Here is a 458,705-nt window from a genome sequence, read left to right as displayed (position 1 = left end):
CGCACTGTCACAGTCACACGCACACACGTTCACACACACGCACGCACTGTCACAGCCACACACAGCCACACGCACACACGTTCACACACACGCACGCACTGTCACAGCCACACACAGCCACACGCGCACACGTTCACACACACGCACGCACTGTCACAGCCACATTCACGCGCGCGCACGTTCACACACACGCACGCACTGTCACAGTCACACGCACACACGTTCACACACACGCACGCACTGTCACAGTCACACGCACACACGTTCACACACACGCACGCACTGTCACAGTCACACGCACACACGTTCACACACACGCACGCACTGTCACAGCCACACACAGCCACACGTTCACACACACGCACACACTGTCACAGCCACACACAGCCACACGCGCACACGTTCACACACACGCACGCACTGTCACAGCCACACACGCACACGCGCACACGTTCACACACACGCACGCACTGTCACAGCCACACACAGCCACACGCGCACACGTTCACACACACGCACGCACTGTCACAGCCACACACATTCACGCGCACACGTTCGCACACACGCACGCACTGTCACAGCCACACACAGCCACACGCACACACGTTCACACACACGCACTGTCACAGTCACACGCACACACGTTCACACACACGCACGCACTGTCACAGCCACACACAGCCACACGTTCACACACACGCACGCACTGTCACAGCCACACACGCACACGCGCACACGTTCGCACACACGCACACGCGCACACGTTCACACACACGCACGCACTGTCACAGCCACGCACAGCCACACGCGCACACGTTCACACACACGCACGCACTGTCACAGCCACACGCGCACACGTTCACACACACGCACGCACTGTCACAGCCACACGCGCACACGTTCACACACACGCACGCACTGTCACAGCCACACACAGCCACACGCGCACACGTTCACACACACGCACGCACTGTCACAGCCACACACAGCCACACGCGCGCATGTTCACACACACGCACGCACTGTCACAGCCACACACGCACACGCGCACACGTTCGCACACACGCACGCACTGTCACAGCCACACACAGCCACACGCACACACGTTCACACACACGCACGCACTGTCACAGTCACACACAGCCACACGTTCACACACACGCACGCACTGTCACAGCCACACACGCACACGCGCACACGTTCGCACACACGCACGCACTGTCACAGTCACACACATTCACACGCGCACACGTTCGCACACAGGCACGCACTGTCACAGTCACACACATTCACACGCGCACACGTTCGCACACACGCACGCACTGTCACAGCCACACACAGCCACACGCGCACACACACGCACGCACTGTCACAGCCACACACAGCCACACGCGCACACGTTCGCACACACGCACGCACTGTCACAGTCACACGCACACACGTTCACACACACGCACGCACTGTCACAGCCACACACAGCCACACGCGCACACGTTCACACACACGCACGCACTGTCACAGCCACACACAGCCACACGCGCGCATGTTCACACACACGCACGCACTGTCACAGTCACACATTCACGCGCACACGTTCACACACACGCACGCACTGTCACAGCCACACACAGCCACACGCGCGCACGTTCACACACACGCACGCACTGTCACAGCCACACACGCACACGCGCACACGTTCGCACACACGCACGCACTGTCACAGCCACACACAGCCACACGCACACACGTTCACACACACGCACGCACTGTCACAGCCACACACATTCACGCGCGCACACGTTCACACACACGCACGCACTGTCACAGCCACACACAGCCACACGCGCGCACGTTCACACACACGCACGCACTGTCACAGCCACACACGCACACGCGCACACGTTCGCACACACGCACGCACTGTCACAGCCACACACAGCCACACGCACACACGTTCACACACACGCACGCACTGTCACAGCCACACACATTCACGCGCGCACACGTTCGCACACACGCACGCACTGTCACAGCCACACACAGCCACACGCACACACGTTCACACACACGCACGCACTGTCACAGCCACACACATTCACGCGCGCACACGTTCACACACACGCACGCACTGTCACAGCCACACACATTCACGCGCGCACACGTTCACACACACGCACGCACTGTCACAGCCACATTCACGCGCGCGCACGTTCGCACACAGTCTCACAGCCACACACATTCGCACACATGCACATTCACACACACATATTCACACATGCATTCTCGCAGTCACAATCACACACATGCATGCACACACATGCACATTCACACATGCATTCTCACATTCAACTCAGCCATACACATTCACACACATACACATTCACACACATGCATACTCACACACTCTCACAGTCACACACAGCCACACACATTCACACACATGCATACTCACACACTCTCACAGTCACACACAGCCACACACATTCACACACACAGTCACACACAGGCACATAGACACAGTCACACACACGCACACAGCCACATTAACACACATGTACATTAACACACACTGACAGTCACAGCCACACACACATCTACACACATGCACACATTAACACACACATGCACAGAGTCATACACAGCAACACAGCAACACAAACACATTCACATACATGCACATTCACATACACCCTCATACATTCACACACGGACACACACACCCATTCATACATACACTCTCACAGTCAGACATGGTCACACACATGCACACACATGCACATTCACACACACCCTCACAGTCACACACACGTTCACACACATGCACATAGACAGTCACACACATGCACACACAGCCACATTCACACACATGTACATTCACACACACACAGCCACATTAACACACATGTACATTCACACACAGTCACACACACATCTACACACATGTACACATTCACACACACATTCAGTCATACACAGTCACACAGTAACACACACATTCACACACATTTACATATGCACACACATGCACACATTCACACACACACAGACACACTCTCACAGTTACATACACATGAATTCACTCACACATACCACATATCGTGCCACACACATGCACATTTGCACACACAGGCACACACATTCACACATATTCACAACACATGTTCATTCACACACATGAATTCACACATGCACATAATCAAATGCACGAATTCACTCACACACACTACACAGCATGCCACACACATGCACATTCACACACATGCAAACACACATTGGCACACATTCGCAAACGTACGCCATCAACTGTGAACAGCCATGAGACACCAACCTCCTGCACTCCCTCACGCTTCCCCCAGTGTGGCCACGCCTGGAGTTGGTACCACACATGCATCCTGCATGTGTCCAGATCTGGGAGAACTACAGGATCCCAACTTGTGACTCCACAGTTTCCCAACTGTGGGAAGAACTGGGAGAACTACAGGATCCCAACTGTGGACTCCACAGTTTCCTCGGGCTTCCTGAAGACGCCTGCTTGGCACCACCTCTCCAGTGTGAACAGAGCAACCTCATGTCCCCTCAGAGGACAGGTAGCGGCTCAGCATGCAGGGGCTGAGGTCATGGACCCCAAACATCCCATAGGGTCAGAAAGAGCCCCGGAGGACAAGCGAGCCTTGTAGCAGCCTCAGGCTTCTATGAAGAAAATGATCAGGCTTCACTGATCATTTTCTTTCTTTCTTTTTTGGCTGTCCCACAAAATGCATCTTTTATGAGAGAAGAGAAAAAAGATAGAGCCAAGTTCACATCATCGGCTGAAATGAGGAAGATGGTGAGAAACTGGTCCCCGCTCACTGAGAAGCCCATGAATATGTCAATGGATGTAGTATCAGCAGGTGTCTTCATTTCCTGCTTCATCTCTCTTTTATGAACTTCCTTTGACAAGGTCAGGCCATGAAGATTCAGGTGTAGGACTGTCTTTCAGACAGCACGCCCTGAGCAAAAGCAGGCTGATAGATCGGGGCAGGGGAAACAAGAAAGATGGTGTGTTTCTCAGAGTGTCTGTTATATAGTAGGCATAGTACGAAGAACTTTACATGCATCAATTAAATTAATTTCATTTCATCATTATTACCCCCTTTTCACAGATGAGGAAATTGAGACTTCACTTTCTGGCTCAACGTGGCAAAGCTACATTCAAGGTCAAAAGCAAAGGTCTTCAAGCCTGCATTCCTGACTACCACACCCAGGAGATAGCAGTGCCTCATCAAGAGTGTCCAGGAAGCGCCTCGGATGAGTCCCGTGAGACAGTGTTGAAGGAATTTCTGCCTGCAAACAGAAGTTGGATGAGTTGAATTCCTAGGAAAGTGAGAAAATGAAAGGAACAGTAACAGCACCAAAAACGAACCTTGAGCTCCCTGTGAGGCGACGCCCACAACACTTTTAAGATGATAATGAGCTACACTTCACAAAGGAAAAAACCTCATAAACTAAGAGACTCTGGGAAATCCTAATCTGGGATTTCTTAACAGATTTAAGTTATGAGTTCAAGAACTTCGAGCTTTTTGTCTAGTTTTACCTTCAAAACTGTACCTCATCAATAATGATTACTCCAAAATCACTCCCCAAGTGGTTACTCCATAATCACTCCTTCTCCGTGAGATTATGTCCATCGTGAGAACAAAGGAGCCTGAATCCTGCCAGCCTCGCAGTTGTCTTCCCTTCGCCAACCCGCAGCTGGTAGTGCCTTGATCAATTTCCAGATTCGCTTTGATGACAGAGCTTTCCAGTCTTGCTCTCGACACAGCTCCTGTTATTCAAATATCTCTGAAGTCCCCTCTCAAAGAATCTGCCTCCTGCTGTGAAATCCTCCTCCTTCGTGGAGGATCATTTACACAGACAAAGTTTCCCCTCCCCAAGCATCACCATAGTTAGTGAACAACAACAATAAAAAGAAAAATCAAATAAAGAGTATTTTCTCTTTTTCCATTCTACAATGCAAACTTCATGCAAAGAAAACCTCTTTCTCCATAAGTTATGGGGGCTACCAGGCACATTTCCCATGGAACAAAGTCTTAGGGACGGGCTCCGAAGTTGAGAAGAGTTCCTACACTCACCATCCTGAGAAGGCCCTGAAATGCAGACTGTGGGTGACGGAGAGAAGCTGCAGTCTCCAGGCCATGGCTCACGTCCTCCCTCAAGACACCTAGATGCCATTTCCACCCATAGACTCCCACTCCCACAGCCCCTCAATCAATGCTGATAGACATGGAATCATTATCACCAACGTCCACTCCCACAGCCCCTCAATCAATGCTGATAGACATGGAATCATTATCACCAACGTCCACTCCCACAGCCCCTCAATCAATGCTGATAGACATGGAATCATTATCACCAGTGTCCACTCCCACAGCCCCTCAATCAATGCTGATAGACATGGAATCACCCTCACCAATGTTCATCTCCCACAGCCCCTCAATCAATGCTGACAGACATGGAATAATTATCACTAACATCCACTCCCACAGCCCCTCAATCAATGCTGGTAGACGTGGAATCGTCTTCACCAATGTTCATCTCCTTTTGAGTTTCCTATGTCGTTTAGTCCTCCAAGCTAGAAACCTCCATCAGAAGCCATATTGCACCCCTCCCTTCCCACTCCAAACACCAGATCAGTTCTCAGAGATGCCCTGCTAACCCAGGCCGTCCTGCACCCACCCTGCTGTCTCTGCCTTGCTGAGCTACCTTGGCTGCCCTGGATGGTGGCATGGCCTCCTCTTTCACTGGGTCCCCACAGTAGCTGTTGAAGTAACGTGTCTGAGAGCAGCCCGAAGGTGCCTGCCACACGTTGTCTAAAGAACTCTGTTATACTCATGTGTGCATGCTGTCTTCCCCTTTAGACTGCAAGCTCCCTGTGGGCAGGGGTGTGCCTCAGTCACCTCTGCATCCCTGGTTCCTGGTGCATGGCCACTGCCATTGTTGTGGTTTGTGATTGTTGTTGCTGTCATTATTGTCTCTAATTCTTGTAAGACATGGCAAAATCATCATTACCTAAGTAATTTTAAGCACCATGACAAACTAGGTCTAGTCAACAATAAGTTACAGATTTATTTAAACATCCAAGAACACTGCCTTCCTCTACTACCCCACACTCCTGCGGTTTCTGGGGTTCTCAACTCTGTGTGAACTCCTCTAAGAGGCTCCTCCTTCAGAGGGACTCATCCAGAGGACCTTGTTTAGATTAGAAGCTCGAAAACCGCGGCAGCCTAACTCAGAACTGCTCATGTGACACCTCTTGAACGGGTGAAAGTTATAGGTGAAAAAAGAAGTAAAGAAGGTTGCAGGAAGCTGGCACGAAGGCTGCCCCGAATGGGCCCGCGTGCAGAACTCCCACAGAGGGCGTCTAGGCCTGGAGGTGGGCCCTACTCTCAGGTCTCGGGACGGAGGCAGGGGCATGACTAAGACAGGACTCATTTCTGTCCCCACTGCAGGAGAGCATGGGGCCGCTCCAGGGAACCTCTGTGGCCAGCCCTGCACAGGGACGCTTTCTTGGGCCAGGGACTCATGGGTCCCAGGGGAGTGGCCGGGCCACACAGCCTCAAGCAAGTTCATTCTTCCTCTCCTGGAGCCATCAAACAAAAGCAGATTTTCAAAGACAAGGAGACATGTGGGTCCCTGAGCAATTCTGAGGCCACCTGGGGATGTCAGCACTGGCTGAAGAGATGTCCTAGAAAACACTCCCTCCTCCATCCTAGAAAACACCCCCTCCTCCATCCTAGAAAACACCCCCCCCTCCATCCTAGAAAACACCCCCCCATCCTAGAAAACACTCCCTCCTCCATCCTAGAAAACACTCCCTCCTCCATCCTAGAAAACACCCCCTCCTCCATCCTAGAAAACACTCTCCCCTCCATCCTAGAAAACATCCTCCCCTCCATCCTAGAAAACACTCCCCCCCCTCCATCCTAGAAAACACTCCCCCCTCCATCCTAGAAAACACTCCCCCCCTCCATCCTAGAAAACACTCTCCCCTCCATCCTAGAAAACACTCCCCCCTCCATCCTAGAAAACACTCCCTCCATCCTAGAAAACACTCCCCCCTCCATCCTAGAAAACACCCCCCCCATCCTAGAATCACCCCCCGCTCCATCCTAGAAAACACTCCTCCTCCATCCTAGAAAACACCCCCCTATCCTAGAAAACACTCCTCCTCCATCCTAGAAACACCCGCCCCTCCATCCTAGAAAACACTCCTCCTCCATCCTAGAAAACACCCCCCCATCCTAGAAAACACCCCCTCCTCCATCCTAGAAAACACCCCCTCCTCCATCCTAGAAAACACCCCCCCCTCCATCCTAGAAAACACCCCCCCTCCATCCTAGAAAACACTCCCCCTCCATCCTAGAAAACACCCCCTCCCCCATCCTAGAAAACACTCCCCCTCCATCCTAGAAAACACCCCCTCCTCCATCCTAGAAAACACCCCCCCTCCATCCTAGAAAACACCCCCTCCTCCATCCTAGAAAACACCCCCCGCTCCATCCTAGAAAACACTCCCCTCCTCCATCCTAGAAAACACCCCCCCGTCCTAGAAAACACCCCCGCTCCATCCTAGAAAACACTCCCCTCCTCCATCCTAGAAAACACCCCCTCCTCCATCCTAGAAAACACCCCCTCCTCCATCCTAGAAAACACTCCCCCTCCATCCTAGAAAACACTCCCCCCTCCATCCTAGAAAACACTCCCCCCTCCATCCTAGAAAACACTCCCCCCTCCATCCTAGAAAACACCCCCTCCTCCATCCTAGAAAACACCCCCGCTCCATCCTAGAAAACACCCCCTCCTCCATCCTAGAAAACACTCCCTCCTCCATCCTAGAAAACACCCCCCCGCTCCATCCGAACACACCGCCACATTCTCCCTGCTCCCAGGCGGGGTGGCACCGCCACATTCTCCCTGCTCCCAGGCGGGGTGGCACCGCCACATTCTCCCTGCTCCCAGGCGGGGTGGCACCGCCACATTCTCCCTGCTCCCAGGCGGGGTGGCAGGCTCTCTGCCAGATGACCCGATGATGGTGGAGCAGAGTCCAGATCCCCCACCATCCCACAGACAGCGCCGCCTCTCACACGCACACACACGCACATGTGTGCACACACCTCACCCTGTGCACACGCCCCAAGGACAGCGCTTGCTTGGGAGAAGCCTGGAGGCTGTTGGGGGCAGCCCCACCTCTCCCAGACTCCACGGCCTTGCTGGTTTATGCCTCTGCTTTCTTCTTGGTAAACAAGGACAGCAACAACCACGTCTCTACCTGGCAGATGGACCTGAGAATAGGTCCCAGCCAGTGTCCCCAAGGGAGCAGCATCCAACAGCTCAGTGCCCTGAGTAGTGTCTGGGGACTGCGGTGAAAGGCTGCAGCCAGCTAACAAGGGCATTGCATGCGGCTCATCCAGGAAAGATGGGCATCTGAGGCTGTATTGCCAAGGTCAACAAGTAGAAAAGCTCGGTTCTGGCTTCCACCAAACTTGCTCCTTGCCAGAAGTCAGGCACCAGCCCCAGCAGGCCACGCAGCTCCATTCGCTTGGCTGTCGCAGTAAGAGAGAGAAAAAGAAAAGGCAGCAGACTGGCCCTTTCAGGGAAGGCAGTGCCGCTCACGTGTACAGCCTTGGCATTTTAATGATAATTATCTCTGTAGGAGTTTTCCTTTTTTTTCTGTAAGCCAGAGCCTTTCTTCTTCCCCTAATTCACAAGGCTCATATGTGTGCAGCAGCTCGTGTGCACAAACACACACACACACGCACGCTGTACAAACACATGCACCCACTGGCACACATACACATGTATACACAGAGACACATGCATGTGTGCACCCAGCATACACATGCACACACACATACGAACACACACACCAGTGCACATGCACACACCAGCTCACAGTGCATGCACACACAGGCGTGCATTCACACACACACACCAGCAGCACACAGGCACACACACACTCCAGGTTTCCTCGTGGCTGGAGAGAGGCTCACTAAGGGTTTACCCCAGGTCTGCCCTGCTCATGGCCTAGTGCCTGGCCCAGACTCCTCGTAGACCATCAAGGGAGCATATGGAAAAATCATCGCACCACCAACTTGGAGTTGAGGGGCCAAGTGCATCCCCTCTTTCCTGATGAGACAGAACCACAATAGCCTACTCCAACCAAACTGACTCACCTGTCTGACTACAAATCAGCCTCACTGGACAGCAGACAAAAAACACAGCCCATCTTCCAATATCTAGAGAAAACTGGAAGCTGTTCTGAGTTTATAAAAAATTTAGGTCTTCACAGTTTCCAAAACAAAGAATATAGTCTATGGTCGAAGTTTTATGGAAGTCATTGTTTTATGTAAAGTTCCCCAAATAATATCTGCAATCATAAAGACAGTTCATTGTCATGAAAGGCTGTGGACTTGGAGCTAGGCAGACCTGGATGAAAAGCTTAACCTCATCCTTGCTGGTGTATGACCTGGGGTCTTGGGCAAGTCTCACAAAGTCTCTAAGCTTCTGTTTCCTCAACTGGAGAAATGTCAATAAAAACACCTACTTTGTGGAGTTGCTGGGATAATTAAACAAATTAGGTAACACATGTAAAGTTCCCAGCACAGTTTCTGTCACGTTGGAGGGCTCAATGTCACCTCCCTCCCGTGACTTTGCAGAAAAGAATTCTCTAAGTGGAGATGACATGGAAAAGTCTTTAAAGGAAAAAAGTCTCTCAGCTTCCCTTCTTTCAGGGGTCCAGTATCCCCATCCATGCCCACTCCAGGGTCCTGAGTCTCCCCCGAGGCCTGAAGTCCCATGAAGCCTGTCCACTGCAATCAAATCCATAATGGCCAGGCAGGTGACAGATGACAGACACAGAGTTGAGAGGGCCCCAGAGGGGCACAGTCCAGGAGCCATCACTCGGGGGAAGACCTTCCCTGACTTGTAAAAACATGGAGCCAGGACTGGACCCAACTCCCTGATTCATAATAACATGGAGCCAGGCCTGGACCCAGCTCCCTGACTTGTAAGAACATGGAGCCAGGCCTGGACCCAGCGCCCTGACCTGTAGGAACATGGAGCCAGGACCGGACCCAGCGCCCTGACCTGTAGGAACATGGAGCCAGGACCGGACCCAGCGCCCTGACCTGTAGGAACATGGAGCCAGGACCGGACCCAGCGCCCTGACCTGTAGGAACATGGAGCCAGGACCGGACCCAGCGCCCTGACCTGTAGGAACATGGAGCCAGGACCGGACCCAGCACCCTGACCTAAAGAAACATGGGCGGTGATGCTGGTGGGTTTCTTCCACTTTGCTCCCCTCACGCCCCTGAAGACCCATAATCCAGTGCCCAGCATCTAGTGGACCCCCTTTCCGTGGTTCTCGGCCCACGTGGTCTGTGGCTGGAGCCTGTGGTTGGGAGCATTTTAAGCATTTGGCTGAGCTCATTTGCTGCTGTTTCTTCTCCTCTCAGAGCCTGGTTTCATGCTTTCCTATATTAAACAAATAGCCGTTTGAAGGCAAACTCTCCTTTCCCTTGATCCTGTAGGAGAACAGCCCTAGGAGGTGCTTTCTGATTCCTCTGACATTTCTGCCACTCCTCTAGGATCTTTCAACCTGTTCTCACCTCTGAGCCCACACTTAGCGGGTTCTGAACTGCTCTACTCAGCCACCCCGTCCCAATCCTGTCTGGCTCCAGCCCTAGCAGTCCTGAAGCTGCCTGCGTGTTCTCCGCTAGGTCACTTACCTGGTGGTGAATGGTCTCCATTAGGAAGCCCTGCAAAGTCAGAGGCTTAGTACAACTGCTCTACTGCTCACAACCCTGAGGCCAGGAGCCTGGACAGGGCTTACCTTTGTGCAGGTGGCGTGTGCTGCGATGGCCAACGGGGGGCTGGAAGGCCCGGGATGGCTTTGTCCTGTCTGTGGGCCCTGGATGGGGCACCGACTGGAGCCCAGCTCTCCTCTCTCTCCCTGGCCCTCCAGAGCCCCTCTCCAGCAGGGTAGGTGGGTGTCTTCATATGGCAGCAAGGACCCAGATCAGAGGCTGGCACCGTGCCCTTCACAGCTCGTAGTAATCAGAGCAGTCACCACCAGCCTGGGCTGGAGAAGCGGATGCAGGTGAGAAGGCATCACCGGCCTTTGGGACCAGGCCCTCGGGCTGCCACCTGCAGGCAGCCGCCACCTGCCTGTCCTTCACACAGAGCTGGGTCTATTCCCCCAGACCCTTCCTTCCTGGCGGCATATGGCCTGAAGCCCACCAAGGAAAGGCCTCTTTGACACGGGCCCAGACCTGGGAAGCAGCAGGAGAATAGACACGGTTGCCAGATACGATCCCAGCTCTGCCGCACGCAGTTCCATGACCTGGAACGCGTCATTAACCTCATGGAGACTCAGTCTCCTTTGCGGTCAAAGGATTGTAATTGAACACACCTCCTAGGGTTGTTGGGGAAATTAATTGAATCCACTTCTGTAAAATTCTGTACTCAGCAGGCCCTCAACGGCTGGCAGCTATCACTGTTAGCAGAATGATCGCACCACCATCTCAGCAAAAGCCACTCAGTACATCCTGATTCCAAAGCAGGACCTGGACTCACTCATTCATGTCAACGTTTAGGGGGTGCTCTTCTACGAGTCGCTTGGTTGGAATGGGTGGGACCCTGTGTCCAAGCGCTTCTTCCTGCCCAGGGAGCTCGCCCTGGGGAGGTGGTGGGGAGCAGCAACAGCTGCTAGGCAGAAACGCTGGCTCCACTCCTCTCACTGTGTGGCCTGGGGCAGCTGTGTGAACCCCTCTGTGCCTCCGCTCTCAAATGAGAATGACATTGACCTCTTAGGATCAAATCAGAGAATGACATTGACCTCTTAGGATCAAATCAGAGAATGACATTGACCTCTTAGGATCAAATCAGAGAATGACATTGACCTCTTAGGATCAAATCAGAGAATGACATTGACCTCTTAGGATCAAATCAGAGAACGTTCCTAAAGTGCTGAGAACAGCGCCTGACATATTAAAAGCTTCGGATGCGTTTGTCATCACTGACATCTAATAAAGAAGAGAATAAGAGGGTTTTTCCTGCATTTCCCCTCTGACCTCTACCTCTTCTCGCTGAAAACCTTTAGGCCCAGTGCCCTCTCCTTTATTTGTTTTATGCTGTGTTCTCTACAAGCCATGTTGAATCCTTAGTGAAATGAAGCCCAGCATAAATAAATGAACAAATGCGGCCTCAGATGCGCCCCACCTCACCAGCCCTCTCGCCCCCAGGATGTCCTCATCGATCACCACAGCACTCTCTGAGCCCCGGCCCAGCCTCACCAGCCCTCTCGCCCCCAGGATATCTTCAGCGATCACCATGGGTGCTCTCTGAGCCCCGGCCCTGGCCTGTGCCCTCGGAGGCTCCTGCCTGCTGCTGAGTCCAGCTGAGCAGGTGCCATTCCTCTTCCTGGTTAGATCCCGCTCCGTTTCCAGCTGGAAAGGCGTCATCCACTCTAGGGATTTACTCTGCTGGAGTCAGTCAAGCCGCCCCAGAGCCTCACTCCCAGGGACTTCAATCTCACGGAGCCTGACTCCGATTTACTGTGGAAAACGTCCCTCGAATAGGCATTGCCTCATCGCCCTCTCTGGGGAAGACGGATGCCCCGGGAGCCGCCCCAGTGGCTGACATGGAGCTCCTCGGGGAGCTGGGCCCACCCCACGGACCACCGTGGCCGCAGCTGGCTTCTTCATGCACTAGGGCTGGTCCTCGGAGGACAGTGGCGGCCACAGGCCACACCTTGGCTGTGCTGGGAGACCCCAGACACCAGGACAGAAGGGAGACCTTGGGGAGACTGGCTTGCCAGGTCTCTGCCTCTCCTTTCCAGACAAGAAACCCAGACTTTCCGGGAGGTGCATCATCACCTGAAACCAAGAGGCCCAGACCCCGGCCGGGGAATAGTAAGTAACGGACATTGCAAATGCACTTGGCTGCAGCCAAACCTCTCTGCCCTGATGCCACTCTGCCGCCATCCCATGAAACACCAGAACGCCTGCCGTGGGGAAAGCCCTGCTTGTCCCGGCTTCCCCAAGTGTCCCCAGGGAGTGAAGGGAAGCAGGGCCTGCTCGCTGGTGAAGACTCTGGCTTTCTCCATTCCCACCGAAGACCTTCCTGAAGGCTGGGCTGTCACCCCAGTGTCCCCGGCCCGGGCACCGGCACCAGACCCAGCACAAGGCCCCTCCTGCCAAACGGAAGGACGGATGGGCAGCGGCCATGTGGATGAAGGACGGGTGTTCGCAGGTGGCAAAAAGGGATGCACACATATTTTTTGTTCTCCTTAAATAATCATGACGTCCTCATTCTCCATGGAACCACCCTTACCCTCCTCCTCTCTTCCTCTGTGGTTACTGCCGCTGTCCTGTGGGCAGTGCCACCTCCACAGTAGTCAGCGCAGAACAGACCTGGATGCGGCAGTGCTTCAGAGGCCGGAGGACACCGCGGAGCCGCAGGCGCCCACAGGGCCACCCAGCAGCTGCCCCGCCGCCCCACCTCGGGCAGGCAACAGAGTCCCCAACCCCTGCAGATGAAGACAGGGGTGTCACTGATCTCACGCAGGTACAGTGGGGAGTAAAGGGCAGTGCATAAGAAGCCCGGGGCTCCGAGCCTGGCACACGACGCACGTTCTCATGTAGGTGGCTGCTTCCTCGCTTCTGCCCCTGCAGCCTTGGCACACAGGGCTCTGGCCACGTGACCACCCAGGCTGCTATCCTCACTTGCCAAACACACCCCACCCTCATCCATCTCAGAGCCATGCTGGCTTCCTGGAGGTCCTGCCATGCTGACTTAGCATGCCCCCTGTCCCACACTACCTTCATCCTTCCCCACAGTCAGACCCACCCTCAGACGCCCCGACTCTAGAAAGCCCACTGTTCCTCCTTCCATCCTCCTGGGACTCCGGTCAGCTCACTCAAGGGAGGCCTGGAAACAATGCTACCACACTGTCCCTTAGCAAGGACTCCAGGCAACCTCTGTATTTACTGCAGTTGTTTACACCCTGCCTCATTCCAAGAGCAGTGTAGCTGGCAAAGGACACACACAGAAAGGCTGATGCCACGGAGACAGATATGGATGAACACAGCCACGGAAAGGCCTGCGGCTGCTCAGGATGAGCGGGAACTGTCACTTACCTTGAGCATCCAGGGCACAGGTGCTGTGCTGGACCCCCGCAGGGTGCACAGGCACTGAGAAGGGCTCAAAAGGAGAACTGCCTCTGCCTGCAGCACAGCTGAGGAGACCGACATAGCCATGTGTGAAACCCTGGGTGTCATGTGTTTCGCACTTCAGGGAAACACCACCCCTGTAGCTGGGGCAGAGACCCCTGGGAGCCAGCCCTGGAGGAGGCGCGGGCTCAGGGAGCAGCTGGAGATGGATGGGGAGGGGCTGGGACGAGGAGGCCGCGTGGCTAGCATGGCCAGCATGGGTGGCTGGGCACCAGGCTCACCCACACATGGGGAATTGGCATGTCCTTTACCCACCTGGAACCTGTTTGCTGAGTTGATACATAAGATCGACTCTGTAGCAGCACTTGGTGAATTTAAAAAATTAATTGTAAAGGAATTTACACCTTATTGCAAAGACAATGTAACTTTTTATCTACTAGAAATGAGGCACTGAGATTCATATCTTGATGGATAATATAAAGCCCCTCCTGCCCAAGCCCATATTTCCAGTGTTGTTCCCCCAAGTCTCTCCCACGAGAGGGAAGCTTCTTTGAGCCAAAGTGGACCAGTCACGAAAAAGTGGGGGGACCAAGCATGAAGACCATGTTGTCACCAAGAGGCAATGTCCTGAGCCAGGTGGGGCCGGACCTTCCCCAGCCCCTGCCCCTGCTAGGAAAAGTGCTGCAACTCCATGGAAACCTTCTCCTGGGGTGGGAACCAGAGGGAGACGCACCCAGTCTGCAATGAGTCAGGCCCCCGTGGGCATGCCCAGTCCCTCAGGGTGTCTACCCATAGCCAGCATGTGGTCTTTCCAGAGATGCCTGACCTGGGCACACCTGGGTTTGGGGGAACCCTGACCCCTGACAGCGTGGGAGATGCCCCAGCAGCTGAGATGACAGGGCACACAGAGCCTTTTCTGCAACAGAACTTGAGGCTTGAGTGTACTCAAGGCACTGACTCCTGGACGTTCCTGCCAAGGGGGTCCTGGAGATGGCTCGAGTGGCCAAGAGCTCAGGGCCAGCTGCTCACCCACGGCACAGGGCCCAGAAGGTTGCCTGGGACAGTTTCACGTGGACCTGGCCATTGCCATCTTAGTGACTGGGCAAGGACTTCGAAGATGTTTTTATGCAAATATTAGGTTGTCCAAGTAAAACAAATCTGCATTTCTTTTCTCTGAGGGATCCAGTGAGGTGGTTTCACTTTGACTTTGTTAAGCGATCTGTAAACATGAGTTTGGCTGATTTGGCTGACCTGCAGGAAAACGTTGCTCACCACTTCCAACCCTCCCACTCCATCCCAGCAATATGCTACAAAACGCTCAAAAACAGGTCCACTTAAACCTCACAAAATCAGATCAGTGTTGGGGCCTGGAGGGGAGTAGGGACAATGTGTGTGGAAGTGAAAAGCCACAGCTGGAAACTCTTCTCAAAGGACTATAATTTTAGCATTTTTAAGGGCAGACTACAATCCATGAGGACTAATGTGAGAACGTCTTGACCGGGTGCAGTGGCTCATGCTTGTAACCCCAGTGATTTGGGAGGCCAAGGTGGGAAGATGGCTTGAGCTAGGAGTTCAAAACCAGCCTGGGAAACATAGTGAGACTCCATCTCTACAAGAAAAAATTAAATAAAAATTTTAAATATTAGCTGGGCGTGGTGGTGCGCACCTGCAGTCCCAGCTACTCGGGAGGCTGAGGCAGGAGGATCACCTGAGTCCAGGAATTTGAGGCTGCAGTGAGTGATTACCACACAACTACATTTTAGCCTGGGTGGCAGAACAAGACCCTTATTCTAAAAAGATTTTTTTCTTTTTTTTTTTTTTTTTTTAAAAAAAAGAGCATCGTGGATCATCATGGTGGATGGGAGTCAGGACTAGATTGCAGCTCCGACTCAGATGGACCAAGCAGTGTGTGGAGGCTCACATCATTAATTTTCGATCCAGAACAAACCAGGAATCCCAAGAGGACCCACAGACCCTCTGAAGGAAGCAGACGGCTGCAGGACCTGGGAGACACCCCAAATACTGTGAGTGCCCCAACTGTGGAAGTGGGAAAGGAAGATCCTCCATTCCCGAGCACACACCCCCACTGGGGAAACCAAAGGTCTAGTTTCCGACGAAGTTTCCAACCTTACCTGGAGCTGAGTCAATTTAGAGAGCAGAGCGAAATACAGGGGTAGAGGAAGCAGCGGGAAAGGCCCTGGGAGCTCGCTGGGTCCCCAAGCAGCCCATTCCTGCGTGGCAACACCAGGATGCTTTGGCAGGGTGACCGGAGGCGCAGGGCGGGGGAAATGCAACAGGGGGAAGGAATTCTCCAGCCAAACTTTGTAACAATTTGAACCAGGCGAGAAGCCGCCTGGCCAGAACTCCAAGGAGGGTGAGAATCGGTGTGCAGACTCCACAGGTAGGAGAAGAATGAAAGCCCTAATTGCTTTCGCAGCTAGAGGGCGGTGGGTAGCCTGGGGCAAGTTCTCAGCCCTGCTCGCCCACTGCCTGGAAACAGACTCAGTGCTGTTAGTGGGGCCACAGTGGGATTGAGACCAGCCCTTCAGATTGCATGGGAGTTGGATGAGGCCTGCAACTGCTGGCTCTCCCCCACTTCCCTGACAACCTCCGTGACTCAGCAGAGGCAGCCATAATCCTCCTAGTTCACAACTCCATTGACCTGGGAACCCCACCCCCATCCCCCACAGCTACCACAGCAAGACCCACCCAAGGAGAGTCTGAGCTCAGACATGCCTAGCCCTGCCCCCACCTGATGGGCCTTCCCTATCCACTCTGGTACCTGAAGACAAAGAGCATATACTCTTGGGAGTTCTGGGGCCCTGCCCACCACCTGTTTCTCCCCATACTACCACAGCTGATGCTCTCTGGAAAGCACCACTTCCCATCAGGAGGCCAATCAGCACAAAAATAGAACATTAAACCACCAAAGCTAAGAACCCTCACAGAGTCCATTTCACCCTCCTGCCACCTCCACCAGAACAGGTGCTGGTATCCATGGCTGAGAGACCCACAGATGGTTCACATCACAGGACACTGTGCAGACAACCCCCACTGCCAGTTTGAAGCCGGGTAGATGTGCTGGGTGGTTAGACCCAGAAGAGAGTTAATAATCACAGCATCTCGGCTCACAGGAAGCCACATCCATAGGAAAAGGGGGAGAGTACTAACGACATCAAAGAAACACCCTGTAGGACAAAAGAATCTGAATAACAGCCTTGAGCCCTAGACCTTCCCTCTGATAGAGACTACCCAAATGAGAAGGAACCAGAAAACCAGCTCTGGTAATATGACAAAACAAGGCTCTTTAACACCCCCCAAAAAATCACACTAACTCACCAGCAATGGATCCAAACCTAGAAGAAATCCCCGATTCACCTGAAAAAGAATTCAGGAGGTTAGTTATTCAGCTAATCAGAGAGGGACCAGAGAAAGGCAAAGTCCAATGCAAGGAAATCCAAAAAATGATACAAGAAGTGAAGTCCATAGTCACCAAAACAGCATGTTTTGGTGTAAAAATGGGCACATAGACCAATGGAACAGAATAGAGAATCCAGAAATAAACCCAAATACTTACAGCCAACTGATCTTTGACAAAGCAATCAAAAACACAAAGTGGGGAAAGGACACCCTTTTCAACAAATGGTTCTGGGATAATTGACAAGCCACATGTAGGAGAATGAAACTGGATCCTCATCTCTCACCTTACACAAAAATCAACTCAAGATGGATTAAAGAATTAAACCTAAGACCGGAAACTATAAAGACTCTAGAAGATAACATTGGAAAAACTCTTCTAGACATCAGCTTGGGCAAGGATTTCATGACCAAGAACCAAAAAGCAAATGCAAAAAAACAAAGACAAATAGCTGGGGCCTAATTAAACTAAAGAGCTTTTGCACAGCAAAAGGAACAGCCAGCAGAGTAAACAGACAACCCACAGAGTGGGAGAAAATCTTCACAATCTATACATCTGACAAAGGACTAATATCCAGAATCTACAATGAACTCAAACAAATCAGTAAGAAAAAACAAACTATCCCATCAGAAAGTGGGCTAAGAACATGAATAGACAATTCTCAAAAGAAGATATACAAATGGCCAACAAACATGAAAAAATGCTCAACATCACTATTTATCAGGAAAATCCAAATCAAAACCACAATGCAATACCACCTTACTCCTGCAAGAATGGCTATAATCAAAAAATAAAAAAAAAAAACAGTAGATGTTGGCACGGATGCGGTGAACAGGGAACACTTCTACACTGCTGGTGGGAATGTAAACTAGTACAGCCACTATGGAAAACAGTGTGGAGATTCCTTAAAGAGCTAAAAGTAGAACTACCATTTGATCCAGCAATCCCACTACTGGGTGTCTACCCAGAGGAAAATAAGTCATACGAAAAAGATACTTGCACACGCATGTTTACAGCAGCACAATTCACAAGTGCAAAATAGTGGAACCAACCCAAATGCCCATCAGTCAACGAGTGGGTAAAGAAACTGTTTTATATATATATATATATATATATGATGGAATACTACTCAGCCATAAAAAGGAATGAATTAACAGCATTTGCAGTAACCTGGATGAGATTGGAGACTATTATTCTAAGTGAAGTAACTCAAGAATGGAAAACCAAACATCATGCTCTCACTGATATGTGGGAGCTGAGCTAGGAGGATGCAAAGGCACAAGAATGATGCAATGGACTTTGGGGACTTGCAGGGAAGGGTGGGAGGAGGCAAGGGATAAAATGCTACAATTAGGGTACAGGGTATACTGCTCGGGTGATGTGTGCACCCAAATCTCACAAATCATCACTAAATAACTTACTCATGTAACCAAATACCACCTGTACCCCAATAACCTATGGAAAAAATAAGTAAATAAATAAAGAATATCCTAAGGCCAGGTGTATGGAGACCTACTGTAATAGACGACCATGGCATGGGAGCTGCATATCAATTATTAATAACTGAGTGTCCCTAGAGTACTCAGGAAAAACTTCAAGTTCTCCTGAGTAACCTAATTTCTAATGTGTGTTTAGTAAACCTTTAAATATTTTAAATTCTAATGAAAGTAATAAATGCATAGGTTTAACATTTGAAAGAGCGCAGGAGGGCTGATGAGAGAGAGAGAGAGAGAGAGAGAGACAGGGAGAAATGGAGGAAAGGAAAGAGAAAGGGAAATGCTTGGCGGCCCCCAAACAGCCCTCCCACCTCCAGCCCTGCTCCTCAGGGATAACCACTTTCAATGGTTCTGATTCCAATTCTCCTCTGGTTACTTCCCAGATCTTTCTGGAAGGTTAAACTCTGATTTCTTGATCAGCTTATTTTCCTATTATGATCAATAAGAATTTAGCTGTCTTTACTATTGTTACAGCCTCCCAATAGTTACATCAATATTGACAGATGTACCTTCCATTATCTGACTGCAGCAATAAGCAATACACCTGACACTCCCCGCTAACGACAGAAGGCACCCCTGATCCCTGAGACTAGGTATTGGCAACGCCAGCCTTCCCCCCTGCCCCGCCCTCACCGGCTTCCTCTTCCTGCTTCTGACAGTGGCGCCCTGCCTTATTAAGCTTCCTAACACGTGCACTATATTTTTACTCACGGGTAAGTCTTTGTGCTTTGTCTGCAGAGTCCAAAAAGTTGAAAACCAATTAACCTGAATTATTAATAGTTAGCATAGCTAACTCCTCTAATAGATAAACCTCCCAATATAAAATGGTATAAACACCATCATTTGTTTCTTGCTGATGTACGTGTTCCTGAAGATAAGTGGGTCCATGGAGTGGCATCTCCTCCTCAGCCACTCAGGGACCCAGGTGACCCAAGCTCTGACATTTTGAGCGTGGGACTCCGCTGTCATCCCGGGTCATCCAGTTTCAGCTGTGGGAGGGGAAAGTGGCCAAAGGAGCACGATGTGGGTGTTTTTAATGGGCCAAGCCCGGGTACACTGGCATCATTTCCACTCACAGGAATCCAACAGCACCTTGTCCCATGGCACACCTAGACGCACAGAAAATGTACCTAGAGCCACTTTGCAGCCGGCTGGCTGGGCCCCATTCCCGGCTGCCTTAGTCAGGTGATTTGCTTGGTTCGCTGCAGAGCCCAGCACCGCTGCAGGGTTGCACCCCTCCCTCTACCTCCAATGACTCAAAGCATAAGCCATGCCTAGGAAAATGTTCCTAGTGTCAAACTCAAATGACTTTTCCTTTCTTACACTTTACCAATTATTCAAAACCACCATTGTTTTTATTGTTCCATACTGGGGCCCTGTCTTTATTATGCGGTTGATTTTCCTAGAATTTCTAATTGCCTTTTCCTTGTTGAGAAAGAAGAAATATTAATGCTATTCACCATTGTCCCAATTACATTTGAGCTTCTTATGCATTTCATGGATTGCTTAGAATCAGTTCTCTGTCTTTTTTTTTTTTTTTTTTCAGTTGTCATTTTCATTAAGTTAGATTCACTCTGGTCCAGTTTGGACCCACTGCTCCATATTTAGGCCATGACATCTCTGCTTCTCTGCTTGCCTTGGCTGGGTTGAGTGGACATGTTTTACTATTATTATTCTGCTTCTAATGGCTTTTCTTTTTTTCCTTCAACCTCTACTTTTATCTTGTCCTTGCATTTCCCACCCACCCAGTCTCCCCATTCAATCTACTGAGAATCCCCTTCCCCAGGAACAACTGTTCTGAGCCCATCCAGTCGTACACTCCTGCATGGAGGGGCCACTCTGGCACCTCTGGTCCCCCGCTGCAGCCTCAGACCCTGGACAGTCATTTCCTGTGTTCCTGTTCAGTGCCCTATTTCAAGTGCTCAAATAACTCATTAAGAAAGGATGCTTGGTTAAAACTGTTCCAATATTGGCTAAGCTAAACGACAGCACTAGTGGTGGGCATCACAGTCACCCCTGGAGACCATGGCAGGCGGGGCTTGGGGAGGCTGCCGAGGTCACTGTGGTGTACCATCTCTTTATGTGGACACCAGGCTGTGGAGGTCGATTCACTTTGCCCACTTCTCTGCGTGTATGTCGCACTAGAGCAAAAAAAGTTTATTAAAAACAGAAAGGATCTTGGGACCCTTAGAAATCACCGCATGTCTGAAAATCATACTTATTTGATAGATGTCTAGATGTAGAACTTAGGTGGAAACTCTGTCAGCACTCGAAAAAACATCACTCTGCTGCCTTCTGGAAAAACATCACCCTGCCGCCTTCTGGAATGCTACTACGCTACGTTGCTGTTGGAAATCTAATGTGCTGTTGGAGATCTAATGCTGGTCTGATTTTTATTTCTTTGTAGCTGAATTATTTTTTCTTTAGGTAATACTTTAGTCTGTCTTTAAACCAGGTGTTCTGAATTTTTACAATAACATGTGAAGATATCTTTTAAAATTCATCTTACTTAGCAGTTCACAACTTTTTCAATATGAACATTTGCGTCTCCCTGACAATTTGGGGACCTTTTCTCGTGCTATTTACTTGAAAATTGCCTCTACTCCATTTTCTCTGTTTTCTTTTCCTAAAACTTCTATTGGCTGAATGTGGTCTGTCCTAGAAGGATCCTTCATGCCTCATTACTCCTTCAATTCTTTGGTTTTACTTTTTAGAAAATTTCCCCTTTTCTTTTGATTAAAAAAAAAATTCAGAAGTTACCACATTCCAGGTTTCCAAGAGCTTTTATGAGGCACAATTGCTGTTTTCTTAAAGTACATGTTCATGTTTTATGGCTGCATTATATCCTTAAATCTCTCTGAGAATTCTAATTATTGGGAGGATTTTTTTTCTAAATTGCTTCTTCATAGGCTATTTTTATTCTCTTTGATTATTTTGGATTATCTTAAATATTTCCAGTCACATTTAAGAATGAGGCTTACTTGAGTTTTGTAGATTGTTATTGGACAAATTTTGCTTTGGGGGAGTGAGCCAGAGGCCCAAAATGTTGTAATTTGAAGATCTTTATTCTAAGTCACCAACACTGCAAAAGCCCTGGATCTACCCTAGATGTACAGCCCTTTCAGAATCTTTGAAGAAGAGTGATTTGGGCCAGTCAGTGGGCACGGGCGCCATCAGATTGCAGGGTGAGTGTGACCAGAGTTGACCATCCCCAGTACGTTCCATTAACCCACAGAATCATGGTCGCCACCCACACCAGGAGCAGCTCCCTCCATCCCCACGGCCCTCCCCCAACACATATGCACCCCCATCCACCCTGGATCACAACTCTATATCAGCGAGGAGGCCTCCTCCATCCATCCGCGCACCATCGTCAAGAAATTCACTTAAAGCTCCTTCTCTGATGACTCCTCTCCAACCAGCTTTTGCCTGTTTCATCGTTTCACTGCCATGTCTTAAAGGGACCTGAGGAGGGAGAGGAAATAAACACCATGCTCAGTCATCTTGAATCAGAATCCAGCCAAGTCTGTCAAACAGAGGACTGGTGTCAGGTGCTTCGGCCTTGGGCTGAGGGGCTGTTCAGGAAGAGGTGGGCAAGGTCAGTGCACCCCCAGCGGCTCCTCCGAAGCTACAGTGGCTGTCTGGGCTTTGAGGACTTGAGAGACATGGAGCCGATGCTGGAGGGGAGGGTCTGGTCAGCGGGGTCCTTTAGTTTAGGGAAAGGAAGGAGCAGAACTGAGCACAGTGCTTTGCTTCTGAACTGTTTTCTCTGCATGACATTAGGTTTTTGTTGTATATTTTTATTTAGAAAATTACATCACACAGTAATCTCCATCTGTGAAAGTTTCTCAGCTTTTCAGACCCCTTCCCCATCACGATGCTCCGCACCTCAACATGGGACTCATGTATTGTCTGTTGCCTGTCTACAGGAGGATCCGTGGCTTGCCTGGTCACAAGCATGTTGAGATGAATCCAGCCTGGTGTCACCTACAGCCGTTAAGGCCCGCAGTCTGACCCTATAATGTGCTGCCTTCCTGAGACGGCTGCACTTCTGCAAACCCCTTGTGCCCTCATGTCCTAGCCATGAAATCATGCAGACTTTCGATCACAGGCCTTAGCAGTGAGAAACAGAAAAGTCTTTTGGTTTCCGTCAATTGCAGGGCGAAAAACTTGTTGAACTCTGCTAACAATACATGAAGCACGGTGAAGGCACCTCCATAAAGTCTCGTTTACTCCTACTCAGTAAAGAAAGGGGAGCTAGGCTGGGTGTGTTGGCTCACGCCTATAATCCCAGCACTTTGGGAGGCCGAGGCAAACAGATCATGAGGTCAGGAGATCGAGACCATCCTGGCTAACACGGTGAAACCCCATCTCTACTAAAAATACAAAAAATTAGCCAGGCGTGGTGGCAGGCGCCTGTAGTTCCAGCTACTCGGGAGGCTGAGGCAGGAGAACGGTGTGAACCCGGGAGGTGGAGCTTGCAGTGAGCCAAGATTGCACCACTGCACTCCAGCCCGGGTGACACAGCGAGACTCTGCCTCAAAACAACAACAACAACAACAAACAAACAAACAAAAAACAAAGAAAGGGGAGCTATTGTTAAATGGGAAAGTAAACTGAGGCACAGAGAAATTTTAGTTTCGGGAAAGGTGATGTGACTGGGATTTGAACCTGTGTCTTACTCCAAAGTCAGGACTTTCCCAAGTACATCACAGCTGAATCCAAATACCATGAAGACATCACACTAACAATACATTACACCATGTTAACACCATGCAAACACCATGGAGACACCACACTAAATCACACTACCCCATGCTAACATCACACTAACACCATGCTAAAACCACGCAAACACCATGGAGACACCATGCAGACACCACACTAATACCACATCACACCATGCTGACACCACGCAAACACCATGGAGACGCCATGCAGACACCACACTAATACCACATCACACCATGCTGACACCACACAAACACCATGGAGACACCATGCAGACACCACAGTAATACCACATCACACCATGCTAACACCACACAAACACCATGGAGACGCCATGCAGACACCACACTTATACCACATCACACCATGCTAACACCACACAAACACCATGGAGACACCACACTAATACCACATCACACCATACTAACACCACACAAACACCATGGAGACGCCATGCAGACACCACACTTATACCACATCACACCATGCTAACATCACACAAACACCATGGAGACGCCATGCAGACACCACACTTATACCACATCACACCATGCTAACACCACACAAACACCATGGAGACGCCATGCAGACACCACACTAATACCACATCACACCATGCTAACATCACACAAACACCATGGAGACGCCATGCAGACACCACACTAATACCACATCACACCATGCAGATACCACACAAACACCATGGAGACGCCATGCAGACACCACACTAATACCACATCACACCATGCTAACACCACACTAATACCACATCACACCATGCTAACACCACGCAAACACCATGGAGACACCACACTAATACCACATCACACCATGCTAACACCACACAAACACCATGGAGACACCATGCAGACACCACACTAATACCACATCACACCATGCTGACACCACACAAACACCATGGAGACGCCATGCAGACACCACACTAATACCACATCACACCATGCTAACACCACACAAACACCATGGAGACGCCATGCAGACACCACACTAATACCACATCACACCATGCTAACACCACACAAACACCATGGAGACACCATGCAGACACCACACTAATACCACATCACACCATGCTAACACCACGCAAACACCATGGAGACGCCATGCAGACACCACACTAATACCACATCACACCATGCAGACACCACACAAACACCATGGAGACACCATGCAGACACCACACTAATACATCACACCATGCAGACACCACACAAACACCATGGAGACACCATGCAGACACCACACTAATACCACATCACACCATGCTAACACCACACAAACACCATGGAGACACCATGCAGACACCACACTTATACCACATCACACCATGCTAACACCACACAAACACCATGGAGACACCATGCAGACACCACACTTATACCACATCACACCATGCTAACACCACACAAACACCATGGAGACACCACACTTATACCACATCACACCATGCTAACACCACACAAACACCATGGAGACGCCATGCAGACACCACACTAATACCACATCACACCATGCAGATACCACACAAACACCATGGAGACACCACACTAATACCACATCACACCATGCTAACATCACACTAACACCATGCTGACACCATGCAGACACCACACTAATACCATGCTACATCATGCTAACATCATGAATACCACACTACACCATGCTAACACCATGCTATCACCACGCTATTGCCATGCTAGCATCATGGAGACACCATGTGGACGCCACACTAGCAGCATGCTAATACCATACTAACACGATGCCAACACCAGCCAGCACCAGCTACAGGCACCCAGCCAGGTGCAGAAGTTAGGGAGTCTACTGCAGATGAAAAGGCCCCCCGAAAGCCTTTATGATGTGGATATGCTGACACTCCGCACCTATTCTGGTGTGAACAGATCTGAGGTTTATTGATCTAAATCAACGTGGGCTGAGGAACAGCACAGCAACTGATGTGATCAAATGAGCTTCTCATACATGGCCCAGAAACTCTCTGTCACGGCGTGAGGCAACCAGACACTAAGTCCTAGAGAGACTCTAAAATGTCTCCTTAGTAACATGAAAATACTTCTGCCAGCTCTTCAGCTAACCATCAGTATAATTCAACAAAAGTAGCCCAGTTACAGATATAAGAACTGGGCACCTCAACATACTTTCAATATTTTAAAAATGTACTAACAGACACACCTTCATCTGTTTCACATTCTAATACACAAATACTCCAGTGAAGAGTGGCAGCCACCATTGTCACCTCGCCTGCTCCAGACTCTTCCAGCGCTGTTGGCTCGATTGGATGTCCCCAGCGTGTCCTCTATCTGATAAGTGCTTCCTTAGCACTTCTTTGATTTGGCACAGAACTCCCACATTCCACGTCAAAGAGGAGCTGAAGGGTCATTCAACAAAGATTTATGGAGGCCTCACCACGCACCAGCAACATACATCCACAGGACTGTTCTGTGTCTTGACAATAGGGGAGCCGCCCATGAGATAAAATTGCACAGAACCAAATGCATCCAAACACACTACTCAGCAGAACCAGGGAAGTCTGAAAGATCACTGGTCCGCACCAATGTCAATATCCCAGGTATGAGATTAGACCGTAGTTTTACAAGATGCTATTGTCAAGGGAAGCTGGGTAGAGAGTGCACAGGCCCTTTCTATATTATTTCTTACAACCACATGTGAATCTACAATTATATCAAAGTAAAAACGTTTAAAAGGGAGAAGGGGACAGATGTCTTTGCCGTGGTAGGACTGGCTGGGCCTGGGGCTGGGAATGAAGAATAAACTCCCCAGGGCACTGGTGGCCAGCCAGGACTGAGAACTGACAGCCACAGCACCGACCCCCTGACCCCCTACAGCCATGTCTGTCTCCTCTCCTGCTCCCAAGCTGAGAGGCAGCAGCTTCCCGGGAATGCCTTGAGTAAAGCAAGCACGGTGCCCCTCAGCTGTTTCTAACTCACTCACTCGGGCGAATGACTCCCTTCATCTACACCACCTGGCTTCTTAAAGGAGCTTCCAAACATTTTAACCATCACACAAATCAAAATGCAGGCAGAGCGGTCTCCTCCACAGTGACCCGCCTTGCTTAATTAAACCACATCTAACAAGTGATCCAGACAGGTGGTGCTGTGCTGCTTCCCCTAACATGTGCCACGAAATCCCATCAACAGAGCGAGTTCGCTCGAAGCAGACTCACTCCTCAGGCTCCTGGGGCTGGATCCTTCAGCTGCCAAGGCACACAGTGCCTGCGAGCCATGCCATCCAAGGGAATGGCAACAGTCAGAGGGAAGGCGGCACCCTGAAGGCGGGCACAGGGCACTTAAAATTAGCCACAGATCTCAATTGCAAAAGCGATCCTTATGTTCTGTCAAAGTTAAGAGATGATTCATAATTTGTATCTGTGTACTTGGCAGAGTGGTGGCCAAAATTATGATAATGATACCTTGGCTTTATAGCCTCTCTTTCTTCCAAAGGGTCTGAAATCTTCCAGATTGCTTCAATTTATCTTTTGACATTGCTGTGGAAAGCAAAAAGTAATATTGGTGGGTCAGACTAATATACCCCCATTTGATAGGGGGTTTAACCAAAATTAGAGCTGGAAAATGACTCATCAGAAGATTGACATTTCACTCAGCAGTCCAACCAGGGAGAGATTCAAATTGCCCATCAAAGATTGTATTTGTTAGGGTAATCAACTCTAGCTACCACAACAAACATATCAGTGACTCAACCCAATGAGAACCAACTAGCTGCTCGTGTCACAGTCTGATGTGGGCCAGGCGGCCATGATGGGGCTGTCTCCTCCATGCAGTGACTCAGGGGTCCAGGGCTTCTCTGGCCTATGGGTCTCTAGAGCATCCATTGAGCTCTGTTGGCTGCATCCCGCTGGCCAGGGAGCACAGACCACAGCAGAAAGGTTGTGCAGGGTCCTCAGGCAGGGCCTGAAAGGGTTGCAACTCATTGCTATGCTCACTTCTGGCCAGAATGCAATCACATAGCCGTGACTGACTGCAAAACAGGCTTGGAAATGTGGAATGTGCAAGAATAAACACTGGGAGTCTCTTGACCAAGACAGCACATCTGCAATCGTGCCTCCATATTTGGAGTACCAACTCCATCAACCTTCCTCAGGAGGAATGCCAAAGGGGAAGAATACATTTAAAATACATCATGCTGGCTGGGCACGGTGGCTTATGCCTCTAGTCCCAGCACTTTGGGAGGCCAAGGATCACTTAAGCCCAGGAGTTTGAGATCAGCCTAGGAAACATGGTGAAACCCCATCTCAACAACAATCACAACAACAAAAACACAAAAATTAGCCAGCCACAGTGGCTCACACCTCTAATTTTCACACTTTGGGAGGCTGAGGAGGGAGGATCACTTAAGCCCAGGGGTTCAAGAGCAGCCTGGGCAACATGGCAAAACCTCATCGCTACCAAAAAATACAAGACTTAGTCAGGCATGGTGATGTGCACCTGTAATCCCAGCTATCTGGCGGCTGAGGTGAGAGGACTGAGCCTGGGAGTTCGAGGCTGCAATGAGCTGTAATCACTCCCCTGCACTCCACCCTGAGTCACAGAGAGAGATCCTGTCTCAAAAAACAAACAAAAAAAACAATTAAATAAAATTAAAAAATAAAAACAAATACAATACCTCATGCCCGCTAACACACTGCCTCAAAGTAGTGCAAGAAAAGAAACCAATATCCGCTATGTCTAAAGAAAATCTACTTACCATCTCAAGTCCCTTCCCTGTCTCTTTCCTAAAAAGGAAAATAAATCGCTCTGGTCCTGGTCAAGATGTAGTAAGTCCACTACAGGCTCTCTCCCACCAACTACAACAAAAAACTCTGACAGCGTACAGAAAGCTAGCACCTGAGGACTCCAAAATGTGGGCAACAGCAGGCAGACTGGAACGGCAAGTTGGAACTTGACAGGTGACCAGTAGGCATGAAGTTATTGGATTCTCTCTTGGTATCTCTCAGCTGTGTCCTGAAGGCAGCCAGAGCCTCAGCACTTCTCAGCAAGCAGTACAGAAATGACTTCAAGAGAATCCCTCTCTTTTTGGCCAGAGGACTGAAAAAGAGGACCAGAGGGAGCTAGCTGGGACACCAAGGTCCTTTCTCTGTCTCCTTTCCTGGCCCTGCTCCAAGGCCACCCCATCCTGAAACTATGGCAGTGGCAGAGGTGTTGTCACTAAAATACCAGAAAAACATCATCCCTTTGGCTGGGGGAACTGAGAAAATGGGCCTCTGTGTTCCAAAAATATTGGGGGAACCCACTAATTTTTTTGTCTTTTTTCTCTTGCCACTTTGCCCTGAAAACCACTCTACTCAGGTGAAACTGCAATACAGTTTCTCACACGGCTGAGAAACCAGAGCTTTCTAGCCAAGGATTGTGGAAGGTGCCCCTGTGATCCAGACAGTATTGGGGAATTCGCAGGGGCAGACAGTTGAGAAGTCCCCCATTATTAGGGGACTAATAATGTGTGTGAGCTGCCATGAACCCTAGGCTTACCTCTAAGCTGTGCATGCACGGAACACAGAGAGGCAGAGTGGATTAGTCAGCTCGGGTGACCATGACAAAATACCATAGACTGAGTGATTTAAACAACACAAGCTTATTTTCTCACAGTCCTGGAGGCTGGAAGTATGAGATCAGGGTGCCAGCAGGGTCTAGTTCTGGGAAGGACCCTCTTTCTGGCTTACAGATGACCACATTCTCACTGTGTCATCAATCAGAGAGAGCTCCCTGGTCTCTCTTGTGAGGGCACTAATCCCATCAAGAAGACTCCACCCTCGTGACCTCATCTGAACCTGATTACCTCCTTAAATAGCCCCACCTCCCAATACCATCACACTGGGGGTAGGGCTTCAACGTATAAATTGGAAGGACACAATTCAATTATGGCACATAGAACAAAGGCTTTTAAAACTGAACTGATGCTAAAATCACTTCCCACAGAAGGTGAGACAGCATTGTGGCCTGAACTTAACATTCTATGGAAGATTTAAACACAGGTTTCTCAATGTATGCACTGTTGACATTTTGGACAGGATAACTTCTTGTTGGAAGAGACTGTCCTGTGCATTATTGGATGTTTAGCAGCACCTTGTCTCCATCCACTAAACACCAGGAAGTAGTACCCCACAGTTGGAATAGTCAAAATTGTCTCCAGACATTCCCAAGTATTCTCTACGGGGCAAAATCATCCCTGGCTGAAAACCATTGATTTAAACAAACTCAGCATCTCACAACATCATAGCCACTATGCCCAAGATATAATCCAAAATTACTCAACACACTAAGAACTAGGAAAATCCGCCCAATTGTCAAGGTCCGATTAACTCAAACACCCAGGACACATGCAACTTTGAGATGGCTCAGATGTTTGAATTATCAAAGACTTTCAAGCAGCTAGTATAACCATGCTCCATGAGTAAAGGTGAACACTCTTGAAACAAAGAGAAAGACAGGTATTGCAGCAAAGAAATAGAAACCATAGAAGAAAAATGAAAATTTTGGAACTGAAAAAATAAAACAGAAGCAAAAAAAAAAAAAAAAAAAAATCACGAAGAGGCTTCAATTGTAGAATTAAGATAACAGGGTGGAAGGAGCCCAAGAACTTGAAGGTAGAAAGTATAAATTATCCTATCTGAAGAACACAGAAGGAGGAAAAGAGTGGCAGGGAGGTGGGAGGAGGGGTGGAAAACATAGTATCAGAAACTTCTGGGACAATTTCAGCCTCCCAAAAAGAAAACTCATAATCTAGAAGGTTTTACTGGCAAATTCTACCAAACATTTAAGGGAGGAATAAAACTAATTCTATGCAATCACTTCCAGAAAATAGGAGAGGGAAGGAAGCCTGTACAACTCACTTGATGAGGCCAGCATTGCTCTGATGCCAAGAGCAGACAAAGATACCACAATAAAAGAGAAGAGACCAATATTCCTCATGAACAAAGACACAAAAATCCTCCACAAAATAATAGCAACTAAAATCCTCAATATTTAAAATGAATAGCAAATCAACACTAAGGGACTTCAACCTCATGTAAGGCTGATCAGCATTTGAAAATCAATCAATGTAATCCACCACGTTACCAGACTAAAGAAGAAAGCCTGATTATATCAATAAACACAAAAATGGCATTCAGCAAAATTCAATACTGGTTCATGCTCATATAAATAGGAATAGAAGGGAATTCCTCAACCTGATATTGAGTATCTACAAAATACTAAAATTTGCCATCACACTTAGTGGTCAAAGACTGAAAAATGTATCCCCTCTGATCAGGAACAAAACAAGGATGTCATCTCCCACCACTCCTTTTCAACACTATACTGAGGTTCTGGCCACTGCAATACAGCAGCATACAGAAATCGCATATGGAATAGAAAGGAAGAAATAAAACTGTTTCTGGTTTGCATAAAATGTAAACGTCTGCCTGAAAAATTCCAAGTATTCTAGGAAAAAAGAAAGCTCCTCAAGCAAATAAATGAGTTTATCACATGTGGTATTAGTGAAAGGACAAATTCATAGATCAATGGAACAAAACAGAGAGTCCAATAATCCCACACATACAGTCAATTGATTTTTGACGAAGCTGCAAAGGCAATTCAAGGAATCATCTTTTCAACAAAAGATGCTGGACAATTGAAATGCATATGCAACAAAATGAGCCTCCCTACAGCCTTCCATACCTCATAAAATTAAGTCAAATGGATCACAGGTCTAAATGTAAAATGCAAAACTGTAAAGATATTAAGTGAAAAACAGGGGAAAACTATTTAGACTTTGTGTGAGGCAATTAGGTTTTAGATATGACATCAAAGGCATGATCCGTTCAAAAAATTAATAAATTAGACTTCAGCAAAATTCAAAACTTTTGTTAAGAAAAATTTTAAAACAAACTATAGACTAAAAGCAAATATTTACAAGTTACATATCTGATGAAGAACTTATATCTAGAATATATGAAGCACTCTCAAACTCAACAGTTAGAAAACATGCAACCCAGTTTTTAAATTTCCATTTTTGTTTTAGATTCAGGGAGTGCATGTGCAGGTTTGTCCAACTGAGGCTTGCACTTCTATTGATCCCATCCCCCAGACAGTAAACATAGTTTCCACTAGGAAGTTGTTCAGCCCTTGGTCCCCTCCCTCCCTCCTTTTAGAGTTCCCAGTATCTACTGTTCCCCTCCTTATGCCCACGCGTACCCAAGATTTAGCTCCCACTTATAAGTAAGAATATGCGGTATTTGGCTTTCCGATTCTGTGTTAATTCACCTGGATAATGGCCTCCAGCTGCATCCATGCTGCTGCAAAGGTCATGATTTCATTCTTCTTTATGGCTGTGTAGTATTCTATGGTGATTATGTACCACAGTTTCTTTATCCAATCAACCACCACCCAATTTTTTTTAAAGGACAAAAATTTGAATAGATAATTCACCAGAGGAGATGTATGGATAGAAAATATATACATGAAAAGAGACTCAACATGGAGTCATTAAGGAAATGCAAACCAAAACCACAATTAAATGCCTCTACATACCAACCAGCAAGGCTAACATTAAAATGACAGATCACATCACCACCGGCAAGGGTGTGGGCATCTGTAATGCACCCTCATTGCTGGCAGGAATGCAGAATGGCATAACCTCTTTGGGAAACTGGCTGTTTCTCTTTTTTTTTTTTTTTTTTTTTTTGAGTTGGAGTCTCGCTCTATCGCCCAGGCTGGAGTGCAGTGGCGTGATCTCAGCTCACTGCAAGTTCCATCTCCCGGGTTCACACCATTCTCCTGCCTCAGCCTCCCGGGTAGCTGGGACTACAGGCGCCCGCCACCATGCCTGGCTAATTTTTTGTATTTTTAGTAGAGATGGGGTTTCACCGTGTTAGCCAGGATGGTCTTGATTTCCTGACCTTGTGATCCGCCTGCCTCGGCCTCCCAAAGTGCTGAGATTACAGGTGTAAGCCACTGTGCCTGGCTGAAACTGGCAGTTTCTTATCAAGTTAAACAAACACTTACCACATGACTAGGACTCTACCGAGCAAGCAAGAGTAAAGCAAACTATGACCACACACAAATCTGCATGAAATGTTTATAGCAGCCTTATTCATTCTCATCCTCATACTCACCCAGATACCCAGCCCCAGAGAACGGATCATCTGTGGTACGTCCATGCGATGGGGCACTCATCAGCGATAAAGAGGAAGGAACTGCGGACACCTGCATCAGCGTGGAGGGATCTCAGATGCACTGTGTTTAGTAAAACATGTTTACTTTTGACCCCATTTACATGTTTGATCATATATTATTTACATGTATGATTCCATTTATATGACCTTCTGGAAAAGGCAAATGCAGAGATAAAGACCAGCTCACAGGTTGTCGGTGGCTAAGGGGGAGGGAGGGGAGACTCAGCTGCAAGGAACAGCTCAGGGGAGCTGGCCAGGGTGGATTCTTCGTCTCGATTGTGGTGGTGGCTGCTCCAGTATGCATTTGTCAAAGACTCACAGATTGTACACTAAAAAGAGTGGATGCAAATCCTAAAACTCGATATCTTTGCCCGGGCACAATGGCTCATGCCTGCAATCCAAGCACTTTCGGAGGCAGGCAGATCACTTGAGGCCCGGAGTTCAAGACCAGCCTGGCCAACATGACCAAAACTGTCTCTATTAAACATACAAAAATCAGCCGAATGTGGTGGTGCACACCTGTAATCCCAGCTACTAGGGTGGCTGAGGCAGGAGAATTGCTTGAACCTGGGAGGCAGAGTTTGTAGTGAGCCAAGATCCAGTCACTGCACTCCAGCCTGGGCGACAGAGTGAGACTCTATCTCAAAACAAACAAAAACATGGATAGCTTTAAAAAAAATAAATAAATGTGAAGACGTCTGCATGCAGCCAGCAGTATGGTGGCTTAAATAGTCTAGAGAGTGGAAACCCATGTGCTCAAGAGGCTGCAGCACAGCTCATTGATGGCCCAAATTTCAAGACAAGGCAAGGCAGGGAACAGGGAGGGACTGTGAGTGGGTGGAGCAGTCGGAGAAAGGCCCTGAGGGAGAAAGCCCAGGTTGTCAGTGTGGCCAGAAGGACTGTGAGGAAATGAGTTTGGTGGTTTGGGGAGTGGCCACCTCGATGTGTGGGTGAGCCTGGCTCCAGGCTGGAACATGGGGCTGCTGGTGTGGGGCTGTGGGGCTGCACAGTTCTTTGACATTCTGCAAAGGCAATTCAAGAAATCACAATAAAAGAAAAGAGACCAATATCCTCATGAACAAAGACACAAAAATCCTCCACAAAATAATAGCAACTAAAATCCTCAATATTTAAAACGAATAGCAAATCAATGCTAAGGGACTTCAACCTCATGTAAGGCTGGTCAGCATTTGAAAATCAATCAATGTAATCCACCTCTGCACCTGCTCAAATGCATGCGTTCTTTCTCTACCCCGACTTGAGTTTGTGGCTAGGGACAGGCTGCACAGGACCTCCACGGTCTGCCTTTTCACAACTGTACAGGATTTTTGAAAAGTTTTTGTGGTGGCTGCAATCTAAGAACAGAACAACAAGTCTTTAAAATGTATTATCCACTGTACGTGTAAGCTAATATCACTGGTGTTTTCTATCTGTGCTGTCAAAGATGGAACTAGACCAAGTGCCTGTCCCCGGATCTGATTTCCGTACTCACCCCTTCAGTAATCCCAACACCGTGTTGTGACTTAGTGTGGCAGCCTCAGCCCTCTGTGAAGGATCATTATAAGAACCAGACATTTAGGCCTGGCACACTGGCTCACGCCTGTAATCCCAGCACTTTGGGAGGCCAAAGCGGGTGGATCACCTGAGGTCAGGAGATAGAGAACAGCCTGACCAACACGGAGAAACCCCGTCTCTATTAAAAATACAAAATTAGCCAGGCGTGGTGGCGGGCACCTGTAATCCCAGCTACTCAGGAGGCTGAGGCAGGAGAATAGCTTGAACCCCGGAGTCGGAGGTTGCAGTTAGCCAAGGTCTCACCATTGCACTCCAGCCTAGGCAACAAGAGTGAAATTCCATCAAAAAAAAAAAAAAAAAAACCAACAACAACAACAACAAACCAGTCACTTAAACAGCGTGTTCATCTCTTTTAGAAAAACCGGGCTGAATGTAGGGTCTACTGTGTTGCTCTAAGTCATGACAGAACTTCACTCTGAGAACTGCATTTTAGTTCCAAGAATAAGTTCATTTTTGCAAATGAATCTGTTTTGCTTTTGTGTTTTTATGTTTCCCTATGTTTTAATCTAATTAAAGACTAAATTTCTTTCTGAAAGGTAAAAAGCATATATCATTATTCCTCTAAACAAGTGAAGTGGGTCCCTACACAAAAAACACAGACTCACCAGATAAAAGAAGAGAAAGCTTTAATGCAACTCCAGCCACCCTTGGACCCAAACAGGGTCCCTCGCAGGGACTTGTGCCTTTCCAGGTGCATATGCAGGGCTGAGCTGCAGGAGGTCGGCTCTCAGCCCTCCACCATGATGGCCCAGGGGAGGCCTGCCACTTCTACCAGGGGAATTTAGCCAGGAAAAAGCCACCCCCGCCTGAACCAGAGCACCCACCAGGGCCTCAGAATGCTGCCTGGAGAGCCCCACGGGCCAGTCTTCTGCAGCTAACAGGCTGTGGTCAGGCAGGCAGGGGTCAGCCCGGCCAGCACAAGCCGCCCACTGAACCTGCTAAATCAATGGCTAGAGGCCCAGACAGGGCCCTGGTGACCAAATCCGAGCTTCTGTGAAGCCACGAGCTGCATCATCCTGCCTCAGGGTGGATGGGCGTCGACTAATTTATGGAACATTGGAACATTCCAGAGAGGAAGCAGAGCTGTGTTACAGTCACCCTGGGGGAGGGGAGGGCACAGTGACAGGCACAAGGGAAAGTGCCTCGGCGCAGCATCTGCAGACTACGGTTTAGCACCAGAAGACACTCGCGCTGGGAACCCCGAACTCCTCATGCCCATTCGTGGATTCTCTTTTCTGCCCTTATTCCCAACAGCAGCATTGTGTGCTGTGACTGATTTAAGAGCCACCTTAAATGACTGTATGTGGGATAGGAATAAAAGAAAGAGAAGGGGAAGACACAAAGAAAAAGAGAAAAGGAATGGCCTTAGCCCTATTCACAAGCTCAGAATAACTAACGATTTACTTGGAAGAAAGATCAGCATTTTCTGTAAGATTTCCATAGATTTGAAGGCAGCTGTGGGAGCATGGAATATGCAACCCCTTTATTAGAACCTCCAACTCATTTGAGGCTCATCACCTCTGAGTCATCCCACAACAAGCTTTCTAGAGGCTACGTTGTTGTCATTTTGTGAACAAAACCATGACCGGCCTCTGGGGGTAGGAAGGGCCAGACAGAATGACCTCAGATGAAAAGGAAAAGAATATGGGCCTCATCAATGCGTCTTGTGGTTCAGCCCACCTCTTACTACTCACAGGTCTCACTTTAGAGAATGTTCGTGTTATTTCGTAAAAGGCGAATCTCCTGACTTTATCATGCTTACTCTGTCAAAAGACCAAGAACGATGTGAACTCTCAGCACCTTGGGGCACCGTGCTGATGACATGCGCGCTGAAATGGAAGTTCAGACATCACACATTTCAAGGAAAAGTAGATGCCAAGCCCCCTCGGCCAGGGCTGGCGGCAGGAGCGATGGAGTAAGTGCCTCCACTTAATAGAGCCTTGATCCTATGCAGTGCCGATCCCAACCTCCTCCAAGCACAATAGCTTAATTTATTGTTGTTGGCAGCTTAAGTGGACTGCAGCTTAATTTGTGGCACCAGGTCAGCTGAACTTCACTCTGTAATCTCCAGAGTTCCCTCCACATATTTAGGCTTCACTGCTGGGCTTGTTCCAAAGCAGCAAATTAGAATTCTCTTTCTTTTATAACAAGAAAAAATTAGTTTATACACAGAAGGAAAGAGAAATAAATTATAATCCTCTGTCTTTCTTACAGAAAGAGAAAGGAAGATATATTGATTTATATATGAAAATAGCTTCTATTACGGGAGGAATTGGTTTGTGATTCTAATTTTAAATGGGAGTGTAGCCCTTTGGAGTTGGTGATGTCTGGGGAAGGGCTGGGCTGATTGGGGTGTAGAGGGTCACCTCGCCTGCTTGCAGGAGCTCCCGAGTCCTCTAGGCTGGAAGGCAGGTGCACGCTAGTTTACCCCCACATCCAATCGCACCTAATTTACTTGCTTCTCTGGAGTCTTGGCCATCACTCCCAACACCAGGTATCAGTGTTCTGCAGATGGGAGGTGGTGCTGGGATGAAATTCTAATTAACGAAGATTTAACTCTGTCACATTTTAATGATCACAAGAGTAGCTGAGGTGTGTCTTCTCAGGAGATCAGGTCCAAGGGCCTTTTTTAGGGTTCTTCCCTGACACCTGTTTCTCCTTTTCACAAACCCACCCTTTGTGTCATCTCCCACTCCCTCCCCAGGATGAAAGCTGCATCTCCTCTCTGGTTCTACAGCCAGTCCATCTAGCCTAAACCGCTTTACCTGAAATTATTATAACAGCTTCCAAGCTAGTCTGTCCTTTCCAGGCACACTTATAGGTGTTGAGGTCTGTTCCACAATTTCATATCTGTGTGCATGGAGTGCACAGTGTGCATGCAGGGGAACCCCTGCCCTGAAGTGCACACACTGCCACGGTGCACACATGGGGACCCTCTGCCACGGCGCACACACACGGGGACCCCCTGCCACAGCGCACACACATGGGGACCCCCTGCCATGGTGCACATACACGGGGACCCTCTGCCACGGCGCACACACATGGGGATCGCCTGCCACGGTGCACACACGGGAACCCCTGCCATAGTGCACACACACGGGAGCCCCTCACCATCCTTCCTGCCACCTAGCTCCACCTCAGCTTGTCTGCCTGGCGTGGGGGACCATCACTCATCACTGTCTGACTCACATCCCATTCCCGTGTGAGTGCACCACGGCAGGCAGCTCTCCTGTGTATGGTCTGTGGCAGGGGGTCCTCGTGCATGTCCACTGTGGCAGGGGGTCCCCATGTGTGTCCACCGTGGCAGGGGGTCCTCGCGTGTGTGCACCATGGCACCATCCCTCTGGCTGCATCTCATGAGCCCCCTTGGCTGAACCCCTATTTCTCATCCCAGCACAGGCCTCACTCACCTCTAGCTCCACGTTTCCCAGATCTTCAAAGCCATCATGTGCCTCTTTGCCAAACGTGGTCTTTCTCCTCTTCTAAAACCCGATATTTACCTGTTTGGATTCTACTGAAGATTAAATTGTGTGTTCACCAGAGCGTCCCTCATCTAGGTGTGAGCTCACTAAGACAGGGACGATGCCACATTGTAACTCAGTGCTGGGCACAAGCCAGGCCCCACACGGTGTCCACCCTTGCGGTACGTCTGCACGTGTGCGAGCACATTGTGATGCCTGGGTGGCTTGTCCCTTTGTCCCTGTATTTGGTTTCCCCAGCCAAGCAGAAAGCACACAAGCTCCTCCCGCTCTCTCGGGCCCCGACGCATGTGCCCCACGGAGTGGGCAGCCCACACGCTGGTTTCCTGGCTGGTGTCACCGGTGCTGCTATACCGCAGGCCCTCAATACATGCTTGTTGATGTGAATAAGTGACTGCACTAACTCATCAACGCCTCTAGGTGACTAGGAAGAAAAAGGCTGAGATGAGAGTGACAAAGGCTGAGACAGGAAGAGGCTTGGGCCTCACTGGGCGGATGTGAGAGGTATTTCACTAGCACAGCTTGAAGGGAAGGGCAGTGCCATCTGCACACGCACACACTGGCCTGAGGCAGTCATTATGTGTACAAGGATACGCCAGTGTGTGCGGCTACAAAGTGCAAGTCACAGCTCGCCGCACAGGAGCAAGAGTCCTCGTCGTTTTTAATCTGGAAATGCCTTCTGCTTCTGTGACAGGTGGGGCCGTTACACACCCAACTTCAGAAGAACCCAGTCAGGGTTGTTTTTATGCCACACGATATAAAAGGCTCCTGGTGGCTGTTCTGCAAGAGTTACTGGCAGGAGAGACCAGCAGCAAGTTCTGGGTAATTACAGCCCTCATCAGGTGAGCCTGGATGTTACCCGGAATCAGCCCTCACACCTGCAAGGGGCTCCGCGCTTTCTGAAGGGCTTCTGCGCCGCGCGTTGTAGTAATGGTAATGGAAGTAGAAGAGTGATAACAACACTATCGTCGTGGTAATAACTTTAAAAGCGGCTGCCATTCCTTGAGGTTCTGCACTGGGCCAAGCACTAGTTCCATAAAGTATAGCATTAAGCCTGAGAACATCCTCATCGAAATGAATTAGATGCTATTATCCCCACTTAACAAATGCAGGCACCGAAGCACAAGGAAGGTAAGTCCTTGCCACCCTGGCCCCACAGTGAGTGGCAGATGTGAAACACAAGCCCAGGCCTGCCTGACTCCCGATTCCAGTTCTTCGGGGCTCGCCCAACAAGCAGTGCTTGGTTCTCATGTTGACACTGGTTGGTTCCCAGAGCAAACATCATCCTCCCAGTGCCCACGAGGAAACACTCAGAGAAGCCACACAATGTGGAGATGGAGAATTTGACACCCTCCCAATGCTCCTGTCCCCTAATCCAGCCCTTCTTCTCCTTTGTGTGCTCCCCTCTTGCTGTGAGCCCTGAATGGATTCACCTCGAGAGAGGACCCCACCAAAGGACGTGTCTTAAGCATAAGGAGGAATGTCTAAGATAAGGATTTTGCAAAAAGCCAAGAGGATGTTGAAGGGAAGCAAGTGGTGTCCCATCTTTAATGGCCGGTCTGCCGGTGACTTTAGCCACTGGCTGGGGAGACAGCCAAGGGGGAATGGCTAGGACGACCTTGACAGGACAGAAGGGGGCTCAGAAGCGCCTGGAGGAGCCCAGCTGTCCGAGCTGCCAGCCAAGCCGTCCCAGGGGCCTGCAGGAGCATGCAGATTGCGTCCCTGTGTCTTCAGGTGGTGTTATAATTGGCCGGCTCCAACCACTGGGAGCTCAGATGACTGCTTTACGGCCGTTGGAACAGATCGCATCCTGTATGGCAATACATCACTTCTTGAACCACAACATGCCCTTTGTCCTATTGAATTTTTAAGCACTTTAAATCCCTTCCCTTAATAAGACTACCCATGAAGCCAAAGTTTAAACAAAGGAGTAACTCACCTTAATCTTCCCTCAGTTTATCACGTCCAACTCTTGCATATTTCAAAAGGAACACACATTAGCAGTTTCCAATAATGAAGGTGTGAAGGTCACACGGGATCTGTTTTCTCAGCAGGAGGAAGAACTTTGCTTGGCTGTCGTGAAGACAAAGTGTTCGGTTTGCTACAGATGCCCCAAGAGGGTCTCTGCGGTTCCCCCTTGGGAGGGTCTGGACTGACTGTAGAGGAATGAAGGTTAGGAGACCCTTCGCTCCTCTCAGGCTTGTGCGTGGGCTATGATCCTAATTGTGCAGGAGACGGGGCCACAAGCACCAGCCCTCTGAACCTTCCCGACGCTGCCAGACCATTGCCTCTGCCTCAGATGGGGCCCAAGGCAGCTTGAAAGAGGAGCACAACGCCCGCCCCATGTCCAGCTGCCTCTCAAGGGGGAATATGGGGCTCCTGGACTTGGATTCTGCACCTGCATTGTGGATGGCCCTTTCCTGACGTCCCACCTCCATTGTTTCACATGAATGGACTAAGCTGTAGGCTCTTCCAAGCAGGAGAGTGTGTTTTACTTGCTTTCTATCCTGAGTACTTAGCAGAGCATCTGAAGCCCAGTACACGTTTGCTGAATGAATGGCCTCAAATACTACTTTACCACGACCCCATTGGACAGATCATATACCACTCTGCTCTAAACACCTGGACAGATCAAGCTTTAAAAATAAGTCTGATGGTTGCCATTTTGTTTGATAGTCTCCTCTTAACACTTTTACATTATTTTGCATAAGATGCAGACCATTTATGGAATTTGATTTTTTATTTACTTATTAGCAACATCTAAGCGAAGGTTATGGCCCAGGCCCCAAGCTAGACACAAAGAATTCAAAGATAAGCATGAATTACATTGCCCTCTCTCCATGTTTTGGTCTCTGCTGAATATCAGCCCAGAAATCAGATAGTTGCTTTAAATTAAACATATTAAAAATGAAGTAGAAATCCAAATCCAAAATGAACCCAGGCACAACGACACGCACAGTCTTGCAAACATTGTGTGAAATGTCAACACACAAGAGGCAGCCGAGCCCTGCCTTTCAGCCCCAGCCTCGAATCCCGGCTCCGAGCTCATTTGCTCTGCAACCCCAGCACTGCAGGTGCCTCCCGGGGCCTCTGATCTCTGGTGGGATGTGATAGGGCTGAGCACACAGCTGTAACCACGATGGCCCATGAGTCCTGGTTACAGAGGGTCGTGCCCAGGAGGAATTTTGTGGGGTCAGTGGGCAGCACAGGTGGGCTCTGCACAGGGAAGGTGCTCAGGGTGTGCACCAGGAAGTCAGGAGCGAACCAGGCCCTGCCGTGTGGCTGCAGACTCCAAGAGCTGTCAGTTCTCAGGCATACGGGTGCCCCCACATCACGTGGCCAGCTTGGGTCTGCAGCGCTGTCTGCACACTGCCCGGCTGTTCATCGTAGTGCACTGATCTACACGGTCCCTGCTCTGCAGCTGCATGCTGGAGGCAGGTGGGGAAGCAGGGTGCCTCACCCACTGGGGCTCTATCCACAGGGGAGTCCAGGCTGGTCTGTTCCCTCTGCAGTACCTGGGGCTCCCTCCTTCCCCACATCACCACATTCTCCTCGTGGGTGCCTTGAGGTCACCCTGCAGGTCCACAGAGGGCGGCTAGATTGCCTGCTCTCACAGGCAGCTAGCTGACCAGCACCACAATCACGCCCGGCCAGGAGGTCACCCTGTCACCCTGCCTGGCGAGGCCGAGACAAGCTGCAGAGGCCGTAGAACATCAGCTTTCCAGGGAGGCTGCAGGGTGCTGCTCAGAATGATGCACAGACAGCTGATGGCTGTGGCAGGGCTCATCCTCACTCGAAGGGCATCTGCCACATGCCTTTGACGAGGACGCTGAGACAGATACTTTCGTGCAATTCATCTGCCCGCTCAGCAGGCTGAGTCCACTTTCTGCCATGCTTAGAAGGGTTCAGAGCAGAACAACGCCCAGGGAAGACCTGAGGTGTGACGCTCCGGTCAGCTGGGGAGGCACGAACACACAAGGGCTTTTGGAAATGGAGGGAAGGGACCAGCGCCTGAACACCGGTCACACACCAGGCACCTTATGTGCATCTTGCCATGGAACCTGCACCTTCAGGAGGAGGGCATTAATGCCATCTCTTTACAGATGAGGACACTACTGCCCAGAAGAAGAGTCATTGTCCCAGGTAGTGAAGTGGCCCAACCATGATTCCAACTCAGGACCTCTGGCTGCAAAACCCATGTGACCCCATTCCACTAAATGATGCCATAAACAAAGCCAAACAAAATTAAAGCGGGGGCTGGGCACAGTGGCTCACGCCTGTAATCCCAGCACTTTAGGAGGCCAAGGCTGGTGAATCACTTGAGGTCAGGAGTTTGAGACCAGCTGTCTCTACTAAAAATACGAAAATTAGCTGGGAGTGGTGGTGCCTGCAGGTAATCCCAGCTACTTGCAAGGCTGAGGCAAGAGAATTGCTTGAACCCAGGAGGTGGAGATTGCAACGAGCCAAGATCGCACCATTGCACTCCAGCCTGGGCGACAGAGCAAGACTCCGTCTCAAAAACAAACAAACAAACAAAAAAGGGGGGAGAATTCAAGATGCAGATTCACTGAGGACACTCATGTGAGGTGCTCCCAGGGTGGGGAAGCAGGATGCGGGCTGTGTGGAGCATGCTGGAAGTGTCGCTGGAGTCTGGCCTGACTCCAGCTGGGAGGGTCAGGCGGCGGCCCGGGGCTCTGTCGGTGAGCTTAGGAGCCCCATGCAACAAGCCATCCTCTGCACTCGAATTTGTCGAGTGCCACTCTGCAGTGGTCTCTGATTAAAAATTAAACAAAATGAACTTCTCCCACCGCCAACTGCACTTTCTCCTGTGTATAAATACATGAGCACAAGCAGCCAGCTAAAGACAAAACAAGGTCACTTTTGGCCGTGCCAGTGAGCCAGCCTCCCATTCGGGCTGAGGGGTCCCCAGGCCTTGAGAGGGTCCCCAGGGCAGTGGTGGCAGCGGAACCGCCCTCGATAGCAGTCGCCTGATCACTCTGCAGCTCCGCTGGCTGCCAGAGCCAGTTTCTGTGGCCTGCCTGCCAGAACAAAGGAACAGAGCCAGTTTCCGTGGCCTGCCCACCAGAACAAAGGAACCCGTGGATGGGCCCTGGTCACAGTCACGCTGTGGACAGGACTCTGTGGCCTCCAGCGGCCCTCGGGGTGCAGCTCGTGCCCTGTCCTCACTAACCCTGACTCCCAGCGCTCTTCCCAGGGAGCCCGCAGACAGAACTGGCTCTGCCCTGGGAAGAGGACAGGGCCTGATGGGCCTGAATGCCTGGCCCTGGGGCACAGGAACCGCCCAGACCTGAAAGAGCCCAGCAGTCACAGGTCAGCCTCCCTGTGCTGCACACAAAGGCCCAGAAGGGAGAAGGGACTCGACCCATGTCACCTGGCCGGAAAGTGGTGGACGGAGAGAGGGGCGGGAGCACCCGTCTATTGCTGTGTGTAACACACATGGCCCAGGCTGCTCCTGGCCACGGGGCTTCTTCCCTCCCCAAGTGCCATTTTCCTGCAGCGCAGATTGGGGCTCGCTGTGCGACGGGTCAGTGGCCGGGTGCGCGTGTTCGCAGTGTTCTCGCCATGCCCGAGTGCGCATCAGAGGCATTGCTGTGGTGGGAGAAATGCCTAGACCATAGTCCTTGCCCTGAGCTGCTTAGAAAACACATCTTGGATCAACTTCTCAGAATAAAGATTCCCCACTAGTGAAACTGTGCAGACTGCGCTACTAACGCAGACACTCCTTTCACACCTGCTTTGATCCCACTGGCTCACAGTGACTGGCTCGGCCACACGCCTTTGCTAGTGGGTTCTGAGGTGAGAGCATTTGGGGTCTGAGCCCCACGAGCTCACGGTCTAGTGAGAAGGTGAGTCGTGGCCCGAACCTATGATAAAGGAAGGCACCAGGGCCCGCCACACGGGACCAGCGGCCCTAAGGATTCCCTGCCCTTTTCGACCTGGATGTCACGAGCCATATGCCCTGTGACGGAGGCCTCGGGTGCAAATCCACACCCACGCAAATGCAAATGGCTGTTTCCACCTAAGACACAATGTCAACTTCAGACGCGTGTCCAGGACTGAGTCAGCGTCTCTGTGGCTGAGATACCTGAAGAGAGAGAAGCTGGCGGCCGTATTAGTAGGAAATCCCATGGTTTCTGGGGGGAGAAGTTGATGCCGACAGATCTTTTCATTTTTACCGGCCTCTGGTATGCGGCCCGTGAATGGCTTCTCCTGGGGGTGCCCTTGATGGCTTCATCAGTCAGGGCCCTTAGCTCTCCCCTCAACTACCACACAAGCACAATTTCAACAGCACCAAAATGACAACAGAGAGGCAATTCCGACATCACCATTTTCCATACGCTTATTAAGCAGTAAGACACAACAGGGCATGAATTATTATTCAATAACTCATGCCTAGAAGCCATTTCAGACACAAAAGTCGAAGGATTCATCATTATCATATATTCAGTTCTATTTTTCTTTTTCATGCTATAAAAAAATCATGTCTAAATCTCCTAAAACCATCATAGTTACATCAAAAAGTGGATTGGGCTATCAACTCCGACAGTTTAAAATAAACCAGCAGCTGAGCAGGAAAACCTCTTGAATGCTTTCCTCTAGGTTTAGAGTTTGTTACTGGTGATGATGATAAAGACCCTGCTTCTTATTCCAAAAAAAAAAAGCAGAAAAGGAAGCTGCCCAGTGGAAAGGCCTGTAGGGCCAGGTGAGCCCCCTTGGGTGCAGGCTGCCTGAAGACCCCGCTGGCCCGTGGGTGCCACATCAGGAGGGTGAGAGGGCACACAGCAGTCTGAGGTCTGTCATGTGATGACGCCGCTGGAGGGCTCCCAGCTGTGAGCCCTGAACCATGTGGCTCCAGGGGGTTGGCCAGGCTGGTTCATCAGCAAGTGTGACCGCACTTCGACTCTGTGCAGGGCACTGTGCTAAGCCCTGAGGACCCAGCAATGGACAGAGGCCCCCAGGCCTCCCTTTGTGGGGCTGACATGCTGGATAAGGAGTGTTGAGGAGAAGCCTACAGACGTGCATCTCAAAGACCACTGGGAGGCAGGTGGACCCTACCAGTAGCACCCTTGAAGGCTGCTCCCTGACCAGGCCTGCGGCACACCACTGGCCCTCATTCCCCGCCCTCTCCTGCTGACAGGTGGGAGCAGCTCAGGGTTCTGTGGCCACCTATTCCTGGGAAGCTAAGGATGGCCCCGGGGCCACTGGTAGGCCGCCCTGAGAGTCCCCCTTACCCTCGCCAGGGGCAGAGGCAGCCTCAGAGCCGGCAGGGCCGGCTCTTCCTCCACGTGCAGGCCTGGCACAGCCTAAAATCCAGACCAGAGTCTTGCTGCTGCAGTCCCACCGCTCAGACACCCGTGCCCTCCCGTACCCACCCAGCTCCACACCTGGCTGGTGCCCCCACCCCTCCAGGATTCAGGGGAGCCGTCCTCTCTTCACCGCCCACCTGTGCTGGCGGATGCCCCATGCTGAGCTGCATAGTTCTGTCCCAGGCTGGCCTCTGTGAGCTTAGAGGTTATTGGCAATGCGTTTCCTCCCCGTCCCAGGCCTCCAGGCAGGGTACATGTTTGTGAGAGGGACTCTCCAGACCTCCCATCTCGCATGGAGGGACTGAGTGGGTGGGTGGGTGCTGTGCCCATAGCACAGTGCCCACAGAGAGAGGGTGAGAGCTGCTCACTGCACAGCCAGCCACTGCCCAATGCAGGTGGCTGGGTGGGCAGACACTGGGCCATGATCTCGTGGCCCCTGTTGACAACAGCTGGAGCTGGAACACACTCCCTGCTGAAGGTGGGACAGGGGCCCTGGCAGCCAGGTGGCCACTCCAGGGACGTCTATACAGTGGAAGAGCCCAGAACCCGACTCAGGAACGAGGGAGGGAAGAGGCGAACCCGAACCCACAGGGAGCCGTGAGGCCTCAGGAGGGCGCCACCTGCCGAAACTGTGCTTCCTGTATTTATAGGAATTGTATTTGACGCTACTGTCAAAAGCAAAGCATTCTCAAAAACCCTTTGTAATCTGCAAAGTGTCCATCGTTCAGAAAGACATCGTTACGCTTTCCTCTTAATGAATTTATAGAAATAGGTGAAGACGACCAACTTACACCGAGCGCGAAGCTCTGGGGCTGACGCCCGATGTCCCGGGTGCTGCCTAACTGGGCCTGGGGCCGCTCCTGCACTGCCCCTTCCTGCTCTCCCTTTCCACCTCCACGCTTCTCAGAGCAACCTCCAGAGTCTGACCTACACTGAGGGATTGGGCTCCTGCCCTTCCCGGCACAGGGGGCACGGAGCCACCACGGCCCCTTGCCTGGGATTAGCCCATGTGTCCCCCGCACCAGAAATCAGCCCCCTCATGGGGCCGCCTCACACTCCCAGCCCAGCCCTCTGGGCTTTCAGGTAGGAGGCAGAGACTGCAGGGAGGGGGCTCCCCGAGATGCACCCCGGGGGCCACGCCCTCCCTGTCTCTTCCTCCATCCCTGGAGGACCATGCTGGACAAAGTAGCAGCTCAATAAACATGTATTGGATTGCTCCGGGTCACAGTCAGGTCTAGGACTGTACATTTACCAATTCCTTTCCATGTCAACTCTCAATACAAGTCGGGGCAGACCTCGTAAGATGTGGCAAGTGGAAGCTGCAGGGAGTGTCTGGAGCCCGGAGACAGGCCATGGGTGCCTGATCTGGAGGCAGTAGGAAGGGAAACAGCCAGGAAGCAGGGTCTGTTGAGTGCCTTAACACAAGGCTGCAACAGGTGGGATTTGACCTGCAAATACAGTGCAGGAGCCAAGGGTGAGCAAGCATCTCCACACATTTTGATTTTAAGGAAAATTATTCCTGTGACCACGCACAGGGTGGGAGAAGCAGTGAGCCCACTCGCTCACTATTCCAGCACCGACACGGGGACACTCACTATTCCAGCACCGACACGGGGACGCTCACTATTCCAGCACCGACACGGGGACGCTCACTATTCCAGCACCGACACGGGGACGCTCACTATTCCAGCACCGACACGGGGACGCTCACTATTCCAGCACCGACACGGGGACGCTCACTATTCCAGCACCGACACGGGGACGCTCACTATTCCAGCACCGACACGGGGACGCTCACTATTCCAGCACCGACACGGGGACGCTCACTATTCCAGCACCGACACGGGGACGCTCACTATTCCAGCACCGACACGGGGACGCTCACTATTCCAGCACCGACACGGGGACGCTCACTATTCCAGCACCGACACGGGGACGCTCACTATTCCAGCACCGACACGGGGACGCTCACTATTCCAGCACCGACACGGGGACGCTCACTATTCCAGCACCGACACGGGGACGCTCACTATTCCAGCACCGACACGGGGACGCTCACTATTCCAGCACCGACACGGGGACGCTCACTATTCCAGCACCGACACGGGGACGCTCACTATTCCAGCACCGACACGGGGACGCTCACTATTCCAGCACCGACACGGGGACGCTCACTATTCCAGCACCGACACGGGGACGCTCACTATTCCAGCACCGACACGGGGACGCTCACTATTCCAGCACCGACACGGGGACGCTCACTATTCCAGCACCGACACGGGGACGTTCATTATTCCAGCACTGACACGGGGACGTTCACTATTCCAGCACCGACATGGGGCACCGACACCGGGACGCTCACTATTCCAGCACCGACACGGGAATACTCACTATTCCAGCACCGACACGGGGCACCGACATGGGGACGCTCACTATTCCTGCACCAACACAGGGACGCTCACTATTCCAGCACCGACACGGGGACGCTCACTATTCCAGCACCGACACGGGGCACCGACATGGGGACACTCACTATTCCTGCACCGACACAGGGACGCTCACTATTCCAGCACCGACACGGGGACGCTCACTATTCCAGCACCGACACGGGGACGCTCACTATTCCAGCACCGACACGGGGACGCTCACTATTCCAGCACCGACACGGGGACGCTCACTATTCCAGCACCGACACGGGGACGCTCACTATTCCAGCACCGACACGGGGCACCGACACGGGGACACTCACTATTCCAGCACCGACACGGGGCACCGACACAGGGATGCTCACTATTCCAGCACCGACACGGGAATACTCACTATTCCAGCACCGACACGGGGCACCGACATGGGGACGCTCACTATTCCTGCACCGACACAGGGACGCTCACTATTCCAGCACCGACACAGGGCACCAACATGGGGACGCTCACTATTCCTGCACCGACACAGGGACGCTCACTATTCCAGCACCAACACGGGGACGCTCACTATTCCAGCACCGACATGGGGCACCGACACAGGGACGCTCACTATTCCGGCACCAACACGGGGATGCTCACTATTCCAGCACCGACACGGGAATACTCACTATTCCAGCACCGACACGGGGCACCGACATGGGGCACCGACATGGGGACGCTCACTATTCCAGCACCAACACAGGGACGCTCACTATTCCAGCACCAACATGGGGACGCTCACTATTCCAGCACCGACACGGGGACGTTCACTATTCCAGCACCGACACGTGGACGCTCACTATTCCAGCACTGACAAGGGGACGTTCACCATTCCAGCATGGACACGGGTGCTGCATCAACACGGGGACACTCACTATTTCAGCGCCGACACGGGAACACTCACTACTATTCCAGCATTCCCAACATGGGAACACTCACTCCTCGGCAAAACTCACTGCTATTCCAGCGTTCCCGACACAGGGACGCTCACCGCTATTACAGTGTTCCTGACATGGGGACACTCACCACTATTCCAGCACTGACATGGAAGCCCATGTAAACCAGGAAATGGGGCTCCTTCCTCCATCAGGCAGCCCGGGGGCTGGATTCCAGGGCACAGTCAGGAAAGGAGGAGACACAGGGAAAGGCCCCAAGGCTATGACACTGGAGCTGGCTTTCAAGAATGAGCAGAATTTCACCAGGTGGAGGAGGACTTCCAAAGGATTTGCAAAGAAGAGCCAATCTAGACAAAGGTGATCTGACGCGTCGTTAGAAAAGGTCGCTCATCTGATTGATCAGAATGTCAGCTATGACAGAGATGAGGGGACGTCGATGAAAAGGCAGGCTGGGTCAGAGGACCATGATTGATGATTAGTTGATTGATTGATTTAATAAACCCTCATTAAGTGCTATTACACATAAGGCAGCATTTCAAACCAGAAACTTGCAGGCTGTTCCCTGTGTGATTTTTAGTGCCTCTTCAATAAGCCATGCAGAAATCCAATCAGCAAGGCTCAGTAAACACTAATCAATCACAATCCTCATCGTCACTTCCTGAGACCATAAAGCGCATCACGGCATAACTGCTGGGGCATCTGTGATGGGCTCCGAGCCCCTGCATTGTTCTGGAAGCTGGGCCACTCTACTGGTGCATGGGACATGTTTTTAAGCTTCTCCTACATTAGAAAAGAGGGTATCAGGAGAAGTCAAAGACAAAACCCGTCAACAGAGGGGTGCAGTCAGTTACGGAGCCATCTTTCTTGATTCTTAGGAAATGGCCTTCTATGTACTGCTTTCTATTTGCAAAACAGTCACATTGAATTCGCTCGCAGCACACAATACCTTTGGAAGTTCCATTTTAATCCATCTCTATTTAGGGGATCTTGCTTTTAAATGACCTAGCTTATGGCTTTCAATGTCTCAAAGGAATTAAGAACCTTCATTTTTCACATATTTCATACAAATATACAAGGCAGTATTTCAATTATCCTTTCGTCTGTCCATCAGGCACTTTATCTTGAGATAGACTAAGAGCTTCGGGTTATTTACTGAAAGTGAGGACCCAATCCTAGAAAGGTTCCAAACTCGGCATCTCCTCATTCAGCCTTTAGGGGTAAGACTGCCAGATCCAATGATGCCTACTAGTGTTTTAAGATACGAACCACTGTCCCATCCACTTGCCCATCCACCCATCCATCCCCTTCCAACCACCCACCCACTTACATACCTATCCATCCACTCACCCATCCACCTACCCACCATCCATCCACCTACTCACCCACCCATCATCCATCCACCCAACCAGCCACCCACCTCACCTATCCACCCCCATCCAACCACCACCCACCCACTCACCCCCATCCAACTACCCATCCATCTACACACCCATCCACCTACCCACCCACCCCTCACCCTCATCCACTCACCATCCACCCACCCAGGTATCCATCCACCCACCCATGCATCCATCCACCCACTCACCTACCTATCCATCTACCCACCAACCCACTGACCCACTATTCATTCACCCACCCATCCAGCCACCCATGCACCATCCACATAACTGTCCATCCACCCATCCACTCACCCATCCACTATTCATCATCTACCCCCCACCCACCCGCCCGTCATCCACCCACTCACCCATCTACCCACCCATCCACCAATCCATCCACCAATCCATCCACACATCCATTCATCCATCAACCCATCCACCCACCTGTACCCACCCATCCACTATCCACTCACCCACCTATCTGTCCATCCACCCTTCTACCCACCCACCTATCCACCCCAGCCTGACTGTCCCCTGCCTGGCACCCACTTTCTCTAGCCCTGAGGTCCTCAGGGGCCCACAAATCTTTGACCAGGTCTCTGCCTTCTGTCCCCCACCCCTTCCTTCCCTTCTCTGATCCCCCACCCCCCATTTCTGGTGTCTTCAGTCTCTGCCTCTCTGGCTACAGGAGATGCCTTTGCAGGGCCTAGCACAGTGTCTCAGGGAGAACACCAGCAGGCTCGCCCGCCCTGCTGAAGGCCTGCTCCTCCCAACTCCATTCCCCCAGACCTTTGTCTGGGGTTCTTGTTGTTGAACTAAAGCTGGCCCTGCTGGAGTTCCCACTAACAAGGGCTGTCCTCATGTCATTGGTGACACCCCTAGGAGCCCATCCAGTGCTCTCACCCTGCCCCCAACACCGCAGCTTTTCACATCCCAGAGGAAGTAGCCACAGCTCTTCTGAATGAGCCACACAGATTATGGGGCAGCTGCAGCCCACACAGTGTGGCCCTGCAGTCTGCAGCGTGTGCCCTGGGTGTGGGGAGGGGGACTTCCGGCTCCAGGACACCCTGAAGACGCTGCGTGATGCTTGCTGTGGGTTGGCGGTGCTTCCCCTGCTGGTGTCAGAAGATGATTCTCAATTAGCGCCAACCCTCCCTCCCATCACCTGGCCAGGCAAAGAGCAGGAACGGAGAGCCATAGCCCCGCCATTTAAGAGCAGCGCTAACTCGCTGGGCAGCACATGCCAGAAGGGGCTCCTGAAAAGTGTTAAATCCAAAATCGCCCATTGCTCCCAATCTCACACAGCTCCTGGATTCTCAATTTAGCCCTGCCAGGCCCATGCTGCAGAGGCGCCTGCGGGGAAAGTGGGTTACTAATGACCCCGCTTTGTGCAGCTGGACACTTGCCAAGGTAAGTCAGGCCCCGGCCAGGGCACACCATGGGTGACATTCATCTTTTCTGGCACGGACCCTGCCGTCCACAGCCGCAGGCGACACCGCACAGCACCTGACACTGCACGGAGGGGCCAGGAGGACGGGTCAAGGCTGACTTCTTTCCCCATATTACCGGCCCCCCAGGTCCCGGTAAAGAAGGTCCACATGTAATCCCATCACCTGCAACACGGCTTCTGTGTAATGGAGGGAAGAACCCCACCTATACAGGAGGCTTGTCCAGCGCAGCCCCTCCACCACCCCACGCACAGGGACAGCCTGTCCAGTGCAGCCCCTGCACCACCCCACACACAGGCTTGTCCAGCGCAGCCCCTCCACCACCCCACGCACAGGGACGGCCTGTCCAGTGCAGCCCTTCCATCACCCCACGCACAGCAATGTCCAGTGCAGCCCCTCCACCACCCCACGCACAGGGGTGTCCAGTGCAGCCCCTCCACCACCCCACGCACAGGGATGCAGGCTTAGCTCTGAAAATGGCATGGGCAACCGAGGATGCTGGTGATGAACCCCAAAGTCTCTGCGTGGCTGCATCCTAACTGTTCCAGCTGTCCAGCCAGTCACCTAGAGGTCACTGGGCTGCCTCTGGGTAAGAATTGCTGGAGGCAGAGCCTGAGAGACTTACATGAAGGGGACATGGCCTGTGCCCCGGACCATGGACAGAGCCGGGCAAGGTGCCCCCAGACTGTTTCAAAATCCTCAGAAGGGGGATGCTTGCTCTGTTTACAAGGGGTCCTTAAGACAAAACTATGTCCTGTGTTTGAATGTGTATGCATTTTACAAATAGAAGTACTGTTGATGATGCCCACCGTGGCCGCACTGTCGATGGCCGCACTGTCGATGGCCGCACTGTCGATGGCCGCACTGTCAATGGCCACACTGGCGATGGCCGCACTGGCGATGGCATTGGGTCCCACATGGTGCTGTCCTGGGGCACACTCACTTTCTCTAACGGACCCTCTCACCCTGTTCATCTGGAGCTGCTCACCAGATCACACCCTCGCCTTCCTGTTCCAGGATATCCCTTCTCCCCTCTCTGTGCTTCTCCACTGGACTAGTCTATCCGCATTCAGAAATACAGATATTTCTCCTTCTTAAAGAGAGAGATCCTCAGCCGGACGCAGTGGCTCACGCCTGTAATCCCAGCACTTTTGGGAGGCTGAGGCAGGCAGATCACCTGAGGTCAGGAGTTTGAGACCAGCCTGGCCAACAAGGTGAAACCCCATCTGTACTAAAAATACAAAAATTGGCTGGGCATGGTGGCGGGCGCCTGTAATCCCAGCTACTTGGGAGGCTGAGGCAGGAGAATGGCTTGAACCTGGGAGGCGGAGGTTGCAGTGAGCCAAGATTGTGCCACTGCACTCCAGCCTGGGGGACAGAGCAAAACTCCGTCTCAATTAAAAAAAAAAAGAGAGAGAGAAATCTCCTTGTGGTCACAGGCCCCCGGGGCTACTCCTCCTGTTCTGTTTCCTTTACACAGCCCCTCCCGCTCCCATCTTCCTACCTCTCTCATCCCGCGCTGCTCCTGCTGTCCACGCTGCTCCTGCCATCCACCAGCTGCCCGGGGGCCTCCCCAGGGCCATCCACACCTCCATGTCCATGTCCATCTCCCGTTCGTTCTCCCCCACATCTGATGCCCCATCTGCAGCATTGAGGGTGCCTCAGTCCTTCTCCCGGAAACCCCCACTTTGCTTGGCTCCTGGATACCCCACGCCCTGTGCCCTCCTATCCCCAGACTCCTCCGAAGGCGGATTCAGAGGAATCTTCGCCTCCTCTGAAGATTCCTCGCCCCAGGGCTCACCTGACGTCTTCTCTACATGACTTTCCTGTGGTATCCTGGGGGCCCTGCCATCCACTCACCATTGAAGGATGCTTGTGTTGCTTCCAGCACTTGGTGATTATGCCTAGGTAGAAATACCTGTGTATAGGTATTTATGCAAACATAAGTTTTATTTTCTGGGGCTGGCGTTGGCAAACAGGCCCCAGGCCACATCCATCCACTGCCTGCCTTTGTAAACTCATGGTGTGTCTGGCAGGACAACCACAGAAAGGAACAGGGACAGTGACTGTGGCCCTCAAAGTCTAAAATGTTTACTTTTCAGATCCTTTCTAGCAAAGGATCCAGGGTAAAGACGTGAGGGCTGACTGGTGTGGTGAGTGTGTGTTTAACTCATGAGAAGCCAGCCACCCGGGTGCACAGTGGCCACACCATTGCACACACACAATGCACACACACCGGCGGCTGTGTGCCAATCAAAGGCAGTAAACCAACCAAACTCCAAACTTCAGTCCTCACCTGTTCAGTGGCTTCCATCTCAAAAACGCAGGACCTCCAGTTCCCCACGGCTGGGCCTCCTGCCTCATTCCCATGCCAGCCCAGCTGCCTCCCTACCTGATCCACTCACCCAGGTGCCACCCCACCCCAACGCTGGGCCTTGGCTCACGCATCGCCTTCTCAGAGAGCCTAGCTCCCACAGTGCTCCCTGGCCCCTCCTCTACACTCCTCTGTGGCATCTGTCCCCATGTCACCTGATGGCCCATAGCAGCACTCACTCCAGGGGAGCTGAGACTTGCCCTAATCACAGCTGTGGCTGCAGCAACAGCAGGATCTAGAAGTGTGGGTACACAGTAAGCAATCAATTTATGTTTGTTAAACACATTTTCTTTCAAGTGACAGGAACTGAAGGGAGGACTGACATTAGAATGCCACACATTCCCCATACGTGCAGGTTTTACCTGGAAGCAGAAATGCTGGAGGGTCTGCAACCCACCTGTCTCTGTCCATCCCCACTCCCCACCAGCGCATCTCTCCCGAAGGCCCCTCGCACCAGCTTGCCCCTCCCCACGACCCCCCTGACTAGCGCGCCCCTCCCCACGGTCCCACCCACCTGTGCGCCCCTCCCCACTCCCCACTCCCCACCCACCAGCGTGCCCCTCCCCACAGCCCCACCCACCACCAGCGCGCCCATCCCCATGGCCCCACCCACCTGCGCGCCCCTCCCCACGGTGGTCCCGCCCACCAGCGTGCCCCTCCCCACGACCCCACCCACCTGCGTTCCCCTCCCCACGGTGATCCCGCCCACCAGCGTGCCCCTCCCCATGGCCCCACCCACCTGCGTTCCCCTCCCCACTCCTCACCCACCTGTGCACCCCTCCCCAGGGCGTCCCGACCTGCGCACCCCTCCTGACTCCCCACCTGCGCACCCCTCCCCACAGCCCCCCCACCTGCGTTCCCCTCCCCACTCTCCACCCACTTGCGTGCCTCTCCCAACAGCCCCACCCAGCTGTGCACCCCTCCCTACAGCCCCCATCTGTGGACCCCCCGCCCCCGCACTTGTCCCCTCCCCCAGGACCCCACCTTTTCACCTCTCCCCTATGGCCTCCACTTCGCTGTGAACTCTCATCTATGAAAAGAAAATCCCGGATGTGGCCCTCTAGGTGCACAGTGTCCTTAGCAGCACAGCACATATACTGGCGGGGGGCGCTGCAGCAGGAGCGTGTCCTTATTGCAGGTTGGGCAAGACTTGTCCTAGAAGCGTCAAACCCTAGAGCTGATGGGCCTGTGAGCTCAGCCCGTCCTTCCCCATCATTACAGATGAGGTGATCGGGGCAGCAGAGCGCAGAAGTGTCCCCTGCGGGGACACCTGGCTAGGTGGAGGCCTAAGGGAGTTGGAGCCCAAAGTCCAGGGCCCAGGTGGCTTCTCCAGTGGGAACACGCACCAGACGCACAGAACAGACCCCGCACACCCAAGGGAACCACAAACAGAGGCTGCAAGGTCAGTGTTTGAGGATTCCTAAGGAGAGGCACTGATGAGGGTAGGAGCCTGTGAGCGGGGGTCCCCGACAACTGAGACTCGGGAGCCCAACCCCAAGCTCCCAGGTGAGGGAGGACGGCACCTCCAAGGCCACCAGTGCATGCGCGTGGGGAGGGGGCCCTGCCTGGCTCACAAGGTGGGCAGGACACAGCACAGGATGGGCTGCAGAGACCAGGGGAGGCCCAGGGCGGGCAGAGCCTGCGTCTACGGCAGTGAAAATGCATCACACCAGCTCAGCCCAGGGCGCGAGCCGGGTGCCCACCACTGCCGCAGCCAGCATGGCTCCCGGGAGTTCCATGCTAGGGTGGCATAGAGAGCACACGTCTGTCCATCTGCATTTTCCCTGGGTCAGGAAAGAGAAAATGGACAAAGACCCAGGAGATGGGGTCACAGGGCAGGGCTCCTGAAAGAATGAGCCGAGCACCTGTGCAGTGTGGATTTATTTTATTTCATTTTTTACTCTCAAGAGAAAGAAGAGTTACTATTGCAGGAACAGATATTTTTTTTAAAAAGTGAAACTCCTAACACCCTTAAAACAGAAAACGTTGTTATTCACATAACAATGTGGGGCTCTGTCTCTGCCGACAGGAGCTGGGTTCGGACATTAGCTGTGCTGTCAACAACAGCCCCATTCACCCCATTCATAAATGCTGCTGCTACAGGAATGGAACAGCGGCTATCCCAGAGAGGGATCCACCTGGAAAACAAGTCACCTCCAAAGAGCTGCGACTGTTTGAGAATCTGCCAAGAGGAAAACCACCCAATGGGACCTGGATAACCCAGGCCTGGGAGTCACAGCAGGATGTGGTACTTCAGGGCCCTGGGCACCCTATTGATCACGAGCCTCCCGTCATAGCTCAGGGAGGCAAACAGCCATGGGTCGGCCGAGGACCAGTCCACAGCGTAGACGCTGTCCTCGTGCTCCTCGTAGGTGGCGATGACGTTGTCCTGCAGGGGCTCCTTGCTCCTGCAATGCAACAGAGACAGACGTGAGCGCGGCAGCTCCGGCGGGGCGGGCAGGAGAGGGACGGGGAGGACGCGAGCGCTGCCGTCGGGAGACATGGGAGGTACCGGGGCCTCAGCTTTCTCCGCTGTGGGATGGGAAGAATTAGAGGAGCCCACACTGAGGACAGTGGGGTGGTCCCTGCAGAAGCCCAGAAACCCTCACTCTCACTGTGAGAAGTGGGCATTTCTCAAAAGGTTTATGGAAATCGGCGACATTGGCACGTGGTGTCTTGGTTTCTTCTGTCCTTGGCACCCGGGTGCCTGGGGTGATATTTTGTCAGAGGTCTTCCAAGGGCTTCCTTTGCTCAGGAGAAAGACTGGGGGAAGCAGTCACCATGTCTGGGTAACGCAGGATGTAAAAGCCCCTATTGCTTGAGCAGAAAGGACCCTGGGAAGCAGCGGGTCCAGCTCCTGGCTGTGTAGGGGTCAGAGGCTAGGACACGAGGGGCCCTGCTAGGATGGGAGTGGGGCTGGGCTGAGGATCCCCCCCATGACACCAAGAGGAAGATGCCCCTGGCCCAGTGGGAGCAGCAGAGGCGTGACCTGCCTGGCCTCACCCAGGGTGTTTCCCACCTCGCGTCCCTTGACTGTGAGTTACCCTCGCTGGGAGCCCTGACCAGGGGATCCTCACACAAGAAGCACCACTTCCCCAGCACACAGCGTGCACATGGGGAGGGGGCCCTGCCCAGCTCACAGCGGCCACTTTCTGGCAGACACAGGCTTCTCTGGCACTTTCCTTCCCATTTCACAAAAAAATTCCCACTTAATTTGTGTACCGCATTCTAACTGCTTTTGCATTTCTTTGTAGGAAAATGCTACGCCCCCCAGCAGGATGGACCCTCCAGAACTCGCACGGTCTCTGGGAAGTTGGCTTCCCACAAAGTGGACCTGCCAGTGATCAACTGCTGTTGTGTGACAAATGCCAGGTGCAAATCCTCAGGGGGAATAATGGTTTCCTGAATGCAGCAGGACATCAGGACTGAGGGATGCCCTAAGAAGTCTGCGTAGCCCCGACCACCTCCTCCCTTCCTACGTTGCTCCCATGACACCGCCGCCCGGAGGACAACGCCAGCAGTCTTCTGACCAACGGGCCCATCGGGCTCCTCCCCTAACACGGACAGACATGGTGAGGAAGTGCAGACTCCCTGGGCCACTGGCAGAGAGGATGGTAAAGGAAGCCAGGCCCACAGGCACCGAGAGACCATTGGGCAGACGCTACCATGCGTGTGCTTAAATACTATTCTATGGCAGACTGAGTTTCTAAGGATTGAACAGAAAAACAACAGAGTCTGGCTCATGCCTGTAATCCTAGCACTTTGGGAGGCTGAAGTGGGCAGATCACTTGAGCTCAGGAGTTTGAGACCAGCTTGGGCAAAATGGCAAAACTCTGTCTCTACAAAAAATTAGCACACATGGTGCCATGGGCCTGTTGTCCCAGCTAACTGGGAGGCTGAGGTGAGAGGATCACCTGAGCCCAGGAGGTCAAGGCTGCCAGTGAGCCATGATCGTGCCACTGCACACCAGCTTGGGTGACGGAGTGAGACCCTGTCTCAAAAACAAAACAAAGCCAATAGAGTCAAGAGACAAACAGATGGGCCCATCCCCACTGCAGAAAGGGTCCAAAGACAGAGACAATCAGATGGCCCCATCGCCACTGCAGAAAGGGTCCAAAGACAAACAGATGGGCCCATCGCCACTGCAGAAAGGGTCCGAAGACAGAAGTCTTCTCACAGAGGAATTTTAGACCAAGCTCAGGTGGGTAGGGGAAGAATTCAGACAAAAAACAGTGCAAAGGATCCCAAAACAGAGTGACAGACCCCATCGTATCTAAGGGCTCTGTCCAACTTCACAGGGTTTTATTCCAGAACCTCCTTCCTCTGGAACCTGGGGCAAGAATCTCTGCGGTTGCATCTGAATCGCGCCTAGTCACCCCCCAGGAAGCAGCTGCCACTTGTGAAGGTGGACTGCTCAAGGACACAGGGGCCCTGGCACTGCACCTGGCACTGCACCGCTGACCAGAGGCGGGCATGAAGAGGGTGCCCTTAGCGATCTCCCATCTCACCTAGGATCGGAAATCAAAGTGCACAGGGAAAAGCTTTAGGAAAATCCAGAACCGTGATGGTGTGACTAGAAAACACCCATCATGGTTGACCACATTTTGTAGAGTATCTAGAAGTGAAGTAGGACCTGGGTTTGACACTGGGAAGGTTGGCCTGGAGTCTCCGCCCTGTTACCAGCCAGTGGAAGGCCTGTGAGCTGATGGCCAACAACCTGACCCCACCATGCTCGAATCCACGCCAGTGAAGACACTGACTGTGATGCATCTCTTACAGGGAGTGCTGTGAGGATTGGGATATATTCATTCTATTATTATTCATGCTCAAGTTTGAAGACCAGTGACAGTCTTTTAAATCTTACAGATGGCATTCAATAAGAATACAAACACAAATATAGAGAGATCTATGTTAAAATTGCACCTAACCCTAACCTACCCGCAGTGCCTCCCACCTGGGCTGCTAATGACGGCACCCCTGGAACTGTGGGTCCCCACAGCTGCAGTGGGGAAGTAGAGGGTCCCCCAAACGCACTCCTGGAAGCTTTCTACATACACAGCCTGGCTCGGGAGATGGCTGTGGGGACAGGAGGCTCTGGTACAGCGTGAGCCACTCTGGGGTGTGTGCCCTTACTTCTCTTCGGAACGGTGGTCCTCCTGGTCACTGATGTCATCGTCGTCCACCAAGTGGCCGAAGGGCTCCGATGAGATGGACACCATGTTGGAAAGGATGACTCTGCTGTCACTGCTGCCAGTGAGGACCAGCTGGTCGTGAGAATGGTTGTAGCGGACGTTCCACACCCTGCAAAGGGAAAGGCAGCTGCTGAAATGACCCGTCACCCACAGGCAACACCAACAACGCACCACACCGGCTCTGAGGGCCCCACTAGGCTGGGGCTCACGTTAGGCACTGCCAGGCAATCAGCCCCCAGTCACAGGGCCTGACAGAAGGCAGTTTTCCGCTGAGACTGGGTTTACTGTAGGTTTCTCCTAAGTCCCAAGAGACAGACAGGGAAGACTAAATGTTGGCTGAAACCTGCAGGAGGAGAAGGCTTATCACTCAACATTTCAGACAAGCTTTCTAAAATTCTAAGAAAAAAAAAAAATACTGCCCCAGAAGCAACATGTGGATTAGCGATATCCTGTAATATCAAACAAGCCTCACGGCATCTTCCTAGTTGGCAGTGACTGTGGGTCCTGAGACCAGGGCATGGTGGCCTCCTGGGGCAGAAGGGGTGTCATTGGTTTTGGCTACTGGGATCAGCTTTCTTTCTGGCGCGGGTCATAGAGCCTGGGAGCTTCTGCCTCCCAGTCGTGCTGAGGCCAAAACAAGCTCCAGGGCCCAGGTGGCAGACAGTGCCGGGCCCTTGACGCTAGGAGGTGCACCCAGCATGGCCAGGGGCACAGGGAGGCCCAGCCACTCAGACCACAGGAAATTCCAGCAAGTCACTGAATTTATCAGAACTGTGCACTAGCAATCCGGGGTTTTAACATACAGCTTCAGATAAGTAATTCAAACGATACAGAGATGCAGGCCATAGGGAGTGAATGCTCCTCTTTGACTTGGGGAGGATTCCTGATGAGATTTTGGCTCTTACTCTTTCAGACATTTCCTCCACATACCTGTGTCACTCACACTTGTGTACACCCATGTGTGCACACATTTTATTTGCATAAAAATGGATTCATGCTATACATGCCATTGCACAACTTGATCTTTTTACTTACTTAGCAAAAAGTACCCAGCACATGAAAAACATTCAAATAATATGTTAGGGAGAATGAGTGACCTCAGAGATCTTCCCACAGCCACATAGAGATGCTCCACATTCTCCTGACAGCTGCATCATCTCCGCTGCACGGATGTCACCTAATTTACTTAACCAGTCCCCTAGTGATGGACATTTGGGTGGTTTCCAGGTTTCCGGCATTACAAACAATGCTGCGTGAACATCTGTGCACATTTATTTTTGCATACTTGAACCAGCACTGTTTCAAGAGAAAACAGAATTTAATGTTTTTCTTCTTTTCCTACGTTTATAAATCACAAACATTCAGATTTGGAATTAGTGTTTCTTTAGGAAAAATAAAACTGGGTTGATTGAATGATTCACAGCAGCACAAACTAAGCTGGTTTGTGTCTTTCCCAATGGTAAAGTAATTAGCAAAATCAATTGCGTAATCCCCTCTTCCCTGAAGCAGCCAGGAGCGGCCCTACCAGTGGGAGTGCTCCTCCAGGGTCTTCACGGGTTCGGTGACATTTCGGGTGTCCCAGAACTTCACCTTACAGTCATCTCCGCAGCTGGCCAAGTAGTACTGCTTATTGGGATTAAAGTCAAGGTCCCGCACCAGCTGTCCGTGGGCATTCTCTATGCAGTAGATCTGGCTGAGGGAGAAGGAAGAACAGCAAAGGAAAACAGTAAATGGATTATGAAAAGCCACTGAGTGCTGCGGGCACACGCTGGTTTCCCGGGACCCTGTCTAATCCCCCGGCCCAGGGTGCTCTCGTCCCCTCGGCGTTCCTGCCCTGCAGGAAGAGGCTGGTGCCAGCTCCTCCATCCCAGCAACCCTGTGCGGTCACACCACGCTCATCTCTCCAGGAGCATATCTGTGACCCTCGGGAGAGCTGTGGAAGGAATTTTGCTTTGCAGCTGTCAGAAATGTGACTTGGTATCTTGAGAATGAAAGCATGCCAGAGGGGCTGCAACAGCCACAGGGACACTGAGCCAGACATTTGGACAGGATGCCTGACACATTTCTGGAAGGACACAGTGAAGAAGGAAAAGACAAAGACAGGGAACTGAGATAGAATATAGTGTTGGGAAATTTTATATATATACGTAAGTACATACACATACAACACAAAATATCTATCTATATATAGATCTATATATATATATACAGACAGAGAGAGAGAGAAAGCGGGGAGCAGTGGGGAAAACCATGAAAGCAGGAAGGACCATGCCAGGTGGGCTTGCCATTCCACTGTCCACACCAGCTCCAGGTCCAACACTGCTGGTGGCCAGTGCAACCCACTCGCTCCAGGGTGGGAGAAGGGGACTGTTTGAAATTAGTCACACGGCTGTTCACAGTGTGTGCATTCTCACACTCACGTGTGCATCTGTGTGCACGCCCACACAGGTATGTACACACACACACACACATCCATGCCTAAGAGGGCAGACACGCACACACGCACTCACACACCTCACTTTGCCCTGGATCCTATGGTCCTTGGCTGCTCCTCGCAGGGTCTGAAGTCATAATATCCTACCTATGGCCCTGATGTCATGAACCCCAGAGGGCAGGTCATCTGGTGAGGCTGGACAGTGGCTTGGAACAAAAGGTTGCACCCGGGGGAGCAAAGAACCCATGGCCTGGTGCTGCCCAGCGGCTCCTGCCTGCACGGCCTCCCCAGCACTGCCGTGGGCGGCACTGAAATCACTCCTGCATCATTTACCTTCCTCACCGCAGGCCTCAATGGTGCTGATGAGCAATGGGAAACTTCTGTGCCTTGTAATTTGCTTCACTTATCTGAAGACCATCATTGTTCTCTGCTCTCCAAGGTAGATGAACTCAATTCCTTTCATCTTTTTCTCTCACATTAGAACTCCCGGCCCTAAACCACTTTCAAATCTTCTGGTTTTTATATCCTGCACCTTTTCAATATCTTAATATTTCTTCCCTAAAATATAATACCTAAACCTTTAAATATTTCAAGGGAAACAGGCAAAGGTAGAAAATTAAAAACCTGGCAGATTCCCGGGGAATTGGATGGACAGTCGCACATGCACGATGTATTAACTAAAGGTTACTGCATGCTCCATTGCCAGTAACTGTCACACAAAAGCACCATACCACCTAAAAAAGCACCAAAGGCATCCTGGCTCCATGCATACCAAAGCTGTTTGCAAAAGGAGAAATGACAGTCAATGAGAAGGCGCCAGGACCCTCTGTGCTGCGCTGGCACATCCTCACCACAGACACAACACGGGCAAAATGAGGCCACTGCCAGATGTCGCCCATCAAAGCCACGGGCATCTTTTTGTTTGCTTATTTGTTTGGTCTGTAACGTCAGTCTTTGAGTTTCTTGTTTTCAGATACTGAAATTCTTCACATCCTTCAAAAAACCATGCAGACAAAGGACACGATGACCACAGGACATGGAGAAATGGATTTCAGCAGGACGTTCATCACGGGCTGAGTCTGTGGTTTCCAGCTTCTGATCAGGAAACCAAACAAGCCCTCTGCACGGACATGCACAAGGGAGGAAGTGGATTGATTCTTTATTAGCCCCTGAGTTTTCAGAGGGGCCTTGGAACTAAACCTAAAGTTGTGCCCCCACCCTGGAATCAACACGAGTTATTGCATGACATCCGTCTTTTCAGCTCGGTGATAAATTATGGTGTGCTGAGGGGATAAACTGTATCTTAAAAAAGCTTGTGTGGGCTTCTGTTGCCACGGCAACAGACGTGCTACCATCACTCCTTTGCCTATCAAAATCACAACTGGAACGGAAAACTCGCTCTTATTTGTTCCATTAGAGCTGCTGGCTGTTGTGTATAATTACTTAAATGACAAAATATGATTGCCCTATAGGTGTGTCTCCAGAAGTCACAGCTATGGTCAAGGACGACCCCAGGAGAGACTTAACCTGGGGACTGCAGCTGTCAGCCTGCAGCGGCTCATCAGAGACGGGCACCCTGTGGTCCCCATCTTGCTCAGTGTTACAAAAGCCCCAATTCCTAGTTTTCAGCATAAACCACCACTAATGCAAAGATATCAATATGGAACATTAAACAGCCACCGAGGTGCACCAGTTCCACGGCAGTGGATGTGCTAGCTTAATTTGGGGTGAAGAAAGAAGATGAAGATTTATGATTTCCTACAAAAATGAGATGAAGACAAACCATGCGCCCCCAAATGCATGTGGCTCACGATCAGCTCCACCATCATCCCGGTTCTGCTCAGTGAGGGAGGAGAGGAAGCGGGGCCTGCACCCAGTGGGCTCACTGACCTCATGCTCCGGGTGTCCCAGCCACGGAGGGTGGTGTCGTTCGCTGTGGCCACCTGAGTGCAGTTATGATGTGGGCTCCACCGTCCTGAGGTGAACTTCAGCTGTCCCTTCCCTTCCAGGGACGCTGAGCTGGCCAGCTGGGAGTGTCATGATGTTTTCCAAAGGAAGAAAAGAAGAAGAAGAATATGAAGTCTGTTCAGAAAATGCGAGAGGATATCCTATACTCAAGGATATTATTGAAAATAATTACTGAGAATAATTAGGAAGCTCTGTCTTTGTTTCCTTTCCTTAAATGGCAAAAATGAACCTTACTTGGGGAAATCTATAAAACTGAGCACAGCAAAAAATAGAAAGCATATTAATAGGCCTCTATTAAAGAGCATTTGCTTGCAAGTATGTGATTAGAGATAATCAACTTGAACTTGAAGGAAAACAATACAAAATAACTCAAACATCTGGTTTTCCCCAAAGAAAGCAACAAAACAAGTCAGGTCCACCTGACCGGTTCTGGAATAACAAAGGGACAAACACACTCACTCGGTCAGATGCTGTCTCCAGTGCACGCCCTCTTCCCTCCCTCCATCTCGAGGCCCACACGGCCTTCGCCTGGCATTTAATCAGACCGCCACAAGCCAGTGAGCTGACCACGAAGGCCTCAGCAAGGCCCTCTGGAGCTGGTGTTAGGGCTAAAACCTCCTCCTGCCTAAAAGAGGGTGGGGCCCAGTTGTGAGCCTGCAAGAAGATCCCCAGCTCATTTCTCTGCTCGCCTAGGATTTCATGCACAAAGGCTGAGCATGTTGGCTGCATCGTTATTTCAATTTGGGGTTTGAATTTCAACGCACAGGATGACTGTTAAAGGTAGGAAGGGTCCAGGTCTGCCCCAGGGTCTTCTGTCACACCTGCCCCCAAGTCCTCCTGAGGGACACAGTTCCCACCACTAATTCCATTAACTTTCAAACCAGCTGTGCTCTTCAGAGCCCTCTGAGAGGAGCCTGAGGCAGGTGGCTGGTGAGGCGGGCCTGGCCAGGCCGAGGGCAGGTCCAAACAAACTGCTAGACAGGCCATGATAGGCCCAATGACCGAGCTGGTGCTGGAGTTTATTCACTATCTCACAAGATTTACCGAGGAGCTTTGCTGGGCAGGGGCAGGTTGGGTACCCAGGCTCGGGGTGAACAAGGCCTGGAGGTCCCTACAGAGTGATTGCCCACTGCATAGACAGGCGGGGGCTCTGCCTGGGAACTACCACTCAGAACAGAAAGACAGGCGGTTCCCAGTGAGAAATAGGGCACTGTCTAAGCCACGGGTAAAGGGCTTTCCGGAAAGAGCGCACCGGCTGCAGATGCTCCTTGTGTCTCCCAGCAAGAGGCCTCCCAACTTCAGAGGTGGCCACTGGGAGGCGTGAGCTACAAGACCTGGTGTCCCCCGAGTCCTATGCAAATGGGCTGTGAGAGAGACTGAGAACTCAAAACAGTCCTGGTCAGAAGCCGAGAAGGACGGTCATCAGTGAGAGATGCAGACGCTGTGCTCAGTCAGGGAGAAGAGGCCTCGGGCCCAGGAAGAGCCACATCTTCACCTCCCACTCCTAAAGCCTGCTCTGATGCTTAGGAAAAGTTTTTGGAAACTGAAAGCCACCATCCTTGCAGAGCCTTGTTATCGGGGGAACCCACCCCCGATAATTCAACGTAGGTTCTTTTCTATTTTCCCTAAGTGTCGGTGGGTCTGAGAAGTAAAAGGAAAGAGTACAAAAGAGAAATTTTAAAGCTGGGTGTCCGGGGGAGACAGCACATGTCGGCAGGTTCCGTGATGCCCCCTGAGCCGTAAAACCAGTAAGTTTTTATTAGCAATTTTCAAAGGGGAGGGAGTGCACGAATAGGGTGTGGCTCACAGGGATCACATGCTTCAAGGGCGATGAAAGATCACAAGGCAGAAGGGCAGGGCGAAACTGGAATCACTAATGAACTTCTGTGTCCCACTGTGCACACACTGTCATTGATAACCATCTTAACAGGGTTCAAGAGCAGAGAACCCGCCTGACTAGAATTCACCAGGCTGGAATTTCCTAATCCTAGCAAGCCCGGGGGCACTGCAGGAGGCCAGGGCGTGTTTCATCCCTTATCTGTAACTGCATAAGGCAGACATCCCCACAGCGGCCATTTTAGAGGCCCCCCGGGAATGCATTCTTTTCCCGGGCTGTTAATTATTAATATTCCTTACTGGGGAAAGAATTCAGTGATATTTATCTTATCCGTTTTGGTAATAAGAGAAATATGGCTCTGTTCCACCCGGATCCCAGGCAGCCAGACTTTAAGATTATCTCCCTTGTTCCCTGAAAATCACTGTTATCCTGTTCTTAAGGTGCCCAGATTTTGTATTGTTCAAACGCACATGCTTTACGAACAATTTGTGCAGTTAATGCAATCATCACGGGGTCCTGAGGCAACATACATCCTCAGCTTACAAAGATGACGGGATTAAGAGATTAAAGTAAAGATAGGCATAGGAAATTATAAGACCATTGATTGGGGAAGTGATAAATGCCCAGGAAATAAATCCTCACAATTTATGTTCTTCTGTCATGGCTTCAGCAGGTCCCTCTGTTCAGGGTCCCCTGACTTCCTGCAACACCTTGTGGTGGTGAGCAGAAGTGAAGAGAAGGTGGGGACACGAGAGACCCACTGGGGGACAGGGTACCCATGACTCCATATCTGGGCAGAAGCGAGGAGGTTGTGTCTGCATCTGAGCAGCTATGGGGGCGTGTCCACATCTGGGCAGAGGTGACGGGGTGTGTCTGCATCTGGACAGAGGTGACATGGGTTTGTCTGCATCTGGGCACACATGGGAGGGGCGTGTCCACATCTGGGCAGAGGTGACAGGGCTGTGTCCACATCTGGGCAGAGGTGACAGGGGTGTATGCATCTGGGCAGAGGTGACATGGGTGTGTCTGCATCTGGGCACACATAGGGGTGTGTGTCCACATCTGGGCAGAGGTGACAGGGGTGTGTCTGCATCTGGGCAGAGGTGACAGGGGTGTGTCTGCATCTGGGCAGGCATGGGGAGGTGTGTCTACATCTGGGCACACATGGGGGGGGTGTCCACATCTGGGCACGCATGGGGGGGTGTGTCCACATCCAGGCAGAGGTGACAGGGGTGTGTCTGCATCTGGGCACGCATGGGGGGGTATGTATCCACATCTGGGTACAGGCAAGGGGGTTAGGGCTGGGGTGGCACCTGGGGCCTCACTGAGAGCTGGGAGAAGAATAGCCACGGTGATGGTCAGAGGAGCTCTCTAGGAATCGCTTGGACAGGGGCACCGACAGGCTGGGTGTGGCCGAGGAGTGGACCTGTCCGCTCCCTCCCAGACCTAAGCAGATGGCTGCCGATGGGCTCCTTCTTTTGTTTATGGAGAGCCTCCTGTGTGCCCCCGGCCCAGCTCCCCTGTGCCCAGGTCCCTGCCCACCCTGGCCCACCACTTTCATCCCCACAACCAAGTGACTTTCAGGAAGTCCAAGGATGTCTCCTTAGGAAAAGCTCGGGGCTTTTGTTTTACAATATCACTGGTAAACTATCTGCTCTACTGTTGTATGTGCCAAGGGTGACTTACTGATCCTCTCTCCACAGTAAGCTGAAGGGCTATTTCTGTTCCATGCAGGAAATGTTAATTGCATTCCTGCTGTGTGGGGACACTTGGCAGGCATGCGTCCCATACACGGACCAAGCAGGAAAACGCCAGGAGTATACAGAGGAGGAGGTGGGAGCAGCCGCCACATGTGTGGCCTCGGGAAGCCTGTGCAGAACTGAAAGGTGGACACAGGAGCGGGGCAGGGAGGGTGGCAGGGGCAGGCACCAGACTGCGCAAGCACGTGTGAGCATGGCAGGGTTAAGCTTGAGTCATGAACACCAGGCCAAGGCATCTGTAGTGAGTCTGGTCAGCTCACCAAGGCAGCCGGCACAGCACCAGGCAGAACAGTGGGGACAGGGCTGGAACCAAGCACTGAACCTGATGAGGACAGCCAGGGTCCAGGCCAGCTGTCAGCAGGACAGAGTGACCGAACCAGAAAGGCTGGGCAGGTCTCGGGCTATGGGCAGGGAGGTGGGCCAGGGCCTGGGTACTCCGCATGGTGACGGCAGCATGTGCAGCAGCTCGGACGCCGGACTCGAACTAGCGCTAGCAAAGGGAAATTGAACCTGAGGAGCCTGGGGTGTCTCAGGACCAAGAGATGGGAACTACTTTGGGCTGTGGGGCTGCCAAGCCCCAGGCACGTGCTCCCACCCTGAGCTGGGCCCCTCTCTCCACACCTGCTCCATTTCTCTTTCTCTCACTCCGGCCTGGCTCCCATATGTCCACAGGGCGGGAGGCAAAGGCGCCGGGAACACCAGGGCCTGACATCCCCCTGACCAAGCACCCAAAGATGAGCCAACCCTTAGACCTCACCCCAAATTCCTGGAGAAGGAGGTAGACTGGCACAGCCAGGCCAGGCACTCGCCAGGAACAATCAACCATGGCGGAGGGGGGGATGTTAACAAAAGAGGGGAGTGCTCTGCACATAAAATCAGAGGCGCCTCTCACCTTCCTATTTCACTCCATCAGATTTTACAGCATCTCTTCCTTCTCATTACCTTTGCGGCAAGGGTGCAGCTTTTCCAGCTGGTGTGGGAGGCAGGCTCCCAGATACACTCAGCATGGACCCAGACACAGAGCAGGGGCATAGGCACTGCAGGGAGGGAGGGCATGGCTCCCACAGCAAGCTCCGAGGAACCATGTAGTGTGCAGGGTGACACATAGGAGCCAAAGAGAGGGTCCCCCTCGCAAAGCTACCGAAGAAGAAAACACAGCTGGAAAATTCACGACCCTAAATGTAAGCCACAAGAAAACCTTTAGTAAAAGCCAATTTGGGAGTACGTCAAAATAAATGTTGCCAACAGCAATGATGGAATACAGTTTCCTAAAGAGAAGAATTGGTAGCAACATTACGTCAAAAACTAGAAATGATTTGAGTGTACACATTATTTCAGAAACACAGGGTGAGCTAATTTTTGGCTTTAACTTTGGCAACTTACAGTTAGTTAGGTTCAATGTCTTTTTATTTTATTTTATTTTTTATTATTTATTATTTTTTGAGAGGGAGTCTCACTCTGCCACCCAGGCTGGAGTGCAGTGGCGCGATCTCAGCTCACTGCAAGCTCCGCCTCCCGGGTTGACGCCATTCTCCTGTCTCAGCCTCCCAAGTAGCTGGGACTACAGGCACCCGCCACCACGCCCAGCTAATTTTTTGTATTTTTAGTAGAGACAGGGTTTCACCGTGTTAGCCAGGATGGTCTCGATCTCCTGACCTCGTGATCTGCCCGCCTCAGCCGCCCAAAGTGCTGGGATTACAGGTGTGAGCCACCACGCCCGGCCTAGGTTCAATGTCTTAACTTCCACATGGACAATATGAATGAAGAAATACTTTTGTAGTATTCCCTTTAGGTAAACAAAAAAAAGTCAAGTGAAATTTTTTACAGGTACTATTTCAGTTTTCTGAAGACCTACTTATCAGGTTAATGATTATCCACTGATGACAATGAATACAGTAAAAAAGACCAATTAGCAGATATAATGAAGGCTGGATATTGTTTCTAACTAATCGATATTGTGTTCCAGTTAACTTTCTACTAACTACATGGGTTCATTCTGAAACTCTTTAGAAGACAGAAACGCAAGATCACATCTTTAGAAGGCAATGCAAATTCGGCAGAGTCACCTGGACAAGTTCTTGATGACTCGTGTGTGCGAAACACCACAGGGCCATTCCAGAAGGAGACGGCCCAAAATCTTGAGCCGAGCAATGCAAGCTGAGCCCCCAACAGAGCTCTTCTGCCATCCCAAGCTCCTGCACTTCAACTTCTAACTCCATAAGTGCTCCTTGCAGAAGTTCAGTCAGCAAAATGGAGCACCGCTTGCATCCAAAACCCACGGGATAAAACACGTCCTAGCCTTCAGCTTACGGACTCGTCTAGATTTCTGAAAGAGTAAGTTAATTAATTAAGCCATCAACCAACTACCAATTAGCCTTGCAACTGATCAACAAGTATTTATTGAGCAAGCTCCTCAGCCGTGCCGAGTGCCATGACAGCAGATGTGGTTTTTGTTCTCACACTTGGTGTCTGGCTGCAGAGGTAAATGTGTGCAACGAAAATAAATCACTCAACAAATACAACTTGTTATCAGTTACTCAATGCCAGGCCCTGTGCTGAGCATTTATGTTCATTTCCTAGTGAAATTGTCACAAGTCACACAATGTAGATGTTAATATCCCCATTTGACAGATGAGAAAACTGAGGCTTGGAGCAATTAAATAATTGTACAATGTTTGTTTTAAAAGCTAGCTAACAAGTGACAAAGCCAGGGTAAATGATAATAACGTATGTTGAGAGGGATTTCAAATAAAGTAGAACTCATCCAGGTTAGAGTAACCAGGGAAAGCTTTCATGAGGCTTAGGAACTGAGATGGGCTTTACAGACTGAATAGAACCTAAATCAGTGAAACACAGGAGTGAGCCATTCCTGGCAAAAACAAAAGCCTCACCAAGGTAGAGAGATACGTAACATAAATAAATCTGATTGAAGGGGAACCACGTGCCGGTAGTCAGCGACAAAACAGACCAGGCCAGGAGGCCGGGACAGCACAGCACTGAGTTGGGCAGGAGAGCCTGCAGTCGGGGCGCCTCCTCCAGCTGGAGGGTAGATATAAAAAGCAGAGCTGGCAGAGGTGAAGCTGTGACATGAGGAGGCTGAAAACCAGGGAAGCTGGAGGCAGAAGAGGCCCATGGTCCGCAGCGTCTGGGATGGCCCTCAGACTTGGTGGCCTATGGAGTCCCCGCCCCAGAGCAGCTGGCCTCTAACCAGCACAGCAGGGCAGGGTCCCTCGGCGGATTAGATGAGAAGAGATCTGGGCTTCATCTTGCTGGCTGGGATGAGGCAAGCTCCACACTGTGGGGCCACATGGCCAGGAGCTAAGGACGGCCTCCGGCCAACAGCTAGAGGAATCGAGGCCCTCAGTCCAGCGGCCCAAAAGGAGACACATCCGACCAGCAGCAAGCCCAGCACCACTGACCCTGAGACCACAGCCTCGTGCGAGGGAGGCTTCAAGCAAAGGACCCAGCTGAGGTGTGCTTGGATTCCAGGTTATCCACACAAAAGCTGAGGTCACACATGTGGGCCGTGCTGAGCACTTCGAGGTCATCTGTTCCAGCAACAGACAACTAACACGAGGCACTGACCAGAGGTGATGGGGAGACACCCCCAGATAAGGGGAGACCCTGACGGATCTCAGCAGCTCAGAGGCGGGCTCTGGCCCCCCTTACTCCACAGCTGGGAAAACTAGAACCCAGGGAGAGTGGGTGAGCTGCCTGTGGCCACAGCCAGCTGGAGGCAGAAACAGGATCTGTCACCTGACTCCACTCCATTGGTCATGCTAACGCCTGTACTCCCAGGCCCTGAAAACTTCATGCTCACAGGTGCAGAAAAGTCTGGAAGGTAAATTTTAATAAAAGCCTGAAAGATATTTCACCATCAATTTCTGAGGGTCTACTCAGGGCAGACGGTACAGTGTAAGTTGTAAGGTTAATCAATCACATTTTTTGGTTTCCTGGGGACACGGAGACAGAACTCAGCAAGAACTCCACAGGGCGCGATGCATGCGGTAATCTGTTTTCCGGCATTAAAGAAGAATATTCAGTGCTTCCCGGTCCAAAAGGAATGATTAAAGGCGCCCACAAAACTTTCAAGGGAGATGTTACTAATGCCAGAATGTGAACAAAAGAATACACCTCCTAACGAGCAAAATGACGTGCCTGGCATCGTCTTTAGCAGTTCATGTGGAGCATATCTAAGAAGAGTCTCAGCAGAAGATTTTGAGAGACAAGAAGCTGTATTTCCTGCCATCAAGAGCCACAGAGCTGACAAGGGTGGCTTGATTTGGAGGACAGGAAAACCACAGAGAGCACAGCACTGCGCTCACAGCAGACCCTACTACATGCAGGCCATGCTCACAGCAGACCCTACTACATGCAGGCGCACTCACAGCAGACCCTACTATGTGTAGGCCGCACTTACTGTAGACCCTACTACATGTAGACCATGCTCACAGCAGACCCTACTACGTGTAGGACTGTGCTCCCAGCAGACCCTACTACTTGCAGGCCGCACTCACAGCAGACCCTACCACATGCACGCTGACCAATACCAAGGAAAATGGAGGGCCAGCAGAGGGAAGCACGCACCACCCTCTCACCTTGGACACAGAACAGCGGGGTGAAGAAACAGCAAGGCTGTGGTGTCTAGGGTGCAGGACGCATGAAGCACCTGATGCAGGCGTGTCCCAGGTTGTGCACCCTGGGCTGCATGGCAGGCGGGAGGGGCTGGCTTACAAAACGGCCATGACCACCCCACCCTGAGCCCATTCCCATCCCATCCTCAGGGACTGACACTGCTCTGAGCTGAGCAGGAGGAAACTGTTCTCACCAATGACTAGTTTAGACATGACTTGCCATCATGTCTGACAATTGGACAGAGGCACCTCTAAGAAAGGCCTTCCTTACAGAGATGCAGATAAATCTGCTTTCTCTGCGCTGGAACTGTGGGAGTCTGCATGCGATGGCTGGAGCTGCTGCAGCTGCCTTGCAGTCATGAAGGCAGAAAGCAGTCACATGTGGATATGGCAGAGTGGAAAGATGCAAAGCAGCTGAGGCCTTGATGCTGTGGAGACACTGAATCGCTTTATTTCCTAGCTTCTTTTTATAGCAGATAATAACGATTCCTCATTGTTTAAGTCATTCCCTGTGTCCTGCAGCCAAATACATCCTAACTGCTGCACCTCTAATGCCCATTTGAGAATGCCAATGACACCTAAGGAAACTTCCCTTCCCTATCTCTGGTTGGGAATTCCAGTCCCAGCTTTGAACATGAATACCCCGAGCTTGAATCCCAGCTTACTCCTGCCGAGTAAGCCATCATCGGCAGGTTACTTAGTCTCTTTGAGGCTTGGCTCCAGCTCCTATAACTCACGCACAACATGACGATATTAAAGGACCCACCCTGCAGGGTTATAAGGATTAAAGGAGATAATACAGGTCAAATGTCCAGGCAGTGCCTAGCACGTGGCAGGCATCTTAAACATGTTTTCCTTCATCTTTACTATGACTCAAAAAACAGCACCTTGGAACATTCAGAAGAGCTCTGAGCGGTCTTTATGTGGGGTGAACACTGACGCTGCCTTCTGGAGCACTATGGTCTGATGGAGGCGACGGAAATGAAATCTGCTGCAGTCCCTGAGGCCCAGCGCCACCTTCAGGATGCAGAAGAAAAATAAAAGGAAGAGGATCTTGGGAGGGCTGGGCTCTCCTGGTGGGACACTTGGGCTCTCCTGGCGGGACACCCAGGCTTTTGTGGCGGGACACCCAGGCTCTCGTGGTGGGATACCTGGCTGCCAGGGCTCCTGTTTTCAGATGGCAGGAGCTGGTAGTACCAGGGGTCAGAGAAAGGGTAGAGGTGAGTCCTGCCAGGGTCACACGGCAGGTGGGCCCTTGGCCCCGAGGGAGACTCTGCACACCCAGCTTGAATGGGACACAGAGCCTCCGCAGGCTGCAGGCTTCCACACACCATCGAGGGCACCATCCCCCGGGGAGACGAAGTCTGAGGTGCACAGAGCTGACCCCCATGAGGGTCTGCAATGTGGCCTCCTGGAAGAGTAGAGCCTTCCCCTATTAGAAAATGTACACAGGGCATCAGCTGTCCCCATTAGGTGACAGGATGTGCTGTTTTAAACTTATTTTTAGTTTATTTCTAAAAGGATTCTATTTGTAGGAAGAATAGAACTAAAAGGGTTTTTTCACTCCTCCTTTGCTACACAAAAATCTAAACTCTGTTTCTGGAGAAAAACTGTGTGTCTTAAACCCCAAAATGCAGATTTGACCTTAGTTTTACACACTCAAAATTGGAAAGGCCATGAGTACAGATCTGAATTTTTTTTACCAAGATAGACTAAACTATAAGAAATATTTCTGCAACCCCAGTTAGACATTAGTGATCTGTTGGAGAGGTGGGTCTAATTAGAAGCAATTCTTGGGAGAAGGAAAAAGTTCTTTTAAAAAGAATAATGAGGGCAGAAAACACTGGGAGCAGCGCATCACGAAAGCACGCCGGATCCCTCATGTCTGAACTGTAATGATCACTCGCTGGCTTTGGGGAAAGTCATTTAATTATGAAGGAGACACAGACTGCTTTCTGGGACCTCAAGTTCTGTCTTCCCTCTGCATGAAGCTCTTCTTGGTGACCCTCCTATTGGGTAACCTTCACCCACGGCCCAATGTTGGAGATCATGTATTACAGCTGCTCCGTCCGCATCCATGTACCCACGCACCCATCCACGCGTCCACCCATCGGCTGTCCATCTACCTGACAGGCACGCACTAAGTGCTTGCTGTGAGGAACGCTGCTCTCCTGTAACCTGTAATTCCACTGTTAAATTGATGCTTGGTCAGGCCAAGGAACATGTCCCAGGTCACACTGTTAAGGAGTGGCAGGAAAGGGACCTGGTTTTGCAGGCTGCACTGCCGCCCCAGCTGCAGGAGAACTCACTGCCTCTGGGCCTCCCTCAGCTCAGGTTGTCCTGTATTCTGTGCACCTTCCCACTGACCCATGCCTGTCCCAGCTATTCCAGCAAAACTTGAAATCTTATATTAAATGCATCATCTAGATACTGCAGGCCCTATAACCGCATGGCACATTACAAAAGGCAGAGGCTCTGTGTCAGCCACCAAAGCTCCAGCAGCATGTCACAGTTCAGGTGGCCCTCAGACATGGCAGGTACTCAGAACAGGGTGCTGATGGGGAGCCTGTGCCGAAGCTCCCCAGGGTGAGCAGCTCCTCTTTCTTAAAGACACCTGGTTCTAAAAATATATAATTTGTTTTGTATTACCAGAAAGAAGTCTTTTAAGAGCTTGGGAAACAGACGCTCAGTTGCTAGATACCAGCACCTAGCCACTTTTGTTTTTTAATGACTTTTATTCAAAATCTGAGTGGAAGACTAGTAAGAAAATGCTAGTGAGCTCCAATATTTACAAAATCAAACTATACATGTAGTTTTATGATATTAAAACTATGCAACTTGGTAAATTATACTATGATAATTATACTATGATATTAAAATATGCAACTTAGTAAATCACTGACTACATATTTTCTTAAAGATAATGGCTTTTTCAAAACAAATATCCAAAACATAAATTTCACTGGCCATTGTCTGAAACCCCTGGCTATAAAGCTGACATTTATTTTAATGATGCAGTCTCTGCTTAAAATATTTTAGAATGTCTTTTTACGAGTCTCACACAGAAATCAGTTTTCATGTGGTTTTAACCTGTTTTCCACTAATCAGCTTTTATAAAGCTTGCTGACCTATTTTATTTACCAGATTTTGTTCCAATTAACTTTTTCCAAAAATCAAATTCATGCTCATAGGACAAAATGTTACTGATCATTCAAGATACTCAAATAAGAACAAGTTATCTGAGAACCTCACAGACCTGAAGGAGGACAGGAGAGGTCTGGGCAGGCAGGAACCGCCATGAGCACCTCTGCGCCTGGGTGGGACTCACTCACAGGGCATCAGACCTGACCCGCAGCCCCAAATCTGGCACTCAGACCACGCCACCTTCAGAAACTTCCTCTGCTTCCGTCAGCTTTCCTCTTCTCATCTGTCAGTTGGGAGGGGGCCCAACTATATGATGACGAGCTCTGTGTCTTTGATTAAAAGGACTACTTAAAAATGGTGAGAAATGACCATTTGTTGGGAAAAGTCCTCATTACCCTCTCCAAAGTGAGCTCACTGAGTATCTGTTTAATGAATTTGGCCATGGCATTCTGGTATGCTTGGAGCATGGCTGACTTCTTGCAGTCATAACTCAACCCCATTCCCCCAGGAGACACTCGCCGGGTCCTCCTTCCGTGAGTGAGGCCCGTGGCGGGTCCTCCTTCCGTGAGTGAGGCCCATGGCGAATCCTTGCATGAGTGAGGCTCGTGGCAGGTGCAGGTGTCTGGGGCCATCCCTGCTCCCCGACTCCCGTGTTCCTCTTCCCCACAAGGCCTCCAGCCTGGGAATGACGGCACACACAGGGTCCGTGCACGCTCATTCAGAATGTTCAGATTCTTCCCCCTAATTGGACAAGGGAAGAGCTCTCATATTATCAAGGTCTCCAGAAGCGGGAACAATAGTGGAGGTGGGTGACCGGCACCGTCTTTTCCGGGACGCCTGCTGGCGGTAAGGCAGGGTGTACACCTGTTCCGTGTTTCTCTCACTAAGCACAACGAAAGTCTGGACGCTACACATACAACAGTGGGTGATTTTAAAGTTGGAGAGAGACGGCAGGCCCACGCGGCGCATGAGGAGACACGCGGTGGGGCTCCCTGGGGTCTCCTTCTGCCTCATTCACTCCAGACCTGGAGCTGAAGAAGCTGGCAGCCAGGAAACACCACCAAGTAAGGCCCCAGAAGAGCCCACTGAAAGCCACGTTTTCAAAAAGGGGCAGCCGAATAGGACACAAAACCTCTAGACAGAAACCACGTACTCCAGACAAGCAGCCCAGAAAAAAACATGTCCTCGCTGCCCCCTACAACAGAGAAGCCCAGACTCTGTGTCCCCCGCATGGTAAGGGTGCGTGGAAGGAGGCCCAGGCACCTTGTGCATCTTAACCAAAGTGGACCCTGACGTCACTGTCAAACGCACAGCGATCATCCCCCTCAGGAGAAAGCAGGAGACAATCTTCAGCATCCAAGTCATCTCAGCTCTCAGCCCTGGGACAAGGGACAAAGCATAAAAGGAAAGACTGACAAACTGAACTTCATCGACATGGAGAACCTTCCAGACAATGGAACATTACTCAGTGATAAAAAGAAGTGTGCTTTCAAGCCATGAAAAGACCTGGAGAAACCTTGACTGCTTATTACTAAGGGACAGAAACCAATCTAAAAACCATCCATACTGTATGGATCCAACTCTGTGACATCCTGGAAAAGGCAAAACAATGGAGACGGTGAAAAGATGGGGCTTGCAAAGGGCTTGGAGGGAGAGCATGAGGAAAGAATCATCGTTGGGGCACAGAGGATTTTTAGGGCCGTGAAACAATTCTGTGTGACACCACGGTGGAGGACAGGTGTCAGGACACATTTGTCCAAACCCACAGAACGTCCAGCACCAAGAGGGAGCCCGAATGTCAACGAGGGGCTCTGGGTGACGGTGACGTGCCCGAGTGGGTTCATCAGTGATAACAAAGGTCCCACGCCAGCAGGGGACATGCTGAGAGTGAGGGAGGCTGTGGGAAATCTCTGTATCATCCACTCAATTTTGCCGTGAACTTCAAACTGTTCTAAAAGAAAAAAAAAAGAGAAACTTTGCTCTGAAAAAGACCCTACTAAAAAGAGGAAAAGAAAAGTGACAGAATAGGAAAGAGCATTGCCAGCCACCTCCACGTTTCAGGAGCAGAGACTTAAAACGCGAAGGGAACAACTCATCATTCAGGATGAACGCACCTGTCCCACCCACATCTGTTTGTCCAGAACTCAGTCCCACGGCCACACCAGGCTGCAGAGAGGCTGTAGAGTGAGGCTTGTCCTGGTCTGTGTTGCCACAGAGGATGGGGGACAGACATTGGGACAAGGAGCTGTCCCTGAACACCCCCACAACAATCACAGCCACACGCAGGGATGAGCACACTTGGTTTCTAGACAAGAAAGCAACATCCGCAGGTGAGTCGAGAAGGTCCGGGTGCTGCTGTCCCATTCTCCATGTCCAGGTCTTCTCACTGTTTACCTTACACTTCTTTTTTTTTTTTTTTTTTTTTGAGACGGAGTCTTGCTCTGTCGCCAGGCTGGAGTGCAGTGGCGTGATCTTGGCTCACTGCAACCTCTACCTCCCAGGTTCAAGCAATTCTCCCTGCCCCAGCCTCCTGAGTAGCTGGGATTACAGGCACGCGCCACCGCGCCTGGCTAATTTATTTTTATTTTTAGTAGAGACGGGGTTTCACCACGTTGGCCAGGCTGGCCTCGAACTCCTGATGTAAGGTGATCCACCCACCTCAACCTCCCAAAGTGCTGGGATTACAGGCGTGAGCCACCGCGCCTGGCCTAGCCCCCACTACTAAGTGAGAACATGCATAGTTTGGGTGGAGGATGGGAGGAGAGAGGACTGTAAACTCCCCATCAGTGCTGTGCTTATTACCTGGCTCATGAAATCATCTGTACACCAAACCCCTGTGACATGCAATTTATCTACATTGCAAACCTGCACATGCACCCCTGAACCTAAAATGAAAGTTTAAAAATAAGTAAATAAAATTTTAATAAAATATCAGAAATAAAAGGGCAAATGAATCCACCTATGGGCACGCTGCAGTGAACAGGAGGGTGGCTGCTGGAACCAGCAGTCAGGTTCCACACATGAAGTGCTCCACTTTAACACTAACAAAACAAGCCTCTTTCTTTCCTCTGTACCACGTCTCTTCCAGTTTGGAGAACAAGAAAGATGAAAACAGAACAGGCTTTCCAAGGTGTGCTGGCAAGGAGCCACAGAACCCACCTACCGCCCACAAAGTTCCCAGCCCCTCCCCATGAGCCCTGAGATTAAGCTCGGCTTCTGCCCACTGCTCTCTTGGTCCCCAAAACACGAACGCTATTTGCATTTACAGGCACGCTGGACATGGCGTTGGCTGCAAGGACCACGCTGCTGTCGCTAGGAGTGGCCCCCAGCTTATGTTTGTTTATCTGATCCTCCTGTGGTACATTTTAAACCTCTGATTAGAAACTTTCCAATAGAAACACTGTGTTCCTGAAGCACACTCCATTCCTTCAAAGAGGTGCTGTGTGTGTCACGCCAAGCAGATGGCACTCTCTAGATGGCCACCTTCAAGGAGCTCCTGCTCTCCTGCGTGAACAGAAGGCAGAGGTAGCAGTGAATCCTCATGCAAGCTTCCTTCCTGCTCCGCCACTGTCGGCTCCTTGACAGAAGCTATTTATTTCATGGTGAGTGAAAGCTGGGAAAGGCGAAGATGAATGAGCACGCACAGACACAGGGCGGCCATCCCTCTACCCTCATCGGGGTCTGTGGCCCCCATGGAACCTTCCACTCCAGGCCTCCCCTGAGTTCTGCTAATGATTATAAATGGCACGGAATTTCCAACTTAATTGCAAAAGGTAATGATGCAGTGAGCATGAGATTAGATTCACCACAGAAGGCAATATCCTCAAACAATAAAAAACATTGAGAAGCTGGGTGTGAAGATGGCTCAAATCGATAGGAAGGTTTCTGTATTAAATACCATGGTGGAGGGCCACAAAGTGACATTGACAGAACTGCTGACAGTGGATAAAAAAGGGGGAGAGAAAACTAAATTGATCTCTGCAGAAAATAAGTTACAGATTAATCACCCTACCATGAAATCCATTTGAGATGACCGAGGCACTGAAGATGTGTTCACAGTTTGATTACAGAATAGGTCTCCAAAGTTGGGGCGAATGAGAACCTGCCGCATCCTACCGTGTGGGGTCTCCTTTCTCCCTGGCATCCTCCCTGAGACGGCGAGCACAGTAGGTGTGCAGAAGGCTCCACCCAGCTCTTCCCACACAAGGAGCGGAGCCCTCTGCCCAAGTGTCTGCACCAGGAGCGGAGCCTCTCCCCAAGTGTCTAAACTGGGAGCGGAGCCCTCTCCCCAAGTGTCTGCACCAGGAGCAGAGCCCTCTGCCCAAGTGTCTATACCAGGAATGGAGCCCTCTCCCCAAGTGTCTATACCAGGAATGGAGCCCTCTGCCCAAGTGTCTGCACCAGGAGCTGAGTCCTCTGCCCAAGTGCCTACACCAGGAGCGGAGCCCTCTCCCCAAGTGTCTACACCAGGAATGGAGCCCTCTCCCCAAGTGTCTACACCAGGAGCTGAGTCCTCTGCCCAAGTGTCTACACCAGGAATGGAGCCCTCTCCCCAAGTGTCTATACCAGGAATGGAGCCCTCTGCCCAAGTGTCTGCACCAGGAGCTGAGTCCTCTGCCCAAGTGTCTACACCAGGAGCGAAGCCCTCTCCCCAAGTGTCTACACCAGGAATAGAGCCCTCTGCCCAAGTGTCTATACCAGGAGCGGAGCCCTCTCCGCAAGTGTCTACACCAGGAATGGAGCCCTCTGCCCAAGTGTCTACACCAGGAGCTGAGTCCTCTGCCCAAGTGTCTACACCAGGAGCAGAGCCCTCTGCCCAAGTGTCTATACCAGGAGCAGAGCCCTCTGCCCAAGTGTCTACACCAGGAGCTGAGTCCTCTGCCCAAGTGTCTACACCAGGAATGGAGCCCTCTCCCCAAGTGACTATACCAGGAATGGAGCCCTCTGCCCAAGTGTCCACACCAGGAGCTGAGTCCTCTGCCCAAGTGTCTACACCAGGAACAGAGCCTTCTGCCCAAGTGCCTATACCAGGAATGGAGCCCTCTGCCCAAGTGTCTGCACCAGGAGCTGAGTCCTCTGCCCAAGTGCCTACACCAGGAGCGGAGCCCTCTCCCCAAGTGTCTACACCAGGAATGGAGCCCTCTCCCCAAGTGTCTACACCAGGAGCTGAGTCCTCTGCCCAAGTGTCTACACCAGGAATGGAGCCCTCTCCCCAAGTGTCTATACCAGGAATGGAGCCCTCTGCCCAAGTGTCTGCACCAGGAGCTGAGTCCTCTGCCCAAGTGTCTACACCAGGAATGGAGCCGTCTCCCCAAGTGTCTATACCAGGAATGGAGCCCTCTGCCCAAGTGTCTGCACCAGGAACTGAGTCCTCTGCCCAAGTGTCTACACCAGGAGCAGAGCCCTCTCCCCAAGTGTCTACACCAGGAATGGAGCCCTCTCCCCAAGTGTCTACACCAGGAGCTGAGCCCTCTGCCCAAGTGTCTACACCAGGAATGGAGCCCTCTTCCCAAGTGTCTATACCAGGAATGGAGCCCTCTGTCCAAGTGTCTACACCAGGAGCTGAGTCCTCTGCCCAAGTGTCTACACCAGGAGCGGAGCCCTCTGCCCAAGTATCTACACCAGGAATGGAGCCCTCTGCCCAAGTGTCTACACCAGGAGCTGAGCCCTCTCCCCAAGTGTCTATACCAGGAATGGAGCCCTCTGCCCAAGTGTCTACACCAGGAGCTGAGCCCTCTGTCCAAGTGTCTACACCAGGAATGGAGCCCTCTCCCCAAGTGTCTACACTAGGAGCTGAGTCCTCTGCCCAAGTATCCACACCAGGAATGGAGCCCTCTGCCTAAGTGTCTATACCAGGAGGTGAGTCCTCTGCCCAAGTATCTACACCAGGAATGGAGCCCTCTCCCCTAGTGTCTACACCAGGAGCTGAGTCCTCTGCCCAAGTGTCTACATCAGGAGCTGAGTCCTCTGCCCAAGTATCTACACCAGGAATGGAGCCCTCTGCCCAAGTATCTACACCAGGAGCTGAGTCTTCTGCCCAAGTATCTACACCAGGAATGGAGCCCTCTGCCCAAGTGTCTACATCGGGAGCTGAGCCCTCTCCCCACGTGTCTATACTGGGAGTGGAGCCCTCTGCCCAAGTGTCTACACCGGGAGCTGGGTGCTCTGCCCAAGTGTCTCGCCCAAAGCCTACCGTGAACCTGGCATTTTAATAGGAAAGTATTTTCCTCCTTCTTCCTGGAGGTTTATAGTTATGTAGGAATGCCCTGCAAAAACACAGGGAGGGAAGGGACAAGGAAGGCATCGCCTTCTACCATGCCCAGAACTCTCTGCCAAATCTCCCAGAAGGTGGGAGATTATGAACTTGTATCCCCAGCCTGCAGGTGTGGTCCACAGGGGTCAATCTGAGGCATGAAATATCATTCGTTTCCTGTTTTATCTTAAAAGTTTGTGTGAAATTTGCATTCTACTCCAAGATATGAAGATATGCCTTATATTTAAAGTTTTTCATAAAAATAGTAATTCTCTTCCTTAAACACCATTGATGCTCTGGGTGAACACCCAACACTTAATTCCATGGTGAAGGCTGTGAGACTCCCTTTTGTCCATTCAGAGGTTTAAAGTTTTAACAGGAAACTTAATATTTTTAAGTCTTACTTCTGTGCCACTAATTAATAATGATGCATCATTATTCATACCACCTTGTAAGCCTAGAGGGGTGAGGAAAGGACTTATTAATATTCTAAGGCACCATGAGGGAGAAGAGCTAAAAAAACATGGTAGGAACAAATAAATATAAGGTGAGGCCATCACTGGAGAAATCTATCCAATGGATGCTTGCGCGATCCCTTTGACTGTGTGCAGGCAACGCAGCCCCCAAGGTATAAATGACATCGTAAGCGCTATCAGTTCAAAGTTCTTCCCTTTTCTCTTTTCTAAAGTGGTTACTTTGACATAAACAAACGCAATGAAATTATGAATGCATGTAAAAACCACATTTTAAAGGAGAAAATTTTAAGAAATCAAATATGAAAAAAATATATTAATATTTACTCTGTGAGAGACAAAGTATTCAAACGACACATATTTAAAAGCAAAACTCAACCCAAAGAAAGTGCTAAAAGTTATTTTCATAACTCATGCAAATACATTACAACAGCTAGGCACCACTATGAAATTAAAATGTTATAATTTCTCCTACTTAAAACTATGATTTTACCCAAATATACTTTAAGAATCCATTCATCAAAAGGACAGCACGCTTGAAACAGTAGAAAATACTCCTGGGCATCCCACTCCCTCCTTCGCTCAAAGTGCAGCAAAAGGCAGATGTTTTGCAAACCACTGGGTTCTGTGTCATATCTCACAAGCCCTGAGTGACATCTAAACGGCTTTCACCTGAAAGACCCCATCAGTCAGTTCTTTGATTGATGATTCAGTCTGTTCATTAACTAAGGTCAAAATTCTAAACTGTTGTGAATCAAGAACTATATTCTGAATTTAGCCCAAAGGTCCCATTTATTAATTTTTTTATTTTTTTATTACACTTTAAGTTCTAGGGTACATGTGCACAACATGCAGGTTTGTTACATATGTATACATGTGCCATGTTGGTGTGCTGCACCCATTAACTCATCATTTACATTAGGTATATCTCCTAATGCTTTCCCTCCCGCTCCCCCACCCCACGACAGGCCCCAGTGTGTGATGTTCCCCACCCTGTGTCCAAGTGATCTCATTGTTGAATTCCCACCTATGAGTGAGAACATGCGGTGTTCGGTTTAAAAATACAAAAACAAACGCTGTGTTGTTCCTTTTACTTACCACAGCCTGGCTTGAGCTTTCCTGTAAATCCCACAGCAGGATATGGTTATCGGCCAATGAAATGATTTTCTTCCCATCTCCCATTGGTTCCCACACGACACTAAGAGAAAGAGAAGTACCAAATGTTAACACAAAGATTTGAGATACCCAGGCTGGTAGCTAAGAGCTGTGATACACATTCTTCATGACGCAGGAACTCTCTTCTGGCCTGTAGTTACTAGAGTATTTTTTACATTGTCATCCGGCAATGCCTGACAACACTGTTGTCTCACTGTTATGGACTGAGTTGTGCCCCCCTCCCCAGATTCATGTGTGGAAGTCCTAGCCCCCCACCTGGTGTGACGCTGCAGATGTTCCTCAATGTGCACGGGGGCTATGTCCTCACATCCATCGTAATTTTAAAATACCATGAGCTGAAAATGCAGTGGATGCACCTAACCCACTCATCGTCAGAGCCAGCCTAACCTACCTTAAACACCCTCACAACACTCACATCAGCCTACAGCTGGGAAAATCATCTAACACAAGACCTACTTTATAAGAAAGTGCTGAATATCTCATGCAGCGTATTGGATATCACACTGAAAGTGAACGGTAGAATAGTTGTATGGGACTCGAAATGCATAGTGCTTCTATGCCACTGTAAAGTCGAGAGGCCATAAGTCAGGGACTGTCTGTACTTGAAATGGAGCCTTTGGGAGGTGATTAGGGTTAGAGGAGGTCATGCGGGTGGGGCCCTCGCAATGGGATTCATGCACTTAGAAGAAGAGACCTGGAGGGCCGGCTTCCTCTGTCTCTCTCCATCACGTGAGGACACAGCGGGAAGGCAGCTGTCTACACATCAGTAAGACAGCCCTCACCAGGAAATGAATCAGCCAACACCTTGATCCTGGACTTCCCACCCCAGGAACACATTTTCATGTTGACACCACCCAGCGTGTGGTGCTTTTTATGGCAGCCTAAGCTAAGACACTCACCAAAGTGGGCTTCATCAGTAACTAAGGAATGGACAATGACCAGCAGTGGCCAATGAGATGTGAGGGAGGCCTGTGGGGGCTGGAGGGTGGAGAGCCTTAGGGAGGCAAAGAGGAGAAGGTGATTTGCACAGGATGCCCACATCCTTTGTAGCGATGTCCTTAGGCACTCAAGGATAACGGCAAAGTACTGGACGAGATGGGAGGACAGAGCTTAGAGCAGGGCAGAGGAGCTGCCACTGGCCACACCAGGCTCAGGGGTGATGTGAGGCCATTTCCTAATGTTTGAGCCAATTGGAGCCACAGTTTCCCATCATCTGCAGCCAAAGCCATCCTAAATGATACTATGCATATTCAGTTACTCAGCAAAGACCAAAATCCTCTCACCTCTGCGATAAAGCCATAAAGAGACCAAGAATTTTTCAACGTGGTCACAAATATGGATGTCTGTTTTCTCTGGTGAAATTCTTAAATGCTTATTTACAAAGAAGGGAATTTCATTCCATGTGCTTTAACGTGTGAGTAATTAAAGGCATCAATAAGGTACTACACTACTTCTTTTTAAACAGAACACAATATGGATTGATTGCGGGCACCCTCAAGCATACCTCCCTTACACCATCATCTCAGGACTGTCCATGGAGCGATTATTACTTGTAATCACAACATTAACATCATTCAAAACCACAATCTCTTTCTCATTTATAGTTTAAGGAACACACAGAAAGCTCATAGTACTCTGATCAAAGGCACATCACGCCTATATTAGACCAAGAGTTTATTGTATCTTATCTAATCATAATCATAATAAACACATAATATGTAGTAAACAAGACCAAAACTCTAAAGCTAGGATGCTGAAAAACCTGCTCCAAAACCCACTGCTCCTGTCCAGTTAATACAATGGCTGACTCTAATGGTGAAGATACTTGTTTGGAGCAAAATGATCACACTTCTCTCCATAGCCCAGTTACTGCAGGTAAACATAGGTAGAGTCAGGACAGCTTGACAGTGAATTCCAAGGAACAAATGCAATGCAGGGAGAGAAGGATGCAACGGGCAGCCCACAGATCTCATGCTGGTGGAGTAATGCACTTACCCTGTGTGGGACATTTTCTATATGACAGGCAGTAAATTTCCATGGATTCATAAGCTCCCCAGCAGATCTCACTTATAACTTATGTGTGCTTTGCACCAAAAAACAAGTAAGCAAAAGGCTGGAGCAAGGAGTATCCGTGTGGCCTATGCCAACAATGCAGTGACAGTGACTTCTCAGCATGGTACCAGCAAGACACAGTCTACATCAGCACCAAGACACTTGGGGTTTTAGTAAAAGCTCCAGAAAGGCAGAGATTCCCTTCCCAACTAACTCACACATCGCAGGATGAGAACTAGCCAATCTGATGTCAAAGACTACTTAATTATGAATCAAAGCTAAGAGCTTGTAAGTTATCCACACTTTCCCATAGACCAATTTTAATAATGCACAAACACTAATCTTGACTACCTCCTTTGGTGCCATAAATATTTGACTACAGTGTCTCTAAACAGATTAAAGGTGTCTGAATCACACACACCACCTATTAAAACTCTTCTATGTTCCCCACAATGACCGGCAACCTTTGGGGCACACACTTAATACCTGTTGATGAATTCTAAGTAAGAGTGAAGAATTCCAGGTAAGAGGGAAGATGTCATATTAACAAATGAGACTATTTTAAAATAAATTTAGTTATAAACGTTACTACATTTGGATTTGGAAAACAGTCAACAACTCTAGAATGAGGAAATGTTTTAGAGGCCTCTGAACAACTTTGAAGCTTCGAACACTGTGTTTCAAAGAGCAGCATCCTCAAGCCCTTCCTCAGAAGACACGTGTGCCCTTTCAACTGCCCACAGTCCCAGCCTGTGTCATCATCTGGTTTCTAAATCCAGAACAGAACAAAATTGTGGGTGAGGAGGGAAAAGGGGTGGCTCTAAACAGAAATGTAGGTGATTCAGCAAGCTATAAAAGATGATTAATTCAGAGCAAAATAGATTGGGGGGAAGGAAGCGAAAATACAGGAATTAATAAGACCCCATAACCTAGAGCAGTTCATTCTGGATGGAATCTGAAACACTAGCATGTACTCACAAAGCTGTAAGAGCAACACTATATTACAGTTTGTGTAAGGAGCTATTCTTAGTCACCGCCAAGAATCACTGGGGTTTACCTGCAGTAAGCTCTAGCTAAAAAGTAGCAAACATCAAAATACGTTTTGAAAAGTTTTCATCTAAATGTTTTAAGTTTGATGTTTAACTTCAATAAACATAGGTGCTTAATAAAACTCAAGAAAGTAACCCCATACAATTGCAATTTGTCAATTAATAAATAAAAACATTAAAAAGAATAACCCTAAATATTTCGCATAGCTAAGATTTTAATCCAAATTTTTTTAAAAATTGAGTTAAACTCATGTAAAAGCACTGTACAAAGAGGTGTATGTTATATCCCACTCTAGATTAGTGGAGAAGCCGAAGCCACCCTCTGTGAAGCAACACGCTCCATAGAGAGAGGCAGACACCAGTATCACAGGTCAAATCTGATGGCAGATATTCAGAAATCACATATCACAAAAAGGCTGCAGCCAGCAAGACCCCGCACGGTACCAGTCTGACATACCACTTCCTGGGCCCCACCCGAGAATCTTCAGAGGCCCCACTGGCAACCCTGATACACCCCACAGAGTGCGAGTGTCACCTCAGCTGAGAAACCCCCATGGCCACTCCCAGGCAGTAAGGCAGGTTTCACTCCCCAACCCCTCATAAGCAATGCTAAATACACGTGAGTCAGGGACACACCCAGCATGGCCCTGCTATACTCTAAAGCATTCACAGTGAATCAGGTGCACACCCAGCATAGCCCTGATATACTCTAGAGCATTCACAGTGAGTCAGGTGCACACCCAACATGGCCCTGGTACGCTCTAGAGCTTTCACAGTGAGTCAGGTGCACACCCAACACGACCCTGGTACGCTCTAGAGCATTCACAGTGAGTCAGGTGCACACCCAACACAGCCCTGGTACGCTCTAGAGCTTTCACAGTGAGTCAGGTGCACACCCAACACGACCCTGGTACGCTCTAGAGCTTTCACAGTGAGTCAGGTGCACACCCAACACGACCCCGGTACGCTCTAGAGCATTCACAGTGAGTCAGGTGCACACCCAACACGACCCCGGTACGCTCTAGAGCTTTCACAGTGAGTCAGGTGCACACCCAACACAGCCCCGGTACGCTCTAGAGCTTTCACAGTGAGTCAGGTGCACACCCAGCACGACCCCGGTACGCTCTAGAGCATTCACAGTGAATCAGGTGCACACCCAGCATGACCCCGGTACGCTCTAGAGCATTCACAGTGAGTCAGGTGCACACTCAATATGACCCCGGTACGCTCTAGAGCATTCACAGTGAGTCAGGTGCACACTCAATATGACCCCGGTACGCTCTAGAGCATTCACAGTGAGTCCGGTGCACACCCAACACGACCCTGGTACGCTCTAGAGCTTTCACAGTGAGTCAGGTGCACACCCAACACAGCCCTGGTACGCTCTAGAGCTTTCACAGTGAGTCAGGTGCACACCCAACACGACCCTGGTACGCTCTAGAGCTTTCACAGTGAGTCAGGTGCACACCCAACACGACCCTGGTACGCTCTAGAGCATTCACAGTGAGTCAGGTGCACACCCAACACGACCCTGTACGCTCTAGAGCTTTCACAGTGAGTCAGGTGCACACCCAACACAGCCCCGGTACGCTCTAGAGCTTTCACAGTGAGTCAGGTGCACACCCAACACAGCCCCGGTACGCTCTAGAGCTTTCACAGTGAGTCAGGTGCACACCCAGCATGACCCCGGTACGCTCTAGAGCATTCACAGTGAGTCAGGTGCACACTCAATATGACCCCGGTACGCTCTAGAGCATTCCCAGTGAGTCCGGTGCACACTCAATATGACCCCGGTACGCTCTAGAGCATTCCCAGTGAGTCCGGTGCACACCCAGCACGGCCCCGGTACGCTCTAGAGCATTCCCAGTGAGTCCGGTGCACACCCAGCACGGCCCCGGTACGCTCTAGAGCATTCCCAGTGAGTCCGGTGCACACCCAGCACGGCCCCGGTACGCTCTAGAGCATTCCCAGTGAGTCCGGTGCACACCCAGCACGGCCCCGGTACGCTCTAGAGCATTCCCAGTGAGTCCGGTGCACACCCAGCACGGCCCTGGTACGCTCTAGAGCATTCCCAGTGAGTCCGGTGCACACCCAGCACGGCCCTGGTACGCTCTAGAGCATTCCCAGTGAGTCCGGTGCACACCCAGCACGGCCCTGGTACGCTCTAGAGCATTCCCAGTGAGTCCGGTGCACACCCAGCACGGCCCTGGTACGCTCTAGAGCATTCCCAGTGAGTCCGGTGCACACCCAGCACGGCCCTGGTACGCTCTAGAGCATTCCCAGTGAGTCCGGTGCACACCCAGCACGGCCCTGGTACGCTCTAGAGCATTCCCAGTGAGTCCGGTGCACACCCAGCACGGCCCTGGTACGCTCTAGAGCATTCCCAGTGAGTCCGGTGCACACCCAGCACGGCCCTGGTACGCTCTAGAGCATTCCCAGTGAGTCGGGTGCACACCCAGCACGGCTCTGGTACGCTCTAGAGCATTCCCAGTGAGTCGGGTGCACACCCAGCACGGCTCTGGTACGCTCTAGGGCATTCACAGTGAGTCGGGTGCACACCCAGCACGGCTCTGGTACGCTCTAGGGCATTCACAGTGAGTCGGGTGCACACCCAGCACGGCTCTGGTACGCTCTAGGGCATTCACAGTGAGTCGGGTGCACACCCAGCACGGCTCTGGTACGCTCTAGGGCATTCCCAGTGAGTCGGGTGCACACCCAGCACGGCTCTGGTACGCTCTAGGGCATTCACTGGTACGCTCTAGAGCATTCCCAGTGAGTCAGGTGCACACCCAGCACGGCTCTGGTACGCTCTAGAGCATTCCCAGTGAGTCGGGTGCACACCCAGCACGGCTCTGGTACGCTCTAGGGCATTCCCAGTGAGTCGGGTGCACACCCAGCACGGCTCTGGTACGCTCTAGAGCATTCCCAGTGAGTCGGGTGCACACCCAGCACGGCTCTGGTACGCTCTAGAGCATTCCCAGTGAGTCGGGTGCACACCCAGCACGGCTCTGGTACGCTCTAGGGCACTCACAGTGAGTCAGGTGCACACCCAGCATGGCCCCGGTACGCTCTAGAGCACTCACAGTGAGTCAGGTGCACACCCAGCACGGCCCCGCTACGCTCTAGAGCATTCCCAGTGAGTCAGGTGCACACCCAGCACGGCCCCGGTACGCTCTAGAGCATTCCCAGTGAGTCAGGTGCACACCCAGCATGGCCCCGGTACGCTCTAGAGCACTCACAGTGAGTCAGGTGCGCACCCAGCACGGCTCTGGTACCCTCTAGAGCATTCACAGTGAGTCAGGTGCACACCCAGCAGGGCCCCGGTACGCTCTAGAGCATTCCCAGTGAGTCCATGCACATGATGGCCCCAGTACATTCTCAGGGCAGGAGTCCCCAACCCCCAGACTGCGGACTGCTACCAATCTATATCCTGTTAGGAACTGGCCACACAGCAGGAGGTGAGGAGTGGGCAAGTGACGTTACAGCCTGAGCTCTTCTCCTGTCAAATGAGGAGCCATTAGATTCTCATGGGAGCGGGAACCCTGTCGTCAACTGCGCATGCGAGGGATCTAGGCTGCACGCTCCTTATGAGAATCTAATGCCTGATGATCTGAGGTGGAAGTTTCATCCCAAAACCATCCACCCTGGTCCATGGAAAAACTGTCTTCCATGAAACTGGTCCCTGGTGCTGAAAATGTTGGGGACCACTGCCATAGAGCATTTACAATGAGGCAGGTATGCACACACACAATGGCCATAGAACATTCTAGAGCATTTATAGAGTCAGGAACACACACACACACAATGGCCAAGGTACACGCTAGAGCATTCACAGTGAGTCGGGGACACATGCACAATATGGCCATGGTACATTTTAGAGCATTTGCAGAGTCAAGTGCACATGCACACAATGGCTGTAGTACATTCTAGAGCATTTATAGAGTCAGGTACATGCACTCACAACGGCTGAAATACACTCTAGAGCATTCACAGTGAGTCAGGTGCACATGTGCATGATGGCCGTGGTACATTCTAGAGCATTTATAGAGTCAGGTGCACACACACACAATGACCATGGTACACTCTAGAGCATTCACAGTGAGTTGAGGACACATGCACACAATGGCTATTTGTGCATGTGTACATTTTAAAGCATTTATAGTCAGGTGCACACACACGATGACCATGGTACACTCTAGAGCATTCACACTGAGTCAGGAACACACACACACAATGGCCAAGGTACACTCTAGAGCATTCACAGTGAGTCTGTAACACACACACACAATGGCTGAGGTACACTCTAGAACATTCACCGTCAGTTAAGGACACATGCACACAACGGCCATGGGTACATTTTAGAGCATTTATAGTCAGGTGCACATGCACACGATGACCAGGGTACACTCTAGAGCATTCACAGTGAGTCCGGAACACACACACACAATGGCCGAGGCACACTCTAGAACATTCACAGTGAGTCAGGAACACACGCACACAATGGCCGAGGCACACTCTAGAACATTCACAGTGAGTCCGGAACACACGCACACAATGGCCGAGGCACACTCTAGAGCATTCACACTGAGTCCGGAACACACGCACACAATGGCCGAGGCACACTCTAGAGCATTCACACTGAGTCCGGAACACACGCACACAATGGCCGAGGCACACTCTAGAGCATTCACACTGAGTCCGGAACACACGCACACAATGGCCGAGGCGCACTCTAGAGCATTCACACTGAGTCCGGAACACACGCACACAATGGCCGAGGCGCACTCTAGAGCATTCACAGTGAGTCAGGAACACACGCACACAATGGCCGAGGCGCACTCTAGAGCATTCACACTGAGTCCGGAACACACGCACACAATGGCCGAGGCGCACTCTAGAGCATTCACACTGAGTCCGGAACACACGCACACAATGGCCGAGGCGCACTCTAGAGCATTCACACTGAGTCCGGAACACACGCACACAATGGCCGAGGCGCACTCTAGAGCATTCACACTGAGTCCGGAACACACGCACACAATGGCCGAGGCGCACTCTAGAGCATTCACACTGAGTCGGGAACACACGCACACAATGGCCGAGGCGCACTCTAGAGCATTCACACTGAGTCGGGAACACACGCACACAATGGCCGAGGCGCACTCTAGAGCATTCACACTGAGTCGGGAACACACGCACACAATGGCCGAGGCGCACTCTAGAGCATTCACACTGAGTCGGGAACACACGCACACAATGGCCGAGGCGCACTCTAGAGCATTCACACTGAGTCCGGAACACACGCACACAATGGCCGAGGCGCACTCTAGAGCATTCACACTGAGTCCGGAACACACGCACACAATGGCCGAGGCGCACTCTAGAGCATTCACACTGAGTCCGGAACACACGCACACAATGGCCGAGGCGCACTCTAGAGCATTCACACTGAGTCCGGAACACACGCACACAATGGCCGAGGCGCACTCTAGAGCATTCACACTGAGTCCGGAACACACGCACACAATGGCCGAGGCGCACTCTAGAGCATTCACACTGAGTCCGGAACACACGCACACAATGGCCGAGGCGCACTCTAGAGCATTCACACTGAGTCCGGAACACACGCACACAATGGCCGAGGCGCACTCTAGAGCATTCACACTGAGTCCGGAACACACGCACACAATGGCCGAGGCGCACTCTAGAGCATTCACAGTGAGTCCGGAACACACGCACACAATGGCCGAGGCGCACTCTAGAGCATTCACACTGAGTCCGGAACACACGCACACAATGGCCGAGGCGCACTCTAGAGCATTCACAGTGCTTCCGGAACACACGCACACAATGGCCGAGGTACACTCTAGAGCATTCACACTGAGTCCGGAACACACGCACACAATGGCCGAGGCACACTCTAGAACATTCACAGGGAGTCGGGAACACACACACACAATGGCCGAGGCGCACTCTAGAGCATTCACAGGGAGTCGGGAACACACACACACAATGGCCGAGGCGCACTCTAGAACATTCACACTGAGTCTGGAACACACGCACACAATGGCCAAGGCACACTCTAGAGCATTCACAGGGAGTCAGGCACACACGCACACAATGGCCGAGGTACACTCTAGAGCATTCACACTGAGTCCGGAACACACGCACACAATGGCCGAGGCGCACTCTAGAGCATTCACAGGGAGTCGGGAACACACACACACAATGGCCGAGGCGCACTCTAGAACATTCACACTGAGTCTGGAACACACGCACACAATGGCCGAGGCACACTCTAGAACATTCACAGGGAGTCAGGCACACACGCACACAATGGCCGAGGCGCACTCTAGAACATTCACACTGAGTCCGGAACACACGCACACAATGGCCAAGGCACACTCTAGAGCATTCACAGGGAGTCAGGCACACACGCACATAATGGCCGAGGCACACTCTAGAACATTCACAGGGAGTCAGGCACACACGCACACAATGGCCGAGGCGCACTCTAGAACATTCACACTGAGTCCGGAACACACGCACACAATGGCCGAGGTACACTCTAGAGCATTCACAGGGAGTCAGGCACACACGCACACAATGGCCGAGGCGCACTCTAGAGCATTCACAGGGAGTCGGGAACACACACACACAATGGCCGAGGCGCACTCTAGAGCATTCACAGGGAGTCAGGAACACACGCACACAACGGCCAGCCGAGGTACACTCTAGAGCATTCACAGGGAGTCGGGAACACACACACACAATGGCCGAGGTACACTCTAGAACATTCACAGGGAGTCAGGCACACACGCACACAATGGCCGAGGCGCACTCTAGAGCATTCACAGGGAGTCAGGAACACACGCACACAACGGCCAGCCGAGGTACACTCTAGAGCATTCACAGTGAGTCCGGAACACACGCACACAATGGCCGAGGTACACTCTAGAGCATTTATAGAGTCAGGTGCACATGCACACAATGGCCACGGACAGCTCTGGGACACATTTTGAAGCATCCATTTCATGTCCTCAGCAGCTGATGGTCATAATCAGTGCTCCTGAAAACTTGTTTCCCAAATTCCCTCGTGGCTTTTTTTTTTTTTTTTTTTTTTTTGGCTTAGCAAGACACTTACATATGCATTTGAATGGGTACCAATTCCAAAGTGGTAGAGATTCAAAGCCGAATCAAACATTTGCCTCTACATGCATATCCAGCAGCACAGCATCCTGCACTTAAGAGGAGCATGTGCTCTAAAAGATGCTCTCCCTGCAAACATATCACTGCAATGCCTTCTTCCCCTGCTAGAAGAAAATGGGTCATCTTAGCCTAGTTTTGCTCCAGGTGTGGAATAAAATAAGTGGAGGAGAGGAGGGTATTTCCTGCAGGAAATCGTGGTGCACTATTCCACTCATTTTCTCTGCATGCGACTGATTTTACATCTGCCTTGGCGTGGGCCAAGGGATATACTTCTCTATGAAAAAGCTCATATTTCTCAGTCATATTATCAGAGGAAACAATAAAATGAGTTTCAAGTGGCTGTATAAGTAACTTTTTAGATCTATGAAGAAAAAATATAATTCAAAAAGAAGCAAAAAAAGGCTTAAAGACTACAGGAGGTAATATTGATTTGCTTTAGAAAATAACCTGGCTTCGAGTTCTCACAGGTAAAGCTTTCAAGAAATGCTTCTTGGGTTCTGAAGATCACACAGAACATTGTAACGCTGTGATAAAGTCTGCGAAGAGCACAGGGAAATGAAGGAAGGTCACATGGCACTTGAGCGTCGGTACCGACTGAGTCTGTGGGAGGGAGGCCTGGGTGTGGAAGGCCCTGAAGAGTGACTGCCAGACTGAAAACCTCTCACCTGGGTAGATGGGTGCACGATGACATCGTGGATTCACTTTCAGAGAGACCAGATCGAGACATTATCTTGCTAGAAGTCTAGGAAACCAACTACACAAACAGAAGCTTCGTGGGTTTCTGGAAACACAGCCATGGGTGGTGGCTACATGTTTGCAGAGTAGTGACGGGCAGTTCCCTAACCAATCACAGTTTTGTGTGTCTGTTTCTTGTTAAGAGATAAATGTCAAGGCAAAGAGGGAAAGGGTCAAGAAAGACAATTCAGAAGAATCTGAGCCCAGGAGCCTCAGGGTCCTACAAACTGCCCAAGCCTGAGACTGGAGAGATGGATTATTCTTCACAGGACCAGGACTGAAGCTGTAAGGGCACCTAGCTTACAATAAAATGCGTAGTTTGCAGATGACGACGAAGAGAGATGTGGCTACTTCCTATCACTTGGCCTGCACATCCTCAGGCCTTGGTCGAAACACCACTTCCTCCCACGGAGTTGACTGATCCGCAAAGGTCGCTGGGACTTTCCCTGGTCCTTCCCGGTGGCAGCCTGCACACCCCCTACACATGCAACACATTGATCACCACCGGCACTCGGGTTCCTGGCCAGACTCTCGACTCTGTATGAGCAACGGGCTCACACCTCCCACTCGTGGGAATATGCAAGCAGCCAGCACAGGCTGTGACGGGCACCTAAGAGGCCCTTAGTAAACTGTGCTGCCGAAGGAGGGAAGAATTCATCCCGCCCCCTCTGAGTATGTGAGGATATTCTGTGCGTTCTTAAATGCATAAAAAATAAACTTAGAAAAAGTCTGTTTATCAAGTACAACTCAGTGAAGACTGGTTCACCCTAGAACCCCATGGAAAGGGTTTGCTACTCAGTATCCAAAGCGCCTCACTAAAAAAGAGGTTTTGCTTGTGAATCAATTCGCAAGGGGCTGCTGGGGCCAGGTCAAGGTGCAGCCCTGCAGGTGGCCCCCAGGGTGGACACCTGCCCTCTGCTCTATGTTCCTCCTCCCAAACCTGCCCACTCCCGTTCTGAGGGCTGGAACGGCATGGTGGCATGGACAAAGCCAGAACCAACTCGTCCAGTGGACTCCCCAGCTCCGACCACATGTCCCATGTGACCCCTAAACTTCCCATGTATCAAGCAGAAAGTGCTCCTCTGTGGCACCCGCCTCTTCCATCCACAAGAACCATCCCGGGAACAAACCCTTCGGAGTAGTTACACCTCTCTACCATTCTCAAACTCTAAATGCAAAACAAAGCTCACTGAATTGTACTTTTTAATGTCTGTTGTGTTGCCTTTTCTTCAATCTAACCTAAGATCTGGCCATGACTTTATTTCATTCCAGGTTGTCTGGAGACACCGCCTGCCTGATACCCGCCTTACCGGCTAAATTGTCTCCCTGTAGTCTGTCTGGTCCCATCTCACCCTGTATTTGCCGTTTTCCATCATTAAAACAAGAAAACATACAGTGTCTTACTTTAAGGACTCACCATCCAGACAGAGTCTTAAGTTCAAGTGCTACTTCCAACAGGAAGTCGCTTCAACCCTGCCATAACAGCAACCGGCACTTATGGAGCTCCTACCACGCGCCCAGCTTTACCTGTAATAGTCACATCCGCCTTACTTTACACATTAGGTTGCTCAACTGGAAAGATTCAGAATTGGGTGCTGCACACCTGCCTGTCCAACCAGCCCTGATTGCCAAACAGGTTTCACCTTAAAAGACCAGAGGTGCCTGGCTGGACACTCTATCACGAGGCTCCAGGCTCTGCTGCAGGGCCCCATGATCAAGGCACACTGCCTGCCCTGCACATGGCCAGGAAGAGGCAGCCCCATGTGAAAGTCTTCTGCCACTCTAGCAGAGGCTGAGCTGCCCAGGGATAACTGCTCCAACAAGACCTCCCCACCACACGCAGTCCTTCAACATCCCAGCATGGACATCTCCCTAATTCAAATGCAAGCTCCCTCAGTAACAGCACTGCACCTACCGAGCTGAACATCGGGCTCACTTGAGTCCCTGCTGGCAATGCCACCGGCAATGCCACAACCTGCCGGAACCCCTGTTACATCTGAAGAGGAACTTGCCTACTCCAAGGGCTGCCTAAGAGTTTGGAGATATCTGAATCCCAGCACCAGAGCTCCTCCACTGCGGGCTACAGCCTGTGACCAGCCATGAAGCTACATCAGGGTGCCGGGGCCAGCACGAGGCTGGAGTGAAGCACAGTGTGCCACGGGTTTTCAATGTGAGTACTCCCTTGTGAACAGTTTATTTCAGTTACATGCATATCTATTTACATGTGTGGGGGAAGTCATTATGTAAAACTATCTATAGGTCCAGTCAAAACAAATTTGGAAAATACTGCTTCAGATCATACTGTTGGTTTTTTCCCCCTAGATTTATTGAAGTGTCCTTGACAAATGGAATTTGTATATATTTAGGTAGTACACTGTGATATGTGTGTGTGGGGGGGGGGGGGGGGGGTATGACAGGGTATTGCTATGTCACCCAGGCTGGAGTGCAGTGGTGCAATCACAGCTCACTCCAGCCTTGAACTCCTGGGTCCAAGCAGTCCTCCCACCTCAGCCTCTCAAGTAGCTGGGACCACAGGCACATGCCACTATGCTTGGTTAATTTTTAAATTTTTTGTAAAGACAAGATCTCCCTACATTGCCTAGGCTAGTCTCGAACTCCTGGGCTCAAGCAATGCTTCTGTCTCAGCTTCCCAAAGTGCTTGAATTAGAGGCATGCGCCACCACGCCTCACCGCAATGTGATGTTTTGATATGCACACACATTGTGAAATGACTGCCACAATTATACTAAGTAATATTATCCATCAACTTATATAGTTAACCCCCTTTTTCTGTCATGCAAACACTTAAGATGCACTCTTAGCCAATTTCAAGTACACAATACACTATTATTAACTACAGTTCTCATGCTGTACATGAGGTGTCCAGAACGTATTCATCTTATAAGCTGAACGTTCCTAACCTTTGACCAACACCTCCCACTTTCCAACCCCTCCCACCAGCCTCTGGTAACCACCATTGTACTCTTCCTTTCTAGAAGTTTGACTTTTTCAGATTCCACAGGTGAGATTGTGCAGTATTTGTCTTTCTCTGTCTCATTTTACTTAGCATAATGTCCTCCAGGTTCATCCATATTGTTTCAAATGGCAGGACTGCCTTCTTTGTAAAGACTGAACAATATTTCACTGTATATGTATCTACCACAATTTCTTTATCCCTTCCTCTGTCAAATGGACAACTGTGTATTTTCTACATCTTGGCTACTGTGAATAAAGCTGCCATTGACATGGAGGTGCAGGGATCTCTTTGAGCTAATGATTTCATTTCCTTTGGATATATACCCAGAAGTGGGACTGCTGGGTTGTAGTTCTATTTTTAATTTTTGAGGAACCTCCAAACTGTTATCCATTATGTTCACTCCCACCTTGAATATATAAAAGTGTTGACCTTTTCTCCACATTCTCCCCAAGACTTATCTTTTGTCTTTTTCATACTGGCCATGCTAACAGGTGCGAGGTGATGTCTCATTGTGGTTTTAATTTCCAGTTTTCTGATGGTTAGTGACGTTGTGCACCTTTTCATATGCCTATTGGATATCTGTATGTCTTCTTTAGAAAAATGTCTATTCAGGTCCTTTGCCCATTTTTAAACTGGGTTATTTTGTTTACTTGCTATTGAGTTGTATGACTTCCTTGTATATTTTGGATATTAACCCCTTATTGGATGTATGGTTTCTTCCACTCTATACGCTGCCTTTTCATTTTGCCGATGTTTCTTTTGCTGTGCAGAAACTTTTAAATCTGATGCACTCTCATTTGTTTATTTTTGCTTTTGCTGCCTGTGCTTTTGTGTCTTATCCAAAAGATCATTGCCAAGGCCAGTACTGATAAAGTTTGGCTTGCTGTTCTCACCCAAATCTCATGTCAAATTGTAATTCCCAGTGTTGGAGGAGGGGCCTGGTGGGAGGTGATGGTATCATGGGGACAGGTTTCTCCCATGCTGTTCTCATGACAGTGAATAAGTCTCACAAGATCTGATGGTTTTATAAAGGGCAGTTCCCCTGCACATGCTCTCTTGCCTTCTGCCATGTAAGACATGCCTTTGCTCCTCCTTCATCTTCCGACATGATTGTGAGGCCTCCCCAGCCATGTGGAACTGTGAGTCCATTGAACCTCTTTTTCTTTATAAATTATCCAGTCTCAAGTATGTCTTTATTAGCAGCATGAGAACAGACTAATACAGTAAATTGGTACTGCAGAGAGTGGGGCACTGCTGTAAAGACACCCAAAAATGTGGAAGTGACATTAGAACTAGGTAACAGGCAGAGGTTGGAACAGTTTGGAGGGCTCAGAAGAAGACAGGAAAATGTAGAAGAGTTTGGAACTTCCTAGAGACTTGGAGGGCTCACAAGACAAGAAGATGTAGGAAAGTTTTGAACTTCCTACAGACTTGTTGAATGTCTTTGACCAAAATGCTTACAGTGATATGGACAATAAAGTCCAGGCTGAGGTGGTCTGAGATGGAGATGAGGAACTTGTTCGGAACTGGAGTAATGATCACTTGCTATGCTTTAGCAAAGAAACTGGTGGCATTTTGCCCCCACCTGAGAGATCTGTGGAACTTTGAACTCGAGAGAGATGATTTAGGGTATCTGGCAGAAGAAATTTCTAAGCGGAAATGCATTCAAGAGGAAGCAGAGCATAAAAGTTTGGAAAATTTGCAGCCTGACTATGTGATAGAAAAGAAAAAAACATTTTCTGGGGAGAAATTCAAGCCTGCTGCAGAAATTTGCATAAGTAACAAGAAGTCAAATGTTAATCACCAACCCAATGGGGAAAATTTCTCCAGGGCATGTCAGAGACCTTCATGGAAGCTGCTCCCATCACAGGCCCAGAGGCCTAAGAGAAAAAGAATGGTTTCACAGGCCAGGCCTATGGCCCCCCTGCTCTGCGTAGCCTTGGGACATGCTGCCCTGCATCCCAGCTGCTTCTGCTCCAGCTGTGGCTAAAAGGAGCCAAGGTATATAGCTCAGGCCATTGCTTCAGCGGGTGTAAGCCCCAAGCCTTGGCGCTTCCACATGGTACTGAGCCTGTGGGTGAAAAGAAGTCAAGAGTTGAGGTTTGGAAACCTCTGCCTAGATTTCAGAGGATGTATGAAAATGTCTGGATGTCCAGGCAGAAGTTTGCTGAAGAGGCAGAGCCCTTATGAAGAACCTCTGCTAGGGCTGTGCAGAAAGGAAATGTGGAGTCAGAGCCCCCACACAGAGTGCCCCACTGGGGCACGGCCCAGTGAAGCTGTGAGAAGAGGGCCACCATCCTCCAGACCCAAGAATGGCAGATCCACCAACAGCTTGCACTGTGTGCCTGGAAAAGCTGCAGACACTCAATGCCAGCCCATGAAGGCAGCCAGTCGGGTGTACCCTGTGAAGCCACAGTGGCAGAGCCGCCCAAGGAATCTGGGAGCCCAACCTCTTGCATCAGCATGACCTGGATGTGAGATGTGGAGTCAAAGGAGATCATTTTGGAACTTTAAGGTTTAATGACTGCTCTATTGGACTTTCAACTTGCCTGGGGCCTGTAGCCCCTTTGTTTTGGCCAATATCTCCCATTTGGAATGGGTGTATTTACCCAATGCCTGTACCACCATTATATCTAGGAAGTAACTTAGTTGCTTTTGATTTTACAGATGCATAGGCAGAAGGGACTTGCCTTGTCTCAGATGAAACTTTGGACTTGGACTTTTGGGTTAATGCTGGAATGAGTTAAGACTTTGGAGGACTGTTGCAAGGTCATGATTGTGTTTTGAAATGTGAGGACATGAGATCTGGGAGGGGGAAGGGGCAGAATGATATGGTTTGGCTGTGTCCCCACCCAAATCTCATCCTGGATTATAGGGGCAGGACCAGGTGGAGATAATTGAATCATGGGGGCTATTTCTCCCATGCTGTTCTTGTGATAATGAGTGAGTCTCATGAGACCTAATGGTTTTATCAGCATCTGGCATTTCCCCTGCTTGCACTCACTCCATCCTGCCACTCTGTGAAGAAGGTGCCTGCTTCTTCTTTGCATTCCACCATGATTGTAAGTTTCCTGAGGCCTCCCCAGCAATGTGGAAATGTGAGTTAAGCCCTTTTCCTTTATAAATTACCCAGTCTTAGGTATGTCTTTATTAGCAGCATGAGAACAGACTAATATACCCTAGTCAAATGCTAAAAATGCTGAATTAATAAAGTCACATTTAGGGGAAAGTACATGATGCAGAAATTATTTTTGATGAGAATTTCAGCTGGAGAATGAACAGAGCAGTTGACAAGGAATAACAAAATCTTGCAGTTGTTGTCCAGTCCAGCTTCCTAGAAGGGAGCATGAGCCACTGGTACAAAATATTTGTAAAATCAACCAGAAAAGATTTTCCTGGTGATCCACGCATTTTGTTAGAATAATGGAATGGTAAGAAAGTCACTCCTTGAAAACAATAAGAGCACAAGCTTTTGCCTATCACAGCCAGGTTTACACTTAGTGTGCCTGCTGCTTTAGCACATCCTAACACAGTTGTTCTCTCCTTGACATCCTTAATTCCTGTATTATCAGCTGAAGTCGGTGTCTTTCCAGGGCAATAACACCAAAACAGTGATGTTTCATCAGCAATACAGACTCATTCTGGCATGAGATTTTCAACAGCTTTGAGCTTGGCAAGCATGCCAATAAATTTCTTCACTGCTTCGTGATTAGCAGATGTTTTATCACCACACATCTTTTAAAATTTAATGCTGTGTCTTTTCTTACATTTCTGCAACCAGGCTGTTGAATGTTCACAGTTCCCTTCAATTTTCAGTTCATCGTGATAGATCTTTGCTTGTTTCATAAGCAGTATTCCATTAAGTGGCAGGTGTTCACTGCAATGCTGATGAATCCACTCTTTCAATACACAATTAGGATCTTCATTTTTTGCTTTATGCAGTGCTTTTCTATTTTTCATTAACGTCTGTTCATTACTTTCAGCACAGAACTTCAATGGTTTATCCTTCTGTTTCTTCAGCTCATGTATGGTGGTCATTCCATCATGGTACTCTTCTGTTTCACACTTACATCACTGTCCAGTTTCTCCAAGAGCATGACTTTCTGTGCTATAGATAAATACAAATGCTTCCTTTTTTTCTTATCACTATTACTCACAGGGGTATCTGCTGACCTTTTTGTCATTTTCAACACTATCTTTATACCACGTAAGAAGACAATTCTTCCCCATCCATGAACACTGAACATTTTTCCATTTCTTTGCATCTTCTTCAATTTCTGTTATCAATGGTTTATAGTTCTCAGTGTACAGGTGTTTCACTGGCTTGGTAAAAGTTATTCCTGAAAATTTTATTTATTTTTTATTTGTAAATGGAACTGTTTTCCTAATTTCTTTCTTGGATAGCTCATTGTCAGTATATAGAAATGCAAAGAATAAGCAAAAAACATGGTGAGTAATGCACACAGGTCTTGGCCATGTGGAACACTGTAGGGAACCTGCCATTGGCACATCCAGCCTGCACACATGACATTTTCTTACTCTTTGTGGGTGTGTGTGGGGAAATCTGGGTGTGTGCAGAAAAGATACGCTGCAGCTGAAGGGGGTGGGAGGATTCTTTTCCCATTGGGGATGCTGAATAAACTGTGTGTTGTGGGCCTGCATTTTGACTATAATCCACCACATGAGGTTAGGTGTAAAATTTTCCACTTGTGGCATCATATTCATGCTCAAAATGTTTCAGATTTTGGAGCATTTAGGATTTCAAATTTTCAGATCACAGATACACAACCTATACCATTTATTGAAGAGATTATTTTTTTCCCATTGTGTATTCTTGGTATCTTTCTCAAAGGTTAGTTGACCATATATGTGTGGGTTTATTTATGAGCTTTCTATTCTGTTCCATTGGTCTATATGTCAATTTGTAATTTCATATTATCCTGTTTCTATTACAGTAGTCTTCTGATATAAGAAATTAGGAAGTGTAATGTCTTGGGCTTTGTTCTTTCTCAAAGTCGCTTTACTTATTCAAGGTATTTTGGGGTTCCATATGAATTTCAGGACTTTTTTTTCTGTTTCTATGGATAAATGCCATCAGAATTTTGATGGGGATTGCATTGAATCTGTAGATCATTTTGGGTGGTATGGACATTTTAACAATATTAATTCTTCCCATCCATGAACACTGAACATCTTTCCATTGGTTTGCATCTTCTTCAATTTCTTTCATCAATGTTTTATAGTTTTCAGTGTACAGATCTTTCACTGCCTTGGTAAAAGTTACTCCTAAGAAATTTATCCTTTTTGATGCTGTTGTAAATGGAACTGTTTTCTTAATTTCTTTCTTGGCTATTTCATTGTCAGTATACAGAAATGCAACTGATTCTTGTATGCAGATTTTGTATCCTGCAACTTTACTGAATTTGTTTACTGATTCTCACAATGCTTTAGTGGAGTCTTCAGGGTTTTCTATATTAGGATCATGTTGACTGCAAATACTTTTTCCTTTCTGATCTGGACGCTTTTGCCTTTTATTTCTTTTTCTTGCTTAATTCCTCTAGTTAGAACTTCCAGTTATTATGATGGATAAAAGTGGCAACAGTGGGCATCCTTGTCTTGTTCCTGATATTATAAGAAAAGCTTACAACTTTTCAGATGTTAGTTGTTGGCTAACACACATGCCATATATGGCTTTTATTATGTTGAGGTAAATTACTTCTATATCTAATTTATTTAGAGTTTTTATCATGAAAAGATGTTAAATTTTGTCAAATGCATTTTCTGCCTCAACTGAGATGCTTGTATGGTTTTTGTCCATTTTGTTAATGTGGTGTATCACATTTACTGACACGGGTATATTGAACCATCCTTGCATCTGAGGGACAAATCCCCCTTAATAATGGTATATAATCCTTTTACTGTGCTGCTGTATTTGGTTTGCTAATATTTTATTGAGGACTTGCACCTACTTTCATCAGATATTCTAGCCTGTAATTTTCTCTTCTAGTAGTGTCTTTGTCAGGCTTTAACATCAGACTAATGCTGGTCTCATAAAATAAGTTTGGAAGTGTTCCCTCTTCTTAATTTTGTGGAAAGAATTTGAAAAGAACAAACATTAATTCTTCTTAAAATATTTCGCAGAATTCAGCAGTGAAGTCATCAGGTCCTGGGCTTTTCTTTGTTGGGAGATTTTTGATTACTGATTTAATCTCTTTACTCACTGTTGATTTATTCAGATTTTCTATTTCATCTTTATTCAGTCTTGGTAGGTTGTATGTTTCCTCTATTTCTTCTAGGTTATCCAATTTGTTTATGCATAATTGTTCACAGTAGTCTCTTATGATCCTTTGTATTTCTGTGGAACCATTTATATTGTCTCTTATTTCTGATTTTGTTTGTGTTTTCTCACTTTTCTTAGCCTCACTAAAGGCTTGCCAACTTCTTTATCTTTTCCAAAAGCAGCTCTAAGTTTTGATATTTCAATTGCTTTTCTCATCTCTATTTCATATATTTCTGCTCTGTGTTTTGTTATTTCCTTCCTTCTGCTAACTTTGGGCCTAGTTTGTTCTTTCCTCTAGTCCCTGATGTATAAAGTTGAGTTGATTATTTGAGATCTTTCTTTTTTTCTTCATGTAGGCATTTATTGCTATTAAATTCCTTCTTAGAATTGCTTTTGCTGCATCCCATCGTTTTGGTATGTTGTGGCTCCATTTTCATTTGCCTTAAGATATTTTTTGATCTCCTGTTTCAATGTTGGTCTCTTTTTAGTTATTTTGGGCCTTTTGGCTAGAATTTACTTTGAGGCGCATCATCCCTCTTTTGCCTGCTTTACTGAGCACAGGCCAGTTATGACCCATTTCAACACTGTTAGGACAGCATCACACTCACTCTCCTCTCAGGGGAGAGAGCTGGTTCCCCCATGTTGAATAGGCCTGAATAGGGTTTGCTTTTATGAAAATTTAGTCAGCAGCCCTGTGGATGGCTGTCTACTCCTTCTCCGTTTCTGTGTGTGTCCCTGTCTGCACTGGCTTCTCTCCTCTCTCAACCACCCTGAAAAGCACATACACTTAGATCTAACAAGTTTTGCTAACAAAATAATAAACAGCCCTAAGTGGGCATTAAAGGAGTTCTCCTCTGAGTAAAACACAAGAAGCCTCTTGCCTTTGCGAAGTCTCACGTTAAGCTGTATTACTTTACACTGTAAATGCAAAGTCATATGTGCCCATTAAAAAGTTTAAAACTTTAGAAAAGTAGAAGTCTCTCATACTCCCACACACAGATGATAACTATTATTAATAAGTGATTGATATGCAGCTTTCCAGGTCTTTTCTATGCATACACTGGTATGTATAATACAATCATAATTATTACTTACAAAAATGTGATCAGGCTATTAACGTTATTCTGCAACTTGCTTTTTTAACTTAAAATATATCCAGGGTAACTTTCCATATCAAATAGATATAATTCTTTCCAAAGGCTACACAGAATTCTATCGTGTGAATTTCCATAATTTTTTAATCCAATTCCCATGTATACCACTTCAGTTGTTTCCAATTTTTCACACAATTGATTCATACAATGAAGCAATAAGTATCCTGGAGAAAGACTTCTTGGCACACTTTAGGGTAAGTGCTTAGAGCTATAATTGCTGGGCCAAAACACAGACATGTTTCCCAAATTGTCTTCCTAGAAGGTGCATTTCCCCCCGCATTCTCAGAGACACTGGATCCCAGCCGTAACTGTGATAGTGACCGTGCTGATCCCTTCCCCAAGCCGACCTCACAGGGTATTTCTTCACTGTTTTAATCTGCATTTCCTAACAACTAGGAAGTTTGTCCACCCATCAAATGTGTACCGGCTGCTTCTCACACTTCTGTGAATTGCTTCTTCATTCATCGCATCTATTTTGGAAGTCAAGGTAAGGAGCCTTCAAAGGAAAGTTTGTTGACTTGTTCTTCATCAAAGTTCCATCTGGGTAAAATGTCCAGTGAGCTGAGGCCTAAGTGGGTGAAGAATTACAGCAATAGAGAAGTCACTCACTGTTCCCTTAGAACTTTAAAAATCTCAAAGATAGGAGTCAAAGTTCTCAGCACCCTGAGCAGGTGTCAGGCTTTCTCTATAAGGGGCTCAATGACAAGTATATTCAGTTTTGTGGGCCAGGTCAGGCTTCTGAGCTACTCAGCTCTGTCACTGTAACATAGAAGTGGCTACAGACAATATATAACCACAGGGTAGCAGCCAGGATCCAAGAACTTTATTTACACAAGCAGGCGGCAGGCTGGATTAGGCCCAGGACCACAGAGTGAGGGGGTGGTGTGGATCCATATTACTGCTAGAATTAAAAATGAAACAAAACAAAAAACTTGCAGGAATGAGGGCACACGTGTTTGGCACGTCTTGTATTTTGCTGTTTTTTTACCAATAAATTGTGGTTTGTGTCGCTCAGTGTCACTGGCTGAAAATATCTAATACATCGCATGCTTAAATTCTCAAACTGAAAAGCCAACTTTTTTATTTAAACATGTCTGACTGAACCACTGAGAATTCCTTCTTGTTTCTCTACCTTTTCCATCTTTAACAACAGGCAAGAGTCCCCAAGAGCGGGCAGGAGTTCTCTATGTCGGCTGGGGACATCCATGTGGGAGGACGTCGCATCGAGGCTCTGGCAGCCAGGGCCCTGTGTCACGACGCTCCACACTGGGTAGGCCCAACATGGTGAATGCACAATAAATAAGACCAGACCCAGGCTGCCGGAGCCCAGGGCCGTGGCGGTTAACACCCTGATAGACGGGGAAAAAGGAAGTCTCATCCCTCACTCCTGTTGGGGTCCCCTGCAGCCCCTGCGTCACCACGGCACACACCGTAAAAGTGCGGGAAGCACCCATCACCTGACCACTGGCATCTTAAGCTCTGCATGAAAGCTGGAGCTTTACGACAGCCCCCCCTCCCAGTGAGACTCTCGGGTCAGGACTTAGGTGGAGAAAAGTGGGTTTTGCCAAATGAGCACTAGTAATCACGGTAAGAGCAACATCAACACCCGGGCACTGCTGTTGACATGCTAACAGTGCCTCCACATGCATGACGGTGCTGGCAGCACACCATCCTCCTGCCACCTAGAAATGAACAGTCACAGCCCGCAGCATGGAACTGAACAACCCTGTGAGGCAGGGAGGCTGTCATGACATCGCCATACGTGTACTGTATGTTAAAGTCTACAGAATACTATTATATCCACCAAGAATATGTGGGAAAAAGCATGAACTGGGCAGGAAAACAATGATTAAAGATGGGAAACTGGGCTCAGAGAGGTCTGTTAAGGAACCTGGCCAACATGGCATCTCTGGCAAGCCAGGAACAAATCCCAGTCCTCATCCTTGTCCCTCGCTGCCTGGCCCAGGGACATCAGCAGAGGCTGGGACTGATGAGAGCCTTGAGAGCTCAGCCCGGTTGATGACCTCACACAGGACGACACGGGGATCTGTGAGCAATGTCTGAGGACCTGGCTGAGAACCACACCTGAGAAAGGTGACTACAGGGCCAGGGCAGGACACACTCGGGCCAGGGAACAGAAGGGACGCAATCGTGGGCAAGACCAGGCAGGCCAGGTACCATTTCAGGACAGGATCCTGGAGGGCCAGGTTCATTGTAGGTGGCATCCAAGGTGTCTGCTCGGTGCAGGCCCTGGGCTACCTAGACGGCATTCTCCTTCTCACACTGACTGTGAGCCTAGGAGGTGACTCCTACGCTCTTCCTTATTGTACAGATGAGGCAACAAACACAGAAAGATGAGTGACCAGCCCCAAATTAAAAAGCTATAAATGGCAGAGCTGAGAATCAACCAAGGGCTGACTCAATATCTTGAGGTCTGCACGTAGCCTGAAAGCTCATCATTTTCAGGAAGCTTGTTGGCTTCAATATCACCATTAGGCAAAAGGACTGAGGGAACACTATCTGGTACCTTCAAAGCTGCTAACTATACTGATTTGTACCATGTTAACACACGAGAAAAACAAAGCCAGGTGGCTGTGATTTCCTACAGTGGCTGCAGCAGCCGCCACAGCTCCTCGCAACGCACACAAAGACACACCCAGGGAGGGATTAGACTGAGTGGTCCCCACATAGGTCCACCTGGGAGATGGGGAGGGCGAGGAGAACTGTCCAATAAAACCCACAAATCATTAACCTGAGGAAAGAAGATCTGACTTTTCAAGATTAAGGTGTATTTTGAAAACTACACACACACACACACACACATCCCATACATATGGCAGTCCTGCCTTATCCAGTTTCGCTTTCCACAGTTTCAGTTACCTGAGGTCAGCCACAGTCTAAAAATAGGTGAGTTCAACAAGATACTGGGAGACAAGGAGAGAGAGAGACCACATTTGCAGAACCTTTATTCCAGTCTATTGTTACAGGTGTTCTATTTTATTAGCCATTACTGCGTTAAGCTCTTACTGCAACTAATTTGTAAGTTATACTTTATCATATGTATTACACATAGGAAAAAGCACTGTACGTCTAGGGTTCCACACTATCAGCCATTTCAGGGGTCCGCTAGGGTCTTGGAACAGGGACTGCTGTATGACTAGGAGCACAGATCACACGGAACGCACTGAGAGGAGAGCACAGAACGGCATGGCGATTACATGGAACGCACTGAGACGCGAGCGTGGAATGGTGCGGCATGTGAGTCTGCAGCAGCCTGCTTGGATTCAGCCCTGGGTGCCTGTATCTCTCTGAGCTTTGGTTTCCGCATCCGTCCAGTGGGGAGAATAGCAGTAAACTGACGTTACAGGTTTGGGATGGTCAACACTGAGAACAGGCCTGCACACGGCTGCTGTTCAATAAGCCCTCGCTGTTATCAAATGCGATGAGATCTGTGCTCCTCAGGCTGAACGTGATGCTGCCCTCCATGGGTATCTGAGAAATCCAAGGGGTGAAGGACATTTCTGGTTTCACAAACCTTCCTAATGTGAAAACAGCTTCAACAACAAAGGCTTATCTCACCCAAATGCCAACAGCCTCCCTCACGAAAACCGTAAAAGCTTCTTTAAAATTTGGCTGGACACTGAAATGATCACCTTTGCATGCACCAAAAAAATTCCATGGAGATATATTTTAAGAAGAAAAAAACCTCCAAGAGATGTCTAAAACTCAGTGTTTCATCTGTTCCGAAAGGCATCCAAACTCAATCATGTGCGGCCATCCTACCTGCATCTTACCCAGCAGCTCAGGACCGGAGTCACCAACACGGCTTTCCGGAGCGCCCGTGTCCCCCTGGTGCTCTTCCACCCACATCGGCCAGCTGGGCCTCATTTGTCTCCCTCCACGGGCTGGTGACACTCCAGAGCCATGGGAGGTCCTGTCACCTGCACAGGTGATTCCCGTCCCAGAGCCCTGGGCTCTGGGTCCCTGTGGGGATGCTGCTTGTTCTCTTCTGCTTTTAAGGCTAATGCACAAAGTGGGGGACCTTCCTCACATTCTCTCTTAGATGCCATATACCATGCACACCCCACTGCCACTGTGGCCCAGAGTGCAGCCTTCCTCCTGGTATCCCCACTGTCAGGAGAATTTAAAGACTTCTGTTTTCACAGAGGAAGTGTCCAATGTGAGAAATTAACTCTGAATAACTTCAGGGTATGAATCAAGGGATGCCTTTGAATGTTCGCCATTCATTTCTGAAAGGGTTCATCTTGCAGTCTCTGAATTATATGAGTGTGAAGAGAAAGGAGCTTGCTTCCCATGCTCCAAGAGGCCAACCGGCCACATCATCCACATGCCCTGAGATTCCGAGACAAGATGGGCAAGGACAGCGGGCCCTCCGGCTCCTTACATTCACAGTGCCACTCACCATCCACTACCTAGCCGTGGAAAAGATTGCGTTAAGGAGAAGGGAGCCAGCCAGCCCAGGTTGGAGAAACTCCCAGAGGCTTCTTTCCAGGACTGTCTAAGCTCGGCGTGAAGTCTCTGGGAGAGCCTGGAAGCGGGGAGTGTGTTGAAGGAAAAAGAAAACACACAAAAACCCACAGTCAACAGATGAGGCGCCACGGCCAAGGATGGGACGCAACCTGGCTCTGCCCAGCCGCCTGCACAGCAGACCCCACCCGGCCACTGGGAGAGTCTGAGAGCGGATCGACAGAGACGAGGAGGCGCCGAGGGTCTGGGACCTCTGGGGACAGGCCCCATCAGGCTGTGTCCTCCCCTTCTCAATATTACAGGTGGGTATGGGCCAGTTCACAAATTAAAATATGTTAAGAAAAGCTAACAAAACCCCACAGGTACACACAGAAGGGAGAGCAGATAAAAGCCGCTTTCACACAGGAAATATGGCTGGGGAATCTTCAAGTACAGACAACCCAGGCTCACTTTCTTAGTAAAATGGCCATCTCTGTGGCTGATGCACAGATGCTTAGACACAGGAAGGAGGCTCAGTGTGCCGGCAGTTTTGTCTTCTGATTTGGCCATGAGGTGAGTCCGTTTTCTGATTTGGCCATCGTGCGTCCGCTCTGCATGGACATCCCGGGTGCCTGTTTGCTTTCCACGTGTGGCCCTGCCCTCAGCACAGCGCAAACCCTCAGGGCGTCCCTTCCTGGCTGCTCATTAACCCCCTTTCCACATGTGGCCCTGCCCTCAGCACGGTGCAGACCCTCAGGGCATCCCTTCCTGTCTGCTTATTAACCCCAACCTAGGCTTCTCCTAACTCTTATTTTCTTTCCATCTCCTTCCTTACATATATGGGTCTTTGGTCCTATAACATGTATTCACATATGAAGCTTCAAACACATAAACAGGTCTCTTTGTTCTTTTCCAGGGTGACGTGAAAGTGGAACACTGGGCAAAGCCAGCAGACCCTTCCTAAAGCAAAGCCAGCATATCCCTCCTAAAGCAAAGCCAGGAGATCCTTCCCAAGGAAAGCCAGCAGACTCTTCTTAAAGAAAGAAAAGCCAGCAGATCCTTCCTAAGGAAAAGCCAGTAGATCCTTCCTAAAGCAAAGCCAGCAGATCCCTCCTAAAGCAAAGCCAGCAGACCCTTCCTAAAGCAAAGCCAGCAGATCCTTCCTAAAGCAAAGCCAGCAGATCCTTCCTAAAGCAAAGCAGCAGATCCTTCCTAAAGCAAAGCCAGCAGATCCTTCCTCAAGAAAAGCCAGCAGACTCTTCCTAAAGAAAGCAAAGCCAGCAGATCCCTCCTAAAGCAAAGCCAGCAGATCCTTCCTAAAGAAAAGCCAGCAGACTCTTCCTCAGGAACAGCCAGCAGATCTTTCCTCAAGAACAGCCAGCAGGTCCCTCCTAAAGCAAAGCCAGCCGGTACCTCCTAAAGCAAAGCATTTTGAAGGCACCTCCGCAGAGCTGAGATGCAGATGCCACGAGGTAATCCATGGGGTCCCAACTGCCAGGCAGAATTATGGTAGGGAGAGCTCCTTTATCGTATCTTTCACTATTTATCCATGGGTGATACATCTGGAAATAACTGCTGTTATTTTATATGTAGCAATCCCTATAATCATTACTGTTTGCAGTATAGCTTGGAATAACTGGAGCATGCAAAGTGCAATAAAAAGAGAATTTCTGTTTTATCATGGACCATCACCATGAAACTAGTGCCGTAAACATGAGAAAATCACCTAGAATTTCTGCAACACTCGCTACTCCAAACTAAGACGTTTATTTCTTTGTTCATAAAAATCACCCACTTTTCTGCTTTATCACTCTCTCCCACTGAATTGGAGAGGACATAAAACGATATGAACAAGTCAGGAACGAGGTGGCGCGCACCTGATGTGAGTATGCAGCGTCCCTTCATTGCCACTGAGAGGAAGGTGCTGGAAATGGGGTGTCTCTGTCAGTAAGCCCAGATAAACTGAAACAAGCAAATAACAAGCTGAACTTTGAGGCATTCCTAAGGGTCATCATCGTGGGATATGGTCCTAATTCGGCAGGTTTCATGCTGATCGAACAAAATGTACACTTTTCTTCTTCAAATAAGTGATTCTAAAATGAGTGATTCACCATTCTGGACTCTGGCACATGGGGTGCGGATAACTCTAGGGACACCAAGAAATTCTCAGAACAACCTCAACACAAAATCGACTACATTCGATGGTGTGCAGATGCCTCCTAGCCCCGCCGTCATGTAGGATGGGAAGGGGAGGTACCAGGACAAATGGCAAGAGGCACAGCTCCTAACAGAACAAGAGCCCCCGACTCGACACCATGGACCAGGCAGCAGCCACCGACGGCTGGAAGACAGAGATTTCAGGACCCTAACTCCACACCATGGGCCCGGCAGCAGCCACTGACGGCTGGAAGACAGAGATTTCAGGCCCCCAACTCCACACCACGGGCCCGGCAGCAGCCACCAACGGCTGGAAAACAGATTTCAGGCCCCCGACTCCACACCCACCGACGGCTGGAAGACAGAGATTTCAGGCCCCGGACTCCACACCCACCGACGGCTGGAAGACAGATTTCAGGCCCCTGACTCCACACCCACCGATGGCTGGAAGACAGAGATTTCAGGCCCCGGACTCCACACCCACCGACGGCTGGAAGACAGAGATTTCAGGCCCCTGACTCCACACCCACCGATGGCTGGAAGACAGAGATTTCAGGCCCCCGACTCCACACCACGCACCAGGCAGCAGCCATCGACAGCCGGAAGACAGAGATTTCAGATGGCGTGGAAGCTTGTGCTCAGACTAAGATTCCAAATGCTTCCTAAAACTCAAGTGTATGACTGTACTGAAAAAGGAGAAGCCTTAAGAAAGATATGTATCTATCCAATGATGGTGATTATGTCATTGCTTACCAGTCGAACTCTGAGAAACCCTTTTAAAAAACAATGTAATGAATTGTTTCCCCAGCTTACAAATCATTTACAGCACACGGACTTGGCAATGTGGTTAATTTCTTCCTGCTTGAAAAGCCACAGTAAAGCACGTGACAGCTTTCCACACGTGCAAGAAGTATGAAAAAGGAAACTCTGAGAATCACACCGTTCAGTCCCCAGGCTCCCTTTGAGGTACCAGTTCTCTATGCTGGGACCTATGGAATATTTCTAGGAACAGAATCATGTTTCTGTGCTTCCTGGGAACCCTTTCTGACAGGCAAGCATGGAAGTTTGACACTGGGTGACTCAGTTATTAAAAGTCTGTGTTTACTCAGACATCTCTCACTGGGACAAACGTATAGCTCCATCCACAAAATAATCCCGTTTAAAGTCTGACAGAAAGCAAAAGGAAGATACAGGCTGCGCATGAGGGGAATGGCTTTTTTCTCCAATTTTTTTCTTTTATGTGGAGACTGATATCAATAATTAACAGCCTAAGTAAATGCTTCATAGAACTTGGGCATAGCTCAAAAGAAACAAGCACTCTAACACTAAGAATTCACAAGCAAGGCCAGGCACGGTGGCTCACGCCTGTAATCCCAGCACTTTGGGAGGCCAAGGCAGGTGGATCACCTGAGGTCAGGAGTTTGAGACTAGCCCAGCCAACGTGGTGAAACCCCATCTCTACTAAAAAATACAAAAATTAGCTGAGTGTGATGGCCCACGCCTGCAGTCCCAGCTACTTGGGAGGCTAAGGCAGGAGAATTGCTTGAACCCGGGAGGCGGAGGTTGCAGTGAGCTGAGATCACGCCACTGCACTCCAGCCTGGGTGACAAGAGTGAGACTTCATCTCAAAAAAAAAACCAAAATGAAATTAAATTAAAAATTTAAAAAAAAATTTTTTTAAGAATTCACAGCAAAAACAGGACCATTTATCAAGTGTGTAGGCAGAAAAACAATGGCCCTAATCACCTAGCCCTCCATTCCTCAAAACCCTACCCTCTGGTGGGAAACGGGCCACAACCTGGGCAAGCCTGTCCTTGGGGCAGACATGGGCTGTGACGTACAGGGCATGGCTCTGCTGTGACGTCCAGGACATGGCTCCATGCTGGAGGCCTCACAGTCCTGACCCTCCATCCCAGAGAGGGTTGGAGGAGCACAGCCAGGGCTCAGAATGTCCTTTTGATGGACAGAACTCACACCAGCCCCAGGGCTCACCTGAGTCCTCTCTCGGGCTCACACAGTATCTTCTCTCTAAGGCTGTGACAACCCAGGCCCACAGGAGCTCCCTCACTGCAGAGCTCCTCCCAGGATGCGGGTGGGAGAGCACGGCTGCATCAGCAAATGACTTCCAGGGAAACGTTAACATATCAAACAGTCTTCTCCTTGGGTCACAGGAGAAGTGACCCACTTGGTCTCAGCAAGTCCAAAGATAGCCTCTGAATCATAACAGATTTCTAGGTAAAACGTGCTGTCTAAAACCTGAACAGCAGTTTGGTCTCCTTTTTCTTCTACTTCTTCTGCTTGTCCTCCCTTGACCCCTGTTTATTAAACAATAGAAGAAAAGTCAACTCTAGTTAAAATTCCTGACATGCAGGGTTAGTATACCTTCAGGCATAACATTTTAAAATTATTTAAACTTCAAGTTTAAATATCACAAATAGAATTTTGAAAAACATATTCTGCTATGTTCTTGTTGGGAGCTCCCCCGCCTCAAGAATTCACATGTGGAAATTCTAATCCCTAACGTGAAAGTATTAGGAGTCAGAGCGTCCGAAAGGTAATCAGGACATGAGGGCAAAGCCTTGGCAAACAAAATCAGTGCCCTTTATCAAAGAGGCCTGAGGGAGCTCCTTCTTCCCTTCCACCAAGTGAGGACACAACAAAAAGGCACCATCTGTGAACCACAAAGAGGGGCCTCACCAGACACCAACTCAGCCAGCGCTTTGATCGTGGACTTCCCAACCTCCAGAACTCGTAACAATGAATTTCTGCTGTCTGGAAGCTACCCGGTTATGGGATTGTGCTAAAGCAGCCCAAATGGACTAAGGCGTCTTCTAAGCATTCACCTGGACACACCGATCTGCCTCTCTTTACCTAAAACAGCCACTTGTTTCATAAAAGGATCAACAAAAACATACTTTTGAACCACATTATTTAATGGAAATTGAACTAAAATCCTAGGGGAGATAGGAATTTCTCTTGCAATATAAGTATCTATATTTTCTGCACTGTATATTTAGATTTTTGTATTATGACTCTTCCTAGAATAAGTTGCACCTGTACTTTGCATTTTACTAAAGTATTTTCTCATCCTCTCCTTTCTAATAATTAATTTTAATAACATTTATATGGGGCAAGGGAGACTCTGATAACCATTCCCTATTTTATTTTATTTTATTTTTGAGATGGGGTCTTGCTCTGTCACCCAGGCTGGAGTGCAGTGGAGTGATCTGGGATCACTGCAGCCTCCACCTCCTGAGTTCAAGTGATTCTCCTGCCTCAGCCTCCTGAGTACCTGGGATTACAGGCACTCATCACCGTGCCCAGCTAATTTTTGTATTTTTAGTAGAGACAGGGTTTTGCCATGCTGGCCAGGGTGGTTTCAAACTCCTAACCTCAGGTGATCCACCCACCTTGGCCTCCCAAAGTGTTGGGATTACAGGCATAAGCCACCATGCCCAGCCTCATTCCCCATTTTAAATGGAGAGTTTAAACAAACTTGAAACAAGATATTTTTCTATTCTCCTGTAATACCACAAGTTGTTCTTTTCCTACACAAACTAAGGGATGTTAGGCATCATTCTGGGCTCCTTTGGAAAGCTAATAGACAACTCTGCTAAGGAGCCAGCAACCAGGAAAGCATGCCAGTGTGAGGCACTTCACACCTAAGTGCATCTAGGCTGGCTAAAGCCAACCAGCACTGATGTAAATCTTTCTTACAAGAATCTGGGCCAGGTGCGGTGGCTCACACCTGTAATCTCAATGTTTGGGAGGCGGAGGTGGGAGGACTGCTTGCGCCCAGCAGTTTGAGACTAGCCTGGGCAATGTAGGGAGACTTCATCTCTGCCTAAAATTTAGAAATTAAGACCTCATCTCTACATAAAATTTAAAAATTAGCCAGGCATGGTGGTACACGCCTGTGGTCCCAGCTTTGCAGGAGGTTGAGATGGGAGGATCACGTGAGCCTGGAAGGCTGAGGCTGTAGTTGAGCCGTAATCACACCACTGTACTCCAGCCTGGGTGACAGAGCAGACCCTGTCTCAAAAAAAGAACCTAATAAATCTTCAGTGGCAATATGGCCATAATCATGGACAATTCCCTACTCTCATTAACAGCAGAATCATATCATAGGGTCTCTGAGACTTTCGAGCACATTTTCTTACTACTTATCCTCAAACACAACATTTACAAAATGGGAAGGAGAGCTATCAGTTCACTCCTCTTTGTAACATTTAACCTGAGCCAATTTCCACTGTTCTGTCATACTAAACTAAAATGAGGAAAAATGAAGAGAGCTGAAGCCAAATCCTGCTTTTTGAACAAAATGCCTCCAGTGCCTGGGGGAGCCACACACACTGCTTTCCTTCCCCCCGCCTCCATACCGCCTTCTGTGCCCTTTTCTTTTCTTCTGATAATAATCTTAACACGTACACCCCGCTTTCCCAGGTAATGCTAAACGCTCTCAGCCTGTCTGGCATTTCACTGTGATATTTACCTCCATCTACACTGAGGGGGTTGTCTTCCCCCAGAAACTGGCTCAGGTGGCAGACAGAGATCAGCTGGCCACCATGCAGGTGACAGGCACTTGGGTGTGTCAGAGAAACACACAGCGTGTGGAGTGCAGCCTTGCTCAGCTCCAGCCCACAGGACTCCTCCCGGTGGCCTCCTCCCTGCCGGGGTGGTAGCCATATGGGAGGGAGAGAGGAAGGGAGGGAGGAAGGGAGGGAGAAAGGGAGAAATGGAGGGAGGGAGGCAGGGAGGGAGGGAGGGAGAGAGGGAGGGAAGGAGGAAGGGAGGAAGGGAGGAAGGGAGGAAGGGAGGAAGGGAGGAAGGGAGGAAGGGAGGGGGACAGGGAGAGAGGGAGGGAAGGAGGGAGACAGGGAGAGAGGGAGGGAGGGAGGGAGGGAGGGAGAGAGGGAGGGCAGGAGGGAGAGAAGGAGGGAAGGAGGGAGAGAGGGAGGGAGGGAGGGAGGGAGGGAGAGAGGGAGGGACAGAGGGAGGGAGGGAGAGAGGGGGGACAGGGAGAGAGGGAGAGAGGGAGGGAGGGAGGGAGGGAGGGAGGGAGGGAGAGAGCGAGGGAGGGAGGGAGAGAGTGAGGAAGGGAGGGACAGAGCGAGGGAGAGAGGGAGGGAGAGAGGGAGGAAGGGAGGGAGGGAGACAGAGAGGGAGAGAGACAGAGAGGGAAGGAGAGAGACAGAGAGGGAAGGAGAGAGGGAAGGAGAGAGGGAGGGAGGGAGGGAGAGAGGGAGAGAGGGAGAGAGGGAGGGAGGGAGGGAGAGAGGGAGGGAGCGAGAGAGGGAGGGAACGAGAGAGGGAGGGAGCGAGAGAGGGAGGGAGCGAGAGGGAGGGAGCGAGAGAGGGAGGGAGCGAGAGAGGGAGGGAGCGAGAGAGGGAGGGAGCGAGAGAGGGAGGGAGCGAGAGAGGGAGGGAGCGAGAGAGGGAGGGAGCGAGAGAGGGAGGGAGGGAACTGCAGCTGTCATTCACTTCACTCCCATCCCTCAAAAGCTTCTTATTATGGATTCTAGTAATTTTGCCTTTAAAGGAGATTTTCATCATCCAAGAAACAAGGCGATTTCTAGGACGACCCTTGATATACCACTTGGGAAACGGAGCACAACAAGAATGCACCGAGGTTTCCATTATTTTGACGTTGCTTCCACTAGCCGGCAGGGAGCATTAATCTACAGTGAAGGTGCATAACTCTTGAACAGCTGGAGAGCCTCTTTATCATCAAAGGGAGATGGAAAACCATAAAATTACCCTGTTGTGGCTAATCAGCCATCGAACCAATGGTGATGATGATGCATTGTGGAGACACCACATCCCAACTTCACAGCAAGCCGACACAAGAGAACAGTACTTGCAGAAGATAATTACCTCCTTCCTGCTCTTACCTGCAGAGTTCCAGGAAACCTCCCCTTTATCAGGGCTCCGAAAGGCACTGGTGTAAACATGAGCTGGGTAGGTGTAAAGTGCTGGGAAGCATTAGAGGATGTGGTGGGTCCACAGTCAATTGCTCATTATTCACTATCAATATGTACACTCTATATGTTGATGAGATGCATTTAGCTATCAGTTTAATCATTGACTCAGGGAGAAACCTAATCCTTTAATAGAAGAATAACCATACACAATATTTTTAAAAGGTGTCCTAAAGAAACCTTTCTTATCTACTCTTGGAAAGTAAAAATGTATTATCAATTATAAGGGTCACACTGGTATTCATCTCATTTAGCCTCAATTTCTGTAACAGTCAAAGGATAGAATTTTATTAATCCTTCTTATTTATCTATAGCCCATCTTTTCCAGAAAGAATTTAAGGCAGCGACATAGTTGAGATGTTTGTCCCCTCCACATGTCATGTTGCAATGTGATCTCCAACATTGGAGGTGGGGCCTGCTGGGAGGTATTTGGGCATGGGGGTGGATCCCTCATGAATAGCCTAGCAGCATCCTCTTGGTGGTGAGTGAGTTCTTGCTCAGTTAGTTCATACACAATCTGGATGTTTAAAAGAGTCTGGGGGTAGGGCATGGTATCTCACGCCTATAATCCCAGAACTTTGGAAGGCCGAGGTAGGTGGATCACCTGAGATCAGGCGTTCAAGACCAGCCTGACCAACATGGTGAAACCCCATCTCTACTAAAAACACAAACTAGCTGGGCGTGGGCTGGGTGCAGTGGTGCACACCTGTAATCCTAGCACTTTGGGAGGCCAAAGCAGGTGGATCACCTGAGGTCAGGAGTTCGAGACCAGCCTGGCCAACATGGCGAAACCCTGTCTCTACTAAAAGTACAAAAATTAGCCAGGCATGGTGGCGGGTGCCTGTAATCCCAGCTACCCAGGAGGCTGAGGCAGGACAATCACTGGAACCCTGGTGGAAGAGGCTGCAGTGAGCCGAGTCTGCACCACGGCACTCTAGCCTGGGTGACAGACCAAGACTCCGTCTCAAAAAAGAAAAAAAAAAAAACAAAAAAACTAGCCGGGCGTGGTGGTGGGCACCTGTAATCCCAGCTACTCAGGGGGCTGAGGCAGGAGAATCACTTATACTGGAAGGTGGAGGCAGAGGTTGCAGTGAGCCAAGATGGCACCATGGCACTCCAGACTGGGTGACGAAGTGAGACTGTCTAAAAAAAAGAAAAAACTGAATTAAATTAAAAATAAAGAGTCTGGGACTTCCCCATTCTCTCTCTTGCTCCGATTCTCACCATGTGATGCACTGGGCCTCCTTCACCTTCCACCATGATTGTAAGTTTCCTAAAGAATCACCAGCAGCAGATGCTGCTGCCATGCTTCCTGTACAGCCTGTGGAACTGTTAGCCAAATAAACCTCTATTTTTATAAATTACTCAGTCTCATGTATTTCCTTATAGCAATACAAAAATGGACCAACACATTAAATAGCTACTGAGGAGGGGAGCATTGCTACGAAGATGCTTGAAAACGTGGAAGCAGCTTTGAGACTGGGTAACGAGCAGAAGTTGAAGGAATTTGGAGGGCTCAGAAAAAGAAAGGAAGATGAGAAAAAGTTTGGAATTTCTTAGAGACTTATTAAGTGATTGTAGCCAAAATGCTCATAGAAATATGGACAGTGAAGGCCTGATGAGGTCTCAGATGGAAATGAGGAAGCTATTTGAAACTGGAGCAAAGGTCACCCTTGTTAATGCCTTAGCAAAGAACTTGGCTGCATTGTGTCCATTCCCTGGGAATCTGTGGAAGTCTGAACTTAAAAGAAATGACCTAGAGTATCTGGCAGAAGATATTTCTTGAAGCAATGTATTCAAGAGGTAGCCTGGCTGCTTCTAACAGCCTACAATCAGATACAGGAGCAAATAAATGACTTAAAGTTGGTATTTATGTTTAGAAGGGAAACAAAGCATAAATGTTTGGAAAAGTCACAACCTGGCCATGTAGAAAAGAAGCAAAGAGGATTTTCAGGGGAAGAATCCAAGAGGGCTGTGGAGCAACCACTTACTAGAGAGATTTGCATGACTAAAAGGAACCAAGCACTAATAGTCAAGACAATGGGAAAAAGGCCTTGAAGGCATCTCAGGCATCTTGGGAGGGGGAAAGCCCCTCCCATCCAAGGTCCAAAGGCCCAGGAGGAAAGAATGGTTTCCAAGGCCAGGCCCAGGGCCCCACTTCCTTGTGCAGCCTCAGGACACTGCTCCCTGCATCTAGCTCCAGTCATGGCTCAAAGGGGCCACAGGTACAGTTCCAGCGGGTGCAAGCTATATGCCCTGGCAACTTCCACATGGTGCTAAGTCTGTGGGTACACAGAATGCAGGAGTGAAAGAAGCTTGGCAGCTTCCCCTAGATTTCATGGGATACATGGGAAAGCCTGGGTGCCCAGGCAGAAGACTGCCACAGGGGTGGAGCCACTGCAGAGAGACTGTACCAGGGTAATGCTTAGGGGAAATGTGAGGTTGAAGCCCCCACAGAGTCCCCATTAGGACACTGCCTAGTGGAGCTGTAGGAAGGAACCTGCTGCCCTCCAGGCCCAAGAATGGTAGAGCCAGAGGCAGCTTGCATCCTGAGCCTGGAAAAGCCAAAAGCACTCAACTCCAACCTATGCAGGCAGCCATGGGGACAGCTGGCCAGGGTTTTGGGAGCCCAATCCTCACACCAGTGTGCCCTGGACATAGGACATGGAGTCAGTGCTGGAGCTTTAATATTTAATGCCTTTCCTGCCAGGTTTCAGACGTGCATGGGGCCCGCTGCCCCTTTGTTTTGGCTGATTTCTTCCTTTTGGAATGAAAATGTTTACCTAATGCCTGCACCCCCATTGTAATTTGAAAGTAAATAACTTGGTTTTCATTTTACAGCCCATACCTTGAGTCTCAAATGAGACTTTGGATTTTTGAGTTGGGGTGGAACAAGTTAAGACCTTGGGGGACTACTGGAAAGGGATGATTGAATTTTGCGATGTGAGAAGGACATGAGCTCTTTGAGGGCAGAGGCAGAATGATATGGTTTGAATGTTAGTCCCCTCCAAATCTCATGTGGAAATGTGATCCCAATGTTGGAGGCATGGCCTAGTGGGAGGTACTGGATCACAGGGGTGGATCCCTCCTGAAAGGCTTAGCACCCGTCCCTTGGTGATGACTGAGTCTTCTCGCTATTAGTTCCCACAAGATTTGCTTGTTTAAAAGAGTCTGGCAACTGCTTCTCTCTCCTAACATGTGACATCCTGGCTCCCCCTTCACCTTCCACAATGGTTGTAAGTTTCCTAAAGCCTCACCAAGAGCAGATGCTGGTACCATGCTTATATAGCCTGCAGAACCCTAAGCCAAATAAACCTCTTTTTTTTTTTTTTTAATAAATTACCCAGTCTCAGTATTCCTTTATAGTAATGCAAACAGACCAACAGAGGCAGCTAACACACATAAAATAAAATATAACAGTGTGAGATATACTGAAAAATAGTTAAAACATCACACCAGATGGGCATAATTTGATAAAAGCACCCCCAAGGGAGTGTTCAGTCCAGTTCCACCCAGGCAGCCAGCGGTCTGCTGAACTGACTTCATCCACAGAGGGAACTCATCTGAATGATTTCCAAAGTCCTTTTCAGCGAGAAGACTGTGGCCGTGCCCTCTGTAAGTTCCTACTCCTGAGGCAGCCTGCCTTGGCTGGAGTAGCAGGGGCGTCAGCCACTGTGAGGCTAAAGGGAGGGTGGGAAGAGGGTCTGTAATTTATTTTTGATTCATTAAAAACAAACTTATGTGGCACTGAGCAAGAGTCAATAAATGTAGACTCTACATCTAATAAACAAATAAATAAATGTCCTCTACATCTAATAAAGGTAGAACTGGAAAGAATCAGAGGCCCCACAACCACCCCTACTCCACACACAAGGGAACAAGGCCTCAACAGAAATGACTTGCCCAAAGTTAGAACGCTACAAATAACTACCTGCAAATCTGAAACGAGAGCCCTCCACCCTAGGTCTGCTACCTGGAAGTCCACCATCTCTCCCACAAGTCACTACAGCTGATGAAGAAGCAAACCAGAGCTAGAGAGGGGAAAGCAGGTTAGAAAAGAAGGGCATTTGGTTATTTTCCAAATGCATAATTCCCATATACAGCATACTTTATTGATGTTTATCAACCAAAAGGACCAGCTAGAAATACTGAAACATCCTCAGTGCTTACTCTCGTGAAGATACATTCACATTCCTAGGAACAGAAACAACTTCATAATCGCACTGTAATGAACACAAATGGCTCCTTCTGTTCATTCAGCAGGGAGGTGATCCCCGTGTTTCTGGAGTTCTGGGGCGAGACCTCCTGGCTATGAATCCTGAATACTCCCTCTGTAGGAGTGAGTAATTCCAGATACCTTTACCTCAATCTCTCGGGGCCATGGGAAAGAACAGTCCCTACTTTACAGAATTTGCACGAGTGAGGTAATGCATGCAAAGCCCTAGCAAAGGGGCCTGGTTCATAGAACGGTTCGATACGATATGGTTGTTGCAAAGCATTCATTTTCTCACTCAAATACGCGGAGTGTCTGCCCTGTGCTGTCCTTGGTGCTGAGAACACAGCCTCGGACCTGACAAAAGTCAGCAGCTTCTGCAGAAGCTCAGCATCCACAGAGAACACCATACGTGAGTGAGAACAGAGACGGGAGTACTGAGCAGTGGCAACTCCTATGAAGAAAAAGATAAAATTGGGCAAAATGGGCCGCGTGCAACGGCTCACACCTGTAATTCCAGCACTTCGGGAGGCTGAGGTGGGCAGATCACTTGAGGTCAGGAATTCGAGATCAGCCTGGCCAATGTGGTGAAACTCCGTCTCTACTAAAAATATAAAAATTAGCTGGGCGTGGTAGTGGGTGCCTGTAATCCCAGCTACTCGGGAGGCTGAGGCAGGAGAATTGCTTGAACCCAGGAGACAGAGGTTGCAGTGAGCTGAGATCATGCCACTGCACTCCAGCCTGGGTGACAGCAGTACATTCTGTCTCAAAAAAACAACAACAACAACAAAAATTAGGCAAAATGATAAGAAATCACGGGGTTGGGTGGAGCATGGTGACTTGAGAGGGAAGGGTTAACCAGGCGAGGCTGAGACAGGAGCATCTAAGTGGTGCTGGTGATGGGGCAGCTCCTCTAAGCCCAGCCCAGGGGCTCCATCCCTGCCGGGCAGAGCTGCAGAGCACCAGGGCTGGCGGGGACCTGAGGGGCCCTTACTGGAACCCCGGCACTGCCTTGTTTTTAGGATCTTCCTTAGCAAATATAGTAAGGGACACATTTCCACTGTAAACCAGAAATAAAAAATTCTAGGAACCCCACCCATCTGAATGGACTTCCTCCCCAGCCAGGGCTCTTTTAAAATTTAACCCGAAAGACTGTTTCAGGCCATGATGGGAAGTGGGGATTGGATGTGCCTCATTCTACCTCTCCAGCATCAACATCGACACAGGCTTCAAGTCTGATAGGAAACATTTTATAGCCTATTCTCTCGGAAGCTGCTACCTGAAGGTTCCTCTGCAAATAAGAACTTGAGTCTCCACAGTCCTTTTTCTTAACCCAGACATCCCTTTCAATTGATCTCAGGTCTTTAGACAAATTCAACCAATTGTTAACCAGAAAATGTTTAAATTTACCTACAGTCTGGAAGCCTCCCGCTTCGAGTTGTCCCCCCTTTCTGGACCAAACCCATGTATTTCTTAAATGTATTTGATTGATGTCTCATGCCTCCCTAAAATGTATAAAACCAAGCTGCACCCCGACCACCTTGGGCACATGTTCCCAGGACCTCCTGAGGGTTGTGTCACGGGCCACAGTCACTCATACTCGGCTCAGAATAAATCTCTTCAAATATTTTACAGAATTGGACTCTTGGTGGACACCACGTAGACGCCCTGCCACACAACCATCAGCTGAGCAACCTCATCTCCGTTTCAGGGAAGAAGGTTTGAGCTACGGAAATGAGTGACTTCCTAAAGACCCTATTGCTCCCGAGGAGCGGGTGAGGACGAGAAACCAGACTCAGTACTTCCCGGCCAGTCTCTGTCTGCTTCCATAGGCTGCCTGGCTCTGGAGCATGTCTGATTAGTGTTCCGGGAGGCACACCGGGTCACAAAGCTCTATAAGTTCCTTCCTTAGCCTTCACTGTTCCCACTAGCAGGAGCTAAAGGCGACTGGTGAGGTGCTCTGTTCAGCCTCTGTTTGTTGGAGGGCTAAAACAGACACAGGAGGGGTGACTGAAATTAGGACATCAGATTGCTCCAGACAGGCAAAAGCTGAAATGGCCAGGAGGACAGGAGCCCCTAACACCATTCCCTGGGGTATGGGGCACACCTCTAGTCTGCAGGGCGCACCCATGGCAGGCGTGATGGCGGCTGGAGTGGTAGCGACGTAAGTGTGGGGAACCGTGTGGCATTCTCGGGCACTCCCGGGTGGCCTGAAGCTTTGTGCAGTAAACGTCTCCTGGAGCTTTTCTTGGTGCCAATTACATGCCAAAAGGAGGCAAACAAAACCACCACCAAGCACCTGGAGCCTGACCCCAAAGGGCAGCCTTCACCGGTGCTGTATTCACCAGACCGACTTTCCCCCAAATCAAATTCCCTATCTAATCATAACACTTTCACACCATGGAAGACACTTAAAAGAACATGCATGATGACACCAAGGGCTGGGGAGGACGCAGAGAGGAGGGGCCCTCACGCTGTCTCATGGCATCACATGTGCAGCAGCTCTGTACAAAACTAACTGAGCCGAGAGAAATAAAACTTCCTGTTCATACAAAAGCCTGTTCGTCAGTATTTACCACAACCACAGTCATAATCGCCAAAAACAAGGAAAAACCCAGATGAGCGTCAATAGGTAAGTGCTTAACAAACCATGGTGCGTCATGCCATGGAATATCCCGCGACAGCAAAAAGGAACCGGCCACTGACCGGCACACATGGTGGCTGGAACCCAAACTTGAAAATGAAGCAGCAACTCAACCTCCAGGGAATCAAGCTGAGTAAAGAACATCAGTTATCAAAGGTTACACTGTGTGTGACTCCATTTATAGAACCTTCTCCAAATAACAATATAGAGATAGAGTACAGATTCAGGGTGGCCAGGGGCTAAGGCCTTGGAGGCAGAAGGGAGGTGGCTGTGGCTATAAATATAAGGTAGCACAAAGGACCCAGGGTTGGAGTTGTTCTGTGTCTTGACTCTGGTGGTGGCTACACGAACCCACACACACAATAAATGGCACAGAAGTCAATGTTCACACACAAATGCATATAAACAGGTGGAATCTGTGTAAGTTCAGTGGGCTGTATCAATGCCAGTTTCCTGTTTGTGATACAGTACCATAGTTATGCAATGTTACTATTGGGGAAAACTGGCTGAAGGATACACAGGATCTCTCTGTTATTCCTATAACTACATGTGAATTTACAACCTCAAAATAAAAAGCTTAAGAGAAAAAAGAATATGCAATAATATATTGGATAACAAAATGGAATTCAAGCAATACTTTGAACAATAGAGGCAAAATCAGAGCAAATGGCATTCCAAGGTAGATCTGAGGATAGTTGAATTTGCCTGTTTAATATCAACAATTTCTTTTTTTTTTTTTAGACGGAGTCTCACTCTCTCACCCAGACTGGAGTGCAGTAGCCTCATCTCAGCTCACTGCAACCTCCGCCTCCCAGATTCAAGTGATTCTTCTGCCTCAGCTGCCCAAATAGCTGGGACTACAGGCACGTGCCACCACACCTGGCTAATTTTTGTATTTTTAGCAGAGATGAGGTTTCGCCATGTTGGCCAAGCTGGTCTCGAACTCCTGACCTCAGGTGATCCACCCACCTTGGCCTCCCAAAGTGCTGGGATTACAGGTGTGAGCCACTGCACCCCGTCTTCAACAACTATTTTCATAAGTCTATGTACGTATGATGCAATTTAACATTACAATCTAATAATCAGTTCCCCACGACACACACCCACGTGGCCTGTCTTTGCGTACAGTGTATGGGATAATGCCTGCACAAGGTGGGAAGTTGAGAAGCAGTCTGACAGCTCCTTGTCCCCAGGCAGGGCCAAGGTCCCTTTTCTGAGCTCACCTGTCTCTGCACATCCCAGCAGGACTGCCATCCCCGTACACATGCTCACCTCCCTAACACGACCGCTGACCCGCACAGAGTCTCACTCGTCTGCTCCCTGGTGCCGGTGTCTCCTGCAACGTGTACACACATTAACACATACACATGTGCACACGTACATGTGTGCACAGACACAAGCACAAACGTGTGCACATGTGCATGTGCGCATCACACACATGCGCACAAATGTCTATTTGCTGGGGATGTGACGATCATTTGAAATGTGGAACTCGTAACAGTGCTGTGTGGTTTGCACAGAGATCATGCATTCGGGCAGGGAGTGACAAGCAGTGGCAATCACTCCTGGGGACTTTGGGACTCTTCATCTGCCTCCCCTTACTATGCAAGACTGGCTGTGATTTTACTACTCAGAGCACCTGCTAAGAAGAAACATCCACCAATGTGGTAGAAGCACAGCAAGTATAAAAATAATTCCACCACAAACTGATACAGAGAGCAGCCGGAGCCACAGACTGCCTGACCCACAGCACTGCTCTCCTCCATACCCAACGAGGGAAACCTGAGTTGGTCCTCAGTCCCCATTCCAAACACCATCTCGTAAGCGAATCCCTCTTCTATTCCTCTAATAACAATAAGTGCCTGCTCCCTCCGGGGCCACAGCGTACAGTTCGTAATGATTTCAGGGTACGCCATGGCTGGCCCAGCCACAGTTAGTTGTGTACACCCTGGGTCTCCCCGTGGAGATCATGACTCTCGGAGGCCGGGTCCTCTAACTTGTCACCTTGGTGTCCCTGGAGCCTGGTAGGGTTTGTGTAGCTAGCAGGTGTTTAATAAGTATTTGTTGTATTAAATTTATTTCATTGGTATAACTAAGTAGACAGAAGTCACTGTACAAACGATTTGTCTCTTGCAGACACACATGCACATGTGTATGTGTTAATGCATTAAGTAAAACAATCACTATCGTTATTGTAAACACTCATAACAACAGTATGCCCCTGCAATCTCCTTTAGAAAATACAGGGCCTTCAGAGAGCAGCTGTGACTGCTGTGGAGAGGTCCCTGGGAATGACCAGTGGGTGCACACAGCCAGGCCTCCAAGCTCATGAAGCAGCGACTGGTCAGGGAGCCACATGCCGGACGGGGGCGGGCTCGGGCACGCAGCCCCACGCGCACACCGCGCATTCATGCTTTGTCCACAGGAGGAAGGGATTGTAAGCCTGCGACCTGAAGTGGTAAATAATTGCCGTGCGAGTGTGAATAAACGCACACTGACCAAGCTGAAAAGCCACACAGCACTCAAGGGCAGGGCAGTGCCCGACCCTTTACACTCTGGCAGGTCCCCGCGGGCAACACTCCTCTTAGATGAAGAGGAGAAAGAGGGGATGCAGGCTCGCTGGCTACATTTCTGTCAATGCGGCTAATCTAGAAAACACAGGGACTAAAATTAAAAATCAAATTCTAGCAGCTTTTTGAAAGAAAGGAGCGTTTTCGAGGCATGGACAGTGGCTCCTGCAAAGGAATCTGCACACGCTCCTGCACCTGGCCAACCTGCAGGCTCGTTCTGGGCGCATGAAATATGCAAAATCCTACCAGGCCATGTTGCCATGGGCTGTGTTGTCAAGGTGACAGAGCAGCTCCAGGGTCTGCGCAGTGCTGGATGAATCATCAGGGGACTCGTGGCTGCCTGATTCCAATTCCTTCGGCATCCTCCACACGGCTGCACATGTCAGGACTTTGCTGTCTGAAGCTGAGCAACAGAGCATAATGGATAATGTCAACAGAGCACGGTGTGCCCCGCATTCTGCAGACAGCACACGCACATTCACACAAATCCACAAGCAGGGCACATCTGCTCTTTAAAATATTTACGATTGCAGGCAGCAAAGACGGAGCAGGGAGAAGCACAGCCTGAGTCGGCAGGCAGAACCCGGCACGGTTCATAATCAGCATCCTGTTCCCCGCTTTCTCTTTGTTTTAAAAACCATCATGCTGTTTCAAAAGAAAATTTAATTTCCTCAAAATCGATTTCCTTCCGTTCTTCTTCAATAGTTCTTCAAAAAAGGGAGCAAAATGGGGGACTAAAGATATAATCACCACGCACGCAGCTGGTGTCTAAGGTTGGCATTAAATGGGTTTTCTCTTCATAGCTGTATGAGATCACCTTAAATGACTATTAAGCACACTGAGCAATATTCCATTTGGAAATCCTGTCACTCATGTTATTCTGCCTCAGTTTACCTAAAGTGATGGTATCTGGGACCGGAAGGTAATGCCATTCAGAGGCATCACATGCTGAGGCCTGGAGCCCTGGTGGGCAGCAGGTGGCAGCCCAGCTTGGTCATGTCACCATCAATACAGCCTCTTCTAGAAATGAGAGTCCCATCCTTACACAGTCCTGCTGGTGGCTGCTCGGTCTCCCTGAGTCTTGATACTCTTTATTTTTAAGATGCTCCAGGAAATCTAGAGTACCTAGAAAAGCCACTTTGTGGATAGAGACTCAACCTGCATTAGAAAGACTGGGGTCACTTGCTTTCAAGGAAGGTGCCTAGCTCTAGGTCTCTGACTCTCTAGAAAATTTCTCAATATGATAAATTTTTTAAAAATTAGATTTAACATTGAATTCTTGAACATAAATCCTTTCAGAATTTGCTTTCCATTTAGTTTTAAATTGAATATGTGCTAAACGCTTCTCCCTTTTAAAGATGGCCTTTAATGAATAATCATAAGATAGCAAACAGGATTCAACATTAAATCATCAATTGATATCAAGTGAAGAATATAAAAATATTATATATTGTGTTAGAACATAAAAAAAAAACCCATGGGTAGTACAAGAAGAAAAGCAGTATGGCATTACAAAATAACAATGACCTTGTGTTACAACCGAAAATGTATCACTTACTGGTGATGATGCTCCTGCGATCTCAATATCAACTAATCAACTGTCGAGAAATACAGCAACGAACTCAATGACAAAATATCTAGCTTTGTGAATATTATTAATACCATTGTTAACCATGATCGAATGATAAGAAGTTAAAAGATTAAGACTTCAACCAGGATTTTCTGATTCCAAATTCAGTGCCCATTTTATATACCATGTTGGGTCTAAAAGAACATGCAATTGTGGCTTAAAGAAAAAAAACTCCTTCGTCATATATTCATACAATGTTAACATTTCCAACTTTACAAAAATGGAGTGTACAGACAGTTCTGTCTACATGAGAATTTTATTTTATTTTATTTATTTATTTGCTGAAATTTTCAGTTACACGGTCTTTCTGTAGAGCCCATGAGATTGGCAATGGCACTCCTGGACACACGAAAATAACCAAAGAGAAAGTTGGCAATTTGGAGTAGGAAAGAAAAAAATGAATGCCTAACCCACTAGCACACACTAACCCAACAGAGGTGTAGATTATCTTAATCTTTCTCCATGGCAGAAAAATACATGTCTAATCTTACAAGTGATAGAACTAATAATGGTGAGCACTAAATTGTGGCTGCACTTCAAAATGAATGAAATACACAAGATGACAAAGGCAGGGAATAGGAAAAACAGCTGTTCTGTGGAAGAAATGACTAACAGCAGACACTCCCTCCCGACATCCCCAACAAGTTCCTTCTTTGGAGAATTCTGTTCAGATGTAAAGAAAGTGACTTTCCTGTAAACGCCAGCTCACCAAACTCCTTAACTATATCCATGTTGCCCTCAATAAAGCAAAAGTGGTGCAGGTGAAAGAAGATTTTCCACTCTCAGGTAAGCTACCTCCCTTCAAAGTCTACACCAGATATGATGTTTAAGTGACCAGCTGGACAATGAAGTTTCCACATATCCGGTTCATCTAGCACTATTCACCTCCCTCCCCACAGTCCATCAACTTCATAGAGTACAGAAGGCAATGGAGGAAGCTCCAAGAAAATATAGATAAGAAAATCTAGACTCACTTCAACTTTTACTCCATTCTAAAACCTTTCTAATGTTGTAACAAAGAAGGGTTTTTGTTTCTATTTTCTTTTAAAAACATAAACCCACAAGGATAGAAGAGCAATGAAGTTTTGGAAGCTGGAAAGAAACAGACCCTTAGAAAGATGGTCACTTGATTTACTACAAAAAAAAAACACTCTGAGTAGAGAAAGGATGGTCTTTTCAATAAACGATGCTGGACCGATTGTATATCTGTATGAAAGAAAATAAACTTGTATTCTACCTCATAACATACTCAAAAACCAATTCCAGATAGACTGGTGATAAAGATGTAAAGATAAAATAATACAAATCTTTTCAAGAATACATAGTAGAATATCTTCTCGGCCTTGGGACAAGCAAAGATTCCTTAAATGGCAGGAAAAAAAAGCTGGATCATACAGAAAAAGACTAATAACATAGAATCTATTAACATTAAGAACTTCTATTCACCAAAAGACCCTATTAATTGGACTTCATCAAAATTTAAAACTTCTTTAAAATCAAAATGAAAAACTCTGCATTTAGAAAGACACTATTAAAGAAATGAAGCACTGGCTGGGCATGGTGGCTCACGCCTGTAATCCCAGCACTTTGGGAGGCTGAGGCAGGCGGATCACGAGGTCAGGAGTTTGAGAGCAGCCTGGCCAACATGGTGAAACCCCGTCTCTACTAAAAATACAAAAATTAGCTGGGCATGGTGGTGGGTGCCTATAATCCCAGCTACTCGGGAGGCTGAAGCAAGAGAATTGCTTGAATCTGGGAGGTGGAGGTTGCAGTGAGCTAAGATTGTGCCACTGCACTACAGCCTGGGCAACAGAGCCAGACTCCATCTAAAAAAATGAACGAAGGAAGGGAGGGAGGGAGGAAGGGAGGGAGGGAGGGAGGGAAGGAAAGAAGAAAAGAAAGAAAAGAAAGGAAAGGAAAGAAAGGAAGGAAAGGAAGAAAGAAAACAAAAGAAAAGAAAAGACAGACCAGGGGGAGATATTTATAATACATATATCTGACAAAGGGCCTGTATCCAGAATATATATAAAGACCTCCCACAGCTTAATAATGAAACAACCCAATTTTTTTAAATGTACCTTACACCAAATCAGACACTTCACAAAAGAAAACATATGAATGGTCAACAAGCACCAGAAAAGATGCTCAACATTATTAATAATTGCAAGGAGGCAAAGTGAAACCAAGTGAGAATCACCACACATCTTACTAGAGTGGTGAAATTTTCATTTAAAAAAGACCAACAATAGCAAGTATTGGCAAAGATGTACAGTAACTGGATCTCTCACAGATTGTAAAAAAAGAGTGTAAAACAGCACACACATTTTGGAAAACACTTTTGCAGTTGAACATTCACTTACCAGATGACCCAATAATTCCACTCCTGAAAGAAGCTGTCACAAAGCTTGGCTTGTTGATAATAAGCCTTGTCCAGCTTTCTGACTTGGGCAGTTAAACCCAGCTCCAAGTAAATGTGGTCGGTGATGGTATGTAACTGCCAGAAGTCAGGGGGTGGCGATTATCATAATGACCAACAAGACCAGAGTGCCGGCCAAGGAAGCTCAACTGGCAGAGGGCTGTGGAGACAGTTAATAGAGATGGTATTCCTAGGGGTGAAACAGACGGGCATGCAAGGAAAGTACTGCCTGCCTGACACATGCACACATGCGTGCAAACGTACATAACGTACATACATATTAAAAAGAAAACAAGAATGAATGAGTGGAAGGCTGAGGGAAGTCACCACACTCAGTCACAATCCCTTACCCAGATCCAGATTTGAGGCAGCTTCAGAGCTAGAACCCACTGACTGTAAAGATGGTCAGATTCCCCATGAATTAGGAACCTGCAACCCTAGGGCAGGTGTACACTGCAATGATTACCCCAGTCCGTACCCAAAGGGACCCACGGCCATTTTCCTGAATGCCATTCCCTGGGCAAAGGGTAATCCCCACACATTTCCAGGTCTGCTGAACACAAAGACAGGCACAGGGGTCCAGCAACCCAAAGTGTCCCACTGTCCTCTGGCCCGAGTGGGGCATGGGGATATCAGGTAAAAAGTAAAGTCCTAGGCAAAGCCTGGCTTACCGTAGATCCTTTGAGTCTGTGGATGCACCTAGTGGGCAGTTCCAGGGTCTGTTAAGGTCAAATAGGATTGACATACTGGGAAGTCTGTGAAATACCCATACTGGGTCTGTGGCCTGTGGAGTTAATGGGAAGGTCACATAGAAGCCTCTGAAACTGCCTCCCCATCCTATCAAAGAGTGGTAGAGACCTGTGCTTACTTTAAGGATCAAGGATATGCAGTGGGTGTGGCTTTGCTGAATTCACCATTGGCTTCTGCAGAAAGCCAATGCGCCCTGGAGAATGCCTGTGGATGACTCTAAGCTCAACAAAGCAGGAGCCCACTCAGATCCACGGTGCCAGCCGTGGAGTCTTGTTAGAGCAGATTCCCAGGCCCTCAGGCACATGATGTGTGTACACGGACCGCCAAATGCATGCTGTCCTATCCCAGTGAAGAAAGAAGATAAGAAACCATCCACATTCACAAGCAAAGGAAAACAGTATACACTCTTACCACAGGGCTGTGCTGGTCTCCCATTTTCTATCATAATATAGTCCAAAGAGACCTGGGCAGCCCACAGAACGTCACATGGACCCACTGCATTCATGACATCACAGTGACGATGTAGGAGGAGCGTGCAGAAGACCTTGGCAAGACGGCAGGAGACACAAGCTATGGCGATTCCATGACCTGTTACTTCTGCTGAGGACACCAGGACTTCCCCTCCAGAGCAAAAGCAGAAAAGACGCTGTAATGCCTGCCAGGCCTCTTCATTCTAGAGGTGACACATTACACACCTAGGAAGGCTGGGCCAGCCCAGATGCTGGGGTAGCAGGTAAGGCTGCCAGCTTAGGTCAAGAAGACACTACAGCAAGATCAGGCTGGGGAGAGGCAGCCCTGCTTCTGGGGATGCCTAGTAGACCTGCTGGTGTGGAAGTTGTAGGTGGTAGAAAGCATGCAGCGTGGACTTTGTGGAGAGCCCGGTTGGAGTCACCATGTGGTCCCGGGGTTCTGGAGCAAGCCAAGCCATCTGCAGCACAGAACCACATCTTTTGATAAACAGCTCTGACCATGCCTCTGGGTCCTGATAATGGAGCTCCTGGCCATGGGGCACCAAGTGCCACGTGTCACTCATGAGAAGAGCTCAGTCATACCCACCACGGCACAGGGTCGGGCAGGGCCAGCGGTGATTGACTACAAAGTAGAGACGATGCACACAGGACACAGTCAGGCAGGACCAGAGGGCACCAGAAAACTGCATGGTAGGTGCCCAAACCATACAAGACTTCTCCGCCCCGGACCCTCCCTGCACTCATGCCTGTGGCCATGTGGGAGTCCTGTACTTTTAGCTGAAGAAGGAGAAGAGATCTGAGCTGCTTTACAGATCAATGAGTTCAGGAGAGGGCATAAGCCAAACATGGGCAGGCGCTGTCAGACGGCTACACTCAGGAGAGGGCTGGGAGAGCATGGAGGGAAAGCTGATTGTGAAGAACGGTGATCATGTGGCAGGGCTCCCAGCACTGCTCTGGCCATCCCTGCGGCATGCAAAAAGTGGCCCACGCTCAAGGGCATGGCCAACTGCCTGGTGACTGGTTAGAAGCCTGGAAGTAAAAAGACTGAGAAATTGGAGACCCACCCACAGTATTGCATGTGGCAAGGTGATGCCTGGAGCCCCTTCCATCCTGAGAACGGGAAGGGGTTCATCCGATACTTAGTCCAAGTATGAGTTTGCCTTTCTTGGCTGTAAAAACAAAGCCCTGATGCCCTGACCAGAGACCACCCCCCAACGGCCCCACCACTATAAATAGCACATAATCAGAGAAGCCACAGAACTGCACTATGCAACAGGCAGGAGTGGGCCCAGGATCTCCTGTCCATGTCACATCGCACCACCTAGGTGAGCCGGGTTCATGCAGCAAGAGCATGCAGCACGGTGCGGCCAGCACCTTCCCCAGGAGGCGGCACGGTGCGGCCAGCGCCCTCCCCAGGAGGCGGCACGGTGCGGCCAGCGCCTTCCCCAGGACGCAGCACGGTGCCGGACCCAGCTCCTCTGTCAGTTTCCTTGCCCCAATAATAGCACACAGAGGCCTGGAACCCAGTATTTCCAGATGGCTCTGTGTCCCCAACAAATGATGCTGCAGCACCATTAACTTTCTCACTATCTAACTAATTAAAAAATGCATATATTTATAGTATACAACATAACGTTCTGATATGTGTATACACTGTGGAACGGCTAAGTCAAGCCAATTCATATTTGCATTACCTTACATACTTAATCATTTTTTGTTGTGAAGACACTTGAAATCTACTCTCTTAACAATTTTCAAGTATATGATACATTGCTAATAACTTCAGTTACCATGATACATTGTTACTAACTGTGGTCAGCAAGACATCCAATAGATCTCTAGAACTCATTTCTCCATCTAACTGAAACTTTGTATCCTTTCACCAACATCTCCCTTTTCCCCATCCGCCCTCCAGCCAGCCTCTGGTATCACCTACTCTGCTTCTGTGACTTCAGTATTTTTAGATTCTGCATGTAAGTGAGACTGCGGGGTGTCTGACTCTCCGTGCTGGGTTTATTCCACTCAAGACCTCTAGGTTCATCCTGTTGCTGCGGATGGCAGGATTTCCTTCCTTCTTAGGGCTGAGCAGTGCTCCATTTGTACCATGTTTCTTTATCCGTTCATCCGGCTCATTAGCACTGATGGATACGCAGGCTGCTTCCTTATCATAATGAATGTCCCAATCATCTTCAGCTTGCCATGCCCCAGAAGAAATGGATAAATAAAGACTTTCCTGTGTATGGCAAATAAGGAAGCTCCCAGCACTGCTAAGGAAGTGTCAAAGGCAGGGGCCAGAAGAGGCTTCCTCAGGGCAGGACAGATCAAAAAAGGGAACTGCAGTGGGTGCAGCATCAACTATGTTAGCCACGTGTGAGTTCCTGTGACACAAGAAGACAACCTCACCCCATTCCTTTGCAAAACACTATGGAACCAATGCAGGGTTTTTTTGTTTTTTGTTTTTGTTTTTGTTTTTTGAGACCGAGTCTCGCTCTGTCACCCAGGCTGGAGTGACCATCTCGGCTCACTGCAACCTCCACCTCCCGGGTTCAAGCGATTCTCCTGCCTCAGCTTCCTGAGTAGCTGGGATTACTGGTGCCACCACCATGCCCAGCTAATTTTTGTATTTTTAGAAGAGACGGGGTTTCTCCATGTTGGTCAGGCTGGTCTTGAACTCCTGACCTCATGATCCACCCTCCTCAGCCTCCCAAAGTGCTGGGATTACAGGCTTGAGCCACTGCACCTGGCCCCAATGCATTTTTCTAAAAATTGGTAACTAAAAGTAAAATAAAATTAATGAAATTTCTAGTGTATGAAAAATTTACTTAGATTTCCAAAAGATTATAAAATTGTCCTTCTAGAATTTAGTCTGAAAATCTGGTGGGTACGAGGTGAGTTCAAAGTGCCTTAATAAAGTATGTGAACACCAGAAACCACCCTGAGGAAGACCAGAATATTAGAGGGGTGTGCAGGCAGGAGGTGTCTCTGGCATCGTCACCCAAAGAAATGAACAAAGCTGCACACATTGCTGAATAAGGAGTGTGCTTGGGGCTCAGGAAATACGGTAGGCATTCCTACCTCCAGAAACTCCACATCCTCAGAGGCAGATGAAATGGAAGGTAAACAGCACTAAGGAAGAAGCACCCATGGGGACACACTCATCGGCTCTGAAACTCTGAGGATTTCTGTAGCTGTGTGGATCCCAACAGAGCGTTCAACACACATCCAGCAGCTATCAAAGAGACTAACGAGCTTTTAAGAAGGAAAACCTGATCTTTAGAAGGAAAATGCTGTTAATAAGCAGGGAGGCATTTCATCTTTTATCTATGTTTTTCACACGCTCCTGAACTGAGGTTCTGTAATGTAACTTCCTGTGCCAAATTAATATCACAATGACTAGGAGCCGGCAGAGGGTAGGGCTCAAGGCTGCCACATAAAACCAGGCCTATGGCACAAACTGCAGCAGCACTGCCCACAGAAACCGTGTCTGTGACGACAGAAGTCAGAGAACCACACGATACCTAGGCTGAAAGGGAACTCCGATATCATGCTGAATGAACACAGCCCCTTCATTTCACAAATGAGGAAACTGAGGCCCAGTAAAGCCACTGACTTTTCCAAGTTCAAACGGCTCATTAGCACTGATGTCCAGAATGAATGGCGCCTCCTGACTCCCATAACAGCCCCCTGCTTTGAAAGAGAAAATTCCAAGTTGTGTCTTTAAAGCCAATTTGATGCCACTACCTACTTTTCACATGTTAACACAAGAGCTAAAGGCCCTTAATGAGATAAAGAGATAATCAGGGCAAAATGAAGGGAGGGAGGCATATTCGTGACCGCCAACTACAGCTATGGGTGTGCTGCCCGCTGGAAGGGATTATCAGGCAAAAGGCTTACAGGAATTGAAAGGAGATTAGAGCCTTTGTGAGCATGAATAGTAGCTCCAGTCAGCCCGGCTAAAGGGCGAACAATGCCCTGCCTGGGGGACATAATCTGATCCCCAGCTGGAGGAGGAGGAGGTTTCCAGGGCTGCATAAGCAGTACATTAAGATGGGGCTATTTTTAGAGCCTGCAGCCATCTCTGAGTCTGGCAGGAGCTGAGCAGGATGGATGAGGACAAACGACAGCCTCACTGGGCGCTCACCTGACGCAGGTACGCCTCGGGGTGCACGACAGGATGTCTGAAGATCTGGGCCTAAAAATACCTTCCTCGATGGCCTTTTAAATGCCTTAGGGATGGCACCACGTACAGATTGCATTGCCTGAGTGTGCAGGGGCAGAGACTGACTGCAGAAGGCGGCAAGGCTGATGAGCAAGACAAGGATGACACCAAGTCTCTTATCCTCCAGGCACTGGTGAGGGGCACCCGCGCCTCTGACAAGCTCTGCTGGCCAGGAGGCAGCAGGAGGTGGTGCCAGCATCACAACAGGCTGCTGCCCCAACAGGAAGGGGGTGCTGAGAAGTGGGGGTGTCAGGGGCTCGCTGGCCGTGAGCTCCAGAGACACAGTGGGCGCAGGCATGATGTGCCAATCAGAGCAGTCTAGCCCAGATGGAGCTGCAGCACAGGCCAAGAGAGAAAAAGGCAGGCAGGCTGCTCAGCCCCCACTCCACATGCCAGAAAGGCTCAGGACAGAGACAGAAAGCTGGCCCGATGACCACAGTGCAGAGGCGTGGCCTCTCTCAGCTCTTCTCCTAAGCCAGCTCACAGGCCTACAGCCCCTCGGTTTAGGGGAACCCAGGTCCCCTTGGGGAAGGACCCATGGCTATTTTATAGGAGAGCTGACCATGGGGAGAGGGAACTACCCCCAGATCCTGAATCAATGCCAGTCCTGCTGGACCCAACACATCACAGGGTCTACAGCCAAGAAGGGATCCAGAAGCTGTGGCCCAAGTCCACCTCAGAGGGCCCAGTGGGGTCAGCGTATCCAACCTGCGGTTATTTCTCCAGTCCCTGTATGTGTGTTGGAATAGGAAGACCTGGCATTGGCAGGACAACCACAGAGCACTCACTCCATGGCTACAGAGCCAACGATGACAGGAAGGACCAGAGGGATGCCCCGGACATTCCCTCACCTGTGAAAATAAGCAAAAGCAACACTGCAGTGTTGGTGGGATGGAGAGTTAAGAGCACCATGGAGGTTGTGAAAGATGCTGGGTGCTGCCTTTTACCACACCCCACTAAACCCAGCTGTTTGGCCTGTGTCACAGCAGAGGGTTCTTGGAGAATGACAGTGCATGACCATAAACTTAGGCAGGCAACCCCAACTGCAGCTATTTCAGATACGCTGTTGTCACAGAGCACATCTATACAAGAATGTCAGATACGCTGTTGTCACAGAGCATATCTATACAAGAATGCAGGCCCTGGCTTCTGATGTAAAGATTGAGCTAGCAATTTGGTCTCACACCGCCAATGTGAAGGGCCACCTGAAGCTATTCACTGTCACCTGGCAAGGCCAGCAGTGCCTGTTCACGTCCTGCTGCAGACCTACATCAAGACTCAGGCCTGGGGCCAACATGCTGTGCCCATCGGGCACATCTGGCCTGCATCCCATGAGCTAAGAGTGGTTCTGCATTTTTAAAGAGACATAAAAGGACACAGAGAAGAATATGAGACAGAGACTGAATGGCCTACAAAGCCTAAAATATTTACTCTCTGGCTCTTTAAGCAAGAAATTGGCTGGCTCCATCCACCTGTGCCAGTGACCCACTTGCCACCTCAGGTGCTGAAGGCGCCCTGCAGACTGTGCCCTGTGTAACGCACAGACTGTTTGGCTGCTGTCCTTGGAGGTGAGCCCCTGTTCTCAGCCGAAGGCCCTGGAAGGAGACTGCAAGAGGCAGGGGCTCCCACGTCATGGTCCTGGAGTGGTTGTGAGTGCGTGCAGGGAAGCGTGGCCCCAGCACTGGGCCCTTGGTCCCTCTGTGACCCTGCCACCTCAGCCTGGTGATAGCCTTTCCATGGGCCTCTCAATCCAGAGACTGGCACCCCAAGGCTTCCTGCCCACACCAGCGCCGGGAGGCCTGGGGCCCACGCCACGGTCCTGGTTCCCTCTGAAGGCACCTGTGGGGCCTATCTGTACCCTGCCTATAGCCCAGAGGGTTCCCACACCCTCTGCACTCCCAGGGCACAGCATGCCATCAGCTGTGACCGCCCACTCCCCACCTGCACTCCAGAGGGCAGCCTCCTGCCAATCCAGCGACTGTGGACCAGCTCCAGCCTGGCCAAAGCAGCCACCTCTGCTGCACAGTGGGCCAAGGTCTGCGCCCCTCCAAGATGTTCCTTCCTGGGCTGTTGCTGTTCTTGCTCAGTACTGGGTGACCTGAGGGAGTTTCTTAATATCTGACACCTGTAACTCTTCTACCACACTTAGCACTTCTTTATACTAAACTTCCCTGTTTAACCTGCTCTGTTTCCACTTCCTGCCCAGACCAATACAGCCTGACCTCATCCACAAAGACCTCAATCACAGGGACAGAAAGCACACTGAGGGCAGCACGTGCTTGGGGCCTGTTGACCAGGAAGCATCGGGCACCTCAGATACCCGAACAACACAAGTGCACAGAGGTGGGAAGTAGGCCGGCTCCCCTTGGCTAGGGGGGGCTTCAAGGTCCGGTGATGTGGAGCAGGTGGGGGCATCTTCACCACCACGAGGCCAACTTTGGTGGGGCTTCTTGAATCTGGGAGGTAACATATGATACAAAACCTACCTATGTCATATGGTGGGCTGTGAAGACCTGCATGGCCACTGGCACCCACAGTGTCAGGGGTGAACAAGCAGGCTGTGTGGGGCCTCTGGGGGGCCCACAGGAGAATCACAGGCCAGCTGCTGAGGTGTGGGAGGAAAGCAGTGTCCCTTCTGCAGGTAACTTCTCTCCTGTCCGGACACAGCTCCTGGCTTCCCCACCCACTCCATCATGTGGGCATGCTGTACACTGAGCACTGCACATCAAAAAATGCGTGTGGTCTGATCATCAAGCCCTAAGCACAGACAGAAGCAGCAGCCATACTCAATCATCACACTCAATCATCGCACTCAGTCATTGTGTGGAAATCTCACTTCTTCCAAACAAAATTGTGTTCAAGCAGGTCCTGAGGCACACGCAGATGGCACAACTAGAGGCAGCAGATCCCTCTGCCCTTGGCGCCACTGCATTGCCTCTGTTCTCCTGGGAAGCTCCCCAGCACCGCGAATTAAGAGGAGCACCAGGCTTCAGCTTGGGAGCACCGACCCTCAGCTTGGGAGCACCGGCCCTTGGCTTGCACACAGCGCTGCCTCATGAGCTGCAGCAACGGTAGGTGCTCCATGAAGAAATGTCTCTGACAACAACTGGTAAGGAGAAATCATACCAGGAGGCAAAACTCTGAGCAGGACACTTGACTGTCCCCATTGTCCAGATGGGCAGATGGGCAGAGATATGGCTCTTTATTGATTTAGAGGCAGTAGCCTCCATTTTGCCCATATAACCAGGACTTGGAAAGCACAGAGCAGGGGCGAAACAAGGAGGGGATGTCGGGGCTCAGGCTGAGCAGAGTGCAAGCCCATCTGTGCCCACACAGATGCTCGCTGCAGGGTCTCAGTTCCAAAGAGTCTCTCAGAAGACCTGCTCCATGGATGCCAACACTCCCGCAGAGGGCCTGGGGTGTGTCAGCGTGTGCCAGTGTGTGCTCTGCGGGGTACCTCCTCCAAGCTCCAGGTTCATTACCTTGTCCTTTTGCATCTCCATGCGGGGGTGGTAGCTGCTTCCCGTGGTAACTAAGATCTGTGCTTCCTCCCTGGATGAAATCCCCTCTTTCTGAAACACAGGCACACTTATTGCAGGTGTGGTTCTAGACCACCACAATAACATTAATATTGCAAAAAGAGAGTCACATTAATTTTTTGGTTTCCCAGTGCATGTAAAAGTTATGCTGACACTATAATGCAGTCGAGTAAGAGTCCAACAATACTATGTCTAAAAAACTACTGGGAAGACCTTGATTTTAAAATACTTTATTGCTAAAGAATACTAACAATCACCTGAGCCTTCAGGGAGTTGTCATCTTTTTGCTGGTGGAGGGTTTTGCCTCAATGGCAAAACCGATGGCAACTAACTGATCAGGGTGGTGGCTACTGAAGGATGGAGTGGCAATGGCAGTTTCTTAGATAACAATGAAGTTTCTGCATCTATTGACTCTTCTTTTCATGAAAGATTTCTCTAGCACGTGATGCTATTTGACAGCACTTTATGCAACGTAGAACTTCTTTCAAAATTGGAGTCAGTCCTTTAAAACCCTAACACTGCTTTATCAACTGGGCTTAGGTAATATTCTAAATCCTATGTTATTATTTCAACAGTGTTCACGGCATCTTCACCAGGAGTAGATTCCATCTCAAGAAACCACTTGCTTTGCTCATCCTTAAGAAGCAATTTCTCATCCATTCGAGATTGATCATGAGAGTGTAGCAATTCAGTCCCATCTTCAGGCTCCACTTCTAATTCAAGTTCTCTTGCTATTTCTACCACAACTGCAGTTACTTTCTCCATGCAAGTCTTGAACCCCTCAAAGTCATCCACAAGGGTTAGAGTCAACTTCCCCCATTACCTTCCTATTAATGTCAATATTTTGACCACCTCCTATGAATCACAAATGTTCTTAATGGCATCTAGAATGGTGAATCCTTTCTAGGTTTTCAATTTACTATGCCAAGACCCATCAGAGGAATCACTATCAGTGGCAACGACAGCCTTAAAACATGTATTTCTTAAATAATAAGACTTGAAAGTTGAAATTACTCCTTGATCCATGGGCTGCAAAATGAATCTTGTGCTAGCAGGCATGAAAACAACATTCGTTTCTTTGGTACCTCCCCTTCAGAGCTCTTGGGTGACTAGGTGCATTGCCAATGGGCAGTAATTTTCAAAAGAGTCTGTCTCTGAGCAGTAGGTCTCAACAGGGGGCTTAAAATATTCACTAAACCATGCTATGAACAGATGTGCTGTCCTCCAGGCTTTATAGTTCCATTTACAGAGAATAGGCAGGGTACATTTAGCATCATTCTTAAGAGGCCTAGGTTTTTCAGAATGGTAAATGAGCATTGGCTTCAACTTAAAAGTCAACAACTCCATTATCCCCTAATGAGAGAGTCAGCCTGTCCATTAAAGCTTTGAAGCCAAGCTTTGACTTCTCCTCTTTTGCTATGAAAGTCCTGGATGGCTTATACTCTTCAAATATAAGGCTACTTCACTGACACTGAATATCTGTTGTTTAGTGTTCTGAAGTGTTCCCCCTTCATCAATGATCTTAGGCAGATCTGGATAATTTGCTGCAGCTTCTCCATCAGCACTTGCTGCTTCACCTTGTACTCTTATGCTATGGAGATGGCTTCTTTCCTCCAACCTCATGAACCAACCTCTGCTAGCTCCCAACTTTTCTTCTGCAGCTTTCTCACTCCTCTCAGCCTTCACGGAACAAAGAGAGTTAGGGTCTTGCTCTGGATTAGGCTTTGGCTTAAAAGAATGTTGTGCATGATTTAGATCATCTATCCAGACCATTAAAACTTTCTCCATTATCAGCAAGAAGGCTGTTTGGCTTTCTTATCATTTGTGTGTTCACTGGAGTAGCACTTTTAATTTCCTTCAAGAACTTTCCCTTTGCATTCACAACTTGGCCAACTGGTGTGCAAGGCCTGGTTTTTGGTCTACTTCAGCTTTTGGCTGAAACTTGGCTTCCTCACTAAGCTTAATCATTTCTAGCTTTTGATTTAAAGTGAGAGATATTCCTTTCATTGAACACTCAGAGGCCATTACAGGGTTATTAATTGGCCTGACTTCAATATCGTTGTTCTCAGGGAATAGAGAGGCCCAAGGAAAGGGAGAGAGATGAGGAGGCTGCCAGTTGATGGAGGATTCAAAACACACACATTTATGGATTCACTTTGCCATCTTACATGGGCATGGTTCGTGAAGCCCCAAAACAATTACAATAGGAACATCAAAGACCACTGACCACAGAGCACCATAACAGATACAATAATGATGAAAAAATTTGAAATATTGCGAGATTATCAAAATGTGCCACAGAGTGGGACGTGCTGTTGAAAGTTGGCACATATAATTGAAAAAATGGGGCCAATAGACTTGATGGACACAGGGTTGCCACAAACCTTCAATTTGCAAAAGATACAACATCCGAGAAGCACAATAAAGCACAGTGCAATACGATGAGGTGCGTGTGTATCTAGAGTGGTTTCTTGACCCTGACTGACAAACCCTCCTAGAATCTACACCAATGGCGACATCATCCACTGACATGAGTAATTCAGAGAACATAGTTTAGACTGTGCTGCTTTTCAGATGTCAAGAGCTATCTAGGCGAAAACAGCTACCAGGCAGTTTGACATTGTTATGTGAAGCCCAGGGATGGAAGTAAAGGTTTGAGATTATTTTACCTTACAGTATCTTTATTCACATTCTCTTTCATGTATCAATAGATTCTAGGACTTTGGATTCTAGCAATACAGCTAATTCTGAAAAAAAAAAAAAAAATCATGCCTCTCTAAAACACTTAGATATATTTTTAAAGGCATAGTTATGCTTTCAGAGAAGTGAAGAATAGTAAAGCTGCTGTTGAAAACAAAATGATAAACCATGGTTACCCTTCACACTTGGCCTCTGCTAGGAACCTAAAGGCCACACATAGAACGGGAAAGTAAGCTTTTGGCCCACAAAAGGTAAAGAGGGGATACTAGGACCTCTGCAAAAACCCAGGCTCCTTATAACCCACATCCTCATTACAGGAATGAGCTAGAAAACATTATTCTCCAGCTGGCATGCATAGAAAAATGTCACACACAAAAAAAACCCACTTGTTTATCTCAGCTATGGCTCTTATAAAAAGCAGAGTCTACAGTGAGAACCTGAAAACTGCATTGATCCTTAAAAAAGTTTGACTTTGAATTTACTGGTGTGGTCCAGGAAATCCTAAGCCAAGAACCTAACTTAAAGAAGTCCTGGGTTTTGGCCCACCCTGGACATTTTCCAGAAACAAATGAGAATGGTCTCTGGAGGAATGCACCCACAGGCCAGCCCCTTGGAGGCCCCACCAACTTAGAGCAGCCTGATATGAGCCTGTGACCCACGACAAACCCAGGAAGACAGTGGCCTGAATGAAGGCACGCCAAGAGAACAGAGCAAATTAGCATTCCAACAACTTCAGATATTACAATCGCAATGTTCAAAGAAATAAAAGCCAGATTATGAGCAGGCAACAAAACACCATCACAATTTACCAGGAATCTTCTTTAAAAAAAAATAATAAAGCATCTAGAAGTAAAAATTATGACTGTTGAACTAAAAGTCTCCATTGGCAATTTAACAGCAGATTAGAAATAACTGGGGAGAATTAATCATTTGGAATAAAGATGTGAAGAAAAAACCTAGGACGTAGCAAAGACTGCAGCGTAGTAATGTGAGAGAAAGGCTGAGAGGATCCACTGTACCCTTCATTGGGGTGCACAGGAAAAACAGAAAACAGCAGGCACGATATCAATAAACAAATTCTCAGACTCAGGAGCACAACTATCTCTAAGTACCATAATTAAAAATATATCCACTCCTGGACACACTGTAGCACAAACGCAGAACACCAAAGACAAAGACAGAAACTTACAGGTTGCCAGTGCTATGAACAGTTGGGCAGATGACTTCCCAAGAGCACCAAAGGAATCCAGAGACAGCACACAACAAAATGCTAGAAAAAAAGTCAGGGCAGAACTGTTCACTCGGCTAAATACTCAAAAATAAAGGCATGTTAAGGTAAATCAAGCCATGAGACCCTACTTGGGGTATAAATAAAATATTTTTAAAACCATAAGAATTTACCTCCAAAAGCCTCACTAAGGAAACTTCTAAGGACATATTTGGAAAATAAAGAAAGTGATCCTAGAAGAAAGGTCTCAAATTCGAAGTTAAAAAAAAAAAAAAAGAGAAATAAATGGCAAAAAACTAGAAAACATCTAAATATGTGTGACACTAATGATAATAATAATATTTACTTTTGAGGTTAATAAAAATACCCAAAGGTAAAATTAAAATACTGGCCAACGAAGTATCTAAAATAGAAGGGGGATGAAAATAGATTTAAAAGCTTTTCATATTGTTGGAATAGAGAAATACTGACTATTTAATTTCAGATTTCATGTTAAATATGAATAACAACATGTTATGAGTAGAAAAAGAGCATATAACTTCTAAAATAATAGAGGAAGAGAAATGGAGCAAAAACAAGATTCAAAATAACTCATGAGAACAAGAAAGGACCAAAACTCCCCAAAACAGCATAAAGTAAGATGAAAGAAAGTTGTACCAAAAAATGTATAAAATAAGATGAGAGGAATTATTACAAGTAGATCAGTATTCACAATAACTATAAGGGACATCGGCTGGAGATTGTTAGACTGAATTTTTTAAAAATCAGCAAAACACTGTTTACAAGACATATCTCTAAAACGTAATGACACAGGAAGGCAAAGAACAGAAAACACCACATTAAGCAACAAAAGAAAAGCTGATTTAGCCATATTAATATTTGCCAAAATAGATCTGAGCAAAAGCAGTAAGGGTCACTACTTAATAATACAAAGGTTCAGAAACACAAAAAACATCACCACTGAATAATACAAAGGTTCAGAAACACAAACAATTCTAAACTTATATGCCCTCAATAAAATTACACCAAAACACATAAAGCAAAAATTGACAGAACAAATAAAAATAGAGGAATCCAATATCATAGTGGGAGACTTTAAATCTTTCAATAACTGATAGAACCAGTTAGAAAAAAATTAAAATAGCAAGGTTATAAAAGATTCAAACACAACACAATATTTTTCTCAAGTATAAATGCAACATAAAAATTAATCCATACAATAGACCATTAAAAATCTCAATATATTTCAAAGAATTACTATTAAACAATCATATTCCTTTTTTAACTGACGTCCCCCTTTTATGGAAAAGAGACTCCACGTCAACATCAGAATTTCTAAAAACCACCAAGAGAGAATAAAAGATTAGGAAAAAGTTGCATCTTCACAATAACACACCCTTGTGAGAGGCAGTAAACAATGGCTAAATGTGAAAAGGCAAAATTGAAGATGTGCTGAAATCCTACAGTACAAACACTACTAAGTTACATTATCTAGCTGCCAAAGACTATACATTCAAGAAGATTATTACAGACGTCACAGGAGAAAATTGCTACCATGACAGCTGAGTAACTTACCTCAGGTCCCACAACTGCTAATGGCAGAACAAAAAGAGAACTCAAGGCTTTGGACTCAAAGTCGATTGTATTTTTCTACTCTATTGCATCCAATGTACCAATGACCTTAAGCAAATAAGTATTTTAAAAATGTACAAAACAGTAGGGTAGGCAATGAAAGGACCCTACTAAAGTGAAGGAACCACTCAATTTCATAGGCATTGCTATGAAACACAGATACATTGTCAAGATAAGTGTACTCGATTTTTAGAAATTACCATTTAGGGTGAAAATCAATCTAAAGTGGATTGTTTACTTCCTTGCTGTTGCAAATGCTATATCAAAAACTTCTAAAAATTATTCTTTGACAATTTATTGGTAACATAATTGGCTATTCTGGTGCATAAATATTCATCTCCAGACAGAGAAGGAATGATGTGGGAGCCCACGTTGAATAAATACTTTTATCCACAGCTCTGAAATTTCCTTTCATGAAAAATATTGCTTTTATAATTTTTTCTTATAACATGTAAGAGATAGACTATATCCAGTTTAGCTGCAGTCTTTCTGCAAGATTGCTCTTCTAACCTGGTCAGGAGTCCAGCCACCATGTTCTTTCCTGCTGCACCCAGCACCCTTGGGCCACCACACAAAGCTGGGTGTCTTCCTGCTGGTTTGGGAGCACAGTGGCCCATCTGCCACTTGGTCTCAGACTGTGGCCAGCTCACAGTCCACTATCTCCACGTCAACTGGTTTTGAAAAAGTATAAATATGGCTGCTCTTCCACATCCCTAGAATTATGCTAGGATGCTTTGGAAAGGTTTCCTCCAGATCTACAGATGTAATTTACCAGCAGATGGCGTTTTCAGTGGATGTGCACTGAATCCATAGTTTTCTCTAAGTTCTGGTTGTTTTAACAAGGAACACAACTCTAAGCATGAGTAATATTAAAAATAATAGCATCCATATGATTAGGTTAAAATGCAAGCACCTACAATGATAGATTAATTTACTGAAATTTCTAAATTTACACTTTATGTTTTGAGTAATACCTTAAACCTTGAGAGGAGTCACCAGGGAGCAAACCTGTTTGTCAGTAACGGGTACTGTGCAATCCAATACTCTAATTAAAAACGTAAAAGAGAAGGTACCAGGAAAACTAGGTTGAATGCGCAAGGAAGTCTCAGTAAAAAGTTATTCAAAAACCCTGCCCATTTAGATGCAGGCAAAACAAAGTGCAATGTTGGGGGAGAAACCACAGAAATCCAGGAGCCTCTCCACTCACACGGCGCCACACGCGTCTCCACTCACACGGCGCCACGCGCGTCTCCACTCGCACGGCGCCACGCCCGTCTCCACTCGCACGGCGCCACGCGCGTCTCCACTCGCACGGCTCCACGCCCGTCTCCACTCGCACGGCTCCACGCCCGTCTCCACTCGCACGGCGCCACGCGCGTCTCCACTCGCACGGCTCCACGCCCGTCTCCACTCGCACGGCTCCACGCCCGTCTCCCCTCGCACGGCGCCACGCCCGTCTCCACTCGCACGGCGCCACGCCCGTCTCCACTCGCACGGCGCCACGCCCGTCTCCACTCGCACGGCTCCAACTCGCACGGCTCCACTCGCACGGCTCCAACTCGCACGGCTCCACTCGCACGGCTCCAACTCGCACGGCTCCACTCGCACGGCTCCAACTCGCACGGCTCCACGCCCGTCTCCACTCGCACGGCTCCACACGTGTCTCCACTCGCACGGCGCCACGCCCGTCTCCACTCGCACGGCGCCACGCGCGTCTCCACTCGCACGGCTCCACGCCCGTCTCCACTCGCACGGCTCCACACGTGTCTCCACTCGCACGGCGCCACGCCCGTCTCCACTCGCACGGCGCCACGCCCGTCTCCACTCGCACGGCTCCACACATGTCTCCACTCGCACGGCTCCACGCCCGTCTCCACTCGCACGGCTCCACGCCTGTCTCCTGTTCTCCATTCAGCGTATTGAAACTACAACTGGAAACTGTAGAGGACATTTCTGGGAATAATTTACATAAGAAGGGTGATTTACATGCGGGATACTCAGGTCTGCAGAAATGCCTTGACGCCATGTCAAAGATGAACAGCTTCAAAACCTTACCAGGTGATGGGTGGCAAGACCATTCTGCAAACATTTACTTCGCCCTGCCTTTGTGGTCTTCACCTATGTGCTTTACAAATAAGAACTCACTTATCTGGTGAACAACCCCAGGCCGTGGGAATTACTCCCCTAGGTGTTCATCTGGTTCCTTTTCTCATTAATTAAGTGACCCACCTGACTAGGCTGAGTAAAGCCCACCTGCTACTCTAAGGAGCGCAGGGCATGAGTAGGGTCCCCGCCGGGCGCTGCCTGCAGTCGGCCGTATCTCACCCTCGGCCCTCCTTTTACTTGTTGCGCAGCGTTGGCTAGGGGCCCTGACTGCTGTGAACGTTGCTGCCCCATCTGTGCATCTCTCAGGCTGCGGTGAGGATGGAAAGGAGCTACATGAGAAGGTGTGTTTCATGGTGGACTCGAGCCCCTGGGCGGCACTAACCAAGCGGCACTTCCTCGGCCCGTCCCTGCGTTCTCCAGCCATTCATGGAATGAGGGGGCACAAGCCAGTCAGGGCTGCACCAGCGCTCCCATTTCAGGGATGCAGCGCCAAATGGACATCATACCAGGCAAGGTCGGAATCCCCGCTTGTGGCCTGCTGGCTGGGATCCTGGGCAAGGCGTCACTTACAGTCCCTAAGCCTCAGTCTCCCCAGCTGGAAAATGTAGACAGATACCAATGCTTCTCTTCTGGGGATTTTTAAAATATTAAATGAGATGGAAATGAATACGCATATCATGCAGCCCGAGAGATAAGGTAGACACTCAACAGAATCGAGTTTAAAGAAGGTGTGGAATGGTGCACGCCCAGGCACGAGGGTCGGGACAGCAGCCTGCTCATCTGTGCAACTGCAGGAGGCTGCTCCGCTGACCCGATGCACAGAGCCGTGAGGTGAACCAACGCCGCGATGCGACGTTATACACAACCCGGGAAGTTTTGGTGCGTTCCGTCACATACCAAACGATTCACTAGAATCAAACACCTCTCACTTATATCCACGTCTCTGGCTAAAAAGAAGTAACAGGACATCATCCTCTTACTAGTCACCACAGCGCAGCCTGGAGCCTATCAGCTGCAGTTTTGCAAGTAGCTTTTTGTAAGGATGGAGAAAAGAAAAATAAACGTTACTATTTATCTTTCTATTTTTACGTGTTTGTATGATTTCTATGGAGCCCATTCTGGTTCACCATTTTGTAACCACCTTAGAAGAGGAAAGGGATGTGTTGTGGTTTATGCATTTCCGATTCTTTAACTGTGAGAAAAGAGGGGAGATGCAGCAGTAATTCCAAAACACTCTTCCTTCCACACTGACTGCTCTGCTTAGCCCCTTTAAACCTGAGTCCGGAGCCTCACAGGTTGCAAAGCACCTTGGGGGTTACCCACAGCCACAGACAAGTCGGCAAAACCTTAAGGAGGCTCCACGCTCCCTCACGCACACAGAGGAACTTGGACCCGGTCTCCCAACTCCTCGCCCGGCCTCGTTCCCGTCCTCCAGGTGCCTCGAGGCGGCATCTCAGGCTTCACAAGAGCCGCACCGTGACATGAGGAACAGGGTGGGCCGCGGGTGAGTGGCCCTGGGAAAACTGGCCCTGCCTCTCTGCTTGTCTCCCGCAACTTGAATCTAACCTGCTCCAGGGGAAGAGGGGCTCTGGCCAACTTGCTCACAACCCTGACCGCGCCTGCAGACGGCAAGGGCTCAAAGCTGCGAGCAAATGAGGTTTCTTTGTCTAAGTCAGCTACAAGTATCCACTCTGATTTTAACATCAGCAGGCCTGTTTTGTTCAGGGGAAGCTCTTTCCTTCACTCCCATGAGATGTCACTGGTACGGCTTCCACAATGTGGCTCCTAGAGGTGGTGGCACCCAGGGGGACATGGCCAGTGCCACACGGAAAGCTGTGCCTTCCAGGGCACTCAAGGAGAGGCAGCTCCTCTCAGCCTCAGGACATGAGAAGCTGCATGCCCAGGTTAGAGGTCTGAGCACGAGCAGCCAGTGCCACCCACACCTCCTCCTGTGGTCACTTCCAGGAGCCGCCTGTGCGGCTGCCGCTGCTGGACGCTCTTCCTCCCCTTAATCTCCCTCCTTCTGGTGTCTCATCCCAGACCCTGGCCTCCAGCTTGGGGTGCTGTCTCCTACGTGGTCCTCCAGGAGAACCCAAGCACCATACCCACCCCCATCCCACATAAAGCCATGTTCCCTGGGCACAGCACCCTGTCCTTGCCTTCACGGCTGCAATGCGCAACACGCTCCCTGGTCTTTCTGTACTCGAGGTCTGGCTCACACTGCTGAGTGGATACAAACATCCACTCAACAACTTGAAAATCAGGGAAGTCAGATTTCTCTTCTTGGCCCAAAAGTGCCCTCTGATTGTGGTGGCTGGGACCTGCCCTCCTTGTCCGTATCCCTCCAGGAAGGCTGGAGATTTGTTTACAGAAATCCAGTGAGCGTGCACATTCCTGAGAACGTAAGGCGAGTTAGTGAGCACTTCTCAAAAGACAGAAGTCTTCATTATGAAAGGTAAACAGATCCAGGGATTAGGCGCCTGGGAATACTTACATCTGTTTCATGAAAAGGTAAAGCAAAGCCAAAACGGTGGAAAAAGGCACATAGAAGAGAGCAATTGGAGTGGTGAGATGAAAAAACTGAGGAAAAATCTGGAAATTTAGTCAGCGGCTCCAAAAAGTCACTATTATCACACAATGCTCATGAGCAACACCCACGTCTACAGGAGCGCGTGCCTGGAAGGGCTCAGTAGGTCTGAACTAGCTCCCTTCAGACGGTCAAGGCGGAAACAGCGTTGACATTCATTACAGTACAATGTGGAATATGCTGAATATTCTTATTTTTACCTGTCCAACCATCCCAAATTAAAATTTTATGTTGAAACTTGATTCGGAAATAAATTATTTGAATTTTCCTTATATTTTCAAATGTAACTGTGTTTATTTTGAATTCCTATAGATCAGAGAGAAAAAACAAACAAAAAATAGTTTTAACAAAATGAGAGATTAAAACCAAAGTTTCTGCGGGATGGTAGAGACCCTTTTTAAGCACTAGAGGGGCTCATATGAATGGAACTGAGTGTTAGGCGGAAATACCAAGTTCAAATGCCAGGACGCTTTAAAAGGGGTCCTGCGTATGTGGAAATGAGAATTTTATATTCAATGCTACAAAAAAAGTTCACTGATGAGAGCCAGTTGGTGCAGCCAGCAAGCAAAGGGGGAAGCCCTGCAAAGATCAAATAAGTAAGTTCATGAAAATTCTAGGACAAACCAGCCAACAGGAGAGCCAAGTCAGCTCCCTGCTGGGTTGGTGTCGGCAGCCATCACCAGCCCCGGGCCTCCATCAGGTGGGGGCACTGCCCCTCCATGCAGCTTGCACAGAAGCCTGAAGACGGACAGCTCTGTGGACACGGCTAGCAGCTGCCCTGGACTGAACATGCTTTTACCCTCAGACCAAGTGGTGAAATCTGTCTTTCCAGCCTTTTGTGTGGAAAAAACAAAAAACACAGCCCCACAGGCTTCAATGAGCCCGGCACTTCCTTTCTTGTGTTCCCTCTTCACTCCCTCCCACCCGGTGCATAAACATACCCAGATTGCAGTCTCTGTCTAGTTAGTCATCCCGTTCATTCCCTCGTGTTTAACCTTGAAACCCGACTGCCAACGCGCCGACATCGGTGCCTACAGACGGCCGCACGGGCTGCTGCGCCGGCTCCTGGCAGGGTGTGTGCTTTGATGGGCTCTGGGGGCAGAGCCAGCTGGCGGCAGCAACTCCGTTGCCCAGGGAACAGCCATTGAAGTGTGCGCTCCCGAGTCTGCACCAGGCCGGCGCCTGTCGCGGTGCTGGCTCAACCTCGGCGCTGCAGGGGCTGTGCCCGGCGGGTGCCCATTAGTGCTCTCCGTGCTCCAGGAACAAGGAGCAGGTCCAGAGGCCCCGCTCTTCCCACTGACGAACGGGCTTGCCTTGCTGCCTTATTAATGACTACGCCACTCTCACCACCCAAACAAAGTGCACAGAGTAGGAGGAAAGAATTAGCTTCCAGGAGGTGCTCTTACTATTTTTAGACAATGCCTGTCAGCTACAGAGCAGTGGAATAGCCCTGCATACCTAGGGGTGATCTGTCCTTTTAATGCAAACTCTGCTTTATTTTGCTTATTTATTCCATTTTCAATGCCCCCCAACCCAATTCAGTCTTCCCTGTTTTTGCAGTCCTCATTTGGAGAATATATGAAACGTACCAGTCCTTGCCACTTTGAGGAATCAGGGGAAGGCCAGCTGCCCCAACCCTTGGCTCCCACTGCCGTCACAGTGATGAGGCTCTCCTAGGGCAGGGACATCCTAAGAGGGTCCACGCAGCAGATGCGCCTCTCAGCACCACCACGCTGGGCTGGCCTCCTTCCCCACACCAGCAGCACGGCACACTGGTCCGAGCAGCCAAGTAACACTGCGCCAACAAACATGGAGGCAACCGAGGGGCTCCGAACAACCAGGCCCACCTCCTGCCCTGACCACCCCTTCTGGCAGGTGGCCAGGCCACTCCTGTCTCCTCACTCTGCAACCCAGGCTGAGAGAGAAGCTGCTGCCTCAGCATTGCCTACAGTGGCACAAGAGGACTCAGAAGGAGCTCACACCCAGAAGTGATGCGCCACGTTCACACCCGGCACACTGGCCAGAACTTGCCATGCCTCCCCCCAGCTGCAAAGGACGCCCAGAAGGGCAGGAGAGCCAGATACCAGCAAGCACCACTAATTAAAGAGGGAGAGAAAAGAAAAGGGAAAACTACTGGGCACAGAGGCTCACATCTGTAATCCCAGCACTTTGAGAAGCCAAGGCAGGAGGATCATTTGAGGTCAGGAGTTCAAGACCAGCCTGGCCAACATGGTGAAATCCCATCTCTACTAAAATACAAAAATTAGCCGGGCGTGGTGGTGGCTGTCTGTAAATCCCAGCTACTCGGAGGAGGCTGAGGCAGGAGAATCACTTGAATTCCAGAGGCAGAGGATGCAGTGAGCCAAGATTGTGCCATTGCACTCCAGCCTAGGCGACAGAGCGAGACTACATCTTAAAAAAAAAAAAAAAAAAAAGAAAGATAAAAGAAAAGGGAAAACCACCTGAGGATGTGCGAGGGAGCGGTGCAGAGGCCCAGGGTTGTCTCCCCAAGACGCAGGCCAGGAAGCAGACGTGCAAATGGGAGAGCCCACAGGCACAGAAGGCCGTGCCACCACTGCATGTAAGCTGGGCACATGGAGATGGGGCCGGAGGCCGGGTCCTGAGCACTGCGCAGACCACGGACAGTGGAGCAGAAAGGGAAACAGAACCAAAATGTACTCAATTTCTATTATGTGTCTGCACTTTGCATTCTTCAGCCTATCTAATCTCACTTCACAAAGCAGATGTTATTTCCATTCTGTTGATGAGAAAAGTCAGGGGCAGAGAGCGGTTCACGTCTCAGGATACAGTAACTCAAATGGAGCCAGGATTCCAACTCGAGTCTGCCCAACTCCAAATCCATTTCCCCGTGTCATTATCCTGCCTTTCGGCTTGTGGCAGGAAGAAGCACACAGCTGGGAAAGGCGGACCCGCCAGCAGCAGAGTCAGAGGAAGAGAAGGTGGCTGCGAGAGGAGAGAGTGCAGAGGCCCCCGGGATAGATCCTGGTGAGGTCACCGTAAGAAGGGAAAGTGGGCGTCAGAACCACGTGACCCAGCAACTCTCCCCAAGAAAGAAGAACAGACCTGTAGGTATGGATTTTCAATACAGCATTGTACAAGGGCAAGACAGTGAAAGTCAATGTCCCCCAGTGGAAAATTGGTTAAATACACAGGGACACGTCAGACCACCACGGAAAATGTCCTCGTGAAAGATGGCTGCTCGCTCCATCTCAGGTCAGGCCGGACAGTCCCCCGAAGTCAGCGAGCCTGTGGCCCTCACTGCCTCTGTCTCCACGCAAACTGGAGACCCCCAGCCCAGGAGGAAGAACCTGGGACAGGGCAGGGGAGAAACAGGCTCCAAGCACACCCTGGAGCAAACCTCAAAGTCAGGGCTGGGGTCAGAATGGGTGCCAGGAAACAGAGCCAACGCCCTACCACCCCCCCACCCCCACCCCCCAGGCCCCGGCTGTGGTGGACGGGAGCAGCAACACCCACCGCCTGCCCAGCTGCAGCGAGCAAGCACCGGCCACGGCCTCTGCTTCTATCAAGGCTCAGGGCCAATTAAACACCGAGCGTTGGGGACTGAGCACTTCTAGCTTCAAAACAGGAGTTTGCTTGTTTTCTTTCAGAAGTGCTCCATAAGAATTAAAATGTTGGAGTCCAAAGAAAGCTCTGCCGACCACATGGAGGCAAAGCTCAGGAGGCACTGGTGGAGCCTCAGCTTCTGATGCTGCACAAGAGTTACTAACACATGGAGCAGAAGTCACCAATGTCTCCGGGACCCTCCCACGGAGCAGAAGTCACCGATGCCTCCGGGACCCTCCCATGGAGCAGAAGTCACTGATGTCTCCGGGACCCTCACACGGAGCAGAAGTCACCGATGTCTCCGGGACCCTCGCACGGAGCAGAAGTCACCAACTGTCTCCGGGACCCTCAGACGCAGCAGAAGTCACCGACTGTCTCTGGGACCCTCACTTTGGAAGCAGTGCTCTGCCCTAAGGACATGGGGCAGCCACCTGTAGGTATTCCAGCTGTGGCTCCATCTTCCTAGCTGAGAGCCAATGACAGCTGCAGCAACTGGGAGTGAACAAACCTTCCCAGGACTCCAGCTTTTTCCAGCCAAGCCCCCAGGCACATGGAGCAGACACAAGCCACACCTGCTATCCCTGCCTGATTCCCGACCCTCAGAACCCACGAGCAGCACAAAAGGTTGTTTTTATGCTAATAAAAAAAAAATAGGTTGGCCTCATTTACAAACCCAGGGTGATTCAACAACTGCTGTCACTGTGTCTGCCTGCATATGATGCATGCACACGCTGTTCCTGTGTAAAATGTGTTGCCGTGACATGGCCTCCATTTATCTCCAGGTGTCAAGTGCCAGATTCCAGGAAGCCCCAGGAGTGGGCCCAGAAGGAGCAGTGCCGAGGACCCCCGGGGGTGGGGCCATCCTACCAGGCATGTCCTGGGCACATGGGAAGACCGAGGGGTGAGGGACACTTGGTGTCCGTGACAGGGAAAAGCTGAGGTGTCAGGCTTCGGGCTGTGCCTACCTTGGTGACTCTGGAAGCGTTTTCATAAGCACTTGTCATATGTCATAGGCAGTGTGCTCCAGGGGAGCAGGGGATCTCACAGTCCAGAGTGCCCCACAGAGCACCTGAGACAGCGGCTGGCAGAGCACAGGCAGAGATGCCCCAGAGAACAAGCCAGCCCCTGCGTCCCCACGTGCTGAGTCCATCCTCCCAGCAGCTCCAAGGGCGGAGTTATCAATTTCACATACAGACAAGGAAACCAAGGCTTGGAGAGTTGAAGCCACCGTCCAAGAACACACCAGAGTGCCAGCCGGCAGAGGGGGCGGTGGGGAGCACATCACACCTAGACCCAGCTGCAGCACCAAGCTCGTTTACCACGCTCTAGAAAACTCATTCAACATGCTCCAGAAAGCCCGTTCACCACGCTCTGGAAAGTTCATTCACCACGCTCCAGAAAGCTTGTTCACCACAATCCAGAAAGTGCATTCACCACGCTCCAGAACGCATGTTCACCACGCTCCAGAAAGCTCGTTCACCACGCTCCAGAAAGCGCGTTCACCACGCTCCAGAAAGCGCGTTCACCACGTTCCAGAAAGTTCATTCACGCTCCAGAAAGTTCGTTCACCACGCTCCAGAAAGCTCGTTCACCACGCTCCAGAAAGTTCATTCATGCTCCAGAAAGCTCGTTCACCACGCTCCGGAAAGCTCGTTCACCACGCTCCGGAAAGCTCGTTCACCACGCTCCAGAAAGTTCATTCACGCTCCAGAAAGCTCGTTCACCACGCTCCAGAAAGCTCGTTCACCACACTTCAGAAAGCTCGTTCACCACGCTCCAGAAAGTTCATTCACGCTCCAGAAAGCTCGTTCACCACGCTCCAGAAAGCTCGTTCACCACGCTCCAGAAAGCTCGTTCACCACGCTCCAGAAAGTTCATTCATGCTCCAGAAAGCTCGTTCACCACGCTCCAGAAAGCTCGTTCACCACACTTCAGAAAGCTCGTTCACCACACTTCAGAAAGCTCGTTCACCACACTCCAGAAAGCTCGTTCACCACGCTCCAGAAAGTTCATTCACGCTCCAGAAAGCTCGTTCACCACGCTCCAGAAAGTTCATTCACGCTCCAGAAAGCTCGTTCACCACGCTCCAGAAAGCTCGTTCACCACGCTCCAGAAAGTTCATTCATGCTCCAGAAAGCTTGTTCACCACGCTCCGGAAAGCTCGTTCACCACGCTCCGGAAAGCTCGTTCACCACGCTCCGGAAAGTTCGTTCACCACGCTCCGGAAAGCTCGTTCACCATGCTCCGGAAAGTTCATTCACGCTCCAGAAAGTTCGTTCACCACACTCCAGAAAGCTCGTTCACCACGCTCCAGAAAGCTCGTTCACCATGCTTCAGAAAGTTCATTCACGCTCCAGAAAGTTTGTTCACCACGCTCCAGAAAGTTCATTCACGCTCCGGAAAGCTCGTTCACCACGTTCCAGAAAGCTCGTTCACCACGCTCCAGAAAGCTCGTTCACCACGCTCCAGAAAGTTCGTTCACCACGCTCCGGAAAGCTCGTTCACCACGCTCCGGAAAGTTCATTCACGCTCCGGAAAGCTCGTTCCCCACGCTCCAGAAAGCTCGTTCCCCACACTCCAGAAAGCTCGTTCACCACGCTCCAGAAAGTTCATTCACGCTCCAGAAAGCTCGTTCACCACGCTCCAGAAAGCTCGTTCACCACGCTCCAGAAAGCTCATTCACCATGCTCCGGAAAGTTCATTCACGCTCCGGAAAGTTCGTTCACCACGCTCCGGAAAGCTCGTTCACCACGCTCCAGAAAGCTCGTTCACCACGCTCCGGAAAGCTCGTTCACCATGCTCCAGAAGGCTCGTTCAGCATGCTCTAGCCCCTATGTACCCGGGCAGTGGAGGGGCCGAGGTCGTGTGCAGAGGGTACTGAGTAAGGAGCAGGCTGCCTGCACTAAGGCATAAGTGCCATGAGAGCTCCTCGTGGCCCCTCACAGGGTTCCCCTCTCCTCCCTGCAGCCCAAGTCTGCTGTAGGTAAGGTTGTCACAGGGTGCATCCTGATGGGGTGGTGTCCTGACGGGATGGCGTCATGGCGGGTGAGAGCAGCGGGTGGGTCAGGGCCACAGTCTCCCACCGCCACCTGGGGCCTTGGCACATGCTTATCCTGCCACCCTTCAGATGCTGCTCTGGAAGCAGGCGTGCTATTTCTAACCCCCGCCTCTCTGCTAGCCTGGAGGTCTTCCAAAACGCAGGCCAACCTCATACCTCATCAAAACACTGAACCTGAAGCAAGTTTTGGGACTCTAGCAGTTTAGGAAATTGTCATTGAAACTATCCAAGTTCTTTGAAAGTGACCACAGGGCGAACAAGGAGGTGATGTGAAATACCACATTACAGCTGAACAGGAGTCTCACGTGGCTGAGGCTGCTGGGGTGTCCAGAAAGTTCTTTTGCTTCTCTGACAGGTGGTAGAGTAAAAGACAGTTATTAATGATGTAAGAACACAAGCCAGGAAGAAAAGCACTTCCGAGGACAAAACCAGCGTGTCACTGTGGCCCTTACAGGGCAGATGCGGCCTGGAATCTGTTGCTAAGCAACAGCCTTCCCAGTTCCTCGGGCGTCAGAGGGTGGCAGCTGCTGGACTTTGCCAAACGTGAAGATCCCGAGACAAGCCTGACCTTCCACCAAGACCAGGAAACACTGCTCAGCAGGCACGGTCAGACATGGCAGCATCAGATGGCGCACAGCCTGGGACAGAGGACAGACGCGCAGCATGCAGCGGCCGTGATACAGTGGGAGTGGGGACGAAACCAGATTCTGGTGCACCAGCCATTCCTGCATGGGATGGGTAGGAGGGCCAGGTGGTAGCCTCGGCAATGCCCACAGGCCCCAACAGCCCTAGCCCCCTGGGCAGCCACAGGCCCCCAGCGGAGCCCCACCCCGCACGCAGCCTCCAAGTGCCTGCACAGCCGTATCTCGCGCAATTAAAATGCAGGCTTTCAAATCCACGACGCTCACGCACTGCTCAGCTTTCTAGAGTTTTAATTGCCCATTTGCTTTCTTCCTAGGCAACAGAACTGCTCTATTAATATCCCCCCACCGGTTTCAGGGGAGAGGGGAGACAAGGGAGGATTCGTTTCTGTATTAATTGGCAAACCTCTTTGCCGCCTGCTTCCTGGACCTCTCAGGGCTCGCTCTTCCTGTCTCTTTCTTCTCAATCATTACGCTGTCTCTCTCTTCTCTCTGGGTGATCCTCCAAATTATAGTTTTAAAACAAAGAATGCCAAGCTCAGGGTTTTATTTCTCTCTGTCCAGACAGAGGATGGGGCGTGTGACCCAGGGACCTGGAGTATGTTGTTGGATCTCGAATGCCTCCAAAAATGACAGAAGGAACAGTCTCGTCCTCTGTGGGAGAAGGGCAATGGCAGACCCAAAACCGAACTGAGGGACCACGGGATCCTGGGAGCCATGCCCTGCTCCCTACTCTGCAGCAGCCTCCCGGCCTTCGGCTTCTGTGCTGGTTCCCTCAGTCTCCCTCCCAGCTTGTAAACGAGGCATGCCCAGAGCCACCCGTGATCCTGTCTCCCCATGTGCACCACGTCTAAAATGAGCCCCAGGGCTTTGAATCCTGTAGGGTGTGTCAACAGCACCCAATTCACATCTCCCACGCTCACCTCCCCGACGCAGGCTCCCAGAGCCACTGGCTTCAGCAGACGAGTAGACGCATGATACGCAATTCACACAGTGTCCAAACCTGAACGCCAGCGGCCCCCAGCCTTATCCTTCCCGGGGCTTCCCGTCTCAACAGACAGCATCAGTGCTACATGCTTGCCAGGCCACAAGATACTGGCCCCACCTTGATCCACGCCTCTCATCACGACCACTACACCCTTTGTCACGGCCTCCAGGGTGAATGCCCCAGTTCCAGCTGCCACGGTCACTCACAGAACCACACAATGCCCTCTGATGGGCCCTGCCACAGCTCCTGGCTAAGCCCTGGCTGGCATCTCCTTCCCAGCCACTTGTTTCTCCTTTATCCCATTGCACAAGTTACACATTTTCTTTTGTAGTTAGCATTGTCTGTCCCCCATCAAGCCTGCAGGTTACAAGGGCAAGGTGTGTAGCTGGATGCTACAGGCCCAGCATACAGGGCAGTGCCTGGCACAAGAGAGTGGCTCGTCTCGCTCACCCGGATGCAGCCCCCAGGCCTAGAATGCTGCCGGGAGCAGAATAAGATGCACAATGAGGGATGGTGGATGCGTAATTATGACATGTTATATGAAGTACACAAAAGATTATGAGATGCATAACACCTTTTAATGCAAAAGAACACAAAAGGAAGAGTCCTTTTTAAAGGTGTTATTTTACCCCTAAAATGTGACAGCAGGTTGGGTGAGGAGGGGTTGGAATTGGGGTAGTCAAAGGTTCCCAGGAGCCTAAGCCACAATGAAGAGAAAAATCTTCTCCCTGAAGAAGTGGCAGCAGCAATCAGCTGTAGCTTGTACTTCTTCAGGGATTTTTCCTTAAAAACACAGGCTCAGTCTTTGTAATGGGTCTTGCCACTTGGCCATCTGTAGAATTCATTTGGCCATGAATTTAGGGTACGCCAGGCTCTCCAAAGAGGAGGGTGCTGGGGGCAGGTGGCGGCGGTGTGGCAGCGAGGGACCACGTTCTCCTCACTGCACAGGCAGCCGTGCCTGACCACTTCAGTGGGGCTGAGCGCACTTGCTGTGACAGGAGAGGCCCCACGACACGGACCGTTGGTCATCTGGGTCTTTCGCGAATCAACCAGCACTAATTGCCATCAGATTGCATGTGTCAGCACACATAGACAGTGCGTCCATCACGGCCCGAGCAACGCGAGAGGAACACAGAGAATCTATTTTATCTCCTGGCGCTCCAGGCCAGGCCAGGACTGAGACAAAGAGGCCAGAATGGGATGGACTCTTCACATTCCAGGGGCCAGCCCTCAGTTTTCTGATTAGGAAGTAAACTGGGTCTAAAATTTGGCTTCTGCCCAAGTCCCTAAGAGATTCCCCCATGGCTGGCATCGATGAGGATACCCCAAGGAACATGCCTCAGATGCGAGGCTGGATGTCAGCCCCACAGCAGCAGGGATGCCCGGGGGTCGGGCAAGAACACCCAGAATGAAGCTACAGGCACACCCAGCATCACAACACACACAACTGGAGGTCAAGAATTCAATTCTGTCATAATTAGGACACACATCAGTGCAAAGTGGGCTATCATCCTATATGAAGAGTATATGGTTCTACTGTGTACCCAAATCCATGTAGCGGGCTGCACACACAGTTCTGCCGTGTACCCGAATCCACGTAGCGGGCTGCAGGCCACAGTCCTGCCGTGTACCCCAATCCACGTACCGGGCTGCAGGCCACAGTCCTGCCGTGTACCCCAATCCACGTACCAGGCTGCACGCACGGTCCTGCCGTGTACCCCAATCCACATAGCGGGCTGCACGCACGGTCCTGCCGTGTACCCCAATCCACATAGCGGGCTGCACGCACGGTCCTGCCGTGTACCCCAATCCACGTAGCGGGCTGCACGCACAGTTCTGCCGTGTACCCGAATCCACATATTAGACTGTGCTGGGTGCTGAACATTTAGAACTCATAACTATCTGCTTTCAAAAGGAGTCTAAGAGAGATGGCTAGTTGTTAAATACATTATGATATAGATTAAAATTATATCATAAAAACGTCATAATTTAAAAGATAGTTTTATCTAAACACAAAGCATACCTCCTAAAAAAATGGTTTTTAAATTCAATCTGCGTCCATTTGTCTTGAGTAGGGAACACATTCAAGTGGTCTCTGGGGTGATGCCATGAGGAAGTGTGATGTCATGAGGGAGTGTGGCTAAGAAACTCACCCAGGTCCTTTCCATCCTTTCTCTCATTTAATCTGATAATAGACCTGGAAGTTATTACCTTTTTATATCACGGTATTGTTATCACTTTATAAAGAGCAAAGCAAAGCTCTCAAATATCAACCTTACTGCCATTTTCCTGATTTTCTTGGAGAAACACAATGTTATGTAAAGGTAAGTTGGTCACCTTCGCATGACCATGGCAATGTCACAGCAGGTGGCATAGCTGGATGCTGTCGGCCCCAAGCCTGTCTGTGTCCTGGTCCTGTGGCCATCGGGGCCCCGCTGGGCCATCCACTCCAGGGGCACCATGCACACATGCTCACCACGGGGCCACATGGCAGCCTATGTCTGCTGAGCCCTCCTGCCACACACGCTCTGCTCTGTGAGGAGGTTGAAGAGTTTTCCATTCTGGCTACATGCTACCATCACTCAGGAATGAACCTACTAACATCTGGGGCCCTGTTGGGAAATATTCTGGGTCAAGGTGAGGCCTGCAGCACTGGAACTTTCCCTAAGTCCTCAGGTGACTCTGATGCGCGGCCAGACTGGGACCCAGTCCATTAAGTGGCTGACCCATCGTTTATGTTAATGGTTTATCATCTTCAAGTGCCCCTTCATAAAATACTTGTACAAAAAAGACCATGAGCTCTACATGCCCCAGATACTTCCCCCATGCTCACCACGCTGTTGGAGGGACAGCCCCCCGTAGCTCACAGACGGCCGGCTCTGTGCACCTCACGACAGGCCCAGGTACTTTCATGCTCACCACGCTGTTGCGGGGACAGCCCCCCATACCTCACAGACGGCCGGCTCTGTGCACCTCACAAGTACCTCTCCTTAATACCCAGAGTGATCTCCAGATAGGTGCTGCTGTCCCTCTTTTACGAGGAATAAGTCTAAGCCTAAGAGACCTCCCCAAGGCCATACAGCCTCCGTGCCAGAGCCGGGACTCAAATCCAGGTATGTCTGACGCTGACGTCTGTGCTGCCCCCGAGGCACGCAGCCTCGTGTGATGAACAGGTAACCACCACCAAAAAGCTCTCATCTACATTACGGCAACTTCTGCCAAGATGATGCCAGTAGTATGTGGAAGATTAAAATATAATTTCTTTATAATGAATTCAACTGTTACTGAAAATAATGAGATATGAGACAGAGAGCAAAAATGTTTTGGAAAAAAAAAAACAACTAAAACTAAATATAAACCTTAGTGGCTAGGTCTAAAAAAAACTGTCATTTGCAGAAAACGAGAAAGGGAGAGAGGACGTTCCTTTTCCACATTAAACGAAATAAGCCCTGCTACCCCGGTCCCATGAAGCCTTTCCGTGCAGATACTGGCCTGGGCCTGAGCTCTTCCGCACCCACGTGCATCCTCCCAAGTCCTCTGCCAGCCTACAAGTCTTCCTCTGTTTCCTCTCATTCCATCACAGAACAATCTTGACAAACTGTCACCCCACAATCTATAGCCTGGTGGCATGGCTTGCTCGGTGACTTGAGCTTAACTCAGCAACATTCTAGCACAGATCAGGGCCTCCCCTTGAGCCGGCCTGCAGCACTCTAACCGGGTTCCCAGGACACCTTTCCCAGCAGGCTCAGGAAAGGGCGTCTTCACTGGGTCAGTGGCTCCTCCAGGAGGCCCTTGGAAGGCTTCAGGAGGGGTGTGGTGGAAGACAGAGGGAAATGCTGGTACAGCCTGTGAGTCCATGCGTGGGGAGGGCCTGGAACAATCAGATGTGGCCTGCTTTTACTCTCATAGCAAAGCTGCATGCCCCAGGGAGAACCCGCACTGCTCAGGAGGGTCCTGGCACCCAGACAGCCGTTCAGGCTGCAAAACAGCACACAGAAGACCTGCTTCAAAGATGGGCCCATTAGCCACGACTGGACCAGTCCCCACGGGCACCTCAACCCCTTAACCTCTGCTCCACTTCTCCCCATCACTCTGGACACACGTGGTGACAGTCCTCCCAGGTTTTCAGGAAAGGAACGGTCCCGATAGCTGTTGGATGCAGGTGGCCGCAGCAGCAGGTAAACTCTTTTAATATGCTGCAGGAAGCAGAGGCAGCCTGTTATTATTTTAAGGGAATGATCAAGTCATCTTCAACTTGATTACAGACAACTTTGAATTTGTCCGTCACCGAACACGTTAATGTCTAAACATGTCCTTTAATGTTCTGTGAAGCTACAGAAACCACACATTACTCAAAAAGAAAGATTTTTCTTCCTTAAATTTAATTAAATGGAATGGTGGCTATTTGAACACCACAGACTCCAAACACTAACAAATATGAACCTAAACAATTCTTTGATGATATCCAAAGTGCAAATAATGTTTTCATTCTTGAACTTTTCAAAATCAATAAACAAAAAATTATGTATAACCATTTAACAAATACATTTAAAGTCATAAATGATAATCTTATTGTGTAGAAGTAATATTGTTCATCAGGAGAATCCCACAGGAGGAATAATTATAACCATGTGACTGCTTTCAACCAGTTTAGCTGACTCGTGACCTGGCTTTGACCTGTGCCCTTCAACTGATGTTCAAACACACACCCTCCATCCAGCCCATCCTCTCTCTGCATACACACACCCTCCATCCAACCCATCCTCTCTCCACACACACACCCTCCATCCAGCCCATTCTCTCTACACACACACACACCCTCCATCCAGCCCATCCTCTCTCTACACACACACACCCTCCATCCAGTCCATCCTCTCTCTACACACACACCCTCCATCCAGTCCATCCTCTCTACACACACACCCTCCATCCAGCCCATCCTCTCTACACACACACCCTCCATCCAGCCCATCCTCTCTACACACACACCCTCCATCCAACCCATCCTCTCTACACACACACCCTCCATCCAGCCCATCCTCTCTACACACACACCCTCCATCCAGCCCATCCTCTCTACACACACACCCTCCATCCAGCCCATCCTCTCTCCACACACACCCTCCATCCAACCCATCCTCTCTCTACACACCTTCCATCCAGCCCTTCCTCTCTACACACACACCCTCCATCCAGCCCATCCTCTCTCCACGCACACCCTCCATCCAGCTCATCCACTCTACATACACACACCTCCATCCAGCCCATCCTCTCTACATACACACCCTCCATCCAGTCCATCCTCTCTCTGCCTACAGAATCCATCCAGCCCATCCTCCCTACACACACACACACCTCCATCCAGCCCATCCTCTCTACATACACAGATTGTTCCCTCTCTGCACACACACTGTCCATCCAACCTATCCTCTCTGCACCCACACACTGCCCATCCAGCTCTGGGCATCTTTGTCCTCACATGTGAACCCAGGGCTCTGACCTTTCTTCAACCTCAGCTGTCTAGGACGAAGCCTCTCCGAGTCTCTGACTTGTTTCCTTAGGGGTTTCCAATTGAGAGCTAATCTTGTTCTCCTGCCTAGCCTGGAAGCCATCTACTTCTCTCAGCACCCATCCGGCAGGCAGGTGGTGGCAGTTAAAATGCTTCTCTCTGTACCAGAATCACTTCCTTTTGCCCATGAGCTCTTGGGTGGCAGGGATTAGGTGGGCTTAATTGTGTTTGTGGCTCCAGCATTTGTGACAGTGTGGCATATGCTAGGAGCTCAGCATATATCTGGTGACCACAAAAGAAAGAGGTGTGTGGGACACTGCGAAGACAGCATCGATGGAATCTGACTCCTGAATAAAGAGGGTGGGGGCGAGGAAAGGCTGATGTTTCAGTGGGGTATAAAAGAAAGCTGAGTGGCATGAAGTGAGTGTTTCAGCCACACCTGCCTCACCTGCAGCATGCAGAGACAGCCATTCACATCTTACACCGCTGGTGAGGCACAGGGCTCAGCAGATGGTGGGCATTTGCCCTAACAGTTAAATAAGGGCTGTAGATGAGCCAATTTTCAAAGTCCCTTCTACAGCGGAGTTCAACCAGTTTCAGATGAGTTGAGCTACGAGGTTCTACCTCCCAGTTCAGCCTCATGCCCAGGGGAAACAGCCAGGTTCTCCCTTGCATTCTAGTCCAAGGGACGGCAAACTTTTTCTGTAAAGGGCCAGGTCATAAATATTTTCGGCTTTGCAGGCCACACAGTCTTTATCGCAGTTACTCTGTAGAGCAAAATCAGCCACAGGCATTATGGAAATAAGTGAGTGTGTCTGTGTGCCAATAAAACTTTATTCACAAAACCAGGTAGTGGGCCAGAATTAGCTGTGGCTATGGTTTCCTGGCCCCTCTCCTACACCATGAAAAGCTTTGTCTTGCTTTTTTTTTTTTTTTTTTTGAGATGGAGTCTCATTCTGTCATCCAGGCTCGAGTGCAGTGGCTCGATCTCAGCTCACTGCAAGCTCCGCCTCCAGGGTTCAGCTTTGTCTTGCTTTTTAAGGAGATTTAGGAGAAACCCTTCGTTCATTTGCTCATTCACTACATTCAACAAATACTTTCTCAGTGCCTACTATGTGCCAGGCACTTTTGAGCCTATGGGTCAGAGAGGGGGTCATCACCAAAAGATCTGCCATCTCAGACAGTTGGGACTCATGGATAATGCTATACATTTCCTGCTCTATTTATTGTATTTTCCCTTCATTCCTTTAACAGATGCTTGTTAGCAGAGAAAGGCTTGAGATTCGTGCGGCTCACTCCTTCAGCCACTGCAGCCCCACTCTTACCCGTTTCACATACTGGGATTTTATTTATATGTATATTACAGGCTTATGTATTGGGGTTCCTTGTCACTTGTGAAAACGGGTTCGGTAGCTTTAAAACAAGAATTTGAAAGCCAATATCTAGGTCTGGCCTAGATATTGCTGTTTTATTGATGGCTGGGTTGTGTGCGAGAGAATCCAAGTCTTGCTAGTGTCAGATTACATCTATTGCTTCCCCTGGACCCATCTCGTCTGTTGTCGTGCCCTCGAAAGAGATAAAATTAATCAGAAGGGAGTTATGGCCTCCAAAGTCATCCTGATAGTATCTAGGATCTTACTGTCTTGATGGTGTTGGTAATAGGTTCTGTAATAATGATCCTCCCCCTGGCTGAGTGTCCTGCCATCTCAACAAGCAAATTCCAGTGTCCTCCCCTGAGAAGATGTCGTGGGTTCTTGATCTGCTATATGAAGAGCTCACTCAGTATTCAGAAATGCTCCACACAAGGACTGACAGCAGCCAAAGAGGGGCTGTGTTCTCTAAGGTGCTCAGGCTCTCCATGAGGGAAGGAACCCCCAACTATACTCTATCCAACCACCGTCAGAAGACTCACCCCCCATAAGAAGGCATTCCAGTGTCGGCACAAATGCTTCCTGGGAGAAGACACGTACAGCTCTGGGACAGCTGCAGACGTCAAGTCCAGCCTTCCAGGGGACATCGTCTGACTCGGCGTTAACTGCTCCCTTACCTACCCCGCTCCTGCTCACTGCGCTCAGATCTTTGCCCTGGGATCAGAAAGGTCCAGTCCTCTCCCGCTTAACAGCCCCACTGATACAGAAAAGCCCCACCATAGCACTATTAATGAGGCCCGAAAGCCTCAAACATTTAAAATGGGAGTTCTCATTTTTCAAAAGTAATGAGATGACCAGGGTGAGTTCTGGACTTCAGGAAGCTAAGATTCATCACAAGTCCTAGCCGTTGCTGAGAATGTCGCTGTGTCTGTCTCCCCACAGGGCCTCCTGCGTGAGCCTCCATGGACTGCCCCCTGTCCTGGAGTGCTCCGCCCTGGGTCAGCTCATTGTCCCGGCGACTCTGCTTGGGGCTCTGCTGATGGCATTCTGAGAGCTGGATGCCACATGGATGTGATCTGACCAGGCACGGCCTTGTTACGAATATCTCCTTCTCTTAGGAAAAGAGAGTCCTTGGAATAGATTGGCTTTTTGTTTTAATGGGCAAATCATACTATTGACTTTGACACTACAGCCTGCTGAAATTCCCATTTGTATGTTTTAAATTTCAGAAAGGAAAATATTTTCTCTCTCTCTCTCTCTCTCTCACACACACACACACACACACACACACACACACACTCTGAGTTATGGCCATACGTGTAAGCTGTGTAAGCTCTTATTAGGTTTTGCCAAATCACGGAAGACAGACATCCTAGCAGTTTACATGCAATCTTATACGTCCCTAAGATGTCATTCACCAAGCCGCATTCCCTCTTTTGACAGTCTGTAGAAAGCTTGGTTCTCTAGGCAGTGAGTGAAAAGGATCTCGTTCCCAGTCTCGGCTCCACCACTCACAGTCGAGTGATCCTGGGCCAGTCACTCAAGTGCTCAGAGCCCAGACTCAGCAAATTTACGATGCAAGAGACTATTTGGTCTCCAAGGTGCCTCTCGATGGGGACCCTAAGATTCCCCAATGAAGTATGCAGCCTGGCCTGGGAAGGCGCAAACTCCAGTGCAGACAGCTGTGGCTGGATCACTAAATCAATAGTTCGAACCATATGAAACTGCCATTCTTAAAGGTCAAAAAGGGTCATATTTCAGCAATTTCATATAATTCAACCTTGTGAAATCCCAAACAAGACTTTTAACCTCCCAGTTTTCACGACTGCAAAATGAATGTCCTGTATTATGGAAAAGTAGTTTTAAGATGTCACAACTCCAAAATTCTATTTGGTCCATTAAGACAACAGTTTTCCCTGTAACACATATACTCTCCTTTGTACCTAGACGTGATTACATACGAATGGCTGGCTTCTGGTCTTTCCAGCACAGGTCTATCTAAGTGCCTTCACACAGGCCCACCCCCTCTCCTTCTCGTCAGTGCCTCGGCTTCAGGATGTAAGCACCCCTCCTCTGCTCTTACAGTGCCTTCGTCATTGTCCCCTAAAAAGCCTGCGCTGGGCTCCCAGCAGTCTCGCCTCAATGCCACCTGCATGTCCACAGCCACATCCTTGCCTCACAGTCTCTCCAATGTGTCCGTTTCTCAAGGCTGTACTTCAGGGTCAAATGCGCTTTCGCACTAATACCCTATCAAACAGCCTTTTTGCCAATACCATTTCCGTGAAAAAAAAAAAGAATCAACCAAAAACAAAAACGAGAAGGTACACACTATGCACTTCTTTCTGGATGATGCTGGGAAGTCCCGATCATACAAATACCTAATGATCCAAAAGTGTTTGTTAACCAGCTGTCACCAGGCGTGTTTTCTACAAGAGAGTATATATGTCATGGGTTATAAACAGCGAGTGAGCGAGTGAACCTGTGAACTCCTAACAGTGCCAATTCCGACAGCACAGGCTTCTGTGTGTTCTTCATTAGGAGAAATCTTGTTTTTCAGGGTACAGCTGAGTTCTCAAAATAGTCAAAAATCTCAGAGGCCAGCCTGATGAATGAAAAAGGTGATTCATAGGGCTAAATTATCAGGAGCCAAAAAGTGTCCTACAAAAACACAGCAGAGAGATTTTCTCAGATGGCACTGAAGCTGACTTTTAAAGCATTTCTGAAAGAAGAGTTCCAAAAATGTTTTGGGAAATGACAGTTTCTTTGGACAAGCAGAGGTCAGCATCACGGGCACGCAAGTTCCTCTGTATCTGCATGAGATTCCGCAAAGAGCCTTGCTTTTCAGATGCAGCTTCCAGGATGAGTGACTCAGTTCCAAGTGAGATGCAGTAGATGGCAACGGACACACATCTTCTTTCTGACCCCTTCACAACAACAGGCATGGAGGCAGGTCCCGGGGACTCCAAGGAGAACTGGCCTTCACTCCCTGTGCCTGCCAGGGGACAGCATCTGAACACCGAGGAGCCTCCCAGGCCAGGTCACTAAGTCAGACAATGCTCTTTCTTCTTCCAAGTGGGCCAGGCTCATTACTGAGTAATTAGTTCTTACTCAGGTACCCACAATGGTGGCCAAACATACCCGAACTGTGTTAAAAACAAAACCAAACGAGGAAAGTGTTTCTGGTCTTATAATATTTGTTTGACAACTCAAACCTCTTACTTTCATTTCAGAGACTGATTAAATACAGTCTCAAGGTGATAAAATAACACACTAGGATAAAAATAAAGTGACAAGTGGCAAGGGATGGTTAGTCATCTTTGATACCTGTGGATACTCAAACCCACCATTTAAAATGTCTTAGGTGTTAGATGTGGTAGGTGTTTCTATCAGGAACACACGGGAATAAAAACAAATTTAGAACTCACATCTGGGCTTCTCACTTCTAAGACAAGGGTCAGGAGGCCAGAAGGGGGAGCAGCGCACCAGTTAGGATTTGATGGGACCACCATGAGGGCTCCGAAGGCGGAGAGACTGCCAGATGCGATAAAGCAGAAGCTCACAGGACTTTTTTACAGGGCTCCTGAGGCCACACCAGCAGTGGCAAAACCTCCAGAGTGGAACTGAATTCAAGAAACCTGTGTATAGAATACTCCCTCAGCGACCTGGGGTTTCCAGATCCAGCCACCTGAAAACTTTCTGGCATACAGCAAAAAGAAAACCCCTAATTTCCTAAACTCAATCAGCTTTGAGTTTAACGAGGGTGCCTCTGGGCCAATGTCTAATGAATCACAGGATCAGAGTCTCTGCCTGATACTCTGTGGTTCTAGTGAAGCCTGGGCAGCACATCAAGACCCTGTCTCTACAAAAAATTTAAATGTTAACAATTAATTAAAATTTAAATTTAAATAAAACGTGTGGTGAGTGGCAAACTGCGGTTTCAAGCAATTAGAAGGCAGTCCCTCTTCTGAAATCCAGGTCCTTGGCTTTCTCATGCTGCCCTGTCCTCCCAGCACCACGCTCTCCTTTCTTTGCCCCCCAGTTCTTTTCTGTTGGCTACTTCTCCTGCTGCTGCTGGGCTTTAGCAAGCTGATCCTGAGTGCAGTTGGTGGACGGCGACAGGCTGGATGAGGACAGCGATGGCAGTGACGTGACGTCACGAAACTGGAGGCTGTGCCCCACTGCAGTGGCCATTGCCAGAAGCCCAGGCCCAGTGCAGATCCACGGCCCTCCCTGCATCCTGGAGCCCCCGCCGCCCTGTCGCTGTCACTCTGGGTGAATTGCTTGCTTTGTGTCTGTCTTCCCATCAGAGGACAGGCTCCCAAAGGCCAGGCCGGCCGTGTCTGCATGGCTGAGCTCGGGGCGCTCCAGCAGGGCGTCTGGCATGCAGGAGAAAGGGATCAATACTGAGAACAGAAGAGAGGAAAAGGGCAGAAGCTCCAGGGCCAAGGTCAGCAGGAGGGAGGGTTTGGGCAGCCACAGCAGGGACACGAATTCTGACTCCGTTTTTTTCATCTGTAAAACTGAAATTGTGACTCAAGAGTTGTGGAGATTAAATATGAAGACCGCTGAAAAGTGACAGTGGCGCCGGCCACAGCTGCACGCAGTCGTGGTGACAGCCAGTGCCCTCGTGTCCACCTATGTAACCATCCCCAGCCTGGGGACTTACACAGCCCAACGTCACGTGTATTTGCTGCACTTTTAGTTGCAATTCACAAAAGCTGGCTCCGGCTGATTAAGCAGAAAAGGAGATCAACGTGAAGGGCTGGGTGGAAGGAGAGGGGTACCAGGCAGCTCACTCTCACCAGCCATGCCGAGGGCCAGGCTAAGCGGAGCGTCTGGGGGCCAAGCTCGGAGCCTCACCAGGGCCATGGCCCAGCAGGGGAGTCTTTGTGGCCCCCTTCCAGCACAAAGGAAGCCACCCCACAGCTCTGCTGCTGCCTTAGGCTGCTGCGTGCCAGGGACCGACCACCATCTGGAAGTCACCGGCACTGCTGCCACCTCAACCGCCACTCACAGCAGCAGTGGCAGCCCCCATTGTCCCCTCACGCTGCCACCTCTGAATCAAAGTCTCACCCAAATGCTCAGGCCAGCAGAGCCGGGTCACAGCGAAACTGGAAAATAGATTTCTTATGTTCGTATTGGGAAATGGGACTAATAACCTAGGAATTTTCCCCAAGCACAAAGACTACTCCAAAGATAAGGGGCAGCCACAAACCCGCCAGAGGCCGGCAACCTGACTTCTGACTGTTTCCCGGCACAGTGAACACAATAGACGACACGTGATACGGAACGGCCTCCGCACCCGGGAAGCTTCGCCCTCTGCTGGCAGACGGCGGGATCCATCGGGTGCTCGGAGGACAGGGAATCTCACAGCAGGCTGACTTCAGCCAGAACAGACAACAGAGTATAACCCCAAGAGTCAATCGCTGTCAAAGGAAGATTGTTAAAAATCTTACACAATTAATATCATTTGGGTTGAATAATGAAGATTCTCATAAAACCCTATCACTCAAAACTCCGATTTACAGTACTTGTTGCATGGTTTGAAACGAAGATTTCCTATTACAAAATCCCCACTGTGTGATTTGCTGACTCTGATGTAGGAAGACAGACACGGTCACCAAGTTCACACGGAAAGGATCCATTTGAAGGGCTGGAAACGCCCAGGCACGAGGACAGGCGGCGGTGAAGCCACAGAGATGATCTTCCCAAAACCCCACGGAGAGCCACGCAAGGCTGGAGAGATTCAGAGAACGGCGTGCTGCGCGCAGGGAGGTGGTCAGACGAGATCGGAGTTGAGATGGCCAGGGCTGAGGAACAAAGTGTCCAGGGTTCCCAGCGTTTCTCAGAATCACCCAGGCAACCTCATCAGAAGACACAGTTCTGCTCCACATCCAGCAACCAAGACTATGTGATCCTGACACCTGCAGTTCAGCCCTCCACTCCCGTCCAGTTCAACCCTCCACTCCCGTCCAGTTCAGCCCTCCACTCCCGTCCAGTTCAGCCCTCCACTCCCGTCCAGTTCAGCCCTCCACTCCCGTCCAGTTCAGCCCTCCACTCCTGTCCTGTGCCCCCATTGAATAAGGGACTGAGGCCACCTTCACAGACCTGACAACCCTGGGGAGGAGCAGGTGCAGGGGACGGGGAAAGACAGACAAAGGGGGACCTGCCCACCCTCCAGAAAGGCCCTCACCATTGACGGCACCACCACAATCTCTCCCACAGCTGGGCTGAAAGCGATCTGACAGTTTCGACTCACCCCTTTCATTTATGTCTATATCCAGACAGTCTTCTAAATGTCTGTCATATCCATTTCTGATAAATTCTCACCTCCTCTCCGGCGGTTCATAGGCTCTGTTCTCCTTTCTTTCCTATTTGTTCTGTATTTTCCTATAAGATGACTCCTTCTTACGTATTACCATCATCACGCTAATTCTATGATCTGAAAATTTCAAATCGCTGCTTCCCACTGAGTTCCAAGGCAGTCACTTGGGTATGAGCCCACTACAATGCAAAGCCACGCCTTTTACAAACAATACTGTGCCGAACTTATTGACAGACACAAAAACAAAACTGGGGTGAGCTGCACGGGCACCCAGCGCAGACGCATTCAGCCTGAGGGACAGAGGCCCGAAGTCATCATTTCATCATGCTGGCAGAGGCCTGGGTCCCGCCCCGCCCCTTCCCTTGGCTCCTCTGAACGGCGATGTACACACCTTTCCCACATTCTGGGTTTCTATGGATATTTGGTTGGATTTGTTCTCTTTTTCCCCCTTCTGTTTCCCAGGTTAGTGTTTTATGCAGAATTCATTATCTAAGATTCTTTAACTTATTCCCTGGTCACTCGTTTTTGGTGATATCATATATTACCTTTTGTCATAAGAAGTTTGGTTTTCTTTATGAAATTACAGTTGGGCCATGAACAACACACAATTTAGGGGCACCAAACCCCAACACAACTGAAAAATCTGTGTATAACTTTTGCCTCCCCAAAAACTTAACTACTAATAGCCCACTGTTGCCCAGAAGCTGTACTAGTAACATAAATAGTCGACTAACATATTTTGTATGACAAATGTATTACAGACTATATTGTTATAATTAAGTAGCTAGAGAAAAGAAAACATTTTTAGGAAGATCATAAGGAAGAGAAAATATATTGACTATTCATTAAGTGGAAGTGGAATCATCATAAAGCTCTTCATCCTGTCGTCTTCACACTGAGCAGACCGAGGAGGAGGAAGAGGAGGTGTTGGTCTCGCTGCCTCAGGGCAGCAGAGGCAGAAGAAAATCCATGCGTAAGTGGACCCCTCCCCAGTCCAAACCCATGTTGTTCAAAGTCAACTGTACTGTTTAGTTATAGAGTCAAAAAAGGGAACTCCTTTTCCTATATTTGCTATTTAGGATGTACATAAATATATGGTTTCAAACTCCAATCTTATTTTTTATTTATTTATTTATTTTTATTTATTTACTTTTTTGGAGGGAGTCTTGCTCTATTGCCCAGGCTGGAGTGGCGTGATCCTGGCTCACTGCAACCTCCACCTCCTGGGTTCAAGTGATTCTCCTGCCTCAGCCTCCTGAGTAGATGAGATTATAGGCACCCGCTACCACACCCTGCTAATTTTTGTATTTTAGTAGAGATGGGGTTTTACCATGTTGGTCAGGCTGGTCTCAAACTCCTGACCTCAAATGATCCGCCCACCTCAGCCTCCCAAAGTGCTGGGATTACAGGTGCGAGCCACTGTGCCCAGCCCAAATTCCAATATCTGTCAAAAACTCCAGACAGCCCCTCCCAGCCCTCACCCAGCAGCTCCTGCCAGTGTTTCCCTGGACCCAGAGGCTCCTGCCCTAATGTCTCCCCGCCCCAAGCCAGAGGTAGAGGGCACTGGGGTGGGTGCCTCCCTTCCTCAGTGGCACAGTGTTCATGCAGGAGCCCTACCATGCTGGGGCCCCAGAAAGCAGGCCTATGGAGACCGTCTCTGTGCAATAGAACCAGCAGCCCTACTTCTGCAGGAGCAGCACCAGGCAGCCAGGAAACAAGAGCCCTGCCCTGCCCACTGCCTGCGCACAGCCTCAGGAGCAGCCCGGGCATGGAAAGATGGCATCCCCACTCTCGCATATGTGCCAGCTAAAACGCACCTCTCCTAGAGGGAGAGAGTAGACTGCCCGTTACCAGAGGCTGGGAAAAGAAGTGAGGCAGGGATGAAGAGAAGCTGGTGAATGGTATAAACATAGTTATATGGAAAGAATAAGTTCTAGTATTTGATAGCATAGTAGGAAAATTACAGTTAACGAAAATTTACTGTATATTTCAGAATAGCAGAAGAGAAGAACTGTAATGTTCCCAACACAAAGGAAAGATACGTTAGCCATTTGGTTATCCCAAATGATCCTATTTGATCATGACCCATTGTATACCTGTATCAAAATATCACATGTACCTCCAAAATATGTACCTCTATGCTATATCAATTAAAGAAAGAACAGGCCTGGGAATGCTCTTGGCGTCTCCCACATGCAACAGAGCCGCACTAGCCCCAGGAAGAACATTCCAGCGCTGGCCAACGCTGTCGGCCATGTGTGGCCACGGAGGCCTCAGAGAATGAGGTCCACCAGCACAGACTGTGGGGCTCTGACAGCTGCCACTGGAACCACAGCCCATGGAAGGAGGCCAGGACCCAGTCCCCAAACCTAAACAGGGCGACTGCTAGCTGAAATATGATCCAGAGTTTCCCATGAACCAGGAAATCACAATTTGAATGAGAAAAGACAGTCAATGGACAGGACGATCTTAAAGCCGCCACCATAAAGATGCTTCCATGAGGGACTCTTCTCTTGAAACAAATAAAGGGAAAAATTCAGAAAATTTCAACAAAGAGATGAAAGATATAAAAAAGAACCAAATGGATGGGTTCAATAGCAGCACAATAAATATGTCAAAGAAAAGAATACATTTGAAGACAGAACAACAGGAAATGCTCAATTTGAACACCAGACCAGAGAGAAAATAGACGGAAAAAAAATGAACAGCCTCAGGAACGCGGGACAATAGCAGATGGCCTCAGTCTCCAGAGAGAAGTGAGGTTGAAAAGCATTTGTGGAAATAATGGACAGAGAGTCCTCGAATTTGGTGAAGGACATCGCCTACAGATTCAAGAGCCTGAGAAAATCTCAAGCAGCATAAACCCCAAGAAAGCTATTCCAAGACGTGGCAGATTAGACTTCTGAAAACTAAAGACAAGAACAAAACTTGAAAGCAGCCTCTGCTCTTCATTCAAACTGGATCACCAAGTTCTCACCTGAAACCAGAGACCAGAACAAAGCAGAACAATATTTTTCAAATATTTCCATTTTTCAAAGAATTGTCAACCTTGAAGTTTATATTCAGTGCAAGCATCCTTAGGAATGAAAGCGAAATAAAGATATTTTCAAAAGGAGGAAAACTAAGGAAGTTTGCCACAAGCAGACCTACCCTCAAAGGATGGATAAAGAAAATTTTTCAAACAGAAAGAAATTATAATGAAAAAAGGCTTAGAACTTCTGCAAGAAAGAACAACAGAATGGGCAAAAACCAGTAAATACAATAGACATCTTTCTCCTCATGAGCTTCTTAAACCACATTTGATGGTTGGTGAAAAAATGACACCACCACATCTGATGGTCAATGTACAGAGAGAAAACACTTAAGACAATTATATTCTTAAAGTGGGAGGGTATGGCCTTGATGGAAGCGGGGGTGCTCTGTTCCTCTAGAGGTAGGAAAATGCCAATAACTGTGGGCTTGGTAAGTGACATACGTATATTGTAATATCTAGAGCAAGCATTAAAACACCTATACAGAGTTGTATATTCAAAAACACTGTAACTAAATCAAAATGGAGTATTAAAAAATGTTCGCATAACTCAGGAAGGTGAAAGAGAAACAGAACGATGAGAAACAAAGAGAACAGAAAACAAATAAACAACATGGCGGAGTTAAGCCCTAAGAGATCAATAATTTAGAGGTCAGTAGTCTCAGTATACCAATTACAAGACAGAGATTGGCAGAGGGAACACACGCACAAAAACACACAACCCAGCTCCATACGGCCTATGCAGTCTACAAAAAATCCCACCTCCCAAAACCCAGAGCATCCCGGGAAAGGAAAAAAAGTGGGGGAGGGTGGTGGGAGTGGAGTGCATTAAAATGGCCGGTGCTCGACCAGGACCAGGGTCACTGACTTGAGACCCCAAAACGACAGATGCTTTCCAATGGGAGTGAAGGTTGAAGAGACTGGTCCACACCTCCTTCTGTTCTAACACCCCCCTTACTACCTGTTCAAAGGAGGTAATCACGTGGGAGAGAGGCAGCAGAGCTGGGGCGTGGGAGAGAGACGGTGGTGTGGGCAGAAGCCTCCATACAGGCTCTGGCAGCGCCGCTCCCTGCGCTGCTCCAAACTGGAATATTCGTGTCTCCCCACTGCAGACACCAGAACACAGCCACTACCCCACACAAGCAAGAACAGCCCCTGAGGGTATGTGCCCACGGCAAGATCACCCCACTCAGTTGGAGAAAAAGGAGCTGGAAAGTTGTTTATATATTAGGAGTGCACGCTTGGTTCAGCGCCAAGGTCAGAAAACAGTGTTTCCACAGTCACCCAAGATTGACAACAGCAAATAGCTATCTGTTCTGAAGACGACAAATGGTTTCCAACAACAGGAAATAGATACTAAGAGTATTATAAAAATCTTCCGTTTTAATATTTTTCTTAGGGAGAGAAGAAATACCAGTAAGTTCTCAAAGGCTTTTAAAAGTCTTGATAATTTAAAACTAAAAACTTATCTAAACTTTATAGTAAGACTGCTTTATATTTAACACAAGAATATTCAGGGTACAGTTGTACTTGTGTATGCTATGTCTCAATAGTATACAACAAATATTTAAAATTATTTTATATACTAAACTTTGTTACACTGATATTTTATGATTCCCCCAAATCAATCAATTTTTTTTTCAAATAAACAAATCAGCCCAGTTTCCCATATGTTAGGAGAAATAATTGCTGGGTAAAAAATAAATTTTTCTTGAAACTTGATTCTGAAATATTACGTACAAGACCCTGAGCAAACCAATGTCTCTGAACCTCCTATTTTCTTGTTTACAAAAATGGAGCATATGAAGATGCCCACTCTCAGACGATTACCAGAAATGTCACATTGCAATAGTTTGAAGAGTGCTTTGAAAACTGGCAAGCAAAGACAAGGTTACTACTTACTTAGGCCTAGTATGTGCACAGGTAGAACGGTCTCTATCAACACAAGTGCCTCCACCTTCTAAGCTTTACTATTTGATAGATCAGAAAAAGCCCACAGAATTTTCTTCTCCTTGGTCCTGTTATACACTCTCAAGCTGATCTCCTCCTAGAAATATGTGATTTTCACATATACGATAATTAGCAGTTTTGTATCTTTTGAGATTCCAGAAATGATTTCTTTTCACATTAAAAAAAAAAAGATTTTTAGAAAGTAATTCTGCATGATTTTTATGGGGGTGAGGGGGCAGCTACAAGCAAGTCCCATAAGGTCAAGGACTTGCTTTTTTCACACTTAGAACATATAGAAGGCAGTGGCATATTTTAAATCTGAGAACATGTGGCATTCTCTTACAAGTTTCTTTTTCTTCTATTCATTTAGTTCAAAAAATGTTGAGGCTTAAGACAGGCCAGACATTCTCCCTACTAACTCCTGTCTCATCCACCATCCCTCATTCAGAAACAGGAGGGCATGAGGTGGTGTCTGCAGAGTACAGGGCTAGGGGTCCAGTCACAGGGCGCCGGGGGCCTCCAGTCCCAGGGTGCAGGGGGCTCCACTCGCAGGATGCTGTGGTGGGGGCTCCAGTCGCGGGGCACTGGGGGCCTCCATTCGCGGGGTGCTGGGCGGGGGGCTCTACTCTGGGGCACCAGAGGTGGGAGGGGAGCTCCAGTCGCCGGGGCATGGGGCTCTAGTCTTGGGGCACTGGGGTCCCTGTGCAGTGTCGGGGTTGTCCCCAGCCTCTGCTGAATCCTGCGGGAACCTGGACCTGGCCTTCTTTGGAACAGCGCACGGAACCACATGAGGACCTGGCGGTCACCCTCATGCTGACATACAAATGACACCCTCCACCCTGTAGCTTTCATTGACCCAAGATTGCCTGGCTTGGAGCCACAGAACACAGTTATCCCCTCTGTCTGATAACTAAAGTGCCTGAAGATGAGTCTTGGAATGCTCCCAAATTTCCTCAAGTTGCCCCCCGAGTCTGTTCATCACTCTGCACATGGAGTGACCTGCAGCCACGTCAGTCCCCATCTGTCTGTTCTGCCTATGGCCACTGAGGCCGCATTCCGGGTGTGCTCTGACCTTTTACCCGCCATCCCACTGACCACAGGTTGGTCAACGGAGGCTAAGGTTGCACTACTTTTTAGGTGGCTGTGGCATAAAATTGAGTTTCCTGGCAAAGACAGTCCCTGGAAGGTTCTGTGTGCTTGCTGTGGGAATGAGACTCACGTCTAGGGGGCGAAGTTCATTTTTCAGACCCCATGATTGGACCTTCTCTCACTGCCTCCAAAATACACCCTGTCCAATATTCCATCTCCGGGTTCCCACGGTCCTCCCAAGGCTCCCTCTCTCACTCAGCACCTGCTCATCATTGTCAGTGTGTTTCTGGTCTCTTAAATTTGAAGTTTTATCCCTAGCTTTGCAGGTAAAGCTTTGCAGGAAGAAGGACCCACGATGCCACTGCCTCTGTGCTCAGGGGATAACGGCGGGGGGGAGGGAAGAGCCTCCACTGGTCCCTTCAACGAGATCTTTGGTGCCCCAGGCTTGAAAAGGTTCTTGATGGTTAAGTTGCTTTGTCTGCCTCTGCTGGTCTGTGACATGAGCACGTCACGGCCTGACCACCGCTGTGGGCCTCATTCTGGAATGGAAGCTGCCTAACAAAGCCTCACATGGAGGTGCACCCACTGATGAGGGTCACCAGATTGAGAAATAAAAACTTGGCACAGGACTGACTTACACTGAAAACTACTCCTTATTTACCTGAAATTCAAGTTTAACAGGGTATCCTGTGTTTTATCTGGCAACCCTACTTCCGATGCACACTTCGCACCTTAGCTTCAACACAAATCTACAAGAAAGGTACAGGACATATATTACCTATCAGCCTCAAGGAGACCCAGTGACCCAGTGAGGCTGGGTGACTGCCTCCGACTCAGAGTCCACAGTGCCAGAGCTGCGATGAGGGCTCCACTTCTTCCCACTGGGGGCCAGACAGCCACCCAACCCTTAGATACAAAATCTCATGCGAGGTGAAAGGGGTGCTGAGAGGGTTAAAGGCAGTGAGGACCCAATTGGACATCACCTGATCCCTGGGAGAGGACATGGATTCTAAGAGGCAGAGACCTGGAGGAAGAAGATCGAAGGCTGAGAGAGCAGCACAAAACGCCGCCTGAGAGTTAGAAAAGTGGGTGGGGGGTTCAAGGCCCACACAGACCTGAGCACTGTGGACAGGCGTGGCAGGAGACGAGGGTCGAAAGGTGGCTTGGAGCCAGCTCACAGTAGGACACAGAGCCCAGTCCTCCAGGTGAATGGGCACTGAACACTCGCTGGACTCCCACAAGTATTATTCCCATTTATGTGGACATAAACGGGCTTAGAGAAGGTCCACAAATTGCTGAAGGCCTCAGGGGTAATAAATGCTGGGACCAGGGTGAAAATCCCCATCTGCCTAAATTTATAGTCATTTACAGCTCTCCCCACCGTCAGGAGCATAGTAAGGAGCCTGGGCTTTATTGCCCTAGCTTCCGAGAAGCACAGTAAGTGTTTGGATCTGTGTTTCAGAAAAGTCATTGTAGGAGTCAAACTGTCTTTGTTCCCATGAGAAACTCAAGGCCCAAGCTGGGGCCTGGGCAGAAATGAAGGAAAAAATAGGATTCGGATCAGGGAGGGCAAGGAATGCAGAGGCGAGAGGGCTCATTATGTGTATCTGACCCTCACCCCAGGGTCTTCATTAGCAGCGGGTCACAGCAGCAGCTGGGGCTGTCCCCGAGCTGCAGGCCTGGGTCAATGGCCCTGAGCCGCTGGGACCCTGGGAGGGCGGTACTGGCTGACCCAGTCCCCCTCTCACGCTAGCTCCCCAGAGAGCACCACCCGGAGAGCAGCATCGGCGAATGCAGAGCACATACACCGGCCGTATGTCATCGGGGCGCTGCGCTGGCAGCTTTTCATGGCTCTAATTTCCCGAGGACTCTGCGCCAGCGTGATCTACAGTCTTCCTGACATTTCACCTTCCTCTGCTGAAAAATTCATCCCAGTTCTAACGTGGGATGCTCGTTCCCAAGTACAGAGGCAGGAGATTGATTCCGGCTGCCGCTAATGCCAGCTGCTACTCAGCCCCCTTTCCTGGGGCCAGGGCTTGCTTGAGCTAAGCCAGTTCCCGATTATACAGCAGACTTTATAGTCCTAATTTATCAATCTTTGCCACATCGTTTTACATTTATTCTCCATCATGGGTGGACATTTATTATTTTTAAGGCTATACTCTCTTTTTTGGTCTTCTTGAAATTTCACCAGTATGTTGAGGATTTTCACATTTTCATAGTACTTGGCTTTTTTTTGTAAAGACTATCTTTCCAAGACCACAGGGTGACAAGCATTTCTGTGACAGGCAGAAGAGGAGCAAGAGCCGGGCTCGGGGCCCTCGGTGGTCTCACTCACCGGCCAGCCTGTTGCCGTCCCTCTCTCGTGTCCCCTCCCAATCCCCCTGGGGCCTTCTGAAGGACACACCTGATCCTGGAACTCCTCTGGCTCTAGGCTCCGATGCCCCTCTGACTGCCTGCAGAAAGCTCTCTCCCCCAGCCTCCAGCTAACCTTTCCCCAGGACCTGCCTCAGCCGCACCGGACCAACAAGCCGCGTGCACCTGCGGATGCTCTCACCTAGGCCTGAGTTGTGCCCCACGGGCTCTGCCTGGTGACCTGCCACTCACTCTCAGGACCAGCAGCAAGAGTGCTGGTCACCCCGAGGCCTCCCTGGCAAGGCCCTGCCCTGGCCGTGTCCACACAGCATCTTCTGCTGCTGCTCTCCGGCAAACTGCATCCCCTCACGCTGCACTTACTCACATGCCCCCACCGTCACCCGCCACCAGCCCCCAACACCTGTACCCCACCACAGTCATCACCACCGCCATCCATACCACTGTCTTCACCACCTCCGTCCACACCACCATCATCACCACTAGCATCGCCCCCATGCCCACCATCATCACCACCACCATCCACACCCACACCACCATCACCATCCACACCACCACCACCATCCCCATCCACACCCACACCACCATCACCATCCACACCACCATCACCACCATCCCCATCCACACCCACTACCACCATCACCACCATCCCCATCCACACCCACTACCACCATCACCACCATCCCCATCCACACCATCATCACCACCATCCCCATCCATACCCACTACCACCATCATCACTACCACCATCCACCCCCCATCACCATCCACCCCCACCAGCACCATCACCACCACCCACACCCCCCACCATCCTCACCACCACTACCACCCATCTCCACCCCACCATCATTGCCACAAACATCCACACCCCCCACTGCCACCACCATCACCACTGCCATCTACAACACCATCATCACAACTACCACCCACAACCTCACCACCACCATCCCTATCCCCTACCATCATCCCCATTCACAGCCCCTACCACCCTCACCACTACCGCCATCCACACCACCATCATCACCACCATCCCCATCCACACCACCTACCACCGCCATCACCACCACCATTCACACCATCATCATCAACACCATCCCCATCCACACCACCTACCACCACCATCACTACCACCATTCACACCATCATCATCACCACCAGCATCCCCATCACCATCCTCACCACCAACATCACCACCATCCCCATATCCACAGCCCCTACCACCATCATCCCCAACACCATCCACACCATCACTATCACCACCACCATCCCCATCCACACCTCCTACCACCATCATCACCACCACCATCCACACCACCATCCTCACAACCATCCCCATCCACACCCTCTACCACCATCATCACTACCATCCACACCACCATCATCATCACCCCCACACCCACTCTCACCATCACCATCCCAGTCCCTACCCCCATTCCACCACTGTAATCACCACCACCATTATCGTCATCACCACCATCCCCACTACCCCCCCCCCACCACACCCAGGACCCCTCTACCCTGGTGCTTTTATCTTGGGAGTCTGCAGCACCTGCCCAGAGGAACAATCTCCTCATCATCTGTTTACCATGTTTTTGCAAAGCCACTGTGGCACACCAGCTTGGCTTAAGTACTTATTTATTTATTTATTTATTTAATGCCTGAAACAGACCTTGATTAGGTACATTTCAGTCCCATACTTCACACAAACTTCCTATGAGGCAATCCACAGGCAGCCATTACACCTGATGTTGCAAATTCATTACTATTTGGACAGAATCCTGCCTCTCTCCCAACTCACAGGCCACACTCACACGTTCTATGAGACCCATTCCTCAAGTTCACTGCTTTTCAACTTCCACCCAGTTTTTCTGTCTTCAAAGTTGACTTTTCACAAGGAAGCTGTGTAATTACTACTTTCTCCCCCAAAGGGTTGCTGTACAGATAACTTCAAGTAACAAACCACAAAGTTGGCTGCAGAACAGACGCTAGCCAGGCCACCAGGCCCCTTGGCCTCACAGCCCCCTGACCTGGTCCACACCTTCCCCAGCCACGCCAACCTCTTGCCATAGTCTAGACACAGTCCCAACAGTGAGAGACTCAAAATGCCTCAGGAAAACAGACCATGTGCTGTCAGGTACCACCAAGAGTCAGACACACAGAAATAGTGCATGAGTGAGCTGAGGATTCTGTGCCTTGCACATGGGGTGGAGCACAGAGACCCAGGAGCACATGAAGCACCGACCGAGCTGAGGGCCTACTGTGTGCCTTGCACACCAGGTAGAGAACAGAGCCCCAAGAGCGCACAAGGTGCTGACTGAGCTGAGGGCCTACAGTGTGCCTTGCACGCGGGGTGGAGCACAGAGCCCCAGGAGCGCATGAGGCACTGACCGAGCTGAGGGCCTACTGTGTGCCTTGCACACCGGGTAGAGAACAGAGCCCCAGGAGTGCACGAGGTGCTGACCGAGCTGAGGGCCTACTGTGTGCCTCGCGCGGGGTGGAGCATGGAGCCCCAGGAGCGCACAAGGTGCTGACTGAGCTGAGGGCCTACTGTATGCCTCATACGCGGGATGGAGCCCAGAGCCCTGGGAGCGCATGAGGCACTGACCGAGCTGAGGGCCTACTGTAAGCCTCGCACACGGGGTGCAGCACAGAGTGCCGGGAGCACATGAGGCGCTGACCAAGCTGAGGGCCTACTGTAAGCCTCGCACACGGGGTGCAGCACAGAGTGCCGGGAGCACACGAGGCGCTGACAGGCAGGTGACCTTGCAGCAGCTGTGAGGGTCGAGTCTAGACAGAGGCCCCTCCCACCTTACTTAAATAAACACACTGAAGACTCCATGCTATATGGACTGAATCCACCCCCCATTCCCCTGCCCAATTCATACACTGAAGCCCTAGTCCCAGTGTGACTGTACTGGAGACAGCCTCTAAGGAGGTAACTAAGGTTAGAGGAGGTCCTCAGGTGGGTCCTGAATCCCTATAAGAAGAGGAAGAGATGTGGGGTTTGCAGGTGCACACAGGAGAGGCCACGTGATACCACAGTGAGAAGGGACCGACTGCAGGCTCAGAGCGTAGCCTCAGGAGGACCAGCCCTGCCATGCCTGACCCTGAAGTTCCAGCCTCCAGACCCGGGAGGAAATTAACTTCTGTTCCCTGGGCCACCCAGTTCACAGTGTTCTGCTTCAGCCATCCAGGCCGCCCGAGACACGGGCTCAGCACTTGCCTAACAGGATGCACAGCACTTCGCATGGGGCATCATCTCAAGGTCACATCTGCTTCCTGCTGGGTCCCAGGCGCACAGCCGTGGCTCCTAACGGCTCCTCTCTGCACCTCCAAGTGGAACCACTGCCACGTCGAAGCGGCCGTGGGCCAAGGGCAGGGCGCAGACCAGCAGGCCGCAGAAGAACGCAGCACACCACACATGTGGGGTTGAGGGAGGAGCTGACCCTGTGTTCTTTACAGTCTTACTGGAAAAATTAATTCAAATTGGGCTTTGTCTAAGCACCCCCTGGTGGGCTGAAACCTGGAGAAAGGGCCATAAACAAAGCGCACCGGCAAATGACAGAGCAGGACGCCGTGAGGAGCCGTCGTGGGCTGCTCCAGGGACCAAGTGTTATTTCACATCTTCATTAGTGATCTGGAAGGAGCCGTAAACAGCACTTTAATTCCATTCCCAGATGACACTGAATTTGGAGGTGCCACAGAAAGTCAGTGAGGACAGAGAGATGACACAAACTTTCCAGATGACACTGAATTTGGAGGTGCCACAGAAAGTCAGTGAGGACAGAGAGATGACACAAACTTTCCAGATGACACTGAATTTGGAGGTGCCACAGAAAGTCAGTGAGGACAGAGAGATGACACAAACTTTCCAGATGACACTGAATTTGGAGGTGCCACAGAAAGTCAGTGAGGACAGAGAGATGACACAAACTTTCCAGATGACACTGAATTTGGAGGTGCCACAGAAAGTCAGTGAGGACAGAGAGATGACACAAACGGGATCTGACGCGTCAGTGAGGAACGCAAGAAACAACACAGGAGTCGGCCTTGAAAAAAGGAAGACCAAAAAATGGCCCACTATTCCAGAGCCATGCCTCACTTCCATAACACCACTAAATAAAAAACACAGGTGCTCCCTACTGTCTGAAGCCCCTTGCTATTCAAGTCCTTCATATCCAGAACCAGGACTGTCATTCTGCAATGCTCAGCTGTGTCCTGGCAATCAGAGTTCTCCTCACACACCGTTCCAAACTCTGAAGCCAAAATACATCTGGTGACGTGCCTCCTCGATCGCCACACATGCACCCCAAACTCAGGGGGGTGCTTGTTTACATAAACAACTTTGAGCTCACCTGCGACCTGTCCCCTGAGGAAGACCTGGTGCAACGTGTTTACAAAGAGAATCGTGGGACTCTGAGCTACAGGAAGAATGCCAAAGAATTCTATGATGTCTCCTAAAAAGACAAGAAGGAATTCAGATACTTGGAACTTACCCCAGCAACAAAATAGTTGGGTCCATAAAATCTAATTTTACTTCTAAAGACAGAAAGGAGAAAAGTGTTTAAGATCTTTAATCTCATCGGCCTCTAAACTCTAGTGCTTGAGCGTCATTATAAATGTCACTCTGAGGCGATAATTACATCTCCATCCTGCGTGACAAAAACCAGCAAGAAGAAAACATGTTTATACAACAAGGCATATTTACAAAATCTGTGCCTCAGAAGCAGCATCCTTGAAGCCTTGTAGCCGTAGGTCAGGTGCTCTGGAAGTGCGCTGTGTGCTCCTAATTAGCGCTGCTGGCCCGGAGGGTCATTGCAACAACTCCCTCAGGGGGAAAGGCCAATGGAACAGAGGATTCAACTTGATCATTCCCAGAAAGCGCTGATCCCCGTGCCTGGCACACGAGCACTCGATGGGAGCCGTCATTGCCATCATCTTCCCTGTTGTCATCGTTATCCCATTACCTCATGTATAAAATAAGGATGATGAAAATGATGGAAGCCAAAAATCGCAAATGACCTGCCCAAGGACCCACCACGAGCAGTGGAGTTGGGGCCTAAGCTCCAGTCTTCTGAGGTTTCCTTATCACTCTCCATGCCCAAGTACCGGTGGCAATCGAGGCTGTTCTGTCCACCACGCCCGGTGTGCTCTTCCTCCCTCCAGCAAACAACACTGCACCTGTGGCGACACCACACCTGCAGGCAACACCGCACCTGCGGGCAGGGCAACACTGCATCTGTGGGCAGGGTAACACCACATCTGCAGGCAACACCGCACCTGCAGGCAGAGCAATACTACACCTGCAGGCAACACCACACCTGTGGACAACACCATACCCGCGGGCAACACTGCAACTGTGGGCAACACCACACCTATGGGTGACACCGCACCTGCAGGCAGAGCAATACCACACCTGTGGGTAACACTACACCTGCAGGCAGAGCAATACTACACCTGCAGGCAACACCACACCTGCGGGCAACACTGCAACTGTGGGCAACACCACACCTATGGGTGACACCGCACCTGCAGGCAGGGCAACACCATACCTGGGGACAACACACCTGCAGCCAACACCACATCTGCAGGCAGGGCAACACCACACCTGCAGACAACACTATACCTGCGGATGACACCACACCTGCGGGCAGGACAACACCACACCTGCAGACAGCACCACACCTGTGGGCAACACCGCACCTGCGGGCAGGAAATCACTGCACCTGCGGGCAGGAAATCACCACACCTGCGGACAACACTGCACCTGCAAACACCACCACACCTGTGAACAACACCGCACCTGTGTGCTCCAGGTCCTGCATACAAAGTCCCAGAGGCAGCCCCCAGCAACTCTGCTTCCTCTTCTTACACTAAGGTGGGAGGGCACAGACGCTCTCTTTGCTAGGCTATGTTAACACTTATCACTAACAAATGAACTATTTATTAGACCAGGCAGCAATGAAACTCACAGTTTATGGTACATAAGACTTAGCAACCCACACCCTAAAGGAAGTATCATTGAACTGAAATAATAACTTGTTCCCTGAAATCACAACAAACAGAACTCGGGTGAATTGATATTTCATGCTGTTTTCCTCTCTCTCACCAAAGTGACCCCAGTGAACTATTTCCATAGGAATCCCAAAAGAAAAAGGACCAAAAGAAACCCTTTCCGTTGTTAATTCAGCAGATACACTCAACTTCAGACCTGTCTGGCTTATGCCTCCAAAGCAAAACCCTCTTCAGCTGACAATTTGGTTAGTGCACGGCTATTCCAGAGAAGATAGGTCACCTGACTCTATTTTTGTTAGTCTTAAAAAAAATTAGAGCCCCCAAAATAAGCTTAAAATAAAATGCAAAATGTTTTCATTTCAAAACATATTTTACTTGAGATGTTGTGAAAATTAAAGACGGGCTAGCATTGTCAAGGTGTTTTTATATAACATATCTGAACAGGGCAGGAGGCTCCACCCAAAGCATGCTGCTGAGGGCAACGACACCACGCAGCCTCCCGGCCCGGGGAGAGCTCTCGGGGATGTGCTCCAAATGACAGCTCCCTGGAGACCATGTCTTGATTTCTTTCTCTTTTCAAGGTGCTATTTCTCGGCACCAGCATCATGAGAAAATTTAACTCTCACCTTTCCCAGCTGAGCACCTATACCCTGAAAAAAGGAAAGAAGTCAATCTTTAACATCTGCACAGAAAATGGGAAGGAAACTTTAACCGGAGACACACAAGCCGGCATGCTTGAGAAATATATCAGCATCTTGTGTGCAGCAGAGCGTCCTCTGCCCCCGCCGCCCCATCTTTAAGCAGGCACTTGACAATGAGGCTGATGGATTCCAACTCTTCTCCCCGCCTCTCATGTACTCCATTCTTTCAGAGGGCTCTTGGTCATTTTCTCTCAGAATTCTGGTTTCACAAAGAGGAGACTAAGAATACTATTTTCCAGGGAAAACCCACTTCTTCTCTCAGCTTATTTTCACAATGCAAAGTAACCACTCAAAAATGCAACTTTCTCCTCATTTGGTGCAGAGATCAAGGGGAAAATGCATCTTTAAACAAGAACCATTGTATCTTGACTTTCTTCTTACACCTGTGGAGGAGGATACAGTTTTCACTACGAGCAGAGAGCCTCCAGACCTCGAAGTTATAAGAAATCTCAGGAACCCTCTAGCTCAGCACCTTCTTTCTACAGCTTAAAAAGCACGTCCTGGACCAGGCGGGCGCATCAGACATCACTCCCGGTGAACAGAAGGCACAGACGCTGCCTCATCCACGGACTCCTCAGCAGTGGAAATCTCCACAAAGACAACGCCGCCCACGGCCACACACGAGCTCAAATGATACAGCCTGCTCTTCACAATGAAGGATTCCAAAAGCCAATTCTTGACAGCATCTTATCCAAGGGATCAGTGGTGAATTCCACCCTCACTTCACGGGAAGATGTCCAAAGACCTGGACTCAGGGCATCTTCCACTGTCGGATCAGGTGCCAGAGTGGGATTCTGATATCCACTCTTCCCAGTGAGGTCAGCACGGTCCTCCCCTGGCAGGGCCTCCGTGGTGCCTTGGCTTTAGGGCTGACGGTCACAGTGAGGTGACGGTCACGGTGAGGACCCTAAAGCAGTGTTGAAACTGCACTAGCTGACCAGGACACACTGGCTGTGTCTCTCATGTCTGCCCCATTAGACGGTGGGTGCCTGGAGTTTGGGACTGAGTCTTCTCATCTCTCTGTCCTGAGTACTTACTGTTTTGTCTCAATCACAACAGAAGCTCAAAAAATGTTTTCAAAAAGGCAAATGACAATGAATGTCTAGAGGAGGAAACAGAAAAGGGTCTTAGCTGTAACCATGGTTAAGTTTCCTTTCTTGCAGATGACAAAAATGGAACCTAGAAAGTTCAAGTGTCAGAAATTACAGGACTGATTTTTGGCAACATCACGGCAGAACTTAAGTCTCCTAAGTTGCAATCCTGTGGTCTTCCTGCGTCCGGTACCGACGGTGGATGCCGTAACTTGGCGAACAGCCTTGGGATGAACTCCATCGACAGAGCCCCTCGCACGCGCATCTGCCTTTGGCTGAACAGAGAGGCTACAGGGCCCGCTGAAGACAGCACAGCCTGGAGGCAGGGCCCAAAGCCGGAATCCCAAATCCGCCCTCGCACTGCCCAGGTGGCCTTGAGAAAGTCACTCACAATGCCCCAGTTCCTTCATCAGCAAAGTGGGAAGTCCCCAGGCCAGTGCTCATTAGGGAGCTTAAGGCAGGGCCCTGACCCATCAGCACCGTCCCTCCCGCAGCTGCCGAAGCGAGTGGGTGATCTGGCTGGGATGCCTTGGTGTACGTGCGAGGCATCCCTGTCGCCACAGCCAATATGTAAGCTAAAAGCGACAAACGTTATGAAAATGCAAAAACATTAAAGTCTTCATAACCTCTGGCTCTTTCTGGAGATTCAGAAATTGGCAGATAAGCTAATCTTATATTACAGTTCCTCTCTCTGATTTTTTCTTTTTAAAAAAACCTGGTCACTGAAGAGGATAATCTCTCAGAATGATAAAAATTATAAAATTTCATTCCATATTTGCAATGATTCCATATAGGCGTGTCAGAAGACCAGAAATTAACAGTTTTAGGCTCAAGACGTGGAATCCCCAGTTAGACCAGTGGTCCCCCCAGCCAGGAATGAGGCTTCTGGTGGGGACACCAAAGGCAATGTGGGGGTGGTACCTGCCTGAGAGGTTTAGGGAACTGCCCCCAGTATCCCTGGCTTCCCACGACAAATCTGACACCATGAGGACATCCATGCCCTTTGTCTGTTCATATTTTTAGTCTCCTTCATTGATGAGGGTAAAGAGTTCCTTAAGTTTCCTCTGAGCCCTGCACGCGACAAGGTCTTCATTCTGCATTTTCTCCTTGTGGCCTCGGGGCATGGGTCCATGATGGACATGGTCCCTCAGCCAACGTTCGCCCTGTTGTCAGCCTCCATGAAACCAGCCACGTGAGCAGCCTCCTCCTGAGGAGTGGCTTTAAAGTCCCTTACAGAGAATTACCATGTGAGGGAGAGTCTGGGAGCTATGGTGGCAAGACGTGAAGACACCCAGAGCAGAGTCTGGATGGGCCCAGGTTTGAATCCGGCCTCCAGGCAACCCCTGTGAACCCTGTTTTCTCATCTGAAAAGCTGGGATTTCCAACAGTGTCTGCTGCTTAGTATCATGGGGCTAAATGAACCAATCTGCGTAAGGAGGCAGCACAGTGCGTGGCACAGGTGGCGCTGGGCCCTGCTGGCAGAGGCAGGCATGCTCCGCTGCTGCTGTGTTGGAGCAGGCAGCAAGGGCGAAGCTGAATGCTCTCGGAAGGTTCAGAGTCACGGCCCAGACTGCGCGAGTGTGAAAACAATGACAGGACAGAACAACGATTTAAGAAATCATGTAACAAAAGCATGTTACACACACGGCCTTCTCTGAATCCCAACAAAGTCTGAAGTAGTCAAGGCAGATGGAATTCCTCCCATCTTATAGATGAGAAGACTGAGGCTCAGAGACAGGAGCACCTCCTCCCCAGGCACTGCACGAGCGACATGTGGCACTGTGAAAGCCAGAACAGGTCCCCAGCCCCTGGAGCGCAGGACCCACCCGTGATAGCTCGCTGCCCCTGGGGACATGATTAACGGCCCCTGCAGGGACGCCCACAGAGCTCACCATGAGCAGCACACGTGGCTGCGCCGCTCCCGGCACCCACCCGGCTTTCCCGGCTCCTCCCGGGCAGTGGCCCAGTGCTTAGGCAGTGTCGCTCCGTGTACCCACTGCTGCCCCTCAGGATGTGCCCTCCAGGCTGGACTCCCAGGCCGCGACCACATACGGGCCCTGCAGCTTCGGGCAGCTGTCTGTCCTCGGGGGATTCTCCCATGATGCTAACTCAGGCTCAGGGCAGGCGCCTCAGGGCAGCCCCTGGCCACCCACCCGCTCAGAGTGGCACCTTCTGAAAGCCGACTCTGCCCAGGGCACCGCTTGTCTGTGAAGCATTTCGTGACCACTCCTCGATCTAATAATCAGTCTCTCAGGACGTCCTCAACTCTGGTCAGTGGGATGACGCAGCCGGCGGGAGGCCCGCTGGAAGATCCCCGGGGTCCAGCCTCGTGGGCCCCGGTCACGCTGGGGGAAGTGCGGGCAGCCCGTGCGCTCAGATTTCCGAAGCGGCCACTGCCACGCCTCCAGCACCTCGTGGGGAGGTCCTGACCCTCATCAGGCTGGGGTCAGTGGCACCTTGGTTTTAGGGCCTCACGCCTCACAGGAGCCGTAACAACTTGAAAAGCAGTGCTTCCAGGTTCCCACGATCTGGCAGGACCGCCATCCTCAGCAAGGCCAAAGAACCACCTCCAGGGGTTTAGGGTCAGAGTCCTAAGTCCAGACACAACTGCCTGATCAGTTCTATCTTTTATCATAAGAACCCTGCCTAGTGACCTGCTAGAACACTGCCCCTATCTGGTTCCCAGGGAAACAGAGCTACAACTGGGCCCAAAAAGGAAAGCTGAGGAGAAGGCCAAGCTCTGGGCTCCCTGCAAGGGCCGGGGGTCAGGACCACCCCAAATATCATCCTGCATCACCGAGCAGCCCCAAGAGGTGTCCCCAGCGTGGGGGCCCTCCTGTGCAGAGCACGCCTGATGCTCACAGGTCACAGTGGGAGGTGCATCTCCAGGTTGTGGGAATGGGAATTCTCCCAGTGCGGAGGAGCCGAGGTGAAAAAGAGGTGGAGTCTTCAGAGAGGACCAGCATCCTGTCTACTGTGGCCCTTTGGATTTGGCAAAGGAAAGTCAAGACAGGGAAGCGGTGACAGGAAGCTGGGGCGGGCCGCCTTCCACTCAAGGGCCGCCCAGCGAAAGGGCCTATTTCAGCACAAAACCTTCCCTGTGCCACCCCCCCATTCCCAATCCCCGAAAACAGAGCTTCTGTCCTTGTCTTCAGAGAGCCACACCAACGGCGAGGAAAGAGAAGGCACATCCTACTGTGACAGCATCCTTTACACACTGCTACGTGTTTGCATAACAGGATCTGGGGACCCTCTCTGAAGGGACCCTCCGCGAGCCTTATGTTTCATTCAAGAGATTACCATGCAGTTTGCATTCTACTTCGTAACATATCTACCTTCATTTCAGGCTATAAATCATGTTTTCATTACTTAAAATCAAATAGAAGTAACACTACAGAAAGACGCACCGCCCTTATCCTGTGGCTTCAAGTGCCCCTGGTACCCTGCCACCCACCCATGGAGGTGCTGTGACCCGCTTAAGAAGCGCCCATCATGGAAGGGAAGGCTCGGTCAGCGAGCCGTGAGGGCGGATAGACTCCTGGGCTGGCCCAGTGCTTCCAGTGGGCTCTGCTGCCTGTGCCGGGGGCTCCTGTGGCGGCTGCTCCCCAGTGCAGAGGAGGCTATGGCTGCAGCACTGCCCACCTCTCCTGGGGGTAAGGGGTAAGGTGCCCTGGACTGGGCATATGGTGTGCTCTAGATGCTCAGAGCCCACTGCTCAGGACTGTTTGCACACACCCCTGGAGTCCCGTCCTTGCAGGGTACATAGATCCAAGTCTGAGATAAACTTGTTCACAGCAGCCTCATGTTTTCTCATTATTTAACAGCAGTGTTAGTCAACTGTGTCCATTTTACAGATGAAAGCTCCAGAGGTTACTTGACTAGGGATTAGAGAGCCAGTAAGCAGCAGAGGGAAAAGCAGAAAGTCTAGGTTTTCCAGCCACCAAACCTGGTGCCCTCTCCACTGCCCGGTACCCCTGCAAGACCGCTGCCTCCCCAGCCTCCACTGCCCTGCTCTCACCATGCCCATCTAATGAGGGAAAAGAAAGGCTGGGAAAATAACTGGACCACTTTACATGTAGCTTCCCTTTTTAATTTTCCAGTGCAATCTGACAGTGGGTCTCATTCATTCACAAATGCCTCCGTGGGGTGTGCTAAGTTTTCATGTCAAGGGTGTGACAGAAGAAGTGAGACAGAGAAAGGGTAAAGAACCCATTCCAAGTCACACTCATTTCACTTCCAGGACACTGCAGTACCTGAGGACACAGACCCAGATGAATTTAGCTGCTCAGTTGTCATTTTCTTACGTTTCCTCCTACTGATTTATTCAGTACACCTCAGCAGCCTTGTTCCCAAGAAAAATCCACTGTATCTTCCTAAATCTCACTGAGATGATAATTTCAACATAGTTCAAGTTAGTCGATTCAGTCTGTCACTATGTTCTGAGTAGCTATGATGTAGCAAAATGGCTGATCACTCAAACGGAGTCATGTTTCAGAGGAAGATGGTGCCAGGATGAGCGGCCGAAGCTGCGCGGCGTCTGCAGGCCAGGGTGCTCAGCACAGAGGCAAGCAGCCACGTCCAGGCCTGCCGGGGGCTTCCAGTCAGCAGACGAGACAGGAAACAGGGAGACAAGTGCTCTGGCAGAAACGGCCACACAGGGGCAGGGAGACGGGCTGGGACCCTGGACCCCGGGGAGCTAGGGTAGAGTGGGGCTTTCAGGAGGTGGTGGATAGGCTTATGTTTATGTTATGTGTGATTGTGATGTGATGTGATGTGATGTGATGTGATTTTTTGAGACAGAGTCTCGTCCTGTCGCCCAGGCTGGAGTGCAGTGGCGTGATCTCAGCTCACTGCAACTGCCGCCTCCTGGGGTCAAGCGATTCTCCTGCCTCAGCCTCTCAAGTAGCTGGGACTACAAGCACGCACCACCACACCTGGCTAATTTTTGTATTTTTAGTAGAGATGGGGTTTCACCATGTTGGCCAGGCTTGTCTCGAGCTCCTGACCTCAAGTGATCTGCCCGCCTTGGCCTCCCATAGGGCAGGGATAACAGGTGTGAGTCATTGCGCTGGGCCCTTTTTCATTTTTTAAAAAATATTATTGTCTATACTTATGGTCTGCAACATGATGCTGAGATACAGAGAGAAAAGGTCACTATACTGAAGCGAATTAACATACCCATCAGCTCACACAGTTACTCATTCTCTTTTTCTGTGGCAAGAGTAGCTACAATCCACTCATTTAGCGAAAACCTCAAATATGATACAAGACAATCAACAATAGCCCCACTGTAAATGAGGCCTCTGGACTTCTCCATCCTACATACCTGCTACTTTGCATCCTCAGACCTACAGTTCCCAGTGCCCCTTCCTTAACCATGTAACCACGGTTTTATTCTCAATCTCTGTATACTCAACTTGTTTTGTTGTTAAACTCCACGGATGAACTATCCTGTATTTTTTTTCTTTTTGCTACAGGGTCTAAGTCTGTCACCCAGGCTGGAGTGCAGTGGCACAATCACGGGTCACTGCAGCCTCAGACTCCTGGACTTAAGCACTCCTCCCCTCTCAGCCTCCTAAGTAGATGGACCCACAGGCACATGCTACCACACCCAGTTAATTTTTAAATTTTTATTTTTTTCTTTTTTTTTCGTAGAGACAGAGTCTTGTCATGTTGCCCAGACTGGTCTTGAACTCCTGGGCTCAAGCAATCCACCCACCTTGGCCTCCATTTCTAAGGGTAAAAAAGAGCTCCCAATGTGTAGACAAGAGAGGGGGTGGGGAGTGGGCCAGAGCCACAGAAAGGCACAAAGGCAGAGGGATGTCACCTGGGGAGCCGTGGGAAGCTCATGTGTTGGCACCATTCCCTGGAACTCAGACCTCCAGGTCCAAACATCTGTGCTCACACCTGTCACAGCAGACTACCTTGGACGGGAAGCACATGAGTCTGCCTCACACTGAGACATCCCTCTCTAAGGACCATTTCCACCTGGGGGTGCCACTCCTACCGCCTGCTCATCACATGGGGTCCACCACGTTTAATGATCTAAGGGGGTCAGCCTGGGTTCCCTGAATCAGACTCCACCCACCATGCTGAAATGATCTCAGGGTGCCAGCCTGGGCTCCCCTGGATCAGACTCCACCTACCATGCTCTAATGATCTCAGGGCTCCAGCCAGGCTCCCCTGAATCAGAGCCCACCCACCATGCTCTAATGATCTCGGGGTACCAGCAGGGTTCCCCCAGATCAGAGTCCACCCACCACGCTCTGATGATCTCGGGGCACCAGCCTGGACTCCCCTGGATCACAGGTCCACCCACCACGTTCTAATGATCTCGGGGCGCCAGCCTGGGCTCCCCTGCATCACAGTTCCATGCGCCATGCTCTAATGATCTCGAGGTGCCAGCCTGGGCTCCCCCAGAAGACAGTTCCATGACCACTCTCTAATGATCTTGGGGCACCAGCCTGGGCTCCCCTGGGTCAGAGGTCCTTAGATATTGACAAGGTTCCCCTCGGCAAATTCCTGAAGTTTAGGAGTGAGGAACTAAATTCCATTCTTGTTTTTCAATAGAAACCCACAAAGTGCTCTGGAGTGACCACCACTCAATGCATATAACCTCAGCTAAATGCAGGAGTTAGTTTCACTCCGCAAACATGTTTTTCAAGCAAGGTATAAAAGTCTGTGAAAATATTTAGAGAGCAGCAAGAGAAGTGGATGAAAGTTTTAAAAATGGCTTGCATCAGTATAACAGATCAAGTTAGGACATGGTCACGAAGACACAAAAGGGGACACAATGGAAGGTCCAGAGCGAAGGCGACACAGAGCCAGACCACTGGTGCCCTCTGCTGATTGAGAGGCCACCACACAGAGTGTCACCGAGGATGGTGTGAGCAGAGGCAGGCACACACTCATGAAACAGTGTGAGAAGAGGCAGACACACCCACCCACGAGACAGTGTGAGCAGAGGTAGGTATGCGCACACTCACGAGACAGTGTGAGCAGAGGTAGGTATGCACTCGTGAGATGGTGTGAGTGGAGGCAGGAGCACACACTCATGAGACAGTGTGAGCAGAGGCAGGTACATGTACACTCATGAGATGGAGTGAGCAGAGGTAGGTATGCATATACTCGAGACGTTGTGAGCAGAGGCAGGTACACACACAAGACAGTGTGAGCAGGTGCACACACTCATGAGATGGTGTGAGCAGAGGAAAGCATATGTACACTCATGAGACAGTGTGAGCAGAGGCAGAGGCGCACACACACGTGAGAATGTGAGCAGAGGCAGGGGCACACACTCATGAGATGGTGTGAGCAGAGACGGGCACACACGTGAGATGGTGTGAGCAAGGGCAGGTGCACACAATCACAAGACAGTGTGAGCAGAGGCAAGCATGTGCACACTCAAAAGAGTGGGAACAGAGGCAAGCATGCACACGAGGCGGTGTGAGCAGAGGTACGTATGCACACACTCATGAGATGTGTAAGCAGAGGCAGGGCACACACACATGCGACTGTGAACAGAGGCACATGCACACTTATGAGACGGTGTGAGCAGAGGCAGGCGTATACACTCATGAGGGTATGAGCAGAGGCAGGCATGTGTACACTCATGAGACAGTGTGAGCAGAGGCAGGCACACGTACAAACATGATGTGAACAGAAGCAGATGCCTGTAAACTCATGAGACAGCGTGAGAAGAGGCAGGTGCACACACATAAGACAGTGTAAACGGAGGCAGGTACATGCACACTCATGAGACAGTGTGAGCAGAGGCAGGCATGTGTACACTCAAGATGGTGTGAGCAGAGACAGGCACACACTCATGAGGTGGTGTGAGCAGAAGCAGGCGTGTGCACACTCATGAGATGGTGTCAGCAGAGGCAGATGTACACTCATATGGTGTGAGCAGAGGCAGGTGTGTATACACTCATGAGATGGTTTCAGCAGAGGCAGGCCCACACACATGATACAGTGTGGGCAGAGGCAGGCACGTGTACACTCATGAGACAGTGTGAGCAGAGGCAGGCACACAATCACGAGATGGTGTGAGCAGAGGCAGGCACACGTGGTGTACCCTAATTCAGAAACATATTAGAAATTAAAGCAGCAAAGTTGGGGTTTTTTAATGTTTATCTGAAACATATGCTTTTTTCTCAATGAACCTTAAGAAAACCTTGGGTGAAACAAGTTCTAAATATAGGAAGTGAGATGCATAGAAAGGTCAAGGCCTGCTGGCAGCACATTCTGAAGTGCACACAAATTGGGGAGGGAGGTGACTGGAAGTACCAGGCAGCTCCGAAGGGAGAAACCCCAAGAGAAATATGTCACTCATGCTAATTCCCTGCATGACCAGGCTTCTTCCAGGTGGCAACACCACAGCCTCTCGGGGCTCCAGGTCCAATTGAGACCTGAAGGTTGTGTTGTTATTTGCTGTGTATGGAGGCCTGCGTCCTCCTCGGAGGCCAGCCTGCCACCTGCCACCATCCCCACAGCCGTGTCCAACCCGCAATCTACTCCCACAGACCAGTTACTGTTGAGATCTCTCCTGTTCCAAGTATGTACAGTCCTGTCGAGGCAGCTGCTACCCTGGGCACAGTCCCTCATTTTGCTTTCATGGAGATGCATTTTTTCTTATCAAATTATCAGAAAGGAGAGTTAAAGTTCTTTTTAAAATCTTCATCATCTATGTAGAAAACATTCCATGAGTTTATTGTGCTACAACTCCCCCTTCCACCAACTCCAAGAATGTCTTTTTCACAATCATCACAGGTAATAACTGAAAATAGATCAACAGCAGTTATAAATCCCTATCAGTAATCGATGGCAATCTGTCGCTTGTTCCTTGCATGAATAGAGATTTAAGCTAGGAGAGATGGATGTATGGGTTTAATCTGAAAATGTTTGACTTTTTAGGATACTTTAACCTCATGCAAATTTTCTATCATTTTCTAAGACAGTGTGAAGAGAACATCACTCTTCAAGGAGACTGCCTGTAAGTGCCAGACCCTTCAGCTGTGCATGGGGAACTCAACACTGCCATTCCTGACCACCCTTCTTAAGAAGAGTAAGGGTACAGAGAAAGGGTTTCTCGCTTGCGTTTAAAAAAATAAGTCACGAGCTCATCCACTTCTGCATATTTGTGATGTTCATTCTAGCATGTGCTTGTGTGCACAAGAGTTCTACCACACTGCAGACTTCCACTGATTTGCAGAGATTCCGTGTGACACAATAAACAGATAAAATGTAAACACTGTTGCTTCTGACAAATAACCGATAGCCACATCCTAAAGAAGAGCCAGGCCCTCCAAATGAACTCTGTTTCTAGACACCCTCCCCAGAGGCCCCTTCTCCATGGCTGCTGTCTCCTTTCCTCCCCATAAGATCCATGGAAGGCCAGGTGTGGTGGCTCACACCTGTAATCCCAGTGCTTTGGGAGGCTGAAGCGGGCAGATCATTTGAGCTCAGGAGTTCAAGACCAGCCTGGGCAAAACAGTGAGACCTCATCTCTACTAGAAATTTTTTTAAAAATCAGCCAGATATGGTAGCGCATACCTGTGGTCCCAGCTAGTCGAGAGGCTGAGATGGGAGGATTGCTTGAGCCTGGGAGGCGGAGGTTGCAGTGAGCCAAGATTGCGCCACTGCACTCCAGACTGGGTGACAAGAGCCAGGAGCGAGACCCTATCTCCAAAAAAAAAACAAACAAACAAACAAACAAAAATTCATGAAAAAGGATTTCAGGACATCTGTGAAGAAAGACACGGAAAGCAGCTTTAGAAGAGGGCAACTGTCTGCCGGAAGGAGGGTGCTCCTAACAACTCACGCCAGCTGGCCCTGTGATCGGCCTGCCCTCTCCACCTGTGATTCTACTTTCCACACTGTCTGCCCCTGCCCCACGCAGGGTGTGCACCGAAAGGTGTGTCTCAGATGCCCTCAGTCTCTTCATTAAAAGATGCCACCGTTCACCAAAATATCACATAAACTAATGGAAACAAAAAGAAGGAAGGGGCTACAAAAGAGCAGGAACAAAGAAAACACACGTGGGTCTCCAAGGACAGCAAACAACAGGAGCTTCTCTATAAGCACCCCTAATAAACAGGAAACGCCGCAAGAAGCCTCCCACCAGCCCAGGCACTGGCAGGGTAAAAGCACAATAAGAGAAAACACTACTGGAAGACAAAGAGGATAAATTGCAACTCTGATCTTTGCAAAGAGATTTGTTATAACGAAGTGATGATTTAAGCAATGCTGTCTAATCTAAGTTTGTGGTGCTTCTGGATTTAATTCATATTTGATTCATTGCAATGTGGAAGCCTAGTGATTTACAGGCGAGCTAAGTGCAAAAACTACAGAGCACAAGTATGTTTGCAAAACACATGAAGGCTCTAGAATGTTTTCCCTGCACTGCATTATGCACAGCAAGCTTAGGTCTGTGACTCCAGGCTTTTCCGGAGGCACCTGAAGCAGGAGGGCCTGGCGCCTTGCCCCACGGGCGCAACCGCTGCTGCAGATGACCTGATTCAGATGAGACGCAGCGCCGTGTGTGCTTCGAAGGGCGAAGAGCCAGGTTAAGCACGAGTCAAGCAGCTGTGCTGCTCTTTCCTGATCAGAGCAGGAACTCGCAGCATTTCACACTGGAAAACAGCCTTCCCCACGGGATGTAAATCTCAGTTCTGCTATGGCAGGAATAAAATAGAATTCTTGGAACTTAGACATGAATGTTGTGGAACAATTTCGTCTTTCTTCCTTGAGAGGCTGACAGATTAGGGAAATACTTAACAGAAGATCTATGCTGCCTTCAAAGTCTGGCAGAAAGAGTCAGTCTCTGGAAGCCACGACTGGAAATCACGAGATCCAGGGTAACTTGAAGGACGCGATCAACTTACGCCTGTGGACGACCAACAAGACCAAGAGTGCTCGGCAATTGTGTTAGTTTTCTGTTGCTTCTACAAATTGCCACAAACTTGGCAGCTTAACTCAAAGCCCACTTACAGCTGGGAGCAGCCGAGGGTGGTCCCAGCAGACAGCCAGAAAACAAGCCTGCGTCCTACAACCCCAGGAGCCACATGAGGCGAGAGCCCTGACACAGCCTGGTGGGGGCCTGGAGACCCAGGCCAGTGCCCTACGAAGCTACAGCCAGTACATACTGTTGAAGAGGCATGTGCTGTTGGAAGCCTCTGTGTTTGTGGGAATTCCTCTGCAGTGTATAATGACTATGGAAGCAGGGGCCGCAGTAACAAATGCCTGAAATGCGGGAGGAGCTCTGGATTTTGGCAGTGGGTAGAGGCTGGGAGGCTTTTGAGGAGTCACAGAAAAAGCAGAGCTTGCCTGGAATATCCAGGGGGCAGAAAGGCCATGCCCTACAGGGCCGTGGAGGCAGCTCCTATTGTGCTGAGGCTGGTCCTGCACGCGGGGGGTTTCCTGGTGGGGGGGACAGGGCAAGGGTGGAGGAGAGGGCAAATGGGGAAGAGCTATACAATGGTGGAGTAACAACAAGCACAGCGTCTCCGGCTGGCAAAAGGTGCTGAAATGAAAAGCCTAACTGATATGGTTTGGGTCTGTGTCCCCACCCAAATCTCATCTCGAATTGTAATCCCCACGTGTCCAGGGAGGAACCTGGCAGGAGATGACTGGATCACGGGGTGGATTTCCCCCTTGCTGTTCTTGTGACAGGGAGATCTGGTTGTTTGAAGGTGTGTGGCTCTTCCCACTTTGCTCTCTCTCTCCTGCTGCCTTGTGAAGAAGGCCCTGGCTTCCCCGTCACCCTCCATCATGATTATGCGTTTCCTGAGGCCGCCCAGTCATGCTTCCTGTTAAGCCCGCAGAACTGTGAGTCCATTAAACCTCTTCATAAATTACCCAGTCCCAGGTAGTTCTTCATAGCAGTGTGAGAATGAACTAATACCCCGACTGTCAGGAGGGTGTGCCCCTAAGAAAAGGCCGAGGATGGGCCACACTGCATGTGGTTAGAGCCTCGGGAAGATCAGGAGGTCAGAGTGCAGTCTTAGGAAGGGCCTCTCAAGAAGCCGAGGAAGCACCTCACAGATCCTCAGGCAGAAGAGAGAGTGAAGGGTGAAGGGGAGGGTGAAGGGTCAAGGTGAAGGGTCAAAGATGAAGGGGGCAGTCCCTTGGCTGTCTTAGCAGGAGACCAAGGCAGAGAAGAGATCGTCTCTAAAAGATCTGCAGTTAGGCTCCTGTCTGAGGAAGTGAAGCCTCAGGAAATCTACTGAAGACCCACAGATTCTTGAGAAATGTGTTTCTGCTGAGACACTGTCAGCTTTGACCAATCGGCACAGACAGCAGACAAAACACAAGGAGGCTCTCGGACCCCCAACCTCCCGCTGGCAGGAGGGAGGTGCATAGCCACACTCAGCCACATGCCATGCTGCCCTCCATGTGGAAGGCAGGGCCCTCAGAGGATGGACATGGGGCAGCTGTGAAGTTAAAGTAGAAGAAGGGCCGGGCGCAGTGGCTCACGTCTGTAATCCTAGCACTTTGGGACGCCAAGGCAGGCGGATCACCTGAGGTCAAAAGTTCAAGACCAGCCTGGCCAACATGGTGAAACCCCGTCTCTACTAAAAATATAAAATTAGCCGGGCGTGGTGACGTGCACCTGTAATCCCAGCTACTCGGGAGGCTAAGGCAGGAGAATTGCTTGAACCCGGGAGGCAGAGGTTGCAGTGAGCCCAGATTGCACCACTGCACTCCAGCCTGGGTGACAGAGTGAGACTCTGTCAAGAAAAGAAAAGGAAAAGAAAAGGGAAGGGAAGGGAACGGAAAGGGAGAAGGGAAGGGAAGGGAAAAGGGAAGGGAAAAGGGAAAAGGAAAGTGAAGGGAAAACAGAAGGGAAAGGGAAGGGAAAAGGGAAAGGAAGGGAAAAGGGAAAGGAAGGGAAGGGAAAAGGCAAGGGAAAACGGAAGGGAAAGGGAAGGGAAAAGGGAAAGGGAAGGGAAAAGGAAAAGGAAGGGAAAAGGGAAAGGAAGGGAAAAGGGAAAGGAAGGGAAAAGGGAAAGGAAGGGAAAAGGGAAAGGAAGGGAAAAGGGAAGGGAAGGGAAGGGAAAAGGAAAGGAAAAGGAAAAGGGAAGGGAAGAGAAAAGAAAAGGGAAAAGAGAAGGGAAAAGGGAAGGGGGAAGGGAAGAGAAAAGGGAAGGGAAAAGGGAAAGAGAAGGGAAAAGGGAAAAGGGAAAGGGAAGGGAAAAGGGAAAAGGGAAGGGAAAAGGGAACAGGGAAGGGAAAAGGGAACAGGGAAGGGAAGGGACAAGGGAAGGGAAGGGAAAAGGGGAGGGAGGGAGGGGAAGGGAAACATACACAGAACCCGGTGAAAGCAGAATTTTGGATCGGGACGTCCTGGTGGCCAGCCTGATACATGAGCCAGGCCATCCCTACACATCAATATTCGGAAGCCAGAGTATAAGAGGGAAGATCAGACAGAATGCATTAAAAGTCTCTAAAAAGTCATTCAGCCTGTGGGACAAATGAAGGCAACATTTTAGAAACTACATATCAAAAACCACAAAGAATTTGTTCTGGCTTACATGGTAGAGAACAAGATCCTAGGAGGTATTTCTCCATAGAGCCAGAATTTAGAAAGTAGTCATTGATGATGACCAAACAAGGAGAACTGGGGAAGAGGGAGGCTCAGTTCAGCAACTCAGACATCTGCATTGACACAAACTAAGGTCCCAGAGCCCCGAGAGCCTGGAGAACCCAACGGCGGGCAGGAAGAAGCCTATGAGGCATATCACCAGTCAACGCGCGTGTGTGCATGGAACTGCTCTTACCAAAGAGGACTGGAAGGTGTGTGCATGGAACTGCCCTTACCAAAGAGCACTGGAAGACAGTCACCAAGACACTACAGGAAAGAGATGAATCCCTGCTGCTCCCCACAACGTACAGTTTCCACATCAGGACACCTGTGTCTGCCTCACCAGAAACTCCAGCACCGTACTCCCCTGACCAAGGGGTCAACGTTCCCAGAACAGCTGATTCCAGCTTCAATTCTTAGAATCTCAAGATTCTAATAATTTCTGCAAACATCTACTCACAATATCATGGCTTCTCTGTGCATGCAACACCTTCATTAATGGCTAAATCTTTTCAGTCATGTGTCAATCCATTAGCAATACAAAACCAGTCTTACGAAATACCTCCAGTTACCTCCAGTTAGCAAGTACCTTAGAAAAGCCACACTTACTTCTGTTGTAGCAGGTCGCCAGCACACCTCTGTCTGCAGGGCTAGCGCTAATGTGCCAGATTTCACCCACTTGATGGAGGAGGACATTTTTATTTATAATGTTGTTTTCATCGTCAAAATCTATGATGTGGATCTACAAATACAAGAAAAGAGCACATCAGGATCTCAAACACTTTCCTCAGTACCTTCATCAGACATCATGATTACAAAGAATAATCACATGCACATTTCATGACAGATACATCTTTAATTAATTGTTATTATGCCAACAGTATGTGCTTCTATAATTTAATTCTTACTGGACTCCTCTCCAAAGACAAGTTAGAAAATCCCTGTGGAGCATTTTTAAGATTGCAAGTTACGTAAGACTACCCTCTGGTCATATCCAGTCTTAAAGAAATAAGGCACCAAACGCTGTGTCCTCAAGTGGCTCTAAGACTGAGCCACTGTTGGTGTCACGGCCAGAGCTGCCCAGGGCTGTCCATATCAGCAAGGTCCTCCCAGCCTGCTGCACGGCTGCTAGGGAGGGCAGGGGCGGCAGGGCACAACTGCCTAATTAGGTCTGGGACTGACCGCGCCTGGCCCACTCTATCTATAATGGGCAGAACTCGACTCATACTTCAGACATGATTAAGGTGGGAGAGAGCGAGAAAGGGCTGTATATTCACACACTTTTATCCTCTTTTCAAAAACAAGTCCAACAGCCGCTGGTGCCTATTGTCTTATGATATTAAATAGTATAACATTTTAGCCACTACATAAGAAAGTTCAATATACTATCTCCATGCTTTCCAGGATAATTTTTAGAGGAATTAAAATGATTTCACATTTAATTTCTTACCAATACCCAAGTCAATGAGAAAACATAATTCCTCTTTTAAAAGTACATTTGTACTAAGAAAATATTCATGGGTCTGCACAAAAGATTTATATCCAAGTACGTTTACTATGGCATTGATTATTGAAATAAAAAAATTAGAAGTCACCTAAATGTTTAGTAATAGGAAACTGTTCAAATAAGTTTTAGTATTTGATGGTAATATAATACTATGACGCCATTCGGTGTACTGTAGACTACTCAGTGGCATGGAACGATGTAATATATGTTTTAGAAGAGAATACACAAAATAAACTGTACCAATGCTACATCATTTTTTTTGGTTTTGTTTTAAAAATGTACGCGTGTCCAAATGAGAACTAGCAGGTAGCTGAGTGGTGTCTGGATGGTGGAATTACAGGTGGTTTTCCTTTACTTCTTTGTGCTTTATTTGCACTTTTAACATTTTTTGCCTAACTAGGTCTGAGACTGACTGTGCCTGGCGCACTCTGCAATACGTTTGCAATCTAACATTAAATGCTATTTTTAAACTGTCTCCACGATACCCAGTAGCACCTACACATCACCCAGGCCTCAGATGGCCCTTTCATTATTTCCAACTGTTCCTCTCAGGGTGTGATATGGCTTGGATCTGTGTCCCGTCCAAATCTCATATCAAATTGTAATCCCAATGTCGGACGTGAGGCCTGGCGGGAGGTGACTGGATCATGGGGGATGGGCCTTCACGAATGGGTTAGCACCATCCCCACCTGGTACCATCCTCACGATAGTGAATTCTCCTGAGACCTGGTCATTTAAAAGTGAGTGGCATGGACTAGGCGCGGTGGCTCATGCCTGTAATTGTAGCACTTTGGGAGGCCGAGGCAGGCAGATCACCTGACATCAGGAATTTGAGACCAGCGTGACCACCACAGTGAAACTCCGTTTCTACTAAAAATACGAAAAATTAGCCGGGCATGGTGGCGGGCACCTGTAATCCCAGCTACTCAGGAGGCTGAGGCAGGAGAATGGCGTGAACCCGGGAGGCGGAGCTTGCAGTGAGCCGAGATCGCGCCACTGCACTCCAGCCTGGGCGACAGAGCGAGACTCCGTCTCAACAACAAAAAAACTTGAGTGGCATCTTCCCTCTCCTAGCTCCTGCTTCGGCCACGTGAGGCAGCTGCTCCCCTTTCGCCTTCCGCCATGATTGGAAGTTTCCTGAGGCCTCTCCAGAAGCAGATGCTGCTATGTTTCCTGAACAGCTCCAGAAATGTGAGCCAATAAAACCTCTGTTCTTTATCAATGACCCAGTATCAGCTATTTCTTAATAGCAGTATGAGAACGAACCAATACAAGGTCACCCCAAGGAGTCATTCTGACTTGCTCAGAGTGGAATTCATACCCGGCCAGTGCCCAGGGCCACGTGAGCTGAACCGCAGTCTCCCAGGAGTAGAGCCGGCCGCCAGCACCAGGTCCTGGGGCCAAGGGAAAGCTAGATATGGCCGGTTTGCCCGCTGCAGAGCAGGAGCCCAGGGAGCATGCGCGCCCGCCCTTTCCATTCGGCGCCACTGAAGTTTCCACAGCAGGTTCAGAAACATTCCCAGTGAACAGCTTCCAATTACAAATCACACATCTAAGAACCAGAGAAACGAACACAGCACTTGTTTTTATAAGTGAAAAATTTATTGTACTCTTTTTCCTTTCCACACCCGAGGAAAGTTTACCTATGAACAGTTTTTTCCTCTGTGGACCTGTTACACATTTTATAATATATTACTAATTATTAAATGATTACTAAGTGATATTGAGAAAAATATTTGGCAGAAATACATATGTCCTATGACGCCACATCTCTACAATTGGGGACAGACCCTACAAACACCAAAGAAAAGGCAAGTGCAAGAATTTTCACAGCAGATATATTTATGATAGCCAAAGCAGTAAACATCTCAGATGTCCATCAACAATGGAATGGGTAGGCCAGGCACGGTGGCTGACACCTGTAATCCCAGCACTTTGAGAAGCCAAGGTGGGTAAATCACCTGAGGTCAGGAGTTGAAGACCAGCCTGGCCAATATGGTGAAACCCCGTCTCTACTAAAAATACAAAAATTAGCCGGACATAGTGGCAGGCGTCTACAATCCCAGCTACTTGGGGGACTGAGGCAGGAGAATCACTTGAACCTGGGAAGGGGAGGTTGCAGTGAGCCGAGATCACGCCACTGCACTCCAGCCTGGGTGACAGAGCAAGACTCTATCTCAAAAAAAAAAAACCCACAATAGAATGGGTAAATCACTTGTGGTATATTCACAAATGCAATTCTCACAGTAATGACAAGTAACAACAACACACGCACAGACAATGCTGAGTGAGAAAAATCAGACACGAGAAGGAGCACCTTGTGCGATTACCTCAGGCAAAACCAACTGAGATAACAACAGAGACCATTCACTGCAGGCCTGGAGTTGGCCCAGACTCCAGGAATCTGAGGGGACTGCTGGGGTGTCCTTCATGGCAGTGACATGGGTGCACGTGGGTGTGGGCATGTGTGCATGCAGGTGCGCACCTGTGTGTGGGAGCATGGGTACACAGTCTATGCATGTATGTGCGTGGGTGTGCATGTGTGGGAGCATGGGTACATGGTCTACGCGTGTATGTGTGTGGGTGTGGGGGAAGTGCAGCTGTGTGTGGAGGGGGTGTGAGTGTGACGCAGGTGCAGGTGTGTATGTAAGGGTGTGTGTGAGGGTCTGTGGGTACATGGGTATGGTGGGTGTACATGAGTGTGAATGTGAATGTATGTGTAGGGGTGAGGCAGGTGCAGCCGTATGGGAGGTGCGTGGGAGGGTATGGGTGCATCATGGGTGTGGGTGTGTGGTGGGTACATGGGCATGGGGAACCGGTGCATGCATGTGTAAAGATGCCCCCAGTAGCATATTCTGGATGTATGCACTTGGATGCATGTTAAGTTATAGTTATATCTTACAGGCAGAAACGCATTAGAATAAAAACTAGTAACAAATACATGAAGAAAATTTATTCTTTATTATAACCAATGACTTAAAAATTTAAAAATGAGAATTTCATCATACCAATTAATATTTATTATATTAGCCAACTTTTTCTAAGTGACGGCAACCAATACAGGGAATTCTATGATAGAATTGGTCCACGTTATAACTTGTCCAATTCCTTTAGAAGGTTTGTTATAATATATAAATAAGAACTACATAAACGTTGAAACCGAAACAATAATTTGATTTTGTGAAATCTGCCCCAAAGAATAAATGAACAAAAAAAGGTGTATTATGAAATGCTATATAGCTTTAAAAGTTATGATTAAGAGCAATTATTAATACCAAAAATGTTACAAGAGTATTACATTTTAAAAGCAGGCTATAAAATGGCATATGATTATATAATACCATCACACAGGAACACAGACCACAAGGTGATATAGAAAATTAGAAGTAATTTTTGTGTTGCTAGGGAATTTTTTTCCTCAGTATTTTTCACATTTCGTGCTTATCAGGAAATCCATTAGCACTGAAAAAAGGGATGCACTTAAATGTACTACTTTGCAAATCTGCTCCCCTGAAATGTACCAGGGCAGCAGGCGCAGCTGGGGGCTTTCTGGGCGTGTCTTCAGGACAGTGCGGCGCGGCCCCCAAGCTGGCCCCTCGGCCTGGCTGCAGGTCTCAGCAGCCCCTCTCTCCTAGTCTCCTGCCTCCCCACAGGCTCTGCCTCCGGCTGGGCCCGCCTTTCTTCCCATAAAGCTGTTTTCCTTCTTGTGAAGACACAAAGCACAGCTTTCCAATGGGACTCAGCTCCTGGATGCATGCATCTCCTCTAGGTTCACCTCTTCCAGCCAGCGAGCACGCACAGGGCAGAGGGGGGATCCATGTTCCTCCCAAGCCCATGTCTCCTAATCTGGTACACTGCAATAGAAATGGTCTTTAACCTTCACTGCTAAGCCTGATGAGTCTTGAGATTTTCCCACATATCCTTATTTTATGGTTGATTCATAGAGTAGTGCAAGTACACATCTTCACGAACTGTTTTAACTCAGGGCTGTTCAAACAGGATGCCATCAACCACCACGAGCAAAAATAAAGTAATGGCTGAAATTTATATTGCACCAGGCACTATGCAAAGTATTTTATACACTTTAGTGCCTTAATCCTCAAAACAGCCCTATAATATATTACTATTAACCACAATCTACAGGTGAAAAGATCGAGGCTTGAAGAGTAGAGGGCCTGGGCTCCTCCAGTTAGACACGGCACAGCCAGGCCTACGGGAGCCCCTGGTCCTGACATGCAAGCTCTGCAGCCCCACCACCTGCCCTGTGGATGCGCTCTGCAGGGCAGCAGCAAGCCAGAGTGAGAGGCAGCTCCCAGCTGGAAGAACCAGTACCTCAACTCTCTGTTCTCAGGGCACCACCCTACACCCAGCTCACCTGAAAGTATAAACAACTGTTTTGTTGAATAAACATACGCAAACAAGTAATGCAAGAAAGAAACACTGTAACTAAGGTGAGTGCAAAAGATTACCAGGGCCCAAAAGAAAGACCCATTAACACCGGCTAGGCAGGTCCGCAAAGATGGTCGCCCTGTGAGCAGTACTTAAATGTTACTTTAAACTTTTCATGCCACATTAGATTTTTTAAATGTGTTAATCGTTTATAATAAAGATCAAACTCATATATTTTGAATCATCATTAAAATTTTTAAAGTTGATTTTACCAGTGCTGGGCTAAGGCTATAGGTGACACTGTAAAGATTTAGAATAAAGAGTTATAAAAATTTATTAGGAAGTCCGTAAACATGAACTTAATCACCTCTCCCTCCTTTTCTGGAAGAGTCGGGGCTTGGAGAGAAATGCTGTGTGGCCACAGCCCAGGGCCAGGCTGCCGAGTACAGAGCTGCGGGGCCAGGCCGCCGAGTACAGAGCTGCAGGGCCAGGCTGCTGAGTACAGAGCTGAGGCCATCGCACTGTCCATTTTATCTGCGCTTCTAAACTGAAAGTTTAAAAACTCTTGAGAATTGAAAAAAAAAAAAAAAAAAAAAAAGGCCAGGCACGGTGGCTCACGCTTGTGATCCCAGCACTTTGCAGGGCTGAGGCAGGAGGAGGATGGCTTGAGCCCAGGAGGTCAAGACCAGCCTGGGCAACACAGCAAGATCCCATCTCTACAGAAAAAAATAAAAACAAAAAATACCACACATAAATAAGACTGGATATTAAAAAATCAAGAGCCACACGCCTACGGAAAGTGAATGATCCAATGGCTTCCCCAGAGGCAGGAGATTCCCTCGGCCGCTGATGGCAAACCCCCCCAGTTCTCACCCTGGATGGCCACCAGGCAGACGACAGGAGACGCCGTCCCTGCCACGTCATCCATGACTAAAACCCACCTGCCCAGTGGCAATTCCTTAAGAGTTATGCAGAATACTGAATACTGCCTGTGACCAGATCCTGGACAGGACAAGCCATGGGCCCATATCGCTGGTTTTCTTTACCCCTGGTTACAGCATGTGACTCTGAAAACACAGTTTCTACTCTAGTCGGCTTCACGCTTCAGCTCAGTGCTGACGTGAACGTGACCTGCCAGTCAAGAGACCTGGTTTCTCATTTGGATTCTACCATCCCTGGCTGTGGGACCTTGGGCAAGCCACTAACCCTTTCTGGGCTCTTTGTATATCTGGGCCCCTCTCAGCATTTGTACATTTAGGAAACTGCATCTCTAAGATCCCTTTGTTCTAATAGAAACACAGACTGGTTCTTTTTTTTTTTTTTTCCGAGACAAAGTCTTACTCTGTCTCCCAGGCTGGAGTCCAGTGGTGCGATCTCGGCTCACTGCAACCTCCACCTCCCCAGTTCAAATGATTCTCCTGCCTCAGCCTCCCGAGTAGTTGCAACTACAGGCAGGCACCACCACGCCCGGCTAATTTTTGTATTCTTAGTAGAGACAGTGTTTCATCATATTGGCCAGGCCAGGCTCATAAGCACTGGAAAATCTGTAACATACTTAATAACTCTTTTTCCAGTGCTTATGAGCCCCGTACAATAACCACCATTTCCCTAAACATATTAATACTTCTCTCTTAGGCAATTAAAGCATAGGGTATTAATAGCCCTTGCCCATGAAACCCAAACAGTGCACTCGGCAGTGGGAGAGAAAAAAGACTCTGCATTCCAGAAGCTCCCTGTGCCCCAGGAGCACATTGCTCAGAACTGTGCAGAAAGTGACACAGCCTGTGCAGTATGTGGTCAAGGGCTGCAGAGGAGGCTGGAACCTAACTGGGTCACTGGAATGCCACCAGCTGCCTCTGGTAGCAGAGAACAGGGCTGAAGTACTGGCTCTTCCTTCCAGTGGGGAGCTGCCTCTCACTCTAAAAATCAGAAAGACATAAGTAGAACTCTGTAAAAAAAAAAAATTATTGGGGCATAATCAATATATTGAGACCAGGTCAGGTGCAGTGGCTCACACCTATAATCCCAGCACTTTGGGACTGTGGATCACCTGAGATGGTGAGGTGGGTGGATCACCTGAGGTCAGGAGTTCAAGACCAGCCTGGCCAACATGATGAAACTCCATCTCTACTAAAAATATAAAAATTAGCCGGCCATGGTGGTGCACGCCTGTGATCCCCGCTATTTAGAAGGCTGAGGCAGGAGAATCACTTGAAACTGGGAAGCAGAGGTTGCAGTAAGCTGAGGTCACACTACGGCACTCTAGCCTAGGTAATAGAGCAAGACTCTGTCTCAAAAAAAAAAAAGAAAAATATGTATATATATAGTGAGACCAAAATTCTCAGAAAGCAAAGTGGGGTACAATTCACAGAGGAAAATAAAAAAGAAAGTGCACAGTGGGAGGTGGCACCGTGGCACTACACTTCTGTTTCTGTTTACATGGATGCACATGTAGGAAGGGAATGCAGCCCCGGGGCACCACGCTTATCTTTCCCTAGATCTAGCTTGGTGCACACATAAGAGGGAAACAGAGCACCATGTTAATCTTTCCCTTGGTTTATACTGGTGCACACATGACTTGCTCCTGGTACAGAAGTCCAATGAAAACCACCACCACCACCATGCCAGAGAAATGCTTAAGGAAACCCTTATGAAACAGATGACTGGGGAAACCCTGTGATCCAGAGTCCATACCACTTCTCCCAGCATGTTTTGTTCATCCGAAGCAGTGACAGACACCCTGCCCACCCCCGACACCCCACAAACCGAGCATAGGCCCGTGCGGGAGGGCCACCACTCAGGAGCTGGCCCAAGGGCGGCAGCAGGGCCCATGGGAGATTCTGGGCGTTGACTCCTTGTGACTCTGGTGGGACAGATGAAACTGGCTGTGGGTTTTGACCCAATGCTCGTTGATATGGACACCAGGGAATCTGATGGAATTTGCAGCAAAGTCTCGGAAGTGGACGGCCAGGCATGGGGTTTCTGGATAGCGTGACTTCTCTAGACAGAAACAAAGCCAATGTTTGTCTGAAAATGTAATAGATGCCCAATAGGACATCACAAGATTTACTTGTGAAAAGTGAGTATGTTTGCTGCAGTAGAACTAACTATTACAAAAGTTTGTGACTTTCCTTAAAATACATCCATCCAACAACCTGCTCAGCACCAGGCATTGAAAGGACATAGCAGTGAACGGTCCTTGGCCTCACAATATGTGTCAGGGATGGCAAGGTGTCAAGGAAGGCAAGGTGTCAAGGAATTTGGAGAAAAATAAATACATAATAGAAGTAACAGGAATCCAATAACATGAAGACTTATATCAGAGGCGTGCACACACAAGGACAGACAAGAGTAGAGAAAAGGCATCAATTAGTTCCAGCTCAGGAATTGAAAAGGGGGTGGAAAAGGAAAGACTTCACAGAAAAGACAATAGAAGCTGTTTGTAGGAGAGATCAGGACTCAAAAACCTCGGACAAAAATCATAAATTTCTCCTCAAACCCAAAGAGCCCTTCCAGCTGAACACTTGCAGGAATGTCACCTGATATAGTTAGGAAATTTGTCCCTATCGAGATCTCATGTTGAATTGTGATCCCCAGTGCTGGAGGCAGGGCCTGGTGGGAAGTGTTTAGATCCTGGGGGCGTATTCCTCATGGCTGGGTGCTGTCTTCATGATGGTGAGTTCTTCTGATATCTGGCCATTGAAGCGTGTGGCACTCCCCCTCACTCTTTGCTCCCGCCCTCGCCATGTGATGTGCCTGCTCCCACTTCGCCTTCCGCCATGACTGGAAGCTTCCCGAGGCCACCGCAGAAGCAGATGCCAGAGCCATGCTTCCTGTATGGTCTGCAGAACTATTAAACCTCTTTTCTTCATGAATTACCCAGTCTCGGGTATTTCTACATAGCAATGCAGGAATGGCCTAATACACCAACAGACCTGAGGGTGTGATATGGTTTGACTATGTCCCCACCCAAATCTCATCTTGAATTCCCATGTGTTGTGGGACTAACCTGGTGGGAGATAATTGAACCATGGGGACAGTTCTTTCCCACGCTGTTCTTCTAATAGTGAATAAGTCTCATGAGATCTGATGGTTTTATAAGGTGGAGTTTCCCTGCACAAGCTCTCTCTTTGCCTGCCGCCATCCACGTAAGATGTGACTTGCTCCTCCTTGCCTTCCGCCATGATTGTGAGGCCTCCCCAGCCATGTGGAACTGTGAGTCCAAACCTCTTTTTCTTTCCAGTCTCGGGTATGTCTTTATCCAGCAGCATGAAAACACACTAATACAGGGTCAAACCGATTCTTCAAGAGTGAGGGAAAAGGAATATCAGAGAGCAGTTTATATGTTAGATCTGAACTTGAAAGCTGGAAAGAACCAATTAAAGAATTTCCAAGTATGGCAGACCATCTAGGGATGTATCCTAAAAATACAGGACCCCTGAAGATGAAGCTCACACTGAAGACAGTAAGAAAAAGAAATGCGAGTCAGGGACACTTAGTGACAGGCTGGAGCCTCTGGATCAGGCCTCATCGCAAGGAAGCCAGGCTACCCTGTGACGCTTCAGTGGGCAACCAGGTCCTTTTACCATTAAAGGAAGAGAGAAGGATGAGGGAGGAAAGAGCAGGAGCAGTGGGGAAGAAATCAAGGCTCAGTTAGTCTAGAGTGGGGCTGGGAATCTGAATGTTGACCAAGCGCCCTGGTGATTCTAAGCACAGGTGAGAACAGGACTTGCAGGCAGCAGGGGCTGCAGGAACAAAGCTGTCACCAATCAGAGGGGCTGCAGGAACAAAGCTGTCACGAATCAAAACAGATGCAGAACCAGATGCAGAACCACGCAGCTGAGCTGAGAAACTAAGAAGTTACCCAGGGGAGGAAACGGGCTGCTCTGTCGCTGCCCTTCTGTGACATCAGTCTTTTCACTGACGAGGATTCTGGCCACCGGGGTAATGCTTCCATGTTAGAAGAGGCAAAGCTGGTCCTCTTTGTCACCATGGCACTCCCAGAGGTCTCCAGAGGAAGATTAAGACTCATCTCTTATCTACATGAGAAAGAGGAGGGTACCAATATACAGGCAAAGTGTGGGAAACGCAGAAGCACTTACAGGCCTCAGGTCGAGGTTCCTCATCCCTGCCCACGCTAAGCCATGAGCACACCCCCCAGGAAGAACTCCAGCTCCTCGTCAAAGGAGAACCCCAGAAAGTGAGCAAGGACCCCAGAAATCCTTGTCCCGCCTAAGCACAGGGAGCTATGACAGAGTCCTGTCCCACAGGAGGAAACAGACACAAATCAGTTCATCCCTCAGAGGAAAGTCAGCAACTGTGACAGTCACCACATTTTCAGAAAGATAGTGCAGCTGCATTATGGAGTAACGATGCAAGTACCGGGCATTTTCCAGGGAATTAATGACTGAGAGGAGCGAGGGCCTGAGGCAACGCCAGGAGCCATTAACCCTTCCCAGCCACCACTCCCCAGGAGAGCTGGAGCTCCAGAGCGAGGGACGGTGGCTTCTGACTGTGCAGGAGGAGACCAGACTCTATTGTCACAGAAGGCAGGGGCAGGGCTGCAGTCCACAGCCAGTGGAGCCTTCCCGGCGTCTCTCCTGGTCTGTGCAGATGCGCACAGATGGGCTGCTTGCAGCCGGAACCATGGGGCCCAGGCTGTTCAGGATGGAGCTGTCTTGATTTTCAGGACATCTCACCCCACAGAGACAAGGCATGGCAACAGCACGGGTGCACTCTTTCCACGTGTGTCTGTACAAAAGTGAACACTTCAGGTGCAAGAGCATATCCATGGCACATGCCTCAGAGCTGAACTGCAAATTCAAAGGAGAGGGAAGCGAGCAGAGAGGCAGACATGCAGGTTTCAGTCCCGATTCTGCCACGCACCAGCTCCACACTGCGTGGGGCCGCCTGCCTCACCAGAAAACCTGTTCTGCTGACTGAGGCAGCAGGTGGGAACCAGCCCTAACCGGCCCTGCTCCAGGACCAGCTGCCTCCTCCAGCCACTCACCCACCACCCCGACTCCACAAGCCTCAGCCAACTGTGAGCCCTGGGAAGAGTGTGAGGGCAGGGCCTGCTTTACTGATCTCAGTGCCAGCACCGCCCACACAGCCGGCTCTGGGGAGGCTCCAAACAGACCCAGGGCAAACAGCAGCCAAAGAACTGCACGATACCACCACAAGACGGGGATAAGGAGGACGCCGGGAGACCGGGACAGAGAGGACGCCGCGAGACGGGGACAGGGAGGACGCCGCGAGACGGGGACAGGGAGCACGCCGGGAGACGGGGACAGGGAGGAGCCCGGGAGACGGGGACAGGGAGGAGCCCGGGAGACGGGGACAGGGAGGATGCTGGGAGACGGGGACAGGGAGCATACTGGGAGATGGGCACAGGGAGGATGCTGCAAGACAGGGCCAGGAAGCACACCGCAAGATGGGGACACAGAGAATACTGCGAGATGGTGTATTAGTCTGTTCTCACACTGCTATAAAGAACTACCTGAGGCCGGGTACGGTGGCTCACGCCTGTAATCCCAGCACTTTGGGAAGCCAGGCGGGCAGATCACCTGAAGTCAGGAGTTTGAGACCAGCCTGGTAAACATGGCAAAACCCTGTCTCTACTAAAAATACAAAAATTAGCTGGGCGTGGTAGCCTGTGCCTGTAATCGCTTGGGAGCCTGAGGCAGGAGAATCACTTGAACCTGGGAGGCAGAGGTTGCAGTGAGCCGAGATCACGCCACTGCACTCCAGCCTGGGTGAGAGCGTAAGACTCTGTTTCAAAAAAAAAAAAAACGACTTGATACTGGGTAGTTTATAAAGAAAAGAGGTTTAATTAACTCACAGTGCCACAGGCTATACAGGGGACATGGTTGGAGAGGCCTAAGGCAACTTAGAATCGCAGCAGAAGGGTGAATGAGAAGCAGGCACATCTTCACACGGCGACAGGAGAGAGCACGAAGGGGGATGTGCCACACCCTTTCAAACGATCAGACCTGTGATAATTCACTCACTGTCACGAGAACATCAAGGGGGGAATCCACGCCCATGATCCAATCACCTCCAACCAGGTCCCTCCCTCAAAACTGGGGATTACAATTTAACATGAGATTTGGGTGCGGACACAGGGCCAAACTATACCACACGGTAATACTAATAGTACTATGAATATCTGCTTGTCCATTTCACCATTTCACTAAACACTGAACTCAGGACACAAATATCTGTTCAGTTTTTGTGTACCCAGCACATAAAAAAGAGGAATTAAAGAGATCTGTTAATCTACGAAGTAAGCATTTGTCAAGTGGATGAATGAATGAACAGCTCAACAATGTCACATGCCTTTACCAGAAACAGAAAGACAAAACCAGCAAGTCAAAAACACAGCTTCATACCTATCATACGGATTCACACACAGACAACTGCAGGCAAGTGTGGAAATACATGAGGTGTGTAATAAAACACACTGTTGACTCAAAAAAATAAGATCCTGGGAAACTAACCTGAGTAATTATCAGAACTCTTCAATTTAGAAGAAAGGAAACAGAAAAACTGGAGAGCTTATTTAAAATAATTAACTGAATGTTACTTCGTTCCAAAAAAAAAAAAACAACAAATTAAGGCAGATTAAAACACTTTCTGTCATTTTGGGCGATTCTTTCTTTTTTTTTTTTTTTTTTTTTTTTTTTCAGACAGAGTCTCACTCTGTCACCCAGCCTGGAGTGCAGTGGTGCGATCTCGGCTCACTGCAACCTCCATCTTCCCAGTTGTCAAGTGATTCTCATGCCTCAGCCTTCCAAGTAGCTGGAATTACAGGTGCGTGCCACCACACCCAGCTAATTTTTGTATTTTTGGTAGAGACAGGGTTTCACCATGTTGGCCAGGCTGGTCTTGAACTCTTCACCTCAAGTGATCCACCCGCTTTGGCCTCCTGAAGTGCTGGGACTACACGCATGGGCCACCACACCTGGCCTCTTTTTATTTCTTCTATTTTGATAACTTTGGTACCAATGGTTCTTCATTAATGTCATTACCAAATGGAAATGCCATTACTACATTCTGGCTAAGAGCAGGTACACCGTAATTTGCTGGTAACTATCATGCTTTCCATGGCCCCATTTTGTGTTGAATTCCCGGGTTTCTGCTGGCTTCTGCTTTCTGGAGCTGCATTTGGAAGGCAGACTGGCGTGCCTCCCATCCTATCTCTGTACCACTGTCGCCCATGTGGGTTTTACTCCCCAACTCCCCTGTAGGCACCATCCCTGAAACCACAGGCCATCTTCATGGTGGGTCCTCCTTCCTTTTCAGGTGGCCATTGGTAACTATTTTTATAAATAAGTAATTCCCTTCTTATATGTTTTCCAGGAGAAAAGTAACACACATGCATATATACACATTCTGAAAACAAAATATTAGAAAGAAAAGAATTTTACATCCTGAATAGATGTTGCCCCCACCTCGTCCCAATTTGAGGTTTTGCTTTCTCAGGTTTCAGTTACCTGTGGTCAAGTGTAGTACAAAAATATTAAATGAAAAATTCCAGAAATAAGCAATTCATAAATTTAAATCACACACCATTCTGAGTAGTGTGATGAACTCTGGAGCCGTCCCACTCCATCCCACCCTAAACGTGAGTCATCCCTTTGATCAGCATATCCATGCTACAGAAGCTACCTGTCCCCGAGCCACCCACACTGTCTGTTCCTGACACCTTTGATCAGCATATCCATGCTACAGAAGCTACCTGTCCCTGAGCCACCCACACTGTCTGTTCCTGACACCTCTGATCAGCATATCCATGCTACAGAAGCAACCTGCCCATGAGCCACCCACATGGTCTGTTCCTGACACCTTTGATCAGCATATTCATGCTACAGAAGCTACCTGCCCCTGAGCCATCCACACTGTCTGTTCCTGACACCTCTGATCAGCATACCCAAGCTACAGAAGCTACCTGCCCCTGAGCCTTCCACACTGTCTGTTCCTGACACCTTTGATCAGCATATCCATGCTACAGAAGCTACCTGCCCCTGAGCCATCCACACTGTCTGTTCCTGACACCTTTGATCAGCATATCCATGCTACAGAAGCTACCTGCCCCTGAGCCTTCCACACTGTCTGTTCCTGACACCTTTGATCAGCATATCCATGCTACAAAAGCGACCTGCCCCTGAGCCACCCACAGTCTGTTCCTGACACCTTTGATCAGCATATCCATGCTACAGAAGATACCTGCCCCTGAGCCACCCACACTGTCTGTTCCTGACACCTTTGATCAGCATATCCATGCTACGGAAGCGACCTGCCTTTGAGCCACCCACTGTCTGTTCCTGATACCTTTGATCAGCATATCCATGCTACAAGAGACCTGCCCCTGAGCCACCCACACGGTCTTTCCTGACACCTTTGATCAGCACATCCATGTTACAGAAGCTACCCGCCCCTGAGCCACCCACGCTGTCTGTTCCTGACACCTTTGATCAGCATATCCATGCTACAAAAGAGACCTGCCCCTGAGCCATCCACACTGTCTGTTCCTGACATCAAACCATCAACACCGTATGGCTTGATGATCCGGATCACCCAAAACAGATACTCCTGCTTCTGACATATCCTCAGAAGGTCAGTAATAGCCTAACACTACATCACAATGCCTATGTCATTCCCCTCACTTCATGTCATCACACAGGCCTTATATTATTGCACATCTTCTCAAGAAAAAGGGTGAGTGGCTGGGCGCAGTGGCTCATGCCTATAATCCCAACAGTTTGGGAGGCTGAGGCCAGCAGATAACCTGAGGTCAGGAGTTTGAGACCAGCCTGGCCAACATGGTGAAATCCCATCTCTACTAAAAATACAAAAATTAGCTGGGCGTGGTGGGGCATGCCTGTAACCCCAGCCACTCAAGAGGCTGAGGCAGGAGAATCACTTCAACCTGGGAGGAGGAGGTTGCAATGAGCTGAGATCGTGCCACTGCACCCTAGCCTGGGCAACAGAGTGAAACTCTGTCTCAAAAAAAAAAAAAAAACTATAAGAAGGGTGAGTATAGTACAGTAAGGTGTTCTGAGACAGAGACCACATTCATATAACTTTCATAACTAATAATCATTGTTTTTTTTATTAGTTATGTTGTTAATCTTTTGTTGTGCCTAATTTATACCTTAAACTTTACCTATATGAAAGTATAGGAAAAAGCATGTTATGTTTAAGGTTCAGTACTCGCCAAGGTTTCCTGGCATCCGCTGGGTGGTCTTGGAACACATCCCCTGTGAAAAGCATCTGAAGATAACCCTTGGCTCAATTTTTAGTCCTTTTTGGCCTATTTCCTTCCAGTCTTTATTCTGAGAAGAGATTCAATTGTGCACTTTGCTTTTTACACCATGCTGATCATACTGGAAACACAATTTTAACGTCCCACCGAATCATCTAATGATTCTTAAGTTGTCATGTTTCTTAGGAGTCTGTAACTTTTAATGAGTGTAATAAGGGAATACTATTCACTGTGAGTAACCAGATTCAACCTGAGGGAAGTGTACGAATCTGCCATTACAAGTGGCAATTTCATACTGTTCAACCTAACATTCAAGCATTTTGATATTCTGATTGCTTGTAAGTTTTTATGACTATAAGTATCATTATAATTAATATTCTTCGTGTATAATGATTTTTCCTAGGTTTGGGATACAGGAATTACAGATTAAGTATATAAACATTTATTTATGAAGCTCTAAGGATGTATCACTGAATTAGTTGCCAATGACTATGCCAACTTTAAATCTTTATCGACATAAGAAAGTGACAGTTTCACTACATCCTATCCAGGCCTGCATATTCTTCGACAGCTATTTGAATGCCATTTCCCTTGTGTGATCAGATAAGCCGGACAGAAGCCCTAGACCATGTCTGACATGGCCTCCCGCACATTTTCCCAGTGTCAAAGACAATGCACATCTTTGCAATCACCATGGCATCTCATTTTAATCTCCACTTTAGCAATGAGGAAAATGGAGTCCAGCAAGGGGAATCCGTGTGCTCAAGGTCACATGGTTACTGCCAGGCCATGAACCGAATCCAGATCTCCTAAGTGTCCACTACAGTGGCCAGAACAGCAAAAGGGTTCCATCTGTATCCCCACCTGGATTAAGTGGCAGCGATGGATCAAGTGGCAGTGACAGTTCAAGTGGCCTGGGTCAAGTGGGGATGAGGTTGTGACACACCCCACACTCACCTAGAAAGAGTTCTAGGAGCAATTAAAGAAGTAAGCCACAAGCCCAAGAAGAAGGGGTAGTGGTGACCACATATCCTTGCTTCTCAATTGCTCATAAAGCCAAATCTATATAACCACAAGAGCCAAACAAGACTATGAAAGTCATGCCAAACAGAGGAAGTTTAAATTACTGAACACAGTCGATACATATAGATGGATAATATTCTTTGAAGATAGACTTAAATCCAAATGAAAGTTTTATTTTGTTTATGTGGCATTAATTTCTCAAATGTTGCTGGAAAATCAGAGCAAAATGGTTATAAAACTAAGAATAGGCTTAGTAATTATCATGTATACATTTGTCAAAAATAGTTACCTGATTATCATATTTAAGAGACTGCGTCCCAACCAAAAACCGAATGGCATCTGTTTCTGCAGTTTGAGGTGTTAAGGCACGTGCCTGCAGGAGGGAAGAAAAACACATGCACATTTATGAAGTTAGATTTAATAGAGATTAAAAAGGCAGTTTATCTTATCTACTGTTGATAAAGTATAAATTAGTACAGAGTGTCTGGAAAGCAATTTAGAAATATGTATTAAAAGCCTTTGACTTTTGCACACTTTCAACACAATTCCACTTCAAATTTGCATATGGAAATCATTGTAAATGGGTACAAAATTAAGCAATAAAGATGTAAATTATCTACACATCAATGTTTAAATTATTTTTTAGTAAAACTATTATTTCAACAGTAAAAGACTGGTTAAACAAATTATATTTCAACAATACAGCAGAAAATAGCTTCCAGCAATAGCAGAGTAGGGGGTTTAAACCAACTCTTCTGCAGATAACAACTAGAAAAACTAAAGGAATAACCTGAATCTGTTTCGCAGCCTCAGAGAACTACCAAGGCAACGAAGAAATGCCAAGATCCAGGACAGGAGGAAGCCTGGGGGGAAGCCCAACACCTGGTCACTCTTCACCTAAAGGTACCTGCCAGTCTGGAAAGCCTGGCTGATAGGCTGATGCTGACGAGAGCTTTGACAGACTCGTGGAGCTCAGGGCACAAAAACCCAAGCACAGGGCCCACCCGGGAGAAGAGCCTGTAAAGCACTAACCCCACAGGTGTACAGCCCAGGAGTGAAGGCAAACAAGAATCAGACCAACCTGCACAGGCTAAAGCTCCAAGTCATCTCAATCCTGATTGGAGCAGGCCAGTGCCCTTAGGCTAGCCAGCCTCCTGCCAGAAGTCAATCCTCTGGAGGAAGATAACATCCCAAGTCTCTAAAATCTGACACCGAAAAATGTTCAACATTTAATCAAAAATAGCCAGTCACAAGGCCAAGCATGGTGGCTCACACCTCTAATCTCAGCACTTTGGGAGACTGAGGCAGTAAGATCACTTGAGGCCAGGAGTTCTGGCCAACCAATCTGGGTAATATAGCGAGACTCTATCTCTGCAAAAAAAATTGTAAAAATTATCTGGGAATGGTGGCTCGTGCCTGTTGACTTAGCTGCTCAACAGGCTGGGGCAGGAGGATCACTTGAGCCCAGGAGGTTGAGGTTACCGTAAGCCATGATCACACCACTGCACTCTAGCCTGGGTGACCAAACAAGACCCTGTCTAAATAAAATAAAATAAAATGAATAAATAATTAATTAAAATAGCCAGTCATACAATAAGACAAAACCACATGATCAAAAACCAAAAGAAACAACAACCAACAGAAAAAGGGCTACAGAGGATTCAAACAGGTTCCCTGGGAAGCAGGCTCTAAAATTCTAACGGTATGTAAAGGAGACTTACTAGAGAGTGCTCTTGGGAACTATTCCATGTTGGGGTGAAGGAGGAAGGGCTGGGCTGAGGGAGAAGATGAAATGCATCACACCTGCAATGGAGGCCTCAGCCAATCCAATGGGGAGCTCTGGAGCTGGACGGGCCTTCCGAGTTAAGGCCAGATGGCCAGGGTTTTATACCACCCAAACCCTACCCCCACAGGTCAGTCACTGGATGCAGGCTTTTCCTGAGGAGGGGTGTGACCTTGGGCAAAGTGCCTCTGTTCAGCTGAGGGCAATTCCTGGAGCAGGGCCCAGCTGAGAGCTATCAGCCTCCAACAATCTCAGAAGTGGCTGGATTTCCTGAAAGAGAAATGTAGGCTGTATACAACAGCCTGAATTGCAATAGCTATGGTTAATATGTTTAATAATTAGAAGATAAAACTAAAATCTCAGGTGATGAATCTGAGGCTTAGAGGAAAAAGTTGTACAACTGGTTACTAGAGCTGTGACTAGCACTGCAGGCTTATAAATTCAAATCCATCTGTTTTAGGACAAGCATTAACTGCACCTGGATCAAGTCCCTGTGGCCAGCATAATAATTGCCCTCCACCCATATCCACATTCTAATCCCCAGAACCTGTGAATGTTAACTTACGCGGTAAAGGGGCTCTGCTGATGTGCTTAAATTAAGGACCTTGAGATGAGGAGGCTATCCTGGATTATTGAATCGCATAGGTCACTGACATCAGAAAACCTTCCCTGGCTGTAGCCCCAGAGAAATGTAACCACAGAAAAGAGAATCAGAGAGGTGGTGAGGCAGGAGAACAGGGTCTGGAGGCAGGGAACCTAAGGCCAATTCACACTGACTTCCTAGAACTAAACTGAAAGGAAAACCCTAATTTTCCACACCCAAGTAACAAAAGGACCAGAGGCTACACCCTTTGCAAACCCTCACCTTTCCTGCATGGCAGTAGGGAAATTGAAAGTACCTCTGATTGGTTGCTTTTTGCAACTAATCAGACGTTTGCATAAGGCTGTAACTTTGTAACTTCACTGTAGCCTCTGATTGGTTGCTCTGATTGGTTGCTTTCTACAACCAATCACACTGATTGTGGGCCATCACTTCATTTACATGGGGTAAACACCAAGTGGCCAATGGGAAACCTCTAGCGGGTATTTGGACCCGAGAAGATTCTGCATTCAGGGCCCTTGAGCGGCTGCTTGGCCCAATCCCACCCCATGGAATGTACTTTTATTTTCAAAAACTCTCTGCATTTGTTGCTTCACTCTTTCCTTACTTTGTTTTGTCCAGTTCTTTGCTCAAGATGCCAAGAACCTGGACACCCTCCACTGGTAAGAATGGCAGCTGTGAGGAGGACGCAGTGGCTGTTGCTGGATTTGAAGATGAACGAGGGAGTTGTTAAAGCAAACTAAATATGGCCTGAGAAGGACTCCATGCTTCTATATTTGAGTCCTTGTGGATGAACCATAACCTACCTTAATATGCAGACAAGATTGAGAACCTAACTTAGGAGTATGCACCTGTAACACCTGAGTCTTGGCCAATCCCAGCAGCCGTACTTCAACCACTCATACACTGCTGAGTGTTCAAACTGTGTTCAAATAAGGCAAACGCCAGCCTGCAACCCATCCAGCTGTTTCTGTACCTCACTTCCCATTTCTGTATGTCACTTCCCTTTTTTTGCTTATAAATTTGTTCTGACCACAAAGCATCCCTGGAGTCTCTCTGAATCTGCTGTGATTCTGGGGGCTGCCCAATTCACAAATTGATCATTGTTCAATTCAACTCCTTTAAATTTAATTCAGCTGAAGTTTTTCTTTTAACAGAGTCCATGAGCCAAGGAATGTGGGTGCCTCTGAAAGTTAAAAAAGGTGAAGAGACAGATTCTCCCCTAGTGCCTCCAGGAAGTAATAGAGACCTACTTATGTCTTGACGTTAGCCCAGGGAGATTCATTTTGGGTTTCTGACCTACAGAACTGTAAAATAATAAAATTATGTTATTTTGAGCCACTACGTTTGTGGGAATTTGTTATGGCAGCAACAGGAAACTAACCCTGCATCCTACAGTTCACTAAATGCCCCCATTCGGTCACGCCCCCTTCCTATATGGAGCTCCGAATACACCTGACACCTACTTCCCACCTCGTTGGCAGTCACATCCAGCTCTTACATGTTCTTTCCGCTGTTTTGATTCATTTCTTTCAAAACCAGGTAAGAGAAACAAGTGAACGGTTGCCCTGACCATTTAGTCTGCCTAGTTTTGACTTGGTTTCCACAACTAGAGCAAAACAAGGACATCTCTTGGGTGTCCGCTGCAAAAAAGCTGAGAGAGAACAATTTCATGAACTGTTCTTAGAAGACATAACCAATATTATCTATGTTCCCAACCTTCCCAAAATAGCAGCAAAAAACTTCAACAGCTAAAATGTATTTCAATAAAACCAAGAATACACATGTCTAGAGCAACATTCCCATGATTAGACACCTGGAGAAAATATCTGTATGAGCCAATTCAACTCCTCAAGGTACCTGTAAGGATCCCACTGTCAGTATTCCTCTACTCTCTGCTGCAACTTCCCTGGACAATTTTTGGAGCTTTAGACTCATAAAGTTATAGCCCTTCTGCCAAAAATGTGCATATATGCACAGAAAATTTTGCATGTAATTATCAGCAAGTTCACAGAGCCTCTGACTCTATCCAATTTAGACAGCTCTGGCTTGGAGAAAGATGACTCTGATGAGGAGGACTGCAAGCCATTCCTGAAAGACAAAGCCCTGACTGCTCCAAGGCTGAACCCCAGGTCAGGAGAGAGAACACCGGGACAGGTCCACCTTCAGACAAGAACACCAAGATTTTCAAATGCAGGACTGTGTTATCACCCTAGACGTTAAAAAGCCCAAAAGGCCCCAAAAATAGCACCCAGGAGAGGACCCACCCGAAAGGGAATGATTATTTTTCCACAGAAAAGCTTGTCTATGCCTCAAGTCAGTGATGAAGGGTTGCCTAGTAGCAGGTGCTGTGGAGGCATCAAAGAGGTATGAGGTGCCACCTCTGCCCTCAGGAAACTTGGACTCTCATTAGGAGAGAGGAGACAAAGACTCAAAAAGATTAAAAGCCAAGATGATAGACGATTAAGTATCAAAAACACTGGCACAGACCATAATAACAACATACTAACATTTGTCAAAATGAACCCAGGAGCTCAAAGTTAGACAGAAGGCAGGATTAAATGCCATCACTTTAAAATAGAAGAAAACCAAAAATAAGTAAATTGTGTCAGTGACTACTATACTGAAAAAAAGAAGAGCAACTCAGAAAATGCAGAAGCTGCTTGAGTGACAACAATGAACGAGCATTCAATTTACTCCACTCTAAAGCAATTTGCAGAGCCGAGAGCTGCATACCTGGAGAGGAATCATGGTAAGCAGGCAGAAAAACAAGTCTAAATAGATCATCTGTTTCAGACAGAGTGAAGAGGATGCAGTTTTAGAAAAGCATTGCAAGTCTGAAACTATCTTATTCAAGCTCATACAAAAGACACTTCTTTAAAAAAAAAAATGGAAGCAGAGAATCATTTGTATAGACGTATCTAAAATGTATCTTTAAAAATCACAGTGAAATAAAAAGTTTAAGAGCTTTCCAAAAATTATTTAATTTGGGCCATTCTGGTGACAGATCTCCATGTGTATAATTCTACCTCTTTGATTAAAGTAATGATAACATGACCACTAAGTCTAGTCAGAATGATCGTTTTACAGGTGTTCCAATGACCTTATAAAAGATCAAATTTTTATGGCATAATATGTCAAAAAACATTTTCACATATTCTGTCTTGGTTCATCCTCATAATTCAATGAAGTACACAGAAGACAGGATGCGGATTATTCCCATTTAGTACATAAAGAAACTGAGGACCAGCAAGGTCATGTGACTTCGCCTGTGCCTCAGAGCTACCAAAGGGGAAAAAGAACCCACACTCCCAACGTTCAGCCCGGCTATGGCTCTCTCATGGTGAAGTAGGGTAGCTGGCAACACAAATGGCACATTTGGTAGAAGGTGGAACACAGGTCCCTTTATAATAAAAATGCTGTGTGTTTTCCCCAGTTCTCATAAAGGACAAGGCGAGGCCGGATGCAGTGGCCCACACCTGTAATCCCAACACTTTGGGAGGCCGAGGCGCGCGGATCACCTGAGGTCAGGAGTTCGAGACCAGCCTGGCCAACATGGTAAAACCCTGTCTCTACTCAAAATGCAAAACTTAGCTGGGCGTGGTGGCAGGCGCCTGTAATCTCACCTACTCAAGAGGCTAAGGCAGGAGAATTGCTTGAACCTGGGAGGCAGAGGTTGCAGTGAGCGGAGGTCGTGCCATTGTACTCCAGCCTGGGCGACAAGAGTGAGACTCCATCTCAAAAAAAAAAAAAAAAAAAAGAAAGAAAGGCCAAGGCATTTTTCTCATAAAGCCAAATTTCTAGTCTCCCACCACCCTGTAGGGAACCAAACCAGGCAAAGGAATTGGAAATGCTGAGAGTTCAGGATCGTAGCAGGAAAGAATCATCAGGAACCTTATGACTACTAAGAGAAGGTAGAAATATCAGTACCTAGACATATTAACTGAGCACACACTGTTCCCTTGGGGAAACTCAAAACTGTATTCATTTGCTTACTATGTTAAGCAAGTAAGTGGTTACCAGAAACAGGTAGCAAACCATGTCCATCAAAGCTTTGCTATCAGAATTCCCCACTTAGAAGGTTTAAGGAGGGCAGGTGGAGAGGGGCTTCAGCTTGAAGCACGGGAGACACAGGCCAGGGGCAGATGAACCTGCCTCCTACACTGAGAGCCTCCCTCCAGAAAGGACCGCTTGCTACAAAGCGCTGCTCACCAATCACCAGGACGACCCTCAGGAAGGGGAAAGTATGGGGAAAGGGGAGGGGGAAGGAAGGAGACAAGAAGGGAGGAGGGAGGAAGAGAAGAGAAGAAAAAAAGGAAAAGAAGGAAAGGGGGCAAAGTGCTAACTTCCCCATTCTGTGTTACCTAAATACCCATTTCTCATCTCCCACACCCAAAAGAAAAAATGCAGTCAAAGCATGAAGTGCATTAGAAGGAAAATAAACCCTCCAGGAGAACTGAGGTGATGATGCTCTATTTCTGAGAGCCCAGAAGCCCTAACACACATTCATCCATTCGCTCCTGCACTTACCGGTTGAAGTCCAAGCCTTTCCACGTAGCTAAGGGGCTTTCATTCCACCCCCACCTCCTCCATTTTGTATTGCCTGGGGCAGATATTACCTGTAATCTCTTCGCAAGACCCTGGTGCAAGCCCAGCCCCCTAAGCTGCAACGAAAGAACTCGCTTCACAGGTCCCCAAGGAAACAGCCATCTCTGGCTTCCAGGAAACCCCCACAGCAGCCATTCTGCTCTCACCTCTCCTTCTCTGGCTTCTTGGTTAACAGCTCACATGTCCCCTTCCCCTTGGAAAAAAAAAAACTGTCTTTGACTCAATGTCCCTCCCAAACTACTGCCCTATCTCCGTCCTTCCACTCACAGCAGATGTAATGATGGGTAAGCAGGCGAGGAGTGCTCTTCCAGCCCTTCCAGCCAGCTGCGCCCAGTTCCTCGTCCTGTGCTGACCTGACCTCCACTCAGTCATCAGAGTCACCCAACTGTCAGACCCAACAGCCGCCTCCAGCCCCAATCCTGCCCTTGGACTCCCTCACACGGGCACCTCCACCATCTGCACACCCTGCAAGGCCTTCCCAATCGCCTCCTGCTCTTCTTTCTCCCTTCACCTACATTTTTGCTTCTGGAGTTCGATTCTGACTATTCTCATCCACACCTTCCCCTTAGGCATGCTCCCTTTTCTGTAAGTTAGGCCCATGCTTTCCAAATGTGAATCTGGTGCCCAGGCACCTCCTAAACTGCCCGAGCCAGACCTGTACTAAGCGCCCCTGGGCACATCCACTCAACTAAGCTTGGACCTCAACTACCCTTCTGGTCCCTGTCCCTCCCCAGTCCCGCCAGCCCCTTTCATCACACGGGGATAAGCCCCTCCCTCCCAGACTGCCCCATTCATACACACAGCAGGGGGGGGTGGGGGGGTGGTGAGCCCCTCCCCCACAGCTTGCCCCATTCATACACAAGGGGATGAGCCCCACCCTCCCAGCCTGCCCCATTCATACACAGGGGGATGTGCCCCTCCCTCCAGCCTGCCCCATTCATTCATACGCATGGGGGTGAGCCCTCCCTCCCAGCCCCACACCCAATACCTGGGCTCTGGCTCCTCCAGCACTCTCCATCCCCACCCTCCTCTCCCCATTCGGTGCTTAAATTACATTTTAACAACCTCTTAACCAATTTTCCTGACTGAGTCCATGTTCCAGTTTACCTTAAACCTCGCCACAAAAGCTACTTTATCAAGTCAAATCTGGACTTCAGGTTTTAAGCGGTGGGCTGAAGACTTCATTTCTTTCCTCTCAGACTCTGGGAAATCACAGAAAAGCAGGAAGAAGGAGATCACCCCACTGCGCTCCAGCCTGGGTGACAGAGTGAGACTCTGTCTCAAAAAAAAAAAAAAAAAAGAGAAGGAAAAACAGAAATATAAACTCCATCTACAGTGAAACTTAGAAACATCTATAATCCAAAGGCATAGTATCTGAAGACAGATGGCATTGGCTGCTGAGGTCAGGAAGGCGCAGGTGCTGGAGGCGGGCTGGGGGAGCCACAGCCCCGCACACCCCGGGGAGCAGTCCCTAGACCACATGCACGCCCGGGAAGCAATGCTGAAACCCTGGAGGGGACGACAGCAACAGGTGCCCAGGCTGGGGGCAGGTACTTCCCACACACCACATGGTAGGAAGGAGAGTAGGGCAGGCAGGGCCGCCTGGTGTCTTCTCAGGAAGCTGTTTCTGGCTCTTCAAGCTGAGGGGAGAGGTGCTGCATCCTGGGCGGCCTGCATCTGCCCTTCTCCTTGGGCTTGGGGTAAATGACAGCTCAAAAAATTTCCTCACAAACACAACAGTATGTTGTCAGCATTCCTGCCAGCCCGCGATGGGGGCCGGGCCCAGCTCCACATACAGATCCTGCTGGACCAGGAAAGATTCACCATGAAAAGACCAGCGATCAAAATAAACGAGCACAGCCGCCAAGCAAAGGCACTACAAAGGGAGACGGGCAGAGAAGAAAAACAGAAAAAGACATCAAAGGATGGAAAACACAAACTGGGAAGTATTGACACAGGATGGCTGAAAATTGTAATCAAACATATCAACGAAAATCATAAAACTTAATGGAGGAATCATCTTTCTAAAAACAGGGAAGAGAAGAAAAGACAAGCAGCCAGGCATGTTGGCTCATGCCTATAATCCTAATACTGACGGAGGCCAAGCTGGGCGAATGGCTTGAGCTCAAGAGTTTGGGACCAGCCTGGGCAACAAGGTGAAATCCCATCTCTACATAAAATATAAAAGTCAGCCAAGTGTGGAGGTGTACGCCTGTAGTCCCAGCTACTCAGGAGGCTGAGGTGGGAGGCTTGAGTGCCAAGGCTGCAATGAGCAGAGACTGCTCCCCTGCACTCCAGCCTGCTTGACAGGGTGAGACCATGTCTCAAAAAAATAAACAGATAAGAAAAGAAAAGAAGAAGACACAGAAGGGGTAAAGATTTGCAAATATCCATCTGTCAAGCAATTAATAACCACAACAGATAAGAAGCTCACACAACTCAATAGCAAAAAAAAAAAAAAAAAAACACCAAAATAACTCAATTAAAAAATGTGCAAAAGATCTGAATAGACATTTCTCAAAAGAAGACGCACAAATGGCCAACAGGTCTATGAAAACATGCCCAACATCACTAACTCAGAGAAATGCAAATCAAAACCACAATGAGGTATCATTTCACCCCAGATAGAATAATTTTTATTAAAAAGACAGAAAATAGGAGATGCTGGCAAGGATGTAGAGAAAGGGAGCCCTCATACACTACTGATGGGAATATAAATTAGTACAGTCATTATGGAGAAGAGTATGGCATCTCCTCAAAAAACTAAAAATAGAGCTACCACATCATCCAGCAATCCCACTACTGGGTAGATACCCAAAGGAAAGGAAATCAGTATGTTGAAGAGATACCTGCACCCCCGGGTATACTGCAGCATTGTTCACAATAGCCAAGACATGGAATCAACCTAAGTGCCCATCAACAGATGAATGGATAAAGAATATGTGCTATACATACACAGTGAAATATTACTCGGCCATAAAAAAGAATAAAATTGCCACGGACAGTGGCTCATGCCTGTAATCCCCGCACTTTGGGAAGCCAAGGCAGGAGGATTGCTTGAGCTCAGGAGTTTGAGACCAGCCTGGGCAACATGATGAAATCCCATCTCTACAAAAAATACAAAAAAAAATTAATCTGGTGTGATGATGTGCACCTGCAGTCCCAGCCACTCCAGGGCCTGAGGCGGAAGGATCAATCGAGCCTGGGAGGCAGAGGGTGCAGTGAGCCGAGATTGCACCACTGCACTCCAGCCTGGGTGACAGAGTGAGACCCTGTCTCAAAAAAAAAGAAAGAACGAAAAAAGAATGAAATCTTGTCATTAGCAGCAAAATGGATGGAACTGGAGGTCATTATGTTAAGTGAACTAAGCCAAGCATAGAAAGACAACACGTTTTCCGTCATCTGTGGGAGCTAAAAAAAAAAAAAAGTGGATCTTCTGAAAATGGAGTAGACTGATGGTCACCAGAGACTGAGAAAAGTAGCAGGGTGGCTTGGATGAAGAAAAGTTGGTTAATAGGTACAAATATACATTGGATAGAGGAAATAAGTCAACATATCAGCAGGCTGACTACAGTTTACAATAGTCTGTCGTACATTTCAAGATAGCTAAAAGAATAATTTGAATGGTTCTGACATAAAGAAAAAACAAATATTTAAGGTGATGGATATCTCAGATACACTGATTTGATTTTTACCATCATATAAATGTATTAACTTATTATATATACCCTGAAACTATATACATTTAATATGCATCAATTTAAAAAATTGTTTTAATAAAAACAAAAAAAGAAGCTGAGTGTGGTGGCTCAAGACTATAATTCCACAACTGTAAGAGGCCAAGGTGGAAAGATTGCTTGAGCCCAAGAGTCCAAGACCAGCCTGACAATATGATGAGACCCCCATCTCATTGATTAATTGATTGACTAGATAGATTAGATAGATAGAGATATATAAATAAATAAATAATAAATGAGCTAGGCTTGTAGTCTCAGCTACTCAGGGGGCTGAAGCCGGTGGAGAGCTTGAGCCCAAGTGTTCCAGGCTGCCATGAGCCACAATCACACTACTGCACTACAGCCTGGTCAACACAGCAAGACCTTGTCTCAAAAAAAGTTTTTTAAAAAGAGGCCCGGCATGGTGGCTCACACTTGTAATTCCAGCACTTTGGGAAGCCGAGGTGGGCGGATCACTTGAGGTCAGGAGTTCGAGACCAGCCTGGCCAACATGGCAAAACCCTGTCTACAAAAAATACAAAAATTAGCTGGGTATTGTGGCATGCACCTGTAATCCCAGCTACTTGGGAGGCTAAAGCAGGAGAGTCGCTTGAACCCAGGAGGCAGAGGTTGCAGTGAGCTGAGATTGTGCCACTGCACTCCAGCCTGGGTGACAGCAAAACCTTGTTTCAAAAGAAAAAAGAAAAGAAAAGTAAAAGAGAAAAATGCAAAGCAGAACTCAAAGAAGATATGGCAAGATGACCCAAGACAAATAGATGGAAACGAAAACTTCCAGCACAGGAAGGAAGTCTGCAGTGGAAAGGACACAAAGACAGACAACCCCCAAACACAGCAGGCGACAGGGACAGAATTGAGAAGGGTCTCTCCAGCGAATCTGAGGTCAAAAAAGAAATTTGACCTGAAATTCAAAATTAAATTCAAAGCTAAAAAACATCCACAAAACAATAAAATCAAGAAGTGAGTGTTCAGAAGAAAATCCATGGGTTTAAAATGTTTGTATTAATAAAAAGAATGGAAACAAATAATTTAAGCAACTGCAAATAAAAGAAGACCAACATGCTGAGCAAATGAATGGAAATTGTTCTGAATTTTTTGTATTAAAATTTTCAACTGGCCGGGCGCGGTGGCTCACGCCTGTAATCCCAGCACTTTGGGAGGCCAAGGCAGATGGAACACGAGGTCAGGAGTTCGAGACTAGTGTGACCAACATGGTGAAACCCCATCTCTACTAAAAATACAAAAATTAGCCGGGTGTGGTGGCACACACCGATAATCCCAGCTACCGAGGAGGCTGAGGCAGGAGAATCACTTGAACCTGGGAGGTGGAGGTTGCAGTGAGCCAAGATTGCACCACTGTACTCCAGTCTGGGTCACACAGTGAGACTCTGTCCCAAAAAATAAGTAAAAATAAAAATAAATAAAAAATAAACAAAAAAAATTCAACTGATGAAATTTAAAAAAAAAAAAAAAAAAAGGGAACAACCTAAAAGACAAATCCTCAATTCTCAAGAGACTTCACTCCTCTACAGAAATACCTCTGCAAGGGTGCGTCTTGGGTGGGTAAATCCATGAGGGCTGGGATTTTGTCTGTTTCCTCCTGCCTTATTGTAGGGAATAAATATTTGTCCACTGAATAAATGATTAATTTTCCAGGAAAATGTAAGTTACCAAAACTGATCAGAAAAGAAAGACAAGAAATCTGAACAGCTAGTTACCACAGATTAAAAAGTGAACACTGTAAGGGCACCACACCTTAGGAGCAGGCAACACCAATATTACCTGCAGTTGTTTCCAACACAGAAACAGAAGGAAAATTCCTAAGTGCTTTTCATGCAGCCAGCATAGCAGTGAAACAAAACTCAACCAAGAAAATACACAGATATTCATGTGAACATTTTAAGTAAACGACTCGTAAACTGAATCCAGCAGAGGACTATTCCACAATCAAGTGGAATTCTTTCTAAGGATGCAAACGCTGGGCCAATATTTAAAAAGCTATTAATGTAACTGACCAAAGAGATCAAAAGAGAAAAATCCTAAGACCAAATTATCAGTTCCATGGATATAAAAAGGCATTTGAAAATTTAATCTCTAGGCTGGGTGTGGTGGCTCACGCCTGTAATCCCAGCACTTTGGGAGGCCGAGGCGGACGGATCACAAGGTCAGGAGATCGAGACCACCCTGGCTAACACCCTGAAACCCCGTCTCTAAAAATACAAAAAATTAGCCAGGCGTGGTGGCGGGCGCCTGTAGTCCCAGCTACTCAGGAGGCTGAGGCAGGAGAATGGCATGAACCTGGGAGGGGGAGCTTGCAGTGAGTTGAGATCGTGCCACTGCACTCCAGCCTGGGGGACAGAGCGACTCTGTCTCAAAAAAAGAAAAAAGAAAAGAAAATTTAATCCCCATCTTCCATTTCAAAAGTCTTTCCTCACTTGGCAACAGACAGACCCTTGAACGCTGGCCTGGTCCATCTGTCCCTCAGACTGATGGCACAAAAAGCCAAAAGCCCACAGTCTCTTTGCCCCTCTGACCTGACTGCACTGATCTCAGGACTCCAGGAGAACCTCCCAGAACAGAAAGGAGGCACGCATACCCTCGTGTGGCTTACAACCTGCCCTGCTTGCTTCCTGGTTTTGGTGGTAAACCGAAGGGAAAGGACTTGAAACAAGCCCAAGTCATCATTGTCACCCACCTTCCCACCCCGACCGTCCTTTCTGGTCTGGCCCAGCTCACTTGACAGCAGTGGGCTCAAATAGGAGTCGGCAGACGTAGCCCTCACTCTGCCCACACCTGCAGGCCCTGCTGGCCGCTGGTCCATCTTAGTCACATGCCTGCCCCCAGACCTACACATGGGCAGAGCTACCACTGCCTAGAAGTTCACTCTTCCCATTACTAGGCATGTGTGCCACATGGAGATTTGACCCACACAACAAAGAAGGTCTACTAATGTTAAAAGTTCAAAGAAACATGATTGCAGGAGAGAAGTCGTACTGTTTGTACGTACTTTGAGATAGTCACAAAGAACTACAGTTGTGTTAACTGACAAGTATTCATTAAACTCATATTGAGAAAATGGATTTCTACTGACCAGTAAACTACAAGTGCAAAAGCATTTCAAATAATCATTTGAAATTTCATGTATTTCAAATATAATTATAAAAAAATCCAGAATCATTACGATGAATTTGCTCAGCATTTTGCGATCTTAACGACCCTCGATGTTGGTCTTTTCTTTGCAGTTGTAGTACTGCCCTTTCTTTCAAGCCTCATTACCTTCACTCAGCGCTCAACGATCAGATCTCTATCTTTTCATGTAAAGTGTTCTCCATGGGATTTGAATGTCACTGACAAGCAAAAAAAAAAAAAAAAAAAAAAAAAAAAAAAAAAAAACACTATCCTTTTCAGTTCTTTTCTTGTTTACTGCAATGCTGGTTCTTCAAACTCAAGAAAGTCTTGGTCCACAGTACTATCCAATAAAATCCAAGTAGCAAAAGTCAGCTACTTCTTTTAAGATAAAGAAGAAAATCCAATAATATATTTGACTCCCTTAGGAGAATCAATTTCATTCATTTTTCAAATCTCAGAAAATAACATTTCAGTTAACCTCAAAGATGCAATACTGAAGATAAAATCCTCTGGGTTTTTTGAGAGATTTCTTAAGGAGATCAAGAAGTTAAATTAGGCCGGGCACGGTGGCTCACGCCTGTCTGTAATCCCAGCACTTTGGGAGGCCGAGGCAGGCGGATCACGAGGTCAGGAGATTGAGACCATCCTGGCTAACACGGTGAAACCCCATCTCTACTAAAAATACAAAAAATTAGCCGGGTATGGTGGTGGGCGCCTGTAATCCCAGCTACCCAGGAGGCTGAGGCAGGAGAATGGCGTGAACCCAGGAGGCGGAGCTTGCAGTGAGCCGAGATCACACCACTGCACTCCAGCCTGGGCAACAGAGCGAGACTCCGTCTCAAAAAAAAATAAAAAAATAAAAAATAAAAAGAAGTTAAATTAAGTAGCACTGGCAGAGTATGCACCCTCAGTTAGTACAAGATTACGGAACCTTCTATCTACCCATGTGGTCTCTCCCTGCGTATCCCTATGTGTATCTAGTTAAAGAGAAAGCAGGAGAACTTAGCAGGTAAGGGGCTTTGAGGTCAGTTTGGGTCAGAAAGTCTAACTAGGTCAGAATCCAAGGTCTATCATTTACTAGTTAAGTGGCCTTGGACAGGTAACTATTCTCTCTGAGGCTGTTTCTTCATCTATAAAACAGGAACAATAACACCTACCAATAATGATTGCTGTGAGAATTAAATGAAATATTTGTACAGTGCTAAGCAGAGTGTCTGACACATAGTCCAGAGCTAAATCACTGGTAGTTAAGCCATCAGTCTTGTGAATGGGATACAACCACTGGTGAAATCCTATAGCACAGTTTATTACACAGGACACTTAGCTGCTGCCCTGCATAAAATTTATTTGTAAGAATTTTGTCTTAGGCAGGGTGCGGTAGCTCATGACTGTAATCCCAGCACTTTGGGAGGCCAAGGAGGGCAGATCACTTGAGCTCAGGAGTGTGAGACCAGCCTGGGCAACATGGCGAAACCCCGTTTCTACAAAGAAAAAAAAAAAGGAATTTTCTCTCATTATAACAATTAGAACAACACTTATTGAACACACTATGTGCCAGGCACTGTTCTACGTGCTTCAATTAAGTGTATTAACTCATTTAATTTCATAACAGCCATGGGGTGGGGGGAGGGGAGATGCATATTTTACTGGCAAGGAAACTGAGGTCCAAGGTCACATAGTTAATAAGTGCTAGAGGCAGGATTTAAAACTTAAGTGTCTGGGTGGCATATACTATTTTACTAACACTGCTGCCTCTCTGACTGTAACCTACTTAAAAACAGACATTGGCCAGGTGCGGTGGCTCACACCTGTAATCCCAACACTTTGGGAGGCTGAGGCAGGCAGATCACAAGGTCAGGAGTTCAAGATCAGCCAGGCCAAGATGGTGAAACCTCATATCTACTAAAAATACAAAAATTAGTTGGGCGTGGTGGCGGGTGCCTGTAATCCCAGCTACTCGGGAGGTTGAGGCAGGAGAATCACTTAAACCTGGGAAGCAGAGGTTGCAGTGAGCCAAGGTCACGCCACTGCACTCTAGCCTGGGCAACGGAGCAAGACTCCATCTCGAAAAAAAAAAAAAAAGCAGACATCATTTATATCTTTAACACATACTGCTGCACAAAATTATGTATCAAGTATTTCATATGGCAGTGAACTGTGTTTCTATCTATCTGTCCCTCAGTGCTTTAGGCATAACACATTCTCAAAAGCTACTTGAATACATGAAAACCAGGACAGGGCTCTAACAGGCCCTACACAATCCTCATCTTCCTCCCCCGCTCATCTCATCCCCTACCTCATTCCCCCTGACGCATTTACTCTATCCACGGCAGCTTTCTTGCTGTCCTGAACTGCCATGTGCATTGCTTATGCTCTGGGGGCTCATTCAGTTCATAGTCATTTGTTGAATACCTACTATGTGACAGTCATGAAAAGGCACTGGAAAATACAAGGTAAAAAACTAGTGTGAAAACAGTTAAATCCGAAGACAGTCTGTGGTTTACTGAATATTAGTGTACCAATGTTAATTTCTAAGCTTTGATAAATGTACCATGGTTATGTAAAGTGTTAACATTAAGGGAAGCTGGGTGGAGGGTAAAGAAGAACTTTGTATGTATGTTTGCAACTCTTCTAAATACTTTAAATTGTTTCAAAATCAAACAATTTTTTTTAAAACAACATACAGTTCCTACCTTCTGGAACTCAAATTCTAGAGGAAAAGGTGGGCCTGTAAACAAATGAGTCCACCAAAGTGAGTGATAACTTCCAGGTCAGAAGTCATGTTCGGGACAGGATGTGAAGGGGAAGGAAGCAGGCCGGCTGTGGCCAACCCTGTTATCCAGTACAACCGTTTAACCTCCTAAAGCCTCAGTTTACTTCTCTGCGAAATGGGAACTAGGGAACAGGCACGAGTCCTTGCAGGGCCGGTGGGAGATCTGCAAACCAGTCACCACGGGACCGCGCATGCTATCAACAGCCAGGCCGAGCAGCACCTGCCGCCCTCCGAGTGACCCACCTGGAACTCCAGCCCGTAGATCACTGGTGCATCGTCCTCCATGCTGCGGGGAAGCGACCCGACCCCGGCCGCTCACACGCTAAGGCCCTCGCTACGGCCGGCGCGTCCCCACCTCGCGGGCCTGTTCCCAGCGCCCGCCTATTCATTCCCCCCCCGCAGCAAACGACTCCAAACTGGCAGTCTTTTTGGCCCAGAGCAGCTTCCGTAGTGGCCACTTCCTATTTTTCGGATGTGTCATCAATCTGTTCCTCACCAGCGACCAATGGCAGCGGCGCTAGCTTGTGCGCATGGCCACTTGCACTCACATCCGGGCCCTCAGTGCCGGGACTCCTGGAGGTGAGAACCCCGCCCAGAGGAAATAAGGTGGTGGGCGGAGCGGGCTGCGGAGGCTGGCTCCGGGCACAGGCCGTCGGGAGCGAGCGGCAATTAGCCTTAGCATCTAAGAATCGATCACGCCGTAGTTGGGCGCCGCCATGTATTGTCATTTGTACTGTACTTGGCGTTCCTGAGCGCTGGACCAGCGCTTCACACGCACTGCCATAAGGAGCTTCATCCAACCCTGTGAATAAGCTGTTACACTTCCATTTTACCGATGAGACGCTGCAAAGTTGAGTAACACAGTCGCAGCGCGCATTGGTCCATTGGGTAGCCAGGATGGGCACCTGAGCTGTCTTGACTCCCTTAGGTTCGGCCCAAGGTGCCCTAAGCCGGGACCATGCCTAATGCATTTCTGCAGGTGCCCAGCACTGTGTAGCAAAGAAAGCACTACCAAGGATGGGGTTATCATGAAAGCCAGCACCGCACCACTGGTGGTCCTGGACTGCATATGCCTCCGAATGGGAGTCGGAAGGGAAGGCCCTGGGATTCCTAGAGGTCTCCAAAGACTGAAGACTTGTGGTGGAGAGACCGCCCCTCTTACGCATCCTGCCCAAAGTGCCTGCCCTGGCCTTGGGCCGGCAGAAATGGCATTGCAAGGACTCCAAAATACATCATAGCTGAACCACGCCGCTAGCCTGGTTCCACCGGGGCTTCCAGGACCACGCACCTTCCCTCCATTTCTGTGATTAGCTTTCCCCTCTACCCTTTATTGATCTCCGTGACGGAAATGGTTGGGTCTGGTTTTGCTCAGTTGGGCACGGCGCGTGGTATAGAGTTAAGGCTGGATGAACATCTGTTGAGTGGATGAGATTTTAGAGATTACATTAGAAATCAAATAAGCAGGCCTGGCGCGGTGGCTCACGCTTGTAATCCCAGCACTTTGGGAGGCTGAGGAGGGTGGATCACAAGGTCAGTTCGAGACCTGCCTGGCCAACACAGTGAAACCCCGTCTCTACTAAAAATACGAAAATTAGCCGGGCGTGGTGGCACGCGCCTGTAATCCCAGCTACTCGGGAGGCTGAGGCAGGACAATCGCTTGAACCCGGGAGGCGGAGGTTGCAGTGAACAGAGATCGCGCCACTGCACTCCAGCCTGGGCGACAGAGCCACAGTCGGTCACAAAAAAAAAAAGAAAAAAAAAGAAAAGAAATCAAGTAAGCAAAAACAAGAAAGAAATAAATCAAGTAACCAAAGGCCCAGACATGAGAATCGTCCTATTCAACCACTCCGTTTGCCGATATTAACTTGCGGAGCTAAGAGGGCCTTCATACTTCGGGATTAAAGCCACCCACCTATCACTGATATCTTTATCATGAATTTTATTATACAAGTACTGCAGGTGCATGGTAAGAAGCTTACAAAATACAGATAAACACAAAGACAAATCCATAGAAACACTGATTTCTAGGATATGCTGGCCAATAAAAATAGCCTAAGCGACTCCCTTTCACCCGCCCCATCTGCCACAGGCTTGCCTATTGCCTCTGAGTGACAGAATCAGGCTAGATGGAGTGGAGTCTCCGTTCCCATTTCCAAGTACAAGGTCCATTCCTCTCAACTACCGGCTCCTGGTTGCCTGTGCGCGTTCACGCCTGGGGCTCCAGGCCCCGCCCACAGCACACGAACTGGAAACGAACCCCATTTCCGGCCTGGGGCCAGGGCCACGGGTTCCTGCATCGGGCATGCGCGGAAGTAGGCGCGCCGCGGCCCGGCACGCGCAGGCGCACAGAGCTGCCCGGGGGTGCTAGTTCTCCGATTCCCGGCTTCTGTCACCTTCCTCCCGGACCTTGGTCACGGCCGCAGGCGACCCCTTCCCCCAGCTCCAGTGGGCGGGTGGCAGGTGAGGATCAGGGCCTCGGCAGTCCACAGGGGATGGGACCGTGTAGCGCCACCTCGGGGAGGGAGCACGTCGGCCTTGGCCTCAGCCTGGGGGACCGTCTCTGGGGCCGATGCTAGAGTGGGCGTGGGGTCCGGGCTCGGGGTCGCCTGCCACCCAAGGGCGTGTGTGCTCTGCGGGCCTTGTGCCAGGCTCCACGCTGCCGCGGCCCTTGCTCGCCACGTCTGCAGAGGGCTGGAAGCGTCTCCAGCCCGCGGAGGTTGCAGGGAGGGGAAGCTGCTGCGAAGCGTGTGGGAAGCTACCCGCTGGCGCGCGCCCAGGCGTCCCTGAAACCGCCAGCTCCAGACTCGGTGCCAGCCTGGCCCCCAGCAAGCCCCGTAACTTCTCTTAGGCTTAATTCACCCTCCCGCGGAAAGAGGTTACTAATGACCTGCCCTGCCAAACTCAGCATTGTGAGGCTGCAATGCAGTGTAAAAGCATTTGAGTCACTGTGTAAACGTCCGCTGTTGCTACACATACTAATTGTAGAGTATATTTACTGTGAAGACCGAAAAAGCGTTTATTCAACAGAAAGCGTTAGGGTCAAAGATGTATTTTAACGTGTCATTTTTTCACTCTTCACTACGAAAGAGTTTAGCCCCAAAGAAAAATTTTCTTGGACCTACGGTTTGTAGTTTTTTATGGCTACTTGAAGATATGGTGTCTTTGGATTCAGTCACTTTTCGCAAATTCAGAAGATGCTGGCGGATAATGAGCCAGGCCCGTCTTGGGATTAGGGTAGGAGAGGGACAGGGGAAATGCACATGAAATATTACACGGTGTTACTCATTCAGTTCTTACATTTTGTGATTTCTGACGGGATCTTCTTCACAGTTACTAAACTGGGTGTTGCCACTCTGCTTTATCATTAAAGTGATAATTATTATGCTTGTGTCTGTGCAGCTCTTCACACTTTAAAAGATGCCTATGCATGGGTGCCACTATTTAATCCTCTTTATTCTGATGTACCAACCTCATCTAAAAGATCAAGATTTTCAGAGGTTACTTCACTTGGTCGTGAAGCTAAGACTCAACACAGTTATTGAGACCCTGCATTCAGAGCTCTTTCTGCCCACCCCTGCCTGGCAACCTTGCAAGAGGAGCTGAGAGGTGACCAGCACAGAGAAAAGAGTATTGGCAGAAAACCCTGTGTGGGTAGCCTGTCACCATCAGGTACTGTCAATGTGATGTTAGGCAAATCGCTTGGCCTTCGGTAATAATAATGCTTCATAAGTTTAGGATGAGTATTAAATAATACAGGTAAAATGCTTGATCTGTAGTGAGTGTTCATTACATGGAGACTTCTGTTAATACATGCTACCTAGATTTCCACTACACACCCTAGTGCCCTCAGGGAAAGAAATTTTACATGACTGCAATTTGGTAAAAGATTTATGTTTACAGAGTGTCTGTGTCCAGGAAATGAACCTGAGAAACCAAGTTTTAAATGTGGTTAGGAACTTTTTATTTCTCAAATACAGAATTACTTAAATTTAATATTTAAAAAAATTTTAAACAATTAAGCACATTCTTGTGCAAAGCCCTCAGCTGGACAAGGAGAAAGTCAGATTTCTTTGCTGCACTGTGATGTAAAGCTTCTGTAAGCTTATGTAAGCTTAAAATCCTATTTATGGTTTAATAAAAATAAAGCCAATGATAAGAGGGAGTAAAGGTTTCTATCATGTACAAATCAAGAGCAGATACTTGTGTTTTTCCATTTTTAATTATGAAATATAAAGACTGCCTGTAACACACATGTGAGATTTAAAGATCAAGTCAACCCAGTCTTCCATTACCAGCATAAGATGGGGACCATTTCCCAGTGCGTTGAAACTCCCGTGTGTCCCTCCCCAGTCAAGCTCTCCTGCCATCACCTTCCACCCCTCCCTCACTAAAGTGTCTGTTACTATATCCTGACTTTTCTTTGTAGTTTGACCAAATACGTTTGTGTTCCTAACACAAAAAAAGTGTTTGGATTCAACACTTTTGTTTAATTTACATGTTTTTGAATATACAGAGTCATGCTGTTTATTTTTCTACTCATTCTTTGTGCAAAATTGTATTTGTGAGATCCAAACATAATTTATATGTTAGATATGGAACAGTTCACTGCTTTTCACCACTATTTTAATATTTTATGTTCTAGTATACCACAGTCTACTTATTTACTTATTATTGTGTCTACAGGCAGTGCTTATTTCCACTTTTTTTTTTTTCTTTGAGATGGAGTCTTATTCTGCCGCCAGGCTGGAGTGCAGTGGCATGATCTTGGCTCACTGCAACCTCCGCCTCCTGGGTTCAAGCGATTCTGCTGCCTCAGCCTCCCAAGTAGCTGGGACTACAGGCGCCCGCCACCACACCTGCCTAATTTTTTGTATTTTAGTAGAGACGGCATTTCACTATGTTAGCCAGTATGGTCTTGATCTCCTGACCTCGTGGTCCGCCTGCCTCAGCCTTCCAAAGTGCTGGGATTACAGACGTGAGCCACCATGCCCAGCCTACTTTTTCTTTTAGGACTTTAGAAGATACAAAATACTTTTGTATTTTGATTTGTTATTTATGAAATTCAGCATACAAAATACAAAGTATTTACAAAATACCTTATGAAATTCAGCATCATAGCATACACTGCTCATGTACAGGAATTCCTCCAGGATATGTATCTAGCAATGGAATTGCTAGGTCCTAGGTACTATGACCACATATTTATTGTCTCAACCAAGACTCCTTTAAGAGTGAAAGGAGACACTTAGTGATTTTACTGAGGCCAAGCACAGTGGCTCACACCTGTAATCTCAGCACTTTGGGAGGCCAAGGCAGGAGGATCACTTGAGCCCAGAAGTTTGAGACCAGCCTGGCCAACATATTGAGTCCCCATCTCTACGAAAAATACAAAAATAGCTGAGTGTGGTGGTGCACACCTGTATTCCCAGCTACTCCAGAGGCTGAGGCAGGAGGATGGGCTTGAGCTCAGAAGATCGAGGCTGCAGTAAGCCACCATCGTCCCATTGCACTCCCGCCAGGGTGACAGAGCCAGACTATGTCTCAGAAAATAATAATACTAATAAAATAATAGGAATAACTTAAACCATGGGTGAAAAATTGAATTGTTCTGGCAAAAATCAAGATGTATAGTTATCAAAGTGATAAGATAATGTACTTTTTAAACTTTACTAGATAATACCAAGTAGTTTCTCAACATGAATGTTCAAAGGTATACCCGTTTCAGCTCTGTTGCTTATTTTTCTAATGGATCATTTAGTGTCCTTTTATTAATTTGTAGGAATTCTTTATGTATTCTTCGTGTTAATCCTTTCTTAGTTACATTTGTTTGTTTCACTTTTTTTAGGTTTTTAATGATAGAACTTTCCATTTTAATATAGCAGATGTATCCATTTTCCCTTTATGGTTTGTACTTATTTATTATACCTAGTTTAAGAGGCTTTGCCTACTCTGTAAAAATATTCTCTTATATTTTCTTTTGAAAGTTTTGAAGTTTTGCTTTTCACAGTTAATTTTTGCCCCCCCCACCCGGCCCCGCCCGAGACGGAGTCTTTCTCTGTCACCCAGGCTGGAATGTCGTGCCGCGATCTTGGCTCACTACAACCTCTGCCTCCTGGGTTCAAGTGATTCTCCTGCCTCAGCCTCCCGAGTAGCAGAGTAGCTGGGATTACAGGTGCCCGCCACCACGCCTGGCTAATTTTTGTATTTTTAGTAGAGACAGGGTTTTACCATGTTGGCCAGGCTTGTCTTGAACTCCTGACCTTGTGATACGCCCGCCCCGGCCTCCGAAAGTGCTGGGATTGAGGCGTGAGCCCCCGCGCCCGGCCTTCACAGTTAAGTTGTTAATGTCCCTGAGATTGACACTGTGTCTGTGGTGAGACAAGATTCCAAGTTTATTTTTTCCCAGCTGCATGATTTGTCTACACATCACTCAAGGAAAATCGTCTCTTCCTTTCATGTGTGCTACATGTTCCCTTGTGATAGTTCAGTCTTGTTTTTTTTTTTTTTTTTTTTTTGGAGATGAAGTTTTCGCTGCTGTTGCCCAGGCTGGAGCACAATGGTGTGATCTCGGCTCACTGCAACCTCCGCCTCCCGGGTTCAAGTGATTTTCCTGCCTCAGTATCCCAAGTAGCTGGGATTACAGGCGCCCGCCACCACGCCTGGCTAATTTTTGTATATTTAGTAGAGACAGTGTTTCACCATGTTGACCAGGCTGGTCTTGAACTTCTGACCTCAGGTGATCCACCCTCCTCGGCCTCCCAAATTGCTAGGATTACAGGCGTGAACCACCGTGCCCGGCCCGATATTTCAGTCTTTATACCATAGATTTTTGATGTATTCTACATAAATAATCATACACAAAGAATGAAGGTTTATTTTTTTTTCAGTTTTTATTGTAGCTTTTAGTTATTTTTCTTGCCTTAAACCTGCCCGAGGACTCCAGTATTAGGCAGCATAAAAATGTTGAAGAGGACTTCTTTATCTTTTTTCTACTTTTAAAGAGAATGCTTTAGACGTTTCACTGTTAATTTGAGGTTTCCTTTAGGTTTTTGGCAGATACCTTTGATTGCATTAAGGAGGTTACTTTCTGTTGCTAGTTTGCTGACAGGTTTTATCTTGAGCAGATGCTGAATTTTATTAGATACTTTCTTGTGCATCTATTGAGATAGTCATGTACTTTTATTACTTAATCTATCGCATTAAACCAACAATACATTTCTGGGATAACCTGAGTTTGGTAGAAAATAAATACATTGCTGATTCAGTTAGCTAATATTTCAAGATTTTTGCATGTGTGTTCATGAGTGAGATGATAGTTTCCCTTTTAGTATGGCTTTGTCAAATTTTGGTCTCAAGGTTATATTAGCCTTACAAAGTGAATTGGGTCATGTGTCTTCTTCTCTGCAGGAATTTTTGTACTGTAGGAATTTTATCTGTACGGAATCTTTGGTAGAAGTCATTGGTAAACCCTCTGGACCCTATATTTTCTTTGTAGGAAGACTTAACTACTGGTTGTACTTTTTTTATGGTTATAGAACTATCTGGTCATATATACATGGTTATTACTAGTGTCTGCTTTGCATTTGAACCTTACATTGGAATAAGATTAGAGTAAGGAAACCCTTGAAGTGAAGAAGCTATTTTGCTACAAATTATATGTCCCTTCTCACAAAATCTTATGTATATAATTTATATAGATGTAGCTTTATAATATGTATGTCTTCCCGTTCATAAAAGCATCATCTAAATCATGTTTTATATCATTTTTATTTGAGCATTCCTCTTGATTTTCTAGAGAAGAAACCCTCAGATCCTTACTTACAAGCATTTTCCTGCATCTAGATTTTATTTGTGTGAAAGCAAAAGTGATCATCCCTGCCCTAAATTATTAGGACTTTTTATTACTTTGGTATTTACTTAAGAATAAAATTTATTTTTTTATTTTCTTCTCTTCTCAAAAGTGGTTTGCAGATATTAATGAAAATTTTGGACATTCCCATTTTATCAGTTCTCTTTAATTTACAATTTATAAAGTTTTTAAGCTTTATAATTTAGAAGCATTTTACCTTAATTTTTATTATTTTGGTGATGTTTTTCTAGGCAATGTTTTTTGTTATTATATCTCTGATAAACAGATTTCCCTAAATCTTAGAGGTTTAAAGCAGCTTCATCTTCACAATAGTAAGAATTGTTTCTTAAAAAAGCTTCTTCACAAAGGCAATAAAACTTTTAAAATCTGTGAGATTGAATCAGAATTAGCTTTAGAACCTAGAATCTTGTTAGGGCTGAGGGGAGATGAGACAGAGGGAAGATCCCTTTCTCTCATCATTAGCTTATATGGAAATAAATTCTTATTTCTAAAATAAAATACGCAGACCATGGTAGTGCCTTCAAGTCCTGCTGGGAGACTTCAGAGGGCGCACTCTCTCATGCTGCCTGTTTGCTCCTTGTGCCCGGCCTCTATCCCTGCGCAGGAAGGACCCGAAGGAGCAGCCTTACCATGCACAGAGGCTCCCCCTTTGGGGTTCTAGGGCAGTTTGTTCTTCGGGCTCCCGGTGAAACATGGCAGGAAAAAAAAGGTTTTACTCCTTTTCATTGGATTTTTTATTCATTTATACTTAACAATTATTGGATGAATGTATAAGGGAATTAGTAACTGACCAGGCTGAACCGGAAACTTCTTCAAAATGTATAACTTGGATTATGTACTTTAAAATAATGTTTTGGGAAGGCTGACTCATTGGGAATACTGTGATGGAAGTGTTGACAGTGAGAAAAGGGTAGTCTTATCTAGAGATCAGCTAAGTGTCATTTTTTAAGTAAAAAAGGTACATGTTGTTTTATTCTGAAAAAAATCCCTTATCTTTTATCATAGTCTCTTACATTTCCTTAACTTGAATTTGTTCACTATGAGAGTAAAACTACATAAAGTAAAAGTTTTTCAAGAAAAAGAACAAATACTTTTTTACAGTTTGAGCTCTTTGTCTCATTCTTTGGCTAGTCCTGGTTTCCCCCCTCACTAGCTGTGTGATTTCGGCTTACATAGCCTCCCAAGGCCTCAGTGTCCTCATCTGCAAAACGAAGACAGTGATAGCAGCTGTCTCAGAGGGGTGTTCTGAGAATCACATAGGCATATGTATATATAGCCAGGGGCATAGTATGTGCCGATAAATGTTAGCTAGTTGTGTTGTCAGCTTCAGCCATCAGTGCTCAGTGAGTGTGCTATTGTTTTCTTACTGTTTAAATTTTTCATGTCATTCGCACTGTATCAGATTTCCAGAGTCAGGCAGATAATATGAGCTGGGGCGCGGGGCGGGGGTGGGGGCGGACGGCATGGGGAAGAGTCAAGAGACTATTACAAATTGAAGAGTCTTGGGAGGGCTTCATGGAAGAGGAGGGACTTAGCTGACTCTCAGAATAAAGTAGTGTTTGTATGGCTGGAACCTCACACCTACTGGAATGTCTACTATGAAATAAAACAAAATAACAAGTGTTGGCAAGGATGTGAATTCCAAGGCTTGTGCACTGTTGGTGGGAATGACAAATGGTTCAGCCACTATGAAAAACAGTTTTTTGGTGCCTCAAAAAAAATTAAAAATAGAATTACTATATAATCCAGCAGTTCCTTCTAGATATTTACCCAAAATGATTGAAAGCAGGGTCTCAAAGAGCTGTTTGTACAGCCACGTTCATTGCAGCAGCATCCGCAATTAGCTAAAAGATGGGAGCAACCCATGTGTTCAACAACAGATAGCTGGATAAACAAAATGTAGTGTACGCATACCATGGAATATTTTTCATCCATAAAAAGGAAGGAAACTCTGACCAAGCTGTAGCATAAATAGCCCTTGAGGACTTTATGCTAAGTAAAATCAGCCAGTCACAAGAAGACAGTTATCGGGTGATTCCACTTATTTTATAGTAGAATGGCGGATGCTCTAGGCAGGGAGAGATGGGTATACGGGGGAATGTTTAATGGGGATAGAATTTTAGTTTTGCAAGATGAAAAGTGTTCTGGAGATTGGTTGCACAGAAATGTAGAAATAGTTAACACTACTGAACTTAAGGTGGTCAATTTTATGTGTATTTTACCATAATCAAAAGCACATGGATAAGAAGCTGGAGAAATGGAAGTCTGAGTCATTTGAATCTATAAGCAATACTCATTTTTCGGTTGAGGTGAATGAAGATCACGCTCAGGAGCCTTCTTTCTGTCTTTACTTTCAGGGTCATGGAGGACGCTGGCGGCGGAGAGGAGACCCCGGCCCCGGAGTCCCCGCACCCGCCTCAGCTCGCGCCTCCGGAGGAGCAGGGGTTGCTCTTCCACGAGGAAACCATCGATCTTGGCGGAGATGAGTTTGGATCCGAAGAGAACGAGACCGCATCGGAAGGCTCGAGTCCTCTCGGGGACAAGCTGAACGAACACATGATGGAGAGCGTCCTCATCTCCGACTCCCCCAACAACAGCGAAGGCGACGCGGGCGACCTGGGCCGAGCGCGGGACGAAGCTGAGCCCGGAGGGGAAGGCGACCCAGGCCCGGAGCCCGCGGGCACCCCGAGTCCCAGCGGCGAGGTCGACGGCGACTGTGCGCCCGAGGACGCGGCACCCAGTAGCGGAGGGGCCCCGAGACAGGACGCGGCCCGCGAGGTCCCAGGCAGCGAAGCCGCGCGCCCGGAGCAGGAGCCTCCCGTTGCGGAGCCGGTCCCGGTGTGCACCATCTTCAGCCAGCGCGCGCCCCCGGCCTCCGGGGACGGCTTCGAGCCGCAGATGGTGAAGTCGCCCAGCTTCGGTGGCGCCAGCGAGGCCTCGGCCAGGACGCCGCCCCAGGTGGTGCAGCCCAGCCCCAGCCTCAGCACGTTCTTCGGAGACACGGCCGCCAGCCACTCCTTGGCCTCGGACTTCTTCGACTCCTTCACTACCTCCGCCTTCATTTCCGTCAGCAACCCCGGCGCGGGCTCCCCGGCCCCGGCCAGCCCGCCTCCCCTGGCTGTGCCCGGGACCGAGGGGCGCCCCGAACCCGTGGCCATGCGAGGGCCCCAGGCAGCTGTGCCCCCGGCGTCGCCAGAGCCTTTCGCGCACATCCAGGCAGTGTTTGCAGGGAGTGACGACCCCTTTGCCACCGCCCTGAGCATGAGCGAGATGGACCGGAGGAATGACGCCTGGCTCCCCGGCGAGGCTACGCGTGGAGTCCTGCGGGCCGTGGCCACCCAGCAGCGCGGCGCCGTGTTCGTGGACAAGGAGAACCTCACCATGCCGGGCCTCAGGTTCGACAACATCCAGGTGAGCCCAGGTCTCCCGCCTCCGCAGCTCGGGCCTCCCCTCTGTGTCTGTGAGATACGCACAGTGCCCCCTCAAGGGATGGAGAAATCCTTGTTTTCAGTAGTTCCTAGCATCCCGTTGTGAGCGTCTCTGTTCCTCTGTCCCTGGGTAATTAGGATCTGTTGGTTTCCCCAACAGAATATATTTAATGAACTGCTAGTCAGAGATGTAGACATAAATGCCACCAAAGCAGACAGTTCTGCCGTAATTCTCTCAGTCAGTTCTCCATGTCCTGTAATCCATTTGACATTTGAACTCCAGTTAATAATAAATCCATTTCTTTCTTTAAAATATGGAAAAATATATTCAAGTAACATATAATGTGCCTGATATAGAATTTTTATAGGTTGAATAAGAAAAATATGCGTGACCCTAAAAGTAACAAATCACAGAAATATGTAAATGTTAAGCTAAGTGGTAATATAGAAATGTTTGATCTCACTACTAATGAAAGACAACTGATGCAGGGTTTTTTTCGGTGCCGCTTTGCCAGCTGGAGACCTCCGCGGTGGGCGATGCCCCTGCCCAGGCCTCTCTCAGCCCAGGTTTGCCCACTAGGCCTGCCGGGCCGCACCTGGCTTGCGCTTTGGCATATCCCGTGGCCTCGGTGACTGTGCTCTCAGCCCCCAGCAGGAGGGTTGTGCGAGCAACTGGGTGTAGGGGTCCGGGAGCTGCTCCAACCGCCAGCATAGGAGCAGGCTCCACACGGGGCTTGTAGCTGGACCAGGCATGTGGCAAGTGACTCCCACAGTGGACTCCCGCGTCCAGGCGAGGGGAACACCGTGGCGCCCAAACAACGACGCCCGCGACCCCGAAGCCCGAGAGGGGGTGTTACAGCGTGCACACAGCTCTTTTCGACCCACGTCTGCAGACGGACTAACGGGCATCTTAACAGCTCTAAACGGGCGCATTAACAGACCACTGCTTCCCGTTGAGTGGGGCAGCCGAAGGGGGTGGGGGATGGAGGGTTACAGTGTTATTGCTGTCTTGGTACCTGCAGTCCGCAGAGTCCTGAGTTCTTGTCCTGCCTCCAAGAAGAACGAGATTATGCTGACAACCAGAGTGTGAGGAGGGCAGACAAGAGTTTTATTGAGCACAAAACAGCTCTCAGCAGAGAGGGGAGGCGAGGGTGGTCCCCCGCCGGAAGTCAGGTGGTCTCTCTCCCAGTGTGGCTGGCTCAGGGGCTTTTTTGGGCTCAGAATGGAGGGGTGCATGCTGATTGTGAGTATGCAAAAAAGAAGGCTAAAACAAAGTCACCACTCAAAGGTGGGCACGACAGTGGAAAAAACCAATTGGGGAAGGGTAGGTATATGTAAAATAGGTAAAGAGGGGTAATCAATCAGAGGAAAGTGCACCACATGGGACGAGAGGTTCTCAGTCCCTTACGTGGGTTTATCTGGGACTTGCAGCTAGGCTTTAAACTGTCTTCAGTTCCACAGTCAGGTTTCACCGGGGACCGCCCCTGTCTGCCTAGGATTTGTCTGCCTCCTGCCGCCATCACACTCAAGTCATTTCCGTTTCCATCTATCAGTCATGATTTACTGTCTGTTGAAGTGTGGGAAAATAGCCTCTCTAAGGCAGCCCAGATGGGACCAAAATCAGTACAAACATATTTAAGTAAATTTTGAAATGCGTATCAAAATGTGCATATCCTTTGACCCAGAAATTCCACTCTTAGGAATGTATTGTGAGGACATAATCATACTTGTATACAGATACCAGCTGTTGAGATGTCTATCAGGGTGGTTTGTAATTGCAAAGAATCTGAAATAATCTAAAAGCCCGTTATTAGGAGGCTTGAATACATTTGACTCACCTCATCTTTACAATGGAATATTCATGTAAGTTTAAAATGATGCCAGGGGTTAGGGGGAGGAGGGGATGAACAGGTGGAACATAGAGGATTTTAAGGCAATGAAACTATTGTGTGTGACACTTTAATGCTGGGTACATGTTATTTATTTTACCAAACCCATGGAATGTACCACACCAAGAGACTGCCCTAATGTAAGCTGTGGATGTAGGGTGACAATGATGCGTCCGTGTAGATTCATCAGTTGTAATAGGTGGACCACTCTGGCGAGGTGTGTTGATCATGGGGAAGACTCTGTGTGTGTGTGTGTGTGTGTGTGTGTGTGTGTGTGTGTGTGTGTGTGTGGACGGGCAATATATGGATGATCTCTATACCCTGCTTAATTTTGCAGCAAACCTAAAAGTGCTCTAAGTAATAAAATCTTCCTCTGATCATTGGTGAATAATAATATAAATAAATTGTGGAACCTATTTTTAGAAAAGATATAAAACAGAATATTTAATGAGGTTCATCTCATACTGTTAAATTTGAAAATCAGGACAGAAGATAGCATGTAGCATGCATAGTATGATAAAATTTTTATAAATATATGTATACATATGTATCAGATTAAATCATATGCATGTCAGTTTTAGTTTATTGCAACCAAATTGTGGGACAGGATTAGTAGTTTCCATATGGCACTGTACGTGGTGGGGCGCCCCACCTCCCAGTTTACTGGCCTCAGATCCTGTGCATGTCTGTCTTCCTGAAACTGAAAGAAGGACCTACAGCCCACTTTAGTGCAACCACTTACCCACTCCTGAACCCACTTACCCACTCCACTCCCACTCCTGAACACAAGTAGGTAAGCCAATAAGCCAGTTGTATGACCGTGACTGTTTTTATTGAATTGATAGATGGCTGAGACCTAGGAGTGGTGAATTCTCTAGGAAAAGAAAAGTGACATGCTAGAGAAATGATGCCAATTAATTTTTTCAGATAACTGAAGTGTAAGCCTATAGACATCCATATTTTGGGTATTTTACATGGCAGTCTTTCCAGAATATTCATTGACTAATTTACTAATATTCATTTACTGTATTTATTGTGTGCTTACTCTTGACCAGGCATTGGTCAAGGCATCCTTCTCTACCCTCTTAGGCAGAATACACTGAGTATAATTTAACCTTTGCAGCATCTTTTTAATGAATACCAATTCCGGACTCTGATGTCAGGGGTATTTGGATGTGTGGGACTGGATTTATTTGTCACTGAATCCTTACCTGTTTTCCCACTCCCTGGTGTTGTCTCTGTACCCTGTACCCCCAAGATGGCTTTCGCGTTCTGCTCCATGTTTCTTCCCGCCTCTCTCGGGATCTTTGTCCTCTCTGCTGTGAAATTCCTTTTAACATCTGTGGGTCTGGCCTTTAGCACTTTCTTTCAAACCCTCTATTGCTTGCCTTGCCGTTTGCTTCTTCCTCTGACTGTAACTCAGAGGAAATCTGAAGGCTGCCACAGGAAAGACTTAACCTATTGCTTCCCGACTGGGTGCTGGAGTCCAAGGGTCTTAGGTACATTTGGAAATGGGCAGAGGTGTTTCACTTTGGTTGACAAAAGGGCTGGCGTGAGCATATGACATTTAGTGAGTAGGGCTAAGAGTACTCAATACCTTGCAACGAGCTCAAAGCTTTCAAGGAATGGAAAACACCTGTTCCTCAAAAAAGCTGAAAGGTCTCTGATCCAGTCCAGTTTCTCCTTTTATGATGAGGAAACAGATCCGAATGACTTGTGCATTCACCAGCAAGCCTGCCATGTCCCAGGCATCCTCTCTCCTCTTGACACAAAGGAGGGTGTGATGCACACCCGCCAGCCCAGACCAGGACAGATGGCCTAGACAAGGGAAGGCAGACCTGCAAATGGATACTTTCAGTGCCCTGTGGCTCAGTAGAGGTCCAGGCAGATTCCCGTGGGCGTGTTTACCCTAGATAGTGCAGCCAGTACACTGCAGAGCCAGTGCCAGAACACAGGTCCTGTTTGCCTTAGTTCTGGCCTGTTCGTCTTATGTTGTATTTCTCCCTACCATAGAAAACGACTAATTGTATTTCTCACAGAAGGATTTCTGTTTAAATCAAAGAACTAGCAACAGCACTAATTATCAGGGAAATGCAAATCCAAATCACAATGAGATATCATGGCCATTAACCAAAAACTCTGGAGACAGCAAGAGTTGGTGAGGGTGTGGAGAAAGGGACCCTTGTACACTGTTGGTGGGAATGTAAATTAATACAGCCATTATGGAAAACATTATGGAGGTGCCCTAAAAAGTTAAAAATAGAGCTACCATGTGATCTAACAGTCCCCCATTCTGGGTATGTATCCAAAGGAATTGAAATCGGGAGCTCAGAGAGATGCCTGCACTCCATGCTCACTGCAGAATTCTTCACAGTAGCCCAGACAGGGAATCAACCTAAGTGCCCATCGACAGGTGAGAGGACAGAGAAAATTTGGTATGTAGTGGCTCGCGCCCATAATCCAAACTTCTCAGGAGGCTGAGGCAGGAGGCTCACTTGAGCCATGGTGTTCAAAGCTGCAATGAGCTATGATTGCACCACTGCACTCCAGCATGGATAACAGAGTATAAGACCTGTCTCTTTTTAAAAAACAAAAGTTTTTAAAGAAAAGAAAATATACACAATGGAATTCTATTTAGTCCTTAAAAACAAGGGGAAACCTTGCCATTTGTGACTATATGCATGCACCTGGTGGACATTAGGTTAAGTGAAATAAGCCAGACAAAATGGTGAATACCACGTGATCTCATTTACATGTGGAATCTACAGAAGTCAGACTCATAGAAGCTGGGGCCTGGGGGTGTGAGGGGCATGGGGAGTTGTTACTCAAAGGGTACAGAGCTTCATTTATGCAAGAGGAAGGAATGCTGGGGATGGAATGTACATTTAACATGGTGACTGTAGGTAGTAATACTGCGTTGTTTACTTGAAATTTGATGAGAGCAGATTTTAAGTGTCCTCACCACCCTCACACATATACACACACACAGTAACTATGGGTAGTGATGGTTGTGTTAATTATTTCAACTTTGGAATTCAGTACACTATGTCTACTTATAACAAATGATCACGTTATATACCTTGAATATATATAATTTGTATTTGTCAACTAAATTTTCTAAAATTTAAAAATAAAATGCCTTTTCTATTTACCCACATTAAAAAAAAAAAAAAAGAACTGGAAATCAAATGGCTTAATTTTAGTGTTCCATAAAGAATGAGTAGCTGAGTCTTCTCCAGGGTCCCAGAAGTTGCCTGATACATAGACATATCCCTGATCAGTATGTGAGCTTAGGAAGAGCCTTGAATTAGAAGAACTGGTTTCAAATTGTTGCTTTGCCAATAACCTGTGTAACCTAAGGGAATTCATTGAACATCTGTGGCTCTATTTTCTTCTCTGTAAAATGAAAGGTTTTGGTAAGTCTGTCAGTTAGACTGTAGGCTCAGCTGCTTTAACAAAGAAAGCCAAAGGTATGGTGGCTGGAATAGGATACATGTTTTATTTCCAGGTGGTAGAACACTTTGGAGATATGTGGGCCAGCGCTGTGGATTGACTCTACCTTCCTCAACCAAGTCCAGGAAGCTTTTTCCCATTGCTGTCTTCCAGCCATCTGGAAGAGGGAGAGGCTGGAGAGCTCTGCAGTATTCCTTTTAAGATACGTCATCTGGAAGACAGTGTGTCCACTCACATCCCACTACCTAGGGTTTAGTCACTTGGCCACACCAAGATGCAAGGAAGGCTGAAAATAGTCTTTAGGTAGGTGGCCATGTGCTCAGGCAAAACCGAAGTTCTGTTACTAGGAGAAGGAGAGGACCGGGCATGGTGGCTAACACCTGTAATCCCAGCACTTTGGGAGGCCGAGGTGGGTGGATCATGAGGTCAGGAGATCAAGACCACCCTGGCTAACACAGTGAAACCCCGTCTCTACTAAAAATACAAAAAATAGCCGGACGTGGTGGTGCACGCCTGTAGTCCCAGCTACTTGGGAGGCTGAGGCAGGAGAATCACTTGAACCCAGGAAGCAGAGGTTGCAGTGAGCTGAGATGGCACCATTGCATTCCACCCTGTGCAACAGAGCAGCACTTTGTCTGAGGTTAAAAAAAAAAGAAAAGGGGGGGGAGATCAGAGATGAGTGGGTGGCTGAGAGTCTCCTCCAGTGAGTCCTTCCAGCACCAAAAGTCTTGAATCTGGAATCCATAATTACTGCCAGCCTTGAGCCTTTGCTGATAACTAAATTCCCACTGCTGCGTATGTAAGAATTATCCAGCTTGTAAGTAGGTTCAAAACCCATTTTCTAGTAAATTATGTTATAAATCGTAGGTGAGTTTTTAGAATAAGCCACAAAGGGCTCTCTAGGTGGAACTTACTATAGAGAGATAATGTTGTATATTCTGTCACACACACACTCACACTCTCTCCCGTTATTAGTAATTTAGCAAAATAAGAATGTTGGGAAAGCAAATTATTTGAATACAGTCTTTTGTGTGGACATATTTTCGTTTCTCTTGGGTAAAAACTTGATCGTATACTTTCTGGGGCTTATGATAAATGTGCATTTAGCTCTATAAGAAATGGAACAGTTTCCAAAGTGGGCACAGTATTTCATGTTTCCGTCAGCAATGTATGAGAGCTCCAATTATTTTATATCCAGGGTATAGTGAACTTTTTTTGATTTTTGCATTTCTCTGATGACCGAGGTTATACAGGCTACTTGATACATAGGATCTGATATATTAATCCTTTGATATATAGGCTATTTGTATATCTTTATAAAGTATCTCTTCAAATGTTTTCTCCATCTTTCAAACTTTGGATGTTTGTCTTGTTGTTACTGTGTTTTAAGAATTCTGTAAATATCCTGGTTGGAAATTAGCTATCATACATAATAGATGTGTTGCAATTTTTTTTTTTTACTATTCTGTGCCTTGTTTTTGCATTTTCTTAGGTGTCTTTTGAAGGGCAGAAATTTTAATTTTGGGGTGCAGATGTACAAGCTACAGATTCTCGCAGCTTTTATTAGTTTCAAAATTATTACTTTTTTTTTTTTTTTTTTGAGACAGAATCTTGCTCTGTCACCCAGGCTGGAGTACAGTTTCACAATCACAGCTCACTGCAACCTCCGCCTCCCAGGTTTAAGTGATTCTCATGCCTCACCCTCCAAAGTAGCTGGGACTACAGGCACACACCCCCACATCCAGCTAATTTTTTTTTTTTTTTCTTGAGACACAGTCTCACTCTGTCACTAAGGCTGGAGTGCAGTGGCACAATCTCAGCTCACTCCAACCTCCACCTCCCAGGCTCAAGCAATTCCCCTGCCTCAGCCTCCTGAGTAGCTGGGATTATAGGCATGCACCACGACACCCAGCTAATTTTTGTTATTTTAGTAGACACATGGTTCCACCATGTTGGTCAGGCTGGTCTCAAACTCCTGACATCAAGTGATGTGCTCACCTCAGCTTCCCAAAGTGCTGGAATGACAGGAGTGAGCCACCGTGCCTGGCTAGTTCTTGTATTTTTAGTAGAGACAGGGCTTCACCACATTGGCCAGGCTGGTCTTGAACTCATGACCTCAAGTGATCTGCCCACCTTGGCCTCCCAAAGTGCTGGGATTACAGGCATGAGCCACCATGCCCAGCCTCATCTTCGTTATTAAAGGTTATTTTTGCCAAATATACAACATGTTTACAGCATGTAGAATTCTAGGTTGACAAGTTTTTTTTTTTCTTTTCAGACCTTGTAAGATGTCATCCCACTGTCTTTTGACTTGCATAGTTTCTGATGAGAAGTCTGTAGTAATTCTTATCCTTGCTCCTCTGTACCTAATTGTATATTTTTCTTCTGGGTGCTTTTACAATTTATCCCTGTTTTTTCAGCAGTTGGGTTCTGATGTACCTTCACATGGGATTTATGTTTATCTTGCTCGGCATTCATTGGATCTGAGACTTTATCATTTTTGTCAATTTGGGGAAATTTGGGGTCATTATTTCTTCAGGTATTTTTTGTGTTTTTTCTCTCTCCTACTCCTGGAAACTCCAAGTATACATACTGCTTAATATTGCCACAGAAGTTACCGAGGATCTGTTTTTGTTATTGTTTTTATTTTTCAGTCTTTTTCTCTTTGTAGTTAAGTTTAGAATTTCTGTCGCTGTCCGTAAGTTCACTTATCTTTTCTTCGGACTTTTTAGTTTGCAGCTAATCCTGTTAAGTGACTTTTCTGTGTTTTTTATGTCTGGAATTTTTATTTGGTTCTTTTTTGTATCATTTTTCTTTTATCATTTTCAAGCTTTACTTTAAACTCTTGAGAACATTTATAAGAGGCACCTTAAAGTTGTCTTCTGAGCCAGGTGTGCTGGCATGTGCCCATAGTCACAGCTGCTCAAGAGGCTGAAGCAGGAGAATCACTGGAGCCCAGGAGTGTGAGGCCAGTCTGCGCAACGTAGGCCTCTTTAAGAAAAAAAAGTTCTTATCTGAAAGTTCCATTATCTATGTAATATCTGCATCTATTTTTATGTACTTTTTTCTTAGTTATGGGACACATGTTTTACATGTCTAGTAATTTTTTATTAGAAGGTGGACATTGTGGATTTCAGATTGTGTGTCTAGCTTTTTCATCTTCCTTTGGAAAGACTTGCCCTTTATTCTGACAAGCAAATAACTTATTTACAGATTTAGTTTCATGTTTGTTTTTAGACTTTTTAGAATGACTTTAGAGCAGTAGCTTCTACTTTTGGGTAACCTTTCTGAAGTCTATACTGAATTCCCCTTCTGTTCAGTGAGAGCACTAAACATGACAGACCCACACTCAGCACCCTTCAGCCCCGTGTGAGCTCTGGGCTTGCCAGCTCACAGCACCCTGTCCATGGCAGACCCACACTCAACACCCCGCAGCCCTGTGTGAGCTCTGGGCTTGTCAGCTTATAGCACCCCAACCTTTCCTGTCTTCAGAGCTGCACCCTCTGCACATACAGCTGAGTGATCAGCAGTAAACTCAAGGGCTCCCACACAAGCCCTTTCTCTGCTTAGCTCCCTTCTTTCTAGATCTCTGGATATAAGAATTATCCAGTTTGTAAGTAGGTTCCAAAACCATTTTCTAGTAAGTTATGTTATAAATTGTAGCTGGGTTTTTAGAATAAACCACAAAGGATTATGTAGGTGGAACTTATTATATAGAGATAATGTTGTATATTCTTTCTCACACGTACACTCTCACACTTTCTGTGTCTCCCATTGTTGTTAATAATTTAGCAAAATAAGAATGTTGGGAAAGCATATTTGAGTACAGTCTCAACCTCGTCAGCCCGTCCGCCTTAACCTCCTTGACGTCCCAAACCCTGCTTAGGATTCTCCTCCTGCATTGTGGTCCAAAAAGTGCCATTGGGTTCAAGAGTTCAACTTATGTTTTCCTTCTGTCGGGTCACAGTCCTTTGCTGTGTCTGAAGGCAACAGTTGTTAGATTTCTTCTGAGCAATGTTGCAGTTGTTCACATCAAGAGAGTCCAGTCCCAGTTACCCTGAAATGGACAGAAGCAAATTACTTCTGCTTTTTATTCATTCATCAGTTGGTGGACATTAGGGCTGTTTCTACCTTTTGGCTGTTGTGAGTAATGCTACTGTGAACATTCATACACAGGCGTTTCTGTCTATGTGTTCTCAGCGATCTGGGCTGTATAGCTAGGTGTGGACTCGCTGGGTTCTATGGTAACTCTGTTCGACGTTTTGAGGCCCCGCCAGACAGTTTTCTAAAATGGCTATTCCATGTTGACTCCCCACCAATGATGTGGTGTGTGAGGGTTCCAGTTTCTCCACATCCTTGAGTTTGGGTTTGGGTTTTAATTGTCGTGGTTTTTTTGTTCAGGTGGTCTCATTTTTCCCTGGAGTAAGCAAACGCTGGAGCCAGAGGATAGACCCTGCCAGGATAAACAGGCACCTTTCTGCATTGGCGATGTGGCAGAAAGCTCAGCATGTTCTGTGCCAGGTGCAGGGGCTGCTGCCTTTCAGCAGCGCTACCCCATGAGCATTTGTGTCTTTAGGCTTCCCAGACAGTAAGACCCATACGCTTTCAGTCCGCTGCTCTGGCTTCTGTTTTGCCTTTCAGCATCAAAATCAAGAAGGGACTACTGAGACTATTCCCCCATTGCAGGAAAGGCAGCCAGGCCCTAACCGCCTGTCAGCTGTGAGAACAGCCACTTGCTCCTCCATAAATGCACCTGACCAGGAGAATGGGGTGGCGAGACCACGATGAGTCCCAGATTGTGATATATTCATATATCTCCTTCGTGTTGCCTGAACCTTGCCCTGGATAAAGTAGACTCTCACTGAATGGCTTGCTGTTCTGAAGGAATCATTGGTTCTAGCTGGATTCCATCTCAAGTGTAGTAGCACTGCTCTCTAGAAAGCCCTGGGGGAAGCTCCCTCTCCCCCCCGCCCCCCCACCCCGGCACAGTAACCGCTGGAGGAGATGCTGTACAAGCGTCTCCACCTCCCTGCACTGTCACCGCCTTCAGTTAGCGACACAGCAAGGGCGAGGTTTGTCTTAAGATGCTTGTCACATCCTTGGCCCTCTATTGGTGGGATATTTGATAGTCATGCATATGCTAGTGTCTCAGGAACTTGCTGTGGTAACTAAAATATTAACTAACAGAGAATTTTAAGGATGAGAGATTTTTGCAGCCTGATCTCATTGATAATGTTGTAGGGATGGAGGAGTTGAATTGGCCCTCTGTCCCTGGCATTGCAATTTGATTTTGCTCTTTACCCAGCTCCGCTGCCCCTCTGGCTGAGATGCTCTTTGTCTGAGACGAGTTGCATTTTTGCAGAGCTTTATGGAGCCCTGTGTCTGAACTCTTTTATTTTGCCCTTTAATTATTGCTGCTAGATCAGTTAGCTGCTTTTGTGGATCTGGTATTTGAAGTACTTCACCTTATGCTCTGAAAGCAGAAATTATACAACTGCTGCCCCTAGGTCTTTGCCTCAATGTGAGAAAACGTGAGGTCGGCCTCTGCGAGCACCGGGTTTAGCACCCAGGGAAGAGACAGACCTATGACCCGGAGCCACCCAGCCCCTCCTGCCGCAGGCTGTTGATCTCTCCGGGTAGAAGGGAGGCAGCAGAGCAGAGAAGCAATGTCAGCAGCTTTTCTGATTCTCTTGTTCTCGTGGTCTAGATTCTGTTCTTTTAAGTGTCACTATTTTAAAAGATAGCAAAAGATTGAAATAACCTTGTTTCTTAGGAGAAACAACTTCTATGCTTTTCTTTCCCCCGCTCCCCCCCCAAAAAAAAGGGTAGGAGAACAATAGGAAGAGATCTGAGCCAGCGGTGAAGTCCAGGCAGGGGGCACGCAGGCTTCTCTACACCCTCAGTCACTGTGGTCCTGGTGGCCCACCTGCAGCATGAGCATCAGCTTCTCTGTGGCTGGGAGGCAGCTTTGTGCTGAGATGGAGAGATCTTGGCTTTCTCCACCCCCCATCTTGAGGTTGTCCTAGTTTGAGTCTTTCTTCTGCTCACCCAAGAGACTGCAGGGCCTTTGTGCTGTGTCCCTGTCAGCAGCTGCTGCGGGCCAGATGCCCAGAGCACGTGTCAGGGAAGGTCCAGCCAGCTCTGGGCTGCTTGCTGTCTCCAGGCATTTCAGGGACCTCAGAGCCACTGCTTCCTCCTCCCAGGATGCTCACTGTCTCTGGGCGTTTCAGGGACCTCAGAGCCACTGCGTCCTCTTCCCAGGATGCTCACTGTCTCTGGGTGTTTCAGGGACCTCAGAGCTGCTGCTTCTTCCTCCTAGGATGCTCACTGTCTCTGGGCATTTCAGGGACCTCAGAGCCACTGCTTCCTCCTCCCAGGATACTCACTGTCTCTGGTGTTTCAGGGACCTCAGAGCCACTGCTTCCTCCTCCCAGGATACTCACTGTCTCTGGGCATTTCAGGGACCTCAGAGCCACTGCTTCCTCCTCCCAGGATACTCACTGTCTCTGGTGTTTCAGGGACCTCAGAGCCACTGCTTCCTCCTCCCAGGATGCTCACTGTCTCTGGCATTTCAGGGACCTCAGAGCCACTGCTTCCTCCTCCCAGGATGCTCACTGTCTGGCGTTTCAGGGACCTCAGCGCTGCTTCCCTTTCCCCCTGGGCTGCTCTATCCCCCCGGCTGCCCCCGCCTCAGGCGTTTCAGGGACCTCAGTGCTGCTGCCCCTTCCCAGGTGCCTCTCCTCAGTCAGCAGCACCCCCAGAAAGGAGAGAGATGGTCCAGGGCTGTGTCCTGGTCCCAGCTGTGTGTGAGAGGCTTCTCCTGCCGCCCATGGAGAGCATCGTGTCCTGTGAGCAGCCTTTACTTACCCCGGGCTCTCCCTCGGCCTGCGGTGCAGCCACTGAAACAGCACTGAGGCCTGCGGACTGTGACAGTTTTCTCTGCACTGTTGGGATGACTAGTTTGTCCCCATACAACAGACTTGGTAACTTCAGGCCCTTCCCTGGGGCCCCCGAACTGTGCTGACTCCTGAGGCTCATGAAGGCTGGCTCGCCCAGCATCTGGGCTTGGCAGCAGCTGTGAGATTGCTCCCTGCTCAGGGTGGGTCATTGGCACATCTCTTCTGTCCCCAGGCCACACAAAAGCACCTGTTCTCCCTCCCCTTGCCCTTCTGTGTCTTCCCTTTAAAGTAAGTGGCATGCTTCAGATTCCACTTTCAGTGTTCTTCAGCACCGTCTAAAGATCGGTCTGATCAGAGGAGTCAGGTCAGGAGTAGAAACGGTCCTGTGTAGAGGCAACTGGATTCTTCCCTGGCTTGCAGCATGAACTGCGCCCAGCAGCTCCTGGAGCAGGGCCTGGCTCAGCGAGGCTATCGAGGACCTGCTGTGAAAGGGGGTCTCAGTTTTCCTTTGGCTTGGCCGGTGACCTCAGCACTGAAGAGAGGGCCATTGGTAATTTAACTTCTTTAGCCCTAGCCCTCCAGGTTTTCCTGGAGGTCCAGGCAAGCATGGGGGCATTGATGGGATTTGGGAAGATTATTCAGGCCTGCCTGCACCAGCGCGAGGCTGGCCCCTTTGGGTGCAGCCCCTGGTCCCCAGCAGTGTCACCTTCATGCTCCTGGGCCTCCCTAGGCCCCTCACCTGAGGCCTCTCTGCTGCCTTGGCTTTGCCTCTCACTGCAAGCCTGGTAGTAGGCAGTAGGACTTACCGTTTCCTCTTCAGAATAAAGAACATGCTTTCTGATTAGTGGTGAATAAAGATATAATTTTTAAAATAAAAAGAATAAAGAGCAATTCTAAAATTATGCATTTTATTAACGATTGTGGTAATTTAGCTTCTGGTTAATTGAAGTTTTACGATACTATAACCATTACTTTTACCTCCATAAGCCAGTGGAGAAAAAAGAAATTGTGTTTAGTTATGGGTTCTGGTTAGCTGAGTTTAATTGACATTTTATTGTCTTGACATATTTTTCTTCTATTCTTCCCAGGGAGATGCAGTTAAAGACTTGATGCTTCGCTTTCTGGGTGAAAAAGCTGCAGCAAAGAGACAAGTCCTAAATGCCGACTCAGTGGAACAATCTTTTGTTGGATTGAAACAGCTAATCGTAAGTGACAATGTGTTTGATTTCAGTGTTGTTTTGTGATAAGTCCTGCCTGCCTTCATAATATTTTCTCTAGAAGTTAATTATTTTGAATGTTATTCAAAGCTCTTGCACATAAGTAGAATTTTGTTGGAGTAGATGCCAGTCCTGTGCACCAAAAAGCATCATATTAATACATGGATACTTTTAAGCCTAATTAGTTAAAAAGCCATTATTGGAAATGATCAAATTACTCAAAGCAGCATATACTTTGATCGAGTTTGCTTCATCATATATAATAGACATAAATGATTTGTGTTCATTTTTAAAATATATTGCATTTTCTGCATTTTGTGTGGAAAGTTTATTATTGAATGGGTGAATTTCTGAACATTTTTAAGCTTTGTCATGAATTCTATAAGTAGGTTTTTAAAATTCATGGCCGGGCGCAGTGGCTCACACCTGTAATCCCAGCACTTTGGGAGGCCGAGGCGGGCAGATCACAAGGTCAGGAGTTCAAGACCAGCCTGGCCAACATGGTGAAACCCCATCTCTACTAAAAATACAAAAATTAGCTGGGCATGGTGATGCATTCCTGTAATCCCAGATACTCGGGAGGCTGAGGCAGGAGAATCACTTGAACTGGGACCCGGGAGGCGGAGGTTGCAGTGAGCCAGGATCACACCACTGCCACTCCAGCCTCAGCTACAGAGCAAGACTCCGTCTCAAAAAAATAAAAATAAAAAAACATTAATACTGGATCACCATTGCTGTACAGGTTGATTTCTTTCCAGTGAATTTATAATCTTAAAGACAGCTATAATCGTGTTGGGTAGCTTTTCTAGATTAAGGAGAAGATATTGGAAGTTTGTCATGTATGTTTCCCTCAGGAATCCTAAGGTAGCCATGGGGTAAGTACTCTGAAATGAGAGCCCCATCTCACACCGAGTCTCACCTCCCCGGTGTCGTCTCCTTAGGGGGCTGTGGAATTGCTCTGCTAGCTCATCCACACGGCTGCCTAGAGTGGACTTAGCAAAGCCATGCTCCCGTGTCTACATGCAATCAAGTTAGTGGGCACACTTTCTTGAAGGGGTTTGGAGAGTGAGGTCCTTGATTTTGGGAATAAGTCCCAGTGGCTGTCTGAAACTCGTGTTGAAATGCAGCCCTTATCCTGACTATTTCAGCGGCACATGGTCCAGACTCACTCTCCATTTGGGTGAACAATCTGGAGGACATATATTCACCTTTCAGCCTTCAAAAAAGAGAATGGAATTTCCTAATTTACTTATTTTTCTAATAGTTCCCCATCTTGTTTTTCTCAATTGTTACTAATTCTTCTGCACCGGACTTCAGATTTCACCTATTTTTTTTTTTTTTTTTGAGACGGAGTTTCACTCTTGTTGCCCAGGCTGGAGTGCAATGGCGTGATCTCAGCTCACTGCAACCTCCGCCTCCCGGGTTCAAGCGATTCTCCTGCCTCGGCTTCCCGAGTAGCTGGGATTACAGGCGTGCACCACCACGCTCAGCTAATTTTTTGTATTTTTAGTAGAGACGAGGTTTCACCATGGCCAGCCTGGTCTTGAACTTCTGACCTCAGGTGATCCGCCTGCCTCGCCCTCCCAGAGTGCTGGGATTACAGGCGTGAGCCACCGCACCCGACCAGATTTCACCTATTTTAAGCAAATTTTAGTTCCTAAAGATATAACAGTTGAGAAGTTTAGATATTTCTCAAGGATTAAACTTTGCAGCCCATTGAAATGACAGGTGAAGGTTAGCCTGTGAACTAAAACAGGAAATGAGAATGTTTTAAAGTTTATTTTGGAGTAGCGCGTGGCTCAGTCCCAGCTCAGAGGCAACTGTCTTTTGTATGAAAACAGTGATATGTAAATCACTTACTTGCACGAAGACTACAGTGAAATTCAGAAGAAAATAATCCCAGTTCCTTTTTTGTTATATCACCTCTGCCTCTGTATTTGAAAGTGAGGTACAGCCTGTCCCCATTCTGCCAGAAATGACTGATGTTTGTGAGGCCGAAATCCTGAGCCAGTAGAGGAGTGATTTCTTGATCTTTAACAGTAGCATTTAACAAAGTAACAACATTTTTTCCTTCATTGACTAGTTCTCTTGAATTCAGACACATCCTTATTATGTGTGGTTTTGTGACTTCTGTGACACTTTAGAAGCTTTCCTGGGTTCAGTATGGATTGGGGGCTGCCTGCTACACTGACCAGGCCACCTGGAACCCCTTTGCCTGGGGCTTGGCTCCCGGCTGTGATGGCCCAGATCGCGGTTGTGTGAGGGCCTTTCGGAAGCACAGACGGGGGCTGCACTCCACTGTGAGGTCGCGCAGGGACATCGTGCCCTGGGTTCCTGGATTTTCTAGTCCCTCTCTTCTGATTTTAAACTTCTCTTTGACTTTCTACTTTCTAGTGTTCTAGTGTCAGCAGATCTCTTGCTTCCTAAGAGAGCCTAAAGGAAAAAAAAAAATAGAATCCTCCCCATTTTACTCAAAAGTCAGTTTCTTATATTCTTCTCAATCTTGATTGTTAACTTCCTTTGATCCCTGATCTTTTTCCCAAAAAAACCTTTTTTTGGAGTTTTGCCCAAAAAGCCTGTTTTTGAGAAAGTACCGAACATTGGCAAAGCAGCCTAGTATACTTGGATTTTATCCTGACTTCATTATATGCATGAACTGGGAGGTGACATGTCATCAGTGTCAATAACAAATGGTGTAACTTGGAGGAGACAGAGCCAACCTACAAAAATTAAAAATCTGTAATAAACACCGTGACAGTCAGGAAGCGTGTCTTGTTCACCAGTGCATCTGAGGACCCAGCACGGTCAGGCACAGAATGGGCACACAGCGTCTTCTTGAGTAAATAAAGGGATGAGGGAATGAATAGATAAGAGGACCCCCAGTCGGTAAGCTACTCTTTTGATAAAGAAGTAGTGTCAGAATGTTGGGTTTAAAGAAATAGAGAAGGAGCTCATAGAAAAGGATAGAGCGGGGGGCGGTTACAGGGGAGGGGGCGCAAAGAGTGAGGAGATGAAACCACAAGAAGATTAGTTTGGAGAAAGATGGAACGTTTCTTCCTCTGCAATGACAGAAAAGGAAAGGAAGGATTTGATAGGAATGAAAATCAAATCTAGCACATTTTCAAACTGTGATTCTGAGAACCCTTGGGTTCCAGGGAGGGGCCTCAGGGTGACTGGGCATGGCCTGCGGAGGCGACTTGGTAGGGCCAGTGTCAGGCAGAGCATTTCAGCAGGGTCTACTTTATATAGAAGTCTCTCTTGAGATGTCTTTTTTTGGGGGGTGGGGGGAAAGGTGGATGAATTTTACTGTTTAAAAATCTGAAAAACTAACATAGTCCAAAATGCCCACTTTGTAGATTAGAACACTAAGATCTACAAAGGTGTAGAGGTTGGCCCCAAACAAATGTCCTTGCTCCTGTTACCAGTACCGTCCCTACTGCCTCGTGTCCATTATGTAGTCCGCACAGCCCAGCGAAAAGCACAGTTGCTGGTGGTGGTTTTGCTCGTTGACTACCTCCCACCAAATGACTTAGTATTTCTGAACCATCGGATCTACGTGCTATGGGAATTATGCTTTGCAATACAGCTTCTAGGACTGGGTTGTATCCAGGGGTAGGATTTGCCCATGAGAAGACCTTATATCTGATGGGATTGAAACAAGTTCTCACTTGTGTTTCTTCGTGTATTCATTGAGCAAACACATATTAAGCCTCTTTCGAGCAATAACAATAAAGGTTGCTAAGCTAGTGCTCTTGCTCCGTGAAGTTCTGCCTTCTTAACCATTTATGGCATTTACTCAGATTTAGAAGTGCTGTTCTATATTTTTAATTTACTTATTGCTGACTTGAAGCTCATACACTATTTTTAAAAGAAGTATATATTCCAGATTCACAAATTTATTGTAACTCTTATGATTCTTCATCAATGTCTTCAGACACAGACACAAATTCAGCTGCACTCCTAACCCACGGCAGTGAAGTTTCCCTTTTCTCTCCTCATGCCCTGCATCCACTTCCCACAGAGAAGCTGCTTGTACCACATCTTGACTACCAGTTCCCACAACCCTGCTTCTCTAACTGGCGGGAATCCCGAGAGCTCCAGCATGAATCCCTCAGGCCTCTTGCCCCAGAACAAAGTTCCCAGCTGTTCCCCGACTTGCAGAGACTGAAGGACCCTTCCAGACTCACAGAAGCCAAACCTTCCCCAGAGATGCTTCCCTCTCCTCCTTCCTCTGCACCACGCTCCCCAAGCTGTGGAACTGTCACTCACATGGTCACGCAACATTCACACACAGGTCTGTACTCATTAACTCGGAGTAAACGCAAGAACCCAGGCAGAGACCCTCTCTTAAAATAGAAGCGGGAAATCATCTTAGGTGTAGGTGTTTGCTATCTGAATGCTTCTGGTAGCCTGTGAACCACTGGAAGCTATGCTCCCCAAATTGCCTTTCTTCCCCACATCCTTTACCGTATTTACAGAAGCGTGTCCTCAAAAAGGTAAACAAGCATCCCTTGCTTACTTTCACACATCACACCTAGTTTAAATGTGAGTCAATGTCGGTCGAATGCTTCTTTGAGTTTCTTTTACCAAAGTGATTCTGTAATTATTTCTATGATTGGAAAGCTTTGGAGAGGAGAGAGATGGAGATACTCTTTGTTAAAGGGGAAAAAACAGCTAGTTTGTAAGTATCTGTATCCTTTATAATTTGCTAATGCAGTTACGGATCTCCCTGGCCCGTGCTCTGTTCCCGAGGGTGTGGGCGTGGCCCCTTGGTTTGGCCGTGGGGAAGCTGCTGTGATGTGTCCTCTTGAGGCAGGAACTGAACTGGCAGCATGACAGGGCTTTATAATAATGCATGTAAAAATCACACACAAAGCCATGCATGTTAATTATAATTAATTTTTTCTACAGGCTATTTTTTACCCTCTTTGATTGTTCCTGTTATTAATAAATATATACAATGGTTTGATGTGTTTCATACGTTGGAAATACTTGAGACCATTAGAAATTTTATTAACAGGCCTAACAAGGGAGCTTACGTAAGGTGAAAAATGTATTTATGAAAGGATCTTTACCTTGCCCTGGTATTTTAATTCTAGTGTGTCCTAAAATAATTCCTGTTGTCTTTAAGGCAGCCAGGAAAGGGTTTTTGAATTATTTTCCAAGTTATGTTAGAATTTCCTAAGATTGTAATTTACAGGGAAATGGATGTCACAGCCTGGGAGAAGGACGTGTTAATCACTTTAGTGGTATCGTATGTGGAGGTAATAATTCCCTTTGAGTCTTAGATGGAGAAAAGTTATGTACATGCTATTAGTTACTTGAGTGATTTTTATTAGACTATTTTTCTCATCATTTGGAAATTGTGTAATGCCTATGTTCAGTTTTTCAAATAGACCCTGTATCATACTCCTAGCAAAAAAAAGTAAAAGTAATTTTTATCTAAAATCTTTTATCTCATATCAGACTAACTTCGTTATTAGAATTTTACATGTCATGTACAGTAATTATGAGATTTTCATAAGATTTCTTTCACAAAGTTTAAAGTTTTATGTGGTATACTTTAGATTCTGATTTTAAAAATAATTTCTTTGCTGCATATTTCTGACATCTATCATTGAAAATAGAGGAGGGGGGAGGCAGAGGCGGGCAGATCACGAGGTCAGGAGATCGAGACCATCCTGGCTAACACAGTGAAACTCTGTCTCTACTAAAAATACAAAAAATTAGCCGGGCGTGGTGGCAGGCACCTGTAGTCCCAGCTACTCGGGAGGCTGAGGCAGGAGAATGGTCTGGGAGGCAGAGCTTGCAGTGAGCCAAGATCACGCCGCTGCACTCCAGCCTGGGTGACAGAGCAAGACTCCGTCTCAAAAAAAAAAGAAGAAGAAAAAGAAAATGGAGGAGGGCCACCAGGAAGGGGAATAAGGTGGAAAATAATAAGATAAAAATAGTAAAAAACACACTAAAAAAATAAGCAATTATAATTTCAAATAGCAGACAACATGCAATCATAAGAACTGGCTCTGGCTCTCACAGTAGCCGAAGTCACATCCCACCTTGGAAGGAAAAGAGTTCCCGGCATGAGAGCACGATGCTGTGCTGGTTCCTCCTGGCCGGTCGTCCCCTCTCCAGCATTTGTCCATTAACCAAGAGCCCTGGCTCTGCTAGTTCCACATCACCTCTTGGACAAGTCTGAAGATCAGAAGGCTGAGGCTGTGCTCTGCCGAGGCTGGTAAAAATAAACCTCCGAACACGTGTGCTTGACGTGTGTGGCCAGGGAAATGTCTACCGTTCCTCCAGTTGGAGGCTTGTACCAGGAGAAACACTAAAGAAGAGGGAAACGGAGAAGCCCGTCACACTGGCAGCACCAGTTGGTAAGGATAGGCAGCACACATTGTTGATGCGAACGTGAATTGTCTTGCAGAGCAATTTAACAATAGCTAATAAAGCTGGGCATGGTGGCTCACACCTGTAATCCCAGCACTTTGGGAGGCCAAGGCGGGTGGATCGTTTGAGCCCAGGAGTTCAAGACCAGCCTGGGCAACATGGCAAAACCCTGCCTCTACTAAAAGTACAAAAATTAGCTGGGCGTGGTAGCACACGCCTGTAGTCCCAGCTACTTGTGGGGCTGAGGCAGGAGGATCACCTGAGCCTTGGAAGGTCGAGGCTGCAGTAAGCCATGATCGGGCCACTGCACTCCTGCCTGGGTGACACAGTAAAACCTTGTCTCAAAAAAAAAATTTAAAAAAAAAAAAAAAAAAGCTAATAAAGTACATGCTTTGTATAACCTTTGACTCAACAATCCCACTTTCAATTATATACTTTAGAAAAACTTGTACATGTGTGTAAAAAGACATTCGAGAACGTTTGCTGCTGTATTACTTGTATTACTTAGCCAAAAAATTTATTAAAAACCTTAATATTCAATATCCAAAAGAAGAGAATTATGTTATATGCAGTCGATCGGGCAGCACAGTGTGACCTGACCAAACTCACTGGGTGCCACTCTGGATGTCCCACATGTGCACCTGTTCCCACACATGCCTCCTTTCCTGCCCTGCGCCTCCCGCTGCAGCACAGAGCTCTGTGCACCGTGGCTCCTGACCCCTGCCCGGCCAGGGGCAGTCTCCTGGCGGCTGTGATCCTCTTCCTGAGGCTGCCACAGCCGTCCTGCAGCCCAGTCCCCTCTGGTGCCATGCCCTGGGCACATCACTGTCCCTTGCTCACAACTTTGCAAAAAGTTCCTTCCTAAGACTCTCTTCAGAAACTCCCGTGACCATGCAGTAGCCATCATGTCCTGCCAGGCCCCCGACAAAGGATATGATAGCAAAGCCTGACCTCAGTGAAGAGAGACAGTTATGGTCTCAGTTGATCTCCTTTGGTGTGAACAAAAATATTCCTGTGCCTAGAAATGTTTTTGAAATACAAAGTAAACTTGAACTATAGCCAAATATTTTATATTCTCTTATCAGAAAAAATCACCATTTGGGAAAGTATAAATTGTAAATGGTAAATAACATGTGTTTTCTTCTCTTTTTTTCCTTCAATGTTTTTCTAAATGATTATACAAAGAAAATCATCTGGCTGGGCACAATGGCTCATGCCTGTAATCCCAACACTTTTGGGAGGCTGAGGTAGGAGAATCAGTTGAGTCTAGGAGTTCAAGATCAGCCCGAGCAATATAGTGAGACCCCTTTATCTACAGATAATTAAAAAATTAGCCTGATGTGGTGGCACGCACCTGTAGTCCCAGCTACTCGGGAAGCTGAGGTGGGAGGATTTCCAGAGCCCAGGCGGTCGAGGCTGCAGTGAGCCGTGATCACACCACTGCACTCCAGCCTGGGCAACAAAGCAAGACTTTGTCTTTAAAAAAAAAAAAAAAAAAAAAAAAGAGGAAGAAATGAAAAAGTCCTGTTTCTCTTCCCTCTACTGATGCGTCTGACTCTCACACCACATCTGAATTAGAGATGAAGGGGCTCTCTCAGTCACCCCTGCGCTGAATTGCAGTGGGGGCCCTCCCCAGCTGAGGTGTGAGGCTGGGTCTGGGCCTTGCCCCTTTGCTCCCCACTCCGTGTCCCCCAGCAGGTCTGCCAGCACCGAGCCCTCTGCGCCTCCACCTGGGAGATGCAGGTGGAAAGGGCTGCCCAGACTCTCTCCTCCGCGTGCTCTTTTGTGTTACCGTCTCAGGGAATTGGGTTGTTCTGACTCCTAGAAAATTGGCTCTCAGGTTGGCGTAAGTTTGTATAGATATGACTGCATGTCATTTATAGACCAGTCGATGTTAACCAGTAAATTGCTCACTCTAATAGTGCACACTTAATCAATAGCAGCGATGATCCAAGTAAGTCTTTCATATTCAGTCATCTGTGGGAAAATCATATTGGGAGAAACTGTAACAAGAGCATAAACATTTCTGCTTTCTATTTTCAGTCAGGAAAGAAGCCACTTTTTACAAGATTTACATTTCCCAAAGAAATGAATAATTAAGATGGTAGGCGTTTGCTTTATTTTTAATAGTTGTGCTCTAGTGTGAGACATAGAAAACAAGTCTTAGAATATGAAATCATGGCAAAAGCTGAAGCCTTTTTATATGATATGGTTTACTATTTTTAATCATTTATGGAGTACTTTATATTTGCAAAGCCCTTGCAAATAATTTTATTACACATGTAAATGTTTGATTGGTGGTGAGTATCTATACATAGTGGGGATAAAATGAGATGGAAGCCTTTACTGTAAAATATTTCTTACTTGTTTAAAAAATATGTAAGTATCCATAATCAGATCTTCCCGTTTGTATGTTTTTGTGCCATACAAATTATAATTGCCTTTGAGGTCCATCAAATAGATAACAAACTGAGGGCCAAGCGCGGTGGCTCACACCTGTCATCCCAGCACTCTGGGAGGCCGAGGCAGGCAGATCACGAGGTCAAGAGATCAAGACCATCCTGGCCAACATGGTGAAACCCCGTCTCTAGTAAAAATATAAAAATTAGCTGGGCGTGGTGGCGGGCGCCTGTAGTCCCAGCTACTCGGGAGGCTGAGGCAGGAGAATGGCTTGAACCCAGGAAGCGGAGGTTGCAGTGAGCCGAGATCGCACCACTGCACTTCGGCCTGGCGACGAGCGAGACTCCGTCTCAAAAACAAATAAAATGAAATAAAAAACAAATTGAGTTCACTGGGCGTTGTGTGGTATCACAGAATGGAACATCAGGAGATTCCATATCTACTGTATCAAAATCCTTTTATTTTTCAGAAAAACCCAAAACTTTGCTTATGCTTTAGCTGCTGTACTTAGTAGTAACTTACACCTTCCATACTTGTGAAAATGCTGTATTATTTCAACCAGCATGAATTTGCTTCCTGCACATCAAGCACTATTCTAGGTACAGAGACTGAGGGCGTCACTGTGTGGACAGAGTGACATGCACACGGTTGATAGAATTCTGGTTCTATCAACCCGATGTTCTGGTTGATGACAGGCCAGGACAGCAAAGCGCTGTCTGCATGAGTGCTGATCCGTCATTATTTTTTCATTCACAAAACTCTTTTTTCCTCCCTTCACAAATAGCAAGTTCCTGTATCTAAAAGAGAAAAGAAAAACTGAAAAAAAGATTGCTTATATAACCACTGTCCTTTTACATTTTAGTGTATGTGTTATACGTATGTGTGTGCATATCTATACATAGCGTGCATGTATGAAGATGGAGATACATATTTGTGTATATATGCTTAGGCACAAAATTCGTATGCTTCTATCAATTTGTGTCTTTTTATTATGTATTATATATTTAGCATTTCCCCATATTAAAGGGTCTTTAAAAACATTTTAATAGCCACATAATCTGAAGTTATTATAAATAATCTTAGGATGAACTGTCTTATACAGAATTCTACATATGTGATTATTTCTTTAGGATAAGTCTTAGGAGGAGAATTCTGAAGTCAGAGGCTGTTCATTAATACTCCCCTTTGTCGTTCAGAAGGTCATTCCAGGTTATGTTTTCCACAGCACCTGAGTGCACTGGCTGTAGCATCTCCTTGCCTATCCTGACGTGTATCTTTTTTTTAAAAATTTCTAATTTTTTAGGCTAATAATGACATTTGCTTTTTATTTGTTTTGCTAGTGAAGATCAACTCACTAGTAAATTATAATTTGCATTTCTTTGATTACTAGTGTGGTTAATTAAGCATTAGTTTATTCTTGTACTGTCTTCTTGTAGTGCTATGAATTTACTGTCTGTTCCACAATTTTTTTGCACGCCAAGTGCCACACTAAAAAAATGCTTTTAGAAATTAAAAAGCAATGCATTAGATGAGGCCACTGCCCCAGGGAGCTAAAGGAGAAATAGGAATTAAGAATAGGAAGGTTTCACCATGAGCAGGAAAGGCACCATCAAGATCAGGTTTGAGGCTGAGCATGGTAGCTCACACCTGTAATCCCAGCACTTTGGGAAGCCGAGGCAGGTGGATCACCTGAGGTCAGGAGTTCAAGACCAGCCTGGCCAACATGGTGAAACCCCATCTCTACTAAAAGTACAAAAATTAGCCGGGCGTGGTGGTGGGCACCTGTAATCCTGGTACTCAGGAGGCTGAGACAGGAGAATTGCTTGAACCCAGGTGGCGGAGGTTGCAGTGAGCCAAGATCGCACCACTGCACTCCAGCCTGGGTGACAACAGCAAAACTCTGTCTCAAAAAACAAACAAAAAGATCAGGTTTGAGGTTGCTTTGAGGGTACTCATCTTGCAATGAGCAAGTGCAGGTGAGCTCTGACTGGAGCAGGGGCGTGTGAGGGCTCGGCAACACAGAGCGGCCAGCCGCACCTTCATCTGGAATGGATTCACTGTCATCTCCAACTCCAGGGTGGCCAGCTGAAGACTGGGCCGTTATCTGTTGCGAATCATTGACATAATTGTGTTTCCTATGACCTGTTCTGTTGTTTTAGACCTGGTCAGCACACTCACAACTTCGATGAAATTAGGAATACCTTTCACACAGAGCTAGGCACATAAGTTGATAAGTACAACCTGAAAAGGCCCAACTTAGCCATGAGTATTGGACAGAAATAGGAGTTGTATTACCACAAAAGGAAAATATACCGTGTACAGAGATCTTGTTCATTTGTTATACAAAATAAATGGTGATCTTTGCTCCCAAAGACCCTTCCAGAAGAAAGCAGCTGAATACTTTTAGTGCAGAAGGACAACTCCGGGTTACTGGTAGAACTTAACTGTTATTTACAGTTTCTCTTCTTAACTGCTTATAACTTTTGTTCATAAAAACTGGCAGTTTCCTTTGTCTAACCACTGCATACCCTCTTTCTCTAGGACTCTGGTTTTTCTGTTGCTTTTTGTACTGCTTCCATTTGTGATAGTCAAAAAAGTTGACTCCTTGGACTCAAGAGAATATGGTCTTGGTTTCTTTTATCCTGGGACAGCTAGTCATGGTAGTGGCAAAGGATTATCTCGTTATCTTCATTACTCATTGTCATCCCAGAGACCCTTGATGAAGAGCTTTTAGATAAAACATGAATAGAGTGTCATTCGGCCAGTTCCGTAGCTCCAGCAGCTCTTGTTGAATGGTGTTCGGTTAGTGAACAGTTTTATAGTTTCTGAAAAGGTGACACATGTTCAAATATCAAATTAACAAATAATGTGTATGTGTGTGTGACTGAATATCATGCAGCCATTATAAATCATGTCCCAAGAAAATATTTGAGGTTATAAGAAAGTTTTGAGTAAATGATACAAGACAGTGTATGTTTTTTTAAAAAAAGGTGACAAGGATGCATCTGAGAATACTGCATCATTGTCCACAGTTGACTTTCTTTTTTCACTTCATACTTACTGTTTGTACTATTCCACGGTGTGCACAGGGAGGAGGTGGTAGATGGGGGTGTTAGCTAACTCTGTTGAAGCAGCTAACCTGCCTGACAGTACTGTAAGTGTTTAGAAGGTGTCAGTATGCGTAATCATCTCACCAGCACCCGCCACCTTACCTGCTGTTTCTGCTGTATCCTCTCAGTTAGCTTACGATAGTACCCATTTGCCCTGGCCAGAATCCAGGACTTTTACCTCCTAAATAATTCGGGTAAGTGTTTGTCTCCTCCACCCTGCCCCTCTCCGGTGCTGGTTCAGGCCTTGTTTCCTTGTGCCTTGTTCACTAAGCCAGCTCAGTATCCTTTTTATTCACATGATACCCCCAAAGAATTAGAAAACTAGGTACCCCTCACACATTTTTAAGCTATCTAAAATGTTTTATCATAAATTTAAATGGTTTCAAAGGATATAATTAATTTTTAGCACATAGTATGTTGCATATGTGATTTAATTATATTTCCATCAGCAGTAGGACTGCAGATTCAGCTCATTCAGTTTTGGGAAATGTGACCCACTTGGCAGCCAGTACCCATCGTAACCAGTCACTCAAACCAGGCACGTGTGATCTCAGAAGAAATCTCACTTCGTCGTGTGATCCAGATAAGCATGGCAGTGGGGTCCTGGCAGCAGTCACTCCACTCTGGATTTAGTCCTTAGAATTCATTCTCTCCCGTCAAAGCCCCCCGGGTTCTTGTCCTCCCCCCTGCCTGCCACCCTGGGGTCCAGCCTCTAGCTCCAGCTCAGCCTCACCCCCACCATCCCCCTGACCCCATCCTCCAGCTGACCCTGCTCTGCAGTACCTTGAACGTGCTCTGCCATGTGTCGGCCCGTTTCCTGAATCCTCAGGCATCAGTGCCTCACAGAGCTGTGTGCCAGCAGTGTCCTCACAGAGCTGTCAAGTGTGTCCATGCCATGCCACTTGTGCCTCTGCCCCACGAGGGACACCATCCCCCTCGTTGACGTGCATTCCTCTTGTTCATCATGCAAGACTCCCCGCCCCTGTGCCACCGGTCTCGGTGTCTCCCACACTGGAGTGTCTGTATTTCATAAACACACATATGTGTGCATGTATGCATTTCTTATGGACATCACGTACTTGGCCCTTCATATCTACAGGTTCCGCATCCACGGATTGCACCACCCGCAGATGGGAAACACGGTGAGGTGTGCACAGCAACCTTTCAGCCGTGGTTGGTTGAATCCACGCGTGTGGAACCTGCAGATACGGAGGACCAACCAAGGACTTGAGCAGTCATGGATTTGGTATCCCGGGGGTCCTGGAACCGGTCCCCGGCAGATGGAAAGTCTGCTGCTTGTGTTTATGCATGTGTGTGTATGTACAGTCCCCAACCTCCGTGGTTTGACTTAAGATTTTTCAACTTTATGATGGTGCAAAAGCGCTCCCCATTCGGTGGGAACTGCACTGTGAGCACCCACATGCCATTCGGTTTCTCACTCGCCGTGAATTTGAGAAATGACATGAAATGTCCAACACTTTATAAAGCAGGCCTTGTGTTGGCTGATTTTCCCAACTGTATCAGTAGGTTAGGTGGTGCATTCACTTCTTTTCTTTTCTTTTTTTTTTTTTTTGAGACGGAGTTTGGCTCTGTGGCCCAGGCTGGAGTGCAGTGGTGCGATCTCCACCCACTGCAACCTCTCTCCCAGGTTTAAGTGATTCTCCTGCCTCAGCCTCCCAAGTAGCTGGGATTACAGGTGCTCACCACCACACCTGGCTAAGTTTCGTATTTTTGGTGGAGCTGGGATTTCACCATGTTGGCCAGGCTGCTCTCCAACTCCTGACCTCAGGTGATCCACCCAGCTCAGCCTCCCAAAGTGCTGGGATTACAGAAGTGAGCCATCGTGCCCGGCCTGCATTCACTTATTTTCTTTTTCTTTTTCTTTTTTTTTTTTTTTTTGAGGCAGAGTCTCGCTCTGTCGCCCAGGCTGGAGTACAGTGGTGCGATCTCAGCTCACTGCAAGCTCCGCTTCGCAGGTTCACACCGTTCTCCTGCCTCAGCCTCCCGAGTAGCTGGGACTACAGGCGCCCACCACCACGCCTGGCTAATTTTTTGTATTTTTAGTAGAGACAGGGTTTCACCATGTTAGCCAGGATGTTCTCGATCTCCTGACCTCATGATCCGCCCACCTCAGCCTCCCAAAGTGCTGGGATTGCAGGCCTGAACCACCACGCCTGGCCCACTTATTTTCATCTCACGATATTTCTAACTTACGGTGGGTATGGATGGAGCGTCTGTGTCTGTCTTGATGCACTGGTAGCCATTTGTTCTGTATGACTGTCCCTCATACCAAATTCATCTTTGTACTCCTGTTGCCTGACTTAGGACATACTTCCTCTTAGGTGCTTAGTAGATGCTTCTTAAGTGAGGGAGTGACTGGGTGCTTCTGTTAATATCAATATGAACAGAGAGCTAAGCCCGCCCCGCCAGCCCAACCTGCCTTAAGGGCTGTCTTGTAACAGCTCCGCCTCACAGGCATTCGCACCGTGACTTCCACAGGTAGGTTTCTTTATTCCTTCCCAAAACATCAGGGGCATTCTGTGAGCTTTCCTGTGTGTCCGCAGGGGCAGTTCTGTCCTTGGAAGCCGAGAGCAGAAGCACTGCAGGGCCCCCAGGCCACTTCCTGGGCACACCCCCGCCCCTTCACTGTGCCCTGCTGGGCAGCCTTCCTCGGCTGCAGGGCAGATGCTCTGTGGCACCTGCTCCCACTCCTCTCAGGAAGGCCTTCCTCTCCCTTGCTGGGTCACCTCTCCCTGGCACATGCTTCTCCCAAACCTGCATCTCCAGTGTCTTCTCTCCTCAGCTACAACCTGCCATCTGCAGGTTTACCAGGCACTTTTCACGTGACTGTTCCACCATCTTGTCATTTTTTATATCTTTTGTCATTTTGTAAAACCCAGCTCATCTGCCTGCTGCGTCTCCATGTCCGGCCTGCCCTGGGTGGGTAGAGACAGGTTCGCGCTGTCCCTCAGATTTCCACGTTAGTGTTTTATTGGTTAGTTTGTCTCTGGGTCTCTCTCACCCTCCAGGGAGCAGCCACGGCGCCCCCCGACCGCCCCTGCTGCCTGCTGCTCTCCTCCTGCCGAGCCGGGTGATGCAGCGCCTGACCACATACGGTCTTTAGACTGCCCTAGTCGGTCTGTACACTGCAGCTGGATTCATTTTCCAAACATTTTATTTCAAAATACATTTCTCTATTTAGAAGCACCCAGTTGCCCCTCTTGCCTGGAACTGAAATCTCACCATTGTGACCTGATGTTGGAAACTTGCCCTGGCTTCTGGGACCTGGCCCTCTTCATCGGCCTTGTGTCCCCCTGAGCCTAGCACAGTGCCTGGTCCACAGCAGGCGGTCAGTAAATGGCTGCTGAGTGAATGAATGAGGAAATGCGGATTCCGCCAACATTTACTCATCGACCTTCTTTGTTCTCCTTTCCACGAGGATTAAAACCTTAAGTTTCTCATTTTTAAAAATGGACATTGGTCGGGCGTGATGGCTCACGCCTGTAATCTCAGCACTTTGGGAGGCCGAGGCAGGCAGATCACCGGAGGTCAGGAGCTCGAGACCAGCCTGGCCAACATGGCGAAACCCCATCTCTACTAAAAATACAAAATTTAGCCAGGCGTGGTGGCGGGCGCCTATAGTCCCAGCTACTCAGGAGGCTGAGGCAGGAGAATCGCTTGAACCCAGGAGGCGGAGATTGCAGCGCGTCAAGATCGTGCCACCGCACTCCAGCCTGGGCAATAGAGACTCTGTCTCAAAAAAAAAAAAAACATTGTCGTAGTGGCAGGCACAGTGGCTCATGCCTGTAATCCCAGCACTCTGGGAGGCCAAGGTGAGTAGATCACTCCAGCCCAGAAGTTCAAGACAAGCCTGGGCAACATGGAAAAACCCCATCTCTACAAAAAATACAAAAATTAGCTCGGTGTGGTGACACATACCTGTAGTCCGAGCTACTAGGAGGCTGAGGTGGGAGGATCACTTGAGCCCAGGAGGTCAAGCTGTGGTCGCACCACTGCACTCCAGCCCGGATGACAGAACGAGGCCCTGTCTCAAAAAAAAAAGGTCATAATAATGCCTACTTTATAATGTTGTTATGACCAAAAATAATAACAGCCCATGCATTTGCAGGGCTGACAGTCCAACAGTCCAGCAGGGAAGACGTACGCACAGAGGTTGTGAAAGTGCCATGCTGCGGAGCCCTGGGGAGAAAAGCTGGCGTTGCCTGCGCACTCACCAGGCTCCCGGCATGGTTCTGAGTACTTCACCCGTGTTAACTGTTAATCCTCACAAGAATCACGAAGAACTATTAATACATCCATTTTACTTAGCAGGTAACCAAGGCACAGTTCAGCAGCCTGGCTGGGGTCAGGTAGCTGAGAATGGCTCAGGAGTGATGACCTGGTAGTCCTCCTCCCAGACCCTTCCCTTCACCCAGTGACTCCGGGATCTGCAGGGGTGGCCCAGCCAGTCCCGGGGCCTCTCCGTTCCCCAGCTCTTGATTCCCCCAGGCCGTCTTCTGGTTCTTCTGGGGGCCACTTCTCCCGTGGTGACGCTTGGAGCCTTGTGATCGCCCACACCCTACACAGCTCCAGTGGCACATCTGCCATTTTCTGAGTGCCCTCTCCCACCAGCCAGCTGGTCACTGTGGCATCCACACCCACGCGTGGTTCTTCTGCCTTCCTCCACACCGTGGGTCACCGATCTGCTGACTGTGCCTCAGCACCTCGTTAGTTCACTTCCTTCTCTACCCAGCGTGGTTTCCGTGATCCACATCTCACACGTGCCCGATCTGCTTGCTGACTGTGCCTCAGCACCTCGTTACTTCACTTCCTTCTCCACCCAGCGTGCTTTCCGTGATCCACATCTCACACGTGCCCGATGTGCTTGCTGACTGTGCCTCAGCACCTCGTTACTTCACTTCCTTCTCTACCCAGCGTGGTTTCCGTGATCCACATGTCACACGTGCCCGATGTGCTTGCTGACTGTGCCTCAGCACCTCGTTACTTCACTTCCTTCTCTACCCAGCGTGGTTTCCGTGATCCACATGTCACACGTGCCCGATCTGCTTGCTGACTGTGCCTCAGCACCTCGTTACTTCACTTCCTTCTCTACCCAGCGTGGTTTCCGTGATCCACATGTCACACGTGCCCGATCTGCTTGCTGACTGTGCCTCAGCACCTCGTTACTTCACTTCCTTCTCTACCCAGCGTGGTTTCCGTGATCCACATGTCACACGTGCCCGATCTGCTTGCTGACTGTGCTTCAGCACCTCGTTACTTCACTTCCTTCTCTACCCAGCGTGCTTTCCGTGATCCACATCTCACACATGCCCGATCTGCTTGCTGACTGTGCCTCAGCACCTCGTTATTTCACTTCCTTCTCTACCCAGCGTGGTTTCCGTGATCCACATCTCACACATGCCTTTCCCAAATCCCAAAATGCCTGTTCCTTCATTCTTCCACTGCACATGTCTCAGATACCTGCGCTTTTGACAGCTTCGGCCTCCAGCTTCCTCTGCAAGGACACCCAGCAGCCGAGGCTGCAGGAGGAATTCCCACATCCAAGCATCTGCAGTGATGCTTGGCAGCATCCAGTGGATCATCAGCACTGCAGGGCCTTCCTGTCAGGTTGCTCTGGTCTCTCCCACTGCCCTTTTAGACTGTCTCTACCTCTCTCAAGCCTCTCACCCCTCCCCTTCCTCCTCACTTTTAAAGATGAGTGACCTTCCCCCTGCTTTGGAGCCAAAACAGAGTTCTGGTAGCACCTCACGTCCCTAGTCCTGGACACACACCTGCTGAGGTCAGCGGGCAGACTGTCCTCCCTACAGACAGCCCTCGGCCCGTGTGGCCTGATGCCTGGAACCTTGAGCCATGGGTCATCCTTTCTTCCTAATGTGTAATCAGCCCTTCTCCAGCTACAGCTTCCTCCTCTGCATTTTTACACACTCAAGTTCTTGGTTAAACACAGACACTGAGTGTCTCACCTTCTGCGGCCGCTGTCTGCCTTTCCTCACCTGGCAGCCTGGTAGTGCTGACTTCCCTAGAGGTTCCTATGGCTGCCCATCTCTCTGCTTCCCTCTCCTTAGTTTCCATAGATTGATTGATTGATTGATTGATTGATTGATTGATTTTTTTTTTTTTTTTTTTTTTTTGGCAAGACAGGGTCTTACTCTGTCACTGGGCTGGAGTGCAGTGTCATGATTTCAGGTCACTGCAACCTCAGCCTCCTGGGCTCAGATGATCCTCCCACCACAGCTTCCCAAGTAGCTGGGACTACAGATGCATGCCACCACACACAGCTAATTTTTGTTTTATAGAGACAGGGTTTCACCATGTTGCCCTTGAGCTCCTGAGCTCAAGCAATCTGCCTGACTCAGCCTGCCAGTGTGCTAGGATTACAGGCATGAGCCACCATGCCCGGCCTTTCCCCAAATCTTATTCTCGTCTGATTCCAGTCCAACCAGCTCTCAACAAAGCTGCTAATGGCTTTGTCTGGAACCTGCCGGATGTTGAGTTCCTCTGCAGGCTGCCTTCTGGAGACATCTGCTCTTGAACCCAGGAGGCGGAGATTGCAGCAAGTCGAGATGGTGCCACTGCACTCCAGCCTGGGCAATAGAGACTCTGTCTCAAAAAAAAAAAAAAAAAAAAAAAAATTATAGTGGCAGGCACAGTGGCTCATGCCTGTAACTATAATCCCAGCACTCTGGGAGGCCGAGGTGAGTAGATCACTTCAGCCCAGAAGTTCAAGACAAGCCTGGGCAACATGGGAAAACCCTGTCTCTACAAATACTCGCCTGCTTCTGCCACTGTGCACCATCAATATAAATAATAACTAATTCACAATAATCAGTCATGAAAGAATAAAATGGAAAACACATGCCAAATGCAGGCCTCTGCTTTGTTATCACTGCATGCCGTACGCATAAAGTTCTCTGTCACGTGACTGCAGGAGCATCTCTGTTCCTGTGCCTCGTCCTCAGGTATCAGTCACAAGCCACTCGTGGGCTGAAGTCAGCCCACAGTCCTCCTTGAAGTCAACAGAAATGAACTACTGAGCCACGAGAGGCCTAGACCTGGGATCCGCCGGCATTTTCTGTAAAAGGCCATAGAGTAAACATTGTAGACTTCCTGGCCATATGGTATCTGTCCAGCTCCTCAGCTCTGCTGTGAATGCCCAGCTCTTCCATAGTAGCACAGAACCTTATCACCGTGCAGGTGCACATGAGGCTGGGCTCTGGGCTCCTGTGAGCTCTGCCCACCAACTCAGGCAGTAGGGGGTGGGGGGCGTCCACAGGATGTGCACAGATTGCCAGCACCAGGCCCGGCTGCTGGAACATCCTCCTCATAGCTTTACCCACATCTACACGGACGCCTTAAGTTCACCCCATCAGTGCAGGGAGACTGGGGCCTTCAAATGTGATGACACGACACTGCTGTGGCCTGTGCTCTTGGAAGCCTGCAAAGGCCAGCACACGCGACCGTCTGCCCCACCTCCTGTGCCACCCCATCCTCACCTGCTTCCCCAGCCTCCCCTCATCCACACCTGCTCGGCCCCTCCTCCACCGCCTCCCTCCGGCCCACTGGTCCTTTACTGCATCCCCTTGGGCCCTGCACCCTGCCCTCTGCTCTTTGTGCCCTCCATGCCTGCTATCGCCTTGCTTCACACACATTCTGTCCTCTTCTAGGGTCTCCGCCCCCTCCCCCTCCCTGATTAACTCCTGCCTGTCCTCACTGTAGGTCATGTCCTGAGGGAAGAGGGCCCCAGCCCTTCTAGCAGGAAAGGCCAGAGCCTTAGGCTTAGGGAACCAGGAAGGGAGCAGTTATTAGTTGCCCCTGGATACAGAATCTGCCTAGATGCATATATAGAACTGGTTCAGACTTGGCACAATCTCTTTCCCTCTCACTCTTTCACATTTGCAATTCAAAGAGAATATACAGAGCCATTTGTATTATATAAAGTGATTATTGCATTGAATTTAGACTAGAGAAGGCATTTGGAGATCGTTTTAGTAAATTATCTTAACCAATCTAAAAATACTTCTGAATTGTCAACCGGAACACAGAAATCCTGTATTACTTGCTGTAGTCTGGACAGTTCGGGGGAACGTGGCACCGATCTCATCTTCACCGTGGATCAGTGGTTCTCTGACTTGGTCCAGTGGCCGCACACCAGCTAGTGAAGAAAACCACAGACTCCACCTGCATTGTGTATGCTCTGGTCTCCTCATTTCCAAAAAAAAAAAAAAAAACAAGCTACAAGATAGATTTTAAGAAATCTCATCTGAGTTGTCCTGCTAATATTTGCAGCTCGCTGGTGGGTGCCATGGAGACCAGTACTCACCATCAGGCTGTGGCAGGTACAGTGAAAGGAAAAACTCCGTGAGAGAACGGTGGAAAGTTCACCTGACAGTGAAACGCATGCCAGTTAGAGTGGCTGAAAAACAGAGCACGGACAACACCAAGTGCCACGGGATGTGCAGCTGTGGGACCCCTCACTGCTGGGGAAGGCAAGATGGCACGGCCACTTAGGAAGACAGCTTGGCGGCCTCCTACAACACTAAACATGCTCTTACATACAACCCAGCAATCCAGTTATTGCATTACACTCCTGGATATTTCACCCAGTTATGCCGAATGCTTGTATCCACACAAGAATCTGCCCAAAGATGTTGATACCAGCTTTATCCATAGTTGCCAAAAACTAGAGGCAACCAAGAGGTCCTTCGATAGGTCAGTGGGTAAACACACTGGTAATGTGGACAGTAGAATGTTCAGCATTTTAAAAAAAACCAACTATCAATCCCTCAGAAGACCTGGAGGAAACTGAGATGCCTGCAGCCCAGGGACAGCTGGCGGCTTGCAGCAGGTCACACGGCTACTCAGTTGTAGAGCCTGGCCTGTCTGAAGCTCAAGGCCCAGCACCAGTTCCTTCCCTTACACATAGAGTTTCACTAGGCACGCACACGCTGACTCTGGATTGATGTAGAAACAGTTTGGGAATTTTTAACAGCATCGTTCACATTTTTAATGCCTGCCTCCTGCCTGGCACTGTGCTCAGCACTTTCATATATCTTCTTTAATTGTCACATCTGTGAGGTGGGACAGATGACCTCAGCTCTGTAAACTCAGCCATTGCTGAGCCTGCAGTGTGAGTGTGAGGCCACATGTCAGAGCCCCGGAAGACACAAGCCCCACTCTCCTGCCTTCAACACAGCCCCCCACACCCCCACTGCGGCTGGAATTGGAGCAGGTCGTTAGCTCCTGCCTGAGGAAGCCCAAATAAAGGACTGCAGAACAACTGTAGTGCAAAGCTGAGACTCATTGCCCTCCTAGGCGCTTCATGAGCAGGCCCTGAGTTCTCTGTGTCCTGGCGTGGAGTGCAGGAGGTGTGGAGAGGGAGTAGTGCGTGCGTGAGTTAGTATACAGAAGAAGTGTGTGGCAGGCTCTACCACACATTTTTAAAATATGTAAACTCCTAAACTTGTCAGAGAAGCGCTTGGCATGCACACAAAATCATTTAGTTAATTCCTGAGAAACATATTGTTTAATTGTCTGTCTCCCTTGCTAGATCATACCACTAATGAGTGCTCATTCACTAACCTCCCCGCCAGCCTTGCAGTCTCTGTCAGGCAGGAGGTACTTAAAGCATGTTTATTGACTGGCTGCAGAAATGAGGACGTCTACCGTATTCAAAGATAGTGCCCATTATATTGAGAAAAGACAGAGTGAGCATCCACTTTCAGCTTCTTAAAAGGTTTAAACATTCTGATCTTATTTTCCCATTCATTTGCCTGATGGCCGTCCTTTCTATATTGCACAAGGGCAAAGGTAAACACAAGAGTCTGTACAAATCAGCCGGTGTGTCAGTAGCAGCCAGCCTTTCCATGTTGAAGCTGTAACGTTAAGTGAGGTGGAAGTATACCGTGCATTGCCACACGGGCCTGGAACATGTTGTGTTCACCCAGTTCATTGATTTTTTCATATTGATAAAATAGAATTATGAACACATAAAGCCACTTATTTTAGAGTCACATGCAGATCTTACAGATACAAATAAATATGTCCAACACATAGCATAAAATTTCCTTATTGATTTTAAATTGACAGAAATCTCAAGATAATCTTGCTAAAAAGGAAACCAGTCATATAGATTGAGAGATGTGTGGAGCTTTCCAATAAAAAGCCTCTTCCCGATGTCCTATCGGTTGTTAAATTTTAATGTTTTTATGATTTGATCGGCTCGAACTGTATCTCACGCTTGGCTCTCTTATTGCCTAATTACACGTGCAGCGTTGACAAATGGCATTTCCCCTCCGTGCCTTCAGCACACTGACCTTGTCATGATTACTAACAGCTGGCTGGCGCTGCTTCCAGCAAGGTGAGCAGCTGTGGCCAGTGGCTATGCGTTTGGGTCGTGTATTCCACCATGCCTTGCATGTGTGTTTGGTCACATGTTCTGCCGTGTCTTGCAGAGCTGCAGAAACTGGAGGGCAGCAGTGGACCTGTGTGGACGTCTCCTCACAGCCCATGGCCAGGGCTACGGCAAGAGCGGGCTGCCCACCAGCCACACGACAGATTCACTGCAGGTGAGAACACCTTTCAGGTGCTGTAGTTTAACCTGGCTTATCACAGTTTGGGGACATGGACAGGACCATGGCCTTTCATGCCAGTAACAAAAAGTGTATTTTCATATCCTGCTTCTTTCTCTCCTAATTATATTGTATATACTATACTGGGGCACTGGAATTCTCACTTCGGCCCGTCAGGACGCCTGTGTGCCCCAGAAGCACGCTTACAGGTGCCCACACTCCGTCTCATGGTGGGACCGGCATGGCTTTGGGTCAGCAGGTGGGTTCGCCTCACGACTGGCAGTAGCAACTGGCCTGTGCGGGGCTCTGGGGCGTGTCTGGGCCAGGTAGGAAACAGTGACAGAAGCAGTAAGTCTGCCCACCCCAAGGACGGAGGGTCCATGTGCCATTTGCTCCTCCTCGTATATCACTTGCTCTGAAATTTAAAAAAAAAGAAAAGGGAATGCACAAAATAGACTTGTGAACAAAAGGAAACTCATCTGAGAAGAAGGAACAGCTGCAAACGTTGATAAATTCTTACCTTTCCCTGGGGAGTTTTTTAACTGTTCTTCTAGCTTACATGGGAATCCCCCAGGACTAAACAGATCACCAGATCCTTCAGAACTGTGATGAGCTTTTGAAAGGAGCAGCTCTGGGGAGCCCTGACAGCTTAGCTATTTCCAGCAGGCTCCTTCTTCTTCTCTCTCTTCCCCCAAGAGCCGACAAGAAGAGCCGCTCTAGCTTTAAATGCACTTTCCCCCATCACCTGTCCATCCATTGGTTTGCCAAATCTTAGGCTGTTTTCCTATCATTTCTCTCCAACCCACCACCACCCGCAGTTCGAGCTCTCATTGCAATGTTGCTTTGGCCTCTTATATGAACTTAGTTCAAGTTTCTTTATTCACATTCATTCCATAAACTACCTCCAAAAAAGCACACTTTTGATCATCTCACTTTCCTGCTCGAAAACTGTGCCCGGTGCAGTGACGCATTGACTGTAGTCCAGCTACTGGGGAGGCTGAGGCAGGAGGATCACTTGGGCCCGGGAGTTCTGGGCCATAGTGCACTTTGTTGATCAGGTGTTGGCACTAGCTCAACACCAATATGGTGACCTCCCTGGAGCCAGGAACCACCAGGCTGCCTAAAGAGGGTGAACCACCCTCCTTTCCAACTAGGTCTGAAACGGAGCTAGTCAAGAGCTGGGTAGTTTCCCATTGCCTATGGGAATTTCATCTTCTCGTGTTGTATGCAAACCCTCAGACCATGACAGGCTATGTATACACTATGGAATGGTTAAATCAAGCTAAATCGCATGCATTGCCTCACATGCCTGTGTGTGTGTGTGTGTGTGTGTGTGTGTGTGTGTGTGTGTGTGTGTGTAATGAGAACACTGAAAATCTGTCTTAGCAATTTTTAGTATACATTGTAACTGTGGTCACTCTGTCTACAATAGATCTATTGAGCTTATTCCTCGTGTCTCACTGAATTTTGTTTCCTTTGACTAACATCTCTCAAACCTCCCCTGCCCAGCCCTCCTCCCCACCCCTAGCCCCAGCACCCGCCATCTACTCTGCTTCTGTGAGTTCAGTGTTTTCAGATTCCATGTGTTAAGTGAGGTCACGCGGTGTTTGTCTTTCTGTGCCTGGCTTGTTTGTCTAACGTCATGTCCCCCAGGCTCATCCACATCACAAATGACGGGATTTCCTCCATGAAAGCTGAGTGGTATTTCACTGTGTGTCGTACCACGTTCCTTTATCCATTCATCCCTCAGCGGACACGTAGTGAAATTCATTCTTCTCATCAGTAAAGTCAGATCAAATTAGGTCATTTCTAAGGTACCCCTTTTAATCCTAAGTCTCTGGCTCTGCAGCTGTCTAATGCAAATTCCCACCATTTTCCTGAATGTACCCCAGATGCTGCCAGAGCACACTGTGCTCTCTCGTATGTTGTGTTTTGTCCACTCTGTACCTTTGTCCTTACGTTCCCTGAACCAGCAGACCCTTCCTTAGCCTGTGGCCCCTTGAAATTCCGCAGCCCTGAGAGCTGCCCTCAAACACAACCCATCCCTGCGCTGCCTCTCCTTCCTGCTCCCGTTCCCACCGTCATTCCCCCGCCCTCCACCAGGTGGCGCATTCCTTGGTGCCTTTTCATCTTCATGACACCTAGCACAGTGCTTTGCCCACACACCTGCTCAGTAAGCACTGTTTACTTATTGAGTAAACAATTATGTAAAATCATTCACATTGTTATTAAGCTCAATAGTAATTTCTTTTTAGAGACAGGGTCTCGCTATGTTGCCCAGGCTGGACTCAGACTCCTGGGGTCAAGCGATCTTCCCACCTCAGCCTCCTGAGTAGCTGGAACTGCAGGCATGAGGCATCATGCCCAGCTTCAAGAGTAATTTTTTAAACACGATTGTGTAAATATGCAAAAATAGAAAGTTAGGTTAGCCCTTATTTTAATATATGAGAAATTAACCTCTAACACCAACTTCATAAGGAATAGCAAATTCTGAACTGGATATATGTAGATAACCTATTGTTTCCATTGTATTTTGTTTTTAGCTCTGGTTTGTGAGGCTGGCACTACTAGTGAAGTTGGGCCTTTTCCAAAATGCTGAGATGGAATTTGAACCCTTTGGAAATCTTGATCAGCCAGATCTTTATTACGAGTACTACCCGCACGTGTACCCTGGGCGCAGGGGTAAGGCCATGGTATTTAATATTTGTATGTTTGTATGTGTGTCGCTCTGGTTTGCTTTGATTTATACATAATTTGGTAGCCTCAGTTTTCCTTATTTATCCAGTCTTGAAAAATCAGATAAGTACCTAGCAACAAGACTTGACTTACAGAATGCTCCCACTCAGATTTACTGAAACACTGACCTGGAGGTGCTCCCTGGTGCATCTGTTTGTACATTTAGCAGCCATGTGTCAAGCACCTGCTCTGTCAAGGCAGCATGATTTGGTGCAGGGGCCGGGTAGTAAACGTCTGAGCTGCGCTCCACGGGGAAGAGCTGTCCCATACCGGGACCTGGCGCACAGAGATGCAGAGCACTGGAACCAAATGTGTCCGTGCATATGGCACACGCCGTGACATTTTCCATTTGTCTCTATTCTGATTTATTTTAAAAATCTGGTTGTGGTTCACCCTTTGGGTCACAGTCACCACTATTGTTTGGAAAACACTAGGCTACAGCATAGGGTAGTTCTAGGAGAGTGGCAAGAAACCACCAGTTGGGAATGGAGAAGGGCGGGTTACGGAGAGCCTTCTGCAGCACTGGGAGCCTTGTGCAGTGTGTGTCTCTTGGTGGAGAACCTTATAAATATGTTTGAAGCCTCTCGTGTGTTCTTAAATAGAAAACAGTCTTGGCAGGATGTCTTGTGAGGGCAGTGTAAGCAGCTATTGAAAGCCCACGCCCTGTTGTCAGGCATACCCAGTTACATCCTGCTTCCCATTGACTCGTGTAGCCTTGGGGGAGTTATCTGACATCTCTGTGCCCCAGTGTCCTTATTGGTAAAACAGAGTTGCCAGTCCTCCTCGCTTCCTGGGTTGTCCTGAAGATTAAATGATGTCATGTGTAAGTTGCTTGGAATAGTGGCTGCTATCTAGTACCAACTGTATTTGCTGGTTTTCTTACTCTCTTCCGGATATATCAGTAACATGGGAAAGTCTTGCAATGCCACATTTTGCAGGCTCAATTGTCAGCATTTGTTGGCTGCGGCAGTGGAGCTACAAAGAATGGTCCTAGTTGTCAGGAAATGCAGAGCCTGATTGGAGGTAGAAAATATTTAAAACCAGTGGTACAAGAAATGCAAAGGCCTGATTAATAATAAAATAATAATTCCTATAGAAGTCTCAGGAAATTTAAATAAACATTCTATTGAACTTGGTTGATACTAGTAGGTAAATAGATGAACTAAAAAGGCTAGAAGTAAAAACAAATCTTTGAATTTCTTTGCGTGTTGTTTTTTGGTTAAAACTCAGCTCTGTTTCTTTGGAGGGGCATAGGAACGAATGCAGACGCCGGCTTTCTTTATTCCCCATGCTCTCTCCTTTATCATCTTTACCTTCCTCCAAGTAAGCGGACGGGAGTTGGTCTGTATTGCTCTGAGTTATCCCGGAATTGATGGAGATTTTTATCATTTTTAGTATAAAGTGTTTTTTGACCTTTAGTCTCACTGGTATTAAAATTGTTTCTTCCTTCTGACTAAGGGAATTTGCCCCTTGTGGAAAAGAAAAAATGGGAAGGGTAACTTTTAATAACTAAAATAGGGCATAAATCGAAGAGATTGTCTTGATGGGGCTGGCTTGATTTCATGGAAGTGAACCAACCAAGCTAGGTAGCCACAGAGTCAGGAAGGACCAGCAACACCACTGTCACTCTCGGATGCAGGACTCTGTGTCATCCAGGGACGTAGAAGCCAGTCCTGCCCACCCGCTGGCCTGTCCAGTCCTGCTAGCCTTCCACATGACCAGGAGGAACAGACCAAAGCCAGGACCGCTTGAGGGTGCGTGTTCAGGAGCTCTGTCTGCCGTGTCCTGGCCAACAGGTGGAGGAAGTGGGGCCAGAGGAGTCTCGGGAACTTGCTGAAGGGCCCTCACTGGCATTGCTGGCCAAGCAGGTCTTCTGTCCCCAGGAGTCTGGCTTTTTCAGCCATGAGTTGGATAAAGATGTCTTTAGCTCTTCCCTGGGATATGTCTTCTCCCGCACTCCAGCCTGGAAGCTGCCCGGTGGTCGCAAGCACTGTCCTCGAGGAGCAGGGCTTTATCTGTCCTCTCTCCCCAGGAGCAAGTCTCATCTACGTCCCTCCCAAAGTTCCGTCCAGTCCGTACGTAGGTGGTTCCCACATCCACTCATGAGTTGGAGATATACAGCCATGGCTGGTTGTTCAAGGGATACTGTTCTACCTTGTAAATTAACTGGGCTCCCTGATTCTGTCGTGTCCCTTTCTTGTCTCCACTTCATCGCCAATTTGAGGGTCATTCTTTCCATGTAAGACTGAATTTCCAGCCCAAAAAGAATGGGGAGCCTGTCACTTGGTAGGTTGTGAAGAAAAGATGGAAAGGTTAAAGGCATTGTTAATTGGGGAAGTTTGAGGGTGTTTCTATTTAATCAGTTATGCCTGGTAGCTATCATAGTCAAGAAACAGCTGTTTTCCTATTTCTTATAAGGATCAGCTTTGTTTTCCCCCCAGCATAAATAAAGCCATCCCTTCCCCCTCTGCCTGACTGCAGCCTGAGCATCTCCTCCAACCCCGGCCTTCCCACGTGGTTCATAGTCCTGGGAGGGGGCTGGACCCAGGTCTGTGGGACTCTGCCTGGGCCGGGGACTGGAACTGGGACTTGACAGCTGATATTTTTAGGCATTTTGTCTGCTGCTAACAGAAAACTCAGGGCCTTGAGCACACAGGCCTTAATCGAAACCACCAGATACCCTGAAGCGCAGAGCTGCACCAAGTGCTTGGTTTCTTTTCCTACTGAGGTCCGTGTGAATTACAGATTCCAAATGACTCCTCTTACAACACCTGCTTCTGAATTTATGACAGGTGTTTAAGAATGAGTGTGACTGAAAGGCAGATGTTTCCTATGATGACCAAGTAAAAATCTCCAGCTTGGCTGGGTACAGTGGCTAATGCCTGGAATCCCAGCACTCCAGCTTGGCTGGGTACAGTGGCTAATGCCTGGAATCCCAGCACTCCAGCTTGGCTGGGTACAGTGGCTAATGCCTGGAATCCCAGCACTCCAGCTTGGCTGGGTACAGTGGCTAATGCCTGGAATCCCAGCACTCCAGCTTGGCTGGGTACAGTGGCTAATGCCTGGAATCCCAGCACTCCAGCTTGGCTGGGTACAGTGGCTAATGCCTGGAATCCCAGCACTCCAGCTTGGCTGGGTACAGTGGCTAATGCCTGGAATCCCAGCACTCCAGCTTGGCTGGGTACAGTGGCTAATGCCTGGAATCCCAGCACTCCAGCTTGGCTGGGTACAGTGGCTAATGCCTGGAATCCCAGCACTCCAGCTTGGCTGGGTACAGTGGCTAATGCCTGGAATCCCAGCACTCCAGCTTGGCTGGGTACAGTGGCTAATGCCTGGAATCCCAGCACTCCAGCTTGGCTGGGTACAGTGGCTAATGCCTGGAATCCCAGCACTCCAGCTTGGCTGGGTACAGTGGCTAATGCCTGGAATCCCAGCACTCCAGCTTGGCTGGGTACAGTGGCTAATGCCTGGAATCCCAGCACTCCAGCTTGGCTGGGTACAGTGGCTAATGCCTGGAATCCCAGCACTCCAGCTTGGCTGGGTACAGTGGCTAATGCCTGGAATCCCAGCACTCCAGCTTGGCTGGGTACAGTGGCTAATGCCTGGAATCCCAGCACTCCAGCTTGGCTGGGTACAGTGGCTAATGCCTGGAATCCCAGCACTCCAGCTTGGCTGGGTACAGTGGCTAATGCCTGGAATCCCAGCACTCCAGCTTGGCTGGGTACAGTTGGCTAATGCCTGGAATCCCAGCACTCCAGCTTGGCTGGGTACAGTGGCTAATGCCTGGAATCCCAGCACTCCAGCTTGGCTGGGTACAGTGGCTAATGCCTGGAATCCCAGCACTCCAGCTTGGCTGGGTACAGTGGCTAATGCCTGGAATCCCAGCACTCCAGCTTGGCTGGGTACAGTGGCTAATGCCTGGAATCCCAGCACTCCAGCTTGGCTGGGTACAGTGGCTAATGCCTGGAATCCCAGCACTCCAGCTTGGCTGGGTACAGTGGCTAATGCCTGGAATCCCAGCACTCCAGCTTGGCTGGGTACAGTGGCTAATGCCTGGAATCCCAGCACTCCAGCTTGGCTGGGTACAGTGGCTAATGCCTGGAATCCCAGCACTCCAGCTTGGCTGGGTACAGTGGCTAATGCCTGGAATCCCAGCACTCCAGCTTGGCTGGGTACAGTGGCTAATGCCTGGAATCCCAGCACTCCAGCTTGGCTGGGTACAGTGGCTAATGCCTGGAATCCCAGCACTCCAGCTTGGCTGGGTACAGTGGCTAATGCCTGGAATCCCAGCACTCCAGTTTGGCTGGGTACAGTGGCTAATGCCTGGAATCCCAGCACTCCAGCTTGGCTGGGTACAGTGGCTAATGCCTGGAATCCCAGCACTTTGGGAGGCCGTGAAGATCTCAAGATCTCTTGAGGCCAGAAGTTCAAGACCAGCCTGGCCAACGTGGTGAAACCCCGTCTCTACTAAAAATACAAAAAATTAGCCGGACATGGTGGTGCACACCTGTACTACCAGCTACTCAGGAGGCTGAGGCATGAGAATCTCTTCAACCCAGGAGGTGGAGGTTGTAGTGAGTCAAGATCATACCACTGCACTCCAGCCTGAGTGACAGAGCGAGACTCTGTCTCAAAAAAAAAAAAAAAACTCCAGCTCCCATTGGTCTCTAACCTTTACCTTTGGCCATTCAGGAATGCCCAACCTCGCCTTGTGTATCCTATTTTACAATGTGCTGAAGACTCCGTGGCACTGTTTACCCATCTCTAAGGAGAGGATTTTGATGGAAATGACACTGAGTGCCCTTTAAGATAAAGAATCAAAATCCGTGCATTTAGGTGGAGAACTTCCTGTCATCTTTCCTCATTTTCAGGACATTTTTTCCTAAGGATGTTCAGTCAAGCCTAGAAAACATGCTTTGATTCTTCCTGAAATTAAATTGCATTGGTAAATGGATAAAGAGAAGATAGCAGCTATGCATCATTAAGAAGCTAATTTAAATTATGAAATACACATAAATCATACATACATTTTAGCAAAAGTGTATTAACATTCATCCTCAATAATATGCTGGATGTTTACTAATTTTTCTTCTCATTTTGTGGTGTAACAAAGCATAAATGTAAGATTTTCATTCATTCACTTCATTTTCGCTTGCAATATATAAGCAAAGCAAGTTGTTAAAATGTGCTTTAAAAGGAGGCTATAATTATAAAAACTTTTATGAATGAGCTTTAATATATTTCATGTAAATATTGGGCATAATTTTTGCCCATTCAGAATATTCATAACAAGACATGTAACGAATCGTGTAAAAATCATGAAAGTTTTTTTAAAAAAATTCATCCAAGAAAGGAACAGTATTATGGTTGCTGTATTTACATGTCATATCTAGCAATTTCAGTCAGTTACTTTCAGCCACCCCCAAAGCCCAGCCCCGTTTCTGACCCTGGCGCTGTCTTTCACTTGTTTGGACGCTCCCTCCTGCGCACAGGAAGAATCCTGAGGACTATGGGCCTGGGGCTGATCCAGCCCCGCGCCCCTGGAGCTGAGGTCTGTACGGTTCTGGTTGGGGCCCCCAAAGCCACAAGAGAAGCCCAGGTAGCACTGACTCTGACCTGGGTGTCCTCTCTTTATTTTCCTTTCTTGCTCCTCAATCTCCACCCCCTTTTCCTCTGTTCCTCTTCTACTGCATTCATTGCTTCTTCCCCTCTCAGACCCTACATCCATCCCTAGAACCCAGAGCCCAGCTTCATCCATCCCCAGAACCCAGCCGCAAGCAGTGGAGGTGGAAGCTGCTTGCATCAAGCCTTTTATCAGAGTTCTTTTCGTGGGTTGTGGGGTAGTCATTGAAAGCTCACATTTGTGTTTAGAAGCCAACTGGCTGGGGGTTGTGAGCAGATTGTCCACATCTTTTCATTCACTGGAAGTCCTCTGTGTCTCTGCAGGACACACTTAAAGACTGTGTGGCTTTAGTTCCCTCAGACTTCACACATAACTTGGCAACTGAGCTCTTCTGTCTAGAATTGTCATGCAGCTTCAGGAATTCAGAGGATCGGCATTGGCCATACTGGTGGAAGATGTCAAAACAAGAAGAATAAAAATAGTGTGCAGAAAACTTGCTCTTAGCCACTGTCTTATCTCTGAAAATTGAACTTCACTTGCATAGTGATACCCTGTATCATGTATCTCCAGGGACAGAGAAAAAGATAAGTATATCTTAAAGTTGCCTTTCCTATTCGCATTTCTCTGATTTTGAAACAGAAGTTCCCTACTCGTGAATTCTTCAGATAGTTGAGGTAGAGTACTCTTTCATTGCACAGGATGTCACTGTTGTTTCCAGATGGATTTGTGCAAATTCAGATATTTGATTTTTCTATGTTGCCCACATCTATTTACTGTTTGCTTTTACTTTACTTTTTTTCTGTTCTAATAGCTTTTTAATAAAAGCTATTTACTTTTATTCTAACCCACTACTTCCATACCTTATGAGAAAGTCTGTTTTGGGATCTGGTTGAATCTACTCTTTGCTCAACAAAAATTGACGTTTATTTAAATACAAATATTAAATACTCAGACCATTAACAAATATTTTTTCATATTTGCCTTAGACATTTTTGTAACAAATGAAAGCCCCCATTGCTGATACAGCCTGTGAACCTCCTCCCAATTCAGTCCCCTCCCAGAGGCAGTCACAGTCATGGTTTGTTGTGTATTCTTCCAGGTCATGTTTTTACATATTTGCTTCATACACACACATATACATACACACAGAGAAATACATATAGAGAGAGAGACTGTTGTCTTATAAGCTTTGTAAATGTATATCATGAGCATATCTTTCTTCATTTGCTTTTTTTTCCCCACTTTCCGTTATTCATATCCATCCATATCCGTATCCATAAGGATGAACAATTAGGATCTTTCCAACTTTCGGCTATTATGAGCAATGGTGTTATGGGCATCCTTGTACATTTCCCTTTGTACATGTTCAGGCGTTTCTCTGAGCTGTAAATTTAAACTGGCATATGTGAGAGTGACCATGCTAATTTCCACTCCCAGCCACAGCCTGTCAGTTTGTTTCCCCACTCTTGTGTAACTAAAGATTGTCAGACTTTCACCAGTGAGTCTAAAATTCTACCTCCTGTTGCAACTGACGTCTTTCTGATTTCTGCCGAATTATGTGTCCTTTGTCTGTCGGAGTTTCCTCTTTGGTGACTCACCCTTTCATAATCTTGGCCTGTATTTCTATTGGGTTATCTTTGTTATTAATTGGTTGAGGTTCATTCTATATAGTAGGTATTTAATCCTTCATCTGTTTTGTATTTGGGAAATATTAATACCTTCTCCCATTCTGGGAAATACTATTTTCAACCCTGAAAAAATAATTCTAATTTAAAAATACAAACATAACCCTTTTTGTTTGCAACATAACACGTTTTAGGAGTATCTTCTTTATTCCACATACTGTTATATCAGGAATAATAAATGCAAAGAAATCATGCCTTTGTCATTGCCAAGTAAGCTGAGACAAGTAAAGACATTTACCAGACAGCTTTCCAGAACGTTTCCTAAGGGAGCTGCTGCACACTGTTGGTGGGACCTTCCACTGGGTGTGGGAGGAGCTTTGCACACTGTTGCTGGGACCTTCTGCTGGGTGTGGGAGGAGCTCTGCACCCTGTTGCTGGGACAGTCCGCTGAGTGTGGAGGAGCTCTGCACCCTGTTGCTGGGACAGTCCGCTGGGTGTGGAGGAGCTCTGCACCCTGTTGCTGGGACAGTCCGCTGGGTGTCGAGGAGCTTTGCACACTGTTGCTGGGACCGTCCGCTGGGTGTGGAGGAGCTCTGCACCCTGTTGCTGGGACAGTCCGCTGGGTGTGAAGGAGCTCTGCACACTGTTGCTGGGACCATCTGCTGGGTGTGGGAAGAGCTCTGCACACTTGCTGGGACCATCCGCTGGGTGTGGAGGAGCTCTGGGAAATGCAGTGTTGGGAAGAGAGTCTACACAGCTGCTGACTTGCAGCTCTTCACCTGGAGCTTCCAAGAGCTCTGAGGCAGCCCCGCAGAGCCCCTCGTGCACACCTGTCAAAGATGCTTTCTCTCCTGGCATACCCTTGAGGCCCTAGGCCACCTACTGCCCTCGCCATCTTCCATAGAGTGCAGTGGGATGCACTTAACGTGAGTGCTCCCGGGATCTCCTCCCACAGAGTCTTTGGCCCTGTAGACAGACAGTCTCTGTAATCTCACCACAGCACAGCCGTCCGCCTTCACTGGCACCTCAGCATCTGCAGGGAGCATCCCAGTCCCAGGAAACCTCATCCAGCCCAGAGGGCGGCAAGGTCGCCATGGATGCCAGCCTTTACCCAGCACTAAAAGTATTTTTGTTTGTCTTAAATGTTGATAATTTAATAATTACTATTCACGTTAGGGCTTTAAAATACCTTTCCAAAATCCTACAAAGTTTCTCTTTTGAGAGCCATTCTTCAGATCCCCGTACTAGCCTTCTTTCTTTAATTTTCTTTTAGATTTTTTTTTAAATTTTTTAAATTGTTACACTAGTACAGATTGTTTCTCCCATTATAGGGTTTGCAGTCATGAAAAGTGTTGATAGGTATTATGTCCATGAAAGTATTTCTAGAACATTCATTCATTTTATATTAACAGCTTGCATTGGTGTGGTAACATTTGTTACAGTTGATGAACCAGTATTGGTACAGCATTATTAACAAATGTTCATAGTTTACACTTGGGTTCACTCTTGTGTTGTACATATTCACTATGTTAAAGAAAATTAAATGTCCATTCCTGACAAGGTTAATTTCATCCTCTCTCAGACAGTTAAATTTTTCCAGACCCCCACCACCATCTTTTTAATCTGTTGTTTGGAATTACCCCTCTTGTTCCAAAGAAACATTCACGATGGCAGTGAGCATGTAAACTTTCATAGTGCTTTGAATTTTTAAAGTACCACATTCTGCATTAAATTGCTCACTTCAAGTTTCCATGCAACTAGAGGGAAAATAGGAGCCCAAAAGATCTTCCCACTGGAAATAAAGCAGCTTGATTATCTTCACTATACAGTTTAAGAAGTACAGTGCTGCTTCTAATACTAAATTCAGATCTGTATGTGTAGTCTAAGTTACAAGAGCTGTAATGACTTCACAGGAAATGGTACTTCAGAACTTAATCCTTACGGATTACCATCAGGTCAAATTAAAGTGGATGGGGCAAACACTTCCATTAATCAGATGCCGAATCTCTCTACTCTTCCATCAGCTGTCTGCTCCTCTGTGTGCGTAAAGGCACACTGTCACTGGATCTTTCTTCCTTTTTCATCCTCCCTCCAAAATCAGGAAATTCACATTTTGAGTTCTCAAATTAAATTCTGAAACTTTTTATCAACACATAACCATACGTGATATCTCAGAATTAAATATTCAGCATGTTTCCAGTGTCGGATTTTATTTTTCATGACAAAATTACCTCACCTCGCAGAGTGACCACGTTCTGCTTTAGATTTCCAGGTCACAGTGCTTTGCATCAGAACTCCCGAGCGTTGATGGTTGGACACGTGATCGCTGCTTTATTTGTTTGGAGAAGGCTCATTAGTTCATCTTACTGCTTTTCACTTTGCCCACCGTTTTTATGAACTCTGGCATTTTCAGTCTTTTCTTAGAACAAACTACTAAAAATAGGGGAATTTTCAGTTTGGGGTTCTGTATCTACCATGAGAACACCCAAATGGAGACCTCTCCTTATCCTGTCTGCACAAGATACAGGCCTTGGCCAGTCACTGGGCTGTAGCTGAAGCCACATGTGGGTTGCACGTGACTGTGGCAGACTCGTACAGAGGCAGTGACCCAAGCCTCAGTTTGTCTTCATGCCTCAGGGCTTTGGAGACTTTAGTTAAGTGAATCATTTAAATAATAAATATTTAAGGTTTTTTTTTTCCCCTTAGGACTTTCTCACTGTTTTTGTGGGATTTTTTTTGTTTTGTTTTGTTTTTATTTACAATGCCACATTAAAGTCAAAAATGACTTGTTGAGAGCTGTAAGTGTGACACTCTGTGCTTGGCCGGGCACAGACACCAAGCAGTATCCCCTACGTTGAGCAGAGGGAAACCAAAGGCATGGCTTATCCTGCCTGCTGAGGTCAGGATAGGGAAGGACACACCCAGACAGGCGGAGACAAAGGGAAATAAATACAAAGCAGTCTTCCCAGCAAAGCATTTGCATAACTTGAAAATGAGATGGAAATGCCAGGGCAAACTTGTAAGTTTGTGCCTTATTGAAGAAAGGGTAAAGCTGTTAAAATTGGGCAAAGGGTCTGGAAGGCTCCGGCAGCCACATTCTCTGAGACAGGTGGCACAGGCGTCCAGGCATCATGTCACACCTGCTCCGGCCTCACGGCAACCTAGCTGCCTCTGGGCCCTCCTGCCGTAGTTTGCAGTGAGACAGAAGGCTGCAGAGAGAATGTGATCCACCCAGCACAAACAGCTAGTGAGTGGCAGAAGGTAAAGGGCTTCCGCCCTCCCACACCCAGCTGAAGGGAAGCTGAAATGTCATCTTTGTTCCCTTTCATTTTTCACTGCCCAGCACCAAGCCCCGGGCAATTCCTGGCACATTTCTCTTTTCTGTAGTGGCAGCACGGATTTTCAGCACAACAAGGGACAGTCTGAAATAAATTTTATAGGAATATTTTCATTTAATGTTTTCTAAATGATTAATGAGAACACTTCTACAGTATTTATATCAACCTAGATTTTGGCAGGTCACAACTATACATGGGAATCTTCCAGAAAGATCCACTAGGAATTGTTTTTCCTTGCAGATTTTGACTAGCTTCTCCTTTTTTTTCCTTTCCAATGCTCTTTCTCCCTGCAGGAGAGAGACAGGCCTCAGGGCTGGTGTGGAAACCTTGCATATTTTATCTCACTTGACAACCACCCTCACCATGGAGGATTTCAGTGAGATTCCCAGGGTAGCTCTTCAGAGACAGGGGCTAGGTTTGGCCACTGAGAGAATCAGCTTAAAGGTATTTTTATGTGCATTTACTTAAGAACAAAAGTATGAATTACACCAAAGCAGCTTCTGTGTGCATCTTGTTGAAGAGGGGAGTAGTTTCCTTGAGGATACGGACCTCGTGACTGTCATTGTGTGCACCCGGTGCAGGCCCTCCTGCCCAGCGCTAGGAGCTGCTGAGTAAATGTCAGCTCAGTGAAATTCACACACCTTACCTGGAGCGCACAGACGGTTTCTCCAGCTGCTTCCATTTATTGTTTTAATTCTGTGATCCATATATTTTTTCTAGGAAAGGGTGTTTTTCTTTCTGATTTAATTCCCTACATTTTTCTCTTTCATATGAAGTTGCAGATAATGTTTTCCCTTTGGATTTTTATTCTTTAAGATTTTTAACCTGTGCAAGACTTTTTCAATGATACAAGTCAAGGAGGAACGAAGATCTTTTTCCACTTCAGTCTTCACTTTGCTCCAGCTATTGCTAAGAAAGGCTCAAACGATGACAGCATGTTTAAGGAAGAACCTGGCCGGCTTGGGTCACCGCTGCTGTCTTTCTTGGTTTTGCATCTACCTGGGGAGGGCCCAGCTTTTAGGTTCCCATTGAGGGAAGCATGAGAGAGGATTGCTTGGGGGATGCTGCCAGAGCTTCCAGCTGACAGTCTCTGCAGAACGGCTGCCAAGTGGCCTGGTGGCCGTATGTTGGCAGTTTTTGATGAATTGGGATTAGGGAATGTTTGTTTACTTGATAACAAAGTGTCTACAAGGAGAGGTAGCAGCGTGAGGGAATAGTGCCACCATAATGAGGACACAGCCAGCCATCTCTTCCCTGCCACAGAGCCCCAGGCAGTCCTCTTCAGGCTGCAGTTTTCTGTCTGGACCGAGGGACTGGCCGGTGAAGCAGGAGGAGCTGATCACCCTTCGTGGGAACGAGGATGCCCAGAAGTTCCAGTTACTGTGGTTTTTATGTTCTTCTTTTTGAGATGGAGTCTCGCTCCGTTGCCCAGGCTAGAGTGCAGTGGTGCGATCTCGGCTGACTGCAACATCCACCTCCCAGATTCAAGCAGTTCTCCTGCCTCAGCCTCCCGAGTAGCTGGGATTATAGGCGCATGCCACCACACCCAGCTAATATTTGTATTTTTAGTAGAGACGGGGTTTTCACCATGTTGGCCAGGCTGGTCTCTAACTTCCAGCCTCAAGTGATCTGCCCGCCTCAGTCTCCCAAAGTGCTGGGATTACAGGCATGAGCCACCGTGCCCAGCTGAGTTATAGTTAACTGTTACTGGGGGGCAGGGGAAGGGCTCATTAACATTTTTTAAAATAACATTAACATATTTTCTTTTTAAAATGTTAAAATTTAATTCTGAAAGAATTTTGCTACATTAGTGCTAGTTTTAATTGTGATTTTATTCAATATGTCCCCCAAATGTAAGGAAGAAATGGGTAAATTTTGTTCACAAAAATATCCTCCCCACCTCCCAAAAGCAGTAGCAATGGGAGTGCCTTGGCACGGGGGAGATTTGAAAAGAGCCCGGAAGTTAGGTTTGTTGGAGGAGGAGGATCTGACCACAGCTCAACTCCACCTGCTCCAGCAGCGCAGAGTCCACGAGTACAAGTAGGTGTTTGGTCCCCAAGGCCTCACAGAAGTTCAGGCAGAATTTCATCACTTTCTTTTCCCTTAACCCCCATTTAGGCTTTAAATGCCTGTGTGGTTTTTAAAAGGGTAGAGGTAGCAAGGAAACAATATATATCTAATGAGGGACATTTTCCTGTGTGATATGTAATGAATGCACTATATGTAGTACTGATTACCTGTTATAATGAAGGCACTGTATAGTACCGATTACCTGTTTTAATTTGATCCTAAGGAAGGTCAGTGTGCATTTTGAGACATTATAAAAATATAATTGATATTACCGGATAACCTTTGAGTTAGCGAATTTTAATTTCACATCAGTAAGGTACTGTTTTAGAGCAGTGCTTCTCCATCTCAGCGTGCACAGGAGTCACCCAGCCTCTTGTGGAGGGCAGGCCCTGATGCAGCAGGTCTGGGCAGGGCCTGAGATTCTGAAGTTCTAACAAGGGCACAGGTGATAAGACTGCAGCTGGTCGGAATGTACCTTTAATCAAGTATTAATATTACTCTTTCAGCTACAGCTGGCCACTATATTTAATAGTATTTCTGAGAAAAAAATACATATTTTAAGTTTCAACTTGAGATCCCGAGAACACAGTCCTTCACCCCAAAGAAATGGATCTGATTTTATCTTTTATCATGTGGCAATCCCCATATCTGAACCATGCTCATTAAAAACTCCATTTTCCATCTAATACTTTGGAGACACCATCTTTATTGTATACTGAAGTATATATGTAGTTGGGTTTATCTTCCCTTTTTGAAATTTACAGAAAAATCGAGCAGAGAGTTCTATATACCCTCTTTTCTTCTGCAGAGATTTTAATAACATCTTGCATTTTTATTATTAATAAGTATAAAAATTTTGCGTTAGTGTAGTACTTTTATTATAATTGATAAACCAGTATCGGTACATTGTTGTTAAAGTACATAGTTTACCTTAGGGTTCACTCTTGCTGTTGTCCATTCTGTGGGTTTCAACAAATTAATGACTTTGCGCGTTCATTGTAGTGTCATGCCGAATAGTGTCATGCCGAGTAATGTCACTGCCCTGTATATTAATCCCCCCACCACCCCTGGATTAATACCCCATCACCCCTGGATTAATACCCCATCACCCCTGGATTAATCTCCCTACCACCCCTGGATTAATCCCCCCACCACCCCTGGATTAATCTCCCCACCACCCCTGGATTAATCCCCCCACCACCCCTGGATTAATTCCCCAATCACCCCTGGATTAATACCCCATCACCCCTGGATTAATACCCCATCACCCCTGGATTAATCTCCCCACCACCCCTGGATTAATCTCCCCACCACCCCTGAATTAATCCCCCATCACCCCTGGATTAATACCCCATCACCCCTGGATTAATCTCCCCACCACCCCTGGATTAATCTCCCCACCACCCCTGAATTAATCCCCCATCACCCCTGGATTAATACCCCATCACCCCTGGATTAATCTCCCCACCACCCCTGGATTAATCTCCCCACCACCCCTGGATTAATCCCCCATCACCCCTGGATTAATACCCCCATCACCCCTGGATTAATCCCCCCATCACCCCTGAATTAATACCCCATCACCCCTGAATTAATCCCCCCACCACCCCGGAATTAATACCCCATCACCCCTGGATTAATCTCCCAATCACCCCTGGATTAATACCCCATCACCCCTGAATTAATCCCCCATCACCCCTGGATTAATACCCCCAATCACCCCTGGATTAATCTCCCACCACCCCTGGATTAATACCCCATCACCCCTGGATTAATCCCCCCATCACCCCTGGATTAATACCCCATCACCCCTGGATTAATCCCCTCATCACCCCTGGATTAATCCCCCACCACCCCTGGATTAATTCCCCAGTCACCCCTGGATTAATCCCCCCATCACCCCTGGATTAATCCCATCACCCCTGGATTAATCTCCCCACCACCCCTGGATTAATCTCCCCACCACCCCTGGATTAATCCCCCCATCACCCCTGGATTACTCCCCCCATCGCCCCTGGATTAATCCCCCATTGCCCCTGGATTAAACCCCCCACCACCCCTGGATTAATACCCCCACCCCTGGATTAACCCCCCCATCACCCCTGGATTAATCCCCCCACCACCCCTGGATTAATCCCCCCATCACCCCTGGATTAATCCCCCCACCACCCCTGGATTAACCCCCCACCACCCCTGGATTAACACCTCCACCCCTAGATTAATCCCACCACCCCTGGATTAACCCCCACCACCCCTGGCTTAATCTCCATCACCCCTGGATAAATCCCCCCACCACCCCTGCTTTAACCCCCCATCACCCCTGGACTAACCCCATCACCCCTGGATTAACACCTCCACCCCTGCATTAATCCCCCCCACCACCCCTGGATTAATACCTCCACCCCTGGATAAATCCCCCACCACCCTGGATAAATCCCCCACCACCCCCAGATTAACCCCCCCACCACCCCTGGATTAACCCCCACCACCCTGGATTAATCCCTCATCATCCCTGGATTAATCCCCCCATCACCCACCACCCCTGGATTAACCCCCACCACCCCTGGATTAATTCCCCCATCAGCCCTGGATTAATACCTCCACCCCTGGATTAATCCCTCCACCACCCCTGGATTAACCCCTCGCCACCCCTGGATTAATCCCCCCATCACCCATCACCCCTGGATTAATACCCCATCACCCCTGGAATAACCCCCCATCACCCCCGGATTAATACCCCCACCAGCCCTAGATTAACCCCTATCACCCCCTGGATTAATCCATCACCCCTGGATTAATCCCTCATCACCCCTGGATTAATACACCCACTACCCCTGGATTAACCCCCCATCACCCCTGGATTAATACCCCCACCAGCCCTGGATTAACCCCCGTCACCCCTGGATTAATACCCCCACCAGCCCTGGATTAACCCCCATCACCCCTGGATTAATCCCCCATCACCCCTGGATTAATCCCCCCACCACCCCTGGATTAATCCCCCCACCACCCCTGGATTAATCCCCCCATGGCCCCTGGATTAATCCACCCACCACCCCTGGATTAATCCACCCACCACCCCTGGATTAATTCCCCATCACCCCTGGATTAATCCCCCCACCACCCCTGGATTAATCCCCCCATCACCTCTGGATTAATCCCCCCACCACCCCTGAGAGCTTGGAGTCTTTCCATTGTCTCCATAGTTTCACCTTTTCCAAAGGTCTTATAGTTGGAATCATACAGTATGTGGTCCTCAGATTGGCTTCGTTCACTTAGGAATGTGCATTTATGGTTCCGCCGTCTTTTTCTGCTTGATAGTACATTTCTTATCTCTAAAAATATTCCATTTTATGTATATACCATAGCTTATTTATCCATTTCTCTGTTGAAGAACATCTTGGTTGCTTCTGGTTTTTGACAATTATGAATAAAGCTACTATAAACATTCTTTTGCAGGGTTTTGTGTAGATACAAGTTTTATCACCTTTATCAGATACAAGTTTTCCAATCCTTGGGTAAATCTCTAGGACTGTGATTGCTGGATCTTATGGTAAAAGTATTCTTAGCCTTGTAAATATCTGCCAAGCATCTTCCAAAGCTTTCATACTATTTTGCTTTCCTAAGAGCAATGAATGAGAGTTCCTGTTGATTCACATCCTCAGCCAGCCTTTGGTATTGCCATTTTTGGGATTTTTCGCTATTCTGATAGGTGTGTAGTGTTATCTCATTGTTTTAATTTGCAGTTCCCTAATGACATATGATGATGAGCATCTTTTTATATGCTTATCATTGATAAACCTTTATTGGTGATGTGTCTGTTCAGATCTGTTGCCCATTTATTAATTGGGTTGTTTTCTTATTGTCTGTTTTTTGGAGACAGAGTCTCACTTTGTCGCCCAGGCTGGAGTCCAGTGGTGCAGTTATGGCCCACTGCAGCCTCAAGTCCCTGGGCTTAAAGCAGCCTTCCCACCTCAACCAACGGAGTAGCTAGGACTGTAGGCACACACCACACCTGGCTAGTTTTTGTATTTTTTGTAGAAACAAAAAAAAGCGATCAGCTCGCCTCAGCCTCCCTGCGTGCTGGGATCCCAGGCATCAGCCACCATACATGGCCTGTTGTTGATTTTTAAGAATTCTTCATATATGTTGGATACAAGTTCCTTATCAGATAGGTGTTTTACAGATATTTTCTTCCTGTCTGTGACTTGTCTCTTCATTACTTTAATACTACATTGGACAGAGCATACGTGTTTAATTTTAATGAAGTCCAACTTACTGATTTTTTTCTTTCATGGATTGTGTTTTTGGTGTTGTATCTAAAAGATTATCAGCAAACCCAGGTCACCCAGATTTTCATCTGTGTTCTGTTCTAGAAGTTTTATAGTTTTTGCACTTTACATGTAGTCTGTTATTGGAGTTAATTTTGGGGTAAGATGTAAGATCTGTGTCTAGATTCATTTTTTTTTCATGTGGACGTCCAGTTGTCCCAGCACCATTTTTGGAAAAACCTGTCCTTTCTCCATTGAATTACCTTTATTCCTTTGTCAGAGATCAAACTGACTATATTTGTGAGGACCAATTTCTTGTCTTTCTGCCCTGGGCCACTGATCTATTTGTCCGTTCTTTTTCTAGGACCACACAGTCACCCAGTCTTTTTTACAGTAGCTTTAGATAGCTCTGTAAGATGGGTAGTGTCAGCCTGCCAGATTTGCTCTCTTTAATATTGTGTTGGATATTCTGGGTGTCTTCCTTCTCCATATTAACTTCAGAATCATTTTGTTGATAACCACAAAATAATTTGCTGAGATTTTGATTGGGGCTGCATCGAATCTGTAGGTCAAGTTGTAAAGAACTGACATTTTAGCAGTATTGTCTGTCTTCCTGTCCATGAATGTGGAATATCTCTTGATTTCTTCAGCTCTGTGAATTTTTTCATCAGAGTTTTATAGTTTTCTTCCTATAGCTCTTGTGCATATTTTGTCCATTTTATACCTGGGTATTTCACTTATTTATATGGAAATGATAGTGTGTTTTTAATTTCAAATTCCCATCATTTATTGCTAGTATCTAGGAAGCCAGTTGACTTTTGCATATTGATCTTGTATCCTGTGACCTTTAATCACTTCCTAGTTTAGAAGTTTTTTTGTTCTTTGAGATTTTTCTTTATAATTATGTCATTGCAAACAAGTAGTTTTATTTCCTTCTTCCCAGGCTGTGTACCTTTGGTTTTCTTGTCATTGCATTAGCTCGAACTTCCAGTACAATGTTCAGTAGAAGAGATGAGAGGGAACATTGTTGCTTTATTCATGATCTTAGGGCGAAGTCACTGAGTTTCTCACTCTTAAGTATGTTGCTAGCTGCAGTTGTTTTGTAGATGTCCTTTATTAAGTTGAGGAAGTTTCCCTCTATTCCTAGTTGGCTGAGAGTTTTTATCACGAGCTGGTGCTGGATTTTGTTAAATGCTTTTCTACATCTATTGATATGATTTTTGTTCTTTAGTCTGTTTGATGTGGTAGATTATGTTAATTGATTTTGGAATGTTTGATCACCCTTGCATACCTGGAATAAATTCTGTCTGGTCATGGTTTATAATTCTTCTTATACATTGTTGGATTTGGTTGCTAATTTTTTGTTGACTTCAGTTCTCTTAGATTCAGTTTGCTAATTTTGTTGAAGATTTTTCATTTATGTTCATGAGACACATTGGTCTACAGCTTTTTTTTCTTGTAACGTCTTTGTCTGGTTTTGGTATTAGGGTAATGCCAGACTCATATAAGAAGTTAGAAAGTGTTCCTCTGCTTCTGTTTTCTGGGAGAGATTGTAGAGAACTGGTAGCATTTCTTCCCTAAATGTTAGGTGGAATTCACAGTGAAACCATCTGGGTCTGGGGCTTGCTTTTTTGGAAAGGTGTTTCTTTTTCTATCTAAGTTACCAAATGTATGGACATAGAGCTGTTCATAATATTCCTTTACTATTCTTTTACTGTCCATAGGATCCATAGTAATAATCCTTCACTTCTAGTACTAGTTGTTTATGTCTTCTCTTTTTTTTGACTAGCCTGGGGAGAGGCTTATTGGTCTTGTCAGAGTTTTATTCGTCTTGTCAAAGAATATGTTTTTGGTTTGGTTGATTTTGTCTATTGATTTCCTGTTTTCAGTTTCACTGATTTCTGCTCTAATTTTTATTATTATATTTTTATTTTTATTATTTTCTTGTTATAATAAAATAATATTTTTATTATTTTCTTCTCTACTGCTTACTTTAGGCTTATATTGATTGCTCTTTTTCCTTCTAGTTTTCAAAGGTGGAAGCTGGTTTCAGATCTTTCTTTTCCAATATATGCATTTAATACTAAAAAGCTTCCTCGCAGCACTGCTTTTGCTGCATCCCACAAATTTTGATAAGTTGTATTTTTATTTTCACTTAGTTCAAAATATTTTCACATGTGCTTTTACATCCAGAAGCACCCCCATGTCCATGGGCAGTTGTCAGGGTAAGGGGCAGCTAACTTTCTGCCACCTTCTCAGGTGAAGTGGCAGGAGTCACACAGCCTGTTTTCTCACCATCCACCAAACTGTATTCCAGATCGGAGTATTAACAGCTAGTCTATAAATTGAGATTGGAGTATTAACAGCTAGTCTATAAATTGAGATCAGAGTATTAACAGCTAGTCTGTAAATTGAGATCGGAGTATTAACAGCTAGTCTATAAATTGAGATCGGAGTATTATTAACAGCTAGTCTGTAAATTGAGATCGGAGTATTAACAGCTAGTCTGTAAATTGAGATCAGAGTATTAACAGCTAGTCTGTAAATTGAGATCGGAGTATTAACAGCTAGTCTGTAAATTGAGATCGGAGTATTAACAGCTACTCCCAAGTTGGGTTTGAGAACTTCCAGTAGGGGTTTGTTTCTGTGCTTATCTTCTAGAGCTTGAAGGGTTCTTGAGATCTTCTCTCCCTTGTGGTAAGTGATAAACCACACAGGAGTGATTCTGGCCCCTTCTCTTCTTGAGACAGAAGGAAGGAAGTGACACGGCTTACATATAACTTACCATGTTGGGCCGGTTCCACAGTGACATGACTTATATATGACTTAATTGTAGGCCAGTCCTCTGTGTCATTATGCTGATGGTCTACAAATGTTTATTTCTAGAAAACCGAAGTGACTCAGGCTATAACTTAAGCTCGGCCAGACATTCTCTTGAGATACAGAAATTATTTAGTGGCATCAAAAAAGAAAGTTTAAACATTTTAAGTTCAATAATTGTTATCTTTCTTTTCTCCAGGCTTATAATCACAGTAGAACTATTTTCCATAGTGTTCCTTAATTTTGACTGTCTTCTTTTTGGACCTTTCTTATTAAAGACCATAAACATAAAGCTCGTTTCAGTGTGGTCACAGCCCATTCTCAGTAATGGTTAATGAATAGACAGATGGATGCATTGAGGCACAGATACGTTAAGCGGCTTGCAGAAGTCATACGCGTGTTTTCTCACCATCTTTCAGACTATATTCCAGATCCAAATATTCATCGCTTAGGCCTATTTTGAAAAGCACTTTACTGAATCTATGTGATTGCCCTCTGCTGGCATTTCTCTATTCTTTATCTCATTTATAATCAATGCACGCTATTTGATTTTTTAATGATTGTTATCTGCTTAGTATACATATACAGATCAAATTCCAAATCCTATTAGAAGAGAACACAATATTAACAAAAAGTTTACCTTACCCTGAGAGATGATGCAGCCACAGGTGATACGATATAAAGGTGGTTTCTCTTGGGCTTCTTCCTCTTCTTAGCACACTCATAGCCAGGCAGCTCTGGGTGATGGATTTTTCAAGTCCAGCTCCCTTGCCTCCTGTTGGGACTGCTCAGAGGCGGAACGCAGGCTCCAGGGCCACACGGAATCCAGTGGGAGGCCCATCCCCAGGGCCCAGGCCTGAGACGCACCTGTGCTCAGTTTCCCCTCCTCCCCACTGGTTTTCCCAGGAGCACTTCCGGAACCACTGGCTGGCTTACATCTTCTCCCTTCAGGGTCTCCTTCTGGGGAACCCAACCTAAGCAACCTACCATTCGAGCTTGCTAAACTAAGGAAATATTAAAGAATATCTGAGCATTCTGGTTTTTCTTTTATTGGAGGAGGGGTTGGTGGTCTCTACTGTTTCATTCGTTTTGGGGTCGTTTCTAAATGATTGCAGTGTAGCTTTGGAAATTGTGGTGTCATCCACCTGTCTCCTCTGATAATTGTCTAGACATACATAGATAGAGCTCCGTAGAGAAAACCAGCATGTATTTTATAGTTGACACCGTTAAATACTTCACAAGAAATAAAGGGATCTGTCATCACTTCTGCTGGGACATCTGCGACGCCTCCTTCAAGTGTGCCAAGTATGAATGCGTGCTCAGTTATGGCAAACAAACTCACTCAGCACTGATTGGATTCCAGGCTCCATGGTCCCCTTCTCGATGCGCATCTTGCACGCGGAGCTTCAGCAGTACCTGGGGAACCCACAGGAGTCGCTGGATAGACTGCACAGGGTGAAGACTGTCTGCAGCAAGGTAGGTGGCGCTGTCATTCTTCCCTGCCACGGGAGAAGGCGCCCTCCACGCCCTCCCCACAGGACATGCCTGTGCTGTTCCCTGCCTGTCCTGCCCCGTGCACCATCGCTGCTTCTGCCTTCAGAAGGCTAGGTGACCCGGTTTGTGTAGCCTGGTAGTCGTGGCTCTTGCTGAAATCTTTTTTAGGGATGGTAAGAGTTTCTAGCAGAGCTTGAGTCCTGTAATTCTTACTGCCTGGTACTGTGGGAAGCTGAAAGGCAGAGACATCTTTCTTGCCAAGGCTGCCAGCTGAAGCCTCAAGGTCAGTGTACCAGACCACTCCTGTGTCCCACAAGTGCTCACACGCACCTGCCATGTGCAGACAGAGGTGCCGGAGCAGTACTGAAAGCAATCATGGTTTAAGCTTTCAAATCCAAGTAAGTGGTACTGCATTATGGCAACTGTCACTCATGATCCTGACTGCAAAGGCAGAGTCGGAGTGTTTTCGGACTCATTCTTGGTTGTGAAGTCACAGTTAATGTGGGAGCCACCAAAGTGGCACATTATTACACTAACTGACATTGGGAAGAAATGTGGGACTTAGAGACTTTGCTGTCTACAGACTGTTATAGAGTATTCATCTCAGATTAGGAATGATCCTGCCTTTCTACCCACGTCACAGTGTTACTGTATAGGTTCAGTGACATAAGGTATGCAGATGTACTTTGAAAACTACAACAACGAGCAGTTATTAGGAGCAGCAGCATATTATAATTTTTGGAAAAACTAAGATTCTTCTTGTCGAATTCCTCCTTTCACTTCCCAGCTGTTGTGATAGAAGTTTTGCGGAGTTCCAAGATGATGGTGTTAACAGCATTCCTAGTAAGGAAGGAAGGGGCCCTCCTTATCCTTATCTGTGGAGAAAAAACGGGCATTTCTAGGCATCTTGTTGTCCTGGGCTTTGTACCCACTTCCATTTTTTTAATACCATAACTTAAAAGATAAAAAGAAAAATTGTTTGCTTTCTGTACTATATCAGTTGATGGAGAATCACGTTACCAACTTCTTTACATTTCAACACTTTTCTTGAATCTTAAAACGGGGTTTAATTTTATTTACAGAAATCGGAAGCACATAACTTGAAATTGAGAAGTTCTAAATCAGTGACTTTCTAAACTACACGAATTTTTCATTATCCTCCATGTCACATTGTAGGAAATCTTTATAGTATTTGAGAGAGAAAATTCTGGGCCATAGAGTGATTTGTGGATGAAAAAGCCAAGTTAGTTGAAGTAGTTTTGCAAGTCAGCTTTCCTGGTCCTGAAGTATGTCCTATTTCAGTTAATTTATGCTCCTTAAATGCATACTACAGGCTGGGTACAGGGGCTCATGCCTGTAATCCCAGCTACTTGGGAGGCTGAGGCGTGAGAATCGCTTGAACCCAGGAGGCTGAGGTTGCAGTAAGCCGAGATCAAGCCACTGCACTCCAGTCTGGGCAACAGAGCAAGACTCTGTCTCAAAAAAAAGAAAAACTGCATACTACAGTGTAACGATCAGGGGAGCCACTTAGCACTAGCTGTGAAGCAGCAGAGACAGTGGAGCAGAGAGCAGGAGCTTCCCACACCACTGCTCCGGGCACCTGCACTTACTCCACCTGACAGACACCTTTGTTGCATTTATTATGAGCCAGCCACTGCTCTGAGTTCCAATATTAACTCATTTAATCCTTATCACAACCCTATGAAGGAGATGTTATTATCCCAATTTACAGATGGGGAAACTGAGGCATGGAGAGGTTAGCTAACTTAGGATCACATGAGTTGAACCCAAGTCATCTGGCTTTAGAGTCCATGCTCTTCATCACTTGCCTGGCTTCATCACTATAACATGTCCCGTTTGAAGGGAGAAGGACCGAGAGTCCTCTCTTCCACCCTGCACCAGCATTTCTGCTCCAAGAAAGGACAGTGCTTTCCGGGGTCAACTGACATCTGCTCAGAAGACCCCTTTGCTGAATGGGGCCCTGCCCCTTCCCCCTGACTGATGCCTGGAGATGGGCTCGAGCCTGTGCTTTGCTGGGCTGGGCCCCCCTGAGACTCTTGTGGGGGCTTCCAAGCAACAGCAGTTGATAGCTAAGCATTGTGGGGTTGGGGAGAACCAGAAGGGTTAGTGCAGTCACATCCTAGGAACGTTTCTCTCAGGCTGACTGGGCGTGGGGCCACCGTCAGTGAGACAGCCACTCATGCTTCTCGTTCCTTCCGCTAGTCTACAGTTCCACCTGCCTCTCATCGTGTGAATACATCACCACACTTCAGGCATCTCTCATGTTTAAAGATACATATCTTTTCCATGGCATGATCCAAATATAAGCCAACATTCCTTATGGTACTTAAATGAGGAAATCGCAATTTGTTCTAATCCTGGAAGAAAAACAAGCAGTTGGATTTATGACAAGGTGTGTGTTGGTCTTCACCTTAAATGATTTTCATGGTTAATTTCAATATGTAATTACTATGTGTTCCTTCATGTGCTGACTTAAAATTTGACACCCTCTTGAGAGAGAGAGCTGCACTGTGGCACAGCTGGTGGATGCCTGGACCAAGAGGGAAAGACCCAGGGCATGACCATACAGTCAGCCTTGCCTGTCCCCCTCCTTCGGCAGGAGAAGAAGCACCGTCGCCAACTTCCTCGCTCACTTCCTTGCACGTCAGGGGCTCGTGGCCGCATGCGGGCATTCTTGACCTTCCTGTGGCTGGTTCAGTGTTGAACTGAAGCAGTTTTTATCTGGATGTGAACAGTGGGCACTGTGGGGGCATGGAGCGATTTGTCTCCACGCTGTCCAGAACAGCTCTATCTGAGCTTGTTCATTTGTTCATGCAGCAAATGTCCTTTCAGCACCTACTGAGTACTGCACGCTGGCAGTTCAGGACTCAACAGAACGCAGCCTCGCCCTCAGTGAGTTTACAGTTTGGTAGACGATGCTTGTTTCACCTGTTCCTTTTAGGTTTGCAGCCATCACCAGTACAGCATGATCCTCCAAAATTTAAAAAGGGACAGTTTGTGTTCGTGCTAGAATTTCTTTACTCAAGAAGTGTGTATTAGTCCATTTGGCGTTGCCATAAAGGAATACCTGAGGGTGAGTCATTTATAAAGAAAAGGTTTATTTTGGCTCACAGCCCTGCAGGCTGTACAAGAAGCACAGTGTCAGCATCTGCTTCTGGTGAGGCCTCAGGAAGCTTTTTTTTTTTTCTGAAACGGAGTCTCGTTCTGTCACCCAGGCTGGAGTGCAGTGGCACTATTGGCTCACTGCAACCTCCACCTCCCAGGTTCAAGCGATTCTCCTGCCTCGCCTCCTGAGTAGCTAGGATTACAGGCGCCCACCACCACCCCTGGCTAAATTTTCTATTTTTAGTAGAGACAGGGCTTCACCATGTTGGCCAGGCTAGCCTCGAACTCCCGACCTCAAATGATCCACCCACCTCGGCCTCCCAAAGTACTGGGATTACAGGCATGAGCCACTGCGCCTGGCCAGGAAGCTTTTAATCATAGTAGAAAGCAAAGGGGGAGCAAGTGTGTTACATGGTGAGAAAGAGAGTGAGAGAGAAGAGGAGGAGGGAGGCACCAGACTTCTTTTGACAATCAGATCCCAAGGTAACTAACGGAGCCAGAACTCATTCATTGCCTTAGGGACGGTACCAAGCCACCCATGAGGGATCCACCCCCAGGACACAAACACCCCCCACCAGGCCCCACCTCCAACACTGGAGCTCACATTTCAGCATGAGATTTGGAGGGGATGAATGTCCAAACTATATCATAGTGCAAAATCTAAAAATACTAAAAGCCAGCCCACCACTATTCTGCCAGTGTTGATTTGGTGGATTAAAGTGAACGGCTTGGTGTGGCCTTCGATCCCCTCTGTTCTCCACTGGTGAATAAAGAGAGAGGTCAGACGAGAGACTCTCTAGGGTTCTCCAGCATGACGTTCTGATTTTCCCAGACCTTCACAACTCCAGGAAATCCTCAGGAAGTCTTAAACTAAGGATGTGTTAGCGAGACCTCTCCGTGCGTGGACTGCCCTTTGCTGCATTGTTTAAAGCATACACCACAGCTGCCCCAAACCACAGGCACACACACAGCTCTGCTCAGGACACGTTGCTGTGCGTCCCAGCACTGAGGTGCAGTCACGTGTTCACGCTGCATGGATGTGTGAGGTGCTGAATGCATTATGTTGATTACCCCCTACTAATGCCCACAGCAGCTGCAGGTGATTTTATTATCCTCGGTTCCCAGATGAGGAAAGTGGCTTCAGGGAGGTGAAGTATCCCCCAGACAACTGCAGTGAGGCAGTGATGGAGCCTGGCTAAGCCGCATCACACAGCTCCAGAAGCCTCACCCTTGAGCACCACTCTGCGATTCTCTGTGAAATTAGACCATCAGGATTGTGGTTTTTTCCTTCAAATACAGACTTTTCTCTGATACTTTGTAAAGCAGGGGCTCTAAAGTTTGGTCTTAAGCGTCACTTGAACAGTTCCAGAAATTTTAGCAATCTCTACTGCACTTGCTCCTGCTAAAAATTGCTCTCAGTAGGTTCAGGGAACTGTGGGCTCTTCCAGTGGGTGAGGAGAGACAAACAGAGTGAAAAGAAATGAGTCTAGAATGTTAAACATGATTTCCTTTGGTGCATTTTCCATTAGCTTCTCCTCCCGCAGTTCACCCTCCTTGGCCTGCACCTCTGGCCCCTGGTCTTCAGCTCCACCTGAGGCTGCTAAGGGAAGCTGCGTGGAGAAGCCACCACCGCCATTTCCAGTTACCACTCCTGAGCTGGGCCACATCCAGGCCAAGCCCTGAGTCCTGGATGACCCCTCCTCTCAGGTCTTCAGGGGGGACTTGAGCAGGCGGAGGCCAGTGCTGGGGCTGCAGTCAGTGGCTGTTGGCTGGCCTTGACGCTGAGCTGAGATGCTTAAGTCAAGGACGTTCTACAAAACTGAGATTGTTGTTTCTAGAAAGAAAGCAGATACTTGGTTCATATTCCCCAGAGAACTCTGTCCCATTTGTTTTCACTGCTTGCGTGGCATCTGTTGTTGATCTTCAAAGTAGTGTTTCCAGGCTGGAGGTCAGAAATAACTGTAGAATCAAATGCTTCAGAAGGGGGTAAACAGTAGCGCAAGAACCGAGCGAGGATGGCGGAAGGTTTTCATCCCGGAGTGATCAAGTCAGCGCAGAGCATGCAGGTTGCTGAGGGAATGAACGCGCTGCCATTTGTACAGATGTGTGCTGAGCCCTGCTGTCTGATCATTGCCACTCCAGCAGAAGTCACGTCTTCTCAGGTTCAGTTCCCAGCGTGATTTCCCACAGGAAAAGAAGCCGCCCTCGGTGACAGCAGAGTGAGGTGCGGGCGGGCTCGGCAGACCAGGCCTCGTGCGGGTTGGAGCTTGACACTCAGCTCTCAAGGGAGAGGCTAGAACAGAGCCGCCCAGTCACCTGCGGGCTGCCGCCCACGGGAGTCGCCTGGTTTGAGACGCAGTAGCTGCCGAAGTAGCAGAGGAAGAGGCTGGTCGGGGTGCCGCTGTCGCGCGTGCGTGGCCTCACGTGGGGAAGTGCTTGTGACATCACATTCATTTCAAAGCCAGAACTGTCATTACAACGTGACCCTGGTGAAGTAAGTGATATTCATTGGAGGAAGAATGCCCCGGCGTGTTAGTGGCATAAACGATGTGATGAAAGGCCATGTCATTCCCCTTTTCTTATCCACGTCTCACTCAACGCATGTATTCATTTTATCATGTCATGAGACCTTTTGCTATTGAAAGAATGAAGACCATGGGGCAGGAGCGAAACAGCCGGTTACGCGAGGGTGGGGCGTGGAGAGCAGCCGGTTACGCGAGGGTAGGGCGTGGAGAGCAGCCGGTTACGCGAGGGTAGGGCGTGGAGAGCAGCCGGTTACGCGAGGGTAGGGCGTGGAGAGCAGCCGGTTACGCGAGGGTGGGGCGTGGAGAGCAGCCGGTTACGCGAGGGTAGGGCGTGGAGAGCAGCCGGTTACGCGGGGGTAGGGCGTGGAGAGCAGCCGGTTACGCGAGGGTAGGGCGTGGAGAGCAGCCGGTTACGCGGGGGTAGGGCGTGGAGAGCAGCCGGTTACGCGAGGGTAGGGCGTGGAGAGCAGCCGGTTACGCGGGGGTAGGGCGTGGAGAGCAGCCGGTTACGCGAGGGTAGGGCGTGGAGAGCAGCCGGTTACGCGAGGGTGGGGCGTGGAGAGCAGCCGGTTATGCGAGGGTAGGGCGTGGAGAGCAGCCGGTTTCGCGAGGGTAGGGCGTGGAGAGCAGCCGGTTACGCGGTTAGACGAGGGCGGAGGGCGTGCCGGGAGCACAGTCCGGGCGGAGGCTCCTGGTAAGGGAGCAGAGCGGGAAGCTGATCCCCCACGGATTCTTAGGGGGCCGACTTCTCCTGTGTGGAAGATTCACCAAAGACTGATTCGAGTCTATGTTCAGCATATGTGTTTTAGATTAGAACAGTGTTGAGAATTTTTATATGGGGCCCAGTTTTAGCAGGACATCATTTAGGATCTTTACAAACGAGTTCAGGGTACTTCGTTTTATCTGTTGTCTTTGAGCCACTGAGTGAATTAGTAAATGTTTGGTGCAAATATGATTGCATTAGTGAAGAAGAACATATACCACGATTTAAAATAAATTTCCCATGCTGCCCTGGCTTGGAAAAATCAATGCCGCCATCCTCTGACCCTGCTCCTCTCACGCGCCCTGCAGGCTGTGTCTCCCTCTGGGGTGGAGAGAGCTTCACAGACCATTTGGGAAAGAGCCAAGCAAACACACTTCTACAAGCCATTTGCATAAGTAGACATAATCCATATGGAATGATGCACTGTTCGGTTGTAGTTTCATTTGTCACTGACCTGCATCCGCCCGCCCAGTCTTGAGTTCAGCTCCATCCCTCCCTGCAGTTCCGCAGCCTCCGGCTTCCCCAGCTCAGCTTGGCTGAGAGTTCCACGTTCATCCAAGTGCTGCTTTATAGACTCACTCCCAGCTGGAGGAGGCAGAGGACATTTTCGTGCACTCTGGAAAAGAAACGTATTCAACAATGTCGATGTAGCTTTTGCTTCTCTATTGATAGTTGCTAATGTGGTAGTGAGAGCTTTGTTTGTAGGAAGAGTTAATATCTTTTCTAAAAGGGTTTTTTGACAGATGGACATTCTTCAGTTTTGCTGTCTTATTTGTTAAGCAAAGTTAGAAACATAAGCGAGAACAGGCGTGGCTGGCCTTTAACACTGTCAGGGCCAGCACTCAGGGCCTGGCCACCCGCACACCGACAGTGGCCAGTTACTGCCATCACCGTGCCTGACCCAGAGGGTTTGGTTGCCCTTCTTTTCTGCCGCTTCCACAGAGAACAAATTAATTGTGGCTTAATCAGATGAGATGGGAATGACTGGCAGGTGGGGAGAAGAAAGGAAAGGCCGAGTGAGGATGGCCGTCCATCGAGGCCACGTCCCTGCTCTTTGCCATTGAAGCCCATGCTCCTGGAACCCCGTGTGTGCTCAGAATGTGCAAGCAGGAGAAGCAGAGGGAGCGGAAAGCACTGGGCATCAGGGTTTTCCAGAGGAATGTCTTGACCCAGCTGGCAGTGGAAATTCACACCTTCAGAAACCTCTAGAGTTCATCGTGGCCAATCCCGGGACATGGACTTCGGAATGCCCAACCCTGCCACCCAGCCATGGCAACCCGATTCAAAACCAGATGCACCAAATGTGAACTTGAAGGCCATAGCACTTGCCAGTGACCCAGCCCTGAGGCGGGCATGATAGCCTAGAGAAGAGGCCTTTGATGTAAGACGATTCTTAAATCGTGCATTCTTTGCCTTGCTTTTCTCGGCACTATGTATTCTGTCAATCTGTGATCTGAATAGAAAGAAGAAAGTGTATTTTCAAGGTGTGAGGGGCCCAGAGGACACTGTCCCAAAAGCAGTGGTTGTGAGAGTGGCTTTGGAGTCAGGCTGACAGTCTGGAAACTTCCAGGTCCGCTCTGAAGTGCCGGCTGCATAACCAGCTGTCCAGCCTGTGTCCGCCTCGGCCTTCTTTGTGCAAGTGAGAAGCATTGCTGATCTCCCCGGGATGGCCAGGGGGCACATGTCAGTGACCCCGCATGGTGCCTGCCAGGCACGTGGTCGGTGTTTCATGATTCTTTGAGAGCTTTGGAGCAGCTCCAAGAAGACTCTTTCACTTTGAAGAGGTCCCCTGGGAAGCTGTGGTGGGACTGGAAGGTCCAGGACTTCCCAAAATCTAAGTCTCTCCAGAACAGACCTGCTCCAACATTTAGTCTCCACTCAAAAGGGTCCACTTAGTAAGTTCTCAGGTCCTTGGCTTAGTGCCACCTCCCCAGTAGTTTGTATACTAGATGCCTTGGGAATAAAACCAGTTCCCTAAACCTATCCCATGATCCCTCACTCACCCACGACCCATGACAGCCGCCAAAGGGACAGGCGCAAAGGCTCCTTCCTCAAGGCCCCCTGTAGACAGCACTTTCCACACTGAAGGTGTTGTCAGTGACCCAGCCAGAAAACCTGCTTCACCACCTCCTGGATAACTGCATAGGATGAGAACATAGATTTGGGTCTGTTTAAATATGAATAAGTTACAAATTGCCTTTTTAAATATTTCTTGAGATCAAGTGGTAGTGGTTATATATGGAGTCAAGCAGCTGGGATATTCATTCAAGGCATATAATTTTCTTCATTCTTTGGACAAAACGTAAGCAGGTTTTTAATTCTGAATAATTGATCTTCCCTCCTGTACTGTGGGCAGGTGTTGATGGTTCCCCACCTTGTTAACCTGAAGCCTGTTCATCCCTGGACCGGCCATGACTTGCCCAGTGCAGTATCCCCCACCGTGGGGCTGGCAGCAGCCCCTCCACGCTATGCACAGAGCAGTCCGAGTCTGGAATCGTCTCTTCAGCTCCACAGCTGTTCCATCTGTTATTTTCTCCAAACTCCTCTTCCATGCATTTCCAAGCAGCGTCTTCTCATGATTACAGTCGCTTTCAGAGATGAGCTCATGCTGATACCCAATGAAGAACCCAGTTCAGAATTTTCTTTTTTTTCTTTTTTTTTTTTTTGAGACAGGGGGTCTTGTTCTGTCACCCAGACTGGAGTACAGTGGCATGAACATGGCTCACTGCAGCCTGGACCTCCCCGGTTCAAGCGATTCTTCTGCCTTGCCCTCCTGAGTAGCTGGGACTACAGGCATGCGCCACCATACCTGGCTAATTTTTAAACTTTTTGTAGAGATAGGGTCTCACTATGTTGCCCTGGCTGGTCTTGAACTCCTGGACTCAAGTAGTTCTCCCACCCCAGCTTCCCAAAGTGCTACAACTAACTATAAGCGTGAGCCACCATGTCCAGCCCAGAACTTTCAAATTAAACAAAACTAAACCTCCAACATGTTTCAGTACAGTGGCCTCAATACATTATTCCTCATGCAAAGCCTTCAGTTAAAAGTGCTGGGTGACTTCGATTTACCTGTGTGTTAACCATCAGTTGTTGCCTAACAGATTATCTGCAACTCTATGGGCTAAAACCACAGGGATGTATGACCTCACTATTTCTGTGGGTCTCAAGTCCAGCACAGCTTCTGGGTTGCACTGGCTCAGGTCTGTCCTGAGGTTGCAGTTAAGATGCTGACCGCAGTGTCTCACCTGAGGGCTCAGCTGGGGCTGGAGAACTGGGCTCCAGGAGGCTCCGTCATACACCCGCTGAGTTCTGCTGCTATTGGTGAGAGGCTGGGTTCCTGGCCTCATGGTTCTTTCTGTAGGGCTTCTCGTGCGTCTCACAGCATAGCAGCTGGCTCCCTGCAGAGAGGGAGGGAGGAAGAGGAAGCCACGGTGCCTTGCACGGCCGGGTCTCGGAGGTCTCTATGTCCCCTCCACCTTGGTTCTGTTTGTTGGATGAGTCACTAAGTCCAGGCCACATGCAAGGGATAGGAATGAGACTCTGCCTTTTGAGGAGTGCTCAGGAATGCATGGCCGCATTTAAACTGCCACACTGTGGCCAGTCAGCTGGGTCTGTTCCACTTCAGGATTCACAGGCCTCTCCTAGCCCTGCAGGACAGGCTCCCCTGCCTCCACTCCAGCCCGTCCTGGTGGTGTGAGCTGCCACTTAACCCTGCCAGGATGTGGCTCGTACTGGAAGGCCCATGGGCTCCAAGAGGACTTCCCTTCAACCTCCAGGCACCTTGAAACTGCCCAGCAGCCAAACCTCGGAGCTGTGGAAGCTCCTGGAAGTTTCAAAGACCCACTTAATATTTACTAGCCAGTGCAGCATTAATTTCATTGCTCCGCGATCCCACATATCGAAACCTTTCACAGTTTAGTACAGGGGTGATGGTGAAAGATAAACCACAGGAGAATCTGAGGCAGTGGGATTGTTTCATTTCTGGTTGCTTCTCCTCTTATTTGTAATTAATATCCATTCAGCATTTTTAAAGCTTACAAAATGCTTCAAGTACATTCTCATTGGAGTTCCATGATTTGTAAAACAGGCATGTGAAAAAATGGGCAGCTAAGGAAATAGGAATTCAGAGAAGGTACGCTGAAGGTCAGCCTGAACTTGAACCCACGTCTTCTGGCACCGGGCATCCCTGTTCTTGTCACTGTGGCACTTTGCTCTGTGTGTGGAAAGCGTGAAGGGCCCCTGCAAATGGGCATGATGCTGCCTCCTTCACAGGTTTATTTTTGTGAAATCAAACAGAATACTGTTTGTGCTTAAAAACCATCCTGCGCCCCCATCTGTAAAATACATCGTCCCCGGTACTTCCCAGCAGACGCTAAGCACCGCCCACACTGCCGGCGCCTGACCAGACAGCTCCACGGAGCTCCTGACCCAGCTTCAACCCGTCGGGAACAGCTCCCAGGGAATGTGCAGGAAGGTGCCTCCAACACCCGGCCCTTTCTGCCCCTCGGCCCCTGTGGTCACTCTGCCCTCCACAGTCCTTCTGCCCCTGTGGCCGGTGGCTTACTGCTCTGTGCATCTTCCTGAAGCACTTGGCACTGTTGCCTCATCTCTGTCCTCTTCCTCCTATGCCCTCGCCTGGGCCCTCAGCGGCTTCAGCAGGGAGGATGTGGGTGCAGTGATTTGGATCATGCCCCTACTCCTCAGAGCCTCTTCCCAAACGAACCGGATGTGGCGTGCTGGGCCTTTATTCTTCTGGGACACAAACACAGGACCGCTGCTTGGTCTCTGATATAGACCCTGGAGTCTGGTCCTTTTGTCTGGGGCAAAAGGAACCAAGGAGGAAATTCCAGCCGCACCACATTTGCAAACGACACACTGTCGGGCTTTTTTTGCAGTAACTGCATTTCCTAAATAATTCAGGCTTTGGATTGAGAACGTGTCTGTCACTTTCCTTTATAGAAATAACCTTTTGTAAATCAATGTACTGTTACTTTATAAAGCCAGACAACTGTCTCTAGATAGACAGCAATAAAAGCTACCAACTGTGAACTGCTGTTTCTTTTCCGTTCACTCATGGGTGCTCTTCTGCATCACACTGGGACCTATTAATTGACATTAAATGATACACCCTACAAATAAAACAATAGTCACCGAGGGTCAGAAGGTTGTGTCTGATATGCCTATGCTTGTGTCAACAATAGGGGCTTTCTCCAGCTGTCCCTTTCTCGGGCTGAAGCACCTCAGTGACCCATATCCCTGCAGGCACTTGGCGTCGTTCCGTGCATCCCTCTGCCCCAGCCAGGAGAATGCTTTTTGCAGAGGGAGGGGTGTAGCCTGCCTGGTGTCTCCGTCTCCTACCCATGTGCCTTTTCAGCTGGGTAGGTGGGTCTGGAGGGGTGTAGCCTGCCTGGTGTCTCCATGTCCTACCCCTGCGCCTTCCCAGCTGGGCAGGTGGGTCTGGAGGGGTGTAGCCTGCCTGGTGTCTCCATGTCCTACCTGTGTGCCCTCCCAGCTGGGTAGATGGGTCTGGAGGGGTGTAGCCTGCTTGGTGTCTCCGTCTCCTATCCCTGCGCCTTCCGAGCTGGGTAGGTGGGTCTGGGCCGAAAGCAGCTGCTGCAGGTGGAGCTCCCGTCACTCACTTGCTCTGCGTTTGATGCCTCTGCTAGGATGGAGCTTCTGTTTCTGCATTTATGCATCTCTGGGGTGGGAAACTCTTTTTCCTTCTTTCTAGACCTTTCTCTTCCTGCTGCCCTTCTGAAGGACCTCATTCCCCCTTCTCCCCTCATTAGCCGTGATAGTCCACAGGGAACGTCAGCCCCAGCACAGCTTGTGCTGAGACCACCATGGCTCTGTGGTGCGGGTCTTCTCTCAGGCCTTGCATGCTCACTACAAAGTTTTGGGGTGTTTCTGCAGGGTTTTCTCCTCCACTCAGCATGTAGAGAGATCGCCCATGGCATGGAGAGATGGCCCAGACCCACAGACACCTCGCCGCATAGAGGATTTGCCCAGGCCCCTAGACCCCGCCACATGAGGAGGTCACCCAGGCCCATAGAGCTCCCGTGGTGTGCGGAGGCACAGAACAGGCACAGGAGTCTGCTGACCTGGGGCGTCACACCCTGGGGACCGCCAGTGGGCGTGTTCGAGGCTCCGCAGACCAGGGCGCTGCCAGGTCTGGCTCGGGCAGCGGCTTTGCCTCTGTGATAGGTGTCCCGTCCCTCTTTCTTCCTGTGCTCCCTCTGCATTAGCCTAAGGGAAGTCAGTTTCCTTGTTTTAATAAATTTTAATTTTTGTAGATACATAGTAGGTGTTTATGGGTTATAGGAGATATTTTGATACAGGCAGGCAATGCGTAATAATCACATCAGGGTAAATGGACTATCCATCCCCTCAAGCATTGATCCTTTGTGTTGCAACAATCCAATTATACTCCCTTAGTTATTTTTTTAATGTACACTTAAATTCCTATAGCTACCCTTGTACTAGCAAATACTAGGTCTAATTTATTCTGGGTTTTTTTGTACCCATTACCATCCCCACTCTATCCCCCACTACTGTTGCCAGCCTCTAGTAACCATCCTCCTGCTCTCCATCTCCATGAGTTCAGTTGTTTAATGTTTAGCTCCCACAGATAAGTGAGAACATACAATGTTTGTCTTTCTGTGCTTGGCATATGTCACTTAACACAGTGACCTCCAGTTCCATCCATGCTGCCGTAAATGACAGGATACCATTCTTTTTTATGGCTGAATAGTACTCCATCGTGTATATATAGCAATTCCTTTATCCCCTCGTCTGCTGATGGACACTTAGGTTGCTTCCAAGTCTTGGCTGTTGTGCACAGTGCTGCAGCACACACGGGTGTGCAGAGATCTCTGATAGACTGATTTCCTTTCTTTTCTTTGGGGTATATATCTAGGCATGGATTGCTGGGTTGTATGGTAGCTCTGTTTTTTGTTTCTTGTAGAAACCTCAAACTGTTCTCCATAGTGGTTGCACTGATTTACATTCCCACCAACTGTGGACAAGGGGTGAGGGAAGTTAATTTCATGGTAACACCAAGCCTTTCCTTTTTGTCAGTTTCTGTTCTTATGATCATTCATTAGAAAGCAGATTCATTGAATAATGTCTTTTACCTAGTTTAAACTGGGTAGATTCTTTTCAAGTTTACAATTTTGAACCCCACGTTGTCCCCTGAGTCATCGAGGTAGCCCAAGATAAAGGTTAAGAGGAAAAATCCTTCGTGTTGACAGCAAGTTGTTCTCCAGTTTGTGTTAAGTAATGACCCTTGCAGGTGAGGAGAGGCTGCTTTCGTCCTCAGCAGGTATAGACCGGGGAGTCAGACGAACGGAAATCCTCCCCTCCTGGGGCAGGTCATGTGTGGGGAGTGTTAACTGGCAAGATGATCTAAATTCACTACCCAGATCACAGCAGCAACAGCAGCTTTGTTTTCAGAGAAAAAAACACAAAAGAAGTGCCCAAAAGTTACAAACCAAGCAATAAAACTGTGGAAAGTGACATGTTGCACAAAATGTATTTGGTACATTAAAAAGGCCACAAGCACAGTGCCCTGTAGGAATGAGACTGACATTTTCACAAAAGGTCATCATCAGTCTCATGTGACATACTCGATGCTTTTTTTTTTAAAGACAGGGTCTCACTCTGTCACCCAGGCTGGAGTACAGTGGTGCAGTCACTGGTCACTGCAGTCTTGACCTCCCAGGCTCAGGTGATCCTCCCACCTCAGCCTCCCAGGTAGCTGGGACCACAGGCGCACACCACCATGCCCAGCTAATTTTTTGTATTTTTGTAGAGATGGGGTTTTGCCATGTTGCCCAAGCTGGTCTCTAACTCCTGGGATCAAGTGACCCACCTGCCTCGGCCTCCCAAAGTGTTGGGATTACAGGCTTGAGCCACCGCTCAATCCCAGAAGTGTTGGGATTACAGGCTTGATGCTTTTCTTAAAAAACATACTCCCTATGTATGATGTCTGCAGATACTTCAAGAACATCATAAACACCAGTTTCACCATCAGCTGGGAGCAGAGTCCCTCCCCATTCACTGTCACCCCATGCCGTGGGGACTGGTGATGTTTACAGTGTGTCCCTGTGGGTGAACTGGATAAGGAAAAGATGGTGCACATACACCATGGAATACTACGCAGCCATAAAAAAAAGAACCAAATCATGTTGTTTGCAGCAACATGGATACAGCTGGAGGCCATTATCCTAAGTGAATTAACACAGAAACAGAAAACCAAATAGTGAATGTTTTCCCATGTAAGTAGAAGCTAAGCATTGGATTTACATGGACAAAAAATAGACCAGGGACTACCAGTGGGGGGAGGGCGGGATGGGAGGAAGGGCTGAAAAATGATCTGTTGGGTCCCATGCTGACTACCTGGGTGGTGGCTTCAATCGTACCCTAACCTCAGCATCACCCAATATACCCAGGTAACCTGCACACATACCTCCTGAATCTAAAATAAAGTTGCAATTTAAAATAAATAAAATATCAAATGTTTTAATATTTTTTAAAAGTGTGTGTGAACATCCCTTGACAAATTGTTTTCATCCGAGAAATTTGCTGTACTGAGAATATAACAAAGTCTTAGACAAAAATTAGTTCCCATGATTTTGTCCTTCTCATTTGGAATGATTGCAGATCCTGGCCAATTTGGAGCAAGGCTTAGCAGAAGACGGCGGCATGAGCAGCGTGACTCAGGAGGGCAGACAAGGTGGGTCGGCTGGACTTTGCTGACTAGATGCTTCTCGGACATCATTGAGAAACTGAGCCCAAAGCCTCTCACTTCCTCTCGTTCTCCTTTCCTCTCTGTAGTCAGCACTGCATGTGTCCATTTGTGCATTTGCGACTCACTCCGTTCTTGGGGAAGCCAAGCACATCACTGGGTGATGCTGTGGGTGCAACGTGCAGCCTCAGACCCAAACCCTGCGCCCGGGGAGAAGACATGCCTTCACCACAAAAGCACATGGCCCGGAACCTGCCATGCCAAGTGGTCTGAGTGGGCGTGAGGAAGGAGCCCAGCCCAGCCAAAGGGGCCCAGAGAGGCCTCCACGTCGGGGACAGAGGCTCGGGAGGGTGCTTCAGGAGGAGCTGGAGAGGAAGGCGGGTGCTGCCTAGAGCCTGGAGGCAGGCTGAGGGGCTGGGCAGTTCCCTGGAGCATTGGAAACCCCTTGGGGGACTGGTGGGTTGACATGAGCCGATCTGCACAGTGAGGCCATGCCAGCTGTGGCTCGGCGAGTGCATTAGCCAGGAACAAGCTTCCGATCACGCTTGGAAACCCGGCCTGAGTGCTCCCTCCCAGGCAGCCCCACCCTAGCCTCCCTCACTCCTTGTGGCAGCATCTTCCCACAGGCCTGGTTGCCTGGTTATCTCCTTCTCATAGCTTCTGTCCTACTCGATGTGCAGCCCAAGTCAAGACCGGGTGGTCTCCATTTCCGCAGATGTGCTGGGGTTTCTGGGGAACTGCTGGCTGGTGTGAGCTGAACGTGTGTGAGGTGTGTATATGTGTGTGGTGTGTGGATGTTGGGTGTGCATGTTGTGGCATGTGGTGTGGGTGTGTGCATGTGTGTGCACTTGTGCACTCTCTTTTCAGTAATTTAATTGCAAGTAGAGTAACAAGGTCTGAAGGAGAGACGTCACCGTCTGCTCATGGATGTCCCATTCAGCATTCTTGGCACCCAGTCATTTTACCCCTGGTTGGGCTCCTGCTTTGGTGGGAATGAGCATGTAGTTATCAGACAGCAGAAGGCTGTTCCTAGAAATCTAACAGAAGGTCACACCCATGAGCATTTATAAGGAGGGTAAGGGAGGATTTAGAGCAGGGAAGGAATCTGCAAAGATCATCAGAATAAATATGCAATTCATTGAGACAATCCATATTTTACATCCATTAAGAGAAGATATTCAGAATTTCTTTTCACAAAAATAGTGGTATAAGGGGAACATAAGCAGCTAATGTGTTTTTAATTGCTGAAAGGCAAAGTGAGTTAAGTTTTTAATTCTAGCAATTAAGTTTCTGTGTGTTCTCCTGAAGCACACCGTAAATACACATCATTTCTAGGTGATTGTTATCTCACAGTGGACGCGTCAGCTTCGGCCTCCTAAATCACAGGCTCAGAGGCGGCCGGGGCCACACGGCTCCCAGTGCCCAGCGATGAGGGAGGCCAGGAGCGCTCCCAGGGCCTGGTGCTGCCCAGGGTGGCATCTTGGCACTTCACAGTTGGAAGTGTGGACTTTTCTTGGAGGAAGTAGACACAGCACAGGCACAAGGAGTGCTGGACAGGGGGTCAGCTGGAAACGTCCCTGGCCTCTCTGGACCTCAGCCTGCCTGTCAATAACATATTCATTTCAGATTAGCTCAGTCCTCAACCGGCGCCTTCCTCCTGGTCATCCCAATGATAAACAGTCACCATTGGTCAGCCCGCCCTCCCCCAGGGCAGCTCCCAGGGGACCTTTGCAGACCCCAACAAAGCCACAAAGCCAGTTTGGAAACTACTAGAAGAGATGGGCCCTGAAGGTTTGAAATCAGTGGAGGGATGGCTGCTAACTGAAAAATGTGCAGGGGAGAGCAGGGAGGGACGGTTCAGGCTCAGGGTCGCGGTCAGCCACCGTGTGGCAGCAGGTACTAGGGAAGGAAGCCAGCTGCAGGGCAGTGCCGAGTCCCCAGCGGAATGTGCCAGCCACTTGAGTTCTGGACCAGGGTGTAGCACTCCTTGGGGGACCCAGCGTCTGCACCAGCCCATGGCTGGGAGGCAGGGAAGGCCTCGTGGCTGGGCATGGGTGGGGACCTCCGGGTGGCCTCCCATAGGTCACCTGCAAGAGGCTGGCAGCCACCCTGGCCAGTGGCCCTCCTGGCCTTGTCGAGCTACAGGCAGTGTCGTCATTTCTGTCAACTTTGCTCCTTTTCTCAGGGTTCTGGCTTTAGAAACGGGGCCCCCTGTCGGAGCAGCCACCCTCCTGGTTCTCTGATGCCGAGGGTCTCTTCCCAAAGCCACCTCTGGTCCCAATGCGAGTGCTGTATTTTCTGCCTCAGTGCAGCCTGCAGCATATTCAGCATTCCAGGCCGAAATCCAGTTGTGTTAACAAGAGGGATCTTTTAAAGTTAAATTAGAATTCACAGGACCCAATAATTGATGGCTAGAAAGAGCCTTGAATTTATTTGTGCACTTACAGGCTGCTCTTACCTTGTAGCCTCTGTCCGGCTGTGGAGGTCACGTCTGGGCCGGGTGATGTACTCCATGGCAAACTGTCTGCTCCTGATGAAGGTACGTGGGTGGCCAAGCAGGGCTGCCATGTGATCTGGAAGAGCGGGGTCGGTGGGAGCCGTGAGGGAGCCACTGGTATAATAGATGCTGGCAGGGACAGGCCATGCAGAGAAGCCAGCTAAGTACTGGTTTAACAGGAGCCCAGTGACACATTATGGGGCTATATTTACTTTCATTTCTACTGCAAGAAATTTCAACAGAATGTAGAATTTAGATGGTCAGATTTCATTATTTAAATGTGGGTCTAAATGATTTAATTAAAAGTATTGTTCATTTTCCCCCATTTTTCTCTGAACTCCATCCCCAGAAGGTGTCCTTTGTTCTCCCTATCTTCATGGAGGGTGTTGTTTTCACCTGATAGTTTTGATTTTATGATTGATGCTTAGAACACCTGAAGACAGGCTTCCCCACAAGACCTTCTTAGGACGTCACCCCAGAGCTCTCAGCCCCCAGGGAAACAGCTTAGAAATCAAGGAGCTGAACTGAGGCTGTCATCTGTTTTTCCGTGTCTCCTGGCTCTCGCCAGCCTGTGCAACGGTGTTTTTTGGCTCCTCTCTTTGTTTGGAACGCACCCCACACCTGGCTTACCTCCCACACTGGGCGTCAGGGTACCCTGTGTGGAGCTAGCGGCCCTGCAGCCAGCTGTGCATACTGAGAGCTGCTGCAGGAATCAGCTAGCAGCAGATGCTCCGGAGCAGTGCTCGTAACACCTCCTGGGCTGTTCTAAGACAGCGATCAGAACTCCCACACCCATGCGGCTTTCATGTGTCCAAGGTCATTCCTGAGCTTGATTTTCAGCAAGGCAGAGCAGGCAGTTTACCAGGTAGAGAACTGTGCTCACGGGCTCTGTCATGAACCCTGAAGTGGCAGCCCTGCTTTATGCACGGACCCTGCAGCATCCCCAGAGGTGACTGTGACCCCGGGCACTGCTCCGAGCAGGCTGGGTGCGGGTGTAGATTCACAGCCATCAGTGGCTCAGGCATTCCATCAGGAAGACATGCAGCCCGCACCCCAGCTTTAGCGCAGCCCCAGTGCCCAGCGCAGGGCTCCTGCCTTTGCGCTTCTGTATCTATGTCAAGCTGGACGCACAAGGAGACTCGGGGCATCCTGTTCGTCCTCGGTAGCAAGCGACCGTGACGCAGCTTCATGCTACTGCAAGCCTCAGCCTCCTCCTTAAAATAAGGGCATAGATCTGAGATCTCTGAAATCCCTCCCAGCTCTGACATTCACACAGCTCTCTCCTCTCCTTCAACACACTGGATAAAGGAAATTATGGTTTTTACGTTCTGTGGTTTTGCTCAGAGCAGGTTTTTCTTCCGCTGCCACCCCTGAGATATTCCCAATGAGGTCAGGTGGCCCGCATAGTCGCTTTGTTCTGGTCCTCACCCTCCTCCTACCCGCCGCCTTCCCTTCTCCAGCCCCCTCTGGCTTCTGCAGCAGGGCTTGCCCACCTCCGAGTGGGAGTGAAAAGTAGGCCCTCCCGCTCCCCTGCCCTGGTGGCCTCTTCGCCACCCAAGGCTTGGCCAGCAACCAGGTGACCCCGAAGCACCCGGCCTGACCCCTCTGCCTCCCAAAACAGGCCATTCTCCCTGTGCTGCCTGTGGCCAGCCCTGACACCCCCACCTGGCAGTCTGGGCGGTCCGCAGTAGGCCTCCACCCGCTGAGGGCATTGTCAGCTTCACCTGAAAGTCGCCAGCTTGCCGGAACATTCTTTTATGCAAAGACATGAAGAACCAATTATAAATTCACAGGACTGACGTTTCACTAATCATGGGGCTAAAACTCCCCAGGGAGGAAAGTTCCCTGTTCCACTGGTGGGTTTTTATTTGCATCTTAAGACACATTAATAGAAAACGATGGAAGGGGCTTTTCTTTGTGGCAACACCACCACCAGGCTCCAAATGTGAGTCTTCTTCCTGTATTGCTGGGACTCAGTACAGAACATATTATTGCATTTCAAAAATACTTTTACAATGGACGTGATTTAATTTGAAAGTTCAGCTTAAGCTTTCATTTTCATGAGTTAAAAAAAGGAGTAAAAAATGTTGCAATTAAAGCCAATCCAAGCATATGCACTCTCTTGCCATCTAGTGAGCGTACAGGGCATTGCAACAGTGTGTGATCTTAATACGGGGTATCCTGTTAATTAAATTATGTGTATGGGCTAACAATGAGTTATTTAATCAACCATTTAATTATCTTGAATAACATTTTTATTACAGTGAAATAAATATCAATTTAACTTCTTAACAATGAAATGTATTCATATGTTTTAGCCCTGGATAAATCTGCATGATATGCTATAATGCACAGTGGCATGTATTATAAAGCATTGAAAATGTCACTATCTTCACTTTTTAAATACTGCTTCCTCTCCTTAGGCCTCACTGTAGCCTTAGGGCACCTGCACTGGCAGACCATATGGATGCAGGTGCCTGCCACCTTAGGTGGCTTGGGCCCCCCCTCCCCCGGGTGCCCCTGGGAGGCCACTTCCCTCCTGGTGTCCCCACAGCTCACCAGTCTGCACATCAGAACCCGCCGTGGCTCCACACATGATGGAAAGGAGCACGCAGCTGCATCAGCTACCTTCCGTCTTGCTGAAATTAGACTGCAGAAGTCCTTTCTGGTTGCAGAATGGTTGTAAATCTAGTTTCACAGCCTGTAAACACATGTGGCTGCTGAAAAGAAATGGTGAAGATTGAGCTAAAATAGGCTTGTCCCTGGAAGCAAGTCATTCATGTCCTTTACAAAGCCAAATCTACATGATCTGGAGAGTAGGTTAAGCTCTCTTTAGGAGCTTCTTTTGGCCGTTTTATCTGAAAAGGGCTGTGTTTCCTCTTCAGTAAATGAAGTCATTAAGTAACAGTCAACCTAAGGAAACTTTGTAACACAATCCCAAATCCTCATCTGGTGTATTGACGATGGCCCCCTGAAGTGCACCAGAATTCTTCCCCCAGCTGCAGCCGGGACACACAGGCACGTGTCCTGTTCACACCTGAGGGACTGGCGAGCGCTGCTGTCGCTGAGCTGGTGGGAGTGGCTGCCGGCCGGTGCAGGGGCCCCCGAGATCCCTTCTCTGCCGCCTGCCCCCTGGCCTGGAATCCAGCTTCCTCTCGCCTGGCTCCTAAGCCTGTGCATCTGCTCTTCCGGAAGAGCCATGCCTAAAGTAACTTCCCATCAAGGATCATGGCTTGGTTTTTTAAAAACCTGTCTTTTGTCATACTAGATTATCTTCAGAAACACTGACCCCTGGCCCCGAGCACTGAAAGAGTGGTTAGGGTGATGTGGCTGGCCACGGCATCGCCCACTAGCAGTGAGTGCTGCACCCCCACCATCCCCCACCCTGCGCTCTCCGTGGTGACCGCCTCAGCCTGGAGCGTCAGTGGCATGAGTGGGGCACTGGAATGACCCAGTGACACTGCCGGGCTGATAACAAAGTCAAAGCCTGCCTTTTGTTTACTTGAAACCAAAGGTGGGACGTGTGTGGGATTAGAACAGACATTGCCCAGCATGATGGGTGCTCGGAAGCCTACTTCTTTCCCCAGAGAAGCCCAGGGGGGCAGCTGCTACTTTTCCCCGAGCTGGTGCGAGCTGGTGAGTGCAGCCTCTGTTGGAAAGCAGGACTGCTCCCCTAAACTTCTCAGATCAGGACCAGCCCAGGATGTGCAGGCCCCACAGCTGCATCTGGGGTGCCATTTCCGTCCCAGCTGCAACCTCGGCCACCCCGAGTGCCCCCATCCCCGGTCACAAAGCCCTCCCTTGTGTGAGGGAGCTCACACACACACTCACATCCACACACATGTGCTCACACACACGCTCACGCTCATACACAGTGCTCACACACGCACATGCTTGCACACACACATGCTTGCGCTCACACACACGCTCACACACACATGCTCGCACTCACACAACTAGACAGCAGAGACAGGCAGCAGGAAGGCGTGGGAAAGGAGACCGAGGCATGTGCTGTCTGGCTCCTCATGAGCATCAGGCCTTGAATAAAATTAGTTTTAATGAGCTATACTCGAAGGTACTAGACTGGAGAGAGTCGTTTTGGTTTTTTTTTTTTCCTTCCTACCAAACTGGAATTGTACTTGTCTGTCTTTCTTTGTAACATCCCAATTAGCAAGCTAGTAACTCCAGTCCCAGTTTGGAGGAAATGGAACATGTAGAAGAATAAAGAAATAAAAGTACCTTCTGGGATTATACGATGAATAAGTAAGAAGAAAAACACCATTGGTGGCCATAGTTATTGCTGACCGTGTGCTTATAGCTAAGTGCGAAAATGCAGGGAATTATTTAGCGCAGGGCCTGCTGCACAGAGCTCGCTCCATAAATGTGGCGATCACTGTCATCCTGGAGAAAGCCCGGGTTTGTTAGGGACTTGAGACAAGCTACCACTGTGTCCCACGTGACTTTGGCAAGACCTTCCTGCACTGAGACCGCTTTGCTCACACCTGGAAAGGGTGACTGGGTCCACTCAGCATCCACCAAGCGCCTGTGAGGGGCCAGCGTGAGTGGGCAGATGGACAGTGAAACTGTGCTGCCAGGCCTCGTCCTTGAGGAGGGGCCGCGGGCCAGACCACCACAGACAGGGCAGAGCGATGAGGAGTCCGGCAAAGGCCTTTGGCAGAAACCAGATGCCCTGAGCACGGCAGCTGGCACAGCGCTCATAAATGTTCCCCCGTAGCTGTCTCTCAAACGGGAAGGTCTCATGCGTGCCACACGGAGCACACAACATTCACGCACTCTGCTCTGCAAGGCCGACCTCCATCGCCATACTCAGCCTCGGCAAACTTGTTTTGTGGTTTTTCTTTACATGTAAAGATTTGACCTTAGTTTCTAGCATAGAAAACGTTTAAGAGACACTTTAAAAAGTTGGCTTGTGTATTTCGAGGATGGAGATGAGACAGCGTTCACCAACTCATATAATAACTTTGTCAGGAAAGAGAGTTAGGTACAGTCCAAGTGAAATATGAATTGCTGTTTAGAAGATGGAAGCAGGAAACAGACCCTCAGGCCCAACTAAACCCCGACAGCCCCCGGTGACAGGCAGGACCCGGCCAGCACAATGCACACAGCTCAGAATCCCGGCCCGACTGCAGTTGGGGGAGCAGCCGCCCCCTCGCAGCCGAGCACCGTGTGCTGGTTTCCAGCTTCCCCGCCAGCTCCTGTGTCAGCGTGTCCTCTCTCTACACCGTGTCTGTATGCACTTGTGCTCTTCTACACGTGTGAAACCCACAGTGCTGTTCTCAGCTCTAAAGTACGTTGGGTTTTTCTTCCCGCAGGATTATGTGCTCGCCGTGGAGGCGTATCACTCGGTTATCAAGTATTACCCAGAGCAAGAGCCCCAGCTGCTCAGCGGCATCGGCCGGATTTCCCTGCAGGTACCTGTGCACGGTCAGACATGAGCCAGAAAGGCCTTATGATAGTTCTTTGCTCGGATGGGCGACTGTTTGCTTTTAATCATGTTAATATAAGAAAGACTGCAGAAGATATTCCAGTTCAAGTGTGTGACCATGAAAAGGGTGGGTTCTTTCCAGGAGTTCTGGTTTCACTGTGGGAGGCCCTGCTGGCTTTTGTGCCTGTTGCTAAATGTGAACCCACAGAAAGTGTCATCGCAGCCACACTGAAACGAGTTACTCTAGACACTATCCTGCTGCAGTTACAAAAGCACTGACTAAACCGTGAGGAATCTTAGTTCAGCTTAGCCCGTAATAGTCACTCGCTGATATTTTGCCTGAAATAACCCTTGAATCATGTTTGCTGGACAGACAAAGTCCAGACTGAACAGTGGTCTCAGTAATGCACAAAGCTCGGCAGGACCCCCTTTGCTAAGAACGTCCTTGAAGCTGGAATGCATTTTCCTGGAATATTTGGTGACAGGGAGGTCACGGGGAGTGATGAGTCCCGCCCACATCCCTGTCAATCCCACCCTTGCAGGCCGAGCACAGGGCAGCTTCCGCCCCTCTCACCCTCAGTCTTAGGTCATGTCCCAAACCTGGGCCAGGGAAAGGAGGCACAAGCAAGGGACGGCTGAGGGGGGAGAAGCAGCACAGACCTTCCACAGGCACCCACTCACCGTGAGCCAGGCCCTGCGCTGAGCATTTCACCTCACGATGTGACTGGCTTGTTTTACAGATCAGCAAACTGAGGTCTCCTGGTTAAGTGAGATCCTGTTTCAGGAGGCCACGTAGATAATGGGGGAGCTAGAATTTGAACAGGGCTTCTGTGAAGTCAGGGCCTGCACTCTGAGCTAACAGCTACTCCTCTCCCCCACACAGTTGCTCACACGTGCACTGACACGTAGGCACACGTGCACACACCATCTCCTGCACGCCGCCTGCTTGTGGAAGTCCACATGGGACTCCAGAGAGTGTGGAGGACAGCCCAGTCCACGGGCCCCTGTGGTGCGCACAGCAGATGACTGTCACTGAATAACCTGGGGCAGGCACAGATGCGTGACACGTGAGCTGCTACCATGGGCATCGGCTCCTGCCTGCACTGGGATGCTTGCAGCAACCCTCGTCGCCTGTGTGAGAAAGCTCCGTGTGGCCAGGATCTCCGGGGTGCCTCGTGTAACACTATCCCCTGGTTATCATAGTGAAATAGTACCCTGGGCCCGCTGAGATTCCTCACTACCCTGGAGACAATCTCGGAAATTTTATTTCAGAGTCATATTTTGCACAACTTGAGAAGTAGATGCTGAATTGCTTTTGCATCTGGAAGTGCTTCTCCTTCCAGGGGAAGCCACTGGCTTGACCACAGTGAGGGCTCTGGCAATGAGGCTGGAGTCTCAGGAGGGAGGCTCAGCTTCCACAGTGTGATTTAAGCCCCATCTGGTGCATGGAATGTGCTAAACAGGCTGCAAGGGAAGCCCTCGGTGTTCGCTGCTCTGAGGACCCAGGGAGGTGATAGCGGCGCTGTGGGCAAGAGCTTTTGCCAAAGGAGAATGGAGAAACAGACGGAAGCACCCAGGCTGACTGGACTCACCAACACCCCACACAAGTGCCGTTCGATCTGCATCTCTTGCAAATTATTTATCAGGCCTCGCTCACGGGTATTTTTACTGTTGCTGAAGAGCAAAGTCTCTGAATTCTGTTTTTCTAAAGGAAATGGAGATTGCAATACCTAGCCATTTGGGATATCTCTGAAGACGTCGTGCCATGGCTGCTACAGAACTTCTCAGACAGCCTCGCGCAGCTGACGACTGCATTGCCATCTGCGCATATAGAAAACCCGGCCCCAGTAAGTTCCGGCTTCGGCAGGTCAGTGTGTTGTCTGAAGATGCTGGATCTCGGAAGAAGGATGAAGCAGGCAGGTTTTGCCCTTGAAGAACACAGCCATTTGTGGGAGTCGAGGCCCAAGAGCACCGTTGTGATCAGCAAGAATGACCACATATCAACCCAGTGGGTGCCCGAGCACACAGCAGACCCTCACCCAGTTCTGAAACCCTCCTGGGTGCACCACCTGTATCACCTGGACCCGCCCTCTCCAGCCCTCTCCTGTGTTGGGGCTTATGCCTCCTCATCTCCACTGGGTTCAGCAGAGGGTTGCAGAGGCGGGACCCTGTGTGTACACGTGGTGCTGAGCTGCCAGAGATCTCAGCACGTCCCTCGTCCCGCATCTTGGGCGCAGCTGCCATTAGCCTTCCGGGAGTACACTCCACCCTGCCGTCTCTGGTCAGAAGTCCTGCTGGGGCACTGTGGTCTGTCAGGTGAGCCCACACTTAAAGCTCACATTCAGAGCCCTAGCTAACCTTTTCCAGCCCAGTGTTCTTCGCCTCATGTCCTTAGTCCCACCAGACAGTTGATTTGCTATTGCCCAGACGGGACCACACTTGCTGCTTTGACCTCTCGTGGGCTGTTCCTGCTGCTCAGAACTCCCTTCTCTTTCTGCCTGTGCAAACCCTGCTCATTCTTGAGGGCTCACTGGAAGGACTTCTCTAAAGTCACCCCAGCCCTCTCAGCAAGCTCTCCCTTCCCTCTTCAGAGCCAAGGCGTCTATGGGGGATAAAAGCATAGGGCTCAGGAGCTGGGGTTTGGAACAAGATAGACCCGACCCTGGCTCAGCTGCTCAGGCTGGCGTGGCTCTGAGCAGTTTATCTCACCTTCATGGTGTCAGTCCCCCCACCACAACCGCCTGCCGTGAACAGTCATCATCGTCGTGTGTAGATGATTAAGTTTATCCATGTGAAATCCTCTGTGTCCTGCCTGGGACATGCCAGGAGCGCTGTAAGCGTAACTTGCTGTCTTTCCTGTGTCTTGAAGATGGGGTGTGTTTGTTCCGCTTCCTCACAGATCCAAGTGTAAGGGCGGCATTCCCAGGTCACAGCAAAAGTACGTGTGCTCAGAATTGCCCTTGGAAGCCCCACTCCCACGGCGGGGCATCCACCCCATAGAGTGACTCCAGTGCACAGATGGGCACGAGGCCCTCCAGGATGGGCTGTAGGAAGGGGCAAAAGCAGTGTCCCCACGCATGCATCCGGACACTCATACCCCACGCGCCAGCCTCAGAGCTCCTGCCGGTGCACCCTGCTCACCCCCAATGCTGCATCTCAGCACAGCATGGAAGACGCCGCATGGAGTCAGATCGCGGTCGATGTGAGGTCAGTAGTGCAGGACAAGAGGGGGATGAACTGGGACTCGAGTCCAGCAGAAACGCCTCAACTAAATGTAGACAGAATTGACTGCGTTCTGTTTTAAGGAGTAAGAACTCAAATGGACTGAACATGTAAAAGCCAGCAGAGAGCTCTGTTCCGAAGGGACGTAGCGCTCAATGCGTACTTTAAACTCAGAGTGTTCAGCCATGGTTAGATTCTTGGAGGAACAGCCCTCAGAGAAGTCACTTTCAAGAAAGCACGTGCCTTCCAGCTCTTGCAGTGTTCTTCTCCCTGAAGCACCTCATCAGTACCTGTATCTTAATTATATGGCCTCTAAACTGGCTGTGTGTGAGCCATTCTGAAATGAGTTGGTGCCACTGTACAGAAGCAAAGAAGTATCACATACACTGTCAGCACCTGTGTGCTGTGCTGTCAGAGGGGTAAATTTCATAAGAAATACGTATATTAGTAACTGTCCGTCAAATGGTAAAATCATACCGAAAGTGCTTAGAAAGTACAGGACGAGGTTTTGGTTGCAGTCAGTGGAATCCGCAGTGGCTGCTATAAGCAGAAAAAGTTTATTCACTGACAGTAGCACAGGGAATCTTCATGAGGGCCCAGAGACAGGCCATTCTAGAGCCACAAAGCCAGGATGCCCTAGCATGTCACAGAGGCCCCTCCAGCAAGAACAGCACTGCCAGCTCTGCCTGGCATCTCAGAGTCTCGTCCCCACCCTGAAGACCCAGGTCCCCCACACGGCCTCCTGCTCCCGCTGCTTCCTCAGGCCATGTCATCTTACATGCGTGCATCTCTCTGGGGGCCCAGGCCGCGGGGTTGCCCCTCCTGCAAGAGTAGGAATGTAGGCCTCCTGGTTCCTCCTTGAAAGGACCCCTAACAGGTAGAAAATGGACAGAATCGGGGAAGGCAGGGCCAGCAGCAGTCATGAGCATCCCTTACAAATCACGTTGTAACATCTGAAGTCATGTAACACAAAGCTAAACACGCGTGGAATAAGATGGATTTCGTTTCCCTGAGATTCGTTTCTACTCTTATGTGCATGGAGATACAAGGGAGGCTTGACATTTTCTACACTCTTGAATGCTATCTCCAGACCAGGGAGGATTTGCGTTTCATCAGCATTGAAGGTGGGAGATGAGGTGGACATCGCGTTGATGCTGAGTCTCGGGGAGAAAGCTAGGAAGTGTCCCCGGTAGGTAGGGAAACGCTTGGCAAAGCACAAAGGCAGAGGGACCCACGTAGCCAGGCCCATTCTGCTCACGGCCTGGCACTGCTGCGAGAACTGTGGTTTTCCGGGTCAGCCCTAGTGAGGAGGGAGCACAGGCAGAGCTTCTCTGCAGAGAAGGCAGATTTCCAGCTCCTAAGAACGGCCTGTTCCACAAGGAAGCTGACGTGCCCCTCCCCAGGGACCCACGCCAAAAGGCCATTCTTCCAGGCCAGCGTCCCAGGGCGCTGCTGTGCATGGTTCGCAGCCCCGGCAAATGATGGCCTGCACTGCATGCTGTCCCCCCGCCGTTCCTTCTGGACTCTGCACTGTGTCCTGATCACCCTCTCAGCTGATAGTGGGCACTGCAGTGTGAATCTTCCCATGGAAAACAGACCAATCCTGCCTCCACCAGTGCCGTCGCCAAATCAGTAACAGCAACCTCAAACGTTTCTGAATGTTTAGGTCATCTAATACTTGGCAAAAGAGTGGGCTGAACACCTGCACCCTCAGCTTTCTCTTCTGTTTGTGTGTGAGTGTGTGTAGCAGAGTCTGAGAAAGATACATACAGCCACCTTCCTTTTCTGAGCTTGGGAAAATTTAAACAAGAGCAGTGAAAAGCAAACACTAATCAAAAAGGAAGTATTTTCCATTTTAATTCTAAAGAGTGGAAATAGAAAAAAAATGATTTTACTAGAACAAAATATGCAGACATCTTTGGGAAAACGTGCTATAAAGGAACCATGCTAACTCCAGAGATGACCCAGCCGGACAGAGGTGAAAGGGGTGGACGGACAGCAAGGTTCTAGATGATCCCACACAGTTGGGCTGAGAACACTGTCACCGCACCTCCTCTTTGTGTTTAAAATTTTGCATTGAATGTAGGTGCCTCTGAAATACGCGAGCTAAAAATAGGAAGCTCACTCACTTACCACACCAACAGTTGCCCGGTCATACGAGAAGATACACTGGCAAATACAAGGATGGTACAGATGCCCTCGCTTTGTGTTAGGGCTCCGAGGAGCTGACTTTCAATTTTAATATTTCAAAATGTATTCTACTTTTGAATAGCAATCCTTGTTCTTTCCAAGAAATTCATAGCATAATTCTGGGCACTGAGCAAAGGGTCACCTGTTCAGTTTGTGTGCTGTTCACATTCCAGCTGGAAACCCTGGCTCAAATTACAGAATTGTACTTGGGGTTGAATGCCTGCATATAAGGGAGGATCCGACTCCCAGCTCGGCCTCGTCCCGCGGGCGGAACTGTCATAGCCACGTTCCCTGCCAACTGTCAGCGCGCCCGCCAGCCAGGTGACAGCCGTGTTTAAAACTCACATGCCTGCTGTGATCATTTCCACAGTCCCTTCATCTTCATCACACAGAGCCTCCTTTAGAGCACCGGGGCCTCCACACAGAAAGGGGGCTGGGGGTTAGGAGGACAGAGAGTGGGGCCCAGTGAGAATTTCCAGTTCTGAAGGAAATCTGTGTTGTAAGCGAGATTGGAGACGTTTGTATTCCAGAGGAGTTTCTCACATAATCTAAATTAAGGAAGGGCAGAAGCAATCCATCTTCAAACCGAAGAAGCGTTATATTCATACTTCTTAAAATTACTTCACTCCAACTTAGATTCCACCTCCTCAGAATCTTGACTTGGGTCTTAGAGGGTCCTCACTGGGACTTGGGTCTGAGAAGATCCTCACTTGGACCGGGAAAGTAGCTGTGGTGCGCAGGTACAAGTCCAGCAGCCAAGCACAGATGAGGCGCCTGTGCTTGGCATTGGGGCAGTGGAGCGCAGAGTGGTTCTGCAGTGTCTGTGGCCAGTCCCAGGCCTCAGTGTCCTGGACCAAAGGTCAGAGCCCAAGATGATCAGGCAGGAGAAAGCCTCACCCACTGCAGGAGTGGTGGGAAGTTGGGATAAACCGGCCGCCCCGGGCAGGACGAAGGGGGACGGGATGCAGGACCACTCATTGCTATGGCTGAGAGGACCTCAGCAAGAACCAAGGTCACCTCTGACCGAGTTCCCAGAGAGCAGGAACCCAGGGCAGGGTGGGGAGACACTGAGGTGGAAGAAGGGAGGGAAGGGCCAGGGAGGCGCTGTGAAGCTAGGAAAGACTCGAGCATGTTTTACAGAGGGGCACGACCCCAGGCTTCAGGAGGGGTGCGGGCACCTTGACCGTCTCAACCAGGAGGGTGGTTTTACGCACACAGCCACGTACCAGAATCCCTCAGGTTGTACGGTCTGAAGACATGCAGGTTCCTGTACATCAGCCATAGCTCAACAGAGACCTTCAAATAGAAAAAGAAGGGACTGACTTCTGGCTGCCAGCCTGAGCCATGGAGTGTGCTGGCTACGGTCAGGGAAAGAGTGGGGAGAGCGTCCCCCAGCCCCTGCCACCCTGTGAGGCCTCATCATCCTGATGTGACACCGAAGTGCAAGCAAAAAGAAAATGCAGGTAAATGGGATTTCACCAAAACTAAAAACTGTTGTGCTTTAAAGGACACCGTAAAGAAAAAGTAAAGAGACAACCTACGGAATGGGAGAAATTAATTGCAAATCCTGTATTTGATGAGAGACTTACATCCAGAATATATAAAGAACTCTTACAGCTGCTAAATTAAAAACGATTCATGGCACTAGCATGCAGCCGGGGAGAAACTGGACTCAACTCCGACTTCACGGAGGACAGGTGGGAACTGACAACCAGGGACCAGGGTCAGGGTCAGGGTCCGTGGATGGAAAATTACCCAGAGGAAGCATCAAGAAGGGGTTTCTGGCCAAGCAGACTTGATAGGATCGTTGCTGACAGCCGGCCAGGGCGGTAGGATCTCCGGGTGCTAAGACACCGAGGGCGGGGACTTTTCCTAAACTGACTTAGCAGGATTCTTGCTTACACTGGATTCCTCAAGGACAGAAAAGGAAGCCAGGGTCAAGCTTGTCTGGTAGAGGAGGCTTCTGCACGGATGCAGCCTAATTTATGCATTGACAGCCTGCCTGGTTCCCAGCAGGCCCTTGGGTTCTGCAGAGATAGCAGGTGAGGGGGGGTCGGGGAAAGGAGAGGACCCCTGGGGCCGGCTCTGCTGTGCTCACCACGGGGCGGGAAGAGGAGCTGGTGAAGGAGAACTCAAGAAAAACATGGAAGAGAAGCTAGGGTGTTCTGAAATAGATCGCATCTTTCTTTTATTCGTTTATGTACACTAGCCTGAGGGGATTTGCCCAGTTGGAATGGAACAGTTTTTCTGATAAGCTTTAAAATACAAGAGTGTTTTATAACATAAAAATTTAGACTAAACAAGTTTTCTGTGTTGGTTTTTGGGTAGGGTTTTTCTGGTGGGTTTTTTTGTTTGTTTTTGAGACAAGGTCTCTCTCTGTCACCCACACTGGAGTGCAGAGGCGCAAATGCAGCTCACTGCAGCCTTGACCTCCTGGGCTCAAGCAATCCTCCTACCTCAGCCTCCTGAGTAGCTGGGACTACAGGAATGCACCACCATGCCCAGCTAAGTTTTTTGTAGAGAGGGGGTCTTGCCATGTTGCCCAGGCTGGTCTCAAACTCCTGGCCTCAAGCAATCCTCCTGCCTCTGCCTCCCAAAGTGCTGGGATTACAGGCATGAGCCACTGGGCCCAGCTGAAATGAGTTTTTTGTATCAATTTCAGACCTGTGTTTCTGTGACTAAAGTTGATCAGTGGTAAATATGAAAAGAACTGGGTTTTCTAGCTGACTACAGATTTAATATCATCTAGCAAGCTATGTGGCTGTTAACATAGCTGTTCTGTCTTTGGATGGTTTAAAATCATCTGACTCCCGCACCACAGAGAAGAATCATTCTTGCCTTCCTCCACTCAACAGCTCACAGCCACGGACTGCAGGACACTCCGCCTTGAGAACACTTGAAAATGGCCATTGCCCATCTGTAATGGCTTCTGTGCCACCAAGGTGATGAGGAATCCCAAAACTGTGACAGAGAAGCAGGTGAAGGAGCTAGGAACTGGGGCTCTCCCCCACCCCTCAGTGCCTGTATTAGTTGGGGCTCTCTAGAGGGACAGGACTCATAGAATAGATGAATCTATGAAGAGTTTATTAGGAGAATTGACTCTGGATCACAAGGTGAGGTCCCACAATAGCTGAAGAGCAAGGAAGCCAGTCCAAGTCCCAGAACCTCAACAGTAGGGAAGCCAACAGTGCAGCCTTCAGCCTGTGGCCAAAGGCCTGAGAGCCCCTGACAAATCACTGGTGTAAGTCCAAGAGTCCAACAGCTGAAGAACTCGGAGTCTGATGTTCAAGGGCAGGAAGCATCCAGCATGGGAGAAAGATGAGGCTGGGAGACTCGGCAAGTCTGCTCTTTCCAACTTCTGCCTGCTTTATTCTGGCTGTGCTGGCAGCTGATGAGATGGTGCCCACCCAGATTAAGGGTGGGTCTGCCTCTCCCAGCCCACTGACTCAAGTGTTAATCTCCTTTGGCAACACCCTCACAGACACAGCCAGGATCAATACTTTGCATCCTTCAATCAAATTGACACTCAGTATTAACCTTGACAGCGCCCAAGGAGGGGAGGGCCAGACCCAGCGCACAGTTCTAGTTTCTCCCACAGAAACACTGACGATGTGTTGCTCTTAAGGTTGGAGCTCCAGGAGTGGAATTTCCCCAGGTTTTTGCGTTTATAAGTGATGTTAGTGTCTGGTTTGCGTGTGCACAGGTGACGTCTCAAAAGGATATGGCAGCTGTTTTCTGTCTTCATATAAGTTAGAAGCTTGCTTTCTCTCTCTGGAAAACTTGACTAATGTGGAATGATCTATTACTTGAAGGTTTGAGTATTCACCTAAGAATTGCCTTTGCTGAGCACATGAGGTGTACTGTGTGCTTTTCCTAATTTATTATTATTAATCTGCCTTAGTGTTGTGTGCCTGAGGATTTTTCTATGTTTCTGGGAACCATTTTGGTAATTGAGAGTTTTCTAGAAAGCCACCTGTTTGGTCCCCGTTTTCTCGTGGATTTGCACGGAGTAAAAGACAGTGCTCTTACCATTATTTCCGTTTCCTTGTTCTGCTTGTAGCTATTTCTACTTTTACATTTCTGTTTATGCTTCCTTTTTCTGGATTAGTTTATACACTTACTGTTTTTTGTTTTTTTCTTTGTGAGACAGGATCTTGCTCTGTCTGCCAGGCTGGAGTGCAGTGGCACAATTATGATTCACTGCAGAACTCCTGGGCTCAAGAGATCCACCTGCCTTAGCCTCTCATGTAGCTGGGGACCACAGGTGCTTACGGCCACAGCTGGTGCTTACGGCCACACCTGGCTAATTTTTTCTTCTTTTTTAATAGAGACAAGGTCTCACTTTGTTGCCTGGTCTGGTCTTGAACTCCTGAAATTCAGTGATCCTCCCACCTCGGCCTCCCAAAGGGCTGAGATTACAGGTGTGAGCCACCATGCCCAGCCACTGGATTTCCTTTTTAATAGTGTCTTTTACTGATTTATTTTCTACATATTCTGGAATACTTTTAATTGCATTTTTATGTTTAATTTTTTCAGTTGCTCCTAACTTTTAGAAATCGGTAGGATTTTATATCCTAATTACATTTTAATAATTCTGAAAATGTCAACTTACTTTCTAATCATCAGGAAGATCAGTGGGTAGCAAAGAATATCCCAAGATTTCTCTGTTGTCTTCCTCTGAGACATTGTTTGAGTAAAGTCCCATGCCAGCCTCAGGAGGCCTTGCAGTGCGGAGGATCAGCACATGGTCTGGGTGTTGGGCAGCCTGGGTGTTGACCACACTGTCGTGTGTTAGCTGTGTGACCTCAGAAAATTGTCTCATCTTTCCAAGCCTGACTTTTTCATCTAGAAAGCGAAGCTAGCGACAGCATCTGCATCACAGGCTGTTGTGAGGGTCAGGCGAGCTGTGCTTGTAAACGCTTGCCACGGCCGCTGGCACACGTTAATCTTGATCAGTCTTGATGATGAGCTGTAATCATCTTCAGTTCAGTATCTCACACGGTCCTGTTAGACAGGAGATGCAGGCGTTCGAGCTGAGGGCCTTGTCACGGAGCCCATGCTGCCTTTGGTTTCTTTTTAGTCAGCAAGTGGGAAGTCGATAGTAGGGCTTCAAACCGCTTCGGACTGTGCAGACGACGGGCAGCGATGGACAGATGCCATTCAGCGTGTGGTGTGTGTGCACGCCTGTGTTTTCTCTTGTTTCATTCTGTTTTTTCTTCCTCCTCGTATGGTATTTCTTTTGTGGGATAACAGCAACAGTTGTGAAGGGCCTGAGATGTTATCCTATTTGCAAGCCGTGGAGTTAGCTGCCATTTTCATGGATGCTGGCAAAAAATGTAAGATTCCTACGTTAGAGAGGAAGGATATTTATTGCACAGCAACAGCAGTACAGCCAGAGTGGCATTCTTTCCAGCAGACACGGGGCCCTGATTCCTCAGGGTCTTCACCGAGGGCCTCATGATGCCTGCGGTGGGCTGTGTGGCTGGAGAGGAATCCTGAGCTTAGAACACCCAGATCCTTGCTACTGGGAGGTGAGCTGCCCGCCCTTCGCCCCAGAGGGATGCAGTTTAGCTTACAAGGCTGTCCTCTAAACAGGCATCCTTGTGTAAATGCTTTGAACAAGGCCCTGTCAGTGTCTGTGCTTGGAAGACATGCAGAAACATGACACCCATGGAGAACCATCTCCCCACCAGTCATTTGAGAAGTTAGCAGGCTTGTTTTAATGCTGGACAGATGCTTGGCGTGGACAGTCTAAGAGTTAACTCGGCTGCTCAGTGATGATAGTGATGGGTGCCCCAGCCCTCCTCATGGAGGTCAGCCGCGCACATTCAGCTTGTTTCTCATCGGGACAGAGGACAGCATTCTGTTAAGTTTCTGCTGCTGCCATGATAACAGAGCTCGCTGTCGCAATCTGGCTCCCGCAGGCTGTGCCCTGGACACAAAGCAACTCTTTCTTTACCCTCGTGAGCGCAGCTTGGGCCATAATAGGACTTTTCTTTAATTTGTATCTATTATTGTAAGCCTTAGATCATTTATTCCTTTCCTTATGCTTCTGGAGGTGAAAGAAAACCCGAGTCTGCCTTTGTAAAACCAAGCTGTGGCCTCAGGAGTCAGGGCTAGGGCACTCAGCCTTCAACTTCCCAGGCCTCCTCAGCCACAGGCCTGCTGCATCTGGCTGCATTTCAGTCGGGCAGCCGGTGGGTCTCCTGACGTGTGATAAGAGTGGGTTTGAGTTTGGGTTTGGTTTGGCTTGTTTTTTACAGTAGAATTCTATATTATTTGGTCAAAATGTTACTTTGCAATTTGCAAATGTGGCAGTACCTACCATTTTACTAGCCACAAGTAACTCATAAGTTGACTTAGGACCTGCTCATATTTTACCAATATTTTAAGTATTTTATGTTTCATCTTATTAGTTATTCATTTTATTTTACCTAATGCTCTGCCAGAATTCATTCCAAAAGGTAAAAATTACTAAACTATAAGACTTTTAAATAAGGCGTGTATATTAGCAACTTAGTTTCTGACATATAGAACATTAACATTCCACTGTATCTTAAATGTCTTTTGCCTTTTTATTAAAAAATGATTAAATGGTTACTGAAGTTTTCCTCTGCCTGACATATAAATGTCTTCATATTCTAACATGATATTAGGGAACTAAATATATGAGTATAGACTTAATATTTCTTTTGTCAACTAAACTGACTAAATAATTTTGTCAAAGCAGATTGGAGACATAAAAACAGCTGAAAAGTATTTCCAAGACGTTGAGAAAGTAACACACAAATTAGATGGACTACAGGGTAAAATCATGGTTTTAATGAACAGGTAAATATTTTAAAACTAAATATATGTTTTCTCAAATTTCCCAGAGGTGTTTAAGCCCCACTTACTGAGTAGGAAAGCTCCCTAGAGAAAGCGCTTCTCTCTGTATCTCCTCTTGCCTTCTGTCTCTTAGAACTGAGACCCAAGGAGTACACGTGTGTTTTCTTGAATCGCAGTGATGTTCTTTTAGTCACAGAAGCTGATTTTTAAGGACATATTTCCCCCTTGTTCTTGAGAGAAGCCCTTGTATTGCTCCCGTTTTCAGCCTAGGTGTGCGTAAAGGTCACCATTGCTGGCATAGCAGCCGTTCTGGATCCTGTGCTCTGGTGTTCTGTGGTAGAACACACAGCGTTGTGCGAGTGCACGTTCGTGAGGAAACACGCCTTGGACAAAGCCGGCACCCAGGATCAGAACGCGTAAATGAAGCAGGTGTCCGTTTTTAGCAAGAAGTCATTTAGGTGAAGTTACTCTATCTCAATTAATAAAAACTAGAGTGGCTTGGCCAGGCACAGTGGCTCATGCCTGTAATCTCAGCACTTTGGGAGGCTGAGGCGGGTAGATCACTTGAGGTCAGGAGTTTGAGACCATCCTGGCCAATATGGTGAAACCCCATCTCTACTAAAAATACAAAAAATTAGCCGGGCGTGGTGGCAGTCGCCTGTAACCCCAGCTACTTGGGAGGCTGAGGCAGGAGAATTGCTTGAATCCAGGAGGTGGAGGTTGTAGTGAGCCAAGATCATGCCACTGCACTCCAGCCTGGACAACAAGAGCAAAACTCCATCTAAAAAATAAAAATAAATAAAAACTAGAGTGGCTTTAATTTGCAAGCCTGAATGCAAAACGCAGCTCACCACCTCTGCCTGAAGATCAGGAACCCCAGGACACGCAGGGCCACACCTGGGTCTGTGTGGGTTCCAAAGCCCCTGTGGGTTGTGTTGGGGAACAGCAGCTCCTGGGCTTTCCCCGCTAACTGCTACCGTTGCTTGTGTTACAGAGCGTTCCTTCACCTCGGGCAGAATAACTTTGCAGAAGCCCACAGGTTCTTCACAGAGATCTTAAGGATGGATCCAACAAACGCAGTGGTAAGATCCCCAAGCTGCAGGATCCTCCGTCCTCTGCTTTTCGCAGATGCTAGAAACATACACCCACACACGTCTCAGCAGGGGCCTGCGCTCTCTCTCTCTCCAGTCCACCAGCTCCAGGCAGTGGCCGTGGCCCTTAGGGGAAGTGACCCAAGGGGGCCACCTAGGCTCTACCCAGCAGCTCTGCACCACCCCCAGGCCCCCTAACACAGGGCCCAGCATGCAGCCTGCAGCGGGCAGGCGTCTGTCCTGGTTGTGTGGGCCAACCCTATGCGTGTGCTCCTCTTTAGGCCAACAACAACGCTGCCGTGTGTCTGCTCTACCTGGGCAAGCTCAAGGACTCCCTGCGGCAGCTGGAGGCCATGGTCCAGCAGGACCCCAGGCACTACCTGCACGAGAGCGTGCTCTTCAACCTGACCACTATGTACGAGCTGGAGTCCTCGCGGAGCATGCAGAAGAAACAGGCCCTGCTGGAGGCTGTTGCCAGCAAGGAAGGGGACAGCTTTAACACGCAGTGCCTCAAGCTGGCCTAGCTGCCTCCAACACACTACGTCAGAAGGACCCGGGTCTTTGAAACTATGTCATGAAGCTAATGTATTAATGTGACACAGAGGAACTCAATAAAACTCCTGCTTCACTGGTGTGTGGCTGCGTGTCTTCTTGGTCCCAAGCCACGGCCCAGCCCAGGACTGCCCCGCAGTTGGTCAGCATTCAGCCACACAGTCCCTGCAGCTGGGCCACTGTTGATGAACGCAAGGGGCAGGCGTGCTGGGAGGACACAGCTCATAGACACGGGAAATCTGGAGTCAGCCTCAGGGCCTCTATTCTGGAGGCCAATCCTGCTTTGCTCGTTCCTTCTGGACATCCTCAGAGAAAAGCTGGGAGGTGTGAAGACCCTCTCGCCATGCACCTGCATGTACAGGGGGATTTACAACAGGAAAGACACTCCCCACAGATCGCCGCTCATGCTCCTCTTGCCCTCCCCACACACCCAAAACTAAGTGCGTTGGTCTTACCCGTCTGAGCCTCCTCCAGCCTGATGCCAGCCAAACGACCCCTGCCAGCCTGGTGGCAGAGAAGAGGCCATCACCGTTTCTCCCATAGTTTATACTTCCACGTAGAGAGTGAGCTGAGTGGAACAGGAACCACGACGCATAATCCAGTAAAGGAAAAGCCTGTAAAACACAGGCAGGCAGGGGCTGGGGGCGGTTTTGAAGCCAGACACGTGTTTTCATGTGTTTTCTCATGCCCGAAAGGCCTCTTGCCTTCACGTTTACACAGTTATTCCTGCTTTTGAAGAACTTAAAAGTACCTGAAAATTTCTTCACTTTACAAAAGAATTCTGACAAGCGTTCTCTAAATATCTAGCTTTGTGGATAGTTTTAAATATAATTCATTTTACAGACTGTGATATAAACATCTGCACAAAGCGAAGCCATATTTCTGTTAATTTTTGTAATGGAGTAGAAACATACAAACACAGCATCTACCAGACAGACAGTCTCAGCCCATTTGCTGACATCTAGATTAATTATGCATTAAAATAAAAGAAAAAAGAGGTGAGACAGCCAAAAGGCCTGTTGGACACCAAGGAGGTTTCAAAATCTTTCTCTTCAAAAAGAAAAATGAAACTTGTTAAGCCCAGAAAGCTGAAGATGTAATTAGAAGCCCTTCACCTTGAGGGTCTTCCTTCAAATGTGACTTCAGGGATGAGGTGCAAGGCTCTTCCTCTGCTGCAACCTGGCACCTCACTGCAGGCATCTTGCAGGATTTGCCAGAGGATTATGGAGCCTGTCCTTTCCAGGCCCGGGGCTCAGAGCGGTCCCCGGCCAGTTGTGCAGGAAAGCAGACAGCAGTGCCCAGGCTCCAGCTAGACATGAGCCCAGCAAATTCGAAACAGAGATCAAGGTTCCCTAGTAAGCTGGTAAGCCTAAATCCACCCTCCCTCCCAAGCCCCACCCCCATGCTACTGGCATGAGGCCAGGCCAGGTGACAGTATCATTGCCTCGTTTCTTGCCTGGATTATTTCTTCCTTTTTTTTTTTTTTTTTTTTTTTTTTTGAGACAGGATCTTACTCTGTCATCCATCCAGGCTGAAGTGCAGTGGTGCAAACATGGTTCACTCCAGCCTCAACCTCCTGGGATCAAACGATTCCCCCCTCTCAGCCTCCTGAGTAGCTAGGACCACAAGTGTGCTCCACCTCGCCCAGATTTTTTTTATTTTTATAAAGATGGGATCTCAATGTTGCCTAGGCCAGTCCCTAATTCCTGGCCTCAAGTGATCCTCCCACCTCGGCCTCCCAAAGTGCTGGGGTTACAGGTGTGAGCCATGGTGTCCAGCTGATTTTTTTTTTCCTACTGCCTGTATGATTGCAGAATTTTTTTGTTTTGTTTTGCTAGAAGAGGAAAACGGTGCTGTGAGTGTCTATAGTGTCTGGGACAATTGTAACTTATCTAGTTTACACTTAGTTTTTCTTTATGTTAAAAATAAATTAGACATCCCTGAAATCTTTTCTACAGCCAAGTGAAGTGAATGGCTAACCATCAGAAAGCTTATTTTCTAACTGGAAAATGGGAACATCGCTGAGTTGATGATGGGCTCACCACTGTGGAAATGCCCACCCTGGAATGCACAGTGGAGAATGAAAAAGCCAATAAACCTGATGGCATCGTTACCGAATGGCCAGGGTGTGCCAGGCGGCAAAGGTGGAGCCGAATCTTGGAGTCATTTCGCATTTGCCATGAGGGGCAGTGTTAGATCAGTGGTCCTCAAAGTGGGGTCCCCGAAGCAGCAGCGCCAGGATCTCCTGGGAACTTGTTGGAAATGCACATCCTCAGCCCCACCCTCTGATCACAGAGGAGTCAGAACTGCTGGGGCCTGGGCTGGGCTGGGCCGGCCCGACAGTGTTGTCCGCACGGCCCTCCAGGGGCTTCTGGTGCTCCTGCAGGCGTGAGAACACATGTCAGACGCCGGAGGCCACAGACAGAATTCCAGTTACGCAGCAGGCGTTGGAGCCCGTGGGCATCGCCGTCCTGCCTTACGCTGCCAGCCTCTTCTATGCCCCCTTGAGGATTGTGCCCCCACCTGTTGTCTCTGCCTGGACCCCTCCTGGCATGCACCTTCCTAGTGCCTATTCAGTGTCACCCCCATGAAGCCTGCCCTCAACCCCAGGACAGTGCAGCCCCGTCCACATTCCCCTCACCTCTCGCCCTGGACCCACACAGGCTCCGCGGCACCTGCTCCTGGCACAGCCCCACAGTTGCAGTGCTTGGGCTGGAGCTGCCGCCATGAGGTCCTCCTTCAAACACCCAGTTCCAGCGTTCCCCGGGAAGCTTCCCATGCCTTCCTGTCACGTCTTGCACCCAGCACCGAGGGCGAGGCCCGGGAGAGCAGACCTGCAGGGGCTCGGCTGTATACCCCACAGTTCTTGAGACGCCCACCTGTGTGTCCTCCCCGATCCTGCTCCACAGGCCCAGGCCCAGAGGTAGCCCCTGCGTTCCCGTGGCTTCAGGCATATATGTGCAACATGACGCCGAGAACGCCGGCTTTGCCACCAAGGACAGAAGACGGTCTGCCCCACCCGGGGTCACCTGCAGGTCCTGCTCTGACCAGGGTCCAGGCCCTGATTCCGGGGATGCGACAGCACCCAGAATGTCCTGCCTTTTGTGGCACGTGGGACCAGGGACTCGGGCCCCAGGGCTCCCAACCCTGGCTGTGGAGAGAGGGTGGCTCCGCTGCTGGTCGGGGGCACTGTGTGGGCAGACAGTGTGCCAGTGGCCACAGGGTGTCCTGATAGCAGAGGCACTAAACATTCCAGGAGCACCTCAGCCCCAAGCTCTGTTCCATCCGTTGCAGGTGAGGGAGGCCCAATAACAGCCAGACTCCATCAGTTCAGAGGCAGGGGCTAGAGATGGATTTAATTCAACTTAAAAAGAAATACAAGAATGGACCTTTTCTGCAGTCCTGAGGGAGTGGACAGGTTGCGTGCGTGCTCCAACGGTGGGATCCAGACCCCTCATCTCCTGCGCTGGAGTTGCCACCAGGCCTCATCCCCAGCCACATCCTGAGCCTCTTACAGGCAGGCCCCGAGGTCCTTTCACCTTTCTCTTCTCTCCAGTGCTTGGTGCATTTTCAAACTCAGTACCTTTCTTTTGAATAAATGAGCAAGTATAAACCCGGTGCTGCTTGCCGAGCTCCTCTCCCTGGGCGGGGAACTAAAGCAAAACCACGCTGGATGGGGTCCCAAACACCCTAAGAAGGCCAAGCTCCTGCCGCTCTCCAGCACGCGCACCAAGGACCGGAGGGAGGGCCTGTCGCTCTCCAGCAGAAGCACAAGGAGTGGAGGGAGGGCCTGTTGCTCTCCAGCACGCACACCGAGGAGTGGAGGGAGGGCCTGTCGCTCTCCAGCAGAAGCACCAAGGATTGGAGGGAGGGCCTCTCCAGCAGGAGCAGAGTGAACTGCGGCCCGTCACTCTCCAGCACTTGCACCAAGGAGTGGAGGGAGGGCCCGTCGATCTCCAGCAGGAGCACGAGGAGTGGACTGCGGCCCCTCACTCTCCAGCACGTGCACCAAGGAGTGAAGGGAGGGCCCCTTGCTCTCCAGCAGAAGCACCAAGGATTGGAAGTAGGGCCTGTCGCTCTCCAGCACGTCCCCCCACCCCCACAGTGGAGGACCCGTCGCTCTCCAGCATGAGCACCGAGAGATGGAGGAAGGGTCAGCCGTTTGTCAAGCTCTGCGTGTAAAAAGCTGTGATTTCATTTCTTATCAGTTACTACTGTCACCATCACTCAGGATGAAATCGGTCTCACCCGCTCAGGAGCAGTGCTGCCTTCTCCCTGTCCTCCTCCTGGATTGTTGAGGAAAAAGCCGGGCTAACCCGTTCCACACCTTGGCATCAGTTGCATAAATGCTATCTCAGCATGTTCTAGAACACAGTACTGTTTAAACAACGTTCTGGGGGTAACCAAGTTTATAACTTGCAGACTTGATGGCCGTAAAGCATGGGGGGGCACCTGCCTGCATTGCAGCAGCCGTCAGAGCCTGTGACACCCAGCCATGACTTCCGCCCACCAGGCCACGTCCCTCCGCTCCTCTAAATCCTTCCAGTTCTTCTTGGGCCACTTAAACGCCACCGTCTCCACGAAGTCCTGTCAGATCACCCTCATAGGAAGTGACAAACCACGTTCTGAACCCCTGTCCCCACCCATCAAGCCCCTAGCCCGCCAGCATAGGATTTCCTTTCTAGAACACGTGTTCTGTGAAGGGCCAGAGGCAATATTCAAGGCCTCATGGGCCACATGCTGTCCCTGTTGCATATCCTTTTTTTTGTATGGTTTGGTAAACTGCTTAAGCTGGCAGAACAACAGAACCCCCACATTCTCCACGCAGCCCAGCGCCCTTGGCCATGCAGGGCTGTGCCTTCTGCCAGCTCTGGAGGCCCGGGTGCTGGCATGAGCCTCCCGTCCTGAGCCCCCCATGTACATTGCACCCATACTGGGAACACCGCCGGGATCTGCTGCAAGACCCCCGAGGACCAGCTTCTGCAGTCCTGGAAGGGCTCTCCTGACCCCCAAGTCCACCATCTTCTGATGGTGGCAGGTGGGCACAGTCACTGGCTGAGCGACCTAGGGTCACTGAGATTACTAGGCCGGCGCTGCACCCAACTGAAATGAACTCACGTGGTCCTCACAACTCCTAGCAGCAGATGCTGTCGGCCTCGCATCTTACAGGAAAGGAACTATCGCCAAAAGACACTGAGGAACATCCCGAGGATCACAGGGACAGTGCAGAGCCAGGACCAGCCCGGCCCATGGTCCCCCAGCGTGCACCACTCGGCCCGGCACTGTGTGCTCAGCCACGAGGACCAGAAAGAGTCCTGCCCACAGCTCAAGTGTCTACACCGCACTGCCATCCAGGCTGTGAGCCGCCACTGAGCATGGGGAACGTGGCTGCTGCAGAGATGTTATGAAACACTTCTAAAATAATGTAAAAGATCTCATTAATAATTTTGAGTACATGTTAAAATGATAGTAATTTTAGATATAGTAGATTAAATAAAACATTATTAAAATTAAGATGACCTTTGAACATTTTTAACGTGGCTACTAGAAAACTTTAAGTTACGTTTTGTGGCGCCCATTTGTGGCTCTCATTCAGTTTCTGTGGGATGGTGCCAAAGAAACCAACAGGTAAAAGCCCCTGCAGAGGAGCCACTGCTTTGCCAATGGTCAATGGTCAGTGTGGGTTCTGCCCTCTGGGTTCCTGGCAACCAGGGCTGCTCTCTCAGGGCTGAGGCTGCCACGGGCTAGGCAGATGCTGGCCCTGCAGCCCTCACCCTCCAGAGGGCATGGGGCATGGGATGGGATGTTTCAGAGGACGTGGGGCATGATGGGACGGGAAGTTCCAGAGGGCGTGGGGCATGATGGGACGGGAAGTTCCAGAGGGCGTGGGGCATGATGGGACGGGAAGTTCCGGAGGGCGTGGGGCATGATGGGACGGGATGTTCCGGAGGGCGTGGGGCATGATGGGACGGGATGTTCGGAGGGCGTGGGGCATGGGACGGGATGTTCCGGAGGGCATGAGGCATGATGACACGGGATGTTTGCCCTGCTCCATGGCCTGGCAGTGTTGAGTATAAGTCAGCATTGAAAGCAGTTTTCCCTGGAACATAGAATTCTAGTTGATGCGGATCCGGAACCACGGAGGGTCCTACAACTGCTATGCTGAGGGCTGACTTACCGAAGACCACAGAGTGTCTCTCCCCCAGCAGGTTGAACCCCACAGGTTCCTGTGGCACTTGCATGTGTGTCTTTCTTTTTCCCCCAAATAATTTTCCAGTTTTATTCTTTTCCTTTGACATAGAAGAACACAATTACCGAGAGAAAGAAAAGGCAGGCGAGGGTGACTGCGCGCCTCCCCCATCCCCACACAGCTCATTTCAAATCTGGGAGGGTTTACAGGTAAGAATGTGAACATCGGAAATGTCAGGTAACTTTCCCAAGGACCCGCAGTTTAAAGTGGGAGAGAGGGAGGGATTGCAATCCAAATCTAACGGTGAGGCTCACGGTGGTTCCACGGATCTGTGTTGCTGTTTCACACACTGCATATTGCTTTGCAGTGGAGAGCTGAATCCACAGGCAGGGCCGGACCCACCAATGGGCTGCCGTGGACAGGCTCTGGGCTCCAGCACCACACACATGGCCACATGCTTACACATACAACACACACATGCACTCACACACGGAAGACTGTGCTCACCTGCGTCTAGGTCCTTTCCGCCTCGAGGTTTACCTTTATTGGACCTGGAACCCGATTACGGGCAGTCTGTTCCCGCGTCGCCCACCCTCGTCCGTGGGAGAAGTGCCATCTCCGAGACCGTGTTAGGCGTCATCCTGCCAGCACAGCCAGCCAGGCTCTCCAGCCTCACTCCCTCCACCCCAGGGCCCCAAGTCTCTGCCCACCGAGATGACCCCCCACAACCTCCACCCTGGCTCCTTCTGGCCGCCCTGACACCCACTCCTCAAATGCCCACAGTGAGCCTGGGGCCCTGCTGCCTGTGGAGTGGACCCAGTGCATCTCCCTAAAGCCTCTGGCTGGCTCGGCCTTTGTCTCAGCCTCCACCTGCTGCCCAGTGTCAGGGAACCCCGCCAGCTCCCTGAGCGTGCTGAGCAGGACAGTCAGCGAACTGCACCCCTGACCCCTCGGCCACTCCTCCAGGAAACTCACCCAACCCCAGGGCTGCTGGAATTCGCATCCAATGGGTGGAGTTTATTCTCTGCACCCCAGGGCCCCTCACACCTGTCAGGAGGAAGAGCTGCCCTGGCACCATGGGTAGACTGCAGGGAGACCCCAGGATGCGGGGAGACAACAGGATGATGTGGGGAAACCCCAGGCTATGAGAAGGCCCCCGGCTGCAGGGAGACCCCAGGATATGGGAGACCCCAGGATATGGGGAGACCCCAGGATGCAGGGGAGACTCCAGGCTGTGAGAAGGCCCCAGGCTATGGGAAGACACTAGGCTGTGGGGAGAAGCCAGACTGCAGGGACACGCCAGGATATGGGGTCAGACCTGGCTGTGGGGAGAGCCTAGGCTACAGGGAGAGGCCAGTCTGCGGGGAAACCCCCAGATGGGGACAGAGGCCAGGCTGTGAATGGGAAACAGTGCGTCTGTTTCCTGAGGCTGCCATAAGACACTCCGAAGTATGAGAGCAGACCTGATTCCCTCCCCATTCTGGAGGCTGCTGTCAGCAGGCCACTCCTAGAGAGGCTCCTTCCTCTCCTCTTCCGGCCTCTGGGGGCTCCCGGTGCCCTTGGCTTGTGGCCACATCACTCCAGTCTCTCCTCTGGTCACATAGCCTCCTCTGTGTGCCAAATCTCTTGTGGAGCCACTTAAGATGGTATTTGGGGCCCACGGTAATCCAGAATAATCTTCTCATCTCCAGATCCTTAAGCTAATTACATCTGCAAAAGCCCTTTTTCCAAAACAGGTCACGTGCACAAGTCCCAGGGCTTAGGATGGGGCCGTGACCTTGGGAATGATCAGCGGCGGACCACAAATGCCCACTGAGTAGATTCCTGGGGCTGCTGTAACAAGGTGCCCAAACAGCAGCTTAAAATAGAACTGCATCTTCTCACAGTTCAGGGGGCCGGAAGGCTGCACGCGAGCTGCAGGCTGGCTGTGTTCTCTGGAGGCTCTGCAGTGGCGTCTGTCCCAGGCCTCTCTCCGTGGTGGCCGTGGCAGTCCTCGGTGCTCCTGGCTTTTGGCCACATGGCCCCAGTCTCTGCCTCTGTGTTTATGTGGCCTCCTTCAGTGTCTCTCTCTTCTGTTCCGGCAGAGACAACAGTCTTTGGATCTAGGGCCCACCCTAGTCCAGGATGATTCCATCTCGAACCCCTATGTAATTACATCTGCAAAGACCATTTCCAAAAAGGTCACATTCCAAGGTTCCGAGCAGACATGAACTTTTAGTGGACGTTATTCGAGCCCCTCCACCTCACGGACAGGCTGGTGGACTCCTCACCTCAACCCTGCTCCAAGGGTATATGATGTCCCCCTTTACAGACAGGGAGACTGAGGCACAGCTTGAAGAACCTGCCCATGGCCACACAGCTACTGCAGCAGCAGAACTGGGGTGATTCCATCTGCGCCTTCATCCATGCAGACACCTCCAAGCCCAAGGCATCCACGGAGGGCTCCTCCCTCGTCTTCTCCACACCCCAAGCTCACAGGGATGTCTCTCTGCAGAGGTGGAGCAGGCACTGCTGCCCTGGGACCTCTGTCCTGGGATCTCTGGGGCCAGCTTCGATGTCATCATGGGTGGCCGCTGGCCCGAAGTCCTGCTCAGCAGCAGCAGCAGCAGCAGCAGGACAGGCCTCTGGAGAGCGTGCCTCTGTCTCTGGCCCTGCCAGTGGCGTCCTTGTGTCCTTGGGGACCCCCCACACACACATTCTTCTGCAGAGGCAATCAATAAAGCCGGGGCACCAAGGAGGCTTCAGGATTGATTAGCAATGGAGCAGGCTGGAAAATACGCGGATGCTAGGGCAGATCGTATTGATTCCATTGACTTGCCCTTTGCCAGGCTGTTGTATAACTCAGATGAAATCCTATTTGGATTGTAGAATGGGTGGGTTTATAACTCAGATGAAATCCTATTTGGATTTTAGAATGGGTGGGTTTTTTTGAACAGTTGGTGCAAAATAAACACAAGCATTTTTAACATGGACAATGAAACACATTAAACTATAATAATAAAGGCAGGCAGGCAAGCACGTCCCGGGGAGAGTGGTTTCAGTCGAAAGCAAGCTCCACCCCAGAACTGTCAAACCTGCGCTGCTCACACCAGGGACAGACCATGATGGGAGCACAGCCTCCTGTCCTCCAGCCCCCGCCCAGCCCAGCTCCCCCAGCCCTGCTGACCTGGGGGCTGTCTTCATGCCTGGATGCTTCTAGTGCCCTGTCTCCGCCGCGTTTAAGAGAATGTTTTGAAAAATAATCACTTCCCAAGGCAGAAAACAGAGAGCAAAACACGGAGCGATGCAGAAGAGCCGCCTGCTCAGAGGTGCCCCGGATGTTCTCTGCGACCTGGCACGGCCCGACCGCAGGCCTCAGCCCTGTGCCCTGGCCCCACCTGAGCAATTCCTCTGCCCTGTTCAGGGCCCAGCCAGGTGGCCACAGCAAATCTGGTCAGGATCAGGGACAATGAGCCCACAGTGACATCCTGCTCAGCCATCCACCTGATGGTGACGACTGCCCCGACCCCTCTCTCTGAGCAGCTGTGCCTGCCTGGAGCCCCCGGAACCCCTCACCCGGCCATAAGGGCTGCTGCACCCTCTGCTGTCCTCACTGGACTGTGGCGTCCTGAGGAACTGACCAGCCACTTTCTCATACATCTCGGCACTCAGGGGACAAAACCAGCTCTCCCAGGGGGGCTTGTGGGACCGAGTTTCACTGAGAGACATGGTGAATAGAAGAACTTCACGCATCACAGCAGGCAGAGCACTCCGGGAGCCCTTGACCCAACCCACGGGTCATCTTACCAGTACTAGGGACTCACGGCGGTAGCGAGGTGGGTGAGGCCCAGAAGTCCCTCCTGGTCACTTGCGATGGGGTGAAGATATTTTTGAAACCTAGAGAGACAGGGTTATCCAACAGAGTAAGAAAGCCAGGGCTGGCTTCTTTCCCCTCGGAATGAAGTTCAAGCCTTCTCTGTCCCATAAGTGCACAAATGTCCACCGTGCTAACTTTACAAGCTCCATTTTTACTCTGGGCAAGCAGGATTCACGGCGTGGGAGAAATGACCTGGACATGAGCCAGCAGTGGCCTGGGCACCACAGGAGGCCCTTCAGCCGTACGCGATCCTGTCCCTATCAGAGCCGCTGACCTGGGTCTAGTCCCACAGAACCTCTCCTGGAGCCTTGGGGATCAGGGCTGGCAGAGGAAGTCACTCCTCTGCATAATGAAATGAGAAGTAAGGCTTTAAGACGTCAACACTGTGTCCACACTGTGTCCCACCATGAGCAGACGTGGCTTGGTCCCTGAGCCCCCAGGGCAGGAGCCCCCAAGCACAGGCTCCTTCACATTGGGCTTCTGTCACTTGTAACAAAAAGAGCCCCAACTAAGACAACAGAAGAGATCCTGTCATGACATTTCAAAGCACAGAGTCGGAATCCTGGGAAGACGAGAACGGCAATCCTAGGCAAAGCTCCAGGCGGATGTGGAGCCAAAGCCTCCCTCAGGGCTCCTCCCAGGGCCTCCCTCCAGGGCTCCCGGCCTCTGCAGGTTGCCTGGGACAAGAGGTCTTTCTTCCTAGTCCCTCTAACCTGCCCACGGAGTGCACCCCATGAGCCTGGTGCCCCAGGCACCGTGCAGGAGGGGACAGCAGGCCAGCAGCCTCTGCCCTGTGGGTCCGCACAGCCTGGGGAGCGGGGACAGAATGCACCTCCCGCTGCGATCCCACCTGTCTGCCTCCATCCTTCCCCATTCATTCCGAGGCCGGGCATTGCCTGACTAGGACAGCTCTTCTCCTGTTTCTCAGACGTCTGTTCCATTGGTTTCTCTTTGTCAAGATGTCTGATCCACCATCAGCAGTTTGAGTGGAGGTGAGCACTGTGGTTAGGGAGTCACACTTAGGTACCAGTTACCTACGCCATGTAATAACACTGCTTTGAAACTTGTGCCTTACGACAGGAACATACATTCTCACCTGCGGTCTCTGGGTTAGCTGGGCGGTGTGAGGTTGCCCTCAAGGTGATGGCTGGGGCTGCATCATCTGAAGGCTCAACGGGGGCTGGAGGACCTGCTTCCACACACCCCCAGCCAGCAGCATTGCTGGCAGAGGCCTCAGACCTCCCCAGAGAGCTGCACAAGTGTCCTGTGGATGTGGCAGCCAGCTTCCCCAGAGCACAGCATCCGAGAGCAAGCAGGAAACCACATGCCAACAAAGGCCACCCACAGCCACCTCAGCCACTTCCTACTCATTAGAAACAAGTGACCAAGAGAGACCATGCTGAAGGGGAGGATAAATTGAGGGAGATCGTCAGAAACTTGTGGATGTATTTTTAAAAACAACACACTTAATTTTTTTAAAAATTGTTGTCATTTCACTGGATTTGGGGCACTGGGGAGATTGACCCATATCTTCTCCTCCACCACCCAGATTCCTATCATGTGCTGATCTGAACGTTTAGTTTTAAGAAAGGAGAGAGAAAGTCTCTTCCAAGTTCTTCAGGAAATTCATCCCAATAGTCATCAGATGCTTTTAAGGAACATCAGAAAAAACTCCAGGTCTGCCCTGGGGATAGCTCTGAACCCCTCGTGTGGTTTAACACACACAGAACTTCCCGTTGCACTGCTGACAGGTACCACGTGGGGAAGAGCTCACTGAGGTCAGCAAAGCTGGGGAAGCAAAGCTAAGCACAGCCCCGAGGCCTCCAGCTGCTTCTGGCACCACGGCTCTCCCCGAGAGGGACTCAGACTCCCAACCCATAATAGAACCCTTTAATGCATCACTTCACAGACTAGCTTTCCTCAGAGCATGTACTGTAAAGACACCAGCGTGGAGCATCAGTTGGGAGTTTATCATCCAAAGACCATTAGAGGAGCAAAAATCCCCACCTGTCACTCAGCTCCAAGAGTCAGAGACCCCCAGGCTGCAAGGAACAGCAAAGGAGCCCTGAGCCACAGGCCAGTCGGCCGCCTCCCTTCCATCTCCAGGGGGGCTGAAGACCTCAGGATGCTGCAAGCCCCAGGGAGGCCCCGGAGAGCCTTTGTTTCCCCTTTTGGTAACTGAGCCAGCCCTGCTGCCAGCATCCCTGATGAGTCAGACCATGCCAGGACCCTCGCTGGCCAGGTGGCCCTGCACACGCATGCTCCCAGGTGGCACCTGGGGCCAGAGATCCCCTAATCTTGCTGCACATAGGCTGAGTCCAGGGACTGTACATGCTCTCTTGCATCTCTGCTGGGAGCACCATGCTATATCTGCTGTGTATCTGTGACCCCCATCTGTGACACCCTGGTTCCAGACTTTATTTTCGGTCTCAACACACACGTAATAAGAGATGTGTGCAAAGGGACTTTCAGGATAAACTGGCTCCACCGCCCTATCCCTTCGCCAGTGCATGGCCCAGTGTCAGCACACAGGAGGTGAGCATTTCTCAGATGTGGGATGCATGGCGCACCCCAGCGTCTTCTTTGTCAGAGAATGAGGGAGAAAATAAACCACCAAAGAGTCTCCTGAAGGCATTGCTGGAAAGAGCCCAGCTCACTGGCCGTGCACCTGCAGGCTGCTGGCCTCAGCACAGCCGCATCCCTAGAGTTCTCCCACACCGCTGACAACAGGCGCTCCATCCATGGCCCATGAAGTGCCCATGGGCTGCAGGTCTTCCCTTGAGATTCAGAAAGTACCTGCCGCTCAGCCCCTGTACACACCTGTCATGCCTCTCGGGCTCAAGTGATCCTCCCACCTCAGCACCTCAGTATCTGGGACCATAGGTGCCTACCACTATGCTCGGCTAATTTTTGTATTTTTAGTAGAGATGGGGTTTCACCATGTTAGCCAGGCTGGTCTCAAACTCCTCAAGTGATCCTCCTGCCTCGGCCTCCTGAAGTGCTGGGATTACAGGCATGAGCCACCGCGCCCGTCCTTTTTGTAATTAGGTTTTCACTGCATAAATCATAAAATGATTACAGGTCTCCAGAAACTGCTGCCTGATACACTTTCCAAAGTAAACAGAAAAATGGCTATTTTTAGACCACATCTAAATGTCGCATTCTCGGTCTGTGTGACTAGAACCAGACTCCAGCCATCCACCCGCCCACCTGGGGTACTGCATACCAGGCTCTGGGAACACTCAAGAAGCCGGCACGCTGGGAAGTTACAGCTCCTGGGGTCGCCCTCCACCCCATGCCCATCCGGATGAGATGTTTTCGTGAGTTGCGTAACTCACAGCCACCCAGTAAACACGATCAACCAACAGAGGCCTCACTCTCGGGAAACCGAGGAGCCCGGCCGAGGCAGGGGAGCCCATCTTAGTTGTCAGAGCTGCATCATGAGAACAAAATGTCTGAAGCTGCCAACTTCACCACAGAACTAGGGGAAACACCTCCATCAATAGAACCAGACAATCTCCTTGCGGACACACAGCAAAACGTCTGCAGTGGTTACCTCACACGCCCCCTCCTTGGGGGACAGGCAGGGAAAGAAAGGTCATGGAGCCCACAGTGGCTCATCTACATCCCACAGTTCATACCCACCAGCCTCTACAGGCTCTCTGCAGAGCTTGCAGAAGCACACGTGCACACGCAGGCACCCAGGTCCACACGCATGCATGACGATGTGAGCGCAGAAACGAGACCCCCTCCATCTCAGATTAGGTTTAATCTCCAGCAAATCAGCAGCCGCTTTGTGCAGTCAGGTGCCCACTGCAGCCCGGTTTGCCTTCCTTACTGTTCATCTTAATTTAAGGAGGTAAAGAATGAAGTCCACACTCCACAGGATAACTACTTCTAAGGAAGCTGGAAAGCTGTCTGGCTTATTGACACAAATTTAAGAGGAAGATTTCCTCCAAAGTCTTGGGTGAACCACAGCAGCTTGGGCAGCGTGGACGTCTGGCGTCCTGAGCTTGTGCTGGGCTGGAAGGAGAGTGGGGGATTCTGTAAGCCAGGTCGCAGTGGTGTGGGCGGGAGACAGGGGTGGCGTTCACAGTGAGAGACAGCCAGGGAAGGCCCCTAGGAAGAAGCTGCCCATCACAGTGGATGGAAGCCACAACTGGACGTGAGGCTTAATGTGAGCTCTGGGTACAAGCAAAGCAACCGGCTCATCCTGTAGGACCAATATTAAACATGCTTATATTTTAAAATACAATTTTGATGCAAGAATTGAATTTAGTAGCTATATTTTCTAATCAAACATTAGAATATGTGGTCTGTACATATACGGCCAGAGGACAGAATGTCAGAAATGGGGACTGCAGGAAATAAACTGAGCTACACAGTCACTGTGAGCTTAGCTCCTCCCTGCTTCCACCTAGTTCCAGTCTGATGAGGAGTCTTGTCTTCGTCCTTCCCTTCTGGAAGAGGTCAGTTTAGGCTTTTTTTAAAATGGAGAGTTCAGGGTCATGAGCTGATAGCAGAGGCCTCTCTGTCGTCATTTTTAATCAGCTCACACACAGAAACCATCACTGGGGCCCTGGCTAAGGAGGGGCATCTGCTGACAGCCGCTGCTCAGAGGCCAGCGGAGTGTCTCACCGGGCTCTCCAGTCTTCCTTCTACACTTGAATGATAAGGATCGCAAATTTAAAGTAAAATCTTAAGCCCCCCAACTGACTGAATGCACCCCATTGGCCAAGGAGACCCCAGAGAAACCTTAAAAAACGAGTTCCCAGCCCGGTGTGGTGGCTCACGCCTGTAATCCCAGCACTTTGGGAGGCCGAGGCGGGTGGATCACGAGGTCAGGAGATCGAGACCATCCTGGCTAACACGGTGAAATCCCGTCTCTACTAAAAAAATACAAAAAATTAGCCAGGCGTGGTGGCAGGCACCTGTAGTCCCAGCTACTCGGGAGGCTGAGGCAGGAGAATGGCGTGAACACAGGAGGCGGAGCTTGCAGTGAGCCAAGATCGTGCCACTGCACTCCAGCCTGGGGACTGAGCGAGACTCCGTCTCAAAAAAAACAAGTTTCCAGGCACAATGGACGGGAGGTCAGACACGCCTCACTATACCCCCTCCCTTTTGGGGTTTAGACACAACTGGCAGCATTCATGTTAAAATAGAGATGGTGAGACCACAGAACAGACTGTGGCAATAAGACACAAATCACACACAGGACCTAAGGCCTGGCCAGGCTACAGCGAAGTCTCGCACCCTGCGCTTAAATAAGAAACTCTGTCCTCATCACCATGAGGGTTTTCTTCTCCAGCAGCTAAACCAGTGCTGGCCTTGAGATGAGCAAGATGAAAACAATTTGTAGTTTATCCAGCACCCGACGCTGGCTAACTGGCCCCGTTCTACCAGCTGTAACTACAGCTTTGATAGAACAACAGACTGATTTCAGTAACTTCCTCCGGACAAGAATAAGCCCATGGATGGGCTCTGGCCGGCTGATAGAGGCTGAGTGCTGGGAGCCTTCATGTCCCTGTTTCACCTTTAGAAGCTCAGAGCCTGCCTGGGATGCACGTAGATGTTAAGTCTCCTCTCCAAGATGAACATGGGTTGTATGTTACGTGGATGTTTGTTCAATACACATGCGTCAGGACCACTTCATGAATATTCCACAGCTCCTCCTGTAACCTGTTGAATATGTATGATCCTCCAGCCCGTTCAGCATAAAGCTCCTGCCTCAACCCCTTCTCCTCCAAGGTGCCTGTCTCTGATCTCTGCGGGAGGCTGTGCTTCCCAGCCTGCAGGATGCCACCTTGCAGACTGTAACTCTTTAAATCATGTCTTTAGGCTGGGCATGGTGGCTCATGCCTCTAATCTCAACAATTTAGGAGGCCTAGGCGGATGGATCACTTGAGGTCAGGAGTTCGAGACTAGCCTGGCAACATGGTGAAACCCCATCTCCACTGAAAATACAAAAAAAATTAGCTGGGTGTGGTGGCGCACGCCTGTAATCCCAGCTACTCGGGAGGCTGAGACAGGAGAATCGCTTGAACCCAGGAGGCAGAGGTTGCAGTGAGCCAAGATCACACCCCTCCACTCCAGCCTGGGCGACAAGAACGAAACTCCATCTCAAAAAAAAAAAAAAAAGAAAAGAAAAAGAAAGAATGTCTCCTTTTCTAAATGTGTAGATTGTGTCATCTTTTAGTTAACAAGATGAAGAGATGGATGGCAAGAAGAGAAATAAAAATCAGAAAGGAGATGATCCTATTCACTTTTCGGAAGTGAGGACAAAACCAAATAGGGAAACGAGCCACTGCAGGAATGAAGAAGGCTTTAACCGCTATTCCAAACCGGGAAAGCGTCCTGGGGCCAGGACTTCATTGGGTAAGATGTTGAATCTGGAACAAGATAAAACAAGGCTGGACATTTCCTGGATGATCCACGCCTACTACTTAGAAACAAGCGTGAAGTCCCCACAACGCAAGTGGGCCTCTCACCGGGTTGCCTGTGCTGTCTGCAGTGCAGTATCTACCTCGAGTAGGAAGACGGCAGGGAAAAATCAAAGTGTCTTGAAAATGCCAACACATTAACCAGCTTGAAGCCATACCCAACTGCAGTAATTCATATTCTGATTTATTAATATCCCAGTCATAAACCCCATGGCAATAAATACATCTGTGCCTGTAAAAAGAGGGCACATTTGAAAAATAACACATGTCCAGGAATATCTTACTCAGCAAGCAGGCAGAGCCTGCTCTAAATTGACGAACTTGGACACAGTGAAAACCAACAGCTGTCCTGCTTGGGAAACTAACAGTTGGGCTCCTTGGAAAAAATACCTGATTTAGAATCTAACGAATGTGTTTATAAAGGATCCATCTTTTTTTTTTTTTTTTGAGACAGAGTCTCACTCTGTCGCCCAAGGTGGACTGCAATGGCAGGATCTCAGCTCACTGCAGCCTCCGCCTCCTCAATTCTCCCACCTCAGCCTCCTGAGTAGCTGGGATTACAGGCACCCGCCGTCATGGCCAGGCTGGTCTTGAACTCCTGACCTCAGGCGATCCGCCCACCTCGGCTTCCCAAAGTGCTGGGATTATAGGCGTGAGCTACCGCGCCCAGCCAAGGATCCGTCTTCTCTAACATTCAGCTTGAAGAGAGACTCCCCCACACTACTTTACAGTAATGCCTTCCGGAAGAACAGCCTTTTACCTCCCTAGGTTTTCTCCCCGCCTAGAGTTCTGTTTCTTACTACAGTACATTTCCGCTCGCTTAGTGTTTTTCAACCCTTGAGCTCTCCTCAAACGGTTCCAGTGTTTAAGATACTAACGAGGGGCTGCCCTGACCCAGGAGACAGTGTAAGTGTAGGGATCAGGGAACAGAAGCAGGAACGCAAGACGCCAGATACAAACGTGAACATGCTGCGGGATTCCAGGCGCATCAAATTCTAGAAAAGCCAAAACCCACCCACATGGGTTGCTTAGGATGGGGTGGGGGGACTAAGAAGGGGCATGAGAACCGTCTTTGGGTGATGAAAATGTCCTGTGTTGTTCTGCCTGAGGTCATGCTGCATTTGTCAAAATTCAAAAACACTGAAAATGAGTGCATTTTATTGTATGTAAAGGATACCTCGATAAAAACGAAAGATGTGAGCAACATCCTGGGAAAAGAAAATGTGATTTCACCTGAAGTGCTTTAGCAGAATTCTGTTATATGCCTCAGCTCTTACTTTCTTCTTTTTTGAGACAGAGTCTCACTCTGTCACCCAGGCTGGAGTGCAGTGGCTACGATCACAGCTCACTGCAGCCTCGACCTCCCAGGCTCGAATAATCCTCCCACCTTAGCCTCCTGAGTAGCTGAGATTACAGGCATGAGCCACTGCGCCCAGTAACTTACTCTTGCCTGTAAAAATACAGCTCTGAAGTGAAGAAATCCGAGGCGCCACATCAAGGAGGCGAAACCGGAGTCCACAGGAAGCCAGCCCCACACGAGGAGTTTCAAACGCTAAGGATCCTGACAGGGAAAAGTTATATGAAGCAAGAAAGGCAATTTAACGTGATAGTTTATCATATGAATGTTTCATTCTTAAAAATGAACAAGCTCTATTTATAATGCCCATTTGGAAATGAATCCATTAAAAAAAATCAGTAGATCAGCACTTATTTTAATTACTGAGATAGAGTCATACTTGCCCTGGGGTATATGTTATCATCACACCACCGGTGGATATTTTAATCCTAAAATTGAGACAGAGTTCACTTAAACATTTAAGGCTCGAGTTTCCTCTGTACAGTGTGGAGGTGATTAAAAAAAATTATCCCTAACATGAAGATTTTTCATCCAGTTAAAAAAGAAATACTTTAAAAACGACCTGCTCTTCCAAAACATGAAGTTAACTTGGGGTGTTTCTATGATATGACAAACTAGGCATAATCCTATCTCAGAATTGTTGAGTAGAAAATTTATGTATTAATACTTTTGTTAAAATTCAACAGCTTGAGTGTGAAAGAATCCAGAGATCTCACACTGAAAAAATACTAACACAGCTCATATATAAATTACTTACCTGCCAGGCACGGTGGCTCATGCCTGTAATCCCAGCACTTTGGGAGGCCAAGGCGGGTGGATCACCTGAGATCAGGAGTTCGAGACCAGCCTGGCCAACATGGTGAAACCCCGTCTATACTAAAAATACAAAATTTAGCCGGGCATGGTGGCACGTGTCTGTAATCCCAGCTACTAGGGGGGCTGAGGCAGGAGGATCACTTGAACCTGGGAAACGGAGGGTGCAGTGAGCCAAGATCATGCCACTGCACTCCAGCCTGGGCAACAGGGCGAGACTCCGTCTCAAAAAATAAATAAATAAATAAATAAAAATAAATTACTTACCTATAAGAACAATTATAGAAGGAATCTAAATGGGGCGATTTTAACAAACCAGGCAAAATATCATATATACCTGAATATAAGGTAATTCCAAGCCATGAGCATAAGACTAAGGCAGTTACTTTATTTTGAACAAGGAAGTGGCATAAGCAACTCAGTGTGTGCCCCTTAAGGTGAGAGCTCTTCCCCCTACCACTCCCCACCCCAAGGCATCATTTTGGAGAAAAAAGTGTCTTCTATCTGGCTAGCTGTGTTATCTATGATTGCACCTTCTTACACGGCAGGCACGGCATCACGTCCAGACGAGCATCTAAGGAACTGCATTTGGGGAGATGAAACTTTCATTTGGGACTCAGCTGAATACATGAACTAACACAGGGCCATGGACCCACTAGTCTTGATTGAGTTACAGAAAATGAAGGTGACTCTTTACACTTTCAAGTTGCTTTCTAGATCCTTTCATTACAAAATATTCTGATCAAATAATCTTACAAAGGAAAGATAACCTAGCCTCAAGTCTATCCTCTAAAAGCAAAGAGAAAATGATAGATTTTCTGCTCAGTCATCACATTGGGGACCTTTGCAAAGCACGTGTTAGTTCCCAGGCAGCACTCCTAGGCCGTCTGTGCCAGAAATTTCATGTACTGCCCACGGGCTTCGAAATGGTCAGCGGGCCGGTTGTATGCTGTCCACACCGGTTCTCCCACAAATAGCCGCATGGCCTTCGCATAGTTCTGGAAAACAGACAAACACACCCAGCATCTCATTAAACCAGCCGGCCTTCTACTTACTTTTATTTATTAACATATCAACTTATTAACATTAATTGCTATAAACACTTTCCTTGCTATTTTTATTCTGTGTCTTTAACAATTTAGGCCACATTTTATTCGTGGAAGGAAAATTTGTATCAGGTGGTGCAGCTGGCACTGCCTGTCCTCACGTGCCAGGTAAGAGCATCTGGAGCTGAGGCTCGGTGTTGAACTCCGCACCTCCGTGCTCTCTGTAGAGACACACAATTAGGAAAAGCACCGGCTCCAGCCCCATGTACCCTCCACCTCCTCTCCGCCTCGTTTGGCTACAGTTTTCCTAAGAATTAGCATCAGGGCCCACGTGTTGCTGGTGGGCAGGAGAGGACAATTTGGCGACATCCGTCCAAACTCAAAACGCACGTGCCTTTTAATTCAGTTTTCACTTTTAGGAATTTACCCTACAGAAAAACACACATAAGTGCAAAATAAGGGTATTTATTACAGCACTGTTCACAAGACCAAAAATTGGGAACGATGTATATACTCATCATTGGGGGTCAACAACTCGCTGAAATAAATTAATGGTTAAATACAGTAGAGCATGTCCAGTGCCAGAGTACTGTGCCGCTGTAATCAGGGCTGAGGCTTGTAGGTACTGATATGAAATGGTCCCCAGTGAACATCACATAGAAAAAAGCAAAATGTAGAACCATGGGCAGAGTCCGCTGCCTCCTGTTTGAAAAGGGGGATAGTAAGAATCCTGAGCAGGCTGGGCGCGGTGGCTCACACCTGTAATCCCAGCACTTTGGGAGGCCAACGCGGGTGGATCACTTGAGGTCAGGAGTTCGAGACCAGCCTGGCCAACATGGTGAAACCCCGTCTCTACTAAAAACACAAAACTTGGCCGGGCGTGGTGGTGTGCCCCTGTAATCCCAGCTACTCAGGAGGCTGAGGCAGGAGAATTGCTTGAGCTTGGGAGGCGGAGGTTGCAGTGAGCCGAGATCGAGCCACTACATGGCAGACTGGGCGACAAAGGGAGACTCCGTCTCAAAGAAAAAAATAAAAATATTGACTGACATGAACTTGGATATTCATAAAGTCACTCTAAAAATAATTTTTTTAACGGAATACTGGTTACTTTCAGGGAGAGAAACTGGGGGGCTGGGAACGGGGGTCAGAGGGAGACCTTTCACCAGGTCCCCTTTCATATTTCTAAATTTTAAACCATGTGCATTTAGTATTTATTCAAAAATTATACTTAGATCTCAGCATTACCCCAGTCGCCTCCAGTGAACCCCAAAACTACCTTATCTGTGTTTATTGCCAATCCTGACTGGACTGCATTACTGTTCAATTCCAAAACTGAAATGTTTTTAAAAGTGACAGTGTGGCAACATGACAACCCTACAGGCGCCTCACCACCAAGCACGGGCTGGGGTGACAACCCTACAGGCGCCTCACCACCAAGCATGGGCTGGGGTGACAACCCTACAGGCGCCTCACCACCAAGCACGGGCTGGGGTGACAACCCTACAGGCGTCTCACCGCCAAACACGGGCTGGGGTGACAACCCTACAGGCGCCTCACCACCAAGCACGGGCTGGGGTGACAACCCTACAGGCGCCTCACCACCAAGCACGGGCTGGGGTGACAACCCTACAGGCATCTCACCGCCAAACACGGGCTGGGGTGACAACCCTACAGGCGCCTCACCACCAAGCACGGGCTGGGGCAGGGCCAGGCTCATGGGTGTGTACCTGCCGCCGCCTGTACCTGTCCCCGCCTGGGTATGAAACGCACACCTGTCCACCAGGATCGCAGGCAGGGGCCGCGGAGGCTGCCACGGAAGGACAGCTGTCACCTCAGACATCGCCTGCGGCTCCACAGACTCTCCTTGAAGCACAGGTCGAGGAGTCCCGAGCCCAGCAACCGCACTTGGAGTCTGCGGAAGCCACGCAGTTCAGCGGCAGGGATGCCACAGCCAGGGCCACCACACACGCCAGGCTTGGGGAGAAAGCACAGCGCTCCCACCTTCTCGTCCACTGTGAAGCGGTGATAGATCCCCGCGGGGAGCGTTATCATGTCTCCCTTCTCCATGAAGATCCGAATCCACTTGTCCTCCTTGTCCCTCACATCGAAGTACCCACTGCCATCCAGGATGTAGCGGATCTCATCATCCAAGTGCAAATGCTCCTCGTAAAACATCTTAATCTAGCGCAGAAGGAACATTCCTGTGAGTCTACCAGAGACCTGTCATGCAAGCTCGCACCCACCCACTCAGCAGCCTGAGCCTTTGGTGGGCCAGAGCTGAGATGAATGGGATTTCTCTCCATAAACATGAAAACTATACTTGCTAAGAATTATTTTCCTAACAGTATAAGGGCCAGAGCTAGAATATTTTATGAAACCTGTCAACAAATGGGCAGTAACTGAAAGTGAACAGACCTGCAGCAAAGGTTCTGAACACTTCACACAGGCCAACTCACCCAGCCCGCACAGCCCCACGAGGTGGCTGCTCTATCAGCCCCATTTTACAGGTGTGGAAATGGTGGCACAGAGAGGCTAAGTCACTGGCCCAACCTCACACAACGAGACTGCCCCAAAGACACCCTGGCCCCGTGCTGTCACCCACCCAGTGTGCTGCACACAGCAGTCATGAAACCACAACACACACGGTGAGTGAGAAGCCAGTGGACATTGCAGGGAGGCAGGCACAGACTCCACAAGCATTTTCTATGTCTTCACATTGACTTTTGTGTATTTTTTTTTTTTTTAGGTGGAGTCTCGCTCTGTTGCCCAGGCTGGAGTGCAGTGGCACAATCTCAGCTCACTGCGACCTCCGCCTCCTCGGTTCAAGCGATTCTCGTGCCTCCCAAGTAGCTGGGATTACAGGTGCCTGCCACTATGCCCAGCTAATTTTTGTATTTTTAGTAGAGATGGGGTTTCAACATGTTGGCCAGGCTGGTCTCGAACTCCTGACCTCAGGTCATCCACCTGCCTTGGCCTCCCACAGTGCTGGGATTCCAGGTGGAAGCCACCACGCCTGGTCTGACTTTTGTGTCTTTCTGAAAGTGTTTTCTTCCTAATATTTTATAATAAAAATATTCAAGTATGCAAAAACATTGATAGTATTTTACAGTAAATATCCATACCCCCTTCACCAAGACTGTGCCCTTATAATCTGATTCTGCCTGCACTGTTCATATCTCCACACCTCCCACTCGGGAGTGTTTTAAAGCTCCATATATATATATATACACACATACACACACACATAAAAGACAGGGTTTCACTCTGTTGCTCAGGCTGGAGTGCAGGGGCACAATCATGACTCACTACAGCCTCAAACTCTGGGGCTCAAGAGATCCTCCTGCCTCAGCCTTCCCAGTAGCTGGGACTACAGGCGTGCACTACCATAACTGGCTAATTTTTTAAAAAATTTTTTTCTAGAGACAGGGTCTTACTATGTTGCCCAGGCTAGTCTCAAACTCCAGGCCTCAAGTGATCCTCCTGCCTTGGCCTCTCAAAGCACTGGGATTACAGGCATGAACCACTGCCCCCAGCCTACCTTGTTATGTGTTACAAAATCATAAATAAAATGAAAACAAGATTAGGAGGAAAACCTTAAATTTGAAATCAATCTATTCATAGCCACACAGAAAGAAAAGACAAACGGAAATAGCTCTTTTTTTTTTTTTTGAGATGGAATTTCACCCTTGTTGCCCAGGCTGGAGTGCAATGGCGCGATCTCGGCTCACTTCAGCCTCCGCCTCCCAGGTTCAAGCAATTCTCTGCCTCAGCCTCCCGAGTAGCTGGGGTCACAGGCATGATCACCACACCCGGCTAATTTTATATTTTTAGTAGAGATGGGGTTTCTTCATGTTGGTCAGGCTGGCCTCGAACTCCCGACCTTGGGTGATCCGCCCACCTGAGCCTCCCAAAGTGCTAGGATTACAGGCGTGAGCTACCGCACACAGCGACAAACGGAAATAACTCTTGAACATATTATTTTGACTACATCCTCAGGCTAAGACAGAAAAACCGCAACCCAAGCTTAGGTTGCACTCAGTAGGCCTCTGCTTGTCATGGTCTGGGTGCAGCCATGCTGATGCTGTTATGTGTGTTGTGGGGATTGAGAGGATGGGAAAAAATATTGATATGACTGGGAGCCGGGCTTCTCACAGTGAGAGGAAAGATACAAATACTGATGAGGAAGGCAAAGGAAAGCCCTGTGGATTTAACTGGAATTAGAGGTGTCTGAACTACTTGACATACACACACACGGACACATGTGCACTGTCACACAAGCACACACACTCACATGCTAGCATTCACACACAAACCTACACACACACACGTACACGCTCTCACATGCGTACATTCACACATGCACACACGTACACACTCGCATGCATTCACACACATGCACACACATAACACACTCACTCATGTGCATTCACACACATGCACACATACACACGTACACTCACACGCACATTCACACACTCACATGCACACACACGTACACACATGCGTGCATTCACACACACACATGCACACAGACGTACACTCACACGTGTGCAGTCACACTCACATGCACACGTACACACACGTATGCGTGCATTCACACAGTCACATGCACACATACACACGTACACACACTCTCACACGCATGCATTCACACACAGGCACAGTAGTCATCCCATCCACAGAAAGCACCTGAGCACAGTGATTCCACAGGGCACTCCCATCCAAGTTTCTAAGTGCCAGGGCTAGGTGCCAGGAAGAGCAGCTGACCCCGCCAGGAAGAGCAGCTGACCCCGCATGAGGTCGGGAAAAGCAGGAGGTGGCCTGGACACACTGTGGGTCCAGAAAGTAATGGGCTGGGGATGCGTCAGGGGACAGAAGCCAGCTAAGGAGGCTGCTGCTTGCCAAGCCTGAGGTCTGGGACAACGTGAAGATCAACATAAATCCCAGCAAGAATAGACCCTAGACCAACAAGTGAAACAAGGCCTCGAGCCCCAGTGGATGCCGAGTGAAAAGAGAAGAAGGGGACACGCCTCCTGACAGTGAAAACCAACCCCTGGGTGAGCGCCATTGCACGGCCATGACAGTCACAGCCCACAAAGGCAGGAATCATTACAACTTAATGAAAAACGCTGAGTGAAAGTTTGAGGGGAAATGGGATATTCATGGTCTAAAAGTAACTTTCCACACATTTCTTACTAGTTACAGAGGAAAAGCAAAAGAACTTCCCCATGGAGAGCCTTGACGGACGCCGGCTTCACCCAGGGCACGCTGACATCAGCAGTGAGGGGCCCTCAGACACGCTTACTCACAATGCCGCTGCGTAGGAGTCCCGCTGCAAACACACGACCTAACACCGAGGAAACCAGTGGCAATCACAAGATAGTCAGAAAATAAGTTTATTTTAGAAAAACAAAGGATAAGCCTGTATCAGCAAGAGGGTTTTATACCAGGAGAGAAGTAATTCCAGAAGACAGCAATGATGAAGCTAATGTAACTTACAACATCAGCAGCAGGCCAGCCTCTGCTATGTGAGATAAAACGTGGCTAAGAGGCCGGCTCATCTAAACTTCCACGTCAGAGTCACACCATTTACATCCACCAGAATCTAATGAATCGTAGGGCACTCAGTGAGAAATAAAGACAATATGTGGACTCTAACCAGCAAGAATCATTTGACATAGAGAAAAGGAACTCAAACCACATGACAGATCTATTTTTGAACAATTTCCACATCGTTAAGCTCTTCTGCTCTTAGTTCTATCTGGTATTGTTGGTTCACCAGTGTATGTTTGTATTGTTGGTTCACCTGTGTATGTTTGCACTGTCGGTTCACCTGAGTATGTTTGTATTGTCAGTTCACCTGAGTGTGTCTGCATTGTTGGTTCACCTGAGTATGTCTGCATTGTTGGTTCACCTGTGTATGTTTGCATTGTTGGTTCACCTGAGTATGTGCATTGTTGGTTCACCTGAGTATGTTTGCATTGTTGGTTCACCTGTGTATGTTTGTATTGTTGGTTCACCTGTGTATGTTTGTATTGTCAGTTTACCTGCGTATGTTTATATTGTTTGTTCACCTGCGTATGTTTTCTAAAGAGCTTAGAAGTCACCACTCCATCCTATCAAGCAAAAGCAGAACAAACTGAAAAACCAACTCTTTTTAAATCTGTAAGAGAAGCGAAGTCATAGAGCAAACCACCGCCCCTCACACTGGAGACAGGCAGACAGAAAGATCCACACCTAACCAGAGCAGAAACCCCTGTGGGAACCAGGGCTGGGGTTGAGAAACCCAAACTGTACTTGACCAGTTGGGGGCTCAGTGTAGACAAGTCTGAGAGCTAAAAAAAACTCCAGACCCAGTCATCAGGGGCCTCACACTTTTGTAAATTTTACCTGCAAAAGCTCTACTGGGTCCCAACAGTGAATATCAGGGAAAAATTCCCTGTGCTTCTGGCAGAGGGAGGGAAAGGGGGCCATTCTGAAGTCTATCAGGATACATCTGAAATCTCTTCTTATGAAGGCCTCAACTCAGGAGAGCTCAGCCAGCCAGATCCCAGCCTGCTGGGCTTTCATGAGAGCCTGACCTGGGTGAAGGGAAACACGCAACTCCAGCCCCTCCAGAACTCCATGTTATGGACTGAATACTATGATCCCCCTCCCCTGGGCCCATGGGCTGAAACCCTACCCTCTAATATGGTGGTATTAGCAGGTGGTGTCTTTGGGAGGTAATTAGGATTAGATAACGTGATGAGGGTGGAGCCCTCATGAATGGGATTCGTGTCCTTATAAAAGTCCCAAAAGAGCTTGCGTCTTCTACCCACCATGTGAAAACACAGTCATCTATAAAGCAGGAAGCAGCTCTCACAAGACACCAAAGCTGCCGGTGTCCTGACCTTGGGTGTCCCTGCCTGCAGACTGTGAGAAATAAATGTTTGTTGTTTAAGCCACCCAGTTTATGGTATTTGCTTATGGAAGCCTGAGCTGACTAAGACAGGAGAGGAAGGGAAACCCAAGTCCAGCCGCTTCCAGCCATCATGTCCCACTTAAAGGAGGGAGTCTGAGAAACGCTGGTGAAGTTCACAGCCCAGAGGCACAGGCTGACTACAAGACTGAGACTGTCCTGGCTAATGCAATATGAAGAAATATAAGGCATACTGATTAGAAAGGAAGAAATAAAACTCCCTTTGCTCGCAGATGGTATCACTGTCTAGGTAGGAAATCCAAAAGAATCAACAAAGAAAAGCTCCTGGAACTAACAAGCAATCATGGCAAGTTTGCAGGATACAGGGTTAATACACAAAAGTTAATCACTTTCCTATATACCAGAAACACAGCAGGTGATATTTGAAATTAAAAACACAAAACCATATACATTTGGACCCCCAAAAATGAAATGCTTAGGTATGAATCTAACAAAATATGCATAAGATCTACAAGAAAACTACAAAACTCTGATGAAACAAATCAAAAACTAAACAAATGGAGAGATATTCCAAGTTCATGAATAGGAAGACTCAGTAGTGTTAAGATGTCCATTTTTCCCAACTTAATCTATAGGTTCAGTACAATCCAATTCAAAGTTCCAGCTAGTTATTTTGCACATATCAGCAAACTGATTGTGAAGTTTATCTGGAGAGGCATAAGACCCAGAATACCCAACACAATATTGAAGAAGAACAAAGTTGAAGAACCAACACTACCTGACTTCAAGACTTACTATCATGCTATAGTAATCAAGACTGTGATACTGGTGAAATAGTAGAAAAATAGACCAACTGATCTTTGACAAAGGACCAAAGGCAATACAATGAAAAAAAATAATCTTTTCAACAAATTGTACTGAAACAATGGTAAATCTACATGCAAAAAAATTACTCTAGACACAGACCTTACACCCTTAACAAAAATTAAGATAATATGGATCACGGGCAAGGTGCAGTGGCTCACACCTATAATCCCAGTGCTTTGGGCCACTGAGGAGAGAGGAGCGCTTGAGGCCAGGAGTTTGAGACCAGCCTGGGCAACACAGAGAGATCTCATCTTTGCAAATTAAAAAAAGAAAAAAAAAAAAAAAAAAGCCAGGCATGGTGGTGCACGCCTGTAGTCCCAGCTACATAGGAAGCTGAGGTGTGAGGGTCACTTGAGCTCAGGAGATTAAGGCTGCAATGAATGATGATCATTGACTCATTAAAAAAAGTCTCTTAAAAATATTTTTTAATGATTACAGACCTAAATATGAAATGCAAGACTCAGCTGGGCACAGTGGCTCACGCCTGTAATCCCAGCACTCTGGGAGGCCGAGGTAGGTGGATCACCTGAGGTCCGGAGTTCAAGACCAGCCTGACCAACATGGTGAAATCCCGTCGCTACTAAAAATACAAAAATTAGCCGGGCATGGTGGCACGCACCTGTAGTCCTAGCTACTCAGGAGGCTGAGGCAGGCAGGAGAATCGCTTGAACCAAGAGGCGGAGGCTGCAGTGAGCAGAGATTGCACCACTGCACTCCAGCCTGGGCAACAGAGTGAAACACTGCCTCAAAAATAAATAAATAAATAAAATACAAGACTATAAAACTTCTAAGACAACTTCTAAGATAGGAGAAAATCTAGACAACCTTAGGTTTGGCAATGACTTTTTAGATACGGCACCAAAGATACAACCCATAAAAGAAAGAACTGATAAGCTGGACTTCATTGAAACTAGATTTTCTGTTCTGCTATCAGGAGAATGAAGACAAGCCACAGACTAGGAGAATGTATTTGCAAAAGACATATCTGATAAAGGACTATTATCCAAAATATACAAAGAACTCTTAAAGTTCAACCATAAGAAAACAAACAACCTGATTAAAAAATGGGCCAAAGATCTTAACAGACACGTCACCATAGAAGATGTACAGATGGCAAATAAGCATATGAAAATATGTTCCATGTCATATGTCATCGGGGAATGCAGATGACAACAAGGAGATACCACTCTACAGCTAGAAGCATGGCCAGAATCCAGAACACTGACCACACCAGAGGCTGGGAGGGTATGGAGCAGCAGGAGTTCTCACTCCCTGCCTGCCGATAGGAACAACTGGGACAGTCAACTTGGAAGACAGCTTGGCAATTTCACATAAAACTAAACATACTCTTACCATATCATCTGTGATGGTTAATACTGAATGTCAACATGATTTAATTGAAGGATGCAAAGTATTGATTCTGGGTGTGTCTGTGAGGGTGTTGCCAAAGGAGATTAACATTTGAGTCAGCGGGCTGCGAAAGGCTGACCCACGCTTAATCTGGGTGGGCACCATCTCATCAGCGGCCAGCACAGCTACAATATAAAGCAGGAAGAAAAATGTGAAAAGAATAGACTGGCCTAGCCTCCCAGCCTACATCTTTCTCCTGTGCTGGACCCTTCCTGCCCTTGAACATCAGACTCCAAGTTCTTCAGTTTTGGGGCTCGGTCTGGCTTTCTTTGCTCCTCAGCTTACAGCCAGCCTATTGTGGGACCTTGTGATCATGTGAGTTAATACTTAATAAGCTCCCTTTTATAGATATCTCTCTGTCCTATTAGTTCTGTCCCTCTAGAGAACCCTGACTAACACACTATCCAGCAATTGTGTTCCTTGGTATTTACCAAAAGGAGCTTATGTCCACACAAAACTTATGTCCACACAAAACTTATGTCCACACAAAAACCTGCAAAAGGATGTTTACAGCAGCTGTATCCATTAATTGTCAAAACTTGGAAGCAGGCAAGATGTCCTTTAGTAGGTAATGGATAAATAAACTGTGGTACATCCAGACAGTGGAATATTACTCAGCAATAAAAAGAAAGGAGCTACTAAGCCACAAAAAGACAAGGAAGAACCTTCAATACATCTTACTATGTGAAACGAGCTAGTGTGAAAAGGCTATCAACTGTATGATTCCAACTATGGGATATTCTGGAAAAGGCAAAGCTATGGAGGCAGTGAAAAGATCAGTGGTTCCCTGGGGTTGGGCGGGGAGGAATGGACCACAGAGGGTTTTTAGGGCAGTGAAATACTCTGTATGACACAAGAATGGTGGACATGTGTCTTTATACGTTTGTTCAAATCCACAGAATGCACACCACCACAGTGAACTGTAATGTGAACTGTAGACTTTGGGTGATGCTGATGTGTCAGCGCAGGTTCATCAGTTGAAACAATGCACCGCTCTGGGGAGGGAGAGTGATAAGGGGGAAGGCGGTACAGGTCAAGGGGGTGGGTGTGTATGGAAAGCTTCTATATCTGCTTCTCAATTTTGCTGTGATGTTAACGCTGCCCTAAAAAATAAAGTCCAATAAAATTTATTTTTATTTTTATTTTTATTTTTATTTTTTTGAGACGGAGTCTCGCTCTGTCACCAGGCTGGAGTGCAGTGGCGCGATCTCAGCTCGCTGCAACCTCCGCCTCCCTGGTTCAAGCGATTCTCCTGCCTCAGCCTCCCGAGTAGCTGGGACTACAGGCCTGCACCACCATACCCAGCTAATTTCTGGATTTTTAGTAGAGACAGGGTTTCACCATGGTGGCCAGGATGGTCTCGATTTCTTGACCTCCTGATCCACCCACCTCGGCCTCCCAAAGTGCTGGGATTACAGCTGTATCCACACTGAGCCACCGCACCCGGCCTTATTATTTATTTATTTTTTATTTTTTGGAAAAAATTGTTTTAAACTGAAAGCATTCAGAAGCAGAGAAGCTGAAGGAATCCTTAACAACAGATGTGCACTACAAGAAATGTTACACGAAGTCCTTCAGGCAGTAGGGAAAGAATGTCAGACAGAAATATAGACCCTAACCACAGAACGAGGAGCACTTGGAATGATAGCTACACGGGTAATTAGAGAAGATTTTCTTCTTATTATTCAAATCTCTACAAGGTAACTTACTATTTAAACAAAAGTAAAAACAATGTACTGTGGGGTTTATAAAAGTAAACTGGGCTGGGCACAGTGGCTCATGCCTGTAATCCCAGCACTTTCGGAGGCCGAGGCATGCAGATCGCTTGAGCTCAGGAGTTCAAGACCAGCCTGGGCAATGCAGTGAGACTCTGTCTGAAAAAAAAAAAAAAAAAGTATATTGTCTGAAACAATGGCACCAAGATGAGGGGGAGAAACAGAAGCTCAAGCTGTGCCAACATTCAGAAGTGCAATAATACTTGAAGGCTGGCAGGTCGGTCAAGGATGGAACTTCCAGTTTCTGGTTGGACACGTAAAGCACTTGGAAGTCTCACTCTACTTCTTAGATCCAACAGAGAACTGAAGTTGCAGGACAAATTACTACCCTGAATCTGGAGAGAGAAGCGGACACACAGAACCACAGCCGAGATCAGTTTCCCAGGAGCCATGAACTGGCAGGAACACTTCCAAGGCAATTTGGACAAACTGCTGGAGGCTGAGTGTGGACTAGCTTGAGGGCGAGATCCTGGGCGCCTTGTATCACAGGGACACTGCACTTTCATGGGTTTGCACATCCAGAAGCCCCCACCTTGTTCTCACAATGAAGATCCGAGAAAAATCCCTTCACATATCAGGCAATAAAAGGGAAAAAGGAACCATTTTTAAAAACCCCCAGAACTCTGTCCATAACAAAAACCAGGGGAAACAACTTTACCGGAGCCTTCTCTGTCATGGGGGAAGGGCAGCTGGCCAACTCCAGCCCCCTCTAGCCCAAACGAACAAAAAAGAGGCTAAGAAACACTTCTGAAGATCAGCCCAAAAACTCAGGCCCAGTAAAAGACTAAGACCCCTAATCATAAGCCTAAGATTATAGAACACTTCTCCTCCCCCACGCCTCACCCTCACATCAACAGGGCTCCAGAACAATAAGTGAATTAAAGCTGCAAGAAATAAATCTCCTTACAAAGGAGTTTTTAGGAAAGCAAAGACATCCAGGGCAGACAAAACAAAACAAGGAAACCGAAGCCTCTGGCATCTACAGCTACAGCAAACATTCAACACAGCACAACTTCTACCCAGATAACGTAACACGTCCCGTGAATGGCCTCTTCACCTCAGCTCCTATTAACAGATACAGCATATCAGGCTATCAACCAAAATAACAAGGCATGATATAAGGTGAGAAAAAAAATATGTATGAAGAGACAAAGCAAGCAACAGAGACTGACTGGGACATATCACATATTTTGGAATTATCAGATAGAGAACTTTTTAAATTATGGCTATATAGCAAGGGTGATATGGTTTGGCTGTGTCCCCACCCAAATCTCATCTTGAATTGTAGCTCCCATAATCCCCACGTGTGGTGGGAAGGAACCAGTGGGAGGTAATTGAATCATGGGGGCGGTTTTCCCCATGCTATTCTCGTGATAGTAAGTTCTCATGAGATCTGATGGTTTTAGAAGGGGCTTTCCCCTTTGTTCAGCTCACATTCTTCTTCCTGACACCATGTGAAGAAGGATGTGTTTGCTTCCCCTTCTGCCATGATTGTAAGTTTCCTCCCCAGCCCTGCAGAATTGTGAGTCAATTAAACTTCTTGCCTTTATAAATTACCCAGTCTTGGGCAGTTGTTTATAGCTGCATGAGAACAGACTAACACAAAGGGCTCTATGGAAAAAGTAGACAACATGCAAGAACAGATGGGTAATATAAGCAGAGAGAGGGAAGCTCAGAGAGAATCAAAAGAAAATGCTGGAGATCAAAATCACTCTAACACAAACAAAGAATACCTTTGATGGGTTCATTAGTAGAATGGACTAAGCTGAAGGAAGAATCAGCAAGCTTGAAAACACGTCCATTGAAACTTCCCAAACTGAAATGCGAAGAGAAAAAAGAATGGGGGGCGGGGATTGGGGGAGAACAAAATAGCCCTGAACTGTGGAACAATTATAAAAGATGTAACATATGTATAAATGGTATAACAGAAGTAGAAGAAAGAGAAAAAAAGTGAATAAATATTTGAAATAATGTCCACAAATTTTCCAAAATTAATGACAGACACCACACAGATCCAGGAAACTGAGAGAACACCAAGCAGGATAAATGCCAAAATATCTGTACCTAGGCATATCATATTAAAACTGCAGAAAGCAAAAGACAGAAAACCTTGAAAAAATTTTTTCAAAGGAAAAAATGCACCTAATCTATAGAAGAAAAAAGAAAAAGAATTACATCAGACCGTTCCTCAGAAACTATACAAGCAAGCAAGAAAAAAAAAAAACTACCAACCTAGCAATCTGTATCCAGCAGAATTATCCCTTAAAAGTGAAGAAGAAATAAAGACTTTCTCAGACAAACAAAAATGAAAAGAATTTGTCACCAGTAGACTGACCTACCTTGCAAATAAATGTTTACAGAAGTTCTTCAAATGAAAAAGAAAATTATATAGGTCTGAATCTCAGATCTCAGTAAAGTGGAAAGAGAGAATAGAAATAAGAAGAAAACTAAAATCTTTTATTTCTTTGTTCTTCATTGATCTAATCGATAACAGTTTATTCAAAGTAAAGTCAGTAACAATGTATTAGGTGATTATAACATATGGAGAATAAAATAAATAACAGCAATGTTGTAAGAGATGGGAGGGAGGAATTGGGAATACTCAGTTATTGGGTAAATGTATACTGTAAACTCTGAGGCAACCACTCAATTTTTTTTTTAATGATAAGCTAAGAGGAGAGAAAGCAGAATCATATAAAATGTTCAATTAAAACCAGACAAGGCAGAAAAAGAGGGGAATATTTAAAACCAACAATAGGCCGGGCACAGTGGCTCACACCTGTAATCCCAGCACTTTGGGAGGCCGAGGCGGGTGGATCACGAGGTCAGGAGATCGAGACCATCCTGGCTAACACGGTGAAACCCCATCTCTACTAAAAATACAAAAAAATTAGCCGGGCATGGTGGCGGGTGCCTGTAGTCCCAGCTACTCAGGAGGTTGAGACAGGAGAATGGCATGAACCTAGGAGGTGGAGCTTGCAGTGAAGCAAGATCGTGCCACTGCACTTCAGCCTGGGCAACAGAGTGAGACTGTCTCAAAAAAAAAAAAAAAAAAAAAATAGCAAAGAACAAGCACAACAAATAGAAAACAGTCCCAAATACGGTAGACATTAATTCAACTGTATTAATAACCAATTTAAACATGAATGATCTAAATATACCATTAACAGAAAGAAACCATCAAAATGGATTTAAAAAACTAACTATAATACATGTCATCTACAAGAAGCCCTCTCTAAATATAAAGACACAAATAGGTTAAATGTAAAAGAATGGAGAAAGATATACCATATTAACACTAATCAAAAAAATGCTGGCCAGAGACAGTGCCTCATGTTAGTAATTCCAGCACTTTGGGAGGCCAAGGCAAGAAGATCACTTGAGCCCAGGAGTTCAAAAGCAGCCTGGGCAACACAGGGAGACCCCACCTCTATGAACAATAAAAATGAATTAGCCAGTTGTGGTGATGTGCACCTGTAGTCCCAGCTACTTGGGAGGCTGAGATGGGAGGATCACTTGAGCTTGAGAGGTTGAGGCTGCAGTGAGCCATGATGGCACCACTGCATTTCAGCCTGGGTGACAGAGCAAAACTCTGTCAAAAAAGGAAGAAGGGAAGGGAAGGGAAGGGAAGAGGGAAGGGAAGGGAAGGGGAGAGGGAAGGGAAGGGAAGGGGAGAGGGAAGGGAAGGGAAGGGGAGAGGGAAGGGAAGGGAAGGGGAAGGGGAAGGGGAAGGGGAAGGGGAAGGGGAGAAAAGGAGAGGAGAGAGAGGAGGGGGAGGGGAAGGGAGGGAGAGAGGGAGGAAGGAAGGAAAGAAGGAAGGAAGGAAGGGAGGGAGGGGAAGAAGCCAAGGGAGCTATCTTAATTTTAAAAACAGCAAAATCATCAGAGATAAAGGGGGACATTATATAATAAAAAATGGGTCAATCTTCCAAGGGAACATAACAATCTTTAACACATATTTATCTAACAGCTGAGCATCAAAATATGTGAGGCTAACACTGATAGAACTGCAAAGAAAGACAGACAAATCCACTATTATAGTTGGAAATTTCAATACTAACAGTAATTGACATCCAGCAAGCAGAAAATCAGTAAAGATATAGTTGATCTGAATAATACCATCAATCAACTGTTCTTATTGGCATTCATAGATGACTTCATTCAACAACAATGGAATACCCATTCTTCTCAAGCTCACATGAAACATTCACCAAGACAGATAACATTCTGGACCATAAAACAAGTCTCAATATATTTACAAAGACTCAAATTATACAAAGTTTATTCTCTGACTACATCAGAAATAAATTAGAAACAAATAAAAAAACTAGAAAAATCCCCGAATAATTGGAAACTAACAATATCTAAAAACAAAACAAAACATCCCAAGTCAAAGATAAAATTAAAAAGTAAATTAATTAGAATATATTTAAAATGAAATGAAAATTAAAAATATATCAAAATTATCAAAATTTGTGTGATGCCACTAAAGCAGTCAGTACTCTGGGGAAAATTTACAGCACTAAACTCCCATACTAAGGAAAGAAAAACAACACTCTGCGAGGCCGAGGAGGGAGGATCACTTGAGGCCAGGAGTTCAAGATCAACCTGAACAACCTAGTGAGATTCCATCTCTACAAAAAATTAAAAAAAAAAAAATTAGGCAGGCCGGGCGCGGTGGCTCATGCCTGTAATCCCAGCACTTTGGGAGGCCAAGACAGGAGGATCACCTGAGATCGGGAGTTTGAGACCAGCCTGACCAACATGGAGAAACCACGTATCTACTAAAAATACAAAATTAGCTGGACATGGTGGCGTATGTCTGTAATCCCAGCTACTCGGGAGGCTGAGGCAGGAGAATCTCTTGAACCCAGGAGGTGGAGGTTGTGGAGAGCCGAGATTGCGCCATTGCACTCCAGCCTGGGCAACAAGAGCGGAACTCTGTCTCAAAAAAAAAAAAAAAAATTAGCCCGGCATGGTGGCACATACCTGTAGTCCTAGCTACTCAGGAGGCCGAAGTGGGAGGACTGCTTAAGCCCAGGCATTCAAGACTGCAGTGAGCTATGACTGCACCACTGCACTTTAGCCTGGGTGGCAGAGCAAAATAATAATAATAATAATGTCTGTTTCTAGAATAATAATAATAACAATGACGAAGAAAGAACTCAAATCAGTGACTTCAGCTTCCACCTAGGGAACTTGGAAAAAAGAGCAAATTAAAACATGTAAAAGAAGACAAATTATAAATGTCAGAGCAGAATCCAATGAAACAAAAAATAGAAAAAGAGAAAAATCAATGAAACCTAAAGCTTTTTGAGAGGATCAATATAATTGATAAGCCTCTATCCAGACTCAGGAAAGAGAGAGAAAACACAAATTATCAGTATCAGGAATGAGAGAAGACAGCACTACATACTCTACAGATATTAAAAGGATAATAAAAAATATTCCAAATATTTTTATGGCAATAAATTTGACAACTCAAATGAAATGGACAAATGCCTTGAGAGAAACAAACAAATAACGCTCATTCAAGAAAAAATGGGTTACCTGAATAGCCCTACATCTAGTAAAGAAATTGAACTCACAGTTAGAAACCTTCCCACAAAGAAAACTACAAGCCCAGATGGCTTCACTGGTGAATCTCCAAACATAAGGAAAGAATAATACTATCTACACATACTCCTCCAAGAAACTGAACAGGAGGGACTACTTCCCAGCTCATTTTGTGAGATCAGCATTACTCTGATATGAAATCCAAACTAAGACATTGATATAGTTTGGCAATGTGTCCCCAATGAAATCTCATGTTAAATCGTAATCCTCAATGTTGGAGATGGGGTCTGGTGGGAGGTGACTGGATCATGGGGATAGATTTCTCATGAATGGTTTAGCACCACTCCCTTGGTGCTGTCTTCACCACAGTGAGTGACTTCTCACAAGATCTGCCTATTTAAAACGGGGTGGCACTTCATTCTCTCTCTTGTTCCCATTCCTGTTATGTGAGATGCCTGCTCCCTCTTTGCCTTCTGCCATGACTGTAAGCTTCCTGAGGCCTCTCTAGAAGCAGATGGTGGTGCCAGGAAGCGGATGTTTCCTGTACAGCCTGAAGAACTGAGATGCAATTAAACCTCTTTTCTTATAAATTACAGTCTCAGATATTTCTTTATAGCAATGCAAGAAAAACCTAATACAGAAAAAATGGTACCAAGGAGTGGAGCACTGCTATAAAGATACCTGAAAATATGGAAGCAGCTTTGGAATTGAGTAACAGGCAGAGACTAGAAGTGTGTAGAAGGCTCAGAAGGAGACAGGAAGATGAGGGAAAGTTTGGAACTTTTTAGAGACTGGTTAATTGATTGTGACCGAAATGCTGATAGTCATACGGACAATAAAGTCCAGGCTAATGAGGTCTCAGATGGAAATGAGGAATTTATCAGGAACTGGAGCAAACATCACACATGTTTGCCTCAGCAAAGAACTTGGCTGCATTCTGTACATGCCCTAGGGATCTGTGGAAGTTTGAACTTGAGAGTGATGCCTAGGGTATATGGTAGAAGAAATTTCTAAGCACCAAAGTGTTCAAGATATTTCCTGCCTGTTTCTAACAGCCTATGAGCAGATGCAAGAGCAAAGGAATGACCTGAAGTTGGAACTTATATTTAAAAGGGAAGCAGAGCATAAAAGTTTGGAAAATTTGCAACTTGCCCACATGGCAAAGAAAGAAAAAGTTTTTGAGAGAGGATTTCAAGCAGGCTTGTAGAGCAACGACTTCCTAGAGAAATTTGCATAACTACAAAGAAGCCAAGGGCTGATAGCCAAGACAACGTGGGGGGGGGGGGGAATCCTCAAAGGCATTTCAGAGACCTCTTCCTAGAGAAATGTGCATAACTTCAAAGATAGCCAAGACAATGGGGAAAAAACCTCAAAGGCATTTCAGAGACCTCCTCCTAGAGAAATCTGTATAACTTCAAAGATAGCCAAGGCAATGGGGAAAAAACCTCAAAGGCATTTCAGAGACCTTTCAGCAGCCCCTCCCATCACAGAGCCAGAGGTCTAAAAGGAGAGAATGGTTTCATGGGTCAGGCTCAGAGCCCCTCTGCCCTGCAGAGCCTCAGGACACTGCTCCCTGCATCCCAGCTGCTCGGGTTCTGCTAGGGTTCTAGCCTCAGATCAAAAAGGCCCAGGTACAGCTTGGGCCAGAGCTCCAGAGGGCGCAAGCCATGAGCCTTTGTGGCTTCCATGTGTTATTAAGCCTGTGAGTGCACAGAGTGCAAGGGTTGAGGCTTGGGATTCTCCACCTAGATTTCAGAGAATGTATGGAAAAGCCTGGGTGTCTAGGCAGAAGTCTGTTGCAGGGTAGAAGCCCTCATGGAGAACCTCTACTATGACAGTGCAGAGGGGAAATGTGGGATTGAAGCCCCCTCACAAAGTCCCCACTGGGGCACTGCCTAGGAGCTGTGGGAAGAGAACCACCATCCTGCAGAACCAAGAATGATAGATTCACTGGCAGCTTGCACCCTGCACCTGCAAAAGCTATAGGCACTCAAAGCCAGCCCATGAGAGCAACCTCAGGAGCCCCTGCAAAGCCACAGGGACAGAGCTGCCTAAGGCCTTGGGAGCCCACTCCTTGCACCAGTGTGCCCTAGATGTGGGACATGGAGTCAAAGGGTATTATTTTGGAGCTTTAAGATTTAGTGGCTGCCCTGCTGAGTTTTGAACTTTCATGGGTCCTGTAGCTCCTTTCTTTTGACCAATTTCCCCCTTTCGGAATGAGAATATTTACCTAATGCCTTTACCCGCTCTGTATCTTGGGAGTAACTAACTTGTTTTGATTTTGCAGGCTCATAGGTAAAAGGAGATGAGTATCAGATGAGATTTTGGACTTGAACTTGGGACTTTTAAGTTAATGCTAGAGGAAGTTAAGACTTTGGGGGACTATTGGGAAGAGATTATTGTATTTTGAAATTCAAGAAGGGCATGAGATTTGGGAGGGGCCGGGGCAGAATAATACAGTTTAGATTTGTGTCTCCACCCAAATTTCATATTGAAATGTAATCCCCAGTATTAAAAGTGGGACCTGGTGGCAGGTGACTGGATCATGAGGGTGGATTTCTCATGAATAGCTTAGCACTATCTTCTTGGTGCTATCCTCACTACAGTGGGTAACTTCTTGTGAGATCTGGTCATTTAAAACAGTGTGGCACCTTGCTCTCTCTTTCATTCCCACTCCTGTTATGTGAGATGCCTGCTCCCTCTTTGCCTTCTGCCATGACTGTAAGCTTCCTGAGGCCTCCCCAGAAGCAGATGGTGGTAACAGGAAGCAGATGCTTCCTGTAGAGCCTGCAGAACTGTGGGCCAATTAAACCTCTTTTCTTATAAATTACACAGTTTCAGGTATTTCTTTATAGCAATGCAAGAATGGCCTCATACAGACATTAAAAGAAAAAAGAAAGAAAATATTGCGTTTATTAGTAGTGAATATAATGATACTGCTTTTCCAGGTAATCCAGGGCTCCCTTACCTTTTCTTCATAATTTGGTAGTTTATCTTTGCATATGGTTATGATGTCCATCCAGGAGTAGTTCCTCTCTCTTCGGATCTTTTCTAATTCTGGATCATTCTCATATTTGTCAGCATCCAGCTAAAAGAGTTAACCCACCACAAACAAGAGCTCAGATTAACAAGAAGATGTAGAAACATTCTCTTTCTGGATCTCCAATATGATTTTATACTCCAAATTTATCATTTGTTATTTTTTCAACCCTCAACTAACTCTCTTCATCTCCTCTAGCCATTTAATGGATTTTCCATTCTCCAAAACACCAGCTATACATACAATGGAGTTCTCTTTGATTTCTGCCTCCCTTCTCTGCAACAGTCCATCCCAGGGGATTCTTTTTCCAATTTTGAGATGATAGTCTCACCACCTCAAGCCTGTCTGACCTCTCCACAGGTCCCTCACTGTGCCCTGTTTCTCTGCCACCATCCCACTCATGAGTCTCATTGATCCTCAATGCCATCTCTTTGGTCAGTTTGTTTCCATGAGCCAAAACATTGTATGCCCTCATAGCTTGCAAATAAAACTCAAGTTAATTAAGCTGGAATGAGAAACCTTCTATCATCTGGCCCCAGCTGACTTTTCTACTTCTATCTGTTCCTGTCTCCTACTTTTAAAGAACTCTACATTCTAAACCAAATAGGATGACTGGCTATCTTAAAAATATTTGATATTTCACATCCCCACAACCTTGCTCATGACAGCTTTCTATGCCTAAAATTCCCATTCAACATTTTCATTTATCACAATCCTATCTCTATTAAGGTTCAGTTTTACTGTTCCTTCCTGATGAAGCACTTCCCTGATGAAGCTCCAGGCAGAATTCATCTCAACTCTTATTTAAAACTACTGGCAGTGAATCTAGCACACTTTATGCTTTGCAATAAACTGCACATTATATCATCACTACTTACTGAACAACAAACTCCAGTGTTGCAGGAAGTCAGGGACCCCGAATGGAGGGACCGGCTGGAGCCACGGCAGAGGAACATAAATTTTGAAGATTTCATGGACATCTATCAGTTCTCAAATAATACTTTTATAATTTCTTATGCCTGTCTTTAATCTCTTAATCCTGTTATATTCGTAAGCTGAAGATGTATGTCACCTCAGGACCACTGTGATAATTGTGTTAACTGTACAAATTGATTATAAAACGTGTGTTTGAACAATATGAAATCAGTGCACCTTGAAAAAGAACAGAATAACAGCGATTTTTAGGGAACAAGGGAAGACAACCATAAGGTCTGACTGCCTGCAGGATCAGGCAAAAAGAGCCATACTTTTCTTCTTGCAGAGAGCCTATAAACGGGCGTGCAAGTAGACAAGGTATCACTAAATTCTTTTCCTAGCAAGGAATATTAATATTAATACCCTGGAGAAGGAATGCATTTCTCGGGGGAGGTCTATAAACAGCTGGTCTGGGAATGTCTGTCTTATACGGTTGAGATAAGGACTGAGATACGCCCTGGTCTCCTGCAGTACCCGCAGGCTTACTAAGGTGGGGAAAAACTCCACCCTGGTAAATTTGTGGTCAGACCAGTTCTCTGCTCTCGAACCCTGTTTTCTGTTATTTAAGATGTTTATCAAGACAATACGTGCACCACTGAACATAGATCCTTATCAGTGGTTCTGCTTTTGCCCTTTGCCCTGTGATCTTTGTTGGACCCTTATCAGTAGTTCTGCTTTTGCCCTTTGTCCTGTTCCCTCAGAAGCATGTGATCTTTGTTAGACCCTTATTAGTAGTTCTGCTTTTTGCCCTTTGAAGCCTGTGATATTTGTACCTACTCCCTGTTCTTACGCCCCCTCCCCTTTTGAAACCCTTAATAAAAACTTGCTGGTCTGAGACTCAGGTGGGCATCACGGTCCTACTGATATGTGATGTCACCCCCGACGGCCCAGCTGTAAAATTCCTCTCTTTATACTGTCTCTCTTTATTTTTCAGCTGGCCAACACTTATGGAAAACGGAACCTATGTTGAAATATTGGGGGCAGTTTCCCCCGATACTCCAGAATATATTAAAGTACTAGTCATCGATATGTTATTTTCTACAAAGTTGACTCTAAAACTTAGCATATCCATTGCATGATATGCACAGTACTATTTGCTATGGTCTGAATGTGTCCACATTATGACACATAATATGTAATATGACACATTATATGACACGTGTCATATAATGTGATAGTATTGACATTATATATGACACAAATGTGATAGTATTAAGGGGTGGGACCTTTAGGATGTAATTAAGTCATGAGGGCAAGCCCTCATTTATAGGATTAGTGGCCTTATAAGAGACATGGAGCTGGGCACTGTGGTTTACACCTATAATCCCAGCACTTTGGGAGGCCAAGGCGGGCAGATCACCTGAGGTCAGGGGTTCGACTAGCCTGTCCAACATGGTGAAACCCCGTCTCTACTAAAAATACAAAAATTAGCCAGGCATGGTGGTGCACGCCTGTGATCCCAGCTACTCGGGAGGCTGAGGCAGGAGAATCACTTGAATCCAGGAGGCAGAGGTTGCAGTGAGCCAAGACTGTGCCACCAGCCTGGGTGACAGAGCTAGGCTCCATCTCAAAAAAAAAAAAAAAAAAGTAAGAGAGATGTAAGGGAGCAGTTTGCCCCTTCCACCACATGAGGACAGAGCAAGGAAATGGCCGTCTATGAGGACAGGATCCTTGTCAGACACTAAATCTGCTGGCACCTTAATCTTGGACTTCTCAGCCTCTAGAACTATAAGAATTCTATAAATTGCTGTTTATAAATTGCCCAGTTTAAGCTATTTTTGTCATTTTGTTATAGCAGCAGGTATTTAGTTTATTCCAAGCTAAAATAATCTTCCAATTGTTCGTATGTATGAGAAAAGGTTTTTTAGAACTCTATGTCACTAATAACAGATTGATTAAACAGATACACAAACATGTCCATATGTGTTACCTCTGTTAAAAATTATGGGAGATGTTATATATATATAATGTTAATATGGGGTGTGTGTGTGGTTTTTTTGTTTTTTGGGTTTTTTTAGAGATGAGGTCTCAAACTTCTGGCTTCAGGCAATCTGCCCGCCTCGGCCTCCCAAAGTGCTGGGATGACAGAAGCCACCATGCCTGGCCCAGAAGAGGTCATTGTTTTGGACTGAGCCCCTACACTAGGTCTCAAGATGAGACCAAACCAAAATGGAGCCACTCATGCCATATGCCACATGATCAAACTAAAACTTTAAAGAAGGAGGTGCATCTCAAACAGACCAGCTTTTCCCGAGATCAGAAGATTCCAGTCTTCCTGAGTCAGAATAATAAGGAAGTCGCTTCTGCTTTAACCCTTAGGAAAAAAGTAACCTAATGTAACTTGATGTTAACCAATCAGCTTTTTCACCTATTGTTCTGCTTCTTTGTTGCCACCCTACAAAACCCACTGTTGTGCTATTACCCTATCGAGCTCTTATTCTATTTTGTAGAATGGAGGTTGCCCTATTCACAAATCAAGAATAAAAGCCAATTAGATCTTTAACTAAATTTGTTGTAATTTTGTCTTCCAACAGCACTGATCCAGAATGGATATTAAGAAAGCATATAGGCCGGGTGCGGTGGTTCATGTCTATAATGCCAGCACTTTGGGAGGCTGAGGTGGGTGGATCACCTGAGGTCAGAAGTTCAACATCAGCCTGACCAACATGGAGAAACCCTGTCTCTACTAAAAATACAAAATTAGCCCGGCATGGTGCTGTGCACCTTGTAATCCCAGCTACTCGGGAGGCTGACACATGAGAATGGCTTGAACTCGGGAAGATGAGGTTGCGGTGAGCCGAGATCATGCCACTGCACACTCCACTCCAGCGTGGGCAAAAAGAGCGAAACTCCGTCTCAAAAAAAAAAAAAAAAAGAAAGAAAGAAAAGAAAGAAAGAATATAAAAACACACAGGACATTAAAACCACAGAGTAAACATGATTTAATTTTGATAGCCCCTTGACTCAGAGCAGAACCAGACGGTAGGAAAAACTATGAGCCCATGTAAGAATCTAAAAGATGTCTATTAAAATAAATCTTTTTATTCTTTGAATACATTTAGAAGCTGACCTGTAATCTCACTCTTGTTCTTAAAACCGTCAACTGCACAATGAAACTCCCCAAGTGTATTAATTTGAACCCTCTCGTTGTTTGGATTGTGGATAGACATTATAAGCCAAAATTTATCCTCCTCTCATTAATGGAAAACTATAAACCACTTGATTGCTTTGAAGACAGAACCCTCCAGCAAGGTAAGTATTAAACCTTATCCTAGGAAAAGACAAATACTATGTAAACATTAACATGCAAGCCCTGTTTGGCTCTAGTATGCCAATTGTCACTTTCCTCTTCTGTTATTTAGGATAGAACAAGATGATCTCCAAATAGATTATGCTGGAATATTCTATTCTATAATCCTTTCCCAAGGGAAAAAGTGTGGTGTCCGGGTAACCCTGTGTATTTCATTTAAATCACAAGAATGAAGATTAGATCCAGTCACCCCTCAGCCTATCCCTGAGGCCTCCCCTGGCCCTCTCTTTTGCAGTAAACCTTTGTTACTGCAAAACCATTTGCAAATAAACAAGGTGAGTGGATCAGGACTGGTGCTGTGCAAGCAACGGGACACCTGTGCAAAGCCTACCCCCGCCTTGCAAAGCTAGCGTTACAGAGGCAGGGCTGACACCGGGCCCGGCCGGGACTCAAGCCAGCTCCACCGCCCGCTGGAGACGCCCCCACCCCACCACCGAGCGCGACCTCCCGGGGATCCCCGACAGACCGCGGCAGGACCCCGCCTCGATCTGCTGACGCCCAGTTCCTCGCCCAGGACACTTTCAAGCGGAGTCCCCCTTCCTCCGACAGAAGAAACCCCTGGGCCTTTGACCGAGGTTAGCCAGGCAGGCGCAGGGCGTCAGACAAGCCCAACGATCCCACGAAGTCGCAGCCCGCCTCCGGCGAATCTTGCAGCCCTGCCGGCCGACAGTTTTGGCCGCTGCCAATCCCGGAGCTGCGCGTGCGCAGCGAGTACCAGCTGCAAAGCCCCTGACTTGCCAACTCCGCCGCTGAGCATGCGCAGCACACCCCAGGCAACAGAAACGGACCGCCGACCCCCACCAGCCCCGCTGCTGAGCATGCGCAGCCCACCCCAGGCGACGGAAGCCAAGCGCCGACCCCGTAAACTTCGCTACTGAGCATGCTCAACACACCCCAGGCGCTGGTAACTGACCGCCGACCCCGCAACGCCGCTGCTGAGCATGCGCAGCACACCCGGGCGCCGCGCAGGAGGCCCTGACCACCCAGCCCCACTGCTGAGCATGCGCAGCCCACCCCAGGCACCGGGAGCGGCCACGGACCCCTAATGCCGCTGCTGAGCATGCGCAGCATACCGCGGCTCCCAGGCCGCTGCCTGGCGCACGGAGGAGGCTGGGCTGTGCGCGGCGTTTGGGAGTCGGCGTCGCCCGCACGCTGTGCGAGACTTGGGCCCGCGTACCTTCCAGTAGAGCACCCCGAGCCGCCGCAGCTGCTCCAGGCCCACCGGGCGGCCGGGGTCGGGGCGGTGGGGTTGCCGCGGGTCGCCCGGGGCGTCGTCCATATACCAGGCCTGCACCATGACGCGCAGTGCGGGTGCTGTGTTCGAACCCAGGGGCCGCGCTTTCTTTTATAGGGAGGCGTGGAAGCGCATGGGAGCCGGGATTGGGCCGCGGAGGTGGAGGCAGGGCCGGCGCGGGGGAGGCCCCTCGGCTCCGCTCTTTTCGGAGTCAAAGGCATTCAAGCCCCGGCCGTGTCCTGGGCGCCCTCGGACCTGCCTGAGGCACGCGGCCCAGGGCCAGCCGTTCTGCAGACGCGCCGGGCAGGTGAAGCTCACCGTAGGCATCGCATGTGCCTTGTGTATGCTGCCGCGGTCTCCCTGCATCTTCAGAGCAATCTTGTGAGGCAGACGACGTTAAACGTGTTTAGAGCATGGAAAGCAAATACAAAAAAAAAAAAAAATAAGGATTTTGTTAAGCTCATGCAGTCCATATGGGCACAGTTGAGACTTCACAGCTTGGACCCCAGGTGAGACATTGTCCTCCACCTCCCCGCTCGCCAGACTTTTGCAGTGTCGGCATTCTGCAGTGCTACCCTGTACTTTTTAAACTTCCTCGTTTCCTCTTTTCATCGTTTCTCCCTTCCCCATACACTGTAATGTGCTAGTGTTAGAATAAAACAAGCTTCCCGTATCCCATTCTGAATTTTTCAATGTAGCTAATAAAGCCCAGCCGCTTGACCATCCTAGATGTCTTTTCAAACCAACCAGTTCAAAAAGATCAGATTATCTCAGCCATTCCCTCAGTCTCTTTAACAAATAACGATAAAGCAGACAGGATTTAAACGAGACTGCTGTAAGAGCACAACCCCAATGCATGCAGTTGACTCTTGAACTTCCAGAAATATTGCAGGAAAAATACACACTTATTTCATTTCTGTTCCCTTGCTCTAATGGCTTTGCAAATACATCTTCCTTAGAGAGCCTACCTCTCCACCTCTTCACTTGACCAGTTTCTACTCATCCTTCAAGAACACACCTTAGACGCCATTGCCCATTTTTCCGCGGCACTCATGACACACCTTCATGCAAGAGTCTAATGGCAATCTCGCACCTCGCATTTTCTCCTTAACCCACTGCAATAAGGCTTCGCTTCTCACCACTGGAGAACTGCTGATGACTGCCATATTGCCAGATCCAATCATGGCACTTCTGTTCTTACCAGCAACATTCATCACAGTTGCCCACGCCCTTCTTGAAACATTTTCTCATTTTCCTTCATGAGGGCATCCTGGCAGCTCCCTCCCAGGCCCCTCCTAGCTCCTGCTCCTCTAACCACTGGTTAGTGGAGCATTCCATACTCTCCTCATCCTGTTCCTATCCACTCACTTTAGGCGACTTTCCATGCTGTGCTGCCAGCTTCTACAGACACATCTCCAACCTGGACCTCATTCCAGAACCTCAGGCTTGAGTATCCAGCTGGTGTTGTCACATACATGGCTAATAAGTGTGTCAAACCTAACATGGCCAAAACAACTGATTCCCCACACACACCCCCAAACATCTCCCTAACCTTTCCTGTCTCAGTGAACGGCAGCACTGACTGCCCAGTGGCTTAATAAAAAAACCTAGGTGTACTCTGTTTTGCTTTCCCTCACCCTCAAGATCCAATCCAATCTATCAGCAAGTCATGTTGCTTTGACCTTCGAAACACACCGCAAATCCATTCACTTCTCTCCAGCCCAACTCTTTCCGCGGTCTTTTCTTGCCCGATGGAATTGACTACTGACATTCCGCCTCGCCCCCACCGCTTCCATTTTTGCCCCAGTGCAATCCATTCTATGCACAGCACCCAGAGTGACCTTTTAAAAATAGGAGCTAGATGCCAGGCACAGTGGCTCACGCCTGTAATTCCAGCGCTTTGGGAGCCGAAAGAGGGTAGATCACTTGACCAGCCGAGGCAACGTGGTGAAACCCCGTCTCTACTAAAAATACAAAAATTAGCTGGCCGTGGTGGTTTGCACCTCTAGTCCCAGCTACTCTGCAGGCTGAGACTCTGCTTGAGCCTGGGAGTCTGAAGTTGCAGTGAGTTGAGATTGTACCACTGCACTCTAGCCTGGGTGACGCAGCAAGACTCCGTCTCAAAAAACAAACAAACAAAAAAACATGAAATCCAGTCAAGTCCCTTCTCTGCTTCAACCCTCCTTTCTATAGCCTCGGCCTGACCACCTCACAGCCCATCGCCCTCCTGTCTTGTTCTCTGTCCTCCAGATACTTTGGCCTTTCAGTGTATTTGAGTCATATGCTCCTCCTTCCTTTGGGCCCTTCACCCATGCAGTTTTTCCACTGAAAATGTACTTCCTTCCTCCAAGTACTTTTCTCCTGTACAAAATTCTAATTTCAGCTTAACTATCCCTTTCTTAGAGAAGCCTTCTCTGACCACTCCCTAGACAACTAGATGGGCTCTCCGTGTTAAACACTGTCATGGTGCTAGGTTAGAGTTTGTAAGGACATGTTGACTTAATGTCTTTTCACCGTATAACTGACCACTCCATGTGTTGTTTGGTATTTGCCGAATGAATGGATTTGTCTGTATTGCTAAGTGCCGCATACACCTTGAGGTCAGAGAATGTGTCTTATTAGTCCTTCAGTGCTTGGTACATAGTAGACAATTTTTTTAAAAGTTTGTTGAATGAAGGGACAGGATGAGGAAAACTCCAAATAGTCTTTACTACCTTACTGTAACTGCACTCCTATCTCATGTCTAATGCTTCTCATTTCCTAGAAAATAGTAGTACTAGGCTGGGTGCAGTGGCTCATGCCTGTAATCCCAGCACTTTGGGAGGCCAAGATGGGAGGATCACTTGAGGCCAGGAATTCCGGATCAGCCTGGGCAACACAGCAAGACCACATCTCTACAAAAAACATTTTTATTAAAAAGAAAATAGTAATTGTGACAATAATAATAGCAGTGTGTGCTGGGTAACATTTTAAAGATTTTATGCATATTATTATTTTTACTCGTCATGATTACACTATGAAGTTGGTATGACTTATTATCCACATTTTAAAGATGAGACATGGGAGGCTGAGGCAGGAGGACTGCTTGAGCCCAAGAGTTTGAGACCAGTCTGGGCTACACAGCAAGACCCCATATCATTTAAAAACAAATGAGACAACTAGGACACAAACAGGTTAAGTAACTTATGGTCACACAACCAGAAGTGACAAAGCTGGTATTTGAGCTTGGGGAGCCCAGCCCAACAGCCTGTACACATAACTGCTAAAATCGAGTATAAGAGGTAATGATGTGGGTCTCATCCCATCGTAGAATAAACTTCATCTTGAAATCGGAAGAGTGCTTCCGGTTCCCCTCCCACCCCCAGGCTGCAGCAGCCCCACACCATTGTGTATCTACCATTTGTCAGCCTCTGTCTTCAGTAGCTGTTCCTTTTTTCCTGTTGGGTATGGGGGAAACAGTTTTATGCCATAAAAACCATACTTTAGAAAAGCAAGATGATCAAGAGGCTCTGAGGAGTTGCCAAGGCAGCCCAGCACTTGCTGCTGGCAGGAGTTCGAGCGGGCAGAATCAGATGAGAACAGCACTCATTACTTCATATGGACATTGCCGGCCCATGGGATTCCTCCTTTGAAGGGGAATCTTTGGAACTTGAACTGTCTCTTCCAGAAGAATAGCCAGCAGCAGCCCAAAAATATGTTTCATGACCAGAATTTATCACCCCAATGTAAGACACTTGGGAAGAATCTGTTTAGATGTTTTGAAAGACAGATGGTCGCCATCGCCGCAGACCTGCACAGACTGTTATCCATCTGGGCTTTGTGATGTGCTCCCAACCCAGGGGCACGTTAACAAACCATATAGGGATACAGCAGAGCCACAGAAGACCAGGAAAATCCAAACTGCTGGACTGTGGAACGCAGATAAGGCTCTATAGACAGGGGCAGCAAGTTTTCTCTGGAAAAGGCCAGATAGTAAATCCTTTAGGTTTTGTAGACCAAGAGTCAAAATTGAGGATAGTGTGTAGGTACTTATACAACAACCACATTACAGCGTAAAAACCATTCTTAGTTCATGGAACATACAAAAACAGGCAGCAGACTGAATCTGGCTCATAGCCTGGAGTTTGCCAATGCCTGCTGTGCACTATTAAATAGTTAATTTTTATCTGATGATCAAATGTACTTTACTTCTGGCCTGTGGAAAGAACTGCCAAGAGTCTGAGATGTTTACCTTCCTTGCAAGCTAAGAAATTAGCCTGTCCCAGATTCATGGGTGTTAACAGAAGACACGAGATTATCGGCTCAGAGATAAAACACAGCCTATTACTCAGGAGCAACAGCGGTAGCAGGGGCCACAGTGTCTGCATTTTTGCAGAGGTTCCTGAATGCCAGTCCCCACCAGGGGACTTGAAAAGGGATGATACCTGCATCTTCAGTGGGTTGCATTATAGGGGAGGAACTTTGAGCTTGGGAAAACCAAAATATTTCCCTGAGTCATACTCAGCTATTCAGCAGAAATGCTTCCTGTGTACTTCCCAATTTGTCACAGAGAATGTTAAAAAGATGTCTACTCAAAGGTCAAAATTTAATAAAACCGGTCATTTTTACAGCTTCATTAAAGACATTCTTAAGAGAAGCGGGGGTTTATTTTTGTTTCCGTTGTTTCAGTGCAGGTGTGTGAAAAACACAATGACTGCTGGTACAGTGTGTACCATGGCGTGGCTCTCTTGGGCATGGAGAGCTGAGCCTGTCACTGACTTTGCACCATGAGTGCAGTGCTCAACACAGAGAAGAAGGTACATGTCATCCTGGCATTGGGAGAAAAATAGTTTTGACTTCAAACATCCCCATACTGTAAGAACCACAGCTCTCATCTTTTTTGTTCAGGGTACTTTAGGTTGCAGGTGACAGAAATCCAACAAGTTGGCCAGGCGCGGTGGCTCACGCCTGTAATCCCAGCACTTTGGGAGGCCGAGGCGGGCAGATCACAAGATCAGGAGTTCGAGACCAGCCTGACCAACATGGTGAAACCCTGGGTATGGTGGTGCACACCTGTAATCCCAGCTATTCAAGAGGCTGAGGCAGGAGAGTCACTTGAACCCGGGAGGTGAAGGTTGCAGTGAGCTGAGATTGCGCCACTGCACTCCAGCCTGGGCGACAGAGTGAGACTCCATCTCAAAAAAAGAAAAAAAAAGAAAAGAAAGAAGTCCAAGTTACCTAAGCAAACAAACGGGAACAAAGATATGTTGGATCACATAAATGAGAAGGGTTAGAGCAGAACGCACCTTGGGCATGGCTGGATTCAGGGCTGAAAGCATGTTAACAGCTCTGTCTCTGTCTCTTTGTCTCTATCTTCTCCGTATGTGTGTATCTCTCTCTTCACTTAGCTTTTCTTCTCTCCCTCTCTTTCTCTCATTCTCTTTCTGCCCCCTTTTCTCCCTCCTGTGTCTCTTCCTCCGTCTCTCCTTCTCTCTTTCTCTCTCTCCTCCATATCTCAACGCTCTTTTCTCTGTGCATTGTCTGAATACTCAGCTACTAAAAGGAGCTCTCTGCATGGGTCAGGAAACAGCCGTCAGTAGCTCTAAGACTACACTTGCTTGCAATTCAAGGCAAAAGGGCTCTGTTATGTAATGATTGGATATCCAGTCTCATGGGAGATTCCAGATTGCAAGCCCTTTTGATCTCTGTGGGAGCCCGAGGTGCAGACTCCACTACCCTGGGCCTGGCCGGGTGCCCAGCCTGGGAGGTGCTCTGCCTGGCAGCCCCTCAGCCCCACGATTGGTCAGGGAGAGGGGCGGTGGAAGGGCAGACCAACAGGCCAGATGTCCATGACAAATACTAAGCTGCCAAGGTGTCCTACTGGTGAGTGTTTCCAACAGCTTGCGAATGAAAGAGACCAGCAAAGCTGCTCTCAACGCCACGCCTTCAGGTCTCATACCCTCCTGGCTGTTCCCTGCTGAACCCAGTCTGAGTGCCGCCAGGGCAGACACGATTCTGTGGAGGAGGCTGGGCCTACACCACTCTTTCTGGGAGGGCCGAAACTGACTTAATGTCTTCTAAATGGAACAGCCTGGAGGGCTTGCTGGGAAATAGAGAAAACAGTAAGGGACCAGGGGTATAATAAATAATGGAAGACGGGTGGATGGCTAGAAACTGTGGAGGAGCACCTGGGTAAAAAGGATTGTTTCAGGAGCAGTTGACAGCTAACAGCTAAAAATATAGCATGTTTGCAGTGAAAACAAGGGTGTCTCTATAAATAAGCCTGGGGTTAACAATAAGACCTGTGTAGTGACACCAGTGAGACTGTCCCAGACCCTACAAGTCAAGGAAGCCGGGCAGGTTCACAGAAAATACCTAAAATGACAGGAGGCTGTAATAGATTCCTGTATCAGAGTCACGCCTAGTACTGCACATGAAAAAAAACCACTTCCAGAATACCGTTCCAAATTAGGGTAGCAAATGTTGATAATTATTGAAGGTAGGTGACAGAGGTATTTGGACGGTCATCAAACCATTCTCTTGTGTATTTCAAATTTTTTGAAAATTTTCAATTTTAAAAATATTATGTTATCTATAGGCCGGGTGCCGTGGCTCACGCCTGTAATCCCAACACTTTAAGAGGCTGAGGCAGATGGATCACCTGAGATCAGGAGTTTGCGATTAGCCTGGCCAACATGGCCAGGCTCTACTAAAAATACAAAAATTAGCTGGGCATGGTGGTGTGCACCTGTAATCCCAGCTACTCGGAAGGCTGAGGCAGGAGAATCGCTTGAACCCAGGAGGCAGAGGTTGCAGTGAGCCGAGATCATGTCGTTTCACTCCAGCCTGGGTGACAGACCACGACTCCATCTCAAAAAATGATAAAAAAATAAATAAATAAAAGTTATGTTCTCTATAAATCAACAAGCAACCCATCTGTGCATGTAAAATTTCTTAATTGAAAAAAGGGAGTGTGGGTATAGATTCTTCACAGAGAAGCAGCATATTCAGAAACAGCTGCCTGGAGGACACAGTCAGCAAAATGTGGTTGAAACTAATTAAAAGGAAAACATTTCTCTTGATCGTCGTACATCTTTGAAGTAAAGATGGAGGTTATTTTCCTGAGAGAAAATGCAGGCTGGTTTACAGCATTTCAATGAATTACGCCAGACCTCCATGCCCCCAGGATGAAATCTAACCACACGTCCATTCCAGGGTATCTCATTCTGCATTTGTCATCATCTTCAAGGTCACACTGTCCCCAAAACGTTTCCCAAAATGTGTCTCATGTCACCTGAGTTGTGAGATGATTAGCAAAAAGGGTTTTGAGGTTAAAAAACAAAATGCGACGTCCTAGCTCCGTCCTGGGCAGCGGGAAGGCTTGCGACGAAGACACTGTTTCAGGTAATAACACAACTGTTGGCTCTTTGGACAGAGGCATCTACTGACTCCGAAAATGTTCCACAGAACATTCTTTGGTGAACACCACTGTTGGGGGCTGGGGAGGCCAAGGCAGGGAAGCAGAAACCCAAGAAGGGCGAACGACTCGAGTCGCTTTAGGAATCAGAGAGGTGGCTCCAAGCGAAGGCGGAACAACTCGAGTTAGGAATTCGCTTTAGGAGTCAGAGAGGTGGCTCCACGCTCCTTGGCCTAGTCATCGCCGGCAGGCCGGCAGCATGGGCTCCACACGCCCTGACCCTGGAGCTTGGCGTCCCGGGACACAGGGAGGGCGCAGGGCTCAGAGGCACCCCTCCCCCACCCAGCCTGCACTCTTCCCCCAGTCTGCAGGGCACCCCCCCACCACCCCCCAAAAGAGAAAAATCACACAGGTTGGGGCAGAGAGTGTGGCATAGGATGGGAGCACAGTGCTGAGTGCTGTGTGCGCGGAAGTGGGGTTGCTGGTGTGTGGTGTGTGTATGGGGTGGTGTATGAGGGGAGTGGTGTGTGCATATGGTGTGGTGTGTGTATGTTGTGTGCTGTGTGTGATGCGTGTCTGTGGTGTGTGTGTATACTGTGGGGTATGTGTGGTGTAATGCCTGTTGTATATGTTATGTATATAGTATGTTGTGTGTTGAATGTGTGTGGTGTATGTTGTGTGGTGTGTGTGATGTGTGTCTGTGGTGTGTGTGGTGTGTGTGTATACTGTGGTGTGTGTTTGGTGTGTGTAATGCCTGGTGTATGTGGTATGTGTATAGTATGTTGTGTGTTGAATGTGTGTGGTGTGTGTATGGTGGGGTGTGTATGGTATGGTGTGTTGTGTGTGTTGTGTGGTATGTGTGGTGTATGGCGTGTGTGGTGTGTGTGATGTGGGTGTGGTGTACTTTGTGGTGTGTGTGGTATAGTGTGATGTATATGTGTAGTGTGGTGTGTGTATGTGGTATCTGTAGTGTATGGTGTGGTGTGTGGTGTGTGTGGTGTATATATGGTATGTTGTGTGGTGTGTTTATGGTATGGTGTGTTGTATGCGTGGTGTGTGTGATGTGTGTGTCTATGGTGTGTGGTGTGTTGTATGTGGTGTGTGGTGTGGTGTGTGGTATGTGTTGTGTGTGTCTATGGTGTGTGTGTTGTGTGTGCTGTGGTGTGTGTGCAGTGTGTGGTGTGTGTTGTGTTTGTGTTGTCTATGGTGTGTGGTCTGTTGTGTGTAGTGTGTGTTGTGTGTGTTGTGTGGTGTGTGATGTTTGTGTGGTGTGTGTTGTGTATGGTGTGTGTGTGTGTGTTGTCTATGGTGTGTGGTGTGTTGTGTGTGCTGTGTGGTATGTGTTGTGTGTGGTGTGTTGTGTGTTGTCTGCTGTGTGGTGAATTGTGTGGTGTGTGTGGTGTGTTGTATATGTGTGTGTTGTGTGTATATGTGGTGTGTTGTGTGTGTGTGTGTGCGTGCGCGCGCTTGCGTCTGCACAGGTGCTGGAGGAGCAGTCTGCGTCTGGGGAGCTTGTGGGCCGAGGCGGTGGGAGGCTGGTGGGCGGCGGCGCAGAGTCCGGAACCCTCGGCTGAGCTCCTGGCCGAGCGCTCCTCAGCCCGCGGGGATCCCGCCCGCATCTTGAGCCTCTGGGGAGGACCGGGAATGAACGCGTCTCCAGCCGCGCTGCCTGCGCGCTCTCTCGGGTGTCGGGCACAGCAGCCCGATGTCAAAGCCGGGCCTGGCTGCTCCACCTCACGGGCCACCGCGGGGGGTGTGTCACACTGAGAAACGCCACCCACCCGCAAGAGTGACGCCTAGATCCTGGCCTCGCATCACACTAAGATCCCCGCTGAGGCCTGCGCGCTGCTCCCTGACCATCACGCGTGTGCTAGCGTGACCCTTCCCGCGTGTGCTAGCGTGACCCTTCCTTTGTGCGCATGCCCTGTACTCTGCCCGCACGTGCAGGGGCATTCACGACACTGGGGAGCTCTGCGCGTCGCCCTCCTGGAGACTGCAGCGCACGCCCCTGGGGAGCCTGCGAGCCCCCCTCCCCTGTGCCACCTCCCTCGTGCCCACCTTCCTGGGCGCAGCTCTAAACGGCCTTGTCGGGGAAACTCGCCCGGCCATATGTTGATTTCTAATCCGTTGAGAGCCAAGAGCCGCATGGCCACACGTGGACATCACTTCCTAATGACCGCAGGACTCCACTGCAACGCGGAGCTGTCGTTTATGTAAATACACGTCTATACGTCTATAGTTGCTTTTTAGATTTTTGCTGTTTGTGACTTTTATAAATAATGTTTCAAAAACATTCTTGTTTTATCCACTCTTATTATTTACTTAAGATAAATTGTAAAACGCACCTATCTATACCTATGCAAGACATTGCCCTGGGGGGAAGTGTGTGAAGGAGACCCAGGGCCTCCTTGTACTTTTTCTGCACCTGCCTGTGAATCGATACTTATTTAAAAATACATAGTTTTAGCATCACGTTAGCTTCAACAACGAACGGTGCTGGAACAAGTGAATATCCCACAAAATACATATGCACACGAAACTTGGGTTATCTTCTTTAATTTAGCCTGAAGGAACTAATTTTCTGAATTTAAAATGCAGAAGCTGGATATGTAGCTTGAACCCGTGGTCCCAGCCGCTCAGGAGGCAGAGGTGGGAAGATCGCTCCAGCCCAGGAGGTCAAGGCTGCAGTGCGCGGTGATCGCGCCGCTGCACTCCAGCCTGGGCCAACCACCACCACAATGCCACCACATGTATGTAGTTGTTTGCCATGACTGTTACTGTACAAATTGTGGAAAAAAGAAATACGAACTAAAATCTCCAGTGGGACCCACATGTCCCTATCTGACAGACATTTCAAGACATCTGAAACTCTGCAGCAGCCTCGTGATGTGCTCAAAAGGCCCCCATTCTGTGTGCCTCACACGGTGCAAAGCTCTGGGCCTGGCGGCACTGGCCACCCTGCCAGCTCAGGATCACCCAAGGCAAAGCATCGCCCTTCACTGCCCCTGCCCTCTGTCTCCCATCTCACCTGCCTGCACTTCTCTGTGTATGGTGCCCTGGGACACAACCCCAGTGATCTGTGAACGGGCACCCATTCTCTCCCTCCAGCCCTGTCAGTCCACCGCTGTGCCCTGGCCCGGCCCTGTTGCCACCATTGCAGTGAGCTACAGGAAAGCCCCCCGCCCTGGGCTGGGTGGTGCACACTGCAAATGCCCCCGGCCCACTGCGGGGCTTAGGCAGGCACCATTTTCTGCTGAAATGCAAGGAATCCCTTTTCCTAAAGGCCAGAACACATCTAACTGATGGTGCTTAGCTTGGAGGCACTCACCACCAATTTATCACCTGAATGGAAAATGTTGAGGGAGTGCTAGACAAGGCCGTGAGATGTGAGACTGTGTAAGCGACACAGTGCGGGGAAGAAGGAATGAGACTATTATTATTAGTAGGACGGGGAAGAAGGAATGAGTCTTATTAGCAGATGATGGGATTGCATACCTGGAAAACTCAAGGAAATTAACAGGAGAAGTGTTAAGACACAGTAGGAGAGTAAGCAGGTATTGTTACAAAAGACAGTGGCTTTTCCGTATAAACAAGAACAGTTTCTAACAGCCTTAATAATTGCATTAAAAAGCAAATTAAGTTGGAACAAACTTAATATGCCCCAAAACTTTGCTGCCACCCTGTGCTTCTAACATTTGCAGAAATTTGGATACAGCGGCTCTGTTCATTTTGAGTCCGTGGCAAAACTCCGGGACACTCTTCCAAGGGCAGGATTTTCTAGCTCCCCATGCCTAAGACATTGTCTTTGGATCGAGTAGCATTATTTCAGCAGATCTAGGATCCTATTGGCCCCAGCATACACAATCACTTTGGGTGCCCCTAAGAAGGGCGAAAACAGCTCCACAATGGTGCGGTAACAGTAATGGGCATATACGACCCAGCAATTCCTCTCTATCCCTCTCCTGGGGTCTCAAGGACATCTAACTAGGGGTCCTTCCCTCCATCTTAGTCAAATCTTAGGGCAGATTCCATGATAACTGGTCCTCTTTCACTGTCTCTTTGTAGAAGAAATGTTTTCTCACTCCCACCCCAAGAAGAGAGCATTGCAGACCTTCCTCCTGCAGGTCTTCAGGTAGGTTCGGAGGACAAATGCACAGGGGAGGTGGCAGGAAGGGGATGCAGGACTCCCACTGCAAGCTACCCCATGGCATCACAGAGAGGTGCTGGCTGAGTCCCACCAAGGTCACTGCTACTAATGAGCCCCTTGCAGAGACCCTTCTAAGGGTGTCAGCAACACTGCCATGTTTTCACACGTGTCGCATTGAATCATGACAATGTGGCAGCCAAGGAGCTATGGTTGAATGGTCCAAGAATCTTTCCCAGAGCCTTTTAGAAGAAACTTAGGGCACTGCGTTGTAGGATATGTTGTGGAGAGAACCAGGTCACCTTTCACATGCTTTCCTGTTTTGATTCATTCTCTTGTTACCAATAATCTCAATACAATACCTGCCCAGTAGACTCTAAAAAGAACAAAAGGAAAACTTCTTACAATGGAAAGTGATGAACTTACAGCTGCAGGCAGACCCTCAGGCACATGGGAGGGTGGCAGCCTTCTGCTGAAGGTGGGTGTGAGGTTGGTGAGTGAGAAATTAGAACTGAAATTCATATTGCAATGTTCTGTCCTTTTAGAAAGTCATACAATCTTCTGTGACTCTCTAGAAACGAGTGAGCTTCTTTTGCAAAGAAAAATGTGACAACAATGTTGAATTAGAGATGAATTAGCACATGAATAGAAGAAAGCCCCTGACAGTGTTTTAGAAAATTACAAATTGAATAAAGTTATTTACAATCCTGGAACAAACCAATGCGGAGAAAGGTGACTGGATCCCTTTGTAAACACGTGCGTTGCTTTCTCAGGGTGGAAGCACTGGGCCGTCACCGGTGCCACCCAAACCCGCACTAGACAGTGTCCAGCCATTTGCAGATACGCCTTGGAACGCTGATCCCTTGGCCCTCCAGGCAGCCGCACAGGGCCCGAGGTGGCCTGAGCTCCTGAACCAGGAGTAACTGCTCAAGGCTCCCGAGAGGGCGCTAAGCAGGACCGATAGTCACTGAAGATGTGCACGTTGGGAAACAGCCAGCCAACAGCATTCTGACGCACGTGTGTCCTCGTGTGGCCAAGGGTGCTGGCCACACCCAATTTCAGCAGCTGGCCCCAGACCATGAAGCACCTTCGGGACCAGGGCCTGGAGCTGCTGGGAGCTAGAGCTCAAGGCAGAAGAAGGAGGAGGACAGCTCAGATGGGGGGTGTTGGGAGATGGCTTGGTGGGTCTCTGGGGCTCAGCTCTGGGCAGTAGCCCAAAAGCTGTGTTTTGGAGACTGTTCGAGGCTAATATGCCCTTTTAGAGACTCATAAAGGAGTTGCAGGGTGAGTGACTAATAATGTATGTGTGTATTGCAATGGAGAGCTTTGATGCTATGAAAAAATTCTTGATATGGAAATGTTTGAGTGGATATAAAATCTAATTTCAACTTTACATTTGTCCTTAAAAAGAAAGGAAGGGCTGTTTAACATTTTCATCTATTTTTGCATACAAAGTTTCTTATCAATGGTGACTATCAAGAATTTGGGCCAGGCATGATGGCTCATGCCTGTAATCCCAGCACTTTGGGAGGCCAAAGTGGATCACCTAGGGTCAGGAGTTCCAGACCAGCCTGACCAACATGGAGAAACCCTGTCTCTACTAAAAATACAAAATTAGCTGAGCATGTTGGCGCATGCCTGTAACCCCAACAACTCAGGAGGCTGAGGCAGGAGAATCGCTTGAACCCGGGAAGTGGAGGCTGCAGTGAGCTGAGATGGTGCCATTGCACTCCAGCCTGGGCAGCAAGAGCGAAACTCCGTCTCAAAAAGAAGAAAAGAATTTGAAGAGGCCGGGTGGGCTGCTCACACCTGTAATACTAGTGCTTTGGGAGGCCAAGGCAGGAAGATTGCATGAGCCCAGGTGTTAGGACCAGCCTGGGCAACAAAGAGAGACCCTGCCTTTACAAAAAATTTAAAAATTAGCTAGGCATGGTGGTACACACCTGTAGTTCCAGCTACTCAAGAGGCCGAGGTGGGAGGATTGCTTGAGCCCAGGAGTTCAAGGCTGCAGTGAGCTATGACTGCTCCACTGCACTCCAGCCTGGATGACAACGTGAGGCCAAAAACAATTTCAAGAGATCATCATTAAGAAGCTATGGTTGGAAAGTCTACAGCTATTTTAATTATAAACCTGATAGGAAAAAGTTATGTTTCCAGAAGCTGCTCATTAAATGTTTTGAAGAGTGCTTATTTGGAAGTTGTATACAAGTTTTCTACCTATGGTCTTTGGTCTTCCCTAATACTTTGTACTTTATTTGTGCTATAAGTACAGTTGTTGTAGAAGCCCAAATACCAGGTTCACGTACCTGCTGTGTAGCTGAGGCCGAACACTGCAACACAGGTGTCTGGACACAGAGAAAGGTTTATTCCATTTGGCCAAAGCAAGAAGACAAGACAGCAAGATTTCTTACATCCCCTTGACAAAGAGATAAAGAGAGGGTTTTTATGCAGCTGACGAGCCAGGGAGGGGAGTTTCGGGGAATGGAGGGAAAGTCCGTGTGTCTTCCGTGTTGGCCCACTTCGAGCAGCCAGACCTGCGGGTGTCAGCACCTGGTCGCAGCACTTTCAAGGCATTCGCTCCGTCTGCAAACATTTCTCATGACCCTGACGTTATCGCCTCCCGTTTGACAAAGAAACAGTAGATCGGCAGTTTATAATGATGTTGTGGGAACAAGAAATAATGGGTACAAAGTGAGTGGTTCACAGGTGCCAGCCAGAGAGGGCCTGATCAGAACGTTCATTACTTCAGTCACTCACTGAAACATGCTGAGTGCTGAACTCCCAAGGGGCCCCGTTACTCAGCCTCGCATCCCTTGATGGGGATAGGTTCTAGGGAAGGTGTCCTTAGGTGATTTCATACCCCTAGATGGTACAGCGCACTACACACCCGGGCCACGTGGCACAGCCTATGGCTTCTGGGCTATAAACCTGTACAGCAGGTCACTGCTCTGAATCCTGCAGGCAACTGTCATGCAGTGGTAAGGATCTGTGTATCTAAGCACAGGAAAGTTACAGCAAAAACACGCTATTATCATCTGACGAGGCCACTGTTGAATATGCAGTGCATCGTTGACAGCAATGTTGCTGTGCAGTGCGTGATTACATGTAAAGAATTTAGTAAAGTGTTCACTGAGGCCCAAAGAGATGCACCCAACACCACCCTCCACTTGGTCCTGATGTGCTGTAGAAATCATATTTTCTAGCCATGCCCTGACATTATAAAGGCTGGGAGGCACCGCACTAAGAGGCATGGAGGCGCTCTCCCACACAGACAGGACTGATGGAGCTGCTCGCCCTTCGGGCAGAGCAAGGCGAGAACCCAGGCCTCTGTGCTCACAAAGGAGCCGATCATGCTGCCTCAGGGGAAGGGAAAGGACGCATAAAATGTCACCCAGGCCTTTTCTCCAAAGAGAGCCGCGAGGCTTCCTCCTTCCTCACACTGCCCTCTCAGAGCTCACCTCTCCGGGCACATCCTGCTGCCAACAAACATCTTGCAAGCACTGACTGAGCCCCGGCCAGAAGTCTGGTTCTGTTCCAAGAGCTGGGAACCAAGAAGGGAGCAGAGAGAGAAAACTTCTGCCACAGGGAGTTTATTTTCTAGGTAGGGAAACAGACGAAAATACATGCAAATAAAACAAGCAGAAAGCAGGCCACTGATGTGCTGGTAAATGTTTCACAGCAGCTCTGGGGGATGGCGGCCCCTGACCTGCAGCACTGGCTGATTTCTGCGGTGTGAGTCCTCCCACTACAGCCACTTCCAAACTCCCTGTGTGAAGGCACTGACCATGGAGCAGGGAAGGGGCCTCACTGCTGGCTCTCCTGGGCTGCTACAAGTCGGCTCAGGCGCATTTGATAGTTCCACAGTGACAAGTTACAGGAAGAAGGAAAGTGAGCCAGGAGTTGCAATGTTTACGGGGAGAGATACATTTATGGGGAGAGATATGGGAGGTCTCACTAAGAAAGTACCATTTGATGGCAGAGCTGCTGTGGAAAACAGGATGCCTGCTCCTCCGAGAGCCAAACAGAATGACCACATGACCCCGCAATCTCCCCTCCACGTACCTCCCAAACGGTACAGGGACCCAAACGGGCAGGGGTACTCCCCTGTTCACAGCAGCATTCTTCACAAAGCCCAAGAGGCAGAGACAATGCAGGGTCCGTGAATGACGACTGGATAAGCAAAGCGTGGTCCCTCTGATAGTGGCAGAAGACAGATTCCTAGGCAGACTGGGGCAGGTCCCCAGTGAAACCCGAGCTTCAAGCCAAAGACAGCCTGAAGCTGGAAAACCAGGCTGCCAGTTCCAGGTGAAGTCCACGACCTTTTAGCCAATCAAATGGTGATTTTTTTCTAGGCCCGCCCATGGACCAATCAGCACACACTCCCCCATTCTGAGCCCATAAAAACCCTGGACTCAACCACACAGCGGGGACTACCGCCTTTGGGTAGAGACTACTCACCTTCAGGTAGTGGCTGCCCACTCTCAGGTCCCCTCGACACTGGGAGCTGTTCCATCGTGCAAGAAAAGTTTTTTCTGCCCTGCTCACTCTCCAGTTGTCTGCATAACCTTATTCTTCTGGATGTGGGACAAGAACTTGGGACCTGCAGAACAGTGGGTGTCAAAAAAGGCTGTAACACTGTAACCCTCCCTCCTGCTTGCTGAGCAATGGAGGAGAAGAAACTGCTGGGTGCCACATACCCCCGTTTGCTGAAGTTGCGGGCGGCAGGAATGAACTAGAGCTGTAGTGCTTCCTGAGAGCCCAGACTTCAGACTCCCTGAACCAGGGCTGTAACACGCCCTGCTCACCAAGTCACAGGTGGTGGGAACGGTTGAGCTGTGACACCCTTGGGGCTCTGCGGTTCCTGGTGTCTCCGAGTTTTGGGTGCCACCACGTTCCCCTCATCCAGACACCGGTGCCCAAGGCAGAAGCAGGTTGCGGCACGCCCGGCCCAAACGCCAGCTGAGCGCAGATCCTGTGGCAAGCGTGGGATCTGGGCCGGGGTGCAAGCGGAGCACAGCCCACTGGGCCGAATGTGCAGAGTACCTCCAGCAGTGATCCTTGGGCCGAGTGAAGCCAGGCAGGGGAGCCGGCGGCCATGGAGGTCTCCGGCTGGTGAAGTGGCACTGAAAAAATCCTGTGCCACGTCCACACAATGGAGTATTCTTCAGCCTTAAAAGGAAGGGAATTCTCACACCTGCTACCACATGGAGGAACCTTGAGGACATTAGGGTCAGTGAAGTAAGCCAGGCCCAGAAGGACAAATCCTGCATGATTCCATTTATACGGGTCCCTAGAGGAGTCACATTCATAGAGATGGAAAGCAGAACAGTGCTGCCAGGGGCTGGGGAAGGGGGCTGGGGAGTCCTTGTCCAATAGGAACAGAGCTTCAGTCTGGGAACATGAGAAGTTCTGGAGATGGAGGGTGCTGATGGTTGTACAGCAGTGTGAGTGTACCTAATGCCACTGAACTGCACACTTAAAAACGGCTAAGATGGGCTGGCCGCAGTGGTTCACACCTGTAATCCCAGCACTTGGGGACAGTGAGGCAGGCAGATCACTTGAGGTCAGGAGTTCCAGACCACCCTGGCCAACATGGCAAAACCCTGTCCCCACTAAAAAAAAAACAAAAAACAAAAAACAAAACAAAAAAAAGCCAGGTGTGGTGGTGTGTGCCTCTAGTCCCCAGCTACTTGGGAGGCTGAGGCAAGAGAATCACTTGAACCCAGGAGGCAGAGGCTGCAGTGAGCTGTGATTGCACCACTGCACTCCAGCCTGTGTGATAGAGTGAGACTATCCTGTCCAAAAAAAAAAAAAAAAAAAGTTAAGATGTTAACTTTATGTTATGTGTATTTTACCATAATTTTAGAAATCAATAATTTTTACAAAGAAAGTTCCATCTGAGTAAAGCCCAGGCAGTGGAACAGCAAAGCCCCTGAGGCAGGAGCGTTCCCAGCACGTTGAGGAACGGCAGAGGCAGGAGCGTTCCCAGCACATTGAGGAACGGCAGTAAGAGCCGCATGGCTGGAGTTGGCAAGTGCAGGTGAGGTGTGGAGTGGGGACAGGGGGACCCCTGTGGGTGTGGGGGAGGACTTTGCATTTTATTCTGAGAGGGACAAGGAAGTCATGGGAGGGTCCTGAGCACAGCAGCGACGTGATCTGACATGGTTTGAAAGTGCCATCCTGGCTGCTACCTGGAGAGGGAGGAGTTGGGGGAGAGAGGTGCGAACCCACCAGGAGCTCTGCACTAGTACAGGCAGGGAAGGATGCGGCCTGCAGTGGAGGTCAGGACTGATCAGACTAGAGATGTGTTGAAAATGGAACCAAAAGCCTGTGCTGGCAAACTGAACAGGGTGGGACACACAGCGGGGTCCAGGCGTGACCACTGTCAGTCTTGGCCACGAGAGAGCCAGCACCAGGTCCTGTACTGACCACAGACACGTCACTGCCCCAAGACACGGGGGTCGTGTGCTGCTCAGATGGTTAAAACAAGAAAAAGAACATCGCCAGCAGAAGGAGGGCCCAGAGACTAGAGAAAGGAAAGGACTTGTGGAAAAATACTAATTTCATTGCACTCACAGAGTAGAGGATTTTAAAAGAATGACGTGTGTGGCTTTATCTGGTGAGTCACGTGTCATACAGTGAAGAGTGGTCGGCCTAGAGTCGGAGGAGCTGACTCGGCTGCAGTTTCCTCCCTGTAAAATAAAACAAATGGGCCTTGACAAAGACCTTCCCGGACCAAGCTTGTGTCCACCACTCCAAGTCCCTCCACCTCCCGGACCAAGCTTGCGTCCACCCCTCCAAGTCCCCTCATGGACCTTGGGCTCTGTCCTGGGCTGGCTCCGTTTGAGCAAATCCTGCCAAGCCTGCTTGGGGAAACCCACCCTGACTCCTGACGTTTCCACTTAGGAATTTCTGTCCACAGGCCCCCACCCTGCTCCAGGGCTGTCAGCTCCCACCCATCCCTGTACTCGGATTTGAACCCCGTCTCTCTCCTTTACTGCAAAACCTCACTGGAGCGGGCCCTTGAATAATGGCTCTTCACACCCTTAACAAGGATTTCATTTTTTTCTTTACCAAGCATCCCAACCTACCATTTCAGCCTGCTCAGGCTGCTGGGACAGAATACCACAGGCTCGGGGGCTTGAAACAACAAAAATCTATTTTCTCACAGTTCTGGAGGCTGCAAGTCTGAGGTCAAGGTTCCCGCTGGTTCCGTTTCTGGTGAGGCTCCTTCCTAGCTCGCAGAGGCTGGTGTGTGGCCTGTCCCGGGAGAGCGCCCCCTGCAGGCAGGAAGGAGCACGCGCACTCTGGGGTCTCTCCTCATAGGGACACCCATCCCATCGGGTCAGGGTCCCCCCACCCTTATAACCTTAACCCCAGTACCTCCTTAGAGGCCCCTCTCCAAATAGCCACACCAGGGATTAGGAGTTTAACATGAATTTTGGGGGATCCATTCAGTTCATAAATGTGATCCCGGTTAAGTTTTCCTCTGGGTTTCAAAATGTTAGGTTAAAGCATGTTGTCTACCTAAAAGGAGCACACTACATATTATATGAATCTCAGATACGCACACATGGTGCCGTGTCACAGTGTTTCACAGAGCAGATGGGAGCTGCAAAGATTAGGGTGGGATCTGAACACCTCAGCTAAGCATGTGTCCACCTGGCCACTGGGGTTTCTGCTGGTGAGAGTTCCACAGCACCCATGCCCTTTACCTGCCCTCTTCGAAGGCAGATCTTTCGAATATTTTTTATCAAATATTTATTAACAGGTATTACAACATGATTCAAAGATCAAGGTAACATATAAAAAGGCCAGGCACAGTGGCTCATGGCTCTAACCCCAGCGTGTTGGGAGGCCAAGGCAGGAGAACTGCTTGAGCCCAAAAGTTGAAGACCAGCCTGGACAACATAGTGAGACCCCAGCTCTAACAAAAATAAAAATTAGCTGGGCATGGTGGCACACACTTGTAGTCCCAGCTACTCAGGAGGCTGAGGCTGGAGTATCACTTGAGCTCAGGAGGTGGAGGCTGCAGTAAGCTATGACAGCGCCACTGTACTCCAGCCTAGGTGACAGAGCAAGACCCTGTCTCAAAAGAAAAAAAAAAAAAAAAAAAGATTAAAGAAAATCTTTTTGGCTGGACACGGTGGCTCATGCCTGTAATCCCAGCACTTTGGGAGGCCAAGGCAGGCAGATCACCTGAGGTCGGGAGTTCACGACCAGCTTGATCAACATGGAGAAACCCCATCTCTACTAAAAATACAAAATTAGCTGGGCGTGGTGGTGCATGCCTGTAATCCCAGCTACTCGGGAGGCTGAGGCAGGAGAATTGCTTGAACCCGGGAGGCAGAGGTTGCAGTGAGTTGAGATCGTACCATTGCACTCCAGCCTGGCCAACAAGAGCGAAACTCTGTCTTAAAACAATTTTTTTTTAAGATAGCATACAGGCTGGGCACAGTGGCTCACACCTGTAATCCCAGCACTTTGGGAGGCCGAGGCAAGTGGATCACATGAGGTCGGGAGTTGGAGACCAGCCTGGCCAACATGGTGAAACCCTGCCTCTACTAAAAATACAAAAAAAGTAGCCGGGCGTGGTGTTGGGCATCTTGTAGTCCCAGCTACTCGGAAGGCTGAGGCAGGAGAATTGTTTGAACCCAGCACGCAGAGGTTGCAGTGAGCCGAGATGGCACCACTGCACTCCAGCCTGAGCAACAAGAGCAAAACTCCATCTCAAAAAAATATATATTATATATAAAATAAAAAATAAAAAGATAGCATACAAAGATACACACACCAGCAAGTCTCATTATCGCCCTGTTCCCACCCACAGCATCCTCTCCTCATTCCCAGTGTAATAGAGTAATACCTCGGTGTTTGTGAATTTTTATTTATCCTCTTTGACACAAAAGGCAGCCTGCTGTAACATGAATCAGTACTTTCCTTTTTCCACTTAACAGCGCCCAGAGAGCCTTCTGGTCTGTGGGTACTTATGGGGTCCGTCACTCTAATGCTGTTTATTCCACGGCCGCTTCAGGTCCCAGTATTGTTTCCAGTTCTCTGATATTAAAAACCTGGTCATCTTTTATTTTTATGTGTGCAAGGTGTATCTACAGCATACAATCTGCAGAGTGGGGACTGGTGGATTAAACATCAAAGCATTTGTAATTCTGACAGTGGACCACGCCTCTGTCTGGTGTTGAGTGGTGCCGATCTGCACTCAGCACCAACACAGGTGAGCACACGTTTCCAGGCAGCCTCAGCAACATATGCACTGTTGCTAATATCGTACAGAGAAATGATGTCTTGGTGTTTTAATTTGCATTCTCTCGTGAGTGAAGTTGAGCATCTTTTCATTCCTAAAGGGCCATGAGTATTTCTTTTTCTGTAAACTATTTGGCCAATCCATTCTTCTGAGTTGTTAGTTTTTTTCAATTTCTAGTTCTTATATATTAGGGAAATTAGTCCTTTGTGATATGAGTTGCAAATTATTTTCCTAGCTTGTTTTTGCTTATGGCTCTTCAAAACCCTTTTTATTTATACGTAGTCTTCTTTCATGGTTGCTGGATGTTAAATCCTAGGTTAAAGACCCTTGTTTACTGTTGAGGTACTGCCTTTAATACACACGAATCTGTGCATATTTAGGTTTAGAGAACAGCTCTGTCAGCTGGGGGTAGAGAAAGCGGTCCATTCGCCCTGTTTCCCACTTCATTCATATTTGTCTTTGTCCAAAACCCTACCACCGTATACTGGCCGCTTCCCGTATCACCAAAAAATCTTAATTTGGGGGCATATTTTGATGAAAGTTGTTCTTTGACAAATACTTATGTCAACACAATATCAGAGTCGCCTTGTGCCAATTCCTGTCTCTCAATGGGCACTTAAGAACCAAAGCTGCTTGAATGAGCTGGCCAGCATAGTCAACGTCTTCTGTGTGCCAGGAGACACAATGCAGGCAGATGCAGCCGGCCCTCCCCACGTTACTCCTGAGTGTTTACGAACTGAGGAACCACGACCACCATGATTGCTACGTGTTTTGTTCTGATGACATCCTCTTACTGAGTTCTGAATGTCGGCTCATCACGTTCATAAAAAAGGGGCTTTAGTTGAGTGACCTATTCCTTCTTGCTCCAGAACTACTAGAATATTAGAATTAGGAAAAAGACCAGAAATCTACCCCAAGGCCCTCCTTTTCAGACACAGCATCTGCGGCCCAGACTTGCTCAACTTGAAATGAACATCACCTGAATCAGGAGTGCAGATTTCACTGGTTCCTATTTACAGTAACCCACGCTGTCCACCAGCCAGGAGGGCTTTTTCTTTCTCGTTTTGTTTGACCTCCGGCTTCGTGCACTTTTGTGCCTGTCCTACAAGATGGCAGAGTGGCTACCTTCAGGCTTCAGCAATGGGGTGACACCGTGATGCTCCAGTACCGGCAGACAACAGGAGGGGAGTTCTGCACAAAGAACACTTCTTCAACGGCCTCTATTTGTGCGGCACGAACATCCTATTAAAGGAGCATCAGTTGAAAGCTTATATATTCCACAATATGTAGTACAATCTGATATAACAGTCACTCAAATATTTTGATTTGGAGCTGATGAAGATGCAATTATATATCATTGTAAGTTTCTAAAGATATAAAAAATGCAGCTGATTTTTTGATTCTCAGTATTTTCTTTTAATAAAAAAAAAAATTGCCCCCTAAAAATTTAAGATTCCTCTTTAAAAGTGGTTGGATCTTTCCTTCCCTCTGGCTTCATGCACTTTCTGCTGTACTGACATCATTTTTGTTTTTTGTTTTGAAACAAGAGTCTCACTCTATCGCCCAGGCTGGAGTGCAGTGGCGCAATCTTGGCTCACTGCAACCTCTGCAGCCTAGGTTCAAGCAATTCTCCTGCCTCAGCCTCCCGAGTAGCTGGGATTACAGGCACCTGCCACCGCGCCTGGGTAATTTTTGTATTTTTAGTTGAGATGGGGTTTTACCATCTTGGTCAGGCTGGTCTTGAACTCCTGACCTCGTGATCCACTTGCTTCAGCTTCCCAAAGTGCTGGGATTACAGGCGCGAGCCACTGTGCCCAGCCAACATCATTTGTATTGTGAAAATCCCACAGACCGTAAAGTTTCTAGAGGCACAACTTTTCACCTATTTCCAATTCTGGTTCAATTTTTTTTTTTTTAAATCACAGATTCTCAGAAGACAGAGGCAGCAGCAGGAGCATGCTTTTTGAATCTTCTCAAATCCCCACCTAAAAACAGAACTACTAAACAGCAAAACCAAAAAACTTATGGACATTTGTAACAGAATGAGGTGACAAGTGTTGACAAGGATGTGGAGTGAACTGGAACTCTCCTGCCTGGCTGGAGGGAATGTAAAATGTAAAGTTCACACTTGGAAAAATTTCATAGTTTCTTAAAAAGCACACACCTGCTGGCTGGGCACGGTAGCTCACACCTGTAATCCCAGCACTTTGGGAGGCCGAGGCAGGCAGATCACGAAGTCAGGAGATTGAGACCATCCTGGCTAACACGGTGAAACCCCGTCTCCACTAAAAATACAAAAAAATTAGCCGGGTGTAGTGACGGGCACCTGTAGTCCCAGCTACTCAGGAGGCTGAGGCAGGAGAACGGTGTGAACCCAGGAGGCAGAGCTTGCAGTGAGCCAAGATTGTGCCACTGCACTCCAGCCTGGGTGACAGAGTGAGGCTCCGTCTCCAAAAAAAAAAAAAAAGAAAAAGAAAAAAGAGCACACACCTGCCATATGACCCAGGCATTCCATTCCAAGACATTTACCCAAGAGAAATAGAAGACAAAGACGAGGATATAAATGTTCACAGCAGCTTTGCTTTATTTTTATTTAGAAATTGGAAATAATCGAAATATCGGTCAACAGGTAAATAAATAAACTGTGGTATATCCATGCAATACAAAATGTGGATTATTGATGTACACAAAATGGGTGAATGCCAAAATAATTATGCTGAGTAAAAGAAGCACCTCCCCCCACAGTACTTGCTCTGCGATTCCACTCAGATAAAATTCTAGAATATATAAATTAACCTTTAGTGAGAGAGAGCAGACCGGTGGTTGCCTGAACATGGGGGACACGAGGGACGGTTTACAAAGGGGTGTGAAAATGCTGTTGGTGGTGACGGACATGTTCTGGTGATAGATTCACAGGCAAATGCATCCATCACTTTACGTATGTGCAATTCGTTATCTGTCAGTTACACCTCAATAGAGCTGTTCTAAAAAGCAAGGTGGGGCCAGGTTTGGTGGCTCACACCTGTAATCCCAGCACTTTGGGAGGCTAAGGAAGGAGGATCGCTTGAGGCCAGGAGTTTAAGACCAGCCTGGACAACAGAGTGAGACACTGTTCCTATTTTAAATAACAAAACAAAACAAAAGTGGTATAATAACAACTCTTAAAACTCAAAACGAAACAAAGAAAGAGATAAAAGAGATTCAAGAGACAGTGGCAAACACTGAAAACAGGCAATTTAGATTTCAACATACAGATAACAGGGATCCCCACAGAAAACAGCCAAAGCAAGAAAAATATAACACTAAACTCCAGTTCAAGCAAATCTTCTTAAAATAACAGATGTGAAGTACACATAGAAAGAGCACACCATACACTTGCAAATATGGACCAGGACAACCAATACCAACACATGACACGTTTGAATAAAACTGCCGACTTGACAGAAAAAGGAAAAAATCCTTTGGGCATCTAAGAAAAAACAGCATATGACTGTCAGGGGAAGAAAACAAGATTCATCAGGCCTTTCATGCATCACTTTATGCTGCAAGAAAACAGAAAACAAGATACTCAAAGAAAATCTGGGCCAAGAATTTCGCATCCAGCAAAACTGAATTCAACATCAGAAACTCAAAGAATACTGTCCTCAAGATGACACTGACTATAGACCGGTTATAAGAACTGAACATACAAAAATGAGTCAATGGCAGTAAAAGGGAGTGATTTTTCTGACAATGTAGACACAGTGCTGTTTTCATCATCACAATTAATGCTACGGTATTGGTATTTTTTTTAAATGTTAAATGCTAAAGAGGAATAAAACAAGTGAGTGATTACGGGATATTCCATACCATCGTCCTGTGTCTTCAGAAGCAGGATTCCAAGTGCAGGAGACACAGACATCATATAGAAGAGACTACGTAAAGGCCCCATGACCCTCAATTTGTATTGGGAATATCAATATAGGCTCAGAAAATATTCTTCCTTTAAATGTGTGTGTGCAACGTTTGTATTTTTTTAAAGCTCTGTCCAAAAATCTAGAAACAATGACCAACCCGATAGCAATGAGCATCCTAAACTGGATCTGAAATACCAACTCTACCAGAGACTCTGGAAAAAATAATGGATTCCAAGTGTTAAATGGAATTAAGTTTGGCCTAAAACTGCCTCTGTACATAGTGACTTATAACCTCACTTAATGTATAAGCAAACTGGGACCTGACTTGAGAGTACACTTCTGTAACAAGCAGCAGAGTTTCACCAATCACAGGCTGAAGGCTGCCAAAACATGCCTATGTGAGGTGGAGGCCGACCTGCTGTCAGTCTGGCCATGTACGTGTGTCTTTCCCTTCCTGTGGCTATAAATAAATACAGCCTGCACACAACGCACAGGAGAGCGTTCTGAACCACTTTTGGTCCTGAGTGCTACCCAGCTGAAGAAACTATTTTCTGCTCAATTAAACTGCTAACTTGTCTAAAGTTTTTCTTTTAAGACAAGTTTGGAGCAGAAGCTGTATAAAATGGGCCTAGGAGCATCCTGACATGCCAGGCTGCAGGGAGCTATCAATGACTGTGCATGTGTTCTGTGCACACATGCATGCACACGTGTGTACACTTATCAAAAGAAATCAAGAGCCAAGCTCAAGAGGCTCCCTCTCACTGACTGAATAAGCTAGTCTGAGCTAAATAAAGATAAAAATCACAACAGATTGAAACCCACCAAATATGCTTAACTCCACAAATTATTTTTTTTTTTTTTAAGACAAGGACTTGCTGTCGCCCAGGCTGGAGTGCGGTGGCATGGTCACAGCTCATGCATCCTCGACCTCCTGGGTCCAAGCGATCCTCCCATCTCAGCCTCCAGAATAGCTGGGACAACAGGCAGGCACTACCACACCCACCTGATTTTATTTTAATTTTCTGTAGAGACAGGGTATCGCTATGTTGCCCAGGCTAGTCTCAAACTCCTGAGTTCACGTGATCCTCCAGCCTCAGCCTCCCAAAGTGCTGGGATTACAGGCATAAGACACCATGCCCAGCCCATGAATTCTTGTATATAAGTAAAAACCCTTCACCACTCACCTTCCTTGACAGACAACTAATGCATTATCTTAAAAAGTTAGTGTACAAGAGCAAAGAATCAAGCATGTATCCTGCCCTTCGTATATGAACCGTACCACTGGGTAACCAGATAAGTATAAAACAGAAAACACTTTCTTAGAAAACCATTCCAGCCAATAAAGGCAAGCAAAATGACAGAATGAGAATACCACCATTTTGCAACCCCAAATAATTAATGGATCTTGGCACTGAGCATCAGCTGCTGTCAACATGGTACTTTCCTGAGGAAAGCTCCTAACCGCCTATTCTCCTGCCAAAGGGATCAAATTTGAGGCTCATCAAGCCTCTGGACCCAGCTGCCAATGTGCAGGAAACATAGAGGGCCATGCTGAACTACACCATGACCACGTGGTCAGCAAAATCTACACTGTGGGAAGCCATGGGACAAACAGCCCAGGCTCTTCAACAGATAAATGGCAGGGAAAACAGTGAGGCAGACGGGACTGCAGATGGACACTGAAGTAGTTAAAAAAAATAAACAAAAAAAAGCAGACAAGACTAAACTGCCAACAAAAAACTAAGAAAGTCATTTCTGTGAAAGTCAGGATTACTTCCGGGGGCAAGGAGGGGGAGAAGAAGGGGGCTGCGGCTGGAGGGGCACTTGGAGAGCCTTCTGGGGTATCTGGCAAAGTACTATTCCTTCCCCAGGTGGTGGACACAAAGGTTATTCACCTTATAATCATAATCATTCAATAAGCTATACATTTGTTTTGTGTCACTTCCTGTATGTTTTTATGATAAAAAGGTTTAAAACTAAATAAATAATCATGTCAAACTTGTATTACCTTTTTTTTTTTTTTTTGAGACAGAGTCTCACTCTGTTGCCCAGGCTGGAGTGCAGTGGTGCAATCTCGGCTCACTGCAACCTCCGCCTCCTTGTTCCAAGCGATTCTTGTGCCTCAGCCTCCCAAGTAGCTGGGACTACAAGCCCGTGCCACCACACCTGGATAATTTTTGTATTTTTAGTAGAGACAGGGTTTCATCATGTTGGCCAAGCTGGTCTCAAACTCCTGACCTCAAGTGATCTGCCTGCCTTGGCCTCCCAAAGTGCTGGGATTGCAGAAGTGAGCCACCATGCCCAGCCGGTGTCATTCTTTTTTTTTTTTTAATTTGCACAGTTTTTAACAAAAGAGCCAAATAAATTTTTCAAAGTTTATTTACGCATCTTGGTCTTTACAAGTCGCAGCTGTTCCCAGAGAATGGCCTAGCAGCTAGGGTCGCCTGCAGGCAGGCTTTGCCCTATACTAAGTGCCCAGCAAGCAGGCACATGGGGCCGAGACCCAGCACACATCCTGCCCACTGAGCTGCCCGCCCAGGCCCTGGGCAGCATGTTCCTTTAATGTACCCACGGGCACAAGTCACCTATACAAGCAGGAGACTCAATCCTGTCAACTGGACTGTAAATGGATGCTTTCAGAATGCTTCCAGACTTCTGAGGTGCATCTTTTAGCCAATGGTGTTTTGATTTCTTATCAAAATAGAAGCCGCAGCATTTTAGGCCATTTGCCTTGCTGGCCCGCAATAAAACAAGCAAGGACAGGACTGAACCCAGTAAACATAATGCGGAAATCTCACAGAATTCTCCAATCTCAAACATGTTCCATTTATTATACACTGAACAATTTTTATAAAAACGTGTCACAGAAGGCCACTGTGCCTGATTCCGTGTGAAAGACGCATCTGCCCATCACTGCAATGGTCCTACCTGCAGGCTATTTTCCACACCAGTAAGTACAAGTAGCAAGACAGCCACTGGCTCAAGTTCTCCCAAGGACTAAAGTCACATGGCTCAGTCTTCCGATTGTTTGGCTCCTTTTCTGGCTAATCTGTCAGCTTCTTCGTTGCCTATAAATCCCGAATGACCAGGAACATGCATCTGTTAAGATAAATGTTTTCCTTTTATTTTCACTCATCTTTACATAAGCAACACATGACTATATTCTCATCATAAAAAACCATTCAGAACAGACTGCATAGCATAAGCTCAACTGCAACGCTCCTCTCCCCAAACATGATCCTCACAGCACGCTGTCGATTCTTCACGTGTTTACGCAATGGATGTATTTACAAACATTCCATTTTGTTTTTCCACAAATTGGATTTTACCGTTCATATTGCTATTTCCTCCCCACTTATCAATGGGACTTGATAAGCTTTCCAGGCAAAACACATGTGTGTACAGATGGGTGGACAGATATGTATACAACACACACACAGGCTTCCCTTGCACTGCTGTCAGAAAGAATAATGTACTTATTTAACCACTGTCTACATTTATGTTGCCAAAGCAAATTTACACATCAGGCTTCCAAACTGTTATCAGTGGTACCGGGAAGGCAGAACAAGGCAGGGTTGAGACAATGGTTGCAGTTTAATTTGTTCTGTATTGCTTGAAAAAAACTTTTTAATAAACACGATCTATGATTTTAAAAAATGCTGCCATCTTGGAATAAAAGTTCTATTACCAAGGCTTTAATCACACAACCTTACTATTGTTTGAAACAAAATACACTGATAGTTTTATTTAACATTATGATGCATTCCAAAGAAATGAACAGGGTGACATACAGCTGTCATAGTAATGCCATGTGCCCAGGTTGGGTGTTACTTCATGTTCTTAACAAAATATAAGGATTGCAGAACATCCTTCAAACCACACTGCCTGTGTATTCTATGCCTAGTGATATTCTCACTAAAATTGTATTACTTGTGGTTGCAGTGAGCTGAGATTGCGCCACTGCACTCCAGCCTGGGCAACAGTGTGAGACTCCGTCTCAAAACAATAAATAAAAGTTTGACATGATTATTTATTTAGTTGTAAACCTTTTTATCATAAAACAAAAACATACAGGAAGTGACACAAAACAAACGTAATCCCGGCACTTTGAGAGGCCAAGGCAGGTGGACTGTTTTAGGTCGAGTTCAAGACCAGCCTGGGTAACATGACAAAACACCATCGCTACTAAAAATACAAAAATTAGCCAGGAGTGGTGGCATATGCCTGTAATCCCAGATACTTGGGAGGCTGAGGCACAAGAATCACTTGAACCCAGAAGGCAGAGGTTGCAATGAGATCACAGAGCTTGGGGTGACAGAGTGAGACCTGCCTCAAAAACCAAACCAAACCAAACCAAACCAAACCAAAAAATTGTATTACTTGTATGATAAAGAAAAGAATCAAATGTGTGTTATGTGGGTGGGTTTGTTTTGTATTTTTGAGACAGGGCCTCGCTCTGTCGCCCAGGCTAGAGTACAGTGGTACAATCTTGGCTCACTGCAACCTCGACCTCCCCAGCTCAAGTAATCCTCCCACCTCAGTGTCCTGAGTAACTAGACTACAGGCATGCGCCACTACACCTGGGTAATTTTTTATTTTTTCTAGAAATAGAGTCTCACCATGTTATCCAGGCTGGTCTCGAACTTCTCAGCTCAAGTAGTCAGCCCATTTGGGCCTTCTAAAGTGGGTTACAGATGTGAACTACTGAGCCCAGGCGCTCAAATACGTGTTTTTTTTTTTTTTTGAGACGGGGTCTTGGAGTCTCATATCGTTGCTCAGGCTGGAGTGCAGTGGCGCGATCTCAGCTCATTGCCACTTCCGCCTCCCAGGTTCAAGTGATTCTCCTGCCTCAGCCTCCTGAGTAGCTGGGACTACAGGCACACACCACCATGCCCGGCTAATTTTTGTATTTTTTAATAGAGATGGAGTTTCACCATACTGGCCAGGCTGGTCTTGAACTCCTGACCTCATGATCCACTCACCTCAGCCTCCCAAAGTGCTGGGATTACAGGCGTGAGCCACCGCGCCCAGCCTCAAATATGTTTTAATATACATTATGATATTAATTTCATGGAAATTGTTATGTCATTAAACCACTTACATAAACCATTAATCTCTAGTAAACTTAGCTTATTTGGTCATAATACCCATAGGACATGAACATTTAAGATACGCACCCACTGAATGTCCATCCCCTGGGTAAGCCTCTCCAGTGCCACGAAGTCCTCTTTGTTGATCACCTCCTTCCCTGCACTTGTCTTCCACCCATTTTTCTTCCAGCCTTGAACCCAGTTAGTTATACCTACAAAAATGCGTGATCACTGGTGAGTCAATCTTGAGTGTCCTGCCTTTTTCACCTCCTTAGTCTTACCTCTTATAATTGATCCCACTTGTATTCTGAGTCACCACCCTTGACTCTTCACTTCCTTAGCTGGCCTTAGTTGCTTTGGCCTTTGGCACAGCCTGAAATACCCGCCTCTCTTCCCTTTCCCCTAACTTGTATTCTACCTACAGCTGTCAGCTTAAGATGTCATTTCTCCCAGGAGCCTTCCCCAGCCTCGTAAGCATCCCCTACGTGCTCCTATTCAGGGCATTTCCCAAAGGAGCAGTGAATACGCCATCTTAACTGACTTATACACACACAGACTAGAATTAACACTAGAGCAGAGCCACTTCCACTTCTGACTGCATCTCCAGTGCCTGGGAAAGAAATAAGCATGTGGAAAACATCGGAGCAGCAGAAAGGAGACTCCAAAATCCTCACTCTTTGCTTGGTACCTGACAAACCAATGTCATCCCCCCTGTTCCCATTTGGGTCCTGCCCTGTTACAACACCTCCTACCAATTTCCCTTCAGTTACTGGAAAAACAGAAGAAATCAAATGTGAAAGCTTACCATTTATCGTAAACATACTGTCTGTATACAGAACCAGTTTACTGATGTTTTGAGTCTTTGCTTGTTCAATGGCTTTGCAGGCTGCCTTGAAAAGAAAAGTCGATAGTCATGCTACAGAAAATGTTCAACTTTGACATTAATGAAGTTCAAAAGTACTTCGAAATTGAAACATCCCCTCTGTACTGTGATGATTATATTCTCTGTATGAAACACTACTATACATACAATTCTCCTGTGTAGACATCTATTTGAAATAAGTTTTCAGAATTTTTCTACAAAATTCCTGTTTTTCAAAATTGTTATTAAACCCAAGTCTCCTCTTCAAATATCTTATATGTATAGGTAGAAAAAAAAAGAATTAGTTTATTTGATAATTTCATACTCAATGCTCAAAAATGAGAGGCTTAAACGTATCTGATAACTTACATGAATTTCTGCTCTTTGGTTTGTCTGCCGCCCAGGAAGTCTAATGCCTACATTTCTGTTTCAAAACAGTACAAAAGAAAATAAAAGTATAAAGTGAATTCTCAAAGTGATTCTTCTTAATGGATAACGATAAACTAGTGTGTATTCTTATTTGAAATAGAAAAGCATCATATAAAAATCAAACAGAGAGACTCCCAGAAGCAGAGAGGAGCACACAGGTTTCCACACTCGGGCACCTTCTCTCATGGGTTCCACCAGGGCAGAGGAAGTAAAAGCTAGTTCTCTGCGGACCCTGGGTTAGGCCCTGTGGCTGCAGCAGAAAGAATCCCAGGAGAAAACTCAGGAAGAAGAATGGAGAGAATGAGACTTCGGACTGAAACTACTAAAAACCTCCATGAAGTAAAGGAGGAAAATGAAATCAAGGAACCAGAAAAACCCTTAGACAAGTTATTTAAAATTTGGGGTCACCAGGAGATCCAGAGCTTCCTAAAAGAACGAGCAATTTTTGGGCAAGGGGTGGTAGCTCACACCTGTGATCTCGGCACTTTGGGAGGACAAGGTGGGAGGATCGCATGAGCCCAGAAATTTGAGCACAGCCTGGGCAACATAGTGAGACTTCATCTCTACTGAAAAAAGACTCCTCTTGGGAGGCCAAGGTGGGCGGATCACGAGGTCAGAAGATCGAGACCATCCTGGCTAACACGGTGAAACCCCATCTCTACTAAAAATACAAAAAATTAGCCGGGCCTGGTGGCAGGCGCCTGTAGTCCCAGCTACTCAGGAGGCTGAGGAAGGAGAATGGCGTGAACCTGGGAAGTGGAGCTTGCAGTGAGCCAAGATCACGCCACTGCACTCTAGCCTGGGCGATAGAGTGAGACTCCTCCCCAGGGCAAGAAAGAAACAGCAAAGCCAGGTGCGGTGGCTCACACCCATAATCCCAATACTCTGGGAGGCCAAGGTGGGAGGATCGCTTGAGCCCAGAAGGTCAAGGCTCCAGCGAGCTGTGTTTGTGCCACTGCACTCCATCCTGAGCAACAGTGTGAGACCTTGTCTTAAAAAAAAAAAAAAAAAGCAAAGGAAGTAAAGCTGAGGTACCTGACGTTCTGAAAAGCAATGCCGCTTAGCCCCAACACAAACCAAAGCTGCTCCTCTGCTACCCCCTGGCAGAGCTACTTATCTGCAGGTTTTCCCAATAATCAACCAATGAGCAGATCCCGCCTCATCTTTTCACAAGTTGTGGAACATGATTCAGTAAAACTCAGCTTCCTTTGTTTACTTACAAAGGATGGCCCGGGCCCCAGTAAACGCCGATTCCTGCTCGTGGCCTTCTACGCCCATTACTGGAGCAGCAGCCATCCGTGTAGACGACGACGAAGTCTCCTGTGGGAAAAGGGAAGTAAACGCTGCTGGGCTGACCTTACAAAAAACTGAAATTCACCTCAAAAATCCACTAGGTCGACTTAGCATTTTAAACCAAGAGGGTATTTTACAATGCTGCAAACATTTTCTCTCTAGGAAAACGTGCTCAATTACTTACAAGGGGGCACCTAACATTTATGCTTGGAATCCACTTACATTTTGATCTTGTAGGCCAGGCAAGTTCAGGGTGAAGGCAGTCACTCTGTAAAACTAGAGCCTGCTGCAATAAGAACTACTGTTCATATCCCACACTGAGGGTTCAAAGGACAATGACTCTGTCTCCATGGCAGGGTCACCTTCACTCCCAGGGAGCCATCTGCCCAGAGACAAGCAGTGCCTCAGCATGACGGTGACCCTGCCTGCCAGAGGGCCCAGCCTCCTGACCAGTGCTGGTCTAATTTCTTCCCTGGCATATTTGCTGCTAGTTAAGTGTGGTTCCCATCTTTGCTTCTTTCCCTCTAGATAGAGGATGTGATTGACACACCAAGGCTGTAAAGAACAAGGTAAAAAAGGACTGATGGGGGCACTCGCAGGCCACTGGTGACCAGGACACTTCAGTAGTGTGGTGGGAGCAGAGGTCAGGTTGCAAAGTGTTAAAAGAGCTGAGCTGCGAGGGCAAAGAGCGGTGGTACGCGCAGGAAGTGGAAGTACTTGTCCGAAGGACGGCAGACTGAGCTCAGCGGTGGCCAAGGGGCAGGGATGGGGATGTGCTCCTCACAGGAGCGGGGCTGAGAGCCAAGGGGAGTGTGGGTGTTGGGCAAGACTCCTCCTCAGTTCAGCTGGAACTTGACTGCATCAGCATGACTACAAACTTCCCGCCCAGCCACTGAACTGTCTCAGGAGCCAGCACCTGCTATCTGCCATGTTCCAGGCCACCGAGCCTCCAGCAACGGTTGGTGTCTGGAAACGGCTCATCTCCCTGTGACTCCACAAATCTTTGCTTCAATTCCCACTAGTAAATCACCAAATAAAGAATACTTGTTTGATCTTTTTTTACATAACTGCAAAACTTATCTACAAATAATACAGCTTGGCAAAACATTTTCTACTGGTTTCCCTTGAATTAAATTAGAACCTATAAATATACTGATTTATATTTTTTAAAGCTACTTATTTCTATTTTCTGCTCATATGTGTAAAAGACACAAAGGAGACCTCTATTCTGTGAATCACTAAATACATACAACTGATTCCTGGAGTGAAAGGTAGCAGAAAAGTACACTACTACCTTGCTTCTCAAGATAAAACAGAATCTCCTGTTTTCCAAAGATCGAATATGAAAGGTTAAATTGCTGGTGCTAATCAATTATAACAAGCAGCTGCGTGCAAGGTGTTTCTTATTTGAAAAAGCTGGAGTCTTCACATTTCATCTTAACATTAAGTACTGCATGCATAGGGAATACTGGTATTTCAAAAGATTACAGTTGTTCATTTACATGGAAGGGTTTTCCTAAGAATATCTGAAAGTTTAATTCTGCACCATTTGATTATAAATAACGGCCTTAGTGATTTCTAAATAATCCTTAAACACAAGAATGAAGATGATAAACATCAGCTGAAACTCCCCCCATTAAGTGGGAAACACCTTTTACACATAACATTTTCATGACTGTTGTATTAAAATCTGAAAACCCAAAGACGATGTACCCATGTAGGAAAACGTGTCTCTGCTAACTGGAGGCACCGGCTCCACGCTCGGCTTCATGTGCTTTGCATACGGCTCTGCACTTTCATCTCCATCTCCATCCAGTGGCTCACGGAGTCGCTTGCTGGCTTTCGTCTCCGATTCTTGTCCATGTTGATTTTCCTGCCCTGAAAGACAGAGTCCACTTGTGAGCTGGAAACAATGAACATAACACGAAATGCTAGAGAATGAAGAATTCAGTAAATTATTTAGTATCATTAAATCAGACTTAAAAACACCCTCTGTATGTGGCCCTACAACGAGGGAAACAAGGGAACGACCCCCTCCACACCATCTCGACCCCCTCCACACCATCTCGACCCCCTCCACACCATCTCGACCCACCCACACCATCTCAACCCATCCACACCATCTCTACCCCATCCACACCATCTCTATCCCATCCATACCATCTCTACCCCATCCATACCATCTCTACCCCTTCCACACCATCTCTACCCCATCCACACCATCTCTACCCCATCCACACCATCTCAACCCATCCACACCATCTCAATCCCCTCCACACCATCTCTACACCCTCCACACCATCTCTACCCCCCCACACCACCTCAACCCCATGCACACCACCTCAACCCCCTCCACACCACCTCAACCCCCTCCACACCACCTCAACCCCCTCCACACCACCTCAACCCCCTCCACACCACCTCAACCCCCTCCACACCACCTCTACCCCCTCCACACCACCTCTAACCCCCTCCACACCACCTCAATCCCCTCCACACCACCTCAATCCCCTCCACACCACCTCTACCCCCTCCACACCACCTCAACCCCCTCCACACCACCTCAACCCCCTCCACACCACAACCCCCTCCACACCACCTCAACCCCCTCCACATCACCTCAACCCCCTCCACACCACCTCAACCCCCTCCACACCACAACCCCCTCCACACCACAACCCCCTCCACACCACAACCCCCTCCACACCACCTCAACCCCCTCCACACCACCTCAACCCCCTCCACACCACCTCAACCCCCTCCACACCACCTCAACCCCCTCCACACCACCTCAACCCCCTCCACATCACCTCAACCCCATCCACACCACCTCAACCCCATCCACACCATCTCAACCCCATCCATACCATCTCAGACTTACAAGGGAATGACCCCAACCACACTATCTCAGACTTTGATACTCTGAAATAATTCTAAATTTTTCAAGATAAGTTTGATAAAGACAATGTGAAGACAGTAGCAAGGCTTCTGTTGAAAGTAAAATCTGGTTGGCCGGGCGCGGTGGCTCACGCCTGTAATCCAAGCACTTTGGGAGGCCAAGGATGGTGGATCACCTGAGGTTGGGAGTTGGAGACCAGCCTGACCAACATGGAGAAACCTCATCTCTACTAAAAATACAAAATTAGCCGCGAGTGGTGGCGCATGCCTGTAATTCCAGCGTACTTGTGAGGCTGAGGCAGGAGAATCGCTTGAACCTGGGAGGCAGACGTTGTGATGAGCCAATATTGCGCCATCGCACTCCAGTCTGGGCAACAAGAGTGAAACTCCGTTTCAAAGAAAAAAAAAAAAAAGTAAAATGTGGTTTTGATGGAGATAATGATACCAAGGGTTCCTGACCCTTTAGGGATCATGGACAGTTTGAAATCAAAGGGGCTCTTTCTCCAGGAAAAACATGACCCAAAATTGTGTATATAACATCAGTGGTGTTGCTGGGCGCAGTGGTGTGTGCCTATAGTTCCAGCTACTCGGGAGGCTGACATACGAGTATCGCTTGAGCCCGGGTTTGAATCCAACCTGGCCAACATAGTGAGACCCCCTTCGCTTAAAAATAAATAAATCTAAAAAAAAGATGAGTTGTGTCCATGGTTCAGCCCCTCCCTTCCTCAAATACAACTACATGGATACTAAGTTAAGAACCCCTAGGAGGGCTTAGAGGGTGCAGCTTAGTCTAGCTTGAATAAAGAGATAATGGGACATATTAAGAAAGGGAAACAGGGCTGGGAAGCTGAGGCAGGCAGATCATTTGAGCTCAGGAGTTCAAGACCAGCCTGGTCAACATGGTGAAACGCCATCTCTACTAAAAATACAAAAATTAGCCAGGCGTGATGGTGGGCGCCTGTAATCCCAGCTACTCAGGAGGCTGAGGCAGGAGAATGGTGTGAACCCAGGAGGTGGAGCTTGCAGTGAGCGGAGATCGCGCCACTGCACTCCAGCCTGGGCGACAGAGCCAGACTCTGTCTCAAAAAAAAAAAAAAGGAAACAGAAATCAGAAACTAAAAGGAAGCAACTGGGTCCCTTCAGGGGCAGTACTCTTGCAGTTTTTCTTTTGCAATGAAGTTTTTCTTCTGCAACGAAGTTTTTCTTCAGAGGGAACTCAAGGTTAATCCCAAATAGATTTTTTTTTTTTTTTGAGACGGAGTCTTGCTCTGTGCCCAGTGGAGTACAGTGGCGCGATTGTGGCTCACTGCAACTTTCGCCTCCCTGGTTCAGGCAGTTCTCTGCCGCAGCCTCCCAAGTAGCTGGGATTACAGGCACCCACCACCACGCCCGGCTAATTTTTTTGTATTTTTAGTAGAGATGGGGTTTCACCATCTTGGCCAGGCTGGTCTTGAACTCCTGACCTCGTGATCCACCCGCCTTGGCCTCCCACAGTGCTGGGATTACAGGCGTGAGCCACCGTCCCCGGCCCCAAAGAGATTCTTAATACCATCTCAGGGTTATCTGGGAAGGGCCCATATCTCACTCACTGGGTAATATGGCAGCTGAAGTAGAACAGCTAAATTAGACCAGGACTCAAAAAACCAGAATTTCAATTTGTGCTATACCTTTCATCAGCTGCGAACTCCGTCAATTGAATTAAACCCTCTGGGCTTCTGTAAAATGAGGCCCTGAGCTAGACGATCTGAAAACTTTTCCTTACACTATCACTTTATGGAGTGAAAATAAGGACACAGGAGCAACCAACTACCTGCAAACTAACAACCCTAACCCAACACTACAGGATTCACCTCCAGCTCTCAACTCCTAAACCAGGGATGGAGAAATGGGGCACGAACATCACAGAACACCTATTAGAAAGGAACAAGAAAATCTCCAGCCTAGTGGAGCTTCTCAACCCACACCTCTCAGAACGCTAAGGGAGCCGGGCAACACTTGACTGATCAGCACGACGTCAGCAACGGCTGGCGTTTCCACTGCCAGATTTTGTTTTCACACGCTCATCTCCAAAACGTTCCTCTAGGTACTCTACTGAAGTAAATGCAAATACTCTGGTCCAGGTTAAAGTGTCATTTTGTAGAACCTTAACACTGATATAAATACTAGTTTTACTTACTATAACAGAGATGGACACTTTTTACAGAACAGATAAGACTTGGAAGGAGGAAAAAACCACACTTGTCAGTTAAGTTTTACTTCACAAAACTGTGGTTTTTAAGTAAGTTAACCTTAAATCAGCTTACATAAACCATAAGAACTAGTAAATAGCTCAATAATTCTAAAATAAGGATAAATGTAATGTTAAAAAACAAAAAACTGTAAAAGGGGCTAATATTTTTTCTTTGATGCAGATCTGAATCATTAAAGGCACTAAATCTCAATTTATAGACGTAAGTCACTGACTAGTAGGTCTCTAAAGTTTAAAGAAGTAGATTCACAAAGAACTAGCTTGCTTTAAGATTTAGAGTACTTAATAAAAACAGAAACACACTTATATTGGAAGAATTGAGATACAAATAAATTACTGATTGGTTAAAAACAAAAAATCTGTGAAAAGGAAAACTGAAAAGGAAGTATCAGGAACCCAGCAAAGAAGGAAAGAGCCATATTTTCAAACCTGCTTTCTGTCTCAAACTGATTTTTCCATCTGGGTAGAAAAATGAACAGCTGTAACAGCGAGGAGGCGGCTCAGCATTACTGCCTCCATTCTCCCTTAACATCCCTGTAGTGGTATCATATAGGCCGAGTGAACTACGGGAAGAATTTATAGTTTAAAGCAAGGATGACAGTGGTCCGTTCCCAAAACTAACCCCCAAGGAGATAAAGAGGGAGTACACACAAGTAACAATGTTATGTTGAAGACTTAAAGGAGGAGCATCATGGCCTGACCAAGAACAGAGAAGTTTGACAATCCCCTTGGACCCTCGCTGCCATCCAGATGTCTGTGCTCATCGGTCACCTCCTGATCTCACCTCTGCCTTTCTTTCCCCTTCCCTTAACATAAAAGAAGTCTCAAGTTCTATCAACTTAAGATGGTTCTTCAGGACATTAGTCCACCATCTTCTTGGCTTGCTGGCTCTCAGAAAAAAGTCGCCTTCCTTGCCCCAACACCTTGTCTCTCAGCTTACTGGCTGTCATGCAGTAAGCAGTAAGAACTGTCACATCGATGAGCCTTTTTCATGTGTCCTCATTCTCAAACAGAACCTCCTTTAAAAGCTATTGAAGAGAGAGAGGATGAAGCAGGTGCACTGAGTGAGGGTCGACCCTGCTTTGCAAACTAACTCTTCAGGGCTCCATTCTGGACACAAAATGCCTCGCTCTGAATTGTGCTTTGTCCAGGATTGTTATGATGATTCAAAGGAGCAGTTGTTCAGGTTCAAGCATCTCAGTGGCCCCTAGAGAGGCTGTTCAAGATAAGGTAGTTAAAACTATGCTTTGCTCAATCTTAATTTGCTATAGTAAAAAGTTTGTAAGTAACATTCACGTAAGATCACCTCCTCAGTGTAGATCCAGAAATGTTTTTAAAATCTTGTGCTCTAAAGTCGTCACCCTGCTCATCTGAGTCTGCATAATGGGCTTTAAACTTCAAATTATATTGGGAATTAATCTTATATTGGGCTTTAAACCTTGAATAACCATACTTTCTATAACACATAAAATTGGAAGAAATTGGACAGTCGTGGTTGCTCATGCCTGGAATCCTAACACTTTGGGAGGCCAAGGCAGGTGAATCATCTGAGGTCAGGTGTTTAAGACCAGCCTGGCCAATATGGTGAAATCCCATCTCTACTAAAAAAAATACAAAAATTAGCTGGGCGTGGTGGCACGCACCTGTAATCCCATCTACTCCGGAAGCTGAAGCAGGAGAATCGCTTGAATGCAGGAGGCAGAGACTGCAGTGAGCCAAGATTGTGCCACTGCACTCCAGCCTGGGCAACAGAGACTCTGTCTCAAGGAAAAAAAAAAAGAAGAAATTCAGATTGTGTGACTCTGTCCTCAATAAAAAGGAAACACCACAAAGGGGCATGCCATGGAAAGAACCACACTCATTCCTGTCAACTGTAGCCCATTCAGTCCAATAACTATGCAAGTATTTTTTTTTTTTTTTGACGAGTCTTGCCCTGTCACCCAGGCTGGAGTACAGTGGCGCAATCTCGGCTCACTGCAGCCTCCACTTCCCGGGCTCAAGCAATTCTCCCACCTCAGCCTCCCGAGTAGCTGGGATTACAGGTGTGCGCCACCATGCCCAGCTAATTTTTGTATTTTAGTAGAGACGGAGTTTCATCATGTTGGCCAGGCTGGACAAGTATTTTTTTTTTTAGAAGACAAGGAATTATGGCATAAAAGGCTGAATGGAACAGGAGAGCTGAGTCCTGGCTTATCCCTAATACTGTAAGTAATATGAACCACTATTTGTAACTGCTTTCAGCCTGTTCCCTAATTTGTAAAATGAAAACAATCACACGAGGTTCCCTACATGTCTAGAGGGTAGCTATACAGATCAAATGCCATCTGGCATATGAAAGCCTTTGAATAGGTCAAAATGTCACACTGATATGAGAGGTGACTACCTTCTGAAACTTCTGGGCTTGCAGATTTCCTGACGAAGGCCCAGGCCTCATCCTCTGTGGCAAACTTCTTAAATCTGGCAGCAGGAAACCGGTCCACCTGTGCTCTGCACTCATTCCTGGAAAAGATGTGCAATGTTATTTCCTTCTTCCCTCTCTAACCTATCCCCTTTTTTATTGAGATTCTTAAGGTTGGAAATACAGTTGTCCCTTGGTATCTGAGGGAGACTGATTCCAGGAAGTCCTCCACCCCCATCACAGATACCAACATCAGAGGACGCTTAAGTCCTTTGCATAAAATGGTGTATTTGCACATAACCTACACACATCTTCTTGTATGCTTTAAATCATCTCTAGTTTATATCTAGTACAATGTATATAGTTGTATTGCCTTTTTATGCGTATTTTAAAACTGTATTCTATTTTAATTTTTTCCAAATATTTTTGATCTATGGTTAGCTGAAACTGAGAATGCAAACTGGATATAGAGGACCAATTTTTGCGTGAAAAGGGCAGAGTCGCACCTTATAGTTTTAACCTGCACGTCAGACTCTACACCTGTGTTCTACTGTATGCCAGCCAGCCAGCACACCGGCACCATAAGGCTTTCGTCAAACTCAAAGCATAACAAAATACTGGGGTCTTTGAAAAAAATATTAACCATTTCATTACAACAAAAAGGTCAACTTCTGAGATGCTTCTTCCTCAACACTATAGCTGCCGTGCATGGGGAAACACAAGTAACGAACTTTGCTATCTTGTAATGGGAAGAGTTCTGGTGGCAGAGTCAGAATAGCTGGGCTCAAGTCCTTTCTCTGTCAGTTACATGCCCTGGGAACTTCCTGAACACAGGAACTACATCTGAAAGTGAGAACAATCCCTCTCACCTCCAAGGGTTGTTACAAGGATCCAACTGCAAATACTGGCTTATTAGAATTTACCTTTTTAAAAAGGGAAGATTAGGTACTGAGTTCCAGTCCCAATTTAGCTGGTACGGAAAGTCTTCTGGTAACGGGGGTTAGTTCTGATTACGTGTCACTTTTTGTTGCACTTTAACTGCAACAAAGATGAAGGATTAAACATAGGGTTTATTAGGCCACCCCTAACCTTTACGCGACGTTTCTGATACTTCAAACAAGTCTTCGGCGCGGTCCAGTCCCCGGCCATGAGCCTCCTGGAACCCCGCCGGCCGAGCAGGAAAACGAGGCGGTCGCCCGACCACCCACAGCCACAGCGCGCGGCACAGACTCGGACCGCCAGGCTCCCGCCGCCGGGGTGAGCCGAGCTCCGGCCTCCCTCGACCCCGATGCCGGCAGGGAGGCGCCTCGGCGAGCGGGCCACTCACCAGGTCAGAAAGACCCCGGTCTTGCGGCCCCTCCTCACGGCATAGAACATCCCGAACCCGCGAGAGCCGCGGTGGCAGGACACGGCGGCCAAGACGACTCTGTGGGCCAGGAACAGAAGCCAGCTCATCGCTCACTCCCGGCACCGGGAAGCATTTCGACTCCCGGCCCAGCGTGGGCGCGACCCGCCGGCGCTCACCACCGCACTTCCGTCACCGGCGCGGGAAGATGACGCACATCTGGGCGGAGTCCTGATGAGGGCCGGGGCCTAAGGAGGGGCGGGGTCGTAGGGCGGAGCCCGAACTCGTCAACTTCCTGTCGGTACTTGAAGCGGACCCAGGGCTGAGGTCCCGAAGGCGGGCGAGATCTGGGATGGGGCGGGGCCTATAGGAGCGGGGCCTTAGGCGCACCTGGCCGGGCTGAAGCCCTGGGCCCGGCAGAGGAAAGTCGAGATGGACCGTGTGGGACCCCTTCTCTCCCCGCCCCCAGGCCGCAGTTCGGGGGCCACGCCCCGGCGTTCTCGGGTCACCGCGGGAAGCCCTTGAACCCCCTGGCGCCCGGCACCCACATGCGGTAACCGCAGCTCCTCGAGAGCTCCAGGGATGCGGATCTGCAGTAAGGGCTGTGGCCAGATGAATGAATGCACATTTTTTAGTGGGCGAAAAGATGTTAGGATTCATGAATTAGAATAAGCACAAAGGAGGGCGAGAGGGGAGGCCGTGGAAGCCACATTCCTCCCCTTGCCTTGGGCGCCCACCCCCGAAGGGGCGCGTCCCCACCCTGCTCCACTGCACGTGGGTGTTTAACCAGGGGATGTCCAGTGCCTCAAGCACCACGACCTGGGAGAAAACTGAGTTGAGAAGGCAACTTTTAGAATTCTCCCCATTTGACCTTTTGCTCTGTAAGCAAATCAAGTTATTTTAAAAGTCTCCATGGGTTGGAGGGGCGTGGTGGTTTACGCCTGTAATCTCAGCACTTTGGGAGGCCAAGGCGGGTGGATCACCAGGTCAGGAGATCGAGACCATCCTGGCCAATATGATGAAACCCTGTCTCTACTAAAAATACAAAAATTAGCCGGGCGTGGTCGCCTGCGCCTGTAATCGCAGCTACTCAGGAGGCTGAAGCAGGAGAAGCGCTTGAACTCGAGAGGTGGAGGTTGCACCTGGGCGACAGAGCGAAATTCCGTCTCAAAAAAAAAAAAGTCTCCATTGGCAAACATTGTTATTCGAATTATTTTTAAACCACTTTTCTTTAATTTTCTTAAGGTCTTCTAACAAGACTTTTGCACACCTGCCATGTATTTTGTCAGGCCCTGGGGATGAAGGTGAGAAAGTTGAGAATCCTCGGAGACAACACATCAGCAAATAGTGCGCAGGCAGAACAAGCTGTTGGAGGAGAGAGAGACAGAGCAGAGAAGCAACCGCACCTGGAGGGTCAGGAGGGCCTCACATCAGAACGCCTGAGCAAATACAGTTTTGAAGGATACTAATTTTTTAAAAAGTTCATTCACATGAGTTAGACAAAGAGAAAGAAGCAGGACATTCTAGGAAGAAGGAACGGCCCAGGCAAAAGCGACGCGTACATTGGCGTGGTCAGTTGTGTTCCTCTGTGAAATCAAAGAATTTTTTTTTAAACAGAGTCTTGCTGTGTCGCCCAGGCTGGAGTGCACGATGCACGATTGGGGCTCACTGCAACCTCCACATCCCAGGTTCAAGCATTTCTCCTGCCTCAGCTTCCCAAGTAGCTGGGATTACAGGCGCCCGCCACCATGCCTGGCTAATTTTTATGTATTTTTAGTAGAGACAGAGTTTCATCATGTTGGCCAGGCTGGTTTCGAACTCCTGACCTCAAGTGATCCGCCTGCCTCAGCCTCCCAAAGTGCTAGGACTACAGGCATTAGCCACTGTGCCTGGCCAAAGAACATCAATTTTAAACATCTCAGCTTTCCTAATTTTAATTTAAATTGGCCATAGCTTTCATTCCTCATTCCTACCTATTGCACTTCAAGACGGATTCTTATTTTAAAATAAAAAGACACACACAGCTGTCCCTAAAGTCCATTTATGACTGATCATCGTACCCTTGTGTAGATATCTGAGGAAGCCGAGAGATGCCTGGGAAGGCTCTCAGGATGACCTGACAGCTGCCCCCACCTCATCAGCATATCTGGGGGTTGACCTACCGAGGGCTTGCTTTTCTGTGCCCACTGGCTGGTCCTGTATCACAAGGACTCATCTTCCCTGAGAAGTCGTAGGTTGGAATTACCTGAGGACGCTTGCAGGATCATCCATATGACTTTCTATAGTGCCAAAACCCTCTCTCTTCCTCCTTCCTTCCTTCCTCTTTCCTTCTTTCTTTTCTTCCTTTGTTCTCTTTTCTTTCTCCTTTCTTTCTTTCCTTTTCTTTTTTCTTCTTTCTTTCCCTTCTTTCTTTCTTTTCTTTCCTTTTCTTCTTTCTTTTCTCTTTTTTCAGGGTCCTACTCCAACGCCCAGGCTAGAGTGCAGTGGCATGATCTTGGCTCACTGCAACCTCCGCCTCGTGGGTTCAAGCGATTCTCCTGCCTCAGCCCCCCGAGTAGCTGGGATTACAGGCATGTGCCACCACGCCCTGCTAATTTTTGTATTTTTAGAGACAAGTTTTCACCATGTTGGTTAGGCTGGTCTTGAACTCCTGACCTCAAGTGATGTGCCCACCTCGGCCTCCCAAAGTGTTGGGATTACAGGCATGAGCCACCACGCCCGGCTGCCAAAACTATTTATTTTGACTTTTCATTGACTGGTTACTCCTGAAAATCTTTCTTATCTTAATCTCTGGCTCAAAGAAATATAGGACATTTCTTATCCTGAGCAAACACTGGATCAGAAATCAGAAGATGAGTGTATATGTGGTCTCAGTCACTTAGCTCCTTTGAAACTTAATTTTCTCTACTGAAGAAAAAAAATGGGAATGATAATTCCCACTACAAAAGGCTTTTGTTCTGAGGATGAGATTTTAGATGAAATAATAAATGTATGCATAGCCTATTCCTGACACATGACATAAACTCAAATAAAAGTCACTATTGCCATTATCTATTATACTCTGTAAATTAGGAATAACAAAACCATTTCTGTTTATTTCTCAGGGTCCATTCAAGAATTGTGCCCACAATATACCAGGCACTTGTCCAGACCTACATCGCCCAATGCCCACCTCAGCCTCCCAAAGGGTTGGGATTACAGGCGTGAGCCACCACGCCCTGCCTGCATGTGGCTATTGAGATGTGCTGCATGATACACACCGGACTTTGAAGACTCAGTGTGAAAAATAAAAAGAATTTTAAGAGGGGTGGGGGTCGAGGGGAGGCAGAGCAGTAGGACAAATAGCTAATGCATGCAGGGCTTAAAACCTAGACAACAGGTTGATGGGTGCAGCAAACCACCATGACACGTTTATCTATATAGCACCTACATGTTCTGCACTTGTATCCTGGAACTTAAAATTAGAAAAAAAAAATAATAAAAGCCAACATGGCATTCATTACTGCCAAAAAAATATTAAAACACATTGTTAATTTTGTATATCGATTACAGGTTGAACTGATAATATTTTGAACATATTGGGTTAAAGAAATACATTTAAAATTAGTGGCTAGGCACAGTGGCTCATGCCTGTAACCCCAGCACTTTGGGAGGCTGAGGCGGGTGGATCACCTGAGGTCAGGAGTTCGAGATGAGCCTGGCCAACATGGTGAAACCCCATTTCTACTAAAAATACAAAAATCAGCTGGGTGTGGTGGTGGGTGCCTGTAATCCCGACTACTTGGGAGGCTGAGGCAGGAGAATCGTTTGAACCCAGGAGGCGGAGGTTACAGTGAGCCGAGATTGTCCCACTGCACTCCAGCCTGGGTGACAGAGTGAGACTCCATCTTAATAATAATAATAATAATAATAATTATAATAATAAAATTATTTGTTGCTGTTTTACTTTTCAAATGTGAACACCAGAAAAGTTTAAATGGCTTGTATGACTCTCACCATTCAACGGAGCTGTTCTAAACATGGGTAAGACAATGCAGAGCTTCGGTTGCAGGACAGAGAATGAAATAATAGACCCATAAGGCAGATAAGTGACTGATTGTGACTGCTAGGGTGTTTACAGCAAAGGCCGGTGACGGGAACGAGGAGCGTGGGGATGAGAGCCGACGTGGGCGAGAGTGTGTGCAATGCGGGGTCAGGCGTTGGATTCATCTCCCAGGAGTTGAAAAAGGTGGCGTTCCTGTTCTTTACTGGCATTGCTTGTGACACGAGGATTGCCCCTCTTCCTGAAGAGGTCAGTCAGGAAAATTTTTTGTTAACTTTTATTTTAGGTTTGAGGGTCCATGTGCAGGTTTGTTTCATGAGTAAACTCGTGTCATGGGGGATGGGTGTACAGATAATTTCATCACCCAGGAATAAGCCTGGTACCCAATGGGTATTTTTTCGGATCTTCTCCCTCCTCCCATCCTCCATCCTTAGGTAGGCCCCGGTGCCCACTGTTCCCCTAATATCCTTGTGTTCTCGCTGTGGAGCTCCCACGTATAAGTGAGAATACGCGGTGTTTGGTTTTCTGTTTCTGACTTAGCTTGCCTCCAGCTCTATCCATGGTGCTGCAAAGGACATGATCTCGTTCCTTTTTTATGGCTTCATGGTATTCCATGATGTAAGTGTACCACATTTGCTTTATCAAGTCTACTGTGGATGGGCATTTATGTTGATTCCACATCTTTGCGATCATGAATAGTGTTGCGGTGAATATACACCTGCATGTGTCTTTATGGTAGAGCGATTTAGATTCCTCTGGGTATATACCCAGTCGTGGGATTGCTGGGTTGAATAGTAGTTCTGTTTTAAGTTCTTTGCAGAATCACTATGCCGCTTTCCGCAATGGTGGAACTAATTTGCACTCCCAATATTATATTGTTTATAGCTGAGAAAGATGAAACATAAAGATCAAGTCACTTGCCCTCAGACATGTAGACAGGAAGTGGTATAGCGAGGACTCAAACCTGCCTCCAGAGCCCGTCCTCCTAAACCTGTCATGGTTTTCAAAGTGTGGTCCTTGGACCAGCAGCAAAAGCACCACCTGGGCACTCGTTAGACATGGAAATTCTGGGCCTCACCCTGGACCTCAGCATGGGAATCCCTGGGGGTGGAGCCCAGTGGTTTGTGTTTGGGCAGCCCCAGCTGACTCTGACGCACCATCAGGTTGGAGGCCATGGTGCGTGATGGCCTCCCTCCTTCATTTCTGTTATTCCATCTCCTTCTTACAACAACCCTGTGAGGCCAGCAGGGCAGATGTCGATTTTACTTAACAGATGAAGAAACTGAGCCTCGAGGTTTTATGACTTACCCAAAGTCGTCGCATTAGTTTTGGAACTGAAACTTCAATGGCAGATCTTCTGGCTTTTAGTCTGAGGCTGTAACTAGTACCCACAAGGACTCTGGGGGCAGCAAGGTCAGAGCAGGAGCTAGTGCTTCATTTTGCTGCCTCTAGTGAAGGGGTGGGGGGTGGTCCCAGAGCACGGCTTCTTTTCTGTGGGTCTAGCCCATGATAGCTGGGTGCTTACTCTGATGTGCTGATGAGATTCCGCCTTATCTCCTGCAAGCCATTTGTGCTGTGCTAGGATTAAACAGTGCCGTTTGGAACCTTAGCTGCCCACGCCCTGAGAGCCAATCATGCAGAACCCACAGGAAATCTCGGGGCAGAAGTAGTTTGCCATAAATGTCCATTTCTTCATTTTTTGTTGTCGTGACGGGGTCTTGCTCTGTCGCCGAGGCTGGAGTGCATTGGCGCAATGATAGCGCACTGCAGCCTCAACCTCCTGGGCTCAAGTCATCTTTCCACCTCAACCTCCAAAATAGCTGGTATTACAGGTGTGCGCCTCCCGTATAATTTAAAAAAAAACCTGTTTTGAGGCCAGGTGTGGTGGCTCACACCTGTAATCCCAGCACTTTGGGAGGCCAAGGCGGGTGGATCATGAGGTCAAGAGACTGAGACCATCCTGGCCAACATGGTGAAACCCCGTCTCTACTAAAAATACAAAAAATTAGCCGGGCGTGGTGGCGGGCGCCTGTAATCCCAGCTACTTGGGAGGGTGAGGCAGGAGAATCTCCTGAACCTGGGAGGTGGAGCTTGCAGTGAGCTGAGATCACGTCATTGCATTCCAGCCTGGCCAAAAAGAGTGAAACTCCGTCTCAAAAAAAAAAATGTTTTGAGGTTACAGGGAGCTATGATCACACTATGCACTCCAGTCTAGACGACAGAGCGAGACCCTGTGTCTGAAAAAAAAGAAAAAAAAATTCTTTGTAGAGACAAGGTTTCACTATATTGCTCAGGCTGGAATCAAACTCCTGGCCTCAAGCAATCCTCCTGTATTGACCTCTCAAAGGGCTGGGATTACAGGCGGGAGCCACTGTGCTCAGCCTGCATTTCCTGATGCAACTCGTTCACATTCCATCCATTATTCAACAATCCCCACACCTTCACCTCCTGCCATGGATGCCTAAGGTTGGGGAGGGGGACCTTCACTCTGGTGTAGGCAACGTGGGCATCACCTTAGCCATAGAGAACCTAAAAAGAGTGATCAAGTCTCACTTGAGGTTGGGAGTTCGAGGACAGCCTGACCAACATCGTGAAACCCTATCTCTACTAAAAATACAAAATTAGCCAGGTGTGGTGGTGCGTGCCTGTAATCCCAGCTACATGGGAGTCTGAGGCAGGAGAATCACTTGAACCCGGGAGGCAGAGGTTGTGGTGAGCCGAGATCGCGCCGTTGCACTCCAGCCTGAGCAACGAGAGTGAAACTCCATTTCGAAAAAAAAAAAGAGCGATCAAGCCGACTGAAAGTCAGAGTGCTCTGTTACTATAACTGAGCACCGGGAATTCTAAACACTGTCAGTGAGGAATACTCTTCCCAGAAAAAAAACTCTCTTGTAATTATATGTGTATAATTCCATTTTTATTCCTAATCTTTTAACGAACATGTCTTACATGGGAGTTAATCCCAAGGGCCCCCAGCTATGCACTTGGTTCCAACACATCTTCGTTCAGCCACAAGAAGTTTATTTGGTTCAGAAGCAGAGTGCTAGCTTCAGGCACAGTTTAATCCAACTCGTGGGCACTGCAACCTCCTGCATTTAAACAGCAGGTTTGGAGTAAACCGTGATAGCACTATGACTATAAAGACAAACAAGGAGAACTTGCTTTACTTCACTTCATTCTATGTGATCACTTGTGCTTAAAATTTGAATCAGTGAAACAGGGCAGTGGGAACCGCAAGGTGAAATATTTTTGTTATAGTGTAGATTTTAGCTCATATATTACACATTTTACTGAATTCGAATAATGTCTTTAAAATTGAAATTTAGCCAGGAGTGGTGGCTCACGCCTGTAATCCCAGCACTTTGGGAGGCCAAGGCGGGATTTCGAGACCAGCCTGGCCAATATGGTGAAAACCTGTCTCTACTAAAAATACAAAAATTAGCCAGGTGTGGTGGCGCGGGCCTGTAGTCCCAGCTACTCAGGAGGCTGAGGCAGAAGAATCGCTGGAACCCAGGGAGCCAAGATTGCACCATTGCACTCCAGCCTGGGCAACAGAATAAGACTCTGTCTCAAAAAAAAAATTAAATAAATAAATAAATAAAATACAATTGAAATTTATTTTTTTTTGGCCAGGTACGTTGGCTCATGCTTTGGGAGGTCAGCGGAGGAGGATTACTTGAGGCCAGGAGTTTGAGACCAGCCTGGGCAACATAGTGAGATCCTGTCTCTACAAAAAAATTTAAAAATTAGCCAAGCGTGCCTGTGGTCCTAACTTCTTGGGAGGCTGAGGTGGGAGGATTGCTTAAGCATGGGAGGCTAAGGCTGCAGAGCCGTGATTGCACTACTGTACTCCAGCCCGGGCGAAAGAAATTTACTGTTTTTTAAAAGTGTAATTGTTGGGTTTTGTTGTTGTTGTTGTTGTTTGTTTTTGTTTTTTTTGGAGATGGAGTTTCACTCTCATCACCCAGGCTGGTGTGCAGTGGCACGATCTTGGCTCACTGCAACCTCCACCTCTTGTGTTCAAGTGATTCTCCTGTCTCAGCCTCCCCAGTAGCTGGGATTACAAGCGCCTGCCACCACGCCCAGCTAATTTTTGTATTTTTAGTAGAGACGGGGTATCGCCATGTTGGCCAGGCTGGTCTCTAACTCCTAACCTCAAGTGATCTACCTGAGGCCTCCCAAAGTGCGGGGAGTGCAGGTGTGAGCCACCATGCCCCACCAATTCTTGGTTTTAAAACCAAAGAATAATTAGGAAAATGACAATTATTCCTATTACATGATTATAATTAAAAATACTTTCGTTGAATGGATACGGGTGCTGAAATAATGCATTCTGGGTGTCAAATGGATGCTTGGAGTGGATAGATAGATTGCATACCTGGTCCCTCCAAATCTCATGTTGAAATCTGATTCCTGGTGTTGGTGGTGCAGCCTATTGGGAGTCTTGGGGTCATGTGCCTCTTGGTGACATCCTCTTGTCCCCTCGGGAAAGAGTGAGTTCTTGCTCTGTTAGTTCTTGCCAGAGCTGATGTTGAAACGAGCCTGGCACCTCCCACACTCCTCTCTTGCCATCTGATGCCAGCTCCCCTTCCCCTTCTGCCATGAGTGGAAGCTCCCCGAGGGCGTTACCAGAAGCAGATGCTGGAGCCATGCTTCTTGTACAGTCTGCAGAACCTTGAGCCAAATAAACCTCTTTTCTTCATAAGTTACCCAGCCTCGAGTATTCCTTTACAGCAACACAATCAGGCTCGGACAGAACGCCACTGCCACTGCTGCCTCCCCAACCCCTGTGAGTCCTTCTGTGTACACATCCCCTCGGAATCTGCTCGTTGTGGGAGGACTCTCCAGTTTACCCACTGAGACTGAACAGCAGTAGACATGCCCCCTTGCGGCCCAAGGAACAACTGGCTGGCACATTACTGTGCTAATGGCATTTTAATTGCAGTCTTTCGGGGACAAGGAACTTTTGTGTTTCACCCCAGTAAATGACAGGCCCTAAAGTAAGCCTGCGAAGGACAATGCCAGCAAAAGTTTGAGGCCTGGCGCTCTTTACAGTAAGGCTTTGTGCGGTGATTTACCCGCTCCAAACCTAAGTTTCCTTGCTGGCAAAATAGGGATAAAGTTCCTGGTGCACAAGTGCCACAGAATCACTGTGGAGGTCAAGTGGCGTAGTCCATGTGACACCCTGGAGAACTAAATGATGAAGACAAAGGTGTGTGTGCGAACCATTTTCACCCAGTCCTCTCCTGCTCACCGCCTCTCTCTGAGCTGTGACGTTCACATGCATTGACTTCGGATTCCAGCTCTACGTTTGCTGGTTGTGTGCATCTGGTGCATTGCTCCAATTCTGTTCTCTCCTGTGAAAAATGGAGATAATTGGCCAGGTGTGGTGGCTCACACCTGTAATCCCAGCACTTTGGGAGGCCAAGGCAGACAGATCGTCTGAGGTCAGGAGTTCGAGACCAGTCTGGCCAACATGGTGAAACCCTGTCTCTACTAAAAATATAAAAATTATCCAGGCATGTAGAGGATGAAAAGAACACTGGTTCTTTTCATCCTGTACATATTTTGTGACAATTAATGGTAAGAATAGTGTTTCTTTTGATGAGATCTATCAAAGGTAAGCAAATTATCAATTTATGATAAAAATCAAGAGTGCAATTATTTCTATATTTTAAATATTAATATATGAGCAATTACCTTCCATATACGCACAGGTCGCCCATGTCTAGAGATGGTTTACTGCCATACAGGAAAAGTGGCCTTGACTTTACAGAGCAAGCCCGTGACCTTGCTTCAGTTGGGCGTGTGCTAACCCAGGAGGTCACCCTCATTACAGCCTCGCACATTCCTCTCACTTGCACTGGTCCACGGACGATGATAATAATAAAGGCTCTGCCGGCTATAAGTGGAGGGGAGAGAAAGGACCTTCTGTTAAATGCAATCCATTAATTCTTGATCAAGCAGACAGGTCCATAAATTCATCTCACATGCAAGGACTCATTAGTAACTTTCCTTCTGTCACTCCGTTATTAAGATTCGGAGGGGAAGAATGACTTTGAAGCCTGTGGGCTCCCTCACCTATCTGATCTCTAGGCTTTCTGCAGCACAGAGATTATACATTCCAGGCACAGGATCCTACATAATAGAGAAGAAATTATATATATATATATTTTTTTTAATAAAGAAAAGAATATATATTTTAACATGTAAACAGACCTTGGCTTTTTAACTGCCACCCTCCAAACCCCCAGCAGTATTCTGTCCTGGGCCAACTATCCAGGGTCTCTTGGTCCCTCCAGGATGACACTGTATTGTAGGTACTGTGATGAGTTTCCTTGGCACTGGAAGGAATCTTTCTTCCTTAATGCTACATCTATTAATTCCTCTTTGTGGCTATCTGGTTTGTTGCTACTCAAAGTGTGGTCCCTGGACCAGTATCATCAGCATTGCCTGTGAGCTAATTAGAAATGCAACATATTGGAGCTGCTGTGGATTGAATGTGTGTATTCCCCCAAAGTGCATATGTTAAATCCTAACCCCCAAAGTGATGGTCTTTGGGAGGTGATGAGGTCGTGAGAGCAGAGTCCCACGATGGCATGAGTGCTCTTATGAAGGAGGCCCCTGGAGAGCTCCCTCAGCCCTTCTGCGAGGACACAGCGAGAAGAGGCTGTGAACAAGCAAACGGTTCCTCTTCAGACACGGCATTTTCTGCCACCTTGATCTTGGGCTTCCAGTCTCCAGAGAGTGAGAAATGAGCGTCTGCTGTTCGTAAGCCACTCCGTCTGTGGCACTTTGTATAGCAGCCCAGATGGACTGAGAGAGCGCCCACCTCCACCAAGTCCACAACTGCGGAATCAGCGTCTGCGTCCCACTGCGATCCTTGGGTGACCTGCTGTTTGTACACTGAAGTTGGAGACACACTGATTCTTACGGAACATTTAACTCATGGATTTAATCCTCTCATTAACAGAAGACTAAGTTGAGGATCTGAAAGGTTAGATGATTGATCCAATTATAGTTATGCTTGTTCTATAAAAATATTATTCAGAGATAGCAGGACCTTAAGAATCATTTGTTTGGAAAAGTGCCCTCTAATTACAAAAATCTGTGATGGGGGGTGGAGAAGACCACATCCCAATAGAAAAATGGTTAAATACCTAGAGTCCCAGCTACTCGGGAGGCTGAGGTGGGAGGATCGATTGAGCCTGGGAGGTTGAGGCTGCAGTGAGGTACGAATGCGCCACTGAATTCCAGCCTGGGTGACAGTGAGAGACTGTCCCAAAAAAAGAAAAAGAAAAAAGAGGGCAACCCATTTCTCCAGGACTCCTGTCTGCAGCAGAGAGCTCGTCTCTTTCTTTTGCCTATTAAAATTCTGCTCTCAACCTAAAAAAAAAAAAAGAAAAAAGAAAAATGGTTAAAATACGAGCAGAAAAAATCACACAAAAACGTATAAAACGCTTTAAAATGGTCCTTGAACATATGAAACCCATGGAAGGATGCCAACTTCACTCCGAATTAGAGAATGCAAATTAAATTACATTGCGATCTCATTTTTCACCTGTCAGATGGACACAAATGAAAAAGCATGGTGACACATTCTGTTGGGAATGCTGTGGGAAAACAAGAATTCCCATATGACGCACAACGCTTTTCTAAGGGAAGGTGGCAATGCGTAACAAAATTACTTATGCCTTTACCTTTTGAGGCTGAGATCCCACTTCTAGAAATTTATCCCGAAGGGGCTGCTCCAAAAGCATCCTAATGCATATGCCTAAGTTTATCTGTGAGGCATTGTTTAAAATTTCAAAATGCTGAGTATGACTCAGATGCAGTCCCAGTGTCTCCACAGAACACCGCCTGGGTGAAAGTGCAGCCCAGCGGAGAGCGATGCTGCGGTAAGAAAGCATGAGGGAGGTCTCCTGAACTGACACGGAGGGATTTCCAGGAAATATGTTTAGGCGAACACAAAATGCAGAAATCAAATGCTGCTTTTGTGTAAGAATGAAGGGGAGGTAAGAAAATATACATTCAAGCAAAAAGAAACTCAGGAAGGATGAACCAGAAAGCAAGGTTAGGTGGAGGAAGGCAGGCAGAGGCCGGTTAGGTGTGGCCTTCTTGAGGGAGTGACCTCCTTAGATGGCTTTGACTTTCAGAAGCGAGTGTTTCACATATTCAAAAGTCAACAAGGGCTGGGCATGGTGGCTCACACCCATAATCCCAGCACTTTGGGATGCCAGGGTGGGCAGATCACATGAGGTCAGGAGTTTGAGACCAGCCTGGCCAACATGGAGAAATCCTGTCTCTACTAAAAATACAAAAATTAGCCAGGTGTGGTGGCACACGCCTGTAATCCCAGCTACCAGGGAAGCTGAGGCAGGAGAATCGCTTGAGCCTGGGAGGCAGAGGTTGCAGTGAGCCAAGATCCCGCCTCTGCACTCCAGCCTGGGCAACAGAGCTAAACTCCGTCTCAAAAAAAAAAAAAAAAAAAAAAAAAAAGGTCAACAAAGATGGGTGAGAAAACCAAAATGGAGTAAAAACTTAATTCAACAAATACATCTGGATTTCAGATGAATCACATGCCCACACAGGGCAGGGGATGGGAGGTGCCTTGAAGTAATCATAGTAAGTCAGGTCAACCTTAATCATATGATTGTGACTGTGTCAGGTGAAAGACACACAGAACCCCCAGTACTGAACTGCAGAGGGTGAGTGTGTTTTCACAGCGTACAGTTAGCAACACTGAAGCTCCCTGTTGTGCATTCCAGGACTGAGCAAGTAAACACATTGTGGAAATGGGTGGGAGCCCGATTCTCACTGCTGAAGGAGGAAATTACAAATATGGGAAGAAGGAAGGTGAGACCATACACTAGGTGCTGGAGAACCGGGGCTATCAGACTGAATGCATGATTGCTTTCTATTGTTTTAAATGTAACAAAACAAAAAATAAAAACCAAACCACCCACCTTGACTGAGCTAAAATTTATATACCATAAAATTCACCCCTGGGCTAGACGAGGTGGCGCATACCTGTAATCCCAGCACTTAGGGAGGCTGAGGTAGGTAGATGGCTTGAGCCCAGGAGTTCAAGACCAGCCTGGGCAACAGAGTGAGATCCCGTCTCTACCAAAAAATACAAAAATTAGCTGGGCATAGTGGTGCACGCCTGTAGTTCCAGCTACTGGGAAGCTGAGGTGGGAGAATCGCTTGAGCCCAGTAGGTTGAGGCTGCAGCGAGCTGTGATCATATCACTGCACTCCAGTCTGGGTGACAGAGCGAGACCCTGTCTCAAAAGAAAAAAAAAAATCACCCCTGTGTGTATAAGTTGAATGGCTTTCAGTAAAGCCACGCAGCTGTGCAGTCATCCCCACCACACAGCTCAGAACACCTCCACCATCCCCCAAATGTTCCCTCTCCCGGGCCCCATCACTCCAGGGCGGGGCCCCGGGGACTTTTGTTCTGCTTTCCCTTACGTATTTGCCTTTTCTAGATTTCCTGGCGCGAAATTATTGTAGGTAGAATCATACAGTATGAGGTCTTCTGTGTCTGGTTTCTTCCACTTTGTATGTTTTCGAGGTTCGTGGTAGCTTGTAACTATCTTTATTGTTGAATAGCATTCCATCATATGGCTGTACCACACTTGTTTATTGATCCATTGATAGACATTTGGGTTGGTCCCTATTTTTGGCTATGAGTAATGATGCTATAAACATTCACATACACGTTTTGTGTGAACATAAATTTAAATTTCTCTTAGCTAGATAAATAGGAATGGATTATATAATATCCTATTGGCTTTAGGAAGCTGGAATTTGATTAGCGTGAAGGTAGTGAATATGCGTGTGTATCCACAGTCTTCTGAGAAGCTGAGCTCTACATTTATGTTTTCTCTAATAAGAATAAGAATACTAGTGATATACATATATAAATTCTGAATTCAGGCTGGGTCTGGTGGCTCATGTCTGTAATCCCAGCACTTGGAGAGGCCGAGGCGGGTGGATTGTCTGAGCTCAGGAGTTCAAGACTGGCCTGGCCAATGTGGCGAAACCCTGTCGCTACTAAAAATACAAAAAAAAAAAAAAAATTAGCAGGGCCTGGAGGTGGGCACCAGTAGTCCCAGCTACCTGAGAGGCTCAGGCAGGAGCATTGTTTGAACCTGGGAGGTGGAGGTTGCAGTGAGCCAAGATTGCACCACTGCACTCCAGCCTGGGCGACAGAGCGAGACTCCATCTCTAAATAAATAAATAAAAATAAATTCTGAGTTGTGACTCATAAGTCAGAAGATGATTTGGGGCAAAATTCAAGGCTCTATATTCATGAATTGTTTGCTAATCATGTGAAATTCTAATGTACTTGATGACTCCTTGAGCCTTCTGCAGGAAAATGAAAACTTTTGGCTGGTACTGGGTAAAAAGGGAAAAGTGGTCTCTGACTTCCAGCAGCCGCGTGGAGTATCAGCTGGCCTTGGGGTTGCGACAGCTGGCCTAGCACCCCAGCAGTCCTGGCTTTCCTGTTGAACATAAATAATTTAAGAGAACGTCAAGGTCGGGCACAGTGGCTCAGCCTGTAATCCCAGCACTTTGGGAGGCCGAGGCAGGCGGATCATGAGGTCAGGAGTTAGAGACCAGCCTGGCCAACATAGTGAAACACCGTCTCTACCAAAAATACAAAAAACTTAGCCGGGCGTGGTGGCGGGTACCTGTAATCCCAGCTACTCGGGAGACTGGGGCAGGAGAATCTCTTGAACCCAGGAGGTGGAGGCTGCAGTGAGCCGAGATGGCACCACTGCACCCCAGCCCAGGTGACAGTGCAAGACTCCATCTTAAAAAAAAAGGTCAAAATCAGATAAGGCTACATTAACCCATGACTGATGAAGACAAAAACAAGACCACTCCAAAATCACGTCTGAATCCAGGCAAAATATGAACACTGACGAGGCCACAAAAACACCAAACACCCTACTCTCCTGGTGAGCAGGAGTGACGGCTGCTTCCTTAGCAACTGCAGCTGACTGGCGCTCGTCTGCTCTCACTATAAATGAAACTTAAGACACCCAACCACAGAATTACTGCAGCCTTGTGACAGCATCCAATGCTAAGCAAAGTCCCCCTTCCTCAAGCCCTCCCCCAAATTCCCGACACAAAACCGAATCCTATTCATGTTTCCTAACACCTCCGTAGCAGACGCCCCACGGTTGCTCAGGGTGTGTGTTTTCCTCCCTACAATGAGTAACTTGCTCAATTATAGGTGTGTTCACGGTGGAGTTTGGAATCATCAAGATCAAAACATTGGGCGAATCATTTGGCTGGCACACTGCAGATCTTGGTACCATGTATGTTAGATTGGAAAGGAACATTATATAGTATAAAGTGAAGGACTACTTGTAGCTTCTATGAACATCAAGAAAACTATAAAGCTTGAAAGATCAAAACAGAAATTAGGATATTTAGAGATTTTTATGGATATGTGAAATACCTGAGTTCTGATCATCCTAGAAATGTAAAAGCAGGAGGCAGTGAGCAGTTCAGCTAGCAGTTATTTCCGTGGCTCCTGTGCGGCTATGTACTCGGTTATCGTGGATGGATAACTCCAGATGGTAGCTAAATGAATCCATCTAAATAATTTTGGAGATTGAGCTGGTAGAATAGCACCTTCTCTCTCCTAGTAGCTGAAAGCCATCTGCTTTCGTAACCTTAATCCTCAAACTGAAAACGAGCTGAAACTCTTGACCCAAACTATCAGAGAACCGACAGCAGAGTGAGAGATGATGAGTAAACTGTGGAAAATGCAAACAGACTGCAGATCTTACTAGAAAGTTTTGAATTTTATTAAGTAATTGTATGGGTTATATTAATGTTGAATTGTTAGGCTGGGCGTGGTGGCTCACGCCTGTAATCCCAGCACTTTGGGAGGCTGAGGTAGGTGGATAGTTCGAGCTTAGGAGTTCAAGACCAGCCTGGGCAACAGGGTGAAACCCCCCTCCACAAAAAATACAAAAAATTAGCTGGGCCTCATGGCACACACCTGTAATCCCAGCTACTTGGGAGGCTGGGATGGGAGGATCACCTGAGCCTCGGGAGGCTGAGGCCACAGTGAGCAGTGATCATGCCACTGCCCTCCAGCCTGGGCAACAGAGTCTCGCTCTGTTGCCCAGGCTGGAGGGCAGTGGTGCCATCCCTCACTCACTGCAACCTCTGCCTCCCGGGTTCAAGCGATTCTCATGCCTCAGCTTCCCAAGTAGCTGGGATTATAGGCGCCCACCACCAGCCTGGCTAATTTTTCTAGTTTTAGTAGAGACAGGGCTTCACTGTGTTGGCCAGGCTGATCTCCTGACCTCAAGTGATCATCCCAAAGTGCTGGGATTACAGGTGTGAGCCACTGTGGCCCGCCTGAATTGTTATTTTGAATGTATTCTCTCATAGTGTCAGATAAAGCAAGTAATTGTATTTTTGTGTTTAGGAATCAAGGTTTTTATTACAGGAGAAAAGGAGATGCTATGATAGAATGGAGGATTTCAGAAGGAATTGTTCTGTTAGAAGTGGATTGAGAATGTCAATGTGAACTTGTATCTTTTATGAAAAAATTATCTTAAATGCATCTTTTTAAGCTCTGTCCACTGAAATGGCTTACAAGGATCCCCACGATGCTTCCTGCCGCCAAAATTCTGGTCTCCAGTACTATTTTTCCAAAAAAAAAAAAAAAAAAAGTATCAGCACTTCTAGGAGAAAAGGCTCATTCTATGTCTTAGGCAGAAAATTACAAGAGGAGCCTGGAATATCTTGTGCCAGAAAACAAGATGTTCAGACATTCATGGAGATGACAGGACTCAACTGCTTATCTAAGAGGGGCCCCTCCTGGTCACAACTGAGACAATTTGAGGATCAAAGGAGAATATTGGCTGAGACTGATTGATGTACAGCAAATCTGAAATGTCACATTCCATAATGATACATAAACGAGTTAACAAAGTGTTCTAAAAGTAAGTGGATTGTATAGATGATATTTCTGTTCGTTGTCAATCATGTTGGTATTATCGACTCACTTACTGTATAGTTAAATAATAAAGAAGCTAGTACTAGTAAAACTAGGGAAAAAAACTAATGTAATGATTAGTAAGCATTTCCCAACATAAAATTAGTAGAATGATTCTCTAAGTTGTGATTATGATCCTGAAACTACCTATTAAAAATACATGTGCAACTTCTGTCAACTTCTATCAGGTTCTAGGTTTTAAAAATCACATTTCTTAGGATCTCATGAGGCTCAAAGCTAAAGAGTTACAAAGGAAAAGCATTTATGTATATTAACAGCACATTAACATGCTAAAAAGAAAAACTCACATAATCATATTAGTTCATAGAAACGATGCATTTGACATACTCCAACATCTATTCATGATTTTAAAAAACCCCTCAGAAATAGAAATAGAGGGAACTTCCTGAATTTGATTACAAATATCTGCAAAAAACCTAGAGCTAATATTATACTTAATGGTGAAAGACTGAATGGTTTTCCCCTAAGATGGAGAACAAGGCACGGATGTCCTTGCTCATCACTCCTATTCAACAAAGGACTGGAAACCAGAAATAACTTTAATTTTTTTTTCTCAAGTGATAGGTTCACAGAGAAAAAGCTGTACTGGATGAACTTTTAGATTACTACTTTTATAGAGCAGCAGAGATAAAAGCCAGGTCGAAAAGTGCATGTGGAGTAAGGAAATGGACCTAGTTCGACAAAGGGGCTCAGAACGACTGCCCAGATGAGACTGTAGACGCAGCTGTAGTTTACTTTCTATTTGGAAGAAACTTCAAGTTATCCTTAATTTTCCAAGGAGATAGTCACTTACCTTTTAAAAAAACATTATTAGAGAAGCACCGGGCGGGAGCATATCTGGCATTAAAAATGTGAGATGAATACCATCTCTGCTTAGTAAAGGTGGTTGGGAATCCTGAGAGAGGGCACCTAGTGTGGCTTCTGCATTTTTCACAGTGCCTGGCCCACGGCTGAAAAGTAACTCTTGCATGACATTTGACAGAAGAAGAAACTGAAGCTCAGATTAAATTACCTGTCCACAGCGGGATCATTCGGCACGAGTTCCTCGCTGTCTGGAATGCTCTTCCCCAGCGATAGATCCTGTGGCTCTTCCGTGTCTCAGTCTAACGCCATTCCGTTCCAGGATTCCCGACTTCTTAAAGCATAAATAATCCCTCCCCAACCTCTCATTTTACTGTTATGTAAGCTATTACAATATGTCATTATATATTTAGTCATACTGCTTTAGGTAATGTCTTCACTAAACTGTAAGCTCCATGAGGGCAAGAGTTCAGTCGGTTTTACCTAATAATTAGCACCTAGTACAGTACTAGCATAGAATGAAGGCCTCACAATTTTTTTTAAAATTTATTTTTAGACAGGGTCTTGCGCTGTCGCCCAGGCTGGAGTGCAGTGGTGCAACCTCGGCTCACGGCAGCCTCGACCTTTCGGCTCCAGCGATCCTCCCGCGTCGGCCTCCGGGGTAGCTGGGACTGCAGGCGCGCGCCACCATGACCGGCTAATATATATATATTTTTTTTACACATGGGGTCTCGCCATGTTGCCCAGGCTGGTTCCTGAGCTCAAGTGATCCTCCTGCCTCGGCCTCCCAAAGTGCTGGGATTACAGGCGTGAGCCTCAGCGCCCAGCCAAGTTAGCCTTTTCTAAACGTCCTGTCTCCGGAGGTTGCCGAAGTTGGTTTTCTTCGGCTTCCTTCTCTCGCCCAGGCCCAGGGCTGGGACGAGGCCGGTTCCCGCCTGCAACCTGCACTGAAGACAGGAACCTTGAGAGCCGGTACCGGAACGCTCGGAAACGGCACCAAAGTACGAATCCTAGGGCGGAAAAGCGTTACCAAGACACTCGTCCCCAGAGCCGCTTCCTGGGACTCTCTAGCCTCCTACCGCTTCTCAGTGATGTTCCGGTTTCCGCCCTCCTCCTCGCGCTGTTTCCGCTTCTTCCCTTCGGCCGCCGGATTTTGACGTGCTCTCGCGAGATTTGGGTCTCTTCCTAAGCCGGCGCTCGGCAAGGTAGGTTGGCGGCCTCCTCTCGGACGGAACTTTTCTGCTTGGGTTAAGGAAAACGCTTTTTGGAGTCAGGCCCTGGAGCGGCGGGCCTTGCTCACCGGGTGGGGATACAGCCGATTACCCGCCCTGTGCCCTCCGATGGCTTCTGCGGGGCGAGCGGGGCCTGGCTGGGGGGTGCGGGCGGGAGGGCCAGCCGGCGGCGCCTGCAGCCCGGGCCGCGTAACGCTGACCGCTGTACCTTCCGTTCTTCCAGGAGAAAGCCATGTTCAGTTCGAGCGCCAAGATCGTGAAGCCCAATGGCGAGAAGCCGGACGAGTTCGAGTCCGGCATCTCCCAGGTGAGAGGATTTCCGTGGGGTTTGGGGTTGGGGGAGGCGCCCCGCCCGGGAGGGAAGGCGGCTGCGTGTGTGCTGGGTGCGGGGTGCTCGGACGCGCGCTGAGGGTCGGCCCTGCTCTTCGTTCCTTCTTAGGCTCTTCTGGAACTGGAGATGAACTCGGACCTCAAGGCTCAGCTCAGAGAGCTGAATATTACGGCAGCCAAGGTAAGCTGGCTCTCCCTCGGCTGGGAGGGAGGTTGCGGCGCGTCTCCCCGCGCAGTGCCTGGGAGGGTTGTTAGATGACCTGGGTTACGGTTGATGATGACTTGCTGCCTGGCCGCCTAACTTGAACTCAGGTTCGGCCGTGTTGTTTGGGAGTGATACCGCCCAGGTGCGGGGAGTGGGGCTGCAGGTACCCTGCAGTTTAAGCTGTCCACGTGTGGGCGGTGGAGAGACGTGGAGTACGGAGGGCCTGGGCCCATTTCGGACCTTATTTGCCCATAGTTATAGATACAGCAAAGAGCTGTGGGGAGCCCAGGATGAGACTTCTCTACACTTAGCCCGGAGTTGCCGCAAGCGGGGGTGCAGAAGTGTCAGTGATTGGCCTCCTGGCCTGGACAGTCTCCCTTTTTCCTGGAATAAGGAAATGTGAAGGTTGGAGAGAGATGAGAACATCTCCGAAGGGTGCATTTATCATTAACTCAAAACTAGTATTAGTTTGTAATGCAGCTACGGTGTTAGTGATAAGGTCTTTTTATCCTCTAATTTGACCACAACGTTTACTTTTACTTTCTGAAGCAGTTAACAAAGTGGATTTTTGTTTTTTTCTTTAGGAAATTGAAGTTGGTGGTGGTCGGAAAGCTATCATAATCTTTGTTCCCGTTCCTCAATTGAAATCTTTCCAGAAAATCCAAGTCCGGCTAGTACGCGAATTGGAGAAAAAGTTCAGTGGGAAGCATGTCGTCTTTATCGCTCAGGTATCTGTTCTACTGTTGCAGCACGTTTCTGTTTGTGAATTTTGCTAAAATTGCTTGTATTTAGACTGCATTGGTAGTTGGAGTCATGAAAACAATCCTTTTATGAATCCAGTTGGGTAGAAAGATAAAGTACAGGCGGAGCGCCTTGGCTTTAGGCCTGTAATCCCAGCACTGGGAGGTGGAGGCGGGTGGATCACTTTAGAGACCAGCCTGGGCAACATGGTAAGACCCTGTCTACAAAAAATAAGTTTTAAAAAGAAAGATAAAGTACGTTCTTTAGGAGTCGAAACAAGAAGTCTGTAAAGTGTAAACAAGAAGACTGCTGTGTTTTGAATTATGAAAATGATTTCCCATATTTAAATTTCCACAAGTCTAGTGGGTTGCTTACAGAGATGACCAAATTAAGAAATCTGTTACAGGCCGGGCCCGGTGGCTCACGCCTGTAATCCCAGCACTTTGGGAGGCCGAGGCAGGCGGATCACGAGGTCAGGAGATCGAGACCATCCTGGCTGACACGGTGAAACTCCGTCTGTATTAAAAAATACAAAAAATTAGCCGGGCGTCGTGGTGGGCGCCTGTAGTCCCAGCTACTCGGGAGGCTGAGGCGGGAGAATGGCATGAACCCGGGAGGTGGAGCTTGCAATGAGCCGAGATCCCGCCACTGAACTTCAGCCTGGGCGACAGAGCCAGGCTCCGTGTCAAAAAAAAAAAAAAAAGAAACCTGTTACAGTTAGGATGGGGGATTGGTGCAAACTGAAGTCTATGGGGAATGAAGTGCCAGGATTGATCTGGAATAAAAGTAGTATTCTGGGTCATAGGAAAGGCGTATCTGGAAGATTTTTTCCACTGGCGTATTAGTAGAAGCTATGGATTCTGAATGAGTTATTCAGGAATCAGGAAGTAACTCCACAGAAGGGTTTCCTCAGTCAATCGTTGGTCTAAGTTGTTTAGCCTTCTCGAACTTTGAATTTACCCTGCTATTCTTCTTGCTTTTAAAGCAGTATGGCAGTTACAGCTTTTTGTCAATTTAAGGTCTTTTTTCATTTTGTTGCATGATAATTTTTACCTTACAGAGGAGAATTCTGCCTAAGCCAACTCGAAAAAGCCGTACAAAAAATAAGCAAAAGCGTCCCAGGAGGTGAGTATTTTAGTAGTTTCAGAAATGTGTGTACCCCTCTTATTAACAACTCTTAATTTGTGTAAGTTGTAGTTTATGAAAACAGATGTTCAAGTGGGAGTTTTTGAGTTGCAGCGTTTGGTTTCGTCTGTAGTTGCACGTGGTATGTTAGAATTCTAGACGTAAAACATGTATTCATGTAGCCGTCGTTGGTCTAGTAGGTCAGTGCTGCCACAAGATGAGATGATTTCCTCCGATTATTTTTGTGCACGGGATAGGATGACGAGAAGGAAATCATTAACTCTGTGATACAGCATGCTAGACATAGTTGATACGGGCTTGGATTTATCTTTGATTTTTATTTTTGCTGTGGATTGGAGGTAAAAAAAATGTAGGTGGATTTTGGTGATAACATCACAGGTTAAAATATCACTGCAGTTGAAGATGCTGATGGAAAATGATTTATGAACTTGATTGACTTACAGGTTATCTGGCATAAACTCAAATATTGGTAGTTGTCTTCTTGAACTAGATCTTTTGGTATTTTGTTAGTCTCTGATTAGTATGTTGTTTTACAAATGTGAACTATTAAATCCCTGTGGACTCTTCCCTAGGGATGAGTTTAAGAAAAAAAAAATTGTAGTTATGCCTGTACCCTATAACATGTATAATTTGTATTGTTATTCTCAGTGGATGAGAAAACTGATCCAAGGCTGGGATAATTTGCTCATTGCAGCTAATACTAGTAGTACCAAGAATTTTTTTTGAACTCAGTCTTGTTCTGAAAACCGCTAGAAAACAGTGTTGGCAATCTAGTAATGTGTTATTGTATCGAACTGTGGTATGTGGAAAGGTAGGTGCCAGGTTTTCTAGAACTTGAATTCTATGGCTTAGTACTTTGAAAAACTTTTAAAGGCAGAGTGGCATAAGAATTTAGGATTTTTTTCCCCTAAATCATGACACTTAAAGAGGGTTTTGGAAACTCAGTTCTGAGAACCTGAGTTAGGAAATGAGTATAAGAACAGTCCCAGAGGACTGTCCCTCAAATCCACAGCTTTAGTTCCCCTCAGTACAAACCTCTGTTTTCCAAATTTTTTCAGACAATGGCTTCACAGTGTTTCTAGTGGGACCTAGTCTGTACATTGAAAGCCTTCACACTAAGCCTAGCTGGTAGGTCATAGTGATTCTACCGCTTTTCCAATCTGGCTTCCTGCTTTCAGATTTATTTTCCCTATTCCGTAGCGCTATCTTTATCTAACTCAGGTGAAATGCTGAAATTGATACAGTTTTTGGGTATAGCAGGGTTTTTCCTCTAAAGCGCTCCAGTCCCTGTGGTTTGTGATGATTGAGTTGTGGTGCCTTTGCTCCCCATTTTAAAAGATTGTAGATGACATTGGAATCTAATTTCTGTATTTGGGTGCTTTCCTAGTATTGTAAGAATATGCTTAATTAATGAGTCGCAATGAATAATCCATTTGTCTTGATTTGCTTTCTGAAAGGTGATAAGGGTTTTGGGAAATGGACTTTCTTCAGGCTTTTGCCCTTTGTGGCTGTGACATATTAAGATGTTGGCAGTAAAATTAAGAGCCACCAGAAGATGTTAACTGTGTATATGGGCACTGCCAGATAGGAAATCCAAATGAGTAGACTATAGTGTTATTGTTAGCTACCGTGGGGTGAGACGTAGACAGATGACCATATGGAAGGCAGCTCCCTAAATGCTGAAACAAAGAACCGTCTCTTGACTTATTCCTGATGTCTCATGGTACATGGTAGCTGCCCCAAAAGCTTGCAATTAATTGAAACTTCTCATTTGTTAGGTGGCAGGTAGGTAGGTTTTGAACTTGGTAGTGATATTCAGATGAGGAGCAAGATTCCACTGGCAGTTTTTGTGATGCTGATGGATTGGAAATCAAAGACCCACATGTGCGGGGAGGGGCAGCTATCCTAGAGCTGGTGATAGAACAGTGCCTTAGGGTGGTAGATTGCCTCATTTGATCCTAGAGAAGAAGGAGTTTGGATGATATCTGGGAGGTCTAGGAGAGCTCTTGAAGGTCTTTTATAAGTAAATTATGTGATCATATCAGTTTTTTAGAAAGATTGGGAGGTCTAGGAGAGCTCTTGAAGGTCTTTTATAAGTAAATTATGTGATCATATCAGTTTTTTAGAAAGATTATCTTGACATTGGAAGGGGGTGGTTTTGGAGATGAGCAAGAGTGTTAAAGGTTATTGTAGTGATTTAGTTGAGAAATAATACAAGTGAAAATAAAGATGTATAAAAGTCCTCTAATCTCACATTCCCTAGAGATGGTCACTCATTGCCTTGGTGAGTTTGTAGTTTACCCCAGAGTAACATTTAAAATTGACTGAGCTTTTGAAATAAATCAATAAGCTATTACCCTATTCTAGGTAGGCAAAGGCTTTAGTTCGATACGTGAAATATAACAAGCTTATTTGAAAATGAGTGTTAATTTGACTTCAGGAACCTGGGATTTGCATTTTCATTTTGACTTAAAGAGGTGCCGCACCTCTGGAGTTCACCAGAGGGCGGGTATTGCTAGGTTGCTTACCTTTTTAACTATTCTTTTAGCCGGACTCTGACAGCTGTGCACGATGCCATCCTTGAGGACTTGGTCTTCCCAAGCGAAATTGTGGGCAAGAGAATCCGCGTCAAACTGGATGGCAGCCGACTCATAAAGGTTCATTTGGACAAAGCACAGCAGAACAATGTGGAACACAAGGTAATAGGTCAACATTTTATCATGGACAGGTTCAGCCACAGTGAGAGTGGATTTTAGTGTAACCAGTCTCCATGCGCCACCATAGCAATGACTGTAGTAAACTCAGGACTAGTTCTTTTACCCACACTTCAGCCTGCTCTCCTTTGGATTATGTGTCAGGTGTTAAATGGAGATGTTTCAAGAATTGAACACTTGAAATTCTCTGTACCTTTTGGAAGTAGACTCATTCTGTGGTCTGACTTTCAGTTAGGCTGTATATTCTTGGTGAGTTGGTGGGTGGTGATGGGATCAGTGTCTTGGGGGACATAACCATGTGGGTGACTGCTGGGGTCCCCTGATGGCTTCCCCGGTGCAGTGGTGTACAGTCCTGTCCCACAACATTGGAGAGGAGCTTGTCCCCGGTCATGAAGACTGCTGCGGACATGTTGTGTGTATTCCTTATCTTCTCAGTACTTAGTTGCTGAGAAGAAAAACCATACAGGGCACAACTTCACGAAACTATTAGGTTTTAAGCTGAGTGTGTATTTCAAAGTTTTGTGATGAATTCTTTCTTTTCTTATAGGTTGAAACTTTTTCTGGTGTCTATAAGAAGCTTACGGGCAAGGATGTTAATTTTGAATTCCCAGAGTTTCAATTGTAAACAAAAATGACTAAATAAAAAGTATATATTCACAGTACTGTTTCAGTTATGTTTTTCAAAATTCCAAATTCACGGATGCGCAGCTGTCTTCATTATCAGTGGCGTCGTGTGTGGGCCAGAGGATTTCAGCAGGAGGGGTGTCTGTGCCAGAAAGCTTTGATGCCTGTGAGGTTCTGCTTGTATTCAGGGGTACAAGTGTCATCACGTGATGCTGCAGAAATAGCTGAATATTGGCACTTTTGCATGGTTCAAACTAAAAATACACCAGGTACTTTTTTTGTTGTGATATACATAAAATTTACCATATTACCCATTTGTAACTTTACAGCTCAGTAGCCTTAAGTATATCTACAAAGTTGGGAAACAGAACTGTGGAACTTTTTTATTCATCTTGTAGAACTGAAATTATCCATTAAACCAACACCTCCACTTCTCACTCCGTCAGATTTGTTGAATTTTTAATACATAAATTCATGTTAGGTGTTAAATGGACTTTCACAAGTTAAATGTCAGAGTTTGATTAATAGATTTTAGTAGATGCTAAGTGGTGTGTAAACTTGGGTATTCCAATTCCCCACTTCCTTAGTTTTCTAGTTCATCAAACGAAGGCCCTGGGTGAAATGAAAGCTCTGAAGTGAGGACCTTGGTGTGGTGTCAGGTGACTGTAGTTGGACCAGGTCTTTGTAGAGTGGAGCAGATGCCTTATTAGAGAATTATTTTCTCAGTTTTGGCTTTGTGCCAGATTGCTTTCAGGTATTGATAAGCCTTAAAATGACCTTGTAAAATTTACCTTCCTGCTTCTATAGGGTGAAGAGACAATCTTAGTGAACAACCCCCCACATAACATGTTTTACATCAAATTATTCCTACAGGTAGACTCATTCCAGGAAGCCTCTGAGGCGACACAATAGTATTTTCCCATTTTGTAGATGAGGGTCAGGCCTTTTACGAGTAGAACTCCTGTCAGGCTCCTGAGGCTGTTGTCCAGGCAGAATTCACATGGCAGTGCAGGCATACAGGATGTTTTCAAAGCTTTGGCAAGTGCTCTTGATCATACTTGGCTGAGGCCTTTGTAGATGAGTGGGTAGTGAGAGAGATGCCTGTTAAGCAGTCAGTTACCAAGGCTGGCCCTTTATCCTCAGTAGTCCATAGGTCCCTTCCCCATTTCCGCTGTCTCTGCCCTGTCCCTGTCGGGGTTGCCCTGGTTTCTCTGGAATGAGGTACTTAGGCCTGGGGTGCTGCAAACCTATTCTCACCCTTCTCCAGCACGAAGCACCCTTCTCCCCTCACCCCCCGTTTCCTGGCGATCTGTGTTTAGTGGCTTTTTGGGAGGCTTCATCTCTGTCATCTCAAACATTTAGTGTATTGGAATTCACAGATTCACTGGTTTGGGAGACAAGATTTACACAGGCTGTCCTAGAATGTTAATGCATTTTCCTTTTAAAAAATGTTATGGGCCGGGTGTGGTGGCTCACTCACGCCTGTAATCCCAGCACTTGGGGAGGCTGAGGCGGGCAGATCAGCTGAGGTCAGGAGTTCGAGACCAGCCTGGCCAACATGGTAAAACTCCGTCTCTACTAAAAATACAATAATTACTTGGGAGGCTGAGGAGGAGAATTGCTTGAGCCCAGGAGGTGGAGTTTGCAGTGAGCCAAGATGTCGCCACTGCACTCCAGGCTGGGCGATAAGAGCGAGACTCTGTATCAAAAAAAAAAGTTCTGAATTTTTTGATTTTCCGACGATGCCAGTGGCTATCAGTAGTATACCTAGTAGACATTAAAAAACCCATCTCCAGGAAAAGAAGAAACTTTAACGTGAGAAAACAATTGTTTTTTGAAATTAGTGTAAGGAATGAGCTTATTTTAGGATGTCCATTGGGAAAGGCTTCCATTTTAGGTGAAAGCTACATTGACCTGTAAAGTGTCAATAACATAAAAACTCGGAAATAGAATATTCTTACCTATTTAAGATGCTTGTGAAGATTCTCAGTTGTTAATAATGCCTTCTAATTACTTGGCAAGAACAAAGATGACCAGAATACCAAGAAAGATGGAAAATTCTGGTTGATTTTTCAACAAAAACTTCACATTTGCTAGATGGGAAGCACAGCCAAAGATATGCTTCTATCTGCATCTGTCTTTGTAAGGGGTCTTAAAAAAAAAAAAAAAACCTCATAGTGGAAATTTTCTGTCATACTCAAAAGTATATAACATCATTAGTGAGCCTCCGTCCCATCACCCAGCTTGAGCAAGTACTGGCACGTTGCTAATCTTGTTTCATGTATTCTCACCCTTTTTTTGCTGGAGATTTTTGAAGCAAATTCTAAACATATCATTTAGGAAGCTTTTAGCTGTGATAATTATTAAAATCAAGTGCCAAACTTAAAACTAGATTTTAAATTGTTATATCAAAGTATAACAATCATTGCTTTCACTAAAATTAATACCTTGGTGAACAAAAAGACTTAGATATCATTACTATTGTTACTCATTTAAAACTTCGGTGTTTTTATAACATATGTACCCTGTTAGTACTGTGGTGCATTCTGTATTAACTACGCATTGGAGGTGCTCAAAAGTTTTACTTGGAGTGCACAATAGAAGAGTTTGGGGCCTAGTGTGCTAAACACACACTTCATCGGTAAACTTTGTCAAGAAAGCTTAAGTATATCTTTTTTTTGTCAAGAAAGCTTAAATATATCAAATATTTTTGAAAGGTAAATATAAACTTTTTCATGATTGTATTGAACAAAGATTAGATAGTAAACCTGCAGGCATGAATGTGTATGCATTTGCTATGGGAAGTAATGGTGGCTACTAATGTAATGGACTAGTTACATTAGTGCAGCCTTTTCTCCGTGATTCATACAACACAGTAAAGGAACCAGTGAAGGTATACAAAGTCACTCAGTTCTTTAGTACAGCATTTTGAATGTTTTCAGGCACTGAGATGATACTAGACCTGTAAAACAGGTATTAGACTTGATATTTATTAAAATTTATAACAGGACAATGCAACCACAGCCTACTGAAAGAGACATTTCAATGACTGGAGATGGGCCTGGTTCCTAAGATTCCTGTCATTGCTAGATGAGCTGTTGGAAATGCTTTAACTCCATCGAATTTTCTCACTATAATCAATAGCGGCAACAGTGGGTGAGTGACTGTAATGAAGTTTAGTCTGAATGCCTCTAGCAATCACATTTTACTCAAAATGCTATACAGATAAAATCAGGGATGTGCTCTGTAATAACACACTTAATGAGGCCACCATTAAAGTCAGCGTGCTGTTAATTGTCTGGATCTAAAATGGCCTAAGCTTCCTCTTGAAAGTAGAGCAAATCACTCCTTACTCAGCTTTTAAATCATTATCTGACAGAACTCCCTTAGCATTCTGCCAGTTTTATTCCCGACTGTGATCTCTGGCATGCTGCAAGCTTGTGATAGTACCTGACTGTTCCACTCAGGGGCCCTGAAAGCAGTGCTGACCACGTCTTAACCTGACATGGCTAGTCTTCGCCTAAAGCTCTTGGGGAGTTTGATGTGGTGGGTGGGGAGTCACTCCCTGTGTTTGGTTGTGGCCTGAAGATGAGCTGCGTCATTCCTTCGTGGACCTCAGGTTTCCTACTGGGAAATGAAAGGGTTAGCATGGGCTAGCTGAGTCTGAGGGTCCCTCTAATTCTAAAAGACACTGACTTTAAGTTATAGAAGTTTAAAGAATCAGTAAATATAGACAAGTTCTCAGAGTATTTGGCACTTAGTAAAGATGAATGAATGTGTTTTCCTGTCCTTGAAAACCAAACCAGTTACAGATTTTATTTTTTTAAGACAAGAGTCTTGCTCTGTCACCCGGGCTGGAATGCAGAGGTGTGATCATGGCTCAGTGCAGCCTCAAACTCCCCAGCTCAAGCGATCCTCCTGCCTCAGCCTCCTGAGTAGCTAGTACTATAGGCGCACACCCAGCTAATTAAAAAAAATTTTTTTTTGTAAAGATGGGGGTCTTGCTAGGTTGCCCAGGCTGATTTTGAACTCCTGGGTTCAAGTGAGCCTCCCTCCTTGGCCTCCCAAAGTGCTGGAATTACAGGCATGAGCCAGCATGCCTGGCCTGGGGTTAACTTGATTTTCAGTTTTAAGGCCTGTGCTGGAGCAGGAGTGTCTAGTGTGGCAGACAGTTGGGGGTGAGTAGGATGGTGTTTGGGGACACCAGAACAGCTCCTGTGTCTTCACTGAGTGTCGGTCCATGTGGGTCAGGCACCGGGGTAGATTCTTGAAGGATTAGCTCAAATCCTTACAAGGACCCTGGGAGGTAGGCAGTGGTTTCCAATGCTTGGGAAGTTTTAAAAACGAGGACACTGAGGTCCCACCAGCAGCATATCTCATCGGCAGCTTTAGGGTGGGGCCCAGCCATGTGTTTTAAGAAGTTTTCTAGTCGATTCTGTTGCAGGCTTAAGTTTGAGGACCTCTGATAGTTGACTCCCTAATAGTCTCTGATGATACAGTGGTGGGGCCCCGCCCTCATGCGCCCAGGCAGGGAGGCTGTGATCCAGATCTCATGCCTGTGCTCCGGATCTCATGCCTGTGCTCCTGGATCTCATGCCTGTGCTCCTGGATCTCATGCCTGTGCTCCTGGATCTCATGCCTGTGCTCCTGGACAGCTGTGCGCTGCCGGACTGGCACGGTCAGAGGGAAGCGCTGGGGAGAAGACGGAGGCGCAGCCCCACACTGCTGAGGCGGGAGGCCAGTGGGGCTCCGCTCTGTCAGGGAACTTAAGGACGGGGAGAGGTGG

At 48.1% G+C, this 458,705-nt stretch overlaps 5 protein-coding genes and 2 long non-coding RNA genes across 57 annotated transcripts; 3 read left to right on the top strand and 4 right to left on the bottom strand.

Moving 5' to 3' along the window:
* Window positions 1-55,887: 55,887 nt before the first annotated feature.
* Window positions 55,888-235,332, bottom strand: EIPR1 (EARP complex and GARP complex interacting protein 1). 5 transcript variants are annotated; one of them, XM_024241875.3, is made up of 10 exons: window positions 235,021-235,216; window positions 219,871-220,234; window positions 218,439-218,522; window positions 201,573-201,705; window positions 126,622-126,778; window positions 82,813-82,912; window positions 63,536-63,672; window positions 60,737-60,904; window positions 59,153-59,320; window positions 55,888-56,427 (listed from the first exon to the last, which is right to left on the bottom strand). In XM_024241875.3, the coding sequence occupies exons 5-10, from the start codon at window positions 126,735-126,737 to the stop codon at window positions 56,253-56,255; spliced, it is 864 nt and encodes a 287-aa protein (XP_024097643.1). In that variant the 5' UTR covers window positions 126,738-126,778; window positions 201,573-201,705; window positions 218,439-218,522; window positions 219,871-220,234; window positions 235,021-235,216; the 3' UTR covers window positions 55,888-56,252.
* Window positions 216,552-221,864, top strand: LOC129057779 (uncharacterized). Its single transcript, XR_008522559.1, has 3 exons — window positions 216,552-216,894; window positions 218,957-219,052; window positions 221,155-221,864. It is a non-coding gene; the product is annotated as an uncharacterized LOC129057779 (long non-coding RNA).
* A 1,724-nt stretch (window positions 235,333-237,056) lies between the features above and the next one.
* TRAPPC12 (trafficking protein particle complex subunit 12) lies at window positions 237,057-343,058 on the top strand. Of its 4 annotated transcripts, XM_054548441.2 has the most exons (13): window positions 237,068-237,237; window positions 238,177-238,446; window positions 245,005-246,058; window positions 259,405-259,521; window positions 281,903-282,016; window positions 284,563-284,701; window positions 305,866-305,978; window positions 321,072-321,144; window positions 323,622-323,695; window positions 328,987-329,085; window positions 341,242-341,342; window positions 342,334-342,421; window positions 342,712-343,058. In XM_054548441.2, exons 3-13 carry the CDS (start codon window positions 245,009-245,011, stop codon window positions 342,952-342,954), a joined length of 2,211 nt encoding a protein of 736 aa, XP_054404416.1. In that variant the 5' UTR covers window positions 237,068-237,237; window positions 238,177-238,446; window positions 245,005-245,008; the 3' UTR covers window positions 342,955-343,058. The 4 variants fall into 4 exon arrangements, with proteins under 4 accessions (XP_009235849.3, XP_054404416.1, XP_063569870.1 ...); XM_009237574.3 differs by lacking the exon at window positions 238,177-238,446 and having other exon boundaries at window positions 237,057-237,237; XM_063713800.1 differs by lacking the exons at window positions 238,177-238,446; window positions 342,712-343,058 and adding an exon at window positions 341,605-341,797 and having other exon boundaries at window positions 237,083-237,237; window positions 342,334-342,422.
* Window positions 343,059-362,006: 18,948 nt separating this feature from the next.
* ADI1 (acireductone dioxygenase 1) lies at window positions 362,007-387,995 on the bottom strand. 3 transcript variants are annotated; one of them, XM_002812328.6, is made up of 4 exons: window positions 387,714-387,995; window positions 382,180-382,299; window positions 364,686-364,865; window positions 362,007-362,636 (listed from the first exon to the last, which is right to left on the bottom strand). In XM_002812328.6, exons 1-4 carry the CDS (start codon window positions 387,831-387,833, stop codon window positions 362,517-362,519), a joined length of 540 nt encoding a protein of 179 aa, XP_002812374.2. In that variant the 5' UTR covers window positions 387,834-387,995; the 3' UTR covers window positions 362,007-362,516. The 3 variants fall into 3 exon arrangements, with proteins under 3 accessions (XP_002812374.2, XP_063569871.1, XP_054404418.1); XM_063713801.1 differs by lacking the exon at window positions 387,714-387,995 and adding an exon at window positions 387,173-387,622; XM_054548443.2 differs by lacking the exon at window positions 387,714-387,995 and adding an exon at window positions 383,130-387,291.
* Window positions 387,996-401,654: 13,659 nt separating this feature from the next.
* Window positions 401,655-430,195, bottom strand: RNASEH1 (ribonuclease H1). Of its 35 annotated transcripts, XR_010136388.1 has the most exons (15): window positions 429,014-429,236; window positions 427,672-427,787; window positions 426,932-427,045; window positions 421,856-422,020; window positions 420,070-420,169; window positions 418,790-418,844; window positions 418,364-418,448; window positions 417,646-417,770; window positions 415,397-415,567; window positions 408,177-409,814; window positions 406,402-406,590; window positions 404,008-406,002; window positions 403,769-403,910; window positions 403,373-403,629; window positions 401,655-402,851 (listed from the first exon to the last, which is right to left on the bottom strand). XR_010136388.1 is itself a non-coding variant. In XM_054548439.2 (9 exons), the coding sequence occupies exons 1-9, from the start codon at window positions 429,139-429,141 to the stop codon at window positions 415,481-415,483; spliced, it is 975 nt and encodes a 324-aa protein (XP_054404414.1). In that variant the 5' UTR covers window positions 429,142-429,236; the 3' UTR covers window positions 411,133-415,480. The 35 variants fall into 35 exon arrangements, 3 of the variants coding, with proteins under 3 accessions (XP_054404414.1, XP_024098326.2, XP_054404415.1); XR_010136387.1 differs by having other exon boundaries at window positions 401,655-403,629; XR_010136391.1 differs by having other exon boundaries at window positions 403,017-403,910; window positions 405,887-406,002.
* A 2,778-nt stretch (window positions 430,196-432,973) lies between these two features.
* On the bottom strand, window positions 432,974-447,475 carry LOC129057778 (uncharacterized). 6 transcript variants are annotated; one of them, XR_010136381.1, is made up of 6 exons: window positions 447,139-447,475; window positions 439,614-440,459; window positions 439,155-439,211; window positions 438,774-438,975; window positions 437,452-438,430; window positions 432,974-436,162 (listed from the first exon to the last, which is right to left on the bottom strand). It is a non-coding gene; the product is annotated as an uncharacterized LOC129057778 (long non-coding RNA). The 6 variants fall into 6 exon arrangements; XR_008522552.2 differs by lacking the exon at window positions 432,974-436,162 and having other exon boundaries at window positions 436,995-438,430; XR_008522550.2 differs by lacking the exons at window positions 432,974-436,162; window positions 439,155-439,211 and having other exon boundaries at window positions 436,995-438,430; window positions 439,293-440,459.
* Window positions 447,476-448,026: 551 nt separating this feature from the next.
* RPS7 (ribosomal protein S7) lies at window positions 448,027-453,954 on the top strand. Of its 3 annotated transcripts, none has more exons than XM_009237569.4 (7): window positions 448,027-448,132; window positions 448,383-448,466; window positions 448,599-448,670; window positions 449,279-449,422; window positions 450,496-450,560; window positions 453,130-453,280; window positions 453,843-453,954. In XM_009237569.4, the coding sequence occupies exons 2-7, from the start codon at window positions 448,392-448,394 to the stop codon at window positions 453,918-453,920; spliced, it is 585 nt and encodes a 194-aa protein (XP_009235844.1). In that variant the 5' UTR covers window positions 448,027-448,132; window positions 448,383-448,391; the 3' UTR covers window positions 453,921-453,954. The 3 variants fall into 3 exon arrangements, with proteins under 3 accessions (XP_009235844.1, XP_063569866.1, XP_009235845.1); XM_063713796.1 differs by having other exon boundaries at window positions 448,057-448,132; window positions 448,374-448,466; XM_009237570.4 differs by having other exon boundaries at window positions 448,126-448,230.
* The last annotated feature ends 4,751 nt before the right edge of the window (window positions 453,955-458,705 follow it).

The sequence above is a fragment of the Pongo abelii genome, chromosome 12 (genome assembly GCF_028885655.2).
Source record: "Pongo abelii isolate AG06213 chromosome 12, NHGRI_mPonAbe1-v2.0_pri, whole genome shotgun sequence".
Taxonomy (NCBI): Eukaryota; Metazoa; Chordata; class Mammalia; order Primates; family Hominidae; genus Pongo; species Pongo abelii.
This window is presented reverse-complemented; position numbering and strand designations above follow the sequence as displayed.

Coding starts and splice junctions, on each gene's coding strand:
- ADI1 (XM_063713801.1), bottom strand. CDS start 387,607: ATGCTGCGCATGCTCAGCAGCGGCATTAGGGGTCCGTGGCCGCTCCCG. Junction 364,866..382,179: donor TACCAAATTATGAAGAAAAG/GTAAGGGAGCCC, acceptor CTTCTGCGCTAG/ATTAAGATGTTTTACGAGGA. Junction 362,637..364,685: donor GCTTCACAGTGGACGAGAAG/GTGGGAGCGCTG, acceptor TCTGTTTTCCAG/AACTATGCGAAGGCCATGCG.
- EIPR1 (XM_024241874.3), bottom strand. CDS start 235,062: ATGGAGGACGATGCACCAGTGATCTACGGGCTGGAGTTCCAG. Junction 82,913..126,621: donor GCCCATGGCAACATGGCCTG/GTAGGATTTTGC, acceptor TCTTTCTCTTAG/TGTCGTGTGGGAACCAATGG. Junction 60,905..63,535: donor TGGGACACCCGGAGCATGAG/GTCAGTGAGCCC, acceptor CTTCTCCCTCAG/CCAGATCTACTGCATAGAGA.
- RPS7 (XM_009237569.4), top strand. CDS start 448,392: ATGTTCAGTTCGAGCGCCAAGATCGTGAAGCCCAATGGCGAGAAGCCG. Junction 448,467..448,598: donor TCGAGTCCGGCATCTCCCAG/GTGAGAGGATTT, acceptor GTTCCTTCTTAG/GCTCTTCTGGAACTGGAGAT. Junction 449,423..450,495: donor ATGTCGTCTTTATCGCTCAG/GTATCTGTTCTA, acceptor TTTACCTTACAG/AGGAGAATTCTGCCTAAGCC.
- RNASEH1 (XM_054548439.2), bottom strand. CDS start 429,141: ATGAGCTGGCTTCTGTTCCTGGCCCACAGAGTCGTCTTGGCCGCCGTG. Junction 427,046..427,671: donor AAGCCCAGAAGTTTCAGAAG/GTAGTCACCTCT, acceptor TCCTTGAGACAG/AGTCTCTGTTGCCCAGGCTG. Junction 418,845..420,069: donor TGGGGCCCGGGCCATCCTTT/GTAAGTAAACAA, acceptor GTTTTGAAACAG/AAATGTAGGCATTAGACTTC.
- TRAPPC12 (XM_009237574.3), top strand. CDS start 245,009: ATGGAGGACGCTGGCGGCGGAGAGGAGACCCCGGCCCCGGAGTCCCCG. Junction 246,059..259,404: donor TCAGGTTCGACAACATCCAG/GTGAGCCCAGGT, acceptor TATTCTTCCCAG/GGAGATGCAGTTAAAGACTT. Junction 342,422..342,711: donor TGGATCCAACAAACGCAGTG/GTAAGATCCCCA, acceptor GCTCCTCTTTAG/GCCAACAACAACGCTGCCGT.